The sequence below is a fragment of the Ursus americanus genome, chromosome 29 (genome assembly GCF_024610735.1).
Source record: "Ursus americanus isolate L20-20 chromosome 29, mUrsAme1.1.p, whole genome shotgun sequence".
NCBI lineage: Eukaryota > Metazoa > Chordata > Mammalia > Carnivora > Ursidae > Ursus > Ursus americanus.
The window spans coordinates 8,291,029-8,867,744 of NC_142155.1; the positions used below are offsets into that span (position 1 = coordinate 8,291,029).

Consider the following 576,716-nt stretch of genomic DNA (forward strand, 5'->3'; position numbering starts at 1 on the left):
ATGAAAAACTGAGAGCTTTTCCTTTAAGATCAGGAACAAGACAAGGATGTCCACTCTCACCACTAATATTCAACATAGTACTGGAAGTCCTAGCCACAGCAATCAGACAAAACAAAGAAATGAAATACATCCAAACTGGTAAGGAAGAAGTTACACTGTCACTATTTGCAGATGACATGATATTATATATAGAAAACCCTAAAGACTCCATCAAAAAAACTCTAAGAAGTAAGAAGTGAATCCAGTAAAGTTGCAGGTACAAAATTAATATACAGAAATCAGTTGCATTTCCATATACTAATAATAAACTATCAGAAATAGAAATTGATGGGGCGCCTGGGTGGTGCAGTTGTTAAGCGTCTGCCTTCGGCTCAGGGTGTGATCCCGGTGTTCTGGGATCGAGCCCCACATCAGGCTCCTCCGCTGGGAGCCTGCTTCTTTCTCTCCCACTCCCCCTGCTTGTGTTCCCTCTCTCGCTGGCTGTCTCTGTCAAATAAATGAAATCTTAAAAAAAAAAAAAAAAAGAAATAGAAATTGAGAAAACAATCCCATTTGCAACTGCACCAGAAAGAATAAAACACTGAAAAATAAATATAATCAAAGAGGTGAAAGACCTATACTTTGAAAACTGTAAGACATTGGTAAAATAAATTGAAGATGGCACAAATGAATGGAAAGATATAACTTACTCATAGATTGGAAGAATTGATGTTTTAAAATGTCCATTCTACCAAAGCAATCTATAGATTTAATATAACCCATCTCAAAATATCAACAACATTTTTTCACAGAACTAGAGCAAATAATCCTAAAATTTGTATGGAACAACAAAAGACCCCAAAGAGGCAAATAACCTTGAGAAGAAAAACAAAGCTGGAGGTATTATGATCCCAGATTCCAAGATCTACTATGAAGTGGTAGTAATCAAAACAGTATGGTACTGACACAAAAATAGACACATAGATCAATGGAACAGAATAGAGAGTACAGAAATAAGCCCACACATATATGGTCATTTAATCTATAACAAAGGAGGCAAGAATATATAATGGTGAAAAGACAGTCTCTTCAATAAATGGTGCTCAAAAAACTGGACAGCTGCATGAAAAAGAATGAAAGTGGATCACTTTCTTATACTATATATAAAAATAAACTCAAAATAGATCAAAGACTTAAGTGTAACACCAGAAACCATTACAAATCTAGAAAAAAACATAGGCAATAAGGACTTGGACATTGGCCTTAATATATACATATTGGCTCTGCCTCCTTAGGCAAAGGCAACAAAAGCAAAAATTAAAAGATGGGACTACATCAAACTAAAAAGCTTTTGCACAGTGAAGGAAATCATCAACAAAACAAAAAGGCAACCTATTGAATAGGAAAAGATATTTGAAAAAGATATAACTGAAAAAAGGTTAATATCCAGAATATATAAATAACTCACACAGCTCAATCAAAACAACCCAAACAATCCAATGAAAAAATGGGCAGAGGACCTGACATTTCTCTAAAAAAGACATACAGATGGCTAACAGAGACATGAAAGTATGCTCAATATCACTAATCATTAGGAAAATGCAATAACCACAATGAAATACCACCTTGACCTTGTTAGAAGGCTATCATCAAAAGACAAGAAAGTGTTGTCAAGGATGTGGAGAAAAGGGAACACTTGTGCACAGTTGGTGGGAATGTAAAATGGCATGGCCACCATGGAAAACAGTATGGAGGTTCCTCAAAAAATCAGTAATAGAAATACCATATGACCCAGCAATTCCATTCTGAGTACTTACCCAAGGAATATGAAAACGCTAACTTGAAAAGATATCTGCACCTCTATGCTCATTGCAACACTATTTATAATAGTCAAGATATGGAAGCAATGGAATGAATATATACCACCCCTTCTTGTATAAACATTTACAATGAAATATTACTCAGCCATAGAAAAGCGTGATATCTTGCCATTTGCAATAACATAAATAGACCTAGATGAAATAGGTGAAATAAGTGAAATAAGTCAGACAGAGAAAAACAAATACCATATGATTTCACTTATATGTGGAATCTAAAAAGCAATGCAAACAAAAAACAAAAAAGCAGAAACAAATTCATAAATACATAGAACAAGCTGACGGTTGCCAGAGGGGAAGCAAGTGGGGGAATTGGCAAAATCCCCCACTTGGCAGAATGGTGAAGGGTAGTGGGAGATACAGGCTTCCAATTATGTAATGAATAACTTATGGAGATAAAAGGTACAGATTATCTGCAAATAGTGACAGTTTAACTTCTTCCTTACCAGTATAGTCAATGGTATTTTAATAGTGTAAAAAAAATAGAGGCACAGGGGTGCCTGGGTGGCACAGCGGTTAAGCATCTGCCTTCAGCTCAGGGCGTGATCCCGGCATTGTGGGATCGAGCCCCACATCAGGCTTCTCTGCTATGAGCCTGCTTCTTCCTCTCCCACTCCCCCTCCTTGTGTTCCCTCTCTCGCTGGCTGTCTCTATCTCTGTCAAATAAATAAATAAAATCTTTTAAAAAAAAAAAAGGATGTTTTTTAAAAAAAAATAGAGGCACAGTTGTAATTTTGAATGTGAAAATGGATAACAGCTGTGCTTGTTATTACAAGAAGAACAGGCAATGTGCATGAATTATTACAAATCTATTACTACAGGGGCACCTGGGTGGCTCAGTTGGTTAAGTATCTGCCTTCAGATCAGATCATGATCCCAGGGTTCTGGGATTTGAGCGCCACATTGGGCTCCCTGCTCACGAGAGTCTGCTACTCCCTCTCCCTCTGCCTGCCACTCCCCCTGCTTGTGCTCTCTCTCTCTGTGTCAAATAAATAAATAAAATCTTAAAAAAACAAACAAAAAAACCGCCCCAAATCTATTACTATAGACTGACTACTGAAATTAAAAAAACACCTAAGGCAAAACAAGGAACAAAAACAAAACCCAAAAACCAAACACCTAAGGCAATAGCCCAGTAACATTATGATGATGATTGTAGTACATCTATTTACTTATTTATGTTTGTGCGTATTGGAAAAAGAGTGTAAGTGAGCAGGGGGATGGGCAGAGGGAGAAGGAAAGAATCTTAAGCAGACTCCCCCTTGAGCACAGAGCCCCAAGCATGGCTAGATCTCACAACCTGAGATCATGACCCAGCTGAAACCAAAAATCAGACATAACCACTGAGCCACCCAGGCGCCCCTGAGTGATCCTTTTAATAAATGTATCGTTGAATGAGGTTTGTTAATATTTTGTTGGAGATTTCTGCATCTATGTTCGTCAGGGATATTGACCTGTAGTTTTCTTTTTTTGTAGTGTTTTTTTCTGGTTTGGTATCAGTGTAATGCTGGCCTCATAGACTGTATGTATGTATGGATGTATTTTTAAAGATTTCATTTATTTATTTTTGAGAGAGTGAGAGAGTGAGTGAGCATGAGCAAGGTGGGGGTGCAGAGGGAGAAGCAGACTCCCTTGCTGTGCAGGGAGCCCCATGCGGGGCTCGATCCAGGGCCCCAAGATCATGACTTGACCAAAGGCAGACGCATAACCAACTGAGCCACCCAGACGCCCCACATAGATTGTATTTAGAAACTTTCCTTCTCCTCCTCCTCCCCCCCCCCCTCCTCCTCATCCTCCTCCTCTTCCTCCTCCTCCTCCTCCTCCCTCCTCCTCTTTTTTTTAGTATAGTTTGAGGAGAATAAGCATTAACTTTCCTTTAAACATTTGGTAGAATTCATCTGTGAATACATCTGGTCCTAGATTTTTGTTTGCTGGGAGTTCTTTGGTTACTGATTCAGTTTCACTACTAGTAATTGGTCTGTTCAAATTTTTTAGTCTCAGAAGATTCAGTCTCAGAAGATTGTATATTTCTGGAATTTATCAGTTTCTTCTAAGTTGTCAATTTGTTAGCGTATACTTTTTCATGGTAGTCTCTTATAATCCTTGTATTTCTGTGGTGTCGGTTATAAGTAATTAAAAATATCTTAGTGCTAAAAAATGCTAACCATCACCTGAGCTTTCAGTGAGCTACTTGTAATCGTTTGCTCATGGAGGGTCTTGCCTTGATGTTGATGGCTGCTGACTGATCAGGGTGGTGGCTGCTGAATGATGAGTTGGCTGTGGTAATTTCTTAAAATAAGACCACAATAAATTTGCCATATGGATTAACTTTTCCTTTCATGGACACTTGTTCTGTAGCATGCAATGCTGTTTGATATCTTTTTATACACAGTAGAACTTCTTTCAGAATTAGAATCATTCTCAAACCCTGCAGCTACTTTATCAGCTAAGTTTATGTAATATTCTAAATCCTTTGTTGTCATTTCAATGATCTTCACAGCATCTTCACCAGGAATAGATTTCATCTCAAGAATCCACTTTCTTTGCTCATCTATATGAAGCAACTCCTCATCCATTTGAATCTGATCATGAGATTGCAGTAGTTCAGTCCCATCTTTAATTCTAGTTCTCTTGCTATTTCCACCACATCTGCAGTTACTTCCTCCACTAAAGTCTTGAACCCCTCAAAGTCATCCATGAGGGAACTTCATCCAAAACCCTGTTATTGCTGATATTTTTATCTCTTTCTGTGTATCACAATGGTTCTTTTAAAAAAATTCTTAACTCCAGTGTAGTTAACATATACTATATTATTAGTTTCAGAGGTTAAATTTAGGGATTCATCAACATATAACACCTGGTGCTCATTACCTCAAGTGCCCTCCTTCATCCCCATCACCCAATTACCCCATCCCTCCACCCACCTCTCCCCCACCCCAGCAACCCTCAGTTTGTTTCCTATAGTTAAGTATCTCTTATGGTTTGCCTCCCTCTCTATTTTCATCTTTTTATTTTTCCTTTCCTTCCCCTATGTTCATCTGTCTTGTTTCTCAAATTCCACATATGAGTGAAATCATACAGTATTTGTCTTTCTCTGACTGACTTATTTCACTTAGCAAAATACCCTCTAGTTCCATCCATATTGTTGCAAATGGCAAGATTTCATTTTTTTGATAGCTAAGTAGTATTCCATTGTGTTTATACCACATCTTTATCCATTCATCTGTTGATGGACATTTGGGCTCTTTCCATAGTTTGGCTATTGTGGACATGGCTGCTATAAACATTGGGGTGCCTGTGCCTCTTTGAATCACTATGTTTGTATCCTTTGGATAAATACCCAGTAGTACAATTGCTGGGTCATAAGGCAGCTCTATTTTTAACTTTTTGAGGAACCTCCATACTTTTTTCCAGAGTGGCTACACCAGTTTGCATTCCCCCCAACAGTGTTAGAGGGTTCCCCTTTCTTCCCATCCTCACCAACATCTGTTGTTTCCTTAGTTGTTAATTTTAGCTATTCTGACCAGTGTGAGGTGGTATCTCATTGTGGTTTTGATTTGTATTTCACTGATGCCGAGTGATGTGAAGCATTTTTTTTCACGTGTCTGTTGGCCATTTGGATGTCTTCTTTGGAGAAATGTCTGTTCGTGTCTTCTGCCCATTTCTTGAATGAATATTTTGATTTTGGGTATTGAGTTTGATAAGTTCTTTATAGATTTTGAATACTAGACCTTTATTTGATAAGACATTTGCAAATAACTTTTCCCATTCCATAGGTTGCCTTTTAGTTTTGTTGACTATTTCCTTTGCTGTGAAAAAGCTTTATATCTTGATGACCTCCCAATAATCATTTTCCCTTTTGTTTCTCTTGCCTTTGAATATGTGTCTAGCAAGGAGTTGCTGCAGCCAAGGTCAAAGAGGTTGCTTCTGTGTTCTCCTCTAGAATTTTGATGGGTTCCTGCCTCATATTTAGGTCTTTCATCCGTTTTGAGTTTATTTTTGTGTGTGGTGTAAGAAAGTGGTCTAGTTTCATTCTTCTGCATGTCCAATTTTCCCAACACCATTTGTTAAGACACTGTCTTTTTTCCCATTGGATATTCTTTCCTGTGCTGTTGAAGATTAGTTGACCATAGAGTTGAAGGTCCATTTCTGGATTCTCTATTCTGTTCCATTGACCTATGTGTCCATTTTTGTACCAGTACCATACACTCTTAATGATTGCAGCTTTGTAATATAGCTTGATCTGGCATTGTGATGCCTCCAGCTTTGGTTTTCTTTTTCAACATTCCTTTGGCTATTTGGGATCTTTTCTGGTTCCATATAAATTTTAGGATTGTTCCAGCTCTATGGACTATGCTGATGGTTTTTGATAGCGATTGCATTGAGGGTGTAGATTCCTTTGGGTAGCATAGAAATTTTAACAATATTTGTTCTTCCAATCCATGAGCATAGGATGTTTTTGCATTTCTTTGTGTCTTCCTCAATTTCTTTCATAAGTGTTCTATAATTTTCTGAGTACAGATCCTTTACCTTTTTGGTTAGGTTTATTCCTAGGTATGTAATGGTTTTTGGCGCAATTTTAAATCGGATCGATTCCCTGATTTCTCTTTCTTCTGCTTCATTGTCAGTGTATGGAAATGCAACTGACTTCTGTGGATTGATTTTATATCCTGGGACTTTGTTGAATTCCCGTATCAGTTCTAGCAATTTTTGGGTGAGGTCTTTTGGGTTTTCTACATAGCGTATCATGTTGTTTGTGAAGAGTGAAAGTTTGACTTCTTCTTTGCCGATTTGGATACCTTTTATTTCTTTTTGTTGTCTGATTGAGGCCAGGACTTTCAATACTATGTTGAACAACAGTGGTGAGAATGGATATCCCTGTTGTTCTCCTGATCTTAGGGGAAGAGCTCTCAGTTTTTCCCCATTGAGGATATTTGCTGTGGGTTTTTCATATATGGCTTTTATGATATTGAGGTATGTTCCCTATATCCCTACATGGTGGAGTATTTTTATCAAGAAAAGATACTGTATTTCATCAAATGCTTTCTCTGCATCTATTGAGAGAATCATATGGTTCTTCTTTCTTTTTTTAGTGTGGTGTATCACACTGATTGATTTGCAGATGTTGAACCACCTTTGCAGCCCAGGAATAAATCCTACTTGATCATGGTGAGTAATCCTTTTAATGTACTGTTTAATGTCCTATTAGCTAGTATCTTAGTGAGAATTTTCCATCCATGTTCATCAGGGATATTGGTCTGTAATTCCCCTTTTTAGTGGGGGTCTTTGTCTGGTTTTGGGATCAAGGTAATGCTGGCCTCATAGATTGAGTTTGGAAGTTTTCCTTCCATTTCTTTTTGAAACGGTTTAGAAGAATAGGTATTAATTCTTTTTTAAATGTTTGGTAGGATTCTCCTGGGAGGCCATCTGGCCCTGGACTCTTGTTTGTTGGGAGATTTTTTATTTCTGCTTCAGTTTCTCTGCTGGTTATGGGTCTGTTCAGGTTTTCTACTGCTTTTTCAGTTTGGTAGCTTATATGTCCCCAGGAATGTGTCCATTTCTTCCAGATTGCCTAATTTGTTGGCATATAATTGCTCATAATATTATCTTTTAATTGTTTGTATTTCATTGGTCTTGGTTGTGACCAAAACTGTAGTGTTTTCATTTTCACTTGCTTCCACGTATTTTTTAATTCTTCTTTAATTTCCTGGTTGACCCATTCATTATTTAGTAGGATGATGTTTAACCTCCATGTATTTGTGGCCCTTCCAAATTTTTTCTTGTGGTCGACTTCAAGTTTTAAAGCACTGTGGTCTGAAAATATGCTTGATATGATCTCAGTCTTTTTGTACCAGTTGAGACCTGATTTATGACCCAGTATGTGATCTATTCTGGAGAATGTTCCATGCGCCCTTGAGAAGAATGTGTATTCTGCTGCTTTGGGTTGAAATGTTCTGAATATATCTGTGAAGTCCGTCTGGTCCAGTGTGTCATTCAAAGCCCTTGTTTCCTTGTTGATCTTCTGCTTAGATCATATGGCCATTGCTGTGAGTGGGGTGTTAATGTCCCCTACCATTATTGTATTATTATCAATGAATTTCTTTAATTTTGTTATTAATTGGTTTATATATTTGACTGCTTCCAAGTTAGGAGCATAAATATTTACAATGTTAGATCTTCTTGTTGGATAGACACTTTTATTATGATATAGTGTCCCTCTTCATCTCTTATTACAGTTTTTGGTTTAAAATCTAGTTTGTCTGACATAAGAATGGCTACTCCAGCTTTCTTTTGATGTTCATTGGCATGATAAATGGTTCTCGACCCCCTCACTTTCAATCTGGAGGTGTCTTTGGATCTAAAATGAGTCCCTTATTTATTTCTAGATTTTAGTTCTTTTATTTCTACAGTAAGGGATTCTCTAGTGTCTTCTATTGTTTTTTCAAGCCCCAATAGTATTTTTATAATAGTTGTTTTAAATTCTAGTTCAGACATCTTACTTATATCTGTATTAATTAAATCCCTGGCAATGAGTACTACCTCCTGTTCTTTCCTTTGGGGTGAATTTCTCCATCTCATCATTTTGTCCAGGAAAGAAAGGGAGAAGAAGAACAACAAAAAAAAAAAACTGTAATAAGAGATGAAGAAGGACACTATATCATAATAAAAGTGTCTATCCAACAAGAAGATCTAACATTGTAAATATTTATGCTCCTAACTTGGAAGCAGTCAAATATATAAACCAATTAATAACAAAATTAAAGAAATTCATTGATAATAATACAATAATGGTAGGGGACATTAACACCCCACTCACAGCAATGGACATATCATCTAAGCAGAAGATCAATAACAACTACTTCAGGAAGTGTTTCTGGTGTGTGCTGTGTCACTCTGCTGTTGTGTTTTGGCTGCTCTTTCCCACTGGTCCTTCCTCTATAGAGTTCCTCCTTGCTTGTAGTGGGGAGTGATTGGACCTTTAAGTAAGCGTGCTTTGATTTGTTTATCAAGATAAGCCTGTAAAAGAAAAAAGAAATGAAAAGAAGAAAAAATAAAGGAAAACAAAAAACAAAACAAAAAAAGCCTAATCCAAGATAATAGAAAAGGAAAAGGAACAAAAATGCAAACAAACAGACAAACAAAAAACCATAAGCCTGATTCTAAAAAACAAGAAAGAAGGAAGGAAAAAAAGTAGGGAAAGAAGAAAAGAGAAAAAAAATTAAGAAGCCTGATTAAAAAAATAAGAGAAGGAAACAAACCAACAAATGAACAAAAATTATAAGCCTGATACCAAAAAAAAAAAAAAAAAAAAGATGAAGAGGAAAGGGAAAAAAAGAAATATATAAAATAACAGTTAAAGAATAAAAAATAAAAAATAGAAAAATAAGAAATTAAAAAAGTTTTTAAATTAGGAGGAAAAAAAGAAAAAAAAAAAAAGAAGCAAGCCTGGTCTGTTTCGTCTAGAAGCTGATGTTTGGGAGTATTATTTAATCAGTAGACTTGATACATGTGGGGGCCTGTGTTGATCTTCTAAGGGAGAGGCCTGCTGCATTGGCCCACAAGCTGAATTGCCCTTGTAAAGATGCCCCTGCCAGGCACAAGGGGATAGGGTTTAGTGTAGGGGACTCCAGCCTCCACTAGAGGCGCTGTGTTTCTCTCTGAAACCCCACTGTGTTAGTGGGCAGGGGGAGGGAGGGGCGGTGAAGGAGGAAGAAAATGGCGTAACCCTGCCCTCTTGTCCACGGGGAGGGGAACTTAGAAGGTCTTTTTTGAAAGGTGAACCATCTCCTGTGTCCTGGGTTTTTGTCAGTTCCCTGTCCTTAACCTGTCTGTACCCAGGCTGTTGGCATGCCCAGAGGCACAGATCTCCTGTATTTTATCTCTGGCCAGCGGCTGGGATTCAAAACTCCAAGTTTTAAAGGGCCTGTTAAGGTGCAGGCCCATTCCTGTTCCCCAGAGGAGAGGCTCGGACACAAAGGTTCTTAATGGCATCTGGAATGGAATGGTGAATCCTTTCCAAAAATTTTTCAATTTACTTTGCCCAGATCCATCAGAGGAATCGCCATCTGTGACAGTTTTAGTCTTAGGAAATGTATTTCTTTTCTTTTTCTTTTCTTTTCTTTTTTTTTTTTTTTAAGATTTTACTTATTTGTCAGAGAGAGAGTAAGAGAGAGCGAGCACAAGCAGGAGGAGTTGCAGGCAGAGTGAGAAACAGGCTCCCCACTGAGCAAGAAGCACAATGCAGGACTTGATTCCAGGGCCCTGGGATCATGACGTGAGCTGAAGGCAGACACTTAACCAACTGAGCCACCCAGGCATCCCATGGCATGTGTTTCTTAAATAAGAAGACTTGAGAGTTGAAATGACTGCTTGATCCATGGGCTGCAGAATGAAAGTTGTGTTAGCCATGAAAACAGCATGAATCTCACTGTACTTTTCCACCAAAGCTTTTGGGTGACCAGGTGCATTGTCAATAAGCAGTCATATTACTGTTTTGCTTCCTTATCATTCATTTGTTCACTAGAATAGCATTTTTAATTTCCTTCAAGAACTTTTCCTTTCCATTTGCTAATTGGCTAATTGGCACAGAAGGCTGTGCTTTTGACATGCCTTCCTCACTAAGCTTAATCATTTCTAGCTTTTGATTTAAAGTGAGAGAGGTGAGATTCTTCCTTTCACTTGAACACTTAGAGGCCACTGTAGGGTTATTAATTGGCCTAATTTCAATATTGTTGTGTCTTAGAGAATAAGAAGGCCCAAGGAGAGGGAGAGAGATGGGGGAACAGCCAGTTGGTAGAGTAGTCAGAACATACACATTTATTGATTAAGTTCACTGTCTTATATGGGTGCAGTTTGTGTCTTCCCATCAATTAAAACAGTAACATTAAACATCACTGATCACAGATCACCATAACAAATATAATAATAATGACAAAGTTTGAAATACTGTGAGAGTTACTGAAATGTGACACAGAGACATGAAGGGAGCAAATGCTGTAGTAAAGTATTGCCAACAGACTTGCTTGTTGCAGGGTTTACACAAACCTTCAATTTGTAAAAAATGCAGTAGCTGTGAACTGCAATAAAGTGAAGGGTAATAAGACGAGGTATGCTTGTAGTAGTAAAATAAGGTCTTTTGGTATTTTGAAAAACAAACCTATTTAGATGGCTTGACATTAGATCCTTTATGTGGTTGAGTATATGCTGTAATGTGTCATGTGCTAAGATGATTCCGAACACACATACAAATGTATAAACAAACATCAAATATTCTTTAGACATAGGCTGTTTGGATTATCATTACTAATACTGATTTTATTTTTTATCACCAATGTGATTGATGTGATCAATGTTAATGTGACTATTTTCTTTTCTTTCTTTTTTTTTTTTAAGATTTTATTTATTTATTTGACAGAGATAGAGACAGCCAGCGAGAGAGGGAACACAAGCAGGGGGAGTGGGAGAGGAAGAAGCAGGCTCATAGTGGAGGAGCCTGATGTGGGGCTCGATCCCATAACGCCGGGATCACGCCCTGAGCCGAAGGCAGACGCTTAACCACTGTGCCGCCCAGGTGCCCCCCTAATGTGACTATTTTCTTAAGTATTTATGGCTGATTACACCAATAGATGATCAACTTTCAATGTATGAAGAATATGCTTTGGTTGGGACACATCAGCATTACCTCACCCAACATATGAAATTTCTTCAAAGAAATAATCTATTTGCTAACCCATGAACGGGATTCATTATTGTTATTGACTAACATTCCACATCTATGAGTTTTAAATCAATACTCAGTAATTTACAAATGATCATAACAGCATCAGAGATTTATTCCTTTGTTACATTTTGCTGTAATATATCTGTAGCAATGTTTGGCCCATACCGACCAGCACTGAATTCTGGTAAATTACCACAGGCTAGGATGTGGTGGTCTCTCTTCTCTAGAATTCTGTAACTTCTAGAGCTCTGTAACTTTAGTAATCACAGCTCTCAAATTAACTGTTTTACTCTAGTCAAGTACATATTAGGCCACTGTGTGTGTGTGTGTGTGTGTGTGTGTGTGTACGCATTCGTGCACGCATGCACGTGCATACTAGGAGATCACTTTATTCATTTTTAAAAGATCAGTGTTCCGATCAACTGGATTACTTGTGTATGTTATCTAGCACCCATTGCTGGGCCCCAAGTAACCAAGAAATCACACAATATTGTTTGATACCACAAATCTGCTGTGGTAGATCCAGATAAAGGAGCCCCTCTTCACTATCAAACATGCCTTTCCAGCCACTGTACTCTTATCTACCATGTACAGAGTTTCCTTTGTATATATTCTAGATAAAAAACCAGTGTTGCTTTTCAATCCTGTTTTCTATTTTTGGTATGCATACTAAAAAAAAAAATCACCAACACTGCTTTACTAATTCAGAATTTAATGTATGTTTTTAACAGTAATGAAGCAATAAGAAGCCCATGTGCTTCAGTGTGGGAGTGGTGTTACATTTACAACACATCTCCAAAAGAAATTCCAATCTTGATTCATGTCTCTCTCAAACATTTTTTTTCCTAACAAGTTTATTTATTTATTTTTTTTTAGAGAGGGAGAGAAAGAGGTGTTCGGTTAGAGGGAGAGGGAGAGAGGGGAGAGAATTCCAAGCAGGCTATTTGCCAGCACAGAACCCAATATGGGGCTCGATCTCACAACCTGGAGATCATGACCTGAGAGGAAACCAAGTGTTGGATGCTTAACCGACTGAGCCATCCAGGGGCTTCTCTCTCAGATGTTTAAAGGGGTCCAATTACTTAGCTCATGGAAACTCTTATTAAATCCTTTGTCCACTCCTATTTCCAGTGCTTTTGAAATTCCAGAAATCTGTCACTCTCTACCCTAAGAGAATGCTTTCAGTCTCTGATTATTACTTTTCTTCCTGCTTCTAGAGCACAATGCCACATGCTCCCGGAAACATGCAGTGCCCTGAGAACAGTGGTTCTTTTCAGGCCTTTCTTCTCCATTCCTAAAGGAGGAAGTACAGAGCTTAATTATGTAGGCAGTACCTGAAAGCTTCGTGGAAGCAGATGGGGGGGAAAGAAAGAAAGAAGCTGTGCTTACATTAATAATTTTAATCTTGTCACATCTACAGAACAGTAAGAGAGCGCCCATTATTTATGGGGATTATGGAAACCACCTTGATTTTACAATATGTAATGTGATTATTTATATTCAGAGAAGTGCACCTGCCTGAACTAGTCTCTCATTTTCCTCAATTACCAGTTGGGGTCTCTCTTCTAACCAGTATCTTTTAATTTTGATTGTTGAGGAACTTGGTGTACTTTAATAGCCTGAAGAGAGAGCACTGCACAAATTACACGTCTCCCATTCACATACCATGATAGCCATTGTACCCTTTGCATGCAAAGCTGGGAAAGATCATTACATCTTATTTATATGTTTAACTGATATTGTTTTAAAAATTAGTTCTTACTATTTTTTCAAAATATTTTCATTATTACAACTTTTTTCATTAAAGAAAATTGGAAAATAAGAGAAGAAAAAATTTTATATTTCAACACTCAAAGGGAAACACTGAGCTGTACTCTTCGTCTTTCTCACTCCTTTCCTTCCTTCCTCTTTGTCTCTCACCCTCCCTTCCTTCTTTTCTTAACGTGCTTACATAGAGCCCATAGTTGGAATCATAAATACGATTTTGTTATGTTTAACTTATAACCTAAGCATTTTCCACTTACTCCATATTTCTCTATTTCTTTGAAATAATATACCCTATTTTACTTAGTAATGAAGGGGAGCAGAATTTACCACCCCAAAATATGTCACTTTAGCATGAGGATCATTTTGACCTAAAAGGAATCAAAACCCAGCAGATTCGGGGTGCCTGGGTGGCACCGCGGTTAAGCGTCTGCTTCGGCTCAGGGCGTGATCCCGGCGTTATGGGATCGAGCCCCACATCAGGCTCCTCCGCTATGAGCCTGCTTCTTCCTCTCCCACTCCCCCTGCTTGTGTTCCCTCTCTCGCTGGCTGTCTCTATCTCTGTCAAATAAATAAATAATATCTTAAAAAAAAAAAAAACCCAGCAGATTCAGAAAAAGCTTTTACCTCCCCTTCAACTGCCATAATTTAATTTGGAAAGGGGTCCTGTACCAGAAAGAGAGCTATTCCCAGAGATACCTTTTTGTCTAAGAAACTTATCTGCATGACAGGGCAACATTTGTTCTCTAAACATCTCCTCTGCCTTGCTGTGAATGGCATGCCCCTTCTTGTTGGCCCCAATCTCTATCCCTTTCCTTTTGCAGGATGTTATATAAACCTCAATTAACTGGTTGCCCATTGAGTCTTCATACTTTTCTGGGGTTCCTGTATATTTTGTTTGTTTTTGTCCTGCTGATCTACACATGTCAATTTAATTATTAGACCAGGCAAAAGAACCATAGAAGGGAAGAAAGGAGAAATTTTCTGCCCTTACAGTAACTCTCCTTTAATTAGACACTATGTGTGGATATTATTCCATCTTTTGCTTTCATATTGGTGAATGCCAGCTCCCCCAAAACACTTCCAAAACAATCCAGTGATAAGGCAAAGTTGAATTTATTGCTTACCTCGATAAAGGAGACCACTACCTTGACGGAATCTTAGCATCTCAGAAGGATGACAGCAGGTTGGGTGATTTATAAGGCTTTTGGGGATCTGATTTAAAGTGGGTCTTTCAGTAAGAGGGATTGACTAAGACAGGGTAAGAATCATATAATAGTTTAGGATTGATTGGAGTATAGGTAAGGTGAAAGTTGAAGCTAAGGTTTTGGAGACTAGAAGAGAAAACAGTTGTTTGGTCTTATCTATTTAAAAGTTGACCAGTCTGTTGTTTCTTTAAATGTGTTTGCAGGATATCCCAGAAATGAAAAATAAAGATACTTCCAACTCTTATCTTCCAAGAATTTCTTAGAATAGTAAAGTTATGTTGATGAAGACAGTGGAATAATAAAGTCATGTTAATGAGGATAGCTGAATAGTAAAGTGATGTGGGTATAGATGTTTTTGTTTCTCAATATATAGTAATGCAATGAACATATTTATAAATTTTTTTGTAGCCAACTGTTTTTTTCCCCTCTGAATAGATTTCTAGAAGTGAAATTACTGAGTTCAGGGGGTTCAATGAACATTTTTTAAATTGCTGAAACTTACTGCCAAATAACTTACTAACAGTGTTATACTGTACCAATTTACTCTCCACTGCCTTTGGTATCTTTCTTTTTTCTTTTTCTTTCTTTTTTTTTTTTTTAAGATTTTATTTATTTATTCAACAGAGAGAGACAGCCAGCGAGAGAGGGAACACAAGCAGGGGGAGTGTGGGAGAGGAAGAAGCAGGCTCATAGTGGAGGAGCCTGATGTGGGGCTCAATCCCATAACGCTGGGATCACGCCCTAAGCCAAAGACAGACGCTCAACCGCTGTGCCACCCAGGCGCCCCTCTTTTTTTTTTTTTTGTGTAGGCTCTACACTCAGCGTAGAGCCCAACGTGGGGCCCAAACCCACAATGCTGAGATTAAGACCCAAGCCATATCGAGAGTCAGATGATTAACCACCTGAGCCACCCAGGCCCCCCAACCTTTGGTATCTTTTTTTTTTTTAATTTTATTTATTTATTTGACAGAGCGAGAGAGCACAAGCATGGGGAGTAGGCAAAGGGAGAGGGAGAAGCAGATTCCCCATGGAGCAGGGAGCCTGATGTGGGTCTTGATCACAGGACCCTAAGATCATGACCCGAGCCAAAGGCAGACGCTCAACCAACTGTGCCACCCAGGTGCCCCTTTGGTATCTTTTTTTAAAAAGTACATTTACAACACTAACGATACATATTCGACGTCTTTTAAATTACCACTGTACTTACATTGTTTTAAGAATCAGCCTCAAAATAGGTAATCACAGGCAAGCAAATTCTATGGGAAAAAAGATACATTATTGATATATTGTTATCATCATTTTTTATTGAGATATAATTGACACGTAACATGTTAGTTTCAGGTGTACAACATAATGATTCAATATTTGCATATGTTGTGGATATCACGACCATAAGTCTAGTTAACATTTGCCACTACACATAATTACAAAAAACTTTTTCTTGTGATGAGAACTTTTAAGATCTATTCTTCCAGCAACTTTCAAATATGCAATACAGTATCCACTATAGTCACCATGCTGTGCATTACATCCCTAGAACTTATTTATTTTATAACCGAAAGTTTGTACCTTTGTCCCCTTTCACTCATTTGTTCCCCTTGCTGCCACCCCTCCCCCAGGCAACCACCAATATGTTCTCTGTATCCGTGAACTTGGGGTTTTTTTTGTTTGTTTTGTTCATCTGTTTTTTAGATACACATATAAGTGGAATCATATAGTATTTGCCTTTTTCTGTCTGATTTATTTCACTTAGCCTAATACCCTCAAGGTCCATCCATGTTGTTGCAAATGGCAGGATTTTCTTCTTTTTTTCTTTTTTATGACTGAGTAATATTCCATTACACAGTAATATTCCATTCCATATGTGATTTTTTCCATGTTTTGACTATTGTAAATAATGAACATGGGGGTGCTGATATCTTTTTGAGTTAGTGTTTTTGTTTCCTTCTGATAAATACCCAGAAGTGGGACTGCTTGATCATATGAGAGTTCTATTTTTAACTTTTAGAGGAATCGCCATACTGCTTTCCACAGTGGCTGAAACAATTTATATTTCCACCAACAGTGCATAAGGGTTCTGTTTTCATCCTTGCAAACACTTGTTATTTCTTGTCTTTTATTATTATTAGTAGTAGTATTTATTTATTTATTTAGTTAGTTAGTTAGTTATTTTTCTTGTCTTTTTGATGATAGCCTTTTTAACAGGGTGAAGTGATATTTCATTGTGGTTTTGATTTGCATTTCCCTAATGATTAGTGATGTTGAGCACCTTTTCTTTCTTTCTTTTTTTTTTTTTTTTTTAATTTTGAGAGAGCGAGAGAGAGCATGTGGGGGGAGGTGGCAGGGGGCAGAAGGAGAGAGAGAATCTCAAACAGATTCCACACTGAGTGTGGAGCTGGATGTGAGGCTTAATCTCACAACCCTGAGATCATGACCTGAGCCAAAAATCAAGAGTCGGATGCTTACCAAGGTGCCCTGTTGAGCACATTTTCATGTACCTGTTGTCTGTCTAGACATCTTTGAAAAAATTTCTATTCAGATCCTCTGCCCATTTTTAATTGGATTGTTTGTTTTTTTTTGCTATTGTATGAGTTTTTAAAAATGTATTTTGAATTTGCAAATATTTTTGTTCATTTGGTAGGTTGTATTTTTATTTTGTTGGTGATTTCCTGTGCTTTGCAGAAGCTTTTAATCTATGGTATCTTTTTGTTAGTTTTGTTTTGGTGAGATGGCAAAAAAAATTATATCAGTCATCTACTGCTTTGTAACAAATTGTCTTCCAAAACTTAGTGACTTAAGACAACAATGATTTTTTTTTCTCATAATCCCATGAGTTGATGGGGGAGGTTCTGTTCTTTATGATATAGCTGAGATTCTTCATATATGGTTTATTTAGCTGGGGGCTCAGTAGAGTATGGTATGTCCAAGATGACCTTTCATCCTCTAGAGTCTCAATACAGCCTCCAATGATTCAGTGATACAGCTCCATCTTCTTTCCAGGATGGCAGATGACCTCCAAGAAGGAGCGTTCCAAGAAGAGTAGTACCAATATGCAAGTCCTTATCAAACTTTTGCTTGTATCACTCTTGCTAGTGTCTCATTGGTCAAAGAAAGTCACATGGTTGAGGCCAGCGTCAAGGTAGGGAGGACTCCACAAGGGCATGAGTATAGCAGGGCACGTTTACTGGAGGATTCCAAGGTAAAAGTCTCCCACAAATATTATCTTGTTTTTTTATGTAGAAATGTTGCTTTTTAAATTATTTTTTTTCTTTGACTTGTTATGAGGGCATTTTCTAACTTTTTATTGGGTATTTTTATTTCTTCATTTGATAATTACTGGCTGGTATCATTTGTGGTTTTCTTATTGATTTATATGAACTTTTTGCAAAGTAGAGAAATAGCACTTTTTTTGGTCATCTTTGCTATTGAAATTATTTCTAGTTTGTTATTTTCTTTTATATTTCAGTTCATTTTTCTAGGTGCATTATTTTTATATTGTCAATATTATGTTGCTTATGTGTTTAATAAGTTTCATCAGACATTTGACCAGTATTTACTCTTGTTTTCTTTTTTCTCCTTTGGTTTTGATTTTTTAAAGGTTCTAATATATAATCTATTGGAATTTTATTTGGGAATACAGGGTGAGGTGAATACAAATTGACTTTTTTTTCAAAATTCACAAATTGCCATTATTTCTTTTCTCCTTTCTCATTGATTTGTAATTCCTTCTTTATCTTATATTAAGTCTTCTTCTTTTTTTTTTTTAAAGTAGGCTCCAGGCCCAACATGAGGCTTGAATTCATAGCCCCTGAGATCAAGAGTCACATGTTCTACTGACTGAGCCAGCCAGGCACCTCCTTACATTAAATCTTATAACAAGGTCTATTTCTGTGCTCTGCATTTCATATTATAATATATCTGAATTATTGCCGAGGCTATCCTCCTCATTCCCTATTGCTTTCTATTCTTACCTAATCATAATACATGATTTTCACTATCATATTTTTCAAGTTCTGGAAGAAAAATCCCATTGGAATATTGATTAGAACTATTAAATCTGTGGGAAAACAGAAAACATAAGGTTTCAAGTTCACAAAAAGTGTTTTTAAGAAACTGGAGTTTTTTTGAGAGCCTTCTAAAAAAAATCACTAGGCTTTAAAAATATTTTTCCTTTTTATTCCCCAAATGGCACCAGCTGTGCAGTTTTACTGCCAGCCAGAATGTTGTTTTCAACTTCCACTGAGGTTTTATTTCTTGCATTCAATCTGTAGGCTCTTCTTCCTATTGTATTTGCCAACATGACTTGACGATGAAGTATATTTTATTATGTAGTGCATATATACTGAATTATTACATGCATTACATACACACTGAGGTAAATTATATTTTCATCGAATTATATATTCTCTGGACAATTTTAATGTAAATAGACGCTGTGTTTTATCATTTTGGTTTTTTTTTTTTCTTTTTCATTAGATTCTCACTTAAGTTATTCTTTTAGTCTTTGATTTTGGCCAATGATCTTTAAGACAAAGAAAGAGGAAAAATACTTTTTACCCTTTCTCTACTATAATTAAGATCTCTACAGGCACTATCGTAAGTGCCAACTGGCTCATTGCCTACTGAGGAAGGAATAATCTGGACATAGTTCCATTGAAGAAAATCTTAAAACCATGCCTTTATACTGATACCTCTAGTTCCAACTCAACACATCAAGGTTCTTTCCTGGTCTTTTCACTTTCCTTGTGAGCACTTTCTGCAACAGTGAGAAATCTGGCTCTCTTTATTTTCCATATAATTATTGATGGTCTCAATTGATTTATCTATTTTCCTATAGGATCAATCTCCTAATCTTATTGTCTCCTTTACCTACCATCTCCATGCAGCCCCCCACACTCCCCATCTGCATCTTTTGGTGCAAGTGTACACACCACTGATGAGCCTCCTCGTGACTTTATCTCCCTGCTTTTCACTCTGTCTGCGTGGGCATGGGCCCTGATGTGCCTCTGCAGAACATCCCCTTCACCCCATCATCACCCTGTATGGAGAAGGAAGGGAAAAGACAGGGCAGGACTGAGAAGGGAAAAAAGTTGGAAAGAAAGTGAATAGGAAGGGAAGAAAATAGGAAATGAAAGAAAGGGAAGAGAAAAGCATGAGAAAAGTTTAAGGTCTTCATTTGATTTTTAAGAAAACTATAGAATAATTAGATCTATGAAAAGCAGAACTCCTGATGACGCCAAAGATTCTGGCGATAAGTGAATCTCCAGTACTTGTAGCATAACATTTTGTGTCTTTCACAGCTTTATTTTATTGTTTGAGTGCTGCCTTTGGGCAAGGAACACATTTTTAGCTCTTCTTAGCTAGTGGTTTCTACTTTGAGTTCTAACTGACTGAGGCTTTATTGTTAAGATAGGCAAGCGAACAGTAGGCTGGGCTGGGATGGCAGAATCTTCTCTCATCTTCTTTGAAATGAGCTGACCTACACTCAAGAGTGTATACTCCCTGAAACCTGAAACTTTCTCCTTCTCTTCCTTTCTCCCTCCTTTCTCCCTTTCATTCCTTCCTTCCCCCTTTTCTTCATTTTTTTTTAGCAGAAAGATATTACTCAACACAAATTGTTTAATATATCAAAATAAGTCAAAGATTCTATTATATTCAAGAAGATGATCAAAAAGTGTGACTATTCCAAAGTATTACAATCAATATAATTTGACCTATTATAAAAGAGGGAATAAATATTTGAGGGTTTTTTTTTCCAGTGAATTATCACTGAAAAGGAGTTTTTTAAAAGGAGCTTGAATTGCACTTTAATAGTAGAGTAAATAATTCTTTTGGGTCAACTAAATTCATGTTGCCTAAATTTCTATATAAACAACTATGATGGGGCACCTGGGTGGCTCAGGCAGTTAAGCATCTGCCTTCAGCTCATGTCATGATCCTAGGGTCCTAGAATCGAGCCCTAAAGTCGCCTCCCTGTTCAGTGGGGAGTCTGCTTCTTCCTTTCCCACTTCCCCTCCTCCCTTCACGTGTGCTCTCTCTCTCTCTCAAATAAATAAATAAAATCTTAAGAAAAAAAACAAACAACAACTGTGATAACACCCATTTTGCTTTTGTTGTAATGGCATTTTGAAAAATCATCAGGCAGGGAGTGGGTGATGAACTCAGTTAAGTCCTGTAAGATTTTAGGTGCTGGGAAAATATCAGCTGCTATTCTATAATACATTTACTATTATGGGTGCTCTTCATTTCTTCATGCAGATCTGAGTTTCCATTTGATATCATTATCTTTTGGCCTGAAGAATTTCCTTTAACATTTCTTGTAGTATAAGTTTTCTGGTGGCAAACTCAGGTTTTATCTGTAAATATATTTATTCTACCATCTTTTTTTGTACCATTAAAAAAATTCAAGTATAATGAACATATAGTGTTATATTAGTTTCAAGATACAATATAATGACTCAACAGTTCTATACATTACTCAGTGCTCATCATGATAAATGTACTCTTCTACCATCATTTTTGAAGGATATTTTCTTTTCTTTTTTTTAAGGTTTTATTTTTAAGTAATCTCTACACCTAACATGGGGCTCAAACTTACAACTCCAAGATCAAGAGTTGCATGCACTACTGACTAAGCCAGCTAGGTGCCCTTTAAAAGATATTTTCTATGTCTACTGAACATGGACTTGTAGGTTCAATTCTAATTTATTTTTCTTTTAGCAATTTAAAGATGTCATTTTATTTTCTTCCTGCTTGCAATATTTCTTATGAAAACTCAGTGATAATTGTTGTCATTTTCCCCCTACATGTAATGTATTTTTTTTCCTCTGGCTGCTTTTAGGATTATTTTTTATTCTTGGCTTTCCAACAATTTGACTATCCTTTGCTGTCGTTCTCTCTCTTTTTTTTATTACTGAGATTTTTCTCCAGCTTTACTGAAATGTAGTTGACATATAACATTGTATAAGTTTAAGGCGTACATTGTAATGATTTGATATACATATATATTGTGAAATGATTATAACAATAAGGTTAGTTAACACGTCCATCACTTTACACAAGTACTTTTTTTTTTTATGAGAACATTTAAGACCCACTCTCTTTGCAACTCTCAAGTATATCATATAGTATTGTTAACTATAGCCATCATAGTGAATATTAGATTCCCAGATCATCTTGTAACTGGAAAACTGTACCCTTTGGCCAACATCTCTCCATTTCCCCTACCTGTCAGCTCCTGGCAACCACCATCTCCTCTCTGTTTTTATGAGTTCACCTTATTTATTTATTTATTTATTTATTTATTTATTTATAATCTTAATTATTAGATTTTATTTATTTGTCAGAGAGAGAGAGAGTACAAGCAGGGGGAGCAGCAGGCAAAGGAGCCAGGAGTAAGGAGCAAGGAGCCTGATGCCAAACTTGATCCCAGGACCCTGGGAATCATGACCTGAGCCGAAGGCAGACACTTAACCGACTGAGCCACCCAGGTGTCCCGAGTACAACTTTTTTAGATTCTACGTATAAGTCAGATCATGCAGGATTTGTCTTTCTCTGCCTGACTTACCTCATTTAGCATAATGCCTCCTAGGTCCATTCACGCTGTTGCAAATGGAAGAATTTCCTTCTTTTTAGTAGCTTTTCAATATTTAATGAATATAATATATGTAATTACATAAAATATATCTACATCATTTTCTTTTCTTTTTTTTTTTAAGTTTATACTGCTAAGGGTGTATTGAACTTCTTGGATGTGTAGGTTGATAGTTTTTATTAAATTTGGAAACATTTTTGCATTATTTCTTCAAATATTTTTTTCTGCTTCTGTCTCTGTCCCCTGTGGGACCTCACTTACATTTTAGGCCTTTCGATTTGTCTCGCAAGTCATGGAGGAGCTCATAATTATATTCAACATTATTTCTTTCTGTACTTCAAATTGGATATTTTACTGTTCTCTGCCCTGCTTTTAAGTTCACTGATTTTTTTCTTCGGCAATGTCTAATCTGCTGTTAAAATGACCCAGTAAAATTTTCTTTTCAGATATTATATTTTTCCAGTTCCAGAATTGGTTCTTTTCTAAAGTTTCAATTTCTGTATTAAGATTTCCCCCATCTTTGCACCCATAGCTCATCTTGTCCTTTAAGTCCATGAGTACATTTATAGGGGTGCCTGGCTGGCTCAGTGAGCACAGCCTGCATCTCTTGATCTCAGGGTCATGAGTGTGAGCCCCACATTGCAGATAGAGATTACTTAAAATAATAATTTTTAAAAATTAAAAAAATAAATAAATACATTCATAGAAGCTGCTTTAAAATCCTTGTCTGCTAATACCCAAATTTTGCCATTCCTGAGTCTGTTTCGGTCTCTGGGTTTTTTTTGTTTTTTTGTTTTTTCTTGCTTATGGTAACATTTTCATGCTTTTTGTATACCTAGAAATTTAAAATTTTTTATTGGTCATTGTGTTCGGTACATCGTTGTGAGCCCAGATTTCTTCTTCCTTTCAAGAGGATTGGGTTTTTTACTCAGTTTACTTACCAAATGAACTCGATACTTTTGAGGCCTATTTTTAGATGTGATTAGGGCCGATACAGGGTAACCCTTGCTCTGAAGCTTAAGCAACCCTCCTTGTAAGTGTGGACTTCCTGTGATATCGATTGAATGCCTGGGCAGTTCAGTGAAGTTTCTCCACTCTGGCAGCTGGAATTCTATCATCTCTTGGATGATGCAAACCTCCAGAATTTCCATTCAGTTCTCAGCTCTCTGGTAGTTGGCCTCTGCCAGGCCTAGCACTATCTCATCTTTCATTAGTACTTGCCCAAAATCTTAAGGAGTCTTTGATGCATATTTCTAGGGCCCATTCTCTACATGATTCCTTCTTCTCTTGCACCCTACACCACCAGTTACAGCCTCAGCAGACTTGAGCTCTGATCTCTGTTTCCTCAGAGGCAGTGCAACCTCTGTATTGTACTTGGCTTCTCTTATGCCGTGGTCTGGGATGTGCTTCCAAGGAAAGGGCCAGTCAAATGCACGGTTCATTCACCTTGTGTGTTTCCCTTCTCTTAGGCATCACTGTTCTGTGCTCTAGCTGTTGAACATCCGATTTCCATACATTTTGTCTAGTTGCATAGTTGTTGTTATTGTTGTTTTTTCTTTTAAATGCTGTGAGGGCTAGTCTGGAACCAGTCACAATGTTATGAACAGAAGAGAGAGTTGCTTTTACATTTTTATTTCTAAGAACTAAAAAAAAAATCTTGACTGCTGTATTCTTCTTTCGGCATATCTTGTTATCCCAAGTTCCTTTTATTTCTTTTTCTTATTACTGTCTTTGTATTAGAGACTTTTCCTCAAATATCGGGTTATCCTTGGCCATCCGTTCGTGTTAAATGGTAAGGCAGTGCAAGATTATTTGAGGTTCAGGATGTGTATAGAACTAGTCAACAGGTGAACTTTATTGTAAGAGCATCTGGCAGGGCCGGATATCAGGATTTTTAATTAATTTCTCTTGGGCTAGAAGAAATCCTCTATTCTTCTGGGAACAGGAGTCAAAGAACTCATTATTCATCAAGTTAGCTTTCACTTGATCATCTTGTTTCAGTATCTTTTCCCTGAGTTTAAAGTCTCTATGGTTCAATTTTCCAGAGAGCAAATCTTTAGTTTCTTCCAAGGTTGGGGAGAGGATCGTAGTTTGGGTATTGAGAGAGGTGTCAGGGGTGGGGCTGAGGGGGTTGTCTAACTATAGTGTTTCAATCTTCCAAGGTCCATCTGTACCAGCTTTGACTTTCAAACATAATTGATACTTCAGTTTTCTGAGCATTGCTAGGATCCTGCAGTCTCTTTCTGTATTTCCCTTATTTTGGGTTACGTTTTAGTATTCTCAGGTTTGTGAAGTCAATTATCACTCATCCATCTGCTTTCCAGCCTCCAAAATGTTGTTGCTATGATTTTTTTTACACATCCTCTCTCTCCTTATGGCTAAAAAAATCTGCTTACTGTCATTTTAGTGGGGTTTCAGAAGGGAAACACAGTAGATTCTGTATTTTCAATATGCTGTATTTAATTGGATACCGTGTTCAAGATTTTAAGTCTATGAATGTCACAAATTAGGACCAAATATTTCTGTGGCAGCCTCAGCTCAATCCTTAATGTATCTGCATTATGGCAGAGTCTTTTTAATTTTTTTTAAACTTTACCATATAGCAATGATTTTGCGACTTTTCATCAAAGATAGTATTGATTTCTTAAACGTAAGTTGATATTTTAAAAATAAGGGAAATATTTTTGATACTAAAAAGACAAAGGGGCTTATGGATCCCCCTTGAAGTCTGTCCACAGAACCCGAAGTTCTAAGCATTAATTATTTTATATATACAAACACATTCTTTGATACCACAGAACAATCACTTCAAGATATGAAACATTTTAATAGAGGAAATATGGATTTCTGAATTCCTTGCTTTATCTGTTGGTAACTTTAAGACTGCTTTTACAAAGCGTAGGTCACTAGGAAGGTCAATTTTGATAATGGTAAATAATAGTAATTATGATAGGATTAATACCTTACATATGTTTTTTAGGGCAGTTTAAAAATAATTTTATGCAAATAATGTCATTGGTATGCAAGCATATAGAATTATATCGCGCCTTTAAAAATGTTACTGATTTCTGTTTATGCTTTATTTTTGGACGTATGAAAGTTGGTTAAACAAGAATGCATAAAATAACCAGGATTATTAGGAAATTGTAAGAATAATTGTTAAGAATAATGCCTGTCTTGTGGGGCGCCTGGGTGGCTCAGTCATTAAGCGTCTGCCTTTGGCTCAGGGCATGATCCCAGCGTTCTGGGATTGAGCCCCACATCAGGCTCCTCCACTGGGAGTCAGCTTCATCCTCTCCCACTCCCCCTGCTTGTGTTCCCTCTCTCGCTGGCTGTCTCTCTCTCTGTCAAAGAAAGAAAGGAAAAAAGAAAGAAAGAAAGAAAGAAAGAAAGAAAGAAAGAAAGAAAGAAAGAAAGAAAGAAAGGCTGTCTTTCAAGTCAATAAAAATCCTCCTTCCTTCTTCCCACACTCACCTTCTTTCCTCTCACAATTATTTACTAGTAAAGAAGTATTTCATTTAGGACTGAATTAGGTGCTATAGGAGATTAAAAGCAAGAAGTTGAGTATTGCACTGTATGTTAATGAACTAAAATTTAAATAAAAAATAAAATAAAATTCTTTTTTCAACTGTTTATAATTTAAAAAAAGAACCAAATTTGCATTTCAAAAAAAAGCAAAAAGTTGAAAATATAGTCCAGTGTTAATACAAGATTAATAATATACATTTTTGGATATAATGTTTGTATTTATGGTTTGTCTTTATTTAACCAGTGTTGATGCTTGAAACTAGCTGAAATTTTTTTAAAAAGGGTAAGTTGCTTTGCCATTCTGAGCCATTCACACAGAGATAGCTTGGGAAAACTATACTGGAAACTAGGTTTGAGAATTAATATAGGGGTCAGTGTGTTAGAGAGAGAGAGAAAAGGAGATCACAAAATAGCAGCCATAGTCTCCTTGTAAACTAATCTTGGAAGTGACATTTCATTACTTTGTATTCTGTTTGTTGGAGGTCAGTTACTAGGTCCAGCCCATGCTAAGGGGGAAGGGATAATACAGGGTACGACTGCTAGAAAGTAGGGATCTTTGTGGGCCATCTTAAAGGTTGTCTGCCGTGACCAGCTACAAAATTCATGGGACCCAATGAAAAATAAAAATGCAGAATCTTTGTTCAAAAAATATTGATATTTTCAAGATGGTGTCAGCACTGCATTAAATCAAGTATGGGCCCTTCTAGGTACGGGTTCCTGTCTGACTATGCAGGTCACGTGTCATGAAATTGGCCCTGCTGCCTACCATAGGGCTCCTAATTTTCCATCCTGGTCACTCACTCAGTCAGGCAAAGGTGTAAATCACCTGGGGCTAGAAAATCTTGACTGACTTATACAGAGATGAAAAAGCCTCTTTCAATGATTTGAATGCTGAAGGAAAAATGAAGAAAACAAAGATTCTACACATATTTTAGTCAGTTCTGTGAAATATAAAGAAAGAAGAATATCAGTGTGAAGTTAAATGAGTCTTGAATTGCATCTTCAGAGAAAAAGGAGGAAAGAGTTGAGACACAGAAAGTATTAATATTAGTTGAAGAACTACTGGTAAGGCTTGAAATGATTTTTCAGTTGGGGTTTGCCATGAAATAATATATTCAAAATATGTAATTTGAGGAAAGTTTTGAAGAGGAATTATTTATGAAGATGTGGTCAGGGTACAAGGAAGCAAGAATGGAGCAATAATCTTATTCTGAGTGTAATGGGTCTGCTACCATCCCTGTGTAGGCATGCGTGTGGTGTGACGGGTTTGGGAGTAGGGAAAGAAGGAACTACCTCTGCAGCACACATCTGGCTCTTGGTGGAGGCTCCCTAACAAGAGCTGTGACCTACGGTAGAGAAAGACATGCCTTTCTGCCATGACTGTAAAGGATAGGAACCAGGCAAATAATAGCCAAATCTCACTGTGCTTTTTCTATCAAGTCTCCAGCTGAACCCAAGGAAGGATGGAGAATGGATCAGAAAGGGCAACCAAAGGTATCTGGCACAGATAGATTCCAAGATGGGGCTGTAGTGGGAAAATTTAACAGACAGGACAGGAATATCTCATCTGCCTTTTCCTTTTATAAGGACAGGCTTAGATCCAGGTGGAGTGGAGTTCCTAGCAGTTTCTTTTTTGGCCAAAAAATTTTATAGCCAAAACCACCGTTCAATGAATATGAATTCTATTTTGGGGGTATTTAAAAATTATTTTTAAAAATTTAATTATATTTTTAGTGGTATATTGTACAACTCTATGGTTATAAATTCAAATTGAAAATAGTATCTTATCTGCTTATATTTCCAGCTTTTGAAAGACCTCCTTAGAGGCAAGTACTCTTATGTTTCCTATGTATCCTTCCCAAGATATGTACCTAATAAATATGCTGACAAGTCATTTTTCACTTCTTAAGATACTATGCATACTTTTCTGTACCTGAGTGTTTTCACTTAATATGTCTTAAAAGTTACTTTATATCAGTACATAGAGCTCTCCTGTTTCTTTCCTTCCTGCACTCCTTTCTTGTTTGTTCCTTCCTTCTATTCACTCAGTGATTTAATCACTTTTCAGTTATATGCAAGGTATTCTGCATATCTCCCATTTTTCCAGCTGCATAGCCTTACATTATGGGATGCACCATAATCTATTAACTAGTCCCTTTTGGCGGGCATGGGCATTTAAGTTATTTTAAATCTCTTAATAGCATTAGTAAAACTGCTGTGATTAGTCTTAGACAGCCATGATTTTGCAAATATATGAATATGTTTGGAGGATAAATTACAACATTGCAATTGTCAGGCCAGAGAGTAGATACATTTATAATTGTGGTAGATATTAAGTGGTCTTTCATGGAGGTTGTGCCAATCTATACTGGCAACAAAGTGTATCGTTTTATCTTTGCCAATTTGTAGATGAATATTAACTCAGAGTTCTTTTGCTATTATCTTATCATGAAGGAGGTAGAGTACTTTTTCAGTAGTAAAGGAACCGTTTGTATTTATGAATATTTCTTGATAAAATTTGCCTATTTTTCTATAGGGCTGTTAGATTTCTCACTGATTTATAAAAGAGTTGTAAATACAGACATATTAGCCATTTTTCAGTGATATGAACTGCAAATATTAACCCCCAATATTATCTTTGTTTAAGGTGGCCTTAATGTGCAATACTTCAGATTTTTTTTAAGTGGTTGAATTTATAAATCTTTTATTTTCTGGTTTCTGGGTTTGTGTCATATTTAGGAAGACTTTCTGAAATATTATTCATCTTTGCATTCCTGGAGTAAACCACACTGGATTGTGGCGTATTTTTCCTTTAATGTGCTGCTGTGTTCTCTGTGCTAATTGTTAATGTTTAGCATTTTTGAAGTGATATTTATAAACAGTACTGGCCTGTAGTTTTCTTTTTTGTGCAATCTTTGTTAAATTTTAATATAAATATTGTGTTTGGTTCATAAAAAAACAGTGCTAAATTTTCCTTGTCTATGTCAAAGAGGACTTTAGCTACCTTCATTTTGACCTCATTCTGTACTTTCTAATTAAGTTCTTTCCAGCTTATCTTTTAACCGGAGTGAAAGACCCTTGCGCAAAGCATCCCATGATGGGATCTGAAACTAACCCCTCAGGCAATAAAGACCCTGCCTGATTGATCCCAAGACAATGATCTACAACCTTTACTTCCCAGCTGCCCACTGACCTTTGTCCCACATTTCTGTTATATAAACCGAGAAGTATCCTCAGTGCTTTGGAGTCACTCAGCCGTCTTGCTCATCTTGGCCTCCCTGAAATAAATTCCTTTCTTGTTTTACCACCGCTCATCTGCCTTTGAATTTGCGAGTGGCAAATGGCTGGATCTGGTCTGCTTGGGACCCTTGGAACCAGGTGCTTTTGTACCCCTGGATCCTGGTTACATAAACCTTGGAACAATTTATTAATACTGGCATAATCTATTCTTTAAAGCTTTGGTAGCCGTTCCTTGGGATTTCATCAGGGCTTTTTGTTTGTTTTTGTGTTTATTTTTGGTTTTTTGAGAGTTTTCTTTAACAGTCTCCCTACTCCCGCCATGATCATTGGTTTATTTAGATTTTCTACTATTTCTGGAGCCTGTTATGGTAAATTTTACTGTCTTAGAAAATTATCCATTTTATCTAGTTTTTAAAATATTTGATATGAACAAATTAGTCTCAGGATTTGAATTTTTTGAATCTATTATTTTCCTCTTATTATATTTTTTGTAATTATGCTTTCTTCCAGCTCCTTTTCTTTTTTTTTTTAAAGTCTTTTTTTTTTTTTTTTAAGATTTTTTATTTATTTGACAGAGATAGAGACAGCCAGCGAGAGAGGGAACACAGCAGGGGGAGTGGGAGAGGAAGAAGCAGGCTCATAGCAGAAGAGCCTGATGTGGGGCTCGATCCCAGATCGCCAGGATCACGCCCTGAGCCGAAGGCAGACGCTTAACCGCTGTGCCACCCAGGCGCCCCCCAGCTCCTTTTTTCTTGATTAAATTGGCCAATAGTTTATTAGTAAGTAGTTTATGGTTTATTATTATCTCATCTCTTTCCAGAGCTCTCCTATCTTTGCTTTGTATTTTTGCTTAATAGAAGCAATTATTTTATAACTGAACTCAAGGGGTTCACTGCTTGGCGGGCATCAAAACAAAGAACTTTATTAGTTGTTACAAGTAAAGAGACAGAGAAATAGCTTTCAAAGACTGTCTCCCTGTGGAGTTCGTACGGAAAGTTTTTATTCAGTGTATTAGGGGGCAGGGAGCTTGTATAGGGACTTAGGTTAAATTGCACATGTCTAGCATGTCAACGTGCTAGTGCATACATCGTATGTTCAAAAAATGTCAACGTGCTAGTGCATACATCGTATGTTCAAAAAATGGCAGAAAATTCTGCCCATAGGAGGAGTTTTGGTATTATAATGAGCAAAAGGTAATGTGGGGCAACTCGGGGCTTCTGTGCAGGTCCTCAGCTCTTACCCAGCTTAAACAGGTTCATGTAAGAGGCTCTCAGGTAAGACACATCCAACAAGAGGCTATTAGTGAAACACCTATGTGTCCTTGGTTGGAACTGTTGGTTCTGCAATAGCTTTTGTCCTTTTTTTTTTTTTTTTTTTTTGTCCTTTCCCTTTCTCTGTTCTGCTGACAGCTTTCAGCCCTCTTATTTGAATAACTTCCTTTTGCATCCTAGGTAAAAATTTCACTATGTTTTAAAATTTTTGGCAAAATATTTTATCATAATTTTCATCTGCCTCATGTGGTATTTTCTGAATACTCATCTGCCCTTCTGGGGCACCTGGCTGGCTCAGTTGGTAAAACATGTGACTCCTGATCTCAAGGTCGTGAGTTCAAGCTTCACATTGGATCTCTAGATAACTTAAAATAAAATTTTTGGCAAAATGTTTTATCATATTTTTCATATGACCCTTGGCAATATTTTCTAAATACTCCTCATCTGCCCCTTTTACTGTTCATTTTCTCACCATTCCCCTTTGTGATACACTATCACATGAATGAGTTATGTTCTGCTTTTTTTCCAACTTTTCATCTGTGGAACAAACAAGTGAAATAGAATTCTAGGTCCAGATTTTGTTGGAGGCTGCTGGGGAACAAGAATTCCAGTTCCCTTCAAGGTCCTTCTAGCTGGACTAAGAATCAAATCAGCGTGAGGCAAATTAACATGAGATAATCAAATTAGTAGCACACCTACTATGAGGAATCCACATAGACACAGAAATTCCAAACACAGGCAAAGTGAGGTATATATGTTATAATGAACTAAGGAGAAAAGGGTAGGAGTCTGGGTTATCAAAAGGGAAGGAAAGCAAACTTCAGAAAGAATGAAAAAGTAAATGTTTGGTAAACAAATGTTTGTTGGGCCACTTAGAAACAGTGGGACAAAGAGAGGACTTTGATCAAAGTCCTTGCTAGGTTCCTCCCTGTCTACCACACCTAGTTCATATCATAATATAGTTATCTATGGTGATAAGTCTCTTCCTGGAGCAGGTCCTCTATCTAAATTCTTTTAGGCAGTTGTAAGGGAGGTAAAGAGATTTTCCTGAATCTGCTGGGTTTTGATTGCTTTTTAACTTAAAATAATGTTCATGCTGGAGTGCCTGGGTGGCTCAATTGGTTAAGCGTATGACTCTTGATCTCAGCTCAGGTCTTAATCCCAGGTCCTGAATTTGAGCCCCGTGTTGGGCTCCAGTAGCCCATCTTGGGGTGGCCTGCCCTTGGCCCCCAATAAGGCCTATGTGGAAAAGGTATCAAGGCTGCATTTCAGGCTTGAAAAAAGTTTCCTTAGATCTAGCTTAGTCCTTCTTCCTCTCCTCTTTCCTCCCCTTTCCTTTCCTTCCTTCCCTTCACACCCTTGTCTTCCTCCCTACTCTTTCTTTCCTTCTTTCTTTCTTTCTTTCTTTCTTTCTTTCTTTCTTTCTTTCTTTCTTTCTTTCTTTTCTTTCTTCCCCTCTTCCTTCCTCCCTCCGTTTAAGTTCCAGTGGCCCCCGGGGGGCAGACTCCTTCCTACAAGTTTTTTTTTTTTTTAATTTTATTTATTTATTTGATAGAGAGACAGCCAACGAGAGAGGGAACACAAGCAGGGGGAGTGGGAAAGGAAGAAGCAGGCCTCCAGCAGAGGAGCCTGATGTGGGGCTTGATCCCAGAATGCTGGGCTACACCCTGAGCCGAAGGCAGACCCTTAACGACTGAGCCACCCAGGTGCCCCCTCCTTCCTACAAGTTTTGTCTAGTGTTACTCATCCTTCCTTTTCTGCTTTTTGGAACAAAAGGAGTGATCTTGGAACTAGTTGGTGCATGCTGTCTCCTGATTTTGGACAGGATTTCAGCTTTATACTTCAGTGTGTTTCTGTGATGGTTGATTTTATGTATCAACTTGACTGGGTCATGAGGTGCCCAGATACTTAGTCAAACATTATTCTGGATGTTTCTGTGAAGATGTTTTTGGATCATACTAACACTTAAATGGTAGACTCTGACTAAAGTGGATTGCCCTCCTAACATGAGTGGGTCTCATCCAATTAGACCTGAATTGAAAAAAGGCTGACTGACCCCAACCAAGTAAGAGAGGTCTTCCTGCCTGTCTTTGGACTCAAATAAAGCATCTTCTTGGGTCTGGAGCCAGCAGATGTTTGGATAGGAATTACACCACCTCTCCTGTTTCTTGGGTCCTTAGACTCAGGCTGAAACTAAATCACCAGCTCTTTGGGCCTCCAACTTGTTGATTTAGACAGCAGATCTTAAGACTTGCTGATGAAGGATAGTTGGAAGAAAGGCAGGCAGGGACAGGAAGCCCCACCCTAAGAGGAAACCACCCTTAAAAGGATTTTATACCACCCTGGAAGGAGCCCTCCACCCTTTCCCACGTGATAGATAGATGACAGAAACCTGATTGAATGACAGACACAGGGAGGGTTAATCAGATTGAAACAGCTCGCCAACAAGCCTATAAAACCTCCTAGATAGAAACTCAAGTGGCTACCCTCTCAGGTCCCCTCCCTCTTTGGGAGCTTTGTACTGTCACTTTATTATCACTCAATAAACCTTTCTTTGCTGCCCACCATTCTGTCAGGTCTTCATTTTTCAAAGCAGCATGACAAAGAACTGTGGGCATGGAAGGAGAAAGAAATCCTGTTAACATGGCTAGCCTCCATAATTGCAGGAGCTAATTCTTTATAATACATCTCTTAATATGTATGTATTATGTATTTATTATATATGTGCTATAAATATAATATTCAAATGGTTCTGTTTTTGTGGAGAACTCTGACTTATACAGTGTCCTTTACCTATGAGAAGTGTACATTGCTGGTTATTTCTGAGATTTGTAGCAACAGATACCTTCTTCCAGCTTCTTTTTGATTTCATCTTCTGTGGTTTTGGTCTCTCAATTACATTGTGGGTTTGAATATCAGTTGTCTCTAATTTCCTCAAAGATGTGTTATGCATTTCTTTTCTTGTTAATCTTGGTGGTTTTAATTTTTTAATTTTTATTTTTTTAATCTTTTTTTTTTTTTAAGATTTTATTTATTTGTCAGGGAGAGAGAGATAGCACAAGCAAAGGGAGTGGCAGGCAGAGGGAGAAGCAGGCTCCCCACTGAGGAAAGAGCCCAATGTGGAACTCAATCCAAGGACCCTGGGATCATGACCTGAGCAGAAGGCAGACGCTGAACTGACTGAGCCACCCAGGCATCCCTGTCTTGGTTTTTAAAGTGATTTCTGGGAGAAGAGGGAATTACCTACTTTATTCTTTGTCCTTTAAACCAGAAATTTAGATCCAGTTAAACTGTTCTGCTTATCCCTTTGTAGGTTTGTTGACTAGTGTTCCATAACAGAGGAGGACAATTTGGAGCTCTTGGTGATGTGAAATGTTGGCGTTCAGGAGTGAATAGTCAAGAAAGAATTCTTGAGACATTTTCAAGGCAAAAAGGGTGGTTTTATCAAAGCATGGGGATAGGGCCTATGGGCAGAAAGACTGCACTGGGATTGTGAGGAGTGATTGATTATATATTCTTTCAAGTTGGGAGGGGGTTAGGGATAGCATAAGACTAAGGAATTTGAAAGCAAGGTTTCCAGGAACTTGAGGGGCTAGCTGTTGTTAGGAAAAGGTCATTTACTACTGTCTAGTGAACTCTTAGTCATGAGATCCTTCAGATGTATATCAGTGGACCACATATTTGGAGGATAATTGCTAACGTACCTTGGGGAGGTTGTGGGTAGAGATAAAGGAAGTGTCCAAAGGGATTTTTACAGGATCCTCGAGGTTGGGCTAATGTCAAGCTAAGGTTGTTTTTTGCCTCTAGCAAAGTATTTATTTTTTCAGGGAAAGAGGGAGCTCCCGTGCTTGCAAACAAGGGGGAGGGGCAGAGGGAAAGGGAGAGAGAGAATACCAAGCAGGCTCCACACTCAGCTTGGAGCCTGACACTGGGCTTGATCTCATAACCCGGACATCATGAACCTGGGCCAAAATCAAGAGTCAGACATGTAACCGACTGAGCCACTCAGGTACCCCGCCTCTAGTAAAGTATTAACATTGAGGCAGTTGAGTTTCTGGAGGAAGTTTACCCTGCCTGTCCCAAGTACTTGTCGACAGGCTATAAGTTATAAGGAAGTTTAATGTTTTTCTGTAATTCCTTTGCCTTTTTTCTCCACATCATTGGGACAATTTGGAAAGAAAGAACAGAGCAATAGGATAGAGATGAAAAGGAATGGCTTGAGGCTGGGCATGATAAGAATAAAACAACTGGTGAAAAGTTACCAGTATAACCTTAAAAGGACTTTTATGAATAGTAATAACCACGATGCTATTTGAATTTCTATTTACATGGTAGCTCCCTCTTATTAGCAGTTTTGCTTTCTGTGGTCAGCTCTGGTCTGGAAGCAGGTGATCCTGCTTCCAACAAATTGTCAGGTCAGCAGTAGTCTGAGGCTATATCACAATGCATCACAGTACATTCACCTCACTTCGTCTCATCATGTCAACATTTTATCATCTCACATCATCGCAAGAAGCACAATGAGTTCAGTGCAATAAGATATTTTGAGGGGTGCCTGGCTGACTCAGTCAGCATTTGAATCTTGATCTCAGTGTCATGAGTTCGAGCCCCACGTTGGATGTAGAGATTACTTACATAAATAAAACTAAAAAAGGTATTTTGAGATAGAGGGAGAGACCACACTCACATAACTTTTTATATAATTGTATAATTGTTTTATTTTATTATTAGTTGTTATTAATCTGTTACTGTGCATGATTTATAAATTAAACTTCACTATAGGTACGTAGGTATAGGAAAAAACATAGTACGTAGGTATAGTATGTACAAAGTATGTATTGAATTCAGTACCATCTATGGTTTCAGGCATCCATTGGGGGTGTTGGAACGCATGCCCCATGGATCAGGCAGGGATTACTGTACTAAGAAAATCCTTCCTGTGACACATGTCTCTCAATCCTCAGTAATTTTACTGGAATCAGGAGTTTACAGAGTAAGTTTTCTCTCTCTCTCTCTCTTTTTGGGGATGGGGATGGTGGTATGTGCTTTGACTTGAGTAAAAGGCTGAGTTTCATGCCTGAGTGTTCTTGGTGCAGACCAGGAACAGTGAAAAAAACAAACATCAAGGCAGAGGTGACAATGAACAAAACTTCCCCTAATAGATATGTAGAAGAATTGAGGAAGGTTAGGGATTCACAAAGAATGTGGAACAGCAGTTCTAGCTGATCATACCTAGATGCAAAGGGTTTGAGCGACCTGGGTAGATATCTTGAAGATATCTTTTATTCTGAATTGAGAATATGCATTTCTTTTACCATTCACACATACTTTAGGATAGATGCTTTTAGGGGATACGAACATAAAACATGACCCTGTATTTGAGGAACTCATAAAAGTAACCCAAGCTTTGAATAAAACAATGTTCCACTTCTTCTCCTGTTTAGCCAGCAAACTGCTCACAGAACTGTGACCCTAAATGTTTTTCCCTATTTATGCATGACATAGGGGAGTGTGTGTGTGTGTGTGTGTGTGTGTGTGTGAAGGCAACATACTTTGCCTAGAGTCTATGTCTCTAAAAGTTTTTGGATAGCATGAGAGCATCTTAAAAATGGGGTGCTTGGGGTAGCTGGAAAAGGCTATTATATAGCTAACTTCTCTTTTTCCTACCACCTTCCATCTTTCAATGAGGAAAATGTTCACAACTTATTAGGAAAAGGCAAAGGTAAAAACTTGTGCATTTGTTATGATCTCTGTAAAAGTTATATTTGAGCAGAAAGATAAAGGAATTATCTTTTGGCAGTGGTACTTTCGATGATTCCTTTCTTAAAACTTTTTGTGTGTTCTAAATTTAAAGATTACTTACAAACTTCGATTTATATTTTTTCTTAAATTTAATGGCCATGGGGTACACATGCATAAGCTGTGGAGAACTGGTTGCTAGGAATATAACACTCTTCCTTACCTGACCTCCACTCTACACCAGATGAATTTTTTTCTGTCGATTTCACCTTACTATTTTCATGCTTGTGAAACATAAACTTCATATTTTGCCCATATGTTAATTTAATCAACCAGGAGTATGTTCAAGTAAATATTTGCAAAATTTTATTTACTTTTATGTTTATCTCTTTTAGTTTTTTATCATAAAATTTTTCTCCAGCTTTATTAAGATGAAATTGACATATAACATTGTATAAGTTTAAGGTCTGTGCAGCAATGATTTGTTATGTATTATTATGAAATGATTACAATGTTTATAAAATTTTAAATTCAAATGAGCTTTTTTTTTGTCTTGTGGGTTTACATAAAATTTTCTTCACAATCAAAGAATCAAGGTTGATAGGCTTTTACATCCTGCAAAAATGCAACCAGCTCATTAGTGAAAAACAAAATCTGACCAATTGTATAGAATTATATTATGTAACAGTGGTACCCAATGTTTAAACAAATAAAATTTGAGTTATTCAATAACATATTGGATGGGAAGTTAATGTCTGAGTTTATCCAGTGTCTAAGCTAAGATTATTTCAGTGGAAAGTAACAAACTTGCTAGGGCAAGATTTAGCAAGGAGTGCAAATTTATTATAAAGATAAAAAGGTATTGCTTAAAGCTCAAGGGCAAGGTGCAGTTCTGACCATTTTCTGATCTTGAACCAAGAATTGGGACTCCAAGCAGCTTGTTCCTGTAAAGAAAATCCTGTTTCTCTGGAGACACATGGATTCTCTCATCTCTGCTCTCTCTCCTTCTGTTTTTTGTTTGTTTTTTGTTTTTATGTTTTTTTCTTTCTAGGCAGGCTTTTCCTATTTCTCTGTAGGCCTGACCATCTTCCCACACATTTTACATCCTTCGCTCAAGCAGACATCTCAGACTAATGAATATATAAACATTTCAAGTGCAAATTTATAGAAGAAAAGAATTGATGGGCCCCACCTGGGGACAGGTATCCAACCCTGGGTCAATAGTACATGGCCAGTGACTAGGGTCACAAACTACTAATACAGCTGTTGAAGGTCTGTATCTGAGGAAGGAGCAGTTCTTAGAGAAAACATTCAATAGGAATTGATGTCTCCCTTTCTGTGTGCCTTCCCTCATCTACTAACCATGTTTATCATAGACCTGGTAACACTTCGTTTTTTTGTTTGTGTTCCCTCTTCACTCCTCCACCTTGTGGACAAGGACAGCTTGCTTAGTGTCCCTATCATCTATCTAGCAGACATAAAATTAGGCAATAACCAGAATTAACATTTATTTAGTACTTGTATGCCAGGCATTAGAGTTTTCTTTTTCTTTTACTAACTTATTTAATTCTCACGGCAACTCTAGCGAGCAGTGCTAATGTTCTTTTTTTTTTTTTTTTTTAATGATTAGTTGGAAGATGGTATTGACAATGAGTCTTAAACAGTAACATAGCAATTACTATATAAATTATTTGGTCTACCAAATATCCCAAATACCAGCTCAGCATTTTTTATTCAGAGCTTATACTTTTTTTACCACTTGGTGTCAGAGTTGTACAATTTGAATATGTTGTTGCATTTGGACATCTTTTGGGATTTATTTGTGTGTTTTAAGTTTTTTTGCTATGTGTTTTAAGAATTTGTTAGAATATAACTGTGTTTTTTGGAAGTCTGTGAGGAGAGAAAATGTTTTCTTTGTCTTCCTTTGATATTTTTAGGTTAAGCTGCATTTGCTACCAACATAGAAGGAAAGGTTATGACCATGAGAAGTGCACACAGAATTTATGAGAGAATTCCTGGAGTCTCAAGCAACTTTTCCGACTCTTTGCAGGAGATGGCAGTAAGTCAGTCTCTCAGATTAATTTGCTGTTCAGGAACAAGTTGAATACTTCTCCCTCCTGGTGGAATCCAAGAGGGTTTACCTCTCAAGGCTTGTGTCAGATTGGGCTCTTAAGTGATGGATCAGAAAAGTAGGATAAATACTGGATGAAAGGATCAAGCACTTAAAATATAAAAACAGTGCTAATTGAGGATCAGAAGTAATTTGTTCATTCATTCAACAAAGATGTATTGATCTGCTATAATGTGCTTCTCTTTCCAGCCTACCCTGGGCTTCTCTGTATGCCAGTGTTCCTCACACATCCTGGGTTTGGCAAAATTGCCTGTTATAGAGAGACTCAGTCCAGACTTATTACAGGGAAAAGAATCATCTTGGTGCCCAGAAAACTCAAGGTATATTTTTTCTTTTTTAAAAATTGTGGTAAAATATACATAACATAAAATTTACCATTTTTGCCATCAAGCTATTCTTAAGATTTGACTATTAGGTTCAAGGTTTTTGCTGTGAAATTTTAATGAAGCTAGAGTTCTAAGAATATGATTATTTAGTCATATTATGCTTTATGTATTGAAAAACAGATATAAAGAATAAAGAATTAGGAAGTAGGTAAGGAAAAGAGACTCCAAAAAGTAGAGGGAGATTTCTGTGGTTACTTAGAAAGTGGAAGTATGTAGGGTTTATGTTATTTTTCTTTTAAAAATTACTTTATTGACTGGAAGATATAATCTGATGTTTCAAAATTCAAAAACATAAAAAGATATATATGTATATACATTGAAAAGCTTCTCACTACTGATCCCTTGTCACCCAGTTACTTTTACCAGAAGCAACCAATAGTGTTGGTTTCTAAAATTCTTTCCAGTGGTGTTTTATTCATGTATATACAAAATATACATATTCTTTATCCTCACATGTTTTTTACTTTATGGCACCATCTTTGCTCCTTACTTTTTTTAATAACTTAATAATAGTGGACATCTTTCCATATCATTGCATAAAATTTTTTCTTGTTCTTTTTTGTCTTAATAGTATTTTGTGAGTTGTCAGGCAAAATTGTGAAAGATTTTGAAACAGAGAAAAAAAGAAAGAAAAAAGATTACTAAGTGTTTTTCCAATGGAATACTAGACATTCTTTAATGAACCCTACCAGGTTACCTGATGCTGTGGTGGTCTTGTTATCATTCATTGTCTTTAACAGAGGTCTTTTAAATGCTGTAAGTTGTAGGAAACTGAAAGGAATAAAAATGCATTTTGTCTGGTAGAGAGACCTCCCCCTAAGAGACCCATTTTTATATCTGTTAACAAATTATTTCAGCATTTTTGATGGCCTATATATATATGTCTGATTTTTAGTTTCTTCTTTGAACCATATGTAACATCTTTCTGGCTCTCTCATTAATCAATGAGTTAACTCTTTGATATGTGTTAATTTTTATTTGTATAATAGTCATAATTTTACCTTTAAAAAAAACAATCCTTAAGAGTTTTGGTGATCATCCACTGAGATGCCCAAAGACAAAGCCAAGTAAACTGTGTTGCTAGAAAAGTGCACTTTGGGGCGCCTGGGTGGCTCAATGGGTTAAACATCTGACTCGTGGTTTAGGCTCAGGTCACGATCTCAGGGTTGTAAGATCAAGCCCTTGTGGGGCTCCGTGCTCCACATGGAGTCTACTCAAGATTTTCTCTCCCTCTCCCTCCCCCTCTGCCCCTCCTGTCCCCTCTGTTCACACATGATCTTTCAAATAAATTAAAAAATAAATAAATAAATAAATAAATAAATAAATAAATAAATAAGCACCTCATGGGTTACATAAGCCCAGGCACAGCTTTTCATGGATCCCAGAATAATCCCAAGTGAAAGTAGAATTTTAATTTGGCTGACTCTATTTCTCTAGCTTTTTTGTCTCTGCAGATTTTATGCTTTGTTTTTATTTGGGGTTTGTACATGATAACTAAGTTTATTCCCTATTGATGGCAGCAATGGTTGGAAATTTGGTCTTATGGTATGGTAATCTCTGTAAATGCATGATAGATTTAGTTCCTACTGGGTGAGAGATGATAAGAAATTTAGTTTGTTTCTTTTTTGTGTCTGTTTATTTTGAATTCAAGTCAAGTAAGAATTTTATGCTCACTGAGAAGGAGAACAGCTCTTCCATATCTGCACTGGTGAGTTTTCGTTTTTCTGTGTTTACTATCACCACATGGAACTAAAGCTGTAAGTTTGCTGTGTGTCTATACCTATGTGCCTGTATATCTGAGTGTGTGTAAATTAGAAAGGCCTTTTCCTCATTTTGGGAATATGAAATGTTCTCTTCTCTCTGGAGAATATTAATAAATTAGATTACACAATCTCTTAAAGAAGCTCTGTTCTGATTGAGTTTTAGAGTTAAATAAGTGCTTGTGTAAGCCAAATGTTCTGAAAATTCCTACAACAAACAAATAAGCTAACACTACTCCTCTATAATGTTTAAAAGTATAAAAAATATAAATCTGTATGCAATAAAATTGAATAATTTTTTGACAAACTTTCACATATATAATAATTTTTTGTAGTGTGCCAGCTTAAACATGATTACTAAAATCTTCAGGTAGCTTATACACTTGAACTAATATTAACTTAACCTAATTTGTGTGCAATCATTGGATACCAAATAATTTCTAACTAAGAAGCAATTCTGAAATTTTGGTTAATAAACATATTGAATTTATACACTTTTGCTTATATGCTTAATATGCTATAGAGAGGATGGATCTTTGGGTCACATTAATAAATGTGGTCATGTTTGCTACTCTAATGGTGTGTATAGCTCTAAGAAGTTGTTATGTGCGTTTATAAGCTTTGTTGTTCTGCTAAAATGCTTGTTTATGTTGATCAGTTTTCAATTATTTACTTTCTTTCAATTTTATATGTGAAGTAGAAGTTAACTACTTCGGTTAAAAGCTATAATTACTAAAAGTAATTAAAACTGTACTATGAACATTGGTGACAGAAAAAATAAATGTTTATGAGCTTTTTTTTTCAAAGAAAAAGAAAATAATTTTATTTTAATGCAGAGATTCTCAAACCCCTTTGTCTCAGGATCCTTTCAAATTCTGAAAAATTATAAGGACAACTAATGAGCTTTTGTCTAAGTAGGTTATATTTATCATTATTTACCATGTTAGAAATTAAAACTGAGAAATCTTTAAAATATTTGCTTCTTTTGAAAATAACAATGTCAAACTGATTGTTAACCTAAGTAGCATATTTAATGAAAATAACTCTATTTAAAAAAAATTAAGAATAGTTGTTCCATTTAAAATTTTTGTAAATCTCTTTGATATCTAGTTAATAATATACAGCTTGATTCTCATATTCCCTCTGCCTTCAGTCTGTGATATCATATGTCATGTAACTTCTGGAAAACTTAGTTGCACACTCATAAGAACAGTGAAAAAGACAATCCTAAAATATCAGTTTGTTCCAGCTTGTGAGAATTTGAAAGTGATTTTTATTTACCTTGGTTTATAACATCTGGGTCTAAAAATAAACTATGAAATGGGTTAAAATTTGGCATAGTTCACTCAGTTTTGATGGGTTTGCTTCCTTGGTTTATTGACTGATGTCTTTGCCAAATGGCAACATGAAAGGTTTTTCTTTGTTTTCTGTGTAATCTGCCTAGATAATAGAGATCCTTTGTTTTATCAGAATAATTCTTGCATTTTATATTGACCGTATATGTCCTTGAGTATTTAGGGAAAAAAAAATAAAACGAAAGGAAGTCTCATCATTTATAAAAGAGCTAAGTTTCTTTACAATCATATTCCTTTGTATTTGTTTTAAGATGTTTCATCAATTAAATAGGTAGCCAAGTATTGTTTCTCAGATTCTCTGTGCTTTCTCCTCCATTGTGATCCAGTCTTAATTAAGTGCCTAAATCTCTTCTGACAGCTCTTAATTTTGCCTTTCCAAGAATCCTTAAATTTACAAAAACAGAATCAAGATATCGTTTACATTAAAACTGTCTTTGACACTTCCCAGAGGGTCCTAGAAAAGCACAAAAATTTGTTCTTTCACCTACATTATTAAAAAAAATGTTATAAATATGTTATAAATAAGGTTTTTGTAGGTTGCATGGTAAAGAGTTTTCAATCAGAAGAGGCACTTAGCCTTCTCTAGGTTAGGTTTGTAGAGATAAGATAATAATATTAAAATATTTCAGAAATTGTATGTTTATATAAGTCCTTGGTAATTTCTAAATGCCCTTGCTGTCCATAATACGTATATAATTGTTTTAATGTTCTACTTACTGGACATAGGAGGAAGCTCTTTATCTTTCTTCTATCTCTCTAACCCACAGTTTATTAGATTGTGCTTTTGTAAATGAAATGAAACATTTTAAAATGATATCTGATTCTCATTGACAGCCTACTTGAATTAAAAAACTCTTATTGAGAAATGAAAGTATAAAACTATTAGAAGAAAACATAGGTAAAAATCTTCTTATGACTTTGGATTAGGCAAGGGTTTCTTAGATACAACACCAAAAGCACAAACAATAAAAGAAAAAAAATACCTAAATTGGAGTTCATCAAAATTAAAAATGATTGTGCTTCCAAGGACCCAAGAAAGTGAAAAGATAACCCATAGAATGGGAGAAAATATTTGCAAATCATACATCTGATAAAGGTCTAATACCAAAAATTTATAAAAAATTAATATAATTCAACAACAAAAATACAAACAATTAAAAATGGGCAAAGGATATGAATAGACAATTCTCCAAATGTGATATACAAATGGCCAATAAAGATGCTCAACACGCTCAACACCAGTAGTCATTGGGGAAATGCAAATCAAATTCACAATATACTACCACATCACACTCACTGGATATAATAAAAGAGACATATGATGATAAGTGTTGATGATGATGTAGAGGAACTGGAACCATTATATGTGGCTGGTGGGAATGAAATTGGTGCATCATTGGAAAACAGTTTGGAAATTCCTCAAAAAGCTAAACATTGTTATCATATGACCTAGAAATTCCATCCTTAAGTATATACCCAAGAGAAATGAAGACAACTGTACACACAAAAACTTGGGCACAAGTGTTCATAACAGTGCTATTCATAATAGTGAAAAAGCAGAAACAACCCAAATGGCCATCAACTGATGAATGGATAAACAAAATGTAGTATAGTACATCCATACAATTGTTTATTCAGCTACATAGAAATAAAATCTGGATTCATGCTATGACATGATGAACCTTGAAAATATTATGGTAAATATTATGGTAAAGTCAGACACAGCAGGCCACATATTATATGATTCAACTTATGTAAAATGTCCAGAATAGACAAATCCTTAGAAGCGGAAGTAGGTTAGTTGTTACCAGGGGCTGGGGCTGAGGGAAATGGAGAGCGACTGCTAATAGATAAGGTGTTTCTTTTTGGAGTGACGAAAGTGTTCTGGAATTAGATGGTGGTGATGGTTGTACAACTTTGTGAATGTCCAGAGCTGCTGAATCATATACTTTGAAAAGGTGAGTTTTATGTTATGTAAATTATATCTCCAAAATAAAAATAAGGTTAAAAAATGCAATAAAAACTTTACTGAGTCTCCTTACTTTTCATGGAAAATATTGTTTGCATATATTCAATAAGAATCTATCCTCTTGGGGCACCTGGCTGGCTTAGTCAGTAGAGCATGTGACTCTTGATATTGGGGTTGTGAGTTTGAGCTCCATGTTGGGCATGGTGAGTACTTAAAAATAAATGTGAATAAAATTCACTACTTATGGAGGAAATGCCTACAAAACCCTCCACAGAAACCTGGCTTGGTGTCTAGTTTATAGTATCCCAGGTCACAGTTGATAAGGAAAGTTACTTAGCCCAGGAACCTAAGAGAATGTTTGGGACCTCAAAGAAATACACCAACTTTATAGATATTGCAGGTGTAATATGTTAAAGAGAATTTCCTGGGTTTTGTTTCGTAGTCTAAGGATAGCAAAAGAGAGTCTTTTAGAAGTTCAGTCCAACATTACTTATGAAAACTTCCAGGCAGAGTTTAATATGGTGGTCTTAGTACTGTTCAATACTGTATGACTGTAGATTTGCAAAGCAATCTCAAGGAGGTCTATATGGTTAATTAATACTTGCTGCATCTATGTAAATAATTAGGCCCAAACTAATGAGACTAGCCCCTTTTCGTGTGTACAGAAATAATTTTTGAGATTATTATGATTATGGGGTGGAGCAAAGGAGATTGTTAGAGAAAATCTTTTAAATGGGCAAAAAAGAGATTACTGGGTTTATTTCAATGAATACTAGGTGTTTGTCTAGTGTACCTTTCCAAGTTATCTTTTTCTACAGGGTTTTTCACCTTTTATTTTCTTTAAATGAACTATTTCAAAACTCTGCAGTTGTAGGAAACAGTAATTCAAATGTGTTTTTTATATCACAAATATGAGAGAAGTAACAACAAACACCACAGAAATCCAAACAATTTTGAGAACATTATGAAAAACTATATGGCAACAAATTAGACAACCTAGAAGAAATGGATGAATTCCTAGAAATGTAGTACCTACCAAAATTGAGACACAAAGAAACAAAATTTGAACAGACTGATTACAAGCAAAGAAACTGAATCACTAATCAAAAAACTCCCAACAAACAAAAGCCCAGGACCAGTTGGCTTCACAGATGAATTCTACCAAACATTTAAAGAAGAGTTAACACCTATTCTTTGCAAACTATTCCAAAAAATAGAAAAGGAAGGAAAAGTTCCAAATTCATTCCATGAGGCCAGCATTAAGCTGATACCAAAATGAGACAAAGATACCACAAGAAAAGAGAACTATAGGCCAATATCTCTGATGAATATAGATTCAAAAATCCTCCACAAAATACTAGCAAACCAAATCAAATAATACATGAAAAAAAACATTCACCACGATCAAGTAAGATTTATTCCTGGGTTGCAAAGGCAGAGGTAGTTCAATATTCACAAATCAATCAACATGATACATCACATGAATAAGAGAAAGGATAAGAGCAATATGATCATTTGAATAGGTGCAGAAAAAGCATTTGACAAAGTACAAAGTACTTCCTTCTAGTTCCTTTCAATATGTGCCTTTATATTTAAAGTGCCTCTCTTGTAGACAGCATATTGTTGGGTCTTACTTTTTTATTCATTCTAATAACTGTGCCTTTTAATTGGAGTATTTAGTTCATTAGCATTTTTTTTTTTTTAAGTAAGCTCATGCCCAGCGCGGAGCCCAATGCAGGGCTTAAAGTCACGGCCCTGAGATCAAGACCTGAGCTGAGATCAAGAGTCAGACGCTTAACTGACTGAGCTAGCCAGGCACCCCAGTAGTTCATTAACATTTAATGTAATTTTTGATGTGGTTGGACTTAGAGTTGCTATTTTATTACTTATTTCCTGTGTGGTTGGACTTAGAGTTGCTGTTTTATTACTTATTTCCTGTTTGTATTCTCTATTACTCCTCTGTTCTCCCTTGTCTCCCTTCTTTTTGATTATTTGAATCCTTTTAAAAATTGTATTTATCTATTGATTTTTAAGCTAGACCTTTTTGCATTTTATATATATAAAACATACAATATATATATAGATGTGAGATATATATATATAGCTGCTTGACATAAAAATGTAAAAACCATACAATTTTATAGATCAATTAACTACTTCCTTTTCCATCCTTTATGCTATAGATGTCATATGATTTACATCTACATACATTATAAACTGCACAAGACAATATTTTATTTGCTTTAAATAGTCATAGTTTTTAAAAGAAGAATAATAGTCTTTTATATTTATCTATATTAACCATTTCTAAAGCTCTTTTCTTCTTTCTGAAGATTTGAGTTTCCGCTTGGTTTCACTTTTTTCAGGCCACAGAATTTTTTTCTTTTTTTACATTTCTTGTAGTTCTTTTGGTTTTCTGTTGCATAAAAATATCTTTATTTTATTTTTAATTTTATACTTGAAAGACATTTTCATTGGAAATAGAATTATGAATTGACAGTGTATTTTTTTCTTTCATCACTTTAAACATTGTTTTATTGTCTTCTGATGTCTACAGCTTCGGATGAGAAGTCAGTTCATGGTCACCTAGTTCTGCCTCTCTTGCAATGTACCATTTTTCTCTGACTACTTTAAAGATTTTCTTTTTATTGTTGCTTTTTAGCAGTTTGTCTATGATGTGTCCAGGTGTGATTTTCTTTGTATTTCTGCTTTTGAGCATCTTGAATCTGTAAATTTTTGTCTTTCACCAAATTTGGAAGCTTTTGGCCATTATATTTCAAATATTTTTTCTCCCCCTCTCTTTCTATGCTTCCCTCTGGGGCCTCTGATACATGTATGTTAGACTTCTGTTATTGTTCTAAAGTTTTTAAAGATTTGATAATATAAAACAACAACAACAACAAAAATTTTTGACCTTCAGATTGGATAATTTCTATTGACCCATCTTCAAGTTCACTTATTCTTTCTTCTGTTATATCCAATAGGATGTTAAGCACACCATTGAGATTTTTATTTTCAAAATTCCTTTTTTGTCAGTTCATGATTTTCCTTTTGGTTCTTTTTTTAACAGTTTCTATTTTTTATGCTGATATTCTTTATGTTTTTATTAATACAAGAATATTTTCTTTGATTTTAGTGAGCAGAATTATAAAATCTGCTTTAAAATTCATGTCTGCTGATTCGAACATCTAGATCATTTTGGAATTGGTCTTGGTTAATGGTCTTGTCTCTTGAAAATGGCTCACACTTCACTGATTCTTCATAAACTGAGCAATTTTGTATTGTATCTTGGACATTGTAAAATGTTATGTAGTGAGACTCTATACTTCTCTGAAGATTGTTCATTACATTTTTAAGTGGAAAATTAACTTGGTCAAACTCAAACTGTAAACACTTTTTCTTGGGCAACAGCTTGTCTTTGTTCATTCCCTTTGTCCTTAGCTGTGGTACTGAAGTCTGCCCCATTCATGTATGGTTCAGAGACTGGAGCAGAGTTTATAAACAGAATTCAGGGCTCTTCCTTTCTGTTTTACTTGTTTTTCAACTCTCACCCTCTTCCAGGATCTGTGGCTGTTCTAAATTCCATCCTCTGATTCTTCAGGCTAGAAAGACTATTTTTAATTAGAGTTTCAGTCACACTGTGTAGTGCTAACTTCACCCTCAGGGTAAAATCTGTAATGATGGCAAGGGTACAAGAGAGTATTTTATTAAATGAAAAGAAAGTTCAGATGAAAGCTGCTATGGGCATTCAGAGAGAAAGCTAATGTGTCTTCCCATGAAGACTGGTATAAGTTTTATGAATGAGAGAGGCTTGAGCTGGGTCTTGAAAGATGATTAAGATTTAGATAAAAGTGATTCTAACCAGTCGTAGCAAGATGAGAAAAGTATAGGGGTGGACTAGTTTCTAGGCCTTGTTATTGGGGTGCTTTTGGTGAGAGTAATCACCGAAGGTGGGCTGGACAGTCTGGTTGTCAAGCAAGAGACGAAACGAAGACTTTAGGAAATTTTTAGCAAGATTCAGAATTGAAAGTTATGTTTTGGAAAGATTGGCCTGGCTATCCTGTAGGAGGGGAGTTGGGTGACAGAGAGTATTTCTCCAGCATTATACACAGCAGCCATTCTTCTTTCTTCAAAGTTGTGCACTGGCTCTGTGAGGCAAGTATATAACAAAAATGTGGTGAGCATGACAAATATTTCTTCAATGCAGCCTTGACTCCCACTAGTAAGAAAACGAAAATTGTCTTACTTGTTTTTCTCTGAATCTCCTGTTTGACCAAATAAAGAACATGCTTTGGTAAGAGACAATACTTCCCACACAAAAACATAATTAAAATAACATATCAGATAGGCTGGATGTACAATGAAACATTGCAAACCGGATGAAAATATTTGTGCACTATCATTTTATTTTGCTTTTGAACTAACCAAGGAAAGACAATTTGAACACCATTTTCTGTTGTGCACTTAAAATAGAAAAACAATTTCTAAAATTTTCCATCTTTGAATTCCATAGCAAAATACAATGCCCAGAAGCTTTTGGAAAGCAGTGACAGTGGCTGTGGTAAGATTTCTACCTACTATTTAATCCATTCTTTTTCTATTTTTGCTGTTGTTTTTGATTCATTAATGGCCTCTGATAAATATTTGTTGTGCTAACATTGCTTTATTTTGGATTTGAAAATTAGTTCACATGAGGTTATTTGATTTTCAAAATTGGATTTATGACTTAGCTAAGTGAAAAAAAAAAGTAATGTATGTACTTATCAACCCTTAAACCAATCATCGAAAAATTCATATTTCTTTTCAGATCTATTGGGTCATCATTATTTATGCCATGAAACTACATTACTTCATAACGAATATGATATGGAAAGTAGGTGTCACAGGAAAAAAGCATTTAAAAATATGTAAATTAATATCTGCAATCTTTGAGAGTAGAATTGAGGGAAAGAGCAGAGACTGAAAATTTATTTAGCTTTTTCTTATGCAGGCACTGCTTTAAGTGTTTTACTTGTTTATCATGGCAGTAACTGTATAAAGCATTTTTTATCATTATTCCCACTCAACAAACAAGGAAACTCAGTTTCTGCAAGGTGAAGGAGACTGCTCACGACATCACAGCTAGTACAGGTAAAGCTGGTGCTCAACTGTGTGGGTGTCACCATGGTGCTCAATCGCTTCCTGCTACATGTTGCTCCATTCTCTTATTTCCTAATCCTGTACTGGGAATTGGATTCCATACAGAACCTAGAATATCTGTTTTAGTTAATGGATGATATATATGTCAGTGATCTTGATTTTCAGTAGTTCATATTAAAAATATTGTGTTAGTACCATAGACAAAAGAATTAAATTTACAATTTGGCTCTTAAAAATAGTTACTTATTTTAAAAACAATCTTATTACAGTAATAATAAACATTTAAAAAATGTCTGAATACTACAAAAAATCATCTCCTATTTGTCCATGTTCTCTTTTAGTCTTTGTCTATATGCACACATGGTTTGGGTACAGTTGTGTTCTTTAATTTAGCATTTTAATAACTATTCCACCAAATGGACCTATTATCATTCATTAAACCATACTTGCATTATTTAAAATTTAGGTTGTTTTCAAGTTTCTACTATAATAAACTTTTAAATTGAAATAGGCCTGTCCTATTTCATTATAATTTCTTTAGGATAAATTTCTAATAGATATTGGGTCAAAGGGCAGCAGAATGAAATAGTAATACAAAATATTTTATTTAAGCAATATTTAAGCTTAATTGAATTGGAAACTACAATATGAAAGTATAATGTTGAAGTGCTGATTGTGTCAAGGGTCTCCAAGACCAACCTCAGGGTTGATGATTTGCTAGAAGGGATCACAGAACTCAGAAAAGTTGTTTTATTCATGGCTATGGTTTATTACAATGAAAGGATGAAGATTGAAATCAGCACTGGGAAAATACACGTGGCTAAAGTCCAGGGGAAACCAGGATCGAGCTTCCAGGTGTTACCTCTCAGTGTAGTTGTAGGTGAATGTCCTTTTCACCCATCAATGATGTGTGACAATATGTGCGAAGTAGTGAACCAGAGAAACTCTCTTGAGCCTTGGTATCCAGTATTTTTGTTGGGGATCAGTCAATTGGGAATCAGCATTTTTATGTGGGGATCCAGCCCCACAAAGGCCAAACTGCTGCAGCATGGCCCAAAGCCTACGGCAATAAAAACACTCTTATCAGACAGGATATCCCAAGGCAGAAGCTACTTCCCAGGAGCATCAAGGGATAGTCCTTTCTTTGAAATGTGCAGTGCTTGAGCAACAACCCAAGCCTGCTGAATTAACCCTTTACTGCGTGTGGATGTAGAAATACTTCAAGAAACAGGATTTAAAAATCATGATATCATAATGTTAAAGGAGATTAATTATTAGTCCAAATTTTACGTTTTACAGCCTGAGTAGCTGTGACTCAGAGCAACTAAATTATTGGCCTATCACTCTGATAGTAATAGACAAAATGCATCAAGGATTAAGTAGGAGGTTTTCAATTATCTAAAACATTTTGGAAATGTATACCGTTAAACACTTTTTCCTATTAAAACCCTATGCTATTTGTTCTTAGCTTTTAGAATGTAGAAATAAGGCCTGTGGTGCTTATTTCTAATGCAGCTACCTGTGCCCAACTTTAGAGATTCTCATTTAGTAAATTTGGGTGGGACTCAGGATTTTGCATTTTTAGCAAAGTACCCAGGTGATTTCTGATATTGGTGGGCCAGAGACTACACTTTGAGAAACACTGTTATACATTGATGGCTGATAATCTTCCCACATCCTAGGTTAAATCATGCCATTGTGTTTTTTCCTTTTTTTTTTTTGTTTTTAAGCCGGTGGCTCTTCACTTTCTACCTAATTAAGCACTACGTTCTTCTGCCTGTCATTTCACTATTTCACTAACTTCTACAATACAACCCCAAGTGCCTTTTCTCTCACTATCCCTAGAACCCTTTCAGAATTGAGCTTTTGCTACTTCCTATAACAGTTTGTGTACATTTTTACCTTTATAATTTGTTCCTGTTGTTTACTCACTGTATTATTACTTCTTGTTTTTGTCTACCTGGCATTCCTTTTCACCCTTCATCCTGGGAATCTGCCCTTCTTTCATTCCATGTGGTTGGCAGTGTTGGGGTGGACAGGCAGGAGTGATAGGGCTGTTAGTTACTGTCAGCTTACTAGTGGACTGTGGGGTTGCATATGACCCAGATCTGACCAAATACAGTGCTCTGTCCCTCAGGCCAGGGATTTTTTTTTTTTTTTTAACATGATCCAATCTAGGACAATCAGTGACCTGCTGTGTGATTATATATATGGACACTGAAGTGGAAGTCTTCTTTTTTTCTCTGAATTTGCTGAACTGAGTAGTAGTTCTGGAGTTTCTGTGGCTATATCCATCCTCTGTGACATTAGGAGATCTTTCTCTAAAGACAAACACTGAGACCCTCTTGCAAGGAGGGTTAGAGCCAAAATATGGAGACAAACAGTAAACATAATTTGATTTCTATTCCAGTGCTACCTGTCTCCACACCTGCTCTTTCCAGTTATACGAGCTAATAAATCCCTGGTTCCTGTTTTTGTCTAAACATTTTTTTTTTTTTAAAGAGAGAGAGAGAGAGAGAGCACAAGTGGGTCGGGGGGAAGGGGTGAAGGGGTGAAGGGAGAGGAAGAGAGTGAATCTCAAGCAGGCTCCTTGTGGAGCTTGATCTTATGACCCTGTGATCATGACCTGAGCCTAAATCAAGAGTCAGATGCTTAACCAGCTGAGCCACCCAAGTGCCCCCAACCAATTTCTTTTTTTTTTTAAATAACACAAATTTATTAGCCTACAGTTCTGTAGGTCATATGTTGACTGTGAGTCTCACTGAGCTAAAATCAAGGTGTCATTAGGGTTGCATTCCTATCTGGAGGCTCTAGGGGAGGATCCTTTTTCTTGCTCATTTAGATTGTTGGCAGAATTCAGTTCCTTGCCTGTGTAGACTGGAGTTGCCACCATTCCTAGCTGGTTGTCAGCTGAGGGTATTCCCAGGTTCTGCAGCTGTCCACATGCTTTGTCTCATGAACCCTTCCATTTTCAGAGCCAGCAATTCTGCCTTCTCTTTTGCCCAATCAATTCTAAATTTTATTTTGAAATTAATAATAATTGAGTTCTATATACATTTCCTTATTTAACATGTCCTTCTTGGTCCATCTCAAATGGGAAGTAGGACTGCTTAGCATGTAGAAGTTGCTGAATAAATGGATTAATGGAAACCATTATGGACTGTGTGCTTTAGATTTCACAACTTTATACTAAAACTTTGTTGAATCTGGACAAGCCACTGAGTCCCTCTGTGTCAATTTTCTCATCTACAAACTGAGAAATTTTAGTTGGAATATTTCTAAGGTCATTATTAACTAAAAACCTTTACATTTAAAAATGCAGTTTCTTCCATGAATTCCTGATTGCCACAAGAGAGAATGTTGTCTCCATCTTTTAAAAGTCACGATATTTGTGGACTTCTTTTTTGCCTTATACAATTTTTCAGTTTTATAACGTTCTCAGAAAACAGCTCTTTTGTCTTCCAGCCTTTTGTTTTGAAAAATTAAAAAACTTAGAAGAACTGAAAGACAAGCATAATGAACACATATCTGTCTCTAAATTGTATATGTAACATGTTATGTGTGTAAATATAGGTAGTATATATATTTTATCTATGAGTAATTTATGTATGTATGTATGCACATGCTTTTTTGCTGAACCATTTGAGGATAAGTTGAAGGCATCATGACAATCAGCATGCATTTCCTAACATTCTTCTACCATTGTTAACATATCTAAGAAAACAATACTTTCATAATATCATCTAATTTACAGCTAATATTAGAATTTCCCCAACTGTACACAAAATAACTTTTTAGCTATTTTTTGCTTTTTTGATATGGATCAAGGTTCATAGATCATATTTTGTTGCCATGTCTCTTTAAATCTAGAACATCCCCTCTACCTTGTTTGGTTTTTCATGACATTGCAAATGTCTTACATTCTGAATTTGTCTTATGATTTCCTTTTGATTAGGTTTAAATTAAATATTTCTGATGAGGCTGAATCATAGTTGATGTGTACTTATTGCCTCACATTAGGAAGCTCAGTAAGTCAATTTGTCTTACTATTGGTGGTGCAAAATATATAATCATTTAGTTAAGGGCAGACTGCCGGCTGGCTCCAATTTGAAGTTATAGTTTTCCTCTTTTAGTAGGCATTTTATGGCGTACTTAGAGACCATGTGAATATACTGTTCCCCATCAACCTTTAACCAATGGTTTTATCATCCATTAATGCTTCTTGCCCAAATCAGTTATTACACTGGGGAAGACAAAATGATTAGTTTAAGAAAATTCTTTCACTCCTTTACAATTACTAGCTGTCATTCCTCTATCAAGAAGAGTTTTTTTTCCTGTCGACCTCCTGCCCTTCTTTTATCTATTTCTTTTGTGTGCCATCAGGGACTCTATTTTTAATTTGACATGTTTTAGTCCTTTACTGTTTTTGCTCTTCTTTGATGCTCAGATTATCCCAGATTTAGCTAGTGGAAGCCTCTTCAAATCAAGACGTGACTTCACTTGTCTTTGAGTGTTTCCTTGCTTTGTGGTGTAAGATCTTCAAGGCTCACCTTATGTTTTCTTTGCCCTAGACCTGGAACCAGCCACTTCTTTTCTTTTAGTGTGAAATGATACTTCAGTTAATATAGTCTAGGCTCCAGCGATCCTCATTACCAATGGGATAATCATTGTTTCTAGGCTTTTTCAGTGGAGAGAGCTAGGAAATTCTTTTTAAGAAGAATTATATCCTGAATTATAGTGGATAAGACATCAAATAGTAATCCTGAATAATATATCCAATTCGAATTTAAGACTGTAGGGTTTTTACTAAAAGCTTCTTACATTTTTATTTCTTTTCTTATATGTCAAGAATCCTGGTTCTTAATGACACCAGGAATGAAAGAATTAGCATACCACAATTACTCATTTGCTTTATCCTGAAGAACAATTTCAGAATAACACCATTGTCCACAATATGATTACTGAAAATGGTTATAAAAAAAAATTTTTTTTTTTTGCAGTTCTTTTCATACTTAGGGTGTAACTCTATAGAGACATGCGATCACATTTTATTTTTTATTTTTATTGTTTTAAAAGACTTATTTGAGAGAGAGAGAGCACACACATGTGTGCAGCGGGGGCAAAGGGAGAGAGAGAATCTTAAGAAGGTTCCACACCCAGCTCTGAGGCCAACGCAGGACTCAGTCCCAGGACCCTGAGATCATGACCTGAGCCTAAATCAAGAACTGGAGGCTCAGCCAAGTAAGCCACCCAGGCACTCCTCACATTTTATTTTTAAAAGTTACTTGGAGGGGCGCCGGGGTGGCTCAGTTGGTTAAGTGTCTGCCTTTGTCTCAGGTCATGGTCTCGGAGTCTTGGGATCAAGCCCTGCTTTGGGCTCCCTGCTCAATGGCGAGCCTGCTTCTCCCTCCCCCTCTGCCTGCCATTCCCCCTGCTTGTGCTCGCTTGTGTGCTCTGTCTAATAAATAAAATCTTTAAAAAAAAAGTTACTTGGAAAAGTTCTTTTCTGTGGGATTCTAGCTCCAATTGGATATAATTTTATTTTTGTGTGTTAGAGATTGCTTTGTTTTAATTTAGTTTTTAAAATATTACAATTCAATGGGGTGCCTAGGTGACTCAGTGGGTTAAGTGTCCGACTTTTGGTTTCCACTCAGGTCATTAGCTCAGGATCGTGAGATCCAGCCGGCCTTGGGTGCGGAGGCTGCTTATGATGCTTTCTCTCCCTCTCCCGCTGCCCCTCCCCACTGCTCACATATCTGTGCCCTCTCTAAATAATAAATTAATTAAAAAATATTACAACTCAAATTTAACATTTCAGGGTTTAGTTTTGCTTTTGTTTAATATATATGCTTGTTATATATGTATAAAATTTTTTTACAGTGAAAATCTTGGATCGCAGTAACAATAATATGTTAACTTATTTACAGTGTCCTACAATAGAACAGTTTCAGAGTTTTAATACAATATGACTACTAAGAGTACAATACTAAGTTCATATTTCTTTTCCTTTTGTCCATGGAATATATCCCACTAAAGATGTATAGTAATGTGTTCAAAAGTTAATTGAATTAATTCTTTTTTCTGTTTGGTTATAATTTGATACATGTAGGTCCATTTGTTTGTGTTTATATTCAATTTAATGTGTTTTTTTTTTACTGTCCTTTAATTTACTTTCTGATTACCTAAGAAATGTATATGATTCAAAGGTTGAAACTAGGTAAGATGGTATGCTCACAGCATTGTTACTCCAGCCTTATTTCTTCTATTCCATTCCCACCTGTCCTCTATAGGAAAATGCTTCATTTTTTGATTGTTTATTCTTTTCCTCTTTTTGGCAAAAAAAACAAGACATGTATTTCTCTTCCTTTCTTACACAATAGGTAGTATAAAATAGACTTTTCAAACGCTTATGTGTTCACTTAACAATATATAGTGGCATTCATTCCATAGTAATTAATAAAGATCTCTCTTAATCTTTTCTTTTTCATGTTTGCACGGCACTCCATGCTATAATTTATTCAACCAGTCTCCTACAAATAAGCATTGGATTATTTCCAATATTTTTCTATTACAAGTAATCTTGTAATTCATGACTTTCTGCGTGTGTTGTTTTCTATATATATATTTGCCACAACGTAGTTCTTCACTTAAAAAATACCTGTATACTAAATAATCTTATTGAGTTGCATGGCACTGAGTGAAAAAGGAGCTGTTTGTACCCCTAGCTAGTGTTCTGGGGAATGGAATGATGGCAAACTCTTAGCAGAGCTTGTGAATCTAAGCTTCTGCAGTCGGACCAGTTCTTCCCTTATTTTAAAGCAAACATGTGGACTCCGGAGTTGCTTCATCTTTGCCACAGATGCTGAATTCTTAGTACATCCAACCCAACGTACTGTCTCAGAGATGAGGAACAAATAGTTCTCACCTTCAAGAACAGACAGTCCATTACAAAATAACCTGGCTCAGATTGGAATCACCTGGAGAGCTTTTAAAATTTACTGATCAAAAAAAAAAAAAAAAAAAATTACTGATCCATGTTGCCCCATTCCAGACGTATTAAATCAGACTCACTGGGTTTCAGGCCCCATCACTTTTTTTTTTTTTTTTTTTTTTTTTTTTTTAACTCTCAGTGTGATTCTAATGGCATTCAAGATTGAGAACCACTGGTCTAGAGGCAGCTATGACTGCAGCTATAAGTAACAAGATAGACATGACAAAATGTGAAGGATGTGTAGGAAATGTGAAGTTTCTCACATTTGTGTTATGAGGTTCAGGATTCTACAGTCTTTGGGTAGACGATTTATCTGTCTGGCAAATATGTCTTCCTTTAATTCGGCATTCAGAGTGCCAGACTTGGTGCAGGGGTTTTCTCAGGCCAAGGATCCGAGGAAAATCTTGCTGGATGGAGGAAGAGGGCCACCAGGTGGCACTCAAGCACCATTCATCAGTGTAAGAACCCTGCGCTCAGAGCAGCGTATGGTGCTGAAGCAAATGACTTTGTTGAGAAACAAACTGAGGGCTTCAGAGGGGAGGGGGTGGGGGAATGGGATAGACCGGTGATGGGTAGTAAGGAGGGCACGTATTGCATGGTGCACTGGGTGTTATACGCAACTAATGAATCATCGAACCTTGCATCAGAAACCAGGGATGTACTGTATGGTGACTAACATAATGTAATAAAAAAACATTAAAAAAAAAAAGATATTACGAAAAACAAATGTATTGGTTTTTAAGAACTTTTTTCTTCAGATGTAAACGCAGTCGAATGCAGAACCACAAACCCCATTATTAAAATCTATCTAAACTACCATAAAATTTTATTACTTACCTGCCATGAATATGTAACTCCCATTTCTCATGCCTGCTGCCAACAAAAAGTGATATGATTTAGTAATTAAGTTATATATTATTGACCATCTGGCTTGAACATATATATCAATAAATAGTGCCTAAAAATCTTCTGTCAGAAAAATGTCCAGAACTTCTGTGCAAAGAGGAACTGCAGACAGGTTTACTGAGTAGTTAAGGTGCACCTCTCTCTGGGATTACTCTGGAGGGACCTTTTCTCCCCAGAGGCTGTCTAACTTTGTAAGTCCCTTCCAAAAATACGAACAATGACGAGCATGAGATTATTCCACTTTTCTAAAAAGATCATGTTTTTATTTCTGACGTTGACTTTTTATAAATACTTTAAGATAGCTTTTGAACATATTTAGGAAAAATATGCAGTTCCTATATGTAATTAAAACCTTTTGGATGCATGCTAAATTAATATTATCACAGAAAGTACCTACTATGGTCATTGTAAAGCATAAAATCAAAATTATATCATCTCTATTGATATAAATTGATGTATCTCACTGTTACTGCTCCTAATTTTCTCTTTAAATAGAGACTGCATGCTTTTTATTCAGTTATCTTGTTTTATGGCTTCATTATGGAAATTTAAAACATATATAAGAGAAGAGAAAATAATATAATGAGCCCATTCATACACATTTTCCAACTTCAGTAGTTATCAACATTCTGCATTGTTTTTTCATCTATACCCTCCAACCTTTTTTCCCCCCAAATATTTGAAGCATTGTAAAGCAAACCCAAGAGATCATGTGATTCCACCTGTAAATACTTGTTTGTATCACCAATAAATGAGAACTTAAAAAAAAAAACCAATAATAATCACAGTACCGCTATCCCATTACTGGCACTTGATGAAATCATATTTAACAATTAATGAATGTTTAAGTCTTGAGAGCTTAAAATGAGGATATGCTGTAGAATGTTGAAAGTATTTTTTAAGTAGGCAAAAAATACTTTTAAGATGAAATATATTTGGTATATATATATGTGTTCTACATTTCATTACTTAATTAAACTTTATACAATCTCGTGTGTGAGTCATTGGGCAAATGAAAAGCATGTACATTTCTGGAGACAGACAAAGTCCTTTTATTTACATTTGTATATAAAATTTTGTACACTTTTATGAGGTAGATAAATGTGTTCCAATGTGCATATTTCTGTTTTATGGCCATAGTCTGTCTGGATAAAAATTCTGTGAATACGACTATATTAGCTAAACTGTGCCTGCTGTGAGACTTACGACTTTGATGCATAGCTCTGTTTATTCTGGCTTCCATTCTTCTTCAGACTTTATGTGATGTAATGTTCCCTATAAAAATCTGACATCAATAAGGGCAGGAACTGACTCATTACATTTTCTGAAGATAATCAGTGTTTTTGGGCTTTTAGTATTCTCCTCCATGCCTGTCCATATTGACATTAGCTTCAGTTGAAGCAGGTGTGACCACAGAGTTAGTTTACTTCAGATAACCAAAGCTTATGCTCATGTGCACAGTTCAGCTAAGACAAGGAGAGAAATGCAATTGCCTAGACTGAATGTAAGTGATACTGCGTATCCTTTCAGGAATGTAATGTTTAGATTATATCTAGTGGTGGTGAAGAGTAAACAGCTTTTTCCTCTGAGATCTTGTAATACTTCCATGCTAATATACAACATTATGGTAATCTGGTGTATTGCCTGTTTGTGACAACTCTGCAGGGTTTTCCCTGGCAGACTATTAACTTAAAATATGAAAGAATGCACAGATTAAATTGCTTATACAATACAGGATAAAGAAACAGTTATTTCCTCAGATTTTGACTATCCTTTCTATATGCCTGCTTCATATAGAATTAGTCTTACGAGTACTTGCATTATGAAAAGTATAGGAAGGTTAACTTTGTCTCATCAAATATCTCTAAATTTTATTTGCTGACTGACTTCTGAAATTCTAAAACCAAAATTCTATTAATTCCAGAGATTGATTAATTGTTCAAATACAAAAATTCCTAAGCCCTCAGCCTTATGAATTATTTATGCCTTGATGTGTATTCACCTACTATCCTTTTCTCTATGCAAGTGTGGATAGGGTAGTGAGTAGAGCTAGGTTCCTAAATGAAAGAATCCATGCAGACCATTTTAAGAAGCAGATTTATTCACGTGAAGTGGCTCTGGTGAGGGTTTAACTAATTTAAAAAGGGCTAAATAAATTTGTGTTAGCAAGTAGCTGAAAACTGCTCCCCCCCCCCTTCAGGCTAAAAAAAAAAGTCTGTTTAACAAAAAGTGTTACCAGAAGTGCTTTTATTTAACACAAGATATTATAGACTAATATAGAATCTGTTTTGTCTAATTTCCCTGAAATATATCATCCAATCATAAAACTTCCAGTATTATTGTCTACTGAAATTTGCACCAATAGACAATTAGAAATCTTCCACTTATGGTGGAGTCTAGTATATTGGAAGATGCAAAAACTTTTAAGTGAGATAGTCCTGGGTTCCAACCAATTCTAGTTCTGATACTGATCTTGGGTCAGGTTACTTAGCTCTCACAAATTTAATTTCTTCCTAAAAATAGTATAATACTATCTAATAATAAAGACTATGGTTGGAGAATTGTTTTGTCTGAGATGGTGAATATGAAAAGCTGGCTATCTTAATTTGTGTTCTCCCAGAAGCAGACTCCAAGGCAATGATTTGAGTGAAATTAGTTTATTTGGGAAGTTCCGAGAATATGGTCAGGAAGTGGAGGAAATGACTGAGTAACCGGAAGGCAACTGATAAGGGGTACATGGATAAGCCAGCTACCGCAAAAGGTACCTGGAGCTTAATTCTATAGAGGACTCTTGGAAAACTGATGCAAAAGTACACATCTTAGAATTATTCCACCCAGTGGGGTGAGGGAGCTAGAATATTAATACACCAACTCCTGGGAGGTCATTGGCTGAGGGCTGCTCCTGAGATATTAATTCCTTAGCACTTTAGTCTGCACCTGCACAGAGCTGGAAGAAGAGCACTGAGGCATAGGGATGCTGATGCTAGCAGTTGGAATTTCACCAGAGCATACTGAAAAGTCCAAGGAATATGGGATAGGCACCAATATGGCTTCTACACTACTTTAATGTTTGTCCAGGGTTCAGCAAAAGATAGCTATGGGAAAAAATTAAGTTTACCTCCTATTAGAATATATATCATTGAATACTATACCTTTCCCTTCATCATATACTTTTCTCTTCTGAAACAGTCTGTGTAAGGCTAAGTGACTATAAAGAAGAGAACCCAAAATACAGTGGTTTAAAGACTGGAGAAGTTTCTTTCTTACATAATGGTCCAGAGTTCAGTGGGACAGATCTGTGGGCCTCAGATTCAGAGATCCAGGCCCTTTTATCTTGTTGCTCCATGATCCACAACTGTAATGCCTTTGTTTATATGGTCAAACTAGAATGTGCCATGTCTAGTTTCCAGTAGTGGGAAGGGGGAGAGTGGCAGGAATGTATGCCTATCGTCTTGGGCCCAGACTCACCATGTTCACGCTCACATAGAGGGAGCTTAGTCAGGAGGCCATATCTAAGAGCAAGGGAGTTTGGGAAACACCAGCTAGCCAGGTAACCAGTTCCCAGCTATAACACAGTTATTATAGGAAAAGGGAGAATGGGGTTATTGGTGGACAATCAGCACTATCTGTCAGATTTTGGTAGTATAGTATGTATTTTAAGCTTGATTCAGCTTTTAGTAAATCTCACTAATCACAGAAAGAAAAAGGACATGAACCTGTCACTGTATCTTTCACCGAATTCGAGTCACAAAGCTAATGACAAAGGTTTGGATTTCACCACATCTCTCTTCTTTACTCAACCATATACTTAACTAGAACTATTCCTACTCTCTCTCATATTTTTGTACATTTGTATACTTCACTGTCTCAATTTTTCAGTAATGTGTTCAATCCCCTACACAATTTCTGTCCTTACAATCACGGATATTTGAGAACTGGCTAATCTCCACCTCCTGGATGCAGTGTAGTCTTCATTTATCTGTCTGCATCTCTGATTTGCTCAGACCCTTCCAAAAAAGTTTCTTTTCTTTATAAGCTCTTGCATTAGAGGAGAATATTTAAGATTCTTAGTCCTAATCCTATTTTATGTTGTTCTAATTATAATTGTGTATATTCTAATTGTATATCTATCACATTAACTAGATGAGATATCTTAAAGGAACAAACATAACTTTTTATTTCTAGGAGCAAGTCTTGCTCACTGCTGATACTCAGTGAGTGTGTATTGATGATGTTATCATTTATAAAGCAGACTGTCTCTTCCTTTACTTGGCTTCGTAAGCCCCTTTCATTCACATGAAGTGTCTAAAGAAATTTTACAGAACTATCCAGATTTCCATACAGTTTCCTTTTGTTAAGCTCCATCTATTCTGGTTATGCAATATGGAGCTGCATTTCTGGGAATATTTACTTGTGCACATTCCGAAGACGTTATCTTGGAAATCCAGGGGTTTAGGGTTTGAAGGGAGTAGCTGGAGTTGATGAGTGAACAGAAACTCTTCTAAACTTGTCAAACTCAGCCCTCTACTCCTTTCTGTATAATTTATTGGGGGTATAGGATTCCTTTTCCCCCTAGTGAGATACTGCCTCACATACTTTACTACTCTTTGAAGCACAGTTGTTCTCCAATAGTTCATTCTTAACATTTCAAAGAAGCTTCAGATGTTTTCCTTAGGTTTATTAATCATAAAGGCATTATAAAACCTTTCCAGACAAAGTCCACCTGGCCTCTTCTTGTTTGGTCCTTCCATAAGGCTGATTACTCAGCATTTGTGTAATTTTCCGCTTATGTTTGGAAACCTGCACATTGATATAAAGTTTTTAAGTTAGGGTTATCCAAAATCAACTAGAGTAACAATATACACAAGATGCAACTGTTGCCACTGCCTGGCAATAAATAGAATAAATAGAATGATGAACCCATTAGAATGCCCTTGTGAAACATCACAAACTTTGGGGACCTCTCGATAATCCCTGATCAATATTGGAAAACCATTTAATGCCACTCTAAAACATTAAGACTTGCAGTTTAGGTTTGAGACACTTAGACGAGTAAGCAAAGCCCTAAGTGGAAACCTGATACATAATACTTTTTGGCCTTTTAGAGATAAAAATCACAAAACCATAGAATATTCAGAACAGGATCTAAGATCCAAAATCAGCTGAACTTTGACCTCAGAAGATCTACTCTCTCTATTTTACAACAGGCATCGTTTATTCATCTTACCAAGTCTGTGTTAAGAACCTTAATTTTGAATGACATTAAATACGTCTTTCACTGTAGGCAGAAATGACTGAGAATGAACAGCATTCTATATGTTATCTTATTTTGCAAGTATTAAACCAATGCATTTTATTTCCACCTCCTCCCTTAAATCATTTTTCATTTGCAGTCTTTTACTTTTATTTTATTTTTTTCCTTTTCAAAGATGTATTCACTTATCCTAGTGAGACAGACAGCACGTGTGGGAGGGCAGAAAGAGAGGGAGAGAGAATCTCGAGCAGATTGGCGCCCAGCGTGGAACCTGACTCGGGTCTCGATCCCAAGACACTGAGCCCAAACCGAGTCAGATGCTTAACTGAATGCACTACCCAGGCGTCCCTGAACTTTTTTACTTTTGAAGCTGAGTCTTGAGGCTTAGAGGTTGAGGATAAGAGGGCAGACACTAGATTTCTTTACCAAGACAATAGCCTTGAAAGCAGGCTTTGTGGAGTTGAGAGGTGTTTGTTTTTGGTTTTTGCTTTGTTTCGTCTTTTCACTCTCCTTCAGCTTTAGATTTAACTTATCAAAGGGAAAGTCTGGAAAACTTGAGTCACAGAATTTTCCCATAGTGAAGAGAAGGATACCTCTTCCCTTATGGCATTTGAGCCATTTTCCTCTCTGGGCTTTCCCAGGAGAAGAGCAGGTGTGTTAAACAGCTGTGTGGGACATTATTTCCATTTAGGATCTGAAAGAGATTGCCTTGTGGGCTGAGACTAACATGCGACTAAATCTCAATGGCCTGAACTTGACTGTGCAGTAAGGCTAGGAGAGCCCTCAAAGTTTAGCTTTCCTGGACCTCTCGCCCATCCTGTGTAGCATAGATACAACCCAGGAGTTGTTGAAACTTCTAGAAGAGGAACTTGCAAAGCAGCTAGGGTGAGAGCCAAGGCCTGCCCTATGTCCTAGTTTGCGACTGTCCTGATTTACCCCATGTTCCAGTGTAGTTATAATATACCTTCTTGTCACTCCCACAAGTGTCTTGATTTGTATGATAAATTTTATTGTCAGCCTAGCTGTGGAGCCTGCTGAGATAGGAGTGGTTCTGAAGCAGAGGCAGGGGATGGGCTCTTGGGCCAGGTGGTTGAATGTAAGCAATGTCACAGATGTGGGGAGCTCTACAGCACTGCTGAGAGCTGAGCTGGGGCTCCATTAACTAAGGAATGCTATTGAGTTTTTAGTCAGCTAAGAGACCAAGATCAAGGATGATTCCAGCAAAGGAGTTTAGGCATGAATGCCAGCAGAGCAGCAGCAATCAGATGGGCCTGGACATCAAGCTCAAGACTGGGGAACGTCTGTGGTTCTCTGTCCACACATCCCAACACCATCTTGGGTAGCAGAGGCGTGTATATGTGCTGGCACACATGGATGTGGTGGAAGGTTGAGAAATCTGCGTTTCTTTTCTAGAGGGGTCAAAACATTACCTAAAGAGACAGTTTCAAATACTGAATGGAGCTAAGTTTTAAACAGTCTTGAGGAAAGTTTAGTTCCCTCTCCTCTCACCAGCTGAAAGAGGCTTGTGAGAAAGCTCAGAGCAGTTTCAGTGAAGTCCAAGGGGTGACATTTCTCTTCTGCATGTCTAAGTTGCAGCATGTAGGTAACTTTGTGGCCCCACTAAATGTGTGTAAAAGCAGTCTAGGGCACTCATTAAACAAAGGGCCTGTGGAGTCAGTCGGCTTGGGCTCTAATGTCAGTTCTGCCAATGACAAACTATGATCTTATACTAGTTACCTAACTTCCCTGAGTTTTTATTTTTCCATTTAAAATGGAGATGACAATTATACTTAACTCTAGGTGGTATTAAATGAGATGTATGTACTGAATATATAATATACCTTCAATGAATGTTACCTGTTGTTATTATTACTCTAAGAGTTACAGCTGTCTAATAAATTGTATAACTTATATTCGTTTGTTTCAGTCCTACCTCTGCTAATAGGATTCAAGCTCCTTAAAGGTATTAGAGTTTCTTTTGTTTGTACCCCTTACAGCACAATTCTCCATGTACCAAATATTATTGGTAAATGTCCCTTCAGCGGTTGACCATAGAAGGCTCAAGTTCTTCACAATATTGTACAAGTCATTTTGATTCTCTCTCTCATCTTTAATATCTAATCTATCAGCAAACATTGGGTTTTCTGATTCCAAAAACACTTAAAATCCATTTGCTTCTCTCCATTTCCATCGCTAGCACTCCATTTCAAGCCACGGTGATCTTTCGCCCAGATTCCTGCAATAGTTTCCTCAGTTGTATTCTCTTTTTCATTCTTGGTTCCCTCCAATCATTTTTGTTGTGTTTTGTTTACAGCGAATGGAATATATATAAATCAGATCATATCATTCCCTTGCTTAGAATACTTAAAGGTCTTAGAATAAAATCCAATGTTTTTTTAAGCCATAACCTATGAAGTCCCAAGTTAGGACCTATAATTCAAACTCCCATAGATGTCAAATCAGCAACATAAATGAATGAAAAAGGCTGGGTGGGGTCAGTGGTAAACATGAGGTCACAGGCCTTGACTCAAGGGGATAGATCCAGCGGAGGGTTGCCGTGTAAGAATGCAAGCCCACTGCTGACGGATCTTTTGAATTTTTTGAAAATCCAGAAATTATTATGTGCTATCTCCTTATTTTCAACTTTTGGCAACTAATTTAAGAAAACACACACAGCTGTGTTTGGGGTCCAGGCCGAAGACCTCCACTCTACATGACTGTGCTCCTTTGCAGCTTTCCAAACTTCTCTCTGCCATTACCTTCTTTGTTCCTCGAAGGTTCTGTGCCCTGTTCCACATGAGGGCGTTTGGACGTGCTATTCCCTCTACTGGATTACTCTTCCCCTCTACGGTTTGTATAGGCTTCCTATCCTTCAGGTCTTAGTTTAGAATGGCAGCTCCTTAAATAAGCCTTCTCTTACAAGAGTCCCTAACTTAGCTCTGGTTACCTAGAAGGCAGAACCCGAAACAAAGATTATGTACTAAGTTTTATTTGCTAGGTATAATCCCAGGGCTTTATGAAGAGACAGAGCTGGTCACAAGGGATGGACTGTGTGGATACACTGTTAGCTATTCTGTGGGGATTACCAGTCTGGGTCTTCTTATATTAACATCCTGGATTGGGGATTCTTAGACAACATGAGTAATGTACCTTTGCTCATCAAGCCTGTTAAAACCTGGTTTGTGGTAATGAATTCTTAGCATAGGCTATTTTTTCCCTTAACTAGAGCCAGGCCAAGATGGATAAGTTTCCTTCTTATTTGCCTATGCCTGTAATTTTTTTTTTTTTTAAGTCTAAGAGTCCTAGATTTATTCAGGGGTCTCAGTTCCAGATCCTAACCTCTGGGACCTGCCACTTCATGCCCTATTCCTACCTCGTCACTAAAACCTAGTGGTTTCTGAGACTAATTATTCTCCTGCTCCCCACACCCTAGGGACCTCACTGTCAGTTTACACTCACTATTCTGGTTTTTAGTTCCCTCTTTGCTTTTGGCCCTTAGAGGTTTTCCATAGCTTCTTGCATGCTCAGCTAGATTTCAAAAAGCATGCTTGTGAGATTTGAATGAGAATATCTAGGTGTTTTGTAGTGGGGAAGCTTTTAGGATTTTGGGACTAGATAGTCCAGTATTTTTGAAAACAGAAGTCACATACGGATATCATCTATTCATTGGTTTGATTTTTTTTCCCCTCCCCCAAGTGACAGTTGTTTTTTTTTTTTAAAGATTTTATTTATTCATTTGAGAGAGAGAGAGAGCAAAAGCAGGGGCAGAGGCAGAGGGAGAGGGAGAAGCAGACTCCCCGCTGAGCAGGGAGCCCAATGGGGGCTTGATCCCAGGACTCTGGGATCATGATCTGAGCAGAAGGCAGATGCCCAACCATCTGAGCTAACCAGGCACCCCCTAAATGACAGTTCTACAAGGGCAGAAATCTTGTCTGTTTGTGCCACACAGTGTATGGTACATAATTGGTACACATGACGTGTTTGAAGGAATGAACCTTGATGATGTTAATATGGAATTGGAGGTGTAACTCTGCTCTAAATTCCAGAGAATAGTGGCTCTGTTTTATTCGGCTTTGTCTTCCTGGGGAACTTAATACAGTTTCAAGAATAGAGAGGATGTTTTCTATAAGCATTTGTTGGTTACTTTATCACTATTGACATAAAAAAGAATTACAAGAATAAATAGCACCCTTAAATTATTTTAGGAATGTTAAGATGGACATTTATGGTATTATTTTTCAAAGTTTTCCCTGGTCCCTGAAGCTACAAGTCATTTTTTTCTCTGTATATTTCTTATAGCTCCTCTTGCTCTGTCCATTTTGCTGTGTATCTGCCTTATCTTCATTGCCAGACTCTAAGCTCTTGAGGGTGGTTCTTGTCTGTGTTACTGTTTTTTATTTTTATTATTTTTTAAAGATTTTATTTATTTATTCGACAGAGATAGAGACAGCCAGCGAGAGAGGGAACACAAGCAGGGGGAGTGGGAGAGGAAGAGGCAGGCTCATAGCGGAGGAGCCTGACGTGGGGCTCGATCCCATAACTCTGGGATCACGCCCTGAGCCGAAGGCAGATGCTTAACCGCTGTGCCACCCAGGCACCCCACTGTGTTTTAATCCCCTAGTGCATGCAGGGTTTTCAGCCTTGGCACTATCAACACTATGGCCAGATAATTCTTCGTTTGGGGCAGCTGTCCTGTGCTTTGTAGGATATTTAGCAGCATCCCTGGCCTCTACCCACAGCATGCCGTAGAATCCTCAACCAAGAGTGTCTCCAGACATTGCCCAATGTCCTCTGGGGGACAAAAGTGGTCTCAACTGAGAACCATTGCTTCAAAGTGCCTTACACAGAGTAAGTGCTCCTCGTTTGTTTATTACATTAATTCTATAGCAAATTTTGATTGAATCCCACAAAGGCAAACGCAAGATTTATGTCTTCTTGAGGAAACTCGAGAAGTACTAGCCCTTTTGTTTGGAGGTCTGACCCAGCACTAGGATGAGTTATGCTCCAGTCACCACTCACTGTCCACGGCCTCCTCAAAGCCTTTCCTCTCATTCTCATCTATTTATTTATAATCTGAGAACATTTGGAGGTTTATAATGTTGGTGTGTAGCTTAAGTCCATTACTTCTATAATGCATGTATTCATTTTCTGATAAATTGCTGTTGGTCAAATGTACATTCAAATGTACCTGCGTTACAGATGGCCGACTTTCTAAGCACACACAGACGCAGAAGATGAGAATACTGTTTGTTGGCATCAATGAGCAAAAATTGGAACTGTAACTTTTTTCCCCTTTAGCCAGGCTATAACGAATTTAATTAGCATTTTTGAAAATAAACACTCCTGCTTTCCTATTTTTGCATGTTTTACAGTGTTTTTAACAGTTTAGAATTGTGTATAAAAATCTAAGCAATAAATTATGTGTTATAAAAATGATGGATAGATTAGAAACAAAGCTTATAACAAGTAAGACATTTTAGGTAACACAAATAATTTTAAGCAATAAAAATTAATTTTAGATAATGAAAATTGATGGCAGTGGCCCCCCAGAACGCTATTGCCTTCTCTTTTCTCTCACACTCCATTCCCACTCCTGCGGCACTGCCTGCCCATCCTCTTACGTACTGTGATGGCAGCTGCTGTGGTGGTGGTAGTGATGGAGGGTCCAGAGTGGTGGTGGGGTGTGTAGATTAAATTCCATGATCTCTACTTGACAATTGAAGAAATAGGCTCAGAGAGATGAAGTCATTTTTAAAAATTGTCTCGATAATTGAGGTCAGAGCAAAGTCTCCTTTTTCCCAGGGCTCTTTCTACTCTAAGACATAGTCAGATAGTGATGTCATATTCCAGATATTGCTGGGGGAGTGCAGAAAGTGTTTCTCTCTCCCCTATCGCTTAAAGTCAACAGCAACACAATGGCTGGAAACTTTCTTCAGGTAAGCCCTAAAGGTGAAAATATTTCCTCCTGGCACCATGCAGAATTTCCAGGCAGAACCCAAACACGATCTATGGCGCAGAGGGAAAATGTCACAGGAGAAAGTTACAGAAGCAAATTCAATGATGTAATGTTATGAAGAATTAAGACATTTGTAAGGATGAAAAAGTAGAAAAAGCATGGAAAGCAAAGCAACGCTAGTTCATTTTGAAGAATCATGACAAGATGACCTTTTTCTTTTTCTTGTAAGCAAAAATTAAGAGGAATTCAATAAATGAAACTGAATGCCAGACTCACACCAGACAAAATTCAGCTGTGCTCATTTGTTTAACTATTACACTATTTGAGGCAAATTCATTGAAATCCTGAATAGTAACAAGAAAGGAAAGTCATGCCAAACACAGGTCTTTATGTTTCTACCTCAGCAAAATATTGGAAAACCACCCTGTGAAAAATGATTTTAAATAATCTTATTTTCCTACTCTAAAAACAAAATGTCAATTAAAAAAATTTAGAAAACATATGGAAAGGTAACCATTGTAAGTATTATGGTTTATATATTTCAGATATAAATATACATTTATATGTATATACACATATGTACGTATTTATGTATTTCTATAGAAATACATATATATATATAGCCTGTGAGGAAATACCTATATCTATATCATATCTATTTATATCTATCACCCAATGAAATAATACCAATTCATTAATGCTCTCACTTAACTTTCAGTGAATTTCTTTCCAATTCATTAAATAATTTAATATTCTTCTGTAATGTTATTTTTAATGGCTAAAGAATCAACAAGGAAATTATAATTGTCTTAAAGAAGTCAACTTGTTTTTTAAAAAATTAGTGCTTTGTAATTTTCATTCAATTTTTTTTTTATCTCACTGGACCTAATGATTCCAGTTTCTACATTCATTTTTATACTTGTTTAACACTAAGCTTTTTAAAGAACTTACTTCATCATTTCATCATATGGTTAACTTACCTCAGAGTCCTGAAGGAAGGTGACCAAAAGGAAAGCTTTAACACACAAAATTTCTAGATATTTCATCATTTTAAAACACTTTCCTGTCCCTGACTATAATGTTCCAGCTCTCCCAGGAGGTGAATGATAACCTGTTTTTCAGATGAAAGAAGTAAAGAATACAAATATTAAGCACACAAGGCCTGCTCAGCTGTAAAATGGATACCGAATTCAAGGATTTCTGAGCACTTCTCCCCCTGAACTTTTCACCCTGAGTGTTGAACCCTCATGATGACATTTCCTGTTACTGACCACTTGTTAGTTGTTGGCCCACAGCTTTTGCTGCCTAGACATCTTCGTTTCTTGATGTTTTTCCCTTTCATTATCAGACAGGCAGAACAATATGTTAATGAGTTTTGTTGATAAAAGCAAGAATGAAGCTTGTTCCCCCAGTGGTTTTAGTACTAATTTGCTTCAGGCAGTTCTTTCTAGTTTCCTTACTTTTTTTAAATTCAACTTTTGATCTCAATTGCTAATAGTATGTGTCGATATTATAAAGCCAATTGTCTTCTTGATTATCTCATGACATCAATGGAATTCCATGTGATTTCCATGTAAAGACTTGGTTGGATTCAAAGAGTTCAGTTTGTATAGATACTTTAAGGTGACAGTTACATTAATATTCATAATTAAAATAATAACTAACAGTAAGGGCTATTTTGAAGAAATAGTATAAAAGTAATTTGTATGAAAGTAGGGAGAGTAGTATAATGATCACCCATTACCCAGCTTCAATAGCTATCAACTTTTGGCCAATCTTGTTTCATTATTCTCTTGTCCACGTCTCTTCCTTTCCTGACACCGGGTTGTTTTCAAGTAAATCCAAGACACTATATTATTTCATCTGTAAATATTTCAGAAGGTAAGGACTCTTACTTTTAAATTATTTTTTATTTTTAAAATTTTATTAAATTATAACAAACAAAAAATACCTAAGTATACATAAAAAAAATCACCAATATACAGCTTGGTTAATTTTTGCAAATTGAACACATTGGCATAACCAGCAAGAAATAGAATATTCAATGCCGCAGAAGCCTTTCTTGTGCCCATTTCCAGTTGTGTCCCCACCTCCTAAGGATAACTGCTATTCTGACTTCCAAAACCAAAAATTTATTTTGCTTGTTTTTGAACTTGTTGTACATGGAATCGTCAGTGTACTGTTTTGGGTCTAGCTTCTTTCATTTAACATTTTATTTGAGAGATTTATCCATATTGTTATGTTCAGTTGTGGATTGTTCATTCTTATTGCTGTAAATAGCAAGCCATCGTCTGACTGACTACACTACAATACACGCATTCAATTGTATAAAGCACTCAGAGTTTCTAGTGTTTGGCTATTATAAATAGTCTTAAATTCTTTCATTAATCTTATAGAAGAGGTAAAGTCGTCTTAGGCGAAATAATTTGCTAAGTTCCCACAGGTATTAAGTAATGGAGTCTGAATTCAAACTAGCTTTGCCTGACTTCAGAATCAGAGGTCTTTAACCACTGCTTCCAAGGCAGCCTGTTTTTCAGAGTTAACTGTAATTATCTATAGAGTGTATACATACAAACCCATAAGCTCTGTGGAGAAAAGTCATTATTTTGCATGGTTCTGTGCCCAATCACTGGTTTCCCAATTCTGTGTCTATTTCTTGGAGACTAAATGTCCCATCCCTTCATAGAAAATTGAGTCATCCATTACAACTAAGAATTAGAGCATTGAACAAGAGTGGGGGATGACTCTGGAACAGGAAAGGAAGAAGGAAATATACTCAGGAGAATGTTAGTTGTCTCTATTGAAAAGAAGGATGCTTGTGATCTTGATAGAATATGATCCTATAATAACTTTCTGAGTTAAGTTCTATTTATCCAAATTCAAGCAGAGAAGTGGGGGTTTTAATATCTAAATCAAACATGTAAATGCTTACTTTGCTCAAGTAAATGGAAAAATATTATTATCTTGTAACTTTCTAAAAACCTATTCTTGGCTCTCTTTTCTCTGAAGCTGTTGGGAAAATAAATGGTTTAATTGAATATTTTATGAATAAATATATAAGTGACATTATATGTGTTTTATTAGTGAACAGGACAAGGTACTTATTTTATTTTGAATGTGTATAGATATTACAAAATATTAGCACTATTTCTTTTAAAGTTTTGTAAGATTTAAATAGAAGTATATCTAGATTAATAAAAGATGCAAGTATTTTTAAATTATAAAACCTGACTATAGCAACTGTGACACAATATTATTCTGATATCAAAGCACTAGTTAATGTAAAATGATTTCTCCTGCCACCCCCCCATATTGTCTTATGCTTTTTTCTTGTTGTTGGTTACATCTTTGAGAAGTTTTGGTTGTGAATGCGTAGCTTGTAAACATTTAAAAATTGCTTATCAAATCATAGACCAAAATTATATTTTTAGAATGTAATTTTAGAATTTCATTAGGCACTGAACTCATTCATCATAGAACATCATGCATTGTTTGTTTTAGAGAGAATACTGAACAGCTCATATCCTTTGCTTAAAAATAGACACTTTTTTTTTTTCCCAAGCAATTATCTTCTTTCCAGTCCAATTTTCTCTTCTCTGGTATTCAACAGGACTTCAGTTCCAATGAGCTTTTATTTTACCATGCTGATCATGTAGTTATTTTTTTTTCTATCTGCCTCAGAGCTGTAGAATTTTATTTTTTTGGTCGGAAGTATATTTATTCAGGTATAGCAAAGTCTATATCTTTTGGCTCTCAGTAATTACCAAGAACAGGATATTGAGACTATTAAGTGTAAGGAGGCAGTTAGGTGGATAGGAACAGAAATTTTTGGGACCAGACTCTCTAGTTCAAATTCTGATTCTGCTACTTATTAGCATGTAACCTGATCAAGTTACTTCATATCCCTATGCCTCAGTTTTCTTCCCTGTAAAATGGGGGAGGATAATAATAATACCTGTCTCATTGGGTTATTGTGAGAATATATGTTAAGCCTTTAGAAATGTGCTTGGCACATAGTGAGTGTTACATAAGTATTTTTATTATTATCCTAAATCTATTAACTTTCCTTTGAAATTTTAACAAAATTCAAAATAACTAATTTGCAATCTATGAATTTCTTTCTATAACTTTTAATATGCAAGTAATAATGACATAACTCTGTCCAGAGACCCTAGAAGCATTTTCTGTAAGTTTTGGATAACATACTCTAAAGTTTTTTTCATCTTTATATTGTTCATTTGCTCATTCAATCATTTCTGTTTATTGAACACTTACTGTGGTGCTTGCTTATTCAGTAAGGAACAAACAGGAAACATTCTCTACTACCCAGGAGCTTATATTTAAGTCTCAGATGCAGGCAATAAACAATAACAGAGATGTTTGTTTGGAAACTCCCCTCACGACCCCTTACTCCTCAACTCCATTTTGAAGCAAATCTCAAACTGATTAATTTTTTACTTAAAAAAATATCTCTTCAAATGAACAAAGTAGGTAAAATTTGTTTTAGAAACGGATGTAGAGATAATGTGCCAACACTCTTACTTAATTCATTCGCTTTTTTCTCATTGATATTATTAACCTATCTTCTTATGTAAAATTTTCATCATGACTCATTCTTGAAGTTGGGAAATTCAGCTTTAGTTTTAAGTTTATCAGATGTTCTCAGAATGCTCACACTTAAGACTGTGGGGAAAGGATGCAGCTGAATAGTAATATATTAACAATATGTGTTGAAAAATCAGTTCCTTGTTGACTGTATACAAAACACAAATTTCTAATAGCTCTTAATGGCACTACTTCCTCTGTGGATTATGTAGGAAATTCTTTTGTCTGAATAATCATTCCCAGGGGGAAAGCTTTCAAAAATAAATTCACTTTATAAAGAGGGATAGAGAATGCATATGTATGTGTGTGTGTGTGTGTGAGAGAGAGAGAGAGAGAGAGAGAGAGAGAGACTGATTATTGTGGGATACTGAGTTAGACAAGCACATATGCTTAAAGAACATAATTTGAAGGTAGCAACAGTATCTAATTATATAAAATACTCTGTGTGCTGTTGCTTGTCATCACACTGTTTAAAATAAATTAATAGTAACAATGGACCACTAATCCAAGTGCTAGAGAAAACAATGGTGGGAGGACTAGGTTTTCATTAAAGCAAAAAAAGAAAACCACTGTAAACTCTAATTGTCTGCATAGTTAGAGAAGAAATAACTATCATGCTCCTGATGGAATTATCTCGGTCCCTAAAGACAAAGTGGGTTATTTCCCCTTAGTTATCTTGACTTGGGCTATAAGCTTCTCTGTTTCATTTTGGATTGGAGACATCTATAAAGTGAACTTTTAGTAGAAGTGAAATGATACATTCCTGGAGTCCTCTTTAGTGAAATGGTTCTCAACCTGGTGCTATTGCACGTGGGTTATGTTGTGTGAGGCGTGTGCATTTTCCAAACAATAATTTCTCCACACCCAGCTCTTTGTAAAAAATGTTCTCCTGGTCGTTCTGAACTACGGCCTAGCCCAGTCACACACTTCCACTTCCTATCAGAACCCACTTTTTAGGCACTGTGAATAGATTGTTTCTGAAAGATCCATTAGTGTTCTAGATGAGTCTGTTAATTTCACTTAAGAACACTTTCATCTTAATAGAAGTCTTTTTTAAAAATCAAAGTTGGCCCAGACCCAGGAAGACTAAGAATCTGAACAAATGTAATTTTGTATGTGAATAGTAGTAAATAAATTAAGGGGAAAGGATGAATGCTGTTAGTGTGGTGGCTGGGATGGGAAGAACTGAAATGTTTTCTAATGGGTTGAAGTGTAGGGGGGTCAGCTAATCTTGGCGGTGAGGGTCATTTCTTTAAAAAGAAGACACACACACACACACACACACACACACACACACGCACGCATGCACACCCGTCTTGTGAAGACTGGTAGCCTTTCCCAGAGAGACATTAGGGTTATCTAGTACATAAGCCACTTCTCACAAATACGCAGTACTTAAAAGATAAATCCATGCCTTTATTTGTCTGCTTGGTCTAACTTTAGTTTGCATGTCAAAAAAAAGTGTATCCTGAGGCTGATCAATTGATCTCAGGAAGGGGGTCAACCTTTATAATGTGGTTGGTGACATTTTTATCAGGGCAATATTTCTAGTATGTTAACTAATAATGGGGTGTGTGTGTGTATGTGTGTGTGTATGTCCCTTCCTACTTTGCCTGTGGCTAAAGGAATCTCTCTCAGTTTCTCTTACTGTTAACTTCATATATGTAATAAGATAGTCCCCAAAACTAGTTAAACACACTTTTTTCCCCCATAAATCTTAATCATGGCAGATTCATACTATTTTATGATATAAAATAAAGCAAATAAAGTATCTTGAGACAGTCTTCATGTGAGAGTTCAGGGTAGAAGTGACCCTTCTCTGGTTTTGGAGCCTGGAGGGTTAATGATGTGGCCAGGCTGTCAACAACCAGAGGCTTTTCATGTCCTCGTTTTCCTGAAGTGTTCTCCACTTCTTACTTTGAATGAATGACCTGAGTGAGAATGCTAAGGTTTTCCTTCTTAACCTTCTTCCATTCAAAAACATAATATACAGACATTCCTTTATGTTAACCTTATTTTAATAACATGCAGGTATACTAGCTGATCAAGTCTGATTATGACAGGGTAAGCCATCTAGCTATGAAAGTAACACACCAATGTAAAAAACTGTCTGGAATGATCTCTTTCTGTGAATTTTCCCAACAGTTGTGGCACATTTTTAAAAGGCTGTTTTAAATTTGAGAACATTTATCTGAGAGTGTCTAATTGAGAAAAATATTGCATTGGTAAATTGCTCTGCTCAAGACAACTGCTATTTATTCTTCAGATTCAAAGTCCCAAATCACAATCTGTATTTAAGAGCTTCAAGTAATAATTACCTCTGTGTCCTTAAAAGGATCTGCCGGTTTCCCTGCAATCTTTTACGGGGCGAGCAGAGCTATATCCACTGATAACCCAGCTGCCGAGGAACTGAGTAAAGCCGGCTCCAAACTTCTCAGCTGTTGACAGGCTTGACTTGCTGAGAACACTGGTTAAATATAGCACGCGCGAGCTCAGCTCCTCAACAAAGTCATTGCTCCGACAGTGTTGTGAAGGGAGCAGAAGACGAGAAACCTAATCTCAGAACCCAACAACACCTAGCAACAGTTGAAAAAACTTTTAAACAAAAGTCTGGGTGGGAGATAGACAAGAGCCTCCAATTTCTGCTGATCGGGATTTCAGGGAGAAGAAGCTGCTTTCCCCTTCCCTCTACTCAGTTTCCTGCATGACTTCAGCTGTTGGCTAGTCCTAGGAAAGAAAGTGGGAAAAGCTTTTTCCTCTGTATTCTTTTGGGCTGGATAGTTTTCCAAGACTCCAGTCTCCCTGGGGCTGTGGGACAAGCCACTGGGTTCTTCAAAGGATAAACTACCTCCATAAAGGACATACCCTTGGTTAAACAAGCTGCCGTCAGGTAAGACCAAAATAAATAGCTATTTACTCTCTTAAGAAATTTCTGCTTCTGTAAGAAGAGTGTTCTCTCAGATTCTGTGTTGTCGGATTCCTTTGATTCTTGCTGTTTCCACTATGTGATAACACACTTAAGGAATTATCATAATCATTGTGGATTATTTTGAAAGAATCAGTAACATCATCTCTTTCAGAATTACACCAATTCCTTTTTAAGCACAAAGGTTGTTACGATGTTGTAATAGCCATCAAAATATTTCTGCCCCGTTATCATTCTTGGGCAGGTAACAGAAATATGGCAAAGGACAGCTTCACAGCTCCTTTCACAATTAAGATGGCTAAACAATGGACGAGAGATTTTCCCTAGGAGCAAAATAACGTTCATTTACTGAAACTAGCTGAGCAGCTTGCGTGGTAAATGAGAGGAAAGTCCTGCACGGTGTTTGTGTTGCTGTACTTAAGACTTGCTGCTATCTGCTTCTCCCTTCGCCTGATTCTCTGATTACACTGGTACACCTTGTGCTGGTTCTGACCTGGTTACGTTATAGTCACCCCAAGTGCTTCTGACGAGGCACAAAATACAGCTGCTATTAAATCACTACTTCTGCAGTTGTTGGATATAAAACTACTCGGGAGAATGTTGTTTTGTGATTTAGAAAAAAATAAACTGAGTAATTGCTTCTGTAGAGATTAAACAGATTCTGATTTTTAAAACTGAAATAGAATCTATTAGAGAAAAACTTCTGTCTAAAGTTGTATATAGGTGTATATGAGTGTGTTTACTAAAGTGTGAAGGAAATCCTCCCTTTATCTGTTGGTGTATTATCTCCCCTTCCATGAGTTGCCATGCAGTTTTATCAGAATTGCTTAGAGTGATCGATTTCACATTGATTCTGACAAAAGTTATGGCTGACTGTTAGGATATGGTTACTGATATCTGGAGTCTATAGTTGGGCTAGATTTGCATAAATTTGTTCCTTTAAATGAACGTGATGATTTGAATGAATATTCTAATCTAAGGATGATATCAGAGAAGCTACAGACGCATATTTTAAAAGGAATTATTTGAGTCTATTTTGTCAACTTAAAGAAAGAATTTACCCAAGACCAGTTTTGAACAGGTGGTTTGTTGACAAATAAGAATGTATCAACCCTTTCAGTAAATGTTTCTATTTTAAGAAAAATTAATTAAAGCTTATATATTGAAATGTTCAGGAGAAGGAAATACTACATACATTTCAGTATGTACAATGCTTCCTAATTCTGATTGCATGATTAGTTTATGAAGTAAATGAAGCTAATCATATATAATGAATGTGTACATGTATAGTGCAAAATGCAGTTTGGTAACCTTGGTATCAGAGAATGAAACTCCTGGTACTTTAGTGGAGATGAGGTATCTTCATCTTGAAAAAGTTTTGAAAAGTCAGAACTAAATGCTTTACATTTTTCTTGTTTTTATCTCAGGAAGGGTCACATTGTTGGCTTACAATTGTATGTGTAAGGCCAAAGTCTGCCATTAGTTCTAGGCATGTAATTTCTTTTGGAGTCAGTGGAACAGTGTGTAGATAACTGAGTAGAGCATTTGGCCCTGGGTGAAAGCCGTGTTTCCTGATGAATCGATTTCTGAGTAGCATTGTCTTCAGGGCTGTAAATTTACCCCTGAGAAACAAAAATAGCTCAGGTTAGACCATGTGCTTCCCTCCAGTGTATGCACAATCAAACCCTCCACAAACCATGTGAATTCTGGTCTCTCGTTCGCTCGAGTTCACATATCTGTGTTATTTTGCAATCTGCAGTTTCCCCTTCATCATAAGGGTTGTTAGATTCCATCACTGTATCTCCTACCACACCAAGTCCTCTTGCCTTCACCCTCGGTCTGGACTGTAACAGCGCTGCTCCGCTCCTCCCCCTCATTGCCATCCAAACCATCTTGCCAATGACCACGGGGTTAATTTTTCTAAAACATTGCTCTGCTTGTTTCTCTTACTCTTCAGTTATCTTCTGGGGCTCCTGGTTGCTGCCAAACACCTAGGCCGGGTATTTTGAAAACCTTCCATCATCTGGCACGTACTTAACTTTTCCAGTTTCAGCTCCCACTACTCAACAACAAGTGTCCTTCTGCTTCAGATATTTCAGATTTTGGGCCATTCTCCAAACACATGCACAGTGCACATTTCAGTGCCACACCTCTGCCTGTTTCATTCCCCCTGCCTGGAGTACCTTTCCTCCTCTTTCCTGTAGAGACCGTGTCCACTCTTTAAAGCCCAGATCAGTGTCTTCTACTTTCACAACGATTCCCTGACCTTACCTTTTAGAAGTGATTCCTTTTTAGACAGTTTGGTGCTCTATTAGAATTAAGGTACTTTGGGATAGGGTTTGCATCTTTAAATTTAGAACAGTTTAATGAAACAGTTACATCGACCTGAGCACCACTTGATTTTGGAGCTCTTTATCTCCATGCACACTGTGGATGTTCCATTAACTTTTTTTGGTTCTAGATTTCTGATCATGAGTATGTGAGAAAGTATAAATAAGTATAAAATCAAGAAAAGCAAATGTTAATTGTGGTTAATAACTTTTTAATCTCAAAAATTTATTAAGGCAAGTCTTCGTAGTTTTATCGTGCACAGAGAGGTTACAAGTAATTCTAACTACGCTCATGTACCTGATTGTGGAGATGATGTACGTTGAGAATGAACTAGAAAGAACTATATATAAAGACCGTATATATACTAGATAGGTACTTGTCCTGTGTATGCATCTACTCACCTAAATGCTATAATTCACATAACTTTTATCATCTTTTGGTACCAGATTCAATTTATGATTACCTTTGGTACTGTTTCTTTAAATCATGGCTACTTTTATCTGTAGGTCATCATGGATTACAATCTAGCCTGGAACATTAAAATATTTAAATATTGTGTTATGATCCCTTTTTCTTTTTTCCCTAGATATTTAAAAATAGAGACATTTCTCCGATTTATTTTTAATCACTCATGAAACCTGTAGCCTTACTGTGTGAGATAAAACATGAATTATGATTTTGAAGCAATTTTTTTCTGTGTCCACTGAAAGAAGGGCCTTTTCTTTATATTTTAAGATAGCCAAGAAAGTTAAAATTACTCTTGTAAATGTGTTTAGCAAGAATCGTTATGGGATTTTCCCAATGAAATTTGTGAAATATTCAATATATTCATTTAGCAGTGGTTTTCCTGTGGTTATACTTTTATTTTTTAGAAGTGAAACTTGGTGGCAAAATGCACATTCTAAACTAATGCTGATTGTGTTTTTCTTTTTTGGAAGATGAGAATTTCTTCATGAAACAGGTGCCCTAAGAAATAAGATTTTACAGAGCTTGCTTAATCCATTTTTTTACTTATTTATCTCATCTTATTTTTCTACACACATGGGTTTTAGGAAAGCAGCACCTTGGGACGTGAGGGGGAAAGCTTAGATTGAGATCTATTTCAGCAGAAAGATTTAAGAGAGAAAATTGGTAACAACTTGTTAGAAATATGACATCTGAAAGGCTGCAACATAAATTTGTTTATACATTAATTATTTTTAACATCTATAGCAATAGAAAGATAAGCTAATACAATAAATTTGTTTCCTTAAATCTGAGTTGAAAATACGACAAGGATATTGGTATGAAGGAGGAGGCAAGGAAGGCCTGCCAGATGGCCTGGATTCAATCTGCACTCACTGTGACACTGGGCAAATTACTCACTGTGCCTCAGTTTCCTCATCTGTAAAATGAGAATAATAATACTATCTTCCTCATAGAATGGTTTTGAAGATTAAATGAGTTAATAAAACTTAGTTGTCTGGTAGGCTTTTCAATAAATTTAAGCTATTATTGCTTTATTATCACATCCTAAATGCAGTTTTCTGTTTATTTTAATCTTCGTTGCCCACAAAATTCTTAGATACAGATAGTCTGAACTCAAGTTCCTAGATCATAGGAAAGGCAGAAGAATGTATTGTTTAAATGTGGAATCTTGTTTGGGACATACTTTGCTGCTGGGTACTGTAAGCACACATAGTTTGAACGCCTGCCAATCATTTAGTATGGAATTTATGTTTCAACCCCCCCCCTTATCACTCAGCAGCCTGCTGTCTTATAGAATCATTACTAAAAAGGCTAAAAAATCACCCACAGCATAGGCTGTTCTATGGTTTCTATATTTGCACTTGGAGATAAAGTGTGTTTATACATCGTGCTTGGGTGTCTTTTTTATAGCACCGGGTAATGTATGGCAACGGCGACTTCCTCCTCTATAGAAAATATACTATTAAATTTATCATTCTTTATTTCTTCCCTTAGATGTTTTGTTTTGTTTTACCAACCTAGTAACAGATAAAAATGAAAAGACCAAAAAAGGTCATCTCACGCTAGCTTTAACCTTACCAAATGGAAATGAATTCTTGCTATTCATCGTCCTTAATCCTATTCATTCTTCTTAAACATGACAAGAAAGTATATTCCAAGGCAAACAAAAAAACCCTTGTTATATCATAAAGATGTATGTGTATATTATGGGGTACTTACTATTCTGTATATTTAATTTAACAAAAACATTTGGAACACTCTTATAAACAGGGAAGTTTCTCAGTAGCTTTAGCGCTAACAAACTTTCTGCCGGCTAGTTACGGCTTCGACCTGACCATTTGCTTCATTTTTCCCAATTGAAAGTATACGTTTCTAACAGATAAAGCTAACTGGGTTTTAGAATGGTCATTCTTTAATGAAAACCTTGCTTTAGAAAGAAAAAGGAAGAAGAGAAAAAAAAAATAAGAACTTTTCCTGGCTTTATAGAATACATTATAAAGGCTTTAGGGCAAAAATATAGGAACCTCCGGAAAATATATTGGGTTATGTTCTTCTTTTTCCTTAAATAGTCCTTCTTACTCTTTGGCTAATCACAGAAGGGAAAAGGCTACAGGCAGAATTCTCCTTTCCCTGTGACAATAGTTGAGGCAGTTTGATTTCAAAGGCAAAGAAGGAGTTATGGAAGAACTTAGAATAAGGAAAGTCAAATATGAATTGAGCAGCTCTAGCTGGCTGCTAACCAGCTGATTGCAGAACTTGAGAAACTCCCAGCAGAAATGAAGTAACAGGACGTTAACCAGCACCCCAGTCCCTGAGAGCTTTGCTTAAGCCACAGCAGCACTGAAAATTCAAAAGAAGGTTGGCGTTGCTTTTCCTTTTTGGGAAATGGTGTCAACACGCATAATATTGGGTGATTTATGCGTTTCTGAGGTCTGTGAAAGACAGACTAAAAAAATTTAAAACAAATGCAGGATTTATCTCAAGAGCACTGACTTTTAGTCCTTAAGGTTCAGGGATTTTTCTCTTTTTGCTTTCTTGCTTAAATTCAACCTACCTCCTTTACCAAAACGTAGATGAACATGATTGTTGCTTCACTGGCCAAAGATCTTATAGGTCTACCCTTGAAAATAGTCTTTTTGTTTTGTTTTGTTTTGTTTGCTTTTGCAACAATTGTAACTGCAATCTTCCCAAATTACTTTGAAGAAATGAATTAGCTACTGCTTATCTTTGTAAGGAAAAGGTGTGGGAAATCCATGAAATGAACTCATCAGAGTTGGCCAAATACATTCTTTGAAAAGTGATTTGCTGAAGATTTAAAGCAGAAAGACAATTTGATTAAAAACAGTAGACTGTTGACATCACCAAGACAATCAAATTACTGCCAACTTGCCTTGTTTATCTAAAAGATCTTTGTAAAAATAAGGTCTTTACACACACACACACACACACACACACACACACACACACACAGGAGTCATAGGTGATATGGTAATAGGGATAAAAGGATTTTTATTTTTTTTATATCTCTTTAATATACTTATGTCTTAAGTAACTCATTTTAAGGCCTGCTTCTTTGAGGTACCACAGCACAACAGGAAAGGAAGAGGCATTGCTGAGTTCATAATGCTATTTCAGTGTGGCAGCCTAAGTCCATGAGGAAATGACGGCCTGGGCCTGTATTTGGAGGCTCACAGTTACTGTGACGACAACACACACTACTGGAAAACAAAGATGGTCTGCTTGCCAGGGTGAGCTGGGAAGAGTTTTGCCAGCTCAGATTTTTTCTAATTATTCTGTAAGTCTTGAAATGTGACACTGGAGATATTCAAGGCTCTTTGTGTTTCAATAACTGTTTAGTAAGTGATACATGCTTGGGCAGCCTGGTATTTGGATGAGGGAGGGGCCTCACACATAAGCTTAACTTTCACATGTTGTCTTGATAGTTATCATCTTCTGGTTTGGACATCACCAAACCAACTGCTTTGATCACAGCCTGTTGTTTGTTCTGGTGCATAAGGAAGCCAGCTGCATTGGTAGAATTCACTCCTCAGGGGATCCTCAATTCTGGGTCACATATCCCCACCTTCTATATGTTGTTCATTTTGGAGGTCGTTGCCCGCATCCCAGGTGTTCCTACCAATGACTGTGCATCTGAATCCCAATTCTTATATGATGATATAATACATAATATAATGATAATAACTACATATAATACATATCATCTATATAACATATAGCTATATGTAATTATTTAGTATCTATAAATGATTATAATTCTAGGTGGCATATACTGGAGATTATTCTGTGCTGGGCATTGTGCCAAACACTTTAACTGGATGATTTTATTTACTTCTCATAACCCTGTGAGGCACTAGTTTTATCTCTGTTTTAGGGATTACAAAAATGAGGCTGATAGATGGTAAGTAACATGCGCACTGGTAGGTTGGACATTCAAACCCAGGCAGTTTGACCTTAGTCAGCCCATATTTTCAACTACTTTCTTGTAAAGTAGGCTTAAATTAAAGTTCAAGGAAGACCTCCACATAGGTGACTATGAGATGTTTTTGTTAAGTTGTAGGATGTGACACTCCAGGGGCTCAGACTCTTTCCCAGATCCCAAATTAGAGACAGAAACTTCAATGGCCCCTAGAGCTGGGCAACCCAGGAAGAGCCAAGCCTGGGTACTGAAATGCAGAAGCTATTCTTCCACAGTTATTGATGGGGCAATGTGGTTCTTTTGGGGGGGGCAGAGGGAGAGAGAAAAAGAGAATCTTAAGCAGGTTCCACACCCAGCACAGAGCCCAATGGCGGGCTCCATCTCACAACCCTGAGATCATGACCTGAGCTGAAATCAAGAGTTAGACACTTAACTGACTGAGCCACCCAAGAGCCCATGGTTCTTGGTTTCTACATTGCTGAGTTGATTCCCTGGGAGAGGGTGGCACGGAGCATTTGCATTTATGAGTTATTATGGTTGCTCTTGTAGCCAGATCCTTTGGTACCATTGGGGTTTTGGTCTCCTTGTGTTGCCTCTGTTGACAACTCAGAACCCCAGCTTCTGTTGTAACATTCAAAATGCTCTGCAGATCCCTGCCTTGGTCATTAGCGTTCAGTTTGTTAAGTGGGTTCAAGAGGGAGTCCTACAGAATATTTATTTCAGGTGTTGGTAGCAGTGTTCCCTGAAGAAGTCTTTGTTGGTGCATGTACATTGGTTGGAGGAGGCAATGAAGAAGGGAATAGAAGGTCTCATTCCATGTAAGAGCTCTCATAGGCTTCCCAAAACTTTGCTTAGGTAGTGAGTTGTTAATCTGGCAGCATGTTGTTCCTTCAGAAAAAAACAGAGAGCTTGCTATAGTTTAAGGAAAATTACCTGATACTTTCAAACAGTGGTTTGCTACTGTGATCAATAGCGTGAACTATTTTATTGGATATTTTATTTAATTCTTTTATCTTTATTAACCAAGAGTGACTATTAATGATGCTAAATGTCTGATCATTTAGATATATTTAAAATTTTTGAGTTTCTATTTACATGTATGGCATTTAACTTTTGGATTATCTGAAGTAAAAGGAGAGCAGTTCTTATTAAATTTTGAAAGATCAGATAATGCTTTGCTTTTTCTGATGTCAGTGTCCATAAATACTCTATGTATCAAATATCCCAGGTGATGGGATTGAATATCCTAGGATATATGGATGTTTCATGTGAATTGAGCACATAACAGAATGAATCTCTACCCTCTGAAAAATTTTATTCTATGAATTGAAAACAGTATCTTGTCAAAAACATATTAGCATACCTTGACCCCACCCCCACCTCAGCATACACATGAACACTCATTACTGGTCAATGCACAGGACTTATACTACTGCTTACCTGACATGTTAAACATATTCCTGAAGCAAATATACTCTTTGCGCTGTGGCATAGGTTTATTTAATCCAAAATAAAAGTAGTGCTATATTATATTTCATCAAGTCCCTCTGTTTCATTCACAGGATCTCCCCTGATTTCCCTCTAACAAATCAACTCAAAACTTCCCTTATGTCATTTCTTATCTTTATGTAAAAGGGTGCAACAGTATCAAAGGAGGGAAAGGATTAGTGTTATATCCATTGGAGAAAAAGGACTGTTGGCTTCTGGAAGGCTTCCCCCCCCCCCTTTTTTTTTGCATTCAGTTATTCTAAATCTTTCTTGGCAACAAAACTGATATGGCCTCTTAAGTGGAAGATATTAACAATTTATCATATTAATGCAAGAGTTTTCTGTAAGAGCTCCTGATTCTCTTGGTACTTCTGTACCTGGTCTGATTTCAAGTAGGAATGGGGCTTTTGAGTCTCACGTTGTTGATGATTATACAGCTTTGGTCTTGGAGCCATCCGTACCCAGCAGGAAACTGAACTCTGAGCTCACTTGGAATTATCATATCATCTAGTCTTGTGGTTCTCAACACTCCCTGCTCATCAGGATCAGCAGGGATGCTAGAAAAATTCAAATGCCTGGGGCTATGCCCTAGAGGTTCTGATTCAATTTGACCTCAGTAAGTTTTGGAAGCTTTTACGTGATTTTAATGTGCATCCAGGGTTGTGAACCAGTTATCTAGTACAACCTCATCACTTAAGAGAAGACAGTACTAAGATGAAGGAAGAGAAGTCACTTGGCAGAAGTTACAAATTCAAGTCTATTACCCATTTTATCACATGATCATTATAAACAAATAAGTAGCTAATATTATATTGAATGTTTTCTATGTATTAGCTACTAGCAACCCCATAAGGCATATATTCATATACTCCACAATTTTATAGATAAAAAGGCTGAGGGAATTGTCTAAGGCTCTCCAACAAGCGGATGACAGATCTGGGATTTGAGTCAGGCAATTGGACTCCTCAGTTTGTACTCTTAATCTCTTCATTGCTTTGCTGTTCTGGAGCTAACTCTGAGAATTTAAGGTGGTGAATGGTCACTGCTTCCTTGTTTCAGCATCAAGGGTCCGGTGGCAGCTGGCCTTGGTGTTCTGATAACTAGGTGAGCTTTCTGCTTGATTAAAGACTGGGTCCTTGCTTTCTCTATTTTCCCAATAAGTGAGCCAAGTGGAGGCAACCTGTTCTCTTAGACGCTGTTCCAAGGTGCTCCATTTCCCCAGTGACTTTGTTTCCATATACTGTCTTTCCTTTCCCTTGTGGACTTATATAATATCTTCTGCCTTAATTTTGGGCACATATTTTCTTTCCAGTGGAAATTCTAACCACAAACTCTAGTCTACTGTTCAGACCTTTGACTTTTCCCCTAGTCCTGTGACTTTGGCTAGGTTCACTATTTTCCCTGGGATTCCCCTATCTGGACTTACATACCACCCCTTAACTTCTCATGGTATCAGCAACAACAGGAAGGGATTAATTACTTTACTTCTACTATAGCAGCAGGTGCACTGGAAACAAGCTGGTCTGTCCCGGGGATATCACTGATCCCATGGCCAGTGGGTCAAGTACACCGCAGACCTTTTAAAGTCTACACTTTTGGTGCCTGGGTGGCTCAGATGGTTAAGCATCTGCTTTCAGCTCAGGTCATGATTTCCAGGTCCTAGGATTGAACCCCAGCTCAGCAGGGAGTTTGCTTCTCCCTTTCCCCCTGCCTCTCCCCTTGCTTGTGCTCTCTGTCTCTGTCTCTGTCTCTCAAATAAATAAATAAATCTTAAGAAAAATAAAGTCTACACTTTTAGGCAGCATGTATGGAATTAATTTTCTGATTGATTCTTTAAGTTTGAAATTCTACAGAGCAGGATTTTTACACCTAGGGGAAAAATCTATATGCATTGTCTAGTTAAATTATACCTTACCAAGATGGAAATCACCAATGGCAAATTCTGTAACACAGATTATTCTAAGCAAGAGAAACTGAACAAAAAGTGAGAGATTATAATTATTCCGATTAATATTTATGTGTAAATTTAAAACATTAACATGATAAATAGATTCAGATGACTTGGGATGATCTTTAGAATCACATTGCACAAAATAAGTGCTCAATAAGTGGTTGCTAAATTGCATCTATTAAATGTGGAATTGAAAAAAATAAATGTCTTGGAATTCAGAAAGTAAACATTACTGACAAGTTTCCATTGATTTGATTGAACATAATTTTTTTTTATAAACATGGGAATAACAACTAGTGACCATGGGTGATTATCTCTCTGCTTTTCAGTATTCTTTTTAACCTTATTGGTCACATATTGCTTTTATAACAATACCAATTAAAAATTAACAAACATTTATAATGTCCATTAGAGTATCAGAGAATAACCAACACATAACTAAGTGAGTGGAAGCCAAACTCTAGCTATGATTAGCATGATATAGATGTATTTCCAGTAACAGACTAAAACTCTTACTTTAAATATGAGTGGTATAATGGGGCACCTGACTGGCTTAGTTGGTAGAGCGTGTGATTCTTGATCTCAGGGTTGTGAGTTTGAGCCCCACGTTACTTAAAAATTACTTAAAAATATAAATAAATATAGTGGTATAAGACAACTATTGACACAAGTCTAATTGCAAATATTTGCCCCTCATCTTTTCACTCGTGTACGGCAAAGCTCATGAAAAAAAAAAAACATAATCAGGCTTTTATTGTGGTTTATTAGCTGGAAATGTTCTCATCCTCAGAAATCTATTTTGGAGTTAGGATTGTTCCACTCCCCTACAAGTGGTAAAGCAACAGCTGCCATTTAATAAATGTGTCTGCTGACAGCTCCAACTGATGAATACCGTTGAAGTTCCCTATCAGCATCAATACTAGCCACATTACCCCAAAAGGAAATATTGATTATAGTTACTTGATTTTGTCTTAATTTCACCATAGCTTTCTTCCCTGCATCACTTGCCCCAAATTCCAATGATGCTGTTATTTACATCACCATTAACATCTTCCAGGGAATAAAGTCCCAGTGGAACACATGTGTTCCTGGTGATGTATTGCGATGGAATCTCACCAAAATGAACACGTGAAATGCTGAGCTCAAACAGAAGAGAGGACAAGGGAGAAAACCAGATGAAAGTGACTTGTGGTTTCTCAGAAAGTGAAGAATTTTGTCCTTTTGACAGAGAGACAGAGATTAGAAGAAAAAACAGAGCTCTTGTTTTTCCACATAGTATGAATGCATGGTTAAAATCCTACAACTTGATTTATGTCTGGATTACTTTAATTTCTGTTCCCAGACACTTTTATAGGAGTTGAACTTCCACAGTACTAACACTAGTATTGTGTGAGAATTTAGGAAGATTTGGACTGTATGAAAGGAACTGATTATAGAGTGAGGTCCACTCAGTCTGCTTATCTTGAAAAACGTGTTTTGGGCTTAATCAGTCAAGGTCCATGTAGGTAGCTGGAAGAGGGACTGGAGGTGCTGGACTGGGAGCAGGTAGAACATGGGATCCAAATGGTATGGGATTAGATGATAAAGAGTGGTCCAAGTTAGCAGTGGGCATCTGAAGTCTAACCTAAGGTTATGAAGTGTCTAGGCAGGCAGATAGAGCATGGCTGTGTCTGATAGGCTGAGAGCCAGCATTCAGGCAAGCCTGTCAGCAGGACCAGGGAGGAGAGAAGCGGAGGTGGGATTCAAAGACAGGATAGTTCTGGGGGAGCTGTGAGAGAGATGCCAGAATTGTAATGCAATGTCAGGACAACTAAGATATGCTAAATCTGAGCCTACTGGGCTAGGGCATTTTGTGTCCCTCCCACTTCACATTTAGTATACAGCACTTGCACATTCACTAAAGATTTATTTAGAGTCATACGTGTCAGGCACTGAGCTAGGGATTGGAATACAATATGAATATTATATTATCTCTACTCTCTAATGGGTGCTCCAGGTAAAAACAATGGCAATTTCCACACCATGTGACTAGTGAGTAAATGGTATTGTGGGAGCACCCTCCTGGGTTTGGGTAGTCGGTGATTGGTTTAGTGATTATAGGTGGGATGAAGTGACTCTTGCTGTGGGTAAGAGGGACGGTTGTGGCTGAAAACGAGAGAGGGCCTCACAAACAAAGTCTAAGGGAACACCGCAGAAATGAATGTGATCAAAAGTTTCAAGTATCTGATTTGTTGCAACAAGTCCACATAGCTTTACAAATGGTGGGCAACTCGTAAATTACATTCTTTCTACTTACACGATAATTTTAATGTTTTTTTTTTAAAAAATAATGCAACGAAGAGAATGCACTATATGCAAATACTTTCATCATACTTATATCTGTAATGGCCACAGTGAGTCAGCCAAATATGCATCTTGTGGGCTAGAAAATGCTTGACCCTCACCACCATCCACACTCTGAGTATTCTTTCAGAACAGTGACCACTCTTCATGTGTCTTAAAGGAGGAGATGCCTACTTCCTATAAAATTATTTGCTTTAGGACTTTCAAAGCTTGTGTACTTTGAAAAATACTTACATATATTCAGCACGTCACTTCAAGTGCCTAACCCCTGCTGGAGCAAGAAACCTAAGTGAATAGCCAGGACATTTTTGAAGCGCAAGTCGGGAGGATGGCCTTACCACATATTAAAATAAAATTTGAAACCACACTCATTAAAACACTTTGGTGGTGGTGTCAGAATCAGTTCATATCCAATGAGGAGATCAAGGGAAAATGATACAAAGATCAGAAAAATAGACAGCTACATATAAGAAGTTACGGTTGGGAAGGAGATGTTTTAAATCAGAAGAGAAAATATGGATGTGTCAATGCAGGTTGAAATAACTGGGAAAAAAAGAAATTAAATCTCTACATCATAGCTTATACCAAAATACATACTATATGCACCAAAAATGTCAGTGTGAAAAAATGAAACTGAAATACTTGAAGATAGATAGATAGATAGATAGATAGATAGATAAATAGATAAGGAGATAGATAGATAGATAGAGTGGGGGAAGATCTTAAACAAGACAAAAAAGCAAGATCTTAAACAAGACGAAAATATTTGACTCTATAAAAACTGAAAACTTTTACACAGAAAAAAACCTATCTCATGAGCCAAATACAAACAGCAAGTTAGACAAAAATAGTCAAGGACAAATATTCTCAATATAAAGAACTCTTTTAAATGAACAAGAGAGATACAACAACAGAAAAAGGGACAAATGTCATAGGTAAAACAATTTATAATAAATGTCTGAAAACCTATTTAACCTCACTGATAATTACAAATTCATGTTAAAAGAAGGTAGTATTATTTCAACTAACAAAGACTCTAAAGAATCCAATGCCCAGTATGGTGAGAATGTGAGGAAATGGATGGTATATGCTGCTGATGGGAAAATCAACGAGGGCAAGCTTCCTGAAAAGCAATTAGACAATATGCGGTAAAAATCCTTATAATCAGAAGAAAAATAAAGTCACTTCCATTTTGAAAAATAGAACAGTCAAAACACATGTGATGCTTTTGAGAATGCATTGTTTCTCTTCCTCCTATTGTTCTCAAATATTGTCTATTGACTTCTAAAAGTTTGGCAGACCTAGAGGCCCTTATTTAAAAAAAAAAAAGTGCACATACTTCTTCCTCAGTAGCTTGATAGGATTTCCTAGGAGAGACCTTGATCTATTAAGAGTTTTTGAAACAAGCCTGCATAGTCCATTTTGCCTATCTTTGAACTGCCAAGTACATCTTGATGGCAATGTATTTCTCGAGTAATGTTATTATCAAAACCTAAACTGATAACAAAAATTGACACACATATGACTGGATTGTGAGGGTGAGGGACCAAGTACCAGATGGGATGAAATGGGGAAAGGGAGCAAGGAATTCCTTGCCTTTGATCACTGCTTTGAGGGGTAGGGAAGCCGAGACCTAGAAAGTTTGACTTTCTCAAGGTCATGCAGCTTATTATTTCGGGTATATGAATTCACAGACAAGGCACAGTATTGTGCAGCATATCTTCCTGGAATTTACAACATGAGCTGTCTTGGGTTATTTCCCAAGGTAACTGTTGTATAAGAGCTCAGGATTTCTCTGTCTCGTCCCGCCTCTGGCACCTACACACATTGCGCTTTTCAGAACATCAGCAACTTACTACTGATCAATTCTGTCTGTCATGCCAGGAGACAGACGGAGGCTGTTACAGAGTGGTGTGCATGAGTCCTGTGAGGGGTCTTGTGAGGGTGGTACATCCTGTGAATGATGCCCAGCTGCTTCCCACTGCTCTGAAAGCAGGGACGTTTTGTGAATGGGTTGGGAGAGCTGATGTGAGTACAATCTCACTCAAGACCTTGTGCACTGGCATTCTTGTTCTTTCTTCTGGGACGTCCTTTTTTGGAAGATGTTACTCCTGAAAGGTTATATAGAGTGAAGGCAGGCACTAACCATTTTAAACCAAGCTGATTATTTAGATCATTTTTTGCTTTCTGGTCGTGCAAGATGCACTGAGATGAGCAGTGGTGCTTACCACTGTCCTTCCAGGCGTTCTTTTTCATACACTGGGCTTAAGTCAAAGAGTTCCCTTTACTTCTCTCAGACCCACAGAGAAAGAGGAGTGAGACCAACCATTACAGTGTTACCTTTTGCTGCACTTCGTTTTGCTTGCTTTATTGCTTTTCATTTTTTCCTACAAATTGAAGGTTTGTGATAACCCTGTGTTACATCTATTAGCGCCATTTTTTCCCAACAGCCTCTGCTCACGTCATGTCTTTATGTCACATTTGGTAATTCTCACAATATTTCAAACTTTTTCATTTTTAGTGTATTTGTTATGGTGATCTGTGATCAGGGATAATGACTTGCTAAAAGCTCAGATGAAGGTTAGTGTTTTTGTAGCAACAAAATATTTTAAATTAAGATATGTACATTTTTTAGACATAATGCTATTGTACACTTAGTAGGCTACAGTATAGTGTAAACGTAAATTTTATATGCACTGGGAAGCCATATAATTCATTTGACTTGCTTTATTGTGTGATATTTTATTGTAGTGGTTTAGAATGGAGCTTGCAGTATCTTTTAGGCATGCCTTTATATATATAATTCTGTTAATTAGAATGTAAGTGTGAGTAATAGCAACAGCCGTGCTTTATTTCCAACTTCTTTTTGGTGATTGATAGACCAAATAATTTAACAATGCATTATTCAATGAGTTCACCACATTGTCCATTTGTAGCCCTCTGTTCTTTAAACAGCCAAGCCAAGGATATTCTCTTGTCCTTGCTTCTTCATGTCATTCCATATATGCTTTTTTTAAAAAACAGATTTTATTTATTTATTTGAGAGAGAGCACACAAGCAGAGGGAGGGGCAGAGGGAGAGGAAGAAGCAGTCTCCCTGTGGAGCAGGGAGCTTGACATGGGCTCAATCCCAGGACACTGGGGATCATGACCCCAGCCAAAGGCAGACGCTTAACCAACTGAGCTACCCAGGCACCCCCATATATGCTTTCTTATATACTCACTGTGATCATGGGAATTCTGTTTCCTTTTCTTCCCTTTCCATCTGGGTTCAGGCCTTGATATGTGTGAGTTTTATCCTCTCCCTCACACAAGGGCCTTCTCCGTCAGGCTTTCTAATCAACTCTCCATGCTTCCCTGGACTTATTCCTCATTCTCTCCTCTTCTTCTTTTGAGAATCTTCTTTCTGTTATTTCTTCTGCTTCAGCCAGTCTTAGAGCATCCTTCAATTAACATAAATGAAAGCTATAAAAATCAAGATACTTTTATTGATGTTATAGATGAAAATAATTTTTTACACAATAATTTGTTATCAACAATTAATCTTCATTCTCAAGACTTATTATCAATTTCCAGTCAAAACTGTTAACCCCAATCATTATCCGAGAAATATACACCTTGGGGGAGGGACTTGTAATTTCTTTTAGATTGTCGTACAACACAGCAGAGTTTGAAGTACAAATTACCACTCAGTATGGGGATCAGACCAGATGCTTGGGAATTGGAAGAAAGTCTGACCTGGCTATCTTCTCAGTTTTTTGTTTGTTTTTTTGTTTTGTTTTTTTAAATAGGCCTCATACCCAACATGGGGCTTGAACTCATGACCCTGAGATCAAGAGTCCTGTGACTGAGCCCGCCAGATGCCCCTCTTCTTGGTTTTTTATATTTGTTTTTCTATTCTGGAATTTTGTACCTTAAGGGGGAATAATGTCTACTACATTAAGAGGTTGGAAGAACATGATGTGAGTACCATGATTATAAGGGGTGTTTAATATACTCAGAAAAGGTCAGAATCTTGGTTACATAAAAACCTCAGCTAAATTCCAAAAAATTTTCCTAAGTCCTGTATTTAAAGGAGCATTATAAATTGTAGGTTGAAAATATGTATGTGGAATGGATTGAACACAATTTTCTAAAATATTCTTGAAAAGATTCTATATAATGATGGTGTGAAATTACTTTTTTTAAACCCACCTTAGTGTCCTCACTAAGAATGGTTGATTTATTTGTTTAATTTGGTTCAAACCAAACTAGAGGCTACATAGAACCTCCTATGCTGTGTATGATCTGAACCTAACTATAGAAGCAATTGTCTATGTATTTTTCTACTTAACAGCCCAATTAAACTGATTGGCAAATTAAGAATAATGTCATATTTAATAGGAAAAAGTTGGTCACTTTAAAATGGCTTAATAGATTAGTTCTTATGGCCAAATAGATAAGGAATATTTCATTTAAATTCAAAATTCAGTAAGGTATTCTCTGGAGGTCATGATGCCAAAATTGTATATATGTATGTATGTATAGCTTACCTTCTTCAATAAAAGATTTAAAAGTTATCATATAGATTTGGTAGGGATTGTTATACATTGTCCCAAGTAAAACTATAATGTTGCTATATTTTTATTTTTTTAATTTAAAAAAGATTTATTTATTTGAGAGAGTGTGTGCGTGGGATTGGGAGGGGCAGATGGGGAGAGAGAGAATCTCAAGCAGACTCCTCGTTGAGAGTGGAGCCCAATGCGGGGCTCGATCTCATGACCCTGAGATCATGACCTGAGCTAAAATCAAGAGTCAGACGCTTAACTGACTGAGCCACCGAAGTGCCCCAAAGTGTTGCTGTATTTTTAAATAAAACATTTTTTGACTAGCAAATGCATGGACATTTAGCTTTCTCCAAAATACATTTGTTTTGTTTATTTTTTAGAATTTTTGATATGATCATGAACTTACAGAAAAGTAGGAAGTAGTTTTTTCCCTGAACCACTGGAGAATAAGTTTCAAACCTCATATCCCATAACTACCAATTCTTTAGAGTGCATTGCCACAAACACGGCTATTCTCCTACATAACTATGACACAGACATCAAGATTATGAGATTAATGTTGATAAATTACTACCATCTAATCCTCAGGACTCGTTCAAGTTTCCCATTTGTCCCAGCAATGCCTTCTATAGCAAAAGAATTTACTTCTGAATTACATATTGCATTTAGTTGTGTCTCTTTAGTTTATTTAATCCTGGAACATTCCTCTAGTTCTTCCTTGACACTTTCGAAGATTACAGACCATTTATTTTGTAGAATGCATCCTCATTTCAGGTCTATCTCATGTTTCCTCATGATTAGATTTAGGTTATGCAGCTTTAGCAAAGCATTTGTTTTTAATGCCCCAAAATGTCTTCTTTGATACCAGAATTATACCTTTATTGACATAAGAAGTCTATAATCTAAATTTAGATTTTCCTATGATTCCATCCTCTGTAACTTTAACATCATTTTTGACCTTTATTTAGCCTGTTTTGCTGCAGGAGTTATGGTAGAAAGTCTCACCATTTACTGCCTTTGGTGTTCTGACTCAGGATTTCTCAACTGCAACATAATTGACATTTTGTGCTGGATAATTCTTTGTTGTGGGGATCTGTCCTATGCATTGCAGAATGTTTATTGTTATGTATCATTAGCCTCCATCCACTAGATACCAGTAGCCCTTCGTGCTCTAAGCTGTGACAACCAAAAATGTATTTAGGTATTGTCAAATATTCCCTGAAGGGGTGAACTTGCCCCTGGTTGAGAATTCCTGGGGTAGCACATTTCTTTTACTGGTCTGACCTCTGTTGGTATTCAAATCCTCCTGAAACAGAAATAGAATACTTCAGGCAATTTCCTTTCTTCTAATTGAATTCCATCTTCTTTTAAATCCTACCAGAATATTCTACCACATTCTAACAGTGGTATTTTCTTTAAATACTAAACATGTGTAGTTCTAACTTCGTTTCCAATGGGCCCTTGGCAGCACATAAGACTTGCTTGACTTAAGGTACCAGAACAAGATGTTTTTGGTGTTTGTATCTCTTTAAACCTTGTTCATCTTTCAAAGTCTATTAAGAAAACAGAATCAGATAACTCACACTTTCCTCCATAGTAAATGGGACTTTCTAATTCCATTGTTTTCTTCATTCCGTATTGTTTGGTCTATACAGTTTAGCAAGGAATTATTTTCTGTTTAACACGTTGTTTTATACCTTTTTGTCTGTTTGCTCATTTTCATTTGCTGTTTTGTACTCCTGTCTCATTGGAGGCTCTTGAAGACAGAGATATACCTCCTTCGTGTTCCCCACAATCCTGACATATGGCTAAACTATGTGGAGTGAATACTCAATAAATGTGGGATTCAATTCAACTGCTTTTGCTACAAATGGTTAAGAACTGAGTATTTTAGAATATGACAGATTCCCACCAAGCTTACCTCTAGAAAATATAGAAAAGAAATTTAATAGCATATATCAACTTTTCTAGTATTTTGTATTTTTAGCCATTTGCCTTAATATTCTCGTGAAACAAATGGAAGCACTATCTATTCTGTCAGTGGGATGGTGGGCTTATCTCATGTAAATGGTGTTTCATGGTTAATGCTCTAACTTGAACTGTCCTACTTTGAGGAGTTCTTTTCTCCTCCACAGTTTTTTCATTTTGTGAACAAAATTGTGGCCAAGTGCCCCTCAACAATTTCAGAATATATATGTCAGCACTTGAAAGTTACCATAACAACCAGCTGGATTTTTCTCTCACTTGGTAGATTTGGTTAATTATAACATATTTGGTTTTTTTAAAAGCATGTTTTACCTTTCACCAAGTCCAGGATCTCATTTTTCTGTTGACTATAGAAATGATAAGACATTTCTCCAAATTTTGACAAATATGGAGATCCTATAAGATTTAGTTATTATCATGGTCAAATACTTGGTCAGAAATATATTTTGCCAAGAAAAAAATTTTGTTTTGGGTTTAATGGGGAAAAAACACTTTATTAAAATTAACTACAAACCCAAGCAATTCTTCTAGTACCAAACTTGTAAGCTTCCTTGCAGCGCCTATAGTATTTCAACAATAAATATTTTTTTTAAATAAAACCTAGATGTAAATGTAAATATGTTTAGTTATTCCAAATGCTCAGTAAATAAATCAGATGAAATTCTTCTTTACTAAGAAATGAAGTTGGTAAGAAGATCTTCTAAGAGCATACTGTTGTTTTTAAAAAGATAGGAATAGCTCTTAGTATTTTAATAAACTTAGAAGAACAGATATATTCTCCAAGATGGTGTTTTTTTTTACTTGCTATGTAGCATTATGTAATCTTAAATACATACCAGTATTGTTATAAATATAGTGATTGCAGAAATGTATCTTAGGCAGGCTTGGGGCTTGGGTTAGTTGGCCAGTGCTGAACCTGGAAAATTGACCCACCATTCACCTGATCTTGCAGTAAACTCAGAAACATGCCAGAGTTGTCACCAATCATACCCGTGCTCATGCAGGTACTCCTCTAAGACTACAAAACAGAGATTGGAAGAAATAACACATTGCAAACTTCGGCTGTATTTTTATTTTTCTTTTGTCTATGACTATTCCAATATTTCCCTATCTTTGTAATTAAAGTTTACATTCCTAAGGGAAGGGAGTGAAAGCAAGAGGGTATAAAACACCTTTAGAGATAGCAAATGGAAGCATGTTAAGTGACCCCAAAAGAGCTGGACACCTTTAGAGGGGTCAAAGACTGGGAGAGCTTCTGGGGGCCCTGCTTTGCACAGCAGTCTTCAAGCTCTTCAATTTCTGTACTCTTAACTTACATAAAGGAAGCTAAAGGACTATAAGTCCTTTGCTTGTCCTTATTAAGATTTTTCCAAAATTAAATCACCTTCACATTTGGAGGCCCTTGTGGTAGTTAAAATTTCTCCGAGAAACTGTTGTAGTAAGGCAGGGAAAGCACTTAAGATTCAATTTCTATCTATATATTGGGCTTTTGTTTATTATAAATGGAAATGGCTTTCAAGAGAGGCTCTATTATTTTCCTTTAAATATAATATAATGAACTCAGTGCTTCCGTTTTAATTTTAAAAATCAATTTTTTACTTATCACTTCTCCATGGCTGATAAAGAATTCCATTGGATATCTAGTCATTTTCATTTGGATTTTGTTTTTATTATTCATATTTTTAAAGACCTACAATGTTATTGTATCATAAATAGGCACTGTGGGAATAGCAAAGCAAATGCAGATATCATCCTTCCTCAGGATCTTCTATAAAGTTAAAAAAAACACACATGATCTTCTCCAGTTGAATCAGTTTGAAAGTAGACCTGATTTCATATCCAGACTCTACCAACTGAAAAAGCGTATGCTCTACCACTCCCACAGTTTTCCCTCTAGAGTATAGACTTTAATTAGAAAGGTGGAAAAATATTAGAAGAGGTAATGAGAAAAGAAAGGTAGAAATATGGTTAAGAGACTTTGAGATTTGGAATGTGCTATTTCTTTCAATCTCTGTGGGACTTGAGATGGGGTTTTGGGAAGAAGTAAGATTTATGATGTACTTTATATTACGTCTCTGTGACCAATCTATGTGTCGTGGAGATAATTTGATGCTTTTAGTTCTTTAAATATTGCTTCTTAAATAAATCCGTTCAGTCCATTAACCATAGTTAATGTTTTCCCACTGGTTTGTACATGTCATAGCTAAAGACCAATGTAGACTAACAGGGAAGGAGAAAAAAAAATTAGTACATTCATGAATTATTCTCTGTTCTCACTTTAGACAAGTTAATTTTCCTTAAATTATCAGGTTCTGTCTTAATCATAGGCCACTTGTGGTTATCAAGAAATAAATGTTTATATGTTTGGCCTTCACAGTTTTACATTTCACACTAAAAGCCCAATTCAATTCATCCTTCAATACTCTATCACAGAACAGTCAATGTGGGAATCAAAATTCTAAAAAATGGATAATTCTTAATTATAAAACGTTTCTTCCAATGAATATTGAACTAAGACTTGAGAAAGACTGTTCTGTTAAATTAACATTCAAATGTGATAATTGCATTAAGAGGGTACGCTTGCTTCCAGGGTAATCATATTAGAAATTACAGAGCATTTATGCCTCAGCATCCTGGATGGGTAATTCAGACTTCACCCAAAAAACAGCCACAAAAAATATAGGTCCACCCAAGATTACCTTTCATTTTTTAAGACCAGAGGGTAAAGGATATGGTGTAATGTGAAGTTTCTTTCGATTCCCTAGTACTATGAATGAAAGGAAGAAATAGCTTAAATAAAGGAAGAAATATCCTACAATATGAAGTCTGCTGTTTCACTGATTTCACTAGTTTATATCAACTTTGCTTGCAATGCTTTTTTATAACTTCACTTATTTTCCACATGTATGACATATATTAAAAATAATTTGTACATGAGGGGCGCCTGGGTAGCGCAGTCGTTAAAGTGTCTGCCTTCGGTTCAGGGCGTGATCCCGGCGTTCCGGGATCGAGTCCCACATCGGGCTCCTCCGCTGGGAGCCTGCTTCTTCCTCTCTCACTCGCCTGCTGTGTTCCCTCTCTCGCTGGCTGTCTCTCTGTCACATAAATAAATAAAATCTTAAAAAAAAAAATAAAAAAATAAAAATAAAAATAATTTGTACATGAAAAATAATTTAAAATCACCTCAGTAATAGATTCTCCTTATTAAAAAATGAGAATTTAACAGATTAAACTGAAGTACTCTTTGATTATTCCCCTCTCCACTGCCTTCTACCTTAGTCCTCTCTGCTAGAGATGGTCACCATTAACAATGTGTAATATGCTTCCAGACCTTTCTCTATGGGGATAGAAAAAATATCTCTGCCTGTATATGTAATTTAATATAAGTAGTGTATCTGTCATTTTGCTTAACAATATGGCTTAGACAATTTTTCGTGTTAGTACATGGATGTTCACTTCATTCTAGAAAATTGCAGCAGGTCTGCCATAGAAAGGGTGCACAATTATTTATTTAGCCATTCCTGTTTTTATGAATATTTAGGTTGCTTTGAAGTTTTCATTGTTACAAATAACATTGCTGTGACGATGGTTGTCCATGCCTGCTTCAGCACAAAGTTTAAGTGTCTCTCTGGGGTAGACATTGACAATAGGCCTTCGGGGTGCTGAATTATACAAAATGAACTCCTAAGTGTTTGCACTTGTATCTCTATTCCCTGAACACTAAATACTCACTGAAATTGAATTTCCTCCATTAAAGTGAGGTTGAACACCAATTTATATGAATCTTGACCATTTTTATTATTTCTTCTGTGAATTATTGTTTGTATGGTTGGCCCATTTTTCAATTAGATTGGTTTTTCTTTCTTTAAATGATATGTTAATTCTACTCCTTTCATATATGTTGCTTGTCTTTTTTTTTTTTAAGGTTTTATTTATTTATTTGTGTGTGAGAGAGAGAGAAGGGGCAGAAAGAGAGGTAGAAGCAGACTCCCTGCTGAGCAAGGAGCCCAACTCAAGGTTTAATCCCAGGGCCCTGGAATCATGACCTGAGCTGAAGGCAGATACTTAACCAACTGAGCCATCTAGATGCCATGTTTACCCTCTTAACAAACATGTTAGGTTAATTCCATGGTTATTCCTTATTTTACAGACAGGGAAAATGAGGCATAGAAATATTGAGTAACTTGCCCAATGACACATAGTCAGCTAGTGGTGGAATAAGAAATCAAACCCAAGAGTCTGGATTTTACAGTCTGTGATCTTAACAACCACAGTCTATAAAATTCCTTTGTATATGGGTCTGCTTCTGGATTCTAGTCTGTTCTTCAAACTACTTGTATGTTGCTGCATTAATATCATGTCCTAATTACCATAGATTTACAATATGTATGATATCCATTTGGATAAGTTCCTTCTTTTCGTATTCTTTTTTAAAAAATGACTTTAGTTACCATTGTTCATCCAATCTTCTATATACATTTTAGAATTTTATAAGAATTCTATTTGTATTTTGAGAAAGATTGCATTGATATTATAATTTGGAAAAGAGTTTACATTTTTAAAATATTGAGGTTTTCATCGATGAATGTGGTATATTTTTTCCTTAATTCAGGCCACCTTATTTTTTTTTCAGTTTAATTTTGTAATTCTTTCCATAGAGGCTTTATTTCTATTAATTTTATTCCTATAGACTTTATAATTTAATATCTGTCACTATTGGGAATGTGATTTTCTCCCCAGTTACATTTTTTTAAAGATTCATCTATTTATTCTAGAGAGAGAGAGGGAGTGAGAGGGAGGGAGGGGCAGAGGGAGATAGAGAATCCCCAAAGGACTCCCCACTGAACGCAGAGCCTGAGGCAGGGTTTGATCCCAGGACCCTGAGATCATGACCTGAGCTGAAATCAAGAACTGACACTCAACCAACTGAGCCACCCAGGTGCCCGCCCCCCAGTTACATTTTTAAAAACCACTGAAGTCAATGTATAGCAAAGTTGTTGATTTTTAATGCTGATTTTGCATCTTGCCATCTTACTGAACTTCCTTCTTAGTTGTAATAGTTTTTCATTTGATTTTGTTCAATTTTCTAAGTAGATTATCATGTTTTCTGAAATTAATAGTAGTTTGTCTCTTACTTTCCAATCCCTATACCACTTAATATGGTTTTACTTATTTAATTCCATTGGTTAGGATATCCAGTCTGATGTTACATAGTAGCAGTGGCATTCTTGTTTGTTCCTGACCTTAAACACAGTATTTCCAATATCATGTTCGCTGTATTTTGGAAGGGTAAGTTGGTTAAATGTCTAACTCTTGGTTTCAGCTCAACCAATTAACAATTAAGGAAGTTAACAAATTAAGGAAGTTTCTTTCTGTTCTTAGCTTTCATACACACACACACACACACACAAAACTCACACACACTCTCACATACACACTCACATATATATCTCCACAGTTGAGTTTTTTTAATATCATTTAAATTATTTTTTTCCTGAATTATGTGAATTATGTTAGTGAATTATATTGGTTGTTCACTATTAGAAAAATTTATCTTTGCATCCCTGAATAAAACTTGCCTGATCATAATATATTACTTTTTAAATAGATTGCTAAATTTATTTTATTTAGCATTTTTGCTTTGATGCTTGTGAGATTGGCTTAGAAGTTTCTTTCCTTATGCAGTTTTGTTTTGAATTTTCAGAAAGCTTATAACACACACCTAAGTGATTTGGAAGCTTCTCATATTTTCCCATTCTTGTTTATTTAAAATATGCATTATTAGTTTTTAAAAACCATTGGTAAGAGTTGCCTATGAAATATTGTGGGCCTGGTAATTTGTGGGGGAGGTTATAAATTTGAATACTATTTCAAGTTTCTTCTGCCTTTCAAGTTTTTTCTAATGGTGTAAAAATTATGAATTGTATTATGTTTTTCCAGTAGTTACTATTCAGTTTTTACATGCAGCTAAAATATATTTTCTATTAATATTCAGAGTTAGTGTCTTTTCTCATTGAACAAAACAAAATTTCTATATGTTTCAATTTTACTTGAAGGTTTCCCTTTCATTACTATTTCCTTCCATGTTGAAATTATTTGGACTTTTAGTTCTATATTTTTATTTAAAAAATTATCATCATTGTAAAAAATCAACACTTAAATAGAATTAGTAATGTAACTTAATGGATTTCTTTTTCACCATCGCTTCTCAGAACTTCCTTATTAACATATTTATGTTTTATTCTGGATGGTATAATTACTTCAAAGAGTTATTATAGATGGCAAACTTATTCATTCCTTCATGTTTCATTTTCATCTTGAATGATTGGTTGGGTATAAAATTATGGGTTTAACATTTTTTCCTTGCTCTTTTATTTCATTCATGCATTGTTAAGGAGAGTCTCTGTAGACTATTATTTTTATTTCCACCAAATTTTTGGATTGTTTCCTTTGTTCTTGGTCTTCTGAAACATTAAAATAATGTTTAAGTGTAGGTTTTAAAAATTTATCTTGCTCAGCACTTAGTTAGTCCTTAAAGTGTGACTCATGTCACAATATCTCTATCGCAATATACCCCTAATATCTCTTTCCTTTATTACCCCAATATCTCTTTAGGCACTCTAATTATATTGGTGATTAAATATTTGATTCTATTTTACATGATTCCTAGCTTTATTTTATACTTTATATCTCTTATATCTCTTCATTTATCACCTATTCTACCACCTTGAAATAGAAACCAGAGTGTAATATTTGAAACCTTAGGAATATGTTTTAAAAATGAATTTAACTGATCAGTTTTCAGGACTGCCATTTATGGTTGTGTGTATTGTTCACTGTATGAAGGCACCACTGAAGAAATAGGTAGACCTGAACTTGAACTCACTGTTTACCACACTGTGTGTCCTTGGGTGGGAGGTTCCTTTTTCCCCTAATCTGCACAGTGATGTCCTATGGGTCAGCAGTGGCTCTGGTCATTTAAGCTTTAAATTACATTATGCATGGTGATGGTTCTATGAGTGTGTACTTATGTCAACACTCACCAAATTATTCAATACAGCCATAAAGTGAAGTTTAAAAAGTAACAGAAATTATGTTATGCAAGTAGCAAAGTAGACAAAATGTGATCTTGGATTTAGAGGATAAATTCTGAAGGTTGTTTTTTTTTTTTTAAGGATTTTATTTATTTATGTGAAAGAGAGAGAAAGGGAGAGGGGCAGGGGAGAGGGAGAGGGAAAGAGAAAGAATCTCAAGTAGACTCCATGCTGAGTGCAGAGTCGGATGGAGGCTTGATCTCACACCCCTGAGATTATGACCTGAGCTGAAACCAAGAGTTAGACATTTAACCAACTAAGCCACTAAGCCACCTAGGTGACCCCTGAAAGTATTTACAAATTGGTTGATATAATATAAAAGATTTACTTTAGCTTACAAAATAACAGTAATTTTAAAAGAAGACACATTCATGAACCACAGAAAGATTAGTTAAGAGATTGTAACTAGCCATTAATCTTTTATGAAAAAAAAAAAGTAGTGTAGTTAACAACCTGCCTTGTGTATATTAGGGGAAGTCCTAGTTAGAGGCAGAGGGATGAACTAGAGCTGTGTTGTCCAGCATAGTACCCACTAGTCACCTGTGACTACTGACATTTAAATTAATTAACATAATAAAATAAAATAAAATAAAAATTCAGTTCTTTAATCCTACTAATTGCATTTCAAGTGCTCAACACTCCATGTAACTACTGGTTACTGTACCAGACAGCACAGATATAGACCATTTCTGTTATTGTAGAATGATCTATTAGACAGTGCTGGACTAAGTAATCTCTTAATTATGTTCTTTCCATTCTAATTGTTTTACCTCTGTAGATTAGTACGTCAAATATGATCCCAGATTTTAATTATCAGATTGTCTAGTGGGACAATGGAGTATGGATCCACACTGAGTACAGAATAGATACTCAGTGACTGATAAAATTATTGATGAATGGATGTATGGGTAAATATATGAAGACTGGCAGTAAATTCCCACTATTTGATAAAGTACTGAATTCATTCACCCATTCATTAATTTAACGGATATTTATTAAGTGCCTACCAAGTGCCAGGTACTATTTCAGGTGCTTGGGATATATGAATATACCAGAAAAAGATCACTTCCCTTGTGGAGCTTACATGCCAGAGGTGGGGGGATATTTATTGTAAATAATAAACATAAATAAGTAAACAATATCACAAGTCTTAAGGTGATAAGTGTTATAAAAAACAAAATGTGAAGCACAATAAGAGGAATCAGGAGTGCTGGGTATGGGTGAGAAATGAGGATTATAATTGTAAGTAGAGCGGTCAGGTTGCATTTTAAATAGGGAGATCAGAAGGTGATATCTGAATAAAGACTTGAAAGGGAGTAAACCCATGTGAATATCTGGGCAAAGAGCATTCTAGGCAGATAAACAGCCAGGGCACAGGCCTAAGTTGGGAGCATGAGTGTCATGTTCAAGGAATAGCAAGATGTGTGGCTGGAGCAGAGTGAGCAAGGAGGGTAGTAGGAGAAGAGGTCTGGGAAGTAACAGATTGACAACTCAAGTAGGGTCTTGTAGACCATTGTAAGAATCTTGACTTCTATTCTGAGAGAGTTTGGAGAGAAAGAATATGACCTGACTTAAGTTTCAAAAAGATAAATCTAGCTTTTGTGTTAAGAAGACATTACAGTAGGACAAAGACAGAAGCAAGAAGACCACTTGGAGGTTGTTGCAAAATCCAGGTGGAAGTTGGTGGCTAGGTCTGGGGTGGTAGTGGTGAAAAGCAGTCAGATCCTCATGTATTTTGTAAGTAACAACAATAAGATTTCTGGATGGGTTGGATGTAGATATTGGAGAAAGGGAGTAGTCAGGTATGATTCCAAAGTTTTCAGGCTAGCAGCTGGAAGGATGGAGTCTCCATTAAGGGAGATGGGGAAGGCTGAGGAGAAGCAGTTTAAGGGAAAGACCAGGAATTGAATTTTGGACATGTTGAATTTAGGATGCCTGTGAAAGAAGTTGAGTAGGCTGCTGATTATGTAAGTACAGATTTGGGATGGAAATTGTGTTATTGATAGGTAAGCAAATATATTCTCTGTTAATGAACAGTAAGTTTTTGTATATCAGAAGGTGTGAATTGGCTGGCTGTGTGGTGGAATGAAAATGTCATCATTCTGTGCTTAGTGTGAGCTAGAAGACCTGTCCATAATTTTTGCTTTGGAAACATTCACAAAATGTTTAGGCATTAATTTTGACTTTAAAAAAAAAGGATATGTTTTCCTGCAGGCATGGATGTTTAGTGTGCAAGGGTTTTCTGTGATTTTGCAGCAAGCACTTTTGCTTTTTTTGTTAGTATCAATACATTAGGATATATGCTGGTTTTTTTTTCCTCCTGGTTCCATAATATTTTCAGCAGTAAACCCCAAATTACAGTACTTCACATGTTTTTATTTATCATTACGGCATAAAAATTTTCTTTTTAAGTTATAGGAAAGAAAATATTGCTCTTTATTTAAAAGAATGAAATAATTAAACATAAGTGTTTGAGCACCAGGCCAGAATCTCATAAAAAGAAGTTAATCAAAATTGTGGGGCTTTATAATCTTAAGGATGACATCAAGGATATGATTCTTGGATTCTTAAGGGCAGACATGGAACACTCCAACATCTGTGCCAGAATGACCTCTGTGAAGCATAATATTTCCTTTTAAATATTTAGACATCATGATAGTTTTCCGTAGTTTTAATTCATAAAACATGGATTTAAAAATGCCACAGAAGCATAGCATTTTTTCAGTTGTCCCCTCCTTTCTTTCTACCTTGCCTTTAACCCCTGTTAAATACTCACCAGTCCTAATGTGAACAACTCAATTAGCACCTTCTTCCATAAATATGACCATTTACGGATATCTCTGGATACGGAAATAAAATGATAAGGAAAAAGTTCAATGACTCTCAGGGTCATAAAGTTTTAAAGGAACTAATATAAATAAACTAAGATAAGAAACATTAGATAGCTCATTCTGGGTTTAACAATGTTGCTTCCATAATGCTTTTACTAATATTTCTCTTCTGTTAAGACTCTTATCTTTGGCTCTTTTCCAGGTCAAACATATTGTAGTGGCCCACATTACACACAAGATCCTTGTTTTAATGATACCCAGAAAACTTTAAGTTTTGGAAGTTTCAGAGGAGTCATGTGAGTTAGCATAGGGAACTCTCATTCAGTTTGTTTATTTTCAGATGATTTGCTTTCTTAATTGAGTAACCCCAAACTAGATATTTATATTTAAAAAAAGATATTTAGCTATGTTTGCATGTGAGCATAGCTAGTTCTTTTTCTTTCTCTTTAGGCTCACTTCTACCCCACTACTCCCAACACACACACACACACACACACACACCACAGTAACCATTGAAGTTAAAACAGAACAAGATAATTCAATGCTTATTTTTATACAGATGCTAACTGCCAAGTAGTCATTATGTTTAATAAATTAAATTCCTTCTTTCCATAAGATTATAATTTAGGGTTAGGATGTATGGAACATGTAGGGGGCATAGTAGTGAGCTTGAATTGCATTGACAGCAACAATTGTAAGATGTGCAAATGCCCCTAGGTCATGATACCAAATGCAGACACTTTGGCCTTAATGTCCTTTTCTCATCAATCTCATTTGTTTATTCTCTACCAGGAGCCAAATAGTTCAACTGACATTTCTCACTACACTGTGTCATTTTTTATTCTGTTACCACTGTGAAGATCTCATGTACAGATGAAGTCACGTGACAATAAAAAAATAAATGCCTCAGTAGCCATCATCTTTAATTCCCACCACCCCATTCCCGGACCCTTCCACTTCCACCTGAATGGATCTTGGGCCACTGTGGTCCTGATGGAGGTGGTGAAGAGAAGATGCTAGAAAGATGGACCAAGTAAAATGATGATGGCATGGTGTATGGAACTGACCTGCCTTTGTAGCCCAGAGAACCATGGGGTGACAGGAGAGTAAAAACAGAGGCTGGGTTGTAGGCTTGGATTGAGTTTGAGAGAGAATTTTTTAGAGTTTAGAGTGAGGGAGGAAAGAGATTTCTTGAAGCAGCTGCTGTGCATAGCTATCTATATCTGTATATGTGTATTGATATGTGTATGTACATATATGTACATGCATTATATATGTGTGTGCATATGAATTAATCAATTAAGAGTTAATCTTATTTTCAATTATTTTTGTTATCCTCAGGATTTCTATTGAGTTGCACAAGCCAGGATGGGCAAACTGATTGTTTACAGCTGTTACCTCTTATTGAGCCAATGGGCTTCCATATGACCGGTGACTCTACCATTGCATCTGTATGTCCTCTACCCTGGAATTCTCTGGGCCTCTCCACAATCCAGAAATGAAAGTGTTCAAACTTAGTGCCATGGGGCCTAGAACCTCCCTTTAGACCTATAGCTGGCATCATTCTGATGGTTAAATATTTAAAACACCACATCTGATGGTAACATATCTGGAGACAGGAAGATTTGAGATATTTAGAAAGGGCAGGTCCACATGGGATTCACAGTTGGTAGGGAGAAAGAGGAGTGATAGGAAGAGTTGTACCAAATATGGAGCATGAAGAAGGAGACTATAGACTGTAGGCAGAGAGGTAAAGATGCACTTTCCCTGAGGTAAAGGCTGGGAAAATGTATTGCCCATAACCTCACCTATACCCTTATTGCCTTCGGGGCTGGCCATGCCTTTGCACAAGCCCCTATTCCCATGTGAAAGTTCTTATAGGTGCCTTCTGTTGCCCACCACACCCCATAACTCACATCCTGTCCTTTTCTTCCACAGAGCACATGTGTCACATGCTCACACTTGCTAAAGTGGTACTCCATAAGAATTCTTGAGTGTTTGTTTTCCAGTGTGTGCATTCAGGCATCTTAGCACCTAGAATCTGAAGATTGCCTAATTTACCACCCTTATTTGGAAATCAGAGAATAAAAAGGGTCCAGGGAAATTACTGCCCATGTTCCTCTGCTCTAGGATCAATTTCTAGTTCAGGGATGTTTCTTCTACTATACCATATGTCTTGAGTGGCAAGTTTTATGAAGAAAATTATATCACAAACTTCTCAAACAGTTCTGTGCTTTGAGAGCAATACACTTAGTTTTTCTCTTTGCTCTACAAAGGCTTGGAAAAATATTCATAATATAATGATTAGTAAAAAACCCTATAAGATTCCTTTTAAAAATATGTATGTAAACATAATTTTAAACAAGGAAAAAATTCTATGTCCAAGTCAGTGAATGTTCTATGGTGTCAGGAGAGGCTGTAAAAGAATAGACTCTGGAGTCTAGCCGCCTAGCAGAGCAATATTATACAAGTTACTTAACTTTTCTGTGCCTCAGATTCCTCATCTGTAGAATAGGATTGATATTAGTACCCTTTGTAAGGTAGTCTGATTATTACACAAGATGCTTTAGCTAAGAGCAATGCTTAGCACGTAGTAGGGCTGTATGTGTTAATTTTTGTTATTATTACCATTTTTTTGTGGGCTGAGGTTCTTCACAACCCAGATTTAAAAAGTAGGAAAAACCTGATTTCTTGGAATTAGATTTGATAAGATGACTATAACAAAGTGAAAGATCAGATAGATAGGGAGGTCCATGATGGCGGGTGGTGGTTATTGTAGTAAGCCCTACATTAGTTATATACCCTAAATCCTGGCCACAGAAAAATTTGAAAGTACTAAATATTTCTTCACGAATCAGCTTATTTGGACCAGTTCTATTTTTATCAACATGTCTTATCTCTCTTATAAATAAGTCATTTCCACCAAAGCAGAGAAAAAAAGAGAGAGAAAGAAAAAGCTAACAAGCATTCTAATTCAACAGATTTTTTTTTTTAACACCCAGAAAAGCTCGGTCTTTTGTAGTGTCTTTTGGCCATATTGCCTTGGTTACCTTCTGAGCTGAGATGTTTAAAAACACATAGATATTTTATGGGGTTCATATTGGAATCTCAGGAATAGGGGATGAATTCCCATCTCCAGAAGGGGAATTTTGAACCTGGGTATTTAATCAAGCCGTAGTGGAAAATGAAAATCATTGCCCATAATTGTTTTCCTCTAAGACAGCTGAAGTTCCAAGGTATTTACTTTGTAAAATAACTCTCAACCCCAGCGATGATTTAATATTTAATATTAGTCCTAGACAAAATTCAGCTGTTTGCTTTAGGATATAATAGATTTTCCTCAAAACAACACGGTTTCTTTTTTAAAATATGTAAATGTACATAGAATGATCTTAAGTCATCATAAAGGTGTATAAGAGTTGAGTGCCTTTAGAATGGTAGAAGGGTGACTTCCTCCAAAGGATGTTAAATTCTGGGAGAGTGTCTCCATCCCTTGTAAATCTTCACATATTTGCTGAAACTTAGCAAAGACATCTTGACGGTTCTAGATAGTTTGATGGTGCCTTACACTTCCTGAAGAAGGTTGTAGTTGTGGAAACTATACAAATACTTGTGGTTCCAACCCAAAACTCCCTAGACATGCTCTAACTTAGTGGGCTGGGGAGATTTTCTATTGTCTTTTAGGTCCAGAGCCATTGGCAGAAGGAATTCTGGGGACTCCTTAGTCATAGAATCACTGCCATCTCTACTGGCTGCATTGGGGCCCACGTGCTTTTCCATATAAAATGAAAATTAGGGCCAGGAGTCAGTAGCATTTCCGTTCTCAAACTAACATTTGATTGAAATTACTTATAATTACTTAACTTACTTGAAATTATTAATGTAAGTATTTGGGAAAATTAGCTTCCAGAAACACATAAGTGCTTTGAGGATTCTGGAAATTATCTTCTAATTCTCTTGAGAATGCAAAGTGTGTGGGTAACCTAAGTATTAAGAGACAGGAAGCACTTGGCAATTAGAAGGCTGCAATCGAAATGCATCCCTGTTAGGGCGCCTGGGTGGCTCATTCGGTTAAGCCTCTGCGTTTGGCTCAGGTCCTGATCCTGGGGTCCCGGGATTGAGTCCCGCATCAGGCTCCCTGCTCAGGGGGAGTCTGCTTCTCCTTCTCCCTCTGCCCCTCCTCCCCACTCATGCGCACACTCTCTCTCTCAAATAAATAAAATAAACAATCTTAAAAAAAAAAAAAGAAAGAAATGCATCCCTGTTAAATCAGTGGATCAGAAAAGCAACTGGAACTTATGAATCCATAAAGAAATGTGGACATTAGTATAAATAACAATGACAGGTTTTTGTTCTAAGAGGATTTTAAAAAGCAACAGGTTCAGAGGTTGGTTGTACAGGGCCTAGGAAGGGTACCATTAATGGCAAAGACATATTTCTTTTGAAAGGTTTTACAATGATTAAATGACGGGGCCGAGGCAACTGAGAAGGAGGAAGCTCTTTCCCAAAATCTGCAATAGTATATGCCATTCCTAAATTTATATATTTCATGTAAAAATTATTTTAGTGGGATGAATATTTCCTTAGTTAGATGATGTGGTTAAGGCAATTATTTCTCTTAGTCCAGTCCTGTCAAAAATTCATACTAATAATTAATAACATGCTGAATGAATATTTTAAAAACTGCATTTTAAAAACCTCAACTCATAATTTAAGAAAAATTTTCAGTAAGCAGTGTCAGGGAATCATTGCAGACACTCACAGAAGAGAAGCAATAAAAATTGGTCTGTTAAAATAAAACCAAGCAGGATCAGAGACAGTGTATAGTGTCATTAGATTCTTAGGTCATTAGATTATCTTGGCTAGCTCTTTACTTAGATGAGCCATGTTGCTTGCTTTGGGGCCTCCAAGCAAACCTTATGTGGCAAGAATTGACGTATGAATACATTTTCAGTACACCACTTCGTGTTATTTCACAGGCCTCTGACATTTGGCCATCCCCCAAATAATCTCTAGTAGGTTTCATCAATGCCTTCATTTTCCTTTTGTAATACTTAATAACTTCTTTGGGTTGGTTTCTATTTAAGCAATTTTCCCACATCCAGGAGTCTGGAGATCCCTGAATAAGGAAAATTAAGCTCTCCTAAAGGCTCAAACAATGTGTCTTTGTAGGTCAAAGAAAAAGTGGGAGCTGGGGAGAGTAGAAATGATTGGAACTGATTCCAAGCCAGCGTTTTCACTCTTCCCTTCCTTTCCTATAAATAAAATTAAGGTTGGGGAAAAAGATTTGGAAAAATATTTGAACAAAAATTTTGTCTCAAGCCCTATACCCCCTCTTCCTTCCAGGCAGAGGCCACCCAGGGGCTCGACTGATGTTCTCTATTGGGGAAATCTGAAGGAATACACTCTTGGATAGCTTAAGTGTATCTGCTTTAGTAGGTAACATTTCCGGGCCACACAGAAATGGAACTAGTTTTCTGGGTTTGCCTCCAAGTTGACCAAATTTGAAAGTAATTAGCCGTGAGGCTTAGAGCATGCTACTTTAACTCCCCTGGGCGTTCTTTTCCTCTCTGATTAAAAGAAGAAGGCAGATTGGAGGCTCTCAAAGGTGATTCTAGATCAGGATTTCTCGACTTTGATATTATTGACATTTTGGACAGAATAATTCTATGCATTGTAGGACGTTTAGCACCATTCCTGGTCTTTACATATGCCAATAGCATCCTCCCCTGTTACAACACCCGAAAATATCTCTAGACATTGCCAGATGTCCCTATGGGACAGGTTGCCAGATAAAACACAGGATACTCAGTTAAATTTGAATATCAGATAAAGAATGAATACTTCTTAAATATGTCTGAAATATTGAATGGAACATATTTACATTGAAAACTTATTTTTATCATGTTGAAGAGTTGGTAAATATCAGAATGTTCAAGCCATTGGTCTCTGGAGTCATATCTGGATTCAGGCCCATCTCTTCACGGCTTTGTGTCCGGGGTAATCTGTTTAACCTCTCTAAACCTGTTTCCATGCCTACCTTTTAAAGTTGTCATGGGGATTGAATAAGTCATTTTATATGAAGTGCTTATAAAAAAAAACAACAACCCTTTTTTTGTTTTTTGGGGTTCTTTTTTTGAAATTCAGATTTAACTGAGCATCCTGTATTTTTATTTGCTAAATCTGGCAACCCTATCTGGGGAGTAAAATCACTTTCTCCTTCACCCCACTGAAAAGCACTGTGCTAGGTAAAAATTTTCATGAAGATGTTCTATTTTTCCTTTTTTTTTTTTTTAATTATAGAGATAGGCCAGACTTTTGTTAAAGTAGATGTTTGGAGATGTTCTTATTTGGTTATTTTTGCCTTCATTAGAAATATCTGTTCTAAAAAAAGACTTTTTTTTCAAAATCGTTAGGCTAAGGATGTCGGGCAATGACCGTTTCTTTTAGCCATTGCTGATTTCCCTATGGGAAGACTAAGCATATGGTGAGGGCGTTATTAATATGGGAGGGAGAGAGTGAGAGGAGAGAAATGATTTGTTTGAAAGAATTAAACATGGTTTAGAAGCACCAGTGTAGAAGTAGACAGTATATGGGAAGTTATAACTTGGTAGAACTTGTTTTGAATTCTGTATGGGAGCAATGTGAAGGAAAATCTTTTCAGTGCTGGGGGCATTTAGTTTTTAACCCTTTTAACCCTGCTTAAATTTTACCCCATGTTAGCCATAACTGAAAGTGAAAGGATTCCTACAGGTACCTGACTCCTTCTCCTTTCTACTCTAAGCTCTTGAGAAATTATACAGAGAAAGCAGTGTCCATGAAGTGTGCATGTAGGGAAATGGATGATAAATGAATCAGAGACTTGGGTACACGTCTTTGTGTTGTGCTGAACTCAACACACGGCTTTTTCAACTTGAGTCAGACTCATCAGACCAATTTAGGATTAGGGCATTTTCCCCCCCATCGGGACTTCCTATCATCATGAAAGTAGTGAGTTTGAGGACGTAGCATAAAAATGAGGGAAACTTGAGGATGTTGGAACTGGCGAAATGTGACCGTGATAACTGTGAACCTGGAGTGCTCATTAGTACTGAAGAATAGAAAAACATTTTGTCAAGAGATTTTTTTTTCAGGGGCGCCTGGGTGGCGCAGTCATTAAGCGTCTGCCTTCGGCTCAGGGTGTGATCCCAGCGTTCTGGGATGAAGCCTCATATCAGGCTTCTCCACTAGGAGCCTGCTTCTTCCTCTCCCTCTCCCCCTGCTGGCTGTCTCTCTCTGTCAAATAAATAAATAAATAATTTCTTTAAAAAAAAAAAGAGTTTTTTTCAATGATCACTATAGGCGTGGAATCAAACACTGAAGGACATGCTTGAATAGCATAAAATTGTTCCTCTTGTTTCCCAAACTTCCAAATAGTTTAGAAAAAGAATACATGCAGACAGAGAGAGAGTAGCAAAAAGATAAAATATATGCTAAATGCCAAAAGGGTGCTCACACATTTAGTGTTGTAGTTCAGAGTTGGAGATTTCACTTTCTTTTAGTACCAGGTGGATCACCCCTTAATATTTTTGACGTTTTGGGCTAGAGAAGTCTTTGTTGTTGGGGCTTTTCTGTTCATTGTAGGATGTTTAATAGCATCTCCGGCCTTTACTCATAGAAGCCAGTACCCGTTGTGATAATCAGAAATTTCTCCAGAACAAATAGTCCTTAAATTTGTATGGAACCAGAAAAGACCCCGAATCTCCAAGGAACTGTTGAAAAGGAAAAACAAAGCTGGGGGTATCACAATGCCGGACTTCGAGCTGTACTACAAAGCTGTGATCACAAAGACAGCATGGTACTGGCACAAAAACAGACACATAGACCAATGGAACAGAATAGAGAGCCCAGAAATGGACCCTCAGCTCTTTGGGCAACTAATATTTGATAAAGCAGGAAAAAACATCTGGTGGGAAAAAGACAGTCTCTTCAATAAATGGTGCTGGGAAAATTGGACAGCTACATGCAAAAGAATGAAACTTGACCACTATCTCACACCATACACAAAAATAAACTCCAAATGGATGAAAGACCTCGATGTGAGACAGGAATCCATCAAAATTCTAGAGGAGAACATAGGCAGCAACCTCTACGACATCAGCCAAAGCAACCTTTTTCATGACACATCCCCAAAGGCAAGAGAAACAAAAGATAAAATGAATTTATGGGACTTCATCAAGATTAAAAGTTTCTGCACATCCAAGGAAACAGTCAGAAAAACTAAGAGGCAGCCCACGGAATGGGAGAATATATTTGCAAATGACACTACAGATAAAGGACTGGTATCCAAGATCTACAAAGAACTTCTCAAACTCAATACACGAGAAACAAATAAACAAATCAAAAAATGGGCAGAAGATATGAACAGACACTTTTCCAATGAAGACATACAAATGGCTAACAGACACATGAAAAAATGTTCAAAATCATTAGCCATCAAGGAAATTCAAATCAAAACCACACTGAGATACCACCTTACGCCAGTTAGAATGGCAAAAATAGACAAGGCAAGAAACAACAATTGTTGGAGAGGATGTGGAGAAAGGGGATCCCTCCTACATTGTTGGTGGGAATGCAAGTTGGTACAGCCACTCTGGAAAACCGTGTGGAGGTCCCTTAAAAAGTTAAAAAGTTAAAAATTGAGCTACCCTATGATCCAGCCATTGCGCTACTGGGTGTTTACCCCAAAGATACAGACGTAGTGAAGAGAAGGGCCATATGCACCCCAATGTTCATAGCAGCAATGTCCACAATAGCTAAATCGTGGAAGGAGCCGAGATGCCCTGCAACAGATGACTGGATTAAGAAGTTGTGGTCCATATATACAATGGAATATTACTCAGCAATCAGAAAGAATGAGTTCTCAACATTTGCTACAACATGGACGGCACTGGAGGAGATAATGCTTAGTGAAATAAGTCAAGCAGAGAAAGACAACTATCATATGATTTCTCTCATCTATGGAACATAAGAACTAGAATGATCAGTAGGGGAAGAAAGGGATAAAGGAAGGGGGGGTAATCAGAAGGGGGAATGAAACATGAAAGACTATGGACTATGAGAAACAAACTGAGGGCTACAGAGGGGAGGGGGGTGGGGGAATGGGATAGACCGGTGATGGGTAGTAAGGAGGGCACATATTGCATGGTGCACTGGGTGTTATACACAACTAATGAATCATCGAGCCTTACATCGAAAACCGGGGATGTACTGTATGGTGACTAACATAATATAATAAAAAATCATTATTAATTAAAAAAAAAAAAAAAAAAAAAAAAGAAATTTCTCCAGACATTGCCAAATGGCTCCTGAGGAGGGAAATTGCCCTGGTTGGGAACCATGGGTCAGTAGTGTGTGGGGAAACTTCCTAAAAGAGAGAACATTTGATCTGGGCCTTAGAAGGTAGGTAGGATTTTGAAAGAAAGAGGTGGTGATGGTGGAGAGCATCTTAGATGTGGGAAATGGCATGAATAAAGATGCAAGGTGGAAAAAATCCTAAGTAAGTTTGAAGTGTAGCAGGTAGATGATTTAATTATAGTTATTGTTCCCATGGGAAATAGAACATGTTTTAAGAAATAAAACGTAGTTTGTGACTGTCTATGCCCATAGAGTCTAACAGTGTCTTGACCATAGTAGCTGTTCAGCAGTTAATTGGTGATTTGATTTGAAAAGCAATTTGTATCAGGATAAGAAAGGTCTTGAATGAAAATCTAAGAGATTTAAACTTTTTTCTGGTGGGCAATGGACAGCCCTTGAAAGTTCTTTGAGCAAGGGAGTTACATGATCTTGAGAAAGTCAAGCTGTTCTGGAGTCAGTTTTGTCACTGGTGAGATAAAGGAGTTGGAATTGAGTGTGGTAATAGCAATAAATAAATAAATAAATAAATAAATAAATAAATAAATAAATAAATAAATAAATAAAATAAAAATCTTTTTACTCCACATTTACAAAGCACCCTTGTCTACATTTTCTAAGTTGATTGCCCCCCCTGCATCCAATATTAACTACATATAATTTTTTTTCTTTAGTTATTTTTCTTCCCAAGAAACACTGGTGCTTGGACATCACAGTGGAAATGGACTTTGAATACATTTCATGCTAAGAAAAAACTCTCGCAATTTTGTTTTCTTCATCCCTCAAGATGTGATGTCATTAGTGGGCCTGGGCAGCTGGTTCGCCTCATAGGCAAAGACAAAGTTGAGTGGCACTCTGGGCATAAACCTGGGCTTCTTTCTGTGTCTGGGATCAGGGTTGAAAGAGTTTCCTTTTGCCTCCTCAGATGAATAAGTGGCACTGTACAAGCATTAAAAGAGCTGTCTGTCATATGAACTTGGCATTGTCCCCTCCACAATCTCTTGAAAGTCTTTTTGTGGTGTCACAGGATTAGTTCTTGACCACTCTGTTCTTTCCATTCCCAAAGAGGCAAGACAGCTTTCTCTCTATTGCTCCCACCTCCCAGGTGCTCTATTTACTGCAGGACCTGATCTTGTCCCATAGAGAAGTTACATAATTCAGGGTGTTATGAGGTAATACATAGCTTGGCTCTCTCTTCCTCCAACCCCCAAAACAAACTTCTCTTGTTTCTTGGGTTTCTCAATGTCTGACTGATGTGAGAACAAAGATGAGAATAAATTAGTTGAACCAAAAAAAATGGAACTTGGGTAATAAGGAGAAAACTCAGCCATGGCTAAAAATGGTCTCTGCTAATTAAAAACATTGACAAGCAAAAGATTGTCAATGTGTTTTAGATCTGGTCATCAGGAAATGAGGCCTATGGTAGAAATGTTTCTCATAAGAATAAAAAACCTTGGGGCCTCATGAGATTCAGTTAGATTTCTTGAGTTGAATTCATCATTTCAGTCTGGAGTGTTTCATGCAGTTGTTCTTTGTTATTACTATTTGTGCTAGACAGAATGGCCCCCCCACAAAGATGTCTACACCTTGATTCCTGGCTCCTGCAAATGTTATGTTACATGGCGAAAGAGATTTTGCAGATGTAATCAAGGTTATGGACCTGAAGATGGGGAGATCATCCTGGATCATTCAGGTGGACCTAATCTAATCCCACACATCTTTAAAAGCAGAAAATTTTCTCCAGTTGGAGGGTTTAGACTCTAAGTGTGAGAAGGACTCAATGCACTGTTGCTGGTACTGAGATGTAGGGAGCCAGGTGCAAGAACCATATCGAGGCCTCTAGGAAGTAACGGCCTCCCCGCTAACTCCCATCAAAGAAACAGACACCCCAGTCCTAAAACTTCAAGGGACTGAATTCTGCCAACAACCTGAATGAGTTTGGACGCAGATTCTTTCCCAGAGCCTCCAGTAAGGAATATAACCCTGCTGACACCTTCATTTTATTTTTGTGAGACTCTAGGACCCAGCTGAATTATACTGTACCCAGATTTCTGACCCACAGAAACTGTGAGCTAATAAATGAGTATTGTTTTAAGGTATGAAATTATGATAATTTGTCATGGCAGCAGTAGAAATCAAATACATTGTTCTTCGTCATTGTTTCTGTCTTCCTGGCTATCACTGCCTTTGTTATAATTTATTGTGGATTTGCATTGCATATGACATGGCATCAAGGAAGCTCTTGAGGGCAGGGACTTTTTTTTTTTTCTCTCTCTCTCTTTTAAAAATTTCACCTCTATATCCCTAGCACCTCAAACAGTGTCTAGCACATTCTACGTATTTGATAGATATTTCTTGAATGAATAAATAAGGCTACAAAAGAATTTTCAGTATTATCCCTTCCCTGGTTGCGTTTAAAAATCCAGTTGGGGCATCAAAATTTCGGTGTAGGAAAAGAACCCAAAAGACAGGACAATGTAATTTAAGTGCCAAAGAAGAGATATAGACAATATATACTCTAGGTTTCTAGTGGGATAGAGATGCGTTGAGATGGAGAGAGATTTCATGGAGGATATAGGTCTTCACACAAAAAGAGGACTTAAGGAAGCAAAGCAGAAGCAGAAGGACAGGAAAGAAAGGCAGCCCCAACAATACAGAGTAAGCCAAGATGACCAGCTGGTTTGTGTACTAGTCTTGCCTTGAGCACGGTGGGCAGACTGCTATGTCATCTGCACATGCCTTGCTGGGAATTACTGTGCACATTTTATAGTACATTACACCTACCCCTGGGGACCAGAGTTTTAGTTATCAACATTCTTTGTCAGTCCTTCCATCTTCTCTTTCCTTCCCTTCATAATAATATGACATTTTATATCGAATGGTGTCACATCTTTCTTTTTAAAAACAAATTCTAATACAAAAGTAAAATATTTTCTCTCAGGCCACTTAGGAAAAATAAGTGTAAAGAAAAAAAAACATGCACAATTTCACCACCTATAAATAACTATCAAATAGTTTGGTGTGCTTTCTAAGTTTTGTCTCTTTGAATAATTTACATACTATTTTCACATAATTAGCAGTAGACTGAAGATATAGTTTCATATCTAATTCTTATTTTATATGTAATTTCCCATCAAATAAATAAACCATAATTTATTTAACAATTTCCACACTATTGGTCATCTAAGTTGTTTCCAATGTTTTGGAATTTGAAATCCAATACTATTATTAAAACGATAAAAATCCTTGTCAATAAATTTCTGGTTGCATTTCTAATTATATCTCAAGGCTAAAGTCCCAGAAGTTGGGATTATTATCCCAATTTGGGATTATTATAGTAGTGAATGACTATTTTTAAGGCTCTTTGTGCAATTTGTCATATTACTTTGAGAAAGAAAAGGAGGAGTTTGTTATTTTATGTACTACCTCACGTCAATTTACATTTTCACAAGTTGTAAAAGTGTTCATCTCACCAAACCCTTACCAGCATTAGTTTTCTAACTCTCTCTCTGTTAATGGTATTTTATTTTTGTTTTGTTGTAAATTTCACTAATTTTATAAATGTACTTTGTATGGGGTGAAGTTAAATATAGTGGACATTCATTTATCTTCTTTGCAAATCCCCTATAGATGCCTTTGCCTATTTTTTTTAAAGGTTTTATTTATTTATTTGAGAGAGAGTAAGAGAGAGAAAACACAAGAGGGGGAAGGGTCAGAGAGAGAAGCAGACTCCCTGCCGAGCAGGCAGCCTGATGCGGGACTCGATCCTGGGACTCTGGGATCATGACCTGAGCCAAGGCAGACACTTAACTGACTGAGCCACCCAGAAGCCTGCCTTTGCCTATTTTTATATATTAATATATTGTATTGATTTATAAAAGCTCTTTATATGTCATCATTAATTATTGCTATTTTGATTATTATATTAATGTTTAATCAGTGTGTTAATAGATACATTTGTACATAGCATTTACAAATATTGTTCCCATTTTCTATTTTGCCTTTGAATTTTGTTTATAATGTTTATATGGTATCAACTTTTCAAAGTAATACCCCAACCTAAGTATCATGGCAAGTCAATGACTCTTTTTTTAAAAAAATTGTTCTAGAACATGTTGTTCTCTCTTACTTTCCCCCCCCCCATCCATATCCTGCTGCTGCAGCATGAAACAAAACGTCTACTAGCATTTGGACTTATATTACTCCCAAAATGGAGTAAATTCATTACATTACTTATATCAATTAATTCTTGAATTCAGGAGGTGTTCTATAAATATATCATGATTGTTTAATAAGCCGACCAAGGAATTGTCTTTTAGAATAGTCAGATATAATCAACTCAGTAATCAGAATTTCGCATACTTTAACTTGGAGTAATAGGTTCTAACTGGTTATCATATTGCTCTGAGTGAAATCCCCCACCCCAAGGATTATTTTGAATGAGTTATTTATAAACACTCATAACTTTAGAGTTTAAGTAAATATGAGCTGGGAGTTGAAGGTATAGCCACTCACTCTGGGGAGTGGCTTTGGGAGTTAAGTGTCTCAGAATTCTTACTGTAGCAGTAAAATAAGCATTAGTGTTCGGAACTTACTTCCCCCGCTGTTCTACTTTTGTTAAGGTTTGATCATCTTTGTGTTTAACTATGCTATGCAGGCATCTATTTTTGAAAGAATTTACTTACTATCTCATTTATGTAGCAGTAGCACCTAAGAATGAATCATGTTTCATTTTAAAAGAATGAAAGCAGAAATGCCAAACACATATCCTTGTGAATAGGATCGCTGATCTTTAGTAGAGGTTGTTTGGGTGCTATGTTGAGGATTCTGGGAATGTGTTCAGGCTCACCAGCCGAAGGATGCCACAATCAATTAGTGATCTGGGAGGAAGGTGTGACAAAATTCATGCTGTGTATTTACCAGCCCAGATTAAAGTTAATTTAATTAATTTGGAAGTTCAAATACAAGAGATTTTCAGATTTACTTAGTCTCTGGCATGCCGTCTTTGACATGAAATTACAAAGACATTTTTTCCTCAGCTGTTTTAGATGTTATTCTATTTGTAGAGAACAGCTCTCTTTGAAGATAATCTGATATTACAGTTATTTTATTTTTTTTTCTACTTGAAAAATGCTGATGAAGAATCCTGAGTAAATTCCCTTTCTAAAGGCTCAATCTTCAAAGAAAAGGAAGAGGCCTGATTTCTATTTGTGACAATATATGGGTCTGTGTAGGTTTTTAAATACAGTTTGTTTTTAAGATGAAGATATAGTACATGTAATCTCATTTGGATGTTTAGTGAGGGCACAGTAGAAAGCTCTTGAGCGATGAAGAAAAATAAGGATCCTTCCAAACTTTCCTTAATTAAAAATCCATATACCTGAAAAGCATAAATAACTCCAGCTGTTTGTAGTTCTCATCATTAGCTTTCAAACATCAGTCTTCTTTATTCTCAGACAACTAGCCTCCATCTTTTATTCTGTCCTATGAATGTTTAAGATGCTCGCAACTTGGTAAAAGCAAATCTTTTATCTACAAACCTAGTGATAGAAAACACTGAGCTCCTTTTCTCTTCAAATGGTTGGTGGAACCCCAGGACTCCCTGCAGTTTCCATTAGGTAACACTGACTTTATCCAAAGTTCCAAGATTTGAAAATCCAGGTCTTGGCGTACGCTAACATACATAGTGAACTACAGTTTTCATCGAAAATGCTTCCTGCCAATTAAAAGCAAAGGAAAAAGATAAATTGCAAATAATCTTCAGGGAATTAGGCTTAAGTTTCATTACCAATATATCTTGCAGGAAAAAATAATTCTTTAAAGAAATCTAAAACTCCCTTTTTTATATATTTATAGCCACTTCCTCTCTTATCTTCCTACCTGCACTGAAACCTCATTTTAGCTAAAAATATGTGTAGGTTCTTAATACCACACAAGTCTGTAGACCAGCTGTGTTCATACCAACTTTGTGTCTCAATCATTTCTTTTTCAGTTTTGACTAAACATTTCCTCAGAAAAATATTCTACTTTTTCGGAGACGAGTTGTCTCCTTCTTGAGGTTTGGTGACTTCATTTGATACAACACCAATGTTAACCAAGGAAATGAACATAGAATATTAAAAAACCAAAAGGGAAGGTGTTTTAAATCATTGGGCAGACACTAGGCACCAGCTTTTTAGAAGCAACTGGCTCAATTAGCCAGTTCAGGAAATGTGCCACATTGTGTATAAAGAATCTGACTCTCCAAATTATAGAACTGGTAGAACGTTGTACTCTGGGTTTACTTTGCTGGGGAACGTCATCCTTGGCTCAAATTCAGTGAAAGATTCATCATCTTCCCAGGTGACACTGGGGCAAACCAAGGTTTAGTCTCCTCTTATTGCCAGGGAGAGATTGATGGTTGTGGGTAGAAAACTATGCAAAAGCTGGCAGTTCTAGCTGGCTGGAGCTTTCAGGTTTGTCCAAGTGAAAGTCAAGGGTGTGAACCCAGGTAAACTAAATGTTTACCACTAAAGAAGCCACGATGAATTTGAAACCACTGAGGTGCATAGTCCCATTCACAGAGAGCACACCATTCTATACAGCCACAATTTTCTCTGTGAATGACTATGAAATGTAGGTTAGTTCATTTAAGTTTTGGACGAAACATGCAAGAGGGAGATTTTACCAAGATAGGCAGTGGTTACATTCATAGCATTCAATTAAGAAGAGACACAGTTATGTCACTGAAGAGAATTTAGGCTTGGGCTTGTTAAGTGTAAGAATTTGTTATATTTTATAATGATTGCAGCTGCAAACACTACTTCTTCATAGTGGTTAGCAGAGTACATACCTTTAGCTGTGAAAAGCAGGAATTAAATGGTGAGTGGAACAAGGTAGGGATTTATCCTCATAAGAATTTAACTGTATCAATAGCTTCAGAAAATAAAAATTTTGTGATTTTTGAAAACTGGGTGATTATAAGTAAATCTCTTCATTTAAGTTTTATCTGTGTAATCTAACCTGTCTGGTTATATACTTTGAAATTAGTTCTAAAAATACTGTGTGGTATGATCATCCTCTAAATTTCATAACAAATATACTATGATACTTGTTAAGTTCTGTATTTATAAAATTCAGCAAAATAATGACTTACCACATTAATGGGATCAGATAGTTTGCAGTTTTTAATAGGCATTAAGCACAAACAGATGGACTGTCCCAAAGGAATAAATGAAGAAAGCAAAATATATTGAGAAGAAAGATGTGCAAAAATACATTGTTAATTACTTGTACTGGTAACGAGAACAGTCTTATGACTTTGCAGAATGGAATCTACAAATATATAGGCTATGGGAAGTAAACAGTTCCATTTATTCAATATTTAGCAAATATTTAGTTGCCGACAATATGCCAGGCACTGTATTAGGTGCTAGGAATAAAAATATTTAACAACTTGGTTCCTGCTTTCAAGAAGCTCACACATAGGCAAATAAACATGGTAGTTGCCATAGTTATATGAACAACATTCAAGGAGAGTAAAGAAAGCAGCTAAGTTTTCCGAAGGGAACCAGGGAAGAGGAAGTAATTCCTGAGTTGACACTTGAAAGAACCGTGGGATTAGTGGTAGGGAGGAGAAAGAGAGAGGTCCAGAGGCTTCCAGAAAGGGTGATGTGTTCAAGGAACACAGATGAATTGGGCTTGGTTCTTTGAAGGGAGGGGCCTGACCATGTCTAGGTCATGTAGGACAGTAGAATCTACTTTTGGATAATAGCAAATGACTTAAGAATCCTGGGGAGAGGGACACAAAGACCCTTCTGTGTTAAATGTATTTCTCTGAGAGCTCTGCAGAATTGAGGGGGAGGGGCTGACAGTGCGGGCAAAGCTTTGTTGTGGAGATGGGGGAGGGGGCCTCCAGGTTGGGGTGGAAGTCAAACTACTTTGACAATAGCAGTTTCCCTCTGGCAGTTCTGGTCGCATCTGTCTCAGCTGCCACCTTACGCTGGACTGGAAGTCAGTGTAATGCCCTGTATGCTAGCCTCGTTCTCTTTCATCAGTTGTAAGTTCTGAGGCATTATAAATAACACATACACAAATACAGGTAAAAATTCCAACAAAACTCTGAGGGGGTGTACAAATTATTTTATTTTTCTTATATTTTATTACCTGAAGTATTGTTGGACTAGAACTTACATTTTTTTTCTCTACAAATATACACAGTGACAGTATGTGCAAATCATATTTAATTTCAAAATGAATCTTTTCATGCCAAGTATGGGCAAATCTGTGACAATTACATACCAGAATAGGCCCATCTAAGCTCCATTATTAATAAAGTAGTCTAATATATGAGGTGTGTGGCTGAGAAGGTGAGCTAGTGAGTAACAGGGAGATTCACTGTGTATGAGTGACTATAGAGCAACTTGAAATGGTGGGGACATCTATGACAAAAACTCCCGTGGGGTCCTATCTGGACTCATTTGTGGCTGTATATGAATGAGAAGTAAGCCCAGCATGAACTTTCTGTTAAATTGGTTATGTGTATTTAACAATAATAACCAATGGTAGGCTATGACCTGGCAAGTGCAGTAAGTAGGATCAAAACTTATTTCATACCAAATATGGAAAGCTGGTTCAGCCAGAAATGGAGAATATGAGAACCAAAGACACTCAAAGAACACTGTTTTCATTTAATCGACTGTGTCTCATTTGGGAATCCCAATCTGTTTAGTATTAACTGAACAAAATGTATCTGAAAATTAGAGTTAAGCAGTCGATTTTTTTGGTGGTCGTAATGGTGCATTTGGAAGAGAAGAATCAGCTTGTTAATTTTGATTTAGGTAGAATTGACTGTTACGGGATTGTATTGGAGTCAGTATGTTCACTATTATTTGTATTGTTACCTTTATTGTATGTTAGGCACTTTCTACATGCGTGGCATGTGCTGAGCAGTCCCCACTCAGTATTTCATTTTGTCTCTCCAATGTTATTAGTATCCCCATACCCAAGTAAAGCTGAGGCTTGGAGAGGTTAAATGGACTTTCTGCTATATGGCTCATTCTAAATGTGAGAATGCTAGAGCTGAAAGAAACTAGAGGTCATCTATTTCATCAAAAATTTAGGTGCTAAGCAGTCAGGCAGGTACCTGAACACCAAGAATCCACACTCTATCCAAACGGAGCAGCTGCTGTTCAGTTTCAACCTCTGTTTTCACTTGGGTATGTAGGCCCAGTGTTGCCAATGTTACAATTTTTAAAGAGGAATCAGAAATCTGGATTTAAATGTGAAATTTCCCAGTTTTAAAACATGCTGGGCAAGCAAGGTGTGTCCAAAGACTGGGTGTGGTCAAGGGCTATAGCTAGCAACTTCCAGTCAGGTACCATCCCATTATTTTACAAATGAGACAGAGAGGGGAAGTCAGCTGCCCAATGTCATGCAGGGATTCAGTGGTATCCCTGGGAATCAATATGCAATATATAGTCCTTCCGTTTTTTTCCCCCAAAATGATGTTAGATTACATGATACTAAAACAGTTCTTTGGGGCTCCTGGGTGGCTCAGTTGGTTGAGCATCTGACTCTTTTTTTTTTTTTTAAAGATTTTATTTATTTATTTGACAGAGATAGAGACAGCCAGCGAGAGAGGGAACACAAGCAAGGGGAGTGGGAGAGGAAGAAGCAGGCTCATAGCGGAGGAGCCTGATGTGGGGCTCAATCCCATAACGCTGGGATCACGCCCTGAGCCAAAGGCAGACGCTTAACCACTGTGCCACCCAGGCGCCCCGAGCATCTGACTCTTGATTTCAACTCAGGTCATGATCTCAGAGTAGTGAGATCCAGTGCACATTGGCTCTGCGCTGGGTGTGGAGTCTGCTTGAGATTCTCTCTCTTCCTCTCCCTCTGCCCTCATCCCCCATCCCCTGCCCCTGTGGCATGCTCTCTCTCTCTCTAAAAAAAAATAATAATAAATGAGATAAAATAAAACAGTAAAGTTTTTCAGAAAAATTGAAGTGTGTAGATGAGAAAATGAGCTAGTGACTAACAAGGATAGACCATAGATTTTTGAAAGGTATTTAAAAATTGTTTACTTTCTTGATATATTCTATTGAAAATTGATGGACACTTGTAATGGTAATGCTTTTGGCATAAATATTTATATGTATTTGCTTTTCTTTCTGATGATGCTTTTGCTTAATGGTTTATAAGGAGCTTTAAATAGTGTGATTTGGAGAATAAAATTCCTAAGGAAAAAAGAAAATCTATGGATTGATTTTCAATTTTTGCTTGATATTTCATGAGTATAATGAATTCTAACTACAAATTTTCTAATATTCTTATTTTTAATTTGATATAAAAATTGGAAAAATGTGGGATACCTGGGTGGCTCAATGGTTAAGCATCTGCCTTTGGCTCAGGTCATGATGCTAGCGTCCTGGGATTGAGTCACACATCAAGTCCCCTTGCTCAGCGGGGAGCCTGCTTCTCCCTCTGCCTGTCGCTCCCCCTGCTTGTACTCTTGCTCTCTCTCTCTGGAAATAAATAAATAAAATCTTTAAAAAAAAGAAATCTAAAAGAAATATTTTTAAAAAATTAGAGAAATGAGTTAGGAAATCATTTTTTTAAATAATGAAGAAACTTTCTGCTTTTACTTTAAGATTTTTCATTGTGGACCCTAGCAGTTATAGAGTCCTTCTATAGTTTAACTTGAAACATTTTCTTCCTTCTTTTTGTCTTTCTAATGTTAAAAAAAAAAAAAGGCTCTTATGGGAATTCTTTAGTCCTGCTTTCATTAGCTGGGTTGGCGAGGAATCTGGGGTGGGCTATTCCACGGATACTGCCGGCTAAGGATCCTGCATGTGTACACACCTGGGTTATATGGATCAGTGTTTCGGGAAGCAATATAAAGTAAAGTTGGAGAAAGGAGAAAGTTTCACTTTTCAATAACACCCATTTCTTCAAAGAAGTCACTGAGTCTAAGTTTAAAGTGACAAATCGGTGGGGAGTTTTCCCAGTGGGCCTCACCTATGTGGTCTCATGGAGTCACTGATTCTTGATAGTGAGAAGCTGGTCTTGCCTCCCATTACACTTTGTAGCTGGGTATCAGTATTTCCCTATTGCTGATTTGCATGGCTACCAATTGTACAAATGTTAAATATCTTCAATAAGCCTAACCACAGTGAAAATTCTCTTCATCCGCAACTTTTCCTTTACCTCCTGTACCATCATGGGACTGATGGTAAACCTAGGTGACTTGTCATGAAGGTCAGGGAAGATGGGTAGAATCCTGAATTGCTAGGTTCTTAGGATTTTACTGACTTGAAGCTAAACATTTTAAAAGATCAACTTATATTTCATAGTGCTCATATCTCATTTTCATATTTGCCACAATGTATTTTTTAACTTTAATTTTGAAATAATCTTAGATTTACAAAAAAGTTGTGGAAAGAGCCCATGATATATCTTGAAAATGAATTTCTTTAAAAAAAACTCAGAAGTTATTATCTTGTATTATTTATAACATGTACTCAATATAATTATTGTATAGATTTTTTATCTTTGTTAGGAAAAGTAAATCATAGCAATAATATATGGCCCTGAAAATGCCTATATTTTCCTATTGACTCAAGTGAGGGAGGATATCCATAGTGCTTTGCATTCAATATGTTCTCAAGAAATATTTGTCGACTTGTGTGTATAATAGGAAGGATTTGCTGACACAAATTAATTGAGAATTACTTAGCCATGACCTAATTTGTATTTCAACATTAGGAAGACGTTACCATGCACTAGTTCAAATGTGTGGCCCCTTTAACCTAGAGTTTTGTTTTGGATAAGGGTCTTGTCTTAGTATGTTTGGGCTGCTATCACACAGACTGGGTAGCTTATAAGCAACAGAAATTTATTTCTCGCAGTTCTAGAGCTAGAAGTTCAAGATCAGGGTGACAGGTTGGGTTCTGGTGAAGGCTCTCTTCTGGATTGTAGACTGCCTTCTCCCTGTGTCCTCACATGGTGGAAGAGGCTAGGGGAGCTCTGTGAGGTTTTTTACAAGAGAACTTATCCCAATTATGAGGGCTCCACCTTCACGACCTAAGCACTTTCCAAAATCTCCAACCCTAATACCATCACATTGGGCATTAGGATTTCAACATACGAATTTGGTGAGAACACAAACATTCAGATCACAGCAGGTCCCCAGTAACCTTTTTGGAAGAGTATGGCAGTTGCTCTCTAGGGCATTATATTTGAAGGCTACTGTTATGCATAATTATTTCCTAACTTCTTTTCAGTATCCTATTATACATTGATCATCCATTTTTTTAAGTCCCTTTGAAATCTGTGCTGTGTGACTAATTCCAAGGGATGAACATTGTTCTACAGTGTTAAGAATAGCTTTTTACTTTTTATCATCCTGTATTTGCCCTCCTGCATACTTTAAGGACTTCTATATTTGCACATTGTAGCTATTTTTCTGTACTTTAAGAGAAATGGCTTTGCATTGCACTACTGGGTATTTACCCCAAAGATACAGACGTAGTGAAGAGAAGGGCCATATGCACCCCAATGTTCATAGCAGCAATGTCCACAATAGCTAAATCGTGGAAGGAGCCGAGATGCCCTTCTACAGATGACTGGATTAAGAAGTTGTGGTCCATATATACAATGGAATATTACTCAGCTATCAGAAAGAACGAGTTCTCAACATTTGCTACAACATGGACAGCACTGGAGGAGATAATGCTAAGTGAAATAAGTCAAGCAGAGAAAGACAACTATCATATGATTTCTCTCATCTATGGAACATAAGAACTAGGATGATCAGTAGGGGAAGAAAGGGATAAAGAAAGGGGGGGTAATCAGAAGGGGGAATGAAACATGAGAGACTATGGACTATGAGAAACAAACTGAGGACTTCAGAGGGGAGGGGGGTGGGGGAATGGGATAGACCGGTGATGGGTAGTAAGGAGGGCACGTATTGCATGGTGCACTGGGTGTTATACACAACTAATGAATCATCGAGCCTTACATCGGAAACCGGGGATGTACTGTATGGTGACTAACATAATATAATAAAAAATCATTAAAAGAAAAAAAAAAGAGAGAAATGGCTTTGCAACTTCTAGTTATGACCATATTTGCTTACTATAGTAGCTTAGATTTCGTCCTTTCAATAATCTGGGGAATTGCTATGATGTCGGACCTCTGTGTCAAGATGCTGAGGGTGAGAATTCGGATCTCTGGAGACATTTCATTTGAGGTTATTTGAGGAGAATGTAATATTGGCCTATCGAGTTGGTCAACAGCCCATTTGTAACCCCCCATCTCTGGCAGAGCTTGTCTGTTGGAATCATTCAAAATTTATCTGGTTTCTGAATCTTTTAGTCACTTTTTGGCTCTCCTGATTTCTCTGTTACATTTGGGAATCCTATAAATTCACCATCTTCTTATTAAAAAGCCCATGAGTAGAAGCAACATTCGGAGGTGCTTATAGTCTCTGAGGACTTTTGAGAGATCCGTCTACATTTTTTCACATTCTTCAATTTATTTTAGCTGGAACAGGGCCACCTTTTTCAGGAGATCAAGTAGAATATGCTGGTGCCCATTGCATTTTCTCAAACACTGCCTTTCCCTCCCTTTGTTTAATCCAATTACATAAAGATGTACTGCTCATACATTTTTAAAAAAGATTTTATTTATTTGAGAGAGAGAGAGCTAGTGAGAAAGAGCATGAGCAGTGGTGGGGAGGGAGAAGGAGGCTCCCTGCTGAGCCGGAAGCCCAAGGTGGGGTTCTATCCCAGGACCCTGGGATCATGACCTGAACCTAAGGCAATGCTTAACCGACTGAGCCACGCAGGTGCCCCTGTGCATACATTTTGTGTATGCTCTGTGCTAATTGCTGAAGGGGTCACAAAAGTGAGTTAGACAGTTTTTGTCCTAAAGCAGTTTATGATCTTGTGTGATGAGGGAAATGGTTAAGGACACCAAAGCTATGCAGACAAAAAACCATTTCGGTTTCCGTTTTTATTTTTTTCTTGGGTTAAATTTATCTAAAGCTTTCTAATCAAAGCTCTGTGGAATAAAAGAAAATGAGAAGAGAAAAGCAAAGTCCCTGGGCTGAATATGCTTATCACGTGCTATGAATAGTCTTGCTCCGAAGTATGAAGTCCAGATGTTGGATTTATCCCATAGTTCAGTGAATGACAAAACTCAAAGTACTATTATCTTTTATAGCTTTGCTATTTACACATAACCTGTGACAAAGCATTAACCCCCTTTGACTAATATTTTCTGCCTAAAAGATGCCCTGGCAGGCACACAATTAAACACAGTTGGAGGAAGCATATTCCCGAGTTCATGACAGTAAAACTGGTTGTCTTTGAACTGTCACTGTGCCACAGTAAGAGAATGTAACAGAGATAATGCAGGAATTGTTACAATGCAACATGACTAACATTGCCATTGTACACAGGGCCTTATACCGAAAATCTTTCTTTTCAACAAATTAATTCATGAAACCTCATAGCTTATGACTATGAAAAAGAACAGTTAGTGGTCACCTCCCTAAGATGGAGAAACTGAGGCCCAAAGCGAGCAGTTAATTTCTTTGAAATGTCCAGTGAGCAGTTAATTTCTTTGGAATGTCCAGTTAGCCTCTTAAGCCAACATTACTGATGACTAATTCTTGGTTCTTGACAACAGTTCTTCCCCAGCTCAAATATGTTCTCAGCAAATTGTGAGGCTTATGACCGACCAATGAGCACTGCTCCGTTTGTTCCATTAGGGATGCACTAGAAATCTTCAAGGTCACTGTTTGTTTGTCTGTATCTTTGACATCATCTTTTGGACTGTACTTGAGGCCGTTACTTCATAGCGAGTCAGGAGAGATCCCTGACTGTATCAACACATCAGTAACTGTTACCGAAATACCACAGACCCAGGCTCTCCCAGGAGGCATCCCTGGCCAAGAGGATTACTGAAATGAAGAGCGTGAGGAAGAAGAGAAAGCCAATATCCTTATGAACCAAGCTTTATTTCTAATAAAAGAACAGAAAACAAGAGCAAAACATTGACTTCAGTTCGAAATCCAGCTTGTTTTCTTTACAGAGGCTATTGAAGTTTGTCCATACAAACTCACATATTTTCTCCCTAGCTTATTGTCACATACTTTTAAGAAGACAAGCCTGATTTTTTCCTCCTTCTACCTGCTTTCCCATCTGCTTTGAAAAGCCACAATACTGTGGACTGAGGCTTGATTTGGCGGAACATACTTATCAGGCAGACAAAGGGTTAAGGGAAGGAAGCAGCAAGCGATGCTAGGTTTATTTGATATATCCATTTTTCCTACTTCCACCTTCATAACATCTTACATAGGAATGCAGGGACATCTCTCCAATCTGATTCTGCCTGCACGGAAAAGTCAGAGCAGGAGGTTGAGGCTGCAGTTACTTGGCCTTTTCTCAGGGGTGTGCTGGAGCCAGCTGGCAGTGGCTTGCAGGAGCCGACTGTGCTCATCTCTTCTCAGCTCTGTGTTCAGTGATGTCATGTTGGTAGCTTGAAATTGGCCATGATGGGGTATTTACGCCATGGAAATCTGCAAATGCTGCCTACCAATCAGGAATTTTTTTTTCCCCTCGGAGAGCTAGTTTACCAGTATATCACTGTCCTTTGTCCTTAACCTATACCCAGAGGATTTCCGCCAGTGTCCAGTGAAACCTCACCAAATCTTTGACATATTGTGAGCACAAGATGACAACCCAAAATGAATTAGGAAGAGATAAATTCTCCAGCTGTGTCATCATCAAAAAATAGCTTAGGGGCAGGGCTTTATCTGTCCCATAACCTCCAGGAGCAACTGCTTATGGGTCCATCAAACAACTAGTAATATACGGCATAAGTGTGCTTTCTAAGCAAATGGAGCTTTGAGATAATCTGTAATCCCTTGTTCCCACTTTCAACCAGATTATCCCACAGATCTCCTGGCCCCAGTAAAATTTTAGCGACCCTTTCTGCCAACATTTGGTACATTTGCAGTTACAGGTGGAGGCTTTTTGCAGCAGTGACTTCTGTGACTCTGTGGCTTCTGTGGTCCCAAAGATTTTAAACAAGCACAGAGATTCTGGCCTCACCGTAGCCTTCAATGTGTGGGAACTTTGGGTAGCATCTGAACATTGGGGTAAACCTTGGAGGCTCTGGACTTCCTGAGATCTCTTGCCTTGAGAACATCTCAGCAGCTTCAATGATGACAGGAGAGGCCACTGGTAGCAGGAGCCAGAGAGAAGGAAATACGAGAGTCTCTCTGTAGCTGTCAGGACAGCACCGAGGAGCAGTTATTCACCCTTTCCCGGCGGGGACTTCTATTCCTAGAAGAGTGAGGATCTTTGAGGAGAATCTGTAGGTCCCCAATCACAGGCAGGGAACAGAGTTTGAGAGGCCATAATTTTACTTCCAGTTTATTGTATTCTAAGGGGGCATGATTTTAAGTTCTCAATCTGTGAAATGGCAGAGGCACAAAAATTTAGAATCTGAATTCAGGCAGACATGATTGGTTAAGCCCCTAACAATCACTTATCCATCCATTCATATTTCAAGATCAAAAAAGCAAAGGAATCCCCAATGATGTAGCATCATTCTCTGAAGAAAAGCGAACAAAGTGATAAGGGCCTTTGAGTTGCCATTGCACACGTGATACAATTTTGTGCGTTGAAAAAATCAACTGCTAGAATACAGAGTACTTAAAGAATTTTTGTTTAAGATTTACTTATTTATTTGAGAGACAGTGAGAGAGAAAGCGCTCAGCAGGGCGGGATGAGGGGCAGAGGGAGAGGGAGAGAGAGTCCCTAGCAGACTCCTCCCTCAGCACAGAGCTGGTGGTCAGGCTCCATCCCACGACCCTGACATGATGACCGGGGCGAAACCAAGAGTTGGACACCCAAGGGACTGCGCCACTCAGGTACTCTCAGAGTACTTTAAAATTTTTTTTAGGGGCACCTGGGTGGTGCAGTTGTTAAGCGTCTGCCTTCGGCTCAGGGCGTGATCCCAGCGTTCTGGGATCGAGCCCCATATCAGGCTCCTCCACTAGGAGCCTGCTTCTTCCTCTCCCACTCCCCCTGCTTGTGGTCCCTCTCTAGCTGGCTGTCTCTCTCTCTGTCAAATAAATAATAAAATCTTTAAAAAAAATTTTTTTTAAAGATCACATTAAATATTCACTCCCTGTGAGCCATTATGGATGAAACCTATGCCCTCTTGCATAGGGAAGGTGTTTAGTAACAGTTTTGTGGAACTGGCTTTGAGATAGGAATATTGCTTCATTTTTTATAATAAATTTAAAATGAATTGACCTGGAAATAACTCATTCAGCCAATCAGCTAGCACAGGCAAAAGATCTTACTAATTTCTCCAGCTCCGACTGTGACTTAACTATTCAATTGGAACAATTTTACTAGACTGTGAATTCCATAATGATACAAACCACTTAGAATTCCTTTCTTTACCCAGTGCTGGGCACTATGAAATCATTTAATAAGCATGTATTGAATGTAAATAATACATTGGATCCTGAAAATAATTTCACTAATGACAGTAACATGAATACTGTTTTTAAATTTAGTTTTGAGCAATATATTTTAAAGTGACAAAGAAAAATTTATTCTAAAATTTCCTTTTCAATGATACATGCGTATGTAGGGTATGGTATTTATAAATATATAATCGACAAAATGATTTGATGAAAACAGTGGGACTTTTAGTAAAATCTAAACAGCCTACCAAATGTAGGGTATGATTGGTCTATAATCTAAGTGAAATATATGGGGGATTAGAAAACCTCTAAGTGTGTGGTCCCTGTCTAGGACTTTGGTTCAAGCAAAATTCAGCTATTTACAATTCTTGGAAGAGAAACTCTGTTTTCACACAATTTATATATGTCAATATCTTTTACATAGAGTATTGTGAGAGATTTTTAGAAAGTAGTTCTCTTCTGAAGTTTTGATTTTTTTGGCTTTTCTGTTTTATATTTCTTCTTATGCTCCCCAAAGTCACTGGGTACATTTTCTTAGAGCACAGGTATAAAGAGAACAGAGGGATGTTCAGGCTCATTACCTTAGTTGGCCCACGAGTCCGATAATGCAGGCACATTCTCTGCCTAGAACAGCTGGCTATGGCTGGTCTAGAGGAAAACTCTCTGGTTCACAAGCTATGCCACCTCCCTACTCTGGTTCGTCAGCTGCCTGGCAAAACTTTGTCTTTGGCCACAAGTGTCATTAGATGAGAGAATACTGATGACAGAAAGCAAACACATCACCACCACTCCTAGAAAAGCAATTCTCAATTTGTGTTCTGTTGATGGTGAGTCATGCTTGTCTACTAAGAACAGAGGAGCACAGAAAACAAGGGGAAGAAGGGTAAAGGACACCCTCCCTGGTTATAAATTTGGAAAATGCTCACTTTGGGCATTTTGGTTGGCTTGAATGACAGCTGATGAAAATGAAACGTCAACAAAATAAGGAGGTAGTATTGAATTACTGAGAAAGTATTTTTTCTCATGGCTGCATGAGAAACAGACTTTACTATTTACGTACATCTTAATTTTTAGACATTAAAATTATAGGAACATAGCCAAAAATTAAAAATAACCTGTGTTTTGTACTTTCTTGGTGTGTAACTATAGAACATTCCTTGGCCTTCCTCTGCCCTTGCTCCCACTATTTAGTTACCATAGCAACCACCAAGGTTCCTTTTTCTTTTTTTTTCTGATGTGGAAGAATAACAGTACCATATGAGGGACAAACCGAAGGCTGAACGTGCAAACACAGAGTGCAGTCTTATTATAAGATGCCACTTGCCTGGGTTAGTCCATTATGTTCTGTTACACACGTAATTAGTATTTTGCTGCACTTGTCCTCCATTTTGAACTTCTTCTACGTCCACATCAGGCCACCGAACAGCAATGCACTTTTATTTATACTCTTCCTTTAGCCTGGAAAGAGCTTACTCATCCCCCAGACTCCAGGGGAGTACAGCAATCTGAGAAATGCTCAGTCCTCAAAGCTTGCCCCTCTGTCCTAATCAACAGCCTATATTAATTTACGTAGAAACTAAGATAAGGAAATACCTCACTGATCTCTTACTATTAAATCCTCGGTTTTCTCAGCTGGAGAACTATGGGTTATATTTCATTCCACAGACTTTTTTGTGCACCACTATACCAAATAACAAGCACCTAAGAACCATTTTGGGTGCAAGGACACACAAAAATATAAAACAAGCGTGTCTTTGCACACTTCCAGTTTTTTTTTTATGATTTTATTCAGGATCAGATCTTGTTATGTTTCACATCCAAGATTGCTATTAAAGCATTCGTCGAGATGCCTTTTATTTTAAAAATCTGTTTAAATATCTATTTTGTAGGCAGTTTTTCACATGAGAAGTCATTAGGCTATGAGCTTCCATTGTATTTATTTATGATGTTTATTAATATTTAGTTTTTATCTATTTTTGGATATAATTATAATATGCCTAATACATTAAGAGATTAGCATAACACTTATACTTCATAAATAAATATACAAATGTTCAGGATAAGTAATTACATTTTCAAATAATGCCTTGAACTGTCAAAAAAATTTCGGAACCAATATCTTGGACTATGACATTCTTGAGGGAAGGAACTTGTTTTATATTTTTGTGTGTCCTTGCACCTAGAATGGTTCTTAGGTGCTTGTTATTTGGTATGATGGTACACAAAAAAGTCTGTGGAATGAAATATAGCCCATAGTTCTCCAGCTGAGAAAACCAAGGATTTAACAGTAAGAGATCAGTGAAGTATTTCCTTGTCTTAGTTTCTACGTAAATTAATATAGAACCTTCTCTCCACCTTCCTCAGGTTAGTTTAAGAAGTTGTCCCCAGAGGGTGTCTACTGGCCCTCCAATGCTGCCCTGCCCCTGAGCTGGCTTGAAGATCTATTGGTGCCTCTGCTACTGCTGCTGGTTCTAACAGTGACCATGCAGAAGTTCCCCCAATTCTCTCTGTGTTTCCTGCATGGCCACTGCTGAAAGCCAGGTCCGAGCTCCATACAGAGCCTCTGCTGGTGTACCTCTCTTTCCCATTTATGCCTTCATTGTAGCCCTCTGTCAGCCTTAGCTTGACTGTGCGTCTGTGGAGGCATCCCCAGGAGCACGTTCCCTGCTACGCACAATATTTCCTCTCCTGTTACAAAGTGACATTGTCCTTGGATCAAGCTTGTGATAGACTACAGCTTCTTCCTTTTGGACAGCTTCTTTGCAGGAGGTTTCTTTGGCCATCCCGCACCCAGAGTCTGCCTCTAGCCTCTACTCCCTCCCCCATGCATTTCTCCCTGCCAACCAACATCATTATCATCTCCTGGGAACTTGTTAGAAATACAAACTCTCAGGCCTCACCCTAGACCCAGGCTTGTCCAGATTGGACCCAAACTCAAACGGTTTCAGAAGACAGGCAGATAATAAACAAATAAAACTGGCAGAGTGTTTGCATATTAAGCCCATAGGAGTAGTCATTACTAAATATTCTCTCCTTTTTTCCTCAAAACAGAAACTCTCTTGATGTAGCTTTTGTTTTTATCCTTAGGGACAGAGAAGAATTTCTGTACTAGAAGAAAAACATAGTGCAAACGTAGTAATAAATATATGGCAATCGACTCTTGGGTCTTAGTGTTCAAGAGGTAACGCAGAGTGGTAAGGACTGGTGGGGAGCTAGCAAGTAAGTCCTCCAACTAAATGAGTCAGCCATGATTCAGCTCCAACTAAATGTAGATATGTGGGAAGATGGGCTCAGTTGTACCAGATATTCTGATTTTCTTCAATAAAATCTGTGTATCTAGATTATTTCGTGAAATATTCTTACCAAAAAAAAAGTCTAATTCTTTTTGATGGCTGAGTAATATTCCATAATATATATATACACTACACCTCTTTATCCATTCATCAGTCAGTGGACATTTGGACTATTTCCATAATTTGGCTATTGTAGATAATGCTGCAGTAAACATCGGGGTGCATAGCAATGATGTGGAAGGAGCTAGAGAGTATTTTTCTAAGTGAAATCAGAGAAAGGCAAATACCACATGATTTCACTCATTTGTGGAATTTAAGAAACAAAGCAAATGAGCAAAAGGAAAAAGAGAGAGGCAAACCAATAAACAGACTCTTAACAATAGAGAACAAACTGATGGTTACCAGAGGGGAGGTGGGTGGGAGGATGGGTGATATAGGGGATGGGGATTAAGGACTGCACTTGCTATGATGAGCACTGGGTGTTATATGGAAGTGTTGAGTCACTGTATTGTACGCATGAAAGTAATATTACACTATGGATTAGCTAACTGAAATTTAGATAAAAACTTTAAAGAAAAGAAATGAAAATTTGCAAATAAATAATAAACAATACATAGTAAAAAAAATGTCTAATTAATTGCTCCTTTCAATCCATATTTGCAAAGAGATTTTGGCCTGTAGGACATCATTTTTTAACCTACAAATCTAAACCCTCAAACAGGGACCCTGTTGGAGGATGAATGGTAATTAAGCATGTAATCAGTAATGTAAATAGTTACAAATAATATATATTTTTTCCAGTCAGGTCAAGTATTTCTAGTTTAGTTATGAGAAGAGCAGAGAGTTTCTAGTTGAAATAGGTAGATATTTTGAGGCCTCATTGCCATTTTCCAGACCTATCTTAGCCTTATCTTGTCCTAGAACGTTGGTTCTCAATGTATAGTTTGGGACCAACATCATTATCATCTCCTGGGAACTTGTTAGAAATGCAAACTCTCAGGCCTTACCCTAGACCCATAGGTTTGGAAGTCTGGGGTGGGAACCAACAATCCGAGTGTGAATAAGCACTCTGGGTGATTCTGAAGCACTCTGAAGTTTGGGAAACACTGCCTTAGGCTTTCAGAGGGAGCTTCCCTACCTGCAGTTGGTCCTAGAGCTCTGGCAGGCTGTATGACCTTGGTCTTCTGGCTTCCTCATCCCCAAACCAAGTTTTAGGAGCCAAGTTACGTCTGCTATGTGAACTCTGGGTTCAGCTTGGCTCTCCAAAAAAAGGGATATTGGACTAACACATAAAAGAATATTGGTACTTAGGGGTACCTGGGTGGCTCAGTCGTTAAGCATCTGCCTTCGGCTCAGGGTGTGATCCCAGCATTCTGGGATTGAGCCCCGCATCAGGCTTCTCCGATGGGAGCCTGCTTCTTCCTCTTCCACTCCCCCTGCTTGTGTTCCCTCTCTCGCTGGCTGTTTCCTCTCTGTCAAATAAATAAATAAAATCTTAAAAAAAAAAGAATATTGGTACTTAGTAAGGGAGGGAAAGGGACTTAGAAATTAAGCACATTCAGGACAGAAGAGGAGGACAAACTATGTTCCCAGATGTCTTCTTGGCCTCCCTCTGCCATGGCTTATTTTACATTAAACAGCCTAGTGGTATGATTGCTTGCTTGCTTGACTGATTTTTAAAAGATTTTATTTATTTATTTGAGAGAGAGCACAAGCAGGGGAAGAAGGAGAAGCGGACTCCCCACTAAGCAAGAAGCCCGATGTGGGGCTTGATCCCAGGACCCTGGGATCATGACCTGAGCCATAGGCAGATGCTTAACCAACTTAGCCACCCAGGCACCCCTCGTGGTATGACTTAAAGAAATATTGTCTTTGCCCTACTTTTAGCCTCTTAAAAATGGCTACTTCTGTTTTAATTTCAGTCAAAGATTCACTAGGGTTCATAAAGACTAAGGAATATAGAGTTAGGGTAGTGACCTAACTATGTGATTTACATTTAGAGAGGTCTATTTCTTAACTCTATCCTGAGATTCTGGAAGAGTGAGAGTTCAATAAGTGGGTGAGAGGTCATGTTTGGACTGGGAAACACTTCAGGCAAATCTGGGCTGGGAAGGCCTCTCATGCAGCAGAAAGAAATCACTGGGATCTTATTTTTATAATTTCAATGAAAGGCATAGGTGAGGAATATGGATGGGAAGTCAGGCAATGTGCCTAAAAGACTGAGTACAGGAGGGGCAGAGAAAGCAATGGATATCTTTGGGCCAGAGGACCTCTGTATCATTCCCTCTTTCCAAAAGCTTCTCACCGACTTCCTCTCAGAGGTTCTGCACAAAAATCTCATTGTTGGAAAATCCTTGAGCTCTGGTTGCTTCCAGTCTCTACATATGAGTCTTATTTCTTGCTCTTCGTTTTCAAAGCAAAAGCAGGAGTAATAGTGATGTGATTTAAAGGAAAACTTCTTTACATATATTGCCTGAAGGTCCTATAGCACTTATGGTTTATAAACTATACCCAGTGTTATGTTTCATAGTTAAGACACCCCATAAAACCCAAGGACATAATTCTAATACTTTATTTCTTTGTGACTGAATTCAACTTTATTCTTTAGATACCTCTCTTATACTTCTTACCTCCAATACCCGTCTGAGGTGGAGAGCTTAACCTGGATACTTCCTGGTAAATTCAAGTTTACCTGCTGATTTTTTTTCTCTTCTTTTATTCAGTTTAGTCAATATACATAGCTCAGTCCTAGAACAAACCAGAATTCCATTTCAGACTTTCCCTCCTCTCAAGCTTTCTTCCACCATATTTCAGGGGTATCACACAAACATGGTGCTTCATCTGTGGGGGGCAGGTATGGAAGTTGGCTAACATGACTAGCTTAGTGCAAGTAACAGTGGGTGCAACTCCAGTATCTGGCTCAGACTGACTGCCCTGCTGCGGTCAGGACAGGCCACATCATTTAGGGGGCCCGGTGCATAAGGGAAATGTGGGGCCTCTAGTTCAAAAAATAATGAAGGGTTTCAAGATAGCAATAGCAGAGCATTAAACCAAAGGCAGGGCTCTGTGCAACTATATGGGTCACATGCCTATAAAGCCATTTTACCTATATGTCCTCTTGTCATCTCCCAGCCTGGCTGCAGGTGAAAGTAGTGGCTATGCTCTTTCTGGGCATGTGCCATCTCCCCCACTGTCCTAGAAGCCTACCATATTCTCACAGGTGCTGCAGATTCCCTGAAGAGGAGCCGCACCTTCTGTTTCATCCTCACTTTGCGTGGCATGCTTTGAAGCCCTCTGCCTTCTAGTGGCATGCCAGCTGTCACTCCGAGATACCTTCCACCCTTGCTAGGCACTCAGCCCGTTGTGTATCTTATACGAAGTGGGCATCAGTCTCCATCAGCCCCTTTGCACAGACACGTGCTGCTAAGTCTCTATCATCTGCCTGCAAATCCCATGGCATGACTAACGCCACTGGGAATCCTACTTTCAAAGTGTAGCACATCAGGTTCTTCCACCTGAGATTCTTCAAGCTTTGTGAAGGAACCTTTTTATATTCATGCCCTCCTTCAAATTATCTGGAAGAGAAGAGGATAGGTAGGCAGATGGCATAGCTACTACATTATATTTCTCTCATTTTTTCTTCGCTCTTATTTTTAGCCATTTTTCTCATTACTGTAAACGGGGGGAGGGAGTGGGAAATGGCAGAAACCATTTCCGTTTCTCCCAGTTTAAATGCACCTACTAATTATAATTGTCACACAGTCTAAATCAGGGTTGGCAAGCTAGGGGCTAGGGGTCGAATCTGGCCACACCCATCTGTTGATGTATTGTCTGTGGCTGCAGCAGAATTGAGTAGATGCAGCAGAGACCACATGATCTGCAGAACCCCAAATATTTAATATTTACTTCTTTACATTAAAAGTTGTTGACTCCTGTGTTAGACGATCACAGTTGAAAGTGAAGTGTCTGTCTCTGGTGGCACCTATATGGGGGTGTTGAGAGGTGTTTGATGACCTCAATAGTTAATCTACTGCAGATGAATGCTTCCTGCCTTACTACTGCTAGTAAGTATTTTCACATACATATCGAGTAGAGCAGGCATTATGATTTCACATATATGCAAGGGTGGAACAGGCATTATTATCCTCATTGTACAGATGGGAAAGCTACCAGTTGGAACGGTTAAGTAATTTGTCCACGGTTACAGAATAAGTGAATGTGGGGTTAACAGTGGGGACATGGCTTTCTTGAGTCCTTAGGTTTAATGGCAAACATCTCCAGGAGGAGTCAGCAACTTAAGTAAACTAATGCTAAGGATGTATGAGGTCACGGGACACCTTAAGGTCCACTGTAGGGTTGGGGGTATGCTGAGGTAGTGTGGCTGGAGGGCGGAGAAAAAAGAAGTGGTTTGGGGCCACTATGTGTTTGAAAAAAATATTCCAAAAGGTGGTGACTCATTTTCTTACGTACTTCCTGCCCACACACTGTGTTTGAAACTTCTGTATTATGGTAGCAGGACATTTTAGGTAACTTAAATTCCTGATGCATTCGAATTAGCTAATCACAAAATTCTATTTACTCTCTTTGCCAGGCTTTGCATTCACATAGCAACGAAGTTTATGAAGATTGGTTGATTGATATAGAATTCACAGCCTCTTCACACAGTATCAGACTGCTAAGAGTCTTTAAACATCAGATAAACATCCATGACAATCACATGATTTCTGTTGCATTCATAGAATTTTTGCTTTTTTCCTTGCTTGTTTTATAAAGTAGCTGTGCTCTGTTTTCAATTTAGGCTTCCTATGCTCTGATCTAACGCAAGACAAGGGGTGTTCAGGGATAATTAGAAAAGACAGAAGTCAGGAAGAGTTAAAAACAGACACAACCCGTGACTCCCTCCATTATAACTGACTTTAAGTTTTGCTTTTTTATGTTAAGAAATGGTCTTGAGTTTGAAAAGAAAAGGCATTTAAAGGCCACCCGAATACAATTGACGTATGCGTAGGCAGTTAGAACACATGAGGTCATCGGTGGCACACAGATGGGGTGATCCATGCAGTAGTTCATCTACTCCCTTGGTAGCATGAAGCAGTGATATCCAAACCACAGCATGGCTTTCTTCTCGTTAACCCATCTTGTCAACACTGACCAACACTTGTGATTTGCCTCACATTTCTTGATAATGCAATAATATTATTTAAGAATATTTGCTGCAGAAAGACATTTTTTTAAAAGATTTTATTCATTTATTTGACAGAGATAGAGCTAGCCAGCGAGAGAGGGAACACAAGCAGGGGGAGTGGGAGAGGAAGAAGCTGGCTTCCAGCGGAGGAGCCTGATGTGGGGCTCGATCCCGGAACACCAGGATCACGCCCTGAGCCGAAGGCAGACGCCTAACGACTGAGCCACCCCGGTGCCCCAAGAAAGACATGTTTTTTCTAACAGAAAATTTGTACAGTTGGCTTACCAAAGCAATTAGCTACTGGGCAAACTAGAATTTTTCTTAATTTGCCTAATTTAAAAAATCTTTTCAATTCATATCCAGTCATATAACAATTGCCATGTTTCTGGAGTCTTAGTTACTTTTTCAATTCAAAAAAGAAGTCAACACTGCAAGGGCAAAGTTCCTCTTCAGCTTTGTTGTAAACCTCAAGCACAGAGAAGTAGAAAGGCAGCATAGAAGGAGCAATAGGGGAAGAGAGTGTGATCTTAGAGGAAGGTATCACACAAGCAGAAATTAGAGAAAAATATCTGTTGGAACAGTAGGATTCTGAATTAATTATTATTGTTTGAGACTATTTGGTGGATGCTATCCTCTGAGCCTAAACTTATTTCAGTCCCATATAAGGGTAGCTATGAATTCATTTGTGTTGCTGTAGTTCTGATATGGTGGGGAAAGCTTCCATTCAGATTTCTCCTTGCACATGGAGAATCCGAACAGGCTTGTGTTCTAGCTCAGGCTTTCCCAGGCACCGGCCATATTATTTTGGGCCAATGTCTAAATGTCTCTAAACCTCATTTTCCTTATCTTTATAAGAGGAAGGATTATAGTACCTGCTTTATGTATTGGTATCAGGATTCCATGAAATGATACTATGTATGTCAGATACTTACCCCAATGCTGAGAGCATAATGAGCTCTTCAGTAAATGTCAGCTATTATTACTGTGAATAGAGGTAATATCTAAGAATAATTGATCAAATATAGACTGCTGAGATAGAGTCTAAGGTATTTGTCATTCTGGCTACAGATAGATGGTTGTTGGGGAAGGTAAATGACTGATTCTTCTACAATTCGGGGGCTGGACATTTTCAGGAGCGATGAGATAACAGGAAGGAATTCTGTTTCCAGCTAAGCAGGAGTCTGGTAATTTTCTTGAGATGTTCTCTTTGTCACATGATATAACCAATGTTTAGCAATTTTGATTAAACTAAATGATAACATTTTTTAGAGGCCACAGGTACTGTTAGAATATCTGAAAGAACTGTAGTGCCCAAGTAGAAAGAATATAAGTAAAATTAACCAGAAAGCTAAAGAGTTGTCTTAATCACTTAAATCTCAGGCCTTACTCTTTCTTTGTAATCAGTGATTATGTAATATATACTATGTCTAGTAGAATAGTGACATCAGAATTACAATAATAAAATATTATAAATATAAAAATATTTTAAATGTATTTGAGGTTTAAGAATGAGTCATTAAAGCTGAAAATGCCAGAAGAAATGTTATGTCATTATGTCATCGCTTCTTTATAAAACAGTATATTTCTAGGTAGTTAAATGCTTTTCTCTTTTATACAATTGACAGTAGCCTTATTTCTGTGAAGGAAATAAAAAGAACAATAACAAACCCCAAAACCTGTTATAAATGCTAGAAATGAGTATAAAGAGGTGAACTGACAGTTGATAAGGGAGGTCACCCTATTTTACATTCAAAGTTTTAAAACCTTCAAATTGTACATTCATTTAGACTCAGGTATCCTATTTTAAAAGATTTCTTATTTCATGGCAGTTCCCTCATCTATTACTTCATTTTTTTTTTTTCTGGAAACTTTTGCCAGGTCTGCTTTTATCTTCCTTGAAGAATATTAAACAGAACTTTATAAAATATTTCACCATGGTTTTGGGCTAGGGTAGAATAATATTTTTCTATTTTGCCACAGTTATAATATTTTCCTTAAACTTTTGATTACAACATCACTGCAATGACTCCAAGAGAATCCCCTTTCTTGAATTCTAACATTTTGTGGAATTATTTAGAAGAATTTTCATTTGGTCTGGATATATCTGTCCTAGTAGAATGTTATTTTGAAGATTTTATGAATGTGGATAATGAGCAGTGAAAAATCATTTAACATGGCTTGTTTCATAAATAGGATGAAGAAAGTGAAAGAAAATTGTAAAGAAAATGTAAGAGTAAACCTAGGAACGCTGCTGAGCAGTCCGTGCCATTAGAATGAATAATAATCTCATGAGAAATGTTTGAACATTTTATGAGTTAGGCTCTTTATAATTAGACTTCACCAAGTAAATAAGATATGCAGAGGGAATAATCTGGCATCAATAGAGAATAAACTATTTGATTCTTTTATGTTTTGAAATTCACATAAAACTAGAACAGATGTTTTCTTTTGCGTTTAGTTTTGGGTGCTTTGTGTATTGTCATTTAAGTCCAACAGAAAGAACCAGGACAGCTCCATGCTAATGTTCTGGAAGCCTCCCTTGCAGCAGGCCTTCTGCCAGGCCACACTGTAAAAAGTAGGCTTTTCTGTAATTATGTGCTCTCCTTTTCACTATGTACTATAATTTTCCTTATAATTCTATAAAGTCATTTAAAAATAGAAATTATATGAATAAAATTATTGTGATATCTCACCCCTGCCCTAGGTGGGTTCTTGGAAAAGTATATAGATAAAATAAAACCAGAAACAGAGGCTGGATACTTGAGAAGCATAGGAAATATTCCAAAGCTTAATTTATGCAGAAAACGTTTCTGTTGGTGGTAGGGATGAGGAGTCTTGTGGTCAACATTAAATCATAACATGAAAAGATAAATCTGAAAGGAGGCGAGAGCAAGAGTGAGAAAAGGAAGGGGGAAATTCAAGGTCAAGATTTGCAGGAGCTAATGAAGGTGGGCACTAGAGTGGATATTTCATTGCTGTAGACTTGTTTCTTCGTCCTTTTCCTTTTCCTTATTCAAATGCTCTAGATGTACTTGTTGGTTCAGCAAAAATGGCTCAAAGTCTTTATAAACATTTTCTGATTCCTAGGATATTATTCATCTGACGGTATGCCCTGGTGATTGCCCAATATATGCGGGGGTGGGGGGAGAGCCCGACGAGGAGGGATGGCCATAGATAAAAGAGGGAGGTTTGGAATAACATTTGGTATTTCTTTTCTTCACACCCTAGTCAGCAAATTCCATGGAAACTATTGCTGACTAATTACTATGAATGGAAAAGTAAGTGTATTTGTTGAACTATATTAGGATTATTTGCTAATTAAAAAGAGGAATTTGTGACCCAAATAACAATGATTCAAAAAAAGGGGTGGGATGGTTACAAATCTGATGTGAATTTTCAGTTTATTTATACCTTTTTCTTGAAGAGAACTTTCTTCAAAGGGTATATGCTGGGGTAGGGCAAAGGTATTTTTGGCTTCTTTCAGAAATTTTGTTATCTAGGTGTCCCAACCCTGTAGCTGTGCAATCAACTATTAAGAAGCCTACAGAGTACCGGATGCCTTTTCTGTTACCTGCCTGATACTCCCGTAAACACAATGGACAGGATTTGGTCAACTCTGATTAAATGTTTACTATTGTTCAACTCCGGGACTTTTAACACAGATGGTCCCTGTTCAGACTTCACATCCTGTTTTCATAACCTGTATCCTTAATATTTAGCCAGGTTGCTTCTTGGGATGATTTAAAAATGATTCATCATTTTACAAGCTCTGCAGCAGGTTAATTATTTTGGCAAAAGTAATTTACTTAGCAACCTAATTTTAATTGCTGTGTGAGTTTTGCATGAGTGTCTGTGGAGGAAGATGAATGGATTTCTCCAACTCTGTAGTATGAAGTGAAAACATTACCTTAGTAAACATTTGTAAATATTTCTGAATCATCTGATTTACAAGGTATTTCCCCACCCCTTCCAATTTGCATGTGTTTAAGAACTTAGAGGAAAGCCATATAGTGAGTAGATATTTTAAATCAGACCTGGGTTCAAAAACTAGCTCTTCTATTCACTAGGAGAAGTTATGTGATCCAGAAAAAATATATTTAATGTCTTTCAACCTCAGTGGCCATATTTGTAAAACTGAGAATAATAGCACCTACCTCATAGGATTGATGTGAATATTAATTTAAATGAGATGCTATATGTAAAATGCTTAGCACACTGTGTAACACTTAAGAAACAGTATGTGATGTAGCCACTCTGGAAAACAGTATGGAGGTTCCTCAGAAAGTTAAAAATAAAACTATCTTATGACCCAGCAATTGCACTACTAGGTATTTATCCAAAGGATACAAACATAGTGATTCAAAAGGGCACAGACACCCCAATGTTTATAGCAGTAATGTCCACAATAGCCAAAATGTGGAAAGAGTCCAGAAGTCCATCGACAGATGAATGGATAAAGAAGATGTGGTATATATATATATATATATGTATGTGAATATCACTCAGCCATCAAAAAGAATGAAATCTTGCCATTTACAATGACATGGATGGAACTAGAGGGTATTATGCTAAGTGTAATAAGTCAGTCAGAGAAAGACAAATACGTATGATTTCACTCATATGTGGAATTTAAGAAACAAAACAGATGAACATAGGAGAGGGGCAGGAAAAATAAAATAAGATGAAATCAGAGAGGGAGGAAAATCATAAGAGACTCTTAACTATAGGAAACAAACGGAGGGTTGCTGGAGGGAAGATGGGTGAAGGGATGGAATAATTGGGTGATGGGCCTTAAGGAGGGCACTTGATGGAATGAGCACTGGGTGTTGTATGCAACTGATGAATCACTAAATTGTACCTCTGAAACTAATAATAATACAATATATGTTAGTTAAATTGAATTTAAATAAAAAGAAAAAAAACTGTTGAGAACTATTAGAATAAGGAAGAGTATGGCTGTCATTAAATGTGATACATGGAAGTCATTATTGTCTTGATATTTTCTTCCTTCAAAATAAAGTAGTTTAGAGTGGACATTATTGGGGTGCCTGGCTGGCTCAGTCAGAGGAGTATGTGACTATTGATCTTGGGGCTGAAAATTTGAGCCCCATGTTGGGTATAGAGATCATTAAAAAAAATAAACTTTAAAAATAAATAAATAAATAAATAAATAAATAAATAAATAAAGTGGACATTATTGATGGCACACGTGATTACACTATTGAGAATTATGTCTTTCACTTTCGTATATGGTGTCTACTTCCTTCCTAAAATATTTCTTGTCTGGTTTGTGATCTCTGAGTACTTTTACATTGCTGAAATAGAAAAAGTGCTGACTATTGACTTTGCTGTGGAGATAAAGATAGTAGACCCTATTTGGATCACCAAGAAAGTACTAAAATCCATGTGCACATGTCAAAGAAAAAGCAATTAATGTGAAATTTCAGTGTCACAGAGGAAAAATATTTGCTAAGACAGAATTAACATCATGGTCTAGCACGTGAGATGTTTTCATCAGTCAAAGTGAGATAACATGAAAGAGAATAGGGAACTCAAGGTTTTGAACTGATTAGTGATATAAAATAATTAAATAATTTAAAATGTGTTTTTTTCTGTGAAAGTAATTAATTCTATAATTAATCTAAATATATATAATTCCATTAATTCCATTAAAGTTATCAATACTACAATAAAATTTACCTAAAAATGAATCAGACTGAAACTTTTATAAAGTACTAACTATAAAAAGAGTTGCACTAAGTAAATGTCACTTTCTGTATGTTTGTAAATACAGTTGAGTAAATGCATATAACATAGATAGGCATTTTCCTAATTTAGGAATACACAAATGCTGTAGGTCCTATAAAAGATACAAAAAATCAAGGGAAATAGGACACAAACACATGCTACAGCCAAATACAAATGTATATGATTAAGGCCGTGTATGACTAAGTTTAAAACATTACCATCTTACTATTGTCTGAAATTTTTATTAATGCATGATCTAAATTGAAGCTATCAAATCAATATTTGATGCACCATCCCAAAGAGCCTTAAGATCTTATAGAGAAAATTATTTCAGATAAAAAGAATTCACATGTGGCATGGAGTTGTAGGGAGTCACAGTTCAGTTTGGGAAGCCCATGTATCTTATTATGATGTGTAAAATTCAAGAGTTAAATTTGAAATTGTTGGGGAGGAAAAAGTTTTCTCTATACTTTTCTAGGTTCTTGGCTGAGACATCTCTGTAACAAAAAGACAAAAACAAACAGAATTTTAATAACATGTATACCTCCTCTATACACGAGAGAGGAATTCTCAGAAATGGCTCAAGCCATTACCATAATATCATCTTCAGCTAAAGACAAAAGATGTTGGGGGTAGGGAGTCGGTTCTGGGAGGTTACCAGGAAAAGCACAGTAAATAAGAGTAAAGTGTTGTGCAGATTTAAGTCCTTATCTTCTCCGCTGAGAAGAGTTTCTAGAAAGTTAGTCATTCTTTTCTTCTCGATACAGAGAGTGAGACACCCTTACAAATGGAGATTTCCCATATAAATTTAATATTTCATAACAAAGGGTAATTTCTATTCAGTTTTCAGAACTTCATCTGTGTCTACTATTTCTTAAATAATCAATATGCCAAAAAAGCATATTTTACTCCCCTTCAAAACTTTCTATTCATCATCTTTTTGTTGTTGTTGTTGTTGTTGTTGTTGTTGTTGTTGTTGTTGTTGGACTGGGGTCTTAAGTCAGCCCTCTCTGCCCACAAACAAACTGTGATAAAGTATAGTAGGTCTGCTCTGAAGTGCTCTGGCTTCCATTAAAAGACACATTTACTCTTTCTTCACCAAGGAAGCACAAAAGATGTTCTAAAATTTCAAGAACTAATCACTGAATGAACCAGAAAAAGGTGTGCCAGTGTTAAGGACCACTTCTTCAGTTTATATTGTTCAAAATTAGGGTGCTGAAGAAAGTTCACACACACAAAAGGGTCCATTTCATTATAAGAGTTGAGTTCAAAAAAGGAGCATGGGTGTAGATTTAAAGATTTGTTGAAAGAATTGAATATGCACTATCTGAAAGGAAACATCACACTGTATTTATTTTTCTATTATAAACCTAGTGTTTTGAAAAGCTTTCCTTGGTTTCTTAAGTATGGTCGGGTTCATAAAGGAAATTTACTTTCAGAAAACGAGTCTCTGTATTTTATCTGGAATGAGTAATGAAAATCTTGCTGCTTAGTTGTTCAGGGGAAGGACTATTTATACTGTGAGTTTTAAATAAGCCCATGTGCTAAGCTACTATATTTAAGAGTTTAGGCACATTTTGTAGTACAGCCCCCAGGATATTAGAGCTCTCTTTTTCGAACTCTGAGTCCTAGGCTTTGGTTCGGTTTGTTTGTTTGTAACATACCTGTTGGTCAAGTTCTTCTGCTCAGAGACTGACAGAGAATCTGTAAAGCATTCATGATGGAAAGACACAAATGTGCTCCCTACGGGATAAGTTAGCTGCTGCTTTGTCTTTTTTTCTTTATTTTACCTCAAAATATTTAAAAAATTTTTGATTTTGAAATTGATCTGTTTTCCCCAATTCTTCGTGCTCTTATTCTTATTACTGTAAATGACTGACATAAAACAAAACAAAACAACCTCCCCCCCCCACGATTTTGAAAAAGAGGTTATGGAAAAACAAAATCCAACATCACTAAAAACAACACCACCCTCTTCCCTTTGAGTTTCCCTTTTCCTCTCTCCATTCGAAGCCTCCTCCACCCTATGTGGATTTTTCTGTACATTGTGACTTTGAACTGGTTCCTGGCAGGGTTTGATGTTTGAATTTTCTTTTCTTTTTTAAGATTTTATTTATTTATTTATTTATTTATTTATTTATTTATTTATTTAAGAGAGAGAGAGAGTACAGAAGTGAGGGTAAGGGCAGAGGCAGAGGGAGAGAATCTCAAGTAGACTACTGTTGAGCATGGAGCACAACACAAGGCTCAACCTCATGACCCTGAGTTCATGATCTGAGTCAAAACCAAGAGTCAGTTGCTTAACCAACTGAGCCACCCAGGTTCCCCAGATGTTTGAATTTTCTGATAGACATGAGATTTAGAATCACTTTTTTAAAAATAAATTTTTTAGGGGCGCCTGGGTGGCACAGCAGTTGGGCGTCTGCCTTCGGCTCAGGGCGTGATCCTGGCGTTGCGGGATCGAGCCCCACGTCAGGCTCTTCTGCTGTGAGCCTGCTTCTTCCTCTCCCACTCCCCCTGCTTGTGTTCCCTCTCTCGCTGGCTGTCTCTATCTCTGTCGAATAAATAAATAAAATCTTTAAAATAAATAAATAAATAAATAAATAAATAAATAAATAAATAAATAAATAAATTTTTTATATTACAATGGCTTTTGATTCATAGAATTATTGCAAACATAATACCGAGGGTTCCAGTATATACCACACCCAGTTTACTCTATAGTTAACATCTTATATTAGTATGGTACGTTTGTTATAATTTATCAACCAATATTGATACGTTATTATTGACTAAAGTCCATGCTTTATTCATATTTCCTCAGTTTTTCTTTATAGTGTCTTTTTTCTGTTCCAGAATCCCACCTAAGATGCCATATTGCATTTAGTTGTCATGTGTCCTTAGGTTTCTCTTGTCTGTGACGGTTTTTCAGATTTTCTGTGTTTTTGATGACCTTGATAGCTTTAAAGATTACTGGTCAGCAATTTAGTAGACTGTCTTTCAACTGGGGTCTGTCTGATGTTTTTTCTCATTATTAGACAGGTAATGTTTGGGGGAGGGAGGCCACAAAGCTAAATTACTGTTTTTTTCCCATCCTGTCAAAGATACATACCATCGCCATGACTTAGAACTCTTGGTGTTGACCTTAATCATTTGGTTTGAGATGTTTATCAGGTTAGAAGCACATTTTCACTTTTTCCTGAAGACCATCAAAGCATTTTCCTGCAGATTTTAATGACTTTCATTAAAGTTATAAGGAAGCTAACTGGGACTAATCTTTTGGTATTTCTTTATTGGTGATGTTGTGAAGCTGCTAAAGTTTCTAAGTAGTGAGACAAATAATTTCAGTGGTAGTAACAACATCTTATCTCTTCTCATGTATTGTAGGTGGGAATGAGATCCCGAAACCAGGGTGGTGAAAGTTCATCCAATGGGCATATCTCCTGCCCCAAGTCCTCTATCATTAGCAATGCTGATGATAAAAGTCTCTCAGAAGATGCAAAAAAGAAGAACAAATCAAATAGAAAGGAGGATGATGTCATGGCCTCAGGAACTGTCAAACGACACCTAAAACCATCTGGAGAAAGTGAACGAAAAAATAAGAAATCCTTGGAGTTATCTAAAGAAGACCTTATACAGCTACTCAGTATAATGGAAGGAGAGTTGCAGGTAGGATTAAATTTTCTCAACTATTTTTCTCTAGTTCCTTAGCTATAAAATGAGAAGCTGTGAATCTGTCTCCCTCAGGGGATTGTGAACTTCATGGGGAAAGGGGCAATGTTTTTCTTATTAATCTCTAAATCCCTGCTACAAGTTTGTACCAAATAAATATTTGTTGAACGAGTGAAAGAATAAAGAACAGATGCTGAATCCAACTTCAGGTTTCTCTAGAAGCAGAAAATTTCTTCATGATATGATTTTGGTAATAATTTAACCCAGGCTCTTGTGCTTAGTAATCAGTGAGGTTATCTAATTTAGCCATTGGCTGTGGTTGAAAACCATAGAAAACTCATGCTTATTAGAGCACAGAGTTCAGATCAATGGTTACTTTTGCCTTTTTCTAGAAGGCAAAGGGAGATAAAGAGATAGAGGGAGGGACAAAGAGAGGGAAAGATACAGAAAGCTTTGTTTAACCAGCCTTACTCTTTTTTCAGTTTTTCTTAACTTTCAGCTTCAATTTTCTGCATCATCACAGGAGTTGAGATGCACACAAACAAGCAGAGCATTGCATTGTAAAGATGTAATATTTTCACAAAGCATTTTCATGTCTATTATCTCATTTGGTATCAACAAAAATGTGGGTGGTGTTATCTATATTTTATAAGGAGGAAACTGAGGCCCAGAAGGGTTAAGGGTTTTTCTAGATCTCATCTGAGGCTTCCTGAGTCTTAGTCCAGTGCTCTTTCCACTGCCATTTTCACCACCCTTCTGTAGCTTCCATGAACCAGGTCCTCCTTTAAGTGTATGTTTTTAGGGGTCCAAGGAGGGGTTGGGAATCTTATGAGTTTCTGAGCTCTGGAAAATTGTGTTTCTGAAAGTGGGGGAAAAATAACTTTTTTGGCGGGGGGAGAGTATGATTTAAGAGTGAAGTTGCTGTTTTCCTTTTTGTTTTTGTTAGGCACTTAGCTTGCGTGAGCCTTGGGGGAAAGCTAACAATCGTGTGAGATGAAACCTTTGTTTGGTGCTGTTAGCATCAAAAATATTATTTGCAATCTACCCTAAACTAGGGTGGGCTAGCCCGATCTGTTCCTGTTCTCATCTGTGTGTGACTACAGATAAGGAAACGCCTGGGGAAAAGAGAAATAGAAAACATACAAAACTCAAATTTTAAGCAAACACGATTGAGCTTACCATTTATGGGCTGAGAAAAATCACATTTGCATTTCACAGCAAAAGATGAAATTTTCCAGAGTACCACCACTACTAGAAATAGCTTCACCACTCCCAAAAAGGTGGTTAATGTTTTGTCTATTAACATTAATTGTGAAGGAGGCAGAATATATTAGTCTAACTTTTTAAGCTGCCCTCGGTTGACAGATATTAACCTGAGTGTGGAAGGTACAACAGTTGTCATGGAAGTTTTCACAAAGCAATGCTATCAGCTCCCTTCTCTCCAAGCATGGTGGCTTGTCTGAGGCCTGTGGCTCTTCCAGATTTTAATCTGCAGCAGGCTGTTATATCAAGGTGGACTCTAGAAGGTATTTAAGATTCATGTGACTTTTATACTCATGGTGTTGCCAGATACAGTCTCAGAGCCGAGGCATGCAAAATATAAGGCCACATACCCAGAACATTAAGGAAATTAGCCAGAAGGTGCCAAAGAAATGCATTTTGCTCTCCGTTAAACTTTATAAATATTGGATACCTTACTTTACACAATAGATAAATTCCTGAGTAGCAATAAATAAATAAAAAGTGTAAGATATTTGTGGAGGAGTCAGTGAAGGAAAAGAGAAATGAAGGACCTGGTATTTTAAGAAATTTCATGGGGAATTCATTTGCAAAGCAAATCATCCATCCACTCATTTATTTATATGCACCCACGTAAGTGTATATACGTACAAATGCAGATTGTGTCATATTAAGTTTGTTTAAAATGAGAGTGTTCCCATATTTAGAGCAATAGATCTATGTTCTTGTAGCAGAAACCTGCCCTTTATTAGCATTCTCACGTGAGAGGGTGTGTGTGCTGTAGCTAAGCGTGGGAGGCAGTTGGCATTAGCAAATAAGAGTGGGCTGATGAAAATGTGGCAGTTGTGTGCCAGGTTTGCCAGACTAGAGATATGAAAAAAAGTCTATGTAAAGATCTGGTGCTGTGAAGAGAGGCAGGAATATGCCTCAAGAGGTAAGACCTGTATGCCAACCGGCTTGACACACGTGAATATTTAGTGAGTTGTCTCCCAGACCTTGAAAGGCCATTGATTACCTCCCTTTATGGGGTGGCTGTATGTGACTCAAATACCCTTGGTCTGGAGCTAGTGTTTCAAGGTTATATAAAATATCGGGGGTGACAAGCATCTTTGAGGTGTCTTATCCACCTCCTTTATGTTACAAATGTAAAACTGACACTCTGACAAATTATGTGACTTTCCCAAGGTTACATAGCAGTTTAGTTAACATTTGCTCTAGATCCAAATTCCCTGTATCTCAGTTCAATGCCCCTCTCATTATATTATTTACACTTGGAGATGTTCAAGGGTAAGATCCAGGCCCTTTGTATTTATTTTTCATATTGAGAATTTCTTTCAGGTAGACTCCTACTGTGAACTGCAGGGCCAAAACCATGTTTTAGGTTAGAGAAATTGAGGAAGGTTCCTTTCACATCCAGGCAGTAGAAGTGTATGACCCGAGCCTTGAAGTTTGGTGTGATCTGGATAGTGAGGAACAAGGTGGAAGGCAGGGGTGCCACATGGTCACAGGCTGGCCCTGCACAACTTTGGGGGACTTCATATTCACTACCCTATGAGGGTTGTGCCTTGGAGTTGTGTAGCAGCTTAGCCTTGGGGAGACTGGAACTACTGGTTAAAAGAAGTAGAGTGACACAAAGAAAAAAGGGCTTGTAATATTGGGGAGATACACTGAGATCAAGTCTGCCTGTAGGAGATGTACCCTGGAAGTGACCTGGGGAAAAAGGGGGAGATGGGAGTTCACATAGGCTTTCCGTGTCAATTTTCTCTTTCTCAGACTTGTTTTTGATCTTTCTTATTCTCTCTACCTCCATATCCAGGGTTTTGGACATTATAAACAATCATGTATTTGTCGAGCCAACATTAAAACAGCATGACCTTTATTGTTAGCATTGGCTCTTTGCAAAATTTGCGAATTTGCTGTTTTGCTTGCCAGTCCAAGTATCCAGTGAACTCTTGAAGTACAACTTTAGTGGACATGTATTAGGGATGGAGTTGCCCCTCTCAGGGATTTTTGCATTTTAAGGAGTCTTGTCTAGAACTAGTGGTGTCATGAACTTTGTCTTGGAGAGAGACATCTTTCAGACCTTTCAAGCAACATCTTAGCTGATGCAAACCTGTCGGTTTAGCACAATCGTTGGCCAGCATTGCCTCCATGGAAGTAGCTGGGATGGTTTCCATTATGATTCTTCTGTCATTGACGCTTCCAATAACAAGAACTTTCTAATAAATTGGAACATTTTTACTCTCTGGGTGAAAAACTGGTTACATATTTCCCAGACTAAACTGAAAATAATGAAATAGTATACCCAGACTATCACTTGGGCACCATAATTAATTTTCCCTTGTATTTGTCCAAAAATAGCACTTTAAAGAAGCCAGTTGAATTGGCTGTACTAAAAAAGACAAAAGTTCAAAGGAAATGCTACTCACATCAAAAAGCCATAACACAGAAAACTTGGCAGAAGGTTATTCTTGTAAAATGATTCAAAAACAGGATACTAATTAATTCTTTTTCTTGATGTAAAAAAAAATTAGCTATTTTATATAGTAAATTCTCTTGATAGATTTACTTGAATACATTTTGGAAAAACCAACCTCTAAAAAGTTTTCATCATTTTTTCCCTTTGTCCTTATAGTTAGTTCTCTTCTACCTGTGCAAAAGGAGGCTCAAAGAAATCTAGCTAACACAACTTGATAATGCACCACCATTCCATTTGGCTTTGGTGTTTGTCAGGCTGAGTCAGAGACAGGATCCACATGTTGAAAAATCTACCCTTGTCCCATGTGACTGGCAGAAGAAGATGTTATATTTCAGACACTTAAAAAATAGACGACATGCCTGTGGATTACTAGAAGTTTCTTCTACTCTCTCCTTTTGCAGTTCCTAACCATCTTCTTCTCTCTCTTTGTTAAAAAAATATTCATCCATTTATTTGGAGGGGTGCAGAGAGAGAGGGAGAGAATCCCAAGCCTACTTTGCACTTTACCGCTCTACCACCTACTGTAGGTAAGCCCTCTACCTGCTCTTCTTTCTTACTAAGAGATTTCATTCATTCTTAGGGCATTAATTAATTAGCTCTAAACTGATTTCACAATATTTAAGAAACATTACTGTGCTAGAGGTCTGAAGAATGCAAAGATGATGAATAATAATACTCATAGCTAAAATTTGATGAGCTCCTACTATGAGCTAAGCATGGTTTTAGGCACTGGGTACCTCAGCAGTCATGATGAGGAAAGAGCTCCTGACCTTGTAGGATGAATGAGAATATGCAGAATGAATATTCTATAGGGTACTTGCAATGCAAATTATGGGAGCACAAAGGAGGGAAGGATTACGAAAGTATCAGGAGATGAGTGAAAGCTTTACTAAAGAATTGGACCATGAATAATCGATGGGTTTTGGACAAGTAGAAATGAGTGTAGGGACCAACAGGAACAGATTCAAACATAGAATGGGTGGAAAAGTATAGGTTATATTCATCAGTAAATAGTCTTGCTTCAGTGGAGAAGTATTTGTTGGAGATAAAACTACACCTCAATTTGGTGTACAATATGACTACAGATAGGGGCGCCTGGGTGGCACAGCGGTTAAGTGTCTGCCTTCGGCTCAGGGCGTGATCCCGGCGTTATGGGATCAAGCCCCACATCAGGCTCCTCCACTATGAGCCTGCTTCTTCCTCTCTCACTCCCCTGCTTGTGTTCCCTCTCTCACTGGCTGTCTCTATCTCTGTCTAATAAATAAATAAAAAATCTTTAAAAAAAAAATATGACTACAGATAAGATAGATGAATAAAAACAGTCAAAAGGAGTGAGGATCCCATGAGAGTGGAGTGATGCAGAAGCCAAGGGAGTCAAAATTGTCAAGAAGAAGAGAGAGATTATGTCAGTCAAATCAGCAGAAAACTTCAGTTGGGTATGACTGAAGGGTGTTCTTTGGGTTTGTGGATCTGGAGGTTTTGGGGAACATTTGCCAGAGCCGTTTCAGTGAGTTCAAACCTATTTTCAGTGGTTTGAGAAGTGACGTTAAACAAACAGAGTAACATGTTCTGCTCAAAGTCTAGGAATTTAGAAAATCTTTTTTATTTTTATTTTTTGGTAAAAGTTAATTAGATTTTGGGGGTTTATTTGGTTGTAGTTAAAGAAGCCAAATTTCCCTTTTCTTTAGCATGGCTGTAAATTATTTATCTGGCAGAGTAAGCCCTTAGTGTATATTTGTTGACCTCCTGCTTTGAAAACACTATGTTGCCTTTTGCTACTTTTGGGCTTTAAGTAAAACATGAGCTTATTAAAAAGGAGAAGGCTAGAACAGTGTGAATGCCAAGTCTTATGAGGGAATGTAGAATCCAAAAGGTTTAGTAGTTGACCTTATTAGTGTTGACTTTGGGCCTCAGTTCATTCCTTGTCTGTATAATACATACACTTCCTACTCTCTAGGGTTGTTGTGATTACTACACTTAGCTAATAAAGATGTTATTGGCTGGATAACTGTGGATTAAAAAAGTAGAAGAAAGACAGGATAGTAGCTAGAGGGAAACTCAGGTCAATGGAGGGTTTTTATTATTTATATTTATTTTTGAAAGATTTATTTATTTGAGAGAGGGTATGCGTGCACGTGCACAAGTGGGGGAGGGGCACAGGGAGAGGGAGAGGGAGGGAATCCTCAAGCAGACTCCCTGCTGAGCACGGAACCTGACGTGGGGCTTGATCCCAGGACCCTGAAATCATGACCTGAGCCAAAATCAAGAGTCAGATGCTCAAACAACTGGGATGCTCAGGTGCCCCCCAAGGGGTGGTCTTAAGGATAATTATGTACATGCCATATCACTGCTGAGGGGAGTGTTAGAGGAAGGTGATTCTGGACAAATAGGAGCATTAATAGGTGAAGTTTAGGATTCCACTAGCAGAAGCCATGTGTTTGCAGTGCCACTGATTTGTTCAGAAGCTGGAGTGTAAATGGGGAGATACATTTTATAGCAATGAAGCTAGGGTTGCAGTTGTCTAAGTAGATGCAGTGGAAAAACAGAAGTGGAAGAAAGTGGTGTGTGTCGGTGAGACAATACCCAGCAAGGAAGAGATGTAGGGAGGAATGAGCAGGTCAGTGGGAGCCCAGGCATGAGAGTGCTGGAGGGACTTGAAGTTGGGCTATTGGCACTTAAGTTTTCTGTGTGGTACAGTGTTAACTAATGTACCTGGGAGTGGAAGCGAAGGCAATCAGATTTCATGAGATCAAGGATGGATAAAGTTAGGATAGTGGCTCAATCTCCCACATGAATGTTGAGACCTCCCAGGCTGATGGCAGAATGTAGAGTGAAGAGCATGTCTGTATCACAATAAATATGCGAGTTGGGGGCCAGAATCTCAGCACTTTGTTGCTGCCAGCCTACTTTTTCTCAAGTGTTTCTCCGATCATGTCATTCTGTTGCTTAGGAATTTATGAGAGGCCTCGAGACCCTATCAGACTGATATCTACACGGATCAGACTGGTATGGAGAAGCTATTTACTAACTGGCCCCCTCTATTGCTGTTCATTTTTGATGTTCCTTAACATGAACATTCCTATCCAATCAGGCAGTCTCTACATTCTTCCCCAACCTGACACTCACACACACAATCTCAAACAGTATCCCCATCCCAGTGGGGTTTTTTTTTCCTTCTTCTTATCTTTCCTTATATTTCCCCCACCTTGAGAGTAATTACAAGACAAAAATTCGGGCTTTCTGGGAAGATTCAGGGCATGTATTTGTCCTTGTTCCAAACCGTACTTCCCTCATGTACTAGTCAATATGTCTTTTCTCTTTTTTTATTAGAGACTTTATTTTTTAAGAGCAGTGTTAGGATCATAGCAAAATTGAGAGGAAGGTACAGAGATTTCCCATATGCTCGCCTGCCCTCACACAGGCACAGCCTTTCCCATTATCAACATCCCCCACCAGAGTGGTACATTTGTTACAGTTGGGGAACCTACACTGACACATCATCACCCGAAGTCTATAGTTTACATTAGGGTTCACTCTTGGTGTTATACGTTCTATGGGTTTGGAAAATGTATAGTGACATGTACCCACTGTTGTAACAGTATATAGAGTATTTTCACTGCACTAAAAATCATCTGGGGTCTGCCTAATCATTCCTCCTCCAACACCCCCCCACACACACAATATTTCCTTTAGGGACCACTGAAGGCTTATCTCTTCTGTGAAGACTTTTCTAAATAATTGCTCCCCAACACTTGTCTTTTTCCTGTCCTGAAATCCCACATTCTTTCAGTATAAGTGCAAATCATAGCATCCCATAAACACACATTCCCTAAGTATTTTATGTACTTACTTATCTCTGTTGTCTGAAACAACTTGAGGGAAGGGGTTGTGTCTTCTGCTTCTTTCATATGCCTCATCGTACCTAGAAAAGGACTAGACATATCATTGTTAGTTTGTTAGTAACTGATGAGTAGTTTTGGAATGTTTTAATACCTATATACCCTATGAGGCAGTCATAAGATTAATTTTTTAATGCCTTTGAACTATATAGAGAAAGTTTAAGTATCACAGTATACACAGAGATAGCAGGAATAGTCCCAAATATTTACAGTTAAAATCCCACTACAAAACTGTGATTCTGCTTTTCTGTCATCTTTAGCAGGAGTTGTCGTAACTCCGTTGGGGATGGTGATAATCAGGTCAGATGGAATTACCTAGTGCAACCAACCACAATAGTCTTACCCTACAGGGGTTCCATTTATCACTTTTTTCTTTAGAGATGGCTTTTCTTTTCCTAAGTGAGTCCCATTTGTCCCATGGTAAGGCCTTCTGGGGAATCTCTGTACTTCTAAAGAATGAAGCTTTTAGTTACTCTGTATGGCTTTTTAAATTGATGACTCACCTGCACTTAATACACTCCATCTTTAGAATCTCAGGCTGAGGTCACCCTGAGTGAGGCTGCCCAGTGAAACCTCATACCACCAAAATGGTCAGCATGCTGAGAATGGTATGTCTTTGCTAAGTTTAGGAGGCAGCAAAGAGACAGGTTGCTTTCTGATTAAAATCAGGACCAGATCTGATTCTTTGTTGAATACGATCCTTCAGAATCTCATGTGTCCAGTAGTATTGTCAGTCTTTTGGCAAAGAGCATTGGTGTCTGATTTTCATTGTTTAGGTGGAATATTTTTAGTGCTCCTAATGGAATCAGAAAGTTGGTTTCTTTACAGGGAGAAGAGTGTACTCATTGACACCACAGGGGAAAACCTTGGTTTTATTGAGAAATGTAGAAAAATATATTAATATATAATAGAGAAAAGTCCCCATAAAGAAATCTATTTATTATTTTATGACACTCTAAACGTGGGCAAATATTATATAGGTACTACGTAGAAGATGGCGATTTCCCCCCTACATGGCTGTAGTTTATATTTTTCTTAATGAAGATGATCTCTATTACTTTAGTGGGCAAAACTATACCTAAATATCCAATTGACTTATGTAAATATTTCCTAATTATTTGGGCATGTGGTCTTATTACATGGAGCCTTTTTAAAGTAAAATTAGGGCTTATATAGAAAGCTATTATGAGAAATATGTGTTAAATGGAGTAGGATTTGAGGCATCACATAATTTGTGATTCTAGAAGGACTTCTAGGGGAATTGTCACGTAGAATACTGCTGGGGTGGAAGATCTTACCTCAGGGGAGAGGTAAGATCTAGCTGAGGTAAGATCTTCACCTGTGGTCTCCAAAGGAACATTCTATAAAGAAGGAAATGTTCTCTATCTGCATTGTCCTGTATAGTAGCCACTAGCCACATGTGGCTTGTGAGCATTTGAAATATGGCTAACATAGCTGAGGAAATGAATTTTAAATTATATTTAATAATAATTTAAATTTAAATAGCTACATGTGGCTAGGGGCTACTGGATCAACAGCACGGATATAGAGAAACAAACATGGCGCTCATCTGAGGAGACTGTAGGGATACAGAATAAAAGAAAAAAGTCAAGTCCACAGACAGACCCTTAGAGAACATCCTGCTTTAAGGGTGGGAAGAAAGAAAAGAACTGGCCAAAGAGGAGTACAGGACATGGGTAAAGAGAAAGGAAGGCAGATGAGAACCACGATGTATCATGGAGAGGAGAGACTCTCAGGAAGAAGACATTTATAGTTCTCAGTGTTGCTAAAAAGCTGGAGGATGAAAACTGAGAACAGGCTATTTATCGAGCTGGCATTTAAAAGGTACATTTTCAAAGGAACGGTGAGTATTGAGATCAGATTGCTAATGTCCAGGAGTGCTTGGGTAAACTTTACTCTTCAGAAGTTTGTGGATAGAGAATGATGGCAGGGTTGGATCTGAGGGAGTAGTAGGGGGCGGGGAAGACTTTTGTTTAGTTTTGTTTTATTTTTGGAGGGAAACACTTAAACAGGTTTATCGATGTTAGACTTCTCTCATAATCCCCGTCCTATCCTTATTCCCTTTATCCCCCATGGATAGTTTGATCTTCTATTTTACTTAGGAGAGTAAGGTCTTCTCAACCTTTCTGCATTCCAAAAGTTTCCATTACTTGCCTTCTGTTTCTCCCCCTTCCCCCTCACTAAGAGAGAAGTATCCTTTTTTATCAAGGCCAGTTCTGTTGACTTGATCCTACCCCTTTCCCAGACTAAGCTGCACACTCCTTACTTTTCCCCCTCCCATCTCCAGTCTTCCTTCCTCCTCTCCCTACTATCTCTCCTATGCTCTTTATCTCCAGCTTGTAGGGGCTTGGAAACTTTTCACATAAAAGAAGCAAGACTAATCAAAGCTCCTGGGCTCTTTAGACAGGGAATTATTATCAGCTAGGTCTCTGTCCCCCAGGGAATCTGGACATGAAATATTCAGGACCCCTTTTTAAAAATCTTCTGACTATATACCTACTACTCTTCTCTCCCTCTGCCCTATTCTGGTACCTATATTCTTACAGAGGCAAATTTATCTCCATCATTTTCTATATTGTTTGACTATTTTTAACAAAACTTCTCCAAATCTTGTCTGTTTTTCAAGAATTATTTTATACTACAAATTCCTAGAGGACAGGCTTTATCTATGAAGCACTTGATAGGTGCTTTTTGGAAATTACTTTGTAGTTCCATTTGGTTAATATGAAATTTTTTTTAATGAAACAAAAAGTGGAATGCCATTTTAATTTTTTCTAAAAGTATTGCACTTTTAAAATAGAACCTGGTCTTCACCATAGTGACCAAGAGTGAGGCTATTCCAAAGAAATATCAGGTGACAGTGAAAATTTTGATTTTGTTTTCTACCTGTCGTGGTACTTTACTCCCTGCATCAGTTTATGTATTTTCTTATCGGATATGTTAGGCCAATATTAGTGGCAGAACTACCCCTCAACCAGGAATCAGGTTGTACCCTACCCTGAAGACGCTGTGATCATAATCTCTTTATTGTTGGGTGAAATGATGAGATGTCTGGAATTTCCTTTAAAATTTCTAGCCTGTCCTCCCCCCGCAAAAAGTATGTGAGGAGATAGATGGGTGGTTCGTTATACTCGTGTGTTCATTTTGGTATATGTGTAGGACTTTACCATAATACCAAGTTAAAAACAAAACAAAACAGAACAGGGGCGCCTGGGTGGCTCAGTCAGTTAAGCGGCTGCCTTCGGCTCAGGTCATGATCTCAGCATCCTGGGATCGAGTCCCGCATCCGGCTCTCTGCTCAGTCAGTGGCGAGTCTGCTTCTCCCTCTCTCTCTGTGATCTCTCTCGCTTTCTATCTCTCAAATAAAATCTTTTTAATAAAATAAAAAATAATAAAAAATAATAATAATTTTAAAAAACCAAATACATGGCAAAAGAAAACCAGTGTGTCTATATTGCCCATGCGTCCTTCCTGGGCTGAGAACTCTGGAGCGGCATCTTCATTATTTTATTGACTGACCACAGTAGCCCTAAAACTTAGATGAGTAACTGGAAGCTTCGAGGGGTTGAGTGAACTCCCCCAAGGATGCCTTAGTAAGATGTACTGACTCCAAAGCCAGTGCCTATCATCTGCCAGAAAACTAATAGGTGCTATTGTTTTTGTAATTAAAATGGAAGCACAAACTCGCTGGCAAGAGAAACCTAGCCCACAGATAAGGAGAAGAAACATCTATTATTTGCCAACAGAACTTTTTCCGTACAAAGCAAAAAATTTTGAAATTTACAACTTGGGATAATTTTTTTGTTCTCTAAATCATGAGTTGATGGTTCGGTTCTTTTTTAGTAGATTGCCTCATCTCCTTGCTTGCATCTTGCTTTCTTTCATGCTTCTCAGTAGGATTATAACAAACTGAACCATAGAATCACTTGTAATGAGTCCAGTTGTGACCAATGCCAATGCCATTGCTTAATGGGTGATTGAAAACAGTGAAAAGCAAAGTAAAATCTTCACTTTAAGTTGGGTGTATTGGGGAGCCTGGGTGGCCCAGTCGGCTAAGCATCTGCTTTCAGCTCAGGTCATGATCCCGGGGCCCTGGGATAGAGTCCTGCATGGGGCTCCCTGCTCAGCGGGGAGCCTGCTTCTCCCTGTTTCTCTGCCACTCCCTCTGCTTGTGCTCTCTCTCTCTCAAACAAATATATAAAATCTTTAAAGAGAAAAAAGTTAGGTATATTATTCTTTTTTATTTTTTTAAAGATTATTTATTTTAGAGAGAGAGAGTATGGGTGCGGGAGAGGGACAAAGGGAGAGAAAATCCTCAAGCAGACTCCCTGCTGAGTGCAGAGCCCGACTTGGGGCTCTATCCCAGGACCCTGAGATTACCACCAGTGCCGAAATCAAGAGTCGGCTGCTTAACCCACTGAGCCACTCAATAAGCCCCTAGGTTTATTTTTCTGATTTAATACTGTTAAGTTGCTTAAAACATTTTTTATAATTATTAAATTTTTAAAAAGATTTTATTTATTTATTTGAGAGAGAGAGAGAGCATGAGCAGGGGGAGTGGCAGAGGGAGAAGCAGGCTCCCCGCAGAGCAGGGAGCCCAATGTGAGGCTTGATCCCAGGACCCCGAGATCATGACCTGAGCCGAAGGCAGATGCTTAACTGACTGAGCCACCTCAGAGCCCCTTATTAAATGCTTTTAAGAGTAAAATTCAGAATTACATAACTAGACCATGGTGAATTTAAATTGATGGTGTCCAAATTACTGAGATATTTCTGCACAAGCACTAGTTATAACTGCTAGCGACTTGGCATTGTTTACAAATTCCCAGACTAGGCTTTACCTTTTTTTTTTTTTTTTTTTAAATTCCCTTCTCTCTTCTGAGCAGTTCCAGGGACACTCCAGAAAGTCACTGGGCAAAGACTTAGTAGATAAAGAATGGTCCTTTTTTCAGCACTGCCTCATGATCTTCCCTTATTTTGGCCCCAGTGATCCTCGGGAGACCTTTCCATGTACAGTGGTAATGAAGGGTTTGTTCTGAACCTCTTGTGACCTGTGGCATCCTTGGGTTTGCCAGGTGAGGTTAAGAGTGCAGACATGGTGTGAAATATTTTCTTTGCAAAGCTAATTGGCCCAGTGGGATTTGAAATCTGACTTCATAAGCATCATGTCAACCAGTCATAGACTAACCTCGAAACACATGACAGGCTCAAAGAGACTCATATCATACAACTGTCAACAGAAAAATACTTTTATCTAAACCGTCTGTATTTAAAAGAGAAAGCAGGATGCTGATGAAAAATTTTGAAATCATTTCCCTGTGATATTAGCGCATAATCAAAAGAAAGGGTATAAACTGATTCAAGAAGTGCATCGTCACTTGGTTTTTTTTCAGCTAACATGTAATCCTATCTGTGGGCACCGTCTTGTGCTTCGACAATGTATAAGTTTGTATTGGCAGGAAAGGACTTGTATCGACTTTCCCGAACAGCAGCCATTAATCTCTAACAATACTTACTCCCAGGTTAAACATTTCCTGATCAAGGGTCTGAAAGGAAACAAGAAACAATGTGCACAAATTTTAGCAGACTCTGCTCTACCCCTGCCTTTTTAAAGTTGTAATAATAAAAGCACATTTGCAAGTTCATGGCTCTGTGGGGAATAGCTAATTTGTGAGGAAAACCAGCAATAAACCAAGGGTTTGGATGTTCCTAAGCAAATGTAGAATATGGTCTGATGGACTCAAAACCAACTTGTACCAATGAGAGTGAGTGTCTCTTGAATAGTGGTGTTACTGTTTTTGAACCTTAAATGAATCTGCCCTGAGATGGCATATTATAGTACCTGCCATCTTAAACTAGTGGGAAAAATTGTATATATGATATAAATAGATATTATATGTGATATATATTATATGTGTGTGTGTATTTGGCTGTATATATACTTTTTGTAATTAACAAATTTTCTTTCTTAATCTCAAAGCAATGAAGAAGGTGAACTACGTTCTGAAACAATCAAAATGCACATACCCTTTTTTTCTTTAATGGAATGTAAGTTCCTGGCTTTGCGTTTACAAAGGACAGTCATTTGAGTGCACTGTTGCATACAGAGCTTGGGCCCTGAGTGGTTGTTTTCTTTGCAATATCTGACATGACTCATTTATAGGTGATTGTGTTGTAACATGTCAGCTTGAAGTGCCAGGTATGCTGACTGCAAAATACCTGGGCAAAGACCTCTCCTGAAAAAAAACATACACATCCTGACTGGGAGACGTTTCTGGGGCCACTGAAGAGTTGTACACGGGAAACTCTGAACACGGCACTTCCTTTCTTTTTCTCTAGAGCTATAATTGCTTAAGTGGGGAGGGATAGAGGGAAGAGCTATTTCCCTCCTTCACCTGTGAGACAAGATGCAGGGAGCTGCAAGATCCCATTTCCCCGTGAGTCTCACTGTCGTGTGCAACGATCTTCACAGATATCACACTGTCGTCTACCTGCAGCAACCACTGGAGCAACAATCCGGTCATTCCTACTGATTATCTACCACCACATGAGAGTTGATTCAGTTGACAAAGAGATCGTGGACAGGCGATTACAGAATGACAGATAGGTAGTGGAGGGAATGCAAGGGAAAAGAATAAGCTGTGGGGTCCCTGACCTCAAATAACTGGAGAGACGATCTCCACCGTCTTTGCTTCACTTCGGGCTTCCTTACGACTTTTCACATGGTTTATGGCCAGAGCCCCCTAACTGATATTCCCTTCCTGTGGTCTTGTCACCCATCATTCTCCATATCACAGCCAGAGTCTGCTTTTGAAAATGCAAATCAATCAAGTTTTTCCTCTGCTTCAAACCCTCAGAGGCTCCCTATTGCTCAGAGAGGCTTTCCTGGACTGGCGGCTGCTCACCATTCCAGCCTCATCTTTCACTGCATTCCCTCCATCTGTGGTCCTGCCATACTGACGTGTCTGCTGTCCCGTGAACATTTCCTGTGTTAAAATAGTGTTGAGAGCCTCTTCTTATTGGTGGCTCTTCTCTTTCATTATGTATTATGAAAATGATTGGAAAGGAAAGGCACTTGTATTTCATGGGTTCCAGGTTGGCTGATGGGAGCAGTGCATTGATTTTATTTATTGATTTTTGTCCTACTTTATTTTTAAATGTTGTTTCTACATCAAGTGAAGGTCTCTAGGCAAGGAAAGCAATTCTCCATACGAATACCTACTGTTAGGCTAATGGTTAAAAGCTTATTCCATTACTTGTTATAACTTGCTCACGTGTTTTTTTCAAGGACTTTATGGGAGAGGACTTCCGTCTGTCCAGGTGTTCAGAGATTTTTATATTTTGATAGAGTGTCATTCTAGTATCGCTTCCAAGGTGGTGGAGTCTTATTGTAATTACACGTTCGGGAATCATGTTGTAATTATAAGACAACTGTATGGATGGAGTCATTCTCTGATTTAGTAAATCCAAAAATCAGGCCAAACATAAATACTTCTAGGGGTAAAGTTTATATACTTAAAAAATTTTTATGTTAAAAATATTTTGTGTGGGGTTTAAAACAATTGTATTATCTTTCCCTTTTTGTTGAGGTATAATTTAATTTCAGGTGTACAAAATAATGATTTGATATTCATATATATTATAAAACAATGATCACAATAAGTCTAGTTAACTTAAAATATTTTATTTAGAAATTTGAATATTTTTTTAAAAGTTTTCTTTTTATTTATTTGAGAGAGAGAGAGAGCACAAGCAGGGGGGAAGGGCAGAGGGAGAATCAGACTCCCCACTGAGTGGGAATCCTGACATGAGGCTTGATCCCAGGACCCTGAGCCAAAGGCAGATGCTTAATCAACTGAGCCACCCAGAAATTTGAATAATTGATTCATATATATGGTTGAAGAACTAAAAAAAAAAGGCATAATGTATGCAAGTATGTATATTTTTCTTTTGTTTTTTACACAAACAGAACATATTTTGTACACTGTTCTGCAATTGGCCCTTTTCAGACATCATATATGCCTCGGAAATCTTACCCTATTAGAACATACAGAGATTTTACATTCTTTTTAATGCCTGCAGAGGTTATGGTAATTGAGTGTGCCTTGGTGCAGTCCCCTGTTGATGGGATTTAAACTGTACCCAGTCTTTTGCTTTCACAATCAATGCTGCATGGATACATTATACATACATCTCATCACACATGTAAGACTATTCCTCTTGGTCACACTACCCAGCAGTGGAACTGCTAAGTCAAAGGATATATATGTTTGTGGTAGATTTTGTTAAATTGCCTAGGTGTGTTTTCTTACATTTTTGCCAACACAGTATACTATCATATCGCCAATCTGGCGTTTTAATTCCTTTGACAATCCAGTAGGTGAAATGAGTATCTTCTTGTACTTTTAAATTACATTTCTCTTCTGATTAAGGTTGAGTATTTTTTCAAATGTTTTTAGAGATATTTGTATTTGTTTTTCTGTGACTAGACTGCTTCTGTCCTTTGCCTGTTTTTGCTATTGTATTGTTGGTCTTTTATTGATTAGTAAGAGCTCTTTGTATAGTAAAGAAATCAGTTTTTTGTCTGTGATATGAGTTATAAGTGAAATATTTTTTCCATCTCACTATTTTTATTTTGACTTTGCTTTTGGCATTTCTTGCTATGCAGAATTTCTTATTACTATTATTAGTCAGACATCAATCTTTTCTTTTATGGCTTCTGATTTGGGTCAAATTTAGAAAGCTCTTCCCACTTCTAGATTATGAAAACTTTCCTTCAAATTTTCTTCCAGTTCTTTTTTTTTTTTTTCTGTCCAGTTTTCCCATTATTTTACCCATCTAGAATTCATCTTTGTTTAAGGTGAGTGAGTCACTTTGCTTTTTTTGTAGATGGTTGTTGTATCCATTGGGGTTCAGAACACAGAAACCACTCTAGATATTTCAAACAGAAAGGAGTTAATAAAGGGGTTTGGTGATACAGATGCTAGAAAATAGAAAGAGTACAAAGAGAATGCTGAGGTAACCAGACAATAACTCCTGCCTCTAGAGCTGGGGAAACAAAGGAAGAGGTAGAATTACTAGAACTTAGGAGTTCAGGGGAGGGACCATTCTGAGGAGAGAGAGCTTGATGGGCTAGATCTGGAAGGTCTGAAGAAGCTGGAACCAGAACAGCACTGTCAGAGAAACAGGACAAAACAGAAAGGCACTCCCCCATTCTCTCCTTTCCACCTTTTAATATCTGTCTAGTGACTCCTATTGGCAGAGCCCAATAGGAAGCAGCAAGCACAGGAGTCTAGGAAATGCAATTTGCAGAGTTCCAGACTCAGGATCACAGAGTAAAGATAAACGATTCTACAACTGAGAAATAATAGGTAAGTAGCCATTAATTGATTTTTCACTTTTCCCCCTGTGATTTGAAAAGTCACTTTTATTCTATAATATAATATTTAAATCTATTTCTGTGTTATAGTTCAGTACATAGATTTCTCTGACTATTTCATGCACTAGTACCACACTGTTCTAATTACTTTAGCACTATAGTATGTTTTCATGTGTGGAAGGACCTGTCTTCTCTCATTACGCTGTTTCTGAATTTCCCCAGCTATTCTTATTTTAAAAAGATGGCTTTATAATCAGAGGATCTTTAAAGGAATTTAAAAATCAGGTTGTGATTTTCTTTCTTTCTTTTTTTTTTAAAGATTTTTTTTCTTTTGGATATTTTTCATTGTTCATGGTAATCAGAATCTCTCTATATTAGGTACTTAACAAATATTTGCAGAATGACTATCTAACATTTAAAAATATCATAATATATATATTTTTAATTCCACTCCTATGAACTCCAACACAGTTTTAGTTTTAGTTGTCTTGATAACGACTGAGTGTATAGAGGAAATGCAGAGATCCTTTCCTTTTTCAGCAGTTCTTCATTTACTTCTTTGCTTCTGAGTTGATGTGAACCATCAGAAACAGGCACCTAACTAAAAGCTTTATCCAACCTAGAGCTGATGGTGGCTTGGACTAGTGTGGTAACAGTGGTTTGGTGAAAAGTGCCCAGATTCTGTACAAATTTTGTAGGAGAGGAGATAGTATTTGATGGCAGGTTGAATGTGGATTCTGTGAGAGATTATCTAAGGCTGTTTCCGAGGTTCTTTGGCCCAGCAAATGGAGAACAAAGGTTGTCATTTACTGAGATGGGGAAGACTGCAGGTAGAGCAGAGTAGACAGGTGGACACCAGCAGTGCAGTTTTGCACGTCGTTTTTGAGATGCTCTTAGACATTCAAATAGAGAGATATAGCCAGTAGGCATTTGGATATGAGTCTGGAGTTCAGAGAAAGGTCTGAGCTCGAGTTATCAATTTGGGAGTCACCTATGTGTAGATGGTATTTAATTCCACGAAACTGGGTGAAATCATGAAGAAGGTAAATTTAGAAAAGATAAAAGGTCCAAGGACTGAGCCCCAGGGAATTCTAGCACTCAGAGGTCAGGAAGGTGAGGAGGAATCAGCAAAGAAGAATGAGAATAAGTTGCTAGAGAGGTAGGAGGGAAATTAGCAAAGTAGGGTGTTTTGGAGTCAAAGTGAAGAATTTTTCAAGGTGGGGAAAGATCATAAGCATCAGAGGCTGCTGATGGATGAAGGAAAATAAGGAACGAGAATTGACCCCTGCATTTAGCAACAGGGAAGTCATAGTTTGCTTTGATAAGAGAAGTTTCAGTGGATGATAAGAGCAGAAACCTGAGTGGAGTGGGTTTTACTTGTGGTACCTAAAGTTCCGAGTGCCTCCACTTGAGCAGCTGCATATCAGAAGTACATGATTATTTTCTTTATTTATGGCTTTGGTGAATCCCTGGGAGTTGTGGCTGGAAAAAACAGTGCCAGGCACGTCAGGAAAAGATGCTTCAGATGGTTTTGCTGTGGTTAAGTCATCTTGGGGTGTAAGCCTTCAGAACTGATCTCCATGAATATGACACCATCTGTGAGGTTACCACTAGAACTTCAGCTGGAGTGAAGCCCTATCATTGCAGCTCCATGGTGTCTGGCTAAATTAGCTCTTGGCATTAAGCATGTTGAAGAATGGCTGCAGAAAGAGGGCATTCAGACTACTTGCTTGTTGGCCTTGAAGGTCATGGAGAAATGGGAAGGAAATTTAGGGACATTCTCATAATATCATTTAAAAGTGGCCATGGCTGAATGTGAAATAATGAGTTCAGCCTTGAGAAATCTGGCAGCACTGGTTGTCTGATCTCATCCACCTGCCTCTTCTGTTTAGTCATCTCTGCCATGCTTTTATCTGACCATTGGCTTGTGGATGATGAAGCATGGTAATGACAGCTCAGATAAGGTTCCTAACCACAAAAACTCAGTAGAGGTCAGTGCTTATCAATTGTCTGAAACAAAAAGGTTTGGCAACTTGGTAACTACAAAGAAGCAGCAGGAGTTTGAAATAAACTAGGGGGACCATGAAACATTTTGACTCTGTCATAATCAAGAAAATACTTTCCCTGAAAGTTCCCAGCTATTGAAATGAATCTTGGCCAGTTGTTCTTGGTCATTTATTATGAAAAAGCTGATGCATGGAGAACATTATACAAGCTAGTAAGGCATAGATTTTTAAACATCAGAATCAATGTCAGATTGTCAGATAAAGCTCAGGCTTAGGCTTAGGAATGAAAAAAAATTCCCAAGAGGGGGACTGCAAGTCATAAGACCATGATATGTAACATGTTTAACCAGAGTGCTCCCAACTTTGAATGATGAGTGGTTATTGGTAGTAGTTGTTGATAAGCTTATAATAAAATTAAGTTTTTCTAACATTTTCCCTCAGGAAGACTATAAGAAAATTGGTTGACTATGAGAAATGCACATGGGAAGAAAGTATGCTATAAATAATACTTTACGTGTGCACTGACCTGAAAATTAAGGTAAAAATATTGAATCAACTATTCTGAGCTCAGTAAGCACATTCTTATCGCTAATGGACAAATAATGTATTTGAATATAAAGTCAAATTTCAGTGAAATGTCAGTGACTTTTTTGGGCCATTGATTTTATAGCATGCCAGGATTCCTTCAAGTGTGCTCCATGACATTCAAATGCTTATTTTAAAAAATGACCTCTCAAAAAAATTGCTTGTTTCACATTTTTAAAACAAATTAATTAGCATATGAATTAACTCCTACTTGAGATTGTTGCAATGTAATTATTAGTGATTTAGTATGATGGAGGGATCTCTGGTCTGAGAATCAGGAGACCTGGGTTCTAATATATAATCAACAACCAATTAGTTGCACCCCTTGGGGAAATCACTGGCTACTCTGAACCTGTTTCCTTAGCTATAAATCATGGGGTTAAAGCTCTTTCCTACTCTAAATTCCTATGATTCTATGAATCAAAAGTCCTGCTATGGCTTGGAATCATTTAGGTTGGTCAAAAACTTGGAATTAAAATTACTCTTTCCTTGTGACTTCCCTATGCTATCTGAGGCTCTAGAACGTTCCTCCCATCCTTCCTTCCAAAAGGTTCTGGATGAACAATTAGTTATAGGAATCACCATCCCAAATCTCATTCCTACTTTAGTATGAAGTCATGCAAGCATGGGATTAGGTCCTATTCATGCAGGATCCATCACAACAAATAACAGAATAACAACTTTACACATGAATAAATGAATAAGTAGATGGAAAAAGAAAGGGAGGAGGGAGGGAAGGGGGAGGGTGATACCTAACTACTCCGTCTATGGTGTATGCTGGTGCCCGTGGAAAGAGAAGTGGTAGGCAGGCTCTTCAACTTTCAGCTAAAGAAGGGAGGAAGACAAATCAAAGAGATATTTGGTAAAGCTTTTATGTAATTTCTATACAAATTCAACACAGAATTCTGGTCTAACACAATTATCTTTCACTTGGAATTTTTTTACTTGGTATTAGAATTTGATCTAAACTAGAGAGATTCTATATTGATAGATAGATATCTATGGAGAATTCATAAAGTATCATATTAAGATCACCAGCTCCAGGGGCACCTGGGTGGCTCAGTTGTTAAGCGTCTGCCTTCGGCTCAGGGTGTGATCCCGGTGTTCTGGGATCAAGCCCCACATCGGGCTCCTCTGCTGGGAGCCTGCTTCTTCCTCTCCCACTCCCCCTGCTTGGGTTCCCTCTCTCGTTCGTTGGCTGTCTCTCTCTCTCTGTCAAATAAATAAATTAAATTAAATTAAAAAAAAAAAAGATCACCGGCTCCAGAGTTAGACTGTACATTTGTGTTCTGACACCACCGCTTGTTAGTCGTGTGACTTTGGGCAAGTCACTGAACTTCTTTGTACCTGCCTCAGATGCCTCATCTACAAAATGAGGATAATAATAGTACCTGGGGTGTCTGCGTGGCTCAGTCAGGTAAACCTCCGACTCTTGCTTTCGGCTTAGGTCATGATCTCATGGGTTGTGGGATTGAGCCCAGCATGGGGCTCCATGCTCAGTAGGAATTCTGCTTGAGAATCTCTCCCTCTGTCCCTCTCCCACTTGCTCGATCTCTCTCTCTCTCTCTCTAAAATAAATCAATAAATCTTTAAAAAAAAATAATAGTACCTATCTGATAAGGTTATTGTGAGGTTAAAATGAGATAATATTTGCAAAGCACTTTGAACATTTCCTGGCATTGGTAAATGCTCAGTAATATTAGGGAGAAAAAGAGATGGAAAGAGAGACAGAGACAGAATGTGTGTGTGTGTTGACATCTGTATTTGTGTATCTACAGAGAAAAACAATTCTAAAAAGATCCACTTCAAGCTATTAATAAAATTTGGTCTGGGGAGTGGAATTTGGGAGAATGTGGCATATACCTTCACTTTTTCTTTAATATTGATTCTGTAATGTTGATTTTTTAATGATAAACTATTACATTATAATTTTAAACCCTTAACAATTTCAGTAGTAGATCCAAAAAAATAATTTGCCAGGCTAGATTAATCTAGGAAGAATATAATTTAAACCAGTTTATGCAGAATCAAGGCAGCAGAATAGACCATAAATAACAATTCCTTTGTGGGGGGCAATGCTAATATGCACATTCAAATCTATGGTCTTAGGATATTGCTATTTCCACCAGAGCTGAGGAAGTTGAGAGAGATTTCTTGGATCTTACCTTATCACTCACCTGAAAAGAAGGACCAAAACTCAAGTGCCCTCATTCCAGCAAAGCCCCTCCACTACTTTATGACATCTACAGTGTTGATCAGCCCCCCCACCCCCCCCCCCATTTTTAAGAGACAAGTAATATCTCATTTACATAATCTTGAAACCCAGTGGAGTGGAGGGTGATGTTTTCCAATGACCTTGCTAATTTGCTTTAGATCTATGTAAAGATATTGGTGAAAACTCTCAAAATATTTGGTCACCATTCTGGTAATTTCTTATATCTTGTAAAATTTACATAAATTGATGTTTTAGGCTGTTGCGGGTGGCAAACAATCTTTTCACCTTGTGGATAATTCAACATGGTTAGCTTTGGTTGAGATCTCATTTTTCTGGCTGCAGATTCACAAGATCCCCCAAAGAGTCTATTCAGTAATTGTGATGCATTCCTGTAGCATTTAAGACTAAGCCCTAAAAGCTTTGCTTTGTATACTTGATCTGTAGCGACCTTTAGATTTTGCTGCCCATTGAACCGAAGGTCTTCCTTGTGAAATCATAGAATAGTGCCCCAGTTCACTTTCTGTTACTTGATATCACTGAACAAAAATACCATTATCAGTGTCTGAGAAAAGAAAAAAAAGATATGGTACCCTGTCTCTTTAAAAGTTTAAGAATAGCAAGCACAGTAGAGTTAATTCTTTGGGGGGCTGTGCCTTGAGAATTTTCTGGCCCAGAATCAAGCTACAGATAATTAATTATGTCAGTGAAAAGCTCTGATGGCCTGCTCTCTTCAGAGAAAAGTGACATCATCCATAGAATTCTCTGGCAATAAAGAAGAACAAAGCTGTGAGTGCAGGAAATAACAGACAGATGTCCATGAGTGCATATTTTATCTACTTCAAAGTGCATTGCAAGAAGTCATGCTCTAGGGCTGTCTCCCAGCAGCAGTGGCTTGGCAAGGGGTCTTGGAGAGTTAGAGGAGTAAGTTTACAGGATTGGGTTCACTGCCTCACGTGCTCTGGCCTGAAGAAAGAAGTGTGGCATTTTTAGGGAAGTTACTAAACAGATGATAGTGCTCAAAAAATGTTGGCAAGATCATGGCAAGCCAATCAAGTTATGTAGTGTAGGGAAATTGGACCAGATGGTAGGGGCACCGTTTGTGGACGAATGTTATACAGGAAACATTACCCAGAGAGTTTAATTCCAGGGCCTTCCCTTGCTTTGTGCTTACATTGTATTTTCATATGCAACTTGTAATGGAGAGAATAGATATCTTGGAGTCAGATAACTCTGTTTCTTGTGAATCCTGTGACCTTGGGCAAGCTATTTAATTTTTTTGAGCCTCATCTTAATCATCTGTAGAATGGAATTAAGAGAAATAATACCCCTGAAAAGAATTTTGTCCATATCAGGGTGCAGTGTAAATATTGCTTGTTATTAAATTCAACTCTGTCCCTCCCTGCAAAATATGTTAGTTTCATATTATGCACATAGAGCTAAATGTATTAGCCAGAATAGATATTTACTTACGTAAACAATATTAGGCATGATAGAAAGATCATTGTTCCAAAATTTCAAATACCAGAGGACCAGAAATTCTACTATAAATTTGTTCTCTGAGGTGAAATGACCTATTTCAGAACTTTCTTTAATTTTTTTTATCCAATAATCAAAGTAAGATAAGTTCAATATCGATCATTTAGGATATGCATTCTTAGTAAGAGTGCTATTATTCCCAACAGGGTAAGAACTGATTCTTAGCGGAGGCAAAGAAATTTTAGATGTTACAATGGTTTGTGACCCTCAAAAAGACCACAGTACATAAACAGATGTACAGTCTGTCTGTGGTATTGAAATTTTATAACCATGGTAATTATAAAAAATAATCTAAAAAGTCTCACCAGGAGAACAAGTGAAAAAATTTTGAGAAACTCTTATTTAGAATTATGAAACAGTTACAAAGAAAAATATCAATTACCCATAATTCTACCAGCTTGAAAGAATAATTGTGAATATTTGGGTGAGTATTTTTCTTCACATGTATTTTTTACATAATTGCAAGCACAGTGTATATACAAATTTGAATACCTATTTTTTATAAGCATTTCCCACATTATTCAACATTCCTTGAAATATCATTTTTAAAGTCTGTAAAATGTTTTATCATATGGAAGTATTATATTCTATTTTAAAATTTCCTTATTGCATATTTAGGTTGTTGCCAATATTTTTACAGTTATAAATAACATTGTAATGAACATAGTTATGCACAATCTTTGTCTTAACAAAAAGTCTTAGTTAGGGTTTTTCTCACTGACATATGTGAACACTTTATAACTGAGGATAGTTACCCTGTACCTGTCATAGTTATTACAAATATTTCCTTTTTTTTTTTTTTTTGGCATTTAATTGGCTATGATTTTTTTTACACATAGAAACTCTTATCTTTTTCCTTGTCATTTCAGAGAAAATCTTTACCTCATACAGAAGCAGATAACTACCCATGTATATTCATTCATTCATTCATTCATTCATTCATTCATCTTTGAACAAAGAGAAAACACATGAAACAAGGTCATATATTAATTGGTTGATGAAAACATTGTGATTGAAGGTCTTGTATGAGCCTAACTGTATTTCCCCTAGGAGCAATGATTCAGTATTCTCTCTCTCTCTTTTTAAAATTTTATTTATTTATTTGACAGAGAGAGAGCACAAGCAGGGGGAGCAACAGGCAGAGGGAGAAGCAGACTCCCTGCAGAGCAGGGAGCCCAAGGTGGGGCTTGATCCCAAGACCCTGGGATCATGACCTGAGTCAAAGGCAGATGCTTAACCAACTGAGCCACTGAGGTGCTCCTCACTTGAGATATTCTTATTTAAAATTTTTTGAATATGCCCCATCTCTGATCCAACATAGTGAAAAAGCAAAGTAATTGTATGAGCAGATGCTATGGACTACATTTTTTCTTTGGACAAGTAGATTTGGCATTTCAAACTGAGACATGGCACTAGAAGGCCAAATATTGCCCATAAAAAGCATTTGGCAAATCATAAATATCATAGAAGTTTTATAGCTTTCTCAGGATCTCCTGTCTTTAAAAAAGGACATTCTAAGTAGGAACTCTTATAGGAATTTTGTTAAACGTCAAAGATGCAATTTTTTAAAATTAACATTTCTATTTTGGGGTACTTATTTTTGTTTTATTTTCCTAAATCAGAGGGCTTGACTTTATAGGCACCTTCATTTATAGGCAATGCCTGCTTTTCTCATGAGTGCTAGTACAAGATGTGTTATTTAACATTCTTACTGATGCCAGGTTTTAAATAGAATACTCAGAAAAGTTTAAAAAATGGTAAGTCGTTTCTGCTGCAATATGATCTTTTGACATGGTGATGAAGGAACTGCAGACTCTAGAGTAAACAGTGCAGTCCAAATTCTCGAATTAGAGAGAAAGCTGCTCCTTCAAATTACATCAACAAATAGAGCAGGAAACTCAGAAGCGCAGGACAAGCCAGTCTGGGGTTGCCAGTTGCCGGTTAGGTTTGTGGCTTAGGAATCACAGATACTGTTAGGAGCAGTTTGTGCAGTCACAGGACATTGAGAGGAATGGGGACGAGGTTAGTTAGTTAGTCTTTGACTTACTGACTCAGTTTGTGGAGACGCTTTTGGGTGTGCTCCTCAGCAGATGCGGCTGTTCCACATCAGCCAGTTTACCTTTCTGAGAAAGAAAAGAGGAAACTGCCTTTTGTTGGGCACCTATGGTATTCCAGGCACTACATTAGGCACTTCATGGATATTTCATTCTCACACAGAGGGGGAAACTGAAGTTCGGAGCTAGCTGGCCAAAGGTCACAGGGCTAGCGTAAACTGCAGAGCCACGATTTGTCTGTTTGGCTCCCAAAGGGCAGGGTAGTTAACATTTGCCATAGCTACTGCTATGCCCATTTTACAGGAGAGGAAACCGAGTTCGGAGAAGCTAACTCACTTGTTTCAAGTCACACTAGCAGTAGTGATAATGCATATTTCTAACTCAAGAGTCCCAAGTGCATGTTCTTTCTACCACATCGCTTCTCTAGAGTTGTAGGAAAAATAAGCATTACACTAGCTCGAAGTCTACGTCAAGAACCAGTTTAAAGAGAAAGATGAAAGACAAGCAGGTGAAAGAACCGCACAGCAACATACCTCTTCAATACATCAGAACAATTGATCTTAGAATGACCACCTGAGTTTGTGAAAAGACAGTGACTTTTTATTATATTCTTTTTAAGAGGAAAGGTGCTTTATAATTCATTTGAGGATGCTCCTATTCCCAAGCCCTTAAAATGAAAAAACTCTAGTGTTTGAGGTACTAACTCTTGGTTACTTATAAAAGTAAATTTCCAGTGTGACATTCCCTGTAGGTTCATAATGGCTGACATTTTCTTGTATTTTTCTTCAAAAAATTAAACTCTAGTTCTAAGTTGGTCACATGTGTGTTATAAACATAGAATTCACTGAAGTCAGACGCTGAAATGAATATATCAAAAAACACGCCAAATCTGAAGGAACTCTATGTTATGTGATTCAAATAAACCCATGTATAAATTCTATCTAGATGATGTAGTCTTGTCTTGTTTGTTTGAAATATTTTCTCCTTTGAGAAAAGTCTTACTTATATCTCCCAGCCCTCACCAGACACAGGATAAAAATAAGATCAAATAAACTAAGCTATCTTCTTCCTCTCCTGCCTCTGCCCCCACCTGCTCGGTGGGAATGCCAGGTTCCCTGAGGTTCCTCCCATAATATGCTGGAAGTCCTCAGAGGACGACCCACACATGTTCTGCACACACCTCTGGGCTACCATTTGCCATTTGCCATTTTGCCCTTGTTCCTACTCCAACCCACTGTGGTAATGATGGCTACCCCTGCAAGTGCCTGCTGAAAGCACAGCCAACACTGCTGTGTGTGCCTGCCCCAAAGGCTTTCTCTTCTGTTTATGTCAGCTGATGTCTACTTGGAGACTGCTCAGACTGATGTCTACACTGAGAGCATGATGCAAGATATAGAGAGGGCTGCTCCTTCCTACTCCCCCTCCCTTTACTACTGAAGCATGGTATCTTGAATTCTAATTTGCCAATTCCTCTTGGTTTTATTTAGGTCTTTTATGGCCATCCCTCACCCTGAGACTCAGGCGTGTGTTGAGGGGGATGGGCTGGAGGGGAGTCTGAGTGACAGACACTATGCTGCACTCAGACTCACCCTTCCCCTCTGACCCTGCTCTATTGTCCTTCAACCAACATGGTGCCCTTCCTCCCTTGGGATGAGTTCTTTCCCAGGAAGAGCCTCAGTTCCTCATGCAAATAGCTCTATGGCAAGGCCACCCTGCCAGTCAACCCTCCAGACAGGATTACATGGCAAGATTTTGCTCAAGCTTGAAAAATGACTTCTAGAGACAATCTAACAAGGAGACAATCATAGAAAAAAGTAAGGAGGTGAACAAAATTTAACCTAATAAGCAGGATTGTACCAGAGATGTCTGTACAGAGCTGTCTGGTACCACATCTAGTGTAGATGCTTCCTCTGTCCTAGGTCTCATCAAGCTGTTTTTTGCTGAAGGGATTAAATTTATGGGGCTAGATAAACAACCACCATGAGAAAATAATCATCTAGTTGTGCTTTCGCAATGGCTTCTCCCATATTTTCAGGAATTCAGCTTCTCAATTTGTTCACAGAAAGCTGGACCCTATCTGCTGGACCTGCTCATAGATAGGGGTGGGAAGTTTAAAGGCTCTGTGCCAAGGTCTTTATTAGCACAGAACAAAAAGCTTGTAGTCTTTTGGAATTTAAGAAATTATACACTGCAGCATCACAGCACTGCATGGGGGAACCTGTGACCTTATCTAATTTCTAATCCGGGATATAGCAGCTGTTGTACTATTAATATCCCAAAGTGTGTAAAAAGAAAAAAGAAGAAAACCACATAAGTAGTGAAAGTGTGCTTAAATCCATGGATGACTCTGACATACAGCTAACTAATCATAAGGAAAATATGACTGAACATTTATAATTTATTACATTGGAATTTTGCATTTTTCTTTAAAGTGGCAATCTCTAAATAAAGGATGGGAATAGTTTTTCTTTTCTTATTCCAATTCTTTTGGGGACAAACATGATACTTTTAATTTTTTAAAAAACTGTGGTCAAATATACATAATGTAAAATTGACCATTTTAACCATTTTTAAGTGCACAGTTCATTAGCGTTAAACGTATTTACCTTGTATGCCATCACCATCCATCTCCAGAACATTTTTCATCTTCCAAACCTGAAACTCTGTCCTCATTAAACAACTCTGTCTTCCCCAACCACCCACCCACCCCCCGACCCTGACAAGCACCATTCTACTTTCTGTCTCTGTGAATGTGACTATTCTAAATACCTCGTATAAGTGGAATTGTATGATAGTTGTCCTTTTGTGACTGGCTTATTTCACTTTGCATGTCCTCAAGGTTCGTCCATGTTGTAGCATGTGTCAGAATTTCGCTCCTTTTAAAGGTTGAATAATATTGCATTGAGTGTATATACTACATTTTGTTTACCCGTTCATCTGTCAATGGATACTTGGGTTGTGTCTACCTTTTGCTATTGTCAATAATGCTGCTATGAACATGAGTGTCCTTGCTTTCAGTTCTTTTGGGTATGTACCCAGAAACGGACTTGCTGGGTAATATGGTAATCTACATTTAATTTTTTGAGGAACCACCTTACTGCTTTCTATAGTGGCTAGAGTATTTTACATTTTCATCAGCAGTGCACAATAGTTTAAAGTTTTCTACATCCTTGCCAATGTTTGTTATTTCCTGTGTTTTAGATGATAGCCATCCTAATGGGTATGAAGTGGTGTCTGACTGTGGTTTTGATTTACATTTCCCTAATGACTAGTAACACCGAGCATATTTTCAAGTGCTTGTTGGCCATTTGTATATCTTCTTCAGAGAGATGTCTATTTAAGTCTTTTGTCCAATTTTTAATTTTTGGTTTTTTGTTGTTGAGCTGTAGGCATTCTTTGTATATTGTGGGTATTAATCTCTTAATGGATAATCAGACATATTATTTGCAAATAATTTCTCCCATTCTGTGAGTTGCTTTTCACTCTGTTGATTGTGTTCTTTGATACCGAAGCTTTAAATTTTGATGTAGTTCAACTGATCCATTTTTTCTGCTGTTGCCATACTTTTGTTATGTCGCATGTAAGAAATCATTGTCAAGGGGCGCCTGGCTGGCTCAGTCCATTAAGCATCCGCCTTTGGCTCAGAACATGATCTCCAGGTCCTGGGATGGAGCCCCACATCTGGCTCCCTGCTCAGCGGGGAGTCTCCTTCTCCCTCTCCCGCTCCTCCTGCTTGTGCTCTCTCTCTCCAACCATCAAACAAACAAACAAATAAATAAAATCTTTAAAAAAAGGGACTCATTTTCAAATCCAATTTCATGAAATTTCCCCCTCTATTTTCGTCTAAAAGTTTTAGCTCTTCCATTTAGGTCTCTGATCATTTTGAATTGATTTTTGCATATGATATAAGATAATGGCCCAACTTCATTCTTCTGCATGTGAATATTCAATTTTTCCAACATCATTTGTTGAAAACACTGTCCTTTCCCCCATTGAATGGTTTTGACATTCTAATTGAAAATCATTTGACCACATATGTGAGGATTTATTTGTGTGCTCTCTATTCTATTCCACTGGTCTACGTGTCTGTATTTATGCCAGTACCACACTGTTTTGATGACTGTAGCTTTCTAGTAAGTTTTGAAATCAGGAAATCTGGAACCTCCAACTTTGTTCTTTTTCAATATTGTTTTGGTTCTTTGGCTCTTCTGCATTTTTGGATGGATTTTTCTATTTCTGCAAAAAACATCATTGGGATTTTGAGGGATTTTATTTTTAAAAATTCAAGCTATTATGTTGGTAATAACAGCAAGTTTTAATATGAAAATAGCATCTGCTTTTAACATTTTAATGAAATATTTCTTTTGGATGATATTCAGTCTGAAGTGTTAGAAAGGAGTGATTTTTAATAAACATGGGTATAGAGACTTTTAGGCACTATTGACCATATATTTATGGAAAGAAATTTCTCCAGAGAAACCAAAAGACACATTTTTAGCACCAATGGCCTTTAAACTAACCGTATTTGAATCTTCTCCTTATATGTTGTTGGGTTACTAATCATGTTAACTTTGCATTCTAAAATTCAGGAGAAAAATAGATTTAATTTCTGTAGTAATAGTTAATATCATCATAAATTATATAGCTTTTTTCTTCCAATATATTTATAGTATTTGTATTTACCTAACAAGAGTAAATAGTACAATTCAATTTGTATGAGATTTAAAGATAGTCCATTTCTTGTTGCAACATTCTGGTAGAAAGTACTGTTTTCCCTTATTCCATTTACATATTTTTTTTTTGCAATAAACTTAAGAAGAACAAAGTGGCTCCTAAATTATAGACAAAATGTCAGATGAAGGAGTAGAAGTTCACAAAATGTAATTAATTGTTTAGCTCTTTTAAACAAGGCTAAGTAGTTAAGGTTGTTCTGAGATTTTCAGTGCCAGTTTATGCCTCTCTGACTTCACATCATTTAATTTTACTTTCTTATTTTAACAAATATTTACTGAGTTCCTACCGCATGAGCAAGCATTCTTTTAGTAGACACTGTAGATACATCTTTGTCCTCAAACCAGCTCACAGCCTAAGAAAGAAATACAAGTAAACTAATAAATTACCTTATTTAAAAAGATAAAGAACATTGAATGGATTTGCCGAAATAGGAAAGCATTAACAGAATGGGCATGTGTTGGTCATCCAGGACCGTCTTTCTGGGGTTCCTTGGCTCACTGCAGCAATAGGACTGTATTTAGATAGTTAACGAAATAATACAAAGAAGCAAGAGTGTTTAGGAACTTTTAAGTCCTAAATACTAAAGCGAATATTAAAATTGTATTAATTTTTGAAAAATTTTTAAATGACTTCCCATTCACCCCAAGTCTTCAAGTAATTGTAGTGCTTCAGGAGGATATACCTTCTTTAGCTTGGTTTTACCCTGTTCTCCCAGAATGTTATACATACCCATCTTAGAAGTGTATAAAAAGCTATGTCACATGTGCATAAGAACTAAGCATTCTTTCTGACTCATGGGTTTTCCAAAAGATTGAAAAATCCCGTAAGTTTAAAAAATAGTTGAAATTGTCACCAGGCTTAATCATCAATAATGGCATTTTGCCTTTAAAGAAAGCTAAGTTTTAGAAACATTGTCACTGAAATTCAGTACCTGAGTATAGTAAGCTTCCTATGGCTGCCAATAGCTAGATATGGGGACATTTTGGAATATCCAGTCTCCTGTCCACTCCTGTCCACCACTTTGTCCTAGGATGGCAAACTCATCCCAGTTTGCTTGGGACTGTGCTGATTTTCAAAACTCTAGCTTTGTGGGGCCCTGCTCCTCTTAGTCCCAGGCAAACTGGGATAATTGGTTACGCTCATTTCCCAGAACTGGCAAACACTTCCAATGGTTTCCAGGGACTCCCCTGGTTTAGGCTGTGGTGTGAAGTGATCATGATTCCGTGGTGAAGAAGAATCAGTGGAACTGATAACGAGAACATGAGAAACCACTGGGTCAAGCAAGTGCCTAAGAATTAGATGACCCTGCCCAGAAGCTTGAGCTAACATAGCAATGTTTTAAGTGGTTTTAGTGTTCAATTGGCCTATCTGTCCTAAAGCAGTCATTTCTAAATGTAGCTGTGCTTTAAAATCACCTGCAGAGATATTTAATTTTATTCCACTATAATTGATGCACAGTGTTATATTAATTTCAGGTGTACAATATAGTGACTCAACCATTCTATACATTACTCAGTGCTTATCAAGATAAGTATACTCTTAATCCCCTTGACCTATTTTACCCATCCCCTCACCCCCTCCCCTCTGGTAACCATCAGTTTGTTCTCTATAGTTAAGAGTCTGTCTTTGGTTTGTCTCTTTCTTCCTTTGTTCGTTTGTTTTGTTTCTTAAATTCCACATGTGAGTGAAATCATATGGTATTTGTCTTTCTCTGACTTATTTCACTTAGCACTATACTCTCTTAATCCACCCATATTGTTGCAAATGGCAAGATTTCATTCTTTTTATGGCTGAATAAAATTCCATTTTGTATGTGTGTAGCACACTTTTTTTTTTTTTTAAGTAGGCTCCATGCCCAATATGGGGCTTGAACTCACGACCCTGAGATCAAAAATTGGTTGCTCTACCAACTGAGACAGCCAGATGCCCCTATATACCATACCTTCTTTAGCCATTCTTCTATTGATGGACACTTAGGTTGCTTCCATAATTTGGCTATTGCAAATAATGCTGTAATAAACATAGGGGTGCATGGATCCTTTTGAGTTAATGTTTTTATATTTTGGAGGTAAATACCCGGTAGTGTGATTAATAGATCATAGAGTAGTTCTGTTTTTAACTCTTTGAGGAAATTCCATACTGTTTTCCACAGTGGCTGCACAGTTTGCATTCCCACCAATAGTGCTCAAGGGTTCCTTTTTCTCCACATCTTTGCCAACCCTTGTTGTTTCTTGTGTTGTTGATTTTAGCCATTCTGACATGTATATGATAACATCTCATGTAATTTTGATTTACATTTCCCTGATGAGTGATGTTGAGTATCTTTTTTATGTGTCTATTAGCCATCTGGATTTCTTCTTTGGAGAAATGTCTGTTCATGTCTTCTGCCTAATTTTTAATTGGATTGTTTGTTTTTGGGGTGTTGAGATGTATCAGTTCTTTGTATATCTTAGATACTAATCCTTTATTGGATATATCATTTGCAAATATCTTCTCCCATTCAGTAGGATGCCTTTTAGTTTTGTTGATTGTTTCCTTCACTGTAGAGAAGTTTTCATTTTTTTAGTCTTAATAGTTTACTTTTGCTTTTATTTCCTTTGCTCCAGGAGATATATCTAGAAAGATGTTATTATGGCCAATGTCAGAGAAATTATTGCCTGTGCTGTCTTCTAGGATTTCTATGGTCTCAGGTCTCACATTTATGTCTTTAATCCATTTTGAGTTTATTTTTGTATATGGTATAAGAAAGTGATCCAGTCTCATTTTTTTGCATATAGTTGTTCAGTTTTCCCAACACCATTTGTTGGAGAGATTATCTTTCTCCCATTGCATATTCTTGCCTTCTTTGTCATAGATTAATTGGCCATATAAGTGTGGGTTTATTTCTGAGTTCTCTACTCTGTTTCGTTGATCTATGTGTTCATTTTTGTGCCAATATTATACTGTTTTGATTACTACAGCTTTGTAATCTATCTTGAAATCTGGGGTTGTGATACCTCCAGTTTTGTTCTTCTTTTTCAAGATTGCTTTGGCTATTCTGGGTCTTTTATAGTTCCATACAAATTTTAAAATTATTTGTTATAGTTTTGTGAAAAATGCTGTTGGTATTTTGATAAGGATTGCATTAAATCTGTAGATTTCTTTTGGTAGTATGGACATTTTAACAACATTTGTTTTACCAGTCCATGAGCGTGGAATATCTTTCCATTTGTTTGGGTCATCTTCAATTTCTTCATCAATGTTTTATAGTTTTCAGAGTACAGGTCTTTCATTTCCTTGGTTAAGTTTATTCCAAGTCTTGTATCTTTTTTTGGTACAATTATAAATGGGATTGTTTTCTTAATTTCTCTTTCTGCTACATCATTATTAATATATAGAAATGTAACAAATTTCTGAATATTGATTTTATATCCTGAATTCAAGTTAACTGTTCTATCTGGTAGCTTTTTGATGGAGTCTTTTGGGTTTTCTACCTGTAGTATCATGTCATCTGCAAAGAGTGAAAGTTTTACTTCTTCTTTACCGATTTTAATGCCTTTTATTTATATCTCTTATCTGATTACTGTGGGTAGGACTTCCAGTACTATGTTGAATAAAAGTAGTGAGAGTGTACATCCTTGTCTTGTTCTGATCTTAGGGGGAAAGCTCTCAGTTTTTCCCCATTGAGTATGATTTTAGCTGTGGGTTTTGCAGAGATTTTAAATCACATGTCCTGGACTGCACCAACATACCTGTTGATTCAGATTTTGTACGTTTTTAACAGGGTAAATGAATGATCTTTCCTCCACACACATCTGACCATGTCACTGTCTTGCTGCTTAAAAATTCCAAGGCTTCTTGCTGTTCCATGAGAAAATGCAAACTCAACACCTGGTTTACAAGGTTTTTCGTGAGTTGCCCATTATTTATTACTCCAGCCTCATGTTTTCCAGCCCATGCATCTACATCTGTTTGGCTTTTGCCAAAATCTCATTGTGAGATTTTTGAGTCACTTCCTCTGTGAAGCCTTTTCCTTAGCTTATAGTCAAGTCAAGTGTATTTTTAGATGAAGTTCTTAGCCCCCTGTTTCTCCTCCATCCTAAGACTTATCATGTCAATGCCTTTCAATTATTTGTTCATATCCTTCCAGGCTTTAATCTCTGAGGATGCAGTTATATCTCTAATACTGAACACAATGCATTGCCCAAAGTGTGCACAAATATGCATTGAATGAATGGTTGGATTTAACTCTTTTTTTGAACTATGCCACCTGTTGTGGCTCCACTTGTTCTGTGTCTTATTCTACCCCCACTTCTGCCATTTCTCTGCCCTCCCAGCAAAGCCCAGATACCTTCTATTGACTTTATAAGATGAATCAACTCACCTGTTGGCCGTGGGCTTTGCAGAATAGCTCTTTGCTGCCCCCATATGTTTTTAATCTGTTCCTTATGCAGCCAGTCGAGACAACCCCTTGCTCCATCTGGCACGTTACACTTCTGCAGGGACATCTTTGTTCTTGGCTTCCATATGTCTCCCTTGGCACAAAGAGGAAGTTGTAGGATGGAATAGAAGAATGCGACCCCTCTGTATCTGTTTTTATACCCTAATCTCATATTTATTCTCCTTCATCATCAGGACTAAATAAATCGAACAATTTTATTTAGTTTCTTCCTTCTCTGACCCCTTTCTTTCTCTTTTCTGGAGTTGTCTTCAAAGTATTCTTCCCTCTGGGTCCTTTTACATATATATAAATACAGTGGTCTATTTAGCACCACTGCAGCACCCTAAGAATTTAACCACTTGCTTCTGATGAAACGTCTATGTGAAAACAGTAATGTTTACGGACAGGAACCTTCTTACATTTTGTATTTCATTCTTTTATATACAAATTAAGAAGTTTTGGGGCACCTGGCTGGTGCAGTGGGTTAAGACTCTTGGTTTCGGCTCAGGTCATGATCTCAGAGTCCTGAGATGGAACCCAGAGCAGGCTCTGTGCTCAGCATGGAGTCGGCTCAAGTTTCTCCCTCCTTCTCTCTCTGTCCCTCCCCCTGTGCACACACTCTCTCTCTTCAATAAACAAATAAATCTTTTTTAAAAATTAAGAAGTTTCTTAAAATGGAGATGTAAAGTGCTTTTATCCCCAAAACGTAGGACTTTATTTACATAGATTGAGTCATATATTTAAAGTAGTTAAAAAGGGGCGCCTGGGTGGCACAGCGGTTAAGCGTCTGCCTTCGGCTCAGGGTGTGATCCCGGCGTTCTGGGATCGAGCCCCACGTCAGGCTCTTCTGCTATGAGCCTGCTTCTTCCTCTCCCACTCCCCCTGCTTGTGTTCCCTCTCTCGCTGACTGTCTCTATCTCTGTCAAATAAATAAATAAAATCTTTAAAAATAAATAAATAAAAATAAAGTAGTTAAAAAGTTTATTGTGATTAAATAGTAATTTCATTAACCCATTGATTAAACAGACACCACAATAATAATGATCGATTTACTATATTAAACTACTTTAAATAGTAGTGATTTATAGGCAACATTTGTATTCCTTCCAGAATTATTATTATAGCAATTAAAAAGCTTTTAGTAAGTTCATGATGAATAGTGTGATTCTAAATATATAATGCCCAGTGTTATATCACCATAGCCTCTTTTCCTTTGGTAATTAGTGTCTAGAGTAATTAAACTAAGAATGAAATGTGTGGTATATGTAGCATATCACAGTTAATACAACTCAAGATTAAGTACATTTTTAGGGAGAGAAGAAAAAGGTGTTTCATATCAGTTGGAACAAAAGAAACTTTTCTTCTAAGAGAATTAAGAAGATTTGGTCAAGAAGATAGATACCAACAATATTTACATGTTTTAAAACCACATAGCTGAAACTTTTGAACTGAAATAGCTACCTATTTACATTTCTAAAAGCTCCTTATTTATATTATTTGCCTGAAAACCAATAACCAATGACAGACCTTAGGCTCCTTCAGTACAGGGCCACCATCTACAGAATGGAGTTATGCCTTGGACAAGGGTGCCTGGGAGAGGGGACGGGTAGGGGTTGAAATATAGCCCTTTCTTTCCTTGCTAGGTAAACTGCACTCTGACTCAGGCTATATCTCCCGGAAGAAGTAAACATCTTTTCCTAAGCTACACAAAGATACCATACAAGATAGTGTGGTGCTGCATCTATGCTTATGTTCTTTCACTCTACATGGAAATACATTGCCTTTCCATTAAATTTATTTTCTGACTTTAACTTTCTTGCTAATTCCAATCTACTAGTTTCTTCAAAATTAATATTTCCAATTTTTGTCTTAAAATGAGCACATGTAAATGTGGCAGAGACAACATGGGGAAAATCTGCAAATTCCAGTCTATTTCTGTAATAAATTAGTCTTTAGCCATCTGGAATTAGAGTAATTCGGAGACTATGAAAAAGCAATAAAAGTGAGAAACCTCAAGAAAACAAATTTTATAATGCTCTTGTCTTATGGCTAATTAGTTAGCTCCCTTGTTTAGAATACCATGATAATGAGCCAGGTTTATAATTTCAAACCCATAGTTAGTGTAACACAGGGGGAAACTCTATTCTATTGCCATAGACTGCAACTCTAGCCCACCAGTTTGCTCTCTGGTATAGGTTGGCATGAGGTCAGATACTACATACCCATCACCATTACTGGAAAAACAAGTATATTACCAGATGGGAGTACATTTACCAAATGTCAGCTCCATCATAACTAGAAAATTCATCACTACTAACCAGTAGAAAATACATCCAGATGTATTTGCATTATGTGATGGGATCCCTAGTCAATATGATATAAAACCTATAATCATGTGGTTTTCTCAAGAGCTCAACAAAGTGCTGAAGTTTTGCTGAGAAACCAAAAGAACAACCCTGACCCCACCAATCTGACTCATGTGACTGGTAGTCTGAATGTTACAGGAGTTAAATTTCACCTTTGGTGTGAACATGTTAGATCGAAAAGCCCAGCCCAACACCATGTGAGTTTCCAACCATGTGTTTCTGTATAAAATGAATCACTTGATGCGAAACAGGAACTCATTAATAAAGGCTGTTTTTGTTAATTACACATAGAGTTATAACTAGAATGGGGAAACCAGATTTGAATACTTCATTGAGAAATAGAAAACTAGAAAACTTTAAATTGTCCTTGACATCATGTGCACTGAAATGGGGTAAGTATCCCAGGCCCTCTTGATTCAAAAGCACTCAGAATCTTTTCTACTTAGATAAAGCAATTTTTATGTAGTTAATATTAGCACAAATCCGTTTTCTGCTTGCCTGCTTCCTAGCAACCTGAAGCAGTGTATCTGCTTGCCAATCTGCTTTTGATAAAAAATAAGAACAAAATACTCAGTGAATTTGCCAATAGCCCCGAAGAGATGGGGATGTGTTCAATAAGCTTTGCGTTGATTTTGTGAGTCTGGCATGTGATTTATGTTGTCAACCGTCTGACCTTGCCGCACTCTACCACAGGCCAGGGAAGATGTGATCCACATGCTGAAGACGGAGAAAACCAAGCCCGAGGTTCTGGAGGCTCATTACGGGTCTGCAGAGCCAGAGAAAGTGCTGCGAGTCCTGCACCGAGACGCCATCCTAGCCCAGGAGAAGTCTATAGGAGAAGATGTCTATGAAAAACCGATTTCGGAGGTAAAAATATGACATCAACAAGTTCCCGTATATAAGGGTACCTCAGAGTGATGGTTTACATTTTCCATTTTACAGGCTTTAACCTTTTCTTTCAAAGGCAAAATTTTTATGATACACTAGTATAGAATTAAAGTGTAGTTAAATAATTTATGAATTATAGTGGGTACATTGCAATGATAAGAATTTTAGAAGCATTTCCTTAAATATACTTAAAGTCCGAAATATATTTCTCATGTGATTACACTAATTACATGCTCTTGCAGCCTGTTATTCTTTTATTTCTCTAGGAGATGATGTGTGTAAAAATTTGAAGTGCTCATCAGTTTTGGCATTGAATGGTCAGGATCATTAGCAAATTGGTAACCTAAAATTAAATTGATTATGGATATTATATTGATGGACATTTATTTTATTATTGATATTTATAAAGGGGCTCTGTTTTAGTGTCTTACAGACGTAATAAAGGGACTCTGTTTCAGTATCTTACAGACTGTCATAATTAAAATGGTCTCATGTGAGTAGCTAAAATGCAATGGTTGAGGCAAATCCCAATGGAATGCTTAGGGTGATTCTTTAAGATGAAAGAAAATCTAATAGGGCTATATTTAATCATTTTTATGTAAGACTGTGTTAGGAACTATTTACTATGTTATTAATTTCCCATGATACTACATGTTGAAAGTATTCTCACATTGTAGTAGAAGTTTGAGGCTGAATTAGGGAAACAGTTGCTAGATCTAGCCATACTGACTTCAGAATTCATGAGATGTGAAATTAGTATCATAAATGAAGAAAAAGAACACAAAAATTAAAAGCAAAGCAATTTTTTATAATATAAAATATAACAATATAATATAAAAGATATTATCTTACATCAAGCCTTGTAGATGCTCAGTTTGATAGATCTCAGATAAGATCCGCTCTAGACAACATTCACAGCAGATTGATGGTCCTGTAATTACCCTAATTTCTGCAACAAGGATAAGCTGGAGCTCTTGTTTTAATCTTTGCCTAATATGTTAAGAGATGATTTATGATGGGATGCAGTCAACTGGCTCAGTCCACTTCCATGTCTGAGAGCCACGGTTACCAGCTGCATATGGCTTTGGGCGGGTCACTTCAGCTCTCTAAGCTTATTTTCTTCTCTGTCAGGTGAGAGTAACAACAATGCATATCTCCTAGAGTTGTCGTGAGGATTAAATGAAGCAATGGCAGTAAAGCTCTTAACACAGTGTCTGATACATACCACATAGCCAACAAATACTAGCCGTTAGTATTTGCTGGGATTTGAGCATTATATTCGCTCACATCTTTAATTAGTTCCAAACTTGGAGGGATTTGAGGAATAAAAGACATAACTAGGTCAAAATATTCATTAAATATTATTCTTATGGTAACCCCCTGGATTGGAGAACTCAGATTGGATAAATGATATCATATAGGTTTCCTAATTCTTTTCTCCCAAGTTAGAGCTTGGGATAACACCTTCAAGGAGAAGTAGGTCTGAAAGCACACACACTTACCCAAAAGCACTGCCTCTAACCCGGTGAGTTCTATGGAAAGTACACAAAGAAAGGAGTTTCTGACCTAGCTTCAGAAATCAGGCCTAACCCAAGCGTTCCTGTCTCATGGACAGAGGAGCAGAGCAGAAAAGACCACCGTGTGGGTGGTCCTTTTAGAACTGGCTTAGCTGGGCATGCTTTTGGTTTCTTTCTCCTCTCAATTCACAATTTGAAGAGTTATTCCTTCTACCATCTACAAATTTTGGGTCTCCTAACCCTTTGGATTTAACGATCAAGTTGTCATTACCCAGGAGCAGGAGTCCTTCCACCTTCATGAGGGACAATCCCAATTCGATCACTGTTCCGTTAGCCTGCTGGGACCATGAGCAGATAGTTCTTAGAAGCCATGCTGTACGTCAAGCCCAAAAAAAATCACCGCTCATTTTAATTCCCTTACCAAATTAGGCCCAGCTAGGTTATCCAATAGACCTCACCAGAGATTAAGCAATGAACTCCATGCAGTGGACCCCCTCTGCCTTGCCAAATAGCTGGGGAGAAATTAAGCAGCAAATATTAAATCCCCTGAGCTTCTTTGTGAATTAAAGTCTGCAATATGCAAGTTCATAATTCTTTTTTTTTTTTTAAGATTTTATTTATTTATTTGACAGAGAGAGAAAGTGAGAGAGGGAACACAAGTAGGGGAAGTGGGAGAGGAAGAAGCAGGCTTCCCAACAGAGCAGGGAGGGAGCCCGATGCGGGCCTTGATCCCAGGACCCTAGGATCACTCCCTGGGCCGAAGGCAGACGCTTAATGACTGAGCCACCCAGGCGCCCCTGAAAGTTCATAATTCTTAAGCAGAATTCCGAAGAAATCCAGGTTTCAGTGTCTTTCCTTCCCAAATTCTTGTTCTGCTTAGCCTTAGCCAGAGGGATCTTAATCTTAAGCATTTTCAAACTTTAACTAATATATCCTAAAGTCCCCCTATTCCCCTTTTATCAAAGAGTCTAAAGAATTATTAGAACACATGCAATTATCATAACACCAACCTCACATGCATAAATATTAAAAATACAAGAAAATCCTCTGTTCCACTGTCTAGTCTTTTCTCATCCCACCATATCCATATTTGACCTGTTTATGCTACTGTCTTGTCTGAATCCCCTTATGTTTGTCTCATCTTTCCTTCAAACTCTACATCTCCAAGTTTCTTAAGTGTGTTCACTCAGGGCCCATCTATTTTAGCTGACACTCTGAAACTCACCAGATAATGCTTCAAATGTTCCACTTTGATCTTCTCAGAATTTAATTCTTAAATCTGCCTATATTTTATGTATCCACTTTGAATAGCTGTTGCAGTCTTCAAGAGAATGGCTTCCAACTGATCTCATGGAGAACTATCTACAGTTTTACAGCATGTTCCTCAAACATCTTCTAGATCCCACCACTTTTTCTGGGGGGAATCACATTGCTCTGTTCTCTGTGCTCTCTTATCTCTACCTCCTCTGGTCACTCATTTTGATTCAAAAATGACTAAAATATCTCCCTTCTTTATAGCCCTGTCTTTAAGAGCACTTAGGTCCATTTCCCTTTTGTGTAAGTCCGGTTTGTTCTTTAAGACTTTATGTTTCCTCTTTAGCAGATTAAGATTTAGATTTAGATTCAATAGATTTCTCTCTTCCTAAATCCCTTAATACTGCTCCAGTTAGCATTCTGCTGATAACAGTGCTAAAAATCACTTCCTGAACCATGATTCTTTTGTCTAAAACATGCTGAAATCTCTCTCCATCTCAAGTCCTTAAACCTCTTCTCTATCAACTTGATTTAGTAGAATAAAACTTCCAGGTATCCTCTCCTTAGTAAATTTTGGTCTTTGGTGTTATGATGATCTCATTTAATTTTCCTTCCACCTCTGTCCAAGTGGGAGCTGTATTTCTAAAGTAATAGGTCCCCCATTCACTTTCACTATTCATTAATAAAAGCAACTATTCCTCTGTGGTTGAGCCACAGTTTGGATCCTGAAAACCAAAAGTCATGGACACAGTGTACATGATTAATGAATCTACAGAGCCCATAGTTATGGGAAGTGGTTTTCAGAGTCTCTAGACAAGCCACGTAGATCCAAGAGAGAGGTTAGCCCACCTAAGTCGTCTTCTGGGAGCTCTATGTAGTTTCAAACAAAATAACAAGAAACAGGGTCTCGTACAGCTCATCTCTTGCTACCTATGTTGGTTCTTACAGCTAGAATTTAAAATTGAAAGCTAGATCTTCACACACGAATGCTTTATTGCTAAAGAAGAATTTGCTACCTCTGCAGTTTAAAGCCTGGATCTGCAGCTCAGTGTGAAAAACAGTGTGCACACCAGTGCCTTGGCGTCCTTTCAGTGCATTAAGAGACAAAAAAAAAAACCTGTCTTCCTGATTACGTAATCAGTGCTGGGTTCAAGCTGTGCGAGTGTAGGTGAGGGGAACATGGCCCACTGAGACCCCAGGAACCGCTCCAGTGAGCTAGCCCCAGCACTGCAACTGCTGAGATCAACCAATCTCAAAGGCCCACATGGACGGGACATACTAAAGCTATGGTCTACCTTCTACCTAGGCTGTCTCAGAACACTTCAGATCAACATAAGCTGTTTTTCTCCAGATATCCTCACAATGTCTATTTTTCTGAGTATCCTAGCTATTCAGTTAATAATACTGTTATTATTAACAGTATCCCCCTCCAGAGTTCCTCGAAGGGATTGAGGGTAACTGCAGGAGTTGGATAGATGAGTTAAAGCATTTTGTTTTATTATTGGTCTGAAGAGATAAATGCATACCACTGGGCTTTCTATTGCTTTCCCTCCTAGACTTTGGAGAAACCGCTTAAAGGAGAGTTTGGGCCTTCAGAGCACAATGTACCATTTTATGGCAGGCAGAGTCAAAAAATAAGAAATGAAAAGGCTGAGCTAGTTCCCTATCCCAAACACAACTTTCTTTTTTCTTTTTCCTTTCCCCTATGTTCATCTGTTTTGCTTCTTAAATTCCACATATGAGTGAAATCATATGGTATTTGTCTTTCTCTGACTGACTTATTTCACTCAGCACAATACTCTCTAGCTCCATCCATGTTGTTGCAAATGGCAAGATTTCATTTTTTGTGATGGCTGAGTAATATTTCACTGTATATATATGCACCACATCTTCTTTATCCATTCATCAGTCGGTGGACACTTGGGCTCTTTCCATAGTTTGTATACTATTGATAATGCTGCTATAAACATCGGGGTGCATGTCCCCTCTGAATCAGTATTTTTTGTGTCCTTTGGGTAAATACCTAGTAGTGCAATTGCTGGGTTACAACTTTCAAATAAGTCACCCCTCCTTCCTTAGGTAGGAGGGGGGAGGGTATGAAGAAATAGACAGAAGCTGCCTTCCAAATACTTTCAAAAATAAAGTGGGTCCTCCTTTATGTTAAAGTAGAAAGGATCAAAAAAAGGGAAGAGTTGCTCTTTCTACATTGATAGTGATAATGATGATGATGATGATGACATTTTAGAAATGCTTGACAAATTCTATAATACATGATGAAAATCACATAGTAGAGAGATGGAAGAGTTCCTGGGGAGAATAGTTTGTAATAGGGAGATATTCCAATGAAGGAAATCCCTTGTATAAGCTGTCCTTTTAAGACTACAGAAATTTATCAGAACACATAAAAGTACAATTTGCCAATCCCTAATGGTATCAAATATTATTTGCCACCAGTTAACCTGGGCTTCTCTACCAGTCTGTCTAGTCACAGGCTCTTACACAAATGGATGGAGATCTGGTCAGAAACACTGAGGATTATGTGGATAGTATCTCTTTTATTTGGGGACCCAGAAATGATCCATTCGCAGGGGAGATGTCACACAACTGTAGAGGTAACCTCAGATCCTCCATGTGACTGAGGGACAAACATGGAGAACTCTGATGCTGATACCGCACAGAATGACCCCATTAGGTTTGAGGGAGTAGGTTGTGGATTGAGAATGGATTTTAAATATGTCTGTTTCAACTAATGCAGTGGTTTTCATTTGAGTTGGGTGGTGGTGGAGGTGTTTCGCTCTCCGAGGGACATTTGGCAATGTCTGAGGATAGGTTTGTCACAGTTGGAAGTAGTACTACTGGCACCTAGAGGGCAGAGGCCACGGATGCTGCCACGGATGCTGCCACACACCCTGCAGTGCACAAAACAGCCACCCAAAATAAAGACTAATGTGGCCTCAAATGTCAATAGTACTCAAGTTGAGAAACCCTGAACTACAGTTTGAAGAGGAGAGTAAGATATCAGTATTGTAAGATTTGGTCCAATTAAACAAACATTTACTGAATACTTACTGTGTTCCAGGCACTGTGCTTGGCACCAGGAACTAAAAACAAAATCAAGGCACCTCTTAAAGATCTTCTAACCTGGTCAGAAAAATAGGCACAAAAAGTCCTGTGATAGGGGTGCCTGGGGGGCTCAGTTAGTTAAGCATCCTACTCTTGATTTCAGTTCAGGTCTTGATCTCAGTGTTGTGGGACCCAGCCCTGTGACAGTGTTCACACTCAGCGGCGAGTCTGCTTGAGATTCTCTCCTTCTCCCTCTGCCCCTCCCCCCACCCATGGACTGGCTTTCTCTCTCTCTCTCTCCCTCTGAGATAAATGAACAAACAAATAAATCAATAAAATCTTTTTTTTTAAAGTCCTGTAATAATATTTGACAGCATCTCTTTTAGTCTGAGATATGTGTTTTCTGTAAGTCCTGAAGTCCTCCCTATATTTCGCATATCTTGGAGAGAGGACTGTGGATACTTCCTATCCTTTTCCTAGAAGTGCCTGTAACTGCAAGTCTTAAAAAAAGATTGTGATGATGGTAATGACTTCCCAGGGGAGAAGTGTGGTACAGGTACATGCCGAGCTCTTAATTTTTCTGAGATCAGGAGGCTGTTACCCTCTTTTTTTCTAAGTATAGGCTTTTGTACCATCTCACTGAAATAGTGAAGGAGTTTGTTCTCTCAAAAGTTTAGGAACCACATGTCTGTTCACAGCAAAAGGGCCAGGAGGCCAGAAGTCACTGCAGCCTTATTATGCCTAGTTTAGAGAGCCAGTTGGCCTAGACAAAATGATGGCAGGGGGAAAATGGCAGAGAACACCAGACTCAATGTTCTCTCCTTCAGATGATAAATCGGTAGACCAATATAATAGTTTGAGTCCTATGCAAATCAGATGAAATATTAAGCTCTTGCCCGTGTTTGTTTACCCAGCTGGACAGACTTGAGGAGAAACAGAAGGAAACGTACCGGCGCATGCTAGAGCAGCTGCTCCTGGCGGAGAAGTGTCACCGGCGCACGGTGTACGAGTTAGAGAGCGAGAAGCACAAGCACACTGACTACATGAACAAGAGCGACGACTTCACCAACCTGCTGGAGCAGGAGCGGGAGAGGTAACGTGCACGCATGCCACCGGTCGCACGGAGATGCCTGCCATCCCTTCATCTCCGGCCCTCTGGTCAGGGAGCCCACTTCAGCCCAGTGACCCCACAGATGGGTGTCCAGGTTCTGGCTCCAATTTTCAAGTGGTTTGTGACCTGAATGGCTTGTAGAAAGTGAGACACACTTGGGCCTGTGATTATCCATGTGAATAGGTTTGGGGGTGCACAGGGGTGGGGCACCAGATTCGCTCTAGGTTGTTGAGAGCCATAAAGGCCACGCAGCTGGAAACAAACCCGGGGAGCTTATATATGATCAAGGAAGCACCTACATTCGAAAAGCCTCTCTACTAATTTCCTTCTATGGGAAATCATCTACTCTTACTTCCGGAATAAAGTGGTTGAAATCCACGTATTCAGGAAGACAAATTAGTAAGCTTAACCATTTAAAATGAATCCTATTCATTCTTCATACCACAACAGAAAATCTTAATATTTGGTTGTGTATAAATTATTTAATGACTAGAACGACCTGCTTTCTAAGGGTTGCATAACTCTTAAAATTCAGTGTAAAAAAACAATAACAAAAACAACCCCAACCAAACCTCCGCATGTCGAGCATTGATATCTGTCCAGGCAGGTAATTTTCTCAGACCTGGGATCACCACATTTGAAGTCAAGACTCCACCTTGAAAAGCTTTGTAATTAACTCTTCTATACTCTCCAGTTTTGTTCAGCATCTTCTTTTTAGCTTATTCTGTGCCTTTTCTTTCCTCCACTGAATGGTTATGTCTGTGAATTCCACAATCTTTGAAACTGGTGACATCCAATCCTAATTCTTTGAGTTACTGAGCTTGTCTGCTTCTGTGTTTAGGACTTGCAAATTAAGAGCCACTTGGGAACAGTTTTACTAATCCCAGCTTTATTATATGTTTAGTTACAAGAAAGAGATACGGCTTTCTCAGATTAGTTTGCTTATAAGAAAAAGCTGTCATAGTAAGAGTAAATAAAAGCATGAAACAGGACAGGTTTTTGTTAAATGTTTAAAAAATTATTGGTAATTTTTACTTATTGTTGGACTTGGTGCATCCCTTGGGGAAGGAGAAATGGAAAAGAGAACAAAGTTCTCTTTGCTGGAATGTTATGTACAATACTCTCAATTTCTTTAAGCCTGTAATTTCTTCCGCTCCTGTAAGCTAAGGTTTATCAGCTTTATGTTTGAACAAACGGATGGTCTCATTTGTCACTTTTGGGGTAACCAAGCCCTGAGAATAAACTCCACTCCCTCAGTCTCTGTGAACTTTCCAACCTCAAGCACAGATCTTGCAAACAAGGTTTCAATGACAGTGTAAATTGTGAATGTCTACGACAGCCCTCTGGTTAGGTGTTCTGTGTTGGAATGTGGTCAGGTAAAAGAGCAGCAGCTTGTTTGGTAAGGACTTCTTAAAAGATCCGAAATCAAATAATTTTAAAGAACAGCCATGTGAATTGTTTTCCGATCACGTTGTAAATGATTTGACTTAGCACCAGACACACCTTTCTTTTTGGTAGTTTCCCGTGTAAGCTAAACACCTGAGGTGGCACCAGTTCACTTACAGAGTTGTTGGTTTATTTTTATTTTTTTTAAATTTTATTTAAATTCAACTGATTAACATATAGTGTATTATTAGTTTCAGAGGTAGAGCTCAGTGATTCATCAGTTGAATGAAGTGTGCGGATGGAGAGACGGTACTTATCCAGGCTGTTTCTTTTCCTTTCTTTTCTGTCTTCTGAATTTTTGTGTTCTGTGAGAGTAATTGAAATAATAACGCACAATGAAGAGCTTTCTAGTCCACAGAGTACTTTCACATTATACAGTAAGCCTATCCCAGATATGTTTATTTACCAGCTTCGTGTTGATCAACTCTGGATGGACAATTCCAGCCCTCGGTACCATTTAGGAGTTGTTTGATTTTATTAAAACAACTCCAGCAACCATTTCTCCTGAGCCAAGTGCTGTGTAGGTTTTTAAAATCAAAGTAAAAATTTTTTAAAAATTATCTTAAGATGCTTTTGATACTGGGAGCAGCAGCACTACTGGGATACATCAGCAAACACTCACGTTTCAGATAAGAATTCACGAAGAGACCTTTGAGGCTCACTTACATACCGAACCACCTGAAGGTTTTGAAATAGTATTTTTGACTTAAGGGGTTATGCTTGAGTACTTTGTATTTTTTACTGTCAGTGTTTTCCCCCAAATCAATCCCCTGACTGACCACCAGTGCTGAGGTGGGCACGCCCCGCCAGACACCCGTTATGCTAAATTAAACACCCCCACTAGGACCCGGATAACTCAAGTTGGCATCCCTGAATATCTCTGCGATCTGAGGAGTCCACCGGGACTGGCTTGCCGAGTTCCCCAGGGGCAGTGAAGCCTATAGGATTTTCTCAAAGGTCAGGCCCGGGATTCCTGCTGCCCTTTGGAAACTGCCCTGCTAAATCTGCTTTGGGTTAAATCCTCTTTTTGAAGTAAGCGGTCATAATTAGATCTACTTATGGGGGCTGGCAGTTTCTTGACCCCGAGGCTTTCTTTCCCGTGGCCAAGTCGCCCTGGAGCCCCTCCCCACAAGGTCCGGGTCCCACAGGCCTCAGCCAGGGCTCCGGGAGCTCCCAGAGGCCGCAGCACCTGCAGGGGAAGCTGGGCTGCACTTAATACGGAACCGGCATTTCTGAGCACGAGTGCGAGTCCTCCTGTAGACTGTTCCAAGTCCTTTGTTTCCTTCTTTGTTTTGCCCTCCCTTCCCCTTCTCCGGAAAAGTCCCTTTTGTGAGGGGGGAAAAAAAACCAAGAACTTTACTTCGGAAACATTTCCCTTTGTTTCTACTGTGAGCATGAGTAAAGGAAGGAAGAAAGTGAGACTTGAGATAAGCCAAGTGGTTTGCTTCATATAGTCTTACCCAGCTTCTCCCACTGACCATGCAACTCTGTGGGCGGTCTCCACCCCAGACAGCTTTTCATTTAGTGGTGGTGGGGTGACGGGAGGGGTGCCAAGCTAGGGAACTTTCCCCACGGGGTGGTATCTCAGCTTGATTCTCTGTAATTATCCTTTTAGAGTTTTTCATTTCCTAGAGTTTTTCATTTAATTAATTTCATTTAATTAAATAAAATTTTTTAAAAATGGTTAAAGATAGCAAAAGGGACCCAGGTATACAGGATCAGTAGCAGCTGTTGATAAGCAATCCAAATTCAGATATTCGATGAGACCAGGAATCTGAGGCCCAGAGCGCTGCAAAGGACCTGACATCAGCCCCTTTATGTCATTCATTCTATGGGTGGAGAAATTGAGGCCCAGGAAGATTATGTAGCTCAAATCAGATCATGGTGCACAGTGGTCTAGCACTTTTGTGCAAACGAGTCCCTTGTGCAAAACGACTTGTTTTTTGTTTTCTCTCTCTGTGTGTGGGCTCCCCACCTCCATGCTCTTATGGCCAAACCATGACATAAACCTCTTAAAAGTCAGAATGATGGTTATTGGGAGGATATAAACAGAGATATTCAGACCAGTGGTGTCTCTAGACTGTCAACATGGGAGAAGCTTTGAGATAGCATCTATTGGAAGAAGCAGTCCAGGGACTTGTTTGGAGCTCAGTTTGAATTGCATACACACACAGTCCTCTATTTTGGTTGGACTCTGTTTGGGGTAGTTATGATGGGAGGCTGATGATGGTTATGAGGGGGCTAAGTGAAGCCCCCTTCCAAGCTGCCTCCTTGTTATTGCCACTGACCTAGACCCTGCAAGGGTAAAAATAATAGAAGCAGAAATTATTTTTAACTTTTCAGGAGTTGTTAAATTAATCTTATATAAAAATTCCACAAATTAAGAACCTAAAATGGGCAATATACTGTTCTGGGCTTCCTTTATTCTAAGTCAGCAGACTGTGATCATAATTTATTGCCATCATTTACTGCGTATTTATTTTTACAAAGAGTCATATTACCAATTAAAAAGAAGAAAATAGCATGAAAAAATGTATTGCTTAACTAGCATTCTTAATAAAGATGAAAATATACTTCATTGCATTAGTTAAGACTGGGTAAGGAAATCTCCCTTTCTAGATGCTATATTGTTTTGTCCATATTTTAAGTCAACTTGACCTTTAAAGGCTTAATTCTGAGCACATGAGATCACCTTCAGCGTTTATACTTTATTCTCTGTCAGAACAGCAAGACTTGTGAGTTTAATCTTAAGCTTCTCTAGTGTTGCCTCAAGAATGTCAAATAGAGAGAACACGGTTACATCAAAAGTGGTCTGAAACTTAAAGAAATATTTGAGGGGTGTGTGTTTGTGTGTGCATGTAAATGACGTGGGGAGTGCTGTCTAACTCTATAACTGTAGATATAGATTTTAAAGCTTTTGGCTTCTATAGGCTTGGCCGCGACTACATAAATAATTACATCATCATATAATATTGCAGTAAGCCTTCCAAGCATAAGTTCATTTTTTTCAAAAGTGCAAATCAGCATCTCAAGAGAAATCTCTTAACTTATAAAGCAGAGAATGCAGGAGCAGGGGCTTGAATGGAAGGGAAGCTTTCGAGCTGTATTTTGGTCAACATGAAGTCTCGAGAATGGGCTTTGTCGGGTGACTTATGGGACAGGCTGCACTATTACACTTGCCTATGCTGAGAAATGACTGGTCAGAGCAAGTTTTCAAAAAGTTTCTCTAGTCGCCTGGAATCCTGAGAAGTAATCCTAGCCAACTTTATAGAAAAAAATTCACACTTGGTTCCCTGGCATCATACCCGTTAAGTCTTTTTTTAGATTCAGATGGCTTATCTTTAAAATATGGCAACAAAATGGACTTTTCTCACTGGTAGCTTGAAGAGTCATAATAAAGCACTTTGTAGGAAAAGATTGTGACGATGTGTAAAAAGATCAAGTCTTATCAAGCAGAAAGTAATCAATAGACGGAACGTATTAGCAAAAAACAACTGAGCCCCCTTCTCTGTGCTTAGCACTCTGCTAGATGCTGTTGGAGAGCAGAGTTAACTTTTATTGACTTACCTGATATGCTAGACAAGTATACATCCTGTTTAATCCTTGCAAAACTATATGATGCATAATTACTAACCCTATTTGGCACATGGGGAAGCAGACAGGCTAAGTTCCTTCTACCAAAGTTACTACCAATAGTTAATTGGAAGAATCAATGTTTGAACTGAGTTTACAGTAAATATAATAATCTTTTCTACTTCCAAGTTCTTACCTTCTGATTAAAGTGAATGCTTCATTTCCCCAAAGCATGGAGGAGGAAAAGATGACTTGAAATTTGGCCAGTGACTGTGGACTGCACATCCATTCTGTTGTGGATTCAGAATTTGAGTAACAGACCTTAACTTGGTCGTGAGATAATGCCAACTTACTATCAGTATCCTACTGGCCAAGAAAATTGCTGGGAATAAACAGTTTTTAAGAAAGGAGAGGAATTAGAATTCAGAGACTCAATCACAGAAGGAATAGGTTTTACAGTTGATTTTCTAAAAGAATGCCAGGATTGAACTCCTCCTTCTAATTACTCTTACTCTTGCAGTATGCAAATCCCACTTCCTACAGGCAAATGTGATTGAAATGAAGGGGGCTGAGGTGCTGTAGTGTTACTTCTCGCTCACAGCTGGGTATCTGTGTTGGAGGATGGGATAAATCCGAATAGTGTAAAGGTAGTGATATTCCATCTTAAAGGGACCAGGCAATTGGCAACTCAAAAGGACAGTTTCCTAGGGTTGGAAGTTTGGAGTTAGAGGAAGAGTTGATCCTCTTAATAGACCCAGGATAGTAACATACCTACTTTCAGCCCTGTAGAAGTAGGAGCATGTCACTCATCCTGAAGTACGCACTCCCTGGATTAAATATGACTGAGCCCATTAAAAATGCCCTTGGAGCTCATTTCATCAGATCCCACCGTACAAAAATGCTGGGTCTTTGGTGGATGTGATCTTCCCAAGCTTCATAGCACCCTCATTCCCAAGGTCAATGAGTTAGCAGCCTCCGATCTAAGACTCTTCAGTCTTAGTAATATAACTTTAACGGACATGCCTGGGAAAATACATTATCTGACCAACAAAATTTTCTGATTAATCAAAGGTTATGATATAAATTAATTCACTTTTACTTTATGGAAAATATTCTCAAATGCATTTTACTTTCCTTTAGAAATTTTTAAATATACCACAAAATCATATTTGAAGTTTCAGGATCTTGTAGTGCTGCTACCTGGGTGGCTCTGTACTTTACAACCTGGGAGCCTATTAGATTATATGCAAATCTGAATGCTAGTTACTGTTGCGTTTTACTATAGGTAAGGATGGTGAAGATATTTTCCAGATCTGAGGGTTTAACCTGGCAAGCTGAGAGTTTTAGTTAATTATATATATGTATGTATTTTTTTTTAAGATTTTATTTTTAAGTAATCTCTACACCCAATGTGGGGCTCAAACTCACAACCCCTGAGATCAAGAGTCACACACTCCACCTACTGAGCTAGCCAGGCACCCCAGGAAGGATTCTAATATTATACAAATGGGTGGCCACTAGAAAACTGGCCATTAGAAAGGAAAAGCATTCAAAGGGAGGGCTTGAGAAACACACAAGGAAAACACTTTACTGTTTTAAAATTTTTAACACATAAGAATGCCTTGGTCCTGGTATTTGATATCTCTTATTCTGGAAAAGTACTAGGAGAAGTAAGAATGGAGGACAGTATTTGTAATTTAAATATGAGAGAGAAAGAGTGAGAGCCCAGTAATGGCAATTGATCAGGTTATCAGAGTCTCTCTAGATCTGAACTGATCACTGAATTGTTCTCTTTCAGAAACTTTTCAGGTAATTGCTCGACAGTTCCAGAAACTCTACCTGATTCACTGAAGAGGCCTCTTCTGAGAGAAATAGAGGCAACTCCTTTCATAACCGTCATTCTTTCTTTTCTGTCATAGGACTCTCTCAATGCTGGTCACAACCACTCAGACCAGATTCACCTGTCCTGGACAGAGGTCACAAAGATCTCAAAGTCAAACACCTTCAGTGCCAGGCAGTAACTGAAAGACGCAGATGGAGCCTCACAGCACACACTGCATGTGTGGTGGGGGCTGCTAGGCTGGAGATAGCAAGCTCTGACGACCAGGCAAAGTCCCACATCAGCTCAGGCTGACTGATTGATTTTAGGTTGTGGGTTCTGTTGCCACATTGTTCCCAATTCTGATTTTTAAGGAAAAGACAGAAGTCTGATTTTAGTAAAATCTTCTAGTTTTTCAATGGACTCAATTTACTCAAATTTATAAAACAATGTGCAGTGAGCAAAATCCATCTCGTGGCTATTTATTCTCTAATGTGTCTAGTTGGCAACATTTGATAGCCTAGACATGAAGGAGGCTGAAGCCTAGAAGGTAGCCCGGCATGAGAACACTGCCAAATAGTAGGCTGTTTGATGAGGACCGACTAACCCATTGAGACACTTTCTAGGGGCATGTGAAACAGAAGGACATAAAGATAACAGAAGCCAAGAAAAAAACCCAGCAGAGACAGAGAAATTCTAAGGGTAAAGAATAGTCATATCACAGGACTGGGGTTTCAGTGGACACCTGCTTTTGAGAGGATGACAAGCATTGGGTCACACTCATTGCTATTGGGTTGCTAGAACTTTAGGTGTATGCCGCAAAAGGATGTATAATATTCCACTTCTTTCTAGGCCTGATTGGCTGTGGAGAAAGTTTTCTACATTAATTTACTCTGGGGTATTCTTACTAATAACTCCCATCATCTTAGGTAGTCTGGGTAAACCTGTCCCTTACAACCTCAAAGACTGAGTAATTCAATTATAATATTGTTACAGCTTGAACATTTTCATTTGCTGATCCTCAGATATAAAAACTTAGTATAGTATGATAATAATTAGATTTTTTAACCTAATATTTTCTGTTACCCTGTGTTCTGTTCTTATTTGAACAGCCAGCCAAGAGCAACCACTGCCTCGAGGAAAATTGCCACTGCTGAAAGAGAGAAGTCAATATCTTGTCTTTGGATTTCAGAAGCAAAGATCTAGGTATAGCCTTAGAAAGATTATGTGATCAAGTGGATCCAGTTTTTATTATCCCTCTTCTTTTCTGTTAGATAAGTTGCTTGGAGAAGCAAGAAAGCAAGAGCCATCTATGTTATTTGTGGAAGGAGATAATGCAAAAGAAGAGGCTCTGTTCTGAGCTTTTTGGGGGAGTAGAGGGTGGAGAGAGGGAAGCTGAAAAGTAATAGAAACTGCAGATAGATATGGTACAGAGAATTCAAGAGTAAAGAGATTACTAGTTGGAGTCCAAGGGTGTCTTAGTTTGCTTGGGCTGTCATAACTAATAGACTAGGTGGCCTAAACAACAAGAATCTATTTTCTCACAGGTCTGGAGTCTGGAAGTCTGAGATCTGAGTTCAGAACTGTTGGGTTCTGATGAGGTCTCCCTTCCTGGCTTGTGGATGGCCACCTTCCCACTCTATGCTCACATGGCTTTTCCTCTGTGCACGTACATGGAAAGAGAGAGATCTTCTTACAGGGCCTCTAATCCTATTGGATTAGAACCTTACCCTTATGACTTATTAACTGTTATTACCTCCCAAAAGCTGCATCTCCAAATATAGTCACATTGGTGGTTAGGACTTCAATATATGAATTGGGGGGGGGGGCACAATTCAGTTCATAGCAAAAAGCATGGCAAAATTTGTGGCTCTCCCTCTGATAAATAATTCAGGAGAAATGGAATAAAAATTGGTATCCCTATGCAACCTTAAAAGAATACCTAGATTTTCCCCATGTCCCTGAAATGTCATGTGACTAAATGAAGCATGACTGGCCATGAGGACAGAACAGTGACTCATTTAGATCAGCAATCTGGGCAATTGACATCTGAGACAAGAGACCACAGTGTGCATCTCCGAGAATGCCAGTATGGAAAAATGATGACTAGCTGAACTTTTGCCCACATTCTTGATGTTCGCAGAGCTTAATCTCAACTCCAGAAATGGGGTCCTGAAGCCCTAGAACTAACTCAGGAGACTGTGACTTGACTGAGGGATCTTTAAATGTATTAAGGGAAACCAGACTCAACTGAGCTTATACAGAATGTACTATGATAAAGTGTAATGGGAACCCATAGCAGAAATTATAAGAGATACAGAAAAATGAAGATAATTGTATTTCTTGCACATATAAATTTGAGTCCTGCAATTAGTACCCCCTTTATTAGTAAAGGAATCCATACATGTGCTAAGGAGAAATCATGTGGCATTGTGGTTGGTTCCAGAGTACAAGTGGTTTGTGAACTTCAGAGGATCATCTGAGCTAAGTCTAACCTCTTCAACTATGGTTAACTCCTCCCTGGGTTATTCTAGCTACAGGGTGCCAGAGCCCCTCAAAATCTGGAACCTAGAGACAGTTGTTTTCTCAGTCTCATGCATTTCATTGGAGCCAAATAGCTCTGATTTCAAATTCTGACTCTGCTACTTCCTGGTCTGTAAGCTTGGACAGGTTAACCGACCCCTCTGATTCTTGGTTTCTTCGTCTACAGAGTGGGTATAACTGAGTACCATCTCATAGAGTTGCTTAAATTCATGAGATAATGAATATAAAGCCCTTACCACAAAGCATAGCACATAATACCTAGAAGTGAACATTTTTTCTGCTCACCTGTATATTGAACACTAACAGGAAACCTATGTAAGTTTCACTAAATCACAATGTACATTTTATTCAACTAAGACACTTTGAGAACAATGCAAACTACCAGGAAAATAAACTCTTCTATTGTTTGGGTGGAGATAGTTGTTTTGTATTTAGATTGTAGGTAGATTAAGGAAAACTAAAACCCTACTGCCAACAATTAGAGAATTCAATAAATGAGGTGGCAAAGTATAAAACTACATACAATCAAGAGTCAAAAATCAATTGTTTTCCTATTTCCAAATGACAAAATAAACTACATTAAATATAAACTATCTATAAATAAACTTAAGAATGTGAAAGATCTACATAAAGAAAAATTTTAAATGCTACCTGGAGATAAGGTAAAAGACTGGGACCAATGGGAAGACTTTACTGTATTCTAGAACTGGGGACCCAACATCATAAAGATGTCATGTTATTTTAATCCGTGAGTTTAATGTGATCCCAATAAAAATACCATTAGGATTTTTCTTAAGGTACGAGAACTAAATCAAGTGACTCTAAAGTTGGTATAAAAAAATACACAAGCATAAGAATAGTCAAATTTTTAAAATGAAAAGTAGTAGAAAAGTTTCCTTCTAGAAACAAAAACTCATTTTAAAATTATAGTAAGTAAAATAGTATTGTATGGGTACAATAATAGTTAGGTAAGTGGAGAGGGTAGAAATTCTAGTAATAGATTATAGTGGATATGGAAATTTAAAATATGTTAAAGATGGTATTCCATTAGTTAGAAAAAGTTGAGACCCTTAGTGGTGCTTATTATTATAGTCATTTTTATGTATAGTGTAGGTAGTCTTCCATAAACATGGGAGAAAACTGATCTTATTTTCTTTTTTAAATTTTATTTATCTATTTGAGAGAGAGAGAGAGCGCGCGCATGAGCAGGGGGAAGGGGCAGAGGGAGAGGGACAAGCAGACTGCCTGCTGAGCAGGGGAATCAATGGGGGGGGGGGGCTCCTTGCAGGACTCAATCCCAGGACCCTGGGATCATGACCTGAGCCTAAGGCAGAGACTTAACTGGTTGAGTCTACCAGGTGCTCTGACTAACCTTATTTCAATCAAGGTCATTCCTCTCTGGGCTCCTCTGCTTTCTGGCATTTTAGGAGAACCAATAATACCACAGTGTGGTTTATGTTGAGAGAAGATTTAGCATTTGTTTTTTAAGTTTCCAAAGGACAGATAAATCATATGTAAGAAAAAAAATTATGTTTGAGGAGTAAAATATAACTATGAAATGCATAGCTGGAAAATGATGACTTTCTCTCTACCAAAAAAGTAGTATTATGATTTTTAGCCATTATAAAATTTTATGAGAAGTAAAATATGTGGTAACATAGGCATCCTATGTAAGAAAAACCGCTGTAGTAACTTTGCTGAGGTCATAAATTATAACTTTGCATATTCAAAAATTCAGTAAATTAGAAAGAAGTGAAAAAACACATTTTATATCTTGAAAAGAATAAAAGTTTAAACCCAATTTGGACTGACTTATAGAATAGCCTGGGGAATAATTATTTTCTTTTCCCAACAGCTGCATAAAGCAAACTGCTTTGAATGAGAAAAAAGCTAATCTGAAGTGTACGAGTGTACCAAATTGAAGAATTTAAATGCATGTATTTTGCATGCAGAAGTTATTGTGGTTATGAAATGAAGTACAGACACAAATTCATTTCTTTAGAAAGTCTAATGCAGATTTACCTTATAACGTTTGGCTGAAAAAGTTGATTATAATACAGTATATGTAAACAAATAAAAATGTGTGCCTATTTTCAGTATTAATCAGAGAGAGCCCTAGGGAAGTACAGCAGATGGAAAGCTTTAAGAAACAATGAAGGGGCGCCTGGGTGGCTCAGCTGGTTAAGCCTCTGCCTTCAGCTCGGGGTCCCTGGAGGGAACCCCTGGGAAGGCTTCCCTCTGTCCCTCCCCCTCTCCCTCCGCCCCTGTCTCTTTCACACACTCTCTCTCAAATAATTAAATAAAATCTTAAAAAAGAAAAAAAGAAACACACAATGAAGATCATGAAGAAATAACAAATAGCCCGCTAGAATGGTACTTTAACAGGCAAATTGTTAGTAATTACAGCTTCAGAGTCTACCCAAGTGGCAAAAGTACAGTAAATAACTAGTGCTCTATAGTGACAGATTAAAAGAAGATTTTTTTCTGATTTCTCAGTACACTGATACTATCAATTGTAATCCAGGCAATTGTAATGCCAGGCAATTGATCAAGTCTGATAGGCATTCTCTATGTTAGAAACACAAAACCAAAGTGTCTTCTAGATCTTTTTTGAACTAATTGAATCATTAGTGAGATGTATAATTTCCAGAAAAAAATGACTGCATCTAGCTTGCAAAAGCAAAGTGAAAATTTCTAACAAATGGTTGGGAGTTTTTGGTCCCCAAATTCCAAACTGGTTGGATTGGATTTTTAACTAAGCTGATGGTTTATTAACAGCATTGTGGACAAAATCAAGTATTGCAAAGTAGTAAATGAGATTATTCTTCCGGTATGAAAACCCTTGGAAACACTGCCTGAAATTGGCAGCCATTTGTCATTGTGCTAAATACCCGGCAAACGCTGTTTTTGTACAAATTCGTATACCAAGAAAGAGTTAAGAAAGGAAAGTGCTGGAAAAAAAATGTTGTCTCTTAGCACTACAGTGAATATTCAACTCCATCACTTTGATATTTTCCCCTTTTTTCCAGGATGGAGGAAGGTACTCAGATTAGCATTACAAATCCTGGACTCCAGAGAGGGAGTTGGAACTTAGGAAGGTGGTGTTTTCAGTGTTTGGAGACTGCTTCTTTCTGGCTCCTTGACCGAGTATGCACTCTTTTTCCAAGAATGCTTGTGTTTGGAAAGTACTTTGTGGTGGTGAAAAGTTTGAACAGAAAAGATTAATCAAAAGTTGGGTCTTTTATGCTCAATGCATAACATATTCAGCTCTTGGATGTGAACTCTTAGCCAAGAAACTATTCAAATTATTCAGGGGCTGAATGTGAGCTTCAACTGCAAACAAACTAGAGGTCAACTTTATTTAATCTCAACTCATTCCTCTTAAGTTCAGAAACACTGTGCCCTAAGAATTTGCTTTAAATTGTCTGCATAACTCTCAGTTTCCTAGAAAAGTTTACTTCCTATAGAAGTTTCTATTTATTTTATTCTTAAATGCTCAAGAAGTAGATGTATCTGATCTGAAATGTGAAGGGAACTGAAAATGGTGGGCTCTTATGGCTGCTCTGCCTCCCGTGTGCTGTCAGAAGGGAGGAATGCTTTGGTCTACCTAGTCTTTGTCATTTGTTACAATTTCAGCAAATCCTATATTCTACTTATAGAAATATTCTTACTTTACCCACTTATTTACACCTACCGTCCTTCCTCCAATATTCTCTGATTTTCAGCTCTCTAAAGCTCACAGATTTGTCTGACTTCTGGAATCTGTAACATTTGAGAAGTTTGGGATTATATTTCTCCCAAGGAAGGAGGCATAATTGTGTGCAGAACTACTGCCCAGACTTAATACACCATTACCAAACCTCCAGGGAGAGATCCTGGAAGAATGTTCTCCCTCTCACCCCCACCCTCCAACTAAGGAAAGCAAAGTGCAGTGCTTTTAGCATATCCTATGACTTCTCCTTGCCTGCCCACTCCAGCTCACCAGTGCAGCCACTTCTCACAGTTCTGGAGCGCAACCTCCTCTGCAGCAAAAAATGTCTCCTGAGATAAAAGCACATTGAATTGGCAAGACCAGTAATCGCCTACACATTGAGAAGCTTCCCACTTGCCATATGCTAAACTAGATCTTTCTCAGAATGTGTAGGAAACATGTTCTCTTTATCTCTTTTCCTGATCAATTTGAATAAAGAGCAGTTGTGAGGAGATTTGATTTTAAGAGCCACTTGCTCAGGTCATGTTGCTCAGTGGCAACCAGATGCTTAAAGGATGTTGGGAACCTGGATACTCTGTCTCTAGGATCCAGTGCTCTAAGAAGTTGTGGATTGTTTTAGAAGATCCCCGCTCACATTGGATTTAGGACTTGGCCTATGGACCCATAATCACAATAATACTTTCCATGTGGACTAAATTACGTTGGAATATACATTTCAGTTAACCCATGCTGAAAAGTTTGAGAAAGGGAGAGCCTCCCCTTGATTGAATGTCATTCACAGAAAAGAAAATTACTAATCCTCTTTAAACAAAAATGTTTATTTAATTCATTGAGTAAATAATAATTGAGTGAATATCCATATTGGACCAGCCCATTTGGATGTTTAATAGTCTTCTCAAATTTAAAGTGTCCAAAATGGAGCTCTTGGTCACTTTGTGAAAATCTGTTTGTCTTATGCTTATCTCAGTTAACAGTACTTTCATCTATTTACTCAAGCTAAAATGCAAGCAATCATCCTAATCCTTCTCTTTCTCTTAACCTTCCAAACATAACCACCAGTAAGTTGTATTGATTCTGCTTCCAAATTATATCTGGAATTTGTCCATTTTTTTCCCAGAACCATTGCCACTGCCTTAGTCCAAGATGAAGTCTTATCTAAGCCACCATCTCACTGCTTGTCTGGGCTACCATGATAGCATCCTTTAGACATCATCTTTCCACTCTTGCTCTCCCTGTTCTCAAGTTCATTCTCTATATATTAGTCATATAAATCAGTTGCTTCAAAATAAAATCCAACTCCTAACCATGGTGTAGCAAATTGGGCCAAGTCAGCTTGCTTTTTTCCAATTGTCAGATCTTATTGGAAGATACTGGTAACTCATGACAAATGATATATCACAATGAAAGAAGTCTCCAAATGAATTTTGCCACACATACAGTTATTAGTAAGCACTACTTGTAAGCTTGGTAGAGTTTCAGCCCCCTGGCCTGTAGACATGCTGACAAGTTCGCTGCATGAAAGGTTCAATCAGGTAAATGCAGCAATATTCTAGCTGCAGGATCAACTACACTTCTGGTTAAATCAGGTGATGGAATCCTCTGCTAAGTTTGAGAAACCAAATGGAGGACTGGGTCTAGAGCGACACTCCTGAAGACATGGGGCTGCTGGGTTCATCAGATTCTTATGTCTCACTTACATAAGGATGGAAACCCCTCATATCTTCAACCACTCATTTTTATGTGGGAAACAAAAGCAAAAGCAAAAATTAAATTTCCTTACTACGTACAGCTTGAAATAGGCAGAGTGATCCTGAAATAGGCAGAGTGACCTTCCTCTAGGAACTCATCTATCTCTTTATTTTTAAAGATTGTATTTATTTATTTATTTGACACAGAGAGAGAGAGAGAGAGAGAGAGCACACAAGCAGGAGAAGTGGGAAAGGGAGAAGCAGAACCTGATGTGGGGCTCGATCCCAGGACCCTGAGATCATAACCTGAGCTGAAGGCAGGTGCTTAACCAACTGAGCCACCCAGACACCCCTAAAACATCAGCTATTTTAAGTGAGTCTTAATAGTAGGGCTTTAAGTTGATTTTGAATGTAGCTATTTAGTAGTATTAAGCAGGGAAGAGAAAAAACACACCTGTGATTGACATTTACTGTATTTGTTTTAAAGATTTTTCAAGTATAACCAAAACATTTCCTCTTGTTATTATTATTTGTCTCTAAATAGTGATTTGCTATGGCTTTGAACATAATGCCTCCCTGGGACTATATACCTTAAGCTCAAATCACCAGAAGCAGACTGATGCAAGATGCCTCTTGACTATATAATCAGTCCTGACCCCTTGATTCTCTTTCTTTAAACATGAATTTATAGTCAAAATTAGACTACAAATTTGTAGTTTTGCAAAGTGCCTACCATTATCCAGATGAATAAACTGTGCATAGACATATTATTAAGTATTTATTGTGGGTCCACTACATGCACACTCTGTGGCCCTGACTCATATTGTCTTGTTTAATTCTCATAACAACCCTGCAAGTTAAAATCCCTATCCCTACTAGGCAGCTAAGTCAACTGAGCCAGAGGAGTTATAAAACATCCTCTTGGTTATCTACCCAGTAGGTGCAAAGACAAGATTCAATCTTGGGTCTCTCAATGGCCAAGAAACCCCTTGCCCCAACACTAGTGCAGCCTTGCATACAACACATGGTGGCACCAGTTTCTTTTTCAATTTTGGTTTTTCCCAATCATGTGAAGATAGCTGGGGGGTGCCTGGGTGGCTTAGTCGGTTAAGCATCTGGCTTTAGCTCGGGTCATGATCCCAGGGTCCTGGGATCAAGTCCCGCATCAGGCTCCTCACTCAGTGCAGAGTTTGCTTCTCCCTCTGCCTCTGCTGCTCCCCCTGCTTGTGTTCTCTCCCTCTCTCTCTCTCTCTAAAATAAATAAATAAAATCTTAAAAAAAAAAAAAGCTGGGAAAACTCCCCCCAAAACAAAAAACCCCAAACCATCAATTAATTGGTTCAATATCTGCCATTTTACCTTGACCATAAATGTTGTTTTATGTAACTTTTACCAAAATAACTCAATAATCAAAACACGTCATTCAGAACTGCAACCCTGAAACATACCCTAATCATTGTTTTAAGTTTAGATAAGATAGAAGACAGACATGTTCGTAAAGCAAAATGATTGAACATGAGAAAAGCAATGAAAAGCAATGACTGAGCATGAGAAAGGTAGAAAAGCAATTATCTTTAACTTATTTTTCCTTCATATTCTTTTCTATGCCATAACATAATGGCTTATATTTGTATAATATGAAAGATATCTACGCACTCAAAAATGCTCTCCAAACATTTAATTTGCTAACTTTAATGTGTTAGCATTAATTTGACTAATTTATCTGATACTAACTATGCTTTTATTCTGTAATTAAAATGGCATTTCTTAACATAAATGATAGACAAAGTCTATGCGTATATATTAGCCAAAAATATACTAGAGCTTTTGTTACCTAATGGCTTTTTGACTGAATTATTACTCACAGACTCAGAAAGAAAAGAAGGAGGGAAACATGGGGAAAAAAAAGAAAGAAAAGGGAAACTAATTGAAGATGATAGAGGATTTTGAGGATATTTGCATGAATGATGATGTAGACATTCCTTGAAGTTTGACTCTATTCACCCGTTTGGTTTGTGTGGACAGCACTTTTTTGCCATTTCAAAACACTTTTGGGGAAGAAGTAAATTCAGGTAAAAAAAATTTTTTAAGACACAATGATCCTTAAACTAAAGGTCACTTGGCATTCTGCAGCCTGCTCCGCAGTGTTTTCACTTAGATGCACGTGAGTTAACCGGCACTCGGGTTGACCGCGAATCCCCTCCTGTTGGCGGAATCACAGATGAGGCTCTGGAGGGATCCCTATTTAAATTCCATTGTGTGCCGAACAGAACTGTATGGAGTTTAGCTAGTTTGAAAAATCAGAAGTGAGGCCCATTTGACATTTTATGCATATCTTTTCTTTATCGCATTCTTCCTCCCCAACTTCCTCCCCCTCCCCGATGCCTTTTCCTCAGTGGAGAGCATAATTCCCTTCAGTTGCTCTGCTTCTTAAGATCTGCCTCCCCTTCCAGCCGTGGGCAGCTCCACCCCTTTTCACAGACCAAAGTAAATCTGCACAATAATGAACCATATAAGGGAGGAATGACATCATCAGTTAGTGGTCCCAAGCTGTTTTGCACAACATTCACCTTTCATTGTTCTGATGACAGGGCTGGAATGTGACGGTTAATTCCCTGTGGAGTAGGGGGCTGAGCAGGGCCTGCTGGCTGTTGAACAAACTTCTGTACCCCCTTATAAAAAACAAAAACAAAAACAAAAGCTACTATGCTTCCTAGTATGAAGGTAAGGAAGTCAAGATCTGTTTTGATTTAAGCAACGTTAGTTGTTACTTTCCTCCATGCGCATTTCATTTGTTAATAGGCTTACTTGGCAGTAAACTCATTTCTAAGTGTTACTGCAAAGAGCATCTTAGAAGCTGGGTTTGGACATTTGTACAGCCTGACTAGTCTGACAAGGGCTGTAAAAACTCGACAACCTTTCAGCTCTCGGCTACAGGTTTTACTGAGCGTGGACGGTGACAATCCTTGAAAATGACCAGCTTATTGTGACTTTCCTTGGTACCTCAGAATCCTTGACTGGGACTGGCCAAGATGCACCTTGTTGTGGTATGAGGCATGCTCCTGTTTTTCTATGGAGGGAAAAGCAATCTCATCCTACAGAAACTTGGGGCGTTTGTATAAGAATGGAAAAATCGTGTATCTTGCTGCCATCAGTAGTGCTAATGTGTTTTGAAGGCTTTCAACAGAACAACCTTTACATGTGTTGTAAATGTATCTTCTAGTTAATTTCTGGATGAGCAAAAATTAATTTAAGGTAAAAATATTATTTTCAAAACTTGTCAGTCTTACGTGGATTTTCTGCAGATCTGTTTGCATATGTGGGGAAGGCTTGTAAAAGTTGGCAATGAATTAGAATGCATAGTGATCCAAAGAAAGCCGTGTTTGTTCTGAAACAGTGTGGCCGTGATAATGAGATAATAAAGAAAATAGGAGGTTCTATTTCAAAGTGGGAATGGGATTAAAGTTTGGACTACGTTAAACAATTGTGTAAAAAGTTCAACTTTAGTAATTTTTCCAAAACGCAAAAAAACCATTGTCTGAGTTCAGCAGAGTGTATCAAAATAAATAGCTTGCATTTAGCGCTCAGTAGGGCTGGAGGGTAGTGTGAGTCTTTCACAAAAGAACTTCACTTGGCCAAAACCAAATTTTTATAGCATGATTTCAGATTCACATGACCCGTTTTATAGAAATTTGAACATAAGGGCAGATGGTATGGTTTTCATTTGTGTAGATTTAATTTTGTGTAACATTGATTGTTAATAATGTTTTGTCTGTGTTTAAAGCGATGAAAATCTTGAGTTCAACTGAGATGAAAATCTTGGGTTCATTACATTGATCTGCCTGGATTCTTAATTCCATGTGATGGATGAACTTCTGTTTACTTGTAAAACTCAATATCCTTTCCACAACAGAAGCTCACTCACATTTCTTTTTCTCTAGACTAACAATAGTCAGGATCAATACAAAGTTACGTCTTGGGATTCTGCGGTTTTGTTTATTGTTTCGACTTCTTATTTTTTGCATTAGCTTTAAGGTTGTTCCAAAACTGGTTAGATAAACATTAACATAATAATTTAAAAAGTATTTAGTGAAATTTCACGTATGTTTATATTTAAAAGCTTTTTAAAAAGACCTCTAGATACAATGGCAATAAATTCTAATGCCATTTTAAAGAGGGAAAGGGTCATTTTTCTGAGTAAATAAATGCATGGGAATATACTATCAGTGATTTATGTACTTAAGTTAATTTGTTACTTATTTTATATCTATATTACTTTAAACACATCTTGGTTATGAAAATGAATTTACCCAAGAGACAAATTAGCTTAATAGTATATTAGTAAAAGGGTTTACAAAAGAGTATGTTTTTATATTGTGAACTCTTTATAACATATAAGCTTAAAAGCATAATATATAAACTTAAAATGTGACTTTTGTCCAGCACTCTATAAATGCACATACAGAGGAAAATGAGGTATATTTGTACTTTTGTGGACTGTCTTCAACTTGTTTGAATAGTCTTAGGAAATCTGATTCATGCTCTCAGCTCCTCCCCTCCTGTTCTGTGTAACCACAAGGGCAGCCCACAGAGGAGAAGCCTCTCTACTTAAGCAAGTGGGAGGATACCCTCCATTGTGATTACAGGGACCTAAAAACCTACCTGCCTCAAAATATCCTCCCACTCTCTGGCTTCCCAAGGGACACACCCCCTACCCCCCTGCATTTTGCTTATTTTCTGAGGGAGAGAGTTACTTGTGATAATGCACAAGTGTTGCCTAGATGAGCATCTGATAATTAGGTGTGATGAACACAGGTGACACATTCTTTGGGAATGGGATAAGAAAAGTCTCTTTGGGTTAGAGTATGGGAAGGTGAGGGGGCCACTGGAAAGAAAGAGCCCAAGGCCACATATTTAGACAAACTTCCCTGGCTCTTGGCATTTTCTATTCCTCATGAAAATCATTCAGTAAATTTTTTCAGCTGGCTGATTTTTTAAAAACAACATCAATGGGGCGCCTTGGTGGCTCAGTCAGTTAAGTAGCTGCTTTTGGCTCTGGTCATGATCCCAGGGTCTTGGGATGAGCCTGCATCATGTTGGGTTCCCTGCTCAGAGGGGAGCCTGCTTCTCCCTCTTCCTCTGCCCTCACTCACTTCATGCTTGCTTGCTCACTCGCGCTCTCTCGTGCTGTCTCTCAAATAAATAAAATCTTTTTAAAAAAAGGCGTAATTCTAGACAAGACTTAGAGATTTATCTTGCCTATGCTGAATCAGCTGAGTTTTTTTTAAAAGACAGCTTTGCCTTCTGCTCAGGTTAGTTGTCTTGAGGAAAAATTGGGTGATTGGTACATCCTGACTATTTCCCTAAAATTCCACATGGTACCACTTAAATCAATTGGCTAGATTGTGGTGCTGATGGGGCCATTATGGTCAAGGAGTGCACCATCATTCACATGGTCACCCATGTCAAAAGGCAGGAACAATCTTATATAATTCTTTCTACCTTATCCTTCACATAAAACCACAATACTTCTACGAAAACCAGATACTTCTACATCCTAATCATTCTTAAAATCTCCTTTTCTTGTATTACAATTGTAATCTTGGTTTAGCCCTCTTTTTGGGTTGGAAAATCTCAATAGTTTTATAACTGATCTCCTTGCCTCTAGTCTCCCCCTTCTGAAATCCATACAACCATATTGTCATCAGAATATTGTAATATACAAATTTGATATTGTCACTATTCTCGAAGTCCTTACAGAACCTTGTATAACCCCCAGGATGGAGCCCAGCTTCTTAGGGTAACATACAAACTGCTTGATGATCTGACCTCCACCTTCCATTGGAGTCATCCCTTGACATTTTCCCACCCCCTACTGTGCGCTCTGACGTGGACTCTGTGCTGTTCTGAATGAGGTTCTGTTTCTTGCACTTGCATGCGCTTTCCCCTTTACATGGCACGCTATCTCCCCATTCTTCATCTGGATAACCTTTGTTTTATTCACTCATTGAGGAAATATTGAGTACCTACTTTATTAGGCACTTTGTTAGGGGACTGGTGTTCAGCCACAGACCCTGCTCTGAGGGCGTTTTTGCCCTGTGGAGAGGTGGGGAGACAGACAGTATCTAAGTAAACAAATACATGAATAAGATGATTTCAGATCGTAAAAGTGCAGCGAAAGAAGTAAAGAGGGTGATAAGATGGAGAGTGGCTGCGGAAACTATTTTCAATAAGCTGGTCAGAGAATCCGTCTCTGGGGAGGAGACATGTGAGCTGAATAAAACTTGAATGATGAAAAAGAAGAGCCCATAGGACTGTTGTGTGTGGCTGTGCAGGTTGTAGCTTGCTGGGGCACCTGACTAATGAAAGAATGGGGACTGAAATACAGTTGTCAGTCAGAGCATCAAGCTGGGCACCCCAGTTTGGGACTGGTTCTCTAGAGAGCAGGGGGACCCTTCTTTCATTCTCCCAAAGGGGTCGTCTGGGCTGCACCCCTGATAGCAGAGGAATGGTATTGGAAACTATTTCCTCCAGTCACATCCCTACCCTTGGGTGTCCCTCAGTAGCCTACATTTAAAGCATAAATGGTACGTTTTACATAGCATTGCAACTTTTTCTTTTTTTAATTTCAAGTATCTAATATACTATCTGACAATGGTGGGGCATTCAACCCATCTTTGTTGAATTACTAAGTGAATTAATGAATCATGGTTATATTTCTGTGAGTCAGGGAGCTTCAACTAGAGTATGATCAGGGAACTCTTTCTTAGATCGTGATTCCCAAATATGGACCTCCTGATGGGCAGCAAACTATCAGAAGAAAACAGTTATTTCTATGTTTTAATGAGCAAATGACAAATAATTCTCCAGACCTTAATTTCTACTATGATTGAGAGCAATTTACTACTAATATACTAGAGGATTTATTTCAAAATATGGCATTTGTAAATTTAAATGAGCATGTTATTAGATTTTTCTTAAAGATTAAGAAGGTATTTTTCAGGGGAGTCTAGCTACTACCAAATGCTGGCAAACACACTGAACATGCGCTCACCTGGTAGTAGGAAATCCCATAATCTTCAAGAATAATTTGTTATCCACCATGAGCTGTCCATGGTTGCTACCATCTGTGCCTTTTAAAGATAAATTGCTATTGATTCAACTTAATAATCAGTTTAATTTGTTGTGGGTTGTTGGGCTAACACACAGAAGGTCCCTGATGCATATCCTGAGTTTATAATTTTCAAAAGCTAGACTTCAAGGCATGTCATCAGTGTGCCCATTCTAGAGCAAAATTATACCTAATCCCTTCTGATGAAGAGTAAAACTTCATTTGTGATAACTTGCCTTGGGTGTGTGTGTGTGTGTGTGTATGTGTGTGTGTGTGTGTTTGTATTACTTGAATTATAATATCAAAGTAAATGTAATGAAATTACTAGATTATTTTCAAATTATAAGATATAGTTTTATAATATAAAATAATGTGTATAACTTTAGGGGCTTCTCTTACAAAATAAAAGCAGTTCATGAAAGCTGCTAGCAAAAAGTTTACTGATTTTCTTTTCTTTTCTTTCAATTTTTTATCACCAATTTATTTTTTATTGTGAGAGTAGGTGAGAAAGGCCTCTGTCCCACTACACTGGGCCGGGGTCAAAAGGTTTGAGATCAGGGATGCCTGGGTGGCTCAGTTGGTTAAGCATCTTCTTTCGGCTCAGGTCATGATCCCAGGGTCCTGAGATCGAGTCCCACCTCAGGCTCCCTATTGAGCAGGGAGCCTGCTTCTCCCTCTCCCTCTGCCTACCACTCTACCTTCTTGTGCTCAATGTCTCCCTGATAAATAAATAAATAAATAAATAAATAAATAAATAAATAAATAAAATCCTCAAAAAAAGATTTGAGAACAGATGTTCCACAATACTGCTGGTTTTCACAACAGGGAAAAAGGAAAAAGTGTACAAAGCTTTTGTAAACTCATCCCCAGAACTAAAAAACACAAAAGAAAAACGAAACTCAAAAGTTTGTGTCCCATCATTTATTTATACATAAAAGAACTGATTGATTATCTAGTACTCAGAGCTCAAGGGCTGGGACTAGGGTAAGGAAAATCAAGGTGTTACCTGGCACAAATTTTAAGGGGATGCCAAAAATACTCTGTAAGCAAGATACACAATTTTTTAATGCATTACTTTTTAAAATAAAAATCAATGATGAATAAAATTCCAAAGGAGGACAGGATCTGACTGCAACCCAGCTTTATTCAACTCACCCTAATCTCAGCCCTGTGCAGTATACTGGGAAGTTAGATTAATGCTGCATAATTATTTCAATACACACCATCTTGAGGAACTGAAGGAATTTATGAAAAAAAAAACAAAACACTTCTTCCTGAGTCTTTTGGTAAAACCATGTCCTATCATGTTGCCAAGCTGCTTAGCTCTGTTCTATGCTCTAGCTGGGAAAAAAATGCATGTGATTAAAGACTTCTAACGGCTTGCGAGCTTGAGTCTTTTGAGGTTCATTCATCTTTAATTACTATCATGCCCTTGCTAGTTTTAACCTGCCATTTCTCTTGGAAGAGAGAGGGGCATACATACAGGGAGAGTTGTAGAAGAATAAAAGAATACAAATAGTGAAAGGGAAGGGAAATAGTGAGAAGGGAAATTAGCGTGATCCGGCTGAGAAACAAACGGAGTTAACTTTTAAAATGACGTCAGTGTTTCAAAATGGCGTCCAGTGGATTACGATGATGATGATGATGATGATGATGATGATGATGATGATGATGATGATGATGATGAGTGACAACATCTAAAGGAAGCGGAGAGAAAAATTGCTGCTCTGGGGCTAATGCTGATAAACTTGGAGAAATGATAGAAGTGAGAATGTCAAGAAAGTTGGAGAAAAGAACCTGTGAAATCTTACATGGTTTACTTCCCAAGGACGACAGGCGAGAATGGTTATAGTCAGGTGTGACCCTGGGTCTTTAGGAGTACCGATTGACAACCGGTCCAGGGAAGATGTTTATCTCAAGGATGGATAACCAGGATAAGGTTTAAAAAAACTCTCACTTCCCCTTTTCCCCAACAACAGAAATTGTGCTTAAAAAGAAAGATAAATTCATAAATATCTGTGGAACAGAATGGGGCAAGGATTTTTTTTTAGCATAAGTTTGACTCAGCATCAGATGGATCCCAGTGAGGAAAAAAAAGTAAAAGTCTTTAATATGCTTCATTTTATAAATATGGAAATGAATGAAAGAATCACCCACAATCACAGACAAATATGAGAGATACACGGTACTGTAAAGAAAGTGAAAAATATGACCAGATACCAAAGGAACTGAGATTTGGGGGGTTGAGGAGCTAATGATCACAAAGACGGTTAAAAAAAAAACAAACCTTTATTATGGAAAATTTCAAATGTTAACAAGAATAAAGAGAATAGTATAATGAATCCCCATATACCCATCACTTAGCTTCAACAGTTAATCAACTCATGACCAGTCTGATTTCATCTATTCCCATTGCCTGGATTTCCCGACCACCCCCCCCCCCAGCTTATTTTTTTTCTTTGCCCTGGATTGTTTTTATGAAAGTTCCAGACATATCATTTCATTCATAAATATTTCAATATATATTTCTAAAAGATAAGGGTTCTTTTAAAAATATCCTTAAGCCACCTAAATTTAGTAATAATTCCTTAACAACATAATTTTTCCAATCGTCTTATTTTAAAAATATCTTGAATAAGAATCCAAATATAGGGGTGCCTGGGTGGTTCAGTCGTTAAGCGTTTGCCTTTGGCTCAGAGTGTGATCCCGGAGTTCTGGGATTGAGCCCCACATTGGGCTGGGAGCCTGCTTCTTCCTCTCCCACTCCCCCTGCCTGTGTTCCCTCTCTCACGTTAGCTGTCTCTCTCTGTCAAATAAATAAATAAAAATCTTAAAAAAAAAAAAGAATCCAAATATGATTGGTTGATATGTCTTCTAAGTTTCTTTTACTCTATAGCTTCCCCTCTCCCAGTCTTTTTTCTTCTTGAAATTAATTTATTTAAGATAGTATTTTATCCTGGGTAGTCCCTTACATTTTGGGTTTTTCTGATTGCATCATCACAGCATCACTTAGTATGTTTCTTGCCCTTGTCTTTCCCATAAACTAGTAAGTAGTTACAGGGGCTTGCTCTAATTTAGGTTCATTTATTTTTTGGTAGGAATATTTCTTAGGTGGAGGAGTGTACATATGTATGCAATGCTTGGCCATCTCTCTTGGGAGACATTGATGGACATTGCCTACATTCATTATTTCACTGGGCATTGCAGAATAGTGGTTTTCTATAATTTCTTCTTTATTTATTAATAATGGCATTCTAACATTATTTATTAACTGGACTACTTCCATAAAGAAAAACAGCTTTAAATTTAAGTGAGAACATGCTCATCTCATATATAAAGGGTTAAAATGTTGAGCTTGCCCTTTCTGATTCCTGGGTCCACTTCCCTGTTTCTCCTTTTTACAGTCAAGATCTCAAGTAATTAGTCTCAGATATTTGTCTCCATGTTTTTAATTTTTCTTCTTGGTTTTTCTTTAGCTAAGCTTTACTCTGTATTTTATTCTGAAACTTCACTAAAACTGCTCATATGAAGTATGGTGATCCATATTGACATACCCAATGCAAAAACTTTTTAAATTTAAGTTTAAATGAAAACAATGGACATTATCCTGTTTTCTCCCTTGAGCTCTCCAGAGTATTTGGCATTATGGACATGTCCTGTTTCCTATGCTTCACCCTCTTGGTGTCTGAAAATGCACTATTTCCTGGATTCCTTTCTGTTTCTCTGGCTATCCTGTTCAGGCTCTTGCATTAAGTTCCTTTATATTTTCTCATCTCAGTGTCTTTTTTCTGTCCTCACTCCTTTTTCTCTCTTAGGTCTACACACCTCCTACTTATCTTATTCTCTCTTATGGCTGTAGATTGTACCAGTCGCTGGAGACCCTCAGTCTGTATCTCTGGCCTAGATTCATCTCTAGGAACTCCAGGCTTACCAACAAGCATTGATCTTGAAGCGTTCCCAGCAACTTCAAAGCCAGTTTGTCTTTTTGGAACATCATGATCTTCCCTTCCACTGTTTCTCTTATGTTACCCTATATGCGAAAAGCATGATAAGCATGGATCGCAAACTAATGACCTTGACCAGAAGCTGGAATTCTGTCCGAATTTCTCCCTTTCCATCCTTACTCAGTCTGTCACCAAAGCCTAAAAATCGCCCGGTGCAGTCTGTCACCAAAGCCTAAAAATCGCCCTGTGCAACGCCTTCTCTTCTTTTTCAATGACAAGATCTTAGTTTAGACTCCATCATGTTTTTTATAACCTGCTTTTGTAGCTTCCTAAGTGAGCTCCAGCTTCCCCTACACTTCTCCATCCTCTACACAGCTGTCAATTTCCTCATCCAAAGTTCAGATTCATCGTCTTAGCCCACGGGGTGCTTTGTTTGGTTTGTCCTTCCTTTCTAGCCTCATTCCAACCCCCACTGTCCCCACAGGTGTCCTTAGGTTCAGTTGAGCTACCTGCTGTGCCTTGAAAATATCTCCTCTTTCTCAATGCTGTGATTTTACATACTGTTTCCACTAGGCTGCTATTTTAGGCTGTGCAGGCCACACACAGTGTCTGCTGCATATTCTTTTTTGTTATGTTTTACAACCCTTTAAAAATGTAAGAACCATTCTTAGCTTGAGAGCTGTACAAAACACTGGCCTTGATTAGCTGTGGCCCACAGACAATAGTTTGCTGACCTCTGGTGTACAGCGCCCTTTCCTTGCCTTTTCTACTTACTGAGCTGCTATTTAACCTTGAAGCCTCAAGAGTCATATCCTCCTGGAAGTCTCCCTGACTCCATTCCCCTGCTATGACTTCACTGCCCTTCCTCTGTGTTCTCACAAAGGTATATGCTTCTTTCTCATGTCTTTATGTGGTTGAACTGTCCTCTCGAGAGACTCAATAAATGCCTTAGGACAAAAACTGTATTTTGCTTTTTCTCTAAATGCCCAGCAGAGTGCCTAGCACATAGCAAATGTTCAGTAAATGATTGCGAAATGAGTAAACAAGAAGAGGTGCCCTACTTGGTGCTGTCAATAGTACTGACTGCTAGCATCTATTGAGTGCATTCTATGGGATAGTCACTGTCTAAGCACTTTACAGGTGTCATTTTCATTTCATGTGGTCTTCACAACAGCCCCATGAAGGAGGTACTTTCATTCCTTCCATTTTATAGATGAGAAAGCTGAGGCACAAAGAAGTTAAGGAATTTGGCCAACTGCATTTGAATTTCAACAAGGGAAAGCCTTTTGTGATTGTCTTCAGCATACATGTAAAGAACTCACCATGCACTATGTTCTGGTTACAGGCCAGAGCAGTGAATAAAATACACAAAAATCCTCCTTTCAAGGTACTTACATTTTAGAGAAGAGAGCCAGTCAATTAAAAAAAATAAGGAAAATGTATAGTGTAGTAGATGGTAATAAGTGCTACGGAGAAAAAAAGTGAAGGAAAAGGAAATAGGAAGTTCTGTCATGAAATGCACAAGGTAAATAGGGTGGACAAAGAATGTTTCCTTGAGAAAGTGATATTTGTGCAAAGATCTGAAAGATATGAGAGAATGATCTATTAGAATATGTGAAGGATGAGAGAAAGAGTTTTAAGAAGTGAAGTCAGAGAGGTAAGGGAAAGGGGGTGATAACGTGGGGTCTTTTAGGTCATTGCAGTGATTTGGCTTTACTCAGAGTCAAATGGGAAACTATTGGACAGCTTGGAGCAGAAGAGTGACATGATCTGATTTACTGGGTTTTTTTTAGAACCACTCTGGCTTCTGGGGAGAGAACAGACAAAAGGTGAGCAAGGGTAGAAGCTGGGAGTCAGACCTGGTGGCCATTTCAATAATCCAGATAAGAGGTGACTGGTGGCCTGGGCCAGGATGATAGCAATAGACAACGTGAGAAATAATTGGATTTGGAATCTATTTTGAAGGTAGAGTTGACAAAATTTGCTGAAAAATTGTGGAGATGTGGGAGAAAGAAAGGACTCCAGGATGACTCTAGATCTGGGGCCTACACATCTGGAAGAATTTAGTTGTAGTTGACTGACGTGGGGAAGATGTGGTTGGAACAAGTTCATAGGGGAGGACTGGGAGCTCAGGAGAGAAAAAGAGTAACAGCCCAATAGACTGAGAACTAAGTGAATGACAGTATGCAGGCTACTGAATGGATTGATGTCAACAGGAGGGAGATCTTGAGAACGTGTGAAGAGCTCTGTGCAAACTGACCTGTCTTTTTTATTAATGATTGGTGTCACTTGTGCCATTGACACAATACTAGGTATAAGTTGTCATCAGCTGGGTAATAAACCACTGTCCAAGGAAGATCTTGACAATTCCGGAAGGATAGGCCAAACACAAGCAAGATGAAGTTAACCTAAACAAAAACAAAGTCTTGCAAATTTGAGCTGTTCAAGTAATATCTATTTGAGGAATGGCACTTGTTAAAAGCATTTTGTTTGTGGTTGAACAGATCTGGTTCAAAATCTCAACCTACCCCTTCTCAATCCTGTAACTTTGATTAAGTCAAATCACTTTTGTTATTTATAAAATGGAACAGTAATACCTTCCTCAAAGTGTTGTTGTGAAAATGAGATGAAATAATAAAGTACTTTACACACTGCCTAGGACGTGATAGGTAGTGGGTAAATAAGTTGGGTTTTTTGTTTTTGTTTTTTTTTTACTGAAGGACTTTCTAGACTTTATTGTCTTTTAAAAATTAGGTATTAGCAAAAATTGGAATTTGGGGTGGGCTTTTAAGAGCATCTTGAAATAATACTAGAACTAGAGGTTTTCTAGTACTTGAGATATGTCTTCCCCAGAACATGATTTCCTACCAGCTTCCCCAGCACCAGCTGAAAATGTTAGCCCTCTTCTCTTTAGCTTTCTGCGTTCACATCTTTCTGCCTTAAGATTAATAATCTATTTTATATTTTCTATTATATTTTAAGTCACTCTCTTATAATATTTGTTTACAACTTCTCTCCCTTTATCTGACATTTGGAACACTTTGTAGAGCCTTTTGTTATTTAATTTTAAAAAAGATTTTATTTATTTATTTGATGAAGAGAGAGAGGGAGAGAGAGCATGAGCTGGTGTGTGGTGGTAGTAGGGAGGAGCAGAGGGAGAGGGAGAAGCAGATTTCCTGCTAAGCACGGAGCCTGATGCCGATGCCAGGGCTTAGTTCCAGGACCCTGGGATCATGACCTGAGCGGAAGGCAGAGGCTTAACCAACTGAGCCACCCAGGTGCCCCGTCTAGGGCCTTTTATATTCTTTTTATCACTACATTTTTTTTATTGACATACTATTTACATATAATAATATTCACCAATTTTAATTATATAAATTGATGCATCTTGACCAATATATATAACCATAAACAATCATAGAACATTTGGTCTACACTTTTAAAGTCTTCTAGTTGAAAATAATTAATTTTCTAAATATTTGTAAATGATAAATTTGCAAGTTAAAAAATATAGCTTTATTCAGCATGAAAAGAGAAATGGCGAATACACTTAAAAAGTTATTAAGACAGGCAATAGAATTCTGAAAATCTATTAGATCATTTACTTGTCTTCCTTTCATCCTTTAAATAGGTTAAAATGCTTGTTGAAAATCAAGAATTTGCCAAGAATAAATTTGATTTCAGGATACTTAGGGCTCTGCCTGTGACTGCTGATGAGAATCAGAGTACTAATTCATCTTCTTAGTCTTAGTCTTCTGGTTTGTTTCCTTTTTATGCTAATCTGCTTAGAATCAGGGCATGGTTGAAGTATGGCAAGATGGGCAGAGAGGAGGTGATAAGACTAGTTGGCACAAACGATACCAACACCCTCTTATTCTGCTCCTTAAATAGCATAATTACATGGCAATGGGGCCCAGTAATGTAGAGCAAATTAATTGTTTAAGGCACAAAGTGAAATTGTAATTATTGGAAAATTGTTTGAAAAAGGATACATAATATGCCATAGTCATTATATATTGTGAATAGTTATATGGTAATACTTCTGAATTCTTGTTTGATTTAAAAATGAGGATTTCTAGAGGGTAAGGGAAAAAAAAGCTCACCTGAAGTAGAAGGGTAAAGTGACGAGGGAGGGAGGTAGATAAATGGAGACAAGTGCCCTTTTCCTTTGGCGTTCCAGTGTCGCTCCATGCTCCTCGTATATCTCTGTCCTCTTGTCTCTCTTGCCAGGCCTTCACTAACTCTTCCTCATTCTTTTTACCCCTTATTTCTGGGCATTTCCCAAAGTCTTTTCTCTATCCTTTCCTTTTTCTCTCTCTACATAGTTTCTCCTTTGGAGATCAAACTTATTCCCACATGTAAGGCAACATCACCTCCCCTGCCAAAAATTACCAAGCTTTAGCATGGAAAGAGTTTCTGTGTAGGGTGGGATGGTTGACGAAAGAGTCCCAAGATCTCCTGTGACTTTCTTTCTTACTGAGACTTCTCTCACTTTAATTACTACTGTTCCTCCCACTAGACCCCAGATGTACACTGCCCCAATATTAGAGTTCTGGTCCATCTGTGGGTAAAATACCTCCTCTTGTTTCTCTGTAGCCAAGGTTAGAACCTTTTCTTAATAAGACAAGCAAGTAAAAGAAACTAACAAAAAGAACACTAAAACCTATGAGAGAGACACAAAAACTTTACTTCAGCTTGGCCTACAAAATATTATTTAGGGTTCTAATATTCCCAGAGGCACTTCATAGGATATCTAGAGGTTGTTCATCAGCTAGGAGGAAAGATAGATGTATAGTAAGGGAGACATTTCCAGTCCACATAGAGAGGGCTCCATCTCTGTTTTGGTTTCCACTTAGGAAATAACACCTCTTCTCCAGGAGACTGATGACTAAAAGGACCACAGTCTTCAAGAAAGGCCACTGCTCACTAGAACAGAGCCCCTTGCTGTCTAATGGCCATAATTAATATCAAATTGCTGGTTTTGTAACAACCACAATATCCATTCAACAAAAACTTATGCCCAGCATTGTGAGGGACTTCAGTTTACACGTCTCTATATAAGATGAGTTGAGCTCTATTTCTAGCTCAAGCTTATTTGTTTGTTCTTTCTTTCATTTATCCATTCAAGTACTATTTTTTGAGTACTTCCTATGTGTCAGGCATTGTGCTAGGGGGAAAACAAGATAGACGTGGCATGTATCCTCATGTAACTTGTATTTACAAAGGTAGGCAGGCATTACAAAATTGCAAGTGGAGGGGCGCCTGGCTGACTCAATGGGAAGAGCATGTGACTCTTGATATCGGGGATGTGTGTTTAAGCCCCATGTAGGGTGTCTTGATTACTTACAGATAAAATCTTTAAAATAAAATCTTTGAAAAATTTTTAAGTTGATTAGTCTTATAAAGTAAGAGTTCAGGGTATTATGGGAATCTATAAGAGGATCTAACTTAACCAGGTTGGGCAGGAAGGCTTCTGGAGGAAGTGACATTTAAGTGAAACTTGAAGGATAAAAATCAGCCAGATATGTTTAGGTGTGTGTGCAAGAGTGAAAGGAGGAGGAGGGAGGAAATACCAGGGCAGAAGGCACAGCATATTCAAGGAATGTTAGCAGCTTAGATCACAGGGGAAAGGTGAACCTGCCAAGGTGCTCAGGAATCTATGCTAGGCCATGTTAGAGACTTTTCACCTCTATTCTTAGAGCAACAAGAAGACATGGAGAGCCAGGGTTCTATTACAACCTGTGATTATATTTGAATTTGGGTGAGAGTAAGTAATAATAATAATTATAATTTAAAAATAGCTAAAACTATACTCAGTATGGACCAGGCACTGTTGTAAGTGCTTTCCATATATTAACTAATATGCATCTCACACAAACCCTATCAATTAGGTACTATTTTGATACCCAATTTATAAGTGAGGAAAGTGAGATATACTGATATATTATGTAACTTGTCCAGGATCACATAGTTCACAGGTGGCAGAGCTTGTGAGGAGACCCGTTCAGGAGGCTGTTGCTGAATTATCAGCAAAAGATGCTCGGGGCTTGGATGGGAGTAAATGACACTGGGGAGTCATTAGGGTAATGGTGTCAAGACACGTATGAGCTATAAAATTTATCGGATTTATATCAAAAGTACCACATTTCTAATTGTTTGGTATACTTAAAAAGAAAGAACACTTAACATAAGATCTATCTTCTTAACAAATTTTTAAGTGTACAATACAGTATTGTTAACTATGGCTGGACACTTTTCAACTTGACTATCTTGCTGTTACCTCAATTTTCTACCAAAACTCTTTCTAACCAGTTTTTCCTATTCCTATTAAAGGTGTTATCTGTAATTATGTAGACTGAAAGCCTCTAAGTAATTTTTTTCTATTTCTCTCTCCCTTTTACCCAGCAAGTGAACAGTCAAAAAGCCCATGCCAATTATCTTTGGCAAAATCTTCACAATTCATCCCATCCTTCCCATCCCCAAAGTCCTCTCTGTAGAAGTTTAAGTGCAAGTCTGCTTGCACAAAAGGCCATCGGCAGGCTGTCCTGACTGAGTCACACAGTTTTACCTTGGTTCTGCGTCTAACCCTCAGCTAAATCAATTTTGTAAATGAATTTTGGGAGAATGCAGAGAATGGGCTGTGTATTGCTCTTAGATCCACTTTAACTAAGTGATGAAAACAATTGAAGAAGTCATAGAAGAGGGAAGGAGAAAGCTTAAGGGGCAAAGGAAAGAGAGAGAGAGGAATAATCACAGCTAAGAGGACCTGAAAAATGTGGTTTCTTGGAAGCCAAATTCCTGCTCTGGTCACAGGATTTCCTACTCATGAGAAAGCCTTCTATTTTTCTCTGGCTGAAACATTAGTACGCCAGGTTTTACCACCAAAGACAAGTTATAGACATGAAAATATTTACAGATTCAACACAAAAAGCATTGGACAGACTTTTCAGATGCATACTTTCTAGTTTCTACATTTATTTTTGTGTTTTATGACATCCACCTCTTGAGTCTATATGTCAATTTACTTCTACTATCTTGAAGTTGAGAACAACCTATGAGGTAGGTATTAACATCGCTCACTTTATAATTAAAAAACTGAGGGTCGGAGAGTTTTGACAATTAGCCAGAGGTTACATTTGGAAAATGAACAAATTCAGGTGCAGCTATGTCTGACCCCAACACCCATGTTTTAGTCACTCCAGCCCACTGTCTGTGAGAGCATTGAGGCATAGGGTATTTAAGAAATGTCTTTAGAAATTTTAACATTTTAAGACTGGAGTTGTGAATCCGTGTGATTTGAAAACAATCTTTTTCTTCTATTGGAGGAATAAAGTCATAATGGGTTTTGGAAATTATGCATTTAGTTAATAGATGCTTAGACACAAGGGGATGTTTATAAAGTTAAATTCCAGAAAAAAATCTTAATGACATCACAAGAACATTTTTATAGTACTTATCTAATACCACAAATAGCTTAGATGTATGTCTAGTCATTTATTGCACAAAGCAATGTGAGACTACTAGCTTCTACTTACTTGGCTAACAGCTAATCTAGTCATAAATATGAAATAAATCATTCAGAATAACTAAAGTAAATAAGGCAAAATACATTGAAAGAATAAAATATACTTAAAACAAATACATGTTGTTTATAACCTGCTTCTGCAATAAACATATTAATACTGAAATGCATTCTTAGACTACATAAAGTGAATAGGATTATTTCAACTCTGTTTTAATGGCTCACTGAAAATAACTATTAAAAATTGGTACAAGTTATGAAGGGGAGTGGGAGATACAGGCTTCTGGTTATGGAATGAATAAGTCACAGGCATGAAGGGTACAGCATAGGGAATATAGTCAGTGATGTTGTAACAGTGTTGTATGGTGACAGATGGTTGTGGCGAGCACGGCATAATTTATAGAGTTGTGGAATCACTATGTTGTACACCTAAAACTAATGTAACTTTGTGTGTCAACTCTACTTCAATAGAAGAAATTGGTGCAAGTTAACTGACCAACACAAGGATGGCGGATAGTTACTCTGGAGTCTTTATATTCCTACTTTGCAATGCTATACATAACACTGTAGAGAAAATGTATTTCATACATGCAAAACATAATAATTCTTGCGGATGCCATATTTTTGTAGTGATAGTAATTCAGATTTCCTCCTTACCCAGTTCTCTATTTAAAAAAATCATTTAAATCAGAAAACTGCAACAAAATTCTGTGCCGGTTCTTCATTAGCCAAAGTTAGTTTATGCAGATCAGCCTTCTATCAGAAAGCTTGTCTTGCTTTGTCCCTAGAAGGTGATGGTTCCCTACAAAATTTTAAAAATCCCAGGTTCTTTTTTTTTTTTTCTGCACCTCCCCTTTCATTTAAAATAAAATGATCTTTTGAAGTCCTAAGATGCAGAGGTGAGGAGCAAGGATTCCAGAGCCCAAATGCCTGAGTTTGAATGCCAACACTGCCACTTCCTAATGGTGGGCCCCATGCAAGTACTGTGTCTCACGTTCCTTATCGGGATGAGAAGTAGCAGTATGTGTCTCATAGGATTGCTGTGAAGAGAAAATAAATGCATAACACACATAGTGCCTGGAATACAGAGAACACTATTTAAATAGTCATTGTTGTTGCACAACCTAAGTGTTACTCATGGTTATGTTATTGAAGTATAACATAGCTGCAGAAGGCACTCATATCATAAGTGTTCAGCTTACTGAAATGTAATAGGCCGACCAATCTTGTGTAAACAGCACATAAATCATGAAACAGAAACTAATACCTGAAAAGTACGGAAACTAGTCCTCTTCATGCCCACTTCTGGTCACTGCCCCTCCCTAAGGGTAACCAGTATCCTGATTTCTGATTAATTTCATTAATGACTACCCATTAAACCTTGATATTGCAGCAGTTAATAGGTATTTATTGCAACCGCATTTCATTTTTTATTTAATATCCAAGACAAACCTACTTGCTGATGAACGTTTTAATATATATAACAATAAATATACATAAATGTAAAATATGATATATAATAATAAAAACTATTTTAATATATTTTGTTTCCTAGGTTGAAAAAGCTCCTTGAACAAGAAAAGGCTTACCAAGCCCGAAAAGAAAAGGAAAATGCTAAGCGGCTCAATAAACTAAGAGATGAACTTGTGAAACTCAAATCCTTTGCACTCATGCTGGTGGATGAAAGGCAAATGCATATTGAGCAACTTGGCCTCCAGAGCCAGAAAGTACAGGATCTTACTCAGAAACTGAGGGAAGAAGAAGAAAAGCTCAAAGCGATCACTTCCAAATCCAAAGAAGACAGGCAGAAACTGCTCAAGTTGGAAGTGGATTTTGAACACAAGGCTTCTAGGTTTTCCCAAGAGCATGAAGAGATGAACGCGAAGTTGGCTAATCAGGAGTCTCACAACAGGCAACTTAGGCTCAAGCTGGTTGGCTTAACTCAGAGAATTGAGGAGCTGGAAGAGACCAACAAAAACCTCCAAAAGGCAGAGGAAGAACTTCAGGAATTAAGAGATAAAATTGCCAAAGGGGAATGTGGCAACTCCAGCCTGATGGCAGAAGTGGAAAATCTCCGGAAGCGTGTGCTTGAAATGGAGGGTAAAGATGAGGAGATCACTAAAACTGAATCCCAGTGCAGGGAATTACGGAAGAAGCTGCAAGAGGAGGAACACCACAGCCGGGAGCTCAAACTTGAAGTAGAGAAGTTACAGAAGAGAATGTCTGAACTGGAGAAATTGGAGGAAGCATTCAGCAAGAGTAAATCTGAGTGCAGCCAGCTACATTTAAATCTGGAGAAAGAGAAGAACTTAACCAAAGACCTGTTGAATGAACTGGAGGTGGTCAAGAGTCGAGTTAAAGAACTGGAATGCTCTGAAAGTCGATTAGAAAAGGCTGAATTAAGCCTAAAAGACGATCTGACAAAGTTGAAGTCATTTACTGTGATGCTGGTTGATGAAAGGAAAAATATGATGGAAAAAATAAAGCAAGAGGAGAGAAAAGTGGATGGACTCAATAAAAATTTTAAGGTGGAACAAGGAAAGGTTATGGATGTAACTGAAAAACTAATTGAAGAAAGCAAGAAGCTTTTAAAACTGAAATCTGAGATGGAGGAAAAGGTATACAATTTGACAAAAGAAAGAGATGAGTTAATAGGTAAACTGAAAAGTGAAGAAGAAAAATCCTCTGAATTAAGCTGCAGTGTTGACTTATTAAAGAAGAGACTTGATGGGATAGAGGAAGTGGAAAGAGAAATAACAAGAGGAAGGTCTCGGAAAGGGTCTGAGCTCACCTGCCCAGAAGATAACAAGATTAAGGAACTAACTCTGGAAATTGAGAGACTGAAGAAACGCCTCCAACAGCTGGAGGTGGTTGAGGGGGATTTGATGAAGACAGAGGATGAGTATGATCAGCTGGAGCAGAAATTTAGAACTGAGCAGGACAAGGCCAATTTCCTCTCTCAACAACTGGAGGAGATAAAGCACCAGATTGCCAAGAATAAGGCCATCGAGAAAGGAGAGGCGGTGAGTCAGGAAGCAGAGCTGAGACACAGGTTTCGGTTAGAAGAAGCTAAAAGTCGAGACCTAAAAGCCGAAGTCCAAGCTCTTAAAGAGAAGATCCATGAACTGATGAACAAAGAAGATCAGCTTTCTCAGCTCCAAGTGGATTATTCTGTCCTTCAACAAAGGTTTATGGAAGAAGAAAATAAGAACAAAAACATGGGGCAGGAGGTCCTCAATCTGACCAAAGAGTTGGAGCTTTCAAAGCGGTATAGTCGAGCTCTCCGACCCAGTGTGAATGGAAGAAGAATGGTGGACATTCCGGTGACGTCGACTGGAGTGCAGACGGATGCTGTCAGCAGTGAGGCAGCAGAGGAAGAAACACCAGCGGTGTTTATACGGAAATCCTTTCAAGAAGAAAATCATATCATGAGCAATCTTCGACAGGTGGGATTGAAGAAACCTATGGAACGATCCTCGGTTCTAGACAGGTATCCTCCAGCAGCAAATGAGCTCACTATGAGAAAGTCTTGGATTCCATGGATGAGAAAAAGGGAAAATGGGCCCCCAATCATGCATGAGAAAGGGCCTCGAACAAATGCCAGTCCAGGGCACCCAGGAGAGCTGGTCCTTTCACCAAAGCAAGGCCAGCCTCTGCATATTCGAGTGACACCAGACCACGAGAACAGTACTGCAACTTTGGAAATAACCAGCCCGACATCTGAAGAATTTTTTTCTAGTACCACTGTCATTCCTACCTTAGGGAATCAGAAACCAAGGATAACCATTATTCCATCACCGAATGTTATGTCTCAAAAACCAAAAAATGCAGATGGTACTCTTGGTGCAGAACGAGCCATGTCCCCAGTCACGATTACTACGTTTTCTAGAGAGAAGACCCCAGAAGGCGGAAGAGGTATGTTTGCAGACAGGCCCACATCCCCCATTCAGATAATGACAGTGTCTACATCAGCAGCACCACCTGAGATGGGAGTCACTCCGGAATCCCAGGAAATGCCCATGGGAAGGACTGTCCTCAAAGTCACCCCAGAAAAACAGACTGTTCCAACTCCACTACGGAAGTATAACTCCAATGCCAATATCATAACCACAGAAGACAATAAAATTCACATTCATTTAGGTTCTCAGTTTAAACGATCCCCTGGGACTTCAGCTGAAGGAGCGAGTCCGGTTATTACTGTCCGCCCTGTCACTGTGACAGCGGAAAAGGAGGTTTCCACTGGCACCGTCCTTCGCTCTCCTAGGAACCATCTCTCGTCAAGACCTGGCGCGAGCAAGGTGACGAGTACTATCACCATAACACCAGTCACAACTTCATCTGCTCGAGGAACCCAGTCAGTGGTGAGTAGAGGACACTCCAAACTGTAGGCCAAGGGAGGGCAAAGGGAGTCGTGAGAATCACCCAGGGCCCGAAATGAAACAAGAGCATGTGCCCCTTGCTCTACCTGAGTCCACTACAGATGTTTCCTAGCAGACAAGCTACACCAAGAAATGAAAATAAATAGGGGCCTAACATTTTAATAAATTGAACTAATTTGGTGGGAAATTTTCTTTTTTTCATATAAATTATGGAGGCCTCAAAAATTCTCACAAAGATGGCCTCTTCGTAATGTCAGCATATGGTAATAATCAGGTTAAAAATTTAATTTTTATATTTAAAATATGTCTGTAAATGGAGACTGAGAGAAATGGTCAATATACAGGAAGAATGAAAACTGCCTCCTGACTTATATTTCTATACCCTAAAATATTCAAGATGTGGTTGTGTATGGCCATAGTCATATTTTATTCCAAAAATAAGATCCAAAGATTTTAATATTAAAACCTATTTTAAAAGTAAAAAAACAAATGAGTTTATATGTCTAAACACTACGTTTTATTAATAGTATCTTGCAGAGAACAAGTGCTCGATAAATATTTATTTAATAACCAACTGGAAGGCTAAATGAATGATTACAAAAAAGTGTGTCTGAAGTATAAAAACCAGAGCCTAAAAATAAATTCTATTTTTTTTTAAAGATTTTATTTATTCATTCGACAGAGATAGAGACAGCCAGGGAGAGAGGGAACACAAGCAGGGGGAGTGGGAGAGGAAGAAGCAGGATCATAGCAGAGGAGCCTGATGTGGGGCTCGATCCCATAACGCCAGGATCACGCCGTGAGCCGAAGGCAGATGCTTAACCGCTATGCCACCCAGGCGCCCCAATAAATTCTATTTTTTAAAATACCTCCAGTGATTGTCTTCATTTACTTGGAACAAATTGGTAAATTAAATTATGAAAGAATGTATACTATTTAGATTTTAATTTAAACCAATAGACTAGAAATTATGATTCTTAGAGTCTGAACAAATTCTATAGCATGTATTAGACACTCTTAAAGACAGGAAGCTTATTATTCAAGTATAGAAGCTGTGGCTTATTTTCCCATATCCTCAGTATAATTTACTTAAATTTTGTGTGTGCCACCATAGACTCAAGACAGACTTCAGCGTGTGAATTACTAATTGCTTTGCTAGTAAAGCTTTTCGTTATTGGCCCAAAGGAGCTGAATAGCATTCAGAATTGCTCAGACTTCTCAAATGGTTCAATAAAATACTGCTTTTTAAGCAACATAGAGCATAGTTTGGTGTGCATGGTTACTTCTCTCTAATGATTTTTATAAAAAGATTGTGGAGGTGTAAGTTGTAACTTGGCGCAGATATTCTGCTGAAACATCTTATTCCCATTTTTAAGGGTCAGATCAAAACAGCTTTACTTTCTTTAGTAACATTTTTGACTACTGATTAAACCCCATATACAAACAAGACTTCAAATAAGATTTACAAGGCCTAAAGGATGGCTCACTTACTTCAGATATATCGGATTCCATAAAGTCAAGGATGACAAAAGTTTAGGATGCCTTTGTTAGAAATCGAATAGTGAGGCTAGTTCATTTGTGCATTTATTCATTCAACATTTATTAAGTGTTTAGCTACACTCCGGGCACCAGGTTTGGTGCTGACTGCAAAGAGGACCTTTAGAAATTGCCAGCTTAGCAGGAGAGGCAGGATTGGAACCTACCCAGTGGTTTATGATAGAGGTGTGTACAAAGGAACCCACCAGAGAAGGCTTCCCAGAGGAGGAAGTTTTCACAGATAAGGAGAGATTTTTTTTTTTTTTAAGAAGGAAAAGAGAAGGAGTATGTAGAGAGAACAGTCTGTGCAAAGGTATGGCAATGGGAAGGAGCCTGCCATGTTTGGGGAACGGTGAGCATTCCCACTGTGCTGCAGCCATTGGGTGCAGAGACAGATTGCAAGAGCAGAAATTAGAGAGGCAAACTGGGGTCAGATACTGAAGAGAGGGGCATGGCTTATTACAAAATTGACATTTAATCTCATAGGCGAGACAAAGGGAGCCATTGAAAGGGCATTGATGATAGAAGAACACATGATTTATGTGTTAGAAACCTATGTCTATAAAATAGTTTAAGGTATAAATTGGAGGGCACAGAGGCTGAGGGCTGGGACCCTTTTGCAATTCTCTAGGCTAGAGATGGGGTAAGCTTGAACTGTGGTAGTGAAAATGTAGACAGAGATGTATTGAAGATAGGATCAAAGATTTCATGACAACCTGCATATAGAGAGTGGCTCTGGGGTTTCTGGCGTGGCTATATGCATAGATAGGATGAGAAACATAGGGGGACTACTGTTTGGGGAGAAGATAAGTCATGTTGCGGACATTTATATTTGAGATGCCGGGTGGACAGTGGAGATGTCTGGCAAGTAGTTGGAAATGTACGTGTATATTCCAGAAGATCACTGAAGGCTCGAGGTCCTGGGACTCATCGACACATGGGGTGACAACTGAGGCAATTCTCAGGGTGAGTGTGGAAAATGAAAAGAGAGCTGAGAATGGAGCATGGTGACACCCACATTTAAGAAGAAAAGCAATGTAGGACAAGGAGCCAACAAGAGATTGGATAGGAGTCATCAGAGACAGGAGGTGAATGGGTGAGACTCCAGTAAGAACGTATCACAGCAAGAGAGTTTTAGGAGAACTTCAAGAAGAAGGGTATTGCCAGCAGTGACAGGCAAAAATGAAAAGAGTCTGGGATCATTAAGAGGTGAAGGGAGAGCTGCTTCATCTCAAGAAAGTAGAGATAATTTGGGGGACAGTGGGAGTAAAGTTGCCTGAGTTGATGCCAGGTGGCTGTATTTTCTCTGTGAAACAGGAGTTAAGGTCACTTCAGGAAGGTAGAGGAAGTAGGTCAGGGGCTTGAGAAGAGAAGGAAGTCTGGCATCGTTGTTCAGGACAGGGAAGAGGAGGCAATCAGAGTGGATGAGATCCCGACTCCAAGTTTCTAACCATGTTATCTGGGGAGGTGTCATCTGTGGGCATTCCTGTCCTGCTGGTATTCAGATTGATGGCAAATCTGGGGGGAAACTCACTGACATTTCCCTTGTGTCTCTATATTTTCTCTCTTACAGTCAGGACAAGACGGGTCATCCCAGCGACCTACACCCACCCGCATTCCTATGTCAAAAGGTATGAAAGCAGGAAAGCCAGTAGTGGCAGCCCCAGGAGCAGGAAATCTGACCAAATTCGAGCCTCGAGCTGAGACTCAGTCTATGAAAATAGAGCTGAAGAAATCTGCAGCCAGCAGCACTACCTCTCTTGGAGGGGGGAAGGGCTGAGGGCAGTGGCTGAGGGGGTATGTCGTGCAGATGCTACTGCTGCCGTGAACATGGACCTTCGTCTGTTTGTGCCAACTCTTGTCGTGCACTAACTTCAGTTTTAAATATCTTGTTTATAAAATAATCCACTAATAGCCATGTGTCTTTCCTAGTTTGTAAATTTATTTTGATGCTAGAGAAAAGAACTAACCAGCAGAACTACTGCTTGCTGGGTGCTTTGTTGAGGATGCGGGGCCTGAGGCAGGGCTGACTTCTACCCCCATTTTTGCTTCTAGAAAGTAGGCCCATCAGTTAACCCGCCTGAGCCCCGGTCTCTTTGTCAGTAAGATATGGGGGCTGGATCTCATCCTCTCCAAAGCCGGATCCCATATTTCCTAATTGTAAATCAAATTTAATAGGCCTTGTTCCACAATAATTGATTTTTCAGAAATTCTATTACGAAATAGGAAATAGTTTAACAATTGTCATTTGCCTCTATTAAATCCCGAATTTGCTTCGTGTGCTGGAAAAAACATCTCCTAGCTATTACAGGGCCTGGACCTTTAAAGTTTTGCAAAAACAAAAGCCTCTGGGATGATTTCAGGAAATAATTTGAATGTGAAATAAAATGGAAATGAAATATGGAATCCTAAAAACAGAGTTTTACTTATTTGTGTGTGTCTGTGTGTATTATAGAGGTTTTGGCCATCTCCAAAACAATCCCAGAATTTTATAGACAATAATTTTAGAACCACTAATGTCAAACTCATGCTCTATTCAAGTGTGCCATTGATTTAAATTGTAGAACTGTTTGAATAGAGCTGCCAAATGTCCCTTCTATCCATTACAACCTCGACAGAGGTTGTAATGGATAGAAAATAGAAGAAAGTAATTGTGCTACATTAATGCCAAGAAAAAAAAATGACATCATGCATAGCTTAATTGAATTCAAATATTTTCCTCAGTTGAATGTGGACTTTACTTGCAAATATAGAACCAGTTCATGATTGTGTGTGTGTGTGTGTGTGTGTGTGTGTGTGTGTGTGTGTGGTGTGGTGAAGTGAATTACTATTCCTGTCAGTTTTACTTATATTGGTATCATTTTCATTAATTTCAAGCATGTTTTAATAAGCATGAAACTGTGAATGCAAAATGCCAGGTGTCTTTGTGAGATTAACCATGTTATTGAAGTGGACATCGTGCTTCCTGGTCAAATAACCACAAATGAGCTCAAGGCTAATAACCCGCAGCTTAGCTTCTGAGATCTCAAGTAGGCAGCACCTTTGTCAAAATTTTTAAGCCAATCGAGTGAACTTTATAAAAATACAATAACTACAAAGTTACAGGTTGTTATTTTCCTTCTGAATTGTGAGGGTTCCAAAATTATTTGGATAGTCCCTGCTTTTGATATTTGGGGAAAGATAGTTGTTGTTGTTGTTTAAAAGATATATGATTAGATTTTATCATCAAATCATCAAGCTTCATGATAAAGAGGCTCTTCTCTGAGTTCTTTCCACACCGGATTTCCTATCCATCGTAGAACTTGGACTTGAGTTGTATACGATGGTGATGGATGCCTCGCAGAATTCATATTCTTTTTAATCAGGTCTCTATTGCCTACAGCTCATCGGTTCTCAGCATATGTATTAAAAGATGTTGAATCACCAGAGGAGACATGCCATATTAATGGGATTTCAAGGTAGAAGGAGAGAGACTGAGAAAAAAGATTTTCTAAAATGTGATTTTTAACAAGTTTAAATAAGAGATCTTTCCATTTCCAATACAGACTTGTCTATTTTTAAAAGGAAAATTTCCCCTTTTGTAAAGTACACATCCATTTCGTGGAAAAAACAAGGACATTCACTGTTTTTCAGATCCCTCCTTGGCATTTAGAGTATTTGGTGTGACTGTGGTATAACATTACTGTATGTGAACAAACGGCGTTAAAAGAACGAGACACTGTGTTCCTTTGACTTTACCTGTCATTCTCCGGTGACTTTTATCATCACCTATTGTCACCGCTGCTGCCTTTTGCTGTTCCCTGCTCACACCATGCTTATGTCATTCCTGCCTGGAAGTCCCTACCATCTGCAGGGAGAGTGCTCCGAGGGGCTGAACAGTGCGTGTACAGGATGTTTATACATCTGGATGCTGGAAGAGAGCCACTTGCAGAGTACAACTGCTAAGAAAACTTGGCAGAACAACACATATTCACTTTTCAGAAATGGTAAAGAGCAGTAATGGCAGTTTTTCTTTGTAATTTTAGAACCAACTCTACGTTTATTGGATAGCTTTGTTTTAAACCACATATTAGAAATGAAATCCACCGGGGATAGGAAGTGGAGGATTAAATGCATTCCCATGCCAGCTTCTATTTGTGAGGATAACGTTTTCACGATGCCGCTTACTGTGCTTTTATAAGAGTGAATGGGATTAAGAGGTTAGAGTGTTTGGCCTGTCTTGGAACACAGTATTGGGTAGCAAAAGGGCTCACCAAGGCTGCTGTGTACAGCTGCTGCTTAAGTCCCACCCATTTCCATAGATTTCAATGGATGGCTCCCCATGGGGACCGCAGGGTGCAATCTGCACAGCTACAGAGGAAGCCCTGGGCTTCCCCTCCAGAGAAGGATTTTCATGGGTTGACTATTTCAGCACACTGTGGTGGTGGCCATTTAGCATGCATGGTACGAGACATGTTCCTGCATGGGACATGACCCCAAGGGTATTTATCATTTCTTGAAAATGACCTTCCTGTCTAGGTCACTTGCTTAAACAGAGTCCTTCAGTTTCTATTGGCATTTTTATTACATTTTCAGCGAGGGCAAGTGAATGGGTGGCAACCGGACTCTAGAGATGTTAGTGTATTCATTAAGGGTAGGTCTTACTAGATGTCTTACTTGAACGTCTTCAAGAAAGAAGTGAAGGAATGGCTTTGATGTGTACTGTGAGAAGAGTGTAGCTTCAGGGAAATGAAAACATGTCCAAGAAGATATAAGATGTACAAAGATTTGAATTTCCCATTCCCTCATAGACTTGGAACACCGAGGGAAGCATGAGACTTTCCTGATCAGAAAAGTGCCAGGGATATTAGATAAGAAGAACGCACTTATGTGGGAGGCTGGAGGGCAGAGAAAAGGAAGAGGTAACAAGATGGGCACAGAGGGGGCTTCCCGGCAAACGGGCACATACAATTCCAAAATTTCCCCAACCCAGATGAAGTTCAGTGTTTCCCCTCCTACCTCCTCCTCCAGGGTCTCATGATTGGTTATGTCCTCATCCTCAGCTGTTTCAATTTCTCCTTTTTATCTGCTACTTGCACACAGGATATAAATATGCTCTGGACTCTTCCATTTGAGCACAATTCCTCCCTCAGCCATGCAGTCCTCTTTAGTTGCTGCCCGGTTAAGCCACAGACAGAACACTCGACATTTTTTGCCTCCACTTCCACATTTCCATTTATTCTTTAACTTACTTTTTAAATTTTTATTAAAGTCATTCATATGTGAAGTTAAACTATCAGCCAGCACTAAAAGAAAATGAAAACAGCTGTTCCTGATCTCACCCCTCTTTTCCCTCAGTCTGACTCCCTGGAGAAAATCATTCCTAACCCTTAGCTGTTTCTTCTGGTATTTGTCTACATGTTTCTAAATAATATACTTATTTATCAATCATTATGTTTTTTTAAATGATTTTATTTATTTATTTGAGACAGAGAGAGAGAGAGAGGGAGAGCACAGGGGGAAGGGTGGAGGGAGAGGGAGAAGCAGACTCCCCGCTGAGCAGGGAGCCTGACCCAGGGCTCTGTCCACAGGGCTCAATCCCAGGACCCTAAGATCATGACCTGAGCCAAAGGCAGACAATTAACCGAAGGAGTCACCCAGGGACCCCTTTCCTTTATGTTTTTATGGTTGGGGATGTAGCACTCTTGTATGTCCCTTCTTTCCCCTTTCCCCATCCTCCCAGTATGATTACAACACAAATTTTTTGATAAATCATCAGTCAGCATTTAGATGTTTATATATGTATATGTTTACACTGAAAATTTAAATATTGTTCCCTGTTGGGGTGCCTGGCTGGCTCAGTTGGTGGAACTCATGACTCTTGATCTTGGGGTTGTGGGTTCAAGGCCATGTTTTGTGTTGAGATTACTTTAAAATCTTAAAGAAAAAAATATTGTTCCTGCTGAGCCAAATAGTATACTATGTTTGTGTTCCCTTCCTCTTACCACTTTTTAAACCTTCAATAGAAGAATTATTTTAATTTTTCATCTGCTTGGTTTTCTATGTTTCTATCTTTATTTTTTCCAAATGCCCCAATAGATCTGCCAAACACCTATCAGTAATTTTTCCAAACACTTAAACATGTCAGTTTCATATTTTTACCTGGAGGCTTTCCTAGTTCAACCCCTTAGTTTCCTACATTAGCCCTCTGCTTCCCTACTTAGTCTGGACTGGTCATGCTCTAGGTCAAGTCAGGCTCTTGTCCTATTGTTCTTTTGCCTAAGTTGAATCCTCTGTTTCCTGGATTTCTTCTTCTACTTCTTTTGCTTACATGCCTGTCTGTATATCTATCTATCTATCTTTTAAAGTACACTTGACCCCTGAATAACATGGGACTGATGGTGCTGACCCCCAGTAACTTTTTACTCCCCCAAAGCTTAACTACCAATAGCCTGCAGTTGACTGGAAGCCTTACCAATTGCATAAATAGTCAATTAACAAATACTTAATATGTTACATGTATTATATACTGTATTCTTACAGGAAAGTAAGCTAGAGACAAGAAAATAATAAGAAAATCACAAGAAGATAAAGTACATTTATAGTACTATACTGTATTTATTGAAAAAAAATCCATATATAAGTGGACCTGCACAGTTCAAACTTATGTTGATGAAGGGTCAACTATATATCTTCCAGTAGTTTCTAAAGAAAAAAATCCTTTGGTAACTTTCTTGGTGTGGGCTACATGAACTCTGGGAATAGATCAAGGGAAGTGAGATGGAGAATCTTACAGTAAGGGGCGCAAACATTTTTATTCCCCTGCATTCATTCTCTGCTGCCCATCCATATGCTTAGGTCTAGAATTGCTTAGGTCAGTTTGTTTTGTTTTGTTTTGTTTCCTGGAAAAATAAACCCTGGGTCTCTGGTAAGGGTGACTAAGACATCTAATCTTTTTTGGTTTTCTTTTGACCTCTCTGACCGCTCCACCTGGGTTTCCCTTGGTGACTCCTTATTTTATGCATACAATCTAAGGGTCACTGTTCCCCTCATCTCTGCCAGTTACCTACACTACATGCTCCTTCTGGTTATTTTATGTACTCCCATGGCTTCAATTATCTCCCATATATTGATGGCTACCAACCCTCTATCTCCAAATGCATATCCAACTTTGTGCTGTATATCTTCAACTTAACTTGTCTAAAAGCAATTCTCAACACCTCCTCCAACCCTTGTCAAGTCTCCTCCTACTACTACTATTCTGCGTCTCAGCAGGGGTATCCTGATCCACCCAATCACCCAAGCAAGAAGCCTGGTAGCCATTCTCCTCCTCCCTCACCCGTCAAGTTGACTCATCGAGCAAGTCTCATAGTCTAACCCCCGAACGCCTCTATCAGCTGAACCCACAACTCCATTTCCCTTGCTACTGCCTGAGTTGGGGTTTTAATTACTTCTCATCTGGATTACTCAATATGCCCCTTAACTGGTCTCATAATCTCTAGCCTCAAAACTCTCAGATTCATTTTTCATTTTGTTTTCCGAAGTTCAAGTTGATCATATCACTCCTCTATTTGAAAACCCTCCAAAGGTTCATTACCTACAGAACACAGCACCAACTCCTCCATACGGCCCTTGAGGCTCTCTGTGACTGGGCTCTCTCCCTCCCTGCTCTTTGAGCATCCCCCCTCTTCCCTTTTCCTTGCGTGGATTCCTGCCCCCCAGGCGGACTGAATGGCGTGCATACCAGGCCAGGCCACATTTCCTTTACTTGTTCACTTTGTCCCTTCTTCCTACTTTTCCTTCTGGTGGTTGTGTCTGTCTCTGTTCAAAATTTCTTTTAAAAACTTTGCCTCTACTAGAGATACAAGCCATTATTTCAGAATCTAACCTGGGGTTTAAAGCCTGTCTGCTGCTGTAAAAAACTTGGCACTTACTGTAGAGAAAGAAAACCAGAAGTTGAAAGATGGCTGGAGAAGAGAGAGGTGTTCTCACTCCTTGCTTCCTCCCTTTGTCTGCAACACAAACCTGTGAGAATGATGTGGAGGGTCCTGACAAATCATGCTTGGGAACATGGAAATAAAGAGATGGTAAAATTAGAGGAAATTCACGTACCGCCATTCTGAATAGTGTAAGTTACATCTTTTCCTTCAAAGGCACCATAGGCCCATAATGGGTGCAGAACAGCCAGGGGTCCTGGACTGGTGGTTGTCATCTCTGAAGCCATAGCACATGTGGAGAAGTAGGGGGAACTGAGAGCTTTCTGTGACATACAAACATACTTATGAATTGTTGTTTCCTCACCCTAACTCCCCCAGAGGAACATGAAAGACACTTCTGGAAAGAGAAAATTTCAAGTGATTTGTCACGCTCTTCAAGGTCATGAAGGACCTTCTAAAATAGGTCAGGGGGTGCCTGAGTGGCTTAGTCAGTTAAATGTCTGTCTCCTGTTTTGGGTCAAGTTGTGATCTCAGGGTCATGGGATCAAGCCCTGCATTGGGCTCCATGCTCAGTGTGGAGTCTGCTTGAGATTCTCTCTCTCTGCACCCCCCCCCCACACTGCTCACACGTACTCTCTATCTCTCTTTCAAATAAATAAAATCTTGCAAAAAAAAAAAAAGGTCAGGAGAGGCTCTTGTTTTAAAAAACCAAACACCACCACCAATAAGCAGGATTCAGATTTAGGATAGATATTAAGGTGATATCCAGAGAAAGTGGATTGCTGAACAATGGACTAGATACCTGAGCTAGAACTGGAAACCAGGAGACCAGAGTAAGGTTGTGTGATCTTTGGCAAATTGCCTTACTTTGGCTTATGGTTTAGCATTTAGCTATAACCTTTTATGATTCTGGCATTCCTCCTTATAGTCATAATATGCTAGGCTTCACTATTTAGCAAGCAACTTAAAGCATTCTACTATAACACTTTTCCTAAGAACTAGTAAATAATTGCTTATCTGGTAAATGTAGTTTTGACCTTTCTATGTGTGCTATTGTCATGTATGTATGATGGTCAGAATTGCAAAATCAAGGGCTGGTAACAGCTGAACCAGACTTTTAGAGGTCAAGAAGATAAGTATCTCTATTATTAAAGATGAAAACAAAACCAAGACCAAGAACAAAAAAAAACCCCAAAAAACAAAAAACCCCAAGGCTTAGAGATGTCTAACCATCTTACTAATGATGATGCCAGGTTTCAGTACATTATTCATTATTTCATGTGATGAAATGACTGCAGGTGAGCAAAGTATGTATTCATATATAGACTAAAATGCCCACACTCACTGGGCCAAAATAACACTGCCAAAGGATTTTGAGATATTAAGATATGTACATAGAAACTATATGTGTCTAAGTTTTCATAACGGTACTTTGAGGAATATTGTTGTTCTTATCTAAAAAGACAAGGCCCTTCCCAACTTTCACATACAATGTTATTTTCCATGTGATTCTGTGGCCAGCCATAGACTGAGATCAACCCTAGGTATTTAACATCTGTGTCCAAAAGGATGGAACCTAGGCATTTTCCACCATTGAGTTCCTACTTACAGTTAATGTTGTATGTGGGATAATTAGTTCCGATTTGCTTGTATCTGAAAACAGTAAACTATTTGACAGATAAGGATTAGCTTGCCTAAAAAAGAAGTTACTAGTCATAACTGATTATTGGTAATTCCTGCAACCTGGAGAGGTAAGGGGATGATTTGGGCTGATGATGGAGTGGGAAATGTTTTGGAAGGAAGCAAATAAACTATTAGAAGGTTGAGAAACCCCAAGAGAGTGTATATCATCTGGCTCAAAAGTTTCCTGAAGCAAATGACAGAACTGATTAGCGGAAGTATTTTTAATTAGCTGAGCTGAATCCAAAAGAGGGAATACAAGTCCAAGTCAACAGAGGAAGTTTATTGGACTTCCTATTTAAAACAGATGTTTTATCAGGACTCTGATTAATTTCTGAATGTGATAATAACAGGACTGAATACTAAAGCAGTTTATTAAAATGAGAACCTTAGAAGTAAACAATATCTAGGCGTTCCTACTTCTTTCTAAAAGGTCTAGGACATTTTTGCAGGTGAGTAAATCACTCTGTGGACAACATATTAAAGCTGGGGTTTAGTAGCTGGTGGAGAGGAAGAATAGCACAGCCCTAAGCCTGTGCACAGCCTTTCAGGCAGAGCCCATAGGGAGTAGGGAGCCGTGGAACACGGGAAGCAGGTCACAAGCCAGCCAAACTGATGCAAAATCCAAGAGGAAATGTTTTCTGTAGTAATTTGGTATGCAGTTTCCTGTGGATGAAGCAGCCCTCCCTCGTGGAGGCAAAGTCCTACTATAAATTGAACTTCTTAGTCTTTGGTGTGTGAACTTAAAGGCTGTCTATTAAAGTGATCTTGTCTCATTTACTAGAATAGATTTTTTTAAATTCAGAGCTCAAGGGTCCCCTCGCAGAGAGTTTGGCAAAGTATAAATATATGTCTTGCTTGGGAGGAAGACGCTGACTTTCCAGGGAGTATATCTTTCCTACTCCACAGCCAGGGAGCCCTCCTGGGAGGAATCAGACTCAAAATTTGTTGCCATGTTGCCACACTCTAGCACTTGAGAGTCTCCCCCAAATTTCTCCCCAAATCCCAGCTTGCATATACAACTTTGGATCTCAAGTCATCTGGCTGGCCAGTAGTTTTGGGTTACCACCCAAAGAGGATGAATAGTAAGGTCAGAAGTCAAGTATAATTAGGAATTGATAATATGTTAAATTTCCTTTCTGTGGACCATTATCTAATAGCTGGTGTACAAAAGAATGAATTCATATTATTGTGAAACGTCATTTCACAATAATATCATAATCACAAATAACGTATTAATGTGTTACCCAAAGTTTCTTAAGGAGAAAACATCAAGATAACACTTGAGAGGAACATACAGAGGAAAGTGTAAGTACTTTTGGTAAACTGTTAATTTCAAAAATACATAAAAATCCAATGTCCCTGTGTGTGTGTATGCTGATTAAGATTTAGATGTTTTTTTCCTTTTTCCAATTAGGAAGAAGGAAATGATGTTCTTAAATATTTATACATCAGAGGGCCCTAAATTTAAGTGCTTTGCTATTTTGAGTTTGCTGATAGAGGTGTAAATTAACTATGGCCTTTGGTCTCACCCTTCCTGTCATATACTCTACAAATTACTAATGTCAGAAAAATGGTAACTGCAAAAAGAGAAAAGTTATTCCAGAATTATACCTGATTTTACTCAGGTTACTTTAGAGGCCCCAAATGACCTATATTTGGGTCTTGTTCTGAGATAAAATGAAGACAGAGCAAGAAATGGAATACGATTTGCTCACTGACTTTGTAACTTCAGTAAAATTTATAACATTATTTTATTGTATTAAACCATAAAGAAAAGCCAGGGAGAAACTTGGAAACTCTGCCCTTTTTAAAAAAACTTAACTAATGGCATAATCCCTGAAGCTTTTTTTTTTTTTTTTGCCAGCAACCAAGGACTCTGTATGTATCAGATAGTTTTGCTGTGTAATGAGTCACCTCAAAATCTAACGGCTTAAAGCAACATTTTTATCTCTCACAATTTTGTGTATTGGCAGTGTGATTTTTTTTCTCAGTGTACAGATTGGGGAAAACAGATAATAAGCAAGCATAGATTTAATAAATCTGTTTAATAGTTTCAATTAAAACAGATCTTCCATCATATAGATCTTTTCCCACTATCTCTGGAAACAAGATGAACTATGTCTCCATGTTTATAAAACAAAATAACTTGGGTTAATTGTATTCCTTTAAATAAAGTTTATGTATATAAATATGAAATGCCCTCTTTTTAAAAAGATTTATTTATTTAAGAGAGAGGGAACACACAGAGGGAGAGAGAGAAGGAGAAGCAGACTCCCCGCTGAGCAGGGAGCCTGATGCAGGGCTGTATCCCAGGACCCTGGGATCATGACCTGAGCTGAAGGCAGACGCTTAATGGACTGAGCCACCCAGGCGTCCCTGAAATACCCCCTTTTATTATTAAAGTAGAATAAAATAAACTGTTAGCATTGTCAAGTATTTTTGAGACAATCTTTTTCATAATGCAATCTGATTAGGGGCACATGGGTGGTTCAGTCAGTTAAGCATCTGACTTTGGCTCAGGTCATGATCTCAAGGTCCTGGAATCCAGCCCTCAGTGGGGCTCTGCGCTTAGCGGAGAGTCTGCTTGTCCCTCCCCCTCTGCCCCGCCCCAGCTCGTGTTCTCTTTCTCTCTCTCTCTCAAATAATAAAATCTTTTAAAAGATTTTAGGAAATAATGCAATCTGATTAATAGCATTAATATATATATACATATGTATATATATATGTATCATGTAGGATCACAAGTTTGCTAATTTATATATAATAAGAAGAAGAAGAATGGTTCAAACAAGATATTGTTTCTTCTATGTATGGACCCAATTACTGAAAATTCTGAATTCTGAAAATTCTAATTCTGAAAAGCTATTATGATAATGAGGATGGCAACATGTTAAGATTAAGGCAACTCTAGGAATTTAGAGGTTTGCACACTCGAGAGAGTGGTAACACAAAATGTTAGCATTTGCAAGTCACTTTAGAGATGATATCTAATATCCTCATTTTGTGGTGAGGAAACCAATGCATGCCCATTCTGAATTACATCTAGGATAAGAACAATTCTGGATTTCACTGCTTTTTTTTTTTTTTTCCCTGTAGCCAGCATAGGGCTTGAACTCACAACTCTGAGATCAAGAGTCAGACACCTAACTAATCCAGGCAACCCAGGAATTCACTCTTTTAAATTTAAGTTCTCTATGCTTTCTTAAGGGAGGAAAATGGGGAAGATACTTTAATTCTATTAGGGAGACTTGAGATCTATGTCTTTTGACTCTTTGAAAACTATTACTGAAATTTTAAGAAAGAAAGTGTTGAGTGGGAAATGGCATTTGAATCTTAGATCCTGATTTTTAACTACATAATATTTTAATTAGTGTTTTTAGTTTTTATCTGAAGATTTTGATGGATTTTTAGGTATTGAAAAAATTTAGAGCTGTAATTTTCCAATGAGAAAAATGAGATGATTTAAGGGTTTGTAGTATTGTCAAAAATCATATGTATGTCTTAGAAGCATTACAAAACTTTCATAGCTAAGTTTTATTAAGTATATAAACCTTTATGTATTTCATTTTACTTTGCTTTGCTGTCTTATCCCAGATTCAAATCAAAAGGTCGAAGGAAGGAATGGAAATATCGCCACCTAGTGGTCAGCGTGAACTGAAGTAAAGTTAATAAAACCCAATTAAGAAACTGACAAAGGATCATCCACTCGATTAGCACAAATCTATAGGTCTCTGACATAATATGTTTTAATTAATGTTTAGATGTTAACTACTTAAGTAAATGTAAATATTAATTATTTGAAATTAGAGTGAAAATAATAGGTGGAAATTTCCGCACGTTATTGATAAACCCTGACATTAGTTTCTACACTCACAACACTGCCATATATTGTCGGGGAGGTAGTACATTTTTCAGGTGAAGAAACCATTTGAAGCTTAGTTATTTCTTTGCTCTGTTCTTTATCATCTCAACAATGGCAGGACTCTTTCTCATTTGGGTCACTTATGTAGTTCCATGCCTAGCACAGTGATGGGCATGTAGGAGAGCCACAATAAGTAGTCCTTGAATAAGAGACTGAAAAAAAATGATACATTTTCGTGAAGGCATAAAGGTTAAGGTAAAAGCGAAATCAATCAAATAAATACAAATATCACACACCCATAACATGGCTGGTACTATTTCAATTTTTTTTTTTTTTTACTTTTGTAAGAATGAATTTAGATTTAAAAGCATATGCATAAGGGGTGCCTGGTGGCTCAGTTAAGCGTCTGCCTTCGGCTCAGGTCATGATCCCAGGGTGCTGGGATTGAGCCCCACATTGGGCTCCCTGACCAGCGGGGAACCTGCATCTCCCTCTCCCTTTGCCCCTCCATCCTGCTTGTGCTCTCTCTCTTGTTCATCTCAAATAAATAAACTATTTTTTTTAAAAAGGCATATACATAATTTTGTAAAAAGAAGCAGTCCAAGACAAATGTGAGTCATCTGTGTTTAGTGACTTCTTAAGAATAATGAATATTTCCTTGTTAAAACTCAAACCACACACCTAAAAAAAGAAATTAAACATATGTGAATATTGCTCAGATTAGAAAGAGTATGGCTGGAAGAATAGAGTTGCTTCTAGAAAATAGTCTGGTTTCCCAGTATGGAGCTTACACGTAGAAATTAATGTCTTTGTGTTTGGTTCTTTCCTTGCGTAAAATCCACCTAATATTATTAGAATATTTAACAGTGTTTAAAAGATTTTAAGAATTTTGGAGGTAAAGCACATATGTCAATATAAAGAAATTACCCAAGAATAGTAAAGAACTGCAGGGGGAGCTATTGGGCTCATGTACTTGTTTCTGTTTTGTTGTTTATCGTCCGCAGTCTTTCAGTGAAATGATGTGGTATTGACCCTCACATAAACTATTGATTTTTCAGTTTAATTGAAAATGCTGTATCTTTCTTTTCTTTATAGAAAGCATCGTCATTCACCAGTTACGTATGAACTCCAGATGAAATGGTAAACCAAGCACATACTGGGTGTGTGTACTTCCTCTGAATCCCTGTTGAATGAGTAGTATTTCTACAGTCCTCCATCATCACTAAGGTCCTCCATGCTACTGATCACTACTGGAAATAATTTTCTACTTCCAGTGATTTTTTTTTTTTCTCGAGGATATAATAACGTAAAAGCTGAAAGTGGCGTTGCTGATAATATGGAAAATAGGTAGCAAGAGCAATTCAATCTTCGTGTCAAAATAAATTTCTCTTCCTTTTGCAAAGCTTTCAGGTCCATGGGCACATGCTATGTAATTTATTTTCATAATACACTTTGTAATGTGATTTTTTTCCTGAAGTGTTTCCGTTTTCGTAGTCTCTGGCACATGCATCTGTAGAGCACACTGTCAGTTCTTCAGAGTATTGGTACTGGTGCATTCAAAATGGCGACCTATCATTATTCTCTTTCATCACTTTTTTATTTCTGAAGGAAAAGAAAGTACAACACTCTATATATTTCAGGGTAGATTCAAGAGATAAAACAGAAGCAGGAGATTCTAGAAGAGGTTTTATTATTGCTTGTATAAGGCTGTGATTCTGATCACGGTTCAACAGTAATAAGTAACATTGATTTAAGAGTTTAATTTTAATTATGTAAAGCCAGTTTTAAAAGTTGCCCTGTCTAGTGTTCTGTGCCAAAATCCCTGATAAATTGAATTTCATATGAAACAAATTAATAAAAGGAGATATATACGTTTAACCAGTAAGAGTTATGGGAATAGCTCTGAGAGTTCAATTTTATTTCTGTGTGCATTATTTGCTTATATGTATGAGACTTATAATAAGGACTGTGATATCAACATATTTCTCACAATCTGTCCAAATGAAAGCTCAAAAAATAAAAACTGACCTAGGTAATATCTGCATCTTTCAAAAAAAATGGTAAGAAATTCCATGACAGATAACATTTTTTTCCTTGATAGACAGGATTTGGATAGATTTTCATAAAGGCGTGTAGGTTGCAGAATATATTCTCTAAAGATAAAAGCATAACATGCATTACTCAAATCTCAATGTCAGAGCTGCTGTTGAATTTAGGTTTATATGAAAATGTGCATCTAAAGTTTACTTGAAACCCCAGTAATACAGGTTTTTAAAAAGACTTTGCTAATGTGCACATGTTTTCAATAAGGTCTTTAAAAAGATAACTTTAAAGATAAACGAAGAGTTGACGTATCAGTTTCTGAATGCAGAAATCATACATGATGGAACTTTACCGAGATTAAAGAAAATGCTTCTGAGTGTCACACGGATAACTAAAAACCATGCAAGTAACACTATTGGCCCATTTCTCCAGTTGACAGTTTGTTTCCAGGTTACAAATGCATAGAAGTGAGTCTACACTGAGTCTTTGAAATAGAAAAATTAATTGGATTTCCTCCCCTATGTAACTTTGGAAGGTTTTAACTTATACTTTGTGGAATTAGCAATCACATTTGGTAGATGTTATAAATAACTATTTTATGGAAAATTAGTTTGATTTTTGTAAGTAAAAGAAATGCTACAGTAGGCTTGTCCTAGCTTGAATGATTGTCAATGTATCACGTATCCTTCAGGGCTTTTGATTAATGATTAAGAAAACTAGAGTGTGTATGTGTGAAGATTTAAAACATTGTTGCTATGAGTTTTTTTCTGAAAATGTTTCTGAACTGTAATGACATTTTCAAGTAGAAAAAGGGTTATCTTGTTATCTTTTTTTGACACACAGTTAAGTTCCCTATTTGCCAACGTTTATACTTCTGATGGCAAAATATTCTGATAGATCACAAATTAGCATTTGAATCAAATAGCTTTTTCTCATCTTGTGGGAATTTCATTACATGAATCATGAAAAGGCTAGAGGATAAGACTTCTTGACTTTAAGATATTGCAAGTGATTTATGTCTATTTGGATCTGTAGTTTTTATTTCTCTTGAATTTATAATGAAATTTGGTACTTGCGATGCAGAGTAAGGACGGTGGTACAATCTGAGTCACTTAGATGGATGCTGAGCCTTTTTCTGCTCGTGCTGGGATTAAGTCCTCTGTTTGAACCCAAATGGAATCTGAGTGACAGATGAGTAAAATTAATAAAGAATAAGAAAGTAATTGTTCTGAAATAAAAGAATATTAAAAATTAGCAGAAAGGAGAAAACACCAAATAGTTATATCCTTATCTAATGAATTAAACAAACAAGATCATAGACAGTCTTATCCCACTATCCACATCCAAAGGAGAAAACTGCCTCCATGTGCAATCCTGGCACCATCCTAGACTCACATAATTTCTGTATCTTTTAAGTAAATCTCCAATCATCAGTATGAAAGGGAATCAGTTTTGAATGGAATAATTATATTTTCTGAAATGATTCCAGTTTAAGGTACAACTATTGAACTAATCCATTGTTTTACCCCTTTCTTTTTGATAAGAGAGTATTTTTTGAGGTATCTTCTGCAGGGACTTTTTTCAAGCATTTCATAAAATATTAAGGTGTGATGAAGATAGTGAACACATTTTCCAGATGTTAGATCTTCAAGAAATGTGAAGAATTAATTGTCTCTTAGGGCAACCATAAAAAAAAAAAAATTCATGATGTGAAGTATCTAGCTTAAGCATTAAAAAAGACACCAGCACTATTGAAATAATTCACAGGTTCTAAAATCAGTGGCAGAGCAAGAGTAAATGTTGGATCAAACAATGTAATATGTTTTTGTCCCTTCTCTTTATGCTGTGGTTGAATTTTCCTGGAAATGAATAAAAAACTTAGCAAAAGTTGGGCGTGTTCATGAATTTGACGAGCAACGATTCCAAAAATAACAAAAATGCAAAATGGAAGTTAAAAAAAACACCACCACCACAACTGGCACCTGAAGCATGTATCCCCCTTCAGACTCCAGTGCTATCCCCCTGCTAAAAATACTAATTAGAAGGCAAAGAGGGAAAACAATAAGTTATTGTAATAAATTCACAAAAATTGGGAGAGTGTCATGGAATTAACTTTGCTTAGTAAACACTATTATTTTATTGTCTTAAGTTTTCAAAATTTACTCCATAACTATATGATAACAACTGTGTTTGTTACATAGGGAAAATGCAAAATGCTGTAGATTAGTAAGGTCGAATAGAAATGTTTATTGGTGTCATGATATAATACACTTATTTTTTGGTGTTTTTTTCATTTATGTTATTTGGGTAATTTTACCTTAACATTCACAGATTTCATTATTTTTAACAGTGCAGATTGTATTTATTTAGATTTTGTTTTAAAGACATCGGATGTCAGCTTCTCCAAAGTAAAAGGCTTACAGTGTGATCAAGATATTCTTAAAAGTCTTGCAGTTGAACGGATTTTCGAAAGCAAAAGAGTGCATTGAAAAATTTTGGAGTTACATTGTATTTTCACAGCATTCTCAATTTTGTCTCCTTTAAGTTTTATTAAGTACATGAAAAGTTAATTATTTTTCATTACAGCCAAGTGAATTTATGGGTATCTACTTGTCTTTTATATGAATGTAATATCTTCCTTTCAGTTCTTCACAGGTTATTGAAATCATCTAGCCAATTAAGACAGTCTCTTTGTGTTATTTCCAAAGTCAACCATGTTTATCAAAATCTCACTACAGAGTGAGAAAAGTAACAATTGTGATATAAAAACATTGTGCAATATTCTTTTTTGAGTTGGAACATAATATTCATAAAATTAAAATCATTTGAAATGAGCATTCAACCTTCACCTTTTTATTTAAAATCATTTGCCTTTAAATAGTTTTCACTTCTGCATTTCCTATTTTCTTAAAAAGGTGGCGTTTTTCGCTGTGAAGAAGCAGAAATGGTACAGCAGATCTGCCAAAATGAGAGATACTTTCCCCGAGTTACAGCATAGTCTGATTCTTTAGTGGGATGAACAGTGCTACACACCAAGAGATAGAACTGGTTATAGAGTGTCCCTCAGCCCTTTACCTTCACCAAATGCACTGTCAGTCGATATTCAGATAGTACTTTACTGCTTTCTGCTGTCAGGCTAAAGGTAGGTTACTGAGCAGAACAAATGCTCCCGAGGTTTTTGCCAGCAGGCCACAGCCCAGCTTCTAGAGAGGCTGCTGGGTAATGCTTTCAGCAAAAGTGGGATGGGGGTGACCGTGAGGCTATTCTTTGACCTCTTTTATTTCTCAGCTCTGTGCCAGAGTTGGTGGTCCATAGCCAATCCCTACTTATCTCTGCCTTTTTTGGGACAAAGGAATGGCTGTTTATTGTTTAAAGATCTGCATATCAAAAAAGCAGGCAAGCGAGATGTCTAAACAAAGATGCTTTCTACATGGAAGCTGCAGATGTTAGGGGTCTTGCCCACAAGGCAGTAAAGAGGCCTCTTTTTGGAGGAGCAGAGCCCCGCAGGTGCACATGGTTTAAGAGCACTGGCCAAAAGTCACTGTTTGTTTCATGACTTCCCAGGAAAAGGAAGGTCTCGGGCTTTCTATATTTGCTCAAATGCATTTGTTCCCCCTGAGCCCTGGGCTAGAGTCACGTTTAATGAGCACCAGGCTATTTCCGTGTGCACAGAAACTGCAGCAAGTTCCCTGGGCTCCGTGCATGTTGGCAATTGGGCATATTGCCCCATACTGGGGTTTTTTTGTTTTAGTTTTTTAATGTCATTAAAATGTACTTCTGAAATTTGTGCTTAATGCTATCCCAAGGAACCTATAAAAGATATTAAACCTTGAGGCCTTCCTTCAACTGGGGCAATCCTTACTGACTGCTTGGTTCCAGGCATACCGACCTATCATCCACAGATAATTGTTGGAATGCAGTTCCCTGGACTTCCCAGATCACTTTTTTTTTTTTTTTAAAGATAACCAGTCCTCCTTTAGTTTCCACTGGCATTATTTGCAGCATTTCTTTCAGATAAGTGTCTCGAAGGAGAAAATATTTTTTTCTTTCTCTTCAGGAGTCCATTTTCCCATTCTGTCTTTATTGATTAGCACTGATATGCAAAGTTGTCTCTCCAGTTTGGCTGTAAGCTTCTTGAAGACAGGACTTGCATATTCCTCAGAGTGAATACTGGATACTGGATAAATGTTTGTAAAAGGCAATATAATTCCTTCTAGGGAGAGGCCTTTTCCCACTCTTCTAGCTGCCCTATCTCCTTTCCTCCAATCTTCACAGACCTTTTCCATGACCATAATCACGTTTTCATTTTTGAGTTACCTGGCTTAGGGGGCACATTTCTTTCTCCTCTTTGACAGCAAGACATATGTTTAGTCAAAGTGGCAGGGTGTTTTGTAGGCACCCATTACTGACTCCTAAGCCCAAGGCATTGCTCCTCTAGGAGGAGTACCTCAGCCAGACTGTTCAACGCCAGAGCTTCCTCACCAAACTGTTCTGGCTGCTGATCCTTCCCTCGTAGAAACCTCTGTGCCCACTGAAGATTTTAGATGCAGAGTATTTGGATTAAACAAGAAGACTCTCAATAATCATCGATCTTAAGGGAAGATAGGCTCTCTGCAAAGACAGAGGTTCCTCATCAGACCACTAGATGGCCTATGCCATTTATTTTATTTTATTTTATTTAACGATTCTATTTATTTATTTGACAGAGAGAGAGACAGCCAGCGAGAGAGGGAACACCAGCAGGGGGAGTGGGAGAGGAAGAAGCAGGCTCCCAGCAGAGGAGCCTGACGTGGGGCTCGATCCCAGAGCGCCAGGATCACGCCCTGAGCCGAAGGCAGACGCTTAACGACTGCGCCACCCAGGCGCCCCTGGCCTATGCCATTTTAACAAGAAAAGTGTGGTCATTTTCAGTTCACAGAGGCCAAGCACTGGTTTCCACATAGAGCATTGTTGCAAGTAGACAAGTGGGACAAATGGACTGTATAAGCTAACTCTCAAGAATGGGGAGTAACAGTGATCTTGGTTTCCAGGGAAACAACCTAAGATCTTGAGAAAAGGAACACGATCAGCCAGGGTATGGAGTCTTGCAAATCATCAATAATGAGTGCTGAATATGGTTCAACTTTCCCTATGTTCTTTTATTTTTGATCCTATTCTTTCCTGCATGGGGAACCATAAAATATCACCCAGACCTTAGGGCCCATTTCCTCAGTTTAGTTTTTGACATCATAAAGATGATGAGGTGTGGCATCTCCTATAACCCCTTGTGCACACATCTTATATGGCACTGACCTCATTATATTTCATTTGTTTGTTGGCGAGTAGTCTCTCCCACTAAAATGTGAGTTGAGAGGAGGTCTGGTTAGTTCCACAAGATTTACTAAATGTCTTTAAGACCGTGGCATTTTTTTCCAGGTGTTGTAAATATAGAGACAAATAAAAACAGTCTCTGACCCTGAGCAGCTTTATCTAGTAGGAAAGACAGACATAAACAGATTTCTCAGTATTACGGTAAGTGCAAGGTAGAGGTCTGTGTAAGCTGCCTTGAACTCTGAGAGGAACTCTTAGCACAGCCCGAGGGACAAAGATTCCTCAAACTGGCTACTGTCCTGCATCTTAAAGGATGAATCGGAATTAGTAAGGCAGTTTAAGTGGAAGTGGGGTCTGAAGTGGGGGAGCAATAGGTTGGATGGGTTAGGAACTGAAGACAGTGGGTGCAAATTATTCTTCTCAGAAGATTCAGTGAAAATAAAAATGTTGTGGAACAGTTTGCTGAAGGAACCCCTACCCTGTCCCTTACATGCACTGGTCAGAGGGCAGTCTAGGAGGTCATGGTTATTTGTTGCCATAAACATTTAGTTCCATTGACCAAAAAAAAGTGTTTCCTTTCTCAGGCTCAGTAGAAGTTGATTTCACATTTAAGTTCATTTTGTGAAAGTCATCTTTCAAGAATATTTTTAAAGAAATAACTTCATAGGTAGTAGTGACCCAAGTGTTTCAAAAAAAACAAGTAATTATGAAATGCCTGCCACACTTCCCCCCCAGACTTCTCATAATTTAAAACTTGAAGAAACAGAAAAAATGTATGTCTAAAAATAGTCCAAATGTTATTATAAGTGGTTAAACATTAAAACAAAATTTTTTTAAAGTAGGCTCCATGCCCATTGTGAAGCTCAATGTGAGGCTTGAACTCACAACCCAGAGATCAAGCCCTGAGCTGAGATCAAGAGTCTGATACTTAACTGACTGAGCCACCGCTGCACCCCTTGTTAAACATTTTTAAAGATCTATTTTCCCATGTCTCTATTCTCATAGAGTAATAAGTCTCTTGCTTCCTCTGTCCCCTTTAAAAAATAATTTCACTATTATACATATAATACATGTCAGTTGACTGTCAACTTAGAGATGGCAACATCATATTTGAAGAAAAGAACTTATCTATAATTGACGGCGCCATGGGACGTAATCAACTGAGAGAGTCTATACAGTGGGAGTCACGAAGTCTGAAATCTTATTAGAATTACGTATTTTCATTTAAAGGAAGTGTGGAATTATGAGAAAGGAAACCTTAATTTCCTTCCCAAAACGAGGTTCTTAGGCTGCCTACTTTTTCCTCTGAGACTAGCCATTAAGATATCTTGTTTGACTTGTTATCTGACTACTGACTATGATTATTATTCATGAACTTGCAAAACCTTTCATCACAACACCAACAACCTCAGGCTAATCAGACAATCTCTCAAAGCGAAAACAAAAGGATTTTCTTAAATTCCTAACTGAAAAAGTTTAATAAAAACACAACATAAAAAACAGGAAGAGGTCAACTTTAAAAGCAGTAATTTTTCACAGTCAGTTGGAACCAATCTCTGATGCAATTAATATAACAAATTAAATTTATTATACAAATTCTCTATCATTCTTTCCCTAAACATCTTCTGAGATAATTAAACATGAATATGATTTAGTCCCACCAAAGTTCTCTAAAGTAAGCTGCCATGATTAACTGAATAGAAATTTTTTTTTCCTTCAAAAATAAACAAGCAAAAATACTACCCAGTCACTGAAAACAATTCAAACCATTTCCAGTCCCTAAGAACTTTCTCTGAAATTCACGCTGGTAAAAACTTAGGTACATTTTTTAGGTCTCTTCAATCTTCCCAAACATTGTTATACTACAGCTGTGAGTGAAATGACTTGAATATGGCTAGAAACTAGGAAGCTTAAGCAGCACCAAATACTCAAACGAGTCTAACAAGCAAATCTGTGTGGCACTTTGGCTAAACAGTAAAAAGACCAGCTTCAGTTTCCTCTTCTTAATTCTTTAAATTTCTCAATAGTTATTCAATATTTTTTCTTTAATGTTTCTAGTTACCTGGTTCGGTAGCCTGAACACACCAATTGAGCTACAAAATAAGAAATTATTATGAAACTATCCTGCCAAAAGCTATTCATATATATCTTTGCGGATCATGGGGTTTGCATCTGCTTTATCATTTTGGATTTACTTTTATATTTGGGCTCATGCATTCATTGCACACTTACTGTGTCGACCTGGTAGTCGGCATGAATAACATTTAGCCACATAAATTCTTTTCCCAGGAATCAGCAAGTGAACAATCATTTGAACAATACAAATGTGATCTACATGTACCATCAATACACACATACACACCAGTCACTCCTAGGAACCACAGTGAAAAATGCATAGACTGGTAATCCATTGTGAGACCACTCTTTTGTTACCCCAAAAATGTTGAATAACATTTTAAGATTTTCTACTTCATCAGATTAAATGAAAACAAAAAACAAAAAACTACCTGGTAAGGACAATCACAAAACAATGTATAACCAAGGAAATCATAAAATTCTGAGTCCCCTGAGCTAATGATGTGGACATGAAAAAAATATTAGCTCAGTAAGGCAGCATATTGTGATGGCACAGTACAGAGAGGAAAAGGAACTGTAAGGATATCAAGAGATTGAAATAGGTCATTTCATCTATTTGGCCCTCATCTGAAAATATAAGTTTTAGACAAAAATCTAAGGAAGCTTTCAGTTTCACAACTCTGTGTTTCAGTCAAAACGGAATTTCTAATAAGAAAAAAAAGAGACAAGGAGTTAATCTTTCTTATGAACAAACAAAACTAAAGAAAAAACAGATAAACGTATTCCCATCACTCAGATCACTAGAACAACAAAAATCTGAGAGCGAAATAACTGACCATTTATACAAAATGCTGAGATAGTAATTCTCTTACGGAACTGTAACATTTAGCGGATGTGATAATATAGGTAGAGATGGGAAGAAAAAACTTGCCTTATGCTTTATATTTTCCCATTATATCCAATATTGTTACACAAATTTTTAGGAACCAATGGAACTTAGCAAAAGTATTCCATGCCTTCTCCATTAACTGTGATAAGTCAATGTTTTCCATTTGAGCCCTAGGTTGAAAGTAAACTTGTGTAGATCAAAACAAAAAATACTCACCTATGTTAGCAGTGCTAAGAATTTGAGAGGTAATGGATGTCAGGTAAGCAAGCCAATTGTCTGCCAGATAAACATTTGATTGACTCACATCTTGAGACTTGTAGTCATTTCGAAAATACATTTAATTTTAAATTTGAGGCCTAAACAGTCTTCATTTCCCTTTCGTTGGTTTACCTTATAAAAGGCATAAATACAAAGTCTGAAAGAAAATAAAGTTTGGGTATGTTTTCAGATGATGTGATTTACTCTCTGGTCTGGATTTCAAAGATGCCAATATAATGTGAAATTTATATATATATTTTTAAAAATTTACAAATCATGCTTATTGCAGAAAATTTGGAAAATACATAAAAGTGCAAAAAATATATAGTGCAAAAAATAGATTGCCACGTTTTCGTCGGGCTTTACGCTCTATACCTACACTACTTTGGTATCATTTTAGCTACTTTTTATATATCAGGAGTATCTCCTTGGATCATCAAATACTTAGCAGTTTTAAACTATCTACATAGTATTTCATTTTATGATGATGCCACAATTTGTTGAGGTTTTTTGACTATCAGTAGTAAAGACCTACAGCTTATTACAACAGACTTCTTAAATCAATGTGCAAAAGAGAAAAGCGGACAAAGAAAATAAGGTAAAAGGTAACATGAAGACCATTAGTGGAGGGAAAAAGTGAGAACAAGTGGCAAGACAATAGGGTTAACCAACTGGCATGATTTATTCTTGACTTAGTACAAAAAGGTCAGCCACCACGCATCTCACTTAACGTTTACATTTGCGTCTTGAGTGGAGGTTTATTTATTTTAGAGAAAATCGCCGTTTTATAACCCAAGCAAACACTGCCATCCCACCAGGCTCAAGCTCCCTTGGTAGGGTCTTTTAAATGCGCCGATTCCCTTCAGAGAGGATTTCGAGGTAAGGCAAAAACCTGTCCGGCGCCGAAGTCACCAGAAAGACTTCTTTGTCCGCAGTTCCAGGGTTGATGAAGGTGATTTGGGCCGGGCTGGTCGGACGGGCGACCTAGCACCGCCGTCTCCATGATAACCTCAGTAGGAAGCAGGTGAGTGAGAACAGAAGCTTCGGAGAGTGAAGCAAGACACACCTATTGCGTAAGCGTCGAAACCTCTTCGCTTCTAGGGACGCGCCGGCGCAACGTAGCTCCACGCTCTGGGGGTTGAGGCCCTCACTTTGTCGTCACAGGGCAGATGATCACGGTGCGTCCGCCTTCCCCCTCCCCCTTCTATCCTCTTCCCTTTTCCCCTCCCCTTGTCCCTCAGTCTTCTCCCTCCTTCCTCTCTCCCTCCCTCTGGCGTCCCCAGCCCACTCCCGCTTCCGGTCGGCGGCCGTCTGCGGAAGGGTGTCCCGCCTCTTCCGCCTTTACAGCGGAGGTGGCGGCGGCAGCGGCGCTTGCGCGTCTTCTGTCAGGGTCAGCAGGCGGGTCCCCTGGGTGGTCCACCTGCGCGTCGCCGAGCCGCGCCGTGGGGGTCGATGGCGATGAACTATAACGCGAAGGATGAAGTGGATGGTGGACCCCCCTGTCCTCCCGGGGGCACCGCTAAGAACAGGAGACCGGATAACACGGCCTTCAAACAGCAACGGTTGCCGGCTTGGCAGCCCATCCTTACGGCTGGCACGGTGCTACCTACCTTCTTTATCATCGGCCTCATCTTCATCCCCATTGGCATCGGTATCTTCGTCACCTCCAACAACATCCGCGAGATCGAGGTGAGGGGAGGGAGTGGCGGTGGGAGTTGGCGTTGCCCCGGAACCGGGTCCTCCCCGTCTGCTCCACTCCAGCCTCAGCTCCCTGGAGGTTGACAGGCTGGCTCTGCCCTCCCCCGCGTCTTCCCTCTCTTCCTCTGTTTCTCCTTTTTCTTTCTGTGTGTTTCCGGAATTTTGCAGTTTTGTCCGAGCTTCCTCTTGCGATTTACAGGGTTTCAGACAGAATGAATGTTTAATGCAGGGGGTGGGTCAGGTGAAGAACGCCCCTTCAATGTGCGGTTCGTGTGGTTCTCTCGGGATTTTTGCCTCCAACGGAGGTTAAAAAACAGTGGGGAAAAAAAGTTGTTCTGTATAGACGTAACTCCGGGAGAATTGACTTGGTCAGAGTGTCATTACTTGTGTGGGGATTACAGAGTTTAACGCGTTGGCCATTTTTAGGGAAAAGAGCTAGGGTCACAGAGGTATTGCTGATTTTTATGTAAAGAAGTTGTGTTACCAGGTCACATATATTAGGACATATAACCGAAGTGCATAGTACCTTTCATTTTGGGCCAATAAATGCTTTTAGTTGTAAGGCATGATATAGGTAAAAGATAACCACATCTTCAATTCTAGTTTTGCTTTTAGGCTGCGTTTAATAATCGTGCCCTATATTCGCCCTAGGTTTTTTTTTTAACCCCCGTTCTAGAATTTAAATTTTTAAAAAAGAGTCAAGGACTACACACAGAATTGGTTGTACACTATCTACTGATTATTTTCCTGATATAAGACATGACAAACCTAGAGAAGCATCTTGACTGTCAGAGCAACAGTCATAGTATCTTCATCTATTTGTAGTGGTGAAGGTAGGTTGATACTAGAATATAAATACTTTGTAGTGATTTCCAGTATTAAAATCTGCTCATTCTCTTTTCTTGTACATCAGAGGGTATTTTTATCTGTTTGTTAGGGTAGGAACTGGTATCACGTTCCCTTGATTTCTTCTATTGTGTCAGGTTATGCCATTTTTTCTAATTTTATTAAATACTTTAAATTTGTGATTTAATGGGACTTTCAGAGTAATATTATTTCAACTACTGGAATAGGCATGAAGATACCTATTTTACAGTATAATCTACAGTGTTACTTCTAAAAGCAAAATCAATATATCCTTTAATTGTACAATGCTCACTTTTAAGTTAATAGTAATAAGAATAGTATCAATAGCATAGTTTTTAAATCTTTTACTAAAAATTCATTTTTTTGTTTAATAACTGGAGAAAGGGCCACAGTATGTTTCCTCAGCATGTATTTTTATTTGTTTTATCATTTTATCTCCCTAATAGTCCTGCAAATATGGTACTTATTCACTTAACCACACTAGGATCAATTAAGATATGAGCAAAATAGTGTAATGCAAGGACTTATAGATTCTAGGTTGATGTTAGGCAAAACTGGTGTTAAATTCCAGCTCAGCTACTACTCTTGGAAAACTTTCTCTCTCCATGCCTAAGTTTCTTCACCTGTAAAGTAGGTGAATAATGCCTGTCTTATAAAATGTGAGAGTTAGAAACAATATAGATAATATTCCTGGCACTAAGTTTTTACAATAAATAGTTACTGTCGATATGATAATCACTATCAGGAGACGAGAAATGAAATCAAGAGAGGTTGATATTTGTTGCTAAGCTAGCAGAGTATTGTATAAAATTGAGATAGAAACCTAGATGTCTTGATTCCCAGCCTTCATCTTTTACACTACACAGGAACCCTAACTGCATTGTGAGTAGTTAAGTAGAAGAAAATAATTTAACATTAGAAATTTGATCATTTTACTTAAACTTAAGATATTAAGATGAAAGTAGCAATACTTTGGAATTTTACGCTATGGGAATTTACTGAACTATCAGAACTCCGTTAATATTTACGATACTATGAAAATAAAAATGTACTTTCTTTAAAACTTTTGGGTTCTGAAATAAATTTGTTTCTTCACACTAAGTAGTTGTTGAAATGGAAATTTCGTGACTAGTTCTCATGTATGTAATTCTGATTTCGAGGTGTCTGAGGAGTCTTCTGCACCTTGGTCTGGTTAAAACAGCATTGAAGAGTCCAGGCAGTAGAGTTGAGGTCTCAGCTCTGTTACTCCCTAGTTTGTGATCCTAGGTATGTTTTTGAGTCTTAGTTTCTTTTTCTTGAAGAATCAAAAAATTCAGTCTAGATGATCTCTGATATGCTGTTCAAATCTAAAATAATCTATGACTTCCGGCTTTAATGGGGTTTAAAAAAATGCTGTGTATTCGGATTGGATCACCTTTAGAACCAGAGGAAATGAAAGGAATGATCAGGAATTTTTTTTTTTTAATTTTTATTTATTTGTTTGACAGAGAGAGAGGCAGCGAGAGAGGGAACACAAGCATGGGGAGTGGGAGAGGGAGAAGCAGGCTTCCTGCTGAGCAGGGAGCCCAATGTGGGGCTCGATCCCAGAACGTTGGGATCATGACCTGAGCCAAAGGCAGATGCTTAACGACTGAGCCACCCAGGCGCCCCTAATCAGGAATTGACACACTGACAATACAGTTGTGTAAATAGAATCACAATTTTTAAAAATTTGGCTGTTAGAGGCACGCCTGGGTGGCTCAGTTGGTTAAGCAACTGCCTTCAGCTCAGGTTCTGATCCTGGAGTCCCAGGATGAAGTCCATATCAGGCTCCCTGTTCAGCAGGGCGTCTGCTTCTCCCTCCAACCCTCCCCGCTCTCATGCTCTCTCTCTCTCTCTCTCTCTCTCTCTCATTTTCTCTCTCTCAAATAAATAAATTAAAAAAAAAATTGGTCTGTTAAATATGTAGAAAATTGGTTCTGGTTTAGGGTGGAATATTAAACCTAGAGAACATCCCCAAAATATACATGCTTGTTTCTGCCAGCTCTCCACCCTATGTTAGCCACTAGTTTAGGTTAAAATATGTTGAGGGTTGGGGCGCCTGGGTGGCTCAGTCAGTTAAGTGACTGACTTCAGCTCAGGTAATGATCCTGGTGTCCTGGGATCCAGCCCTGCATGTCTGGGCTCCCTGCTCAGCAGGCAGTCTGATTCTCCCTCTCCTTTTGACCCTGCCCCCTGCTTGAGCTCTTGCTGGCATGCTCTCTCTCTCAAATGAATAAATAAAAAATCTAAAAAAACATATGTTGAGGGTTATTAAAAGTAAATGGGTAATGAGAAGTTCTTGCCAACTTCTACACTGTTGCTCACACTTTAGCCTATTTCCTTAATTTCGAAAACTTCAAGAACTTTCATTGCTATAGTACATCGGATTACTAGGCAAGAGGAGACTTGTCAAATAAGAATGCTTTTGTAATAGAGCTTAAAGTGCTAAGATGCAGAAATCCGATTTTTTAGACACAAAAATCAGTGGGTCTTTACCCTTCTCCCAGAAATGTTATATTAAATTATTCTTGTAAAGCTCATTGGACTCTCTTGAAAAAGGTATAAAAAAGATATTTTTAAATGTTAATGCTTATATTTGGCAGTATTATCTCCCCAGCCCCATTCTGTTAGGTTTGTGTATCTTGTTTAGTTGGTTTTTAGATTTTCCACCATCTAGTTCAGTGAGGTCATTAGAAAACTAAAGTTGTTAATTTTATAATTTGTAAGAGAATATTTTAAATATTTAATATGTCAACACTGTGGTTTAATATCTTCATTTATTATTAGTAGCAAGGAATTTCCTTTAATTTGGCAGTTGTAGGAGTCAGGTACATCCTTTTATGGCAAAAATAATGATTTTCTAGTCTAGGGCCCTTGTTGGTCAGGCTGAACTATTACTTGAATAGAGCTAACTTGAAAAAGGTAGTGAGGTATTCTTTTGCAAAGGCATCAGTGTGAAGTTATGTAGTTTTAAATTAATGGTTGGAATCAGATGAGTACATTTTCCAAAGTAATACTCAGAGTAAATTTAAAAACTAAATATTTAATTCAAATTAATATTGCCATAAGTGTTCAAGAGACATTTTCATTAAATTTTAGTGGCATCGAACCCCCCCCCCCCCGCCCCGCAACATGTTTGATAGAGAAATCCCAACTCTTCTCTGCTTTTATCTTACTCTGTCATTTACTGCCCTCAGTTACTTAATCCTGGTTATTTTCTGTTTCCCTAATTCCCTAATTAGATTCCTTTATAACTTGGATTCTTACATAATAAGATTTTTTAAGAGGATTAGATTTCTCTTCTGCATTTAGTAGTATTCCTTGTTTATTCTTAGTCTACAGCTAAGAGTCAAGGAAGAATAAATTGCTGTGTAGAAATGATTGTTAAAGATAAGGCACTGTATGTTAAGAAATTTAAAATTTTAATATTCAAATGAATTGCAGTGTCTTAGAAGCAGACTCTTGGAAATTAAGAGGTTGTGGTGTGTTTTAATTTGTTTCTCAAGCAACTTTAGTATTAGAGCGAGGCATAGCAAAGTAAATATGGCTGGCCCAGACCATTTTGTCAAGCTCAGGAACTGAGGCTGGTTCTATAGATGAACATTTGTAATTGGTTTGATGATAGAGAACGCTAACTTTGGACCCCAATTATGTGAAATGTTATCCCTCCCAAAATAATTTCATTCTTATTAGTAGACCTGTGTTATCAGAAAATTGTATGCAAGTTGTTAAGATATTTTGAATTTCATCAATAAAAATTTGTGCAAAGTTGTATTCTCTTGTTATATAAAGAACCTATATAATATCCTCGACCTTGCTTCTTGGTTTGCCTAGAGTGTTTACTTTCTGGCTCTTTACAAAAAAGAATTTCCTGCCCTTGATTTAGAGTTTTAAAGGAACATACTGGCAAATGTATCATGTATTACAAAAATAGCAGTGTTTAACTTATACTTTCTAATTCTCAATAATCTTTCAAGGTAGATATAATGATCCCTGATAATTGCTTGTGTTCAACCTCCTTTGTATACATTTAGTAGATAAAAAATGCCTTAGCTAAACTTACATTAATTTTGGCTCAGTTTGATACCATTCTTCATTTCTTTGTTACAGTCTGATAAAGTTAAGCAACCTTTAAAAAATTGCTTTTGAAATTTTTATTTTGGAGAAAGGATAAATTCTTTAGTGTGGAATTATTAGTTCAAAGGTGTACTTAAAATGCCACTTTTAAAACTTAATCTAATTAATACTTAAAATGATTTACCTTATTACTCAGCATTTTGTTGGGTGACCTGTTTAGGTCTTCTATTGATTTCCTTTAAGACAGATTTACATTCAAAAATGGAAGTTTTCCAGTCCTTCTTATACAGTGTAAAAACTGCATGTCCTTCAAATTCCTCCTTTCTGAGCACATTAAATTCAGTTTGTTTCTGAGGAATAGGATGTATTTTTAGAATTACTAAGAAGAAGTGTCAGTTTTATTTAGAGGAACGAGTACAATGGTAGCAAAACAAAGCTGAGAAATATGATAACTCTTAAACTAATCTAGTCATCTACATCTGTTGTTCTGTTTTACTTCAGTCCTTTGTGGGCAGGTCTACAGTTTATCATTGTATTCTCTACTGTGCCTTGTATGCGTTTGACATTTTATAAGCATTAATTTTTAAAAATAAGGGAACTGTACTTCCTCTTCCCTGGTGGCCTCTTTCTTTCTGGGGTAAGTTATAGACTGTTGTCTTTAATATGAACTTTCCCCCCCTACCTTTACTGAGGTATATAATTGATAAATAAAAATTGTATATTTTAAGGTGTTCAGTGTATGGTGGTTTGATATATGTATGTATACATTGTGAAATTCGCCATAATCAAGCTGATTAACACATCCATCACCTGCCACAGTTACCTTTTTAAAAAGATTTTTTTTGGTGTGAACACTTTGGTGAGAGTGCTTAAGGTCCACTCTTAACAAAACAAGTGCTGGTGAGGGTGTCAAGAAAAGGGAACCCTAGTGGAATGTAAATCGGTACAACCATTGTGGAAGATCCTCAAAAAATTGAAAAAGGAACTACTGTATGATCCCACAGTCCCACTACTGGGTATATATCCAAAGGAAATGAAATTAGTATCTGGAAGAGTTATTTGCACTCCCATATTCACAAACTTTGTGTTGTTTATATCCAATAGATTTTATTACAATCTGGACATTAGGTCAGGCTACCCTTGAATTTTAGCTGATAAAGGATTTAGTGGGTTTGGGTGGTAAAAACTCATAGACTGAGTTAAAATTTATCAAGAGTTTTAAGTGACATCGAGCACATTATGTAAAGTGCTGTTCTGGACATAGTGAACGTTAGAAAAATGTGGACAGGGCCTCTCTAAAAAATTTTTTTTTTGCCCAAGCAGAGAGTCCTTAAGAACCCTAGAATCTTTTGGGGATATGAGATCATACATCTAAAAGGAAGACTAAGCCTTGCTAGTTGAGTGGCACAAGCAGAACGTACCTTAATAGTTCAAAGGAGGATAAGATCACATCTGTCTTTAATAACCATGAGAGGCTCTGTGGTGGAAGTGGGCTTTAAGCTGGGACTGGAAGGATAAATAACACTTCTAAATGGGAGGTTGGATGCATTCCAAGAAAGGAGATTAATATGCGCAAAGGTGTAGTGACAGAAAATCAAAAGGTGTGTAGAGAAAATAGGAGTAAGGGCAAATAAGCCAGTGCCAGATTGTGGATAGACTTAGAGTATTTGATAATGAGTATATTAAACTAGGAAAATGATGGTGATTCATACAATGTGTATCTGTTAGGATTGGGTTCAACACTGAGGAATTAAGATTTCCTTCTCATGTAAAAATCCCTTAGAAACACAGTCTCTGGCTAGGGTGGAGGTACCGTTTCATGGGGTCCTCACTCTGTCTAGTTTACGGCTCTGCCATTCTTAGGGATTGAATCTGATGCTAACAGTCCAGAGTGGTGGATAGAGCTCTGTTGTCACATCCTTTTCCAGGCAGCAGTGTGAAAGAAGAGATAAAAAACAAAGGGATAGGCCTTTTAAAGAAGGTTGGAGGAAGCTGCCACATACTGCCTCCACTTAGTAACAAGGCCGCACTAGCTGTAAGGGAGGCTAGAAATGTGGCCTTTATTTTGATAACAAGATTCTCAGCTGGTAAATTTTTTTTTTAATTAAAGTGTTTATTTTAATTTCAGTGTAGTTAACGTACAGTGTTACATTAGTTTCAGGCGTACAATACAGTGATTCAACAGTTCTGTACATTATTCAGTGCTCACCATGGTAAGTGTACTCCTTAATCTCCATCCTCTATTTCACCCATCCCCCCGCCTATCCCCCCCTCCCCCCCGTAATCATCAGTTTGTTCTGTATAGTTAATAACTGAGTTTTAAGCTGTGGAAGAAAGGTAGCACAGAAGTTGAGGTTGGAAGATGTTAGGAGTCTCTGCAAAATAAGGCTATATATAGAAAGATTTGTCTGGTGGTAATATATGGAGTGGATGGGAGCTAAATCATCTCGATGTAAGTCTAGTAGTTAGACACTGAAAAATAGATTGCATTTTTATATTGATTATAATATTTTTTTTTAAAGATTTCATTTATTTATTTGACAGAGACAGCCAGCGAGAGAGGGAACACAAGCAGGGGGAGTGGGAGAGGAAGAAGCAGGCTCCCAGCAGAGGAGCCTGATGTGGGGCTCGATCCCATAACGCCGGGATCACGCCCTGAGCCGAAGGCAGACGCCCAACCGCTGTGCCACCCAGGCGCCCCTGATTATAATATTGAGTTGAATTTGATTTCATAGTAAAAGGCATTATGTGTTTTGTATGTGAAAAGCAAATCTAGGTGTATCACTTTGCTGATAAGTTTTTTAAAAAAAATAGGTTAATAGAAGGAATTTTAAATATCATCACTTTCCTCTTATTTTCTTCAGCTTCTCTTTTTTCCTTCTCTGTTCAGCATATAAGTTTGTTCCAGTTTTACCTCTTAAAAAATGAAAAGTCCTATCTTAATTATGTTTAGTAATAAAAATATGAATGACTTACCTTTGAGTGTTTACCGTGCTAAGAATTTTACATACATATGTCATTTGATATAGTCACACAATGGTAATGTTGTTATTCTTTTTTTTTTTTTTTCCTTTGAAAGGATATGTTGAGTCTGAGATTAAGTCGTTGCTTAGTCACATTGCTAGAATTCAGATCCTAGCATTCTTACCTCTTGTTTTGATTCTTGTAGGTGCTGGTCTGTATTCTTTTTCCACACAGTCTGTTAGAGAAGAAGGGTCCACACTTGTTGATAATGTACATTCTCATCTTTCATTAACTTCTTAATTCACTGTATCCGAAGTATGTTGGGTAGTAAAAAGTGCTATGAAGAAAAATGAAGGAAAGGGAAAAGGATGGGTTGAAGAATGGCTGACAGTTTTAAATAGAATAGTCAGGGAAGAAGTGGTATTTGAGTAAATATCTAAAAGAAGTCAGGGAATGAGCCATACTGATCACTGAGGGAAGGATGTTCCACGTAGAAGAACGAGTAAGAGCTAAAGTCCTGAAGAGTGTGTTTAGTAGGATGTTTGAGGAACAGCAGAGGCCAGTGTGGCTGGAGTAGAGTGAAAAGTGGAAAAGAACAGAAGATGAGGTTACAGTGGTAAAGTAGTGGGCTGCACAGCACATGGGCGGCCACTATAAGGATTTTGGGAGCCACTGAAAAGTTTCACACAGATAGGTGACACGATCTTACTTATGGTTAAAAGAGTCACTCTGGCCATGATACGGAGAATAGTACCTGGGGGATAAAACTAGAAGCAGGTATGGGAAAGCGAGAATGTCCTGTCTTCTTCAGAGTCCCTCTAGCTGGACTAAGAATCAAAATGACATGAGACAGATTAACAGGAGAAGATTAAATTTAATAGTGTACATATGGGGAATCCACATAGACATGGAAATTCCCAAAACAGGCAAAATGAGGTGTGTGTGTGTGTGTGTGTGTGTGTGTGTGTGTGTGTGTATATATATTGAACTAAGTAGAAGGGTAGGGGGTCTGGAATTTCAAAGGGAAAGACTGTAGTTCACAGGAATATGAGTAGTTGCTTGGTAAATAAATGTTTGCCGGGCCACTCAGAAACAATGGCACGTAGCAGACTGATCAAGCAGGCTTTGCTAGGTTCTTCCCTGTCTACCATATCTAGTTCATAGTAGAATGTAGTTATCCATGGTGATACCTCTCTCCTGGAGCAGGTCCTGTAAATTATTTTTAGGCAGTTGTGGGGAAGGTAAAACCTTTTCCTGAGTCTGCTTTTTAACTTAAATGATCTTTATACCACAATGACCCACCTTGGAGCAGCTTGCCCTCTGCCCCCACACAGGGAAACCACATAAGGGTCTACTGCAGTAACTCAAGCAGGAGGTGAGGGTGGCCACAGCAGAATAGTTGCAGTAAAAAGCAGATTTAGAATATATTATGATGTAGATATCACGTATAAAATTTATTCATTTGTTTACTTACTACATATTGAATTATTAAAACAGGCAAATGTTGGATTAATAAATTTTTATTAAAAAAAGAATATATTATGAAAGTAGAGCTAATAGAATTTTCTCAGGTAGTGAACGTGGGGGGTGAGAGAAATTGTAGAATCAAAGATAACTTTAAGATAGTTTGACCGGCATTGGAAGGATGGAGTTATAATTTATCGAGTTGGGGGAAGACTGCAGAAATAGTTTTGGTACGGTAGTAGGGGTTTTGGGGGGTGAGAAGCTGAAAAAAAAAGTTCTGTTTTTGACTTGTTAGGATGAGATGCCTTTTTAGACATCCAAGTTGGAAATCATGAGTAGGCAATTGAATATATGAATCTAGGGGGAAGGTTGAGACTTGGGTTACAAATTTTGAGGGTTAATCAGCATAGATGATTTATAAAGACATAGATGGAATGAAGTCAAGAGAGTAGTTACAGGTCAAAGGAAAGTGAGAGCATCTAGACAGCCCAGAGTCACTCCAGTGTTTGTGGACGTTGGGGAGATGAGGAGGAACAGCAACGGGGATTGGAAAGGAGCAGCCAGTGAGGTAGGAGAAAAACAAGATAAACGTGGTGTCCTGGAAACCAGTTTGAAGGAAAAGCGTGTGAACAATAACTCCTAGTGCTCCTGCTGATAGTTCACATAACGGGAGGACTGAGAGCTGACCTTTGAGTTACATGACACATTTCACAACACGAAAAGCGGTGATGAACCTGTCCTACAGTGAGTGCCATCACCATCCACATGGTTTTTCACACCAGAAATCCTGGAAGTCAAGCTAAGCTTACTTATCATCATCCCATCTCTAGGCACTAAGTTCTATAGATTCTACTTTTTATATTTTGAATCTGTCTTTTCCCCATTTCCACTGCCCTTTTCTTAGTTTGGGTTCTCGATATTTCCCACCTGGATTATTGCGGTAACATTCTATTTTCTTTGCTTCTAGTCTGGTATTTTCTTTCATTACTGACAGGGTGATTTTTTTTTTTTTTTTTTTTTTTAGCTAGTCTGAATATTTCGTTTTCTTGCTTAAAATTTCTCCTACGACTCCTTCTCCTATTCAGGCTTATGTTCAGACCCCTTAACGTGGAATGTAATTTTCTTCAAGATAGGCTACTTTTCTGCTTCTTTAGCCTCACCTCCTACCACTCCCCTCCCCTTTGCTCTAGCCATAGCAAACTACTGTAGTTTCTGGAATGTGGCATGCTGCCAGGTCTACCCGAAATGTCCTTCCTTTTCTTATTCCGCCATTTGTTTCAAATTTCATTCCTGTCAACACTATGGAAAATGTTCCCTGATTCCTCCCTTTCCCCACCTCATATAAATGCTTGTCAGGTTCCACAGGTATTAGCTTATGGCCTTTCATAACATCAAATTATATCCTGTAATTATTAACATGACTTTCTATTTCATTAGTCTGTAAATTCTTTTGTAGTATGAATAATGTATTTTTACATTATGTATTCCCATCCTATAGCACAATGGTTGGCATCTAATAGGGGCTAAGATGCTTTAATGAACAAATTAATCGATTAAACTGAATGAGTACAATCAAGAAATTTTAAAACAGTTTATTGAGAGTTTTTTGATCATCTGAATGGTATTATGTGTCTGAAGGAGTTACTGAAATTAGCCAAGGAAAGTGTTACAGCGTACAAGATGAAACTTATATTAATATGATATCTACCCATGTCTAAAGGCAAAACAAATTTGCCTTTTGAACAGTCATGTAGAGAGTGCTGAAAATTTTGCAAACAGGTTGATTGGCAAATGTTGCAGCAAAGGAGGGGAGGTGCAGGGTTTTAAAAATGGCATAAAATACACCCCCTGCTCCGATACACAAACACAGACTTTTTGAGGTTTATTTTAAAAGGAAGTGCTGTTATATACATATTAGTTCTGAAAAATTGGAAACCATAGACCAACAGTTACATGGATTTGTAGTTTAATTTCTAAAATTAATTGAAATTATTTAAGAATGATTATATGATATTACAGCATCTAATAGCATTGTTCATCAGTACACTAAGTTGGCTGTTGTTCTAAGTTCTCAGGTCTCACATTATATACAATTATGTTTAGTTTTGAAAAAAAAATTTTAACCTCGTTTTTTAGAAGATATAATGTACTTTCCCCCCTCCCTTTAAAAATATTAGCATGAGGTCTCGAAGTTTGATCTGTAGTGGAAGCAATGAGAGTCAAAATTCAGGGATACTAAGTATATTGCTGAGGAAGAATTAGCAAAACTTGGGGGCTAATGCCAAAGTTGATGTCGAGATTTGAACTTGGATGCTTGGTACGGTGGTGATGTTGTAGCCAGGGCACAGGGGTGCAAGAGCACCTGGCTCTGGGGGTCCCAAATAGATCAGGTTCGGTTAGTCATCGCTGACAAGATCCAAAGACAGAAAGAGGAGTGGTGGTGAAACAAGAAAAGAATCTATTTCAGTGTGGCCAACATGGGAGGGTGTAGACTAGTTTCCCAAAGGCTATCTCCAAAGTGTCAAAAATACTTCTAGGTTTATATAAGAAAAATGTGGGACAAATGGCAGTGGGTACAGGCAGGTGGGCAATAAAGGTCAGGTGAGTCATTGTCTTGGGGGTCAGTCATGCTGGTCTTGCTGGCTCAGGGGAGTCCTTATTGCTGAGAGGGTAATTTTGGTTCCCAATCATGGGGATGCTTTGCCTGTAGGGTCTTTTGCTTGATGGAAGCGATAAACTGGAAAGAACTTAATCAATTAGAAAGTACAGACTGAAGCCAAATTGGAGGTAGTTGAAGTAAGTCCTCTTTCAGTACCGTTTACAGGGTATCAAAAAACAACCGTTGGGTGTGAAATTAAGGGATTTAATGAATTATCATTATTGATTTTTTTAAAGTCAAGTTTTTAGGGAAGCACAACCAAAAAGGATTTAAAAAATTGTATACATACAGTATGCTTAATTTTGAAAAGCTCACCATAGATTTTAAGTAGAGATGGTGAGAGTTTCAAGTAGGATGGAAGAAAGTCAAGCAAGTGAATACATCTAGAAATATAAAAAAGGGAACTGAGGGTGGAGATGAGACCAGTGACGATTTAGAGAGGCAGTATAATGGATGCCACATGATACGAGGTAGCGTGAAGTTATCGTCAGGAAGTAGCCCTGGAGACCAAGGTAAAAGCCACTAATATTTGAACATCAGTTGGACAATACAAAAACAATATTTTATATAGAAATGACCATGTATTTCCTCAAAGTAGAAAGCTCTGCTTTACTCATTAATTATCTGTTCCTTTAATCTGCCCTGTTATATAGGTTGGAACATAATTAGCAAAGCCCTTTTCATCAGTTCCATCCTAGGCAGTTTTTATAATTTGGTAACCCTAGTAAGACTTTTAAGGGATAAACTAAAACTTTATGTTGAAATTTATTTTTTGTTGTTTGTAGAAATGGGTTAAATGCCATATATAAAACTTTGTGTGAAAATTTGTATTATAAAATTATATTTCAAACACTAAAAATTAAGATAGTCTTGGGATGATATTGTCCGGGAGGAAGAATTGATGCTACCCTTTCAAGGTCTTTCTAGGTGAATTAAGAATCAAATTGACATGAGGCAGATTAACAGGAGAAAATCAAATCTGGTAATGTATGTACGGAAAACCCACACAGACCTGGAAATCCCAGACGGGCAACATTATGCCAATATATGAGCTGAGAAGAGGAGTAGGGGTATGAGGATACAAGGGAGAAAAAGGCCGTTAGCAGGAAGGTAAAAGGAGGTATTTAGAAAACAAAGGTTGCCCTGTTTTGTAGGTAAGTTTCTTAGGTTAAGAGGAATCTCTGTTAGTAGCTCTCTTCCTGGTATAAGCAGGCAATTGAGGGGGAGGTGAAGAGCATTTCCTTAGTCTGCTGGGTTTTGATTACTTTTAACTGAAAATAAGGTTCATGCCAAAGTGGCCCATCTTGGGGCTGCCTACCTTTGACCCTGGCAATATCTACTTATCATAACAAATTTTTTTAAAAGATTTTATTTATTTGACACAGAGAGGAGAGAGCACAAATAGGCAGAGCAGCAGGCAGAGGGAGAGGGAGAAGTAGGCTCCTGGCTGAGCAGGGAGCCCGATTCAGGGCTGGATCCCAGAACCCCGGGATCATGACCTGAGCTGAAGACAGATGCTTAACTGACTGAGCTACCCAGGCACCCCAATAAAGTTGTTTTTAATCTCTTTTAGTTGAAAAATATGAAGATATGGTACCGTTTAAAACATCAGAACATTCACAATTGACACCAATTTTATTTTTAAATATAATGGCTTTATTTAAAAGATGTTATTAATTTTTTGAGAGGAAGGGAGGAGCAGAGAGAAAGGGACAAGTGGACTCCCCGCTGAGCGCTTATCAGGAAGCAGGGCTTGATCTCAGGACCCTGAGATCATGACATGACCTGAAATCAAGAGTTGGATGCTTAGCTGACTGAGCCACGCAGGAACCCCAAAATATAATGGCTTTTAAATTGACTTCCACATTTCTAAATGATCATATGGTGCATGCCATTCAAGATCATTGGAAGCAGCAGTGCAGTCTAATGGACAGAACAGTGTCTTTGGAGTTGGACAGATATGATTCTGAATTGAATTGTGTCCCCCCAAAACGATGTGTTGAAATCCTACTCCTAGTACCTATGAATGTGACTTTATTTGGAAAAAGAGTAAGATGTAATCAGGTTAAGATGAAGTCATTTTGGTGGGCTCCTATCCAATATGACTGATGTCCTTATAAGGAGAGATAGACATGCACAGAGGGAAGGTGATGTGAAGACAGAGACATAGGGAGAATCATGTAGCAATAGAGGCAGAGGTGGGGTGATTGCAGCTGCAAGCCAAAGAATACCAAGAATTGATGGCCACTACCAGAAGCTAGGAGGAGGCAAGGCAGGAATCCCTCTTTCCTGCTGACTCCTTGAATTCAGACTTCTAGTGCCCAGACTTGTGAGAGAATAAATTTCATTTTGTTGTAAGACGCCCAGTTTGTGGCAGTTTGTTACAGTAGCCCCAGGAAACAAGTGTAGTCACATACCAGCCTTTTGGTTTGGGGGAATTATTTAACCTCTGAATTTTCAATTTCCTGTCTGTAAAAGGTTAAGAGCAGTTCTGGCATGGAGAAGACATTTGGAAAATAATAGTTAGTTTTGCTATTGCTGTCCTTTCTTTAACGATAATTTACATTATTTGCTACCTAATTCATTAATTTATCATTTCCAAATGTGAGATTGAAACTCACTGATTGAATTAGAAGTAAAATCCTTGGGGTGCCTGGGTGGCTCAGTTGGTTGAGCCCCTGACTTCAGCTCAGGTCGTGATCCCAGGGTTGTGGGATGAGCCCTGTATAGTCTCTTGGTTCCCGCTCAGTGGGGAATCCACTTGTCCCTCTCCCTCTGTCCCTACCCCTGTTTGTGCTTTTTCTATCAAATAAATAAATAAAATCTTTAAAAAAAAAGATAAAATCCTTGTTTATTGTTCCCACTCAGATTCTCTAATTTATGGAAACATACAACAGATTTCTTATGATCCATAGAATTTGATTAGAATATAAAGAATTACATTTGTTCTGTAGCTATAAGTTTAGAATTAAGCTTTTGATTTTTTTTAAAACTAATCTTCAAAAAAGATTAAAATAGTGACTGAATCTTAAAAAAATTCAATTGCTTTTGAGAGGCTGTAAATTATTATTTTTTAAATTTTCTTTTTCTCTCTCTTTTTTTTTAAGATTTTATTTATTTGAGAGAGAGAGAAAGAGCAAGTGCATGAGCAGGGGAGGGCAGAGGGAGAGGGTGAAACAGACTCCCCACTGAGCGGGGAGCCCCATGTGGGGCTTAATCCCAGGATCCCGGGATCACGACCTGAGCTGAAGGCAGACGCGTAACCGACTAAGCCACCCAGCTGCCCCTGTAAATAATTTAAATATGGATGTTTATTTCTTCCCTTCACTCTGTTTATCTGGTGAGCATTTTCAAGCGGAATTTTTCTACAGTGATGTATTACCTGTTAATAAAAAAATAAACATTTTAAATACTTTATATTATCGGTACTGTAGGATACCCTGCTGCCTTATTGTACTTGTTACTTCTCTCACACAATCTGTACCTACCTTCTTTCCTACCAGTGTGAAAGGATCATAGATTTTGGAGAAAAGCAGAGCTGGGTTCGAATTCTTGCTCATAATTACTAAGAGGGTAATCTTGAGAAAATTACTGAACTTTCCTAAATAGCAGTTTTCTAGGTTAAGATAAGGAAAACAAAAACAAACTTTGCGGGACTATTGTACTTTTTAATGAGACGATGTGTATTAAGTGCTTATTATGTCTGGCACTTAGCGTGCATTCAATAAACAGTAGCCAGTAAAACACAGAGTATCATTATGGCTCCAGTTTACCTTCCTTAGCCTTATTTCCTTCCAACATGAAAACTGTCCATAAATCCAAAGTGTTTATGCTCATTGTCGTGAAATATAGCTGTGCCCTCTTCCTTCTTGCTTCTCTAATGCCCCCCTTTCACTTGTACACATCTTTTTTCTTTCCTTTTTGTAATGGCTTAATTCAAATCCTCCTCTTCTCAGTAAGAAATTATCGGTTCACCTTGTGCTTACGGTCCTCTTTACCATTCAGTTTGACACTTAGCATTTGTAGTAGTTCTCTTTGTATTCATGTGATATATTTTAGTCTTCTACAGGGTGAAGGGGACTGATGCTTCTTCGGAAAAAACAGTTCAGTAGAAGAAACTTGGGCTTGGGGTCAGAAATATTTGGTTTTAGCCTAGTGCAGGCTATTGCTATTTGAGTGACTTCGGGCAGGTTTCTGAATGTGTTCTTTCTGTGTTTGATGGAAATAACAATATAGGATTTTGGTGAGGATCAGATAAAAAATACAGTATGTGTGTAATAGAAGGGAATGTGTAAACAATATTGAAGTTTAGGTGTGATTGCTCTTGTATCTCTTTTGTACCATGTATTATGCCTTGCATGTAGTAAGGCTTAATATGTTAATGCTAGTGATTTAAAAAAAATACTTTCAGATTTTCCTGAAATCAAAAGACATGCCAATTTTTTATACATTTTGAAAATTATAATCAAAAGATTGTAATGAAAATGTTACAGCTATTCCCCCTTATTCTTGGTTCCAATAAAATGATCAGTTTTAATATACTGTAGTATAATTTCTTAGATTTCACATTCCATCATATTAATTATTTTTGTTCAAATAAATAATATATATTCTTGCTTAATCACAATTAATGATCTTTCTTTCGCTCTTGAAACTAATTTGAAAGAGTGATTTGAGAGGTTTGGGCATAGTATAAATTACATATGCTTTGCCTGTCTTCATTTAGGAGACCTGTGTTTTCAGCTTGTTTTAGTTGTATGCCTAACTTCTAGATATTTGGGGTGAATAAAAATTTTCTCTAAACAAAGTTTTATTAGTAAACAAATGAGCTTTGATGGAGAACATTTCAATATCAGAATTTGACAAAATCAAGATTTATTAAACAGTTTTGTAGTTTTTGACAAGCAGTCAGATGTTGGGGTGTCTGAGTGGCTCAGTGAGTTAAGTGTCGGACTCTTGAATTCGACTCAGGTCATGATCTCAGGGTCCTATGATCGAGCCCTGTGTCCAGCATGTGCTTAGTGGGGAGTCTGCTTGTCTCCCTGACCTCTGCCCCTCTCCCCACTTGCGCGTGCTTGCGCATTCTCTCTCTGAAATAAATAAATCTTTTTAAAAAAGCAATCAGATATTGCAATTAGTTGCTGACTCTATTTTCTATATACTGATTTTAATCTTTTTTTCAATTATAAAGAAAAACTGAACATATATAAAGTTTAAATGTTCAGTTTTAGAAATAAAGATTAAATGGCTAATTTTTTTTAACTTTATTAAGGTAAATAAAGGCTGCTTACCATAAAATTCTTATTTTATCAAAAGAGTGAGAACACAAGCCACAGAGTAGGAAAAAACATTTTTCAAAGGACTATTATCCAAGGATAAAGGATTATTAAAGGACTATTATTCAAAATATTCAAGGAACTCTTAATACTCAGCAATAAGAAAATGAAAAACCCAATTAAAAATTGGGCAAAAGATTTGAAGAGATATGTGACCCAAGAAGATACACAATATCTTAGTTTGGGCTCTTACAACAAAACATCATAGACAGGTGGCTTAAACAACATATAGTCATTTCTCACAGTCATTGAAGCAGTAAAGTCCAAGATCATGGTGCTGGTAGATTGATTTCAGGGTGAGAACCCTCATCCTAGCTTGCAGGAGGTTGCCTTCTTGCTATGTCCTTACCATGACAGAAAGAGAGTTCTGGTCTCTTCCTCTTTTTATTAAGGACACCAATCCTGTCATAGGGGCCCCACCGTTATGACCTCATCTAAACCTAATTACCTCCCAAAGGCCCACCTCCAAATGCTATCATATTGGGGGTTAGGGCTGCAGTATATAAATTTTTGGGGGACACGTTCAGTCCATTCATTCCCCCTTTTGCTCCTCAAATCCATGTCCTTCTTGCATGCAAAATATACTTTGATTTCATCCCAACAGTCCCCCAAGGTCTCAACTCATTCCAGCATCAACTCTAAAGTCTTATCTAAATATCAGTTAAATCAGATATGGGTGGCACTTGAGGTATGTTCATCCTGAGACAAAATGTCTTTCCAACTGTGCACCTGTTTAACCAGATAAATTATGTGCTTCCAAAATACAGAGCATAGACATTTCCCATTTGAAAGTGGAGAAAATGAGAGGAGGAAAGGGGTGACAGGTTCTAAGCAAGTCTTCAAATTCAAAATCTAGCAAGGTAAATACATTAGATCCTAAGGCTCAAGCTTAATCCTCTTTGGTTTGATGCTCTTCTGCCTTCAGGACACATTGGGCCTACAGTCTTGCCCCAAGGCTCGCTCTTGGGTCCTGCCGTTACCCTTAATGTCTATATTTTTAGCATCCATCTCCAATCTCTTCCAGCCTCTACCCCTTAAACAGTTCCAAAGCCACTTATATCTTTGTAGGTATTTGTTGCAGCAACACCCCACTTCTTAGTACCAAACTCTGTTTTAGCTTGGGCTGCTACAAAACAAAACAAAACCCCAAACCAAAAACAGAACAGAAAACACAGACTGGGTGGCTTAAATAACAGACATTTATTTCTCATGGTTTTGGAGTCTGGGTAGTCTAAGATCAAGCTGCTGGTAGATTCAGTTCCTGGTGAGGACCCTCTTCCTCACTTGCAGATGCTGCCTTCTCATTTTGTTCTCCCAGGACAGGGTGAGAGAGAGCGAGCTCTGGTCTCTGCTCATAAGGACACTGATCCCATCATGGGGGCCCTACATTCATGACCTCATCTAAACCTAATTACCTTCCGATGGCCTCACCTCCAAATATAATCACATTGAAAATTAGTGCTTCAGCACTGAATTTTGGTAGGATACATTTGGTTCCTTATATACATCTAGCAAGTAGTATATGAAAGATGCTTAACATATATCATTAGAGAATTGTAAATTAAAACAAGATACCACTGTACCCCTGTTAGAATGATGAAAATCCAAAAACCAGACAGCAGCACATGCTGGTGAGGATGTGGAGCAACAGAAACTCATTCACAGCTGGTGGGGATGCAAAATAGTACAGATAGTTTGGCAGCCTCTTATAAAACTAAGCATGCTCTTACCATACAATCCAGCATTCCTACTCCTTGTAATTTACTCAAATGGGCTGAAAACTTAGGTTCACACAAAACCTGCAATCAGAATTTTTTTTTTTTTAATTCTTATAATGGAAAAAAAGGCTCATATTAGCTATCAGGCCAGATCTTCTGATACCAGCTGGTGTACTGCAATTCCATTCTGATGCTGACCACCCTGAAATAGCATCAGACTCCAGCGCTGTAAGGGCACGGTTCCCAGTGAGATTGCTGCCACTTTAGACACTGGCTGCAAGTTAGGTGCCCAGGCTACCCACACTTCTGGTCAACTAGCTACAAATCCAGGGGCTTCCTAAGACCCCCGCCCTCCCCCCCCCCACACACACAGAGGACTGTCCTTCAGATGCCAGTTGCAAGTTTAGAGGTCTCCAGGCCATCTGCACTTCTGACCAATTGGCTATGAATCTGGGGTTCTTGTGATCCTTCTCAGTTTCAATAATTTGCTAGAATGACTTAGGGAAGTGCTAAATTGAGGATTACAGTTTTATTGTAAACAACATAAATTAGGACTAGCTAAATGAAGATGACACGTAAGTTGAGGTCTGGGAGGGTCCTGAATATAGAAGAATCTCGTGCCCTCTCCCCATAGAATCAGGGCACATCACTCTCTTGGCGCATCAATGGGTTAACCAACCAGGAAGCACCCCTGTGCTTCTGTTTCCAGAGGTTTTTTTGGAGATTTCATGACACAGGCATGATTGATTAAACATTGGCCCATATGATTGAACTAAATTTCCCGCCTTTCCCCTCTCCCCAGAGTTTGGGCAGGGCCAAAGTCCCTAATCACATATAGTCTTTCTAGGGACCAACCCCCATGCTCAGCAGTCTCTAGCAGAAACTCTAGGGTGTGAATCAAAGGGCTTATCAAAAACAAATACTCTCTTGTCATTGAGGAGATTCCAAGGGTTTTAGAAGCTCCCTGCCAGGAAGCCAGGACAAAGACAAGACAAATTCTCTATTTTACAACACCCAGTTTTTAAGAAAATGGTAGCTCTTGAGATACCTACTAGTTGTTGTGGGTTTTTGTTTTTTTTTTTAATTTGAAAATGTACCATGGAAAGCTGAGGTGACTGAAAAGTATTAAAGATTAGAAATTTAAGAGCAATAACTGATTTACTGATCTCTGTATCAACTTGGTATTTTAATTGTTTAGACTTTTATATAGCTATTTAAATCTTTATACATCATGCAGTTAGAATTTTATATCTGATTTTATGCATAAATATATTTCTCCTGGTAAAAAGGAGAGAGGAATTTACTTGGAAAGATGGGCTAGTAGAATAACATAGGACCCTTTTCAGTTTTTATTACCTTACGTTGTCAAAATAGATTACCTTAAAAGCTTTTTTTTCTGGGCTATACATTGCTTTATTGGACTCATTTTTTCTTCTAATAGCAAGTTATTTCACAGTGTATCCACTTTCTCCAAGGAAGCGCTTGCTTACATTTTTCTCTTACAGATTGATTATACCGGAACAGACCCTTCCAGTCCCTGCAATAAATGTTTGTCTCCGAATGCGACACCTTGTTTTTGTACCATTAACTTCACACTGGAACAGTCATTTGAGGTCTGTATTCCAATGTGTTAGAAAAGCCCTGCTTTTAAAAATGTTGAAATTTTATTAAAATTTTTTTTACTACTTATTTCATTTTTGTAGAGAAGTCCATATCCTTTTGAGGAAGATTGTTTTGTTCAACTATTGCATTATGCTGTCTGGTAATTAAATACATGTGTTTATTTAAATAGTTTAGTACTTTATAAACTAAATTTGAAACATTTTATCTTTTCACTGGAAAATTTTATTACTGTACAAATCAATGTTGTATCATATTTATATCAAATAATTTTAATACTTTTAATACTAAAGTAAGTTTACTTTGGAAATTTACTAAGTCATTCATTATTTAATTGTATTATTTTTCTATTAGATATGAATTATCATATATGGAAACACGTAGTGAAACCTTATTGATCTTTTATGTCTTGATAAGCAGTGAGAACACTACTCTGTGTGTGTGTGTGTAGTTGTGTCCTTTGCATTCATACCTGTTGCTGGAAATTGAACAGATGCTAAAGGATGTAAAGATTCAGAATAGGCATGACAAGACCAGTTTGTGCTTTCCTTTACATAAAAATTGAACTAAAAAAATTGTTTTATTCTTCAGGAAGCAACTTTTTTATGTAATGCTTGTCAACTTTTTAAGTTTTTCTACACTTAAAATTTTATAATGCTTGTCAACTTTTTAAGTTTTTCTACACTTAAAATTTTCTTAAAGGCCAGTTTGACTTTTCGTAGTCCCCGGTGGGTGGTTGCCATCTAGTGGTTGGAGGTGCTCTTGCTCTGAAATAAAGGACAATAACACTACCTAAAAAAACATGAAAATAAATTTGGGAGAAGACAGGAATTTATTTTACTTTGTTTCAGCAGAAATAATATATAAATTTGAAACATCATAAAAATTGAAATTTTTTCACTGTGATGAAGAAAACTGTAAAGATGGATGCATTAAGTTCTGCTTTTGTCTGAACAGGCAGAATTGAGATAAAACAGACTTGCAATGATTAGAAGCTTCACTAGTTTCCTTCCCCATCCAAAAACACCTATTTCAGAACTTCTCTTTCTGAAAAGCCCCATTCTTTTGTGAGCTTGTGTTCCTTCACAAGGCCAAACTTTGAATTGGACTAACAGCCTTTTCAGAGTTACTTTGTCTCAGTATGAAAGGATTTCTTTTTCAATTTATAAGTTGAATTTACTGTACTGCTTCTTAATTGAGATGATCTTTTTTAAAGCATATTCTTTGTTTTTGTGATATTTTTGATAACCAAAAATAATTTTTATGTAAACATTTTCTTTATGTGGAATGGGAAAGTTTGCATAATTTGACATTTGAAAATCAAATTTTAAAATAAGTAATTGTGTATGTGAAAATAACAAACCAAATAAAGCCTACTTGAAATGTTACTGTTTTTTTATTGAGTTATTTTTGATCATAGACTATAGAGGTAGCAACCGGAAAGGAGAAAATAGCTCAATATTTTTGCTACTTCTTAACACCTTAAGTCATTCAAGGGGGGGTGGTTTTGTGGTGCCTTCTAAATAATTGTAGTGTATGTAGGTCACCCTCTTTCCCAAGTTATTCCAAATTGGCTCCTCCAACTATATTAAAGTATTTTTCTTGATTGTTATGTATTGACTCATTATCTTACTTTACTAATTATTAATTTATTAGTAATATTATGTAGTATCTTGTTGAGAAGTTTATCATGTCTCAATTCAAGTTCAGAAGGCAATAAATGAAAGTTTGACCATTATCCCTTTGAAAAGTTGACTCTGGATGGAGAATAATCTGAATTGGAGAAAATTTGAAGTTGAAAGTAGAATAGGCTAATAGATACCTTGAGGGTTTTTTTCATACAAATAGTGCTTCTCTGAAGTCCTTAAGGACATTTCAAAGTTTATTCTTGAATTTTTGTAACATACCTTCTTTAACCTTATTTACAATTTGTCGTGTTTTAGGTTGTTAAGGATTGGTAGGATTCATTCCAGTACTTGTTTTAAGTTATCACAAATTCTGAACTAGTAAAGTCCAAATGATACAGCTTTTATGTATGCATGAAACAAGTTTATACATAATAGTTTCATATGAAAATTGTTTCCCTTCTCTTTCTTTAGGGCAATGTGTTTATGTATTATGGACTGTCTAATTTCTATCAAAACCATCGTCGTTATGTGAAATCTCGAGATGATAGTCAGCTAAATGGAGATTCTAGTGCTTTACTTGTAAGTAAAATGATGGGAATATGAAAATGTGGTAGATATAAGAATATGTGGTAGTAGCTTAGTTAGAAATGTTAAATTTAATGTTAGGATGAAATTAAAGTGTTACTTGTTATTTATAATTTGTTTAGTGAGGGTTTTTATTTTTTTAAAGATTTTATTTATTTATTTGACAGAGCTTGAGAGATTGAGCAAGAGGGCACAAATGGGGAGCTACAGAGGGAGAGGGAGAAGCAAGCTCCCCGCTGAGCGGGGAGCCCAACATGGGGCTCTGTTTCAGGACTCCGGGATCATGACCTGAGCTGAAGGCAGATGCTTAACTTACTGAGCCACCCAGGCCTCCCAGAACAAATTCCCCTTCGGATGCCCAGCCTGGTTTGGGCTAGAGGATCTTAGTTTCCCGACTGTTGTTCAATTTTTCATAGCAGTGGTTGGTGCCCAAGTATTTTATGTTATTGCTGCCAGTGCAGCAAACCTTCAGAACAGTGAATCTCTTAGAATGCAATTTAGCACTGTATTGTGACCAGAATGCTCCTGGTAAGCATATATCTGCTCTAGGTTATCTTTACTGGTTTTATTGCTAGTTCCTAATGTTTGGGCTCTCAAGAAGTAACAAATCTATTTAAAGATTCTGGTTAGGTCTGCAATATTTTGCAATACCATATGGGGTTTTAGGACTCCAATCCAGAGAAGGTGATGTTGAGACACAGCCAAGTCCTTAGATCTTTCTGAGTTTGTTGATTGGGATTATACATTGGGCGTTTTTAGAGACCTGGAAAATGGTGGTGGTTTTACATTCTTTTATTTAGATACACCGTGCTCTCTTTGCTAAGGGCAAAAGAAGCAGAGATTGATTCTTTTCTTACAGGCTGCAAGCAAAAAGTTTTTAGCCTAGACTAGGAACTAATTAATTTGGTTCTATAAAAGCCAGACAGTAAATATCTTCCGTTTTGCAGGTCATATGGTCTCCGACACTGCTACTCCCCTCTGCCACTGTAGAATGAGAGTAACCCACAGACAATACTTATCATGAATGGGTGCACTGTAACTGTGTTCCAGTAAAATTTTATTTATAAAAACAGCTGATGGGTTGGATTTGGCCTGTAGTCTGTTATTTATTGGTCCCTGAGCTAGACCAAAATGCACGATTTTAAGACCAGGTAGCTTTCAAAAATTTTAAAGATTTTAAGAATGGACAGATTGAAGTCTAAGTTACTTAAAACATTGTATGTAAGGTCCTTCACAATCTGATATCAACCTACCACTCCACTCTACTTCATTGTTTCCAACTTTTATCTTTAATGTACCTTTGGCCTGGCTGCCCTGGGTCATGTGTGCTTCTCCCTAACCATTCCTGGGACCAAGTAATCTGCCCTTTTGGCATTTACATTTTGTTTGCCTAGGATGCTGGGTTAAGTCTTGCCCTAGAGGTGCTCTCACCTGGAGGCCTATTTTCTATAGTGCCCTTGGATACAAAATAGCTTCTTTACATATTTAATTCATTCATACCCTATCCCAAGTCACTTCTCACCTTGCTTAACAAACTCTCCCCACATCATGCATTCCTAACTCTATCCACATCATCTGTTCTGGCCTTACTCTCAGGCCATTTTTTATGTAGTTGCCATAGTAGTCTTTTAAAAAATGTAAATACCACTTAAATAATCTTTCAGTGGTCTACCATTTGGAGTAAAATCTCAGGATGATCTGAACCATGCATAATTCTCCGGTATCATCATATGTCATTCTGCTTGTTCCCATACTCTAACTACATTCTCCCTTTACCTTCTCAGAAATAACAAGTTCCTTCTCAGTGGTGTGTATTATTCTCTCTGCTTAAAACCCTCTTCTGCCTGCTTGTCACATGCTTGTCTCCTATTCTTTTTTAGGTCTTAACTTATGTGATACTACCTCCAGAGCAAACTTTTCCTTACCATAGATTCTAAAGTAATTTATTTTGCCCTCCCCCATTAATTACTTGCATACCACTTTTGTAACACTTAACTGCAATTTGTAATTATATATTTACTTACTTGTCTTCTGTTCTCCCAACTATACTGTATGCTCATGAGGGCAAGGAGCATGTGCTTAGCACATGGAAGGCATTTTAATAAATACATATTGAATGAATATAGACACCTTCATCATGGCTCTTATTTCATATAATGGTTGTGTATGGATCTCTTTCCTCTATTATACTGTGAGCTGCTTAAAAGCAGGGACTTTATTTATTTTTTCTGTGTCTAGCACCTTGCAGGATACATGGTATATTAGGTACTCAATAAGTGGCTTTCCTAAACCAGTTACTGGAAAGTATCTAGCATTGCTTAGTTCAGGATCTCTGATGCATTAGGTAGTAAATAATATTTTCCTTTCTTTTAAAACTTCCTAAAGAATTCAGTGGCTAGAATATATTTGCCCTACTGCGAGTTCATTTATATTTAAAACATCACCCTCCCTCCTTACTTCCTTGGACATGGGACCATGGGATTAACCCAGAATTGCAAAATTTGAGATGATCTAGTTGAACACGTTCATTTTCTAAGTGAAGCCCAGCTAAATCAAGGGACTTGATTAGTACATAGTACATAGGTGGAACTAGAGCCTCCAGTCTGCTTTCAGTTGAAGATTCCTTTTATTATGCCAGAACTGGATTGACCAGAGGCTGCTTCTTAATTTTTCTTGAGCAGAAAACTCTTTGTGGTATGATTTTTGTGTTGATACGAAAATTTTAAAAAAGTCAATTTGATATATGCCTGTATGACAAAGTATTTGCAAGGAAGGGTTACATAAAAAGGTAACATGGTAACATTGAGAAATAACTTGAGTATTTAAATGTGGTATTATAGTCTTTACAATACAGACTTATTTTGTATGTATTGTAAGTGAGACACATGTAGGGATTGAATTTTTAATCAGTAGTTATGGCTAGCTCATAGTTCCGCCAGAGGCCTGTGTGATAATTTCTCTCTTCTTTTCCTTCTAAACCTCAGAATCCCAGTAAGGAATGTGAGCCTTATCGAAGAAATGAAGACAAGCCAATTGCTCCTTGTGGAGCTATTGCCAACAGCATGTTTAACGGTATGATACAGATATAAACAAAGATACAGATTATAAACATATATAAATAGGAAAATGTGTGTAATTTATTGATATTGATTTGATAGTCTAGTAAACATGATTGAAATTGAGAAATTGAGCAACTTTTTTTTTTTTTTAAAGATTCATTTATTTGAGAGAGCGCTCGGGAGCACTTGCACATATGCAAGTTGGGGGAGGGGCAGAGGGAGAGAATATACAAGCAGACTACCCGCTGGCATGGAGCTCGACTCCAGGCTCCATCTCATGACCCATGAGATCATGACCTGAGCCGAAACCAGGAGATCATGACCTGAGCTAAAACCAGGAGTCGGATGCTCCACTGGCTGAGCCACCCAGGTGCCCTGAGCAACTTTAAAATAAATATATCAGTTAGTTATTTAATGGGATGTTATAATGTTTTGTGACATGTTTTTGAGAATTCTTATATTTTAAGAATGAATTTCTCTCTGGGAAGAAGAAGCAGAGACATTCTGCTAGACTTCATACTTCGTATATGATAGAATAAAAACCAGGCTGTCTTTTCCATCAACTCTGAATATTTATACCAGTGCAAAGAAGGTATAGTTGATCATTTAAAGCAGCACTGTCTGATATTAATATAATGTAAGCCATCAATGTGAGACATGTATATATGTTAAAATTTTCTGATATTCACATTAAAAACAATAAACAAAAGCAAGTGAAATTAATTTTAATAATATATTTTATCGAACCCCAAAATTACCTTTTTACCTATAAGTGATACTCAATATATAAAATTTATGAATGAGATATTTTGTATCCTATTTTTTTGTATTGAGTTTTTTTTATTTCTGAAATATATACTTATAAAACATATTCATTTGGACCAGCCCTAATTTCAGTGGCTCTGTAGCCGTGTAGCTGGTGGCTACTGTATTGGACAGTACAGATAGAGAAATGGATAAGCCAGAAACTATTCAAGAATGTGGGTTTTTTTTTTTAAGATTTTATTTATTTATTTGACAGAGAGAGCACAAGCAGGTGGAGTAGCAGGCAGAAGGAGAGGGAGAAGCAGGCTCCCCGCTGAGCAAGGAGCCCAACACGGGGTTCGATCCCAGGAGCCTGGGATCAGGACCTGAGCCGAAGGCAGATGCTTAACCAACTGAGCCACCCAGGTGCCCCAGGAATGTGTTTTTTAAAGGAAAGGAGGAGAAGCAGATTTACCCTGTAAAATATTTTATTTGGGTTAATATTAAAACATTTGATCTTATTACGTATCAGTTAGCTAGGTAAGAGAAGTGACCTCTAACTGTATTGAAGAAAGAGAAGTCCATCTAGGATTATAAAGTTACCATAGGTAATTCACATGTAAGTAATCAAGAGCAAATGTACAGGGTATGCCTGCCTACTCTGTTACAGCCACTTTTGGGAGCAGATACCAGATCCTCATTTCTCATAGAGTATAGTAGGTGCTGTGGCTTTTCAGTATTTAACAATATCTTCTTTTTTTCTGTTTAGATACATTAGAATTGTTTCTTGTTGGCAATGAATCTTATCCTATACCTATTCCTTTGAAAAAGAAAGGTATTGCTTGGTGGACAGATAAAAATGTGAAATTCAGAAATCCCCCTGGAGGAGAAAGTCTAAAAGAACGATTCAAAGGTAAAATTTACTAATATTTCTTTAAAACATGATATAAGCTAGGAGTTTTAATGAAGTACCTAAAATTTTCTATCTTTAGAATCTTAAAAATGTTTATGCTTTTTTAAAAAACAGCAACTTTTCTTCATACCAACTTAGGTAAAATATGTTGTACGTTCTAATGTACTGAAATTCTAAAGGAAATGTATATGTACTTCTAATCTTGAATTTTTCCAGTATTTTCTTATAAGCATTTCAGTCATTGTCTTTTAAAACTGCAGGCAAGTTTCTTTTAAACAGACCCAATTTTTTATTATAGTTATAAATTAAAATTTATTTTTGATTCTGTGCCTCAATTTCATAATGTAATGTTTTTTACCATTATATCTTTGCACTAAATCATCTTACCAATGGCATACTTTTAGTATTTTCTTAATGGAGATAGTCATCAAATCTTTGTAGTTATTTGTTGTTACATGAGGAATTGGTTTGTTTCTAGATTTTAAGACTTTCTTAGAATATATTTATACCTTTGAAAATACGAAAAATAGATTGTGTATTATATATCTTTGTTTTATTTGAGTGAATTTTCAGTGAAACTCATAATAGAATTGAATATTTTGTCCCCTCCCCTCACCCCCTTTTTTTTTTTTTAAGATACAACAAAGCCAGTAAACTGGGTTAAACCAGTGTACATGCTGGATTCTGAACCAGATAATAATGGGTTCATAAATGAGGATTTTATTGTTTGGATGCGTACTGCAGCATTACCTACTTTTCGTAAGTTATATCGTCTTATAGAGCGGAAAAGTGATTTACATCCAACATTACCAGCTGGACGATACTATTTGAATATCACATACAGTATCCTTTTTTGGCCATGTGCACAGATTCATAGAATTTGGAAGGAGTGTAGTTCAGCCTTAACTCAGTTATGCAAGATGCTACTCTGTTTTAGTTTCGATCTCTGCATTTTTATGAGTATATGTGTATATATGAGAAAGTATCTTTTCATTTTTATCTTCCAGAAGTCTTAAATTTTGATAATACTTTGTACTAGGATTTAAGGATATTATTTGGTAAAATTATTTAAGATGCTGGTGTTCGGTTTATTAATAAGCTAACTATTTCTACAATGGAGATTGTGATTGAGCTTAATTCAAAGGCCAGTGAGCATAACTGATGCTAAATAAGCATTGGTGGTACTGGGCTGTTTAATATATATTTTTAGATATTAAAAATCAGTGGATGTTAGTTCACATCAACATAATTGTTTATAACTATTATTCTGTTCATAGTACCAAAACATTTTTATCATTAGCTGTTCCACATTAATAATTCAGGTGTACTTTTCAGTGCTTATAAATATCATTTATTTCATTGTAATTATATGTCAACATTTTACTAAGTACTGTCCATGCATTGTTTCATTTAATTGAAGCATTATGAGATGGGTATCATCTCCATGTCACAGAGAAGAATACAGGAACATAGAGTGTTTAAGTAACTTACCGAAGGTTGTACAGGTAATAAGTAGAAGAGTTGGGGTTCATAATCAAGCTATTGACTCCAAAGGCCATGACTGTACCATCAGCCACGACACTACTACAGGCTGTATCCCTAGTTACTTCACTCAAATAGTCAGACCAAGCCACATTGTCCTGGATACAAAGTCTTCTTTAGCTGGAAATACTGGACATGACCTCTTATTCTAAACAGAGTCCTTTTATTTTTTAATCTGTAGCCCATTGCTTACATGTATCATGAATGAAAGGTTCTCAGATATTAGCATTTGCATGTTTTCTAATGATCTTTGCATTTTTGAGTTTTCATAATCCAAATTAGCCATAAGTGTATAGTTTTGGTTTTATAATGCATTAGTAAATGATTAAATTAATAGACCTATTTCAAAAGAAATGTCTTTTTAGATCCTTAGTCTCTTGATTTTGCATTCGAGTATGCAACTGAATATGACCTGATAATGACAGGCTAAAAGTAGCCCAGTTTTGGAACCTAGGCCCATATGGGAGCAATTTTACACAGACAGACCCAGTTGAGGTGCTGATAGAAAGAACATTATCCTTAGGCTATTGCCAAAGTAAAAGGCAACTCCGTCACAGTTAGCATTCAAAAATCTAATCTGGTAAGGTGTAAGGACATATACAAGCCTGTAGCCTAGAGCATAGTAAAGGTAAGTCTTTGGAGTACTCAGTACTTTGTCTTAGTTAATAGACTATTTGCATCCCAGGCATTGAGAAGAGAACTGTCAGGAGGAATGTTAGCTCTCAAAGATTGATGAGACAGGAATCTGGGTCGGCAAAGCATCAAGGGTAATTATAAAAATTACATATAACGTAGGAACCTAGATCTTAGAATTAAGACAGAATCCCATTTTGGGGGTTGATACAGAGAGAGGCTAGATAGGTGATTTGATACTTTGCCCCCCCCAGAGTGTTTTATTAGTTGTTCTAACTATCTTATTACAGTCATTCCTGCATCAGGTTAGGATTGATTTAAGAAAGTGGCAGAGTCTGCCATTTGGAGTAATAGGGTCCATCTGGGGGGATGGAAAATTACAGAAGCTAGAGAAACAGATGAGGCCTAAACTTGATTCAAAAGATGCTTTTGAAAAGGTTGTAAACCTTTCTGCCCTAATTCTCCCCAAAATCTTAGAATTGGTCCATGTAGATAGTTTATCCAGTATCCTGGTGTCCCATTTCTTAAATCTCTTTAACAGTCCACCCTTCACTTCTACTCTGTTTCAGCCATCAGCTCTGTGTCACACCATGAGTTTTGTCATTGCTGCAAATCAGCAAGTTAAAACTTCAGTATCATACTCTTTGACCTTGTGCTCAGGGTCCTCTCATATTCTCATAATTACTCTCTCATTCATGCTCTTTGAGCTCACGGAGACCTCCAGTCTCTTCACTCTTCCTTTTTCTTCTGGTCTGTCAATCTCCTTTTCCACTGTGGGTTTTATTGCTGTTCATCTGAAATATTTGTTTCACATTACATTCTTTGTGGCCTTTTGCCCCTTCTTTGTAATGAGAGTAAAAGCACCTGAGAAACCATATGACTCTTAATTTGAATTTGGTTGTTTTTGCTTGTAAACTATATGGATTTTACTACCAGTATTTAACTTGCTAAATCAGCGCTTCAGGGTAATAATTATATAATTATTCTGTGATTCAGAAAACGTGAGTAAGGTGCCTGTGTATCATAGAATTATACCAATGAATTACAAGCAATGAAATGCCGGATTTTTAAGTTGTGTTTTAAAAATCTACTAGAAATGGAAAAGTCTTCCTATACGCTCTTCAGATTACCCTGTACATTCTTTTGATGGACGAAAACGGATGATCTTGAGCACTATTTCATGGATGGGAGGAAAAAATCCATTTTTGGGGATTGCTTACATCGCTATTGGATCCATCTCCTTTCTTCTGGGAGTTGTACTGCTAGTAATTAATCATAAATATAGAAACAGTAGTAATACTGCTGACATTACCATTTAATTTTTTATCCTGAAAACAAATTTACTGCATGTGCATCAAGGCCAGTCCTATTCAGCCTAGCTTTCGAATGCTGATGTCTGGTTAGTATGTCATCTTTGAAGTTGGCACGTAACTTTTTTTTTAAAGAGCAGTTTTTGTCCTTTGCTTCTTCTTTATGGATGTCTTGTGGAAATATATGACGGGTATGAAACAAATTAACTATATTGATCATATCAACACTGTAACTGCTAAAATGGCATTCTAATGTTTGCTTTTTGTTGGGTCAGGCCATATGATGCATAGAGCCTCTTTCATGTGAAATGCATCTACTGCTTAAATGTGTATGCTGTGTTGATATTATATTGACATATGATGCTGTATCCGTGTGCCTGTTGTGTGAAGAAAGGGATTACAAGATGTATGAATATAATGATTTGCTAACCTTGAAGGATTCAGAGTTACAAAACGATGAAGAAAGACCAAATTAAATAAAACACTTCATCATTTTCATGTGTCGTGTGTAAAAGCTTAAAGTACCATCTTTGCTGAGGTGGTTCCTGTATTCAATTTATCCAGTACAGTTCTTTGTCAAGTTTAGCTTTGATTTCAAAGGACAAGGACATGCTTACCTTGTCCAGCATAGGAATTAATGGTCATGTGTGAAGAGGTCAGGTGGGTCTCAGGTGGGAGAATTTAAAATTCCTTTTTCCATTTGGTTAAGATGTTGCAGTCAGGAACCCCAACTCACTTGATATGTTTTTACATGTGATCATTTCCCTTGAAGCTTACACTTCATAAGGGATACAAGAATATAGGTGAGATGGGAAAACTTCTTGGCAGACCTTCATCTTCTGCTTCAACTATAAACCAGATGTAAATGTTCAAAGGAGACTGTTTTCATTCTTGTGGTATTTAACATTCAGAAATTTGCTTCAGCATTGGAAATACCTCAAGCTGTTTTTATTTTGCAGGTAAGTTTTGATTTAAATACTAATGTTATATTGCAGAAATTTTAGAAAACAGTAACCTTCATTTCTTCTGTATTTCATTCAATTTTTGTATATAGGTCAAATGTGGATGTGTATGCACATTCTCTCTAGTTAAGGTACCAATTATTTTGGTTGGTTTTTCTAAAACATACTTTAAAAATAAATTCTTTAAATATCCTAATTAAATTCTGGAGATTTTACAATGTGCACATGATAAATTATAATATATATATGGTTGGAGTTATTTTATTTTCTATTAACTGGAATTATTTTAATATTCCTTATTGAATAAATGCTGTAATTTGTTTGCTATGGAACTTATTCTTGAATGTAAACTTATTTTTTCACATGCATGAAAATGTATGTCTTAATCAGAGATGGCTTAATTGCATTGAAATTGCTTTTTTTTTTTTTTTTACTAAAATAACCCATATGTTTGTATAAAAGAATAGCTGTTTATTCAGAGTCTGTAATGATTTCCTTCAGTTGTATTTTAAATCAAAAGGTCTGGGTAATGTATCAATTTTGATTAATATATGTTTTTAAAAAAAAAACAAAAATAATGTAATGTTTAATAGAAATGTGCCACACTTCGTAAGTTTTGTATAACATGAAATTCAGTTAAAAGAACTTGTAGTTCATAATGACTTTTAACTGGTAGACTATTACTTGCATGAGGTACTTACTGTATGATTATCCTGAAATTTCTGAATGCATAGGGTATTCTTTGTCTAAAAATATCCTTTGTTTTGTCAGTCCTTCAGAATATTGTTATTTATTCTGATAATTGACCCTCTTGCACATGGCAGTTTATTTTCTGCGATACCTCATTGGGGGAAAAGGCTTTTGCCAGTCTTTCCAGATTGAGTTTGTGTTATTTAAGGAGGACTGCCATCCTGCATCTCTTTTTCTGATTAGGGGACCAAAGGTGCCACTAAAGAAATATTGAAGACCTTTCCAATACTTTCTCATCTTTGGTGAAGACAGAATCTTAAAATATATTTGGAGTTCCATCTATTTTACAAGTTCATTGATGGCCCAATTCCCTTCTGGTCTCCTGCCATTTGAGCTATAAGGGATTTCTGTTACTAATTATGAAGAATGTGGAACATTCAGATGGCCTATGTGAAGCAGGGTGGGGGGAGGAAAAACATTTCTTACGGGTTTTATGCTCATCTTTTGGAAATACTGATGTCATATTCAACTTTCAGAGAATCAGATTGCATTTTATTGCATTTAGGTTAAGTAGAAGGCATTGAAGAATGCATTGACTTACAGGATGTATTTTGATATATGAAGTTTCCCAATTGAAGGAATTATTTAATAAGTAAAAGCTAAGAAATTTCATTGAAATCATAAGGCAGTTAAAAATGGGAAAAATAACTGTACTACCTAATGGATAATTATTCAAGAGGAGAGTCAAGTGAATATTTTTTGTTTATTGGTTAGTAACAGTTTATTTGTAACCTTGATTATATTTAAAGATAATGTTCTGTTAGTATGTTCTGTATTAATAAAAATGAACAAAATTAATTTTGCTATGTTCAAGTGTCTTGCTAAAATAATAATGCCCCAGTGTTCTTGCTAATGTTGAACACTAAATTTTAGCTCAGTTTAATAAGTCCCAAGTTTTAACATTTCCATGTCTAGATTTGATTGCCAGTAAGTGTATGTATTAATCACTTTGACAGCATTAACTGCAAGATTTGTCTGTATTACTGGGAAACATCTCTTCTTACAAGAAGGTGGTCAGAGTGTCACCTGAATTATAGGCAGATGGGCTCAATTTGGTATTAGATCAAGGAAATATCTAGTAAATAGAAAAGGAAGAACCGGTAGAGAAGCAAGAATAATGAAAATAATGAAGAGGGCAGGGCATACAGGAAATGAAAAGCCAGACCAGGAAGGAGGAACCGCTGACTGTAGGGTTAATCAGTGCTGGTGAGTCGGCTCACCTCCTATCTTCATGGAAACACTGCCTTAGAATGATAGTATGGTCCTTTGTTGGTTAAGATGAAAAGCTTTGTTCTTTGTGAACACGGTTATTTTGAGGGGAGGGTAGAGGGAGTAAGGAAGTGTTGTTTCAAGAAGAATTTTGATGCATAAATGTTTGTTGTAGAGTTTGGATGATCTAGTCAAGTGTTTTAGAGCTTTTTTTTTTTTTTTTTTTTTTTTTTTTGCCCATGCCCCATTCGATAAACATAAATCATATTTCCCCTAATGTCATTTGAAATTTCAGAATAAATATGTCTAAAATCAAAGCAGCCATGTGACCTTATTTGATTTTATCTATTTGTAAATGTGTAAACTTACATTTTATCAAAGTAACGTGTATACACACTTAAAATCTCCCTGTCCCAACTTTATTTATTTTTTTAAGATTTGGTTTATCCATTTGTCAGAGAGAGCACACAAGCACAGGGAGTGGCAGGCAGAGGGAGAAGCAGGCTCCCTGCTGAGCAAGGATCCCGATGCGGGTCTCGATCCCGGGACCCTGGGATCATGACCCGAGCTGAAGGCAGACACCTAACTGACTGAGCCACTCAGGCTTCCCTCCCTGACCCAGCTTTAACTTTCAGAGATAATCACTTTTAGTCCAAAAGTTTCTTTTGGTATTTGCTTTAGTATATCTAAATAATAAAATAATATGACTTCTACTGTTGCTTTGTTTAACAGTTTTAGGCGTTATTGTCTTCTTGATAATGTTACCTGAGGATTTAGCTCTTTAACACACCTACCTCCTCTTCTCCCATTGTGTTATTATAGTTATATTTAGTAAATACAGTAGCTGTTGTTTAATTATGACTATAGAGCACAGCAGTGCCCTACGATTATGTTTTGCATCATTTTGTTTTTCCTAGAATTAACATTTTTAACACATAACTTTCTGGAAACCTATCTTAAACTCTCTTTAATTTCTCTGTCAGGTCCATTATGTTCTCATCAATAGTTTTGAGGGGTTTTTGTCCCCAAATATCAGATAGTCTGATTCTCTGTTTTCACTAGGGAGGTCTATTCTGTATTTGTCCTTCCATGCCAGTCTTTACTGGTAGTCCTCTTGGCCAGTTACACAGCCATTATCCCATGACCTCCTCTTGTCACCCTTCTGTTGTTGGATCTGTGTCCCGGCTTATTCTCTAGTTTACTGGAGCACTTCCTAAAGCACTTAAAGCTTCCTAAGAGGTGGTATATGAGAGGCCAGTTTTCTGAATCCTTACATGTCTAAAATGCCTGTATTCCGTTCTCACAATTTCATTGATAGCTTGACTGCATATACAATTTTAAGTTTAAAATAATTTTCCCTTAGGGTTTTGAAGTCATTGCCCCACCCTCTTCTAGGTTTCACTGTTACTTTTGAGAAATCAGATTCTGTCCTAATCAGATACTGAATCTCCTAGACTGATGCTTAATTTTCTTCTCTTTTTCTCCAGTTGTTTAGACACTTTGTGTTTAGACACTTTGTCTTTGTGCTTTCTAGAAGATTTCATTTTGATCTTCCAACATTATCGTCTGTTGAATTTTTTGTATATTTAAAAAGTATTTTGGGGCGCCTGGGTGGCACAGCGGTTAAGCGTCTGCCTTCGGCTCAGGGCGTGATCCCGGCATTGTGGGATCGAGCCCCACATCAGGCTCCTCTGCTATGAGCCTGCTTCTTCCTCTCCCACTCCCCCTGCTTGTGTTCCCTCTCTCGCTGGCTATCGCTATCTCTGTCAAATAAATAAATAAAATCTTTAAAAAAAATAAAAATAAAAAGTATTTTAATTTCTAAGACTTCCTTTATTTCTATTCTGTTTCTGAAAATATATTCATCTTAGTTCACAGATAAAATATTTTTCTGAAGATATATATGCTTTTCTTTCTTTGTTAGCATTGATTTTTGCTGTTGCTATTTAAAATTTTTTTTTTTTCTCTTCTTCATGTAGGTGACTTTCTTTGTATTTCCGGCTAGTCTTGACAATCCGTCATATGTGAATGGCCCCAAAAAACTAATTGAAAGCTCTTTTTTGTGTCCAGTGCTTGACAAGTGATAGGCTTCACTAGCACAGTGCTACTCAGAAATGCCACTTGGCGAATTATTTGTTCCTGTTCATGATAAAGAGCTTAGACAAGTAAAAAAGAGTTGGCAGGTCAGCAACTGTAGGTGGACCAAATTTTGAGAAGTACTGCATTAGAGGTTGGCAGAGAGCCGGACATTTGGCCGAAGGCCTTTTCTTTGGGTCTGTTCAGTTTCTCTAGAGAATTCTCTGGTCTTCTGCAGTAGGAAGGGGTCAAGGAGGGTCTGTTTCTTCCCTGTCTTTAACTGCTTCTGCTTTGTCCTCCACCTCACCTTCTGGTGTCCACTTTATGCATATTTCCATATACCTGTACCTCTGCATATCCCTTCTACCTGGTTGTCTGCCATTACTTTCTCCAGATAAAAGTGACCTCGTACCTGTGGGAGACGATGATGGAGGTGAGAGATTGTCTTTGTTTGGCTGAGAGGGGTAAGTTGGAGGTCTTTGGATCTGACCATTCTTTTGTATATAATTTTCAACTAGTCATTTTCAGGCCTATTCCTTATTGCTGTAACTTTTTTTTTTTTTAAGATTTTATTTATTTATTTGACAGAGAGAGAGACAGCCAGCGAGAGAGGGAACACAAGCAGGGGGAGTGGGAGAGGAAGAAGCAGGCTCATAGCAGAGGAGCCTGATGTGGGGCTCGATCCCAGAACGCTGGGATCACGCCCTGAGCCGAAGGCAGACGCTTAACCGCTGTGCCACCCAGGTGCCCCTATTGCTGTAACTTTTATGTCCAAGTCTGAGCTTCTCCGGGGTGTGAACCAATGAGCATACTTCTCACTGGTGCCCCCCTTAAAGTCCCTTTGGAATGCAGCCTGCTCTGTTCTGCTCAGTCATATCTCATCTACTGTTTCCTAGAAATCTGCTGAATTCACTTTTTCCCCCTTCTCAACTCTATCCTTTTGGGCCCATGTCTTTAAAAATTGTTTTAGATGATCATACAGTAAATGTTACTTTTTTTCTTGTCATGTATATTTCTGTGCATTTTAACTTATGTATAGCTTCCTATAACCATCATAGGATACAGAGCAGTACCATCAGCTCCATGAGCCCCCAAAACTCCCTTACCCTACTCCTTTGTACTCCCCATTTCCCCTATCCATAAGTCCTGGCAACTCCTGATCTCTTTTCCACCCCCATAGTTCGTCTTCTATTAGAAAATCATAAATGGAATTATATGTAACCTTTTGAAAGTGGCTTCTTTCATTTAGCATGCCTTTGAGATTCATCTAAGATAATGAGAACTATCAATAACTCCTACTTTTTCAATTCCTTTTTCAATTTACTGGGGTGAAAGGGAGAATAGATAAACTCTTGGAGCCAATCCACTTTTTTTAAACCAGAAAATGCCTTGAATTACTTTTTGGTACTTTTATAACATTTTTAAAGATCTTAAAGACACATTTGTTATGTACTGTCAGTGATATTAATGGGAGCTTGTCTGTTGGTGTGTAAGCTTTTTATCCAGGGTAATGTTGAAGAAGATTGAACTCACTGTACATCACTTTCACTGTCAAGATTTGAATGCTACTTTGCTCAAGGACCAGAAATACAGAAAAAAAAATAGCTTTAAAAATGCATGTTAAATTGCAGTTGAATTAGTGGTCTAAAGTAATCCCTGGAGTGTGTTATCTTTCCTCTTTACAACAAAGCTTGTAAAAGAGTAATTTATACATTATTGTCATCTTCAGCTTTAGCTAGGGTTTCACCTCACAATTGCATTGTACTCTGTTTTCTATCCTCTGTGTCTGAAAAATGCAGTAGAAAGAGTACGGGTTTTAGAAGCAGGCTGACTTGGCTCTTAACTATATACATATATATTAAAAAATCTACCTTCGCATTATTTAATCTCCTAAATCATTTGCCATTTCATATCAGTAAAATGGGAATTTTAATACCCACTTGACAGATTTTTGTTTTGAGGCATAAGGGAAGTGATAGATGATGAACATTTAGCAGAAAATATAGAAAAATGACAATGAACAATTGCCACTCCTTTTTGTCACAGGAAATAAACTCACCCTTGAACTTTTTGCTCCATTGGATAGTTGGCATCTTCCTTCCCTCTTCATTAGCATATGGCTTTGTGAAGAACTCTCCTCCTTTTCTTCCTACTCATCTGTCTTTAGTCTCCTTTATATATTCCTTGGTTATGCTCACCACATAAAATGTTGGGAGTTCTTTGAGGTTATGTTCCAGGCCTTTTCTCCCTTTACATATACTCCCTGAGCAATCTTAAAGTTCCTAGTCACTTCTACTACCATCTATACACAGATTTATCTTTTTTTGTGCCTTGACATCTCTTCTGAGCTCTAGATTGTTCAGCTGGGATCTCATTAGATTGTCTTTGGATTTCTTAAGCTCTATAAGAAGGCAAAAATAGGAGTCATTTCATACTAGCGTTGGTTTCTCTTACATTCCTTGATACAGATTGGGATGATCAACCACCTCATCAGTTAAGTCAGAAACCTCTCCCTGTCTTCTTCAGCTTCCCAATCCAATAGAACCACCATACTTTGTTGATTTTTGAAGGCACTTCCTCATAGTTGGCTCTTTAATCCATCCCCTTACCTACATCCCTTTATCTACATCTCTTTGCTACTAAGTTATTTCAGATTGTCTCTCTTCCTTGTATTATTATTGGACTTCTAATGAACTTTCAGACCATTGAAATTTATGTTCAATCTAGCCTTTCACTACTACCAGAATGATCCTGAAACAGACTTCTGATTTGGACAATTCACCCCATAAACTTTTACTTTTTTATTTTTATTTTTTTAAAAGATTTTATTTATTTGCCAGAGAGAGGGGGAGAGAGAGCATGCGCAAGCAGGGGGAGTGGCAGGCAGAGGGAGAAACAGGCTCCCTGCTGAGCAAGGAGGCCTATGTGGCACTCCATCTCAGGACCCTGGGATCATGACGTGAGCTGAAGGCAGATGCTCAACCGACTGAGCCACCCAGGAGTCCCCCCCCATAAACTTTTAAATAGCCCTCATTCACCTTCAGGATCAAATTTAAAATCATTATTAAAATCTCACCCAGCCTTCCACTGTTCCCTCACACCCTCATTTGTCTTTCTGCCAACCGAGGTATTTGCAATTCACTAAGACATCTGTTCACCTTCTCTTCTTAGCCTCTGTCTATGCTATAACTTCTGCCTGGATTTTCTTGATCTGTTTCTCTTTACCCAACTTTTTCTTCCATAATAAATGTTAATATTTATAGGTACCCTATAAATATTACTGGGTGGCTCAGTAGGTTAAGCGGGGGACTCTTGATTTTGGTTCAGGTGGTGGTCTCCACATGGAGTCTGCTTGTCCCTCTCCTGCCCCCCGAACATGTTATTTAAAATGTTAATTAAAATGTTAAAAATAAAATCTTTTAACAGTTAACATTTATTGAGTTATATCATTTAATCTCCACAGCCACCCAATGATGATGGATACTATTATCCATTTTACAGATAAATTGAAGTATAGATTATTAAACTTGCCTTCAGTCATAATCACTATTAAATGACAGGTTCAGGATCTGTCTGACTTCAGGTTATTAACTACAGTATTTTTTCTCTTTTCACTACACCTAGGCATCTGTTTTAAAGTTCCTGCAGTAGATGATGCTTGATTCTAAATCTGGGTTATTAATCATGTTCTTGCTCTAACTCTAGAATGACTTTTAATCTCTCTTCCATTTATTCTGTGGGACCCTGCTAAAACTCACTACTTCATTTATTCTAATTCTACAAGACTCTGCTGAAATTTCGTCTTTTCAAAACCTCCCTAATGACTGCTATCTTCCTTGAATTTCCCATGAGCAACTTTTGCTAAACCAGTTACCTAAGACTCATTTGCATCCACATCATAATTTACTATTATGTGTTTATTACCTTCCTAATTACGTTATATGCTCCAGAAGGTGAGGGATTTTAAAAGTTTTTCCCTGAACATATTGCAAAGTGTTAGATTCATATTAGGTGGCCAATAAATTATATTCAACAAGGAGTAAACTCATTAATATATTTTATTTATTATTTTTCATACACAAGAATTTTAGAGCTAGAGATAATTAATCCAAAGCCAGTCCTTAACTTGAATGATGGAAAGACTGAGGCTTGCAATTAGATAAATTATTTAATAATGAATACAGCAATTAAGAGATAACCAAATGTTTCTTGATTCCTAACTGTAATAATCAAAGAAAATAAGGAATTGTATTGAAGTGCTATCTTTTCTGTAGCTAATAGTTTTTGTACATTAAATGTCACCTGAAGCTATTCTATATTGTTTTTATAAAACTGGAAGTGGATTAAGCGTGGTTCCAGAATTAAAACCCACATCCCAAGCACACAAATCTCTATTCTGGCTTTCCTCTTTTTATTTATAGATGCTATAGGCAGGATCAAAGGAAGGATTGTAATCTTGTTTGTTTTTTAAAGGAAAAGAAAGATTGAATAACTGTGATTTGGTAACTTTGCATCAGTAATTGTGAATTATTTTCACTTAGTGTTTTCACATAAACTTATCTTACTGACAAGGCTTAAATTAACCATTACCTACCTCACATTTTCCATGTATCTAAATAGTGTATTGTCAGTCCTGTTATAATGTTCAAAAACCCTCTGAAGGAAATACTTTTTTTTTTTTGTAAAGATTTTATTTATTTGACAGAGACAGCAAGCGAGAGAGGGAACACAAGCAGGGGGAGTGGGAGAGGAAGAAGCAGGTTCCTAGCAGAGGAGCCTGATGTGGGGCTCGATCCCACAATGCCAGGATCACGCCCTGAGCCGAAGGCAGACGCTTAACGACTGCGTCACTCAGGCGCCCCTGAAGGAAATACTTTCTGATCATGTCTAGTAATCTGATAATAATTTTCCAATATTACAAATGAAACTCAAACTGATGTTTTGGATGGGTAACTTTTGAAAATAACTTCTGCTACAGAGGATGAATTTACAAATCTAGAAATAAATTTCAGGTGTGCTTGAGAAGATCCAATAAAGTTTGATAGGCACTCAGGCAAATTTCGGTATATTTTTCTGTCGGGATAATCACAATTTACAGAACAAGAGCAAGGAGACAATGAGTGAGGAATCTTGGGACTGAAAAATGTTTGAAAGTAGTACAATGAATATCCAAGATTTTTTGAGTGTTTATTCTCAATAAGTTCTTTAATGTGGCATACTATATTCATTGAACCAGTAATTAGCGTTTTCTTTGTGCCAAATGCCGCAAGTACAGCAGTGAAGAAAACAATTGTAAATAGTCATTAACTTAAATCTTTAAAAGCATCGTTGCTGTGTGGAAAATAGACTCGAGTGTAAAAGTACAAGTAGGGAAGCCAGTTAAAAAGGCTTTTGCAGTCATGCAAGCAAGAGATAGTGGGTTGGCCTGGAGTGGTGGTAGCAGTAACGAGAAGTGGTCAGAGTCAGATTATATTTTGAAAGTGTATGTATTCGACAGAATTTTCTAATGGGTTAGTTTATAGAGTATGATGGAAAACAGAGTTTGGGGCTTGAAATGAAAATTGCCGAGGAGAAGCCTTGGAAATAAGGAGTGGAGAGTAGAATTCAGTTTTGTTTTTTGTTTTTTTTTTTTAAGATTTTATATATTTGTTTGACAGAGAGAGACAGCGAGAGAGGGAACACAAGCAAGGGGAGTGTGAGAGGGAGAAGCAGGCTTCCCGTGGAGCAGGGAGCCCGATGCGGGGCTGGATCCCAGGACCCTGGGATCATGACCTGAGTTGAAGGCAGACGCTTAATGGCTGAGCCACCCAGGCGCCCCTAGAATTCAGTTTTGATCGTAAGTTTGAGATGCCCATTAGACATCTAAGTGGAGATGTTTGGCCTTAAAGGGAAAGGTCAGCCTGGAGAGTTGCCAGCACACAAATGGTATTTCATGGCATTGGATGAAATCACAAAAGGGATGATCATTAAAAAAAAAAAAAGGCAGTACTCTGAAATTTAGAGATTGAGAGGATGAGGTTTCAGGAAACTAGAAACATTGCTGAAATGGAGGAATCATCAAAAGAGTAGTGAACGGAGCAAGCTCCTTAAGACCGTATTTGAAACTATACAGATACGTTACACTGTATGGCATTTATGGCTTATTTCCAAATTAAAGTGTATTGTGAAGGAGTGATCAATTATGTTAGATGTTGCTGATAGACGGAAAGGATGAAAATTGAGATTGACAGTTTATTTAACAATGTAAAGGCCTTTGGCGATCCTAGGAGAAGCACCAAAAGCCTGCCCAAAATGGTATTTTAAAAAAAAGATTAGGAGAGGAAGAGAAGACAAGTATAAAGAAATCTGTGTTTTATTCTGAAGAGAAATGGGATGGTAACTTAAATGTTCGTTTAATATGGGAATATGTTTATATGCTGATGGAATGATCTAGTAAAAAGGGGGAAATTGAACTAAGTGACATGCAAATAAGGATCTGCATCTATTTTAGGATCTAATTTATGTGAATCTTTGGTTCTTTTTGGACAAAGCCATAAGTGTCCTTCATCCAATATATAGATCTATTACCCAGTATATATCATTAATTCATCTGCTGGCTAACCTTTAGCCCTTTAAGTAGTACTAGGGGATTGGTAAAAAAGTAATCTCTGTTGTTGAGAAGTTAACAATCTAGATGGAGAAAATGGTAAGACAGCACATTATAACTTTAACAAGTTCCAATTCTTGACAATCTACTTTTTAAAAATTTGTATGCTCCAGCTATTGGCATCTGGTAACTGTCCTCAAGGTTTTGATCACTGTGCATAATACAGAGAGGGGATTAAGCCAGATCCTTTCAGTCCTTATCTAGAAAAGAGATGAATTGGCTATTTATTTTTTTAAAAGATTTTATTTATTTATTTGACAGAGATAGAGACAGCCAGCGAGAGAGGGAACACAAGCAGGGGGAGTGGGAGAGGAAGAAGCAGGCTCATAGCAGAGGAGCCCGATGTGGGGCTCGATCCCATAACACCAGGATCACGCCCTGAGCCGAAGGCAGACGCTTAACGACTTTGCCACCCAGGTGCCCCTGAATTGGCTATTTATAAACCTTGGTGAGGAAGAGAACCTACTGGGGACAGATAATTTGGTGGATCTAACCCAAAAGATGAGAAGGGGTAATTTTGATATTACTAATTTTCATCCGCACATTTCACCTATGCTGAACCCATATATCATCCACTGTCTATTTGAAATCACAATGAAATATTTAGAAGAGTTTGTAAAAAGGTGGAAAGATTTTAGTACAGGGTAAATGATTGTATGTTTATATTTATACACACTTGGTGGGGGCAGAGAAAAAAGATATTTGTAATGTGGCATTATTTAGGCAAAACTGATACAAGATACACAGCCTATCTACAGTAATTGCTCTGCCTGGCAACTCCGATCAAAGAAAGCGCCCTGCTCGACCTGAGACAGTAAGACTTAAGAGTACAGATTTGCGTCCCATTTCTTGCCCCACAATTAAATTTTCCCCCCTCTTTTCAGCATTTTCCCAGACACGTAGAAACGAGCGAACAGCTTCGACAATTTCGGGGCGCTGGTATTTTCTTGACTGGGGAGTTCTGCAGCATCCAGAGGTACAAGAAGATAAAAATCAGTATCCCGACGCAGCTCCTTGCAGCATATTCTCAGCACAAGGAACAATAACGCCCTCACAAAATTTCATCAGCGGAAAAAACGGATTGTATCCGTGTAAGAGGAGTTATCTTTTTTGTTTTGTATTTCATGCAGCTTCACAACTTAATAGGCCAACCCAGTGTTTTTTCAACGTCTAAACAATGGCTCAAGGTTTGCTAAGTTTTTAAAACGCCTTCTCGTCCCAAATAGACTAATATTCTACGACAGCCTGGTCTCACATTAATTTTATGTTAGCTAGTTAAAAAGTACAGGACACGTCACTATTCGCCTCTCTGGTCTCAAAAGTCATTTGCTTCTCCCAGCCTTAGCTCCAGGGACCACCCGCCTGAAAGGCATCCGCCGGGTTAGGAACGAGCTGAAGAGACAGAAACGGCCGTCGGCTAGAGCGGCCACAGCCGTACGGCCGCTCTAGCTTTTCTTTCGCTCTCTATGGTTAGAGAGGCTCAAGCCCCTCCCCCGCCCGGAAATGTTTATGTTCCCTGACGCTTGCGCAAGGCCAGGAGGTAGTTCCGGTTCCGGTGCGGGGATTTTCGTTACTGGTGGTCGGTTGTCGCGGTTGGTGGGAAGTAACTGAGCCAAGATGCTGCGGAATCTGCTGGTGAGAAGCTTCTCGGCTTGGATTCCTAATGTGGGGCGGGAAGGTTGGAAGTGGAGGCTAAGGGGCCTTGACTGAGAAGCCTCTCATGAGAGGGAAGAAGGGTAGGAAAAGGCGACTTCCGAAGTCACCTTGGTCCGTGTCCTTTTCACCTGCCGTTACTTTCCCTTCCATCTGTTCCTCTCGCCCCAGGCTGTGCTAGGTAGATGAAGGGAGTGGAGAAGCTGGGAAGTGACAGAGGTGAGTTAGGCAGCCTCGAGTTTTTAGTGGCCACCCCTAAACCAATCGGTCATTGGAAGTCGGTAGCTCTGATACGAGTAAAACTAAGGTCCAAGTGGGAAGTTTCTGATACCCACAAGCTTCAGACAAAACGGTGTTCCAGCGGTACTTTGAAAGACTTTAAGTTTCAGCGTTTCTGAGCTTTGTGAGCATCAGAATGCGGTTTAAAAAGCAAGTCATTCACTTCTGGTTGGGACTTTCGGAGCAGTCATGGCAGAAGTGTAGTGTTGCTTCCATCAGGCGGTTCTGCAGTGACCTTCACCCCTACACCGACTTTGAGCATGTGAAATATTTTCCCAAAATTTCGAAAAAAAGAAGGAAAATGTAACCGTGACCGTTCTCTTTTGTAATTATTCAGTAAGGTTTTAGCCTCTCAGTGTATCATTTATTTTGGCATATAGAGTGCATATTTGTTTCATTATTTAATTCATTTGGATATATAATGCAAGGTTCTTTTTTAAAAGAATTATACCTTATTAAAGATCTTTTTAGGAAAAATGTAATGAGGAAAGCATTTTAATTAAGTAGGAATCATACCATTTTATTTTGGTATCAAGTAATGGATTTTTAATAATATGGTAGAGTACTAAAAATACGTTTTGAACTTAGTGTTTTTTGTAATCATTCTTTATTTTTGTAATATCTGTATGTCAGTGTTTTGCTCAAGGATTATATAATGCTACTACTAGTTCAATTCAGGTAAAGATGATTTTTTTTTCTTTTTGCTCAGAATCTGCATGAATTGCTACTTGAATGTGGTTTTTGGAGCCTGTAGAATTTTAATATAAAGAGTAGTGGATGGACAACCAATTGGAAAACCTGGCTGCTGGTTTAGGATTCTTACTGACAAATTGGATATGTTTTAACTATCAGTTTCCCTCTCCTGTAATATTAAAGATTGAAAATGGTTGGTTTTGAAGTTTTCTTTAAGACCTAAATCTGCCTAGCACCTATGGATTTTTCATTTCAGGCTCTTCGTCAGATTGCCCGGAGGACCATAAGTACTGCTTCACGCAGGCAGTTTGAAAATAAAGTTCCAGAGAAACAAAAGCTATTTCAGGTATTGAAATATTTTATAGGAAATTATTACTTGTAATAATTACCAAAAGGTGGAGATAGGAAGTAAATTTGACATTGTTTGATCATTACCGATCCTGCTGTATTAGCAAAAGAATAATAAGGAACTATCGATAGCTAATTGGACATTTGCTATATACAAGAAGCCCTTGGGGAAGCAGAAGAAATGAGAGGGTAAGGGTATATAGGTCAAAGACACTTCAGAGAAGTTACATTGGGTTGGCACTGTTTGGAGTAGTTGCACGAGAATAGACAAATAGACCATAGAAACGGCCCAGAAACAGAACAAATATATATGTAGAAATTTAATATATGTTAAAGGTGCTATTTCGTATCAGTGAGGAAAGGATACAGTAAAGTGGTTATTGGAAAGATTGGCTATTTTAAAGAAAGTAAAGTTCAATCCCTTCTGTATTGTATATTGAAAGATAAATTGCAGGGGCACATGGGTGGCTCAGTTGGTTAAGTGTCTGTCTTCAGCTCAGGTCGTGGTCCCAGGGTCCTGGGACTGAGCCGTGTTGGGCTCCCTGCTCAGTGGGAAGCCTACTTCTCCCTCTTCCTCTCTGTCCCCCATTCCCCCTCCACCTCTGCTCTCTCGCGCGTGCTCTCTCTCTCTCTCAAATAAATAAAATCTCAAAAAAGAGATAAATTGCAGATGTCAGTGCTTCTCCTGCAAAACATATTAGAAGAAAATGTATTTTTTCCAGTTTTATTGACACATGATTGAAAAGTAAAAATTTTATAGAGGGAGCACACTCTCTCCGTCTCTAAAATAAATCTTTTTAAAAAATCTTTTCTGCAGAAATAGTAGATAAAAATATAAAAAAAGGAAAGAGGTTATTCATTATAGAATTTTAATACCAAAAAAACCCTAACAACTTAAATATCCATTAATAGGAGACTAGCTAATTCAATTATAATATTTTTGCACAATGGAATGCTATGTACCCATTAAAAGGAATAAGGTGGGCTTAAAGGGACTAACAGAATGGTTTCTAAGGTACATTAAGTGAAAAATAGTGTATGGCAGACCCTTATTTGGCATAATCTCATTTTGTATATTAAACAAGTGTTTGTGTAAATTAGAAAAGATAACATGGCATTAAAAAAAATATTTACAGATATTAAGGCACCTGTTGGCTCAGTCAGTTGAGCGTCTGTTTGACTCTTGGTTTTGGCTCAGGTCATGATCTCAGGGTCCAGAGATCGTGTCCCACCTTGGGTTCCATGCTGAGCAGGGAGTCGGCTTGCAGTTCTTTCCCTCTTCCCCTCCCCTTGTGTGTGTGTGCGTGTGTGTGTGTGTGTGCACGTGCGCATGCATACGCTGTCTCTCTAAATAAATAAATCTTTAAAAATACACTTATGGATATGTACCACGCTGTTAATGGTGGTTTTGACATGAGGAAAGACGGTGGTGGGATAGAGTAGTTAACCTTTATAAGTAGTTAAATTATTAGTGATTTGTTTTGTTTTGTTTTCCTGGGGTGATCTGTTTTTCCCAAATAAAATTTTAAGTCATTAAAAAGCCTTCTATTCTGTACAGATCCTCCTTGACTTATGATGGGGTTATGTCATTACGTCAAACAATAACCCATCATAAGTTGTAAACATGTTAAGTTGAAGATTCATTTAATATACTTAACCTACTAAATATAGCTTAGCCTACCTTAAACAAGCTCAGAACACATACATTACCTTACAGTTGGGTAAAATCATCTAACACAAAGACTATTTTATAATAGAGTATGAATCTCTTATGTAATTTCTTGAATACTGTACTGGTAGTGAGAAACAGAATGGTTCTATGGATACAGAATGGTTGTAAGTTTATTGGTTGGTTAACTTCATGATTGTGTGGCTGACTGGGAGTTGTGGCTGGCTGCCACTGCCCCACATCATGAGAGAGTATCGTACTGCATATTGCTAGCCTGGGAAAAGGTAAAAATTCAGAATTTAAAGTAGTTTCTACTGAAAGTGTATTACTTTCACACCATTGTGAAGTTGAGAAATCATAAGTTGAACCATATTAAGTCAGGGGTCATTTGTATGCTATGTAAAAATAAAATACTTATATTTAACAGATGTATTAAATATCTACTGTATGCCAGGTGCTGGACTAGGGGTTAAGGGTATAATTTAAGGTTATAAACAAAACCCCTTACCCCCCCCCCCTTTTTAAGGAAAAAATAAATCTTCTTTATGATTAAATCTAAAGTGTGATTACTGATCTTTTTAATAATTCAGTTGATGAACTCAATTAGTATATTTTCACAGCTTTAACATCTATATATTTCTTGGAAAGAACATCTTTATTGCATTCTCACTGAATTTAAGAGAAAGAATGTTGACTTTTAGGAGTTCTTATTTTAATAATTTATTGGAAGTAGAGACAGAATTAGGAAAATTGTAATTCTTTTAATTTTGATGTTTACAGTATTTTAATTCCAGGGGTTTAAGGAGGCACTTAATTTTATATAAATGGATTAGTCGTTTGAACTTAATTAATACATGTATGATTTGTTTTCAACTATTTTTTTTTTTTTTTTAAATCTAGGAGGATAATGGAATTCCAGTGCATCTAAAGGGTGGAGTAGCTGATGCCCTCCTGTATCGAGCCACTATGATGCTTACAGTTGGTGGTAAGATATTTGGAGTGCTTGATTTATAGATAAGTAACAGTGAGGGTAACTAACAACTTCATTGCTTTTACTCTGCCAGTATTTTTAACACAGGAAGTCTGTCTCCAGAATCTGAAATCTTAATGCTTTCCATGTCAGGGTTCAAGAGGGTGATTGATACATATTATATAAGAGCATTTTAATGCCTTGAAAAAAAACCCAATAACATTTGATGAGTATTTATGATAGAGGTAGCTTTCAGAGTGTGCTAATGGTGGCTCTGCAGGCCATCTACTCTACCCCATCTCCTGTAACAGGGGCTTTTCTAACATTTTTACTGTGATACATAATTAAACAACATTTGACACCCATACTCAACATCCGTATTTATGACAGAAACAAAACCTGTATAGAACAACACTTATTACTATATCCAAAGTGCTTTGGTATTTTTTCTGTGGATTGGGCAGGTCCATTGTTCGGTATTAGTAATGGAATATCACAAATTGGTATACCAGGAGCAGAGTTAAGAATTTGAATCATTGTTCTCTGGGGGAGGAAGGGAAACAATGTTTGAGTGATTACTGTGTGTGTGTCCTTATTTTAAAGTTGAAGAAATTCTGTTAATTACTCGAGATAATATTGCCTCTGTGTGCAAAAGCTGAAATTTGAACCTGATTACAAAGTCCTGCGCATGCTAAGGTGCCTTCTTTGGCTTGGATTGAGTACAGTGAAGGGACAAGTATGGATGAGGACAACAGCTAGATAGTGGCATTTGGGCTCTCTTAAGATAAAGTCCTGGGGCGCCTGGGTGGCACAGCGGTTAAGCGTCTGCCTTCAGCTCAGGGCGTGATCCCGGCGTTCTGGGATCGAGCCCCACATCAGGCTCCTCCGCTAAGAGCCTGCTTCTTCCTCTCCCACTCCCCCTGCTTGTGTTCCCTCTCTCGCTGGCTGTCTCTATCTCTGTCAAATAAATAAATAAAATCTTTAAAAAAAAAAAAATAAAGTCCTAAATTCTTTTAGATCAATGTAACTATTTCTTAGGTATTCTGGTAGTTTTATTTTTTTATTATGTTCAGTTAACCAGCGTATAGTACATCATAAGTTCTGGTAGGTAGTTTTAATAATTTTTCACTTATTAGCTATTACATTAAACTTGATAATTTAAATGAATCACTCTTGGTTTTACGTTGATAATATACTTTAGGGAGTGCTTGCATATCTTGACCTCTTTTTCGGTGTTTGAATCATTTTTAGCATTTCTCAGGCAATCTTAAGTTAGTATGGAAATAACCTTTATATATGTTCTTAATCTTATTTAAAAAAAATTTTACATGTTACTATCAAGTTGACAAATACATTATTATGCTGTATCTAACACTTGCTATAGAAGTTAACTGATATTAAAACTAGATCAGGGGCGCCTGAGTGGCTCAGTCGGTTAAGCGTCTGCCTCCGGCTCAGGTCATGATCCCAGGGTCCTGGGGTCAAGTTCCGCATTGGGCTCCTTGTTCAGCGGGGAGCCTGCTTCTCCTTCTGCCTCTGCTTGCCACTCCCCCTGCTTGTGCTCTCTTTCTGTCAAATAAGTAAAATCCTTAAAAAAAAAAAACCAAAAAACTAGAATAAATGTGTTTAACATATATTTATGTTAAATTTTGCCAGCACTTATCAAAATACTTTTTTATGTTCCCATAAAAGTACTCTTAAAGCCAGACTTGCCTCTTTCTCTTACAACTTTTTAGCTGGAATATTAGGTTTACACATGTAATATCTCAGAATTTCTTGTTCTTTTTTTGTCTCTTTTTATTTTTCAGGAACAGCATATGCCATATATCAGCTAGCTGTGGCTTCATTTCCCAAGAAGCAGGATTGACTTCAGTTTATCATCTCAGCAGGCAGTTGGTTCAGTTTCATTCAGTTCTCTATGGACCAGTAACTGATAAATAAATGAGTTCTTCTTTGGGGATCAATATTTATTGACTTATACTAACTGCCACCAATAAAAGAATCTTTACCATGCTTTGTCTTATTTTATCACTTTATACCAATAATTTCAATTTTTGATCAGCCTTGTAAATCTTAGGAAGCAAAAAAAAAAATGGTTCTTTTGTCATTGAGGTTGTATAAGATACCATTATGATATTAGTGAAATTTTATTTTTATAAATAATTTATTTAATATAATAGAGCAGCTCAGACGTATACAGTGGATGGTCTTCAGCCTTAGATGAATGTGACACTTGAAAGCATATTTCTTTGAATTCCTCCCCTCCCTGCTGTACTATATCCGGGGATATGCTAGAAATTGGGGTTAGTGGAAGCAGGTCATTTTTGGCTCCTGGGATTCAAGTGTCTTTTTTTCTTTCTCTCAGCTATGTTAGCATATGTTTAAATATTGGATGTGTTCCATGGCTTAGATTTAGGCTTTAGTAGAGAAGCTATAAAATAATTCAGGACTTGTTCTTTCACACTAACAATGGGCTTTTGTTACTTTTTAACATCAAGGGTAACTTCCCTTAAAATACTTAGTTCATTTCTAAAAGCTATCTTTGGGAGGAACTTAAGGAGTCAAGCTTCTTCGTCTCCTCTGCTAGGTGTACATTTGCAACACTACGAAGTTTAGAGTCTAGGTGCAATCTAGGGGAAATCAAGTAAAGGTTTATAAACTTCAATTTCTGGGGGTGCCTGGGTAGCTCAGTTATGTGTCTAACTCTTGATTTCAGCTCAGGTCGTGATCTCAGAGTTGTGAGATCAAGCCCTGTGTTGGGTTCCTCACTGGGCGTGGAGCCTGCTTAAGATTCTCCCTGGGGCGCCTGGGTGGCACAGCGGTTAAAGCGTCTGCCTTCGGCTCAGGGCGTGATCCCGGCGTTCCGGGTTCGAGCCCCACGTCAGGCTCCTCCTCTATGAGCCTGCTTCTTCCTCTCCCACTCCCCCTGCTTGTGTTCCCTCTCTCGCTGGCTGTCTCTATCTCTGTCGAATAAATAAATAAAAAATCTTAAAAAAAAAAAAAAAAAAAAAAGATTCTCCCTCTCTGCACCAACACCGCCCCCCCCCCCCCCGCTCTGCCGCCTCTTTCAAAAAGTAAACTTAATTTCTGGATAAAATTGAGAAAAGTAGCGTATTTGGAAAAATTGAGTCAAATGTGAAATAGCCAATGTAAATCTTCATGTTGATACATTGAGGCTTAAAGTATAAATCCATCTCAAAAGGTAGCTAATAAAAGATGTGTCAGCCTTGAATCTCAAAGACTGGAAAGGATCTTCATAGCCGCTTTATCTTAACTTGCCACTAAGTGCAGTAATCTGCCCAACTTCTGACAGAATCTTACTGCTAATATCAGCAGAGAACACTGCTTTGGAAGGAAGGGAGTAGAATAAATATCAGACATTTCTAAATGCTGAGAAAGTTCTTAGATTGGGCTGGAATTTGGTCCAATTTGGTGATTTGGAGCTAAAAAGCAACCACTGATAGTATTTTGAAACAAGCTATATTTGTCAGCATTTTCACGGAACTTAAGTTTCGTAAATGTGATTTGAAATGCTTTTATGACATCATTTGAAAGATACTGCTGTGTAGTAAAAAGAGTCTGATATCCTCTAATAGCCTTCATCTCAATATTGTGAGAGGTGCTTTATACTATTATACTATTTCTGACATAACAATTTATAAAATGTTCTGTTTGGGCTATGTTAACAAGCCAAGATTGGCTAAAGTAAAAGTAGGTTGAATGCTTAAGATACTTGAAATTAAAAAAAAATAATAAACACTGAATTTAGTATTTGCCCTTCACTTTAAAAATCTGCATTGTAACCAGGGTTGGAGATGGTCAGGGGCCAAGGGACAAGATCCCAGAGTAAGGGTTGCTGGACAGAGTCCTGTGAAAATGTCTGCTATACTTAGCACTTAGTGAGAGAGCTGTTAAAATTATTGACAGATTTCAAAGACTAATCAAAAGTCCATAGAACACAGTCAAGAAGTGTTGAAATGTGGCCATTGGGAAACAAAACAAACTTCATTCCAATCTTCTTTTTTATCTTTACTATGCAGTATGATCTCTTTGAGATTAGTATCCATTAATAAATAGAAGGAATTCCGTGATGATGTTATCCCATTAACATAAATACCATAGGAGGTATATCTAAGTGTAATTTTGTTAGTATTATGCTCAAAGTTACATTCGTAATCTATGGCTGTTGTATATGAAGTTAAACTATTTACAAGTGAAGAAACAAGCTCAAAGAGGGCATGCAATTTACACAAAGCTGCAAATAAGTGACAGCAGAAGCTTTCGAATCCAGTTTTATCTGATTCTTAAAGTTCATGGTCTTTCCAGTATGCTTTATCTTATGATGTGTTTGATTAAATGTTGATTGGGATAGCTTCAATACACTGTTAATAGCAATGTATGCAAATATGAATACCCTACAGACTTTATCTCCCCTGGACAGTCAGGCTTCCTGGAAGAGTGATCAGTGTAGTCTCCAGTTCCTGCTCAGTTTCACATTGATTGCTACAATTTATAATCTACCCAGTCTCCAGTTCCTGCTCAGTTTCACATTGATTGCTACAATTTATAATCTACCCACCTATTTAACATCTGTCTCTTCCACTTCATATTCGAGATCCAAACTGAGATGCTAATCACCGACCATACTGCTCTGCTTCTTGCACCCAAGATTCTGCCGGAAACTTTGACATTCTCCCCTTTGCTCCCTATGTTCCCTGCTCTCACCTTCATCAAGACTTTCATTCCTTTGAGTTTGAATTCAAATTTCAATTATAATTGGTAAGACTGGGAACCAGTATAGTAGCATTGTAGTCAATCCTACAAATGGTAGAAGACCCAGCTTCAAGCCTTGGATTACCATGGGTAGCTAACCTTGCTAAATGTGGGATCTCTTGTATAAGTGGGATAACACTTAATGCGCATGTTTGTTTGGGTTTTTTTTCTAGTGCGTGTAGAGCACTAAGGATGGTTTCTGATAAGTACCGGGTGTGCAATAAAAGCTGCTTCTATTGTTAGCTTTCTGGGAAAAGCAACTGTATCTTTTCATCTCCTATCCCTATCAACTTGACACAAAGCAGGGACTAGGAGCAGGTCAGGGCTGGTAGGCCAGGCTCACAGTTGATCCACATCGTAGGTGCTTCTGTCTTTCAGCTCTCCTTAGTGTGTGGTGCTCATTCTTCTGAGATGACTGCTGCCGCCCCAGCCTGTTCTGTTTGTGCCCTGCAGGAAGAGGGGTTGGTGAAAGCGCACACCCTGAGTAAGTGAGTTCTCTTTAAAAGAGCCTTAGAAGCTCCAGACAAAGACAGCAGCTTAGAAGTCTTTGGCCAGAACTTTGTCACATGGTCATGCCTGATTTCAGAGTGGCCAGGAGATGTCTTAGCTGGGCAGATTGCCAAGTACAATTGGAAATCTATAGAATAAGAAGATGAGACTGAGTACTGAGCTGGCAACGAACAGTCTTTCCCCCAGTTTTGTTTTTTTTTTACAGTACTAGAAATATTTATTTATTTATTTATTTATTTATTTATTTAAGACTTTATTTATTTATTTGAGAGAGAGTGTAAACGGGGAGAGATAGAGGGAGAGGGAGAAGCAGACTCCCCCACTGAGCAGAGAGCCCGACAGGGGGCTCCATCCCAGGACCCTGGGATCATGACCTGAGCTGAAGGCAGACGCTTAATCCACTGAGCCACCCAGGTGCCCCTGAATCTCATTTATTTAAAACATCATTTCTCACGTTTCTCCAATTGAAGACTGAAAAAAATAAAAGCAGTGTTTTCCTGGGTTGTCATTAAACCCTAGGAGTAGTGGTGCTGCGTCTCCACGCTCCACAGCCCCTGTGCCCAGGAAACCTCAGCTCACACAGGCCAAAGCTACCCCACCTCACTTTACACAACAGTCCTGAAAGCTTAATCAAATAAGGTTATTGTACAGGACATTTACATTAGAAAAAGATAGCGGGATGTAGGAAAGCCAGGTGTGTTGCTCCCTTTAAGTAAAGTTTGTTCCACAGTTGGGGCATCTTGGCTTCCTCAAGGCAAAACAGCAGATGAATCCAAATGGGGGGAGGACGATGGTCAAGAGGATGCCCAGGGAGGTGAGGAGTCCTCCGAAACCCGACTCTGCAGACCGGGCAGCCTCCAACGACAACAACGGAATTGGCAGGCTATCTGGTGATATTTCGACTGTGGATGTTGGAGACCCTGGGGTGGTGGGTGGGTGTCCCTGTGACCGGGTGAGTGTGGGGCGGCGGGGCGGGGGCACTGTAGCCACGCGGGCCGCTGGCGAAGTCGCCCTGGCAGGCGTCCAGGTTGCAGGCGCACGGGCGCTCCTGCAGCAGGTGCTTGCGGTCCTTGGCCCGCGCTGCCCAGCCCGGCGCCCGCCGGGACTCCCGCTCCCGCGCCGGCTCCGACTAGCGGCGTTGCCGCTTCCGGTCTGTTTTTTTTTAAAAATTAAGTCAACACCAAAGGAGACGACCTGGAAGCATTTCGGTTCCTAGCTCTAATTTCTGATGCTCATAACCATATCCATGCCTGTTCTTAGGCTTGGTTGCATTCCACTGGCAAATAACTTCCCCATTTTGCTTAAATTAGTTCTGGTAGGTTTCTCAGCCGGGAACCAACCAAAGCAGGGTTTCCTGACTTTCCCACTTACTGTATCATCTAATGGAACCACAACTCTACCATTTATCCTAAACAGTACTTAGATGATTAATAAATGGTGGCCATTAATGGTCTCTTACCACACACAAGAGTGTTTCAAAAAGACTTCCTTAGGGAACACAAATGCAAATGGATATGGAGAATACGAGAATGATAAAAACAAGAATTATGATGCTGTTATAGGCAGTTTGGTTCAGGGTTTGCAGAGATCCCTTCCTGCTGTTTGAGATAGTTTTGCATAAGTTCCCCAAAGCTGGCAATTCCACAGGCATCTAGCTTGAACTCCCTCTTCCTGGGTCCTGGACGCATTCCCGTGGGTAGCAACATCTTGTAATTCACTACCCAGGACTCTTGTACATACACCAAGACTAATAATTCAAGTTACCGAGTGCCTACTACATGCCAGACATGGTTGTATGTGCCTGGGAATCATGGGTGAACAGAGTTGATAAGAGAGTGAGACGTGGCAGGAAAGATGGTTAAAAAAAATATAAAAATAAATGGTACAATCTGTTAGAAGGTAGTAAGTTGTATGGAAAAAAAGACCATCAGGGAGAGCTGGCATGCAGGTGGGGTGATTGGTTATAGTAGTAAATAAGGTGTAGGGATAGACATCAATGGGAAGGTCATATTTAAATAAAGACTAGAAGGTGAGGGAGTTAGTCACTCAGATATATGGGGGGAAAGCATTACAGGAAGAGGAAACAGTCTAGAGCAAATGCCTTAAAGTGCTGGCATGTTCAGGGAACAGGAAGGCCGTAGCAGTTCTCAGTGAAGAGTGAAGAGAAGTCAGAGAGATAAGGAGGGACCTCGCTAAGTGGGGACTTGAGGCTGTTGTAAGGACTTTGGCTTTTACTCCGAGGGATATGGGAAGTCGTTGCAGTTTTTTTGTTTGTTTTGCTTTGTTTTGTTTTTACAGAAGACAGACTTTCATGTTTTTAAGGGGATTAGCTTGACTGTGGTGTTGAAGTAGGGCCACAGGGGACCCAGGGTAGAAGCAGGCAGACCCATTACGAGGCCCACTGCGACAACCCAGTTGGGAGATGTTGGAGGTGATGAACAGGTGTTAGTCATAGAGGTAATCAAAAGTGATCGGATTATGAATAGAGGAGCATCTTTATCAGACCGCATCCTTCCTTATCCCTCCCTCCCTCTATCCATCCATCTATCTATCCATCAGCCATCCATCCATCCATCCATCTACCCAACCATCCAACAATTGCTTACTGAATGCCTACTTTGTCCCGGTCAGTGGAGATAGACAACAAATACATTCACAAGCATGATAATGGTCTACGGTGGGAACCGCCAAAAAGGAACCAACAGTGTGATTTCTTAGGAAAAATGATGGAGTGGAAGCTAGAAAAGGACTCAGTTGAACTGAGACCAGAAAAAAGAGCCAGCTGTGATAAATGTCAGGAAAAAAGCATTCCGGGGAAAAGGAAATTACTTTGCGTGGTTGAATTGCAAAAAGAAGACCAATGTTGTTGGAACACAGGAAGCTGGAGAAAGCAGCGATTGCGATCTCTTCCCCAGTGACTAACATGACAAATGGCCGTGTCCCTACACACAGTCTCTAGATTGATCATTTTGTTTTCATAAAGTTATGCAACACAATCTGATAGCCATAGTACTGATTTAACAAGAAGTTTAAAAATAAACAAACATGTGGGCATTCAATCCCAGCCAGTTGTTGTTACTATTATTAGCAAGAATTAGAAACTGAGGAAGTACAGTTATTGACAGATCAAACACAGCACTTGCTTGTGAACTAGACTTTAAATCTAGATCTGTCTCCTCCTGAAGCCAATTCTTTATCTGCTGTGTACCATGTTGCTTCCTAGATGAGGAACGCAGAAAGAAAAATACTTAGGACAACTTTACTCGCGCCCTGCCCCCCCATGCAACATTATGTTGTGTTTGATAAATCTGCATCTTAAAGGTGAACAACTTTTTATTCTCTCTTTTCTCTCTGATTTCCATGAATCTAGCCATGTATCTGCTCCAATTGCCTATTGCTACTGAAATTATAGTTTCATAGCTGCTACTTATGTGGTTGTTTTATTTATTTATTTTTTTTTTAAAGATTTTATTTATTTATTTTGACAGAGAGAGACAGCCAGCGAGAAAGGGAACACAAGCAGGGGGAGTGGGAGAGGAAGAAGCAGGCTCATAGCGGAAGAGCCTGATGTGGGGCTCGATCCCATAACGCCGGGATCACGCCCTGAGCCGAAGGCAGACGCTTAACTGCTGTGCCACCCAGGCGCCCCTACTTATGTGGTTTTTAAGCAACTTTTGCAAGTCAGGACATTTCACAAAATTCATCTCATTAATGAGGAAAACCAGTCAAAACCCAAGACAGTTCCCAAATGATTTGGATTTCTATTACACCAGAGGGAAAAAAAAATGGTTAAATGTTTACAATTAGATTGCTTAGAAAATAGGAAACTATATATTGAAATGGTAATTTTAAAGCATATATGAAATCTGCTACAGGAGGAAGAAGAACTCATAATATTGGATTTTTGTAGCCTCAGTGCTAGAATATAATGCATGTGTGTAAATAAATTTGGATTTGATATTGGTTTCCAATTACAAATGTGCCATTAATACATAATGAAAGACGAGATTCTGAGATTATGTCAGGTCTTTATTGACCTCTTGTAGGTGGCCACCACCCTCCTTCTGGGGGTTGTAAAACCGGTCTCCTGGCATCATTCTCGTGGACTAGAGGCTGACGGACGTTCTTCCTTGGCGTTGTCTCATCTCTCCAGGCCATTTTGTCTCAGCCAGTGCACGCAACTCAGTCATTCATGGCACATACGGCGGTCATCTTTCCACCTTGATTCTATCCTAATGATCATCAGAATGATTGTTTTTAATTGTGTATTTGAGAGAGAGCGTGTACAGGGGGTAGGAGCAGAGGGAGAGAAAGTCTGGAGCAGACTCGGAGCTGGGCACAGAGCCCGACACGGGCCTCGATCGCATGAGCCCCGAGATCCTGACCTGAGCTGAAAGCAAGTCAGATGCTTAACTGACTGTACCATCCAGGCGCCCCCAGAATGAGTTTTTTAAAAGGTTCTTTCCACTTTAGTTAGAACATCCTAAGAAAAAAATGGACCAGAAATTCCTGTCATGGATGAGAAGGTAGGAGTTTCTTTTTGGGTTACCTCTGTCCCTGCTTATCAATAAAGATCTCTGCCGAGAGCGACTAACAGAATCCCTCCAAAGGACTGAAAGATGTGAAAACAAACAAAATGAAACAAAGCGATACATTTCTTAAGAAGCAATTTTAAATGTCAGTTTATTTCTCAGGTCGTAAAAGGTACCCTAGCCTCGTTTCTCCAAGTGGCCGCAGCCTAGCTTCAATAATACACTGGTGATCATAGTTTTTCAAATCAAGCTTTTCACTGGTAGAAATTTTTTTTATTAGAGATGATTATTAAGCATGCTGAGAAAAAAATGGATATGTATAGAATACGTACTAAATACAATATATTATATTACCATTTCAGAAAACATTTTTAGTACAAAACGAATCCATGTATAGTAACTATGAAAAAGATAAAGAAACATGCTTCTGCTCACGTTCTAATCTGTGTTCTATGTATAAATAACTGGAGGACAGGCGTGCTTGTAGGACTCTGTCTCTCGTCTCAGCTCATTCTTCTAGAATCCCTTCCTCAGCAAGGCAGCAACGTGTCCTCTGTTAACGCGTGCTTCGCAGCTTCACCACCTGGATTAGTTTGCTCAGGTTGCCGCAGCAGAACACCACAGATTGGGTGGCTTAAGCAACAGGAATTTATTTGCCCACAATTCCCGAGGCTAGGAGTCCCAGGTCAAGGTGCTGGCCACGTCGGTTCCTGGCGAGAGCTCTCTTCCCAGCCTTTCCTCTGTGTGGCTCGGAGAGAGCGAGCTCTGGTGTCTCTTCCTCATAAGGACATCCATCCCACTGGGGCAGGGCCCAGCTTTTATGATCTCATTTAATTTTAGTTACCTTCATAAAGACCCTATCTTCAAACGGTCACTTTGAGGGTGAGGGCTTCAACATACGAATTTTGAGAAACACACCTGAAAGAAAATGGGGAGGGAGTATTTCTGGCCCCGTATTCAGAAATTTCAAGAAAGGGCTCTGACTTGTCCGGGGTGCATCAATGGAAAGTTATCATCATTGACCCTATTTTTTTAGGGCTCACTCCTTGACAATCAATAGCTTTAAGGAGTTAATACTCTGAAGAGTTTCTCATGGATTAAACATATAGTATTAAAAACATATAGAATTATAGATTCGATACTGTATGCACCTAGTGTATTCAATTAAGGGTGAGGAGGAGGTATGCATACTTAGAAGAATGTGGTTCTTTGTTTCAAGAGTAACAGAAAGATGAAAAACATCTCAGTATGAGAAAAACAAGTTAATTCAAGAAATGCAGAATATTCTGCTCAAGGTTTTTTGTGGCAGGAAAAAAGAAGTTCTGATAGGTTCGGATCTGAGACTTATGATATTGTGGCATCCAAAAATCCACTGCAGCATTTCTTGATTTTTTTTTTTTTTTTTTTTTTTTTGAGGAGGCTCTCCTGAGGGCAGGAGGAGAGATGATTGGAGAAATTCAGAAGGGTTAGGCAATAACCTTGAAGATGGACCAGAGTGGAGACAGAATGGCTAATGAGGATATTTAGTAGACTAAGCAAGACTTGAAAGCATTGAGGGAAGTGAATCGTCATGTTGGGTGAGAGTAAGGTAAGGGTGGCAGGAAGTGTTAGTAGGGATATTAATAATCACCTAAAGTCTTACAAGTCACGTTTTGTGTGAGAATAACCACCATGAAGACAGCAGAAGTAAGAGAAGAATGGGTGAATTTGTAAAGAGGGCCAGCAACATTATTCTTAGATTTCTACCTTCAATAATCAGATGAAAAGGGAAAGCTGATGGTGGAGATGATCCGGGACCAGAAATCATAATTTACAGTTGCAGCATTTTCCTTCAAAAATGAAACCCAATCTCGACACACTCAGATTTTTAAAATATGGGAATTATAGACCAGAAAAGAGCTGCTCGGGAGCCGTGAAAGCCTAGTGCTATGTTGTGCTAGTTCTCCCGGAGGTCACACCGGCTTGGGGGCCCGTGGAGGCCACATTTACAACAGTGTCCAAAGAACCAAAATTCTGAGCTCCCCCCTGTTCGCACAGGAGCACTGCTATGTCATTTCTGTGAGTCGTCAGCCCCTCACATATGACCAGGAACGTGATTTTCCGTATTCCTCCCTTTCGCCCTTCGTGTCTAACTACCTCACCAACAGCACGAGAAATCACCTCAGCCAGGCACTGCTCTGCCCAGGGTTCTGTCTTCTGTTCCCAAACCTGCCCTTCCGTGTGTCCCCGGGGCAGAACTGGTTTGCATGGGGAAATGGGGAGCACTTTGCCTTCGTATATTCATTCGACAAACACTGAAATGCCAATTATAAACCCAACAAGGTTCCACGTCCTGGGGAGAACACCCATGACACAAAATTCTTGCCCTCCCTGAGTTACATTCGGAGCCACAGAACCTCAGTGAGGCCGTGAGGCAGCGATTCCGGAATCCAAGTCTCACACAGTTTCTGGTAAAGATGGCTCCTCCAGCTTTCGGCTCCTGTCAGCACCTCTCCAACAAAACCCTCGTGTGCTGAAAAAGAAGCACCCGTTTTTAGACACACAATGTCCCAACCCATATTTAGAAAGCAAAAATGGACATTTTTGTTTTGTGGGTGGAACAAAGTATCCAGAGCTGTAATTCTGTCTGCTGCATTGACAATCTTTCACATGATTCTAGAGCCTCTGCTTTTGCCTGAATAGTCCCTGGGCCTGTCATGGCGGTCATCCCAGAGCAAGTCGTTGCTGGCCCCGGAAGAGTACCTAAGCTGTCAGCGCTTGCAAAACAGAAAACAGCTCCGCTTTTGACGTCACAGTATTTTTGGCTTTTGATACCTGCCTCAAGATTTCGACGTTCTTGGGATCACGTTTCAATTAGATTCAAACTCAGGGAACTGTGAGCTTCTTCTTCCCCTTAGCAGTGTCTACAAGGTGGCGGCTCTCGGTGGCAGCCTGGGAGCAGGAGTAGACCCTTCCATGAAGGTAATGGAAGTCTCCACTTTTCCCTTTTATATCTTTTTTTGGGGGTCATTGTCTTTTCCCAGTGCACCCTGTGATAAAATGCTAGAACCACAGTACATGACACTTTTGTGAAGGACACAGTTTTTCTGGAAAGGAAAAACAAGGGAAATGAAGGCTTCATTTGAAATGGCTCAGCGTAAAAGTCATGTTCACAAATCAACTCAGATTCTGTAGCAATTCGTTGTTGCAATGTTTCCAAATCCCTTTCTGTACCCCTTTGCGGGTGGGGAGAGTTGAGAGGCGCTGCAAGGGGGCCATGGCACCACTAGGAGGCAGTGTTGGATAGGAACGAAAAGGAAAACCTCACATTCATCCTCACATAGAATGAAATAACATTTCAGTAAATCTTGTGGGTCGGAAGTCACCGCACTCCGACGGTACTGCCTACACGTACATGTCAGAGCAAGTGTGCTTTGTATTCATTCATTCATTTTTTTTTTTTTTTAAGATTTATTTATTTGAGAGAGAGAGAGAGAAAGAGAGAGCATACGAGCTGGGGGCAGAGGGAGAGGGAGCAGCAGACTCCTGGCTGAGCAGGGAGCTGGAGGCAGGTCTCCATTCCAGGACCCTAAGTTCATGACTTGAGTTGAGGACAGCCACTAAACCAACTGAGCCACTCAGGCAGCCAGGGGGAGAGAGTCTTAAGCAGACTCCTCCCTGAGCAGGGAGCCAGAGGTGGGCTGGATCTCAGGAACCTGAAACCAAGAGTTGGTGGTTCAACCGAGGGAGCCACCCAGGTGCCCCTGCGTTCATTATTTTCTCCATTCAATGATAAGTTCCTTAAAGATGACTGTCTTATGCTTCATTCGTCTATACATATTTGTTGAATAAGTGAATATTTTATGAGCACCCTCTGAATACATGCTGAGTTCTTAACAGTTGAAAACATTTTAATAAAAATACGAATTTAAAGTTTTGATGTAGGGTTGACGGTATTAAACAAGGAAGACATAAGGAACCCAGCATCGAGCTAAGTCACTACTCACACAGCCATGCTTAGTTCTTTGCCGAGTGTCGCCACCTACTTTAGGTCATTTGATCCTCCTGATAACCCTGGGAGCTGAACTGAGCGGCTCCAGGTGTCTACAAGAAGTCACAGCCCTCGGGGACCCATGCAATCGTGTGTTTGGATGCGGAGGCCGGCCGGAAGACACCCTACTCCCTTCGTCTGCCGTGCACCCCTTGTTTCTGAGCATTTTGGCCTGACGGAGGTGTCGAAAAGGAAGACGCAGTATTTCTGGCTACTCAGGCCAGGAAGGCGGGAGGGAGAAGCTGAAGAATCAGTAGAGATACGGAAAAAATTATAGAAGTATGAACACGTTGGTCCTGAACTGTGTGGAGAGGCTCACAGGATGCGTCATGAGGGCTGGACTTCGGGAGCCTGGAGGCAGCTCAGCCAGCCTGGGGAGGACCAAGTTCTTCGGGAGGACAAGACATGCGGGAGTTAGGGAAGAAGAGGGTGTGAGGAGGGAAGGGGGGTGTCCCCGCTGCCCGTGTAACCCGTATACAGTTAGCTGATAGCGCTTAACCTTGAGAGTGTGTCCCTTTAGATGCTAAGAAAGACTTAATAATTTCTGGTGAACACCTGGCTTAGGGACAGACTATCCATAATGACCGCAGAGCTCAGCGCGTCCAACGTGCCTTATCTACCAGACTAGTGAAGCAGCGTCTGTAATGTCCAGACCAATCTGCCAGGCCTTTCACTGAGCGCTTGATAAACGTTAGGCATTATTATTACTACTGAGAGTGTTACTCATTGTTATTATTGCTGCGTCATGACACAGAGGCTTATTCTGACCAATTGTCAGAGAGTACAGCACTTATTTATTTATTTAGATTTCCCCCTATTTATTTATTTGTTTTTAATTCTCCTATAGTCAGCATACAGTGTTCTATTAGTTTCAGGGGTACAATACGTGCCTCAACAGTTCCGTACGGTGCTCAGTGCTCACCATGACAAGTGTACTCTTAATCCCCTTCACCTATTTCACCCCCCTGCCAACACCCCCTCTGGTAACCATCGGTTTGTTCTCTATAGTTCACGGTCTGTTTCTGGGTTTGCCTCTCTCTTTTTTACCGCCTTCATTCGTTTGTTTTGTTTCTTCAATTCCACATGTGAGTAAAATCGTATGGTAGTTGTGTTTGTCTGCCCAACTTATTTCACTTAACATGATGGCCTCTAGCTCCACCCGTGTTGAGGGTCCAACACTTTTGACCTCTGGTGGATTTGGTTGGCTGCTGGGGTAACTACGCTTTGCCTTCTGGCTTGACAGTCACAGGGGAAGCACAGTTGGCACAGCACTGTCCAACAAAGAAATCTAAGGGTGATTCAAGATTTCTAGATTTGTTTCGTTTCAATGTGAGGGCCTTAACAACTGAAGAAGGGCACTCTGGCTGGATTTGCTAGTTGTCTTTTGAACTTAACAGGTCCCATCTTCCTAAGCCACTTTAACATGCCTTTCCTTCTTATTGTAAGAATTTTAAAAATGGGGGCTAGCGGGGCGCCTGGGTGGCACAGCGGTTAAGCGTCTGCCTTCGGCTCAGGGCGTGATCCCAGAGTTCTGGGATCGAGCCCCACGTCAGGCTCTTCCGCTATGAGCCTGCTTCTTCCTCTCCCACTCCCCCTGCTTGTGTTCCCTCTCTCGCTGGCTGTCTCTCTCTCTGTCGAATAAATAAATAAAATCTTTAAAAAAAAAATGGGGGCTAGGAATAACACCTATGTACTTAATTTATGTTTCTTTTATTTTAAGATTTTTATTTATTTACTTGTCAGAGAGAGTGAGAGAGAGCACAAGCAGGGGGAGCGGCAGGCAGAAGGAGAGGGAGAAGCAGACTCCCCGCTGAGCAGGGAGCCTGATGCAGGACTCGATCCCAGGGTCCTGGGATCATGACCTGAGCCAAAAGCAGGCGCTTTTCCGACTGAGCCACCCAGGTGTCCCACATCCATGTACTTTAAAAAATGTTTATTTTGAAAATGTTCAGACATAAAGAAAATTAGAAAAGTGTACTTAACACCTCTCCTCAATTGTTATCTTGCCACATACACTTCATCTATGTGTTTTTTCATGAAACCATTTTAAATTGTAGACTGTATGAAGTTTCAGTCCAAAATACCTCAGCATGTAATCCTATATCACATGGTACTGTTATCACACCTGATGAATGAGCAATTATTTCCTAATATACCGGCTATATTCGATTGCCTCGACTCACCCCAGAATGTCCTTTATATGTTCTTTTTCAAGTCAGGCTCTCATCAAAGCCCATATACTATATCTGTTTGTTATGTCCTAAGGCCCGTATAAGCCAGAACAGTGTCCTCCTCCCCTTTTTCTTCTGTCAATCTGTGAGGACACTAGGTCAGTGGTTTGATCGAATATTCCTAACACCCCTAAACTTGAACTTCATTGTAGCTACTATGCTTGGGGTCGGAAGTGGGGAGCACCTTGTGCCAGGGTGGTGTTGGGAACCTCCATGAGCCACGGGTTGCCTTTGTTTTCAGTTTTAACAGTGATGTAAATTTTACCCTGTCACACACAAAATATAGGGTTGTGACATATTTCACGATTTTACTCCCTATATGATCTCTTTTCAGTTTTCTGTCATGTTTCTGAGGTTTTCACACACAGCTTTTTCTTTCAAGGTTGATCCTCCAAATATCCTCCCAATGTGCTCCTTTTTCAGAGTTTGAATCTGGCAGGTGGAATGTCAGAAAATCAAAGAGGCAGGGCATCCCACAAGGGCTCCATGCCAAGGTTGTGACAAATCAAGATTCTACGTTGTGTTTTCAGGTGGGCCTGGTAACGTTATTTTGTATAACACACTTTTTGCAGGTAAGAATGCTTTTGACAATGTTCCTAATTTTAAGAAAAGGTTTGTAGTGTTTTTGTTTTACTATTGAACAAAGTAAAAAAATCACTGGACCAGTTGCTCAAGGTTGGTGGATAAGATCAAACTTCCTTGGCACCCAGGGTTTGTAACTCTCCGCGAACACTTTAACAAATGCAGTTTCTAAAACCAAATATTTATTTTTTTTGAAAAAATATTTTATTTATTTATTTGACAGAGATAGAGACAGCCAGCGAGAGAGGGAACACAAGCAGGGGGAGTGGGAGAGGAAGAAGCAGGCTCCTAGCGGAGGAGGCTGATGTGGGACTCGATCCCAGGACCCTGGGATCACGCCCTGAGCCAAAGGCAGACGCTTAACGACTGAGCCACCCAGGCGCCCCCTAAAACCAAATATTTATAACATAAAGGTTACAAGTAGAAGTCCTAAAAACTAGTAAGATAAATTTTTGAAGATTATAGGGAAACTCCTTATCTTAGTCACAGAGTTACACCGATGACAAAATACAAAATTTTGTGATGACAAAATACAGAATAAGTATAAAGTTTACTTTTATTTTATGGTAACTGGTATGTATATCTGCTCAGTTTGACCTTATCTAAACAAAGCCTGTTGTAAATCTTGTGGTTTGCGTTCTCAAATGTGCTCGCAGAAACAGCTTCCTGACGTGTCCCTCAATGTTTCCTGCTTCAAACAAGACAAAACCAACAAATGAACAAGACAACTTTAATATAAATTAAGACGGAATCAAAGATATTTGGCGTCTTGGGTCATTTATTTCCACTCAGTGGACTCTCTCTCCCGGACTGAGCACCACTGGATTCCTGTCCTTCTTACCACTACGAATCAATTATACAGGGTTCTTTTTCTTCCTAAAGTGGTTAAGCTGTCACTGGAAATTTCATTCCATTTTTCTTGGTGAAATTGTTTTTGAGACATACTCATTACTCCAGGCTCTCGCTGGAATTTTTTATTCAAGGAAAGGTTGGTCAGCTTGATTGATACTGAGCAGAGAGACCCTCAAGGGAGAAAGAGCTAAGATTCCAGATGCTCATTCTTTCTGCATAGGTGGGCAAAATACAAGCAGTCCGCCTTCGGGGGGTAGGAGGGACAGGAGGACAGGCAGGCAGACATCATGTACTGGCCTGCCTGCTTTTTGTTTCTCCGCTTATGTCCATTGGGCAGCTGGGAGTCTTGGGCCTAGCTGGTGTAGGAGAAGCTTCCCCACTGCTAGTTGGCTATCTCTGCATTTTGTTTCTTCTTTGGAGACCAAAAAGCATGAGAAGAAATAAGGCCTAAAATTTACTCCTTTGAAACACTGGCTGTGAGAATCTTTGTCTTAGCTGGGTTTATTTCGGTTTTATCAAAATAACTGGAGGTTAACCGGAAATCCTGATCCCGCTTCACAAAGACCATGACCTCTCCTTCTTTAAATAGTCCGTCCTGGCAAAGGAGGTATGTGAAGTGAAAGTGGGAATTACCCACGAGGAGAGTGATGAGAGATGAGGGTCTGGAGGGGTAGATGTCCAGGGAGAGCTGGTTCCGTGGACTCAGAAGTAAACTAAGGGTGGTCCAGCTGAGTAGACAACAAGAGGGCTAGTCTTTAAGGGCTGCGTGGTGGTATTTAAAATATGTCCACCAATTCTTTGAGACTTCTCCTTTCAAGAGGTGGAGTCTCTATTCCCTCGCCTTGAACCCGGGTGGTCTTGTAGTTGCCTTGATGAATAAATGTGGCTGAAGCAACCCTGTGTGACTTCCAAAGCTAAATTAGGAAAGACCAGGCAGCTTCTGGTAGTTCCACCTTTGGCACTTCCACGGCCATGTTCAATGTCCACCTGAGGTCGTCCTGTGGGGAGGCCTCCTAGGGAGAAAGGCAGAGAAATGTCCAAGGAGCCCCAGCTGTTCTAGCCTGTAGCTGTTTGACATGTGTGAAGCGGCCTTCAGGGTGATCCTGAGCCCCCACTGCCCGACCGCACCTGCACAGAGAACCAAGTGAGAACTGCTTACCTGCGTCCACTCAGCCCAAGGTCAGTGAGCAAAATAAATTAGTATTATTTTTAAGTCACATTTGGGGGTCACTTTTAATGCAACAATAGATAATTGAAGCAAGGCACGAAAATAGAACAATGCTGATAAATTCAAGTTCTCTCAAAAATTCTGGTGAAATGCAAATAAATCCCACTCCTGCAGAGGTGGGTGCTGCCCTTGTGAGAAAATCAGTTAAAAAGCAGTTTGCTTGTGCTTGAGCCCATCTCTGTTGTGTATTGTGTGAAAAGCAATGGAGTAAATTCCACTTCTCTGTACCAGGGATGGCTTAGAGGAGGTTGGGACTACTGGGGAGGAGAATAATTTCCCTCCACCCTTCTGAGTTCTTGGCTGAGACCCCTGTAATAAACGACAGAGGAAAACAAACAGAAGCTGATGATCACTTATGCCTCCTGTGCACATGGAAGATACTGAGGGGAAAATGAGTTACTCCTGGAGGTGCCTTAGGATTCAGGCTTAAATACCATTTTAATAGGGGAAGAGGAAATCATTTTTAGGAAAGATGAATGGGTACTTTGAAGAATAGAAGTGAGGTTTGATAGCTTGTGACAAAGTCTTTCTGGATGTGGTATCCAATTTTATCAATATTCCCTGGTTGTTGAAGCTGCCCAGGAGAAGATTTATGACGATTGAGTTCCTTTGGGACCATGTGTCTTTAGGTCAAAAAGGGGAGTTCAGAGAAAGCCTCTCGCTGCGTTTGCTATTTTGCAAGTGCCGTGAGCAAGTGCTCACGTCAATCAATGCCCCGAAGTGGCATATTGGGGTGGCATGTCCTGAATTTCTACAGTTATATTTGGGAGTGGCATATTCTGCTACCCTTCTGGGCAAAGCTTTCTTTCTTGATGAGAAGAGATTCAAGAGGTTGAAGGCTTCCCTTCCAGGCCCCAAGTCTGGGGGGTTATGGAGGGGGATAAGAACCCCCCAGTTCCATCTTCATTTTGGTGCTGACCTCACCAACCTGGAATGGCTGACCACTGGGCTTCGTGTTGGATAATAATTGCCCTTCTGAGAGGAAGGTATCCTATTATTTGTGGGTCAAAACATGACATATATTTGACATGATGTGGCTTCCAAGGAATGAGTGATTAAAAAAAAAAGAGTTCTAAATTTTAAATTCTTTAGTGCATCTTCCAAGAGGTTTCCCGGTTTCAAAGGTCACGAGGTGGGGGGAGCCCGGGTGGCGCAGTCGTTAAGCGTCTGCCTTCAGCTCAGGGCGTGATTCCGGCGTTCTGGGATCGAGCCCCACATCAGGCTCCTCCACTGGGAGCCTGCTTCTTCCTCTCCCACACTCCCTGCTTGTGTTCCCTCTCTTGCTGGCTGTCTCTCTCTGTCAAATAAATAAATAAAATCTTAAAAAAAAAAGTCACAAGGGAAAGCTGAAGAGGCAACTTGCACTTGATAAAAATGGACTATTTTGCTGTTTTCCCTGCCCCCCCCCATGATACTAAGCCTACTTCAGCAAGTAGAAGTAAGTTAGGAAGCAGATCTGATTTTGTTCCTTCTGTTTCTGCAAATTTTCTTGTGTAAAAAATGATTTGGAATCCCAGAGTGAAATACGAAATACCATGGAAGATAGTTACGTTTCAGGATTTTGTAATCAAAAGCTGTCAGGGGTTGAAGTAAAGTCCTTCCCTGTCTGATTTTAACATTCTAGGAGGGCCAGCTGTTACGGGCTGAATTATGTCTTCCCCAAATTCATCTGCTAAAAGCCTCCCACTATCTCAGAATGTGACCTTATTTTGGAAATAGGGCCTTGAAGAGGTGATTAAGTTAAAGTGGGATCGTGAGGCTGAGCCCTATTCCAGTAGCCTGGCAGCCTTGTAAGAAGAGATTAGGATACAGACAGAGAAGCCATGCCCTGGACTGGGGAGAGCGGACCGACAGACAGACATGAGAACACACAGGGGGAGGGCAGCTGTCTGCAGACAAGGAGAGAGGCCTCAGGAGAAATCAAGCCTGTTCATACTTAGATCTTGGACTTCCAGCCTCTCGAACAATGAGAAAATAAATTTCTGTGATTTAAGCCTCCCAGCCTGTGGTATTTTGTGACGGAAGCCCTAGCGGACGAATGTGACAGACCTATGCCCTTTGACTTATGGTGATGTAAGGAAGAGTTTTTCATCCTTTCATTTCATCACTCATAAGGAAAGGGGTGAAAACACCGCAAGTAAAGAGAAATTTGCAAATAAGTCAAAATACAGAATTATATCCAGTGCCAGTTCTTTGGAAGGTGCATCCAGTTTTTATGAACAGGTAATCAGTTTCATCCCACCGGCACTGTATGTTAAATAAATGTTTATGGATTCTGGTTTGAAGAGAGCATTAAATCATCAGGCTTCCAGGTTTGCTCACAGGGCTCAATCCAACCTCTGAAAGAATAAGGGACTTGGAACCACTTCTTGTGATAATGAGGTGTTTGTGAAGAAGACAGGGAATAAAATTTGACTCATTGATTTGACTCAGCGAGTAGCTACGAGACAATGATGTTAGAGCCATTGTTAATATTTTACACTTATTAGTGGATAAGGAAACACTTGACAGATGTTATTTTTGTTCAGAGTTCCCAAAAGATGAATTAGTTTCCTGAAGGATAGGATCCAGATCTGTCGGATTAACTCTGTTATACAAGGTTGTTTGGAGGCAAATTTGTTTCCTTTGTTAAGAAATTTGATTAGTCTTTGGCCTAATTATAAATTCAGTTCCCAAAACAGTTTGTCCCTAAGTAAATTGCAATGCTGTTTTCTATTTAATTTTCTAAAAAAAGAGAAGTGAATGGAAATGTTCTCACTAGTATTTATCTGTTATTATACTGCAATTAATGGAAATTAGTTATTACTCTTTTTCCTCCCAGGTCATTTTGATGCTATGGAAATTACCCAGGGTGCTTTCTAATAAAATAAAAATAATAGATCAACAATCTTATCTAGGTTTTCTCAGGTCTGTCTTGCAAAATTAGCCATCAGGAAATATCTTATCTACCAAAATATAACACTAGTATATACAACAAAATGGTATTTTTGGAACTGTGGTTCACAACAAAAGATACACAGAGAGCTGAAAGTTTTTAGTATTTTCTTGCCCAGTTTTCAGTGACATTCTTGAAAACAAAAGCCCAACTTATAAAAAGAAAACCAATTCTCTTCGATATACTGGGTGTATCGAAATTTGCATATATATATATGCAAATTTGGGAAAGTCCTCAATGGCTGTGGAATAAAAACTGGAAAAGGCAACTGTAATTCTGTTCAATTTTGTTACCAAGAATGTAGTCGATTTGTTAGAAAAGGTGCCTGCTTATAATAAGTCAATAATCAATAATTTAAAAATAAACATATATGCATAGAACCTTTTATTTGGAGAGTTTTGGCACTATCATCTACAGGAACGCAAATTTTGTTTTTCTCAAGTGAGGACAGAATTCACACAAACAGTTGCAGTTACTAGAATTGGGACCAACCTGGCATATTTGATAAGCCACCTGCCGTGGAAGCTTTCAGGAAGGCCTACGGAGACGAAATTTAATGCAGCAAAAAAAAAGATCAGTATATCTATATACATATTTAGTTAGTTTGTTTATTTATTTATTTATTATTAACATATAATGTATTATTTGTTTCAGGGGTACAGGTCTGTGATTCATCAGTCTTACACAATTCGCAGCACCCACCACAACACATACCCTCCCCAATGCCCACTGCTCAGCTACCCCATCCCCCCACCCCCCTCCCCTCCAGCAACCCTCAGTTTGTTTCCTGAGATTAAGAAGTCTCTTATGGTTTATCTCCCTCTCTGGTTTTGTCTTGTTTCATTTTTTCCTCTATGATCTTCTGCCTTGTTTCTTAAATTCCACATATCAGTGAGATCATATGACAATTGTCTTTCTCTATTGACTTATTTCACTTAGCATAATACCCTCTAGTTCCATCCATGTCGTTGCAAATGGCAAGATTTTATTTTTTTGATGGCTGCGTAATATTCTATTATATATATATCCCCACATCTTCTTTATCCATTCCTCTGTCGATGGACATCTGGGCTCTCTCCATAATTTGGCTATTGTGGACATTGCTACTATAAACATTGGGGTGCAGGTGCCCCTTCAGATCACTTCATTTATATCTTTGGGGTAAATACCCAGTAGTGCAATTGCTGGGTTGTAGGGTAGCTCTATTTTCAACTTTTCGAGGAACCTCCATACTGTTTTACAGAGTGGCTGCACCAGCTTGCATTCCCACCAACAGTGTAAGAGGGTTCCCCTTTCTCCACATCCTCGCCAACATCTGTTGTTTCCTGACTTGTTCATTTTACCTATTCTGACTGGTGTGAGTTGGAATCTCATTGTGGTTTTGATTTGTATTTCCCTGTTCCAAGTGATGTTGAGCACTTTTTCATGTGTCTATTGGTCATTTGTATGTCTTCTTTGGAGAAATGTCTGTTCATGTTTTCTTCCCATTTCTTGATTGGATTATTTGTCACTTGGGTGTTGAGTTGGTAAGTTCTTTATAGATTTTGGATACTAACCCTTTATCTGACATGTCATTTACAAATATCTTCTCCCATTGTGTTGGTTGTCTGTTGGTTTTGTTGACTGTTCCCTTTGCTGTGCAGAAGTTTTTTATCTTGATGAAGTCCCAATAGTTCATTTATGCCTTTGTTTCCCTTGCCTTTGGCGATGTGTCTCGGAAGAAGTTGCTGTGGCCAAGGTTGAGGAGGTTGTTGCCTGTGTTCTCCTCAAGGATTTTGATGGATTCCTGTCTCACATTTAGGTCTTTCATTCATTTTGAGTCTATTTTTGTGTATGGTGTAAGGAAATGGTCCAGTTTCATTCTTCTGCATGTGGCTGACCAATTTTCCCAACACCATTTGTTGAAGAGACTTTCTTTTTTCCATTGGATATTCTTTCCTGCTTTATCAAAGATTAGTTTACCATAGAGTTGAGAGTCCATTTCTGAGTTCTCTATTCTGTTCCATTGATCTATGTGTGTTTTTGTGCCAGTACCATACTGTCTTGAGGATTACAGCTTTGAAATAGAGCTTGAAATCTGAAATTGTGATGCCACCAGCTTTGGTTTTCTTTTTTACATTCCTCTGGCTATTCAGGGTCTTTTCTGGTTCCATACAAATTTTAGGATTATTTATTCCAGTTCTGTGAAAAAAGTTGATGGTATTTTGATAGGGATTGCATTGAATGTGTAGATTTCTCTAGGTAGCAGAGATATTTTAACAATATTTGTTCTTCCAATCCATGAGCATGGAACATTTTTCCTTTCTTTGTGTCATCCTCAATTTCTTTCATGACTATTCTATAGTTTTCTGAGTACAGATCCTTTGCCTCTTTGGTTAGATTTAGTCTTAGGTATCTTATGGTTTTGGGTACAGTTGTAAACGGGATCAACTCCTTAATTTCTCTTTCTTCTGTCTCGTTGTTGGTGTACAGAAATGCAACTGCTTTCTGTGCATTGATTTTATATCCTGCCACATTGCTGACTTCCTGTATGAGTTCTAGCAGTTTTGGGGTGGAGTCTTTAGGGTTTTCCACATAAAGTATCATGTCATCTGCGAAGAGTGAGATTTTGACTTCTTCTTTGCTGATTCGGATGCCTTTTATTTCTTTTTGTTTTCTGATTGTTGAGGCGAGGACTTCTAGTCCTATGTTGAACAACAGTGGTGATAGTGGACATTCCTGCCCTGTTCCTGACCTTAGGGGAGGAGCTCTCAGTTTTTCCCCATTGAGAATGATATTCACTGTGGGTTTTTCATAGATGGGTTTTATGATATTGAGGTATGTACCCTTTATCCCTACACTGTGAAGAGTTTTAATCAAGAAAGGATGCTGTACTTTGTCAAATGCTTTAACTGCATCTATTGAGAGGATCATATGGTTCTTGTCCTTTCTTTTATTAATGTAGTGTATCACATTGATTGATTTGCAGATGTCGAACCAACCTTGCAGCCCAGGAATAAATCCCGCTTGGTCATGGTGAATAATCCTTTTAATGTACTATTGGATCCTATGGCTAGTATTTTGGTGAGAATTTTTGCATCCATGTTCATCAGGGATACTGGTCTGTAATTCTCCTTTTTGGTGGGGTCTTTCTCTGGTTTTGGGATCAGGGTAATGCTGGCCTCATAAAAAAAGTTTGGAAATTTTCCTTCCATTTCTATTTTTTGGAACAGTTTCAGAAGGATCGGTATTAATTCTTCTTTAAATGTTTGGTAGAATTTCCCTGGGAAGCCATCTGGCCCTGGGCTCTTGTTTGTTGGGAGATTTTTGATTACTGCTTCAATTTCCTTGCTGGTTATGGGTCTGTTCAGGTTTTCTATTTCTTCCTGGTTCTGTTTTCGTAGTTTATACATCTCTAGGAATGAATCCATTTCTTCCAGATTGTCAATTTTTTGGCATATAGTTGTTCATAATATGTTCCTATAATTGTTTGTATTTCTTCAGTGTTGGTTGTTATCTACCCTCTTTCATTATGATTTTATTTATTTGGGTCCTTTCTCCTTTCTTTTTGATAAGTCTGGTCAGGGGTTTATCAATCTTACTAATTCTTCAAAGAAACAGCTCCTAGTTTCATCGATCTGTTCTACTGTTCTTTTGGTTTCTATTTCATTGATTTCTGCTCTAATCTTTGTTATTTCTCTTCTCCTGCTGGGTTTAGGCTTTATTTGCTGGTCTTTCTCCAGCTCCTTTAGGTGTAGGGTTAGGTTATGTATTTGAGACCTTTCTTGTTTCTTGAGAAAGGCTTGTAGGGCTATATGCTTCCCTCTTAGGACTGCCTTTGCTGCATCCCAAGGATTTTGAACAGTTGTGTTTTCATCTTCATTTGTTTCCATGAATTTTTTAAATTCTTCTTTAATTTCCTGGTTGATCCATTCATTCTTTAGTAGGATGCTCTTTAGCCTCCATGTGTTTGAGTTCTTTCCAACTTTCCTCTTGTGATTGAGTTTCAGTTTCAAAGCATTATGGTCCAAAAAATGCAGGAATGATCCCAGTCTTTTGGTACTGGTTGAGACCTATTTGTGACCCAGAATGTAATCTATTCTGGTGAATGTTCCACGTGCACTAGAGAAGAATGTGTGTTCTGTTGCTTTGGGATGGAATGTTCTGAATATATCTGCAAAGTCCATCTAGTCCAGTGTGTCATTCAAAGCCTTTATTTCCTTGTTGATCTTTTGCTTAGCTGATCTGTCCATTGCAGGGAGGGGGATTTTAAAGTTTCCCACTATTATTGTATTACTGTTGATGTGTTTCTTTGATTTGGTTGTTAACTGGCTTATATAAATGGCTGTTCCCAAGTTAGGGGCATAAATATTTACAATTGTTATATCTTTTTGTTAGATAGACACTTTAATTATGATATAGTGTCCCTCCTCATGTCTTAATACAGTCTTTGGTTTACAATCGAATTTGTCTGATATAAGGATTGCCACCTCAGCTTTCTTTTGATCTCCATTGGCATGATAAATTGTTTTCCACCCCCTCACTTTCAATGTGGAGGTGTCTTTGGGTCTAAAATAAGTCTCTTGCAGACAGTATATCAAAGGGTCTTCCTTTTTTATTCAACGTGACACCCTTTGTCTTTTGATTGGGGCATTTAGCCTATTTACATTCAAGGTAACTATTGAAAAATATGAATTTAGTGCCACTGTATTGCCTGTAAGGTGACTGTTACTGTATATTGTCTTGTTCCTTTCTGCTTTATGTTACTTTTTGGTTCTCTCTTTGCTTAGATGACCCCTTTCAATATTTCTTGTAGGGTTGGTTTGGTGATCATAAATTCTTTTAGTTTCTGTTTGTCCTGGAAGCTTTTTATCACTCCTTCTATTTTCAATGACAGCCTAGCTGGATAAAGTATTCTTGGCCACATTGTAGTAAAAAATATTTTTAAAAGGAGACACAACTCTGCAAAAGACATTTTCCTCATTTTATAAATATATTATTAAATGCTATTTGCTTTCATACAGCACTATTCCACCAAATTCATCTCCTTATTTTTCACGAGGTTACCAAGACTGTAAACGAACATCTGAGTGAGGGGTGGGAGATGGGGCAGAGATGAGACTAAATTATCTCTGTTGTAACTATAAGATTCTGTGGCTTCAGGACAATGAGGCAATGACCACGATAGCCAGTATTTATCTCGCACTTACCCCACCCTAGGCACTGTTCTTAGTGCTTTGTAAAGTCATCTGTGAGGCTCCAGGGTTATACAGAATGAAAAAAACAAAGAGCTCCAAATCAGAGGAAAATTCTGAGAAGTAAATTCTAGAGGTTATGGTTTAACAAGAAAACTCATTCTCCCGATGGCCCCAGTATTCTGAGGGATAAGGGAAATCTCATCTTTGATTCAGAGACTCCTGCTTATCCCACCCTACCCATTCTTCCCATTTCTAGCAGCTGCCACGGACTGCCTGGAATAAAGCCTATGGGTTCCTTCCTCCCTTCCAGGTAGGTACGGCCACATGACTCAGTTGTAGCCAACAGAACAGAAATGAAAGTGTTGTGAGGTATCACGTGGGAACCTGCAATATGAGACCATGTACACGCTTTAGGCAGATCATCCGATTGTACTGTTTTTGTTGCCTCCTTGGGAAGGGACTTTGTACCATGAAGTAACGCATCAGGCTAACTGATTTCTGTACGTCTTGCAACGATACAGCATGAGAGCCAGCCAGCTTTTTGTGTGCTTAGCTTTTTTTTTTTCAAAGGTGAAAATGTATGCAAAGAAAGTTGAAGTCAAGCTATTACTTCAATGAATTGAAGTAAGTAGATAGGATATAAAGCAGGAAGGTAGTAAATATTAGAAATGGAACAGATCAGTAAAGTCTGTGTTGATCCTTGAGTCACTGAGGAATGAATAGGTCACTGTGCTAAAGCAAAGCATATTCGTTCTTCACATGTAATAATCTCGTTTATCTTCTGAACTTGGTTTTCTGGATTCTCCAGATCATCTACTACTTCCTTGGGAAAATAACAGCTCACGTTTTAATATTTCTCACTGCCATGGAACATACTTTCCAATGTGCCTAACTTTTCTTTTATTCGTTCATTACCTTATTCATTTTGGAAATTTTCAAGACTGGAGTTGATCCATGAAAACTTCATCCCTCTCTCTTTCTCTGTTTTTGTACTTCATACTTCCTTAGTTAAGGACGTCCTTCTCTTACCTGGTTGACTAACTCCTACAACATGTTGGCTCCAGCTCAAGCATCATGTCTCTTTAGGGAGTCCATTGTTTCTAGGAACCTGGTTTAGGTACCCACTGCGCGCTCCAGCCCACTGAGCCTAGCTCCACCAACGCACTTATTACTCAATGTCGCAGCTTTGTTTGCTCCTCTCTTCTTCCCCACTGGACTATAAGCTCCTTCAGGTCATGGACTGTCTTTCATCTCCCTATTCCTAGATCCCAGCAAAGTGCCTGTCTTATAGCAAATCTACAATAAATTCTTCTTTAAAAGTTTTTCTTTCTCAGATCTGAGATTCCAAATATTTCAAACACAGTTTCTTTAATACACTTCTAAAGTTAAATTTATTGAGGAGTGGGGTGCCTGGGTGGCTCAGTTAGTTAAGCATCTGTCTTCGGCCCAGGTCATGATCCCAGGGTCTTGGGATCAAGGCCTGCATTAAGTAAAAGAAATAAAATTATTTATTTATTTAAAAGATTTTTATTTATTTGTCAGAGAGAGAGAGAGAGAAAGCATGAGCGGGGGAGGGGGAGCAGCAGGCAGAGGGAGAAGCAGGCTCCCCACTGAACAAGGAGCCTGATGCAGGACGGGGGACTCGATCCCACCACCCTGGGATCATGACCTGAGCCAAAGGCAGACACTTAACCAACTGAGTCACCCAAGCGTCTCAAATAAAATCTTTTAAAAAAACTTATTGAGGAGTAACTCACATACAATAAAATCAACATTTAGAATTGTACAGATTGATGACCATTGTCAAAGGTACTTTGTACTTTTTTGAACTTTGCCAAATGTATACAGTCTTGTAACCACACTGCAACTGTGGTATAGAACATTTCCATCACTGCTAAAAGTTCCATTTGCTCCTCTGTCGTCAATCCCCTACCCCATCTCCAGCCCCTGGAAGCTGCTGCTCTGACTTCTGTCCCCACAGTTTTGCTAGTGCTATGCGGTTACATAAAACGGAATCATACGTCGCACGTGTGGGCGTACGTTTTATTGCACTTTGGCTTATTGTACTTCACAAATACTGTGCTTTTGCAACTTAAAGGTTTGTGGCAATTTTGTGTTGAGCAAGGCTATTGGCACCATTTTCCCATCACATTTGCTCACATCCTGGCTCTGTGCCACATTTTGGTAATTCCCACAATATTTCAAACTTTGCTATTACTATTCTATTTGTTATGGCGATCTGTGGTCGATGATCTTTGATGTTACTATTGTATTTGTTTTGGGGTGCCACGGATTGCATCCATACAAGACAATGAACTCACCTGATAAATGTGTGCGTTCTGCCTGTTCCCCATCTCCACCTCTCTTCGGGCTTCCTACTCCCTGAGACACAATATTGAAATTAGGCCAGTTAATCACCTTATAATGGCCTGAAAGTGTTCACATGAAAGGAAGAGCCAGTTGATGTGTCAACCTTCACTGTTGTCTTGTTTTAAGAAATTGCCACAGCCACCCCCGCCTTCAACACCCCCCACCCTGATCAGTCAGCAGCCACCAACCCCGACGCAAGGCCCTCCACCAGCCAAAGGATTGTGACTCGCTGAAAGCTCAGATGATGGTTAGCATTTTTAGCAATAAAGTATTTTTAAATCAGGGTATGCACATTGCTGTTTTAGACATATTGCTATCGCACACTTAATAGACTACAGTTTAGTGTAAAGATAACTTTTCTACATGCTGGGAAACCAAAACATTCATCTGACTCACTTTATTGCAATAGTCACATGACTGTGGTGGTCTTGAACCAAACCCACAGCATCTCCAAGGTGCGTCTGTCTGTATTCCTTTGTGTTTCACTTTCACTGGACATAATGTGTTTGCGATCCACCCATGTCATACATGTCAGCAGGTTATTACTTTCCATGTCTAAGCGGTACCCATCTTACGCGTGCTCTAAATATGTTTATCCACCGGGCGGCTGTTATAGTTGTTTCCCGTTTTATTATTAGGGATAACACTGTTAAAAACATTCACGTATAGACCTTTACATGGGCATATATTTTCATTTCTCTTGGGTAAACGTGGAGGATTGGGATTTCTGGTTTGTATGGTAAGCCCGTGTTTAACTTTATAATAAAATACTAGCCTTTTTGCAAAGTAATCGTACTAATTTATACTTCGACCAGCAGTCTATGCGGTTTTCAGTTCATAAATGCTTTTAAAATGAGTATCATATGTATACTAGATTTCTGGTTCTATAATTGTCAGATGTTGCTAAGTAACTTAAGAAAATGTATAAAAATAAGTGGATGGATGTATTGAGGTCTAGCTTTTTTTGGTGGCCAGAGTAGAAAGATACTGAATAAGACCCATTCCTCCCAGATAATTCCTCCACTGTTTTAATTAGCAATACTTCAAATTCCTTCCTTGCAGTGTCATTGTCCCCCCAATAATTTGTTAGAACTCCAAGTCCTCAGGAAGCTGATCTGATAGGATCACTTCATCAAGATTTATGAGGACCAGTTTCCAAAGCCCGAGCTGTGAGTTGAGTGGGAGAGCCATTCCGAGTATGGACAGGCTGAGTCTGGGGACGAGCCAAAGATGGGAAGAGCTGAGTTCCAGGATGAGGGACACGCAGCAAATGGCCAACGACCAGGCTGGAAGGAGACTGGAGCCCGCTGGCCGTCGTACTCCTCTGCCAGTGGCGACAGCGCATCGGAGTTTTTCTAGCTGCGCCACTTGCGGGTCATGCGGCTTGAAGCAAATCCTGTAACCTTTTATTTAAACATCAGATTTTTTTTTCCCCTCCATCTGAGATGCTGAGGAAATAATAGCAGCCCCATCTGCCTCAGGTGATTGTTGTGGGCATTGCACTGCGACGTGCTGGTAAATGCAATATATGTCATGAGGGTCTTCTGTTTTTAAAATTTTAAAAAGATTTTATTTATTTATTTGAGAGAGAGAGAGAGAGAAATCACAAGCAGCAGAGGAGGGACAGAGGAGCGGGAGAGGGAGAAGCAGACTCCCTGCGGAGCAGGGCTCGATCCCAGGGCCCTGAGATCATGACCTGAGCTGAAGGCAGACACGTAACCAACTGAGGCGTCCCCCATGAGTGCCTTTTAATTGGTCAATTTTAAAAGCTGTTTTCCCCCTAAATTCTCCTCTGTTGAACCTTCTTTTGACTTTTACTCTATAATGACCACATCAATGGTCCCCTCTCTCAGATCCATTTAATCTCTTTTCCTGCCCCTTTAGAACATCCTATGTAGTTTAGAGTAGTCGTCTGTGGTACTTTCATAAATGTTTTTCCTCCCACAGTCCATCTCGGTCCCAGAGAACAAAACTATGAGGTTTTAGACGTGACTGCGATGTGCTTTCAGTTTCGGGTTGTGTGACATGTCAAAGACTCCTCAAATTACACTGTGATGATCCTGAAGGAGGATTCAAATCCATCTGAGAAGCTAGGAGCCTTCTCAGTATCTGAGGGGGTGTAGAGATCCTTCTGTGACTCTTCCACTATCTCTAACACAAGCATCTTTTCACAGAAGTTCAGACATCGTCATTTATAAAACGCCTACGTTTTCCTGGAAACTGTCCTATATTCCCTTTCTATTTATAACTGCATTTGTTTTGCCTTTTCTGTGTTCCAGCATGATGTTTGTTTATAAAAAAGATGTCATGTAATCCTTGCAATGCCCTCCATGATAGGAAAGATGAAGTTTTAATGGAGTAAATGACTCGCTAGGGAAAACACATGTCTATGCCATGATGTCATCACTGATGATTCCATGGCCCCTTTGTTCTCTGGGGACCTGTGTTTCCATAGGCCGTCTAGCTCACAGGATGGTTTTGCTTTCAAGTAAAGCCAACCTCAAAATTATGCTAAGTGTGAGGGCCAGAAGTTAATAGGAGTTAAGGAAATTCTGAAGACAATAGTGCAAAGAAGATTCCTCTGTTCTTGGCAGCTAGTTCTCCAGACTGAGTGGAACGAGTCAAAATTCTTACTAAGGTCTTATTAGATCTGATGTCAGTAACCAGGACTATTTGGCACCTTGAATAGGGACTGGCTGGGCTTACTTTTTAGCTACCAAGTGCCCAGCCCAGCCCAGATGGCAGCAGAAGGTGGCTATGCACCACTGCACTGCTGTTTATCAGTGATAGAGTCTATTGCTCATTCCCTATTTTCTCTTCTCTCTTTCTGCCATAATAATGGAACTTGAGAGTTTTAGGTGGGCACCTGGGTGGCCGGAATAAACCCCATTGTCAAGCCTCCTTTGCAGCTAGATGTGGCCACGTGACTAAGTTCTGACCAAAGAAAGATAATCACAATCATCAAAGAGCAGCTTGTGGGAATCTTCCTCTGAAGACAACAAAGATTACCGTGTGACCCCTGGTCCCCACTTTTCTTTTGGTCCTTTGCTTTTTCCTTTTGGCTAAAATTTTTGTGTCCTACCTTAGGTCAGAACAGCCATCTTGGACCATGTGGTACCTTGAAATTGAGTCCTCATCTGTGGAGTAATAGGATGACAGAAGCCTGCATGTCTGAGGACTTCATGGAACAGTCACTGTCTCAGCTGTGGACTGCCCACCTCTCGACTTCCAGGAGTGTTTTCGTCCCTGTTATTTCTGCCCCTGTTTCTGGCAGCAGAACCCTTCTGAGGCAACAGAGCACTAGCGGTGGACACTTTGAGGAGAGGAGAGATTAAAAGCGGGGATGGCAGTGTTCTCATGGATTCCCAAAGGTGGTCTCAGGAAGGAAGCAGACACTGCCTATTGGACGTGAGGCCACTGCGACGGGTCGGTCCTTCCACCTCCACTCAGGACACATGGCAACTGTCCCGGTGTTGCTTCAGCATCTGCAGCAAATAGGCCTGGAAGGAGCAGGAACGAGCGGTCCCGAGGCACCTGGATCCTTATAAGCAGCTCCGCCGGCTGCGCTGGTTAAGCGCTGGGTGGGCTGGCCACGCCTAGATGCATCTGTCACCGCCTGTTGGTGGCGATTTTGTGTTGCTTTAAGTTTCAAAGATCTCAGAGGCAGATATCCAGTGACAGGTGGCGGGCTTCCACTGCTCCAGTCCAAGCCCGTTCTTGAGGGAGCGCCGCAATGAGTTCCAACATGTTTTGCCAAATTTATGACATGCCCAAGAAGAGGGCACCCAGAATAATGGAAAGAAGACCAACCAGGCAGCTGGCACCTGGATTCTGGTCCTGGCACCAATGATAGAAACACGACATGGCGGGATCTCCTGAGCTGCTCCGGTTCTCAGGTCTTGTGACCGTGAAATGGCGCCACGGATTACGTGATTTCTAAGACCGCTTCTGGTCTTACAGTCTGCCGGTCGTCCTCATGATCCCTTCTCTCTTTCTTCCATGAGAGTAGAACATCAGAGTTCTGTTATCATTCTGATGATAGATGAGTCCTGTCATACATATTTCTCTCTCTCAAAGTATTCAGCTGACCTGTGTAATATACGTACAGTAAACCATGTTAAAGTCTTTTCATTGGGAATGGAAGACATAAAACAAATTTGTCATCATCTTTGGTCTTACATTAGTAAGAGCAAGAAATAAAGAGCATTTTGAGTGCCCTTTGGCAAATGAAACTGGACCATGGTTTCATCTGATTTCATCGTTAAAGCCAATGAGAGCAATGAAGCTGATTCTCTCCAGGTGTCACCTGGAAGGGGGGGTTGTGGAAGCTTGGGAAGCAGGTGGGGCTGGGTTTGATTCTGGCTGCCCCACCACCGGCTCTATGACCCTGGCTGATCAACTTTCCCTCCGTTTGCTGGTTTCCTCAAAATAATTTTCTGACTACTGCTGGCAACACTGAACCCAAATTTAAACACTCCTTTGGAGTGATGATTTGGGGGACCAGCCCTACCGGTGATTGGCCCCCCTGACCTGCCAGGAGTAGATGACTCCCCTTAGTCTCCCAGGTACCAGTTGGGTTTTCAGCCGCCTCAGTGCAGACCTCATGAATAGCCAAGGGGCATGACTTCGATAAGCATGTGTTAACCCTCACAGGCCATCAGAATTATCTAGGCAGCTTCAAAAATGTATGGATGCCCAGGCTCTACCATGGAGAACCCGTTTGATCGGTCTAAGGGTGGTGCTCAGACATCGGTACAGGGGTTTTTCAGACTCCTTGAGTGATTCTTTTGTGCAGGCTGGCTTGAGACCCATTAGCTTGGATCTCCTATAGTCACCTCACGCCCCATGGTAGGGCAGTAGGGCAGAAATGGGAGGAATATCTTGAGCCAATCACAGAGCCCACATAATAACCATATTGTGAAAGCCCATTATTTATTTGCTGAAATCCTAGCCTTGGCTCCAGTGTAGACATGGGAATGAGCATCACACACTGCTAGAAAATGCAAGACCAGACCTTTCAATTTCATCTTCACTGGTAGCAATAAAAATAGTAAAGGCCCAAGACTTCATTTCAAAAGAGTGTTAATAAAAACATAACCTCAACACTGGGTTCCCTAGCTCTGTGTTGTGAGCATGGCCCTAAGTGTTCCTGACATCAGGACCAGAAGCTTTTGTTTGGGGGGCAGTTAGTGGTTCTGTTCAAAGCTATTGCTACCAAGAAAAAACCAAAAATATAAGAAAAAAAGCCATTCAATAAATACAACTACACTTTAAAAAAAACAAACCTAGACCATGTATGAAAGTTAGAAATGATTTTCTCAATTTAAACAGTGAGTGAGGACTTTATGTACTCTCAGCCTGATGAGTCCAGCACTTGGGCAGCAGACACAGGGGGAGGATGGAGAAAATTGCTTAAGCATTTCCCAGATGCTTTTTTGTATCACATGCAGTGTTATGAATTCAGCCACCCATGAACAAGCTTGCGGGAGAGCCAAGGAACCACAATGCCATCGTTTTCCCTTTGAATAACTAGCTGCCTGTCACACAGAGTGCAAATGTGACTCTTCAGTAGTTTTTCACACTTTGCAAAATTCTGGCAAAAAAGGGAAGGATGCATTTCTCTCTCTTAAGAAAAATCTGTATTGGCATCTGAGATATTATTTATATTTTATATCAACATATTAATAAAGTGTAGTAGAAAGTTCCCCCAAAACTTTCTTTGTTAGGGAAAAAAAACCTCCGAGGGTTTTGGTCATATGTAAGGCCATTTTGTCATGTTCTCTCTCTCTTTTTTTTAAAAAAAAGATTTTATTTATTTATTTGAGAGAGAGAGCGCATGCACAAGCAGGGGAAGTGGCAGAAGGAGAGGGAGAAGCAGACTCCCCGCTGAGCAGGGAGCCTGATGATGGGGGGGAGGTGCTTGGGGATCAATCCCAAGAGGGGCTTCATCCCAGGACCCTGGGATCATGACCTGAGCCAAAGGCAGACACTTAACTGTCTGAGCCACCCAGGCGCCCCTTGTCATGTTCTCTTAAAACCAGCTTTCCTGTCCCACTTCCCTACTATTCCCCCTGGCACATCATGCGTTCAGTCATCTGACTTTGCTCAGTCATTTTAAGATATTTTCCTCTTCTGACTTCCTAACACCAGTCATCTTCCTCTTGCCACTGCTGTGAGTGCCCCAAGATGGACCCTCTGAGTCTCTCACCTGGACTCTGGCCCCCCTCTCCCTGTCTCCTTGCTTGCAGGCTGTCTTCTCAGCAAGTTACTGTGAGCCCCATTGCCAGATTAGGTTTTTTACAACAAGATTTTTATCATTCTTTTGTGTAACAAGCATTCATTTTAATATACCGGAAAGACCATGAACTCAGTTATCGGAGAGCTGAGTTGATATGTGAGTTCCAAAATTAACTAGTAAATCACTTGACTCCTCTGAGCCTCAATTCCTTATCTATAAGCATCGAGCTATGAATTAAATTCGACATATGTAAAATGCTTCGTGCAGTGTCTGGAATACACCCTGTCAATTATTCACTAATTATTATATTTAAAGGAGTAAATTCCAGAATCTCAGCCAGTTCCAAGAGTTCTAATACTATTCCATTGTGTTCACAAACCTTCTGCTAAGACAACTCTGCTTAATTTATGGCCCAAGATATTTCCTGTCCCTTTGCTATTTTTTTTCAACTTCTCATTTTGAATCTTGGGCTTGGAATGTTAACTGCTAGTCCTTGAAAGTCTTCCTCCTCCAGAAATTCTTCAGGGACCACTTCAGCATACGCTACTTTCTCCATTCCATGAACTTGCTGCAATTCTTAGCCTGGGGAGACATCTCTCCACGGGTCCCTCATGCGTCTCGTGTCTTTTGAGCAGGGAACTTGCTGCTTTTGCTTCAGAGGATCGCTCCTAGGGTGTTTGTATATTTGCGGCCTGAGAATACAGAGGTAATTTCTCCCTGCGGAGCAAAGGGCAAGTTTGTTTACTGTCCAGTGTAACAAAGATAATGCCTCCTTTCAGGGCAAAAGTCAGACAGGCTCACTGCCCTCAAAAGACATGGGTTCCCCAACCTCGGTTCTGTTCCCGTGATGCAACCCGCTGTGTATGTAAGGGCCGCTGGGCCTTCTTTGGATTAGCCTGTGGGAACCGGGGCCTGGAGGACCGGTGCAAACGATGATCTCTGGCTACTGCTCTTGCCGTCAGTCAGTCCTTTGGGTCTGGTTCCTTGGGTGTTCTGCCAGCATCCCTGACTCTGTAGTATGTTAACTTGCTAGCTTGCGAATAGGAAACCATTTCAGATCCTAGAATGGTTCTTGACAACTATTATTGTTATTGTTATTATTTGGTTGCTATGGCTCCTAAATATATTTTTGTAACAATCTACTCTTTCCCCACTTTTTTCTTGTCATGGGTCTGTGGGGAGACTGATTTATAGAGCAACTGGTTTGTGGAGAAATTGCTTTTCTGTAGAATGTTCTGAATCATAGGTTGAGTTGATTGCTTCCTGTGATGTCATTTGTCTTGCTTCTGTATAGTGTGATTTCCCCCCAAATTATTTTTCATGTTGGTCTGTCAGCTTCCAATTACACACTGTCTCCAGACTCCTCTCGAATCATTTGACTTTTGTTTATGTTTATTTCTGGCCTTTGTTACTACATTTACGTTTTTTACGGCCAGCATCTCTTTTGATTTGCCTTAAAGAAAAAATCTCCCACAGTTTCTAGTGAACATCATGATTAGAGTAATAGCGTTTGCTGAATGAATGCTCAAGACACACACGATGAAAGGGGTCGTCTAGTCAGGTAATGGCCGTCTTTTCCCTCTTTTCCACCAGAGGGCGCATCCATTTCACCTTGGATTTAGGAACATTTCAGTCTGGGATTCAGTCCTCTTTGAATACCTGAGTGCCTGTGCTTCATAAATGGGGCTGAATGAAGTAAGTGTATAAAAACGCTTGCTCAAGTGAAGCCTTGGTCTGGTTACACTTTATCCTACACTGAAGCTCCAACTGGGGCCAATGAAACCTTCTATGATTTCATCACTATTGCATTTCAGTCTACTAGGTAGTGAGTTGGAAGGCCAAGACCAAATCCTGAAAAACAGGTTCCTGTGATTTTTCACACTTTCCAGCAACCTGAAAGTTTGTGTCAGTGCACACAAACCAACTGTCCACACACAGAGCAGTGGTCTGACTAGAAATTCTGGACCTTGTGCTACTCTGATGGCTATAAAATAAATGGATTCTAAGTCCCGAGGTGGTAAGGATGACTTGACCAATACTGAATCTGATCGATATGAGGTGACAAAGGGCTGCTTTCTTAACCCTTAAGTGAATGTCTTTCCTTAGTCTTTCACAGTTTGCTCAAGGAGGTCAGAGCTAACTGAATCATCAACTCCCACCAGCATTGGACTTTTATTACATTTGAATGGTTCATCCTAAAAGGATATTGTATTAGGATGCAGGGTTTTGTTTTTTTTTTTTTTTAAAGCTTTATAGCTTTCCACTCAACCACAACTTTTTGAGGTCACATGAGGTGACCTTGGGGAGGAGGATAACTATGATGCAGTTTATGTTTTCTGCTCCAAAGTTGCTCCCACTCTGACAGGGACAGATTGTTTCAGGACAAGTGAGAGGTCTGGGTGAGGTGTGTGCAAGGCCTGTAGACTTCACGGAGATAGTTCTTTGTGAAGAAGCAGAGCCTGTCAAGAAGGCAGGAATGCAATATGTCCCCTCTTCCTAGCTTTAGGGATGGTTTTGGTCTCTGGATTCTTCAGCTTTGCTAGTGCAGAGAAGGGCAGTTGTCCACTGCTTCTCATTTTTAATGGGAAAACATTTCACAGCCAAACTCTTCAGAGAGCCGAGGGGCCAGTGACGTTGCTCCAGACGCCCCAGCTGCTGCCTGACAGAGTTTTGAGGGCAAGGCCTCATCTTAATATTCTCCATATCCAGTGCTGTGAGCTTGTGGCTGTACAGGCACATGGAAGGTGCTCATTAAGTGCATTTTGACTTAGTGCACAGCATTCTAAAGGAGAGGATTCAGATATACTGTTTTGATGTGACTTCTTGTTTCTTCAGATATACTGCCTCGCTGCCCCTGAGAATTCGGGTAGATAGAGTACCGCCTCCTCTCTTCACACCCTTACGTCAGAGGGCTTGTGAGGGCTTTCTTCACCCAAGGCCCCTAAAGTCCACTCTGGGTACAGCACACACACAGCCCCCAGAACTGGACGAACAGTGAACCTTCACTGGGGTTCCTCTTCCCCCTCCCCACCAGGCACCTCAGCAAGCACCCTCATCCGTACCAGGAACGCTGACTAGGTTAACCCCAAGCAAACCAACGAGGAGGCCGCTTTTGCCTTTTTATAAATTAGGGATAATCTGAATTCCTTCTTGAAAATAGCACCTCACCCTTTGTTTACCCCTGACCAGAGCCTTGCTGTGCAGACTTTAAGCAAAAATTTCCATAGGCGGCTAGTTAAAGGACACAAAGAAAGTTTATACCATCTTCTCACTTGTTCTGCCATCTTTTCGGTTCTCAGCCATTCCTGGGAATCAGACAGATGACACATTTTTTTAAAACCTCACTTAGAACTCTCAACTTCTAGCTCTACGTCCTGTAACTTTAACCTCCGGCGCCAGCGCTCGCGCTGACCGCTAGATCGCGCTGTCGGACAAGGAATCTGAAGCTCCGGACCCGCCGGGAACCCCGGAGTCGGAGGGAGAAGAGGTGGGAGCAGAAGACAGGGAGAGTGAGCAGAGGGAGATTCCGGGGTATAAACCGAGGACGAAAAGCCACAGAGAGCAACCAGGCTGAATAAGTTCAGCCAGCTCTGCTTCAGTCGGTAAATATCAATTCGTTGAAAACATTAACGGATTCCAAGGGGGTGTCAGGAACTGGATGCACTACTAAAGGGGGCAGATTGGAAGAGGGTTTCCTTTTTTTTTTTTTTTTTTTAAACGCAGTTGCTTACTTAGCGTGCTAGAAGTCTAGCTTGCGTAAGGGCCCCCGGAGGCCAAACCGTGCTGATGTCGTGCTGGAAGGCCCCTGAGGAGCTCCTTTGGATACCCTTGAGTTGCACTCAGGTCCCCTGGGAAGGGGTGTGCTTGGGTTAGCTTGTGGATGTATGTCTGTGTACTCCCCGAACCAGTGTCCCTTCCTTCTTTTCCTCTCATACGACTTTGGAAACATTGTGTAGAGATCCTTTTTTCGAGGGACGGGGCTGTTTTGAGGCCGGTGGTTTTGTTACAGAGCTTTGCAGCAAACATTTTCAAATGCATTGAATCTGTGAGCCACACTGCCTTAAGAGAGGATAGCCACGGGGGTTCCCAGGACGCCACTCTGGGTTGGAGAGCGGCGCTAAATGAGCGCTCTTGGGGCCCTCCGGCCCCCGGAAGAGGCACCCCACTTATCCCGGGCGGGTGACTGGCCGCTCAACTCCCGGGCTGATTGACACATGTGCAGTTCTGAGTCAAAGCAACAGGAGAGAACCCTTTTTAAAAGCAGTGCTATCAACACCCGGAGTTACCCTGCTCCCCAGTCAATAACTTTACCATCACAAATAAAAAACAACAAAACGTATGTAAAGAAAAACGCGCGCGCACACACATGCACCCAAACACACACACCTGAGCTAAATGCAAGCCCCAGCCCGCCTTGGCTGGCGTGCAAGGCAACAGTTTTCCTTTTCTAGATAGTTGGGTGTCGGCTTCCCAAGGGGCGTCCCTGGTCGTTCACGCCACTGTGCGGGCTAGGGCGTCTGCAGGGCGCGGCGCAGCGCGACCAGATGTCCGGCCGGCGGCTGCCGGGACTTATCTGCCTCTCGGCTCTGTCCTTGAGTCTGCCACCAGCCCACGTGCGTCTGTAAAAAGGAATTTGAGTGAGGGTGCGGGTGGAGGGCTGGCCCGCGTGCGGAGGCTGGCTCTCCACCGGCTGGGGATAACAGTTCAGTGGTACCCGGCTGTTGACCTGGTTCTGCGTTGTACACGTCGGGTTATTCACGCCCAGGAAGCGCTCCCGCCCTGGGGGTTTGTGCCGGACACCCGGGTTGTGAGAGTTTGACGGAGGGGGAGAATGTGCACTGTGCGCGTGTGTGGGCTCTTTGTGAGAGCTGCCCAGCCGGACTTCGAGTGGGCCGTGTGTGGCTCAGGGAATGTGCAGAGGTGGGGATTCCCATTTTTTTCCGTTCTTTCCCTCCAGTCTTCTCTCTGGCTTCCTCTGGCTTTCGCTGGAGGCAGCTGTGAGTGGGGCAGAGTGGAGTGGGGGGCGGGGGGAGGGAGCTCAGCAAGTTCTTGTCATTCTAAAGCCAAGTTCAGAGGATATCGCACCTCTTGGAGGGAAGGCCCAATCTGCAGACGTCAGATCAAATCGGGAAGAGAGGTTTACACTGGCGACAAAACCTCCGCTTTTACTATCGAGGGCGGTCAATTTCAGGAGCCTAGCTCCTGCGTTAGCCTCCGAGCCCCCTCCTTCATCCGGGTTGCTCAACCTTGCGGGGTAAACCTCTGGGCGTCAAGAGGCCAAAAGTGCGGAGCTTGTGCGGAGGGCACAAACACGGGTAATCTGAACCTCTCCTGGATCCTTTTTCTGATGCCACACTGTACGAGCCCCGCGCTTCCTCCCGTGCGTCCTCCTGGCAACCCTGAGTGCCAGGCTCGGTGCTCAGGGCCAAGGGGGTGGAGCCGAGGAGGGAGGCGGCGGTAGACACGAAAAGATGCTGGCAGAATGTCAGCCCCCATTTGGCCTCCGTCTCTTTGGCAGTTGGGGAAAACTTAATTTCATTTGTCTCCTTGACCCCGCGGGGTTTTAAGGGCAAAGTTTTGGTCCAAAGCTTCTGCCAGGGGTCATCTTATGCTCACGGTCTCTACCGTGATTGCAACTTGTTCTCTAGCGGCTTCTTGTTCTGAGGAGCCCTAGGTTTCATTGCGTCCCTCGCCCTCCCTCGGCTCAAATTAAGCCTCTCAGTTCCGTCCCAAAGCATCAGGGAAGCAAGACAGGACTGGGAAAGCCATCCCGTCGCTGAGCCCCGTGCGGGCTGCTGTACCGGTTTCCAATAGCCGCTCGGAGATTGAAAAAGACAGAAGGCGCGCCGCGTGCACAGACAGTTAGTTAATGGAAACCCTGTAAATCGGTTTTAAGTGCACCCAGGACGGAGGGGGAGAAAAGTGTAGGTGGTGATGATGGGGGATGGGGCTAGGGTGGAGTGGGGTCGGTCACACATTCTTGCAGTTCTAAATATAAGAGAGTCGCTTCCCTCCCTCCTATTGTTCTTAATTTAGGAGAAATAAATTCATTAAAGAAGATCTCAAGGATAGGGAAACCCGAGCTCTCCAGCACGCCCCAAGGGGAGGAGTGCGCGGCTTCCCTTGGCAGTGAACCCGACTGCGGCTGTCCCCCTCTTCGCTTCCTCCTCCCCCTCCCTGCATCCCTCCCCCCTCGCCGGCGGGGCACTGCTACTACGGGGATCGCCACCTCACGCCGAAGGAATGCTGGAAGTATGCACACGTTCCCAAAAGTAGACCTCCTTCACCGCCGGAGGAGCATACATCACCCCGTGGCAGCCGTCCACCTTCTCAGGCGTTTCGTAACCGAGTAAACTGAGAGCTGGGAACAGCCCTCTATTAAGTAGCCCGCGGCGCGGAGCCTCTTCCCACTCGACGAAGGCGAGCCGTCGCAGACGCGTCCGCGCGCGGGCAGCTGCGGTCCCGGGCAGTCTCCGCGGGTTCTGCCGCGTCTGCCGCTCCGCCTGGGATCCTCACCCTCTTTGCCTCCTCGGTGGCCCTGCCGCTGCCCAGCTCCCGGCAGCAGCCAGGTGCTCCTCGAGCGCGGCGCCAATTGCCTGGGCGTGCGGGGGTCACACCGAGCCCCGGCTTCTAGACGCCGGGAAGCCGCTGTCGCCGCCGCTACCTCGGTCACCACCGCCTCAGGTTGGTCCGGCTTCTAGCCATTTTCCCTTACCCCATACCTCACAAAGATAACTAAGGAAACTTGCTTCTAGCCGGTTCCTTGCTCTGCCCTAAGCCCTTAAGGATCGCGGACGAGAGCCGTTTGGACTCGTAAGAGTGGAGCTGTGCCCGAGTCTGACGGGTATCCTGCGGTTCTGTGATTCATTTTATCTTTGAGGGAGTAGGAATTGTAGCTTTTAAAAAGAGCTGTGCAGGGCGGCTGTGTATGTAAAACACCCTGTTCAGTGCTTCTGTTTGTAGAGGAATTTCATCTATAGATGCTGTCGGTTTCAATGAAGGGTGCCCCAGGTTCTGTGGCCACCTCGTTATCTCTTGGCTGTAGCTTTCCCGGGGGTGCGGTGTTGCAGCCCCGGCGCTGAGGAGGTATTTTAGTGACGCATGGCGCGGAATTCTTTGGAGGGCCGGCTGAGTGCTCTGCAGCTCGTCGAAGCTGCGCGGATGTGTGTGGCATCTTGAGACAGATTCCTAGTCGAGTGTTCCGGCTCCTTCGCTTTGCAGAGCATCTGAGGTGGTGGGTTAATTCAGCTCTAGGAGACTGAGCCTTGGCAGACGTTCTCAACTTCTGGAGAAAGCCCCCCCCCCCCCTCCTGACCTCTTCCCTAGTGCATTGGTCGAGGCCCTACTCGGGGTCCGTGGAACCTTTGAAGTAGTTTCCATCCTAAATCCTACACAGTGTAAAGATCAGAGAGCTTGGGGGCGCCGGGTTCATTTATGGAGCGGAAACCCGAAGCCAGGGAGCAAAAAGTTACCCCAAATCGAGTGTCCTTAGGGAAAGTTGACCCATTCGGGGCGTTCCAGGACCCCTTTCCCCCCCTCCCACCTCAGCCTGGACTATGTGACCTAAAGTATGCTGGAGCACTGGGGAAGGATGGAGCAAGGAAGGAAAAGAGCGGTAAACTCGCCCTCGGCTAACTAATGTCAAGGTCGCAGTGGGTAAAAGAGGCGATAGGTGACTCGCAAGGAATCTGGAGGAACTCCGCGGGGTTGGGGGACGTGCAATTTTCTTTTTTGAAGCGCAATTTTCTTTTTTAACTGGACGCGGGAGTTAAAGAATTGGTCTTTTCCAGCGGGGTGGGGGAGGGGGCAAGTTGGTGGAAGGAGACCAATCCCTTAGGACCTCCCCCCCGCACCCTCTCCTCCGCAACTGACTCATTTTCATTCATGAGGGTGAAGTGAGGGAATCCTCGCTGACACGTAGGGGCGGCCGCTTTCCGACATTTATGTCTGAGAATGTTCAATGAAGCATTGAGCTAAGCATTCACATAAATGTTTTGACTAAAAGGAGAGAAAACTTTTTTTTTTTTCTTTTAAACATATGGACGGAATGACTGGCGGGCTGGTAGAACTGACTAGGTTCTGATACCCCGACGCAACAGGATTCATTCTTGCTTCTGAGTCAGGCAGCCAATAGGTGGCGCTCTAGACCCAGACAAAAGAGCTTCCACGGTACGGTTTTTATGAAGAGTTCAAGGTTTAAAAAAAAAAAAAAAGTCTGCACAGAGCTTTTTGATGGGTCGATTGTCAGCCTTTAACTTTTCGCGAGCACGACTGCCAACTGAGTTGGAAATTATTGTAGCAAAGTTAAGGCCAGCGGATGGGAACAATAGGCCAGTCTCACCTCCTGCTTTTCACTGATGGTAGAAGAAGGTTAGAAATGTCAAACAGCTGTTAATTAGGAAGAAAGAAATCGCTGGAGCCCTTGAATCTTCAGAGCAGCGCCAACATTTTAATCTTGGCTTCATAAAAAGGAGCTCTGGGCAATTTGGCACGCCTGCTCTTCAGACGTTTAAAATGCAATTTACACTCAGGCGAGGAAAGATGCCCTAATACATTTTGCCAATAATTTGGAAGGGCATGGTTGGAGCTTGTCAGTTTCTTTTCTCAAAGAGGGCTCGACCTTTGGCTCATTTTTGGATTCCCAAGCAGGACTTCATTTTTAAAGCGGCCTCGTATGTTGCCTTACAATAATTTATGTACTTCACAGTCAACTCTCTTCTTATGTTTTGCCCCTGGCAGCTTCCCAGTTCAGTTCATTGCTAGTAGCTTTTGTCTCTGGATTTGACCTCAGAATATTTTAGAAGATTCCCTTCTGCCAAGATAGATTAAGCACCTACTGTGTGCTGGGAGTCACAAAAGATGAATAAGACTCTTTGTCTTTAAGGAATTAATAACCTAGTTACAGAATCAGGAAAAATCAGAATAGAACATATTCTCCTGTGGAGCATATATACCTGTAATCTTCTGGAATCTGTAATCTTCTGGAATAAGTGAAGTGAAAATAAGTTAAATGAAAATATTGTTACTGAGAATTTTTATAAAAAATATCTTGGGAAAACAGACAAGAGTGTTTTTTGTCTCTTCTATGGCTTGTTTTTTTTGTTTTTTGTTTTTTTTTTTTAATGTATCTTAGAGTTGTTTTCCCCTCATCTTGGGTAAAGGATTTATCAGATGCGAAGACAAAGCAGCTAGCAGTAGGGTCAGGTTTCAGTTGGGCCTTACATATTTCTGTATAATCCATTTCAGATTTCAAAGAGCTGCATATTTGTAGGCAGAACAAAATGAAGAAAAAAAAAAAGAGAAAAGGAGTTTATTATACTTTCCAAATTACCCAGAGACCACTAAAGTACAGTTACCTAAAGAGTTCAGCAGCTAGGAAAAAGCTGCCGGCCAAGTAAAATCCCCAGCTGGAAGAGACATTTAGTTGAGTCAGGGATAAAATGACCTCTGAATTAGCCATCACCAAGGCAGGATGAAGTCATGTGGGGCCTGGTAAGGCCGTCACCCGGGGATGCTAAGCAGGACCCACCTCCAGGAAAACAGGACCCTCTTTAAACTTGAAATCCCTCCTAGTGCCATGATTAAACTGTGATAGATGAACTTGACTTCCAGGGCTCCACAATAGGCCCATTCTATGCTAGGCTGGGCCCTGCGGATATTAAGGCAGATCTGGTCGGGTCCTGGCCTGGGTTGAGCCTCCAGTTCTAACCTGGTTCCAGGCCTGCCCCGACCCGGTTTTGATACGGTCACTGCTTCCTCCCGCAGATCCCTTCATGTGGCTGTGAGCTCGGAGGCCGAGCATGCGGACCAGGCTTCCCCCAGCGCTTGCCGCCCTGGGCGCGGCCCTGCTCCTGTCTTCCATTGAGGCAGAAGGTAAAACGCTCTTCCTTCCCCCTCTCTCAGTGACAATGCAGAATTCTAGAAAGGAAAAAGCAAACGATCTTGCCACTGTTGCTTGCTCTGTTTTCCCTGTACTTCGTGTTTTCTCCGGATGTTTCTCTACTCTAAGAGAAACGCTCCCTTCTCCTGAGGTCTGTCCATTTTCCAGCACTCAGGTCCAGCTCTTTCGTATTCTGCTTAATCCATTCCGTACAGTGCTGTGTGGTCTCCTTGCGCTTGTCCCTGCGGTGTGCTGTCCACACTGCCACCTACACTGCTGCCTTCCGAGAGGACCAGCCGTCCGGGAGGGGGCGACAGCTGCACCCGGCTCTACGAACAGGACGCGTCCTGGTGCTTCCCGGGAGCCCCGGAACGCGGGCGCGCTCGCTCGCGTGGCTGTTCACCATCTGGCTCGGGGCTGCGACCTCGGGGACGGCATGAAATAAAGGACTCCAACAGTGCCGGCTCTGCGCCTCTGCGTGTTTTGTGGGGAGCTCAGTCGTTTAGGCGCACGGTGCAGGAGAATGAGGTGGCAGCCAAACCGCTTAGGGGGTGGGTGGCAAGCAGAGATCCGGACCCCGAATGTGTTCTCGTGGCCCGGGGTCACTGCTGTCCCTGTTTGGTTTGCGGGGCTCGGAGGAACGTGGCTCAGGCCCAGCCCCGCGCAGACTCACTGCGCCAAGGTTTCCAACCCAGGAAGCAAGTGGGCACCCCGCAAGCCAGGCTCTCCGTCCCTCCCACTTCCCTCTCGCATGAGACCCGAGTGGTGTCTGTCAGGGGCTGGGACATGCATGGGTGGCGTGATCCCCAGGTCTGCAAAAGGGCTCCGCCGTGTAGAAAATGAAGGACCTTTGCGAGATTTTCAACCTCACCTTATTCTTTTTGTTGTGTGCACTTGATGCCCTAATTTCTCAGTATTTATTTAAAAAGTTATTTCTGTGTATTAACCTAGTGAGCGCTTCTGTGTTCCCTCAAGTATCATTCGACAACTAGAGTTACTGTTCTGCAAGGTAAATCGGGTAATGCAGTAACAGACATCTTATTTTATTTTTCCCCCAATAAAAATGCCCCGGATAGAGTTAAGGGAGAAATGCGAGGGGCAGCTGTGGGAGTGCCGGGGTGGGTGGTACCTTTTTAGAGGTTGTGGGAAAGGAGAGCTGTTTCATGACAACACTGAGATTTTTAAAAACTTTCTATTGTGCTTGATTTTCCACTTCAGGACGGCAGGTACCAAAAAAACCAAAAAAACCCAAAAAAAACAAAATGAAGATTAGGAAAAACAGAGAGGCTCCACAATTTGTGGCCTGCTTAGAAAAGTGACAGAAACTTGTTGCTCTTCTTCTCTGACCACTCCTGTGCGAATGCCCAGGATTTCAGAGTGGCCTCTGTGAAGTAATAGTCAGACAAGGTTGCCTCTAATGTTCCTCTCTGTGTCGTTGTTGGGAAGGAATTTTATTTGAGGAGCTTCTGGAAGCCCTACTAAAGATATTTTTAGATAATTCACTGAAGTGGCCTATTTATTGCTCATTAACGAAATAGTTATTTGAAAATCAGAAAGATTTGAGAATTCCTAGGAAAAGAATCAGGTTGGAAATGATGTAAGTGGAAAAAAAAATCAATTCTCAATTGGATAATGGCTGGTTAGCAAAGTGCAGTTAAAAAGAACATTTTAACATTGTGTGTCAACTATACAGCAGTAGTAGAAAGAAGAGAACATTTTACTGTCTACATTACCGATTATTTCCGTATTTCTCACATTTTATCTTTTCAATCTGGCGCAGCTCTTACTTTTGCTTTCTTCAGCTGTGTCTTTTTTGTCTCCCACCTCCTTAGGGTTAGCATTTAATAATTATATTTTAATGGGATTTTTGTTTTTTGGCCTTATTCTCTAGTTTGCTACTGTCAAAAAGAAATATATTGTAAGCCACAAAAGCAAGCCACATGTGTAACTTGAAATTTTCTGGTTGCCGCATTAAAAAATGAAAAAGAAACAGGAAACATTACTCTTTATAGTATATTTAACCTAACCCACCATATCCATCGTGTTATCACTTCAACATGTAATCAATATAAACATTTTTACTGCGATATTTTACAATTTTGTAGTAAGTCTTTGAAATTCGGTATGTATTTTACACTTGCAGTGTGTTTCATTTTGAACTGGCCACATTTCAAGTGCTTGATAGCCCCATGTGGCTGGTGGTTCCCATATTGGACAGCACAGTTTGGGTGATCACTACCAACTAAGTAATCCCACGAGCTTGTGAAGGGCCAACAAAATTTGTGGCCACGGCCTTTCTGGGGACAGAAAGAAAATTTCTTGGAAACATTGGGGGGCATTTCAAAATTTCAACTGGCACCCCTGTGTCCTTATAGATCACCTAATTTTCTCATTTGCAAATGGGAAAATGAGGAAGAGAGGCTGAATAACTCAGTCAGCCAATGTGGTTATTCGAGGACAAGGTACAGATGCGGAGGTTTTCTCGTCCTGCTTTAGTACTAGTTTGCCTACACTGTGCTTCTTGCTTGAAAACTGGTCAACCATGAAAGAACACATTTTGTAATGTGTACAGAATAATCCATCACTTGTTTAAAATATCAACTTTTTATTTTTGGTATCTTATAAACACAAATGAAATGAATATATCATGGCAAAGATCATTAAACTTACATTAGCTTTGGATGGAAGGTATAAATTAATGTTGATAGCATAGAGTAAAGCCACTCTTTGCATACTTTTAAAGGTCTCTGATGGTGGAGTAGTATCCTTTCCAGTGTTATCACAAAGATCAGACTAAAAGGTCTTATTAGTTCATCAAGATGATATTTTGGTAGTATGTTTTGGTTTATCTTTAACATATTTTATATGTTACCAAAACTTACTAGACTATTCTCCTATCTGTCCATCTTTTCATCCACCCATTCATCTCTGCATGGTTGGTAAACTTCCTTTTGGTTGCCATAATGAAAAAATTGTTTTATAAAATACATATCAAGATAGATACTTAAGTTTAAAAAAAAAGTGTGTAAAGTTAATTTGTCAAATTCTATCTATACCTGAACTGGAAATATCTGAATACCACATATTTATTATTGAACAGGCATCAAATAATGTTTTTTATAGAGTAGAAAAATATGTAGGTATATAGGCACCAATGTACAAATATTGCTTTCTAAAGTTAGTCATTCACTCAACTATTTCTCTTTGAAAGAAAGAGAATGCTCTGGAGTCTGACTATAGGATCAAAGTTTTGCTGCTTATTAGCTGTGTTACTCTGAATTTCACTGACTCATTGTGAAACAGGGATAACAGGGCACCTTATGCTGGATTGTTATGAGAAGAAAAAGAGACAATATACAAAGTGACTCGTACTCTGCCTATTGTATAGTAGACACTCAGAAAATGCTAGCTATAATTATCATTCCTAAAAAGCCAATTTATGTAACAAAAATATCACCGGAATGTAGTTTTCCTAGCATAGCTTATTGATAAGGAAAAGCACTATTCCTAAATGGGAGATCAAAACTACTAGAGTTATGAGTACTTAAAATTTTAGTCTTTTCATTATCGGTATTCAGGTTTTTTGAGTATATATCTGATTGCTATATTATTTATTTATAATTTGAAATCTATTTCTCTTGGTTCAGATTCTCATTGTATGCAACTATGGCTCTCTGCAGTCATAATCCATTGTAGATAGCTCGTAATTGAAATATTCTGGCATCTGCATTGTCTCAGGGAACATAGACACTGCTTGTGACAATGCAATGGCAGTTGTGAATTATTTTTATGCAAAAGAAAAGATTTTCAAAATTAATACAAATATGTTTTGCGTTGGTTCAAGTTGACCTGGGTCCATACTCACACCTTCCTTGTTACCTTTTTTTTTTGAAACAAATAAGAAAAAATGTATAAATGGAGTGGCAAGCCTGAAAGGTTTCACATGTGATGAAAGTAGCAGGAAGAAAAGTGGAGTGGGCTCTCTGTTGTACACATGCTAGTTGGCCGTTCTTTCCTTCTTTTGATTCCCAAGTACCACATCTGAGTTTCTATGAACACCTTAAAATCCTCTGTTAAAGACTTTTCCCAACAGTCAATTTTTCAGTTTTTCTGGAATCCTGGTCATTTGGAAATCAACAAGGTGGGCCGCTGCTGCCCTTCAGCAGTTTTAACCTAATGTCTGCTGCTTCAGGTCAATTTCCTTGCAAGGTTGGTGGTACTGTTTTTCCATGTACTGATTTTATTTTTAAAAGCATGCTCAGGCCGGTTGTGTCTGCCTTTGCATTAAATTTGTCCTGAGCCATTGCTACTGGAACAATATTTTATAATGATATTCTTAATACCTCTTGTTCTATTAACATTTGTTGCATGCTTGTTATACTAAGTGATGACTCCAGTTAAACCTTGCAATATGATTACAGACAGCAGAATGTTGAATAATTAAGCTATGCATGTAGATTAATAGTCTAATCTCACTGCCTGTGTATGGATGGTAAGAAAATAACATTCATTCCACTGCTAGTATATCCAATGAAAATAAAAAGCCATCTCCTACAGTGGGAAGCAGCAGTTTATCAAAGCAAATGTTTGCTTAATTTGTTTTATTTCCATTAAAACGTGCTATTAATATTACATAAATCCCTAACCCCAGTTAAATTCTGTGACTCATGTCTCAAAGCTACTACTGTATTTCAATTGACCTCTATGAAAATCTAAAAGGAGATTGTAATCCCTCAAAAGAGATGCAAAGAATCTGACTCACAAGGAATACTTTTAGACTTAAATACTTTCAGAAGAGGATGGCTGAAAGTCATCTTACTTTGTTGACCTACTTCAAGAATAGTAATTTATAATGCATTGACCATGCACTGACAGTGAGTCAGTACAATGCTGCATGATGAGGCATGAACATTGCAGAGAGAATATCATTATAAAATATTTCTGAAACGTCTTTGTGTAATGACTATTGTACATGGAGGCTTTCGTTCATTGTGGGAAACTAAAAACAAGTCAACATTTCATTGACACATGCATGAAGCTGTATAGTTTTGTATGTAAACTATTTCTTTCTGTACTTTTCAATTATTCCTGTCATTGACTTCTCCAAGTTTTTATGCACAGTCATGTCTTCAGATCCCTGATTCTTCTTCACTGTTTTCTTTAAGTTCTGTAAATAAATGTCCATAAATATATGGTTTGATGTTGTCTTTTCATAATTAACCATCATTTTGTAAAGGACCATACTGGCATTTTAATCTAAAATGCCACTTCTAGTATGGAGTATACCTGCTGCAAAGGGAAATAACAGTGTTGGTTTACACCCTGCAAACATACAGCATATTGGTGTAAACAGGCCGAATATTAGTTTTATAAACATCTGTATATATACTTTTATTAACCTCCCTTATTACTATTTTTGAATATTTGTCCATGTGAATGTGAATATACATTTAAATGTATATTTCCTTGTGCAACATAACAGTGCTAAATTTCCCATGACTCCTCCCCTTCATTAAATTTCATCTCTGCACAGATTGAGATTTATCAAACAAAATTAATGAGACAATGATGCAGAGAATGAACCAAAAACAACTTTCATTCTTTTCCATATTATGGGAAAAAAGTACTATATCAATGTTCTAAATTAACTTCTATGGTCATAAGCAGGTTGTGATTTGGCATGCTTATTCAAAATGCTCTCAGCATGTATTGAGATCCCTTTAATTGTTATGTGAATTGTTTGCATATGTGGTTATTATCTGTGATTTCATTGTACTTGTATGTACTTGTATCCAAATATGTTTCTATTATGCTTGATTTTGCTGGCCATTCTTGGATGACCTAGCAACTCAAGAATCAAAAGTGTTTTGTGCTGTCTTCTGTAATATGTATACTCTCTGATGTTTTGTCATAGCTTGTCAGCTTTTAATTTTATTCTTATCCAACAAGATATCTTCTATATTTGTTGGAAACAAATTTATGCAAAGACAATTTTAGTAAGCTTTGCTGGACACAATTCTTTATTGATTAAATTGACCATTTTGTGACATTGGAAAATGTAATTGATATCAACTCTCTCTTTTGCAGTTGACCCACCTTCAGACTTGAATTTTAAAATAATAGATGAAAATACTGTTCATATGTCATGGGCAAGACCAGCTGATCCAATTGTGGGTTACAGAATAACAGTGGACCCTACAACAGGTAAGTTTTGAGATGTTGGGGTTTAAAACAAAGACATCATAGATGATAAAATCCAGTCTTCTCCCCTCCTCGCATTTCAATATGAGAAAGCTGAAATTGAGAAAACCTTAGGACTTTAGCCAATGTCACCAGGTATTTGGTGAACTCAGGTCTCCGGATTTCCAACCTAGTACTCACTATTGTATTTTTGTAATGTTGAGCTTTATTAAAATGGTTCACTGTGCTAAGCTGCTGTTATTAAAAGTGGACTTTTTTTTTTTGCTTGATCAGAATATTGCTCTAATCTTTGATTTTGTAAAAAAGAATTCTCACTTCCTGATAGTCTTCTTGAGTTTGTCTTTTTAATATTTAATGTGTCAAGTGATGAAGTGAGTTGTTATGCCTTACCCAGTGTCCTACACAGTTCAGTACTCAGGAAACATTATTCTGGAATAATGGTGAGCTGCTATGATGGAAGACAAGAATTTACTTTGGCTGGGGGGATTCCCACAGATCCTAGGCTGAGAGTCTTTGAAAAACAAAAAACACCTTGTTTTGGTTGTTTTCAGGAGTTATTTTACAGTGTTTATGATGTTGCCCAAGTGTGGAGAACTAATCCCTGTTGATTAACTTTTAGTTTTAACATGGAACGGGAAAATAACCATTTCCACTAGCACTGGCCAGGTGGTAGGAAGAAGTCTTATCTGGCCGATAGTAGAGAAGGATGATGTCAACATAATTTATCACTACAGCTGTGTTTAAATATTTATGGCCTCTAAAAATACTAGTGATTTAAAATGCTAATTTCTCAAGGAATTAGGAAAAAAATTTTTTTAGTAGGATCTGGGAACTTAAGGGGTCAAGAATTTACTTTTTCTTCTTTGAATCTTTTCTCCCCAAATGCACTTTCAGTTAATGCATTCATTTATTCCAAAGCAAAAATCTGTTGAAAAACAGTTCTATCAGTTTCCATGTGTTAGAAATTACTGACTCCTATACTCACCAAACTGGCACTGAGACCCCCCAACCCAGTAGAACCCTGGTGTCTTGTCCGGCGAGGGCCCTGGTTGGTTCTGCATGCTCCACACTTAAACCAGGAGTGTTTCTCAGGGTTCTATTATACTACCCATTACTTTTCTTGATTATTTCTGTTTTGATGAAAATTTAATATAATTAAAAATCCTAGCAGGCACTTAGTCCCTAGGAACTAATGCTTCCCGATTGAATTAAGAAGGAATATAATCTGGAAGGGAGTACATAATTGTCAATATATAAGTATAAACCCGGTACACTGTATTTTGAAATGTTTGCTATCTAGTTAAGTCAATTCAGGAGACTATGGTTATCCATTAATGTATGCAACCATTTGAGGATGGAGAATGCATTGCTTCCACACAGACTGCTTTCTACTGCAGCTTGATTTTAACCTATAGTGTTTGCTGTTCTTGAGCTGATTTTCATCCCCTATTTGCCTTTCTTCACTCTCCTCCAGCACATAATTTAAAATTAAATGATTTTCTGTTTTCTGTCTCATTTATGAAATAATTTTATTACTACCATTCACCTTCGGAAACAATGGGAGATTTTGGTTTGATATTCTGGGGTATCTTTATTCCAGAGGAATCCTTGAGTCCTCAAACAGATATTGAATATGATTATCATAAGTAAAGCCTATGCCAGTCCATTTGTAGAATTTCAAAGTTTTGGTTTCAGAAGATAGAAGAAGATAGTGTTTGGATGTTCTGAAAAAATGTATATATATTTAATTTCTTAGATTTTGAGTATATCTGGAAATTACATTATATTGTGTCATGTTATATGTGAAAGATATTTTATTGCATTCATATTTTCCTTTCTATATTTCCAGATGGGCCCACTAAAGAATTTACCCTTGCAGCTAGTACCACTGAAACTTTATTATCAGACCTTATACCTGAAATAGAGTATGTGGTGACAATCACTTCATATGATGAAGTAGAAGAAAGTGTACCAGTTATAGGACAATTAACAAGTAAGGACACATATAAAGTACCTTTATGCTTTTTATTTTGCAGAAGATTTCTCCAACTCTCAGATTTAATCTGTTATGCAGTTACTTTATATCACTATTAACTATTCTTCTATGATATTAGTCATTTGTGGATGTTAATAATTCATTCTCGATTTATAATCCTGGTCTTGGGAAGCAGCAGGAATGTTATGAGTGAAAACTATTAAAACATTAAACTTTGCCAGGCAACAATGTCCGTGTCTCTTGAAATATATCTAAAATCTCACTAAAAATAATTTGTGTGCAAGGCATTGCTTATTTGGCAGTATTCTCTGAGCATCTGGGCATGTATCATACATTTGAAAGACAGTGGTAGAAAACAATATACTTATATTTTTTTAAGGAAGTATTTGTAGGGGTTCATTTCTTTGTAATAATCCGGTTTTGACTCAGTTCAAACAGGTGGTCCCACAAAGCCAGGTGAGAAGAAACCTGGAAAACCAGAGATACAAAGTAAGTATTTCCCTTAATATTTTTGTTTGGATTTATAGAAGTCCCAAATGTAATATAAAGGAGATGTTCCAACTATACGCATACTTTGATTTTATTCCCGTATTAATTTCTATTGGTGTTATCTAGAAGAAATCAGACAATATAATAGTAATATATGACTCAATAGTTATACTACCTACCTTCTGAATTTCTAGTCAATTTTTCATTCTATTTACTAAATTTATTCATTTTACTGGGAGTAAACTGTGAATTGGTGTGTATCCACATTTTTTTTTTTTTGCAGGATTTTGGCAGTAGGTGAGAAACAAAGCTCACCACTAGATTTAACTTATTTCTCAAAGACAAACCAATAGTGATAGGAATATATGAGAAATATAAAGCTAGAACACCAGAGAGATGCCCTCTTTGTGTTTGAAGAATTTCTTGCCATGAGAATATATTTCCAAACCTCTGGATATGTTATGCTCACCTCTAGGGTATTTCCATGCCTTTCACTGATGGCAGTGTCACCATTTCCAGTGTCTGTGTAAGACATCTCTGGTAACATGTGGGTCTTAACATATCTAAAGCATAATCACATTTTCCAGAGATTATGTTGGGGAGCTGGTGTCTGGGACTCAGGGGGTAAGAGATGGGAGTAGAGTCTTAAGCAGTTTGAAACAACTTCCCTGGTCATTCTGATACATTCTTGTACCACCTCTATTATTATTTCACCCCCACGAAGAATCATGGAGGCAAATTAGAAAAGAAAAAGGCACGAAAAACACTGTTTACAGTGTTTATAATATACAAGTGGGAGCCCAACCCCAAACAAAATAAGATACACAGTGATCCTTGGTACACTTATAACCAAACAAAAGGAATTTTATTCAGTCTAGGTTTGGCAATTTCTAGCCTCCTTTGTCTTCTATTGCTTTGCCTGACTTACTGGGATGGACCCTTATAGGGGTCTCTTGGACTTCTAATTTGCCACCTTATAAAGGTTGGATTTATGACCCACGAGGACAATAAAAGGATTTGAATACAAAGGCCCCTTTATCTAGAATTTTTCCCTACAAATGCCTGTTTGTCATTCTTTCTGGTGTCTAATAATCTGAAATGAACTTTGTAGCATGCAGTTATAATGCTAATATTTTCCCTGAACCATCAATATTTATGGTTCAAAGCATTATACCAAGTATTGACTATTCAATAGACTTAAATGGACCCATTAAATGGTGTGCAAAAATTATTTCGGCATGCAGTTTGTATTTAACTTGCAAAAGTTTCTAGGACCCTTTCCTTCTCTTCCTAGCCAAGTATTTCTTTTATTATCCACCATCTGACTCCAAGGACAAACCATCTTCAGAAAATTCACTTAGTGTTGCCTTTCGAATACAGATTTTCATGAAAATCAGCCTGTTTTCCTTCTGACTGCAGAGAAAAGGAAAGATGTGGTGCTCATTTATAAAAGCCAATCATTGCATTTCAGTAACTTAAAGATATAATGTGCCTTTTTTTACTTTTGAATTGAAGTGTTTTTCTACTCTTTGTTTTGTAAAAGTAGGTTTTAGATGTCAAATTTGAATACACCAATAATTAGGACAATAGATATTTTGGCTGTCTTGCATCATATTTATGCTTCTTTTTTACATCTTTTTTTTTAAAGATTTTATTTATTTATTTATTTGAGAGAGAGAGTAAGAGAGCATGAAATGGGGGGGGGGCAATTGGGGAGGGGCAGAGAGAGAGGGAGAAGCAGCAGACTCCCTGCTCAACAGGGAGCCCGGCCCAGAGCTCCATCCTGGGACTCTGGGATCATGACCTGAGCCAAAGGCAGACACTTAACTGACTGAGCCACCCAGGTGCCCCTATGCTTCTTTTTACTTCTCTTAGACTCTATTAACCCTCTAGACTAACTCACTGTAAACTTTAGACAATTACATTTTAAAATGCAGGAGAATTTTAAAAGACTTTCTCTTTTCTTCCACTTAACTACATCTGCTTGAATAGGACAGCAATTATTTTGTATTTACTGCTAAATACCAAGGAATGAAGACACTGTTCATTTTGTATGTCTCCCAGATGTTTTGTGTAGTTTGTACTCAGAGAAAAGAGGAAAAGGATGTCGTTTATATAAATAGGTTGATAGCATGAAAACTGCGGTCACATGCTCTTGGAGAGTAGGTCATGTATCTATTTATCTCTTCTTACACAATGTCATATATAGCAATTTAGAACCATATAGTTCCATAAATGCATCTTAGTGAAGGCACTGAAAATGCTTCTGTGTTTATTAATAAAATGTTATATTCTTTTGTGCATGTCAGTTGTGGGTGGAGAACAATGTGAATATGTTCTAATGAACAAAATGATTTAAGTTTTTCAGTGTTCGTTTGTATTCGTTAAGGATGGATAGATCATTTAAAAATATAAATGTATTTCAGAATGCTCTGTCAGTGCCTGGACTGATCTAGTGTTCCTCGTGGATGGCTCATGGAGTGTGGGAAGAAATAATTTTAAGTACATTTTAGACTTTATTGGTGCTCTTGTGTCTGCTTTTGACATTGGAGAAGAGAAGACAAGGGTTGGAGTTGTTCAGTACAGCTCTGATACCAGGACGGAATTTAACTTAAATCAGTACTACCAAAGGGATGAGCTTCTTGCTGCAATTAAAAAAATTCCTTACAAAGGTGGCAACACAATGACAGGTATGTTTTACAAGTTTTGTTATTGTTGAAAATAAATGAAATACCTGTTTGAGGAGGAAATTAAACATTGCACAATTTTCACGTTAAATAATTTTGAAATTAATCACATGGTTTTTGATTTGGTAAAATTGTGTGGTAAGGAGTGAATGAACATGTTCCTTTTTCACTTCAGGGGATGCCATTGATTACTTAATTAAAAATACTTTCACGGAATCTGCTGGAGCGAGAGTTGGCTTTCCTAAGGTGGCAATTATTATTACGGATGGCAAGTCCCAGGATGAAGTGGAAATTCCAGCAAGAGAGCTTCGAAATATAGGGGTTGAAGTTTTCTCCTTGGGTAGGTCACGTTTGGCTGAGTATTTTCACTTTAGACCTACCTCGATACTTAATGCTTACCAAGAGGAAAGGTAGGATCCTTTAGGAAGGATGCTATTAGAAGTGTTTAGTGCATTTTATAGTGTACTGTAAAACCATGTCATCTTTGAGTAAAAATTCTGCTTATGTATTTTTCTTATATGACTCCCTTAGCCTATGCGTTGTGAGGTGGTATTCATATTTTTGCCAGCCCTCTACTTTTCAAAGAATGCTGGCCCAATGATTCTAATAAAGATCCTCCTTGTATTATCATTAAGTGCTTTTTTTAATGTGTTTCCTATATTATGTAATACTTGAAGAATTTGGAGGGTTCCAGCTCATTCAGGACTCTGGAAGAAAAAAGTATTATCTTTACAGATGGCAGGGACAAATGATGGCATGGTTGGGATGAGAGCCCGCTCTGTTTTATTAACCATTCATTTTCCTTTTTGGCTGGTCACTTTCTGTGAAATTATAAAATGCCTTTGTCATTTGAACAGTTGCACATTCGTTATGAAGCAAAGCAATTCTGGTTTATGACCAAAGAAGGATTTACAAATGTCTTTATTTTTGAAGGACTGAGAAAGCAAAGAACTTCCCTAATCCAGCACACTTTTCTTTTCAATATATCCTTGTCCTTTTGTTTTTGAAGGCATTAAAGCTGCAGATGCAAAAGAACTCAAACAAATCGCCTCCACACCTTCATTAAACCACGTTTTCAACGTGGCCAATTTTGATGCAATTGTGGATATTCAGAATGAGATCATCTCCCAGGTGTGCTCCGGTGTTGATGAACAACTTGGTGAATTGGTTAGTGGAGAAGAAGGTGAGTGAATTGTTCAGGGATCCCCTGTGCTAACCTTTTCCATTATTTGATAGCACTTATAGCTTTATGGTATTCTAAAAGTAGGCACGCTTACTCAAACACATCTTCCAGTGATTTTCCAATTGTATACTCCATTATATGGTTTTTCAGTAACTTGGCTTGTTGATATCATTTGCATTGTTCCCCCTCCCCCAGTGGAACATGAAGTAAAATATTCATATCATTATAAAGTTTTTCAAAATCTTTTTTGGACAAGTTTGACTTGATCTTTTTCTCTGAGACCATTTTGCGCATGTCGAGTGTCCATAATTGTTCTCTCCAGGTACTTGCTTTAATGATCTTAACCTCCGATGTAAGCGTGGACAGGCTGGGAAGACATGTATTTTAGCATTCGGCAACATCAACTAATGAGAACACAGTTTCTTTTTCTTTTTTTTTTTTTTTTAAAGATTTTATTTATTTATTCGACAGAGATAGAGACAGCCAGCGAGAGAGGGAACACAAGCAGGGGGAGTGGGAGAGGAAGAAGCAGGCTCATAGCGGAGGAGCCTGATGTGGGGCTCGATCCCAGAACTCCGGGATCACGCCCTGAGCCGAAGGCAGACGCTTAACCGCTGTGCCACCCAGGCGCCCCGAGAACACAGTTTCTATTAAATGGTGAAACAAAAGGGTTTTCTGTCATCGTTCTCTGCATGTTTTCAAAACTTTTAAGAATATTTGAAAGATCAGTTTGATCCTTCCACATCTGGAAAATCTTCCCATTTTTATCAGTTATTGCTTCTAAATACATGGGAGAAAGAAAAGACATTTCAGAAGACATTTCATCAACATCCTTTGGACATTCAAAAGTCACAATTTCCATGATTGTTCTCCTCTTAGCCTGAGAATTGACAAGTGATTAAAGATAAGTTCTAAATAGCTACGTCTTCAGTCATATAAACTCTTTAATCTCCAAACCCCAAGTATTTTGGCAACGTTCGCTGGCTCTGATTCTGTTTCAGAACCCCTTCTCATTACCTCATGGGCTCCAAGCCTTTTACTTTGTTTTACTGCCTAATGTCTGATTCTTTTGCTCTGTGTGATTACAAAATTGACCCCTTCACCTCACTTTCCCCTGATTAACCTCTCTTTACTTAGTCTTTTAAGCATTCTAATGTTGACCTGTCTCTCTGGGGTGCATGTGTGAGGATAGACCAAATGTCCATCCTGCCACTGTTTGAACTCGGCTTGTATGAGGCGTGGGGCTGCATTACAGGTGTTCACCCCATTCCTTGGGGCCTCTCTTTCTTCCTGGCATAGCCTGTGACTTGTTTTCCCTGTACTGTCTCTGAATTACTCAAAAGTTTTAGCCAGACATCCAGTTGGCACATCTGTTGCTTCCCCCCAGCCCCCACTACTCGTCACTTTTTAGATATCATTTTTATGCACTCCATATAACTGACTGCCTTTTTAAGAAGGCTGTGAGCAAACTTGTGCCTGTTTGATTATCCACTTCTTGCAGGATGAGATTAAAAAAAAATGGAACTATATTCTGGGAAGTTGATTCCACCAACAAATATAAAAGTGTGAAAACTTGATCTGAAGTATCTTAAAAAACTTTGTTATCTGTTAAGTACATGACTATGTTCTATGTTGCGTAAGGATAGAAATGTTTTAGATGATATTACCTTGTTACTATACATGTTATAAAACACCGAGTCACTCTTCGTGGTATTATGAACATAGATGAGCGTTTTTTCTTGGCTTGAAATAAATGAGAATAAAATTGTCTAAAATTATAAGAACTGTCACTTAAGAGCTGCTGAATCCTTTATCTTTCTTTACGTACTATAAAGTGTCTTTTAAAGATTATATTTTAGTTTTTATAATATCAATACAAGAGAAAAAGAATTGAGTAAGTCATTGATTTAACAAGCATTTATCAAGTGCCTAAAGACAACAAGTAAAATACCAAAACCAGAATAAAAATCTTGGTCCCAGAGAATTAAGCATCAAATGTCTTATTATTAATTTCTTCCAATGACTTTCTTTTCTCCTAATTTTCTCAGTTCCCTGACTAAAAATCTGGCACTGAGTCTCTTTTGGTTTTGGATGGGTACAGGTGAAAGCGGAGAGTTGGGATTAGACAGCTTTTCTTGACTAATGCATGATTAATTTGGATAAGGAGAATTGACCAAACCTAAGGGTTGCATCTCATTGTTTTTTTTTTTTTTTCAAGTTTATTTATTTATTTAAATAATCTCTACACCCAACATGGGGCTTGAACTCATGACCCCAGGATCAAGAGTCATATGCTCCTCCAACTGAGCCAGCCAGGCACCCCCACATCTCACTGTTTTTAATCACTGTTCTGCTTGTTACTTTGTAGTTATTGAACCTCCTTCAAATCTGGTTGCCACGGAAGTCTCATCAAAATACATTAAGCTAAGTTGGAGTCCATCTCCTAGCCCAGTGACTGGCTATAAAGTCCTTCTTACACCAATGACTGTTGGAAGCCGACAGCACGCTCTCAGTGTGGGACCGCAGACCACCATGCTCAGTGTTCGTGACCTTTCAGCAGACACAGAATACCAGATCAGTGTTTCTGCCATGAAGGGACTGACATCCAGTGAACCCATTTCAATAATGGAGAAGACTCAGCCAATGAAAGTTCAAGTGGGTAAGTGAATAGGTCTATCATTGGGTTTGGTATATGTGATAGTCCATTTGACAGTATGTCTTACTGGTTCAGGTTTAGTTTTAAAATATTTGCAACAATTTTCTTTAAAATAAGTGTGCTTATTAAGAAAACCAGATATCTATATTTAACGATTAATTTATACTTGTTGAACTCTAATGGGCTTTTTTTCTTTTTACAGAATGCTCACGTGGTGTGGATATAAAGGCCGATATCGTATTTCTGGTTGATGGTTCCTATAGCATTGGGATTGCAAACTTTGTTAAAGTTAGAGCCTTTCTGGAAGTTCTCGTAAAAAGTTTTGAGATTTCACCAAATAGGGTACAGATAAGTCTTGTCCAGTACAGCCGGGATCCTCATACTGAGTTCACTTTGAAAAAATTCACCAAAGTTGAAGATATAATTGAAGCAATAAACACCTTCCCCTACAGAGGAGGATCTACAAACACTGGGAAAGCGATGACTTATGTCAGAGAGAAAATATTTGTGCCTAGCAAGGGTTCAAGAGGCAACGTACCAAAGGTCATGATTCTTATCACTGATGGGAAATCTTCAGACGCTTTCAGAGATCCTGCTATAAAACTAAGGAATTCGGATGTGGAAATCTTTGCAGTTGGTGTGAAGGATGCTGTTCGCTCGGAATTAGAAGCTATTGCCTCGCCTCCTGCTGAGACCCACGTGTTCACAGTGGAAGATTTTGATGCTTTTCAGAGAATATCTTTTGAACTCACACAGTCTATCTGCCTTAGAATTGAACAAGAATTGGCAGCTATAAAGAAAAAAGGTTAGCAGACGTCAAGTCAAAATTGCCTCTTCATGAACAAAGCATTTTTGGTTCTAAAATTGTAGATAATATGCTTCTCCGATTCTTTTTACATCCAGGAAAAAGTAACTTTCCTGTCTGATAGAAATATATTGAGCTTAGTTTATTTAGCTCTGAGATACGACTTTTTCCTGGGTACGGATCATATATTTTGGTGAAAAAGCTATTTACCCTGAATCATGAGATGTTTTTGCTCCTAGATCCTTAAGAAGGGGCACCAACTTTATCACACCTATTTGTCATATTGAATTCAACAACCTCTAGTTGAGTGTCTACTAGGTGATGAGAACATAATCCTAGACCTTTGAATTCTTCTTATGTGTTCCCTGCCCTGGACCAATTTTGGGCATCGTTCCTCCAAGCTGTAATTCCTTATCCTCGTTTTTTCATTTGTTCAAATTATATTTGTCAACATTCAGTTAAAAGTCCCATCTCTTTCATCAAGCCCTCCTTAACTGTTAAGTGCTTAACACTTAAGTGCTGTAACACTTACTGTCACTTCCAGTCATCTGGGGTTCTTAGGTACCACTCTGTTTTGTTAATAATGTCACACTCTCCTGTCTTTCCAACTTGATTGTATGTTCCTTGAGAACAGTAGTGTGCCTTAAACATTGGCTCTTCCTATGATTTAGTTTAATGAATATTCTTTTGTTAGGAAGAGTTCCTTAATCATTACTTTGAAATATCTGTCTACCACCAAAAGTTAATATCTGATTGCCAAGAATTAATGGAAAAATATAGCTGGTTCATTTTAGGTCTGTTACTGTTTCAATATTCCAGTTGTGGGCAGGACCATTCCATTACTGCTGTTGGTTTAGAAACCCAATTCAAATTAAATTTTAGTTAATCATTTAAACAGTGTAGCTTAGTATTGCGAACGGTCAAGATAAATGATCAAGGCCTCCCGGTAGGGCTGTAAATGAGAGGCCTTCTCTCAGTGGTCATGTGTGGAATATTTACTCAGTACATTTGTCTCAGTGACTATTCCCTCAATGAACATAAGCCATTTCAGAAACATAGTCATCAGGTCCATTTTTGCTTTATAGATCTAAACATTTTAAAATGTGTCCTTTTTTTTTTTTTTTTTAAATAGCATATGTGCCTCCAAAGGATCTTAGGTTTTCTGAGACAACTTCTTACAGTTTCAAAGTTAACTGGTCTCCCGCTGGAGAAAATGTTTTTTCGTACCATATCACCTACAAGGACGCTACAGGGGATGAAGAGGTCACAGTGGTGGAGCCAGCGTCAAGCACCAGCGTCATTCTCAATAACCTGAAGCCAGAGACCCTGTACTTAGTCAACGTGACTGCAGAGTACGAGGATGGCTTCAGTGTTCCCTTATCGGGAGAGGAGACCACTGTGGAAGGTGAGATGGGGTTTCTGACTCTGTTTTCCAAAAACTAGCAATTTATTGTAGAACCAAGTTACAGTTTGAAATAACCATCTCCTCTATGGAGATGGTGAAGGCCTTTGTTAAGAGTCAGCATATATAAAGTACAGCTATTCATACGTCTCTTTAAAAAGTGAAAAAACTTTATTAAAAAGCCCCTAGATTTATTTTGATGAATTTGAGGTTAAGAGGTATAGAGAACTGTTAATAATTATGGAATTAACTCTTGAAATACTGCTTACCCAGATTTTTCTGTCCCATATTTCAGTAGTGTTATGTTCAAATACTTCTGAATTTTGTTGATTTTATCTGTGGATGTGATGGCAAATATATCACCAGATATTTTTTCTTTTTAAAAATTGTGGTAAAATACACATAACATAAATTACCATTTTAACGATTTTAAGTATACATTTCAGCGGCATTTAGTACATTCATATTATTATGCTACCATTACCACCATCCGTCTCCAGAACTTTTTTCATCTCGCAAAACTGAATCTCTGTACTCATTAAAAAATAACTCTTGATTTCCACCCCTCCCTGCTGCCCCACTGCCCCTGGAAACCACCATTCTATTTTCTGTTTCTATCAATTTAACTACTCTATGTACCTCATTGGAGTGGAATTATACAGCATTCGACCTTTTGTTTTCTGGCTTATTTCACTTAGCATAATGTCCTCAAAGTTCATCCATGTTATAGCATGCATCAGAAGTTCCTTTCTTCTTATGGCTGAAAGATATCCCATTATATGTGTATACCACACTTTGATTATTCACTCACCCATGGACGGACACTCAGGATGCTTCCACCTTTTAGTTATTGTAAATAATGATGCTGAGAACATGAGTATACAAAATTTACCAAATGTTTTAAGCATTATTTGTTTAGATATGTCCTCTTGACTGTATAGAATTGAGTACTTTCTGATACATTTCATTATATTCGACATTTAAAGGATACCAAGGAACCTGGTTACGAGAAGACTAAGACTAGGCAATTACTTGTCAATAGTAAAAGGCATGTCAATTGTTCTCTATTTTTATTGGGAATAGGTGAAGAAGCTCAAACAGATGCATGAGGAAATTAAGATAGTTCCAAAGAAGTATTTGCCAGCAGGGATGGCATATATTGGCATATCTTGCTGATAAAAGCTAGAGAATCTTTTTTCTCTCGAAGATTTTTAAAATAAGATTGATCTTTTCTTTTTGTGCATGGTTTAGGTATATTTCTACCCGAAGGCCAGCAAATAAAATAATGGCCTAAGTTGACTTCTTTTCTTATGATTTTTGTGTAATCTAGAAGTCCATGCTTAGATATTTCTGATTTTTTCTTTCTTTTTTAGGATTTATTTATTTATTTGAGAGAGAGTGAGTAGAATGGGGCAGAGGTAGAGAATCTTTTAAGCAGACTCCCTGCTGAGCGCAGAGCCCAATGTGGGGCTTGATCTCAAGATCCATGAGGTCATGACCTGAGCCAAAATCAAGATTTGGACGTTTAACCAACTGAACCATCTAGGCCCCTCAATATTTCTGATTTTCTGATGATTTCTCTGTAATGCCAAATTGTTCCTTGATGAGCCCCTGGCCCTTTTCCTTTAGCACTTTGGGATGGGGATGGGGATGGGAATATGTCTCAAGAAGAAATTTAAGTCCAGAGGGCTTTTGAGTAGAGCCAACTGCATTCATATATGCTCTAGTTTTTGCTCATTGGGCTTCAACAACAGCATTTGGTAATACATTTCCCGTCCTATTGTCTGAGTGAAATCTGAGATTTAAATGTTCTTTAGACAATAAGGAAGTTTCCAATTTCAGTACCTTTGTTAGGCTCCCAATTATTTACCGTCAACGTATGTGTCAGGTGCTGTGATAATTGTTTTCCATGGATTATCTCATTTAACCACTTCAATTTTCCTAGAAACAGTCTTTTTTTTTTTTCTTTTACTCTTGGGCAATCTAAGGTTCAAAATTACATATTCAGCTTCAAAGCTAGTAGAGGAGTTCCCCTTGATCCTCAGCTTCACTTTCCATGGTTTCAGTTGCCCACGGTCAACCACAGTCCAGAAACAGATAATTTTCCTTCTGACTACTGTTAGAAGGTCAATAGTAGCCTAACGCTATGTCATGACGCCTACGTCATTCACCTCAGTTTATCTTATCATATAGGCATTTTATCACCTCACATCATCACAAGAGGGGTGAGTACAGCACAATAAGATAGGATGAGAGAGAGACCATATTCGTGTAATTTTTCTTACAATTTATTGCTTTAATTACTTTATTATTAGGTATTATTGTTAATCTCTTAATGTGCCTAATTTATTAATTAAGCTTCATCAAATGTATGTATAAGAAAAACATAGTATATATAAGGTTCAGTACTATTCATGGTTTCAGGCATCCTCTGGACATTTTAGAATATAACCCCTCAGATAAGAGGGGGGGTGGGGAGCTACTATATTCAAATTCATCAGTTTATCTGCCTCATTTGTTCTGGCTATTTATTCTTTTTCCTTGCCATCTAAAATGAGTCATGGGTGTAAGTCCGCCAACTGTTCTTGCTTTTCTTAGGGGATACACTTTCTCCCTGAAGTGATCTACTGATGTGTTGGCTATTCAGATAAACTTCTAATTTTATGTGAGATAAATGCAGATGTATTGCACTGTGCTTTCACTCCAGTGAACTGAGAAGACAATAACCTTTAGTTCATCTTTCCTGAATGTGTGGTCCAAACGGACAATTTGCCCCTTAAATGAATTAGTAATGTTCACTAACTATAAAGGCAAATGATGTTCTCCTTTAGGCTTAATGAAAATCCCATTTAAGATTGTGAGTCTATGGACATTACCCACATTGCAATTTGACTTCAAGATTTAGATCCAGCTAGCATTCATTAAGTACAATGTGTTTGGTCCAATACATGTATGGGTCTAATTATTCTCCAAGTCAAACGATAATACAGATAAAAAAGTTAGCTGTGGAACTGACTGGATAAGACAGTCCATTCAACTGAGTAGATATGGTAGAACTGGGTGTTAGGTATTTTCCTACTTTTCTGAGAAAATCTAGAGGGAAAGCCTTGGCTACCTATATTTCAAGAAACGAAGTATTTTTATTCTTGAATATTATGTCAATATGAATTTACCATTTAACAGAGTATTTATGATTTTAAAACTTTACTATTAGGTACCTCTTTATTTGATTACAAAGTTAACAGTACTTAGTTTCTCTCTGTATATTGTAGAGTATTTGTTGTTTCAGCATCTAGTTAATATCTGGCTAAATGAATGCTGTAATCAGGTTGTTTGACAAAAAGCTGCTTTTGGATTTGTTTAGAGAAATGCTACAGTTTAGTGATCAAAAGCTTAGTTTTGCATTTTTTTTATGTAAAATAAACTTTTTTTAAAAAACAAATTTCAGTAAAAGGAGCACCTCGAAACCTAAAGGTGACAGATGAAACTACAGACAGCTTTAAAATCACCTGGACTCAAGCTCCAGGGAGAGTTTTAAGGTACCGAATTATATATAAACCAGTTGCTGGTGGAGAAAGCAAAGAAGTTACTACCCCTGCCAATCAGAGGAGGATAACGCTTGAGAACCTGACTCCAGACACAAAATACGAAGTATCTGTAATTCCTGAATATTTCTCAGGACCTGGCTCTCCGTTGACGGGAAATGCAGCAACTGAAGAAGGTAGAGGAAATATGCTGACCATATGGTAACAACCCAAACCTTAGACCTCAAGGGATCCTGTAGGCAGCTACCCAGACACTACAGGCCATGAGTCACTGTCTCAATTATCTGAGTATCTTGGACTGTAACCTTTTAGATTTGAGTTACTCAAAGTTTTGACTTACTTATGACAGCATTTATTTGTGTCAATAAAATTATCGTATGGCCTAAATATTCTTTCAAAAAATAATATTATTATTAAATATTCCAATATAAATTGAAGGATGACTATGGATTAAAAATTAAACTGCTATGTACCATTGAGACAGATTAGATATTACCTCTTCAGGAAGATTTTTAAATATTAACCAGTTTTTATTTAAATGGCATGGTTAGACTCCCAGGATAGATTCTGATATATGTTGCAAATAGTTAATGTTTAATATTTATTTCATTGAGAAAAATTAAGGCATTTCTAATTTTCATTTTATTCCCTATCTTTAAAGTTAAAAATAATAATAACAACAACATATAAGCAATAATGAACTGTTATTGAGGACTTATTTGTGTCAGGTTCTGTGCAAAGAGCTTTTCATATATTATCTCATTTAATCCATGCACAGAGTCAATGGAATTGTTAATATTATTATCCTTTTTTATAAGGAAATCAAGGCTAAAGATACTAAATAGTAACTTGAGTCATGCTGCTGATAAGCAGTGAATCTGAGGCAGACACTCATAAGGAATACCCACCCCAGCTCGGGCTGCATCACTACTTCCCTCCCAGGGGAACCTAGCTAAACAGCCTTTCCTGTGGAGACCCTTTCTTTTTCCATCTGCTTTCTTCCTCCTCTCTGCCCTTAGGGAAATCGTTACCTTCTTTTTTCTCTTTCTAGTTGGGGATCTAGGGCCCTTTGTGCTGGGTACATAAAAAGACCCAGTGACTCTTCATCTTTCTAGAGTAAAAGTGGCTAGCTGTTGTGTGCCCAGTGGAGAGTGTCTGGGCTCTCTCCAAGGGTTGGGTGACTTGCAACCCTTCAGAGATGACATGACCACTCCACCAGAAAAGTCATGAAATGCTAAAAATCGTAGTTGTAAAGAGGTAGCCCCTGAGTTTTACCCAAGGCAAGGCCTCCCTTGGGCTGTTTCCTCTCTTTTTTTCTAGGGATAGCATTTGGTCATTTATTATTTTTATCACATCAGTGTATTTCCTGGCCATTACGTTTAGAAGGTCATAGCATTATGCCAATAAATCTTTTTTACTGAGGCTTTCTTGGAGGCGTTGAAACCTACATTGTGATACTAATCAACATATTTACAACTTGTAGCTCTTTGTTCCACTTTCAGAGAAAAGATTGTAGTTTTTAATGTCAAAGATAGTAACACAAAAGATACTAACCTGTGTAAACACAAGAGAGGAACTGGATGATTTTTGCTTTGTTTCTATTCACACATAAGTCCCAGTTTAGAAATGTTGAGGCTCTGTTGGCTTGTCAACAGTTACAATTGCTGCAGTATCTCTCAGCATAGAAATTTGATGCAGCTTGCGCGCACGCACATGCACGCGCACGCACGCGCACGCACACGCACGCACACGCACACACGCAGACACACGCACACACGCAGACACAAAGCAACAAAGTGTTTTTGAAGTCATTTTATTAAATAATGAATTTCAATGTTGTTGTTTTTTTTAATGAAGTTAGAGGGAACCCAAGAGACTTAAGAGTTTCTGACCCTACAACATCAACTATGAAATTATCTTGGACCGGGGCACCGGGGAAAGTGAAACAGTATCTCGTCACATACGTCCCAGCGGCAGGGGGTGAAACTCAAGAGGTCACTGTGAGAGGACATACGACCAGTACTGTGCTGAGAGGATTAAACGAAGGGACACAGTACTCCTTATCGGTGACGGCCTTGTATGCATCTGGGGCCGGAGATGCCCTTCATGGTGAAGGAACGACACTCGAAGGTAATTACTGTCATGTTTTATAGAAATCCCTGAGTTGATTTGTGATTGCATTTAGGAAGCTGAAAATGTTTGCAGAGAATCAAATCTAGAAATGTGCTATCCTTTCTCTTAAAAGGAATTTGTATTGAAAAGTAAGCAGCTACAAAACTGCGTCTTATTCAGAGATGTAGAATGTAAGCAACTGTAAAAAATTAAATTTGATCAGAAAGAGGTGTATTGGGGAGCTGAGTGCATAAGAAGGCCATAGAACTATGTTCCTAATGCCATGGGCTGGGTAAGTGGAGAATAGGAGTGTGACAGTCGGAGTAAGAAGCGACCTTGGGAAACACGTGTGGAAGAAAAGGATTTGGGTTGCCCACATTAACACAGCGGTTTCCATCACTTAGGAGCAGACAGGAACACTTTGCTGACTCTGAGGCTCTTCTCATTCACCATGCATAAAACCATTTAGCTTGAGAAATGTGAGGATCCATGTTTCTGCTTTGTTTGTTTGCTAAATGACCTTAACATTCAGTTCTGTGTTAGAAGTTTGAAGTTCGTGCAGTATTTAGCAAGAACCACCAAGACTGGGGCTATGTCCTTTGTCCTCCAGACTTAATTGTCAGAGGGCTTCATATTTCTTAGAATCTTTGGAAATATAATGGCAGCTTCCATTTAACTCACTGCAACTACAAAGTAAGTTGTGTAAGAGAGAGAAAGCCACAATAAGAATGTTGTGATATTAAAAAAAAGTATCAGTGATGGTTACGATAATGTGTCAGTACTGTAGTTGGGGGCCTAAATGGGAAATCAGGATTGATTCCTTCTTGTTATCACCATCTTTTATATGACCTATTTAACATATTTATAGGAAGAAAATGAATCTGAAGTATCTTTTGTGATGTGAAGTCACAGTGAGTTTAGGTAAAATGTCTGTCAAATTTGGAGGATCCTGGAGTTTGGAGGTTTGTAGATGTTGTAATTAATAGGGACAAGGCCCACAGGAGGCAGTTTCATTAAAACTACAAGATTAGTCAAGAATTAAAAACAAATAGCCAAAAAATATTTTAATCAATTCTATCTCTGACAGTAATCAAGAGTTTAATTCTAATAGTCCATGACATTTATTTTTAAAAGAGGACTTAAATGAAAGATTAAATACCAGTGTGTAAAATACTGATTACTAGAAGACTCCTGGTTTAACTACTTAGCCATGTGACCTTGCAATGGCTCCTTAACTCCTCCGAGCCTCAGTTTACCCATCTATAAAGAGGGGATGATCATTTCTTCCCCTGCATCCCAGATTTACTGTGGAGATCAAATGGGACACTGTAAGTGAAACTTTCTGGGAACTGTAAAATACTATACGTATATAAAAATTCATCAGGAGGAAATGACATTCACTTTAGAATTGATATCTAAAAATATGGCTTTTGTAAGTGTTTCAGAGATATTGATTAGCTACACTAAAGTTTTGAAAATAATGAGAGGTGGAAATGGAAATTGCCTTAATTACAGACACCTAATCCAAACAGTAAAGCATGTGATCTTTGTATCTGGAGAAACATCCAGAATTTCTGACAAGTTTGTTCTTCTGTTTTGACCTTTTGAAGTTCTCTTTCTCTTGTGCTTCCCAAAGGCTTTCAACATAGATTGTTTATAGGATTTTTTTTAAGGATAAACTTTTGAGCTTTTGTTTTTTCTGGAATAATTGTAGATTATTCATGTTTGTGAAAATTTCTCCCTTGTAAGGAATATCTTGGAAATATTTTAATAGTTTTGCTGTTTCTTGTACCTGTTAACCTTCCAATATTCTTCTGCATTTTCTTACTTTAAAAATATATTCATAGTCAGAATTTTCTTGGGGTTAAAAAATTAGGCATTTTTGCTAAGAATGATATATTAATCTTTAGAAAACAAAACACACATTTTAATTTAACAGTAAACACATTCTAATAGGCTTTGATTTCTCTGGGCCAGGTGTATGGCTAAACTGTTTCTAATTTTATAGTTTTGTACAAGTAGTATAGAAAATCTACCAGCTTGTATGCATGTGTGAGTGTGTGTCCGTCGTGCATGCGCACACACACACACACATTTGATCAGAAATTACCTCCAAGGGCGATACATGGGGAGTAAAATTAATCTGAAAAATTACTGTTCTTCACTTCCTGAGACGGAGGGAAGTGAGATGATTAACTATAGTTAATTGATAACTAAGTGGTAATAACACATTTTTTCCCCATTTACACCAAAGCTCTTTACTACATAAAATGCTGTCAGCCTGATTTTATGAACATATTTATCCCATCGCATTATGTGTGGTAAACTTGACAAATATGTGAAAGCATAGTTGTGACTAAATTAAAATAGTAGAAGATTTTTGCCCCTGGTTATTCCATTTCATTTTATTGTATTAACTCAGCCAAATCCACATACCATATACAGGAATAGGATATGATGGTAAATGCAGGGAATGGAAAGCCAGAAACAGAGCCAGGCAACTGCTTTTGAGGGCTGCTGTTTTTCTAATCTGTTTTTCTCTTGGGAGAGAAGGTGGTAAGAGCAGACCTTGAAGGAATGTTTCTTCCATCCAGAGGCATGGCTCAGGTGGCAGGCGCATTGTGTAGGTTGAAAATTTTATAGATAGCCTCAGGTGCATTCTATTCAAATCAAAAAATATTAAAAAAATATTTAGTGTGGTCTGCAACCGTCCCTAACTTGAATCTGTTTCCTAGTTTGTTGAAATGTAGCCAATGATCAGAAAATTCCCCTGTCCCTGGAAGAGAGATTTATTAGCATTGGCATGGAGGAAGTTGATGGTTTGCGCTAGTACTGTATGAAATAGAATCACAAAGACAGTGCTTATTACTATTTCAGATCCAAACTTTAGAGGAATCTGAGCACAAACTATTAGGTTTGATTTATTTTGTCCCCCCCTCGCCCAGTTGTTGCTGTCAAAATAGATTTAATGTAATTACTAAAGGACGGTTGTACATGTAAGTGTACTTTAGGTCGTGATAGAACTTTTAGTTGTCACTGTTAGTGTGTAGAGAGAGGAAAACCTGCTCTTATAAACCTTGAAATGAATAATGCCCATTTTAATTCTGAGATTTACCACAAATGAATGAAAATTTCAGTTTGGGAATAACATGGTTCTTTTTGTTTTTGACTATTGGTTTTTGGCTATGGAAAAGATGACTTTTCAAAAATTTCCTTTGTTTCAGTTGCTATAGCAACCTGCCAATGTCTTAGACCCGGACAGCTTCCTGTATATCAAACCAAGTTCACTCAGCTGACATTTTGTTACAGTGAGGTTTTTAGCACATCACAGGAATTCCTCTGCATGATGTTGAGTAACATGGGGCCTCTCCAAGACAGACTAAATAAGGTCTCTGTTTCCCTAGATTTACTGCTATCGCATAATTTGAAAAAATCATACATTCTGGGTATAACAACGCTGAGGTTTCCAGGGAATTTTAGCACAGTTACCAAACAGCAATTCATATTTCCTTTCCTGTGCATTAATGGCTCATCGGAGAAATATCTAAATCACACTGGAGACATAACAATTATGGAAGAAATCTCATACAGGCTTTGAGGTTGAAGGGTGATTTAATTGTTAAGAGGTTTTCAAGAACTATGTATTGCTTAATGTAGTTGTTGCTTATCAATAGTGAACTTTGTACTTTGGAATGGTGGCTCTGATTCACTGGGGTTGTAAATCAAGTGTGTTTCCACATAAACGTGGAAGCAGGTTTTCTGTATTCTGCTGTGGAAAATTGGATGACTTTTGAGCTGAGCTCTAACGGAAAAGACAAATTGATTTAGAAGAGGATTTACATTACATTTTCAATTTAACTTCTATTTTTGAAAGTGGTATGTGAAACTCAATGAAAGCCGACTGGAACAATTTATACAGTTTCATTTCATTATGATTAATTTTTCAGTTATCATCATTGGCTAATTTGTGTTATAATTATATTTGAATTGGATGATGATTTGCTTTTCAGAAAGCAAATGGAAAAGGGCTAAGGAAATGTAGGAAAGTTACTTAAATGAGGCATTAGTTCTTTGGCCTTGTATGTGGAAAAAAGTGGAAATCAACCCCTTGTGGATGTTCAGATCATGAGAAATGCACCTGTCTAAATTACTTCCCACAGTAGTAGCTCAGAGATGCATGCAAGCAGGCATGAGAAAAATGCCTTTTGAATATACCTAAATATGGTTTATAGTCAGAGCAGAAATGCTGAGTATCAAAATTTCAAAAAACTGATAAATTTTGTGTGTTTAAACGTATGACAGAAAAGGATGCTATTCCTTATAACTATACTGGTACCATACTGGGGAGAATAGGTAACTGGGAAAACTATTGAGAAGGATAAAGTTGAAGGCACACCATCATTATAGAAGAGGACTTATTTGAAAAGACTGCCAGAAATTCTCTTACCAGAAATAAAAGTAATATAGAAAGCATAGGCATATACCCCAGAACAGCAGAAAACAGGTACCGTGAGATTAAATATTATTGAAAACAATGCCACTTACGTGAAATCCTGAACAAACTGAAACATCATAAAAAAAACATTTATAAGTCTTGGGGCAGAGCAAAAGAGGAACTTGAGGAAGTTGGAAGCCTTTGCTAGAGCAGAAGTGGATCCAGGTTCTGGGTAGCATAGTGACAAAGGGGCAAAAAGACTACTGGATTTGGTTCCTATTCACTGGACCTGTCTATGGCTTCCCCTGTTGAGATACAGTAATGCCTCCTGCAGAAAGGCTATAGGCTTGTCTTCTGACATCTTTCCTTTCTTCTTCCTCTCTCTTTCCTTTTCCTTCCCAGATTCACTAAAAAGAGACTCCCAAACCCAATCTAAGCAAACCAGGCCAAATAATCTCTTCCTGTGTTATGGATGTTCAAAGTTCCTTAGATTGAGGACAAAACCTACAATTCAGTATTTTAACCCAAAGCAAATGCCTGGCTAGATAACACTTGAATTGAACTTCATTCATAGGAGAATGTGATCAACTCTTGAATAAGAAGCATGTGTTGAGAGCCATTTCCTTTTGAAACAGGATGAAGGGAAGGAGAGAGCAGTGAACATCCCATGTGTGTTATGGGATGGAAAGGATGTGATGAGAAGATCTGATCAACTTCTCAGTTCTCTGAGGGTCAGCCTTGAGACAGTCTACTACCTAGAGGCCAATTTGTCATGTGTGGTCATAAATCCACACAATGTATAAACCAACAGATCGTCCCATACGGTGTCCCTGGGCCCAACGAGTTTGATCAGTTTTGCCCTCACCACAACCGTCTTTATTTTGAAGGAGCCTCATTTCAGAGTGAAAGCAAGCATGAGGGTTTCTTCCTGCACTGACCAACCACATCTTCCAAATAAATGCCTCCCTAAGGCCTCAGAGAGAAATAGCAGAAAGAAGGGGAAAGAAAGAAATTAGAAAAGAATAAAGAATTGTAGGGGACTAAGAATAAAGAATTGTAGGGGAAGGAGAATAACAGAGATTTTTTAAAAAAGATTTCATTTATTTATTTGTCAGAGAGACAGCACAAGCAGGCGGAGCGCCAGCCAAAGGGATAAGCAGCTCCCCACTGAGCAAGGAGCTGGACATGGGACTTGATCCAGGGACTCTGGGATCATGACCTGAGCCAAAGACAGATGCTTAACAGACTGAGCCACCCAGGAGTCCCAAGAATAATAGAGATTTAAAAGATTTTTTTAGGAAGTATCAGTGCTTAGGCGTATCTCCAGATATTCCAATTTAAATGATTTGGGCAGGGCCCACTCTTTGGCACCCCCGGTGATTCTGTGTATCCTATCAAATCTGGTCCCTTTATTTTGCCCCAGGGCCCTAGGAGGTGACAGCCTGCTGGTGGTCTGCCTGCTCAGCTGGTTGCACACCAGGTCTTAAGACCAGCTTGGCCACTTCACAGCCTGCCAATTTTATCACAGGGTACAATTCAATTGCTTCATTTTTTTGTAATCCAATATTTGTCCAAGCCAAGATTCCATTTAAAAAATATTTTTTAAAGGGTTATAGGTCTGATAAAATTTACTTGTCATGAATACATCATATTCTCAAAATTCTTGGGTGTAATGCAGCAGCTAGAATACCAAACCCTCCAGCTTTTTTGAGAAAAATAGTTTATCGATGTGTTTGACAATGGTATAAACTTAATATTTAGGAATATTCTTATCAAACTGACTGACTGACATATAAGAAGCTTATTGAAGAAGTTTATCTTTTCAATCTTGGCCTCTGGATGGAGGTGCCTTTCTTCTTTCTTTGGATTCCATATTTCTTTGTTACTAACATGGAATGTTGCAATGTCAGTGTCTGTAGATAACACCTTTGGGTGTCACAGGCAGATTGTATAATTTTTTGAGGATAGCTTTCTGTAATTGAGAATTTACTCAGTGCTTATTGGAATTAGCGTTGTCATGCCATTAATTAGAATTTAAGAATATTTTTTAGTTAGTATTACATTTGTACTTTAAAAAAGTGCTTTTACTGACTCTTTTTGGGACACTGATAAACCTTGCAAAGGTCTTTATTGCAATTTCACTAGTATTTTGTTCCAGCTTTACAGGTTCTGAGAGTGTTAAAACAGTTGATTAAAATCCATGGGAATGCATGCCTAGTGAACTAGGCTCCTTTTGTTTGTAGCCCAGAAATATCTTTGTGAATGTATTTTTGCTTCAACCACAATTCTTTTCCTATTATTTTCTCACAGTGGAATCATTAGCCTGTGTTTGTGAGATTGATGTCTGTTGTCATGGTAATAAATAATGTCGCAAACTCAGTGCTGTACAAAGTAGGGAGGAAAACGGGCTGAGAAACACAACCTTGGAGCAGATGAGAAGCTGAAATTATTGTTTGTAAACTACTCCAGTGTTAATTTGGAAGATAATTCCCACAGTCTAGCTAATTTACTCGTCTTATACTTTTTTGGAATGTCATCAATGCCATTTTTAGCTCATTTAAGTTCATTCACTTTCAAGTACAACGATTTTACAATGGCTGCAATTCCTAACTGCAATTTAGGCAATTTAGAAGGGGCCCATGTGAAAAAAAGGTGTACATCAAGCAAAGGAAACATGTGCTGCACATTTAAATCTTAGAGACCAGTTGCTGGGATATCAATGATCTAAACAAAATAAGACATAAAAAACAACAACTAAACTAGATCAAAGGATCTAGTGGGCATTTAAGTAGCCAGTACAGTAAAAGAAGGCCTTCAAGTAAGAATTAGCCTGAAGTACTGAGGGAACAAAGTCAGTATGTTCTTGAAAAATAAGTATTCTTGGTTTCAGTGAAATATGTAGCTAATTTCCCTCCAGAGATGAGATGTCCTGTCAGCAGTTACAGTTATTTATAATGGAGTTAGAATTTTCCATTTGTGCTTGGGGTATGGTAGGATGCCCAGCTCCTGTTTTATTTATTTTTCCCTTTAAATTCTACAATATGATAGGTTTCTGTCTACCCAGATTTCTTTTCTTTTTCTTTTCTTTTTTTTACTTATTGTTATCTTTACTCTTTGTGTTGAAATTTAGTTGTTTAATTATGAGTATTTTTAAGGTATTCATTTTTACTCTTTGATTCAAGTAAAGTAATAGTCTTCAAAAATCTTGTAACGGCATTATATATCATTTGCTTGAATTTACAACAATTACTAGTGAAATGTATGCTGTAGAAGCAGATAGTTTTATATTTATGTCATGCTGTGGCATAAACCCTAGTAAAGGTAGCCAATATAAAGTGACCTGTATATTTATCTTACATTTAAATTATGGAAAGTGAGGGTTTTATTGGAAGACATCTGTGCTTCCTATTAAGTTGAGGTTTCCATATTTTTCCATTTGGGTTGTATTTTTTTTTTTTTTTTGAATTGAAAGAGCCAAAATTTAGTAGCAGACATTTTCGATCAGCTAGAACAAGTGGTGTGTTTTATTTTGATGACTAATTGCTTTTGAGTTTTCCAGAAGAATTGGTGGTTTTTAGTTTCATTAGAGTTAAGCTATATTGGAAGTTTGCACTTCTGCTTTTAAATTGCATGAGCAAAGAGAGTTTTCACCAAAAAATGATGCTGGAATTAATTTTTGCAAGTGATATGAAATTGTGGAAGTTATCAAAGGTCATATATTGAAACTGAGCTTATTTAAATTACATCAGAGGAAAAAAGATGGTAAAGAAATAAAGATCTTTGTGAACAATGGGCTATGTCATAAAGCAGACTGACATAGGGTAAAATTTGGGGATTTCGGTGCCTTTTTTTCCCTTGGAGAACACATTTGTAGGCACGTACTCTTTCATGTTTGGATGGCATCCTTGTCCTGAAGGGCCTTACAACCTGACTGAACATGTGGGTGCCAGGGTGATAGGTGGGAATCAGAAAGATCCTAAAGTTTTATTCCATCAATCTGCTCCACTGACAGAACAGGACAGACAGCTCAGGAAGAAGAAATGGGCAACTTTAGACAAACTGAGTTTGAATCCAGCAAGTTAGAATGTCCACCAGGATGAAGGAATATTTACATATCTAGTAGACATTGAAAAATCATTCCCCTGTAATTTTTATTCTAGAACGTGGTTCACCTACGGATTTCGTTACTAAAGATATCACTGACACATCAATTGGGGCGTATTGGACATCTGCTCCAGGAATGGTTCGAGGTTACAGGGTCTCATGGAAATCGCTTTATGATGATATTGAGACTGGAGAGAAAAGTCTTCCCGGAGATGCAATTCACACTGTGATAGAAAATCTGCAGCCAGAGACCAAATACAAGGTTTCAGTCTTTGCAGTTTACAGCAGTGGAGAAGGAGAACCTTTAAATGGAGAAGCCACAACTGAATGTAGGTAACATCACGAGTGTGTTTCGCTGTGTGTTGGGGCTGCCTAATAGCCATCAGCTCAAGTGACAGTTGAATCACTTGCTTTTATTTTTTGTTATATGATAAATGGGGATGAAAAATTAAGACCTTTAAAGACTATGGTTTAAATTCAGGTTGGTTTAGTTCCCTTTGTATAAAAATTATATCACATTTTGAAATATTGAATCCCATCCAACTACCTGTATTTGTCTCTGTCTTTTTTTCCTGATAGGATGGTCAGCTAGATAAGAAACTCAACTAGTGAAAAGTTCAGAGCCATGGAGACAAAGAGAAGGAAGGCCCATTTATAGTTGTATGACTTTGGGCAAATGACTTAACCTTCTTTGAGTCTCTGTTTCCTTATCTGTAGATTGCAGTCTCAGAGTCGTCTTGAGGGTTAAATGAAATAACAGTGTGCAGAGCACCAGGAAGAGTGCCTAGCCACTTAGAGTTGCTTGATACATGAGAGTGGCTGTTGAGACTGATTATTATATACCCAAGACCAATCCTAGAGACTTGACTTTATCCCTCTTGTATTTGGTAAGGTTACATCGAAAGTCCCCTCAATTTTCTGGTGGCTCAGATTTACCTCAATGTCATTAATATTCTTTCTGGTGAATAATTTTGAATGAAAAAATAAATTTTGAATTTATTATCAGCTGGTTGGTGAAAAATGCACCAACATCCCTTAATTCTCTTCCCTAAGAAGCCGTTTGTTAAGCATAGGCATTTCTAAGCATTTATAGGAGAAAAGTTTATTCCTTTTGTTCTGGGAGGGTTTTAGGAAAAGGGGAAAGCATGGGCTATTCTTGCATTTCCTTTTATTAGAAAGAAATGGAGGGATTGAGGGATTTTTCTGGTAGAGGAGGGGAGAGGAAAGTGCCATGAGCAATTTCAGATAAGCCCCATATCCTGATTTTCAGTTGTCCTTAAATTAAAGTCTTTTCGTCTGAGTTGTCTGAAGAACTCATCTCTCTTTTTAATCACTGGCAAACTCAGTAGGATGTATCTAAGTTTAAATTTGTGTCAAAATTTACCAGATTAAAAAAAGTCAAAGTCCTTTTTGGAAATTTAAATATGTGAAAAGCCCTTTTCTCAGATATTCACATGATTGGTTTCCATGGTAGTAAATGAAATCTCGTGTCTGAATATATTGGTTGATGTAATTTAAGAATCTGGCAGAAATTCATCTCTATTTCTGGCAGAGATTTATTTGTTGTAAAGAGAAATCATGATATAAACTAGGCCAGATATGACACATATAGCTAAATTTATCTGTAGGAGTAAAGATACAATTCATGTGGTTGAGCAATTATGAAAGTATATTATTTAAAGGGAAGATTTTTCAAAAATTCTCCTCCATTGTGTCTTCTTCCAAAAAGACCGGGTCTTCAGATATTTATTTGGGATTGAAAATCTCCACAGGGGATATGTTTTAGCCAAAAGCAAATATGTTAGTGGAAATCCTAAATAAACTTTCATCTCTAAGAAGCTGAGACTCTAAGAAATTGTCAGTATTTCTTGGCTAATTGATTGATTTAAAGGTAAGTGAACAGAAAGGCCTCTTTTTTTTTTTAAAGATTTATTTATTTATTTATTTATTTATTTATTTGACAGAGATAGAGACAGCCAGCGAGAGAGGGAACACAAGCAGGGGGAGTGGGAGAGGAAGAAGCAGGCTCTTAGTGGAGGAGCCTGATGTGGGGCTTGATCCTGGAACGCCGGGATCACGCCCTGAGCCACAGGCAGATGCTTAACGACTGCGCCACCCAGGCGCCCCCAGAAAGGCCTCTTTTGAACTAGAAACAGACTAGGCAGGAATGAAATGTACATTTTTTTTCGAGTTTTATTTTTGTGCAAACTGCTCAAACATCTAAGCAGATAAGAGAGAAGGCAAGAAACTTCCTTTGCGCTACTACCATTTTGTTGAATCTTATTTTGCTTTCTTTGTGGGAAGTAAAGCAGTTTATAAAGTGCTTGAGAAATCTGAGTCAGATGTGGTGTTTAGGTACTGGATGAATCCTAAAGTACGGATAACTGGGCAGAGTCACTAGGTCATGCTCTTAGAGTTTCTTCTAGATTTCCAAGGAGACATTTTGGAAGTATTTTCAGGATTGCTTTTACCTAAAATTCAGCAATATGGTATGCGGACTGTTGATACAATGAAAACCATGGATTGCGGCTAGAAAGCCAGCAGATGGGAACCTTTCTATTGGACCTCGAGTCTATGGCAGCTGGTTTAGCAGAGGTGCAGTGGGTGTTGGAAAGCATCTCGTGAGAGTTTCCAAAATGTGAAAAGAACTTACGATGTGACTGTTGAAGCATTTTATAGCGTGTAGCGTATCTATCAGTGAAGTGAAAAATCTTGCTTTTTACTCATGGGATGCCAATGTAGCTTTTTATTTCTCCCTAAAATCCAAAGTTTTCCATTAAAACTAGGGTAAGATATGTTGTACCGTATGCTTACATAGCTGCTTTTAAGATTTTCTTTTTAGCACTGATTTGAAGCAATTTGCTTCTGATGTGCTTGTTGTAGCTTTTTTCATGCTTCTTGTGCTTGGGGTTCACTGAGCTTCTTGGATCTGTGCGTTTATAGTTTTATAAAATTTGAAAATATGTAGATCATTATTTTTTCAAATACTTTATTTATTATACACCCACTCTCTTTAGGTACTCCAATTATACATGTATGTTAGTCTATTTGAACCTATCACAGAGCATACTATTGTGCTGTTCAGTTTTTCAATCCTTGTGTTTCATTTAAGATAGTTTCCATTATCATGTTAACAGTTTCACTAATGTTTCTTTTTGCAATTTTGAATCTGCTGTCAATACCATCCTGTGTATCTTTCATCTCAGACATTGTATTTTCCATCTCTAGAGGTTCGGTTTGAGTCTTTAATTTTATATGTTCTGTGTCTTTACTTAACATGCCTACTATTTCTTCTGCTATTATCAACATCTGGAATATAGTTGTAATAGCTGTTTTACTGTCCTTTTTGAAGAATTATGTCCTATATGTCATTTCTGGTTCTGTTTCTACATATTTGATTTTTCTTCTTATGGGGTGGTGTCTTATCTCCAACTGCCATAACAAAACACCATGTACTAATGGCTTAAGCAACAGAAATTTATTTTCTCACATTTCTAGAGTTGGAAGTCCAAGATCAAACTTCTGGCAGAATTTGATTTCTGGTGAGAACTCTGCTCCTGACTTGCAGATGGCCATCTTCTCGCTATGTCCTCACATGGCCTTTTCTCCTCTCTGCATGTGGGTGGAGGAGGGGGAGGGGACGAGAGCATGGTCTGGTGTCTCCTTTTCATTTTATGAGGATTTCAACCCCATCAGATTTAGTACTGTACTCTTATGGCCTTATTTAATCCTGATTACCTCCCTAAGGTCCCATTGCCAAATACTATTGCATTAGAGGTTAAGGCTTTAACAAATGAATTTTGAGGAGACACAATCATTCAGTCTATAACATAAATCATATTTTTTTCCTTCGTTGCATGCCTGGTAATTTTTATTAGATGCCAGACTTTGCGAATTTTACTTTGCTGGGTGCCAGATATTTTTACATTCTTATAAATATCCTTAAGCTTTGCTCTGGGATTCAGTCAAGTTACTTGGAAGTAGTTTAATTTTTCTCAGGCTTTCATTTAAGTTGTGTTAGAACTAGAGCAGAGGATCCTTTAGCTTAGGGATAACTTTGCCCCATTAGTGGGGCATTACTGGGGACCTGCATGAACTCTAGGAAATAATTGTTCCTTCTGCTCCTTTTGGGTGGTTCTTGCTCTAGTTTTGGGTAGTTTCCTCATACATATGCACTGATTAGTACCGGGCTGAGAACTCCAGGAGGACCTCTTGCAGATTTTTGGAGCTTTTCCCTCTGTTACACCATCTCTTCTTCAGTACTCTGCTCTGCAATTCTAGATGCCTTGGACTCCCCTGACTCACAGAACCATCTCCTCAATTAAGTGAGATCACCAGGCTCCATCTGGTTTCTCTCTTGCTGAACTGGAGCTGGAAATTCTCTCTAAGCAATAAGCCAGGACAATTGTAAATCTCGCTCTCATTCCTTTCTGTCTCTCAGGGATCACTGTCCTATATGGCCTAATGTCCTATGTTTGAAAAATGTTGTTCAATGTATACATTTAGTTTATTCAGATTTTTTAGTTGTTCAAGTTGTCCTTGCCTATTTGAACATGAAAATTCCTCATAGGATTAAGAAGCGTTCTTTGCAACATTTCCTTCAGTTTAGTGTCTTTGTATAGAAAATGCTTATGACCTTTGCATGTTAAGATTATTGAACCGAGGGGCGCCTGGGTGGCTCAGTCATTAAGCGTCTGCCTTTGGCTCAGGGCGTGATCCCAGAGTCCTGGGATCGAGCCCCGCATTGGGCTCCTCTGCCGGGAGCCTGCTTCTTCCTCTCCCACTCCCCCTGCTTGTGTTCCCTCTCTTGCCGGCTGTCTCTCTCTCAAATAAATAAATAAAATCTTTAAGAAAAAAAAAGATTATTGAACTGAGTGAAATAATCTTGCTTATAAACTCTATGTGAGAGAAAAGAGATGTGTGTTGGCTCTTCGTGGATGTGGGATGATCTGTTTCTGATACAATTATTGATAATTGTGAGATATTAGTAAACATTATTTAACAAATAATATTGATTATATATTTATGAAACACTTTTTATATAAAGCATTTCCTAAAGCACTCAGTGTTATACCAATGTATCTTTAGGGCCCTTGAGATATATTTATGTGTTAGAGTTTCCTATTCTCTTGTGTTCATAGTTTTACATGTCCGTGGCAGTCAGAAAGAATAGTGTTAACGATAGTCAACTCTGGCTAGTCATTTATCGACTGTATCTTTTTCTGAAAAGACCCAAGTAGTATTTCTGACCCTAAATTCATGATTTTTAGTATTCCCCACAGCATGATTGCCACAGGAATTATTTACAGCTGGAGATATAATAAAAATTCTAAAAGCTCATCTCCGGAAATGGATGTTTTTTTTACTAAAGTCTCTAGAATGCAAAAGGAAATCCGTGCAATAAAAACTTCCATTTTTTAGTTATTAGCTAGATAAAGAGAAAACATCTTACCATGATCTCACCGAGATTAGGTTCACGCGCCATCATGAATCGATGAGAGATCGTAATGCTAAGCAAGAGCACAGTACACATATTTAAGAAACCACAGTTTCTTTTCACATAAATGGGAAAGTAGACATGTGTATTTTCTTTCAACATAGTATACACTGTAATCTTCCTTTTATCTCACAGTATCTCAGGATTCAAAAATCTTGAAAGTGGATGAAGAAACGGAAAACACAATGAGAGTTACCTGGAAACCGGCCCCCGGGAAAGTCATCAACTACCGGGTTGTGTATCGTCCCCGTGGGGGTGGGAGACAAATGGTTGCCAAAGTGCCACCCACAGTCACCTCAACAGTGTTAAAGCGACTTCAACCCCAGACGACATACGACATCACAGTTCTCCCAATGTATAAGACAGGAGAAGGAAAGCTTAGGCAAGGATCAGGAACGACAGGTATAAAATAACTAATTTTTTGGGGGGGGAAGAGGGTAATATTTTAAAGGAAGGCTTTCATGCATCTACTTTATTTGTAAATGTCTAAAATTAATTCTGTAATAAGTTAAATTGTAATAATTAGATAAGATGCCTAATTAGCATTCTATTTTTACCACTCTAGTTCCTGGTAAAGTGATTCTACATATTAATGTTCTAATGTTAATCTAATCTTCTCAATTGTGAGAATTATTTCTATGTCCACTTGGGTAGCACTTCGTGATCAGGGTTTTTATTGGGTATTCTATCTGGTGCTGCCTGACTTAACCCTATTTATAAATATAAAATTTGAAGTGTGATGTATGTGATGATTCCCATGTTTATCGCTTAGATATTTCTAATTCAATTTCTTATTGCAGAGGAGAATAAAAAACCCAAAGCTTAGTCTTATGGATAATATTTTAAGATCTCTTTATCCTTACAGCTTCTCGATTTAAGTCGCCCAGAAACCTCAAAACATCGGACCCAACCATGTCAAGCTTCCGAGTGACTTGGGAGCCTGCTCCTGGGGAAGTAAAGGGTTATAAAGTCACGTTCCACCCCACAGGGGATGACAGAAGACTGGGGGAGTTAGTGGTTGGACCATATGACAATACAGTTGTTTTGGAGGAACTTAGGTAGGAATGAACTGTATTCAGTTTTTGTTAAAAGATTGAATAATTTATGGAAATTAGTAGGCCTTCCACAGATAATCACTTATGTGTCTGTTTGCTAGCAGAGGGTTTAGAATCAGCAGAAGTTGTTCTCTTATTCTTGGACTTGCTGAAGTTGAGGTTAGGATTCAGAGGCTAGCAGAAGTTTTTGTAATGTTTTAATGATTTTTGTTATTAAGTGATCAGGAATGGCATTTTTTCAGTAACATCCTGCTTTTTAAAAATTAATGTCCATATTATACGATTTCACCAAAGGCAGCTTGTCCTAGCCAGACCCGTGGAAGCATGGGGGTTCTTGTGCCTTCTGGAAAGGCCCAGGTGACTCACGCTGAGATGCTGAGTATGAATCCCCTTCCAGGGTGGGCCATGGGACAGAGAAGCAGGACTTTGTGCTTGGTGCCAGCTGGCAGGATTTGGGGCAGGGTGGGCTGATTAAAGGTCTCGCTTGAGGCTGTGTAGTGGAAAACAAGGAAGTTTGAGTTCGAACAGCACCCTACATTCATTACAGTAGGAAGAATGGACTACTGTGGATTGCCTTTTGGGAAATTTGTTTGTCTCAATCATTCTTTCAACAATATTGAAATCTATATAAACGCTCACTATTTACTTTTATCGGATTAGACAGGATGAAATGTACTGAGCCCACTATGTGCCAGGCACTTTATGTTACCTTGCAAATGCAACATTTAAATTATTTTCTTAAAGCCCATTGCTTAGAAGCAGTATGTTATAACGTGCTTTAAGTGAATGTTTGTAAATCAAGATGAATGTCTTTAATAAAGCCAAACATGCTACCACTTGAGCCAGTATACATACAGACTATATATTTTAACATTTCAGGGCAGGTACCACCTATAAAGTAAATGTTTTTGGAATGTTTGATGGAGGAGAGAGTTCGCCACTTGTTGGACAAGAAATGACAACCCTTTCTGACACAACTGTAATGCCGATTTTATCCTCTGGTAAGAAATTGAGTTACATTGCCCTAGGAAATCTTAATATTATGAAACCATTTCAAATGTGAACTGTTAGGTTAATCACACAGTGAAAAGCAGCTATAAACATTTTATATTAAAATGTATTTAAATAATTTATATGCCTAAAAACATATCTTCAAACATCCAGCTAAGCATGTCTTCTACAGTATTTTTTTAAGGCCTGTTTTGTCAACATTGCATTGGTTACGTAGTACTATATTATTTAAAGATGAGTTTTTGCAGTGTAGGTAATATAAATTTTCTCTCCTTTTAATGACTAAAATGCAATTTTATTTTGTTAATGTAGTTGCGAAAATGATTTACTTGGGCTGAGCAAGTAGAGTTGGGTTATATAAGTAGGTGGACAGCCATGACTTGGGAAGCAACATGGTAAAATAAACCTTTAGATTTTCCTGCTCTTGCCACAATTATAGCTTCGATGTGCACGATGCTAGTTCTGAACATTCTTAGAGGTGGAAGAGCTGGATAGAATTTACTTCCCAATATTTTCCAGCATTTGATAAAAAAGAGTAGATCTGGGCGGGTAGGGGAAGGCTTGCAAAGGCTTAGGTGTTTGGAGTAGTATCTGGGAGTCCTCGGCCCTGATGGAGTGTACTGTGCACGAAGGACACCTTTGTAGTGTGATAAACATCATTTAATTTTTCTCAATGAGCTTTTTAAAACAATATAAAGATCAGATGCTAAGATGGCAAGAAGTTGGGAAAGTCATGGCTGGTAATGTAAGCTCTCAGAAAAGGGCATTTAAAAAATATGGATGTGGATAAAATAAAGTGTCAAATCCTGTTTTGCATGAATGCTCTGTTGTTTCTGTTATGATGATATTAACTGACTTATATTTTTATTTTGTAGCTTGTGCACTGAGGATATTGGGATTTTTCTCTCTTTCCAAAGCACCCTAGCTTTGTATCAGTGTTTGTCCTTGTTGTCTCTACAGCTCTCAATTTGTATATTTGTTTGCATACTTCTTCTAAGCTGTCTCCCTTCTTTCTTGGTTTTTTAAATGTGCAGACTTCACCATCTGTATATACCTGATTGTTATACATAGTAGATGATAAAGTTAAGCAGCTAACAACTCAATAATATAATAGCTATCAGGTTTTAAAACAAGGTATCTTTATTTCAAAAAGGCCTAATTTTAAGAGTCATGTGTCTAGTCCTTCATGATATATGTAATAATTACCCAGAAGCTTAGTTATTTTAGAAGATGTTTTTAGCTCAGTAAAACCTTTCTTAGCTCACACATTTTATCAGTTCATTTCATACTTGTCTGCTAATGACCATTACAGCTTATGGAAAAATGCAGCATCTAATCTTTAGATCACATTAAAATTTTATTAAAATTATGAATGCCTTATAGTTAGATGGCTGTACATTCTCATTCATTTATTTCAGCTCTTGGGTTTGTAAGCCCATTCACATTTACAATGATGGTTTAATTTAAGTCTCCAGGGCCTACGACTGTGGCCAGGAAATATAGTCAAAGATGAAGGGAAGACTTGCCATAGAAATAATCATTGGAGGAATTGGTGATTCTCATGAATGTTATTTGAGGTTAATAAATCATTTGGACATATATTCAGAGTCTTGACCTCCAAGTCACAAAGCTAAGCTACAGAACTGAAGGCAGCTAGGCAACACTGAGCATCCAGGGATGGCAGAGGCATGGCTAGGAAGTAACCCTGCTAAGAATTTGCTCCTGACCTTGCCCTGTCTCATGATTGCCATGTCAGGAATGGAGTGTCTCACCAGAGCAGAAGCAGACATTGTGTTGCTGGTGGATGGATCATGGAGCATTGGCCGGGCAAATTTTAGAACCGTGAGGAGTTTCATCTCTCGCATTGTGGAAATCTTTGATATTGGTCCCAAAAGAGTACAGATTGGTAGGTCTGGCAATATTGAAGACCTTTAGACATTTTAATCATGCTCTTTTATATATGCTAATGCCACTGATGTTATTTTAGCCCTTGCTCAGTATAGTGGGGACCCCAGAACAGAGTGGCAGCTAAATGCTCACAGAGACAAGAAGAGCTTGTTGCAAGCTGTGGCAAACTTACCATACAAAGGAGGCAATACTCTCACAGGTGAGTAAGGATGATGCGGTGTGCTTTTAGCTTTTGTTTTTGGTCAGAACTGGTGGCTGAGTAATCACGTGACTGGTTCTCTTTTAAACATAGGCATGGCTTTGAATTTCATTCGTCAACAGAACTTCAAGACCCAAGCTGGTATGAGGCCTCGAGCTCGAAAAATTGGTGTTCTCATCACGGATGGAAAATCACAAGATGATGTTGAGGCACCTTCAAAGAAACTCAAGGATGAGGGTGTGGAGCTGTTTGCTATTGGTAAGCACTCAAAAGGCTAGCGGTGCCCTGGGGGTTACAAAAGCTGAGGATATTTTTGTAGCTAAAAATAGTTTTTGAAGCACAAAAAACAAACAAACGTATTTTCCCTATCACATAATTTATCAAAATGATATGCCAAGAAGTTAACTCGTTTTCTTCTTTTCCCCTCATAATGGGACAGAAGTACATGGCTTCTTAGAAGAAAGTAATGGATCAAGAGGACAAATGTGCTATTAATAGGATTCAGGAAAATTCCTGTTTGGTTTTCCATGGCACCATGTTTATTTTTGATAGCCATTATTTTACTTTGCAGAAAAAACACTCAACAGACTTTTTGGTGGGAAATTGGTGCTAGAAGCTTTTAGAAGAAGCTAATTCAGAATAGCCTTTAGTTTATATTATTTTTTCTTTGTTTCTATTTTGTAACTATAGATAATCATTTTATTATTGAGGAAAATCACATGTATGTTCTACTTAACATTGAAAATTCAAATGCTTTTAATTTGAATATGTCCTTTTTCCCCCAAGGTATTAAAAATGCTGATGAAGATGAATTAAAGATGATTGCAACAGATCCTGATGACACCCATGCATACAACGTGGCAGATTTTGAGTCACTCTCTAAGATCGTAGATGACCTCACCATCAACTTGTGTAACAGCGTCAAAGGTCCAGGTAAGATTAGCCAAGGGTTTCTCACCCTTAGCACTGTTGATATTTGGGGCAGATCATAATTTTTGGGATGGGGGAAGGGAACACTTAGTGTCTTGGGAAATGTTTAGCAGCATCCCTTGGCTCTGCCCACTGGATGTTGGTGGCATCCCCTGAGTTGGGACAACTAAAAATATCTTCAAATGTTGCCAAATGTCTGCTGGGGAAAATAATGCCCTCAGTTGAGAATCATTAGTTTAGTCCCTGATTTTTTCTCTGATTTGTTTCTGATGGCAGTAAACTAGAAATGGCTTTAGCTTATTTGAAGATAAACAAATAATGTGGTAGAAATCGTTCATATGCTTTGGGTACCGAGTACGTACTTATTTGACTTTTTCTTCTTGAGTTTTTCTCTCCAAACATTTACAGATTTTCTTTTTGGATTTTGAACAACAGACTGACCTTTTCCCTGGAGAAATAAACGAGCCAGGAAGCCAGAATTGTAGGCTTCTGGCTCTGGATTAGCTGAGAGAGTTGTAGTTTTATTTAGTTGGAGAGGACTTTGAGTGGGGATGAAAACATCTTTTATCTGTTTTCCTTTACTTTTTTTAAAAAAAACTATGTAATAGTTGCATTCATTCTAGTTTCCCAGACAGTAAAATTGCTTGATAATTTTGTAGGCTTGATTATGACCCAACTATAATAAAGGTTAGAGTACTAAGAATGGAAATGCTTTCCCCAGCTTTACAAAGACAGTTGAGTTTTTATGAGATTGATTGCCATGCCAATGAAGTCATTGGATTAATTCTCCTTAATATAGTATAATATAATATACTATAATAAAATATATAATAAACTATAAAATATAGACATCTTTCTAATGGTGATAGTGAGCTTAGTATTTCTATTTTCATTGATGTTAATTCTAGATATTGTTCTGTAGTCATTCTGTTGTTCATTGGTCATTTCACTTTATCTACCCACAGAGAGCACAATCACAGGCAGTAGCATATTCCCAAATTTCAAAAGACTTGGTTGTTTTTCTTCTTTCTTAAGAAAGTGGTTAGCTTCTCTTACCACTGAACTAGTCCCCATTGGGGAGCTAAACATAAATAAGAAACCAATTCCGTTCTCACAGAGCATAACCTATAGTTAAGGAGATAAGACGTGATGAATATAAATAATCAAATGATAACAAGGGCAGTGAACTTGGGTGGTACCAACAGTGATAGAGACAATGGAATTTCCAGGACCCAAATCCTTCTTCAATAATTATATGTATAAGATTAGAGACAGCACTAAGTATTCAAGGATGATGCAGATGTTTTTGAGTTAGGCGACTGGTAAACTGGTGCCATAAGGAAGGGTGGGACTAAGTTTTAATGAAAGACAATGAGCCCAGGCTTGAATCTTCTGGGACTGAAGAATCCTTTGCCTACCCATTCAGGGAGGTCTTACGAGCAATGGGACTCTAGACTGTTATACTGTATATCAGTATATCAGGATGTGTATACAAGTTTGAAATATGAGACGTAATACTATTTTAATCTAATTTCAAATTTCATCACCTTGCTATAATAATGAAAAAAGCGTATGTATTTTATTTCCATGTGTAGGTGACTTGGAAGCACCTTCTAACCTAGTTATTTCTGAGCGAACCCATCGTTCTCTTAGAGTGAGCTGGACACCTCCTTCTGACAGTGTGGATAGGTATAAGGTGGAATACTACCCAGTTTCTGGAGGGAAACGGCAAGAAGTGAGTAGGCAACACCTACAACCCACTCCGTCCTGAGAGTGATATTGAGTCCTTCACATTAGGGCTCAGAAAATGTTGGGGGGGGGGGAGCAGGAAGGATGTAGAGTGGGGCAGAACTGAGTCAGCATTGGTGCTTTCTAGTCCTTGCTAGGCAAGCACTTTCATTTGGGCTTAATTAAAGGATAAGAGCTTTGCTTAAATTCTTATGGTTCTACAAATTGCAGAATATCAATATGGTTTTTAATTAAAGGATGCTTGATTTATTTGTGAATTTATATTAAAGTCATAGAGTTGGAAGGAAACATTAAAGATGATCTAGTTTTACCCACTCATTTTACAAATAAGGAAACAACAGCTGGGAGAATAAATTATATAAATTGCCTAAGATCTCATTGTAATCTGGTAATTTCCAAAAACAAAAGACAATGGCCTCACTGAAATATAATTTTTAAGTTCATTGTAGTTAACTACTTTATAATTATACTAGAAAAGAGGGAAGCAATTACAACATAGGTTATTATTTTTTAAAATTTTCCCCCTAGTTTTATGTGAGCCGCCTGGAAAGTAGCACAGTACTGAAAGATCTGAAGCCTGAAACCGAGTATGTTGTTAATGTGTATTCTGTGGTGGAAGATGAATACAGTGAACCTCTGAAGGGCACAGAAAAAACCTGTAAGTCAGATTAAAAAAAAATCTTCTCCTTATTATCTTTTTAAAGATAAACAGGTGGCATTCCATGTGGGCTTTTGGCAGCCTTCCAAATCATTCCTTTATTCAATACCCATTCAACAAACATTTACTAAGCATGTTCTTCATACAGGTGCTCAATAAACACTCAGCTGCTCTTACTGGCTGTTCTTGCCATCATGGGACCCCACTGATGGAATGGGTAGTCATGGCCATAGATAACTTAGAGGGATAACTTTCCTTTCATAGAGTTACTCACTTCTTAAGAAAGATATCATGTGGGGAGTGGGACTAAGGTTGGGAAGGGGAACTGTGCAGAGGTGACCTATTTCAGTTTTGCAGGTGGTCAGATCTTCCTGCTGTCAATGAGATCACCCTTTTTTTCCTGTCCTTTGCCTCCTGGCCTTTACTAGAGAAGCTCTAATAGCTTTGACTTTGAGTAGAGCTTTTGGCAAAAATGTTCCTTGCTCCTATTCCTGGCAGGGTTCCTGAGGCCTAGTAGGGTTTCTGAGGCCGTATGAAAATAGTCTTTCCTTCTCCCATCTTCTTGGCTGGACTCCAGGGCACGGGAGGCCACTAATAAGACAAAGGAGTGGGCATCACTCTCTCCAAGGCAAGAATTGACTCTATTTATCTTCAGTTCTGTAAGTCTTTATCTCTTCTCTCTCTCTTTGCTATGTAGGTTTTAGGTATAGAACATTGTAAGTCAACGTCTGTATACACTACAAAGTGATCACCCCCCTGAAATCTATTACCATCCGTCACTCTACACGTGATCCTCTACCCCTTTCACCCACCCTCCAACCCCGATCCCTTCTGGTAACCACTGATTTGTTCTCTGTATCTATGAATTTGGTTTTGTTTGATTGCTTGTTTGGTTTTTGTTTGCTTTTAGACTCCACATATGAGTGAAATCAGATGCTATTTGTCTTTCTCCTGGTTTATTTCACTTAACATAATACCCTCAGGGCCCATCACAAATGGCAAGATTTCATTCTTTTTTATGGCTGAGCAGTACTCCATTTTATATATATTTCATTATATACATATTATATACATATCACCTTTTCTTTATCCATCGATGCACATGTATGTTGTTTCCATATCTTGGCTATTATAAATAATGCCCCAATGAACATAGCGGTGTATGTATCTTTTGAATTAGTGGTTTTGTATTCTTTGAATAAATAGCCAGTAGTGGAATAGCTGAATCATACGACAGTGCTATTCTTCATCTTTTTTGCAGAATCTCCATACCATTTTCTATAATGGCTGCACCAATTTGCAATCCCACTGATAGTGTATAAGGGTTCCCTTTTCTCCACATCCTTGCTAGCACTTGTTACTTTTGGTCTTTTTGATAATAATCATTCTAACACGTATGAGGTGATGTCTCATTGTAGTTTTGACTTGCATTTCCCTAGAAATTAGTGATGTTGAGCATCTTTGCATGTGCCTGTTAGCCATCTGTATGTCTTCTTTGGAAAAATATTTATTTACATCCTCTGACCAATTGAGTTGTTTGGTTTGTTATTCTTGTTGCTGTTGAATTGTGTGAGTTCTTTATATATTTTGGATATTAACTCCTTATTGGAGTTATGATTTGCAAATATCTTCTCCCATTCAGGAGGCTGCCTTTTTGTTTTGATGATGGTTTCCTTTGCTGTGCAGAAGTTTTTAATTTGATGTCTCATCTGTCTATTTTTAGTTTTGTTTTCCTTGCCTTGGAGTCTGAGCCACAAAAACATTACCAAGACTGATGTCAAGGAGCTTACCATCTATGTTTTGATTCCAGGAGTTTTATGGTTTCAGGTCTTACATTTAAGTCTTTAATGAATTTTGAATTAATTTTTGTGTATGGTATAAGATAGTGGTCTAGTTTCATTCTTTTGTCTGTGGCTGACCCGTTTTCCAATACCACTTATTGAAGAGACTGTTTTTATTCCACTGTATGTTCTTGGCTCCTCTGTCATAAATTAATTATCCATATGTGTGGGTTTATTTCTGGACTTTCAATTCTGTTCCATTGACGTACGTGTGTGTGTGTGTGTGTGTGTGTGTGTGTGTGTTTGTGCCGGTGCCATGCTATTTTGATTACTGTATCTTTGTAATATAGCTAGAAATCAGGGAATGTGATACCTTCAACTTTGTTCTTCTTTCCCTGTGATTACTTTGGCTATTTAGGATCTTTTGTGGTTTCATACAAATTTAGCATTATTCATTCTGTTTTTGTGAAATATGCCATTGTCATTTTGATAAGGATTGCATTGAATCTGTAGATTACAATGGATACTATGGACATTTTAGCAATATTAATTCTTCCAATCTATGAGCACAGTGTATCTTCCCATGTATCTGTGTATCTTCAATTTCTTTCATTGGTGTCCTATTGTTTTCAGTGTATAGGTCTTTCACCTCCTTGGTCAAATTTATTCCTAGATATTTTATTCTTTTAGATGCAATTATAAATGAGATTGTTATTCTTAATTTGCCTTTTTGATAGTTAGTTGTTAGCGTATGGAAACACCACAGATCTCTGTATATTGATTTTATATCCTGTGATTTTATTGAACTCATTTATTAGGTCTAACAGGTTTTTGGTGGAGTCTTTAGGATTTTCTATATATAGTATCATCTTTTGCAAATAGTGGAAGTTTTACTTCTTCCTTTCTGATTTGAATACCTTTTTTTCCTTGCCTAGTTGCTATGCCTAGGACTTCCAATACTATGTTGAATATATGTGGTAAGAGTGGGCATCCTTGTCTTGTTCTTGAACTTGGAAGAAAAGCTTTCAGCTTTTTCCCACAGAATGTGATGTTATCTGTGGGTTTGTCATATATGGCATCTTCATATGAGGTACATTTCTTCTATAGCCATTTTTTGTGAGTTTTTAAATCATAAATGGATGTTGAATTTTATTAAGTGCTTTTTCTGCATCTATTGAGATGATCATGTGATTTTTATCCTTCATTTTGTTAATATTATGTATCACATTGATTGATTTGTAAATTTGAGCCATTCTTTTATCTCTGGAATAAATCCCACTTGATCATAATGTATGATGCTTTTAATGTATTGGTGAATCTGGTTTGCTGATATTTTGTTGAGGATTTTTACATCTATGTTTGTCAAGGATATTGACCCGTGATTTTCTTTTTTTGTGTCATCTTTGTCTGGTTTTAGTATCAGGGTAATGTTGGCCTCGTAAAATGTGTTTGGAAGCATTCCCTTCTCTTTAATTTTTGGAACAGTTTGAAAAGGATAGGTATTAAATCTTACTGGCTGTTTGGGAGAGTTCACCAGTGAAGCCGTTTAGTCCTGAACTTTTGTTTATCGGAAGGTTTTTGATTACTGATTCAATCTTCTTGCTAGTAATCTGTCTACTTAGGTTTTCTATTTCTCTCTAATTCAGTCTTGGAAGACTGTATATTTCTAAGGATTTACCCCTTTCTTCTAGGTTGTCTAGTTTGTTGGCATATCACGGTTTGTATTAGTGTCTTATGATCCTTTGTATTTCTGTGGTATCAGTTGTAGCTTTTCTTTCATTTCTGATTTAATTTATTTGAATCCTTTTTCTTTTTTCTTTATTAGTTACCTAAAGGTTTGTTGATTTGGTTTATCTTTTCTAGCGCTTTGTTTCATTGATTTTTTTCTGTTTTCATTTTAGTCTCTATTTAATTTCTTTGTAACTCTGATATTTATTTTTTCCTTCCTTCCACTAACTTAGGGCTTCCTTTTTCTTTTTCTAGTTTCTTTAGGTGTAAAGTTACATTGTTTACTTGAGATTTTTCTTGTTTCTCAAGGTAGGCCAATATTGCTATGAACTTCCTTCTAAGAACTCCTTTTGCTGCATCTCATAGATTTTGGTATGTTATATTTCTTTCAGTTTTCTTTAGGTATTTCCTGATTTCTGCTTTGTTAGCTTTGATGACCTCATGGTTGTTCAGTTGTATGTTGTTTGATTTTCATGTTTTTGTATTTTTCCAGTTTTGTTATTGTAATTAATTTTTAGTTTCTTATTATTGTTGTCAGAGAAGATGCTTGATATGATTTCAGTCTTCTTGAATTTATTGACGCTTATTTTGTGGCCCAACATGTAATCTATCTTGGAGAATGTTCCATGTGCACTTGAGAAGAACATGCATTCTGTGGCTTTTGGATGAAATATTCCGTATATATATCTATTATGTATACTTCTATTATGTCCATGTGATCTAATGTGTCAATTGAGACCAATATTTCTTTATTGATATATGATCTGTTCATTGCTGCAAGTGAGGTGTTAAGGTCCCCTACTATTGTTGTTTTCTTTTCAATTTCTCCCTTTAGGTTTTCAAATATTTGTTTTATATATTTTGTGCTCTTTTGTTGGGTAAATATACACTTATTTATAAATAAACGCTCATTTATAAATGTTATAAATAAACACTTATTTATAAATGTTATATCTTCTGGTTGGATTCATCCCATTGTTGTAATGTGGTGCTCCTCTTTGTCTTTTAGTAGAGTCTGTTTTGTCTGACATGAGTATAGTTATGCCAGCTTTCTTTTCATTTCCATTTACATAGAATAATTTTTCCCATTCCTTCACAGTCTGTATGTGTCCTTACTTCTGAAGTGAGTCTTTTGTTAGGTAGCATATAGACAGTTCTTTTTTTTTTTTTAATAAAGAATCTATTTAGTCACTCCTTGTCTTTTAGTGAGTAAATGTAGTTCATTTATATTTGAAATAATTATCAGTAGGTATGTATTTATTTTCATTTTGTTGTTTTCTGGGTGTTTTTAAAGTTCTTCGTTGTCCCTTTTTTTCTCTTTCTTTCTTCCCTTGTGGTTTGTTCGCTTTCTTTAGTGTTATGCTTAGATCCTTTCTTATTTTCTTTTATGTGTTTAGTATAAGTTTTTCTTCGTGGTTACTGTGAGGTTCACATGTAGCCTCCTATGTATATAATATTCTCTTTTAAATTGATAGCAACTTAAATTTGAACACATTCCAAAACTTTACATTTTTATCCCTCCATGTTTTATATTTTTGATGACACATCTTATGTCTTTTTATTTTATGCATCCTTTAGCTAATTATTATAATTTTAATTAATTTTACTACTTTTTGACTTTCATATTTTTGACCTTCATGCTTGCCTTATCAGTGATTGATCAACTACTTTTATTATCTATTTACCTTTTCCAGTGAGATTATTACTTTCATATATTTTATTCCTATTAATTATTGTCTTTTCAGTATAGAGAAATCCCTTTAACATTTCTTATGAGGTGAGTTTAGAGGGGATGTATTAGCTTTGCTTATCCGGAAAACTCTTAATCTCTACTTCAATTCTGAATGATAATCTTGCGGGGTAGGGAATTCTTGGTTGGAAAATTTTTCCTCTCAGCACTTTGAATATGTCATGACCCTTCTGGTCTGTAAAATTTCTGCTGAAAAATCTCTGATAGCCTTGCAGGGTTTCCTTGTATGGAATAAATTGTTTTTCTCTAGTTATTTTAAGATTCTCTCTTTATTCTTAACTTGTACCATTTTAATTATAATGTGCCTTGGTGTGGTTCTCTTTGGGTTCATCTTATTTAGAGTTCTCTGGACTTCCTGAACCCAAATGTCTGTTTTCTTCCCCAGATAAGGGAAGTTTTTAGGCATTGTTTCTTCGAATAATTTTTCTGGTTCTTTCTCTCCCTTCCCCTTCTAGGACCTTTATAATGCAAATATTATTCCATTTGATGTTGTCCTAAAGGTCCCTTTAGGTATCCTTACTTTTTAAAATTCTTTCTCATTTTGTTGCTCTGTGTGGTTGAGATCCATTGCTTTGTCTTCCAGCCCACTGATTTGGGCTTCTACTTCATCCATTCTGCTATTGAACCCCTCTAGTATATTTTTCATTTCAGTTATAATTTCTGTTTCATATTTTCTTCTAATTTCTATCTGTTTGTTGAAGTTCTCACTGTTCATTCATTCTTCTCCTGAGTTCGGTGAACATCTTTATGACCATTACTTTGAACTCTTTATTGAGTAGGTTGCTGTCTTCATTTCATTAAAATCTTTTTCTGGGGAAAAACATCTTATTTCTGGGAATTTGTCCTGTTCTTTGGTTTGGAATATAGTCCTCTGTTTCCTCATTTTGTCTGATTTTCTGTGTGTATGTATCAGGCAAAACTGCTACCTCTCCCAGTCTTGAAGGAGTGATCTTGTGAGGTGATGATCTATGGGGTCCAGAGTGCAGTTTCCCCTGGGCTCCAGAGCCAGACACCCAAGGGACATCTCTTGTGTGGACTGTGTGCACTTGCTGGTTGTGGTGGGGCCACAGCTGTGGTGCAGGGTAGGTGGGATGTGGGGCACTCATCCAGCCTGGTTGTGGTGTGACTGCTGCTGGGATAAGTGGAGCATGTAACATGCACACCAGTGCTAGCAGACACGAGGGAGAACACCAAAAATGGTGCTTCCAGCTCTGTTAATAGCAAGTTAGAATGAGATTGCAAAAATGGTACCTGCCAGTGGTTCTCTCCATAGAGAAAGTCATTACAGGTTCCTGCCTCTCTGGCAGCTGCTTTAAGAATTGTAAGCAGGTCTGCCTCACTTATGATCTAGGCACTTTCCAAACTGTTGCTTTTATGGTGGATCTCAGGGCAAGTGGGTCTGTGTGTGAGCCCTTTGAGAGCAGGTTATCTATTTCCTATAGTTTTATGCTTCCCCTGGACTTCACCCCTGTTGATTTTCAAAGTGAGGAATCTTTAGGGGCTTCTCTTTCATGTGCTGGACTCAAAGATTAAGGAGCTTGATGTGGGGCACACTCCTTTCACTTCTTGAGGGAAAGTTCCATAATTTGGGAATTCCTTCCCAATTGTGGGTCATCATGCTTGGGGTGGGGTCCCAGGCAAGCTTGAGTTTCTACATCTCCTATCTGCTTGATATGTCTCTTTTTTCTTTGTTCATCTAGTTCTCAGGTCCTTTTCAGAGGATATGATTTCATATGTAGCTATAAATGTATTTTATCCATGGGAGGAAGTGATTTCAGAGTTCTTATGCTGCCATCTTGAACCCCTCCTCCATCTTTTCTCTTACTAACCTTCATATGGCACCATAGGAGGTGGGAAATAATATATTTCAAAATGAGCAAGATTAATCTGCTAATTCCTTAAAACTTTAAACTCAGTCTTTGGACAATATATACCAAGCCATATGGGTATTAAATGAAGAGGAGACTGTAAATCTTTTACTATGCCTCATGAGCCTATCTTTAAAAAGCCCATGAATCCCCTAAGTTCCAGTTAGTAATGTATGGCACTCTCAGTTACATTTATTTTTTTATGAAAGATGAAGTAAAATACTGTGCTGCTTATTTATGTATGAAATTCTATGATTGAAGATTGAAAATAGTTGACGTAAAGATGTTCCAGAAAAAGAGATTGAAATCTCAGGAAGTTGGTATATATTTTGGCTCCCATATAGATTCATTGGGATGCCAGTTGAAATTTAAACTTTCTGCCCCAATGAAATAGTTGTAACTTGCAGTCCTGAGTATGAGATGACAATGAACAATGAGATTGGCTTTTTCAGGGGAGAGGAAAGAATTCTATTGACTCTCACTGACTTCTCACAGCAACTCATTCTCTATTTAGCATACATAAATATCACTTATTAAGTAAAAAATAATTAAAAAATTAGTAGAATGACAGGAATTAGACTGATGTCTGCCTTTACATTCCAACAGTACCGGTCCCTGTGGTCAGCATGAATATTTATGATGTTAGCCCTACCACCATGCATGTGCAATGGCAGCCAGTGGGAGGGGCTACTGGCTACACCTTGTCGTATGAACCCACCAACGCCACAGAACCAAGAAAACCCAAAGAGGTGGGAAATATTTGTTTCTTTATCACTGGGTCTTTCTGAGACTTTATAGTTTTAGAGTCCGCATTAAATTGCAGTTACTTATGAACTCATTTATAACTTTACATGCAAAACAGAAAAATAGAAAATTAGACTTGGGACCTGTGACACATTTTAAAAAACATTGGCATGAAGAAGGAAATTCATGTCAGAGAGATGAAAAAGAAAAGCTGTGTTATAATCTAGTGGTTACAAATAGATTGTAATTTGCTATCTGCAGTAAGTTGAAACGTTTGATTTGAATGTCTTATTTCCTTTTGACATGTCCATATGCAGATGCGCGTGGGGCCAACAGTGAATGATGTGGAACTGACTGATCTTTTTCCCAACACTGAGTATGCAGTTACAGTCCAGGCTGCCTTGCACGACCTCACTAGTGAACCTGTCACTGCTCGAGAAGTCACGTGTAAGATATTGCCAGTGTTCTTTCTTTCTTTATTGCTGTAAACATAATGTTCACTAGGATTTTTCTTTCACCCAACGATGCTATCAATAATTTGATAATTTATGCACAAGTTACAGGGTTATTCCTTAGAGCGATCAAATTTGAGAATTAAAATTAACTCTAGACTTACGGCAGCATCTTAAATTGATCCTAGGATGTATTTTTTTTTCCCAAATTGAATATAGTTGATATTGAAATGTTTCTTACAATTGATGGTGTACTTTTGGCCAAGTGTCAGTCAGGGAATAGAACATAAAATAGTGGTGCATCTTAAAGTTGACGTTGTTGTAGATCTATGAAGTAGGGTATATAACACTAGTGAGAAGGGAATGTTGGCTGAGTGTAATTTTGGAGGAAGATACTAGACTTAGGATTAAGATGTTCCAAGTTTTTGTTGAAGTAGGTTCTTTATGGCACATATAGAAAAGTCTGTTTCAATTAAGTGAGTTAATCAGTTTACTCAATCTAAAAACATATTGTCTGTTATACTTCAGTCACCATGCTAGGTATTGGGAATGCACCACTAGGTAATACCAGGCAGTGTAGAGCAAGTGAACTCCTTTGTGGTTTGCACTTCTTCTGTGTGTGTTGATTAATCCCTTTTGTGGTTTCAGTTTGTTTCACTGGCATTTAGGTGCTTTTTCTTGAAAAGTGACAAGGATTGTACCTACGACCCTTGCCTTTCCTGGCTGGAAGTTTTGTTTTATGCTTGTTGAGGTCATGATGAGATAAATGACTTGGCTTAAATTTGAGGCTCAGCCCACATTTCTAAGGAAATTAAGAAGACGGTAGGAATCTTCAAGGGAGAAGAGGGACTGAGAAGCATGATAAGGCAGAAAAGAGAAAGAGCCCCTGAAGGGCAGGACAATATAAATTCATTGACAACAAATAATCACTTTTTATATATTAGACCCTGTCTGGAGCTGGTGGTTTTGTAGAAATGGGGTAGTGGCAGATGGAAAGAGTGGGAAGCCAACTAGGGATGGAGACATGTGTCCTCGAAGTGCTGGGAGAGAAGACCCAAGAGTCATAGTGGGATGAAAGGCAAGTGTGGTCATGGATTTGATATGGAGTTGACTGCCCCGGTGAAGGAAGGGAGGCCACAGAGAGATGCCAAAAGACAAAAACATTGAAGGGATAAAGGTGCAGAATCATGGAGGTGGAGGGAGACATTCAGGAGGAGAGATGCAGAGTTGAAATGAGAGACAAAATGAAATTGGTCAACGGGCAGTTAAAAAGTGAGATCTGTCTCATGTAACAAAAGAAAATTTCTTTGTTAGTTATCCTCACCTCTGTTCTTTTTAAGGTAAGTCTTTGACTCGGCAAAAATTTATCATTTGGATTTTCTTGTAACTGTTTAGGCCCCTGTGGATTTTCTTTTAAGTTATTGGGTGCTTAATTTTGCCCCATCTTCATTCTTCACTCTCATAGCCCTTTGTTTTTCTATCATTTTGCATTCTTAAGAGAGCATAACTCTTTCGATTTTGTTTTCTAGCTTAACTGATTTAAATATCTGAGAAAGAAACACGAGCTGTACATTTGTGGTGACTTATGATTTACTATAGCTGAGCAGCAAGTAAGACCTTATGAAAATAGAGTGGAAGTTTACATATAAAGGAGAAATTAGAATTGTAATAAAAATTTCAACTTCTCATATTTTAAAAAAATCCTTCTTAAGAGGAATTGAGCTCTACCTGGTAGAATCATCATACTTTTATCATCAGAGCTATTTGTTTAAAGTTATTTTGCTGCACACTGTTAATTTTCTCTAAACAACTCCTTGAAAGCTTGTGTGAATGCTTTAGAGCTTTGTGGTTGAGAGCCACATCTGGATCTCATTTCTCGTGCATTTCCAGTGCCTTTACCCAAACCTCGAGATCTGAGACTCAGAGACGTGACTCACAGCACCATGAATGTCTTATGGGAACCCGTGCCTGGAAAAGTGCGTAAATATATCGTTCGCTACAAAACACCAGAAGACGATGTCAAAGAGGTAGGTTGAAGATTAAAATGGATTTGGAAATACTTGTTTTCCTAGTAGGTTTAACAACAGAACCCAAACAAGTACAGAGGATAGCATGTTTTGAATATCTGTCACTACATTAATATAGTGTTGAAAGCTTGTTATATTAGTAGAGCAATTTTTGAATATCAATAATATATTGGATTGTGTTGCATTTATTTTAGAAATGTTTTCTTCTGTGATACTAATCTCAAAATCATCATTCCTTAGTGGACAAAGAGTCATAGAATACAGATAGTACTTCCTTCTCATTTTATGGTGCTCTGCATTCTATGAATTATTTAAAAAATCATATAATAATGTGTCTAAAAATAAAAGCTAGTAAGGGGTGCAGGAAAGAAGAAGGGAGTTTGTCAGATAATAGGAAGATAGGACAATGGAGCAGGACTGAGAGAATGGGTAAATAAATGGATTCTTAAACGAGTGTCCCTTTGGCCATGAGCATTTTTGAGATGATGTTGGGGCAGAGATCTGTTTCCATGACAACCTAATTCAAAGTGGGAGCAAATTGAGTGCTTTCACTAGAGAATGGGTTTAAAACTAATGTGTGCTTGGGGGCGTATTAATGTCAGAATCTCAGAGACGTTTTTGGAAGATAGAAATAATTCCTGTAAGTCCCTAGTTATTGATTGTGCGGGTCAGCTGGATTATTACCAAAGCTGATTTATACACATCCACACATTCATTTCATTCTGGGCTTCAATTTCAAAAGAGGCACAATGACCAGTGGGTCTCACAGGGCTCTTGTGCACAGCAAATGAGATAATGCACAGGAGAATATTCCTGAGAGAAATCAGGCAGTGTATACAAAGGGAAACAGGGAAACTGTCAGTGAAAAATGATTAGGTTGTTTGAATCTGTAAGAAGTCATTATTTACCGAACCCTAGCATTCAGACAGAGCTCTACTACATACATTTTCCCACTTTGGAAGCATTTAAACTGTCTCCAGTTCCTGGACTCTTATGCATATTAGAAAACATTGCTATTTTTTGTAGCATAATTCTTATGCTCTTGTGCAGTAAACAACAGAGATGTTAACTCTAGACCCTTCATAAAAATAGTTCCACTGCTCTATTACAGGTAGAGGTAGACAGGTCACGGACCAGCACCCCTCTCAAAGACCTCTTATCACAAACCCTGTACACAGTAGGCGTTTCTGCAGTGTATGACGAGGGAGAGTCTCCCCCAGTGACTGCTCAGGAAACTACCCGTAAGTTGTGATCATGCTTCACTGATAATTGAGAAACGACATTACGTGACTGTGTAACTGAACTTATTGGGTCATTTTGTTTCTTGGTGCTATTTTTTTTTTATTTGAGTATTTAATGTTTGAATTCACAGATTGCTTTTCACTTATTTTCTTCCCGTCTTCTACCTTCATGTCCATTCTTTTAGTTTATTTATTTTTTATTTTTATTTTTCAATTAGGTTTTTTATTTTAATTTAATTTTATTCTAATTCCACTATAGTTAACATATGGTGTTACATTGCTTTTAAGTACACAATATAGTGATTCAACATGTCCATTCCTTTTATGGTAATTTTTGTCCTCCTATTATTCTATCAACCACTGTCATTAATTCATCTTCCAGATACTTAACTGGTGTGTATATGTGTGTGTTTTGTGTGTGTGGCTGTGCACGTGTATGCAGTGTGGGGGGCAATGGAGAGGAAGTATATTCTTGATGCATGTTGGACATTTTCTCTGGGAAAGTTGTGTTATCAAATATTTTTTGAGATTTTACTATGTATGAAGTGCTATCGGGGATAAAAAAAATGTAAGTATCTTTGTGCTTACTAGTTCATGATTCCATTATGGAGATAAGAAAAATTAATTGACAACACATGGGATGGTGTAGGGAAGGTGAGGTAAGTGGCGCTCACATTGCACGCTGTCGGATGTCAGGTAAAGGGGAAGCTTGCACAGTGGAGAGGCAGGGGAGATGCAGGGCAGCCTAGGCAGGCTCCTCCTCACCTCCATCTGTTGCTGCTTCCAGAGATGTCTGTTTCTTTCCCTCTCAGGGTACTTCCATAGTATTTAAGCCAATTATGATTGCTTGTTGGTTTTTTCCTATCTATTCTGCTTTCCCCTTTCTCTCCCCCAGTGAAGGCAGAGACATACTTACTCTGTACAGCTTTGCATCTCCAGTGCCTGGCACCGTGCTCAGTGCATAATTTCCTACTCGAATAGTGGTTAAGAAGTTAAGGTCTAGAGCCCGCAGTGTTCTGAAGAAATATAATGGGAGCTACTTATGTAATTCAAAATTTTCTAGTACCCACAATTGAAAAAGTAAAAAGAGAAGAAACTGATTTTGATAATGTATTATATTCAACCCAATATATCAAAAATATTATCATTTCAACATGTATCAGCAGAATAATTGTTAAGATATTTCACATAATTTTTTTCCATAATAATTCCTTGAAATCCAGTGTGCTTTAATTTTATACTTAGCGTGTATCTCAATTTGGACTAGCCATATTTCAAGTACTCAGTAGCTGAATATGGCTAGTGACTCTGATAGTAGACAGCACAGGTCTAGAGATTTTAAAATGACTTGCCCTGCCTCATCTAGTGAGCTATTGGTGGGATCAATACAAATCTGGGACTTTTACTTCCTGTTCTGTAACTCCCTCACTAGAGGCTCAAAACTTCTCCTTTCATACCTAGCTGTCTCTACCTGATCAGAGCCTCTTGTCAAATGGCACAGCCTACTCCTTAACATCAGACAGTTCTACTTCTGCTACTTTCTTACCATGTGGTCCCTCTTAGCAATCTCACTTGCTTTCTTGGCGTCAGTTCTTACTTGGTAGGGTAGTGTCTGGATGTGAAAATTGGTGCATATGAGTGGACTGACAGCTTTGCACAAGCATAACAGATGTAGTAGAGAAAAAAATCAGGAAAAAAGACTATGAACTGAATTGGTAAGATACTTGGTTCTAAACAATATTTTTAGCCTGTTTCCTCATGTTCATGAAAATAAAACAAGGTGGTTTTATTATATTGCTTGTTCAGAAACTTAGTCCTGCTTTATCTCATGATAGGCACTGTGCCAGCCCCAACAAACCTAAGGATTACCGAAGTAACACCAGAGAGCTTCCGAGGGACTTGGGATCATGGAGCTTCGGATGTGTCCCTCTACAGGATAACCTGGGCGCCTTTTGGAAGCTCAGATAAGATGGAGGTAGAGTTAATTCTCTTCCTTCCTCCCTCCTTCCCTGTGTCCTTTCCTTCCTTCCTTCCTCCTCCTCCTCTCCTTCCCTCCTTCCTTCCTTTCTCCTCTCCTTCCCTCCTCCCTTCCTTCCTTCCTTTTTAAAAAAAATCTTATTTCGTGACAAGGAATCTTATTGGAAATATGTATTACCTCTATTTCCTGAAAAGCATCCTTTCCTATTAGTGACATTTGAGCTCCTGGCATACATCAAAGGCAGAAGAACATCTGGCTAAATAATGTCAACAAACTGCCATTGAGAGTGTGATAGACATGGTGACTTAATTTTGTGTGGGTTTTTTTTTTCTCTTTCACTAAGACCATCTTAAATGGAGATGAAAATACTTTGGTGTTTGAAAACCTGAACCCGAACACTCTCTATGAAGTTTCTGTTACTGCCATTTATCCTGATGAGTCAGAAAGCGATGACCTGACTGGCAGTGAGCGCACACGTAGGTGTTCAGCTTTCCAATAGGACATTGTTATTTTGAAGTTAATTTAAAAAAAGAGCTATAGCTATATTAGTAATATTTCCCAAATTCTGTTTTTTTTTTATTTTAGCACGTTTGATACCCTTAACAACACAAGGTAAGAGTTTAATTTGCTGAGCCGTATGAATGACCAAATGAATGAATGAATGAGCGAATTAACAAGTGAATGAATGGAAAATACCACAAAAACCCTTGTAAATGGTTTTTCTGCTTTTAAATTGGAAGGCATCAACTGGGACCTTCTTTTAAACCTTTCTTGAAAAAACGTTGCTTTACTGCCATTTGTTAAGGCGTCATTTAAGATTCCATGACCATCATTTATCATGAGGTTTAGTCCTAAACCTACAAGTATACTGATTTTCTTGTGAATGGTGTTCATTTTGGGAAGAGGCCTCATTCTATGAGCTTACTCTGTTTCTCAACAATCATTTTTCAGCTCCAAAAAGTGGCCCACGAAACCTTCAGGTGTACAACGCAACCTCTAACAGCTTGACTGTTAAGTGGGATCCTGCCAGCGGTCGTGTGCAGAAATACAGAATCACTTACCAGCCTTCAACAGGAGAGGGCAATGAGCAAACGGTAATTTTTTTGAAAAAAAAAAAAATATATATATATATATAACTTGGACAAATTCTACCTTTTCTCCTCAAACTCCTTCCCCCCCTGCAATGTATAGTCAGTCATAACTTTGAGAGATGCAAAATTTACCATAATAAATGGAGTTATTTGACTCCATTCCTGATGGGAACTCAGTGGACAATCTCATGGGGGATGAAAGTTGCTTTTCATGGAAGGTAGGCCCACAGCATCAGGCATGTGCCTCATACATGCACATTTCCCTTAAAAACTGCTAGGGCTGGATTATCTATGAAGATTTCTAGATTTTTTTGGTCTTTAGATTTTTCATCCATATCTCTCTAACTTAATCAAATACTGTAAGTTTGCCAAATTTCTGTTATTGTAATTTTCCAGTTGTGGCATGTCATAAAGGATCTCTTGTATCTGGAGTTTCCAGATCTAGGTGGCTGTTCACCTAATTCATACTGTTTATCATTTTTATATTTATCCAAATAGAGGTTTCTGAGAAAGATGGTATGACTGTCAATTGCCTTCATCTTCTTTATTTTTCTGGTCTTCCCTGGTTTAGGAGAGTCCTAGTCCATTCACCTTGCTTACGTTAGTTGTTTGTTTTTGAACCTTCTCCAGCTTTGCTTTGTGAAATGTGTGACTAGAACTGCACGTATATGGTCATAGGTCAGGAAGCACCATGATTTTTTACACCAGGAGGGATGCTTCCTGATTTATTTCAAATGCCTCTTTTGGTAAGGTCCAGTATTTTGTTAACATGCTTTGGACTATAGTAATTCCTCACATAGTCTTAGAGATATGAGTTATTATCAATTAGTCACCTGACTTGCTGAGCTCCAGCAAATGGGTTCTACCTCTTCCCAGTTTAGAGATGTTAGCAGGGGTGGATGCTGGCCGTGGTTAAAGGTTTCTGATATTGCATATTAAGTGGGCTTAGCTGAACCAGAAACTCTCCCATCCTCAGTGTGACTTTTGAGTTGATCTTTTGAGGTTTCCGTACAATTAGTCTTAGATGGTATTTTTGGATAGAAACTTTGTCTAATTAAAAAGGTTACCGAAAATAAACTAAATACCAACTGTAGTCAACTGGCTTTTGTAGGAAATAAGATAAGACACATTTGGTGAACTGATATTTCCATGTCAGAAGCAGAACTTCTTTTGCTTATGCTAGGCCAGGTAAAACTGTAAAGCAGGTGAGACTTGTCTTCAGCATTTCCCTTCTTGGTGACAGTGACCCTCCAACTGCTGTCCTTTGTGTCTTTACTGTCTCACAGCGGTTTGTTTTAACTTGAAGGAGTCTCATAAACTCACCCTCTAGAAAGCATTAGCTGATAATTCCTTGAGGTTTGTTATTCTTAGGGATATTTGCACTTTACTGCTAGTCCTTGGAATAAAGTAATGAATCACTTTTATTAGAATTATTTTGGAGAGTTGGACAGAAGAAGTAGGTAGACAGCCCTCTGCTTACTCATAGGGATAGTTCTACTAAGTGGATGCCTTCAGATTTGTTAAATATCGAATGGCTTGTACGGATATTGATACTTTTCTCTCATAATGTTAAATATTCAATTTAGCAAAATTAGCCACTGTTGTTTAATTTGCTCATATTGAGGATGCGTACAGTGTTTCACTGAGGTTTTCTCTGGAACTCAAAGAGTTGATGGGTGGTAAGTTGGAAACATCTGGACTGTACTAGTGCATCCAGCTTCCAGATGTGTACTCTTCATGGGCAACGTGCCATTTTCATATGATTTTAATTAGTATCACATAAGTATTTGAATTTGTTAGACTGTTAACAAATCATACAAATTTTCTTTCAACAAGATAGCTAGATCACCTTAAGCAATGAATAAAAAATTTCAAACTCTGTAATTGGAGGAAATTGAAAAGCTTCATACTGCAAGGCTGGAATCACAGAGATGGCTGGGAACCCCGGCCTGAGAATGGTCTGGCAAAGGGTCCAGTCACGTAGTTTGCACAGCTAATGCTGTTAGAATGGCAGTTTGGGGGGGAAAAGTTTTAGATCTTTTGCTGAATCATCTTAATGTGTTTCCTAAAGCAAATAAAAACCACTGTAAAAAAGTAAAAATAATAGCAAATGGTGTGGACTCTCTAATATTTGGCAGTTCTTTGCTATCTTAAAGCTCTTTTGTAGCTCACTTATGATTAATGCCTTTTGGGGGAAGAGATCTGTGAAATGTGTTTTGGATGAAATTTTGCTACGCTGGCGGTGAGCAAGTTGGAATATCTTTTTGAGGTCATCAGTTTAAGGCTTAGAATGCCTTTTATGATTTAAGGTGCATATTTTACATTTAAAATTATACCATAAGATATATTTTAAACCTTCAGTGTGGTATGTGTTGCCAGATTTTGGCCAGGGTCTCAAACAGCTCCCTTGTAGAAAGAGCTTTCTCTAACAGATCAGTGAGATGGAGAGAACAAGGCTAACACTTACCCTTGTTTTGCTCCAGACCACAATTGGGGGGCGGCAGAACAGTGTGGTCCTGCAGAAACTGAAGCCCGACACTCCTTATACCATCACTGTGTCCTCCCTGTATCCTGATGGTGAAGGAGGTCGGATGACAGGAAGAGGCAAGACCAGTAAGTACCAGACTCCCGTAGCTTCTTTAATAGCTACCACAGAATCCCATCTTTACCTAGAAACACTGGGGTGACACAGTTTTGCTAATCAAATTTTAACGTATTTAAAAAATGATGTTAATTGCTTTTAATATCCTTGCTCAGAGTTACCGGTCTCTGTTTATGGAGAAAGACATTTATTACTTTCTAGGATTAAAAAAACAAAAAACAAAAAAACCAAAGCAAAACACCCTGGGACCAAAATATCTTGTGGAGAGGAGACATGTGTATCAGATTACCACAGACATTCTTTTATTTATTCAGTACCTCAACAAATATTTGTAGGGGGTCCACTGTGGGGTCCCTGCCCTGTTCGAGGTACCCCGGAAATATCAAGGAACCTGCATTTTGAGTGTGCTTGGTTGTTAGGAACATAGTGTCAGGTGATTTCTGTGCATTGCAGAACCTCTGAATACCGTGAGGAATCTCAGAGTGTATGACCCTTCTACCAGCACCTTGAATGTTCGCTGGGACCATGCGGAGGGAAACCCTCGTCAGTACAAGCTCTTCTATGCACCAACAGCAGGTGGTCCAGAGGAAATGGTAATTATGTCCTGTAGTGAAAATTTCATGTTTATTTAAACTGTAGCTGAATGATTTAAAAGCCAAGCTAAAAATGTTACCCAATTTGCTTTAGTGCTGAAAAAGTTCATATTCATTTATTAGAACTTGATGGAGGGTAATAGATTGTTGCCTTAGTGCCAGGGTGATGGGGGGGTTGTAGGGGATTGAGCTGGAGGAAGTAATCATTTCCAGAATTTCTAAAGGGGGATCCTAGAGTGAGCGTAGGGGTCTAGAGAAGTCTTTATAACCTCTTGTAACAGTTCATACGAGGCACATCTTTATATCCCAATATTACAGAAGTTGTTTCTTGACTTGGTCTTGAGTTAGTATTTTGAGTATTATATTGTTTGAGGTATTATTTCTTTTACAAGTTTTTCAAGTGCTTTGTGTTTATTAAAATGTCTAGGTACCAATCCCTGGGAATACCAATTACGCCATTCTTAGGAATCTGCAGCCAGATACCCCATACACTGTTACAGTAGTTCCTGTTTATACTGAAGGTGATGGAGGACGCACATCAGATACTGGAAGGACATGTAAGTTGAGAAGGAAGAAAAATTTGGCTTTTTCATTATAAATTTTGCTTTTCATTATAAAGGCCACATAGACCCATTAAGAAAATTTGGAAAATTCTGAATGATAAAATAAATATATACCAATTACCCATGGGTTATCTTCCAAATACCAACAACTGTTAACACTTTGATGTCTGAAATAACACATTTATGATGGCGTTTTTCTTCTGAAATGATACTATGAGGATTTATGAACGTGCATATGATCATCAGTCTGCTATTTCAGTCATTCTCTTTCACTGACAAAAGCTCATTTTGCTTTGCTTTGTGCTTTATACATTTGTGTGAAGCAGTGCTTTGTAATTGGCTTTCAGAGTGTGAATTGTTTGTCACATTACTTGATCACACATTTCTCTGGTTTGCTGATGAAGTGCTTTTGGTCATCAAAATTCTGCGGGCTTTCATTTGACATTGACATCTTGAAAAACCAGTTTATAGCAGTTTTACTGTTCATAGTATTGCTTACAGGGTTTTGTGCATGCGAATAAATAATTTCTTTGGCTTTAAAAATATACATGTTGATGGCTAAAAGGAAGCAAGTATGGGTGGCTTCTTTTGGTAAGAGATTAGTGCTCTAGAAAGATGATGTTGTTGGCTCAAGTAGACTTCGGGGTTAACACACGGATTTAATTTGTATGTTTTTCTAAGTCCCGCTTGGGGCAGTTAATGGAGAACTGAGTGTATGTTCTATTTCTTCCTCCTTTTGCCTTTTAATCACACAACACATCAGTAACTATTTCTTGAATGAAGAAGGAATGAATGAAAGAATGAATGACTGAAACCAGCTGACTGAATTAGATGGGCTTCATAGCTGTTGTCAGTTTCTACTTAGAAGGCAGACACTGTAAAATTCCTTTTCTCTATCTCTCCATTATCTGTGTCGGAAAACCAAAGCTTCTTTTCCAGTCTCTTGTCCTGTAACCCTTGTCCTTTTATGGCCAGCCCAGTACTACTACTTTTACTAGCTTGTTTTTATTGGCAACAACTTTGCTTCCATATAGACAAAGGCCATAATTGGCTAACTTAGACTAAATTTGGATTTGGAGTGTTTTAATCTGCTTTTGTGTATAGATAATCAGAAATGGAAGGAGGACAGTGTTTTATCCTGTTACAGGGTGTAAGTCCTAGAGAAGTGGTCATGAAAGCTCGACATATATAAACAGACTTCAGAAAATATGTGCGGCTTTTCTTTCCTCAGTGGTGAGAGGGCTGGCAAGGAATGTCCACGTGTATAATCCGACACCAAACAGCCTTGATGTCCGCTGGGACCCTGCGCCTGGGCCTGTGCAGCAGTATCGCATCGTGTATTCTCCTGTGGCTGGCACGAGACCCTCCGAATCTGTAAGTAATTTTGTCCTCTTAGAGTTCAGTCCAAGAATTGTGTAGAGTCCCCTGCGCCTCCTGCCATGGCTGCTGGGCCAGAGCAGCAAGTCAGTTGTCAGTGCGGACCCCAGTCTCATGGAAACGTCCTTTCCTGATGAACGTACTCTTGTGTTTGTGTCTTGTTTGCTGGCCTGTGAGAATGCCAACCACAGACATGACAATGAGTAATGCTTTTATGGTTGCTCCTAATGATTTAAGGCAGGTGTAAATAACTGCAGGGTTAGTTAGCAAAAATGAATTTTGGGAAAATATAAATTAGCTATATGAGTTAAAAAGCCCAGTAGTAAATGCAAATCATTGATAGACCTTGTCGATATGGGGTTGGTTGTAACATAGAAATGGCTCCGTTATGAAAACATCTTAACGTTTGCTTTCATTAGCTCTTACAAATTGTCCAGTGTATTTTCAATTAACAGTACTATTCAGCTTTATAAGTAGATTGATAATGTAGGAATGAGAAGTTACTAATTTGAATAAGCATAGTATCATAACACCTGAGGGAAAGTAAATCGATAGACTAATTTATGTCTTTATAAAAATGGACAATGGTGGCAAACAAAGATAAATGATTTGCCTGTCCCTGTGTATGGTAGGACTTATTCAGACAACATTGCCCGTATCCATTTGTGGAGTGGCTATTTTAACACAGACTCTCTTCTTGACTAGCATGTGTGGGGGATCCCTTCTCTTATGTGTGTCTAACATTCGGGATACTCTGTAGGTAACTACCATGAGCCCCAGGTGTTGTATTTGAGAATCTTCGCTATAAACATAAATGAGAGATAATTGAAGCTACTAAGGGTAACTTAATATGTTTATTAGCTCAGTAAGTATGAACTCACTTTTTTTTGGGACAGGGAATTTCTGAGGATAAATTGTATCTCACAGTGTGGCTTTGTCAGATCTCATGAGGAGTCATAGTAGTTAGCTTCTGACGTGCCTAGGCTCAGTTTTTTATTATAAATGTTACTATGTTGACTAATAGAAGACTTGATAAGCATTTGAGTTGCTGTCCAGCAGAATTTGGCATTTCCTTCTCTCCAGATTGTGGTGCCAGGAAACTCGCGCACAGTGCACCTGGAGCGGCTGATTCCCGACACACCCTATTCTGTGAACATTGTAGCTCTCTACTCGGATGGAGAGGGGAATCCCAGCCCTGGCCAGGGCCGAACGCGTGAGGCAGAAATCCTTTCTCCACCCCATTCCCTTGTAACTCAGTTGGCAGGGCTTGTCTGAGTGAGTGAGAAGTGGGAGATGGGTGGTGAGTGAGAGGTGGTGAGAACTTTCTCCACCTCTGCACAGGCGAGCGTAGGCCTGAGCATGCTGTTCTGCCTGGGCATCCCCACATTCAGATTCCAGGCTGAGGCTCTGGGCCCGTGACTGCCCTCAGTGCTGAGTGAACTGCAGTCGCCCATTTTCTCATCTGGGACTTAAGGAGAGGTTTTCCTCTTCTGCCCTGCAGTGAGTCTTGTCACCAAAGGGGCACTTTAGAAATGTGAGGGCTTGGCCTCTATGTTTCATTAAACAGGAGGTGGTTATAGTAGTTTAAAATAATCCTTTTCTCTCCTAGTCGGTATATTTAGGCTCAAACCTAGCTCAGTGTCACTGAAAGTTCAGCACATAACCGTAGCTCCGAAATGTAGCAATTGCTATTATTTATGGTTTTGCAGAAAAACCAGAGGAAGTCTATATTTTATCATAAGGGAGTAAACATCCTGGTGAATGTGAAACTCCCACAAATAACTTCTTTAATCTGACCTGGGTAGAATTCTTTTATTACCTGCCCCCCCGCCCCCGGCCACCCCCATGTCCACCGCGCTCACAGGCAGGCAACTAACTTGATTGTATTTTTATTTATTTAGTACCACGAAGTGGACCAAGAAATATGAGAGTCTTTGGGGAGACAACCAATAGCCTCTCTGTATCCTGGGATCATGCCGATGGGCCAGTTCAGCAATACAGGATCATTTATTCTCCCACTGTTGGAGATCCCATTGATGAATATGTGAGTCCACTTCTCATTTAGTCAAGCATTTTGTAATCTCTTACCTGGCTGGAAGTTGAAATTAAGCTTCTTTCTTTGGGAGTGTACTGTGATTGCAGTGAGTAATTGTGTGATAGTCACATTTGATGTGTCTTCCTCTGACACGATATTGGGAACACCCAAATGCGTCTAATGTGGCCTCCCACATTACAGAGAATCAATGTCTTTGGGCTCATTTCTGTTCTAAAGACTGAAAAATTGTCTTAGTGCATGAAATGCATATTTCTAGCCACCTAATTTTATTCATAGGAACTGAGTCTAGTGAGACATGATAACTAATATTCTGAGCTACTTAATGTTCAAAAGATGTGACCACCCAAATCTTCTCCTTTCTTTAAATCAAATTTCTCTACCAGGTATACAAGTATTCAAGTGCTAACTGATGTCTCTTTTCTTTAAATTTAACATTTTTCATCACACTTTGGTTTTGGAATATACACGCTCTTATATTAATTTCAAACTTCTTGTGTGTCATACTATCTCTGGAGAACCAGATTTAGGTTTCTTGTAGTTTCCTCATAGCCCTCACCAGGCATATCCATTTGTTATGGATGGAAAAACTCACCACTCTTTAAAAAGTGTACTGATTAATTGAAGTGATAGGTCAGTAGAAGATTACACAAAATCTTGATAGTAAGGCATTTAGGTCTGTCGTTTGCAAACATTTTGCCACAGACCCTCTTGGATCATTGCCCCTTTGTTATCCCCATGTTATACTTCATCTATTTGAACTTGATATGTTAAGCTTCAATTCAAACCCACATTTTTATTCATCAGAAACACGTGTAATTGTCATTTAGAGTTTCTGATCAAAATGAAATAAACAGTATTACCACACTTGGTTTGCCAAAGGAAAGAAGCTGGCGCTTTAGTGTTTTTTCAGCTTTGCCAGGGACGAGTACTTGACTTCCCCCACTTTCTGAAAACATTAAAAATATAACTTCTTCCCCCAATTCACCATTTGTAATCAGGGGACTCTATGCTGGGAATCGCTGGCATAAGTGATGCATGTTGTTTGTAGAAGTAAAGCATAGGGTTGGAAGAGAGGTTGAGAGATTTATCTGGTTCACTTCCTCATCACGGAGGTAGTTGAATGTATTTTCCATTTCCTGTTTTTCATCTTTTCCACCTGATTAGTATCAGCCAAGTTGCTATTCCTGAGGGCAGGCTCGGAGTCCATGTTTGCCCACCAATGCATTCGCAGCAGCGATCACCACACCTGGCCCACAGTGGCTGCATGGTGCATATTTATTGCAGGAATACATGAAAATGTAACACACAGATGGGAGGTGGAGACAAACATAGGGCCGCTGAGTGCTGCAGTAGTCAGGAATGTGTACTGAGGTGCTGTGTGTTCTTACCTTTCGTCCTCATAATTTCCTCCAGAGACGCTAAGTCACAAGGCTGGTAAGTGGCTGACCTGGGATTCAAGCTCAGCTCTCTCTGACTCTCAGACCATTCTTGCACGGTGCACAGAGGCAGTGTAGACCTGGACATGAGCATTGTGCAGCAGAAGCAAAACATGAAGGAACCATTGCTATTTATAGAAATACATAAAACTTGTTGTCTTTTGATCTGGAAGGCCTCTGGCTGATAATTAATTTGTAATTTAACTTCCCTACAGACCACAGTCCCAGGCAGAAGGAATAATGTGATGCTGCAGCCGCTGCAACCTGATACTCCATATAAAATTACTGTTATTGCTGTTTATGAAGACGGAGATGGCGGCCATCTAACAGGGAATGGAAGAACTGGTAAATGTCTTATCCCTTTTATAATCTTCAACTTTGCCTTTACCAATGCATCCCAAATACTATATTAATACTGAATTAACATTTACATTAAACATTGAATTTTGGCAAAAATGATATTGGAACAGAATTTGTATTTTAACTTTTTAAAAGTCCACTTCTTAAAGAAGAAAAAGGAGACAAAAATCTGTGTATTCTGCTTTGCTTGAGATAGTTTTGTTTCTCCTTTGAAAAACCATTGCATATTCTCTGAATAATGTTTTAGTGTGTGTGGTAGCTGTTAACTCAGTCCATGTAGTATCAGCAAAAAACACTATCCTGATAGAATCTTAAGTCGTAAATAGAGAAGCAAGATGATTAGCGGTTGTCTTCTGTCTTTACAAATTTTTCAATTTCTTTCTATTGTACTAAGTAATTTACAGAAAATTACAGTGTTCGGGCCCCTTTCTACCTTACATAGGGGTCAATTTCTTATTTATTTATTTTAAAGATTTTATTTATTTATTCGACAGAGATAGAGACAGCCAGCGAGAGAGGGAACACAAGCAAGGGGGAGTGGGAGAGGAAGAAGCAGGCTCATAGCGGAGGAGCCTGATGTGGGGCTCGATCCCAGAACGCTGGGATCACGCCCTGAGCCGAAGGCAGACGCTTAACCACTGTGCCACCCAGGCGCCCCAGGGGTCAATTTCTTATTGGTTAGAGCAAAGGTTCTCCAAGTTGGTTGCTCATTGAAATCACCTGAAGAGCTTTAAAACACGCTTGTGCCTGGGTACCACCCCCAGAGATACTAATGGAACCGGTCTGAGGTGTGGCCTGGATCCGCTTATGCTCTAGTGTATAGCCAAGATTGAAAGTCACCGGTTCAGCACAAAGGCAGGCTGGGCTATAGGTCTGAGTTGTTACTGGTCAATATTGGTGTTCCTCTTTACACTTCATCCCACAAAAATCCACTTAAGTAAATGATTCCAGGTTCCTTGTTACACTCAGTTGCCCAAACTCCTTTGGTGCTTAAACAATCTTGACATTACGGAATTTGGGAGAGGTGACATTTGAAAGTTCCCAGGAGAAAAGCATGACTAGATTTGTTTCAGCTTAGTCTCTCAAGGCCAGAAATTTATATATTTATTGATACTTATTGTCTACAGGACTGAGTCAGTGGAGACTCAGTTTAGTGAGTCAAGATTATTTAAATTGAACAACTTTTCATTTTTCACATTCCCTTAGGTTTTACAATATATTTTGGTACTTTTCTGGGGGAAATGGCATGTTTTAGAATTTTGTGCTTATCAAAATACATTAAAATAATCTTTACGAGACTTGAATTTTCCAGGATGTGCCAAGCCATTTCCAGTTTCTCTTGTAAAAAAAGTTTTTAAGTTGAATTCTTTATTTGTGTAATGCTATATCACCCAGCGTGCTGCCTGATAGCATTGGTTTACGGGGTGTGGAGCTGGAGGCAGTACTTGCGGAGGCTTGAGGATTTGCTCTAGGTTATGCTGGGGGAGGATAGAAGGGTGCTGGGAATGAACATCATTTCGGTCTAGCTGTGTGGTCTTGGGCAAATCAAATCTTATTTATGTGATAAGGTGGTGGGACTAGGCAATTTCCAAATTGCTTTTTGGCTCTAACAATCTGTAATCTATAACATGCTTAAAAATGGTATGAGATCTCTCGTAGTTTCTGTAATTCTGCATTATATAACCTACGAGCTCTGGGACTCATCAGTTCCTGAGTCCATTTGAGTTGCTGTTCGAATTTGGACAACTGCTAAGCTTTCTGTTGAACATTTCAAAACTTTTAGATTGCTTTCTGGATGAGGGCATTATAGGATTTTATTAAATTATTCTCATGGGACCGTGCTATCAGTGCTCATAATCAGTACTCATAAAGTTCTGTGCTGTCCTTGTGTGTCAAGTCAGTGATGTGTGCCAATATTTGCTTCCAGTGGGACTGCTTTCACCTCAAAACATACACATCTCTGATGAATGGTACACGAGATTCAGAGTATCCTGGGATCCTTCACCCTCTCCGGTTCTTGGATACAAAATTGTGTATAAGCCAGTGGGTAAGGAAGCACCTTTATTATCATAAAATGCATTAGAGAGTTGTTTGTTTATGAGGGAGCTCATTAGATTCTCTTGATAGTTCGGTTGTCACCTCCTCTCCCACTAGAGGCAATATTTTTGGAAATAATGTTCTAAGCCAATAGTCCAAAGTGTCATTGTTACTATGGGTGTAGATGAGACTCTCATCAAATTGCATGATTAAAAACTTTGGCCTGGTTCATAAAATTACGCTAGTGGAATCTGTGTCCAGACATTCTGTATGTTATTATGATTGTGAAATAATGCGTATTTAATCAATATAAACTTTTATATTTTCCCATTATGTCAAGGTGTTATTCCATTTTGGGCATATGCATTTTAGTTTATTCCTGCCAGGCTTGCTTTCAACTTCCTATTGACATTTGCACTTAAATGGATATCACCTTGATTAACTGATTTGCTATCTTTGTTTCTGTGTTCTGTCCATATGTTTAGCGAAATGGAAGAAAAATATTCTTCGTACCAAATTTGCCAGGGTCTCTTCCATGCACCCAGAGAGGGTGTGAGCTAGGAAGAGATTAAGAAGAGAGGACAAGAGAGAGAAAACATGGGCCTTAAGAGAGATAGCTGAAAGGTGGAGGAGGTGTTGGTAACTGAAGACATTCAGTAACCAAACTCGTGGGACGAGGACCAAGACAGAAGTTCTTAAATCATCTCTACAACAAATTGGAAAAATGTTAATTGAGCACCTACTATGTGCAAAGTTGCCAAAGTGGGGCTTAGAGAAGAGGCTTGAGGGTTTAGGGTAGTTGAATATATGATTGAATTTATTCATTAAAGGAACATTGATAACATATCTACTACTTTCTAGGTACTGTGCTATGTACGCTTTGAGAGTAAGAGGTGAAGAATTGAGTCTCTGCTTATAGCTTCGTATTCACCATATAATGGAATGTATGGCACAGTAACAAGTGCATGATGGGCTGTGGAATCGATGGTGTTCATACTATCATTTGAGTATAAGTTATTTGATTTAAAGGAAAATTTGAGACTAGGAGTGGAATATTTCTATGTCTTTTTGTGATTGTTATTAAAGGTTCCAATGAGCCCATGGAAGTTTTTGTTGGAGAAATGACATCATACACGTTACACAATCTCAATCCTAGCACCACCTATGACGTGGATGTTTATGCTCAGTATGATTCTGGACTCAGTGTCCCCCTGACGGATCAAGGCACTACCTGTGAGTCACGTATCTTTTTCATGGTTGTAAGAAAAATGTAGTACAAATTGCAAGGTCAGCCTGTTTTAATTTTATTTCTTCTTAACATATGCATGTTTCCTCAGCGTTAAGTAAGTGGCTCTTTCTTGTCCAGCCAAACAAATATATAAGGAATATAATTGAGTATACAAAAATGTATGTGATGAAATATATTTTGAATGTTGAAAGACAAAAAGTATAGAAATTACGTTTTTATCCTTGAATTAGTTGTAAAATTAGATTTGGAATGCTATGTAGTTTTTTTGACATATGATGTTGAAACATCTGTTACCTAAATGCATTGATTTAATTGAAAGTTTTCACAGAAATGCCGTGATTACTGACTCAGCCCAAAGATAGATCTTTTTGTCAACAGGTACTGAATAACTATTTAAGGATTTAGAAGAGCCCTTTGGAAAAGTTTCTTATTATTTTACATGAGACGCATTTGTTATTTGTAGTGTCCAGTAGAACTATATAGAATGTCTTTCCTTTGAAAATTAGAGATAGAAAGAGAGGTCTGTTTTAGCGGCACCACATTTTCATGTATATTTCATGTAAGTTTCTTACAAGGAGACCTACTAAGAATTTAGGCATTTTTTTTCCAGCCACAGTGGAAGTTTTAAAATTGTGTTATGATTAAAAGTATGCTTTTTTTGTCTTTATTTGCAAAGTAAATCTATTTCTTTTTTTCTTTATTTTGTAGTGTATTTAAATGTGACAGATCTGAAAACTTACCAGGTTGGGTGGGATACATTCTGTGTTAGATGGTCACCTCACCGGGCAGCCACCTCCTACAGGCTAAAACTAAGCCCCGCAGATGGTACGTGTGCCAAAAAAAAAAAAAAGAAAGAAAAGAAAAGAAAAAAATACTAAAAAGAACTGGAGCACATAGTAGCAACATTTTAAACTTCAGTAAAGGAGATGCCATTTTGCCTATGAAATGATATATAAAAATGTCTTTAAATATAATTGATGATGACAGTGGTATTTCTCTTTCTAATAATCAGGAACCAGAGGACAAGAAATCACAGTGCGTGGATCAGAAACCAGTCACTGCTTTACTGGCCTCTCACCAGACTCTGATTATGGCGTCACTGCTTTTGTGCAGACACCTAATCTCGAGGGACCGGGAGTCTCTGTCAAAGAACATACCAGTAAGTTTTTGAGTAATCTGAAAGTCTCTGTAAGGCTTCTGAATAGAATGTTCTATGTGTGGGAGACTTCAGTGACTCCTGTGTAGGCACTTTTCCCTACAGGCCACAGTAATGATTATAACGATGGCAGATTAATGAAGGAGTCTGTGGCTGGTTCAGGACCTTTTTCTACAACATATCCATGTTTTCCCTGTTACAGAGTTGGTGTTATTTTAAGAAAAAGGCTACAGGAGGGAGATATGGTTCTAGCTGGCAGTGAGAAGGTGAATATGCACCCATAGTAGTGACTTTTACTCATTGACCCTATTTGAAGGCCTTTCATGCATCCTTTCAAGTGTGGTTTTGCTTCCCACAGCTGTAGTCAGTATTCCAATGACTACCGATGATACCAAATTTGGACAAAATAGAATTTTCAATCTCTCAGTGCCAGTGAGACTTCATTTGCTATCTAGGACTTAAATTGCTCTTAAAATGTACGTCCTGTCATATGAAATTTGCACAGGTTATGGTCTTCTAATTATCATTTTTTAATTCTAGCTGTAAAACCAACGGAAGCCCCTACGGAGCCACCCACCCCACCTCCCCCTCCCACAATTCCACCGGCCCGGGATGGTAAGTGGCAGTACATTCAGCTGATTGGGATTTATAGCCTTCTTATTTATTTATTTATTTATTTATTTATTTATTTATTTATTTTTTAAAGATTTTATTTATTCATTGTACAGAGGTAGAGACAGCCAGCGAGAGAGGGAACACAGGCAGGGGGAGTGGGAGAGGAAGAAGCAGGCTCATAGCAGAGGAGCCTGATGTGGGGCTCGATCCCATAACGCCGGGATCACGCCCTGAGCCGAAGGCAGACGCTCAACCGCTGTGCTACCCAGGTGCCCCTATAGCCTTCTTATTTATGTAGCCTCTACATGATTTCCAATTGATACAGGGTATTTCTGATTTACTGTTCTTGCTGAAGGGTTTTTAGATTAAAAAAAAAAAAAGATTATCAGTAATTGTTCTTCTCCCCCTCAGGCCCAAATTTGTGTGTATAAAATCAGTCATAAACTACAGCTCTTCAGTTGCAGCTCAGAAACAGAGCTGTTTCCTCAATTTTGCAGATTAATGTCTAGCGACACTTCGCGTAGTCCGTGGTCACATGATGGGCATTTCTTTCTCCTGTCTGCTGGCATCAGTAGGCACTGTGAACTGTTTTGGCTGTATCTTCAACCTACCTCTGGGGCCTTTGGCTTTGGAATTCCTGGCTTCTGCCCTGGATTGCACAAAGCTAAAAAATGTTCATTCACTGAAGTTTGAGACATAATTGTCACTTGCAGTGAACTGGCAAAAAGATATGCTGAACTAATAGGACTGGTCTCTCAGTAATTTGGGGCAGTTCTCAGTGTTTTATCAGATTAAGTTTAAGCTAATTAACTACTGGTTTAGTCTTTTCCCACATTCTGTTTCCAGCATTTAATTGAAAGAACTTCAGATGTTAAAAGTATTTTTCTTTTGTCTTAGAAGGTTCTAGAATGCTACAACTTTATTAAACCTATTAAATAAATAAAATTAAAAATTAAAAGTATATTCTTATAGGATAAACTAATATTATACAAGGCAAATAGTATTGTTATAAGGTAAAATAATAATGGGTTTCTTTAAATTAGACTATCGAAAGAAATTCAGTAAATAAACTTGGCTTAAAAATATTGATTTTTTTTCTTAATAGACTCTACTTTTTAAAGAAGTCTTAGGTTCACAGCACAATTGAGCTGAAACTACATGGAGTTCTCATATATAACCTGCATCCCTCTCCCCCCCGCCCCGCCCCCAGCCCCACAGCCTCCCCTAGTATCAACATCCAGCACCAGAGTGGTGCATATGTTATAATCCGTGAGTCTACATTGACACATCATTTTCATCCACAGTCTACAGTTTACATTAGGGTTCACTGTTGGTGCTATATATTCTACATGTTAAGTTTTTATATACTAAAATTTTAATTTTTTTTAATCCTCCAAGTCTGAAAATTCAAGTCAAAGATATTATTTTATTCCTTTCCTTTCTTCCCTCTGTATAATTCTAGTGGCCTAATTTAAAATGAAAAGGCACCTTATTTCCACCAAATCTTCGATAATTATATACAAAATCTCCAGACCCACTGATGGCTATTCTTAAATTCTGGACGTTGTTGCTTTTCATTTGATTGCCTCCTCATCTATTGTTTGAAGCCACTTGAAGAGTTCCGTGAGAAAAGAGCATATATTTGCATCATGGATCTAAACAGATGGGATAATTCCAGAGCAGAACTTGAGGGCCAGTTAGACTAGTGCTTCTCAAACTTTCTCGTGCATATGATTTGTCTGGGTACCTTCTTGTTGCTAATCTGATCCAGGAGGTCTGGGGTAGGGCCCAGGATTCTGCATTTCTAAGAAGCTCCCAGGAGATGCTGCTGCTGCTGAACTACACTCTGAGGTTTTAGGCTACATTTCTTGGTTTTGTAACTTCATTTGAATGAAAAAATTCATGAGAATTGGTGTTTCTCTGTTTTTTTCCCCCCCAGTATGCAAAGGGGCCAAGGCAGATATTGTGTTCTTGACTGATGCCTCCTGGAGTATCGGGGATGATAATTTTAACAAAGTTGTAAAATTCATCTTCAATACTGTGGGAGCCTTTGATGAAATCAGTCCTGCTGGAATTCAGGTGGGTGCTGTTTCATAGGTGGCTATTCATTTGTAACGTCTTGTTATTTCCTTTGAATATTTGTTTTTAAGTAGAAGGGCTTTTCAGTATAAACTATGTTTTGACTTTTGTTACTTACTTTTTCCTGACACATGTATTTTTGGGAAGGAGTTGGGTGTAAATGGCAAATAGAAAAATAAAAAAAATAAACCCTCCTCTAGGTATTCTCTTGGCTAGATGATACTCCCTTTTGGAGAGTGTAGGGCATTCCTGCTCTGACTTCCTGATTAAGACTTCCCTGGATGATACATTTCCATAAAAGGTCATCTAATGTTCTGGAAACTAAATGCATTATGATTGTCATATGCTGTTAAGTTAGAGGACTCAGTGATGAATAGCGATTGGTGTGGGTGTGTGGCATTTCATACTTGGTCATTGTGGCATCCTAGATTATGAAAATAAGAGATTTTGACATAAGTCACAAATAATTTCATAAACAAATCACTTCTTCTTTTATGGAATATACTAAATTTCAAATCCCCAAATAATCCTGCGAACATTTTTCCAACCTGAGAAGAGTAAAAATCCAAGCTAGTTATAGTCTTAATTAATGTGTTAGCAACCAAGCCATCTTTTCCATCCTTTTAGAAATTGAGATTTCTAATAAAGAATACAAGAATAAGCACTGTATTTTATTAACTTCAGTGTGCCAGCTACTTTCTATACATGATTATCAGTTCTTAAAACAACTCTAGAAATAAGTGTAATTATCTCCATTTTACTGATATGGAAACAAAAGCCCAGGGATGTAAAGAACTTACCCTATGTCACATAGCTACAAACTGGCAGAGCCAGGATTTGAGCCCATTGAATTCTGACTATGAAGCCTGTACTCTTTCCAGTAAATCATATGCTACTAAGTTTGTGGTGAGTGCTGATTATTATCAACATAGGCATAAAGAAAGGGGGGGTAATCAGAAGGGGGAATGAAACATGAAAGACTATGGACTATGAGAGGCAAACTGAGGGCCTCAGAGGGGAGGGGAGTGGGGGAATGGGATGGACCGGTGGTGGGTGGTGGGGAGGGCACGTATTGCATGGTGCACTGGGTGTTATATGCAACTGATGAGTCATCGAACTTTACATCGGAAACCGGGGATGTACTGTATGGTGACAAACATAATATAATAAAAAATCATTAAAAAAAACCATAGGCAGCATTTTAGTATTACTGTGAAAAGTAGATGCAGTTAGTGAGAAGAAGCAGTTGGCTGAGAACCGATTGCTTCGCCGACATTTGAGATCAAGATGGTGTGTTCTCATTTCTAATCCTGGGACCTCACTCTTCCCTAGCTTCACCCATCCCTTCCTATATCCTAGAAAAAGGATGTGGATACCATGTGAATACAGCATATTTACAATGTTAATATTATTGACAGTTTCGTCAAAGAGTGGAAATGAGAGAATTTAATGAAACAGTAGTCAGTGTTATAACAATAGCTATAAAGAGCTTTTACTATTCTGTCAGACCTAGGACACTTCCCCATTCAACAGCAGGAGTAGCCACTAGAAAATTAAAATATAAAAAGAGGCATCTTAACTCACCACCGACCACATTCCCTTTCAGGTCTCATTTGTGCAGTACAGTGACGAGGTCAAGTCTGAGTTCAAGCTGAACACGTACAATGACAAGGCCCAAGCCCTGGGGGCCCTCCAGAATATTAGGTACAGAGGAGGCAACACAAGAACAGGTACAGTTAATCAAAGTGTACGTACACCTTCACTCTCGAGAGTGTTGGGAGTGGTAGAACTGAGTGTACTATCACGTTTCATTACTCAGATTCTTATCAGTTGAGTGTGAGTAATGGCACTTGGGTAGTATTCACTGAACTGACACTAAAATCTTCCATACCACACTCTATAGGCAAGGCTCTCACATTTATCAAGGAGAAGGTCTTGACCTGGGAGAGCGGCATGAGGAAGAATGTCCCCAAGGTGCTGGTTGTGGTCACAGATGGTCGGTCACAGGATGAGGTCAAGAAGGCGGCTTTGGTCATCCAGCAGTCAGGTAAGCATAGGCATGAATTTGATGCCTCGTGATTGCACTATTATCTTAACAGTTTTACATGTTCAGGAATGATTGCAAAAGATGACACTGCTGCTTTTACTTTATTGTTCCTGCTTTACTCTGTACTACGTACCCTTGAAATGTTAGTTTATGTTTAATCATGGATGGTTTAGTAATTGCTCAAAATGGACATGGTGTATATCTTTGTTGAAGATGTGACTCAGGGTGTGTGAAAGAGCAATCCTTACTTCCCCAAAGTGGCTGGAAAGCTACGGAATGCAGTAATAGAATGCTCCTAGAGCAGGCTTCCTGCCACAGCAGAAGTGAATTTTGATGCTGGGTCCCTGTGCAGGGAGAAACATAGGGAAGCCTTTCACTTTAGCACATGCTTGCAGATGTGACCCAATGCAGCTTGCTGAAAGGAGATGTAATGAGGCCTCAGAAAGACATCTTGGGGGTAGACCTTGAAAATCAAGTATCCTGAGAGCCTCCTGGCAACACTGTCCCTTGGATTCATTTTTTAGAATTACTAGAGATAAAATGAGGTCTGACCAGTACTTGCATTCACACTTTTCACACTCCTAAATCCCAACCCCCAGGCAGAGTCCAAGGTTAACATATTTTGGAGAGAATTCTCTTTTGTGCGTGATCTATTGTAGTAAATTACAAAATAATTTGTTATATGGAATTTGTCATCTGCACATACATGATTCTTTGGCTAAAAGTATGAGTCATGATTAGTGCTAAGTAATACTGTCTTCTTTCAATACAGGTTGTTCTTTGCACTGTTTGTTTGCTTTGTTTTGTTTTTATAAATTTTTGCCTTTATGTTACATACTTTGACTAGATATCTACATATTTTGGGCTTTTGGTTGATTTAAGTTTGGGCTCATGAATACTTGCTCAAGTTACCTTATTTATATCTCATTAGAGAACTAATTTCTTACATAGTCTATTTTTTCTACTTCCAGATTAAGCTTTTGGAGTGAAGTCTTTGTTTATTTGTATTAGCCTAAGTAAATGGAAGTTTATTGCCCATGGGAATTGTCAGTTCCATTTCGAAAGTGGCCAGAGTGCTGCCTTTGACCTTGAGTTTGTTGAGAATATCAGTTTCAAGAGCTCAACTTTTAAAATGAGCCCATTCTTGGTTTTTGAATTACATAAACCTTAAAATGTTAATGGTGGCTAAGAGAGCTATAGAATGGATGGGTATGTTAGAACTGTGGAACTCTGGAAGGAAACGTGCACCACATTAAGACTTGTTGCTGTTAAAATGTTCTTCTCTTGTTAGGATTTTATTTTAGGAAACCCAATTAGTTGAGTTTTCTAAGCCAGAAAATAGGAAGACCTGGAAAAAGTACAATTTATTACAGAGAGTTTATGTCAATTAAAAGGACTTGCTGCGTCTACTGAGAAAATACAGCATCATTTGTGAAAAGATTTTATTTTGAATTGCTCAAACAACAACGGACGGAGAAAGGGATATGTAATTTACTCTATAAACACTGCTTTGCAGGGTTCAGTGTCTTTGTAGTCGGGGTGGCTGATGTTGACTACAACGAGCTTGCCAACATTGCCAGCAAACCAAGTGAACGGCACGTGTTCATTGTTGATGACTTTGAATCTTTTGAGAAGATTGAAGACAACCTCATTACATTCGTCTGTGAAACTGCCACTTCCAGTAAGTCCCAGTCCAAATGGATCCACAATCTCACCTGTTTTGGAAGATACTACTTAGTGGACAACTGTCTGTGCTATATGGGATCAAGTCTGTGCATAAATAGATTCCAGGGAGATCACTTGGGAATCTGATGAATCATTGTTCCTATTGAGATCGTGCTAAATGTGTGTTTGTCAGAGGTCCACTTTTAGCCTTGATGATGTAATATTCCTTGTATGGAAATGAAATGTTTTAACATATCCTTTTCCCACCATCCCAATATTATGACATTTGAGTAAATTAATCTTCAGCTTAGAAATTCGTTTATAGAAGCATTTCTGTAAGATGAAGGTTTTCCCTATTAGTAATCAATTGGTATTTGTTCTGTCAACATCCGTGTTTCAAGGGAGCAGTGAAAACACTGATCTTTGCATGTGCACTCCATAGAAATGCACTTGGTTCTCATTTGTTTTTTTGGGTGTAGATTTTTTATTTTTGGCCAAGACTTCAAGTTCAGCTTTTAAAATCCAGTGAAGGACCAAAGATTAATTATTTAAGTCAATTTATCTTCTTCCCCATCCATAAGTGCCGATTCTTGGGATATGATTTTATGGAGACAGTTTTGTGGCTAGTATAGGCCCCTGATCCTAGGGAGGGCTATGCTTTACAAGTGTGTTATATTTTCCCCTATTAAGCATTACTAAAAACTCAGAACTCTGGTTAGAGGTGGCAGTAGTCAACAAATACCAGCGGTTTACTATGAGAACTTACGCTGAAGCTCAGCGTGGAACTGCGCTGGTGGAAGTGGGTCTGGAAGTACTGTTGTCTCCCTTGCGCTGCAGGGGGTCCTGAAAGCCACCCTCTGTTAGCCCTGTCTCTGGGGGGTCCAGGGTGAAGGGTACTGCACACTCGTCACTGTTAGGTGATGTTTGGTAGGCGACATGAGGCTTGGCGGCATGGCAAAGATGGCTGGATAGGGACAAACTCCTCCTGCCTTTGCATACCTTTAAAATCCCTTGGGAGAAAGTTTCTTTAAGCTATTGAAGAACATCTGAAAATTTAATTCTTTTTAATTCTATTTTAATTTATTGAATTCTCTATTAAAATCCTGTAATTCTATTTTACTATTCATGAGAACACTGTAAAATTCCCACTTGGGCTGGAGAAATTTCAGAAAACATTGATTATACTAGTCAGTACAAGAATTTGTTCTACACAAAGGACGTGTACAAAAAAATTACTTATAAAAGGGTAGATTGATGTTATTTTTTATAAACGGGTCAGCAATTCCCTGGTACATGTACATAGCTGGCTTGTGTGCATATGTAATGTTTGCATGTCATGTCGATGAATCATACTTAAAGAGCACTGTACATTGCAGGTTGTCCTCTCATTTATTTGGATGGCTACACCTCACCAGGTAAGCATTTATACCCTTGAACTAATTTATTTCAGGATTTAAGCAGTAAAATCATTAACCTGACCTCATTTCAATATTTGCTTTTCTTTTTTTGTTGTAAAGGTTTTAAGATGCTTGAAGCATACAACCTGACAGAAAAGAATTTTGCTTCTGTACCAGGAGTCTCTTTGGAGTCAGGGTCTTTCCCCAGCTACTCAGCTTACAAGCTTCAGAAGAATGCCTTTGTGAATCAGCCTACAGCGTAAGTGTGACAAGTAGGAGGTTCCTTTTCTGATAATGGGCCTGACACTTTTTTGAGGTTCTTAGAATTTGTGCTGACTTCTTAAAAGCTAGAAGCTTTAGAATTGTTAGAAGTCTTCTTATGGATGATTTAGGTTAGTTTCCTTAAATACAGTCGGGTTAAGTGTCTTCCATCGGGTCCCGCAGGAGACGAGAACTCAAGCCTTGGTATTCCCAGACCCAGGAATCTCACCTGGTTCTGTAGTATTATGGATTACGGGCCTTTTGGGATTTAAGGTGAGGATTATAGATTTAAGGCTTCTAACGGAGGCTGTTTAAATAGGAAGGCAATTAATTATTTTGAACATTTCTCCCTGTGGTGCAGAGGGACTGAATGGAGTAAGTGCAGAATGAGAGCCGGCATTCTTTTCAGTGTTTCCAATCTCCAGAAGATGGACTATTGTGGCAGTGTTGCTTGTCTAAGGTCAGACAGGCAGTGGTTAGTTTTTATTGCCCAGTGCTCTGGCAATCTGATGGGTAGCTCTAGCTGTTGTTATTTTACTTCACGAAAGTTTGCACCTGGGTATCATAACTAAAATATGGTTTTTTTTTATTCATTAGAATTAAAATACTTTAATGTTGAAAATATGTGTTTGGCAGCTTATGGAGAGAAAAGAACAAGAAGAAATAAAGCCATCAGAACCTTAGGACAGGGTCAGAAAATGATGTCTGAAATTTGAAATCCTTTGGGAAAGCTGATGGAAAATTTAAACTAAAACCAAAGCTAATTTCTTTTAGGAAAGCACAGATCATATTGTTGTAGTTTGACCACATTGGAAGGTCCTAACTCTTTTATGGTTAACCATGTTGGTTCGCAGCTTTAGGCTTGTCAGTGAACCTTAATACCAGTGTTTAACTTTCAGTCACCACAAGATATGATTCCTATATTTTAACTTACGACAGCCTTGCGTTCTTCAGAGTCAGAACTTGTGGCTGAAAGAAGCTGAAAGAAAGAAGCATAAATGTAGTTAAAAGTTTTTTCATAAGCTCTTACTAACTGAGGAAGGAGAAAAATGGATTGGGTGAGAGATGAATTAAGATGGAGAAGATAAGATTTTTAACATGGAAAATTATGAAGATAGTGGGTTTTTGCACATACAAAAGGCATCGTGTTAGCTTGCCCAGAACACGTGTTTTAAGAAGCAGGGCAGTGTCGTATTCCAGAAGCACCAGTGGTGTGGTACTGGGACGTGAAACCTCAAGAGAAACTCCGTGAACTCTGTCAAAGTTTGTGAAGGAATAGCTTCTTTTCTGTCCAAGAGTTGATAATTAAAGCCTTTTCACTACCTTCGGGAAGAAAGTATTATTAAGTGGTCTTAGACAGAAAACCATCAATCCTGCTTCAGAGGTTCCCCCAGAACAATGACTGACTCAACTCTGGAAGAACACACGGGACCACATTTTTTGTCTAATAGCCTTAGAGCCAAGAAACACTTCCTTTTAATTGAATCACATCCTTTATCATCACTAAACGTTTGCACATGTACATGACTTTAACATTTATTACTGGTTTTATTTTTGGGAACATGTGAGCTTCTGGAGATTATGGGATTTATTTGATTTCAAGGGAGGAATTTGGAAGTGTAAAAGCTATTAGAGATAGTGAAGGAGAAATTAAAACCTGAAGCCATATAACTTATGATCTCATACCTTTGACATTGGAAATTAAGTCTATTTAGTAAGATTCATTCTCTTTAAATTACATCCATAGATACAATGTTTATCACTCTAAAATTATTATGTAATTTTATAATCATCTTTGTGTCTAGAAAAAATTAGGATATTAATAGTTTTTTTTTTTTCAAAGATTTTATTTATTTATTTGACAGAGATAGAGACAGCCAGCAAGAAAGGGAACACAAGCAGGGGGAGCAGGAGAGGAAGAAGCAGGCTCATAGCTGAAGAGCCTGATGTGGGGCTCGATCCCATAACGCCGGGATCACGCCCTGAGCCGAAGGCAGGCGCTTAACCGCTGTGCCACCCAGGTGCCCCAGGATATTAATAGTTTTTAACAGTAGGATAAAAGACCATTGGGCAATTTCCCAGACTTTTGCGCCCTTAGCAGATTGTAAATAATCTATTAACTACTTATGTAATGGATCTTTAGTGTTTGTGCTTTTGATGTTTTCCCTAAAGTTTTCCTCTTCTCATATGCAGCCAGATTATTATGAATGGATTCTAATACTACCGATAATGAGATTATCTTATAATAAAGTATTCTCTATTTCTGGTGAGAAATCCTTATTAATTAATTAATCAATTATGTTTTATCCAACAGAGATCTACACCCAAATGGACTCCCTTCTTCATACACGATTATATTATTGTTCAGACTTCTCCCAGAAACTCCCAGTGACCCTTTTGCTATTTGGCAAATCACAGACAGAGACTACAAACCACAAGTTGGAGTAATTGCAGATCGTAAGGACTTTTATCTTATACCAAGGCACATGCATACATATTTTTTATTATGTTTTCCTTTCCAGAAGGTTTTAAGAACCTTCTGAATATATATATGTATATATTTACATGATATATGCTTTTATGTTTAAAGTTTTAAAAATATATCTGTAAATATTCTAATTACATTTTATCTCAACCTAAATGATTGAATATTTTAGAAATCTCTCCAGCAGGAATTAATTGTTAATACTTTCAACATAAAGCATATCATGCCTGTGATTTAATAACAATTATGTGTTGGTTATAGCTTCTAGCAAGACATTATCGTTCTTTAACAAGGATACAAGAGGTGAGGTGCAGACTGTTACATTTGACACAGATGAAGTGAAGACATTGTTTTATGGAAGTTTTCACAAGGTAAAAACATAAAAGTATCTGCTTTTTTTAATAGAAAAAGAATATGACTGAAAATTTAAACTATAATTTATTAAAATATCAGGTTAAATTGGTAGAAACATAGCTATGTCTTCTAAGAACAAAATCTTATTTTAGAGGATTTGATTAATTCAAGAATATTTAAAATAAAACAATAATTCTACTAATAAAGAGATAACTAGTACAAACATTTTGATATATTTTCAATGCTAATATCCTTTCAAAATATGAGTCACATAGTATAAATAGTATTGGATGTCTATTTTTTCTACCTCCATTTTGTTGTGAAACTTTATGTCATCTCATTTCAAAAGCTGAATTTTTGTGGATTGTATTTTAATTGATAAAATTATTCTGTTTTAGAGCACAGTAAGCTGTTTCTGCTTGCTTATTTATTGAAAAGTTACAAATATGCTAGTCTAAAAGTTATGATTATCTACCAAAATAATTAATATAAATATTTATGAGATTAACTTTTCAATGAACACAGTTATGAATTCTCTAAAAAATATTAAATGTTCTAAGATGCATTCTTAGGGGATCATCTGTTCTTGTTGATCTTACTAGTTTTTTGTATGTCAACATCAAATTTCTAAAGGATGATTAATTGACACATAAGTACTAAAGTTGGGAACATTAGGAATGAGAAAAACCGTCTAGGTTAGGAATAGACTTTCTAATAGTATTCCTCCATCCGCTGGATTGAGTTAACAGGAGGAATATCACTTGAGCAACAGTACAGCACTCAGAAAATTAGCTAGTCCCCATGCATAGAAGACAGATATTTCCAGTACAGTCTGATTCCCAAGTGAAAATTGAGCTTTTCTGTACTTGAGTAGTTTAGCTAGATTTCTTACAGATTCTATTCCTGAGAATCTTGGTTTCTTTCCAGAATGTTTTTTTAAATTGATGAATCACTCTTGTTGAGGATGGCAAGGAACTCTCCTCATGGAGCTCAGAGTGGCTTCAACGTGCACATTAGTGAGAAACACAACAAAACAAAAGCAATGAAGGAAAAACAAAGAGTTCTGAGTCTAATGGCATATCGACTTAACAGTTACAGATTTCCATGATGAAGTACAGTAAAATAAATGCCTCACCAGGAAAGCAAATTCTAGTTTGACAAATATTATTAGCTTCAACTGCTCCTTATCTGATAGTAGATGTTGAATTTGGCTAAGTTCTTATGAACTTTTTTGGCTCATTAATACACCTATTAAACTTACATTTGAGTACTTGCTAAAAAGAACTATTTTATTTTTCCTTCCATACCACTGAAATTATTAGAAATTTAGTCTTCTATGAACCAACTGATAACCACTTAAAAACTATTATTTTTACATTTCCAACTTTCATCAAGTACTCCATTTTACGTAAGGGAAAAAAAAGGCAGTATTTTTCAGAGGTCTATAGTGACAGTCTAATTACAAATCAAGATAATTTTTTTTTTGACATTTCCTTCTTCGCTTGCCTTTATAGAAAGGTATTTGTGTTCTTAGGTTTATGTAATGCCTCTTCTTTTTCCTTCTGACAAGTTCTCTTGTCTACTCAAATCTCTACCTTCTTTTTTCATCAGACTTTTCTTTTTTTAGTTTTTCCTCTACTTTTTCACTATGCTCTTTTTCCTCCTCCATTCCTCCACCCCATTCTTTTAACCTATTCTCACTTATCTCATCAATTCAAATGCCAAGTTCAGTCACTGTTGTCTATTTACATTCTTAACTGATCCAAAGATTCACTTTTCTTTCCATTTCCGTCCAATTTGGGAACTGAAGTTCTTCAGTCTTTTGGATGAGAATGGGTGGTACTCTGATAGCAGGCAAGTAATGAAAATGACGTGCAGGGGGCTCTTGGGAGAGAGGGTGGATAGGCTAAAAGAGCTTAAATAAGGAATGGCAGACAGCTATGGCTTCTTAAGGATTCTCTTGACAAGTTTTTGTGTCTCTGTTCCAAGTGAGAAGTTTGTAATAAAAAGAAAAAATGGAATAGATGAAAAATAAAGATTTAGGGAATGGCAGACCTTGGGAAGGGAGATGAGTTGATAAGAGTGTTCCTATTGTTTGACTTATTTCACTTAGCATAATCTCCTCCAGTCCTGTCCACGTTGCTGCAAATGTTGTGTAATCGTTCTGATGGTTGAGTAATATTCCATTGTATATATGGACCACATCTTCTTAATCCAGTCATCTGTTGAAGGGCATCTCGGCTCCTTCCACAATTTAGCTTCTATTTTTCTGTGACCAAAAATGTTTCACAGCTGGGAAATAGTCCCTGAATACTTGGGACAGTGGTCTACAGATGCAGAGCCCACTCTGAAATGTTATTATGCATGTGTTTAAAATGTAATGAGACATATTGAAGAGATTGTAGCAAAATATGTTTTTAACATGAATTTCTTAATGGTTGGTATTAACTGACAATTGGAATAATTTTGTTACAAATTAAAAACTTTGATTTAGAAATAATTTTTGGGGGTACTATGATTTCTCAAATGCTTTGTGAATTTTTGGCCCTGAGATTGTTCATACAAGAGCCAACAAATAAAATTTTTTTAAAGCGGGTGTGGAACCCAGTGCAAGGCTTGAACTGAAGACACTGAGCTCAAGACCTGAGCTGAGATCAAGAGTTGGATACTTAACTGACTGAACCACCCAGGAGCACTAAGTTTTAGTTCTTATTAGGTAGTAAATACCTTGGGAATGCACATATGATGTTCTTCTTGAATTCGATGTTAGATGATTGTTTTAGGAACATTTAAAATTTATTTTTAGTTAGCTATGTATCACTTTTATATAAAAGCAATCAATATGTAATTCACACTTACAGCTTATAGATGCACTAAATTAGTGTTTTGCTGGTGATTCTATATGGGAAAAATATTCACTGTTTAAAGACATTTCCGGGGATTATCCTAATGCTTATTGACTAAAAGCATTTAAGAGAATTTCTGTTCCTTTTAAGTTGGAGCCAAACTTTTCAAAGTAATCATCAAGTACTTACTTGAGTATTTGTGCTGTGATAAGTGGAAACTATGAGCATAACTATAAACACAAAGATTACCTGCAACCATTTTTTACATTGTTGAAATACAAATGTTTTGTTAATTATACGCACTAATAGATTTCAAATTCTGCGTGTCCTCAATCTCAGATAAGAAATAAATCAACATAAGATTCTTTCCTTATAAGGAAATTGAATCTTGTATCTATTGATTTCCAGAATTGAATCTCTGTAGAAGATATGTGCTAATTCTTTACTATGTTAGGTATCTATATGGTGTGCAAGTTCTTTTTGACTAAGATTAGGGAGTAACATTAAAAATTGAATTTAGCAAAATCAGTGGAAGACATTTGAGGCTCCTTTCTACTGAATATAATAATATATTAATAATTTCTTAACTTGTGTCTGAATAGTTTTTTATAGTTAATGGAATCATTTCATCTACTGCTCATCCCTGATCATCTCAGTAAGGGTACATATGGGAAAATAGGAAATTATGCTGTGTATGTGGATGAGGCTCATTCAGTTTGATGTTGTTAACAAATGATATTGACATTGCAATCTGGTTCTTGGACTTTTAGTCCAAGACTTGATTGGGTTAAGAGTAACTTAACATGTTTTTTAACCTGTGATCTGAAAAATGCCGAAGTTAGCCAAGTTTTTTGGGATAGAAATTTTATAATGGAAACAAATGATCTTTTTAGGTTCATATCGTAGTGACCTCAAAAAGTGTTAAGGTTTATATCGACTGCTATGAAATCATAGAAAAAGACATCAAGGAAGCTGGAAATATCACAACCGATGGTTATGAAATTCTTGGAAAACTTCTTAAAGGGGAGAGGAAATCAGCCACAGTAAGTAGCACTCTTTCTTGGTACCTGGTGTTAAGATTGAAATAGCATTTTAAAAATAATCAGTGAGTTGTTTTTTGTTTTTTGCCTGTCTCAGTGAGTTTTATTTTCTTTTAAAGATTTTATTTATTTATTTGAGAGAGAGCACAAGTGATGATTTATTTGAGAGAAGGGCAGAGGGAGAGGGAGAAGCAGACTGCCCTCTGAGCAGGGAGCCCGACATGGGGCTCAATCCCAGGACCCTGGGATCATGACCTGAGCCGAAGGCAGATGCTTAACCGACTGAGCCACCCAGGTGCCCCCTCAGTGAATTTTAAATTGTCAAATTTCTTAGATTGAAACACTGAAAAAGTTACATTGAGGAAATGCTACTGACAGAACATAATAATGTGCTTGACCACTAGAAACAAAATAAGATGTCAGAGCACCAGAGAACATCATGTAGTCATCTTGAAATAGGATCAAGTTGGAGAGTAAAAAACAATAGTTGCCAGGATAATTAGTTAAATCTAAAATACTCATTTTTTGTTCTTCAAAGATAGTGATTGTTAGTACAAATTTTTACAATCAAGACATTAAACATTTGTAGCTTAATGACACAGACACAGGCTGTCACTGTCATAGAGCCTACACTGTCTCACAGAGGAGTCATCATTGGTCTGTCTCAGAAGGAAGATTGGTGTCATGGGGCGGCCAGCTGACCGACCGCATTACTCACAGTGTGCACTGGCTCAAGTTTCAGGCATGAGCATGCCAACCATATTTACAGTGCTATCTAGTAATAAAATTTTAAATTTAGAGTTTTCACTGTCTCAGGCTAATTAAGTTCATATTAAATGTTAGTCAAGAATAATGTTGTTGCTAAAAGTGAGGTTAACATCTTTGGCTTCTATATTTTTTTTAATTGCATTTATTTAATTTAGTTTTCTTCCATGGACAGGATTTCCTTTTCCTAGATTCACAAGTGAAGTTTTTATTCCACAATGTAGAAATAATTAGTGCAAACTTAATATATTGTGATTAACATCTGGACTTTTGATTTAATTAAATTTTAAAATTTTTTAGAGTTTAATAGAATAGTTAATATGTTTAATCCCCTAAATTAATAGCAATGCTAATTATGATTACTAAGATTTATCAAGCACTTAGCATGTACCTTTTTATTTTTCTTTATTGAAGTATACGTGACACATAATGTTATTTTACTTTTAGGCGTACAACAGTGATTCAACAAGCTTATACATAGACTTTTTATTGAATATTAGATTTGTTCTTTACCTAGAATAATTGTAACAGGTTTATAAAAGGATGGCTGTATCCAAGCAATCTTTTCCTTTTTACCAAAAGAGCTTTATTTTTAAAATGTAGAAAGATAGAAAGTATATACTATATTGAAATAGTTGAGCTGAGGATAATCATAAAAGTTATTAGTCAGCCCCCAGGTAAGAATTTCTGAAAAGAAAAGCATCAGTTTTAGAATAAATGAGGAATTTTTTTATTGTTATTTTTCTACAAGGGTGGACTCTTAAAAGTTGATTTAAATGTGTATAGTCTTCAAATTCTTAATTAAATAAAGTCTTAATTCTTAAATAAAGAAATTAATATTCTCTTTAAAAAGACAAAACTCAATCGAGCATTTTGTTTTAGCCAAGGAAGTGAATCAGAACTGGGAATTTCACATATGCATTTTGCCTTAACATCTCTTTCTCTTAGGCATAGGTTTTTATGTTCTTTCCTTATGAAGTAAGGATCATGTTGCTCTCAAGGGTTTGCACCCTTGAGAGAGTCTTTGTGAGAAATTGGCAAAGGTTAAAATGTAGAAACATTAATATAAAATGTTTTTCATGCATCTTTAGCTGATGTTGCTGTTGGTTGTTTGCAGTTCCAAATCCAGAATTTTGATATTGTCTGCAGTCCGGTGTGGACCAGTAGAGACAGATGCTGTGATATTCCCTCTAGGGTAAGTAAAACGGAATGGAATCATGTTGTGGTCTTACTAGTCCTCCCGGAGTAAGGGATGTGGATGCAGATGGTCCGGGAGAGGAAGCAGCACTCAGCAGCTGAACCTCCAGGATGGAGCTAAGGGACAAGGCACTGTGTGCATGCTGATCCGCGACCACAGCCCAGGCCAATGACCCCTCCTTCAAAAGCCGGGAATACACAAGACCACATCTGGAAGTTTTCCCTAACAGCCATAGTGGTTATGTGTGGTTAGAAAAGTCCTGCTGAGTCAGTGTGTTTGATAAATCTACTTATTACAAGGCCCTCCTATTGTTTGTAAAATACCAGCATTTTACAGAATAAACCATCATCTGTATGGATATCTAAGGCTTAGGGTGAACGTAACTATATTACTTTGTGAGATGATGGTTTTCCCTCATTGTGTCTGTGTAAGTGGTAACAGTTACAAAGTGGAAAGTAATGATGGATTGGACACTTTTGGCAAGCAATGAACTGCATACATCCATAGGATGAACGTGTGTTATTTGTTCAACAAATACTTATTGAGCACCTATTTATTGTAAGCCAGGCAGAATTCTATGTGCTTGGGTTACGGCAGTGAAAAGTGAATATTCTAATGGAAGGAAGGGGGAGAGAAAAAATTAACAAGTAGATACACACTACATTACAAAGTAGAAAGTCCTATGATACAAAGCAAATCAGGGTGAGGTGACAGAGAGCCAGGTAAGTACCATCAGTCCCCAGTGATAAGGTGAGGTTTAAGCAGAGATGTGAGGAAGCGAGGAAGCGGACATTGTGGATAAGGGAGAAACAGCATTCCCGTCAGAGGAGACTGTACATGCAAAGGCCACAAAGTGCCCTAAATATCTGAGAAATATGAAGTAGATCAGTGGGGCTGGAGCTACGTGAATGGAGGGGCAGTGGTAGGCAGTGAGATGGGCAGGGTGGTGCTGGTTTGCAGAATGTGTAAGGACTTGTAGGCCATGGAAAGGATTTTAGATTTTGCCCCGAATGAAATGGTATTGATATCTGAGCTACTCAGCATTTCTCTAACACTGGATTAGAGAAAATTGTATTAAATTACCAGTGGTCCCTGGATGGTTTTGTAAACATTTCTTTGTTATGTAAGGTTTCCTAAAGTAAAACATAAAATAAGGACGTAAAGGACCAAAGCAAGATTCAACATAAGACTGTTTGTCATGCTAAATACAAATTATTTCTTCACATTGAGAAACAGATTTCCTTGTGTATAGAAGATACAGGGAGGGAGGATTGGAAATCACTTTGCTCTCAATTCATAGGTAAATATTCTTTTCAAAATTTCAGAGAGATGAAGCAAAATGCCCTGCTCTTCCAAATGCTTGCACGTGTACACAGGACAGCGTTGGGCCTCCAGGTCCACCCGGGCCTGCGGTAAGGGAACTGCACCAGTCCTAGCTTTTCCTCTAACTCTTCAGCATGACCATTTTATTGCCAATAGATAGTGGATAAAATGCTTCCAGCCATCTGTATTTCCCAGGACAGAGCAAGCTAAATTGCAGACCATTCTTTATGATATGTTTTGAGATCTGAAATGGAATAAATCAAGAAGAAAATTTGAACACATTTGCACACATTTCTCCAGTCATGCAGGAATGAACGATATTGGCTAGTATTCAAGAGCTTTTCTCTTTAAGATGTGAATCTGGGTTTCCATCTATAATCACAGGATTTTGAAAATTTCTTCTGTCTCCTAAAAGCTTCTTGTATGTATGTTGTGGAGCCATGGTTGAGAGCTGATCCAGAACAACTTGTTTAGAACCTAGGATATGTATATTTTATGTAGCACACATATTATGAGAATAACATTCTAGTAGGGAAATTTACGTATGTGATGATATTATAAACTCTGGGTGAAAATATAGGGGTTTGGAATAACTTGAAGTCTATGACCAGGTGTATTCATGGGGGAGGAAAAACCAAGAAGGTGCAAAGCACAACACCGAAGATTGCAGTGAGAGATTTCACCGATCAGTGTGGAACCCCTTGAGTTTGTCAATCCGGCATCTAATCTGGTGTGGTTTTGTGGAATGGAAAGGATACCTCTAAGACCTATTGGCCTCTTTAAAGAAAATGGTTAATTAATGTAGGAAAAGCTCAGAGAGTCTCAGAACACCAAATTTTATCATATTTGGGTCATAGCAAATAATGTAAATTGATTTTAGGTTAATTACAAACCAGCTCCTCACATATAGAATCAAATGTCACTGGAATTACTACCACTTATTTATTTATTTTTTATTAACAGTGACTTACCTGATTTATATTTGTAATCATAAAATTATATCCTTCTTGTGATTTAGATGTTTTTGAAAAGTGGGGATTTTTTGTTCTCAATAACATTATTGGATGTCACTGCCATATTTATTTCCTCTTTGTTCAGTGAACTCTGAATTTCTGTTACTAAAGTACATGTTCTTGAGACATTCAAGATACTCTCATTTTTGCATATTATTTTCTCTGAAGAATGCATTCATGTAATTCCAAAACAGAATTTTCTCCTTACTTTCTCCTTACAAGCATTTAAGCAATGCTTGATTTTTCCATTAAACTTCAAGTTTTCAAATAAATTTCAAAACTTGCTAATGATTAAGAAAAGTGCAGAATGTAAAACGTGAGACACTTAAAATGTGCAGGGTTTTGAAATTCTCTTTCCCCACATATTTACGTGACATGTAATATTCACCTCAATATTTTGAAGGTAGCTATAGAAGTATTGATTGCCTATAGAATACCCTGCTTCTTGAAGTAATTACTATAAATCAACTTCTCCCTACTTTCCTTATTTTTACCCTAAAACGTGTTCTTACTGTGTATTTTAGGGAGGACCTGGCGCTAAAGGTCCCAGAGGTGAAAGAGGAATCAGTGGGGCAGTTGTAAGTATATTTTAGAGTGCATTTAGATTTTTCTCGTATATGTTGAAGTCTGATTGTTCAAATTTCCATTAAGGTGATATGTGACCTTGAGCAAGTTCAAGTTTAGTGCGCTTTAGGCAATATAAAAACTTATGTCTTGTCTCTAGTTGTCAAGATGATGGATTAGACTAGCCAGAGAAAGAATTGTCCAAGGCATCTCACTGCTGTAGGAATTACACCTAGGAAGTCCGCCCCAGAACCTAAGCGTTCTGCTGCAACATGGAGAAACAGAGCCGGTAACCCAATCATCAGTCCGAAGACCCATAGGGGGCAGAGTCCCGCTGGAACACTGGAGAGGGTCAGGAGCAGTTGTACTGCTCTTTACTTCCCCTGTCTCAGAGAAAGAGCTGAGTGACCGTGTATGTGTTCACTGGGGGTCACCGACCCCTTTCCACCAGGTCCAACTCAAGCTTATTAGGGCAATCTATTATGAAGATAATGTGTACTTTTTGTCATAATAGTAGTAACGATAATCTAACCCAGTGGAGAAAGGGTGAGGCTGGGATGCTAACCCAAGGTCCTGACTCCAAGTTTGCACCTTTTCTGCCTGGACATGTTGCAAAGAAGCTCCAGCATAGCGCATCTTCTTGGTGGATATCTGTTTTTCCTTGCTTGATTTATGTATATATTAGTCCCAGAAGTAAGCCCAAGTCTAAGAGAAATCAGGACTAGCTAAAACTAAATCAAATCCATGAAATTCAAGCTTTGATCTCCTCTGAATTCATGAATATAAATGTATGAATATATCCTATTCAGTGTGTTCTGCTTCTTTAAAAAATCTACTTTTAATGCGACTTCTGGAAATTTAAGTGTACTTGTGATGAAAAGTGGTATTGCTCTTTTCAATTGATCTTTAATGAGTAATAAAGGGAAGAAAAGAATGGTATTAATAAATGCCATATAGGTGTGTAGATCTCTAAAATGTTTGCAAACATTATGTGATTGATGTCTTAGAGTTACGATAATAGGCTCCTGGTTGGATGTTAGCCCTGGAAGGTTATTACATGACTTTGTGGTTGTTTCTCTCTTGTGTGTTTTAGGGGCCCCCTGGCCCTCGTGGAGACACAGGTCCTCCAGGCCCCCAGGGTCCTCCAGGTCCCCAGGGACCCAACGGACTCTCTATTCCAGGAGAACAAGTAAGCACAAAGACTTCCTGTATTTCAGTGAGGATGGTGGATTAACATTAAGTTTAAGTGGAATATTTTTTTACTGTATTTTGCCAAACTCAAATGTTTTCTGAGAATTCAACAAGGTTAGTCATTGAGATAATTTCAGATATGTAAATAGTGTATGTAATAATGTATAAACATGTAGATAAAATTATTGCCACTAATTTGACCTTTAAAAAGTAATAGGTGATGCATTGATCCTTCAACATTCTGAAAGCTTGAAATTGCTTTCAGCCTTGGCAGCCTGTGGCTAATGTTGATGACCTCAAGGCAAGCTTGCATTGTTTATCTAGGTCATTACTTCCTTAAAAAAACTTTTAAGTAGAATGTTGACCTTTTGTTCCAAATGTGAATCTGAAGTTATAAAAGGTTTTTACCCTTTAAGACTCATATTTTATTTAACTACTACCATTTTTTCTATACCTTAAAATAAAAAAGTACAGTAGACAAGTAAGAACATGATAACTGTATAGTTTTAAAATCAAGTCTAAACTCCTTGTGAAGATGCCTTCATAGAGGACAGATAAATTTTTTTTGGCACTTAGAGGAAAAATAATCGACATCAGATATAGCTAGAAGTGAGACACGTGGAGGGATAGGGCTTCCTTGCTCAGAAGTGTTGACTGCGTCTGTGTTTAGCTTCTTATGTCCAAAAGGGAGTTTTGGGGCTTTTACCTGTCTTACTACTATTATTAAATCGATCAGTTTTAATTAATTCAACTTGGCCTCTGTAACAAATGTCTTCTAGCATGTAGTTATAAAGACCAAAATTATGTTGTACCACAATTTTCATTGATTGACTTTCTATTAAAGTTAGCACTTAATTAAATATATTAAATAAAAAAGTTTTTTCTCTTCAAATTTTATTTCTATGAAAATCCCTTAAGTTAAACTATGTTCTTTTAAAGTAGGTATATCATCCCATAATTATATAAAATTACCCTCTAATATTATAGGTGGAAATCAGAACACAGCACTTGTAGTTTAAAAAGTGAGCATCAATCCCCAAAATGATGTATTCACCTACCTTCCCAAAAGTGTTTATATTGGATTTATGAAGTGATGCAGATTTCAGAAGTGACTCATGTCTTCCTCTTTCACGTAATCACTGTAAAATGCCTGAGGACTGTTTTCCCATTGCTGCTCTAGGGGCGCCAGGGGATGAAAGGTGATGCTGGAGAGCCAGGACTTCCCGGCCGAACAGTGAGTTGTTCTTCAAGTTGCCTTTTCTTTCACTTGTCAAGTGCCACTTGAAAAGTTGCCCTTGTAGTGCCCCAAAAGGTGAACCCAGGTGAAGCAGCAGAGCAGAAGCCAAGCTATGGGCTTCCTATTATTTCCATGTCATCCCTTGGCCTTAGTTGTCAAGTTCGTGCTGTTCAATTCAGGTGTTGGCTTCTTGACAATCGTCTACTCTGTGGCTGGCACTGTGCTTAGTTCTGGTTTTCTACTGCTTTTCATAGTCCCCTGAAATTTTTTTTTAAAGATTTTATTTATGTATTAGAGAGAGAGAAAGAGAGTGAGCTCGTGCATGAGTGGGGGAGGAGGGGCAGAGGGAGAGGGAGCAGCAGACTCCCTGCTGAGCAGGGAGCCCAATGGAGGGCTCTCGATCCCAGGATCCTGAGATCATGCCCTGAGCTGAAGGCAGATGCTTAACCGACTGGGCAACCCAGGCACCTCCCCACCCTGAAATTTTTTTCAAGCATTTTGAAGAATAAAAAGTGTCTTTTCCCATATAGGAACTATATTACAGCATTTCACTTGTTTGTTTCCTTTTGTGTAGGGAACCCCAGGATTACCTGGCCCACCAGGACCAATGGGACCTCCAGGAGATAGAGTAAGTTTTCTTGGGCGGGCTCTGATGATGTCGGATAGAATATCACAGTGTTGCCTATTAATTAAGAGCCCTCCACAATTCAGCTTGCGTGGCTGGAGATGCAGAACTCACAGATCTTGTGGAAGGCTGGTGGACCACCCGATACCGGATCAGTCTCAAGGTCTATGAAACAAAATGGTGGGACTTTTGGCAGGTCCTTGAAATTTTCATTTCGGGAATTTTTAAAAATTTTATCCTATTCAGAAAAAAAGCTCATAAAAGGAGTGTTAGCTGATTGGAAAGAGATTCAAGAATCCTAACAAATTCTTTTAAATCCTGAGATTAAGTTCTTTCTATGAGGCAGCTTATATGTAACTCTGAGAGTAGTCTTCATTTCCATGGCGTTTTCTATGAAGTCAGGACATCTTTTATATCACGTGTAGAACCAAATTCCACTTTTACACCTTGAGAATGGGATAGACAACTTGTTCTCAGTAGGAATTTTGCTCATTTGTGGCGGCTTTCAGGTTTCTCTTGACTTATGATGGAATCTGTGCAGGAAACCTAATCTTTTCTGGGACAAGTAATGAGAAGCACAGCGAACATAACTTCCATATTCTAGTCATCGTTACAGAAACATTTGGCTTTGCATAGGTAACGATGAATACTTTAGTAAGAGATTTTAGTGTCATTCAGAACCAAGGCACCATTGCCTTTTCCGTGTCTTAGGGTTCGGACGATAGCCCGGACCAGTGTGTATTCTAAGTGATCAAGTTCAAGCTGATTGGCAGCAGGATCTGCAAGGGCTAACACTGTAATAGCTATCACTAACACACTGATGTGTTAACTTTTTAAAAAGATTTTATTTATTTATTTGAGGCGTGGAGAGAGAGATTGAGAGAAAGAACATGAGCTGGGGGTGGGGCAGGGGAGAGGGAGAAGCAAGTTCCCTGCTGAGCAGGAAGCTTAACATGGGGCTAGATCCCAGGACCCTGGGAACAGGACCTGAGCCCAAGGCAGATATTTAACAGCCTGAGCCACCCAGGTGCCCCTGATTTGTTAACTTTGCTAACCTTAATACCTCTAAGACACCAGGCAGAAGAGGAGGGTAATTCAGTTGAAGCAAAGATCTACCCAGATAACATCAAATGGTGGGTGATATGCCAGTGAACTTTATTTGCCTACTTTGGAGTTTAGATGAGAGAGAGGTCAAAGAGAAAACCATGTTCTTTGGAAATCTGTGACCCGGAGGTGGTAGTTATGTAATACATTCTTCTGACTCCTTTGAGACTGGCACTTCAGTTTTTTTGAATTCTTATTTTACAATAAAAGACAATAGTAAGATTGCAGAGGTGACAAGTCAGTCTATTCAGTTAGAAAGCAAAACCAAAGATACTGCAATTAAGTAATGAGGGGCTGACTCACTTGGTGCTGTTATTACGGAAGTCTGGTTGGACCCACCATGTCCAGCCGCTGTGGGCTTCCTGCAGACACTGTAGGTCGCCAGTGATGCCCCATCAACAGGTTCTTCCTGAACTGGTGGTCAGGCAGCCGTTGCCACCATCACTGCTTCTCTGGTTGCCATGGGCAGAGGTGAGGAGGAAACAGAGAGATGTTGGTTAAAGGCTACAAAGTTGCGGTTGTTATATAGGATGAATGAGCGGAGCTCTAATGCACAGCCTGGTGACTATAGTTAATAATACTATATAGTATACTTGAATTTGCTAATAAGTAGATCTTTAAATGTTCTCACTGCACTCAAAAAATGATAACTATGTGAGGTGATGTATATGTCAATTATCTTGGTTGTGGTAATCATTTCACAGTGTGTGTGCATACATCAAAACATCATGTTGTACCCCATAAATATATACAACTTTTATTTGTCATAAGCTGGGGGAAATATGGTTGATCAGGAAGTTCTTAAGCTGACTAAAGGAAGGTTATTCAGAAATATAATACCCACCTAAACAAACAAATAAAAGGATGTCCTATATAGACGTTGGAGAAATTTAGATGGAAGAAATGCGATTCAAACTACCCAAGCGATACCACCAGAGCATTTTTGCTGCTTAAGTGGCTCTCAGAAGCAATGTTGATGTTACATCAGATGAACTTGGAGTCTGTTTTTTGTTAAGCAGGCTTGGATCTCCCAGAAAACAGTCTGAAATCTTTATCTGTTTAAGTTTCTGGGAAAAAAAAAATTGGGGGGTGGGGGTGGTGGAATATTTCTAATACAATTTTAAGGAAATAATTTAAACTTCCTCTGTTGTAAAATCAATGGAAGCATGGATACTTATAATGCAGGCAGTTATCCAAAGGCTCTTGATTTTTGCTAGAATCCAAGAATATGGATGAAATTATCACTCTTATTCCCTGCAGAAAATGAGACAAAAATCTCCTTTGACAGAGGAATGCAAGAACTATAAAAAAGACCTGACTCAGAAATCCTCTGCTGAATTTCAGAGATCTCACTGTTGGAATGAATGCTAACTGGGTAGCAGAGTGACTCATTCCAGGCAGAGGTCATCTGGCACTCATAAGGAGGCAGGCCGTGAGAGCCACAGAGCTGGCCTGCAGGGCGGGGCGCCGCACTGCCGGGGCACAACTCTCTTCCCAGTCAACCTGACACCCATGCGGATCTGGTCTTCTGTGTGAGATGAGGAGAGACAAACCACTAAAACAATTAGCTGGGGACCTGAGGATTTTCTCTGGAGTGGAAGGCAATTAAGATAACTTCACACCTTTCCAGGGTAGGGGAGAAAAATGCCCCAGGAGTGGAGACATCAGTGGTCCTGCCCTTGGCTGTCTGGCCATTGCTTAGGAAGTGAGGGAGATTTTACTCAGGTGGTTGGACTTTCCTTCATCTTTTATGATACCATGAGTTTTGGTCAGCAACATTTCCTTTCCTCCCACTTTGATTCTTTCTGGGCTAGTTTGTGGACATTGACTTTTCGGTAGAAAGGGTTAGCCTTGCTCTAGGCTTCCTCACACTCGCACAAAAGCAAAAGCTAGCATCTTTATAAAAGGAGTCTACCTTCTTGTAAGAAGACTAGTGCGACTCTTAAGATGACTTTATTTATAAGTATATAAATGAATAAGTATGGAAATTATTCAATAAAAGGCATAATGTAAATTGGAAAACTTTTTTTTGTGTGTGTATTTGTCTTATATTGGAAGGTTACTTGCACTTGGGTACTTCACCCTTCACTCTTAGCAATCTCTTTAGTATCTTTCTTTTTCACTCAGTCATTTTTTCACTAATTCATAATTAATTTTATGTTTACAATAGGGCTTTACTGGGAAAGATGGTGCAATGGGACCCAGGGGCCCCCCTGGGCCACCGGTAAGAACTGAACGTATTACATTGTTGTCTCTCCCCCTCACAACCTCTGCCCCCATTTGCTAGGGAAAAGCTCAGTAATCTGGCCTTTGAGGCACATTCCATCAGTGCTGTGGGGTACATGGTCAAGGGAGCTGTTGGTTTTATTTTCCTAAATCAAAATGGGCTACAGAAAGCAGATGTGTTAAAATAGTCTTTCTTTTTAATCGAGTTATATTTGAAAAATAAAAAAATACCCTTAACTAGCTTGGCCACTGGCTGTTACAGTGCTCCAGTTCCTTCCAACCCCACATTGAGTGGTAGGGTTTTAAGACCCTAGTGGTTACTTTGTGTTCTAAAATTTTAAGAATCTATAGTCTGTGGTATTTCAATTTTAAGGATATTTCTTACACTATCAGTCATTCTGGGGAAGTAAGTTTCACCTAAGTAGGTCTTCTAATTAAGATCTTTGGGGAAGATACTGAAGCCAATGATTTGGGAAGTGGCATCTACATACGTGCATCTGGGTGAGATCATAATGAACTTGTGTGAGATGATGGATGCTCTTCATGTCTGACGGTAGGATGTGAAGACTTGAGAGAATGTGTTAAAGTAATGTTATTATTTATGCTTAATGTTTAATATATATATTCTCAGGTAGAAGAGAGTTTAAATGTATAATAAACTTGCATTTTAAATATTTACTACAGAGTTTACTTAATATTTGCATAAGTGACAAAGTAAAGGATTACCTATCTTACAAAATTTGATGATTCCATTTTCAGGAAATTTTAGGCTTTAGAACATGAAGTATTGGTTAGGAGAGATTATAAATATTCTTTGAAAAATATGGCTAAGATTTTTAAAGCTGTGTTAAAAGCAACAGGGAAAAATTTTTATGGTTTGGATGGGCTGAAGGGTGCTGATATGATAGAAGAAAGCGGAAGTGTAGAGAAGGCACCAAAAAAAAAAAGTGAATTTCTAGGCGGAGAGCCATACTCCCAGCAACAGAGGAAGACTCGGCCACAGCGGTGCCCGATTTAGCAAAGACCCAGCTACTTTTTAAATTTCTTCCCCAGCCAAAGTTTTCACTCCTGTCTTTTGATGGGTTTTCTGGTTTTGTAATAGAAAGGAACTAAAAAACAGGGATTGCTTTCTGCAAATCACAGTCTGTGAATTGTAAAACTGATCGTGTGTATGTACAGATTTTTTTCAAATGGTCCTAAAGTATATTTGAGAACTATACACTCCATAAGATTGAGAATTATCAAGATTTTCTTTTTCCCTTTTGCTATCTTAAAATTTGGTTTTACTCTTCCCTATTGCATGCTGCTTCTGTGAAAGGCTTTAAAAGCTGGCCACGTTAGCTAGTTTACTTGAGATGGGATTTTTCTTTCATCGTGTCATTCCCTTTCTTGGCTTGGCCCGTGTGTTGCAGGGAAGCCCAGGCTCCCCAGGCGTTACAGGACCGAGCGGGAAACCAGGAAAACCCGGAGACCACGGCAGACCCGTAAGTGGACAGGTTGCGTGTCGAGAGTCCTTTCCCTGTGGCCATAAGTAACAAGGATACTGCAAGGCTTTGGCCTATTTATGTTCTCTCTGCCGTAATGGGTTTGAAGCATTTGTTGAAACTATGCTAAACCCATGGATTTCACTTGGTACTAGTTCTAAAGTTTTTCTCTCTGAGTTATAATATTTGGGGATGAAAATTGTGGTCATTGGGTTTCTTTAAAAGGAGAATGGGATTTTGAGCCAAGACACATATTTCTGCACTGTATAAACACTCAAAGCTGGGTCAGCAGAATGATTCTTTTATTTAGAAGTGGTATGCTGTTTAAGATAGAAAAATACGTGATGGTGATTCTCGGCGCCTCTGTCCCGTCCGGAGTTTGCAGATGTTAACCCTTCATGAAGGTCATCCCGTCACGCATTCACTCATTTCTCTTTCACTGAGGATGCTAGAACAGTAGTCCCAGGATTAAAAGGATTTCTCTAATCTACTACTTTACTGTTTTATATGGCCCTTTTCCAATTTATGTACAGCTTAACTTTCTTTCAGTCAGATGGTTTGGTTAAAATAATAGTTAAAATGGCATTATGCTGATCTAGTATTTTCACGTTAGTCCCTCCAAAACTGAATTTGAAGTTCCTAAAATTACAAACCCAGAAGTATCTGTAATAACTGTTGAGCATCATCTTCTTTACAGCCTTTTCCTTCTTTGTATGTATAACGTGTGACAATATTTTCAGCAGTTTATTTGTCCGAATTGAATTCTAAAAGATAAAGTTTATGTCAAAGATAATGAAGTCTAACTATTAGCAATGACACAAATCCATCAGGGCTGTTCTCTGGACAGAACTTTTTTTTTTTTTAAAGCATTGTCCAAGTTATATAAACCCCTGCTTAAAAACTGTTTAATGTCAAAGAAACTTAGGGTAGAATCTTTATGTGACAGAGCCTGCCTTCCATGTTTACACAAAATTAAGCAAGCAGCATAAAGATGAAAGGACTCCTGATATACTTTACAATCTGTGTGTACCCTAGCACAAGAATTTATTGCTCTCTTTTCCTCAATGAATCATAGCAGAAACTTCACAAGAGTAGTTAGAAGCACATGGAACTTTTCTACCCATTCACAATTCTATTTCATTTGAGTATGACTGAAATGTAGTCTCACATAAGAATCTACCTGATGTAATTGATGGCTGGAACTAGAAACCCAAAAGGAACTTCTGCTCCCTTTACTTGAAATGTGATCTCTAGACACTGGCAATAAAGATGCTTTCTACAAATCATATATACTAGAACAATCTCAGAGTGGCAGTAAATTAAAACACACACACACACACACACACACACACACACACCAGGAACAATCTGAACGTAGCAATAAATGTAGAAGAAAAAATTCCTTGCAATTTACAGAAGGTTCCAAACTAAGTCATAACAGTGTTTCCATGAGAGTCTAATATTTTTGGCAAAGGAGCACCAAATTCTGGTTTCTTATTATAATTTAGTAACATTTATTTGGACTTTATCTATCCTCTTTTCTCACTTTATTTTCCTCATCCTTCTTTTTTTTTTTATTTTAATGTTTTTTATTATGTTAGTCACCATACAGTACATCCCTGGTTTCTGATGTAAAGTTCGATGATTCATTAGTTGCGTATAACACCCAGTGCACCATGCAATACGTGCCCTCCTTACTACCCATCACCAGTCTGTCCCATTCCCCCACCCCCCTCCCCTCTGAAGCCCTCAGTTTGTTTCTCATAGTCCATAGTCTCTCACGTTTCATTCCCCCTTCTGATTACCCCCCTTTCTTTATCCCTTTCTTCCCCTACCAATCATCCTAGTTCTTATATTCCATAGAGGAGAGAAATCATATGATAATTGTCTTTCTCTGCTTGACTTATTTCACTTAGCATTATCTCCTCCAGTGCCGTCCATGTTGCAGCAAATGTTGAGAACTTGTTCTTTCTGATAGCTGAGTAATATTCCATTGTATATATGGACCACAGCTTCTTAATCCAGTCATCTGTTGAAGGGCATCTCAGCTCCTTCCACGATTTAGCTATTGTGGATAATGCTGCTATGAACATTGGGGTGCATATGGCCCTTCTCTTCACTATGTCTGTATCTTTGGGGTAAATACCCAGTAGTGCAATGGCTGGGTCATAGGGTAGCTCAATTTTTAACTTTTTAAGGGACCTCCACACTGTTTTCCAGAGTGGCTGTACCAACTTGCATTCCCACCAACAATGTAGGAGGGATCCCTTTTCTCTAAGGTGGCAAATTGCTCCTTCTTTTCTGACTTACCTTTAATTTCTAAAACTAAAGCTAGCAGGTGGATACATAAAAGTCTCAGCAAAGAGCTTGGCTCAATCACTGTTAGCTCATGTCATTAGCTATGGTAACCAATTGGTATTTTCTTGCTACCTTGTAACATGATGTTGTATAGCAGATGTTTTAAGGAACTGCTGGTGGAATTTGTAGTCATTTACTCAACACCCTTTTGTTTAGTGCCTAAATGTGTTAGTCTGTGTTCCAGGGTCTGGGGATACAACAAAGTCTGTGTAAACAAGACAAAGTCCTGGTCCTCATGGAGATTCTAGTGGGAGATACAAACCAAAAACGTATAAATAAACAATATAGTTTCTGGTGGTGTTGAGTGATATGAAGAAAAAGGAAACAGAGTAAGGGGTCAGGGAGTAATTTGATAATGAGAAGGTGGCTATTTTAAATAAAGTAGTCAGGGAGCTCCTTTGAGGAGGTGACACTGTAGTGATGTGGGGGAGGAAGCTGAAGATCCGTGGGAAGAAGATTCCAGGTACGAACAAAAGCCCCGAGTGAGAAATGAGTCTGGCAAGTGAAGGAACAGCAGAGAGGCCTGCGTACTTGAAGTGAAGGGCGTTGAAGGGGAGAGGGATAACAGGCAGGGTCAGAGAGCCGGGCAAGGTGATCATGTGGACCATCTAGCCTAGGATATGGAATTCTTATTTTATGCTAAGTGTGATGGGAAGCCCTTAGAGGCAAAGGAGTGACATAATCTTATTTCCCTTTTAAAAATATCGCTCTGGCTTCTGTGTGGAAAATAGACTCTATAGGGGCAAAATGGGAAAGCAGAAAGACCAGTGAGGAAGATATTGGAGTTGTTCAGGCAAAATTCTTGGAGGCTGGTTTGGTGTGGGGTATTATCTGAGCACTGGGTTTGTCAATGGTTTGGATGTTCCTTCCATGATTGCAGTTGGCAGCCTAGAAACACATTATGGAAAGACAAAAACTTCTTGCACTTTAGAAAACCTTTTGAAGATCCTCTCATGGCCAATGAGAGGCTTGACAGAGTAGGGACAAATATTCTGTGGCTGTGTTTCGATTTGGGACCACCATTTGGATTGAGTTATTTAGTAAGAGAGACGCATGGCTCCTTTTATACCCAATGTACACATGCACGCACGTGCGCACACACACACACAATTATTGGAAGAAGTTAGAGATACATATTTAGTTAGGAAATTGACCAAGAGTCCACTGGTTCTTACTAGAACTGCACCTCATGGACAATCTACATAAGAAGCTGAGCTGCCCAGCCATGGGGATGGAAAGTATAATGGTACCAATGGCAATTTCTCATCCATATTTTAGTTCCAGGCTTATATCGTGAACAGCATTCATAAATGTATGTAGCGTATGTAACTTCTAAGTGTGTGATCATAAAATTCACATCTCAGCACTAATTTGGAGGATATGTGCTTCTGAGAGAGACAGAGACAGGGAAAGACAGAAAGATTGCTTTTTACAGACAGGCAAAATGCGAGTAACTTGGCTATCAATATGCTGTGTCATTTTGCTAATCTGTTAGAAAGCAGACCTTGCTGTCTTTCATCATGTGCCTTCATGAATCATTTTAGATCGTGTTTGTCGGTTTCTAATCTATGAAATTCCTGTATTTCAGGGTCCGTCTGGATTGAAAGGAGAGAAAGGCGATAGAGTATGTATTTCTTAAAATCTGATTCACATTTATTTTGTGTGTTAAACATTGAAGTCTGAAACTATAGAAATAATATGCTAATGATTCTCATTGATTTAATTAACAAGGGAGACATTGCTTCCCAGAACATGATGCGAGCAGTTGCAAGACAAGTCTGTGAACAATTGATAAGTGGTAACATTTCTTTTATTTTTAATGTATGAATGGTCTTTAAATTTATTGCAGGAAAATGCAGAGTTTGAACATAAAGTTTCTAAGATACTTGTTTCTATTTCATTTTGATGATCTCGTATTTTTACACATTCTCAGTTTTGGATCTGGTTAGATAAAACTAGTGATATTTTAATGACTGTCATTAAGATAAAGTAAGAACCCAAAGTAAAACAATAGTCTACTATCCTGTACTTAATCTGATGCAAAATCATATTTTGAAAGGGCTTTTCAATTTCCTTATTAGGATTTTCAGTGATCTTCACCTGGGTGTACGTACAAGCAGCCAACACTGGATTTTTAACGTTAGAAACTTTACGTTATTCTATAACTTTAAGGAAAGAGGCCCATCAAGACTAATTTGATCACAGAAAGTACATTTTGGTGGGAACCTTTTTATTGCCTCCTTATTTTTCAGACTCTTTCTTCTTATTCTATGAAGCCTACCACGTAATAAAGCTCAGTGCCCGCAAACCGAGTATGGCCTTAAACTCAAGGTTCTCTATTTCAGAAGTCTAAACAGTGTTTCTTCAAGTGTGATCCTGAGGAACACCTGCGTTAGAATCACCTTGTTAAAAATGAGGGTTCCTGGGCCACCCAAAACATAGCGAATCAGGGTCTTTGGAGATGAGGCCCAGAAATCTATATTTTTTAAAGGATCCCGTAGGCGATTCTGATTGACACTGCAGCCCGATTGTCATTCTTAGGTACACTCAAAAATGGTATACTTTCTTAATTTAAGAAAGATTCTCTTTTGAGTGACATCATCTGGCAAACCCCAGGGCTTTATCTCAGAGCCATATTGAACTTTTACAACTCTTTTATGGCCTATAGTAATGCCGTGGCTTCCTGGTCAGTATTTTGTGGAGACAGTTGTTTATCAGGGATCATTTTTGTCCTGGATGGCTGGAGTGTTTTATATTTAGGCTTCTAATTAGAATGTGTCCTGGAAGGGGAGGAATAGAGATTTATTTCACTAGCCACTATGAGAAAAAAGTTTCACCATCTCATCCCTTCCCTACTGGGTTTCTTACTAACAAGTCTTCCTTCTGTTTGTAGGTCAGATGAACAGATTCAATCAGATGCTGAATCAGATTCCAAATGACTATCACTCCAGTCGTAACCAACCAGGCCCACCGGGTCCCCCAGGCCCCCCTGGCAGCGCGGGAGCCAGAGGAGAACCAGGACCTGGGGGGCGACCAGGCTTCCCCGGCACACCAGGGATGCAGGGACCCCCGGGTGAACGAGGTGGGTGTCTCTGGCTGCTACGCAGGGATAAAGGAAGGAGTTCGCAAGTGTGGGATCTGGGTCAGGTTGAAAAGCACATGGAAGACTGAACTTGGCAAACTGCTTTAACTATTCTTGTTTGGACAGCCCCAGAAGAGCTGTGTGTCCATGAACCTGTCTTTTCATTCAGGCAGCCCCAGGCCATCAAGATCTGTATCAAAGAACACAGGAAGATTTTGTCAGGAGATCTCAGTAAAGATAATGCTATGTTCTGATGGTTGTTGTCATTGTTGATGGAAGAAACTGTATTTTGGCAAACTCACTCAGATGCTAAAATCTGATTAATTATTGTGACTGGCAAGAGTTGGGCACCAACAGAATGTACTTAAGTAGCCCTACAGTTTTAGATCCAAATTCTCTTGGTGACTTTATTCAGGGCCTGGCACTCGTCTTACGTGTTTGTTTGGCTTTAATTTCATGGTAGGTAAGTGTCATTGAAGGAAAAGAAGAAAAATAAGATGATTTGATTCCAGATGTTTCAGGATCCTGGGGTTCGCTCTTGTTAAAGCAGCAGTTGATATTCTGGAGAAGACTTAGATACTTTGGTAATTCTGACGGTTTGGATGCTGTGCAGTGGGGCTACCAAAGACAAGATACCTTTAAGATGTTTCTCAATGAGTTGAAACTATTTATTCAAGATTCCTGTTCTTAATTACTGTTTCTAAAAAAAAATATATTAGACATGTTTGTTTTCTTCAAATAATTTTTCCCCTGACTTGTAGCCAGATTTGTTTCTTGGCCATGAATCTGGAATTACCCAAATGTCTAGAAAGAAGTTAGCTTCAAAAGTGAACTTTTGTGAAAAATTAGGTTCTGCTTTCACTAAAAGAAGTGAATTACTTGAATTAAGTATTATCAGTTAAGATGAAAACTACGTGTTTTTCAGTAATTTTCTCCCTGTGCTTTCTCTTTTTGTCCTTGCTTAGGATTGCCGGGAGAGAAGGGCGAAAGGGGTATTGGGTCTCCAGGACCTCGAGGGCTGCCTGGCCCCCCAGGTATGTTTGCCCGGACATCAAATAAGTAAACAGCAGAAACAGTGGGAGAGCATACAACCCCAAGAGATTCACAATTTCAGCCTGTTAGCTTCGGGCATGCCTGCCCCCATGAATATATTTTAGCAAGAAGTTCAGCTTGTATAACTCCTCATTTTTATGTTCTCTTTGTTCAAGAAACTGAATGTGTTCCATTAAGCATTTCCTATCACTTTAACATACGAGGGTATGAGTTTTAGTGACACAGAGGGTTGTTGTTTCCGTTTTTATGGAATTCCTACTTGTTTTGTTTGGCCACATAGCCTTTAAGGATGGTGTTATTTCCTGTTTCTTCTCATATTCTTTAAGATGTTGCTCGCAGACTGCAAAAATATATTCTCACTAAAAAGCCTGACACATTGCAAGATTTCATTCACAGTTTCTTTATTGATGTTTTGGAAAGAAATAATAGTCGTCCAGTTGTTTTATGCACTTCGTTTCCTAGACTGAAAATGAAGTTTTGTTTTTCTTCATTGTAAGGTCCACAAGACCCTTGTAACCAAGGTCAGCCCTGGTGGTTAAATCTTTAGGTTTATGTTAACCGTAAATAAGTATAACTTGATCCAGAAATAACATCACTTTACATAGTCAGGAGGTGTGGAGCAGGCATTCCCATGTTTTCCTGGCAGTCTGATGTGGCTAATATAGCCATGTCCTTCAGAGAGTTTTATTTCTGTAAGTGTGGGAGCCATCCGGGGATCTCATTGAGATCTTTAGTTTGGCTTAATTCTTGGTAAGTGAATTTTCTTTGGATAAAATCGTTAAAGTAGTTATATCTCTGTCATTAACTCTCGGTGGATCACTGGTAAGAAAGTTCCACACATTGGTTCATACTGGTGATCTCTTAAGGAAATACTTTCTTAACATACCCTAGTGAATCATGTAGTCTTGAGAATTGTTGATTGCCTCAGGAGATGTATTTAGCAAAAAAGGGGAAATCTTTGTTTTAACCCCGTACTAGGTCCACAAGGAGAATCCAGAACGGGTCCACCAGGGTCCACAGGATCAAGAGGACCCCCTGGCCCCCCGGGTCGTCCTGGAAACTCAGGTATCCGAGGCCCCCCAGGTCCTCCTGGATACTGTGACTCGTCCCAGTGTGCCAGCATCCCATACAATGGGCAAGGCTATCCAGGTATGTTGTTGCCGATGTAGGAACCCACATTCACCTGAATTAAGAACCTTTATGGAAATCAAGTTCTCCAGGATTGAAGGAAGGTTGATTTGGGGATTTCTTAAAGATGTCAACTCTTTCAGTTACGTGTTTTGATTATGTAGTAACATTGTCCTCTCTCAAAGCTAAAACATTACTTCATTGTTAGGAGTTGAAGAATTATTTGCTCTTTCTTCCTGTATTTCTACATTTGCCAAATCACATCGTAAACCTCTCCTTAATTTCTTTTGGGAGTTCAGAGAATGTTATCAAATGACTTTTTTTTTTTTTTTAAACCTAAAGATTTGTAATAGGGATTTGTTGAATTTAATTGTAGAATGGCAAGAATACATACTAAGAAATTGTTTTGGGTATCTAATGTTTAGGCAGACTACTTGATAACATGGTGCAGACAACTGAAAATAATTCACTGTCTCACACTGTCCATAGTATTAATGTTCATAAAATCTGGGACTTGATTTTTTCAAAGAGTTGGTAGTGCAAATCTAGTGTTTGACCATTATAGAGGCCAGGCCTCTTATGCCTTCTTTTGGGGAATGTGGGGACAGGGGAGATATGTTGATCTGGGAATAAGGAACTCATGCTGTGGTCAGTGGTGACCTTTTCATCAGCGCACCCTCAAGCATCTTGCAAGTTTTAAAAATGATACTGCTGTTTGATATGGTTGGCTACTAGCAAATAGTGCATGAGTAGTTGAATATCTAAATATCTATATATCTATATATTTATGTGCATACTTACATATGACCAAAAGTAATAATGAATTTTAATGCAAATTTCTCATGCAACTTATTCACAAATTTACAATTTAATTCTTTATAAATTTTAATCACCTCTACCTTATGGTATGTATGAATAACTGGAAATATATGGATATATATATATATATTTTAACCATTACATACTTAGATGGATGTGTATATATATTTTTTGCATAGTAATTCAACTTTTAAAAACTATCATCTTTGACCTGTTTCAGGTTCCGGCTAACAAATTTTCTAAGTCGCCAGTGCTGCTTACAGTTTGAATACATGAAAATCCTGTTTCTGAGATGTTTGCGCACGTGCTTATTAGGAAATGAGTCTGTATGGAAATTTCACCACAGATATGGTTAAAGAACCGGGTGGACATCATAAAGGAGGGTGGAGACTCTTTATACTAACTTGAATGAGACAAAAGCAGTGGTGTTAGTTTATAAGCCTGATGCATTTCAGTCATAATGTAGAAAAATATTATTTAAAAAAAAAGTTCAAACCCACAACCATGAGGAGCCTCAGTTGTGAAAGAGGCGCATAATAAAACTACTAACGAGCGGAGATTATGCCATTTCAAGAAAAACAATTAACCTGGTTAAAGAGAAATGTCTTATGTAAATAATAAACTAATTGTGGCTTGTAAATGATTTGTATGTGATCCTGTCCACTAAAATCACTTAACAATTCTACAATAAGCTTCTGCATCAAAGCCTGCTGCTTGCTCTGTGCCGGAATAACACCGAATGGAATCTCCTCATCTCTTGCTTGTTAGCGACGTGTCTGATTCAGGGCGTGCGTCTTATTTTCTTATTTTTTGTACATGTACTCTCATTTGGGTTTTGTAATTGCAATTTTTAAACCAAAGTTTTATAATCACCTTTTTTCTTCCTGTTTCGCTGTAGTCACTGGTGTTCCTCACCCACCGACTGTAACTCAGTCCGTGGGAGAGACAGCCACAGAAAATGTCACGTACTGTATATTACCTGGTGACAGTGGCTTCTCACCTCCACAGTTCAGTTTCTAGGAGCCAATAAAACCTCCCCTTACCTCCTCACCTTTCCAAATTGTTCTTTGAATTGAGGAGTCTGAACTCATGAACAGTTGCTTGGGGATTTGCGAAAATCTTGTCTAGGTTTGTGCGCTCGCAGGTCTTCTGCGCAGCCTCTGACCGGTCCCAGGCACTTGTGCAATGATTGTATTTACTGCTGCATCCTTGAAGGTTAAAAAAAAAGGGCCATTTCATTATTTGATCATCGCCAAATTCTCTCTGCAAATGGACGTAATCAGAACATTGTAACCTATCTATTTATAGTGATGAGATTAAGACTGGAGTGCCATCACCTCGGGTGATGATTTAGCTTTTGCTGTGTGTGTGCCTTCCAAATCATGCCGTAACTGTCATGTTGAATCGGACAGAGCCCTACGTGCCCGAGGGCGGGGCTTACCCGCCCGAGCGCGAGCCCTTCATCGTGCCGGTGGAGCCCGAGCGGACGGCGGACGAGTACGAGGACTACGGCGCCGACGAGCCTGGCGAAGAGCAGCCTCCCCACGGGCGCTGGCGGCGCGCCCTGCCTCGCGGCCCCGGGCAGTGAAGCTGAGACCGCGCGCGCGCGCGGCCACGCTGGGGGGAGGTGTTGGGATTTTCATTTGCAGGTCAGAGCAGTGAACGTGTTATCAGCGTTTTTTCTTCCGGCGTTGCTTCACCCAAGAGTGCGCTTTCTGACTGTAGAGAACCTTGTTTCTGCAGGAAACCTAGCTCCCTGCACGCAGTCTTGTAGACATTTTTGCCTTTGCCCTTGAAATGCTTGCAAAATACTTTGCTCGCAAAAGCTGCAAGGAGAGAACGTGCCTTGTGCCTTTAGTTAGCAGGAAGGGCAGCCTCAGTGAAACTCTTAGGTTAAGCAGTAAGTCCTGGAACCCAGAACTACTGTATATTTCGAGAGGGCAGTTCATCTTTTCCAATACTTGTTTGCAATTCAACCATACCACGATTCAAGTAATTCCCCTCCTCAAACCGAAAAGGAGGAAAGAAAAAAAACTCCATTTCAATTATTTCTCTTCCTTTTCTATCTTCTGTTATACCTTAGGGCATAGAATGCTCTTATACATCTCTTTAACAACCACAAACCTTAAGCCATGTAGCTGAAAGTATTGTATCAACTGGATACAGTTCCATATTGCCTTAAACCTCCTTGTTTTAGACACACTAACATTTATGCCCAATTGCAGATTATTCTGCAGAGATGGAGTTGCATGTTTGTGTTGTATATTTAGTATGAACTTTTTTTTTTCAGAACATAATGTTTCTTAGTTATCAAAAGCAGTTGGAAAATGTTTGCAAGACTATGAACATAGAATTGCTGCTTTTATATTTTAACTGCAGATTGTGAATTTCACTGCCTTATATTATTTATTTCTGAAACAAAAGAGGCATTTTTCAATAAAACTACTGAAAATTTGACATGGTATGTTTTTTCTTTGAATGACCTTTTGGAGTGTTCAGGCGGTTGTCACAACAAACAAGTTTATATTCTTGGATACGGTTACAAATCTTGCTAATACTATTAAAAATTATGCTAAATAACTTTAGATTTTTAATGATACGGTGAAGTCATAGAGAATGTCGAGAGCCTTAAAAAGCTCAGCGGATTCCAGAGGCTTTATTGGGAATGTAGAGGACGTGTGGGTTGGTGGAAAAACAACGAAGTATCCTAGGAGACCCCAAACAACCAAATAATCTTTAACAACCCACATGATTTTGATTTAATCACCTTCCTATACCATATTTTACCCAATAACATGTTTAATGCAAAAAGGAAAATTCCTTAATGGAAATTTTTACATTTAGTTTTAAAAATTTCTTGAAATTTCCTAGATGTAAAAATTTCCTTTTGCACTTTGACGAATTCAGTAACTTCATTCTAAACAGCAAAGAAAACAATGTAAATGTTGGTTTGAAAGAACCAACATCAATCGAAGGAGAGAGGTAGTGATAAAAACTTTGCTACAGAGCAAAACATTTGAGTTACATACTTCCTGGAGGCCAAGATCCAAAGGAAATGACAATACATGAATACATTGTGTTCGGGAGGTTTCTAGCAGATAGTGCTAAAGTCAGAGCATTCACCTGTAATTCCCCAGTACCTACATTAAAAAAAAAATTGTATTATTATGTTCAATTAGCCAGCATATAGTACATCATTAGTTTTTGATGTAGTGTTCAACGATTCTAATGACTGCGTATAACACCCAGTGCTCATCAGCACATGTGCTCCCCTTAATACCCCTTCCCCCAAACCCCCTCCCTTCTGTAACCTACATTTTTAAAGTCAGAAGAGACTACTGAGATCATCCCAGTTCAGTTCTCTGCTTTATGGAGAAGGAAACAGACTCAGCTAATTAGAATCAGAACAAGACTAAGACTCTAGGTCTTGTGGTTCTTAACCCAGTTTTATTACCAGATAGCCCGGCTCCCCTCCTGGGTACACTAACTCTCTGGGCAGGAGCTTTCAAACCTTACAGTTCTATCAAATTATTCTGATTAAGTTTCTGATTAATTTTGGTTTCTGATGCTCCTTAATGAAGAGCCTCTGTATCAGGAGATTGAAGACAGGTTCAGTTCCTTGTCACTGACCCAGCTGAGTCCCAAGACCACATGAGTTTGAGGCACAAAGGAATCCTATCTTCCCTCACTGGCTCTATGTGGGTTTGATTCTTGACATCGCGCGATGTACTGATTGAACTACTTGCTAGTCTGTGCTGGGAGAGGGGATGAGGGGCTGAGACAGTTCTAGCCGAGGGATAAGCACAAAATTAATATCTAGCTGACATATATGTTGTGATTTTTATTTTCATAGTGTATTTTCTCCTTAGGTTTGGTGACTCTTATGTTAAATTTATTTTTGTAATACCTGATTGAGTGAATATGGACACATGACAGGGAGAAGAGGCCAGGTAGCCTGGGTTTAAAAACTAAAACCCCACAAAATCAAACATGTGAGTGCTGTTTTGTTTATTCAAACTTACTTTGGAGGAAACCTAGCACAACCTGAAACACTTTTTCTAGCCCTTTAAACTTGAAAGTGTTATAAGAAATTCATTTTCTATAATTTATATTTGAAGCTAGGGCTCTTATTTTTAAGAAACTAGTCTAAGAAGTGGGAAGGGATTATAGCTTCGAATGAGATCTGTGGGAGATATTTCAAAATTTAAAAACAGCACATACATAGATACTAATTTCCGAGTATTCTTACAAGAATATTTTGTACAGTGGGATTAGTGTTTTTTTTTTTTTAAGTAAGTTTAACGGGTGGCTACATGTATATTTTCTCAGATTTGTGAGCGTGTATTTTTGAGTCTGTAAAGAATTAGCTACCTATGGGGTTGCTCAAGCTTGCATTTAATTTTTGTACAAATAAAGTGAATGTAATTGTTCCTAAGTATTTATGATTTTTTATCTATCTTGTACGGTATTTGGCACATTGGGTTATGTCCTCATTTGGTTTTAGTAATAATTTCTCCATAATAAAAAGGGTTTGATTATACTGCTCTCATATGATTTGAGCGCCTTATAAAAAGTAGCAAATTATATAAAGAACAGCTGTGATAAATCTTTTATTTTCAAAGGCAATCTTTTAAATACAAATTAACATTGATCCCTAAGTCACTCTATACTTGTGGTTAGAAAATGAATTCAAATGTGAATGTCTAAAAGAACACTTATTAACTTTTTCACTCTTAGATCAGGCTGCTGATGGTTATTGGAAAAATCACATGGACTTGCTTTCAGGGAGTGACCTCCGTGTGGTCACTTATAGACTGTCTCCAATGCTGATGTCTTACCTGGTTTTATATCAGTACATCCAACAGTATGTCCCTCCCCGAAGTTCTACAGACAACTCAAAATTAACACATTTGATATTTATTAGGATTAAAATTCAGCCATGACTAACAGAAAGTCACAAAATATCTAGCCTGAACAAGTAGCAATTTCTTTATAACTCATGTTTAAAAAGCCAAAGACCCAGGCTCTTTCTATCTTGCTGCTCTTTGTTTTGTGGTTTCCATGGCCCAGTTAAACGGATGATCCAAGATTGTTAATAGAGCTCTGGCTACGATGTCCATATTCCCCTGCAAGAAGGAGAAAGGGCAGGGAAAAATCCCCACCCTTCCATTTAAGTACACTTCCTGGAAGTTGCAAACGTAACTTATAACAACAAATTTATATTCCATACCATTAGCCAGAACTTAGTCATTTGGCTATATCTAGCTGTTAGTGTGAAATGTCACCTTTATTTTGGGTGACCGTTGTGCCAAACTAAAATCAGCTACTCTGTTACTATGTAAGAGGGGAAAGGAATACTGGGGTCAAGTCAAGGCTTCAGTCTTTGACACAGTGTCCAAATCTCAACATATCTCTCCATAAATCTGATTTCCTCCACTGTCCCCTGACTCTCCTACCATCAAGTTCTCAGGCCAGAAATTTGAGAATGACCTTAAACTCTTCCTTCCTTCGTTTCTCACATCTAATCAGTGACGACTAGCTGAGTGAACTCCTTCATACATCTGAATCACCCTAATGACTCAATGGTTGCTACTCAATTTTAGACCCTTGGGATTTCTTGTCGTGACTATAATAAATTGTCCATTTAAGGGTCTCTTTTCCTGTAGCCTTGGCCTCCCTCAAATAAGTCTTCAGATTCCGGAGTGATTCAGCATGTTGGAGATGGAGACCCAAGAATGTGTACATTCGAAATGTATTCTTCAGGCGAGTCGTAACGATCAGCCGGAATGGGAAACTTTACACCTTCTGTCTCTGGCTTTGGATATACTTTGTATGCCAAAATTACATTTCCAGCCCAGTCCTTTCTTTTGATCCTTTAAGCATATATATCCAACTGCCTTGGTACATCTCCAGTTGGACGTTTTACAGGCATTTCAAATTCAGAATGAACAAAGTGAAAACCCTCACCCCTTTGTCCACACCAGTATTTTCTACAAGACAAGTTTCTTGTCCCTGAGTGATACTTTCTCAATTATTTAATTCAGAAACATGATAATTACCATGACTTTTCTTCCCCTCACCTCCTACGTCCCATCAATCACTAAATCCCTTTGGCTCTGTCTCCTAAGCATCTTTCAACTGTTCATCTCTCTGTATCCCCACTGCCATTCTCTCCCTCTAGGCCCCATTGACTTGTCTGGATTCCCCAGAAGTTGTCTATCTGGTCTCTTTCCAGCCATTCTTCCTTCACTCCAATCCATTTTTCTTACAGCTTAGCATCCAAAATGATTGTTAAGAATGCAAATCTGGTCACACCACTACATTTCTTTAAATTTTTTAGTAGTGTCTAGTTCAGAAACCTTATCAATGCTCATTAGTCATTAAGGACTTGAGCTCTTCCTACTTTTTGACGTCATGATACCTCACTTATCTCATTTGGTTTTCTCCAACTACACTGGACTTCCTGCCCTGCTCTCCAGTATTTTGAGCCTTCACAGGTGCTATATCCCTTCTCTGGAACATGCTATCTTTATTTGGTCATATTCTATTAATCCTTTGATGCTGAAATAATCACTTCCTTTGGGATACCTGTCTTATCACTTCCCAAGTTCAAGATCCATGCAATGTGGCAGAGACCATATTGATTTTGTTCACTCTTGTGTTTCTAGCAGCCACCAAAGTGCTGGTATTTAGGTGGCGTTCAATAAATATTTATTGAATGAATAACTTCAGGTGGAATAAACTATTTTCCTTGACACACCAGATTCTATTTGAAACATCAAAATACTGTATGAAGATTGAATAATTCGTGTGTGATTGAACTTCTTCATGTCCACTTTGTTGCAGAGCAGCGTTTCCCCCCCACCCTCTGTAGGAGCCATGAGTGATAGAAAGTCTTGATTATTCCTTACTTTGGGCTGTTATATAATATGCTTCTTTTCATGGTAATATCCTACTGTTGGAGGAGAACATCAAGAGAACATGACCACCAGTAGACCTATGAGCTGCACCCGGGCAATCGGAGGCTCTCCCCATCTCTGCCCTTCCCATTCCCACACTAGGAGATGTTTCAAGGATACGGCCTTGAGAGAGTAAAGTGTTCTTGGGAACATCTGGACCGAATATATGATTGAACTCAGTTAAGACCTCTAGATATACTTTTTAAAGATTTTGGTGGGTAAATGCGGATATCTTCTTGTCTTGTAACCACCTAACACAAGCTTTGTAAGTTCCCTTGCTTAATAAAACTGCCACCTGTCAATCTGGAATGGTCTGCCTCATTCTTGGTTTTCTCCTTGTCCTCTTTGTATAGGGTCCAGTTTCAGATTTCACCAGGGAAGTTCCCAAGGTTTTGAATCAACAGTTGGTGAGCCAGCTAGGGCAGATGGGTGTTGGGAAAGAGGCATCCATGAGGGATATCCTGTGTTGACCATTGACGTCTATGTGGGGAAGGGGGGCTCATATGTTAAACACTTGTGGCCCGTAGTGTGAGACTGCAGGGACACCCTGAGCATGCTGGCTGGTCTAATGCACTTGTTGGAGAAACTGCATGGGGGGCGAGTGCACTGCAGCAAAGAGAAACACATGGCTGCCACAGGGGGCTGGGCTCTACTGTGGGCAGTTTGGCGGCACACCCGTGTGCAATTAGAGCTTGAGCTAGCTTGAGCTAGCTAGTTGAAAGTAGAGCTGAGAGTAGAGAAGGATGTATGGTTGTCCAAAACTCTGTTGATTTTGGGGCTGACAGATGAGGTGAGAGAGCAGGATAATAGGTTGGCGACCTTAGCATGTCATTCTGTAAAACCAGGAGTTTGCAAGCTGCTGTGGATGAAGGTGGAGCACTGGTGACGAAGCCTGATTGGGGCATGAAGAGGTGGAATCCCTGGGAAAGGGAGGAGAACAGAACGGAGGATGCCGTAGTGATTGACAGTGGAATGGAGGAACACCCCATGCCGTCTGACTCCTGATACGAAAGAAAGCAAAAGCACAGCAACAGCAACCCCAGGCAGCAGGCAGCCCCCAGTTCAGGAACCATTCACGACGAGAGGATATGCTCCCACTGAGCTTACTGATAGGGCTGCCAAGTTCCAGCAAAAAGCCAGGGAAAGTATCTAGACCTAGTGCGGCTGTGAAGGTGGGGGGCAGGGGGTGGGGGTGGGGTGGGTGGCGGTGGGGGGAGTGCGACGGAAGGCGGTGGCATTTTTCTGACTCGGCAGGAAGCAAAGAAAATGAGCGACCTTACAACACACCATGCCCTCCAATAGTACCTGTGTTTCGGGAGTTCAAGGCACTCACTACTGTATAGCTTGGGTTATGCTAGTCTGCAGGGAGGCTTGGCCCAGTGAAGGGGCTTCTCTTCTCTCTGGTCATGTGTGAACCCGGAAGTCTCTGGAGGAGGTACGACAAATTCCTAGGGAGTAGAGAGTGAGACACATCATCTATGCCCCTGTCTTCGAAGGCCCAGATCGGGTCACAGTCACGGTAGGAATGAAAGCCATGATACTTCAGTCTGCCCTAGTCCCCGGGGTGGATGCTGACATGTATGCTGAGCCTAGTTGTGGGACACATTTATGATAGTGAGCTGTCCATTGCGGATAAATACAGAGTAGATAATTGGTTAGGTATTAGGAAACATTTCATGTTTTCTTCTTCTTCAAGGTTGACAACTGGAAAATGAGAAATAGAGGTTGTTCCAATGTCTCACTGAGTTATTAATGTAAAAAGCCTCAGGTGCTCAGGAAATGCCACAGAGAAGAAAGGATGTTTTTATCTTCTTTCATTAAAAAGAACTCTTCTGTCCAAACCACTCCCTCCAGAACTAAACCTCACAGGATCGTTAGACAAAGGTGTTTGCTATGAAATTGCTATTTTGTTGAGAGAACTGTTGTCAGTCATTGGAGCTTTTGATTGTAGCTAAAGTTACCGCAAAGTTACCAAGCACTTAAAATGGGAAATACCTTTAATCAGAATGTTTCCCAAATCAAAGCAGATGTGACGTATTTATCAATGTACATTTCTGTTGTTTACATACCTCGAAGCAAAAGCTACTGAAACATGTTGTTTAAGGTCAATTCATTTGAGTGAAGCTCAACTAATGGAGAGAATTTACACATTTTTTCTTCTCTATATAGAACTTCACACTTACATTTTCTTTTGTTTTGTTTTACATTTTGTTTTTCTCAACCTCTCATTTCTTAGTTTCTCAACTAGCAATATTAATCTTAGAACGCACAATGTAATTGATGCAAGGACATATTAAGTTAGATTTTAAGAGAACTTCTAATGAAGTTATAAAATATTTTCCATGGATGTTTTAAAGACAGGAAATAAAACAGACATGTAAGTTCTTTTGCACCTGGCATGATGCTAAGGGCCTCCGCTTAGGCATTCTTGAAAGTATTATTATCCCCGTTGTACAAATGAGAAAAAAACTTTCGGAAAATTAAACGACTGCTGCAGGTATACAGTTAGAAAAGAGAGGAGGTTTCCACTCTATGCCCTTCTCCTACGCTGTGCCGTCCTTCCCTGTGGTGGAGTCGGTAGAGTTCTGTCTACAAGTCATAATGCAGCTCAGAGTGCAGACTTTGCTCTCGGATAGACCTGGGTTTAAGCCATAGCGCGGGTGCTTTCTTACTGATATCTTAAGAAGTTAGTTGACCTCTCTGATTCCGAAGTTCTGAAAACTCGGGCCTTATGCCTAGCTCTAGCGTTGTGGGGACGTTAATACCAAATTCGTTATATTTTGACCGTATTAAAAAATTAGGCCTGGGGCGCCTGGGTGGCTCAGTCGGTTAAGCGTCCACCTTGGGCTCAGGTCATGATCCCAGGGCCCCGATGGAGCTCAGCCTTGGGCTCCCCACTCAGCGGGGAGTCTGCTCCCCCCTCAGCCTCTTCCCCACACTGTGTGTGTGCGCGCACGCATCTGCTCTCTCTCGCTCACTCTCTCTTAAGTAAATCAATAAATGAATCTTTAAAAAAAACTAAAAAAATAAAGAGGCCAGTAGCTCTACTTCCAGCTCTCCCTCCTGTGAGAAGGTATTAGCGAGTTGCCCAGTAGTTACTCCAGCTCCTGCAAGGGTCATTCAGTTCACTTTTCAGCCGAAGCTTTCTTACTTTCTCTTCAATTTCCATTCCATCATGTGAAGTTTTAATAGCCGCTTCTCCTTTTACATGTTGATAACTTATAGTCCCTATTTTCGTTACTCTTCTCAATCGAGTAAGAGGAGATAAAACATGGCTAGCACATTGGTCGCTAAAAATACATGCTGTCTCTTTCCCCACGATAGCTCCAGTAAATTGGTTTTAATGTAATGATTGGATTTCTCAGTGCTTCTTGGGGCTCCTGGTGAGAGCTGTTGTAAAAGGTTTTAGTAAAGCCCTTCCACCCCAGGTATTTAACTGCCTCGACTTAACCAAATGGAAGAATGTGGAGGAGGAACATGGAAGGGCTGCATGAGACGGGGAAACTTTGGGAATAATTTTTTTAACCTCTATCAGAATTTGTTAATGAGGAGAGTTTCACAATTTTTAAAGGTATTGGAATTATGTCTTTCTTAAATAACATTGTGTTCTTAAGTTGTGAAGCCAAGAGTTACATTTTAAGAATAAAATAGGAAGGGAAAGCAACTCACCCAGGGCTTGGCAGGGCAGCAATGGAAAAAGAAAGGCTCTGGAGCCAGGAAGACCTGGATGCGAGTCTGGACTTCGCCACTTACTAACTGCTTTGGGAAAATAATTCAACTTCTCTGAACTTTACTTTTCTAATCTATAAAATGAGTATATCTCCCTTGTAATGTTGTATCAGGGGTAATAGGTGCATAAACACTTGATATGTACTAATTTACTTTTAATCGAGTGGAAATTCTTAAGTAGAATTGTTTTTTCCACATTTGATACAGGGCTTGTTTCCATGTGGATGTTCTGTCATTCATTCTAAGGAGTGGGATGCCAGCAAGCTGTTATAAGAGAGGGAAGGTACCAGAAAGAAATGTAGCTTTCCCACACTCTTTTATGCTACGTCTAAATTGAGGCTGACTGGGAATTCCTCTTCTGTCTTCCAGTTAATCAGCTACTTAGCAGAGTATCTTTGTCATGGCATATTTCTTAGCAGAGATCTCTCTTGAATTTAAAGGATTGTCAGTGAAGTTAATAACTATCTTTAGAATTGATGTAAGGATTAGAGACCATCATCTTAGCGAAGCACGTGTTCAAGAAATGATAGTGTTGTTACTACTGGAAATACCTTAAAAGACCTATCCATTCAGACAAGGATGGATAGGATTTAATTACACCAAGGATTTAATTACATTTACTATCCAAACTGGATGCAATCGAATTGTTTACTGTGACTTTACCTTGAGTATTTTGAGAGCTTCCTCAAATTGGGCTGGCCATTAAATGAATTGCTGACTGAAGTATTCGCTGGACTTCCAGCATATCCAGTGTGTAAATATTCTGCTCTGCAGATGAATAAAATGTATGTCCAGAAAATCGCTTTGGCAAATTTAGTGCTTAATAATTTATTTGTGAACAGAATGAATGCCTCTTGGCCATCTCCTCAAACACGGACAACATTCCGCTCTTTTAGATTTGAATGAAAAATAATAACATATGTCAACCAGGAGCTAAAACACCCTTTGATATACTGCGGCATGCAGCTGGGCAAGGGGGTCACTCAGACATCCTGGACACAGAAGCTTCATATGGGTTTTGTTTGGGGTTTTGATTCTTGTGGGCAGGCAGCCCTAACCACTGAGTACTTTCCATGTGAAATCCAAAGTCTCTTTCTGGAACTTGTGGGTAGGGAGAAACTTGCTAAAAAGTGGGCCCAACTTCTCATTAAATCTTTGGTCGCTAGTGCACTGAAAATGACTAAGCACTTGTATACTAATTCTTCAGTGAAATCTATTGAAGAGATTATTAAAATTGAGTGTGATAAGATGATAACAGCTGAACCACCAGATTGGCGGGGTGGGTGAGGGGCAGTGGGGGATTAGCAGGAGGGAATCGTGAAGAAGGTTATGTTTGAGCTAAGTCAAAAAAGAGAATTCTTTCGTTTTTTTCACTGTCAAGCATGGTGCTAATTCAAATATCTTTTGTAAAATGTGGCCTCATTATTTCTACAACACAGTGGAAAACAAATAGTGTGTAGAAAGATTACATTCTATAAAGGCTAAGGTAGTCTTCACTGTGATAGAAAGTGATAGATCCTTGTTTTAGTTCTGATTTTTAATAAGTAGTCAACATTTAAATTGGTTCAATAACATTATTAATAATATCAACCATTTATTAAGTGTTTTATCATGTGTCACTATGGTACCAAACATACAATAGGCATGAAATGAGTTAATACATGGATGGCAAGCACTGAGATCAGTTCATGTCGCATAGTGGAAGCTCAAGAACATTTCTAACAAGTACTGTTATCACACGTCTACTGTTATATACAACTTATTATATAATGGATATGTAGACAGAAGTTTGAAGAGATTAAGTAATATACTCAGGGTCACAGAGCTAGTAAAAAACAAATTTGGGACTGTAATTCAGGAATCTGTAATTCAGAGCCCAAACTCTGAATCATTACGATATACTCTCCAATTTATTAAAATTATTTTCTAACAACCTGTAAACTCAATTCTTATGAAGTAATGGTGGAGAACACGAGCTTGTACACATTACTTTAACCTAGACTTTGCCAGTTTTAAAAAGCCCTAATAACACATTGTATATTGTAAAGAACAATTTATTCATTGGTGGGATTTAAAAATCTCTGGAGATAAAGCAGCTATGCATAAACAGGGGTCCAGATATACCAGGACCCTGACAATACCGGTGAAAAGGAAGTTTCACTGAGCATGAAAACTGAAATTGTGTTGGTGTAAGGGGTCGGACAGTGGGGAGGAGTCAGGTCACCATGGGAGTCAGTAAAGCAGGTGGCAGCACCTGGGAGAATAGAAGAAGCAAACCTCATAGTTCCTAGATTATATTGGGGATTTCTATGGGTTTTGTCTTCTGTCATTAGATTTGCATAAAGTAAATTGCCAATCAGCCACATTTATCAAACTCCAGCAAAATGGAAGATCTTGGTTTTGCTTTTGTGTACTTATTTACTCTCTGCTCTTTCTTCCAATTGTTTTTGTTTTCCTTCATTCTTTTCTCTTTCAGCTCCAGTGATACACTCAGGATATCTCAGGAAAGAAATTTTTTTTTTTAAAGATTTTATTTATTTATTCGACAGAGATAGAGACAGCCAGCAAGAGAGGGAACACAAGCAGGGGGAGTGGGAGAGGAAGAAGCAGGCTCATAGCAGAGGAGCCTGATGTGGGGCTCGATCCCAGAACGCCAGGATCACGCCCTGAGCCAAAGGCAGATGCTTAACCACTGTGCCACCCAGGCGCCCCTCAGGAAAGAAATTTTATCTGAAAGCCAAAAAAAAAAAAAAAAAAAAAGAGAGAGAGAGAGAGGGAGAGAAAATCTGTTTTGAAAGCCATAGCCTTCACACTCTTGGAAACTGGGGGTGCCCTGAGATGGAACCATGGGTACCAGGTTTATCTTGAAGAGATGGAAGACTTCTCTTTAGATTTTCTTCTAGGCTGGGGCTAGTTCACTTCTAGGGATCTAAGATGGTACCTCTAATACTCACTCCCAAACCCATTTCCATTAAACTGAAAAAAAAATTTTTTTTTTGAAATTCACAAATAGGTGGAAATCAAACATGTATAAGTAATCAATGGGTCAAAGAAGAAATCACAAGGGAAATCAGAGAATCCTTGAGATGAATGAAGACAAAACCTGCCAAAACTTGAGATGCAGCCAAAGCTAAACTTATAACTGTAAATGCTCATATTAAAAACAGGAAAGATCTCAAGTTAATATTCTAATCTTCCACCCTAAAACACTAGATAAAGACAGTGTTTTAATTTATTAAACCAAATTTAACCAAATTAAACCAAATTAAACAAATTAAACAAATTAAACCAAAAACAAGCATAAGGAATAAAATAATAAAAATTAGGAAAGACAGTATCAAAATAGAGAATGGGGATGCCTGGGTGGCTCAGTAGGCTAAGCATCTGACTCTTGCTTCTGGCTCAGGTCCTGATCTCAGGACTGTGGGATCCAGATCTGTGTTGGGCTCTGTGCTTAGCATGGAGTCTGCTTGGAATTCTCTCTCTCCCTCTCCCTGTAACCCTCTCCCAGCTTGTACTTGCTCTCTCTCTCTCTCTTTCCAAAATAAATAAATAAAATCTTAAAAAATAGAGACTAGAAAAAAGCAGGAGAGAAAATCAACAGAACCAAAACTCGATTCTTTGAGAAGATAAACAAAATTGACAAACCTTTAGCTAGACTGACCAAGCAAAAAAATAAAAAAGACTCAAATTGGAGATATCAGGAATGAAAGAGGGATATTACTTCTGACTTTTAGAAATTAAAAGAATTATAAAGAAATAATATGAACAACTGCATACCAACAAATTAGTAACTTAGATGAAATGCATAAATTTCGAGAAGGATACAAACTATCCAAGTTGACTCAAGAAAGAATCTGAATAGGTCTAAAGCAAGTGAAGAGATTGAATTAATCATCAAAAACTACCCACAAAAGAAGTCCCACACACAGATGTCTTCACTGGTAAACTCTACCAAATACTTAGAGAAAAATCAATACCAATTTTAACAAATTCTTCCAGAAAATAGAAGAGACGATAACATGCCCTATTCATTATATGAGTCTGGTATTATGCTGATAGCCAAACCAGACAAAGACATCAAAGGAAAACAAAACACTGTGAACCAATATCTTACGAATATGCAAGCCAAAATCTCCAACAAAATACTAGCAAAATACTAGCAAACCAAATTCAGTAGCATATAAAAAGAATTATATGCCATGACCAAGTAGGATTTATCCCAGGAATGCAGTTTATGGTTTAACAGTTGAAAATCAATTGATGTAATACACCACATCAACAGAATAAAGAGCCCAAAACCACACAGTCACTTCCATAGACCCAGAAAAAGCATTTGACAAAACACAATACTACTTCAGGATAAAAACATTCAATAAACTTGAAACAGAAGGAAACTTCCGCAATTTGACAAAGGAATTTACAAAAAACCTCACTGCTAAAATCCAGCTTAATGGTGGTAGACGGAATCTATCTGTACCTTAAGATCAGGAACAAGACAAAGACGATCGTTTTTGCCACTTCCATTTGCATTATTTTAGAGATTCTAGGCAAGGAATTTAGGAAAGAAAAAGAAATAAAAGATTTCCAAATTAGAAAGGAAGAAGTAAAATTTTATCTATTTGTAGATGCATGATGTTATGTATAGAAAATCCTAAGAAATCTACTAAAAGCTATGAGAACTGGAAAATGAGTTTCAAGATACAGGATCAATATACAATAATCAGCTGAGTTTCTGTATAGAAGACATGAGCAATCTGCAAATTAAGATGAAAAAATCTGTTTATAACAGCAACCAAAACAATAAAGTGGGAATAAGTTTGACAAAAGAAATACAAAACTTATACTCTGAAGACAAAAGAAAACCTTGAGAGAAATTAAAGAGGTCCTAATTAAGTAGAGAGACATCCCATATTCATGAATTCGAAAACTTAATATTGTTAAAATGGGAATTCTCTTCAGATTGGTCTACAAATTAAACACAACCTTCATCAAAATCTCGGGTGGCTTCTTTGCAGAAATTGCCAAGATGATCCTAAAATTAATACGGAAGTTCAAGGAACCTAGAACAGCTAAAATAATCTTGAAAGAGAATAAAAAAGTTGGAGGGTCAAAACTTCCTGATTTCAAAACTTACTACAAAGCTATAGTATTCAGAACAGTCTGGTACAGGCATAAGAGTAGACAAATAGAACAATAGAATGATATTAAGAGTCTATAAATAAGCCCTTACATGTTGAATTGATTTTCAACAAGGGTACCCAGACAATTCAATGCGGAAAGAACAGTCTTTTCAATAAAGGGTGTCGAGATTCCTGGATATCCACATGCAAATAGGTCCTTTCTCACACCATACGCAAAAATTAACTCAAAATAGATCATAGGACTAAATGTAAGAGGTAAAATTACAAACCTTTTGGAAGTAAGTATAGGACAAAATCACTTTGATACTGCTTAGATAAAACCTTCTGAGAAGTGAACAAAAACAACAAAATAGATATGTTGGAGTTCAACAAAATTAAAACTTTGTGTTTTAAAGGATATATCAAGAAAGCAAGGAGACCACCCACAGTACTGGAGAAAATATTTGCAGATGATATATTTGATAAGGGACTTATATATGAATATAGAAAGAACTCTTACACCCAAGTAATGAAAAGATGTATAACCCCATTAAAAAATGGGCATAAAATCTCAGTAGACATTTTACTGAAGAAGGTATAAAAATGGCCATTTAGCAAATGAAATGGTGCTCAACATCCTTACTTCTCGGGGAAATGCAAATCAAAACCACAATGGGATACCACTTCACACTCACTAAGATGACTACAATTAAAAAGAGATAATAACAAATGTTAGCAGGTTGTGGAGAAATAAAAACCATCACACACTGGATAATAAGAATGAAACATGGTACAACTTTTTTGAGAATATACCAAAAAATATACCACACCATCACAAAGGCAGTATTACTAACTATAGTAAAAACCACGGAATTGAACACTTTAAATGGGTGAATTGTGTCTCAATAAAGCTGTTCTTTTTTTTTTTCTAAAGATTTTATTTATTTGACCGAGAGAGACAGCGAGAGAGGGAACACAAGCAAGGGGAGTGTGAGAGGGAGAAGCAGGCTTCCCGCCGAGCGGGGAGCCCGATGCGGGGCTCGATCGCAGGACCCTGGGATCATGACTTGAGCTGCAGTCAGACACTTAACGGCTGAGCCAGCCAGGTGCCCCTCAATAAAGCTGTTCTATCAAAAAAAAAAAAAAAAAAAAAAGGAGGCCCCCATCTCGATCAGGTGGGGGTAGAGGATCTCAGAATTTTAGGATGGGTACCAAAAGTTGGGTCAGGGCCGAGGGGTGGTCAGAAACTTAGGGGATTTGATGTTTAACCCTTTTCTTTTGGAGATCCATCTCAGTCTCCACAGGTGCTTGGCTTGCTCCTTGCACGTCTGACTTGATGGCTGCTTGTATTCAAATCCTATTTGGTGTATGTGTGTGTGTGTATGTGGGGCAGGTGCCGTGGGGAGCGCTTTAAGTTGTTATTAGTGATCTATATTCTAGGGCAAATAGATTTTGGATAAAAGGTTTAATCAGGGAAATGGGAAAGACCCTCTGAAGGCACCAGATATCATGGTAAGAAGGCGGATGGAATTGCGAAAGGCTGAGAAAAGGAATGGTGCAAGAACCAGAAGCTGGAAGTCTGCCCTATTAAGATCCCGGCTCAGCCAAGAGCTTTACTTCAGTTGTCACATTCTCGTAGATGTGAATTCCACAGGTAAAGGTCCCATATTGTATGGGTGGCACTGGCCAAGAAAGACTGTGTCTTACGTTTATGAAGACTGTTGGGGCCAATAACTCTATCCCAGATGTATGTTTGTGACGGGCTCAGTCTAGATCAAATCGTGGAAAGCCAGGGGGAACTCCTTTGTCTGGCTTGTTGGAAATACTCGAGGAGAAAGTTGGGCTATCAAAATAAAATCTAGATATCTTCAGTCTGAATACTTTCCCCTGTTTGGCCCAAGAACTCTAGTTTCGTGATTTTCAATTACTGGAGGGAACGTTTTCCTGGGAATGGTTGAAGATCATATCGGAATCTGAGAGTTCGTGGATATTTGAACATGCATGTTCAATATCCTTATTCTGTTAGGAACACAAATTACAGACAACGAAGCTCCTTAGTCCTTTTGGTTAGGGGAAATATGCAGGAGAAAAATGAGAAAGCACTGTTAGAGATATGGGCTAGGGAGTGTCGATAAATAGTGCTCTAGGCCAGCAGGATGTAAAAGTCCAGAACGAAGGATGTTCCTCTCTGATGAGACGCAAGGATGCTTTCAGTACTTGCAACAGTGCAGCGAGGGCTGCATTTGACTCAGTGACCGAGCGCTGAGGAAAAGTGTTAGTTCACCAATTGCGATGTCTTGTGTTGATCACATGCTCGGATCTCCCTCCAGCTTTTTCTAGGGAGCCTCTTGTGGGAAAGAGCAATAACATCTTTCATGTGGTTCCACAGACTCTCCTAGGGAGGCTCGCACTTCAGAAAGCACGTGGCTTATCAACTTGAATTACGGATGCTCGATGATTGGCCAGAAAACAAGAGTCTTAGAGTTTTTAGGAGTGTCTGAGATCATATGCTCTTTTTATAAGTGAGATCGTGCAAGGATGAAATTTCAAGTTAAGTATTAAGCTGACTTTTTTAATGGGAATGGTTCATATCTCTAGTAGTATGAATTAATTATACCTTCAAAAATGGAATCATTAATTCGCAAATATGCCCAACTAAAGTGTGCTGGCTATTTTCCTTTTTCTCACCCTTCAGCCCTAACTCCTGGATCTACTCCGTGCTCTTGGCCTCTGGAAGCTAAATCTTAGGAAGAAATCCCTTGGAGTCTTTTCCTGGCTGGCTTTCGTCTGGGTTCAGGCAGTGAGAAGCACCCGCAGGAGATCAGAGGAAGGGGGAGACCACTTACTCCGACGTCTCCTCTCTGGCACTAGCCGTGTCCTGCCACCCCCCACCTCCTGCCGGGAGCCTTCCTCTCTCAGCTCCAAGGCTCAGTGAGCTCGGACAACAGCAACATCCATATTTTCTCCCCAGGTCTCTTCACCGCTGGGGGTGGTAATGCCTTCCCATTAGCAAGTCCAGCGCTGGTTTCTGGATGCTTTACCATTCTTGGTTTATTTTCATAACTGTCGCCCACCTTCGTAAATCTTCGCTTTATTAAAGCCTTATCCTTTGCACCCTTTCGGAGAAATTTCTTTTTCTGGGACTCTGATGGATACACAAGGTGTCAAAATTTAAGAAAAGACCACTGAATTGGAATTAGAAGTAGATTGGTGATGAACTGACTCAGTGGTCCTTGGGGACAAGGCTTCAGCTTTTCTGAGCTTCTGTTTCGCCTCATGTAAAAAGAGCAGGAAAGTATCCTCGGACTCTAACCAAACGCGGCATAAATGGCTGAAGGAGAAAGCGGCAGGATGGACTGGATGACAAGCCTCATGGTTTTGAGGTAGTGGAAACAGGTACAGGAACCAAACGGCCGAAATCAGGCGCTGTGGGGAAATTTTATCTTTGTAGAGGAGGAAAACTAACAGGCAATTCAGTCTCAAGCCACACATGACTTAAGGCTGCTTTTCCTTTCAATAAGGAAACTGACAGATTGGCCCAGCAAGCTGGGGACACCTGGAATTTTAAGGAGTTCAGGTTGGAAGAGGCAGCCTTTCCCTTGATTCCCGAAGGCTCTAATTCAGGAGAATGAGCTCGCTGACGAGGTACCCGCGGGGTGCCGTCATTGCTCAGCTCCGCGTGCTGAGGTTCCAGCCTGAAGGTCCCGCGTCGCTGCGGACCCCAGCTTTAAGGCTCCAGCAGCACCCCCGGTCCAGAGTCTTCAGTTCTCAGACTTCGTCAAATCTGACTTGCTATCTCCTAAGGAACTCTTTTTGTAATCTTACCTTTCCATTCCTCGTCCTCAGAAAGCACAAAAATGGGTGGTTTAAAAATAACGATTACTTTCAGTTTTGTTAAAATGCAGACAAATTTTCAATAAAACCAGATTTATTCATAGCCTTACAGCGTTCTGCTTTCCTGGAGGGCTCGAATGGGGGATTAGAAGTTTTTCAGAAGGCTTGCTGCCAAAATGTCAAATGTGGGGATGAACGAGAGAGTATGGAGGGAGAATAAGCAGAGAAAAACAAAAGAAGAAATCGTGGAGAGAAGGAATGTATTTGGAAAGAGACACACACAGATTGAGAGCTAAATTTTGCTCAACAATGGAAAGAGGAATGATGGGTATAATATATTAGTTTATTGACTAACTGTAGAAGAAAGGAAAACTATCCCCGTGATATTTGGAGAACTTTTCATTGAATATTTAATTTGGCAGTAAAATCTCCAAAAGAAATGCTGAAAATGATGATTTGCAAAAATATGACATTCATATAAATATCAGATGAACACATTTACAAGAAGGCTCAAGGGTTGTTGTAACATAATTTGGTAAATTTTGAAAATACGAACAAATGGAGTAAGATCCGTCACTTGATTTTGTTCACTGTTGTCCATTCATCATGAGAAAGGAAAGGGGTCCACCGAGAAGAGCACAGGCATTCTCAGTAAAGGAGGACAATCATTTAACTGATGTCTGTAATTGGAATAGCTTCTCTAGGAATAAGTCTCTTCAGCTGCCAAAGATAAGGAACGCTCCCTATTACACCAATGCTATATGTATTTCTTTTTGAAGTTCTTCCAGCTTTTATCAGTTATGTTTGATTTTATTGGGGGTATTATTTTTTTTTCCTCTAGCCAGCATTGTCTGCACGTAAGGTGCCAAGGAATCCTTATTTCAAGAACAGCGTGAATCAATTCAGCTTCGGCCTATCAGAGCAAGACCTAAATGTGTCATCCTATTAGTATGTCATCTTGTGGCATGTATGCCGTCGTTATTCATGGCACTTAATTCTTGGTCATCTTATTTTTTCCTTTTTGCTTTATCCACAGCTCTTGTTCCCTGTCTCAAAAAACACCAAGAAATGATCTTGGGAAAACAAATAGAGAGCCTAATTGTTAGCGTAGAACCCATCAACCCCTGGAGATGTAAGGAAGAGACATGAAGCACAAAGGGAGAAATTGGTGGACCAACTCTCCAACTTCTTGTGGATGTGATTAAAATATTATTCTTTTTTGATATTTATCATGGATTATAGGAACTTCTCGTGATTATTTCCATAAAACACCGGAATAGATAGCTTTATAACACTGTAAACTATAAATAATTTCTGGTTATTCTGATGCTGAATGAAATGAGCTTCTTGAATACTCAAGTGCCTCAAAAGCTTAATTTATAGTTTCCAACGGCCTTTTAAATGATGAGCTTTAATTATGATTTTCAAAGGACTTTTCCCTTAAAAATTTTGATGATACCCATTGACATTGTTATGTCCTTCAGCATTTAAGCTCTAAGTGAACAAAGGTTGGCAGCAACAGTGACTTCAAATATAATATATGATATAGTCTAATGCACAGTTAAGCTGAAAGTCACATGGTACCCATGACATATATATATATATGATGTTGAGTATTTCTTTTGGTGTTTCATTGCTGGTATTGCTGTTCTCACTTGGATTCTAACAATTTATCAGTTCAAAGTAGATACTAATGGTAGAGTTTAGACTTCCCTAAACAAGACCAAGAGTAAAACTTTAAACTAAAACTTAGGCTCATTTTGTTGGTGGCAAGATATACCACTGAATTACTACCTTTGGGTTTTTACTATTTTCTCCGTTAAGAACATTGCAACGTAACTGAGCGATTTGAGTTTCCTAGAGGAAAGACATTCCTGGCAGATGGAGCCCCTTGTAAAAATCTGTGATGGAGCATGAAGGGGGGGAAGAGAAGGCTGGGAAGGCACAGGGCTGGGTCCGATGAGGGAAACAGGAACCAGATGGTGGAGATAGGGTCCTGCAGTCAATCTGAGAAACTTAATTTTTGTCTTAAGGATGAGCATGAAGGTTATGTCGAGAGAGGATGAGGGAGATATTTATTCCTCGAGTGTGACATGATCAGAAGTTCCCATTGATCCGACCCTGGCTTTCCCCTGGCATTGCTGGGTCTTACCGTCACTGTGGAATTTTTTCCTCCAGTCATTGCCTGGGAAACAGAGGCAGCCAGGAGGGGAGAGGAGAGAATGAAACTGGTTTTTCAGAGTTCCTTTCTTGCCTGGGGGATGGCTGCTTTCCTGCGTTTAAAGGGGAAACTCAACTTGCTTATAAAGTTGTTGTTAGGTGACTTGGCAATATATTTGTTTGTGTAGAGTCAGTAGACCAGCTGAGCAGCAGCTCGTGCCTCTGCTTATGTGCCCTCTGCTGCACCGAAGACACATTTAAATTTCCTAGCCAGTCGTGACTAAATGGAAACTGAAATCCTACAGATCCCAGCAGAGGTATTACGGTGTTCTTAAGGGGCTTTTCTTCACTTGTTCCTCATTCTCAGGTTTCATCAGGGTTATGTAGACGGAGGCTCGTGAGAACTCTCTTGAGCACGCAGCTATGTTCACGTTCAGATGGGTAATCATCCTTCTAGACCGATCTTATTGTCAAGGAAGGAAAAGGGAGACAATAGGAGACAAGGAGATGCAGTTTCTGCCCCAGGCACAGTGTGTTCTCATCTGAGAATGTGTTAAGATTTCCAAACTGGATTACTGTCCCAGTGGTTGATATTTTTAGATTATACTGATAATCAGAGAAGTTATCTGAAAAGTAATTAAACAAAAGAGCTTCTTAATCCACACTAATGGAAACCCATATTATAGACGTGTGTTATTATTAGAACACAGTAGGCACTCAAATATGTTTTGAATAAATGATTGAGCAAATATCCTCCTGGGAATTGAAGGACTTATCTTATAAACATTTGGTGTTCCAGTATAAAGACTAAACTATTTGGACATGTCCCTCTGTGGGATTTTCACAGCTTGGGACAGATTTTGTTTTGTTTTGCCTGCTTCTGTTTGCTTGATAGTGAAGATTTGAAATCTGAGGCTTTCCAAGTGCAATTCGTCAATCTTGAGCCCTCTATTTCAACAGAGCACACTTAAACTACGTTTTTTATTCTTAATTTTTTCAGAGGCGCCGCGTCAGCCTTTTTTGATAAACTGATGAAGGGGCACCCTCTGCCCCTCACAAAGTCTTAGTTTATAGCACAGGATGATTTCTTGGAAAAGACCAAAGTAACATCATTTGGAAGACAGGTCAAGTGGTAGCCAATTAGCTATCTAAGCCCTTTATCTGAGTAAATTTCCAGAGTTCTCACACGTGGCACAATTTATGAGTTCCTTCCTGTCTGCCTGTAAATGCATTCAGGTTTCCCCCTTAAGAAAATCACACTTTAGACACTTTATCTCATTCCTTCCTTTCACTGCCAAACTTCTTGAGAAACGTCTTCCCTGTTACTTCCATCGTCGGGCCATCAGCTTCCGCCATAAGTCCGTGGAACAGAGCTGGCATTCCCATGGCTCAGCTCAAGTGGCGCTTGCAAGGCCGCTGAGTATCACTGTATACAAAGCCTTTTTTCTTTTAATACTATTCTCTTTGATGTTTGCTGCACGAGACACTTTTGGCCTCCCCCTCTTTCTTGAAGCTCTCTTCCCTTGTTTCTCACGGTATTAGCACATTCTAATCCTGTTATCTGAATGGCTGCTCTCTCTTGCCTGAGGGGTCCACTCCCCTTTGTTTCCTGAATATGTGGGTACCTGCAGGGTTTTCTGACTTGGCTTATTTCCATTTTTCTTTCTGCTGGTTCTAGCACCTTAGTTTTCCTTCAGAGAATCAACTTCTCTGTCATCTTCAGTCCACGTAGTGACAGAAGGGCGGACCCAGCAACTTGGTACCGGGGCTCTGCACCTGGCCCTGGCCTCTACAATCAGCAGGCTCCATCCCATTCCTCCCCTCTCTGCTACCACAGTGATTGGTTATGGGATGGTTGTATGACCCAAACTGAGCCAATCAGAGTCAACCCCAGAACACTGGCTGAAGAGGGCATCCTTGCAGGGAGGCGAACAGGAGCAGCAGCCGTTAGGCGCAGGGTGTCAGGGCCAAAGCAAATCAGCGTGTTCTCAGGACTGCAGCGGCTTGGAGAGAGGCTTTTGAGTCTAAGTGGTGAGGTCTGAATACTTCTTACCTCTGTATAAGTATTATTTATTTAATTGCACATTCATATAACTTAAATTTTAATAATTTTAACAACTGATTCACAAAACTCCTGAAGACTTAACAATCAACTCCAGCTTATCATTGCCTCTAGTCTGAATATCCATTGATGTTTCTTGGATGAATTATCACTATGATGGCTGCCAAATGGTAATTTTTCATAGTTCAATTGTTTCTGCTACACTTACTAGTTGACCTTTTAACTCTAAAGAACAGCTTATTTATTTATTTGTACATATGTATGTATATACAGACTCACTGATACTTATTTTTATTGAATAAGTTATAGTCTATTAATATCACAATTTATTTTGATGCTTCCGTCATCCACAATTTGGCCAGTGAGGAGCCCTTCAAGCTGCCATCTGTTACCTTTTGACATATCCTCATAATTTTTTAAGACTTTCCTTTAGGATTTTTAGTTACCTTCTGGTACCAGAAGATAATTCATTGTCTGTTTACGTATTGTTTCCATCTCCTAGGTAGGTTACCATTCTTTCATTGCCATTGTTGCCTACAACACGGAAGCCCTCCTCATTGCCCTTGGGTCCCCACAGCCCACTGCAGGACCCCACAGCTCTGAACAGTCACTCTCTTTGTCTGCTTGGGCTGCGGCCCCTGTCTCCATGCATAGATGCCCTCCTCACCTGGCGTTGGCTCTGGTATCCACCCCTACCTCATCTCCCCCTGGGTGGACTTGATCTCTATGTAGTTTATGCTTTTACGTATTAGTTCACTCAACTCTGTGGTTGTTTGGTTAAGGAATTTCTCATCTTTATCAGGTGTTGGCAAACTTTGTAGAGGGCTCTAACATAAATATTGTTTTTTTGTGGACCGTGTATGTGCTGTTACATCTTCAACTGTTCGGCTTTGCCATAGCAACTGGACAAAGGCAGTTATGTTCCAATAAAACTTTATTTACAGACAGCTGGCTCACAGACCGTAGTTTGTTGGCCCTTGATCTATGTTCATGAGGTCTGTAGTTTGGGTCGCTAGTTTTCTTTAATATTTCAGTCGATTTTGGTATCAGGGCAATGCTGGCTTTATGAAATGAGTTAGTATGTTTTCTCTGTTATTTTCTGGAAGAGATTGTGCAGAATGGGTATAATTTCTTCCTTGAATTTTCAGTAGAATTTTCCAGTGAAACCATCTGGGTCTGAAGTTCTCTACCAGTGTACTTTCTTTCACAAACTGGGCTGTGGAGGCCAGGAGTTCATTTCATAATAAGCAAGAGTGGTGCTTGGTGAAAGCTCAACAGTGAATCCTTCTCTGACCGCCTTTTTTTTTTTTTTTTAATACCAAGTAACTGATTACCAAAATACTTTTTTGGTGGGCATACAGTGCCCACTTTTCTCTGAAATTCTTAGATGAAAGCTTGATCTACTTAGAATATAAAATAAACCAAGTTTTATTTTTCTGAACTGAAGAAAATGTAGGAAAAGAGTTAAGAATCTATGTATGTATGTATGTATGTATGTATGTATTTTTTAATCTGTCATCTCTCTGAAGATGTAGACCCTAGCAAGCAGACAATATAAAGGACATTCTGGTGTACTTTTCATTATAGGGGTAGCGATGCGTGTGACACTCTTAGGTGAACACCTGAACTTACCCTGTGTTGAGATCCTATAATGACGCATCATCTCACAGCCACAAGTCCATCGTCAGGTGATATTGCTCCTGAAATAGTCCAGTGAGAGGCCAGGAAGTCCAGGCCCTTCCTATAGCGCTGATTGTCCACCGTAGTGTGCACAGACGCATGGAGGGATCACTGGCCTGAGTGGAGACCAGCACAACGTGCTTGCCCGCATGCAGCCAGCAACACAGCTTTGACCCGCTGGAAACAAATAATGCTAAGAAAATGAGCTTCCAGGTTTATTGATGTTGGCCCTGAGGATGCATATGTCTGTTGGACATTTGGGTCCTACAAACGGATTAGGAGAAGCCAAGTCTAAATTAGTGACCTTTTTGTTCTGGGAAAAGATACATTCCCTAGCAGTGAATGAATCCCTGTTCTTGACCTCACTGCCAAAGGCATGTTTGTGCCGTTCGGTTTGCCGTCTGAACGACATGTTTCTGTTCCACAGACTGTGCCGAAAGATACTGTGTGCTTCCTTAAAGCATTACCAGCCTGACGTCGAGTGGCGAGGCAGATGCTGTCCTGGGTATCTTCCTTTGTCTGTTCAGGGCCACTGCCCCCATCCTCCACCCTGCTCTACGGCCAGCAGGCTGACCTTGGCAGATTACACTTATAGTCTCTCTTGCTTTCTGGTTTTGAGTTGGATTTGGCCAATGGGGAGGCACCCCTCCTTATAGGTTCTTCGCTGTCTGGTTATGTCCTTCCACGGAGGCTCACAGCTCCTGGAAGCTGGTCTCCTCCAGCAGCTCTCTCTTGGTAACAACTTCCTCCCCTTCCCTCTTCAGGCATAGGAGTGGTGGCAACTGGGATGACGAGCCCTGAGGATCTTGTGGTTTCCTTATACCCTGCCCATATCCCCTCAAGGAGTCTTTTCTTAAAATTTTCATATTCTATCTTTTTTCCAGCTGGTATCTGGACTGATACAGAAGGATCACTACAACAGATCTTAAACCTTTTTATTTCTCTGATGTCATGCCATAACTTCTTAGCTTAGTTCCCATAGATTGAAATCAACTCATCAGAAAATTCCTGTGGGCAATAAAAAAACCAGAAAGTCAACCCTGTATTTCCAGTAGGCAAGTTAGTTTTGTATATCTGCAAGGTTAACTGAATACAAGCTGGTTAAAGCTTGTTGCTCCAAGATTCTGTTTTGTAAGTTTTTGGAGTGCTCTTTAACTCTGACTGTATATACCTGGTTTGAGATACCTTCCTCCTAGGCCCCAATTTTTGCAATGAATAGAAAGCCTAGATCATGGATTGTTTTTCAGAGTTTCTGAGAGCTAGGATACAAGAGGCCTGTATTACATTTTTTCCTCTCTTTGTTAAATACAGGGAAAATTTTGTTGAAATTTCTTCTTTACTACTAATTATTAGAGAACTTCTGTTAGGTCGCACTTGGGCAATGTTTTAGTAAGTAAAATGTTTTGAAACATATGCAGTCTTAGGTCAGTTTTTCCATGAGTGACCTGGTTTGAGAGGCCAGATGACAGTGGTAGGGACGTAACGTAGGCAAAGGTACAGGTGAAGTTTTAGCCAAAAGAAAAAAAAAATATCAGCAAACAATGGCACTATATTGCTTTTAGAATATATTTGTATTTTTTAAAATCCTAAAGTAATAATGTAGCAAATCAAATATTAGGCATCTCCTTTCTCTTTCTGATCTACAGATCCTCTCTCCCTACTTTTTGAAATTGATGTTAACCATTTGGTATGTTCCATGTTTTCTTCTGCTTAGCTACAAATATACTCAGACATGAAGATTTTTTTTTTCATTTTAATATTGTACTACACACATTACTTGGTTCTCTTTTTTTATGTGAAAGGCATATAATGAATGTCTTTTCGGTTCACTACACATTCATTAAATCTCTTCTTTTCAATAGTTGTAGAGTGTTCCACAGACCGTCTAGTGTGGTGTATGACAGTTTATCCAGCTCCTCTTCTCCTAGGGAAGCAGGTTAGCAGCTTTTACTGCTACAAACAGTGTTGCAGAGAACATTAAGGAACATTCACCGTTAAATATTGGTCGTCTTACTTCTGTGGATAGAAGTTTAGATATGGAAGGGCTGGATCAGAAGTTACACACGTTTAAAAAAAATAAAAATAAGATAAAATAAAAAAAATAAAAAACAATCTGAAATTTTAAAAAAAGTCACACACATTTGTAGTTTTGTTAGATATGCGAAATCACTTTCTATCAATTTATCAACTCATATTCCCATCACCACTATGTGCGAGCCCCAGCTAGTACTGGGGATTATCGACTCCTTAATTTTTGCTCCTCTGGTGAGTAAAGAATAGGCTCTTGTCTTTTCTTTGTTTCTTTGCAATTTCAAGACTCCCAATGAACTTAGGCACTTTTTATATGTTCGTGAGCTACGCTCATGTCCTCCTCTGTGTTCAGTTACTTATTCTTTCACTTTTCTAATTGGCAATTTGAGGGGTCTTTGCTTCTAAGTATTTACCAGTGGTTAGTCACAAGGGTTGCAAATGTTTTCTTCCAGTGAGAAAGTGCAATCTTTATCACAGAATCATTTTGCATTTTAATGAAGTCGAATTTGCCAAACTTCTCTTTTGGGAATTCTGGGTTTTCTGTCTTTCTAATGAAGGTCTACACATATCCTCTTGTTTATAAATATTTTTATAAGTTTATATGTAAAATTAGATCCTGTAATATGTGGGGTTATGTTGTAGCTTTCTTGCCTGGACAGGAAGCGGGGGCACTCCATGCTTCTCCTAAGTTCCCAGTTTCTCCGGTTGGGAGAAGCTGGGCGCTGTCTCCAACCTCAGCTGTGAATGAATCCCCCTCTCTGTGGGTAGCACAGGAATACGCCACGCTTCGTACTGGCTTTGCTCTGGGGGCGATCAGCTCTGTTCACTCACCTCTTGGTTTGAGCACAACTTAATCACAGAACTTCTAGAAATTGTTGTCAGCTTCTCCGGTCAGATGGGGCCAGAAGACTCCTCATAGTGGATGGGGCTGATTCAGCTCCTTGCCTGAGCATGGGCCAGCTGGGCTTGAGGGCCAGCAAAGGTCCTCATTCGAGGATCTGAATCGGGCAGATCGGTAACCTGTCAAGTTTCATGGTCAGAGTGAACCCTGTTCTGGTTCCGCTGACGAACACAGCTGCTGGTTGAGATTAGTACTTGGGAACTGCAGAAGTGATCTCAGTCTGCCAAAATCCTTGTGCTGGTTGTGAGAATTCCCTCCTGCTCCTGCGTCAGTCAGATTCCCCGTGGTTGAGCCCTGCAGATTCCTATGCAATCCCTATGGTGCGAGATCACAGTCTGGGCTCCGGCAGACAACTCATAAGGCTGTGGTGGCTGGATGTCCTCCCCAGGTTCTCTCTTCCCACTGAAGGAAGCAGAGGCTCAGGGGGGACCTCTTTGTGTGGTGCTGAGCTATTTTGTGGGTGGGCAATGTGGTCAACCCATAGCCATTTCTTTTACCCTTCTAATACAGTCGGCCTTAGTCTCTGTGGTGCAGGGGGTACTCTAGACTCACCCTGTATTCTAGGATTCTCTCAGTGCTGTTTTGTTCTTGAATAGTTGTTAGTTCTTCTTGTGTGGGAGAGTGAAATCAGAAACAACTCATGTCGCCATTTTGGTGACATCATCTATTCCTTTTGTTGCCTTTTGCAGTCACATTTTTTCAGGGCATGTGTGTGGAACAAACCACACATGGAGAGCTTTCTAGATTAATTTAAACAACATGAGGGAAGTGCGCAGACCTTCCTAGCTATTATATTAGCAACAGTAACCATCGCTTTCATTGAAAATGAATTTCTCTTCTCCATGGTCGTGAGTTTGTCGGCATCTTTATTAATACCATTTTAATGCCTTTAAAAAAAACGTTTTAAATAGTTGACGACTGAAGTTGGTGGAGAATCTCTGCATTTAATTAAAATAGTTGTTTTATGAGGCTGAGAACTTCAACTGTTGTCTGGAGTCCTTAAGTGATTCTCTATAGATTTGTGCAAGGCAAAAACTACCTAAGACATTTGTTCCCATTTTCTTGGGGGAGAGTATTTATCTTTTGAAAATTACTGATGTCCATGAATTGGAGCACCAAGGCTGTTTTCATAGACAAGTGCTTTATGAAAAGTATTTCTTATATTTATATTTATTTTTTATCAAATAGTATTTAAGGAAAGTATTTGGGTCTGATTATAGTTAGGAAACTCAGAGATTTCATGGGCCCAAGTCATCAGCGATGAACAAGATTTAGATTAAGAGATGCTTTATCAAGTCAGTAAAATAAATTAAAAACATGGCACCAGTGAACTCAGGTTTCCAATAACGTATATAACTGATGAAAGAAATATCAGTGGTCTTGATCCAGCGGATTCTACAGTGCCCTAGTAGAAATTTCAATACTTTTCCCCAGTGCCTACCCATCTCTGTCAAGAATTTGTACAAACTTCATGGGACAATTCCCAGCCACTTCACCAAGAGACAAGAGAGTTTCTCTCTTCTGAAGTTGTCAGCTGCTAGTCTAAATAACATATGACATCAGGCTATTTCTCAAGATGATTGACTTGTTTTATTCTCTGAAGTTAAACCTTTTCATATGCCTCCCAAGATCCTGACTGGCTCAGAAACACATGAAGTAAATGCATGTAACAAATCCCTTATTTTGAACATGAGCAGAGAACATATATTTCTTATTAGTAGAAAACTCCAATTCTCATTGGACTAAACAAAGGTTTAAAATAAATGTATGTATTCATGGTTTGAAAGGATGCTAAATGTTTAGCCTTCTCAGGGAACCTTCATGTCTCTTCTGGCTCTGAGGACCAGATAAAACCAACTGGTTCCCAGAATCTGACCAGGGGTCTGGTCTTACCAGGTTGTTGTGAGTCAACCCTACTCAGTCTTTCAGCATACAAATGTAAACTTGGGCAAATGCAAAAGCTAACGTTTTTCCTTTCCTTTTTTTTTTTTTTTAAGATTTATTTTTATTTGTTTGAGAGAGAGAGAGAGAGAAAGAGAGCAAGCACAGGGGGAGGGGTAGAGGGAGAAGGGGAGAGAGAGAGAATCCTAAGTAGACTCCCCGCTGAAAGCGGAGCCTGTGGGAGTGAAAGGGGGGTCGGGGTGGGGGAGGAGGCTCGATCTCACTACCGGTGAGATCATGACCTGAGCCAAGACCAAGAGTTGGACATTTAATTGGCTGTATTACCCAGGTGCCTTCCAAGGTTAATCTTTAAAGACTTGGTCTACATATCTAAAAGGGAAAAATGTGTGAAGTAAAAGTTGTTCCAGACTTAAAAGTCAATATTCTTATTATATTCATTTTTCCTCTGAGGCTCAGCTCATCACCCACCAAGGAGGGAAAGAGCTAATTCAGATGTAATCATTGATTGGACCAAAAGTGAGCACTTGACTCATGTGTTCCTAGAGCAAAGAGCTGTGCCCACACATAACTGATCTTATGTGATTAGATTTCATTTTGTAAAACTTAGGACAAAGGGACACAGAAAGAGGCAGACAGTTGGGATTGAGGAGATCACAGGGGAAACATTGGAGCTGGTCACATTTTATACGGTGTGCTTGACTAGAGTATGAGTAAGCGGGGGAAGGAGATGTAGGGATGTGTTACAGGGGCTTAGAGTGGAAGGGACTATTGCCCCATGAGGCAGCGTGAGGCTTTTAGGTCCTTATTCCCAAATTCTCTTGGTGCCTGGAAGTGTCTGCTATGCCCCCGCCCCATGTTTGTGAGAGACCCTTGTCCTTTCAACTTTACTTAGTAGGAACAGTTTCTGTTTCTTGCAGCCGAAAGAGTCTTGATTGAAATAAAGACATTACTATAAAATCCCAAAGATTTGGAGGTGGACTGGTAACAGTAGTATGCTTTAGAAAGAACACTGGTCCCTTCTCCTCAAGCCCTGGCATCTTGCCAACAGCAGAGCAGCCCTTAGAATGAACTTTAAATTTCCGGGTCACAGATTGTTTACCTGCAAAATGCGAGAGGAGAAAGAGACGTGAATTGCACTATCGGTGAATTACCCTCAGGTTTTAACATTCTTGAAATCTACCAATTTTGTTTAATTTCAAGTGGGCATAGCTATTTGGTTTCTACAAGCTCCAGAGAGTAGAGAAACATAAAGGGAATCACGGAGGCCCAGGAGTAGAGGCTTCTTCGATTGTAGATCTAAGGATGCTCAGTCAGTCTTGGCATCTGAAATACATGGTCATCTGACCGAGCTAGACTGTCCCTTTATGTTTATATTGGTAGGGGCTGGGATAAGAAATGAAAGTCCCCGCATGCTTCAGTTACCCAGTGTGGGAACCCCTTCTCTGGGATCTGGAAGTTTCTACTCAGAGTATCTTCTGGGCTCTAATAGTAATAGAAGGTAAACTCTTTTCTTGTCAGTCAAATAGCTGAAAGGGGAGTGGAGAACTTATCTGATCCTCTCTGGCTAGAATGGCCTTATGGATATAGAGTGGGATTTAAGGATACTTACAGGCATGCTGGAGCATTCCCTTGTTGCTCCTTTTCTCCCCTCCCCTGTCCCCCTCCCACCGTCCTGTCCTCCCTTCCCCCTACCCAGCTCAGATTTTATACCTTAAATGCCATGAATGATGGTAAGCACTGGCCTCTAGATGCTAGACTGCATTCAAGACTTCTAATTTAAAATTTAAATTTTCTCTGGAGATGGACGAATAACAAGTTTTCTCCTCCTTCCAGGGCAGAATATCCTGCATTATCCAGATGGGCCCAATTTAATCACAAGAATCCTTAAAAGCAGAGAATCTTTCCAGGCTATTGTTAGAATAAGGGGGGGATGTGACTACGGAAGAATGGCCAGAGAGAAACAACGTTGCAGGCACTGAAAGTGGAGAAGGGGACCCCAAACCAAGAAATGGACCCAGTCTCTATGGCTGGAAAAGTCAAGGAACAGACTCTCTCCTAGAGCTTCCAAAAGGTAATGCAGCCCCGTTTACATCTTGATTTTAGCCCAGTGAGACCTGGGTTGGACTTCTAACCTACAAAACTATACATAGTGAATTGCATTCAGCCACTAAGTTTGTGGTAATTTCTTCCAGCCGGATAGAAGACCAATATGGTTTACACGACTATGAGCGCTGCGTGCTTACCTTTTCTCTAGGACTACAGTCTGGATTCCTGGTGATTAAAGTACAGTTGGCAGCTTCTTGTGATCTGTAGTCTAGAGCTCTTTCTGCCGAACCAGAACTCAGAAGGTCAGAGTGGAAAGAAGACCAGGCCAGAAATTGAGACATAACAGTTGAAGTTCAGGCTCTATACTTGGTAATTATGTAACCTGAGGCGAGTCAGATGCTTTGGCTCGTTTCCTCAACTCTACCATAAGGGCTTTGAAGTAAGAGAACCTCTATTTCATTTTAGTGCTGGCCCTTGATGATTTCTCTGAGCGCTTGCCGTCTGCTGGGGGTGGGTGTTAATGGGACACTCTGTCTCAACGGCCCCCACCCACCAGGAAGTGGTTTGAAGGAAAGTTCCATGAGGAACAGTACTGTTTCAAATGTAATTTTGTTTGTTTGGTGAAGGATGGTCTTTTAAAAGTATTTGTCAAAGGGAAATGTTTTATCCTCATTTTTATGATTCCTCTATAAGGAATGACATTTGAGGACCATTTAGGATGTGTGAGAGAGAGTAGATCAAATCAAGGACCCAAAACTTACGGTTTAATTTTCAGTAGAATATTATTTATTTTACAGTTATTGTAGAGCAGACTTAATTGATCCCACAACTTCTCTTCATTATGAAATACAGGTTCTTTGATAATGTATCTTTTTATTTTTATCCCGGCAAGAGTTTTCTCTTTGTAGTTTGCATAGCAATTATTCTTTTCCCTTAGAATAGTCTGTACTATGTTTTTGACATGCTATTTACTTTAGTCTGCCTCATTTATATTTATATTTTTGACTCACTTTTTGACTCATTTGATTACTTTTATTAACTTTTTTACTGATGGAATTTTAAAAACCTATCAACAAACCTAAACCTCCCTTAAGTTGTTTTTAGTTATTTTGCCAATGATAATATCTGTAACGGTTGCTTGTTTATTATATGTTGAATGGCTTTGGTTACTGAGATAGAGGAAATATGCTTTAGTTTTGGAGTTATTTTGATGTAAATTACAAAACCTTTACTTTTGAAATTCACATTTCCTTTGTTGTCAGGCAAATGAACACGAGGAGGCTGAATGCATTAGAAAAAAAACCTCACTTTGTTTTTTTAACTGAATATAAAAAATTTGTATGAAATGTACAAAACTTAACCTTAGAGTCATGCTGAGATCCATGTAAAATGATATATAATATTTGGGACCCTATAATTACAGAATGTCATAATTGGTAAGGACTCTAAACTACAGTTATTATTATTTTTATCATAAACATTTATTTCAAGCCTTTCGAGTCAAATGTTTACTAAATCTACCAAAGTAATTAGATTAGAAAATTAAATCTCACGTGTAAAATGAGCTTAGAATAGATAATCCATCGTATCTGAATAATAAAAACAACTCTAAAGGAATTTACATTTAATTTATAGCCCTTTTTGAATTTACATTTTGTATTGCTAGTACTTCGTGATGACCCCAAGTCTAAAACAAGTCATTAAGATGACCGTTTAGGGATTCATCCAGCAGTGGAAGGAACACTTGGCATGGGCCCAAAGGCTGGTGCATATGCCCCAGTGCTCGCTCTTCCTCCCTGTGCAATCTTGTGTCAGTTCTTTCATTTCTCAGGTCTTAGTTATTGCATAGTCCAAATGAGGCTCTTCATCACCAGCTTAGAACCTCATCAGTAATGCATTATTGAGAGAAAAGGCCCAGAATATAGCAGGCATCCAACAAATCATTTTGTTCTTACATGTATTCTATTTGGTTCCTAAAGAATGATACTTCTATAGCACTCTTCCAGAAAAATCTGAGTGTTGTTCATGGTATACTTTATATTCTGTGGGGCTTAATGCTTTATGTTCCATGATGTCCTGCATGTTAGAATATTCGAGTGGTGGGTTGCCGCACCTGTATTGTAGGCATAGTGCTAATAGTGACCTCATCTCCTTAAAAGTACTATAGCTATAAGGCTATTTTATTGTTTGCTAGAAATCTTAGGTGCACTTTTCTTATCCATTTATACCAGTGCATAGGAATCTGTGACGTGAATTTTTGTATTTGCTTCATTTGTGAGTCTATTTTTCTTTCTCATTTATTTCCAATTTATGCTGTATTTCTTCATTTCATGTAACTTTGTATAATGTCACTTCTGTTTTAGAACAAGGTGGGGTACTAACAAACATATATCTCTGTGTGTGTGTGTGTGTGTGTGCGCGCACACTGATATCATAATTACTGATTTTAAAATTATACACTACAAAGAAGAAGTGGGTGAGCTTTAGAAATCTGTCTAATTTGTACATGGCATACTTTTTTTTAAAATAATATTTTTTATTATATTATATTAGTCACCATACAGTACATCCCTGGTTTTCGATGTAAAGTTCGATGATTCATTAGTTGCATATAACACCCAGTGCACCATGCAATACGTGCCCTCCTTACTACCCATCACCGGTCTATCCCATTCCCCCACCCCCCTCCCCTCTGAAGCCCTCAGTTTGTTTCTCAGAGTCCATAGTCTCTCATGCTTCATTCCCCCTTCTGATTACCCCCCCTTTCTTTATCCCTTTCTTCCCCTACTGATCTTCCTAGTTCTTATGTTCCATAGGTGAGAGAAACCATATGATAATTGTCTTTCTCTGCTTGACATACTTCACTTAGCATTATCTCCTCCAGTGCCGTCCGTGTTGCAGCAAATGTTGAGAAATCGTTCTTTTTGATGGCTGAGTAGTATTCCATTGTATATATGGACCACAGCTTCTTAATCCAGCCGTCTGTTGAGGGGCGTCTCGGCTCCTTCCACGATTTGGCTCTTGTGGACATGGTATACTTCTGATTGTCCTTAGCAGCTGGATATAACAGCTTCGTGATAAATAAGAATTCATTTTGGGTATCCGGTTGGGAAATTTTCCCCTTAGAAATATTGCATGCCGAATTTGTGAAAAGATTGAGTCCATATTATCGAAGTTTGTTTATGTATGCTTGTAACAAAGTGTTTGCGACACATTGTACTTTAGATTAAACCAATTAACATTTAATTGCTTCAGTGATGATTTTCAATTTTTTAACTATGTGAATGAGGGAACTTCACCCAACAGACCTACCTGGGGTCTTCCCAGCTCTCCCAGGCAAAGCATAATTCTAGAGCTTGTTGCCCATTTGCATCTGGAATATTATACTGCAAGAGAGCATGGGGATCTTTCTGAGGCCTGGGTTTCTTCAGAGGTGCTGTTTTGGGAGATGTGATACCCGGGCAATTAATATTTCAGTTTAATATTGGGCCCATTTACAAATTTGACTCTCATGATACTTTTTTTGAGGATTCACCATCCCTGATTCTTCCTTCCTTCCTTCCTTCCTTCCTTCCTTCCTTCCTTCCTTCCTTCTTTTTTTCAAGATTTATTTATTTGAGAGAGAGAGAAAGAGAGAGAGCAAGTGCAGGGGGAGGGGCAGAGGGAGAGGGGGAGAATCCCAAGCAGACTTCCCACTGAGCAGGGGGCCTTATTTCAGGGCTCAATTCCACAACCCTGAGATCATGACCTGAGCCGAAATCAAGAGTTGGAAGCTTAATGGAATGAGACACCCAGGCGCCCCTCCCTGACTCTTTCTAATTCACTTCCGTTTGTTGTCTAAGCTCTTTTTACCCTGGGTCCTCATTTATCTTCCTCCAGCTGCCACATCATTTTCTGGACACACACAGACAGTATATCGGTAAACACATACAATATACATTATTTATATTTCTTCTAAGCTTCAAAAAAGATATTTATGAAAATAAGATGACAACTGAACAGTATTTTGTTTGTCTTGTTTTCCAAAAACATAAACCACTTGACAAAGGAACAGAACATACCTGTTCTGATGTTTGTAACAGTACAGCTTATTTACTTTAATCTTATAGGAGAAATAAATATAAATGGAAGCACATTTTTGTTGGCACGAAATCCTTTAACAACTAATGATTTTCTTCTCTTTTTTTTGTTTTCCCCAGTTTTCATGCCACCTATTATGTTGTCCCGTTCTCTGCATACCAATTAACCTGGAGATGCATTAAAATAGCGTATGCTGAATGTTTATGGGACCCTGAGAGCTTTACGAACGGGTTCATTCTATGGGTTGCAAAAACATCCTGAAGTCTATAAATGGTTAGTCATTTAATCAATTCTAAGAAAACCAGCACCCACAGAGAGGGGCGAAATTTATAACATTTATTTTCTTTGAAATCTTCTGTCGACTTTAACTCGATATGGCAAATTTCAAATATTAATTTCTTTAGTTCTCCCTTCCGCAAAACAATGAGCTCCCCATCACTAGAAGTATTTAAACAGGTAATAAACAGTGATGTCAGGAATATAAAGATCTCCTGAAATATGTGTGTGAAAACACTTTGAATGTGTCAAGCATTAAGCAAAAAGGACTATTTCAGAACACGAGCTTAACTTCACTGTACTATTTTGTCTGCCATGATTTTCCTCAAGTCCAAGATTCGATACTTGAGAATTTAGCTTTTTTTTCTTAATATGGATAACCAAAAGTGCTTTCTACCCATAATGTCAGCCAACTCTACTTCCTAACTAGCTCTTACGCCTCAAGTATTAAAATACCAAAATATGTGTGTGAAGATCCAATAAAAACACTTGAAATATTAGGAAATAGATATTGAAGTCCTTTGGGATGTATAAGTGAACAGGATGACTAAGTTTATTTGTAACTTCCAGTTTGGTTGGATGCCCGGGCAAATTCAATTCCTATTATGTATGAAGTAAAATTTTGGGATGTGAAAATGTCCTCTTACCGGTTCTATTATTTATGAAATTTCTTAGTTTTTTTTAATTTCAAAAATAATAAGAAAAATATTTTAATGGAGCTTAAGGTATAATCATAATAATAATAATAATAGTTAATATATAGTGAAAGTTTACTATTTGCAAAGCACTGTTCTTAAGGACTTTGCAGGTCTTCCTTCATTCATTTCCATAATGTCCTTCTGAGATTATTAATTTGATCATCTCCCCTTAACTGATGAGGAAACTAAAGCCCAGAGAATGGAAACAACTCACCTGAGGTCATTTGGAAGGGAGCATACCGTCGGCATTCAAACGCATTCAATCTTGTTCTAGAAATCTGTGCTTTTTACCACACACCATGCTATCTCCCACATAGTTCAAACCCAACAAGACTTGGGTTCAAATCCAGGCTAGAGTTTGTATCAACCGAGTAACCCTGGAAACTGAGTCTCAGTTTTCTCCTCTGTAAAATAAGCACAGTAATACCTGTCCTACTGGGCTGTTATTAAATATGCTGTTATAATTCTATACTGTGGGTCAGTGTAGCAATTAAAAAAAAAAAGCTGGGGGCGCCTGGGTGGCGCAGTCGTTGAGCGTCTGCCTTCAGCTCAGGGCGTGATCCCGGAGTTCTGGGATTGAGCCCCGCATCAGGCTCCTCCGCTGGGAGCCTGCTTCTTCCTCTCCCACTCCCCCTGCTTGTGTTCCCTCTCTCACTGTCTGGCTGTCTCTCTGTCAAGTAAATAAATAAAAATCTTAAAAAAAAAAAAGCTGTATCAATATATGCCAACATTATGAGAAAAGCATATTAATGAAAATATATGCCATGCTACATAATATATGTTAAATAAAAAATCCAAACAAATCAAACAAACAAACAAACAAAAAACAAAAAACAACCAAAAAAAGAATAAATGAGATAATCTACATAAATGAACAGCAAAGTACCTGGCGCAAAGTAGATATTACTGTGAAGTGCCAGATGCTTCTCTTTCTCCTAATACAATGAACTTAAAACATTTTATGAAAAAAAACCTTCCCCTTCCACATGATCTTTACAAAACCTAGGTAAAACATTTAATAGCAAACGGCTTACTCATTCTCCATATTCTTTAAGATTATTGTACAGAAAGCAGAAATAGTTACCTACAAGCATAGAAACTTGTCTATTTTTTCTCTCCTTTCCTCTCCTTTCCCTCTGCCACTGCTCAATGGGGATGTTTTTATGATAGGATGGGGTGGGATTGGGGCTGAGGCAGAAACAGTTGAATCTCTGGTTCTTTTTGGAATTTTAATTATAAGCTCAAGAATGCTCCTTTGATTAAATTTTGTTATACGTTTTCTTCAGAAGATTGCTGTTTACTGTCTCTTAAGCGAGGAATTACACAATACAGATTCCACATCTTATAATAAGCAAAGCCCCTACTGAACATTACTCTAAGAAGAGAATCATCTATACAGGATTTTGTGGTGAAATTGGCATATGGAGGAGAGATCGATGTGTTAGACGTCATTCAGATATGCTTCTCCAGCAGTAACCGGGTCTGTTGCTGTGGATGAGGGGTTCAGGCATCTCCAGTATCTAACTCTGAGGGCTGTGAGGAGGGAGAAGCACAATGAACTCAGCATTCCTCCGTCTGTTGAGTCCCTTGGTGTCAGGCTCTGAAGGAGCCAAGCTTGTGGTGAGAGGGGCAAACAACAGATCGTTGAAAAAATGTGCCCTTGTCCTTCCACTGCTGTTCTTTAGAACAGTTTAGCTTGAACATCTTTAACATATCATACACTTATCTGGTATTGGATACATGGAAAAAAGTCAGCATTGTGCTCTGTGGGTCATAGGCTGTGGTTTGGCAGGACATGTGTGTGGATTCCCAGGCCACTTAAACCCACGTGAGTAATGGTAACCAAACCCCTTTTCCATTTCCCACCCGTACACATGTCTGCAGAAGAAAAAGACTAAACAAAATGTTCTTTTTTTATCCTAAATGAAAACAAATAGAAAAATGAGTGGCAGAAAGATCTGGTCCAGTTTACTGTAAATGCCTCTGGAAAGAGGCCCTATCACAGTAAGTGAGAAATCCTTTGTTCTCAGGTTTAAAATTCCCGGACACTCTCAGTGAATATTTAACCTGGGAGCTCCTCTCAATATAAATGAAGTTCTCATTGAGTAACTCCCTTGTTGCAAAAGGTGTGTGGGCCACTGGAGTGGGAGGCCTGTCTTCAGAGAACTTGCAATTTTCCTTTTGATCGTTTTATTTAAAATTTTATATTTGTCTCTGAATAAAGATAGCAGAAGTAACACAAGTGTTTGTACCTGCTCCCCTTCAAAATTCTACTAGAGGAATGGTAAGGGAATACAACAGAGAGAATACCCAAAGGCTGGAGAGAAAGAAGGAGGGGAGAGCAGCAGGTGAGAGATGGCAAGTCTCTGAAGCTGGAAATTAGAGGACTTGTAACAGATTTAAAGGGGAGGCGCAGCTGCAAGTGTCTATGGGAAGGACGGCCAGGAAAGCAAGCTGAGTTTCTCCTGCAGAATTTAGCAAAGGGTCAGAAGATGGAGGCCCCAAGTACTGCAAAGTCATGGGGTTGAAACCAGGAGGGCAAGTTCATACAAGAAGCAAATGCCATCATGATGCCTGATTGGTTCTTGATTTAGGAAGATACTGGGCTAGAGTGAGCTGGTGGGCTGGAGAAGGGAATAGAGTGAAGTCTATCCTGGATGCTGAGCCACACTGCCCCCACCTGGCTGCCTCCCTGGTTCTCAGGCATTCACTTCCCAGGCAGGCGGTGGGAGAATCTTTCTCTGAAGAAACTGAAAGGACGCTGGCTTTTTGACATTTGGAGAAACCTCCTAAGAAATCCATCCTGTTGCGCACTCAGCCTCTGGTGAAGCCCGCCCCTTGACAACTCCCTCCCTCTACCCCTCGTATTCCTTACCTTTCATCTCCCCCAGTATGGAGAACATCCAGTTACCCTTGGTTAGCTTCACTCTTAAACATGAACTGATATCCCAGGATCACCAAGAAATAGTCAATAAAAATCCCTTTCATTGAATAGAGACCATAATAAATGAACAGAAAAAGGAAGTAAATAGAAGGAATAGATAAAAAAAAAACCTAGAGTTTAAAATCCTCAGAGATAAAATCTAATCTAGAGTATTAGATGAGGAGGCTGTGAAAAGTAACATTGAGCAGCAGAAAAAAAATCTTTGTGGCTATTAAAAATACAATACTCCAAATTAAAATTAAATAGAAGGCAATATTGAAGAAATGTCTAAGAAAGCAAAATGACGCATAGACAAGATTAAAAGGTATGAAAAAATTAAAGTTGACACTTGGTTCTAAGAGGTCCTTAGAAGACACATTCACTTAAGAGAAATTATGAATGGAGGACCAGAAAATTGGAAGAAATTTCAAATAATCCATATAAGGACATAAATTTCCGGATTAGAGGGCCTATCAGAAATCCAGAATAAAAAAAAGACCCACATCATGATTTATTAGGAAGTAGAGAGAAGATTCTGAAAAAATCCAGGTTGATAAAATGTTATCTTTTCCATTCAGGGCTAAGAATGGCATAAACTGCTCAAAGAAACTGTGAACTAGAAGATAATGAAGAAATACTTCCAAAATTATGAGGGTAAGTTATATCCTCCCTGAAAATTATAGTACTGGATCGTTCAAGTTTTCAAAACATCGTCTGTCCTGCATTCTTTCTCAAAGAGCTACTGAAGGTTGTACGAGATAGAAGTAGGGGACCCAGAAAACATGAGACAAAGAATTTTCAGGATAGTGACCTAGGGAAGTCTGAGTTATTCCTGTTAACAGTTATTTACCTCACCATAATAATATAAACACTGATTATTATTTTAACCAAAAATTTGATAGAATTGTATCAGGAAACTAGGGAAAGGTGAAGTAAGTATATTATCATTGGTGGTGTTGGAAGTGGGGATTGCGGGGTAAGAGACTGACTTATCATAATAGGACATAATGTTTAAAATCCATAAGTCAAGGAATAGCAACAGAAGCACATTATTTAGTGTGACAGAGTTGACGACTGTAAGATTTGCTGTAAGCGTGAAAGTAGTTGCTTCTAGGGGAATGGACCTGGTTTTGGTAAGGATTAGGCAAGTCTTCTTTTCTTTATGGCTTTTTAGTGCTATTAGAATTTTTTAAACTATGTGCCTGAATGACATAAAAATAAATATAAAAAGCATGTAACGCTTTCTTATTTTATCAATCAGGATAGATTAGGTTATGCTGTAGTAACAACTCCAAAACTTCAGTAGCTTAGTGCAGGAGAAGTTGTGTGTATGCCTCATGTCCAACATGGGTTAGGGGAAGTCTTGGATTTCCACCTCTGCAGTCACTCAGGAACCCAGGGATGGAGGCTTTGTGTCAACTGTACTTTCAAAACCATTGTAGGAATGACAAGGAACCTCTGGAGGTTTCTAATTGGCAATTGAGTGCTCCGGCCCGGAAATGCCACACATTACTTCTGCTCACAACTTCCTGGTCAAAGTTAGTCACCTGCTCACCCCAGGCTCAAGAATATTAGGAAATTCACACCCAAACCCCAAAAAATCCAGTCAAGAAATGGACAGAAGACATGAAGAGGCATTTCTCCAAAGAAGATATCCAAATGGCTAACAGACGCCTGAAAAAATGCTCCACGTCACCAGCATCCGTGAAACACAAGTCAAAACCGCAATGAGATTGCACCTCACACCAGTCAGAACTGGTGTTAAACTTATCAACTCAGGAAACAGCAGATGTTGGCGAGGATGCAGAGAAAGGGGAGCCCTCTTGCACTGTGGGTGGGAATGCAAGCTGGTGCCGCCGCTCTGGAAAACAGCTGGAGGTTCCTCAAGATGTTAAAAATAGAGCTGCCCTATGACCCAGCAATTACACTACTAGGTATTTACCCCAGAGATACAGATGTAGTGATCTGAAGGGGCACCTGCACCCCAATGTTTATAGCAGCAATGTCCACAATAGCCAAACTGTGGGAAGAGCCCAGATGTCCAGAGACAGATGTGATACACACACACACACATGCACACACACACGATATTACTCAGCCATCAAAAAGAATGAAATCTTGCCCTTTTGCAATGACGTGGATGGAGCTAGATGGTATTATGCGAAGCGAAGTCAGTCAGTCAGAGAACGGCAAATACACTATGATCTCACTCATTTGTGGAATTTAAGAAACAAAACAGATGAAAACAGGAGAAGGGAGGGGAAAATAAAATAAGACAAAACGGAGAGGGAGGCAGACTGTAAGAGACTCTTAACTATAGGGAACACACTGAGGGTTGCTGGAGAGGAGATGGATGAGGGATGGGGTAACTGGGTGATGGGAATTAAGGAGGGCAACGTGACGTAGTGAGCACTGGGTGTTATAGACAACTGATGAATCACTGGATTCTACCCCTGGGGGGAAAAAAGAATACTAGGAAATTCAGTGTTCCACGTGCACAAAGTGTGAGGAGAACCAGGTATCAGTGAGCAGAATGAGTGACCATGACATACATTTTTCCATTTCGTTTTGGTTTTTTTCCCTCTCTCCTTTCAATCTTCTACCTATCAAACCAAGTAATCAGTATTAACTATGTGAATGTTTTTCTACTTTTTTTGTTTTTGTAAAAATGCAGCCATTATCTATATATGTTGCTCTCTCACTTGTCTTTTTTTACTTAGTAGTATACTGTATTTTCTTTTTTTGTTTGTTTTTTATATTGTATTTTCTAAGGTCAAAATATTTTGATGTAACTGACTGTACATAATATAGCATGAATATACTAGAGCTCATTTAATCAATCTCCTACCATAGATGTTGAGGATGTTTATAGACTTTTGTCACAGAAAACAGAGCAACAATGAATATTCTTATACATGCATCTTTCTATGTTGGAATTTTATTCTTTTAAGGTGATACCCAGAAGTGGGATTGCTGTGTCAAACAATAGGTGGTTTTTACATTTTGAATGGTTATCAACCAAATTACTTTCCTTTGAGATTGTTGCAATTTATATTTCCACCAGCAAAAATCAAATTGCCCACTGAACAGCCATCCTTACGAGCACCATGCAATTTTTCTTCTTCCTTTTTCTAAATTCTGTTCTCTAAATTGACGGGTTAAAGTTTAATTGAGGAGATATGATAAATGTACTTGAAATGACTAATGATAAAGAGAATATGCAAACAAGAGAAAAATGACGTGTTACGGCAGTACAGAAGATTCTCAAGGGGAAGACAGTTCTTGAACTATAAGGAAGTCAAAGAACATTCCAGAGGAGGAGAACAACACAAACAACCTCCCAGAGGCAAGGACGGACAGCAAGAGAGGCTCGCTTGAAGTGGAAAACACATGGTGGACAATGGAGTAAACACAGTGCTGGGCTGGTAGGGTGGGAGAGGGTTGTTCTAGGTGTTATGATACAGCAGAGAAATTTAGACCTGAAATGGAAGGGAAAGGTCAGCGAGCATAGATTTCTCCACGGAAAGGTGACGTGACAGGCAGAAGTGCTTCAGAGAGCCTTTGGTTAGTAAGCTGTAGGTAGATTGAATGAAGACGAGCCAGGATGGGTTGTACTAATAGAGGCATGGACAGGGTTTCAATGTCCCAATCCACGTCTCCTTGCACGGAGCAGACACAATTTTGCTTAAAGAAAGAACACGATGACATAGAGTTAAACTGTAGTTTTTGTTTGTTTTACAACCCTTGAAATCTTACCAGAATGGCAAAAAACAAAAGAGCAGAAATGTGAGGCAGATCAGGCTACACGGAAAGCAAAGGAATGAATAAGACTAATTCAGAACATGCCATGGGAGAAGAAAGCAACATTAAACAGCAGAAGGCAACAAACAATTTGGCAAAGACATCCTCTGTATAAACACAGCTGTCAGAGAACAGGGGACCTCAAAGCAAAACTCCCTCCTAGAATGAGTAATATAGTGTACGACTACTATAGGAAGGAAAACTATTACGTAGGTTAAACTTCTGATACATTTTTGGCCGGTGAATACAATGTAGCTATAATTCCTTCATAATTTGGATTGTTTAAATCGATTTTTTTATTGGATCTCTATTGTGGCCTTTGTTTTAGACTGGGAGGAAAACAGAAATGCTATTTTTAGAATGTGGTATGAGGCCTTAGAGTAACATATGATCATCGTAAAAACTAAGAGGAGAAAGTAGAGACAGATACGCAGGATTGTGTGTAAAGATGTATATTATAGGTGCACACACACACACACACACGCGCGCACACACACACATACACACACACACACACACACACCCTTTCCCAGCAATGAAGTAGCCATGTCACTTGCAGGCTAATAAAAGTTGAGCACGTTTTAAAATCAAACAACAACAACAAAAAAGGTTTCATTTTTTAATACTGAAATGCAACTAACGACTTTCTTGAAATTCTTTCAGTTTTCTGATCTCTTTCTGCAACAACGCAGGAGGAGCCACTTTGGCTCACAGTCTTTTCGTTCTTGAGGGACACTGAATTCTCAAAATAGAATAATCAACAATTACTTTATTTTTTTTAAAGATTTTATTTATTCATTTGACAGAGAGAGAGAGAGACAGCCAGCGAGAGAGGGAACACAAGCAGGGGGAGTGGGAGAGGAAGAAGCAGGCTCCCAGGAAAGCAGGGAGCCTGATGCGGGGCTCGATCCCGGGACCCTGGGATCACGCCCTGAGCCAAAGGCAGACGCCTAAAGACTGAGCCACCCAGGCGCTCCAACAATTACTTTAAATAGGTAACTCTGCAGGGATCTCTTTGGACATTTGTTGCATTTTTTTTCTCTCGGGACGGGTAATGTAACGTTCGTGATGACCACTTCTGGCTCTCCTTCCTCCAGACAGCGGGCTCTGGCTCCTGGTTGCTGCTCTGCACGCTGTTGGGTGGTAGCTCTGGGTAACGGGACAAGTCGTCTCTCTGCTCTCAGAGCCCACTTCTTTTGAGTGACACCCTCCTTCACCACTGGCCATTCCCATTCTTCTTCTGTCTCCTCCTTCTGCATCAGTTAAGTTATGAAAGATAGTAAGTGTCACACTGGTTCTGTCCTGGCAGCTCTGTCATTCAATCAACTCACCATATTATTTCTGACAGCAGCTTCAAAGGGCATTTTGTGGGAAGTCATGCATCCCTTTGTGACATCAGCATTATACAGTGAGACATTTCACCTCCAGAACAAAGGTTTCTAAGCTATCTTGGCGTTTAATGTTACTCCCTATAACGGCAGTATATATGGCTTTGTAGAAACTATGTCAGTAAGCTACATAAAGTGCAAAGAGAAAAAGGACAGCATAGAAAAAATTTATTTTCTTTTTACATCCCATTTTCAGTTCAGAAATCTAGAGTTAAAGTGGAATTTTTTGTAGTTAATTTCAGATAGAAGATCTGAAATTGGCATTTTAGGGGAATATTATATTGGGGTGAGATATCTGGTGTGGGCAAGAATTTGTTTTCTAAAGTCATTTTCCACCCCCTAAGTTGGTGGTTCTCAAACTATTTGTGGTAGAGGACTAGCTTTTCCTGCATCTTTGCAGACTGGTATCTTTGTAAAAGTCAATAAAACTAATAACAAAAATAAACATAGAAACAAAAGCATAAGCCCCCAAATTTAATACTAAATGTAAACATAACACTATTCTGTCAAGTTGCTCTAAAAGTTTATAAATGCCCATCTCAAGGTGTGCAGTAATCCTAATACAGATGGGAGGGGGGAAGCTCAGGGACGCCCGGGACAGTGGTGGGCCACGCTCTGAGAACAGTCCCTGACATTCTTGCCCAACAGTATTTACAGTTTCCCAGAAAAGAGATTCTTCATGGGGCGCCTGGGTGGCACAGCGGTTGAGCGCCTGCCTTCGGCTCAGGGCGTGATCCCGGCTTTATGGAATCGAGCCCCACGTCAGGCTCCTCCGCTGTGAGCCTGCTTCTTCCTCTCCCACTCCCCCTGCTTGTGTTCCCTCTCTCGCTGGCTGTCTCTATCTCTGTCGAATAAATAAATAAAATCTTTAAAAAAAAAAAAGAGATTCTTCATGGTGTGGTGCAGAACATTATCAATAAAATAAAATTTATGAAAGAGAAAAGGAAAGAACATAAGACACTTGGCTTTGAAATAGACACACTTGTAAAGTTCCAGGATAGACTGAGTAACTAAGGGCTCATGGGATGCATGAAGGCTGACCTAAAGCCAGCTGTGAACTCACCAAAAACCTACCGTATATGCATTGGAATGTGATTTCTTAAGTGCCTTATTCCTGTAAGGACACGGATAAAATTGTAGTCAACCAAACCGCCTTTTGTGTTTTTTGGAAGGCAGTTCTCGATAAGCCAGCTGGGAGTTGAAGGTGAGACTATGAGAAATCGAAGGAGCACAGAACTGCTCTGTGCCGTGCAGCGTAATGATGGGTCCAGTCTGTGAACTTTGACATGAATCTGAGCTCTGCTACTTACGAGGTCTGAGAACCTGAAAATGTCACTTTCCCGAGACTCTGTTTCCTTGAGCGGAAGAAGGAGTCACAATAATAGTGTATTTCATAGGGCTGCTACTGGGATGACTAAAAATACGGTGCTCAGTATGTGCTCGTTATTATCGTTAATAATAATCACAAATTGTTGCCTACGTCGGTAATGGGGTGGAAGGTGTGTGGATTTAAGGACACTTACCTTATGTTAGATAGGACAGTAGTCCCTAAAATCTTACACAGAAGGTTAATTATGTTCCACATTGAAAGGGTCTATAGCCTAATAAATTTTGGAAACCCTGCATGTTTTGGGACTCATAAGACACATTGTTACATTAAGGTGCCTGGGAAATCCTGCATAAATACACTTGGGAACTTTTACATAGCACACTTCTTCCTAAGCATATTTGATCACACGGTGTTTCATAGGGAAAGGTATCGGCCGGTGAGAATGAGCACACGTTATGTACTGATCGTGCGTCAGGTACAATAGAACAGTTAGCTTATTCCTACCAGTTTACCTTGCTATCCCTGTTTTACAAGGGAGGTTAAGTAACTTGTTCAAGATTACATACCCCAGAAGTAAAGGCTTAGGGTTCACGACCAATCATTTGGTCTCCGGTGACTGCATGAGTAACTGTTTCACTCCCCGTTTTCTTCCTGGGATCTAGCATTCAACGGAAATGCTGGTTATGAACAGGATTTTGTTCAGGCTGGGGTAGTCACCGTGATTAGTATACACCGCGTTGTTCACACCTGTATTCCTTTCCTTACACTGTGCCACTCATTCTCTTTTTCCATCTTAAATTTTACAACTTACTTAAGACCCTGGTCAAATACACGTGTTCTTTTCCACATAGTCTTCCTTATAGTTTCAGCCATGCTGGTCTCGCTTCTTCTGAAATCCTAGACCCTAAGCATCTGTTTCATTGAGTTCATGGACAGATGTCCTACTGAACTCTGGATAGGTTGTTTATGCGAATGTTGTTTTCTTAACTAGCATGTACAGCTTTGAAAATGGTACTGTTTTATGCTAGAAATTCTAACAGCATAACAAATGTATGTTGGTTAGTATTTTTTATTTAACATCTGGAGCTGTTTCAACTTTACTTGGTATGAGTCCCAAATTGCTAACATGAAGAAATGAATTCCATTTGTAGCCCTAAACGATTACCATACAAATTGGAAATGATCACTTTTGCTTATTCATGTGAGTGAATAATTCACAAATTCTTCTAAAAATAACATTTTGTAATTATAAATTAAAGCAAATGACTAAGCATATGTTCTTTAAGCTGACATTAAATAGCACTAAGTATATTCATAAGGACTTCTACAAAATATACTTATTAAATCACATTTCATTTGCTTCCTAGTTTGATTATTGGGGTGACCTCTTTCCTGGGTGGTTTGGAGAAGACCTGATAACAGCATTATTTTAAAATCAAGTCATAGGGCTTAAAAAGCTTCTCGAAGACTCATCTAGTTCTCTTCTGTAAGTTCCCACTTAGAGATATGTCATTATAAACTGCAGAGAGGTTAGAACCCATATTTTTCTAGAAATGAATATGGTCCAAAGAGTTATAACCTTCCGTAAAATAGAAAATACTCAAGCCTTTCTCTACCTCTTAATTCCATCTCAATATATCTATTTGCTGTTACTTGAAGATTGAGAAATGTGAGTGGATGATAGTGAACTTTTTATAAAAAATAATCTAAAATATGCTATTGAATTAAAATTACTACAAATTCAAAAGTTTAAAGCAATGAAAACTATTCTAAAATACAGAGGTTTTGCTAAAAACTGTTCTGTGAGCCAGTGGAACTGAGACAGAAAGAGAAAAAAATTAGTGAGTTGCTCTGAATTCTTGAAAACAGGGTTTATCATTAAAACCCACTCTTGGGTACACTTGCCACGACCTGAATCTTCAATATGCTCCCAGGGCAAAGCCCTCATTGGTTTTGAGAAGCTACTGCTTGTTCTTGGAGCCGAAGGCCACGCATGCCGCTTGCCTCCTACTCCAGCAAGGTGACCTCTGCAGTTCCCAGTCGTCACATGACCTTCTCAGCTCCGACTTGCATCTGGCAGACATGGGCATCGCAGCATCCAATGCAGTTGCAGCCAAAACCTATTTTTCACATCATGCTGAGTTTGAGTGTGATGGGTGCAGTTTTGCATTTTTGCTCCCGCTGCCAGATGCTGGAGATGCTGAGACAGACTGTGGCCGTTGCCTGGAAGCATCATAGTCAGCAGAGAGATGCAAAACGTACAAAGATGGCGCCATGTTGAGTGCTGGTGCTGGGGGAGCTGCAGGGGAAGGGCCAGAAAAAACCGTGGTAGGGAGCAAGCGCAGATGGGTAAGGCATCTTGGGAAATGGGAACAGCACTTGCTAAGGCCCCAGAACATGGAGAGTGTGAGCCTGAGGAAAAAAGATGATTTAGATGGGTGGCTAGATGGCCGGGAGTGTTAATCAGGAGATGAAACTGCAAATGTAGATTAGGTCTTATTTTTACGTTTTACCTTTTGTCTCTTTTTGGTTTTGTTTTCAGTAGTATTTACTCAGCGTCTCTCACAAATTAATGCAACTCCTAGAAAGGAGAGAGAGATTTCTACTTCCTCTGTAACTCCTATCCGTCACCAGAGAAGTACTTGTTGGTTGCTAATGAGATTACTTGCTAGATTATAGTGTTAAACCCAGGTCATTAAACAGTAGCAGAATCTATATTCATATGCAATATTATAAAAAATAGTAGTAGTTACATAGAGGCTTACTTAACATCACTGCATGGAACTTAATGTCAAAACAAAACAGTTTTTATGTAAGTAATTAAACATATTTTGTTGATAACATAATGCTATGTAAATATTTTTTGATTTATCTTATAATTTTTTATTACTTTTTGATTATTCTTTTGATTGCCAGGGCTGGATATATTTATGATTTTAGGATATCTTTTGTTACTCCATTGTCACAGTAACTGTTATAAAATTTATCACCATTCAGACTTGATAAATGAATGCTTTTCTTTGGCTATTTAATTATGAGGCCACTGGAGACGCTTGGCATACTATGTATATTTCAGAAATGTAGTAGGTAAAATCACATTTTAAAAAATCGCAAGATATTCTAAAAGCATAAAGGGAGCAAGATAACAGCTCCCTACTCTGATTACTTTTGTGATGTGGATGCCAGTTTCCATTTGGCTTTCTTGTGAATCGAGATTTTTATCCATCAGATACATCAGAAGGATGGTGCATTTCTCCCTTAAAGAGAATTCCAGAGACTTCTCATGGCAATATATCATCTTATAACTTTTAGAAAAAAATCGAAGTACTTCTCAAGTGAGGCTGTCAATGAAATGTTAATAACTTCATAGTATCTCAAATAAATATAGCGGAAATTATTGCTCAGTTGCAGTTTTATAGATATGCAATTCACAAAGACTTAGTTAGGCATGTCAACCCTAATGGAAGGATTTTTTAAAGTGTGGTTATAGAAATGTAACGAACAGTATTTTAGCCAAAAAGATCGTGTAAATATTCAAAATCTCAAGAATTGAAAAGCAGGAGAATCTGATTTACCCAGACACTAACAGCATGTCAGAGTTAGTGGCTTCTATTTAACCCAAAGTTCCCGTCTTTAATATAAGCAAGGTTTGCTGCACTTCCGGCAGGGAGCATGTGATTGTCAATGTAAACTCACGCTCACTGTTGAGAATGGAGCCTGGCAGGATGAAAAAATTGAGAGACTGTGACCTCCTTCAATTCAGTCTAATAGCTGGCAAAATCTGAGATGCAATTAACTTACGTATTTACTCTACCTTTCCACAAAATGGTAGGTGGAGGTCTGTAGGACCAACTTACACAAATGGACCTACTTATTGCAAATCCATCTGGAGATTGTTGAATATAACTTACTGACTTTCATATGAACATTTCTCCTTGTTCTCATGCTTCCTGAGAAATACAAACATTCATGCATGGCCCCTGGCACTCTCACTACTATCAACTTCTCCTCCACTACAACTGATGGGCTATTGTAATATTTTAAAAAACCTGACACTCAGAAAGGTAAAAATAAATAAATAAATAAATAAATAATTCTGCCAGCATGGTAGGTCTGCTAGCTACAAGCCTGATCTCAAAAAAGAAAAAAAAAAAAAAGGGAGGGGGTCATTTGTACACTAGAAGAGAAGTAGAAAAGATTTAAAAAAGTACTTTTTCTCTGTATTCAGTCAAAGAAAAAAATGTGTCTCAAATGCAATGGTAAAAGAACATATTCAGAAAGCAATTTTATTTTTGAATGTTTTTCTGTTTACAGAAAGCTCTTTTATGTTATAGCTATCAAATTCATTTTCTGCGCTTTTCTAAGCTCTTTGGGGTGTCACTGCCTGAGGGATCCACTTGATTCCTGGCTGTCACTGAGTGCTTTGTGGGAGCAGGGAATTTTCTTTGTGGGAAAACTTTTAATTGCAGATTTTTTGTTAGTTACCTGAATGCCCACATTTTCTATTTCTTTTTCTTTTTAAGCTTTTATTCATTTATTTGAGAGAGATAGCACAAGCAGGGGGATTGGCAGGCAGAGGGAGAGGGAGAAGCAGGCTCCCTGCTGATCCTGGGATCGTGACCTGAGCCAAAGGCAGAGGCTTAATGACTGAGCCACCCAGGTGCCCCTCTATTTCTTTTTGTATAAATTTTGGGTAGCTGTTTTTCCACTTACTTCTCTACTTCAGCTAAATGTTCAGATTTATTGGCACCAAGTCATTCATAATATCTCCTATTATTCAATAGTCAGTAGTCAATAGAAGAATCAATCTTTGTTTTTGGAGATTTTTCTTTATTATACTTTGTTACCCATTTTATTAATTTCTCCTCTTCTTATTTCCTTTCTTCTACTTTGGGGTTTATTTTCTGTTCCTTCTTTTAACTCTGACACAGTTAACTGTGAGATAAGTCATAGATAAATGATTTTTCGTATTTCTTCCTTTGCTGATATATTCAGTTGTTAGCCTAGAGTTAAAACATGCTTTCTTTAATTATTAGAGTCTAGTACCAATGGGTACGGTTACCAGTATTGTATCATGTTTAGGTCTCAGAACTCCAAAGACTGCTGGCCACCCTTTCTTATTATTGTTATCTGCTATTGTCATTTTCATGCCACACACAGTTTAAACCCCATACAACATTACTATTATCGTTTTATACAGTCATATTGATTTAGATTTCTTTCTTTTTCAATTGTCATATGTCTGGTGTAAATTATTTTCCCTTTGCCTGAAATGTTCTCTCTCTTTTTCTAGCTTAGTTTAGTTTCAGTATTTGGTAGTGTATCTTCCAAAATGTGTTGGATTTAAAGTTGGCAGCTGTTTTCTTTCAGCTCTTGAAAGTCATGATTCCATTATTTTCTGGCTTCCATCATTTCTGTCTAGGGGTCTGTTTAAGTCTTACTGCTGCTTTGAAGGCAATGTTTTGTTTTGTTTTTTTTTTTAAGATTTCATCTATCTCTATCTATCTATCTATCTATCTATCTATCTATCTATCTATCTATCTATCGCCCACCCTGATCGGGGAGAGAGGGGGAGGGGGAGGGAGAGGGAGAATGAGAGAATCTCCAGCACACTCTGCTCTAAGTACCGAGCCCCATATGAAACTCAATCTCATGACCCTGAGATCATGACCTGAGCTGAAACCAAGATTTGAGTGCTCAACGGACAGCCACCCAGGCGCCCTTGTTTGTTAATTTTTGACAGATCTATTACTGCTTTTTTTAAAGCAGTATGTATGTATGTATGTAGGTATGTATGTAATCTCTATACCCAGTGTGGGCTCGAGCTCACGACCCTGCTGAGATCGAGTCGTATGCTCCTCTAACAGAGCCAGCCAGGCGCACTCTATGACTGCTTTTAAGATTATCATTTCCTAGCAGTTTTACTATAATGTTCCTGGACATTTTTTACTTTGTTTTCTGCTTTGAATTTGTGAGATTTTTCTTGCTGTTGCTTAGCGAATTTCATCAACTTTGGGAATTAGCTATTATCTCTTCAAATATTGCTTTTACCCTACTTGCTCTTTTTACCCCTATGTATACAGGGGAGAACATGTACATGCTGGGCTTTTCCACTGTGTGATTGAGATATATATATATATATATTTTTCCCCCCTCTCCTCTTTTCCTCTTCATGTGCCGGTTTGCATAGTGTCTCCTGAATTGCTCTATTTCCCATTTCTCCTCAGCTCAAAACAATCTGCTCTGAAATGAATTGATCGAATTAATTGTGTTATTAATTTGTCATTGGGTTAGAGAATTTCTATTAGATCATTTTTTATCGTTCTAATTTGATGGCAGAGTTTTCTATTTTGTCATTTGCTCTCTAACAAATTAATCACAGTTATTTTAAGGTCGACGTCTGATAATCTAACATACACTTCATTTTTAGCCTGATTTCTATTATTTATCTTCTTCCTTGGCCTGATTTTCAGGTATTCCTGGTGAGTTTTAATTTAATACCTGATTCATTTATGTGTGTGTGTGTGTGTGTGTGTGTGTGACAGAGAGAAAATTATAACGACTATTATCTTATTCCTGAGAGTATGAGTTACAGCTTCTGCCAGATAGTTAGAATAATGGAAAATCATCTTTGTACAAAGAGGGAGCCAATTCAAGTTGGGTTTGAGTCTTTATAAGGCCTCATCTATTAACAGTTTGCTTCTTCCCTTAGAATGTAGCGCCTTACATCAGAGATGCTGATGAGTTTACCAGGATCCTACACACCATTGAGGAATTGGTTTTTGCTGCTAGGGAAAAAGAGGTGCAGAATGTCGGCCACTGCTATTCGCATCTCTTTGGAATTTTTAACTTAAAATTTTCCTGCCTTGGTTTTTGTTGTTTATTTTTGATCATTTTGCTTAATGGAAAATTCCCTGTGCGTGGGGGGGAAGCAGGTTAGAATTTTGGAGTTACTTGCATGTGCTGCTAATTTCCCTAGTATCTTGACCCTTCAAATCCTGGAAGCCTTGCTATCTCTGTCATGCCTCCAAAAATATATTTTAAAAATGTATGCATCATATCTAGTTATTTTTGGTGAGGTGCTTAGTCCGCTACAAGTCGATTATCAGAGACAGAAGTCCTCCTTGAAATTGATTTTACGTTGAGTCTTCTCTTGGCTGTCCCTCTTCTACCTTGCTGACCCTAGCGGACGTTGCCCTTGGCTGAGGAAGCGCTTTTCCTACCCTTACTTCTCCTTCCCCTCCCCCATTTGCTGGTCACCATTGAAAAGGTGGGGGGTGGAGATAAAGTGTACATGTAAGTCCTTACTTGATTGTTAGCGTAATAAGATAATTTTATTCTCTCTGGGTCTAGTAGGCACTTGGAGTTGATTCCATCTCTTGTGGGCCTTCTGGTAGTTTCTTCCGAGGACCCACTCTAAATGTTTATCTGCACTTCTTGGGTCTTAGCCACTGCTTTCTCCTTCAGTTGACCACTCTACTCTCAGCCTCTGATCTTCTGGTGGTCTCGTTCTAATCAGATTCCATTCCCTTTCTAGGGTCCGTCTTTGGGAGGACTCAGAGTGGCTTCAGATTAGCTCTCTGCCCCTTATATCTCACATCTTGTTTATGAGAGACATTCAGAATCCTACCTTGATAAGTGAAGATGTAACTGGTTTTTAAGATATTCTGGTCTTCTTGCCTCACTGCCTTGGGCTAAATCTTGTCTTTAAATTCTTTAAGTGTTTTTATGTATCATACAGCAATCCATTGTGATCTCTCCTCCTCTCTGAAGTCCCTGTGTCTTTGGAGAAAACACATGCCAAATCTCTTGCTGACTCATGGTACACTAGCAGCTCCTTTTAAAGAAATCTCTATCTCAGAAAATCACAAAACCGAAAACTCTCTTACCTGCGTCTTTTAACCTTTTGCATTCTCGTATCAGTTTTCCAGGGCTAACCAAATACAGCGAACTGGGTAGCTTAGAACAGGAGGCTAGAAGTCTGAATCAAGGTATTGGTGGGGCCATACTCCCTCTGAAACCTGTAGGAGAGTCCTTCTTTTCTTCTTCTTAGCTTTTGGTGGTTTGCTGGCAATCTTTAGCATTACTTGGCTTGTAGAAGCCTCCCTCCTATCCCCTGTTTTCGCAAGGACTTCTTCCTGTATGTCTATCTTCACACAGCTAACTTTTTATCGGGACACTAGTCACATTGGATTAGTGCCTCCCCCCCCTTGCAGTATGACTTCAGTTTAACCAGTGATATCTGCAATAGCCCTATTCCCAAATAAGGTCATAATCTGAGGTACTGGGGATAAGGATTTCAACATATCTTTCTTAGCAGGACACAACTCAACTCATACAATCTGAGATATATTTGATTTGTCTAACTGACTAGCGAACACTGACTGTGAGATCCTCTAAGTTAGTTTCACAAGTCATTTTGGTACCTGATGTCTATTGACCTTGCTGCCTCCATTGAAACTTCCAATTTAGCACCCTGATAGGTTTGAATAGAAATTATGTTATGTATACAGTTGTTAAACTACTACTAGTGAGCAGTACTGGTTAACTGGTGTTTAGGCAATATATGAGTAATCAAAGAATGGTAAAAAAATTCAGGAAACATCTAAATTATTTATTTTGAAAGATACCTTCATACTTAAATTTTTTTGGTAAGAGATAATAAATTTCAGTTTTCTGATGTCCTGTGACTTAGTAATTTCAATGACAAAATGATCTCAAGCTGAGTCAACTCAAGAAATTTTATTTTAGGTAGGCTCCATGTCCAGTGCTGAACCCAACGTGGGGACTCTGAGTTCAAGACCTGACCTCAGATCAAGAGTCTGACACTTTACCAATTGAGCCATAGGAGACCCATAAGAAATTTTAATTTATTAGAACTGAAAAAAAGGCGAGCCCCTAAATATAACACAATTTCATTATTATTGAAATTTGCCTATACTTTAAATAAATCTTGCTATTGATGCATTAGTGATCAATAAATACAAATAATATAAATAATGATATAAATAATATAAATTGTTCAATAGAGCTTTCTGGGTAACTTCAAATATAATATTTATCACTCAGCAAAAAAATTAGACATTTCAATGAGAAATTGGTAAAAAATTAGAATCTATATTAGTGCAAAAACTTTAAAAAGCATTTAGGGAAAAATTCTGAATTTACAAGCCAGATTTCTGTGGCCATTGAGAAAGCCTAGACTCCAGTGTTTATTTGGCAAAAATTGAAAAGGAAATTAAGAAATTACTTATTAATCAATATAGTTATGCAATGTGAAGGGAAAATTATTGACTACGCTGCCATTTGCAGAAGAAGAGTTCAGAAACAAAGGCTTCACCTATCTTAAATATAACCATTTAAAGAGTGTAAAAAGCTTATAATAAAAAAAGGAGACCCTTAGTGATTTTTTTATCCCACTACATTTCCAGAAGATGGCTACTTTTAATTCTTTTAACTTCTTCAAGAAATTACCTCCATAATTCTAAATGACGTGTATGTATAATACTTTCTCTTGAGTAGCATTTTTATACATTGTCTATTGACTTCTTACTGTGGTATATATAAAGATTTTAACTCTGTTGCATCTTACTTTTTCCACTGTAGTTTTATCGCTATAGTTTTATAATTTTTATTAAATATTTTCATCGATTATGATAGTAAATATTGTTACTGCACAGCCAATTAATGTGCATGTTTATGTTCTCTTTCTTTTTCTGCTGTTTGCATCTCCTGGAGTTAATAATTGTCTTTATTTTTTTCATTTGCTGTTTCTTTGAACGTAGGACTGTCTCCACATTTTCCAACTGCTCTGTAGATTACCTGTCTTTACACTTTCCGATATGGTCAAATTGGTCATATAGTCTGTAATTTCTATTTTTTTCCTCCTGGAGACTTCTAGTGCCTTCTATACTCCCGCTCCAAAGTAGATTTGGTATACAGGATGATAGCTGTCATCCTGGGATGCCCTTTTGCAGAAGCTTCAGGAATTCTCTGTATTGGGTTCTCATTTTCTGTTCATGTCTTTTTCTTGGCTCCCCCACTCCCCTTTATTTTGGTGATGCACATTGTCCAATAGCTTCCTGAGAAGGGATACTCAGGAAATAATAGAGACCATGAATGTCTGACATTGTTTGCATTTTATCCTTACTCTACATTCTTGCTGAGACATGAACTTCTTTTTTTTTTTTTTTAAAGATTTTATTTATTTATTTGACAGAGAGAGAGAGACAGCCAGCGAGAGAGGGAACACAAGCAGGGGGAGTGGGAGAGGAAGAAGCAGGCTCATAGCAGAAGAGCCTGATGTGGGGCTCAATCCCAGAACGCCGGGATCACGCCCTGAGCCGAAGGCAGACACTCAACCGCTGTGCCACCCAGGCGCCCCTGAGACATGAACTTCTAAGTAGAAACTAATTTTCCTGAGAATTTTAAAAATATTATTCCATCTTATTTTTATCATTGCTGCTGTGAAGTCCAGTGATACACCTCTTCTCAATTCTTTGCTTGTGACCTTTTTCCCCTGGAAATTTTAGGATCCTCTCATTTTCCCTAAACATCCATGGTGAGGTGTCACAGAATGGTTACATACATATAATAGTCTTTGTCCTGAATGTTTCCAGTTGGGAAACTTATACTTTTTCAGTTCTATAAAAATTCCTTATTTTTCCCATCTGTTCTGAAAAATCCTAGTAGATTTTGATATTCTAGATTCTTGTCAGTGTTGGCTCTTCTTCTTTGTGCACCTTTTATTTTAGGAAGATTTCTTTATCTTCCCACTTGTGCTCATAATTCTTATTTTTGCTATCATATTTTTAATTTCTGGTAGATTTTTTTGTTCTTTTTTTTTTTTTAAAGATTTTATTTATTTATTCGACAGAGATAGAGACAGCCAGCAAGAGAGGGAACACAAGCAGGGGGAGTGGGAGAGGATGAAGCAGGCTCCCAGCGGAGGAGCCTGATGTGGGGCTCGATCCCAGAACGCCGGGATCACGCCCTGAGCCGAAGGCAGACGCTTAACCGCTGTGCCACCCAGGCGCCCCTGTTCTTTTTGTTTTTTGTTTTTAAACTCCCCTTAAAAATAATATCCTGTTTTTATTTCACGCATAGATTATACCCTTATCCCTGGGGTGGGTGATATAATTATTTTCTTTTCTCTCTGTTGTTTTATTTTCTTCTACTACTTCCACAGTCTCACTTTCTTCTGATTCCCTCACATGATCTCTTTTCTTCATGTAAGAGGCTTTACTCAAATATCTGTTGATGATTCTCGGCTATTCGTTCACACTTAAAAGTGAGACTTTGAATGATCTGTTATAAACTCTGTACGTAGTTTATTTCATTGGCAGGAAGGACTCATTGTAAAGCAAATGGGCAACCATCCAGGTTTCAACCTACATATCAGGCTTTTTTTTTTTCCTGACTACATTAACTTTCTCCAGAGAAGAGTAGGTTCTCCAATAAGGTAGAAGTTCAGAGACAGTAGAAGACTGAAAGGTGGCATTCTGGGTCTGTGCAGGTTTCATTTCACTATTTAGTGCGTACATTTTCACTTAGTACACTTGTGTTCAGTCAAGCACCTCATTCCAATCCTCCTTTCTGCCTTTGCTCCCGAGTCCAGAACATCTCAGATCTTAGGTTCGATTCATCTGAAAAAATACACTTCTTTCTCCTGTAGTAAAGTGTAGCAGTTGTTGTGAGATGGGGGTTAGGGTGAAGATGGGAACTGGGGATCCACTGATTAAGGTTTGCCACTGATTAAGGTTCACTGTCTCTAACTAATGTGTTTGATCCATTATTAAGAACTCAGAGCTGAAACTAGGACTTTGCTGTACTGTGTAACTCCTTATTGTTTGTTATTATGTTCTGGAGTGAATTTTTTGAAAGAGTTGATTGTTCACCTAATTAATTCAAAGACTGTTGGTGGTTTCATTTATTAAGTTAAATGAACTCTAAATTAGTCTTTTTTTCTCCCAGAATTTTCTGGGTAATACATCAATCCAGTGGTCTCGCTCACCATAGTTTTTCTCAAACATAATATTCATTCTTGTCTGCCAAATTAGTTACAAAGTTTGGAACACTGTATATACATTAAAAAAATCCATGACATCTGTTGATTTGGATTTGATTCTTTCTGGCAGGCCATAAGATCTCTTTGCTCAGAAAGTACTCCAGTCCTTTTAATCTCCCGGTGATGCTATAAACTTCTCAATAGGCACTTTATACATATTTGACAGCTATGATTTTAAAAAGTGGAGTGGATAGCAAAGAATAAGAATCCAGAGAAACAAAGCTCTTGGGTGATCCTAAAAAATGCATGTACAGAACATTTTATATGAGATAATGGTTTGGGAATAAATTGTCTTTCTGAGAAATTAGAAACAGCCTTTTCTTCACGGATCTTCCAGCGAATTCCCATTTAAGCTATGCCAAGGTAAGGCATGCTGGTGTACGTCTAAATCACTACTAAAGGAACGAGTGTTTCTACGAGTATAAACCAATTAACCTGTTCCCCGATCAGCTCCTTGGGATAACTTCTGTCAAAAGCACCTCCATTTTGATAATGCAGTTTGGTTTCTGGTTTAACTTTTATTTCACTGAGGCTAGTATGATAGCTTCTGAAATAATCTTCACACGTTTAGAATCTTCTGTACATCCTGTTAAAACACTACTGGCCAAATTTAGCAAATTGAGCTTCATCCAGTGTAACTCTGATCATATCATCTTTTGGGGGGAAGAAAAGCAAAAAACAAAAAACAAAACCCTCTGTAGGTTACTCTTTTTTTTTTTTTTTTTGAGAGACAGAACCAGTGCAAGTGTGGGGGGGGAGGGGCAGAGGGAAAGGGAGAGAGAGAATCTTAAGCAGCCTCCACGCTCAGCGACCCTATGATCTCACGACCCTGAGATCATGACCCTGAGATCATGACCTGAGCTGAAATCAAGAGTCAGATGTTTAACCTACTGAGCCACCCAGGTGCCCCATAGGCTACTCATTTTTTACCCAATTGAGATACCATTTAAGGATATCCGTATAACTTTTTCTTTCCCACTTGTCCTTTGCTATTTTTCTTAATATAGTTTGTGTTCCGTTAAATAAAATTATGTGCGTTTCTCTTGTGAGCTCACGTGACTACAGGACCCAAGCAGGGAAGGATTTTTTTAGTGAAGTATATATTAAGGAGAGCACGTGTTGTGATGAGCACTGGGTGTTATACGCAACTGATGAATCATTGAACGCTACATCAAAAACAAATGACGTACTGTATGTTGGCTAATTGAAAATAATAAAAGAAATAAACAGCATTATTGAGCTATAATTGATACAAAATAAACTGTAGATATATAAATGTACAATTTAAAAGGTTTGACATATGTGTACACCTGAGAAGCCATCACTACAATAAAAATAATGGAAGTATCCATCATCCCAAGAGTTTCTTTGTGCCACCTTAGAATATTTCCCTTTTGCTCTTTCCTCCCCACCCCTCCCCTCAACCTCCTGCTTCCAAGCAACCACTGATCTGATCTGTCACTATGGATTAGTTTGCTCATTCTAGAATTTCATATATGTGGAATCACACAGTATGTGCTCATTTTCTGGGGGGAGGTCTGGCTTCCCTTTTTGTTCAGAATATTTTGAAATGTTACCTTCTTGGGTATTAGATATTTTTGCATGCCTATAAATGTTACTGAACCTTGTTCTGGGATGCAGTAAAAATACTTGAAAATGGTTTGATTCTTTTATTCCTTGCTCTTAAGATTTGTTAGATAGGGCAGTCTAGAGCTAATTAACACCATCGAGGCAAGACCCTTCTGATCACTTACCTCGGGCCCCGTGAATTATGTAGTTTTTCTATCTGCCTGGTAGGCAGGCACTATTCCCAGTCCTGTGTGGGCACAGGCCATGTTTCCCTGTAATCCTCAGTGGCTCTTTCCTTGGCCTAGGGGGGTTTCTTCACATGCATGTGCTGATCAGTACTCTGTCAAATACTCAAGCGGGACCTTTTTCTAGATTTCTGGAATTTTTTTTGATCTGTGAAGCTCTCCCATTGTCCGTACCCTGTCATGCGAATTCTAGTCACTTTGCTCTATTTGACTTCCAAGCCCACCTCTTCAACTCAAGAGTCCGCAGGGCTCCACTGGGGCTCCCTCTGCCTGCACAGCTGCCTGGAGACTCTCAAGGAAGGCAGACCAGCAGGTGACTCACCCTGCATGTTTTCAGTTTTTTGGGAATTACTGTCTTTTGTTGTCTGATAGCGTCTTGAAAACAGTTGTTGCTGTTGGGATTTTTGTTACTTTTAGGCAGGAGACTAAATCCAGCCCCTTTTATATTTTCTAAATATCTCAACCAGATATGGCCTCTTTAATTTTGGAATCCTCACAGCACCTCATCTCTTTCTATGACACCGCTGTGTATGCTCTATTCTATGATTACGCAGGCCATGATTTTATTACCCCAGCAGGTCTGAGGCTCCTTGAAAACAGATGCTACTCTAATGCTTATCTTTGTCTGCTCTCTCTTCCGTAAGTGGTTGTCCTCTGTGAAGTACTCAATAAATGTATGTGAATCGAATTAATGTAAAAGACATTTTGAATTTATAGATGAGGCCTAACCTGTTGTTACTTCAGAAAATGACTTTTTGCTTAAATTCAGTAATCTCAAGTGAATGCTTAGATGATCAGTACTGGAACTTTTCCTTTTGTAAAATAGTGGCATAATGAAAGCTATTATGTTTATTATATGTATAAAAATATTTCCCCCCCTATATTAAATGATCTGTAGCTGCTAAAGTCTGGGCATTTTCCAGAACTGTCATGGTTGCTAGAAATTAACCGGCTTTTAAAAAATATGTTACAGGGGCACCTGGGTGGCTCAGTCAGTTAAGCATCTGCCTTCGGCTCAGGTCAGGATCCCAGAGTTCTAGGATCCCAGAGTCCCACGTCAGTGGGGAGTCTGCTTCCCCCCTGGCTCGTGTGCATTCTCCCTCTCTCTCACTCATTCTCTTTCTCTCTCAAATAAATAAAATCTTGAAAAAAATAAAAAATATATTACAGATATCAGTCAGATTTGCCATAAGGGACCTTATGTGTCTGACAAGAATATTGACATTATCTTTCACTGATGTACAATATGAAAGGTGACCAGAGTTATGTCATATAGTTTTATCATAGGCTCAGTTTATTGGCACCCCTTATGATGTAATTTTTTGGAAGTGCCCGTCTGTCCTTTACCAAACTCCATGTGATTTCTTTTACATCTTTATTAAAAGTATGTATCTCTGGTTGATTCCTCATTATGTGTATTATTATTATAGGAGAAGCTAAGGTTGATAGAAATATCAATAATGAAACATGGAACACTACATCAAAAACTAAGGATATACTGTATGGTGACTAACATAATAAAAATTACTATTAAAAAAACAAGAAAGAAATATCAATCAAGAACTGGATGAAGGCCCATTTTCAAGTCCTGACTCTGTCACTTAGTCACAAGGAGACTATGGAAAAAAAATTAGAATATGTGATTCTCATTTCTTCATTTAAAAAATATGGATGATAAAGTCTTCTTCAAAGGGTTTCTGTGAGGATCTCATGAGAAAATGTTTGTGAAAGTGTTTTGTAAATTGTAAGGCGTCAAACAAATACTAGTTCCTACCATTTTCTCAAAATTTTTGTGCCTTGTCTAGGGCTTGGGTCCAGGAGCCTGCAAAGCTAAGTCTACTTGCCACAGAGTCCATGTAAGTCAACCCACCAAGTGAGGACAATGTTGGACATCCGGGTTCTATTAGTCTAGCAACTGTCAAGTTTCTGAGTTCCGAGGAAATGCTCATATTTCAGTAATTAATTCATTCAAAAATATTTACTGCACAACTACTATGGTCCAGGCCCTGCTCTGGTGCCTCGGACAAACCAAACAATAAAAGAACAGTCCCTGCCCTTACAGGGCTCACATTATGAAAGGGAGGAAACGGCAACAAACAATGGACATAAATAACCAAATTATTTTATTGAGGTAACAATTGCCGTAAGAAAAGATAAAAACATACAGGATAAGGGGGAATCAGGAGTATGGGGTAGGGTGGAAGTGGAAACTTTGAATAAGGCTTCATAGAGGGGCACCTGGGTGGCACAGCGGTTGAGCGTCTGCCTTCGGCTCAGGGCGTGATCCCGGCGTTATGGGATCGAGCCCCACATCAGGCTCCTCCGCTATGAGCCTGCTTCTTCCTCTCCCACTCCCCCTGCTTGTGTTCCCTCTCTCGCTGGCTGTCTCCATCTCTGTCAAATAAATAAATAAAATCTTAAAAAAAAAAAAAAAGGCTTCATAGAGAGGGTGACAAGCAAGGGAAGGCACGGAGAGACCATTGTGGCTGTGTGGGTATCTGCGGAGAGTGTGTCAGGCCTAGGGGATGTCTGGTGCAAATATGCTAAAGTGGGAGTAGCCAGAGGAAGGGGCTATAATTAGCAGGTCAATGGCTTATTAAATGAAAACCATGTTTAAATTCCAATTTTTGGCACAGCAGTTTGGTTAAATAATGTCAAATGATCGATTCTCAGAGTTTTTCAAACTGAAAGTTTTCATCTCTGTGTTTAGCCATGTATCAGTGGCATCTTAAGAAAACCCCTTGTGGTTGGCCTTATTATTTTAGCCAGATTTCAGGAGTGGAGGCAGGCCTGCAGTTGGCCTAGAGGACCCGAGGACACTTAAAGTGTGGTGTCCCCTCTGTGGCAGGTTTACCAGCTTCTGATTCTACTCGCACAGCTTGGGCTGGAAGACGGAGCCCCAGCCAGAAAATGTCAAGTAAATGCAGCCAAGTGTTTGGCTCTCTCTTGACATTGGAAAAGGAAATTTTTTTTTCTTTCACTTACTTACTCTCTCGCAAGAGTGTGAACTTGTTTTCTGCAGCCAAAACAAACAAGCTGGAAGATGATGAGACATATCACACCCAACCACAAAAGGATGGGGATTATTTGAGCAAATGGCTTCAGCATGGCCCCTGGATCCTGCCTGTACAGCACACCTGATTAACTCCAAAGATAGTCCTACAAACCGTGGACCCCTTTCCCCCCACTCCCACCCCACGTGTAGTCCCTCCTATTATGAATTTGGGTGTGGGCAAAGTAGTTCCAAATGGAAGACCAAAATAATGGGTCTGTATGATGAGTGATTTCAGGGCCTGCACTTACATGCAGAGCCCTGGGGTGCAGGGACCCACCCTGTCTATTGCAGATGGAACACAAATCCTGCAGGGAGTGAGCAATAACTTCTTTTGGCATGACTGTCTGCCATGTGCCATGAATGTTAGTGATAGCCGTCGGCATCCTAGTTCTTTCTAAAGACAATCTACATAAGCACACAGCTTCATTTCATGATTTTCACCAGAAAGATGATGATTTCTTGTCCCATGCCATGAAGGTGTGATCAAGATTAATAGATTTTACATTAAATGTTTAAGGAACAATCACACTTCAGGTAATTTTGAAATATGAATACCTTGAGGAGGGCCCAATCTGATCCCTGCAGAAGGAGAGTTTACTGGGCCTTTTAACTCCCAAATAGGCATTTGAAATAGAGGTCACGATCTAATAATAGTCTCAGGTTATCCAAAGGCCAGGTGCAAGTTTGATTCCAACAGGCTAACAGGAAGACCACTTAAAGGGTTTTCAAAGACCATCGGCAAGCTTCTATTTGTAAAATTCTGAAGTGAGTAATCTATCATTGCGAAAAACTACCGTGCTGGTGTTTCTTAAGTAAACTTTTGGTTGAAGCAAAACATGCATAAATAACAGTGCACGAGTTTCTAGAGTATAGCTGAAAGAATTTTCACAAAGTACACATATCTGTATAACCGCTACCTGTAGCAAGATGGTGACTGTTACAACCCCTTTTTGCTCACTTCCAATGAGCCAACCATTATTCTGATACGTAACAGCATTGATTAGCTTGATTTGTTTTGGAGGTTTATGCAAATGGAGACATACAGTTATGTACTCAATGTTTTCAAGATTCATTCATGTTATTGTGTATGGAAGGTATTTTTCTCATATCTGAATGGTATTCCATCGTATGAATATCTCACAATTTCTTTATCTGTTCTGCTGTTGATGGACATTTGAACCCCCCCCCCAAGTATTTGCTTGTTTTTGATAGTGCTACTGTTCACATTTTATACATTTTTGGTGCACAGCAGTGTACATTTCTGAGGGGCATTCTACTTAGGAGTGGAATTGCTAGTTCATAAGTTATGCATGTTTGGCTTTAAATATGACCAATGAGGACATACATTCTTACAAGTCCCATTGCTCCCCGTTCCTTATTGCATATTTATGTTTTCATCGGGGATCATTTTCCTTTTGTCTGAAGAACTCTACAGTTATTTTTTCTTAGGCCTTCTAACAAATAGATTTTTTTTTTTTTTTCAAATTTGCTTGCTGGGAAACACTCTCATTTCACCATCATTTTAAAAGTTGCTTTTGCTGAGTATAGAATTCTAAACAGTTTTTTCTTTTGGCATTTTAAAGTTGTGACTGCATTTTCTAATGGTTTCTATCCTCCCTGTTCAGAGTGGGAATGTCAGTCTTAATGTTGCTCCTTGATTTATAATGTCTTTTTTGTATAGTTATTATAAATTTTGTTTCTTTGTGTTATGCTGTAAACTGTGCTTTGGTGTAGTTTTCTTTGTATATATTTTGCTTGGGATTTCTTGCACTTCTTGAATCTATGGCTTGTATCTGTAATAACTTTTGGAAATTCCCACTCATTATCTCTTAGTGAAGTATTTGGAGTTTTCCCTACATAACATCATGGTCTTTATTTGTTCCGTTTAAATTTGGATGACTATTTTTCTTGTCTAATTATCCTGGTTAGAACCTCCAGTACAATGCTGAATAGGAGTGCTGAGATCTAATATCTTGATTTGTCCTTTATCTTATGGGGAAATTATTCAGTCTTTTACTATTTTTTTTTTAAAGATTTTATTTATTTACTTATTTGACAGAGAGAGACAGCCAGCAAGAGAGGGAACACAAGCAGGGGGAGTAGGAGAGGAAGAAGCAGGCTCTTAGTGGAGGAGCCTGATGTGGGGCTCGATCCCAGAACGCCGGGATCACGCCCTGAGCCGAAGGCAGACGCTTAACCACTGCGCTACCCAGGCGCCCCTCAGTCTTTTACTATTAAGTACTATGTTAGTTGTAGGTTTTTGTAGAAGCCCTTTTCAGGTTGAGGAATTTTCCTTCTATTCCTAGTGTGTTGAGTTTTTTGAAATTAAAGGCATTGGATTTTGTCAAATGCTTTTTCTGTACCTATTGAAATGGTCATATGGGTTTTATATTTTATTCTACAGATATGATGTGTTACAGTAATTGGATTTTGAGGATTAAACCAACCTTGAATTCCTAGATTAAATCCCACTTGATTATAGTTTATAATCCTTTTCATAATTTTCTGGATTCAATTTGTGAGGATTTTCCCATATATATTCATAAGAAATATTTGGTCTGTAGTTATTTTTTTCCTGTTATATCTTTGTCTGATTTTGGCATCAAGGTAATACACTGTCCTCATATGAGTTGGGAATTGTTCCTTGACCTTCTGTTTTATGAGTGTTCATGAAGGATTGGTATTAATTCTTCTTTAAATGTTTGGTGACATTTACCAGAGACGCTATTAGGGTCTGGGATTGTCTTTCTGGGGGTTTTAAAATTAATAATTGGGGGGCGCCTGGGTGGCACAGCGGTTGAGCGTCTGCCTTCGGCTCAGGGCGTGATACCGGCGTTCTGGGATCGAGCCCCACATCAGGCTCCTCCGCTAGGAGCCTGCTTCTTCCTCTCCCACTCCCCCTGCTTGTGTTCCCTCTCTCACTGGCTGTCTCTGTCCTGTCGAATAAATAAATAAAATCTTTAAAATAAAATAAAATAAAATAAAATTAATAATTGAATCTCTGTATTAGTTACAGGTTTATTTAGGTTTTCTATTTATTCTGTAAGTTTTGGTAATTACTTATTTCTAGAAAGTCTTCCATTTCATCTAATTTGTTGGTGTACAGTTGTTCATACTATTCCCTTATAATATTTTTTTCTGAATGTTGACAGTAATGTCCCTCTTTCCTTCATGATTTTAGGAATTTGAATTTTCTATCTTTCTTTCTTAGTCAGTCTGTATAAAAATCATTACTATTTAAATATTATTTCTGCCCCTTCTCTTGCTCTTACCACTCAGGGGCTCAAATGATACATATGTAGCCATATTCACTATGGTCTTTATATTACATATTCAATTCTGTATTTTCTGTTTTTGTGTTGAAGTTGGGAAATAGTCTACTGATCTTCTAGTTCATTATTTCTTTCTCCATTTCTTTCTCTTCACTCTTTATTGGTTAAACTCATTTACTGTGTTACTAACTTAGTTATTTTTAAGTTCTAGAGTTTCTATTTTAATTTTTCTTTATTGATTTCAATTTTTGTGACTTAAGTCTCTATTGTCATCAATTTTCTTAGAGCTATTAGTCACAATTTTAAAGTCTATGCCTGACAACTCAAAAATCTTTATCACTTGTGACTTTTCTTTATTTACTCTCTTGATTCTGTTTCTTGGGAGCACTGGTAATGTTTAATTGAATGTTAGGCACTATAAATATTATAGAAGTTTGGGTGATATTATCTTTTTTTTTTTTAAAGATTTTATTTTTATTTATTCTACGGAGGTAGAGACAGCCAGCGAGAGAGGGAACACAAGCAGGGGGAGTGGGAGAGGAAGAAGCAGGCTCACAGCGGAGGAGCCTGATATGGGGCTTGATCCCACAACGCCGGGATCATGCCCTGAGCCAAAGGCAGACGCTTAACTGCTGTGCCACCCAGGCACCCCTGGCTGATATTATCTTATACCTCATGAGAAGAGTTACTCTATCTTCTGGCAGGCAGTCAGAGTAAGGGCAGACCTCCTCAATGCAGTTCAAGAGTGTGTTCTCTTGATTTTGGGTCATTAAGCATAACAATGCATTTAGGAAATAGAACTTCCCTATTTTGAATACATTAGGTTTTAAATTTTAAGATATAACTCAGGAAATGAATCTTTAACAATTTATTTCAATATCTGTGGCTGTGCAAAAGTCAACACAATACTTGAGTAGGAAAGATCAATAGAAAAAAGTGTTGTATTCATTTTAAGTCATGGGCTGTTAAATACTGGAATACTATCAAGTGTTTTGTTTCTTGCCCCTCACAGAGTTGGTATTTAGCAGACAGCTTCTCATAGGATAGATGCTAAATAATGTTTGGTTATTTAACTGAAGATTAGAAGTTCTTGCTTTGAGGTTTGTTAACAGAATTGTTGTAAGGACTAATTGTGGGATCAAACAAGTACTGAATGCCCTATGGAAGAATTCACTTTTATTGTACATTTATGAAAAATTTTAGTTAGTTTTAAAAAATATTGTTTAGCATACTCTGTCTTTTCCCTACTCATTCCACCCCCAACATACTTACATACACACATCCATTGTTGCCTGTTTCCTTGTTGTTTCCTTGTTACTTTAGGCTTTGGGCACCAGATATCCACTTATCTAATATTTCTATCTTAGTGGTGGTTTTCAAATTTTAATATTTGATTATTTAGCATTATAACTGTCCTATCCTATACAATACTTACATTTTTCCAGGTCATTGTAAATCTCTTATGAGTTCTTATGTAAGCCTTCAGCCTGAATGTTATTTGAGAAGAAACTATTGGAGAGTTTAACTATTAAGCCAAAGTCAATCCAAACAAATTTCAAATCATTACTGATTTTCCAGAAGTTTTGGATCAGTGACCTTAGTTTTGAAATCGTGAACTTGTTAACTTAAGGCACGAAGCGTGAACACAATGAAATATTAAATAAGGCTTCAAGGTCTCTCGTGATATAACAGGAACTGCAAATGAGTTCACAAGAAGGAATTTTATCTTCTGTAAGATTACTGTTTTTTTACACAATAAACAGAAATAATTTTTTCCCAATTCTTTTCAAATAAAATTAAGGGAAGCTTATTGAATTCAGTTAAGTACAATTACATTTTTATTTTATAATTTATATGTCTCAGGATTGCTTATTAGAGCACCTTTAAACAGAGATGCTACAAACCTCTCAAAAAAAAGCCCAAATCCTGGCTTCCTCCTATCAAACACAGGGTTATTTTCAGAGTTAAGCAATGTTAATGTTTTTAGATGGAAACAATCTCTTTGGAATATGAATTTCTGTTTTCCTTACAAGAAAACATTTTACCACGTTGGTGGAGAATGCTGACATTTAGATTGCACATGCACGGTTACTCACTGTTATGTTTAGACTGGATTAATTTAAGGAAAGAGAAATTTTAAAGGCTGTGCACTAGCCAATGAAATTGAGGAAGTGACTTGGCAAGGTCTAACCATGGAGCTTTCTGGTATTTGGAAGAGCATTTGTTAGTGCTGTATTGTGATTCGGGAAATGCATCCTCGACAACATGGCTGTGAATGTAATTTTTTTTCTTTTTAAGAAAGCACTTGAGGCCTCTCCTTTGGATCATCACCAACCCGAGAGAGCTGTACATTTTCTGTGAATAACCATTGTGCTCTTACTTCTTTCCAGGAAGGAACTGACTCTTAAATACAGTTTTCCCTGCCAAAGAAAGATTTCATTTGTATCAGCTTGCGAAATGAGTTGGAATCACCATTTTCTGCTCTTTATACTAAAAGAAGGGAGCTTGATTAATCAAGTTAAAAATAATAGTCTGAACACAGTTCAGCTTATTATTTTCATAGGTCCAATTAACAAACCGAATATATTTTATTAGCTACTTTGATGAAGAGAAAGAAATAGTTTTCTTATTCAATTAAGGTTTATGATAGAAGGACTGAAAAACTAATGAGAAAAATGTTTGGTTTAATTTTATTGAAAATTTAGAGATCCTCCTTTTGAAAATTAGTCATTTACATCCTTTCAATGTAGAGTCTGGGAAACATTGTGCTCAACATGATACTTTTCTAGTTCAGGGTGATTTGTTCTTTAACCACCCCTATTAGGGCCCATCAGAGAAAGAATGTTTACGAGGCACCAAAAGGTCACTTTTAAAAGTTCAATGGCACCTGGGATCAAAGACTTGTATTTCCTACAGACGTTTTGGAAATTCAGTGTGGGGATAGATTCTGTCCCTGGGAAAGTAAAAGCACAGGAAGTTCTAGATTTAAAACAATAAAATGCCGTTAATGCCCACGAGGTACCAAAACATACTCTAAAGCTGGTTAGCAGCACATTACTTGACTAGTACCAAAATCAATAAACACATCAATGGACAGAATAAAAAACTTAAAAGTAGACCTTAGTTAATAGACGAATTTATGTATCACCCCGAAAAGTGTTCTCACAAATCAGTACTGCTGAGTACTGTTGGATTATAAATTGATAAAATTGTGCTGTGATGATTGGATAATATTTGGGGGAAAAAAAGGTAAAACTTTACTTCATTGTATATGCTGAAGTAAACTCAGATAGATTAAAGAGTTAAATATAAAATATAAAACCATGTTTTAAAAGAAAAATATGAATAAAATCCATCTGATTTAGATTAGGGGAAGTCTTTCTAAGAATAAGAGCCATGAAGAAGTGCCAAATATTGAAACTACTTTAACATTCAGATATACAAAGTTTAACCATACAAACTTTTAACTATGTAAGAATATAAAACACCATCAAAATTAAAAGATGAATTAATGTGACAAAAGAGTTAATATCCTTCGTACAAGGATATTTGTTAAAATGATTAAGAAAAACAGCAAAGCTTCAATTAATACATGGTCAAACCACATAAAAACAAGGCATGCAAATGGACTATAATGGATTTTAAAAAGTTCAAATTCATAAGTAAGCAAAAATACAGTTAAACATTGGATTCACATTTCACGAATCCTGTGAAAAATGATACTAGGAATGCTGGCAAGGTTAGGCACAGAAGACTGGTCTCCTCTCTCCTCAGTGGTAGGAATGTCAGTTGTTATTAACTCCTGGAAAATAATACAGAATGTGTGCTTTTTGGCGAGGAGTGTTTTAGGATTGTAATCATTCTAGGAATCCATTCTTAAGAAATCATCAGACTTTGAGTCAAACGCTGATAAATAGGGAGATTTTTTGCATCATTAGTTATAGTGGCAAATAACTTGAATAAAGCTCTCCATAAATGTCCCATGAAAATAAGATTATCAAATAAAATTGATGGAATATTATATAATTATTACAAATTGTGTTTTCAAGGAATTTTCAAGGGTATGGAAAAATATCCATTGAATTGAGATATGGCAGGATAGAAAATTTATATAGAATATGCTATAAATTTTGTAAATTTTTAATGTGTGTGTATGCACACATATATGTATGAAAAATACTGGTTGGAAATATATTAAAGTGTCAATAGTACTTTTTTCTAGGTGATAGGACTAGAATAAATTTTAATTTTTGATTTTTGTACTTTGTAATTTTTATAGTTTCTACATGAAGTTTGATTTCATTTTTTAATTAGGAGAAAAACACAGTTTTTAAAAAAGATTTACTTATTTATTTTAGAGAGAGAGAGCACAAGTGCGAGTGGGGGTAGGGGCAGAGGGAGAGAATCTTCAAGCAGACTCTCCGCTGAGCATGGAGCCCAATGTGGGGCTTGATCTCATGACCTATGAGCTCATGATCTGAGCTGAAATCAAGAGTTGGACGCTTAATTGAACGAGGCATTCAGGTGCCCCAAGAAAAATATCATTTTTAAGTTAAAAATTCAGTATTTCCTTTAATAATGAGATCAGTTTACTTGGAATTTTTGAACTTAGACAATGTCTCATGATGAACTATGTAAAATTGACTAATGTCTTGATTAATATCTCTGACTCAAACATTCAATACATTCCTTACAAGTTTTAGCAAGCAGGTGACATCCTTGCTCTTCTTTCTCCAATCTATCTCTTCACTTTTAAAATGTGGCAAGAATAGTGGAACAATGGGTTTCTTCAAGTAAATGGAGCAATGCAAAAAAAAAAAAAAAAATCAGACATTCCCCATGGGATTTGTCAGCTTTTTTTATTCCTGGCAAATACGGGTGATTAACAAATGGAAAAGTTGGCCACAAGGTGACAAGCAATTCTTTCCTCTGGTAAAGGCAACATTTATCCCCTCAAAAGAGAAAACTAGTAGACTGATATAGTTAGGAAACTCAAGCCATAAGCATTCTCTTTCTCTCCTTGACCTCCGTCATACTCTAACCCTCCCATGCAATCTCAGATCCCTTGAGCTGGTCTGTACCTATGTCCTGATTTCCTGACCACTCACTCAGCCTCTTAGCTCCAGCAGTGTGACTCTTTCCATGCCCATTTCAGTAAGAACACACTCTCAAAAATATCAGTGCCGAGGCCCGAATCGCCTTGCTTCAGTTTTCTGTCTCCTTGACATCTCCAAAATATGCCAAACTTAATCTTCTTTACTTTGTACTAGTCTCTTCCCTTGCCTTTGTGACACTATATCATGCCTACTAATCGTGGATACTCTTCAAGATTTCATTGGCCCTCTGAACTTCTGTCTTTGTAGTCTCTGGGGTGGTAGAGAACAAAATTACATCGTCTTATTTTAGCTATTCCTTCTATAAAGATTGTCAGTTTATGAATTTCTTGCACAAGCAGCACATCCCACGTGCTACGTGCTTAGCTGGGAACTAGGTATATGCAGATGATGATGACGGCGACGATGATGATGATGAAGAATACCGGCCTTCAAAGTGTTCTAGATGGATTAGCTAATTTCATTTCTCCAATAGTCCTGTGGAGCAGACACTATTATTTCTCCCATTTTGTTGATGAGGAAATTGAGGCACAGAGAGTTGAAAACACAACCCCGATCATGGAGTTAGGAAAAGGTACACTCAACATTCAAATCCAAGCAGTCTGTACTTCTAGCACTCTGCTGTAATACTGACAGTGCCTTAAACAAATTAAAACCCAAGTGGGAAAGTCATAAAACTAAAAGAAACTACAGCACAACGTGGAGATTGCCATTACAAGATACCGGAAAGGCCCTGGAATCACAGAGGAAGGGCATGTACGCCATTCTGGGGATACAGAGGAAGCTTCCTGGAGTTGACTTTGCAATGTGAAGATGGGGAAAAGGCAGAGACAACTTCATGTGCAAAGATGTGTACATGATGTGAGAAGCAAGTATTATATTCCTGAAGAATTGCATGTCATTTGGTCTTCCTCTCTCTGTGATGGATTCTCCAGAGTGCTAGGAAACGAAACAAGAGATAAGCAGTGACCAGATAGCACAAAACATGGAAAACCATGCTTAAAGTGCTGGCTGCTTTTCTGAAAGTGATGGGATGCCATTGGAGGACTTTATAATGGGTAGATATAGGACCACCTTTCATTTTCTAAAGGCCAGCCTGGAAACACTACGGAGGATGGAAACAATAGGCTGCAGACAAGTGAGTGGGTGGTCCAGGTGAGAGGTGAGAGGGTCACAGCGAAGTGTCCGCATGTAGAAAGGAGGGGAGACTCAGACACAAGCTTTGGGAGGTAGAATCCACAGAAGTGGTATCTGGTTATATATGGAGAAAGATCCAAGGGAGGAGTAGGAGTCAAGGGTGACTTTTATGCTGTCGACTTAGGTGAAAGATGATCTCAATTCCTAAAATAAGGAATGGGATAGGGGGGCAGGTCTGTGGATGAAGACGGGGAATTCAGTTCCTGAAACGGTGAGTTACAATAGGTTACTGAGTAGAAGATTGGAAAGGAAGCTGCAAATATAGGTCTTGAAGTAGGATGAGAGGTCAGGGAATACAGACTGGGAAGTCCCAGGACTGTGAAGAATGGCAGATGAGTTAATCTTGTGGAAGGCACAGGGCAAGAAGAAAAGCCAGGCAATGGATCCCTCAGAAAATATGGATATTTAAAATGAAGAGAGGCGGAGAAAGCAGGAAAGGAGTTAGAGAAAAAACTGCCAGAGAAATTTGTGTGTAGTTTTGTTAAGTCCCTCAAAATTCATAAAGAGCGGACTAGCCTCCTGTTACTTCAAGAAATCGAAATTCCATGAATTTCTAGTGGGCAAGTGTGTCAGGGAAGGAGCCCTGGAGGTGGTTAAATCTGGCTTTCTTGCTTTCTCTTGATTTCTAAGAAAAGGCAAGACTGTTTTCAAAGGATGATAAACAAAAAGATCTATTCTGTGAAGTTCAGGATTTTGCTAGACTGACCATTGGAAAGAGAACTGGAAATGGAAGAATAAACAGTGGGGTTGCCTGAAAGGAGGATGTCATCTTGGGAGAGAAAGTTGACCACTTGTTATTCTCTGATTCTATACTTCCCAAATATCTTTGCTTTAATCAATTTTCAATGTAGATTTTGCTCTTACAATCATAGAATCATATGACAGACAGTCCCACTCCAAGGCATCTACTGAAAAGAAATTAAAATATATGTCTATACAAAGGCTTGGAATATGAATGTTCAGAGCAGCATTATTCACAATAGTCAAAAATGGGCGAAAAATTCAAACATCTGTCAAAGAGTGAGTGGATAAGCAAAATGTGATATATTCATACGGTAGAATACTATTAAGCAATAAATAGGAACAGATTGTTTCATATATGCTTAACAAGCATGGACCTCAAAAAATTACATTAAGAGAAAGAAACCAGACACAAAGACTATGTACTGTATGATTCCACTTATATGAAATTTCTAGAAAAGGAAGAAACCAGAGCAGCTGTTGCCTAGGGCTGGGGGAAGGGATTTACTGCAAACAGTCTAAGGGGAATTTATAAGGTGATAAAATGTTCCCAAACTCTATAAATCTGCTAAAAGAAATCAATGACCTGGACACTTATGATGGGTGAATTTTGTAGTACATAAATTCTACTTCAATAAAGCTTTATGTACCATGAGAATCATAGAATCACTTTTTTATGGCTGAAAGAGATAATGTATCCAACTCTTATTTTGTTTCAGATTCTTCCAATTTTTTTCTCTTATTATTTCTAGTTATTTCTAGTTTCCCCTCTTACCTCACTGACAAGCTTCTATACATGGTGACTTTTATTGAACCTGTCTAGGAGACAGACTGAATCATAGACACTTATAGACAAGACGAAACATTATCATAGTATGTAGTCACCTTCCTAAATGACTAAATAGATTTGTTTGAATTGGGGACAGAACTTGTTATGTGGGGTAGAGAAGGTTTATGCTTCCTGTTGAAATTCTCACTTCCTTCCCTTGTGTAAATCTGTGACTCACTAGGAAAACTAAGAATTCTTGAAGTTTGGTTATGTTTCTCTCTGATTTTTCTCTAAGGAAAATTAAATCTCTTTCATTCTTGAAATGCAACATTTTTTTGATGAATCTTACAAGTATAAATTGTCAAAGAGAAGGTCCTTGAAAATCATATGTATTGTACATATGTAACTTTATTTCACCTCTGAGTCTCACAGCTTAGTAATTGTAGAGATAGAAACAGAGTTCTGGTTTTGGTTTAAAATTCCTAAGTGGTTTATGATAGTCTTCAAAGATTTCATTTTAGTTACCTAATACTTACCTCTTTGAGCTCTTCTCTGAGAAATAAATCTGTTTATCCAAATTCTAACTAGAAATGTGGATGATCCGTGAACATCTCTCTCCAGGGGCCCAAACTGAAGTCATCATATACTCTTCCTTAAAGTGGCTAAGTACTTAAGATCATTTGTTTTATTGGTTTTCAAATGACAGCTTTATTGCATGTTAATTTTGTGAACTTGCACATGTAATTTAGCTTCTTAAAGTCCTTAGTTTGCTTATCTCTAAAATTATAGTACTTATAGGATTATAATAGCATCCCTTTGTGGTAAATATCAAGTGAGATAATTCCTTAAGGTACTCTGCACAAGGTTTCAATGACCATAAGGTAGTGGGTTTCTTTTGCTTGTAATTAAGAACATTAACTGATAGAACTGTAGAACCCTTTCATCAAACAAAAGTGTGCCTAGAATATGGAATGTATAAAACCAATAAATATTTTTTTCAAATGAGGCTATCCAAAGCTGAGCAAGCTGATTAACTAAGCTTATGGACTTGCCGCCAGTTGATGTGAACTTTATGGTGATTTTAGAGTAAGGGGGAGCAATGGTCTGGAATAATGGCAGCTGCTCAGGTCCATGGGACCCTATCATTTTGGCTCTTGAGTGACAGCGGCAACTGTCACCTCATGGAAGTAGTAGAAAAGATTAATTCTGCCTCCTTTTTGAGTTTTCCTTGGGAAGGTCTGGTAGCTGGTTCAGTCAGCTTCCCCAGGGCCCTCTGTAGGCTTCACACACGGGACCATCCCTTTGTGGAAGGCACGGTGGGGATGGAGGTAATGAGGCATGGTTGGGAGCTGATGCTGCACAGTTTGTTGGGGTTGGCCTTCCCAACTAGGTCATACAAATAGGAAATGCATTCACGTGCTTTTAAAGATAAAGAAAGGCTGTGGGCTACAGAATTTAAAGTATGCTTTTTGTGCCAGGCCAGTCTCAGTCTTTGGAAGGAGGGTACATATAGACTATGGCTTCTACACAACGGATTACTCAAGAGTTACCGCGTATGACTGGTTACTCTCCACCATAGAGCAAGGGGATCTCTTTTTGCCAAAATGTCCAGGAAGAGTTCACCCATAGTCATGACAGGTGTTTTTATTTCACTTGCAGTCTTCTTTGAAAAGCCCCTGGCATGGATAAGTTCTTGGCATGCAAGCTTAACCCGAAGGGAGTTCCAAGTTGTAGAAAGCCTTTTCTTTGGCTAATAAAATTCCTCTACCTCTTCCATTACCAACCTCCTCCCTCTGCTTCCAGGAATTTCTTATTTTCAGAGGTCTCGAACTGGCTTACACCAACATCTGCATACTGAAAGCTTGATTCTGTATGTTGAAAGATTTTAGAGACCAATACCATATATCCTCTCTTCCTGTTTCCACATTAAAATCTATGCCTTCTTCTCACACTGTGGTTCCTTCTTGCCCTTGGTCACCCTATAGCCACATTTCTGCGGAATACTTAATAGGATTTGCGTATCACATCAGCTTTTAGGCATTCCTTTTGAAGTATTTACGAGTCTCTTGCTCATTGTTTGACTCCTGTTTCTTTCCTGGTCAGTTACTTCCTTTGTTTCCTGCTTCCTTCCTTTCTTTGTCCTCTGCATCATTTACCGCTCTTCAGGGCAGTGGGAGGTGTGTTAGCTTTCTTCTCCTTTGTCCATTTAAGTGTTTATAGTTACATTAGATAAAAGCACAAACACAAGACAAGATTCTCAATGGAAGTGTTTATGACCCTGAGTAGCACAATAATCTCAGCACAACTCTTGCCCAAGGAAAGTGCATCGCTAGATCATGAAATGTCTTGACTTGGGGGGGACAATTTGAAAGCCATCCCCTACGTCCAGACAGACTCTCACCTACTTCATCCCACACAGAGTCTTTGCCAATGGGAGTTTTATAACCTCCCCTCTAGCATCTTAATGATGGCTTTTAAGAAATTCTGCCTTCTCCGGGGCACCTGGGTGGCTCAGTCAGTTAAGGGTTGACTCTTGGTTTTGGATCGGATCATATTCTCACAGCCATGCAATCAAGCCTCGCATCGGGCTTTGCGCTCAGTGTGGAGTCTGGTTCAAATTATCTTTCCCACTCACTCTCTCTCATTTTCTCTTAAATAAATAAATAAATAAATAAATAAATAAATAAATAAATAAATAAAATATTAAGAAAAAAAATTCTGCCTTCTGTTGACACACAAATATAGATGACATGAACAATCAAGGTGTCAAATCCTTTGTCTCTGCATTTCAGAGGATAGTTTGACACTGAAATGGACTGGGAATTCCAGATTCAGCTCAAGGTCAAATTTCAGAGGTTCGTTGTTAAGAACGCCTCAAGCTTACTCTGAGCAAATTCTGTTCTGAACCTAAGTACAAAGACGGTCTTAAAACTGACCAGCCTACAGAGGTTTTTATGCTGGGTGCAAAGACTGGGATTTAGCTTGTAGAATTTGGGCTCAGTACACATCCCTAAAACTGCAACAGAATTTGACAAATTTCCGGGGGTAGAAAAAATACCTTCCTTTCGTCAAAATATTTTGGTATTGGATTACCATGAAAATCCTTATTTCTCCTCCTCTGTATTTGGGGGAAAGGAGAACAACAGACAATATTCTTCTTCCTCTTCTTTTTTCTTTTTTAAAAAGATTTTATTTATTTATTTGAGAGAGAAAGTGATAGAACATGACCGGGGTGGAGGGGCAGAGGAAGAGGGAGAAGGAGACGCTCCCTCACTGAGCAGGGAGCCCAACATGGGGCTCAATCCCAGGACCCCAGGATCATGACCTAAGTTGAAAACAGACACTTAACCGACTGAGCCACCCAGGCACCCCAAGAATATTCTTCTTTTAATAGCTATTGATATGCATAGTGGGAAGAACCAACAGAATATAACTGACATGTAACTCTTATTGTTCATGAGCAGAAAAGCCATTGCATATGGGGCTTAATCTAGACACATTCTGAGGAGACAAAATATGTGTTTTCATATTTTAATCTCCATATCTGTGCCTTATCCCATTTTCATTAGTCTTCTTTAATGCTAATTTCCATACTCTATATGTACCCAGCACTCTTATGTGTTCTTCCTACTTTCAGCCTTTTAAAAACTTGCCCTCAGGAAAAGATGAAAAATACATTCACACTGTGTTAACACTACCAGGACTATACATACCGAAAATCACTGGATAAAATAATTGTAAAACTTTTTGAGAATTTCAATCCATCAGTAGTATGGGAGATAGAATTCTGTGTGGTCCTACTTCATAGAGATATGTAATATAGGAACTTGAACCATAATTTCTGACCTGAAGTTAAGTATTTGGAATTGTTCTGATGTGATGACAGGCAAAATATTTGAAAGAGGGGTTGTCTAGAAAAATCAACACAAAGGATTGTCACACACACACACACACACACACACTGTCTGCCATATCTTCATAAATTTTGCTTTTTCTGTATTAATCCGAGTCTAAATCCCGCCCAACATGGCTTTCTCGTTTTTATTAATTGGCTGTTAGTTAACAGTGGCTTTAAACTACTAATACCAACTCTGGAAATTGGTCAAACATAAGTTACATCGATGGGAAAGCTAACACATTATTAAAAATTGTTGTAAGTCACTTTGACTTCAGTAATACTCATAATAAAGGCCTTGTGTAGGTCGACTTCAGGATATGATTACTGAATTAATTTGAAAATCATTTCCAACAAATAAATTTGAAAAACACCAGTTCTCTGTAATTTTTTTTATGGGCTGCCTTCCAACATGGAGGTGCATGGGAAGGAAGAGGAGTGAAGGCAGTATCCATTTCTAGCCTGGAACAAATTGCAACTTTTCTCAAGTTTATATGAGTGACCATTTGCAAGACTATTCTAGAGGAAACATTATAAAATAAATCTGTTGGAAATGTGGTCTTTTCAAAATTTTGAGTCAAGAGCCCTTTTCTTGGTTTAAATAGTTGGGATTTTTTTTTAATACCCTTTGTTCCTTTCTAACATTCAACCTCACTTTTCATTATGCAATAGCTTTTCTTCTCAAGGAGAAAAATCTATGTTCACATAAACAGTAGGTATATAAAAGCTACCTTTTATATCCTAATAGATTATCTATCCTAATAGATTATTTTCAAGAGTAGGGAAGGCAAATCTTCAATGCATTTCATAATGGTTGGCCCAGGGTAGATACCCTGTAAATACTAGCTTAATGAAGAGAAGAAAAAGAAATGAATGGCCAATTTGAATGATAGACACAGATGTTTTGCTTTGAAAAGGAGCACTAGTTCATGCCTTAAAATGACATCTGTCATTTTATGGAATATCTTCCAATTTCCTCTAAAATAATTTTAAAAATAAAAATCTAGTAAAAATGAAAGTACAACCCAAGTGTGCTTAGAGACAACCTGCTGCAGACACTTGGAGAAATCCCAAGACATTAAGGTTGCCAATAACTGGATTGATAACAATTAAACTACAAATGTAGCCTAGCTGCATTTCGCTTAATGTGACAAAACCAACGTTACATACCTGAAGTAATGGAAGACATCTCCCTTCTTTTCACTAGGCTCTGAGTTAGGCCCACATGATAAATCAGCTAGAAAAATGGGCAAACAATTCTCCTGCTCATGCTCTTGGAGGAGAATGATACTATTCTTCCACTCCCATTTTTTCTCCCTACTAAAAAATATGCAAACTCATTAAGATGACAAATAACCTCAGAAGATATTACCTCTCCAGAAAACCACCAGAAGATTTGCTGATCAATCAAAACTATACTTAACAAACCTACTGTAATAAGGGAGAACACTACCATTATTGTGTTAGAACGATCTCAGAAGATGGGGCACCTGGGTGGTTCAGTGGTTAAGCATCCAACTCTTGGTTTCAGCTCAGGTCATGATCTCAGGGTCATGAGATGGAGTCCCACGTTGGACTCCATGGTCAGCATGGAGTCTGCTTAAGATTCCCTCCCTCTCCTGCCCCTCCCCCCACTCTCTCTTTCTATCTCAAATAAAATAAAAAGATAAAATCTTAAAAAAAAAAAAAAGGAATGTCTCAGAAGAGGGAGGTCAGGGCAGGATATTTCTATGTGTTAGTGTCCAGACTCAAGTTGCTTAAAGTGGGTCTTTCATGGTGGGGAACATATTAAAATTGGGCAAAGTTCATAACATAATAGTTTAGGGTTGGTGAATGCAATGACGTGAGGGTCTCAAGTTAAATCTTCATAAGCAAGATATTTGCCCAGATTTTTTTTTCTTTCTTAAATAAATTGGTTTGCAGGAATTCACTGCAACAATCAGTGATATCATTTATTGGTTTATATTCCTATCTTCCTTTAATAATGTCCTGAAATAAATAGTTAAGTCATGTCGACAGAGATGGCCTGATTTCTCCATTCTGATAGTTAAACTCTGTGGACACAAGTGGTCTCAGCTCTCAAAGGTTTGGAAGCAGAGGGAGAATGGTGACCATTGTTTCCTGACACATTCAAAACCAAGGTGGTTGGGGTAGAAATAGGAAAAGTCCTAGTTTTAGTGGATGCTGTGGATTACAAGTGTACACAGTAGGAATATCAGACATCTAAGGATCAAGATTTGAAGATCTCCCCTAAGTTTGGCTCTACTACATGAAATCCTCCAAGACAATGGGAGCCTGGATTAGAAACTACACAGTGTTAACCTGTTCATCCTCGGTAAGTCTTAGTTGGCGTTTTGACTGGCACCCAACCAGGGAATAAGCAGGGCCAAGGACCTGCTATTTCCCTAGTCTTTTGGAAACACCAGGTCTTTATAGGTATCTCCTTATCTGAGGATAAGTACACAGAACGAAACTTACAGAGGACCAATAGAAATACAATAGGAGAATGGAAGTAGGACACCATTCATAGCACGGTGCTCAAAATTATTTACCTTGGAAGTCAGAAATGTTTTATATGCTATTTGGCATCCTTGCTAGGGTACAGAATGACCTGACCACTCCGAAAAAGAAGGAGAAAATTACAGGTCTATTAAAGGAAAAGAGTATAAATAAAGAGGCAAAACATTAAGATAAAGGGGAGGGGAAAAGAAAATAATTAAAATTAATAGTCTAATAGCAATTGTTTTTCAAAAAGTTGACCTTGTTGAAGAATAAACAAAGCTTTGAGTTGTGTTACAGAATTTGTGACTTTAGAAAGAAATTTTGTGTTAAGCATGTCAGAGCAGAGATAGAGTGCTGCTGTTCAAACGTGGGAACTAACGTCATAGTGTTTATGGTGCTGGTGAACACAAGGATATAGATTTGGGGGAGAAAACGGAAATTTAGAAGTTACACTTTTTGTTATCAGTTTGTGAACGGCCACAATCACATAAACATATTTCATAATTCTTTGCATTCATAAAAGCATTTAGAATTTTTCAGAGCAGATGTCTAAAAACAGGACTTTAAAAAATTAATTGTGATATAACCCTATTTCCTTACATTGAGTAGTAGGAAGACACAACAGAACATAATTTCAAGTACATTGGAACATAGTTAGAAAAGTGCTATTAGTTTAGCTCCCTGGGTCCTAAGTGTTCTGTATCTTGTAGCTTCTCCCACCAGCAAAGAGAAAATATGTACGATATAGTGCTGGAATTAAAAGGAAGAATTCCCTCAGAAATAGGTGAATGGCTTCACAGTTTTCTTTCAATTGGGGCTGACTCTCTTTTAAAAAGGACAATCACATTTCTGGTTTCATGTTTTTTCTCTCGCAGAATGGGCGTTCTAGAGCCTCTAATTCAGAGACTTGTAGGAAGTTCTGCAACCGGATATGGGGAAAACAATTGAGTTAGGAGCAACAAGCTACATAAAGTTAAGTAATACATACAAGTAATTTTATTTATAAATAATTTCATAAACAAAATTCAAGAGGAATTTTCTGGATAAGACAGTGAAATGAAGCTGTCTTGTAGAATCTCCCCACTCCAATCATAATGAAGTAACAGGTAGGGGAAAACGAGGCAAAAGAAGGGCAGGGCAGCAATCGAAATGAGAAAGCGATAAAACTCAGGGCTTCTAAGAGGTACAGCTCAAGAAAGAAATGTGATTCTGGAATGGCAAGACTCCAAAAGCCACAACGTCAGCCATACTGAGGAGTTCATGAAATCCTAAGAATTCTCCCTACTCTTCGTCAGTCTGGAGAGGGACACCCTGAGTAGGTCACCTTATATTTCTAAGTGATCATCTTTTAAATGAGAAATAACAACCCAATTTTACTATATTTTACTGCAGATTTCTTTCCGTTGTGGTGCTAGAAAATAGCCATGATTTTGGTATATTCCCAAATACAAACTGCTGTAATATACAGATTATTAGTTGGGTAGAATTTCCAATCTAAAAGGGCAAGAATCTGTTTTGAATAATAAAGAGAAAAATGGCTAATGTTTCCCACAAATCAGTGGAGAGAGCCTGGTTCATGCTGAGTTTTACTGGACTCTTCTCTTCCTCTAAGGTTTCCAACTAGGAGTGTCACTTTCAGTGATTTGAAAAATACAGATATCCTTCAGTTCCTTCTTCTACCCCCTCATCAATTGGAGTTTGGAACCATACGTATGTATTTTTAGAAAAAATTTCCACAAGCAATTCTGATACACATACCCCGCTAAACACCCCTTTTAAAATGATATTTGTTTTGTGAAAAGGTACAGTAAAATAATAATTAAATAATTGTTCCATGGCTAAATAAAGTTGAATTAAACAAGGCAAAACAAGTTTTTTTTTTAAGTAGAATTATACAAAGATTTTAATATACTAATATGATTGTGAAATTCCAAACAGGGCTATTTTTTTAAGCAAAGTCTGGAAACAATGAACAAAAGGGCCATGCTGGTTTATTTATAAAGAATATTTCAATGCAGCCCAAACTTTTTTTATCCTCAGGTTTAACAGGAGGATTGTAATCTATTAAATCTGCCTACAATATGCCAGATCATATTACATCAGTAATACCCAATGGCTAGTCACTTTGTGACTTTGTTCAAGAAAGGCTGAGAGGACATATGCATTAAAAGTTTTATTGGGGTCAGGCCTCCCTTTCGAGGGTGGGCCAGGACGCCTCGCTGGGTTGTTGGCGCTGCCTAAGATAAAGCCTTTTGGCTCTGACTCCATCCTGCCACCCTCCTCTGCTCCAAGTCTAGGTACACTCAATGAAAAGATTGTTTTTCCCAACTTAAAAAAAAGAAAAAGCTTTAGTGAATATTTGTTTATTCTTTGGTTCCCCAGTTGTTCTTTTTACAGTAGAGCTCGGAATACCTTGTGCGGCATTACTAACATAAGTGGGCTCAATGTGAAATGCTTCCCAGTTTCTCCTTCTTACTACAATAGCTAAAGAAGCCTTTACTCGCCCTGGGGCACATTCAGTGTGCAAGCATATGATCCACACTGTGCCAGTCGGGCCCTTATCCCCATGACTTCAGAGCATAGGAGATACGGGACGACTAGAGTACAGATTCTATCAGGAACATCATTTACTCTTCAATTCATTGATTAACAAACACCGTGTTGAAAATTTGGATGAGAGTATTATTCATAGAGTTATCCACAGCTCTTTTTCCAAGATAAGGGTGCTTATTTAGTGATGTACCTGATGCAATTGGGAAAGTTGAGTGGTTTCCACCAGGCCCTTCCATCCTTCTCTTTTGTCTGCAGGGAGATGCCCCAGCTTGAAAACCAAGCCGACATAATTCATGGTTGAAAGAGGACAAATGTAAGGATGTGTAATAAATCAATATCAACATCCTGAATGTCTTGCCAAAAATTTATTCAGTGCAACAAACATTTGTCCAGCACTTATACTCTGTGCTAGGTCCTCTGTCATACAAGGTTATTTAAAACTAAAGCATTTTTCATTTCCTTTATAGCAATCTGACTCATTTACTTCCCAAGCGAGCAGTAATGCCACAAGATAGTAAATATTCTCTGTAACTTCGCAAAGCTTAGTGACGATCCGGGACTGAAACCGATGCCCAATTCAGGGCTGCTTCCTCTGCTCCCATTAGGCACAGATGAAAGGCTGTGCTGAAGAGGGTGACTGTCCGCGGTGTGCAGTTAAAGCAATGGAGAAGCAGTGACTAGGTGGGATGAAAAGAAGAATTTGTCAGTAGGGCTATCATAGATCCCTGTGAGTTACTAAATCTCTTCTTTAGGAGGCTTCGAAATAAATATCACAATTCATCTCCGTGACTCTATTTGCAAGTGGCCGGTGAGGGTGTACCCAAATTTAGAAAATAAGAGCATCGACCTAGGGCTCAGGCGCACAGACCCTGCTCTTACTTCAGGACGAGTGTCAACCCTACTGAGTCTATTTGTAAAAGGAGCAGTTGAGCTAGAACACAAGTGGGTGATCTGGGGGTGCAGCCCGTGTGGCCAGACGGCCTAAATCCAAATCCCGATTCTCTCACCGACTCATTCCATGACCGTAAGCATATTACTTAACTCTTTGTGCCTTGGTTCCTTTGTTGTAAAATGAGGCTAATGACAGTACTGGCTTGTCTGATTTTTGTGAGGATTAAATGAGTAATAACTACTAAGCTGCCAGTACAATGTATGTTTTGGCTCTTACTGTTACATGATATCTGCTAAAGTATCTTCCAGATTAAAAAAAGGTATCTAAAATTCAGTGCTATACAAATATATTAGATGTATTGGCTACAATGTAAAAAAAAAAAAAGCACAATGTGGAATTTAAGAAACGAAACAAACAAAAGAAAAAACAAAGAGAGAAACAAACCAATAAACAGACTCTTTACCACAGAGAACAAACAGGTGGTTTACACAGGGGAGGTGGGGGGGAGGGGTGAAATAGGGGATGGGGGTTAAGGAATGCACATATCCTGATGAAAAAAAATAATAAAAAAATTGGAAAAGCAGAACGAATATACCTGCAGATGAGGAGGGTCCCTCTAGCCGTATTTAAGGCGTCTCCTGAGCATCCGTTATGTACCTTGCATGGCTCTGAATGGATTAGGCGACTTTTTGCCTCGAGTTGGGAAGAACATCTTAAGTAACATTGTGCTCTGATTTATGATGCTCATTGTTTTCCTTTATTGTCATTGTAAAAAAAAAGTATATAGAAAAACAAAGCTATGAAAAATTAGATCTGTGTCCTCAAAACCAAACAAGTATCAGAAAAGTGTGAGGGCTTTCTATGGGAGGTTGGAAATGTCTTCATTATCACCAATACCTGCCATTCCCACAGAAACAATCGGACAGAGGAAGCACTGGGTTTTTAAGAACATAGAAGTTGTTTTAAAGAGCGTAACACAAACTTGAATTCTTCCTGAATTCCATTCCCTAATCTGAGTTAGAAGTCAGTCAACGTTGAATAACACAATTTTCTCAGCTCTGGGCTGGTCATTCTCCGTTGGCTGAGCTGGCACTTTCAGCCATGTTGATGAAAATTAATTATCGTGCCCACTGAAAACTCTTTTACTGTGCCAGGGACGTGGAGTGATTTACTGGGATTCCTGCTGACAGTTCTGTCCTGGAGTAATGGGCTCCTGATTTACTGGACTTTCCTTAAGTGGAAGCTCATTATTGTTTTCATTTGCAGCTCTCTTATTTTCTCTCTCATATTTTCTCTGTCCAGTACCAATTGTTCTCCCCAGATGAAACTTAGATTCTTTTCTTTTGAAGTAACCTTGAAAGACTCCGACATAACACTTTGACTAAGCTTGAGTCACGAGACTGGTGCCACCCTGTGCTGTTTTTCTTGCCCCCGAGGCCTTTGGCAGCACTGCTTCTGATATGAATACCATTTGTAGTTTGCCTACAGTTTTAATAAAACCTTTTTTGCTGGAATCAGCATTGCTCCTTCCAAGTCGCTGCTTGCCTCAGAAGGCAATGCCCCTAAGTGCCACCATATGAGCAAATCCTGCAAAACTTGTGTCTTTGGTTTTGTTCGCAGATGCTGATGAGGAGACGTTCTCCCAGAGAACTTAGGTAATTGAGGCTGCATTTTCACATGAGTGGAAGCCTGCTTTAGAAATGTTTTTGAAAGTACTTTCAGCAAATGTGTGAAGAAATTATGTAAATAAAAACCGTGAGACACTTTCATTTTAAGAAGACAGTCAGAGATGTTTTCCTGGAATAATATCCCTACTTAGCTCCTGCCTTGAAACAACAACATTGCTACCATCATGAGGTTAGCCAAACACAGTCCTTAAGGGCGTGGGCAGGTGCTGAAAGAGCAGGGGTGGCAAGGCTGGTCTACCATAACCCTAACCTGCCGAGAGGGCTGTCAGTCCAAGCCTTGCTCATCTCTGTATCTCCCTTGAGCCCCGCGCCTGGGGGAACAGGGGCTCTCTGCTGGGGAACCTCTAGCTGAGTGTGTATCCGTACACCAGTGTTACTCTCCACTGTCTGGGAAGTGAATAGGACAGAATCTGCCAAATCCACCACGTGACTGGAAAGACAATTCCAGATGATGCCGATAACATCTCCGTGTACAAAACAAATGCCGTTAAAATTCTCAAGAGAAGTCACTTAAGGTGTTGGTGATTTATTTTTAAGATTCCTAAATTTAGTTTTCTTTTAAACTTTTCCTCTTACCATCAGAATGAGAAAGGTTATGCCTGGGTGTCTCAGTGGGTTAAGCGTCTGCCTTCGGCTCAGGTCATGATCCCAGAGTCCTAGGATCTCTGCTCAGCCGGCTCTCTGCTCAGCGGGGTATCTGCTTCTCCCTCTGCCTGCCGCTCCCCCTGCTCGTGCTTCCTCTCTCTCTGACAAATAAACAAATAAAATCTTAAAAAAATAATCAAACAAAGCAAAAATTACCCAAATTCTAGCATCCAGAGATAACTACAACTACCATTTTGGTGAATGTCCTTCTAAATGTTTTTCCATGCTAGAGTTCTCCAATTGTGCTACACAGAGCTCTGGTTCAGGTTATATATTATTTTTTAATGAGAAGAGTTTAGTGATAAATTAAGTCTGAGACATGCTAGGTTAAACGATATTAAGAATGTTTTTCTGTTGTAGACCTTTTCAGAAACTTTACTATCTGCTTATGCTATGACAACCACTAGAAAATGTTACTACGTCGCTGTTCCCAAGCTTATAACACTGGGATTCCTTTTTGGTAAACAAAACCCCCAAATCTGGAAAATGCTGTCCTTTGAGCACTTACTCATATATTAATCTACTTTACACAAATGAGATAACAAAACTCAAGCCAATCTTTATCTTGTTTTCATGTAAACTCAACAACAGAATGTATAACGAGCATGTATATTCATGAATGGAGAGCCACGTCATCATTTTTAATGGTAAATATTCCGTTGTGCATTTGTATTATCTTCTACTTAACCAAATTTTCTAAACTGACCACTGGGACACAAAACCAAAATAAACACATACACACTAAATTTACAAAAATGTTTGCAAAATTATAATGAAATTAGTAAGCAAAAAGGTAAACTTATTATTAGGAAAAAATAAAAGAATATACACAATTCACAGAAAGAAAAACAATAGGCTAATAGAGACACAAAATTATGTTCAAACTCACATCTATGCTGTGCAAATAAGGACATCGAATTACAATGTTTTATTGATTAGACTGGTAAAGAATAGAAAGACTAACAAAACTCAGCATTGGTGAGGACTGGAAAAAATGTACACTATTTTCCCTGTTAGTGAAAAATGTAAATTGGTACCACTTTTCTTGGAAGGTAACATCTATATTTATTGAAGTTTTCAGTGAGCATATCCTTGGAACCAACAGGTCCACTTTAGATTCCTTTTTTACTGAAAAACCACAATCATCTTTTATAAAGTACCCGTTATTGAGGTCTTATGGTTGTCAGCGTACTGTGTTAAATCTGTGGGCGAGACAAACCTCTGTTCTCCACGTTTCCTCAAGAAGCTTATGAGGTGCAACTTTGAGCGAACCAAGCTCACACTCAGAAAAACCCCACAGGATTTTTCACCAAAAACTTTTGAATACCCAATAACAAAAATGCATTTGACTAAAATCCTGATTAGAACACTGAAATTAATCAAGCTCTTTCTAAACAGAATTTTTCCACTTTCGGTAGTGACTAAAAGAAAGTTTATATTCCCAGCAGTTCCTGGCAGGGCTGGCATTTGGTACAACTGGAAATCCTTCTAGTGAGTAGAGGCTAATGAAGGGCGGGTTTCAAAAATCAGGATTTCGTGTTCAGAGACACACTGGCTTGGCATCGCTGAGCTTCTGTTTCCATCATGTTTCCCTACTTTAGTCACCGAACAGTAGCTTTTTTTTCTCTTCGGAAAAATAAATTCTGGTGTAGGGGGAGAAGGCAGCTAGATAAGATAAACCCATTCAGCTGGAAGCTCCATGAGAAACTTAATTGTACTGGAGTCACGGCAGGATCTCCAGTACCCGACGCTTATTGCCCTGCCCTTTGGGTGGGCTCAGGAAAGACTTCCAGACGCTACTCATGAGCAAACCTCATGTTAATAAACCCAGACTTCTGAAGGTGAGCTCTCAATGGAAAGCCTAGCCGTGACACCCACTCCACATCCACGTACTCCTTAAGCATAATTTCCTAGCTATAAATATAAAATCACTGAATAGAGAGAATAGGAACGTCAGGGCCAAATGGAAATTTAGCTGAATGAAAATTATAAAGAGTAAATATTTGGAAATGCTCCTGTGTCAAAATCAGACAGGATCATTAAGACGGAGTATCAAGAAGCAGGTGAATAAGTCACAGGAATAAAAGGTATCGCATAAGGGATACAGTCAATGATGTAATAGTGCTGTGTGGGGACACATAGTAGCTACACTCGTGGTGAGCACAGCGTAACTTACAGAGCTGTGGAATCACTATTTGCACACCTGAGACTGATGAAACATTGTGTGTCCGCTATACTTCAATTAAAAAAAAGTAGGTGATTCCATAGATATGAAAACAAAATGGAAGGAGGAGGAAAGGCAACGAGAACAAATACTTATTAAGCACCTTAAGGGCAGCTAGAGGCTTTATGTATATACTGTGCTTAATCTGATGCTATAAGACTGTTGTTATTGTGCTTATTTTACAGATGAGAATAGAGCGGGTCTAACAGTTTAAATAATTTGCTAAAGCCCCCCAGCATCAATGGAATAAATGGCTCATATATTAGAAATAAAATCGGCTTTTCCTCATGACAAGGAAAGACCTGCCAAACACAGCAAGGAGAGCAAATCAAAGGGACAGCGTCAGAATAATCAATTTGATAAGCCAGGGTGGTAATTCTCAATCTTTAGTGTGTATTAGAATCACTGGAGAGCTTGTTAAAACCGGCTTTCTGAGCCCCACCTCTAAAGCCTCTGAGTCAGTAGGTTGGGCCTGGGGCCAGAAAATTTGCATTTCCAAGTAGTTCCCAGGTACTGCTCCTGTGGCTGCCAGACCAGGAACCAAATTTTGAGAACCACTGGAACTTGGCTTTCGTTTGTACTGATTTTAGAAAAGCAACTGAAACACATTTTCATAGTATCTTTTTGGTCAAGATTTTTCCTGTATTAATCCATAATTAGTTTCATTAATCAAACATTCTTTCAGCAAACTGTTCACTCAACAAATAGAGCAGTGCTAGGTCAGAACATGGAATTATAGATTGAAACCTGTTCCCAACCAATAAAATGTAACTGAGTAGGAATTCAAGACAAACTTTGATCATAAAGTCAATATATGGTTAAGAAGAAAAAGAGGCTCTAAAAATGCTAAGGTTACCTCAGGATATATTAATACAAGTCTATATTACAGTTATGGAAGGAACCCACAACTGGGTTGCAGACAGTACCTGGATTAAGAAGTTAAATCCCGGGTACCACTTAAGAGTGTAGAACAGATTCCAGGGGTGGAGAATTTAGCTCAAACACTCAATGATATTGCTGCCTTGGCATCCATTTTGTTTGGCCAAGCGGCTGGCAGCAACCTTAAGCAGACACTAACCCCTCATGCAAACACATGCCCAAGACAACAGCCACAATGTCACAAGTAAATGCAACTTCTCCAATGTCCCTTGTGATTAACGGTCTCTCCCGCCTCTCAAGGTCTTCCCCTTGTGCCCTCTTAGGTAAAACTCTGCTCTTTCTGGTTCAAATTGTCCAATCTAGCCATAGCCCAAAGCTCTCCTCCCACAGACCTAACAAAGGGAAGAGCCCAGGGACTCTGCTCTCTACCTGCGATTTGAGTTGTGCCATGTGCCCCCTTCAGAACCTGTAAGAGACTTCTCTATTTCAATTTCCCTTGTGGTCTTTTGTCGAACAGGCTCCCTATCTGGCACCCCAGGGCTGTACTTAATGGATGGTAATTTAACAAAGTCAATACACTGGGCTAGCGGTCCGGAACTGCTGAGTGAACTGCTACGTCACCGAGAAGACTCAGTGGCTGAAACAATTGGTTGGTGGACTGGCAGCCTATAATGGTGAGGAGTTGTCCTAAATTAGCTCTACTTCCCACCTACGATTCCGTTCAAATTATAGGGTAAAGACACACGGGAGGAACCAGGAGCTGCAACAGAGCTCATTAAAAATGTGCCAGGAAAGAACAGGAAGGATGGAGTGGATAAGACTATCGTGATCGATCAAGATTTCACAGTGACGCTGCGTCTGAGGTGGGGCATGAAAACGGCAGAATTTCAAAATGTGGAGTCACTGCGTGTGGAACTAGGTGCCTGGGGTACAAAGATAAATAGGAAAATCATCCCTGTCCTCCAGAGTGCCCAGCCACTGGACATCAGGTCGTGAGAAGAAAATAGAACTGGGTCCCAGGGGTCATGAAGTTCACATGCTAGTGGGGAGAACTCTGTGATAGAGTGGGATCGAAATTTTGGAAGGGGGTGGAAAAGTTTCTCTAAAGGAAGAGCATAAAGAGAAACACAAGTGTGGTTGTGACATGCATGGGGCCCTCTCTCTGGCTGAGATCCAGTGGATGGGGTGTGTGGGCAAAAAACTGAATCAATGCAGCGAGAGATTGTTTCAGTTGGTAATAATGTAGGTGAACAAAGTAGGCCTGTCTCGTGAAGTTTGGGCCTGATTGTTGGGTAACAGGCTTTATATAAAGGATGCTGGAGACTAGGGGTGACATGATCCAGTCTGTGATCTGGAGACCAAATTAAGGATAGATTTGGGGAGCACGAGGTTGGAGGTAGGGAAATTAGATGAGAGATTAGATCTCACACGCTACAGATCATGAGAAAGATGAGTGCTTTTGTTCCATCATCACTAGGACGTTCAAAGATGAACCCAGGTTAAATAATTTATAAGGAAAAATACACATGGCATTATGCTTAAAAATACTCAAGGTAGGGGCGCCTGAGTGGCTCAGTCGTTAAGCGTCTGCCTTCGGCTCACGGCGTGATCCCGGCGTTCTGGGATCGAGCCCCACGTCGGGCTCTCCCGCTGGGAGCCTGCTTCTTTCTCTCCCACTCCCCCTGCTTGTGTTCCCTCTCTCACTGGCTGTCTCTCTCTGTTAAATAAATAAATAAAATCTTTAAAAAAAAATACTCAAGGTAGACATTTCCTTTCTTTCTTCTTTCCTTTCTCCTTTCCGTGTCTATTTGTTTCTCCCCTACCTGCACCTCTCCCACCTTCCCCACTTCCCTACTCTCTCTCTTTTCCCTCTTTTCCGTTTGGGAATATGTTTCTGAGTCCATGAGAATATTCCTGCATTAAAATCAGCAGAGAACATGGAATCGTAAGATAGTATGTTGGCATGTTATGAAGCATTTTCTGTGGCTCCCTGATTCTGCAGGGACAAGGACTGCTGGTCTGGACTGGTTTGGTCTCTTCCTGATTGTTCAGCACCTCTGTGTCATATAACTCAGGGCTTGATTCCCATGGAGTCTGTGCGTGGTGTGCCCTGGAGTTGGGCGGCATAGAGGAAGCAAGGCTGCAGGTAGCCATGCACTTCAGGGTTGGCAATGCAGAAGATCCTGCAAACAGGCTGGGCTGTGGAGTTAATCCTGAGTCTTACCACTCCCTCATCCCCCTACTGCTCCCAACATGTGACTCTTGCTTATTTCCCTATGTTTGCTTTTCTTTTCTTTCTGTTTTTTTTCCCCCTATGTTTGCTTTTCTTGTTATCTGACTCCATTCGTCTCATTTTCTGGTTTTGACTTTCCCTTTAAAGTGGCGTTATTATTTAAAAAAAATATATGCAATGAATTAATCTTTTGGACAACAAGTAGCAACATATAGATGCAATGGATGCTAAAATAGCTTCTTCGATAGGTGCTTCCCAAAGTAGGTATGGTGGCAGTTTCTTTAAGGCAGAAAGCCTTGCCTCATACATTTTTTAAAGCTTCACTGTCTAATAGCATTTTTTCTAATATGAATGTAATGCCAAGATTATGTTCCAGACTAAAATCCCAAACAAAAGACAGAGATTTATGAAATTCCTGATATTTCATAATAATTTGTTTACTGGCTATTTTTTAAATAAATAAAGTGAAATATTATCTCAAATCAAAGCATACACATCAAATTCCAAGCAAATGAAATGGAATGACAAAAATTGAGTCAGTGACCGAGAAGTATTTATTGGAGGCCTGTGACATGCCCAACACTGTGTTAAGTGTCCAGGGATGCATGAGAGAAACAAAAGAGTCATCTCTGTTCATAAAGATCTTTAAATCTAGATGGAGAAACTATGCACAGAAAATAATCCAAGAACAATGTAGGAAAATTACAAATACCTTTCAATAGGTAAAAACGTTAAGCACAATACTAAGCAACCTATATATAGTCTCAGTGTAGGTTGAGTTAGGAAACTGAAGCCCCCAGTGGAACAAACAGAGAGAAAAGATGTTTTCTGCTTTACAGATACATTTGACATCTTGATGGTGGTTGGAAAAAGATACTTTGTGAAACTAAAGATACCAAATGGTCATGCTGAGAGATAGTAACTCACAACTCAGGTCAAATGCACAGTAGGGGAAACATTCTGTCTTGGCAGGAAAATGAGCTGAAACAATTAGGCACTTTTTCATGTCCAGAAAAGGCTGCACAAACTGAAGTTAGGGGAGAATAAGGCAGAATTATGAAAAGGTCAAATGGAAAAGAAATGGTGAACCAGCTTGTCTCTATGACTCACCTGGGAGTGAAACTGCTATCACATGAGCCATTTCCTGAAGTCTTTCTAAAGCCTCAGCCCCATCCTCGAACCCTTGTCCATCTACCTCTCAAGCTTGTGTCCCTACATCCTTCATCCTCCCATGAATGGCCCCTGGAGGGGTTGTTGGGAGGGTAATAAAATGAGCTGCTTGAGGCTCTTCTGGGAGACAGAAGACATTAGGGAACCCAAGCTAGGACAGGGAGATTCCAATTCCAGTGCCTCAAAACCACGGCAGGTCTAGGAGGCCGCCAGGGCTGGTGGTGAGTAGAGGCTGGTAGAGAGCACCCACAGGTCTCAGAGGGTCCCCTGTTAATCAGCTCCTGCCATCTGTTAAGGAGATGGGGGCATGTCCGGTCTTCCAGTGTTTCGGGACAGCCAGAAATCCAGTTGTTCGTGTAAAAACAACTGTCACATTTCAAATATTGGTATTTAATTCAAACTTGTTTAAAAAAATAAAATGCCGTGTAGGCCAAATAAAACATATTTCTAGTTCATAATTGGCCTGTGAGTCAACAGGTTGCAAACTTTAAGATGCTGTGCCATTGGAGCGGCTTCTCTTATTTGAAGGTTTCTTCCCTTCTTTACCAGAGAAAGCCTTTAGAGTGAAAAGGGTCATCTTCCTCCGCGCCTTTGATTTCTAGAAGGACGGTGAAGCTACTGGGAAGAGAGAATGGCGATGGATTGCAGGCTCGGAAACTGTATGGGTCTTGCCCGCAGAAGTCCCAAATAAGCCGTTTGACCCTGTGCTAATTCCCCTGCAGTCTGTATCCATCTGGACTGTCGGCCTGTGTAGGCAGAGGTGGGCTTTGTGTACCTTATAACGTCATTGGTCAATGGGTCCAGGACTAGGCAGAAGTGAGTGCTCAAGGAACACTCAAATGTTGACTAAAACGCTTAGTGTAGATTGAGCCGTAGAGAATGGCCAATATTTGATTATTTTTGAGCTAAGCAAGTCAATTTTATAGTACTGCGACTGGCTCAAAGTCATCTCTCTTCTCAGATACTAATGAACCTATGGTTGTAGCGGGTCTGATAGACCTCGAGCAGGTTTATAAAGTTATCAGGATTTGTTTTGGGGAGAATTTAACATGATCAATGTAAGCGTGGACGATGAAGCTGGATTGCCTGGGTCTGAAAACTGGCTCTGCTAGTTTCTAGCTGGTTTGCTTCAGTTCCCTCCTCTGTGTAACGGGGCCGAAAGTAGAGCCCTACCTTCTAAAGGTAGAAGCCACATTGTGAGGGTCAAAAGCATTATTGCGTGCGACACCTAGAAAGATCCTGGGCACATAGAAAGCTCTTAGTAAAGGCGAACTATTATTTCCTTTCTCTCTTTCTCTGCCTCTCACGATGGGTTGCCCAGGAATTGCTCTTGTGACACCTGTGGCCCAGCTCTCTTTTGACAGCACTGCTTGTCTCCCGGTCCAAACGGCTTTCCCACCAGCTCTAGCCTTAGTTGTCACAAGAAAGGCAGTTGGCTAAATCATGACGGACACCAGTTTACTGGGTGACTCCTGCAAGTGGCATTTGCGTGTAAAATAAAGCACTCAAAGAAGCAATCTTTTCTTCCCCAAACTTTGCTGATGGCAAGAAACACCCAAGACTGTTAAACCTCCAGATGGCTTCTTTGGAAATTCAGGTTTAGCTGGGCCGGGATGGGCCCTGGGGATCTATATTTATAAAAAACTACCTCAGAAATTATTATTTGGTTAGTCTGGAAAAACCACTTTAAGTCAAATAACGCTATTTCTGCTGATTACATCCTCTATGATTGGCATGCTTTCTTCTTTCTTGGGAGTGGTTTATATGAGCCCCTAAATCACAAACATAGGCCACTCTTGTCCATCCACACAGATAACCTGAGGTCTTAATTTCAAAATCAACAGTGAAATTCTAATTTTTGAAAATTGCTGTCATAAGGAAGCAATTAAAGTCTATAAGGAAAAGAGCTTGCTTGTAATCATTACTCATAAAAATGCTGTTCAGCCTAGTGTTAACTCAAAGGGAGGAGGGACAGGAGCACTCGCTTTACCTGGAAACTTGCTCATTGTTCACCATCTCAGGTCCCACCCTGGACCTCATGAACAAGAATCTGCATTTTATTTATTTATTTACTTGACTTCATTTATTTATTTAAAGGACTTATTAATTATTTATTTAAGAAAGAGAGAGAGAGAGTGGGAGGGAGAGGAAGAGAGACTCGGAAGTGGACTCCCCGCCGAGCACAGAGCTCACTGCAGGGCTGGATCCCAGCACTGCGACATCATGACCTGAGCTGAAACCAAGAGTTAGAGGCTGGAGGCTTAACCTACTGCACAGGCCAGGTGCCCCAAGAATCTGCATTTTAATAGAATCTTTGGGTGATTCACATGCATTTTAGAGTTGGAGAAGCACAGCTTCAGAGCAGGAGAAAACCCTGCTGACACACATGTAATTGACTCAATATAATTTGGCTGGCAATAAAATTTACAAATTTTTCCTGTGTTTTTGATGTTCTCTTTTAAAATAAGGTAATTCGGTGTTTTGTATTTTCACAATATCGTTTTTGCTGAAAAGGAAAACATTCTGTGATATATTTCTACTGGTAAAGAGTCTTTCCTGCATCTTAAAACTTCCTCCACATACGTAATACTTTAAACAGTACATTTTAATACAGAAATGTAACTACTACAAACATTAGCTCAGCGAACGTGCGGAGTATGCTTTCACGTGTGCCAAAAAAAGAAAAGGCCACGTTAGCGTGATCAATTTTGATATATATCTGTGGTTTCTTTGCAGACTATGTCTTAGCCACTTCTCTAATTTTTAATGAAAAGTTAGAGAGAAAAACTAAATCTGATTCAGATCAGTGACATCGATTTGCTTCATAGCGCCCTTTTTTTCATGTTTAATAGGGAGAGCAGTTCACATTTTTAAAAATCAAGTTGACTCAGATATGTGTGATAAAATTAAAATCGTCTTTTTGTCTTAAACTTTACCTCTATTCTCCCACCTGCAGCCTCCAAACCTCTCATGTACCACATGTCCCCTACATAGTAGCGGCTCATTTAGTATTTGTTGAATTGAAATAGAGCTGAGTTTCACTCGTGGACTCTCTCTTTTTTTTTTTTTTTAAAGATTTTATTTATTTATTCGACACAGAGAGAGACAGCCAGCGAGAGAGGGAACACAAGCAGGGGGAGTGGGAGAGGAAGAAGCAGGCTCATAGAGGAGGAGCCTGATGTGGGGCTCGATCCCATAACGCCAGGATCACGCCCTGAGCCGAAGGCAGACGCTTAACCGCTGTGCCACCCAGGCGCCCCTGTGGACTCTCTTTTTATGCTCTTGGCCCCCTAACAGTCTTTTCAGTCATGGCTAAATACACATATAATGCTTGTGGTCCACACCATTTTCTTTTTCTTTTCTTTCGTTATTTTATTTTGAGAGAGAGAGAGTGCGCATGAGCAGAGGGAGGGGCAGAGGGAGAGACAATCTCCAGCAGATTCTACCCTGAGCCCAGAGCCTGATGTGGGGCTCAATCCCATGACCCTGAGATCATGACCTGAGCCCAAATCAAGAGCTGGTGGCTTAACCGACTGAGCCACCCAAGTACCGTAGTCCACACCATTTTCAATGTGAGAGTGATTAAGGTCTATGTGGACCATTAAACTCATTGATGATTATGTTGCTTTTACAGAATGTTTCTTTGAGGAGAAACATGAACAGGAAAACATGTTTATGTGAATTTTTCATCTATTTTTAGTCTATTTGGATGCTCATCAACCACTAAGTGACTCAGATGAAATGTGTTATTTCACGTACGAAGAAGAAACTACTGACGAATTGTCTAGAGAACATATGTTTTTTACCGGAAAGGAATTCAGTTTCTTTGAGTCATCTACACTCTCCAATGGACTGTATCCTGGGAGAGGGGGCATCTGGGTACAGTTTTATGTATCAGGTGTCTCAGGGTTTAAATCAGAGCAATCACAAATCACTAGTATTGCTGTCCCACTTTGGATAACCATGACCTCTCTTTATACTTACATTTGTAAGTCAGATATATGCGGAGAATTGGTTTACTTAAACTAAGATTTTAACTATACAACCAACAACCTAGAAACAGAATTTTTACTGCTTCTTAGAATGAAAGCTGACTTGAAATATCTTTGTCATCAGAATATTGTTAGTTTGACTCTATTTAAAGTTAAAAAGATGGTGAGGTCCAAAGAAAAGCATTTAGTCAATGCTCATCAATGGCATCAAGCATATAAATATAAATGTGTTATTTTATGATAGCCATAAAAATTTTTATAGCTCTTCACTGCCACATGTAATCATGTTGTTTTAAAACTCTTTTAAGTTCAAATAGCTTTAAAATTATAAACATCTGGAGGAAAGGTTTTCTTAAAAATTTACTAATTTCATGGTACTTTATTGTATTTTCAGAATAGCTTACATTTAAAAACTCAATTACCTCTATATTCCAACATAAAGAGAACACACTAAAATTCATGATGTGGTAAAATGACAATAGCTGTGTTTGCAATGATCTTGGATATTGAATTTCGAAGGGGTAGAAAAGTATTAAGAAAAACATGTTTAAATTGAAAAAAATCTGTTAAACAAGATTATTTCCATATTTTTATAGTTAGGAAGAAAATGTGATATAGACATTATCATACTACTGTGAATTTCAAGATTAATTTTTTTTTAAAAGAAATGAAATGATGCTTTGTATAGTGAGACAAAGGCTGAGAACCCCTTACAAATTTCTTGTGAGATCTGCTGCCTCTTCTGGGTGAAGCCTATATCTGTGCCGTCCAATACAGTTGCCTCCAGATAAAAGGGGCTATAGGTTACTCAAATGTGGCTATGAAGACTCAAAAGATGAGTTTTAAATTTTATTTAATGTTAGTTAAAATTAAAGTTTAAATAGTCACATGTGCTGTTGGCTGTGATCTGGGTAAGCACAACTCTGGACATTAAAAAAGGAAGAGAATTCTAGTTCCTAGGGAACCACTGCTGGATTTTTCTGTGTCTGGAATTTTGTCAGTAGATTGCCATATCCCAGAAATTGGTGTTGGGCTCTCAGATATTTTTTGACTAACTAGCTACTTTAGATCAAATATTAAGCATGGTTCGTGAAGAGGAGTGGTATGTGTGCTCGCTCAAGTAGTGTACTACCAGGATTACTAATGTGACTACATGTACATGTCTCTTCCAAATCCTCTGGTTTTCCAAGAAGTCCATCCAAAATTCTGCATGTGGGAGCAACTTTGGTGTGAGCTTCTCACTCTCCTTGGCCCAATCCTGCCCACCCCTTCTCCCAAGTAACCTCACTGCTGAGTTACTTATTTGGGCAAAAGAAGGCATGTCCAGCATTGCAACCATAGTCCATCTCTTTTTCTTCAGGCTCTAAAGATTGAAAAGCTATACAAATGTGATTTCCATTCATGTGACAGTGACTGGAAGATACATCCACAAACATACATCGGCAAAAGGCAAAAGTTGAAGCCCTCTTCTGATCAAAGTCAAGGGAAGTGACAGAAGTCTGAAGAGCCAACCAAGCTCTTGAATAAAAGGTATGTACCAATGCTAGAGGAAAACAACAACAACAACAACAACAGCGTGTTCAATGCTTTAATGTAGTTCAGGAAACATGAGGGTAAAGAATTTGATAAAGCGGGTGCGTAGGGGCTCAGTGGGTTGAGCAACCGACTCTTGATTTCTGCTCAGATCATGATCCCGGGGTCCTGAGATTGAGCCCCATGTCAGGCTCCGTGCTCTGCACAGTCTGCTTATCCCTCTGCCTCTGTTCCTCCTCCTCCTCCTTCTCTCTCAAATAAATAAATAAGTTAATTAAAACTTTTTAAAAAAATAATTTGGTCAAGCAACGTGTGGTTTGATAGATTTTACTGGTGCAAGGGCGCTTACGAAGAGCCATTTCAACATCTTACATAATAAATTTATCCAGAGAGGATAAACGACTTGACTCAGATCACATGTATCTGGGAAAAGAACTTGACTCTACCTTCTGAGTTAATGGCTAGGCCAATGGGTTTAACGTAAGAACACGTTTCGGGCTTCTCTAATACTCTGTAGAAAAAGCCATTTACTGTTGCTTCTAAGGCAGGCCTAAAAGACAGCAGTTCAGAGCCAACCTACAGCAGGAATGTCTCTTGTCTCCTCCGTTCCCCAGTGCTAGCCCCAGAAGAGAAATTCCCCAGACAACTCTTCAAATATGAGCTCTTTAGCTACCCGCGATAACCTATAATTTCAAGCCTTTTAAGGTCATTCTGGGAGAGAGGTTTAAGATGAGAGAGTTCTTTTTCCTTTTGAAAAAAGAAACCTCTGGTTTTCCAAACATTTCTTAAACCTCTGGAACTCTTTGGAGTGAGCCAGAAGTGGAAAAAGTAACTGGAACTTCTTGGGAAAAATTAGTAGTAGCTGTCGAAAAGAGCATTTATCAGTAATCCAGACTGTGAAGAAATTTGGACATTGCTGAATAGGCAAAGTGTGGCCAGAAAGGCCCAGACTTGGGGTATTGCTGGTCAGATAACCTGGTCTCGAAGTGGGTTGTAGTAGCTTCCTAGGGTTACTATAAGAAAGTACCACGAAGTGACTTAAAACAATGGAAAGGTATTCTGTCATAGCTCTGGAGGTCAGAAATCCAAAATCAAGTTGTCGGCAGGGCCATGCTTTCTCTGCAGGCCTCAGGGGAGTTCGTTTTATGCCTTTCTCTTAGCTTCTGTTGTTGCTGGCAAGCCCAGGTGTTCGTTGGCGTGTAGACACACATGCCAATCTCTACCTCTGTTGCCATGGGGCCTTCTCTCCTGTAGCGTTCTCTCTCCTCACCGGTGCATGTCGCTCTAACTCAGGGCTACTCCCACACATGGTGACATCTAGTGGGTCTGGTCATAGGCATCCGAATCCCCTTGAATGCTGAAATTCCCTGATGGTTTAGCTATCCTTCACTCTGAAGACTGCACGCCCATGTGTTTTCAGGGATTTTTGCTGATCCTGCAGGGCTATCAACATGGAAGGAGACTCAAATCTATTAGCAGCTCTGCAAACCTGAAAGATATAAAGTATGCTTGACCACTTTTTCTTTGAGAGCCAATACAATTCCACATTAGCCAAGATGGAACATGAGTCATAAGTTGTTTTCTCCATCTTTAATACCTAGGAGGGGCACAGGCCCATCTGAAACAGACTTCACATCTTTGTATATGATAGTTTGCTTCATTGAATGTGGCTCTGAAATGGAAAAACAGAAATCTGTTTCACCCAGTTCCCTATCAACTTTTCCTTGGTTCCCCTGCCCCTCTTCCATTGTCAGCTTTGTTTCCGGCCCTTTAGAGGGGCCTTCGTCTTCTCCACAGTTGAGCTGATGGATCATGTTTAGCTAGAGCTCCTGCATACGTACTGTATACACCACAATCCTAAAGGAAGCTTCGTGAAATGTTCAAGTGTGGTTTGCTTTAAATATTTAGAGTGAGGCATATAGACAGCTGATATGAATGCGGAACCACATGTTAAATTTTAAACATTAGGTGAATAACATCAAAGAAGTGGAAATGTTGGCTTCTTGTGAATGTAATCATTGGGTCAAATTTGGGTGTTAATATAAGATCAGATTACTGTACGGTGTTCTCAAAGTGGGGAAAAAATAAAGTAGCTCTTTGTCCCAAGATGAAGGCTTCTGCAAAAGCTGTGCTACTTGTATTTTTCTTTCTAAAAACTTAGCAAAATCAAAGTAACATCAGCCAACTATTTTTAATTTTTACAATCGTGTTGCCCGGCCATGAGCCTATCTACCTCTGAGGGCCAAGATGCCACTAACTTTCCGATTGTTGCTGGCCTGTGGCAAGTGACTGCTGCTGGGTTCCGCCAACCAGTCTGGAATTCTTGTTACCATCACTTCTGAGAACCACACTTAAGCCGACTTGACACCACCGTGAACTAACAGGTTGCCTTCCCCTCTTTGCGGTTCCCTAACCTTCCCAAGTGAACGTCTCAGATACCGAATGCCACTCTCCTGTTCTCTAGTGTTTCCTTTTGTGGAACTGCCTTTGGCTGATGTTCTCTAGTGTTTCCACTTGGGAACTGCTCATGGTGGGGAGGGACCTATGGTCTGGCCACCGCGAAGGTTGTGTAGGGAGATTAGCACAGTAATTCTATTGAAAGGGAAGGTCTGTGAAGTTGCGCTTGTGAACAGAGACATTTTCCACAGATTAAACACATATTTGAGGTGGTTTGGGGAGAGGCTGCTGGAGGTTAGAGGCAGTGGGATTTAAGTCCTCCCAGGGTCTCCCATTTGTTCTGCTGCTGAGCCTAAACATTTCTTGTTTTCTAGAAAATCTTTCTTTTATCTCAAGACCTTGATAAGCGGTAGGAAAAAACCCTAAATGTTGTTTGTTTGTTTTTTAGATATAATCATATTAACACTTGAACAGTGGCCCTAAATATCTTAATCCAAAAAGACTAGTTTCAGTTTCTTTCGGCAGTACAGTATGTCGTGCGGGGGGCGTTGGGGGGGGTGCGTAAGGCAGTGCTGTTGGTAACTTAGAATGTTTGGACCCAGATGAGGCTGGCTTCTCTAACTTTATGCACAAGGCCATCAAACAAAAGGAATAAAGGTCTTGGTTCTCTTTCACTTTTCCCCTTAAAGTCCCAGATATGGTCTCTCAGTAAACTTCCTCTAGGGCAATAAACTTCCTCTTGAGAATGAATATTTGCTTTGGGTTTTAATTTCTCCAGCAAAATAAGATCCTTATCATTGAAGTCTTCACAAAATACCTGATCAAGCAATTTATTCTTCTCACTCTTTTCTTGACTGTTTTTCTATTTGGTCTTTCTTTCTTTCTCTTTCTAAAATAATTCACTCTCCTTTGTGGCTACTTGCTGAGAAAATGGGAAAGAGATAGAACCAGGAGACAGTTTTTCAGGGGGAAGATAAAACCTAAATCTGACATTCAGACAGTCTTAGGCAAGATGATCAGTGGAAGCCAGAACATCAGGATAATAACAGGAAATGTCATCGAAACAGTATTCTTAAGTGTTTGTTTGTGTCTTAAGAGGGATCCCTGACTATGGCCAAAACCTGTCGGGCAGAAATACTTCCTCAGCAGCTGTGAGGTCAAAGTAGGTTTGTAACTGGTTTGGGAGTCAAATGTAGACAATGGAGTTAGGAACAAAGATGGCAGTTCTTAAGTTTTCTAAGTTATAACCTGATATTGACTTAAATAATCAACTTTACCTTGGTCTTGAATGATAGGACAAAGGATTTCAGATTTGCCTTCTTTTTACTTCAAAGTGGACAGCATGTCCTCCTAGACTATCTCCTTAAGGAAATAAAAAAAGCAAAAAGTCTTCAATCTAGAAGACAAAAATCCATTTTTTCATATGCTATTAATTTTGGAGGAGAAAGCCTTTTTTAGTAAGTTTTCCAGTTCTTTTGCATAAAAATTATCTATTTGCTTCTTATGCCAGGTACATATTATGAAAATTAGACACATTCTTCTTCTATTTCACACAAATCTAGATATATCTAGAAGAAAACCAGTCATAGCCATTCCTGCAGCCTGGCTCCCAGTATAAAGATGCTGTGGAGTAGACCTGTGATGGGCAGGTAGTGTGAGTAAAAATTAGCCTTGCTTTGGCGAACCACTGGAGTTGTTTACTGTCACAGTATAATTTGGCGCACATCGACTGCTACAAAATTACAAGTAGGTAAACAAGAGCAGCAATAAAAATCCACGGTGGCTGATAAGGGATGTAGGAATGTTGTGTGTCTGTGTGTGTATGACTGCACGCATGATTCTGTACACACACATGTGTTTATGTATGGACACCCGATGATAAAACCTTTCCCTTTCCTCATACCATCCATTCGTATAACGAATTCTATTTAGAGTAGTGAATGGGAAAGGAGGGTCAAATTTAGAGCTCGTTTCATCCATTTCCTGCTGGGTAAGGAGGGCGGGGAGAACAATGTTTTGTTTTAATCTGGTAATTCGAAAGGAATTGAATCTGATTGTCTTTGCAGATCTGGCTAGTTTATGACTTTATGTCACGTTTTTTTTTGTTGTTGTTGTTATATGTTCATGCTGACTGATAAGCATAGCTAAATTTTCATGAATGAAACAGACATTAAATCTTTTGTCCAGCTTAGGCATGAGAGAGGGCAGAGGGAATAAGTCTATCAAATACTGACCATTATGCACGGAGATGTCTACTGAGTACGTAGGTGCAACACAGAGCTAATGATGACCAGATTGCGCATGGATCCGTCAGGTATATTGTATTATTATTCAACTTGTTCCCATATGTTTCCAGTAGCTGAACCCCCCTGCCCCTTGGGCTACATATGATACACTGTTTTTTGTGTTGCCTTTTGTGGGTATCTTCATTAAAATATGCCCTGTAGAATGCAGATTTTGCATTATCAAAGGGATTTCAAGAATCAGTGGTGAGAAAGGAATGTTGGAAAGTGAGAAAAATTAGAGTAGGAGTGGTTTTCCCCTGAAATAACAGAAAAGGGACTGATTGTCTGATCTGTGTATGGTTGAGTTGTTCTGAATCTACTATTGACAAACTTCTTGAAGATGCCAAGTGTGATTTGCTAAAGACAGCATGGGATTTGGAATTCAAGGCTGCTGCAGCTTGGGTTCCCCTGGAAACAGAAACTGAGATGAAGATTGACATGTAGGAGGTTTATTAGGGAGTACTCTTGAGATCAACACCTCCGGAAGGGAAAGAAAGAAAGAAGGAGGGAGGAAGAAATTGAGCTCTGATGCAGCCTCATTGGAGACCTTGCTGACACAGAGGGAAGTTTTCATGATGGGAAGACTTCTCTGAACTGTCTCAAGATAGAGGAAAGGACCAAGCCTTTATACCTCCATCAATTATTCACGGGATGAGGGCCACCTTGGAAAAGGTGTGGCTTTGGGTCCGGAAGTGACGTTAACTTCTATTTTTTTTTATTTGTTGTGTAGGCTAGGAAGGCTTACATTCCCATGAATTATACAGAAGTGTTATATCAAATGAGACACTAGAAGAGAGAGAAACCTATGAACAAGAAGTTTCCTTTAATGCTAGTGTTCTTAGGCTACACGGGCCAGAAGCAGAGCTGGTGTACTGCACAGTTCCAAGGGGTTTGTAATCTCTTATGTAGTTCAGATGAATATTGTCCATATGAATAACACTCTCTAGATTTGTGCAGTAAACAACCCGAGCAGCCATACACTTGCTGTGCCTTAATATAAGGTGGAAATATAAATGAATGTGATTTTTTGAAATTCCCAGAATTATCTTCTCTAATTTGTCAACATCTGACTAAGTAATGACCCAAGCTATAGAGCTGGCTTGCTCCTTTTTAAGCTCACCTGGCATCACTTGTTTTATCTCATTGTCTTCGTCTTCCTTTGAATCTGTTTCTTTTTCAGATGATCCTAAAATATCCAAGGTCTGAGGATCCCATTTTAAAGAACAAAGACAAAATAATCTGCTTTCTTGAGGGGGCTGACAGTGTCTAACTCTTTCTCTTTTATAATACAACATAAAATCTGTGAATGTACTGAAAGAGGTGACCACGTAAATGGGATGCCGTCTTCAGGAGTACATGTGGACCCAACCTCTACACGTGCACACAGCTCCCGAGGAGAGAGGCAGTCCTGAGAGTCAGCTTAGGAAAACACCAGGTTCACATGCATTCTCACTTCTCAATTATCTGGGAGAGCTGAGGAAGGGCAGTTGTTCCAGGCAAACGTCCCTGTGCAGTGAGGGCACAGCTTCCCTCGTCTTGACTGAAGACCCTGGACTTCCCTTCCTGTTACGTCATTTCATGAATTTTTATCTTAGCTTAATTTTTTTTTTTTTTTGATAAGGGGATCCGGGTTTTTGGCGCCTAGCTCTAAAGCGCAGGATGGCACCTGCGTAGTTTCACTTCCTCCTTAGAGATGTAGGATTCTTCTAATCTACCAGAAAACTGGGTTTTTAGATGACTGAGAGCCATTTCGAGGAATTCAATAGACTGGTTACTGAAAATACAAGTTGTCAAAAAAAAAAAATTAGGACTTTATCAACTGAAACCAGTATGGAGAGTTCTGCTTGGACAAAACTCGAGAGTAACTGACAAGATATGGCTCACAGCTGGAGCGAAAGATACTGTCATGTAGGGCATGCCACATCATAGAACCTTCCGTAAGGCTTCGGAGACTGGCGACATGCGCTGGAACTGCCAGTCGCTCATCCGGCCGGTTTCCTCTTGCCCAACACCCCGTGCTGTCCGCTCCAGGCTCAGAAACACACTCGCGTTCCAGAGGACTTGGCCTTTGGACCCAACGCTGCCCATTTGCAGCTTGGCCGGGTCTAATCAGGTGGCTTGGCATGAAGCACTGTCCAATTGAGGGAGCAGCTAGTTAGCGAAGCCTGAGAATAAGAAGAGAACAATGAGAGGGAGGTGAGAGCTGAATGGACTGCAGAAAGAAGAATTAGGGGGCTTCCGGGACGTCACAGTTCCAGCTGGCCGCAAATACCCTCCGTTAAAGCAAACTGGGGGAACCTCTGTTTGTCACAGGCAGCCAGGCTTTAGCCCTTGACCCGACGTCAGCCACCATGCTGGCCTGGTTCTAAGGGAGAAGGGACCTGATCACTGAGGGGGGTGTCATCACCTCTAGTGGGAAAGACCGCAATATCTGCCTAATGGAAAAGTATGAACCAGCCAAAGCCAACGGGGAGTAAAGAATGTGGAAAAAGAAGAGGTCACGTTGTGCAAATCTTGAGGGTAAAGGTTCTCTCTTCCTACCCACCTTTCCTTCCTGCCGTGAGATCTTCATCCAAATCAAAACAAGGCCCCCGTTTGAATAAATGCCAACTAGCGAGCACACGAATGAATTAATGGAGGTTGCTGGTGAACCATCACCCAGATTTTAGGCACACGGACAATTTTAAATTCTGAACAATTACATGAGCAGGCTTGTTTTAAAGTTGAGCAGCCAGGCTGACAGCAGAAAATCTGGAGACATTAAGCAAGGGAACTCCTGAAATTTGTAAGTACATCCATTTTAAGACTACGAGGGTGTGTCTGCATGCATTTTTGGCGGCTGTGGCTGTGCGGCTAGGTGAAAGTATTCAGACTAACCATGAATGGGAAAGAGTTGATAATTTAGGGCAGAGCCCAGCGTGCTCAATTCAGCACGCAGAGGAAAAGATAATATGATTTAATGCCAACTGTGTCCATGTGCTCTTGTGGGTCTAGTATCTTAGTGAACTGGAAAAGTTATCTCCTCTGTTTGCGTAAGCATGCCGCTGGTATTCCTCATCCCAAGATGCATTCCAACCGTTTACGTTTCATGCTTCCTGGAAAACAAAATTTCAGACTGCCTGGAAGGTTTTGCTACTTTATGACATTACTGCCAGCATTTCATTAGAACCATATTTAGTTGAATACCTTCAGAAGAATTTTATACACAAAAAGAGGGACCCTGAACTAAATCTTATTATGTTGCTATATTTTGACAAATAATAAGTAACTTGAAAGAGAACTAAAATTCTTTAAAGGTAACATTGTTGACTTAGTATTTACCTATATGACAAACTAAAAATAACTGCGTTACACAAAAGTGATTGAACGTTCGGCTTATAGGGTGCCACACAGACATGATTTAAAGGCTCAAAAGGAAAAGGCTCAAAAGGAAAACACTCAAAGACAGCATGAAATCCGATTCCTCATGCTGTCACGGAGCCAAACACTGGTGGTCAGAGTTTGGCCTCAGCGAGCCCATTGTATATATATCACAGTCATCGTTCAACAACACTAGTAATTTGTATTCCTAAATTGGTTTTGTGGCTGTTTGTTAGTTCCTGAGAACCCTAAAAAATGAAGTGTTAGAGAACCTGAAAGGGGAATATTTATTTAGAGTCGATCAATTGGTGAAAAGAAATCCATCAAACCATTTGGCTGATAATAGTATCCTGCCTTATCCCCAGGCTGATGGAGGGATACTATGCCAGGAATGAAGCAGTGTCCGTGTTCTGAATGTAGCTCCTCATGAAAGAAGGAAAAACTAAATTGGAAGTTATTTTAAATATATTTAAGTTTAAGAACATTCAAAGTTCTCTAATCTTGACTAATTGTAGGGAGGATTAGTGTAGTAGTAAGGTCTGTTTTGTCAAGTGGGCCAAGCCAGTAAAGTCAGGAAACAAAATGCCAAGGAACTTGATCAGCTGCTGCTGACATCTACTAAGGTTTAACTGAATATTCAGCATCTTCAATTTATGTGCAGTAGTTTAAGGTCTTTCATTTATAAAAATTAAACATGCTTCATGCAATTTTACTTATAAGATGAACTTGTCCGGAAGTTTCTTTTTCATGGGCAATTTTAATGTAAATATTGCTTTGTGCCAGCTTAAACTTTTATGTAGTTCAAAGATGTGAAGTCTAAATTAGTGATATTTAAAACTATTGAAATATCACAGAACAAAGTCCAAGTTTATTGTAATAATTTGAATATTTTTGTAAGAGAAATGGATGTCATAAAACTCATACCACTAGCATGTGCATAAATAGGCACCATAATTTGGAGACACCCAAAATTAATCTAGATTTTGGAATTCTTTTCTTTTCTTTTTTTTTTTAGAGAGAGAGAGAGTGCACAGGTGTGGGGTGGGGGCAGGGGAGGCAGAGGCAGAAGGAGAGAGAATCTTAAGCAGACTCCATGCCCAGCGTGGAGCCTGACACAGGGCTCCATCTCACTATCCTGAGATCATGACCTGAGCTGAAATCAAGAGTCTGATGCTTAAACGAGTGAGCCACCGAGGCGTCCCTGGGATTCTTTTTCAAAATTGAATCTAATCCTGTCTTTCTGAAAGCTTTCATGCCATATTTTGATGTGTGGAAAGTTAAACATAAATGGTTAGGTTACATTTTCCTCCTGTGGTAGTTTGTGGTAATTTACAACAGGCAAGACTCTTCCACGATCTGCGTCTATAGCTGTGCTGTGTACCAGACCCCCTGTAATGATTGTGTAGCCCAGCTGCCCTTCGTCCTTGAATCGCCACTCCCTTCTATGGAGACCCTGGAGTTTCCTTTCAAGATTTACTTTCCTACACCGCTTCTTCCTCCCCTTCCTCTCCTCCCCTCCACCATCACCTCTCTCCCTCTCCTATTCCTTCTCATCTTCCTCTCCTCCTTCCTCTTCTTTTCCTCCTCCTCCTCCTCTCTCTAATAATATATATAATAATATATAAAAACACATATATAATATATATGTTTTATGTAAGGTGATTCAAATACTATATACATACATTTTATGGTAACCGTATTTTGCACTGCTGAAAACTAGAAAATAAAGTAAATAAAAATCATATTGTCACCAACTCTAGATCACCATTTTAAACTCTAATGCATATCCTTTCCAATATTAGACCTCTATATAACACATATAATACTCATATATAGTTTTTCATATATATAGTTTTCCATATATGTGCACCTATTTTGTGTGTTATGTGTGTGTATACATCATATATAAATACATATGTATTTATGAGATTTGTTGTTTTATAACATGCTTTTTCCAGTTAGTTATCACCATTTTACAATTTCAGTAAATTTTCACCTCGTATAATACTTAAATCTTATTTAAATTTCTCCAGTTGATTCCAGAATGACCATTGCTGTTGCTTCACCCAAAACAGCATCTGATTAACAACATGGTGTTTATGCCCCCATAAATTCTTCTTTCATCAAACACAGTCCCTTCTATTAGGATGCTGACTTGTTGCAAAAATGGGGCCCATTGTCCTGCAGAATGGGTTTCCTTCTCTTCCTTGTGTCTAACAGTCCCGGGCGTGATGACTTTATGGACTACTCCAGGAGGGGACACACTTCGATTTTTTATTCACGTTTCAGAGTGAAAAATAGCCATTGATAAGTAATTTGCTCTTCTCCTGTAGAAGCTTTTATGACTTTCTTCTTATTCATCAGGATATACCTACATGTGTTTTCTTTTTCATGAAAACTGACTGGATCTCAGTGTGCAGAAACTCAGCTCTTTTCTCAGCCCAAGGATATTATTTTTCATGCATCCCATTTTTTCTTTCCAAACACCCATGAGTTGTTTGCTAGGTCTCCTACCACGCTTTCACCTTTTCCCACATGACTTCTACTTCTTTCGTTCTTATACTTTAAGGTATTTCTGGCTATTGATCTGGTCATTCATTGGTTGAACTCCTTTATTTATTACCTACTGATTTGCTTTTGTTTGAGAATAATGATTTGAATCTCTAGAAAATCCTTTTTTTTTTTTTTGGTGCTGTGCTTGACTCTTCTTAAGTGTTCATGACCAATTTGTATTCAGGAGATCATCTGTCTCATGCAGCAATTCTATCTCACCGTGTGTGTCTACACTGTTAGTCTGATCCATTTCTTTTAGGCTGTGGGGGCTCCGTGGATGGGAAGTTAATTCCCCTGCCAGCACATTAGAGCTCAGGCTAGTTGTTGAAATACTGGTGAGACTGGTGGGAATCCTCTTGTGATGGTCTGATCCATAAACTTATGGGCTACACGCAGAATGTCAGCACACTTGTAACACACTTACGGTGTTCCTGGAAGAAGTCTGTTCTCTGTCTTCTTACAGTTTCTTAGCTGGGTGAAAATAAGGAACACTTTCCAGAAACTGAGTGGAAGTAAGGAAAACTTTTCACTTGCAGTCTTGGAAATTAGATCATATAGGGAAAAGACCCATACCCAAAAATCCTATACATGGCCAAGATGCATTCACATGTCAGGGTGAAATATATGATCTCAGGGGTAGGCAAGAACTCACACTGAATGCCACCCAAATTCCCTATATTTGGAAAATTTCTGAGAAAAGACTGGAATAAAATAACAAACTAACCAAAGCAGGGACCTCATCCTGGACCAAAATGAAGAGACACAACCTGGACCAAAATGTGGTTGAAGCAGTGTGGCCCAAGAATTATAAATGCAAGTTCTGAGTGGCTCACCTGAATTTAGTTCTTGACTATGTCACTCATTTGCTCTATGACATTGGGTAAGTATTTAACATCTCTTTGTCTCATTTTTTCACTTACAGAATAAGGAATGGGAATAATGGTAGGACTTATCCCACAGTATGGTTGCAAAGAATAAGTGAGTTAATATATGTAAAACATTTAGAAGAGAATCTGGCACATAATATATGCTCAGTAAAAGTTATCACATTAGTATGCTACATATCAGTCTAAGAAAACACTAAGAGTACATGAGAGCTGGATAAAGACTCTTGAAATAGAAGAGACATTTCATAAGGGAAATTTTGATACGGTAATCACTAAGTTATCTCAGCAAACCATTGGTATGTGGGGAAAGAAAGGCAAGATAAAAGTAACCCAAAGGATGGGGGGTTATGTAAGGAAAGAAGAATGTGGGGAACGTTGAAGTACTTCAAAGTTTTGATTTTTTGTTTTTTGTGGGTTTTTGTTTTGTTTTGTTTTGTTTTTTGTTTTTGAGAGGTGGGGAAGCAGGTAGGATTAGAACATCATGGTGGGGAAACAAGAATGTAGTGTGTATCTTGTTTGTAAAGCAATCATAGTGACATATGTGTCTGATTAAGAGAGCAGGGAAAGAGATGGTAACCATTAAGGGAGTGGAAAAATACACCAGAAACTTTAAATTAACATGGGGGAAATAGGAACGAACAGCAATTCAATCAAACTGACAAAACCAAAGGGAAGAAAAATAAGGAAACAACAATGTAAGTAAGTAGTAAACAACGGAGTAAGGTGAAAGGAACACAATCAACAACAGTAGGGCTCCTACTAAATGTGAATAGACAGGATTCACCTATTAAAGTCAGAAATTGCTACTTTGGGTTAAAAAACAAAATGTGGATCTGTGAATTTACAAGTGCATGTTAAAAGTAAAAAATTTCTTCCTTCCTCCCTCCCTCCCTTCCTTCCTTCCTCCTTCCTTCCTTCCTTCCTTCCTTCCTTCCTTCCTTCCTTCCTTCCTTCCTTCCTCCCTCCCTCCCTCCCTTCCTTCCTCCTTCCTTCCTTCCTTCCTTCCTTCCTTCCTTCCTTCCTTCCTTCCTTCCTTCCTTCCTATAAAGGAATTGGGCAACACGAGGAAAAGCAAAACAAAAGAAAACTGGAATAACAATATCAATATTACAACGATGAAATTAAAGGTGAAAAACACTTAGAATAAACAGGCATTTTGTGTAATGATAGGAATCTAAGTTCATGAATAGTTGCCATAAAATGACAACACTATGCCAAAATCTACAAAGCAAAATTATTAAAAATGCCAGGAAAGCCTTATATAAGTATAATGATAGTGAAAGATTTTTTTTACCACATCCTTCTCAGAAATAGATCAATTTACTAGATTGAAAAATAAGTATTTCTTTAGCTAAGTTGATGTGTTCGATGTATAGATCTTACATTCTTCAAGTAGAGAATGTGATTTTTTCAAGTATCTAAGTAATAAGCAATCGATCAGATACTTAGCCACAAAGAAATCTATACTAACTTTTAAAAAAGGGGAGACATTTTAGGACATACACACTGTTAAAATTAGAAGTAAATAATAAAATGGAGACCCCGTCAAAAACTTAAAATAGTTTAAAAGTAAGAAATAGTACCAGATAATGTTTGGTCAAAAAAGGAAATTAAAAGGAAAAATTTTTCTAGATATCAGTAGGAAGAATACTTTTTTCAAATTTCATGAAACCTAATTAGCAGGTCTCAGGAAAAAAAAGTATAATATTAGATACTACCACCATTAAAAAGTCAAGATTAACTAGCTACTTACCTTAATGATTTCGAAGAAGAACAACAAAATAAAAGAAAAAAAGGTGGGAAATGAGAATTAACTGATATAAGACCTTAAATTAATGAAATAGAACACAAAAATAATTAAAAAGATAAATCAGTCCCAAAGCAAGTCCTTTGAAAGAGAATTACATACTTCTATTAAGCTTTACCTAAGGCTCTGATAAGATCAGACTCCAGCAAAACAACAACAACAACAGCCACCAAAAAACCAAATGGTTCACTTAAAGTAGGATAATTCCAGGATGTCTTGAAAAGATACTGCTCGCTAAGATAAGGGCATAGGATAGGAAAGACAGACAGAAAAGCCCAGTATTTTCAGGGAGTAACAGCAGAGTTGTCAACACCACTTGCTCATAAGGGAACAAAGAGAAGACGCTATAATCAAAAACTTGGAAGGAGAGATCTGTGCAGAAAAGCCACCTTCTACGGCTTTCAGTGGAATCAAAACCAGCCTGATATGACCCTGTGGGGAGTGAGGCAGGGGTCATATACTATAGCTGAGCCTCACTCTACTCTTTCCTTCCTATCTCCTGCTGGAAATCCCCATTGGTAAATCTAACCGGAAGTCAGAGTGCCCTGGAATTCACTGATACGGTCTATAGAGGCTCACCTCTTGGGGCACAGAGCAGGGTGAAGAACAGTGGAGTTCATGTGGAGGGGCAAGCAGGTATCCAGCACATTATCAGCTTCAGAGCAGGAGTTCTCAATCTCAAGTAGTACCTTTCACAGATCATATCCTGGGAAATTGTAGATTATCAATAATCTGACACATACAGGGCAGATAGAAGCCAATAAACTACCGATTTAAATTATATGTAGTGAAAAGAAGGGGCACATGCTCCCCAATGTTCATAGCAGTAATGTCCACAATAGCCCAACCGTGGAAGGAGACGAGATGCCCTTCAACAGACAAATGGATAAAGAAGATGTGGTCCATATATACAATGGACTATTACTCAGCCATCAGAAAGGATGAATATCCACCATTTGCATCGACATGGATGGAACTGGAGGGGATTATGCTAAGTAAAATAAATCAAGCAGAGAAAAACAATTGTCATATGGTTTCACTCATATGTGGGACATAAGGAATTGCATGGAGGACCACAGGGGAAGGGAAGGAAAACTGAAGGGGGGGAAATCAGAGAGGGAGACAAACCATGAGAGACTATGGAATCCAGGAGACAAACTGAGGGTTTCAGAGGGAAGGGGGTAGGGGGAGGGGATAGCCAGGTGATGGGTATTAAGGAGTGCATGTGTTGTGATGAGCACTGGGTATTATACACAACTAATGAATCATTCATTGAACACCGCACCAAAAACTACTGATGTGCTATATGGTGGCTAACTGAACATAAACACACACACGCTAACGCACACACAAAGAACACACACACAAAATATTATACTATTGGTGGGCTTTCTTTGTGGAAAAAAAAAAGAAATAATTGAACAATTTTTTAGTGATTATTTTGTTCCATCGTCAAGTTGAGAACGTTTTTAAAGTACAATTATAATTTGTTATTGTCAAGAGTGTAACTTACTTAAAGTTTTGAAATAATATAGAGATTTCAATTTAAAAATTCCAAGAGATTATTTGAAAATTTAAAGAGTATTAATAACCCACGTTGAATCAATAGGTAAATGACACATATACTACTTAAGGGAACTGAGGTTGGAATCTTACTTTGATCAAAGAAATATTGTCCCCATCTGGGGAAGAGGGGACTACAGCCGCTTTTATGGTGACATCTATTTTACTAGTCATCTCACAGTATTGCCTTTGGCTACTCTGTAGTTTTACGGTCACGTTTACGTGGCGCTGAAGAAACTCCAATGTGAAGCACCAATTACTACTCTAACCAATATTCATCAGTCCTGTGGCTTGACATTTCAGGCTGCTATAGACATTTCAAAATGGCGTCTTCACTTTTGCCAAAGAAATTCAATTTTTATCAACTGCTGCAGGATAGGAGGTCTTTGTGCAGAATTAAAGAACACATATGATACAATATAGGCTTATTTTCCTAGCTCCTATTCGTGAATGCATTCCATGCATTCCTCTTTTTTGATTCCCTCATGCCGCACAGTACTACATCAATGATTAACCCTCAAAAAGCTGTCACTTTTGAGATTAGTTGATTGGGGAACCACAGTACTGTTTAAACCTTTATGTAGCAATAATAACACTTAAAACACCAAGGTATGGAGGAGACTAGGGTCTGTCCTATTTCTTTGATTTCCTGACCTCATTCCTTTGTATAACTCTGAAAACTTTAAGATTTATACTAGAAGCTTTCATAGTGACTTCATCTATGATGCCAAGTAATAGAATAATAGAAAATAAGAGAGGAAAGAAATCTCAGGGATAATCTATTATAACTCTAATTTTAAGGATGAGGAAAATGAAGTCTAGAGACATTAATTGCATAGAGGACACAGTCCTTAGTGGCCAGAATGCTAGAGGTTCACTCAAAATCCTAGAACATTGGGAACAAAACAGACTTAGAAACCTATGTGTTGGTGTCTAATTAATAGCTTTCTTCATTATTCCCTGATGACTCTAAAATGAAAAGCATAATTTACAGAAAACTTTTATACTTACCCCAAACTATATCTAAGAAAGCATTTAAATAAAAATTAAAAGCGATAAATAGAGCAAGTTCGTGCTGCTAAAAATTATATGTATTCTTACTCTAGTGCCTAAAGTAGATGGGCATAATTATATGTCAGAAAAAATGACATCGATTATAATTTTTGTCATAACTTCAAGTAAGGGTACTTATTTACTGTCACGATCTTCTAGTGTTTGAAAGATGGTAGATAATATATTTCTTTCAAGATGGTCTTATAGCTATTCAGAGTAAGATGAAAACCTTATTCCAAATACATTCTCATTTGGGAGAGAATGGTGAAATATTTTGCTTTTAATAAAAAAGTGGTTAGACTCATGAAATCCCAGAATTGGAAGGGCGTGTAGAGATTTCAGTCTCACTTCCTACCCAAAATAGGAGTCCCTTTTGCAGTGTCTCTGAAAAGCAGCCCTGTGGTCGCTGCTTGCATATTT

General features: G+C 38.4%; 4 protein-coding genes, 1 long non-coding RNA gene and 1 pseudogene across 11 annotated transcripts; 4 read left to right on the top strand and 2 right to left on the bottom strand.

The window, feature by feature from the left end:
- The first annotated feature begins 48,060 nt into the window (after window positions 1-48,060).
- Window positions 48,061-251,434, top strand: FILIP1 (filamin A interacting protein 1). 5 transcript variants are annotated; one of them, XR_015722245.1, is made up of 8 exons: window positions 48,062-48,083; window positions 148,772-149,053; window positions 186,683-186,856; window positions 193,626-193,804; window positions 228,736-231,541; window positions 234,669-234,726; window positions 246,289-246,421; window positions 247,652-251,434. XR_015722245.1 is itself a non-coding variant. In XM_087856943.1 (7 exons), the coding sequence occupies exons 2-6, from the start codon at window positions 148,778-148,780 to the stop codon at window positions 234,873-234,875; spliced, it is 3,642 nt and encodes a 1,213-aa protein (XP_087713069.1). In that variant the 5' UTR covers window positions 48,061-48,083; window positions 148,772-148,777; the 3' UTR covers window positions 234,876-234,892; window positions 247,652-251,434. The 5 variants fall into 5 exon arrangements, 4 of the variants coding, with proteins under 4 accessions (XP_087713069.1, XP_087713070.1, XP_045659813.2 ...); XM_087856943.1 differs by lacking the exon at window positions 246,289-246,421 and having other exon boundaries at window positions 48,061-48,083; window positions 234,669-234,892; XM_045803857.2 differs by lacking the exon at window positions 246,289-246,421 and having other exon boundaries at window positions 48,063-48,083.
- Window positions 250,264-258,335, bottom strand: LOC148107497 (uncharacterized). Its single transcript, XR_015722247.1, has 2 exons — window positions 258,199-258,335; window positions 250,264-257,289 (listed from the first exon to the last, which is right to left on the bottom strand). It is a non-coding gene; the product is annotated as an uncharacterized LOC148107497 (long non-coding RNA).
- A 124-nt stretch (window positions 258,336-258,459) lies between these two features.
- Window positions 258,460-292,480, top strand: CDC50A (cell division cycle 50 P4-ATPase accessory subunit A). The gene is made up of 7 exons (XM_045803838.2): window positions 258,460-258,821; window positions 279,442-279,549; window positions 281,656-281,763; window positions 284,754-284,841; window positions 286,342-286,485; window positions 287,122-287,328; window positions 289,786-292,480. The coding sequence occupies exons 1-7, from the start codon at window positions 258,585-258,587 to the stop codon at window positions 289,977-289,979; spliced, it is 1,086 nt and encodes a 361-aa protein (XP_045659794.2). The 5' UTR covers window positions 258,460-258,584; the 3' UTR covers window positions 289,980-292,480.
- A 10,631-nt stretch (window positions 292,481-303,111) lies between these two features.
- Window positions 303,112-309,238, top strand: COX7A2 (cytochrome c oxidase subunit 7A2). Its single transcript, XM_045803832.2, has 4 exons — window positions 303,112-303,248; window positions 304,495-304,584; window positions 307,156-307,240; window positions 309,034-309,238. Exons 1-4 carry the CDS (start codon window positions 303,231-303,233, stop codon window positions 309,090-309,092), a joined length of 252 nt encoding a protein of 83 aa, XP_045659788.1. The 5' UTR covers window positions 303,112-303,230; the 3' UTR covers window positions 309,093-309,238.
- Window positions 309,239-313,216: 3,978 nt separating this feature from the next.
- LOC148107498 (membrane protein BRI3 pseudogene) lies at window positions 313,217-315,018 on the bottom strand (annotated as a pseudogene).
- Window positions 315,019-348,893: 33,875 nt separating this feature from the next.
- COL12A1 (collagen type XII alpha 1 chain) lies at window positions 348,894-463,690 on the top strand. Of its 3 annotated transcripts, none has more exons than XM_045803810.2 (66): window positions 348,894-349,367; window positions 352,449-352,556; window positions 358,651-358,767; window positions 360,614-360,757; window positions 361,190-361,249; window positions 363,676-363,939; window positions 364,112-364,276; window positions 364,946-365,119; window positions 367,488-367,778; window positions 367,978-368,580; window positions 369,713-369,985; window positions 373,431-373,703; window positions 375,385-375,657; window positions 384,235-384,507; window positions 389,811-390,077; window positions 390,541-390,733; window positions 391,610-391,731; window positions 393,498-393,647; window positions 393,729-393,848; window positions 393,942-394,106; window positions 394,635-394,781; window positions 396,374-396,513; window positions 397,056-397,185; window positions 404,919-405,061; window positions 405,374-405,503; window positions 407,399-407,535; window positions 408,647-408,776; window positions 410,612-410,751; window positions 411,098-411,230; window positions 411,340-411,366; window positions 411,706-411,848; window positions 414,329-414,458; window positions 414,901-415,040; window positions 415,468-415,597; window positions 416,835-416,977; window positions 418,064-418,193; window positions 418,882-419,024; window positions 420,688-420,817; window positions 422,760-422,879; window positions 423,956-424,102; window positions 424,827-424,943; window positions 425,131-425,277; window positions 425,815-425,889; window positions 427,829-427,968; window positions 429,575-429,698; window positions 429,872-430,015; window positions 431,532-431,696; window positions 433,057-433,095; window positions 433,198-433,336; window positions 435,653-435,795; window positions 436,085-436,194; window positions 439,917-440,066; window positions 441,946-442,023; window positions 443,352-443,438; window positions 444,887-444,940; window positions 446,020-446,115; window positions 447,298-447,351; window positions 447,929-447,982; window positions 451,254-451,307; window positions 452,722-452,793; window positions 456,740-456,775; window positions 456,883-456,949; window positions 458,045-458,233; window positions 459,199-459,267; window positions 460,265-460,435; window positions 462,646-463,690. In XM_045803810.2, the coding sequence occupies exons 2-66, from the start codon at window positions 352,484-352,486 to the stop codon at window positions 462,819-462,821; spliced, it is 9,363 nt and encodes a 3,120-aa protein (XP_045659766.2). In that variant the 5' UTR covers window positions 348,894-349,367; window positions 352,449-352,483; the 3' UTR covers window positions 462,822-463,690. The 3 variants fall into 3 exon arrangements, with proteins under 3 accessions (XP_045659766.2, XP_045659775.2, XP_045659782.2); XM_045803819.2 differs by lacking the exon at window positions 462,646-463,690 and adding an exon at window positions 461,454-461,873 and having other exon boundaries at window positions 348,895-349,367; XM_045803826.2 differs by lacking the exons at window positions 358,651-358,767; window positions 360,614-360,757; window positions 361,190-361,249; ... (10 more) ...; window positions 390,541-390,733; window positions 391,610-391,731 and having other exon boundaries at window positions 348,901-349,367.
- The last annotated feature ends 113,026 nt before the right edge of the window (window positions 463,691-576,716 follow it).

Bases quoted from the DNA above. Each gene is read 5' to 3' on its own strand.
- COL12A1 (XM_045803810.2), top strand. From the start codon at position 352,484: ATGCGGACCAGGCTTCCCCCAGCGCTTGCCGCCCTGGGCGCGGCCCTG. The intron at 415,041-415,467 runs GTAATTATGTCC...TAAAATGTCTAG, and splicing joins CAGGTGGTCCAGAGGAAATG to GTACCAATCCCTGGGAATAC. The intron at 458,234-459,198 runs GTGGGTGTCTCT...GTCCTTGCTTAG, and splicing joins GGGACCCCCGGGTGAACGAG to GATTGCCGGGAGAGAAGGGC.
- FILIP1 (XM_087856943.1), top strand. From the start codon at position 148,778: ATGAGATCCCGAAACCAGGGTGGTGAAAGTTCATCCAATGGGCATATC. The intron at 149,054-186,682 runs GTAGGATTAAAT...ACTCTACCACAG, and splicing joins TAATGGAAGGAGAGTTGCAG to GCCAGGGAAGATGTGATCCA. The intron at 193,805-228,735 runs GTAACGTGCACG...TTTGTTTCCTAG, and splicing joins CTGGAGCAGGAGCGGGAGAG to GTTGAAAAAGCTCCTTGAAC.
- COX7A2 (XM_045803832.2), top strand. The intron at 304,585-307,155 runs GTATTGAAATAT...TTTTAAATCTAG, and splicing joins AGAAACAAAAGCTATTTCAG to GAGGATAATGGAATTCCAGT. The intron at 307,241-309,033 runs GTAAGATATTTG...TTTATTTTTCAG, and splicing joins TATGATGCTTACAGTTGGTG to GAACAGCATATGCCATATAT.
- CDC50A (XM_045803838.2), top strand. From the start codon at position 258,585: ATGGCGATGAACTATAACGCGAAGGATGAAGTGGATGGTGGACCCCCC. The intron at 281,764-284,753 runs GTAAGTAAAATG...TCTAAACCTCAG, and splicing joins GAGATTCTAGTGCTTTACTT to AATCCCAGTAAGGAATGTGA. The intron at 287,329-289,785 runs GTATCCTTTTTT...TACGCTCTTCAG, and splicing joins CTATTTGAATATCACATACA to ATTACCCTGTACATTCTTTT.